The sequence below is a fragment of the Letharia columbiana genome (genome assembly GCF_014066305.1).
Source record: "Letharia columbiana isolate WasteWater2 chromosome Unknown Sc0000000_s0, whole genome shotgun sequence".
NCBI classification, from domain to species: Eukaryota; Fungi; Ascomycota; class Lecanoromycetes; order Lecanorales; family Parmeliaceae; genus Letharia; species Letharia columbiana.
In genome coordinates this window covers 1,092,837-1,591,443 of record NW_023501036.1, presented here as the reverse complement: position 1 = coordinate 1,591,443, position 498,607 = coordinate 1,092,837, and the positions used below count along the sequence as shown (strand labels likewise).

The 498,607-nt window shown below is 37.6% G+C and overlaps 137 protein-coding genes across 137 annotated transcripts; 69 read left to right on the top strand and 68 right to left on the bottom strand.

Annotated features, from left to right (window-relative positions):
- Positions 1-19,784: 19,784 nt before the first annotated feature.
- HO173_000427 (uncharacterized protein) lies at positions 19,785-20,549 on the top strand (the record flags this gene model as incomplete). Its single annotated transcript, XM_037302377.1, has 1 exon — positions 19,785-20,549. The coding sequence occupies one exon, from the start codon at positions 19,785-19,787 to the stop codon at positions 20,547-20,549; it is 765 nt and encodes a 254-aa protein (XP_037170956.1).
- A 238-nt stretch (positions 20,550-20,787) lies between these two features.
- HO173_000426 (uncharacterized protein) lies at positions 20,788-21,051 on the bottom strand (the record flags this gene model as incomplete). Its single annotated transcript, XM_037302376.1, has 1 exon — positions 20,788-21,051. One exon carries the CDS (start codon positions 21,049-21,051, stop codon positions 20,788-20,790), a length of 264 nt encoding a protein of 87 aa, XP_037170955.1.
- A 1,181-nt stretch (positions 21,052-22,232) lies between these two features.
- HO173_000425 (uncharacterized protein) lies at positions 22,233-22,867 on the bottom strand (the record flags this gene model as incomplete). The annotated part of the gene is made up of 2 exons (XM_037302375.1): positions 22,233-22,558; positions 22,621-22,867. 2 exons carry the CDS (start codon positions 22,865-22,867, stop codon positions 22,233-22,235), a joined length of 573 nt encoding a protein of 190 aa, XP_037170954.1.
- Positions 22,868-23,303: 436 nt separating this feature from the next.
- Positions 23,304-23,729, top strand: HO173_000424 (uncharacterized protein; the record flags this gene model as incomplete). The annotated part of the gene is made up of 1 exon (XM_037302374.1): positions 23,304-23,729. The coding sequence occupies one exon, from the start codon at positions 23,304-23,306 to the stop codon at positions 23,727-23,729; it is 426 nt and encodes a 141-aa protein (XP_037170953.1).
- Positions 23,730-24,105: 376 nt separating this feature from the next.
- HO173_000423 (uncharacterized protein) lies at positions 24,106-27,271 on the top strand (the record flags this gene model as incomplete). Its single annotated transcript, XM_037302373.1, has 2 exons — positions 24,106-26,078; positions 27,157-27,271. The coding sequence occupies 2 exons, from the start codon at positions 24,106-24,108 to the stop codon at positions 27,269-27,271; spliced, it is 2,088 nt and encodes a 695-aa protein (XP_037170952.1).
- A 362-nt stretch (positions 27,272-27,633) lies between these two features.
- On the top strand, positions 27,634-29,186 carry HO173_000422 (uncharacterized protein; the record flags this gene model as incomplete). The annotated part of the gene is made up of 4 exons (XM_037302372.1): positions 27,634-27,759; positions 27,816-28,061; positions 28,117-28,329; positions 28,383-29,186. 4 exons carry the CDS (start codon positions 27,634-27,636, stop codon positions 29,184-29,186), a joined length of 1,389 nt encoding a protein of 462 aa, XP_037170951.1.
- Positions 29,187-29,561: 375 nt separating this feature from the next.
- Positions 29,562-30,168, top strand: HO173_000421 (uncharacterized protein; the record flags this gene model as incomplete). Its single annotated transcript, XM_037302371.1, has 3 exons — positions 29,562-29,737; positions 29,892-29,981; positions 30,069-30,168. The coding sequence occupies 3 exons, from the start codon at positions 29,562-29,564 to the stop codon at positions 30,166-30,168; spliced, it is 366 nt and encodes a 121-aa protein (XP_037170950.1).
- A 371-nt stretch (positions 30,169-30,539) lies between these two features.
- Positions 30,540-32,568, bottom strand: HO173_000420 (uncharacterized protein; the record flags this gene model as incomplete). Its single annotated transcript, XM_037302370.1, has 11 exons — positions 30,540-30,576; positions 30,626-30,792; positions 30,849-31,101; positions 31,240-31,377; positions 31,792-31,829; positions 31,881-31,903; positions 31,981-32,122; positions 32,176-32,198; positions 32,258-32,343; positions 32,414-32,451; positions 32,515-32,568. 11 exons carry the CDS (start codon positions 32,566-32,568, stop codon positions 30,540-30,542), a joined length of 999 nt encoding a protein of 332 aa, XP_037170949.1.
- Positions 32,569-34,006: 1,438 nt separating this feature from the next.
- HO173_000419 (uncharacterized protein) lies at positions 34,007-39,204 on the top strand (the record flags this gene model as incomplete). Its single annotated transcript, XM_037302369.1, has 2 exons — positions 34,007-34,071; positions 34,125-39,204. 2 exons carry the CDS (start codon positions 34,007-34,009, stop codon positions 39,202-39,204), a joined length of 5,145 nt encoding a protein of 1,714 aa, XP_037170948.1.
- Positions 39,205-40,405: 1,201 nt separating this feature from the next.
- Positions 40,406-41,675, top strand: HO173_000418 (uncharacterized protein; the record flags this gene model as incomplete). The annotated part of the gene is made up of 4 exons (XM_037302368.1): positions 40,406-40,544; positions 40,620-41,056; positions 41,113-41,416; positions 41,485-41,675. 4 exons carry the CDS (start codon positions 40,406-40,408, stop codon positions 41,673-41,675), a joined length of 1,071 nt encoding a protein of 356 aa, XP_037170947.1.
- A 778-nt stretch (positions 41,676-42,453) lies between these two features.
- HO173_000417 (uncharacterized protein) lies at positions 42,454-45,219 on the top strand (the record flags this gene model as incomplete). The annotated part of the gene is made up of 1 exon (XM_037302367.1): positions 42,454-45,219. One exon carries the CDS (start codon positions 42,454-42,456, stop codon positions 45,217-45,219), a length of 2,766 nt encoding a protein of 921 aa, XP_037170946.1.
- A 790-nt stretch (positions 45,220-46,009) lies between these two features.
- Positions 46,010-47,629, bottom strand: HO173_000416 (uncharacterized protein; the record flags this gene model as incomplete). Its single annotated transcript, XM_037302366.1, has 1 exon — positions 46,010-47,629. The coding sequence occupies one exon, from the start codon at positions 47,627-47,629 to the stop codon at positions 46,010-46,012; it is 1,620 nt and encodes a 539-aa protein (XP_037170945.1).
- Positions 47,630-48,708: 1,079 nt separating this feature from the next.
- On the bottom strand, positions 48,709-50,773 carry HO173_000415 (uncharacterized protein; the record flags this gene model as incomplete). Its single annotated transcript, XM_037302365.1, has 7 exons — positions 48,709-48,804; positions 48,859-49,048; positions 49,195-49,277; positions 49,442-49,493; positions 49,578-49,605; positions 49,752-49,931; positions 50,692-50,773. The coding sequence occupies 7 exons, from the start codon at positions 50,771-50,773 to the stop codon at positions 48,709-48,711; spliced, it is 711 nt and encodes a 236-aa protein (XP_037170944.1).
- A 335-nt stretch (positions 50,774-51,108) lies between these two features.
- Positions 51,109-51,563, top strand: HO173_000414 (uncharacterized protein; the record flags this gene model as incomplete). The annotated part of the gene is made up of 2 exons (XM_037302364.1): positions 51,109-51,268; positions 51,331-51,563. 2 exons carry the CDS (start codon positions 51,109-51,111, stop codon positions 51,561-51,563), a joined length of 393 nt encoding a protein of 130 aa, XP_037170943.1.
- Positions 51,564-52,070: 507 nt separating this feature from the next.
- HO173_000413 (uncharacterized protein) lies at positions 52,071-54,470 on the bottom strand (the record flags this gene model as incomplete). The annotated part of the gene is made up of 3 exons (XM_037302363.1): positions 52,071-53,317; positions 53,591-54,319; positions 54,377-54,470. The coding sequence occupies 3 exons, from the start codon at positions 54,468-54,470 to the stop codon at positions 52,071-52,073; spliced, it is 2,070 nt and encodes a 689-aa protein (XP_037170942.1).
- Positions 54,471-56,494: 2,024 nt separating this feature from the next.
- HO173_000412 (uncharacterized protein) lies at positions 56,495-59,077 on the top strand (the record flags this gene model as incomplete). Its single annotated transcript, XM_037302362.1, has 5 exons — positions 56,495-56,606; positions 56,665-56,681; positions 56,730-56,784; positions 56,837-57,887; positions 57,958-59,077. The coding sequence occupies 5 exons, from the start codon at positions 56,495-56,497 to the stop codon at positions 59,075-59,077; spliced, it is 2,355 nt and encodes a 784-aa protein (XP_037170941.1).
- Positions 59,078-59,189: 112 nt separating this feature from the next.
- Positions 59,190-60,419, top strand: HO173_000411 (uncharacterized protein; the record flags this gene model as incomplete). Its single annotated transcript, XM_037302361.1, has 1 exon — positions 59,190-60,419. The coding sequence occupies one exon, from the start codon at positions 59,190-59,192 to the stop codon at positions 60,417-60,419; it is 1,230 nt and encodes a 409-aa protein (XP_037170940.1).
- A 329-nt stretch (positions 60,420-60,748) lies between these two features.
- On the bottom strand, positions 60,749-62,050 carry HO173_000410 (uncharacterized protein; the record flags this gene model as incomplete). Its single annotated transcript, XM_037302360.1, has 3 exons — positions 60,749-61,363; positions 61,426-61,837; positions 62,001-62,050. 3 exons carry the CDS (start codon positions 62,048-62,050, stop codon positions 60,749-60,751), a joined length of 1,077 nt encoding a protein of 358 aa, XP_037170939.1.
- Positions 62,051-63,005: 955 nt separating this feature from the next.
- Positions 63,006-63,278, bottom strand: HO173_000409 (uncharacterized protein; the record flags this gene model as incomplete). Its single annotated transcript, XM_037302359.1, has 1 exon — positions 63,006-63,278. The coding sequence occupies one exon, from the start codon at positions 63,276-63,278 to the stop codon at positions 63,006-63,008; it is 273 nt and encodes a 90-aa protein (XP_037170938.1).
- A 15-nt stretch (positions 63,279-63,293) lies between these two features.
- HO173_000408 (uncharacterized protein) lies at positions 63,294-64,016 on the bottom strand (the record flags this gene model as incomplete). The annotated part of the gene is made up of 1 exon (XM_037302358.1): positions 63,294-64,016. One exon carries the CDS (start codon positions 64,014-64,016, stop codon positions 63,294-63,296), a length of 723 nt encoding a protein of 240 aa, XP_037170937.1.
- A 249-nt stretch (positions 64,017-64,265) lies between these two features.
- Positions 64,266-64,589, bottom strand: HO173_000407 (uncharacterized protein; the record flags this gene model as incomplete). The annotated part of the gene is made up of 1 exon (XM_037302357.1): positions 64,266-64,589. The coding sequence occupies one exon, from the start codon at positions 64,587-64,589 to the stop codon at positions 64,266-64,268; it is 324 nt and encodes a 107-aa protein (XP_037170936.1).
- Positions 64,590-64,851: 262 nt separating this feature from the next.
- HO173_000406 (uncharacterized protein) lies at positions 64,852-65,385 on the bottom strand (the record flags this gene model as incomplete). Its single annotated transcript, XM_037302356.1, has 1 exon — positions 64,852-65,385. One exon carries the CDS (start codon positions 65,383-65,385, stop codon positions 64,852-64,854), a length of 534 nt encoding a protein of 177 aa, XP_037170935.1.
- Positions 65,386-67,479: 2,094 nt separating this feature from the next.
- On the top strand, positions 67,480-69,027 carry HO173_000405 (uncharacterized protein; the record flags this gene model as incomplete). The annotated part of the gene is made up of 1 exon (XM_037302355.1): positions 67,480-69,027. The coding sequence occupies one exon, from the start codon at positions 67,480-67,482 to the stop codon at positions 69,025-69,027; it is 1,548 nt and encodes a 515-aa protein (XP_037170934.1).
- A 238-nt stretch (positions 69,028-69,265) lies between these two features.
- Positions 69,266-71,216, bottom strand: HO173_000404 (uncharacterized protein; the record flags this gene model as incomplete). Its single annotated transcript, XM_037302354.1, has 6 exons — positions 69,266-70,010; positions 70,066-70,560; positions 70,616-70,661; positions 70,720-70,944; positions 70,998-71,059; positions 71,113-71,216. The coding sequence occupies 6 exons, from the start codon at positions 71,214-71,216 to the stop codon at positions 69,266-69,268; spliced, it is 1,677 nt and encodes a 558-aa protein (XP_037170933.1).
- Positions 71,217-71,893: 677 nt separating this feature from the next.
- HO173_000403 (uncharacterized protein) lies at positions 71,894-72,929 on the bottom strand (the record flags this gene model as incomplete). The annotated part of the gene is made up of 3 exons (XM_037302353.1): positions 71,894-72,428; positions 72,485-72,861; positions 72,915-72,929. The coding sequence occupies 3 exons, from the start codon at positions 72,927-72,929 to the stop codon at positions 71,894-71,896; spliced, it is 927 nt and encodes a 308-aa protein (XP_037170932.1).
- A 1,612-nt stretch (positions 72,930-74,541) lies between these two features.
- On the top strand, positions 74,542-77,901 carry HO173_000402 (uncharacterized protein; the record flags this gene model as incomplete). The annotated part of the gene is made up of 8 exons (XM_037302352.1): positions 74,542-74,607; positions 74,665-74,852; positions 74,900-75,241; positions 75,299-75,422; positions 75,470-77,195; positions 77,253-77,431; positions 77,482-77,762; positions 77,817-77,901. The coding sequence occupies 8 exons, from the start codon at positions 74,542-74,544 to the stop codon at positions 77,899-77,901; spliced, it is 2,991 nt and encodes a 996-aa protein (XP_037170931.1).
- A 237-nt stretch (positions 77,902-78,138) lies between these two features.
- HO173_000401 (uncharacterized protein) lies at positions 78,139-78,588 on the top strand (the record flags this gene model as incomplete). Its single annotated transcript, XM_037302351.1, has 1 exon — positions 78,139-78,588. One exon carries the CDS (start codon positions 78,139-78,141, stop codon positions 78,586-78,588), a length of 450 nt encoding a protein of 149 aa, XP_037170930.1.
- Positions 78,589-79,315: 727 nt separating this feature from the next.
- On the top strand, positions 79,316-80,326 carry HO173_000400 (uncharacterized protein; the record flags this gene model as incomplete). The annotated part of the gene is made up of 1 exon (XM_037302350.1): positions 79,316-80,326. The coding sequence occupies one exon, from the start codon at positions 79,316-79,318 to the stop codon at positions 80,324-80,326; it is 1,011 nt and encodes a 336-aa protein (XP_037170929.1).
- Positions 80,327-80,863: 537 nt separating this feature from the next.
- Positions 80,864-84,662, bottom strand: HO173_000399 (uncharacterized protein; the record flags this gene model as incomplete). Its single annotated transcript, XM_037302349.1, has 9 exons — positions 80,864-81,679; positions 81,751-81,858; positions 81,906-82,054; positions 82,102-82,237; positions 82,287-82,736; positions 82,784-82,900; positions 82,953-83,947; positions 84,002-84,175; positions 84,317-84,662. The coding sequence occupies 9 exons, from the start codon at positions 84,660-84,662 to the stop codon at positions 80,864-80,866; spliced, it is 3,291 nt and encodes a 1,096-aa protein (XP_037170928.1).
- Positions 84,663-85,270: 608 nt separating this feature from the next.
- On the top strand, positions 85,271-86,799 carry HO173_000398 (uncharacterized protein; the record flags this gene model as incomplete). Its single annotated transcript, XM_037302348.1, has 3 exons — positions 85,271-85,292; positions 85,364-86,713; positions 86,771-86,799. 3 exons carry the CDS (start codon positions 85,271-85,273, stop codon positions 86,797-86,799), a joined length of 1,401 nt encoding a protein of 466 aa, XP_037170927.1.
- A 565-nt stretch (positions 86,800-87,364) lies between these two features.
- Positions 87,365-89,887, bottom strand: HO173_000397 (uncharacterized protein; the record flags this gene model as incomplete). Its single annotated transcript, XM_037302347.1, has 13 exons — positions 87,365-87,440; positions 87,505-87,660; positions 87,718-87,839; positions 87,987-88,031; positions 88,177-88,217; positions 88,300-88,430; positions 88,505-88,529; positions 88,750-89,048; positions 89,100-89,354; positions 89,415-89,551; positions 89,602-89,646; positions 89,702-89,790; positions 89,878-89,887. 13 exons carry the CDS (start codon positions 89,885-89,887, stop codon positions 87,365-87,367), a joined length of 1,431 nt encoding a protein of 476 aa, XP_037170926.1.
- A 768-nt stretch (positions 89,888-90,655) lies between these two features.
- HO173_000396 (uncharacterized protein) lies at positions 90,656-91,616 on the bottom strand (the record flags this gene model as incomplete). Its single annotated transcript, XM_037302346.1, has 2 exons — positions 90,656-90,990; positions 91,040-91,616. The coding sequence occupies 2 exons, from the start codon at positions 91,614-91,616 to the stop codon at positions 90,656-90,658; spliced, it is 912 nt and encodes a 303-aa protein (XP_037170925.1).
- A 1,256-nt stretch (positions 91,617-92,872) lies between these two features.
- Positions 92,873-93,426, bottom strand: HO173_000395 (uncharacterized protein; the record flags this gene model as incomplete). The annotated part of the gene is made up of 2 exons (XM_037302345.1): positions 92,873-93,102; positions 93,225-93,426. The coding sequence occupies 2 exons, from the start codon at positions 93,424-93,426 to the stop codon at positions 92,873-92,875; spliced, it is 432 nt and encodes a 143-aa protein (XP_037170924.1).
- Positions 93,427-93,464: 38 nt separating this feature from the next.
- HO173_000394 (uncharacterized protein) lies at positions 93,465-94,171 on the bottom strand (the record flags this gene model as incomplete). Its single annotated transcript, XM_037302344.1, has 2 exons — positions 93,465-93,889; positions 94,075-94,171. 2 exons carry the CDS (start codon positions 94,169-94,171, stop codon positions 93,465-93,467), a joined length of 522 nt encoding a protein of 173 aa, XP_037170923.1.
- Positions 94,172-95,828: 1,657 nt separating this feature from the next.
- On the top strand, positions 95,829-98,089 carry HO173_000393 (uncharacterized protein; the record flags this gene model as incomplete). The annotated part of the gene is made up of 8 exons (XM_037302343.1): positions 95,829-96,085; positions 96,142-96,244; positions 96,392-96,511; positions 96,666-96,745; positions 96,864-97,010; positions 97,091-97,761; positions 97,820-97,863; positions 98,024-98,089. The coding sequence occupies 8 exons, from the start codon at positions 95,829-95,831 to the stop codon at positions 98,087-98,089; spliced, it is 1,488 nt and encodes a 495-aa protein (XP_037170922.1).
- Positions 98,090-98,582: 493 nt separating this feature from the next.
- HO173_000392 (uncharacterized protein) lies at positions 98,583-99,964 on the top strand (the record flags this gene model as incomplete). Its single annotated transcript, XM_037302342.1, has 2 exons — positions 98,583-99,841; positions 99,892-99,964. 2 exons carry the CDS (start codon positions 98,583-98,585, stop codon positions 99,962-99,964), a joined length of 1,332 nt encoding a protein of 443 aa, XP_037170921.1.
- Positions 99,965-100,497: 533 nt separating this feature from the next.
- HO173_000391 (uncharacterized protein) lies at positions 100,498-101,530 on the top strand (the record flags this gene model as incomplete). Its single annotated transcript, XM_037302341.1, has 2 exons — positions 100,498-100,633; positions 100,701-101,530. 2 exons carry the CDS (start codon positions 100,498-100,500, stop codon positions 101,528-101,530), a joined length of 966 nt encoding a protein of 321 aa, XP_037170920.1.
- A 334-nt stretch (positions 101,531-101,864) lies between these two features.
- HO173_000390 (uncharacterized protein) lies at positions 101,865-102,836 on the top strand (the record flags this gene model as incomplete). Its single annotated transcript, XM_037302340.1, has 2 exons — positions 101,865-101,938; positions 101,996-102,836. 2 exons carry the CDS (start codon positions 101,865-101,867, stop codon positions 102,834-102,836), a joined length of 915 nt encoding a protein of 304 aa, XP_037170919.1.
- Positions 102,837-103,985: 1,149 nt separating this feature from the next.
- Positions 103,986-108,499, bottom strand: HO173_000389 (uncharacterized protein; the record flags this gene model as incomplete). The annotated part of the gene is made up of 5 exons (XM_037302339.1): positions 103,986-105,292; positions 105,348-106,838; positions 106,888-107,842; positions 107,902-108,081; positions 108,155-108,499. The coding sequence occupies 5 exons, from the start codon at positions 108,497-108,499 to the stop codon at positions 103,986-103,988; spliced, it is 4,278 nt and encodes a 1,425-aa protein (XP_037170918.1).
- Positions 108,500-111,029: 2,530 nt separating this feature from the next.
- Positions 111,030-113,450, bottom strand: HO173_000388 (uncharacterized protein; the record flags this gene model as incomplete). Its single annotated transcript, XM_037302338.1, has 5 exons — positions 111,030-112,063; positions 112,114-112,317; positions 112,369-113,010; positions 113,078-113,252; positions 113,307-113,450. 5 exons carry the CDS (start codon positions 113,448-113,450, stop codon positions 111,030-111,032), a joined length of 2,199 nt encoding a protein of 732 aa, XP_037170917.1.
- Positions 113,451-115,105: 1,655 nt separating this feature from the next.
- HO173_000387 (uncharacterized protein) lies at positions 115,106-116,753 on the bottom strand (the record flags this gene model as incomplete). Its single annotated transcript, XM_037302337.1, has 4 exons — positions 115,106-115,365; positions 115,418-115,492; positions 115,562-115,630; positions 115,688-116,753. 4 exons carry the CDS (start codon positions 116,751-116,753, stop codon positions 115,106-115,108), a joined length of 1,470 nt encoding a protein of 489 aa, XP_037170916.1.
- Positions 116,754-117,093: 340 nt separating this feature from the next.
- HO173_000386 (uncharacterized protein) lies at positions 117,094-119,940 on the bottom strand (the record flags this gene model as incomplete). The annotated part of the gene is made up of 1 exon (XM_037302336.1): positions 117,094-119,940. One exon carries the CDS (start codon positions 119,938-119,940, stop codon positions 117,094-117,096), a length of 2,847 nt encoding a protein of 948 aa, XP_037170915.1.
- Positions 119,941-120,438: 498 nt separating this feature from the next.
- On the bottom strand, positions 120,439-123,382 carry HO173_000385 (uncharacterized protein; the record flags this gene model as incomplete). The annotated part of the gene is made up of 8 exons (XM_037302335.1): positions 120,439-120,957; positions 121,007-121,126; positions 121,237-121,496; positions 121,547-122,794; positions 122,853-122,954; positions 123,043-123,118; positions 123,170-123,238; positions 123,290-123,382. The coding sequence occupies 8 exons, from the start codon at positions 123,380-123,382 to the stop codon at positions 120,439-120,441; spliced, it is 2,487 nt and encodes an 828-aa protein (XP_037170914.1).
- A 1,496-nt stretch (positions 123,383-124,878) lies between these two features.
- Positions 124,879-125,535, top strand: HO173_000384 (uncharacterized protein; the record flags this gene model as incomplete). Its single annotated transcript, XM_037302334.1, has 1 exon — positions 124,879-125,535. The coding sequence occupies one exon, from the start codon at positions 124,879-124,881 to the stop codon at positions 125,533-125,535; it is 657 nt and encodes a 218-aa protein (XP_037170913.1).
- Positions 125,536-126,106: 571 nt separating this feature from the next.
- Positions 126,107-127,480, bottom strand: HO173_000383 (uncharacterized protein; the record flags this gene model as incomplete). The annotated part of the gene is made up of 1 exon (XM_037302333.1): positions 126,107-127,480. The coding sequence occupies one exon, from the start codon at positions 127,478-127,480 to the stop codon at positions 126,107-126,109; it is 1,374 nt and encodes a 457-aa protein (XP_037170912.1).
- Positions 127,481-128,356: 876 nt separating this feature from the next.
- HO173_000382 (uncharacterized protein) lies at positions 128,357-129,955 on the bottom strand (the record flags this gene model as incomplete). The annotated part of the gene is made up of 4 exons (XM_037302332.1): positions 128,357-128,392; positions 128,448-129,614; positions 129,667-129,747; positions 129,809-129,955. The coding sequence occupies 4 exons, from the start codon at positions 129,953-129,955 to the stop codon at positions 128,357-128,359; spliced, it is 1,431 nt and encodes a 476-aa protein (XP_037170911.1).
- Positions 129,956-130,224: 269 nt separating this feature from the next.
- On the top strand, positions 130,225-130,874 carry HO173_000381 (uncharacterized protein; the record flags this gene model as incomplete). The annotated part of the gene is made up of 4 exons (XM_037302331.1): positions 130,225-130,305; positions 130,404-130,601; positions 130,731-130,783; positions 130,838-130,874. The coding sequence occupies 4 exons, from the start codon at positions 130,225-130,227 to the stop codon at positions 130,872-130,874; spliced, it is 369 nt and encodes a 122-aa protein (XP_037170910.1).
- Positions 130,875-131,699: 825 nt separating this feature from the next.
- HO173_000380 (uncharacterized protein) lies at positions 131,700-132,806 on the bottom strand (the record flags this gene model as incomplete). The annotated part of the gene is made up of 3 exons (XM_037302330.1): positions 131,700-132,499; positions 132,555-132,669; positions 132,768-132,806. The coding sequence occupies 3 exons, from the start codon at positions 132,804-132,806 to the stop codon at positions 131,700-131,702; spliced, it is 954 nt and encodes a 317-aa protein (XP_037170909.1).
- A 1,818-nt stretch (positions 132,807-134,624) lies between these two features.
- Positions 134,625-136,626, top strand: HO173_000379 (uncharacterized protein; the record flags this gene model as incomplete). The annotated part of the gene is made up of 2 exons (XM_037302329.1): positions 134,625-135,090; positions 135,152-136,626. 2 exons carry the CDS (start codon positions 134,625-134,627, stop codon positions 136,624-136,626), a joined length of 1,941 nt encoding a protein of 646 aa, XP_037170908.1.
- Positions 136,627-136,862: 236 nt separating this feature from the next.
- HO173_000378 (uncharacterized protein) lies at positions 136,863-137,810 on the top strand (the record flags this gene model as incomplete). Its single annotated transcript, XM_037302328.1, has 2 exons — positions 136,863-136,961; positions 137,019-137,810. The coding sequence occupies 2 exons, from the start codon at positions 136,863-136,865 to the stop codon at positions 137,808-137,810; spliced, it is 891 nt and encodes a 296-aa protein (XP_037170907.1).
- Positions 137,811-138,611: 801 nt separating this feature from the next.
- On the top strand, positions 138,612-140,120 carry HO173_000377 (uncharacterized protein; the record flags this gene model as incomplete). The annotated part of the gene is made up of 2 exons (XM_037302327.1): positions 138,612-140,001; positions 140,077-140,120. The coding sequence occupies 2 exons, from the start codon at positions 138,612-138,614 to the stop codon at positions 140,118-140,120; spliced, it is 1,434 nt and encodes a 477-aa protein (XP_037170906.1).
- A 657-nt stretch (positions 140,121-140,777) lies between these two features.
- On the bottom strand, positions 140,778-141,492 carry HO173_000376 (uncharacterized protein; the record flags this gene model as incomplete). Its single annotated transcript, XM_037302326.1, has 3 exons — positions 140,778-141,199; positions 141,276-141,337; positions 141,389-141,492. 3 exons carry the CDS (start codon positions 141,490-141,492, stop codon positions 140,778-140,780), a joined length of 588 nt encoding a protein of 195 aa, XP_037170905.1.
- Positions 141,493-141,524: 32 nt separating this feature from the next.
- Positions 141,525-142,155, bottom strand: HO173_000375 (uncharacterized protein; the record flags this gene model as incomplete). The annotated part of the gene is made up of 2 exons (XM_037302325.1): positions 141,525-141,932; positions 141,991-142,155. 2 exons carry the CDS (start codon positions 142,153-142,155, stop codon positions 141,525-141,527), a joined length of 573 nt encoding a protein of 190 aa, XP_037170904.1.
- Positions 142,156-143,019: 864 nt separating this feature from the next.
- HO173_000374 (uncharacterized protein) lies at positions 143,020-144,940 on the bottom strand (the record flags this gene model as incomplete). Its single annotated transcript, XM_037302324.1, has 2 exons — positions 143,020-143,741; positions 143,797-144,940. 2 exons carry the CDS (start codon positions 144,938-144,940, stop codon positions 143,020-143,022), a joined length of 1,866 nt encoding a protein of 621 aa, XP_037170903.1.
- A 429-nt stretch (positions 144,941-145,369) lies between these two features.
- On the top strand, positions 145,370-145,996 carry HO173_000373 (uncharacterized protein; the record flags this gene model as incomplete). The annotated part of the gene is made up of 1 exon (XM_037302323.1): positions 145,370-145,996. The coding sequence occupies one exon, from the start codon at positions 145,370-145,372 to the stop codon at positions 145,994-145,996; it is 627 nt and encodes a 208-aa protein (XP_037170902.1).
- A 141-nt stretch (positions 145,997-146,137) lies between these two features.
- Positions 146,138-146,637, top strand: HO173_000372 (uncharacterized protein; the record flags this gene model as incomplete). Its single annotated transcript, XM_037302322.1, has 2 exons — positions 146,138-146,145; positions 146,205-146,637. 2 exons carry the CDS (start codon positions 146,138-146,140, stop codon positions 146,635-146,637), a joined length of 441 nt encoding a protein of 146 aa, XP_037170901.1.
- A 218-nt stretch (positions 146,638-146,855) lies between these two features.
- Positions 146,856-148,071, top strand: HO173_000371 (uncharacterized protein; the record flags this gene model as incomplete). The annotated part of the gene is made up of 2 exons (XM_037302321.1): positions 146,856-146,931; positions 146,981-148,071. The coding sequence occupies 2 exons, from the start codon at positions 146,856-146,858 to the stop codon at positions 148,069-148,071; spliced, it is 1,167 nt and encodes a 388-aa protein (XP_037170900.1).
- Positions 148,072-148,209: 138 nt separating this feature from the next.
- Positions 148,210-149,844, bottom strand: HO173_000370 (uncharacterized protein; the record flags this gene model as incomplete). Its single annotated transcript, XM_037302320.1, has 4 exons — positions 148,210-148,463; positions 148,611-148,923; positions 149,071-149,562; positions 149,617-149,844. The coding sequence occupies 4 exons, from the start codon at positions 149,842-149,844 to the stop codon at positions 148,210-148,212; spliced, it is 1,287 nt and encodes a 428-aa protein (XP_037170899.1).
- A 1,166-nt stretch (positions 149,845-151,010) lies between these two features.
- Positions 151,011-151,778, top strand: HO173_000369 (uncharacterized protein; the record flags this gene model as incomplete). Its single annotated transcript, XM_037302319.1, has 2 exons — positions 151,011-151,079; positions 151,137-151,778. 2 exons carry the CDS (start codon positions 151,011-151,013, stop codon positions 151,776-151,778), a joined length of 711 nt encoding a protein of 236 aa, XP_037170898.1.
- Positions 151,779-152,309: 531 nt separating this feature from the next.
- On the bottom strand, positions 152,310-154,529 carry HO173_000368 (uncharacterized protein; the record flags this gene model as incomplete). Its single annotated transcript, XM_037302318.1, has 3 exons — positions 152,310-153,663; positions 153,711-153,939; positions 154,115-154,529. The coding sequence occupies 3 exons, from the start codon at positions 154,527-154,529 to the stop codon at positions 152,310-152,312; spliced, it is 1,998 nt and encodes a 665-aa protein (XP_037170897.1).
- A 978-nt stretch (positions 154,530-155,507) lies between these two features.
- On the top strand, positions 155,508-159,653 carry HO173_000367 (uncharacterized protein; the record flags this gene model as incomplete). The annotated part of the gene is made up of 3 exons (XM_037302317.1): positions 155,508-155,915; positions 155,971-159,239; positions 159,296-159,653. 3 exons carry the CDS (start codon positions 155,508-155,510, stop codon positions 159,651-159,653), a joined length of 4,035 nt encoding a protein of 1,344 aa, XP_037170896.1.
- A 338-nt stretch (positions 159,654-159,991) lies between these two features.
- HO173_000366 (uncharacterized protein) lies at positions 159,992-160,671 on the bottom strand (the record flags this gene model as incomplete). Its single annotated transcript, XM_037302316.1, has 3 exons — positions 159,992-160,154; positions 160,413-160,498; positions 160,567-160,671. The coding sequence occupies 3 exons, from the start codon at positions 160,669-160,671 to the stop codon at positions 159,992-159,994; spliced, it is 354 nt and encodes a 117-aa protein (XP_037170895.1).
- A 637-nt stretch (positions 160,672-161,308) lies between these two features.
- On the top strand, positions 161,309-162,932 carry HO173_000365 (uncharacterized protein; the record flags this gene model as incomplete). The annotated part of the gene is made up of 4 exons (XM_037302315.1): positions 161,309-161,467; positions 161,520-161,597; positions 161,659-162,504; positions 162,576-162,932. The coding sequence occupies 4 exons, from the start codon at positions 161,309-161,311 to the stop codon at positions 162,930-162,932; spliced, it is 1,440 nt and encodes a 479-aa protein (XP_037170894.1).
- A 415-nt stretch (positions 162,933-163,347) lies between these two features.
- On the bottom strand, positions 163,348-164,565 carry HO173_000364 (uncharacterized protein; the record flags this gene model as incomplete). The annotated part of the gene is made up of 2 exons (XM_037302314.1): positions 163,348-164,246; positions 164,478-164,565. The coding sequence occupies 2 exons, from the start codon at positions 164,563-164,565 to the stop codon at positions 163,348-163,350; spliced, it is 987 nt and encodes a 328-aa protein (XP_037170893.1).
- Positions 164,566-165,995: 1,430 nt separating this feature from the next.
- HO173_000363 (uncharacterized protein) lies at positions 165,996-167,318 on the top strand (the record flags this gene model as incomplete). The annotated part of the gene is made up of 4 exons (XM_037302313.1): positions 165,996-166,072; positions 166,175-166,274; positions 166,331-166,464; positions 166,643-167,318. 4 exons carry the CDS (start codon positions 165,996-165,998, stop codon positions 167,316-167,318), a joined length of 987 nt encoding a protein of 328 aa, XP_037170892.1.
- Positions 167,319-167,714: 396 nt separating this feature from the next.
- On the top strand, positions 167,715-169,035 carry HO173_000362 (uncharacterized protein; the record flags this gene model as incomplete). Its single annotated transcript, XM_037302312.1, has 5 exons — positions 167,715-167,749; positions 167,831-168,012; positions 168,063-168,160; positions 168,534-168,576; positions 168,623-169,035. 5 exons carry the CDS (start codon positions 167,715-167,717, stop codon positions 169,033-169,035), a joined length of 771 nt encoding a protein of 256 aa, XP_037170891.1.
- Positions 169,036-169,168: 133 nt separating this feature from the next.
- HO173_000361 (uncharacterized protein) lies at positions 169,169-170,608 on the top strand (the record flags this gene model as incomplete). The annotated part of the gene is made up of 2 exons (XM_037302311.1): positions 169,169-169,523; positions 170,148-170,608. 2 exons carry the CDS (start codon positions 169,169-169,171, stop codon positions 170,606-170,608), a joined length of 816 nt encoding a protein of 271 aa, XP_037170890.1.
- Positions 170,609-171,439: 831 nt separating this feature from the next.
- On the top strand, positions 171,440-172,808 carry HO173_000360 (uncharacterized protein; the record flags this gene model as incomplete). The annotated part of the gene is made up of 4 exons (XM_037302310.1): positions 171,440-171,493; positions 171,547-172,083; positions 172,145-172,330; positions 172,380-172,808. 4 exons carry the CDS (start codon positions 171,440-171,442, stop codon positions 172,806-172,808), a joined length of 1,206 nt encoding a protein of 401 aa, XP_037170889.1.
- A 121-nt stretch (positions 172,809-172,929) lies between these two features.
- Positions 172,930-173,825, bottom strand: HO173_000359 (uncharacterized protein; the record flags this gene model as incomplete). Its single annotated transcript, XM_037302309.1, has 2 exons — positions 172,930-173,267; positions 173,336-173,825. The coding sequence occupies 2 exons, from the start codon at positions 173,823-173,825 to the stop codon at positions 172,930-172,932; spliced, it is 828 nt and encodes a 275-aa protein (XP_037170888.1).
- Positions 173,826-173,961: 136 nt separating this feature from the next.
- On the top strand, positions 173,962-174,864 carry HO173_000358 (uncharacterized protein; the record flags this gene model as incomplete). The annotated part of the gene is made up of 1 exon (XM_037302308.1): positions 173,962-174,864. One exon carries the CDS (start codon positions 173,962-173,964, stop codon positions 174,862-174,864), a length of 903 nt encoding a protein of 300 aa, XP_037170887.1.
- Positions 174,865-175,081: 217 nt separating this feature from the next.
- HO173_000357 (uncharacterized protein) lies at positions 175,082-176,319 on the bottom strand (the record flags this gene model as incomplete). The annotated part of the gene is made up of 3 exons (XM_037302307.1): positions 175,082-175,417; positions 175,469-176,183; positions 176,240-176,319. 3 exons carry the CDS (start codon positions 176,317-176,319, stop codon positions 175,082-175,084), a joined length of 1,131 nt encoding a protein of 376 aa, XP_037170886.1.
- Positions 176,320-177,036: 717 nt separating this feature from the next.
- HO173_000356 (uncharacterized protein) lies at positions 177,037-177,540 on the bottom strand (the record flags this gene model as incomplete). Its single annotated transcript, XM_037302306.1, has 3 exons — positions 177,037-177,244; positions 177,295-177,459; positions 177,512-177,540. The coding sequence occupies 3 exons, from the start codon at positions 177,538-177,540 to the stop codon at positions 177,037-177,039; spliced, it is 402 nt and encodes a 133-aa protein (XP_037170885.1).
- Positions 177,541-177,687: 147 nt separating this feature from the next.
- On the bottom strand, positions 177,688-178,766 carry HO173_000355 (uncharacterized protein; the record flags this gene model as incomplete). The annotated part of the gene is made up of 8 exons (XM_037302305.1): positions 177,688-177,737; positions 177,785-177,930; positions 177,983-178,092; positions 178,141-178,462; positions 178,518-178,542; positions 178,592-178,606; positions 178,659-178,687; positions 178,738-178,766. 8 exons carry the CDS (start codon positions 178,764-178,766, stop codon positions 177,688-177,690), a joined length of 726 nt encoding a protein of 241 aa, XP_037170884.1.
- A 394-nt stretch (positions 178,767-179,160) lies between these two features.
- Positions 179,161-180,927, top strand: HO173_000354 (uncharacterized protein; the record flags this gene model as incomplete). Its single annotated transcript, XM_037302304.1, has 1 exon — positions 179,161-180,927. The coding sequence occupies one exon, from the start codon at positions 179,161-179,163 to the stop codon at positions 180,925-180,927; it is 1,767 nt and encodes a 588-aa protein (XP_037170883.1).
- Positions 180,928-180,962: 35 nt separating this feature from the next.
- HO173_000353 (uncharacterized protein) lies at positions 180,963-181,460 on the top strand (the record flags this gene model as incomplete). Its single annotated transcript, XM_037302303.1, has 1 exon — positions 180,963-181,460. One exon carries the CDS (start codon positions 180,963-180,965, stop codon positions 181,458-181,460), a length of 498 nt encoding a protein of 165 aa, XP_037170882.1.
- A 639-nt stretch (positions 181,461-182,099) lies between these two features.
- Positions 182,100-185,111, top strand: HO173_000352 (uncharacterized protein; the record flags this gene model as incomplete). The annotated part of the gene is made up of 4 exons (XM_037302302.1): positions 182,100-182,148; positions 182,186-182,373; positions 182,849-184,772; positions 184,822-185,111. 4 exons carry the CDS (start codon positions 182,100-182,102, stop codon positions 185,109-185,111), a joined length of 2,451 nt encoding a protein of 816 aa, XP_037170881.1.
- A 603-nt stretch (positions 185,112-185,714) lies between these two features.
- Positions 185,715-186,810, bottom strand: HO173_000351 (uncharacterized protein; the record flags this gene model as incomplete). Its single annotated transcript, XM_037302301.1, has 2 exons — positions 185,715-186,190; positions 186,258-186,810. The coding sequence occupies 2 exons, from the start codon at positions 186,808-186,810 to the stop codon at positions 185,715-185,717; spliced, it is 1,029 nt and encodes a 342-aa protein (XP_037170880.1).
- Positions 186,811-186,995: 185 nt separating this feature from the next.
- Positions 186,996-187,273, top strand: HO173_000350 (uncharacterized protein; the record flags this gene model as incomplete). The annotated part of the gene is made up of 2 exons (XM_037302300.1): positions 186,996-187,001; positions 187,064-187,273. 2 exons carry the CDS (start codon positions 186,996-186,998, stop codon positions 187,271-187,273), a joined length of 216 nt encoding a protein of 71 aa, XP_037170879.1.
- Positions 187,274-188,061: 788 nt separating this feature from the next.
- HO173_000349 (uncharacterized protein) lies at positions 188,062-188,802 on the bottom strand (the record flags this gene model as incomplete). Its single annotated transcript, XM_037302299.1, has 5 exons — positions 188,062-188,068; positions 188,122-188,291; positions 188,349-188,519; positions 188,574-188,665; positions 188,745-188,802. 5 exons carry the CDS (start codon positions 188,800-188,802, stop codon positions 188,062-188,064), a joined length of 498 nt encoding a protein of 165 aa, XP_037170878.1.
- Positions 188,803-190,186: 1,384 nt separating this feature from the next.
- HO173_000348 (uncharacterized protein) lies at positions 190,187-192,423 on the bottom strand (the record flags this gene model as incomplete). Its single annotated transcript, XM_037302298.1, has 4 exons — positions 190,187-191,002; positions 191,053-191,190; positions 191,241-192,285; positions 192,365-192,423. The coding sequence occupies 4 exons, from the start codon at positions 192,421-192,423 to the stop codon at positions 190,187-190,189; spliced, it is 2,058 nt and encodes a 685-aa protein (XP_037170877.1).
- Positions 192,424-192,831: 408 nt separating this feature from the next.
- On the top strand, positions 192,832-193,568 carry HO173_000347 (uncharacterized protein; the record flags this gene model as incomplete). Its single annotated transcript, XM_037302297.1, has 5 exons — positions 192,832-192,868; positions 192,936-193,125; positions 193,187-193,332; positions 193,401-193,489; positions 193,548-193,568. 5 exons carry the CDS (start codon positions 192,832-192,834, stop codon positions 193,566-193,568), a joined length of 483 nt encoding a protein of 160 aa, XP_037170876.1.
- A 140-nt stretch (positions 193,569-193,708) lies between these two features.
- Positions 193,709-194,619, bottom strand: HO173_000346 (uncharacterized protein; the record flags this gene model as incomplete). The annotated part of the gene is made up of 4 exons (XM_037302296.1): positions 193,709-194,255; positions 194,323-194,409; positions 194,460-194,531; positions 194,585-194,619. 4 exons carry the CDS (start codon positions 194,617-194,619, stop codon positions 193,709-193,711), a joined length of 741 nt encoding a protein of 246 aa, XP_037170875.1.
- A 625-nt stretch (positions 194,620-195,244) lies between these two features.
- Positions 195,245-196,140, bottom strand: HO173_000345 (uncharacterized protein; the record flags this gene model as incomplete). Its single annotated transcript, XM_037302295.1, has 2 exons — positions 195,245-195,706; positions 195,763-196,140. 2 exons carry the CDS (start codon positions 196,138-196,140, stop codon positions 195,245-195,247), a joined length of 840 nt encoding a protein of 279 aa, XP_037170874.1.
- A 648-nt stretch (positions 196,141-196,788) lies between these two features.
- On the bottom strand, positions 196,789-198,276 carry HO173_000344 (uncharacterized protein; the record flags this gene model as incomplete). The annotated part of the gene is made up of 1 exon (XM_037302294.1): positions 196,789-198,276. The coding sequence occupies one exon, from the start codon at positions 198,274-198,276 to the stop codon at positions 196,789-196,791; it is 1,488 nt and encodes a 495-aa protein (XP_037170873.1).
- Positions 198,277-199,815: 1,539 nt separating this feature from the next.
- HO173_000343 (uncharacterized protein) lies at positions 199,816-201,462 on the top strand (the record flags this gene model as incomplete). The annotated part of the gene is made up of 7 exons (XM_037302293.1): positions 199,816-199,833; positions 199,903-199,950; positions 200,036-200,108; positions 200,193-200,272; positions 200,327-200,659; positions 200,715-201,278; positions 201,337-201,462. 7 exons carry the CDS (start codon positions 199,816-199,818, stop codon positions 201,460-201,462), a joined length of 1,242 nt encoding a protein of 413 aa, XP_037170872.1.
- A 303-nt stretch (positions 201,463-201,765) lies between these two features.
- HO173_000342 (uncharacterized protein) lies at positions 201,766-203,711 on the bottom strand (the record flags this gene model as incomplete). The annotated part of the gene is made up of 4 exons (XM_037302292.1): positions 201,766-202,726; positions 202,777-202,904; positions 202,954-203,336; positions 203,603-203,711. The coding sequence occupies 4 exons, from the start codon at positions 203,709-203,711 to the stop codon at positions 201,766-201,768; spliced, it is 1,581 nt and encodes a 526-aa protein (XP_037170871.1).
- Positions 203,712-206,522: 2,811 nt separating this feature from the next.
- Positions 206,523-208,142, top strand: HO173_000341 (uncharacterized protein; the record flags this gene model as incomplete). Its single annotated transcript, XM_037302291.1, has 2 exons — positions 206,523-207,950; positions 208,005-208,142. 2 exons carry the CDS (start codon positions 206,523-206,525, stop codon positions 208,140-208,142), a joined length of 1,566 nt encoding a protein of 521 aa, XP_037170870.1.
- A 656-nt stretch (positions 208,143-208,798) lies between these two features.
- HO173_000340 (uncharacterized protein) lies at positions 208,799-209,975 on the top strand (the record flags this gene model as incomplete). The annotated part of the gene is made up of 7 exons (XM_037302290.1): positions 208,799-208,811; positions 208,872-208,922; positions 208,985-209,030; positions 209,116-209,189; positions 209,251-209,398; positions 209,460-209,518; positions 209,581-209,975. The coding sequence occupies 7 exons, from the start codon at positions 208,799-208,801 to the stop codon at positions 209,973-209,975; spliced, it is 786 nt and encodes a 261-aa protein (XP_037170869.1).
- A 991-nt stretch (positions 209,976-210,966) lies between these two features.
- Positions 210,967-213,347, bottom strand: HO173_000339 (uncharacterized protein; the record flags this gene model as incomplete). Its single annotated transcript, XM_037302289.1, has 4 exons — positions 210,967-211,140; positions 211,200-212,882; positions 212,944-213,087; positions 213,213-213,347. The coding sequence occupies 4 exons, from the start codon at positions 213,345-213,347 to the stop codon at positions 210,967-210,969; spliced, it is 2,136 nt and encodes a 711-aa protein (XP_037170868.1).
- A 384-nt stretch (positions 213,348-213,731) lies between these two features.
- On the top strand, positions 213,732-215,860 carry HO173_000338 (uncharacterized protein; the record flags this gene model as incomplete). The annotated part of the gene is made up of 2 exons (XM_037302288.1): positions 213,732-213,759; positions 213,810-215,860. The coding sequence occupies 2 exons, from the start codon at positions 213,732-213,734 to the stop codon at positions 215,858-215,860; spliced, it is 2,079 nt and encodes a 692-aa protein (XP_037170867.1).
- Positions 215,861-216,067: 207 nt separating this feature from the next.
- HO173_000337 (uncharacterized protein) lies at positions 216,068-217,045 on the bottom strand (the record flags this gene model as incomplete). Its single annotated transcript, XM_037302287.1, has 1 exon — positions 216,068-217,045. The coding sequence occupies one exon, from the start codon at positions 217,043-217,045 to the stop codon at positions 216,068-216,070; it is 978 nt and encodes a 325-aa protein (XP_037170866.1).
- Positions 217,046-217,656: 611 nt separating this feature from the next.
- On the top strand, positions 217,657-219,428 carry HO173_000336 (uncharacterized protein; the record flags this gene model as incomplete). Its single annotated transcript, XM_037302286.1, has 5 exons — positions 217,657-217,806; positions 217,872-218,011; positions 218,076-218,139; positions 218,201-218,591; positions 218,638-219,428. The coding sequence occupies 5 exons, from the start codon at positions 217,657-217,659 to the stop codon at positions 219,426-219,428; spliced, it is 1,536 nt and encodes a 511-aa protein (XP_037170865.1).
- An 861-nt stretch (positions 219,429-220,289) lies between these two features.
- HO173_000335 (uncharacterized protein) lies at positions 220,290-222,141 on the bottom strand (the record flags this gene model as incomplete). The annotated part of the gene is made up of 4 exons (XM_037302285.1): positions 220,290-221,079; positions 221,132-221,528; positions 221,581-221,933; positions 221,984-222,141. 4 exons carry the CDS (start codon positions 222,139-222,141, stop codon positions 220,290-220,292), a joined length of 1,698 nt encoding a protein of 565 aa, XP_037170864.1.
- A 257-nt stretch (positions 222,142-222,398) lies between these two features.
- Positions 222,399-223,343, top strand: HO173_000334 (uncharacterized protein; the record flags this gene model as incomplete). Its single annotated transcript, XM_037302284.1, has 3 exons — positions 222,399-222,432; positions 222,762-223,091; positions 223,156-223,343. The coding sequence occupies 3 exons, from the start codon at positions 222,399-222,401 to the stop codon at positions 223,341-223,343; spliced, it is 552 nt and encodes a 183-aa protein (XP_037170863.1).
- A 425-nt stretch (positions 223,344-223,768) lies between these two features.
- Positions 223,769-224,615, bottom strand: HO173_000333 (uncharacterized protein; the record flags this gene model as incomplete). The annotated part of the gene is made up of 6 exons (XM_037302283.1): positions 223,769-223,895; positions 223,954-224,011; positions 224,067-224,130; positions 224,194-224,202; positions 224,262-224,468; positions 224,565-224,615. The coding sequence occupies 6 exons, from the start codon at positions 224,613-224,615 to the stop codon at positions 223,769-223,771; spliced, it is 516 nt and encodes a 171-aa protein (XP_037170862.1).
- Positions 224,616-225,272: 657 nt separating this feature from the next.
- Positions 225,273-225,824, top strand: HO173_000332 (uncharacterized protein; the record flags this gene model as incomplete). Its single annotated transcript, XM_037302282.1, has 1 exon — positions 225,273-225,824. One exon carries the CDS (start codon positions 225,273-225,275, stop codon positions 225,822-225,824), a length of 552 nt encoding a protein of 183 aa, XP_037170861.1.
- A 71-nt stretch (positions 225,825-225,895) lies between these two features.
- Positions 225,896-228,004, top strand: HO173_000331 (uncharacterized protein; the record flags this gene model as incomplete). Its single annotated transcript, XM_037302281.1, has 3 exons — positions 225,896-225,903; positions 225,959-226,255; positions 226,357-228,004. 3 exons carry the CDS (start codon positions 225,896-225,898, stop codon positions 228,002-228,004), a joined length of 1,953 nt encoding a protein of 650 aa, XP_037170860.1.
- A 591-nt stretch (positions 228,005-228,595) lies between these two features.
- Positions 228,596-230,607, bottom strand: HO173_000330 (uncharacterized protein; the record flags this gene model as incomplete). Its single annotated transcript, XM_037302280.1, has 5 exons — positions 228,596-228,719; positions 228,811-228,840; positions 229,004-229,672; positions 229,724-230,526; positions 230,605-230,607. The coding sequence occupies 5 exons, from the start codon at positions 230,605-230,607 to the stop codon at positions 228,596-228,598; spliced, it is 1,629 nt and encodes a 542-aa protein (XP_037170859.1).
- A 719-nt stretch (positions 230,608-231,326) lies between these two features.
- HO173_000329 (uncharacterized protein) lies at positions 231,327-232,755 on the top strand (the record flags this gene model as incomplete). The annotated part of the gene is made up of 4 exons (XM_037302279.1): positions 231,327-231,489; positions 231,554-231,611; positions 231,663-231,834; positions 231,892-232,755. The coding sequence occupies 4 exons, from the start codon at positions 231,327-231,329 to the stop codon at positions 232,753-232,755; spliced, it is 1,257 nt and encodes a 418-aa protein (XP_037170858.1).
- A 638-nt stretch (positions 232,756-233,393) lies between these two features.
- On the bottom strand, positions 233,394-234,966 carry HO173_000328 (uncharacterized protein; the record flags this gene model as incomplete). Its single annotated transcript, XM_037302278.1, has 4 exons — positions 233,394-233,680; positions 233,753-234,502; positions 234,682-234,874; positions 234,937-234,966. The coding sequence occupies 4 exons, from the start codon at positions 234,964-234,966 to the stop codon at positions 233,394-233,396; spliced, it is 1,260 nt and encodes a 419-aa protein (XP_037170857.1).
- A 197-nt stretch (positions 234,967-235,163) lies between these two features.
- Positions 235,164-236,138, top strand: HO173_000327 (uncharacterized protein; the record flags this gene model as incomplete). The annotated part of the gene is made up of 2 exons (XM_037302277.1): positions 235,164-235,992; positions 236,047-236,138. The coding sequence occupies 2 exons, from the start codon at positions 235,164-235,166 to the stop codon at positions 236,136-236,138; spliced, it is 921 nt and encodes a 306-aa protein (XP_037170856.1).
- Positions 236,139-241,488: 5,350 nt separating this feature from the next.
- HO173_000326 (uncharacterized protein) lies at positions 241,489-243,124 on the top strand (the record flags this gene model as incomplete). Its single annotated transcript, XM_037302276.1, has 4 exons — positions 241,489-241,534; positions 241,683-242,633; positions 242,681-242,950; positions 243,018-243,124. The coding sequence occupies 4 exons, from the start codon at positions 241,489-241,491 to the stop codon at positions 243,122-243,124; spliced, it is 1,374 nt and encodes a 457-aa protein (XP_037170855.1).
- Positions 243,125-244,660: 1,536 nt separating this feature from the next.
- On the bottom strand, positions 244,661-245,635 carry HO173_000325 (uncharacterized protein; the record flags this gene model as incomplete). The annotated part of the gene is made up of 6 exons (XM_037302275.1): positions 244,661-244,671; positions 244,772-244,883; positions 245,001-245,223; positions 245,299-245,372; positions 245,430-245,482; positions 245,542-245,635. 6 exons carry the CDS (start codon positions 245,633-245,635, stop codon positions 244,661-244,663), a joined length of 567 nt encoding a protein of 188 aa, XP_037170854.1.
- Positions 245,636-246,276: 641 nt separating this feature from the next.
- On the top strand, positions 246,277-248,136 carry HO173_000324 (uncharacterized protein; the record flags this gene model as incomplete). Its single annotated transcript, XM_037302274.1, has 4 exons — positions 246,277-246,441; positions 246,491-246,985; positions 247,039-247,344; positions 247,399-248,136. The coding sequence occupies 4 exons, from the start codon at positions 246,277-246,279 to the stop codon at positions 248,134-248,136; spliced, it is 1,704 nt and encodes a 567-aa protein (XP_037170853.1).
- Positions 248,137-248,194: 58 nt separating this feature from the next.
- HO173_000323 (uncharacterized protein) lies at positions 248,195-250,332 on the bottom strand (the record flags this gene model as incomplete). The annotated part of the gene is made up of 6 exons (XM_037302273.1): positions 248,195-248,357; positions 248,521-248,948; positions 249,001-249,123; positions 249,271-249,381; positions 249,429-249,445; positions 249,561-250,332. The coding sequence occupies 6 exons, from the start codon at positions 250,330-250,332 to the stop codon at positions 248,195-248,197; spliced, it is 1,614 nt and encodes a 537-aa protein (XP_037170852.1).
- Positions 250,333-250,637: 305 nt separating this feature from the next.
- Positions 250,638-251,744, top strand: HO173_000322 (uncharacterized protein; the record flags this gene model as incomplete). The annotated part of the gene is made up of 2 exons (XM_037302272.1): positions 250,638-250,989; positions 251,044-251,744. The coding sequence occupies 2 exons, from the start codon at positions 250,638-250,640 to the stop codon at positions 251,742-251,744; spliced, it is 1,053 nt and encodes a 350-aa protein (XP_037170851.1).
- Positions 251,745-252,034: 290 nt separating this feature from the next.
- On the bottom strand, positions 252,035-253,635 carry HO173_000321 (uncharacterized protein; the record flags this gene model as incomplete). The annotated part of the gene is made up of 3 exons (XM_037302271.1): positions 252,035-252,073; positions 252,130-252,727; positions 252,929-253,635. The coding sequence occupies 3 exons, from the start codon at positions 253,633-253,635 to the stop codon at positions 252,035-252,037; spliced, it is 1,344 nt and encodes a 447-aa protein (XP_037170850.1).
- A 285-nt stretch (positions 253,636-253,920) lies between these two features.
- Positions 253,921-254,501, top strand: HO173_000320 (uncharacterized protein; the record flags this gene model as incomplete). The annotated part of the gene is made up of 2 exons (XM_037302270.1): positions 253,921-254,094; positions 254,160-254,501. 2 exons carry the CDS (start codon positions 253,921-253,923, stop codon positions 254,499-254,501), a joined length of 516 nt encoding a protein of 171 aa, XP_037170849.1.
- Positions 254,502-254,684: 183 nt separating this feature from the next.
- HO173_000319 (uncharacterized protein) lies at positions 254,685-255,241 on the bottom strand (the record flags this gene model as incomplete). Its single annotated transcript, XM_037302269.1, has 3 exons — positions 254,685-254,828; positions 254,884-255,014; positions 255,070-255,241. 3 exons carry the CDS (start codon positions 255,239-255,241, stop codon positions 254,685-254,687), a joined length of 447 nt encoding a protein of 148 aa, XP_037170848.1.
- Positions 255,242-255,487: 246 nt separating this feature from the next.
- On the top strand, positions 255,488-256,162 carry HO173_000318 (uncharacterized protein; the record flags this gene model as incomplete). Its single annotated transcript, XM_037302268.1, has 5 exons — positions 255,488-255,530; positions 255,591-255,652; positions 255,715-255,861; positions 255,987-256,094; positions 256,151-256,162. The coding sequence occupies 5 exons, from the start codon at positions 255,488-255,490 to the stop codon at positions 256,160-256,162; spliced, it is 372 nt and encodes a 123-aa protein (XP_037170847.1).
- Positions 256,163-256,583: 421 nt separating this feature from the next.
- Positions 256,584-256,857, bottom strand: HO173_000317 (uncharacterized protein; the record flags this gene model as incomplete). The annotated part of the gene is made up of 2 exons (XM_037302267.1): positions 256,584-256,679; positions 256,735-256,857. 2 exons carry the CDS (start codon positions 256,855-256,857, stop codon positions 256,584-256,586), a joined length of 219 nt encoding a protein of 72 aa, XP_037170846.1.
- Positions 256,858-258,643: 1,786 nt separating this feature from the next.
- On the top strand, positions 258,644-260,105 carry HO173_000316 (uncharacterized protein; the record flags this gene model as incomplete). The annotated part of the gene is made up of 2 exons (XM_037302266.1): positions 258,644-258,876; positions 258,962-260,105. The coding sequence occupies 2 exons, from the start codon at positions 258,644-258,646 to the stop codon at positions 260,103-260,105; spliced, it is 1,377 nt and encodes a 458-aa protein (XP_037170845.1).
- A 753-nt stretch (positions 260,106-260,858) lies between these two features.
- Positions 260,859-261,856, bottom strand: HO173_000315 (uncharacterized protein; the record flags this gene model as incomplete). The annotated part of the gene is made up of 2 exons (XM_037302265.1): positions 260,859-261,605; positions 261,671-261,856. 2 exons carry the CDS (start codon positions 261,854-261,856, stop codon positions 260,859-260,861), a joined length of 933 nt encoding a protein of 310 aa, XP_037170844.1.
- A 563-nt stretch (positions 261,857-262,419) lies between these two features.
- On the top strand, positions 262,420-263,931 carry HO173_000314 (uncharacterized protein; the record flags this gene model as incomplete). The annotated part of the gene is made up of 2 exons (XM_037302264.1): positions 262,420-262,970; positions 263,025-263,931. The coding sequence occupies 2 exons, from the start codon at positions 262,420-262,422 to the stop codon at positions 263,929-263,931; spliced, it is 1,458 nt and encodes a 485-aa protein (XP_037170843.1).
- Positions 263,932-264,623: 692 nt separating this feature from the next.
- Positions 264,624-268,156, bottom strand: HO173_000313 (uncharacterized protein; the record flags this gene model as incomplete). The annotated part of the gene is made up of 2 exons (XM_037302263.1): positions 264,624-266,665; positions 267,811-268,156. The coding sequence occupies 2 exons, from the start codon at positions 268,154-268,156 to the stop codon at positions 264,624-264,626; spliced, it is 2,388 nt and encodes a 795-aa protein (XP_037170842.1).
- A 77-nt stretch (positions 268,157-268,233) lies between these two features.
- HO173_000312 (uncharacterized protein) lies at positions 268,234-269,724 on the bottom strand (the record flags this gene model as incomplete). Its single annotated transcript, XM_037302262.1, has 1 exon — positions 268,234-269,724. One exon carries the CDS (start codon positions 269,722-269,724, stop codon positions 268,234-268,236), a length of 1,491 nt encoding a protein of 496 aa, XP_037170841.1.
- Positions 269,725-270,354: 630 nt separating this feature from the next.
- HO173_000311 (uncharacterized protein) lies at positions 270,355-270,660 on the top strand (the record flags this gene model as incomplete). The annotated part of the gene is made up of 3 exons (XM_037302261.1): positions 270,355-270,405; positions 270,487-270,543; positions 270,595-270,660. The coding sequence occupies 3 exons, from the start codon at positions 270,355-270,357 to the stop codon at positions 270,658-270,660; spliced, it is 174 nt and encodes a 57-aa protein (XP_037170840.1).
- Positions 270,661-270,971: 311 nt separating this feature from the next.
- On the bottom strand, positions 270,972-272,154 carry HO173_000310 (uncharacterized protein; the record flags this gene model as incomplete). Its single annotated transcript, XM_037302260.1, has 3 exons — positions 270,972-271,160; positions 271,217-271,676; positions 271,730-272,154. The coding sequence occupies 3 exons, from the start codon at positions 272,152-272,154 to the stop codon at positions 270,972-270,974; spliced, it is 1,074 nt and encodes a 357-aa protein (XP_037170839.1).
- Positions 272,155-272,416: 262 nt separating this feature from the next.
- On the bottom strand, positions 272,417-277,275 carry HO173_000309 (uncharacterized protein; the record flags this gene model as incomplete). Its single annotated transcript, XM_037302259.1, has 20 exons — positions 272,417-272,703; positions 272,758-272,906; positions 272,959-273,109; positions 273,164-273,209; positions 273,262-273,385; positions 273,443-273,675; positions 273,732-273,866; positions 273,911-273,993; positions 274,044-274,376; positions 274,434-274,590; positions 274,644-274,962; positions 275,013-275,123; positions 275,176-275,321; positions 275,371-275,720; positions 275,776-275,907; positions 275,955-276,021; positions 276,066-276,200; positions 276,248-276,601; positions 276,656-277,204; positions 277,261-277,275. 20 exons carry the CDS (start codon positions 277,273-277,275, stop codon positions 272,417-272,419), a joined length of 3,876 nt encoding a protein of 1,291 aa, XP_037170838.1.
- A 718-nt stretch (positions 277,276-277,993) lies between these two features.
- On the top strand, positions 277,994-279,440 carry HO173_000308 (uncharacterized protein; the record flags this gene model as incomplete). Its single annotated transcript, XM_037302258.1, has 5 exons — positions 277,994-278,040; positions 278,094-278,173; positions 278,249-278,965; positions 279,021-279,340; positions 279,390-279,440. The coding sequence occupies 5 exons, from the start codon at positions 277,994-277,996 to the stop codon at positions 279,438-279,440; spliced, it is 1,215 nt and encodes a 404-aa protein (XP_037170837.1).
- A 508-nt stretch (positions 279,441-279,948) lies between these two features.
- Positions 279,949-281,644, top strand: HO173_000307 (uncharacterized protein; the record flags this gene model as incomplete). Its single annotated transcript, XM_037302257.1, has 5 exons — positions 279,949-280,271; positions 280,327-280,634; positions 280,685-281,427; positions 281,477-281,558; positions 281,616-281,644. The coding sequence occupies 5 exons, from the start codon at positions 279,949-279,951 to the stop codon at positions 281,642-281,644; spliced, it is 1,485 nt and encodes a 494-aa protein (XP_037170836.1).
- A 722-nt stretch (positions 281,645-282,366) lies between these two features.
- HO173_000306 (uncharacterized protein) lies at positions 282,367-282,603 on the top strand (the record flags this gene model as incomplete). Its single annotated transcript, XM_037302256.1, has 1 exon — positions 282,367-282,603. One exon carries the CDS (start codon positions 282,367-282,369, stop codon positions 282,601-282,603), a length of 237 nt encoding a protein of 78 aa, XP_037170835.1.
- A 104-nt stretch (positions 282,604-282,707) lies between these two features.
- On the top strand, positions 282,708-287,427 carry HO173_000305 (uncharacterized protein; the record flags this gene model as incomplete). The annotated part of the gene is made up of 4 exons (XM_037302255.1): positions 282,708-282,937; positions 282,987-286,836; positions 286,885-286,958; positions 287,013-287,427. The coding sequence occupies 4 exons, from the start codon at positions 282,708-282,710 to the stop codon at positions 287,425-287,427; spliced, it is 4,569 nt and encodes a 1,522-aa protein (XP_037170834.1).
- Positions 287,428-342,587: 55,160 nt separating this feature from the next.
- On the top strand, positions 342,588-344,108 carry HO173_000304 (uncharacterized protein; the record flags this gene model as incomplete). Its single annotated transcript, XM_037302254.1, has 1 exon — positions 342,588-344,108. One exon carries the CDS (start codon positions 342,588-342,590, stop codon positions 344,106-344,108), a length of 1,521 nt encoding a protein of 506 aa, XP_037170833.1.
- A 745-nt stretch (positions 344,109-344,853) lies between these two features.
- Positions 344,854-345,646, top strand: HO173_000303 (uncharacterized protein; the record flags this gene model as incomplete). Its single annotated transcript, XM_037302253.1, has 5 exons — positions 344,854-345,024; positions 345,098-345,171; positions 345,234-345,378; positions 345,428-345,464; positions 345,522-345,646. The coding sequence occupies 5 exons, from the start codon at positions 344,854-344,856 to the stop codon at positions 345,644-345,646; spliced, it is 552 nt and encodes a 183-aa protein (XP_037170832.1).
- Positions 345,647-345,692: 46 nt separating this feature from the next.
- Positions 345,693-346,275, bottom strand: HO173_000302 (uncharacterized protein; the record flags this gene model as incomplete). The annotated part of the gene is made up of 2 exons (XM_037302252.1): positions 345,693-346,040; positions 346,090-346,275. 2 exons carry the CDS (start codon positions 346,273-346,275, stop codon positions 345,693-345,695), a joined length of 534 nt encoding a protein of 177 aa, XP_037170831.1.
- A 385-nt stretch (positions 346,276-346,660) lies between these two features.
- HO173_000301 (uncharacterized protein) lies at positions 346,661-348,795 on the top strand (the record flags this gene model as incomplete). Its single annotated transcript, XM_037302251.1, has 5 exons — positions 346,661-346,911; positions 346,963-347,691; positions 347,850-347,903; positions 347,957-347,985; positions 348,125-348,795. 5 exons carry the CDS (start codon positions 346,661-346,663, stop codon positions 348,793-348,795), a joined length of 1,734 nt encoding a protein of 577 aa, XP_037170830.1.
- A 313-nt stretch (positions 348,796-349,108) lies between these two features.
- Positions 349,109-350,858, bottom strand: HO173_000300 (uncharacterized protein; the record flags this gene model as incomplete). The annotated part of the gene is made up of 6 exons (XM_037302250.1): positions 349,109-349,154; positions 349,204-349,408; positions 349,469-349,626; positions 349,682-349,713; positions 349,761-350,228; positions 350,283-350,858. 6 exons carry the CDS (start codon positions 350,856-350,858, stop codon positions 349,109-349,111), a joined length of 1,485 nt encoding a protein of 494 aa, XP_037170829.1.
- A 900-nt stretch (positions 350,859-351,758) lies between these two features.
- HO173_000299 (uncharacterized protein) lies at positions 351,759-352,541 on the bottom strand (the record flags this gene model as incomplete). The annotated part of the gene is made up of 4 exons (XM_037302249.1): positions 351,759-351,998; positions 352,058-352,186; positions 352,288-352,427; positions 352,487-352,541. The coding sequence occupies 4 exons, from the start codon at positions 352,539-352,541 to the stop codon at positions 351,759-351,761; spliced, it is 564 nt and encodes a 187-aa protein (XP_037170828.1).
- Positions 352,542-353,168: 627 nt separating this feature from the next.
- HO173_000298 (uncharacterized protein) lies at positions 353,169-356,202 on the bottom strand (the record flags this gene model as incomplete). The annotated part of the gene is made up of 2 exons (XM_037302248.1): positions 353,169-353,462; positions 353,512-356,202. 2 exons carry the CDS (start codon positions 356,200-356,202, stop codon positions 353,169-353,171), a joined length of 2,985 nt encoding a protein of 994 aa, XP_037170827.1.
- A 12,651-nt stretch (positions 356,203-368,853) lies between these two features.
- On the top strand, positions 368,854-369,756 carry HO173_000297 (uncharacterized protein; the record flags this gene model as incomplete). The annotated part of the gene is made up of 4 exons (XM_037302247.1): positions 368,854-369,008; positions 369,072-369,430; positions 369,481-369,652; positions 369,705-369,756. 4 exons carry the CDS (start codon positions 368,854-368,856, stop codon positions 369,754-369,756), a joined length of 738 nt encoding a protein of 245 aa, XP_037170826.1.
- Positions 369,757-370,146: 390 nt separating this feature from the next.
- On the bottom strand, positions 370,147-370,754 carry HO173_000296 (uncharacterized protein; the record flags this gene model as incomplete). Its single annotated transcript, XM_037302246.1, has 4 exons — positions 370,147-370,367; positions 370,444-370,582; positions 370,649-370,693; positions 370,752-370,754. 4 exons carry the CDS (start codon positions 370,752-370,754, stop codon positions 370,147-370,149), a joined length of 408 nt encoding a protein of 135 aa, XP_037170825.1.
- A 299-nt stretch (positions 370,755-371,053) lies between these two features.
- HO173_000295 (uncharacterized protein) lies at positions 371,054-373,413 on the top strand (the record flags this gene model as incomplete). Its single annotated transcript, XM_037302245.1, has 10 exons — positions 371,054-371,555; positions 371,610-372,011; positions 372,095-372,317; positions 372,472-372,605; positions 372,674-372,691; positions 372,747-372,793; positions 372,844-372,873; positions 372,927-372,979; positions 373,061-373,240; positions 373,395-373,413. The coding sequence occupies 10 exons, from the start codon at positions 371,054-371,056 to the stop codon at positions 373,411-373,413; spliced, it is 1,608 nt and encodes a 535-aa protein (XP_037170824.1).
- A 2,847-nt stretch (positions 373,414-376,260) lies between these two features.
- HO173_000294 (uncharacterized protein) lies at positions 376,261-377,254 on the top strand (the record flags this gene model as incomplete). Its single annotated transcript, XM_037302244.1, has 5 exons — positions 376,261-376,274; positions 376,345-376,429; positions 376,477-376,502; positions 376,552-377,053; positions 377,111-377,254. The coding sequence occupies 5 exons, from the start codon at positions 376,261-376,263 to the stop codon at positions 377,252-377,254; spliced, it is 771 nt and encodes a 256-aa protein (XP_037170823.1).
- A 538-nt stretch (positions 377,255-377,792) lies between these two features.
- On the bottom strand, positions 377,793-378,922 carry HO173_000293 (uncharacterized protein; the record flags this gene model as incomplete). Its single annotated transcript, XM_037302243.1, has 6 exons — positions 377,793-377,827; positions 377,874-378,177; positions 378,234-378,429; positions 378,482-378,606; positions 378,660-378,699; positions 378,750-378,922. 6 exons carry the CDS (start codon positions 378,920-378,922, stop codon positions 377,793-377,795), a joined length of 873 nt encoding a protein of 290 aa, XP_037170822.1.
- A 78,540-nt stretch (positions 378,923-457,462) lies between these two features.
- Positions 457,463-458,878, bottom strand: HO173_000292 (uncharacterized protein; the record flags this gene model as incomplete). The annotated part of the gene is made up of 5 exons (XM_037302242.1): positions 457,463-457,950; positions 458,007-458,125; positions 458,173-458,291; positions 458,355-458,435; positions 458,495-458,878. The coding sequence occupies 5 exons, from the start codon at positions 458,876-458,878 to the stop codon at positions 457,463-457,465; spliced, it is 1,191 nt and encodes a 396-aa protein (XP_037170821.1).
- A 435-nt stretch (positions 458,879-459,313) lies between these two features.
- HO173_000291 (uncharacterized protein) lies at positions 459,314-461,110 on the bottom strand (the record flags this gene model as incomplete). The annotated part of the gene is made up of 4 exons (XM_037302241.1): positions 459,314-459,483; positions 460,330-460,832; positions 460,881-460,928; positions 460,986-461,110. 4 exons carry the CDS (start codon positions 461,108-461,110, stop codon positions 459,314-459,316), a joined length of 846 nt encoding a protein of 281 aa, XP_037170820.1.
- Between the last annotated feature and the right edge of the window lie 37,497 nt (positions 461,111-498,607).

Sequence of the window (498,607 nt, the reverse complement as noted above, 5' to 3'; positions counted from 1 at the left end):
TTTTAAAATACTCTAAATACTATTTTATATATATATGGCATTAATATATATTATCAATAATATACGTATTATTGTGCGCTATATCAAAGCATTATCTACGCGACTAATTTTATTAAATCATCTAATTTCGTAGTCAAATTTGAGTTAACGTTGATACTCGTTATCGTAGAACCTTACCGTCGCAACGTCGATTATTAGAACTTTTCTTTTTTTATATATATTACTACTAAACTAGTAGAACTAGCGGAAAAGATTAGAATAGTTACTGAATTGGCGAAATTTAGACGAATTCTAATTAGATTTACTAAACCGACGAATAGCGTATGAAAAGCAGACTATAGTTGCTGATTAGGCGGAATTTGGGCGAATTTAAATCAGATTTACTAATCTAGCGGATTTTGTAATTTCCGCGATAAACGCGCGATCAGCAATTTCAAATTTTGTAGAAACTTTTCAGATTTGCAGATGTAAGATTTATAATTCATACTTCGCCTTAATATACTTATCTACGCTTACTCTTATTCTTTTTTCATTTATCTATCTTAATAAGATTATTATTAATAGTTTTAAATAAGATATTAGTAGCGAGAGCTAAGCTAATTACTTTATTAAGCTTTTCTAATATTATAGAATTATAATTTTTAGTCTTTATTTATTAAAGTAACTAGTTAATTTACTTTATATTTATTAATATATAGAGTATAAAAACTAAGTTATTATTAAATATAATATCTATAAATATATTTAACGATAAACTTAACGATAATTCTAGTACTTTAAATTTAAATCTATTAAGAATAAGTTAAGATTAAATTAAAAATAGATTACTCTTTTATTATATATATTTAATATTCTATATTATTAATTCGTTATAGCGTTCTTTCTTATTATTTAAATTATTTAAATAAAGTTCGCTTTATTTATTAAATAGTTATCTTTATACTTTATATTTTTCTCTAGATATTTATAATATATAGTCGCTAAAGATAAGAAAAATTCGATATTAAGTAATTAAAGTATATATATAATATAAGTAGATAGATATAAGAGAATAATATCGTTACTAGTATAAAACTCTATAACTTTAATACTAATATATAATATATATTCGTCGTATATGAGAAGGCGATATTATTCTTTAATTATCTATCGAGTTTATAATTTAAAGCTTCTATAAAAAGTAAGTTAAACGCTTTCTTAAAAAGTACTTTTCTTATTAAATTTATATAAAAAAATAGCTTACTTAATAAATTAATTTAAATCTAATATATTATTTATCTAATTAATTTTACTTATTTTAATTTATATAGTTATATTCTCTATAATATTATATTAAGTCTTTATATAACGCTTATCTTTAAAGATAATAATCGATATAAGAAGTCTTTAACTCTTTTATTAGCGGATATATATTCGATAAGAGTTATTTATTCTCTACTCTTATTCTAAGTTTTATATATCTATATATTATACTTAAAGATAATAACTTTTATTCTATTAATAGAATTAAGAGTAATTTCCTTCTCATTTATATTATATATATCTTTCTTCTAAATATTATACTTCTAGATTATTAACTTTATAAGTCGAAATTATCGTAATAGTTTTATTAAATAATAAAGTATTAGAATTAGTATAGATGCGATACTAGTATAGATAAGATAGAATTAGAATAATAAGACTATCGAACTATATAGATAAGAAGAAGATATAATATAATAGAGAATATCTTCGTTAAGGCTCGCTAGTTATAGGACTAAGTAATATATTAAGAATACGCTTATAATACTATCTCTCTCTCTTAAATAGCTATAATCTCTATAACTAATAGATCGAAGATATAGATTTATTACTTATCTTATATCTTTAAATATTTATAATCGATATAGATCTTAACTAGAGATAATTAAGATCTCGAAGATATAATTATATCTTATCTGCGTATCGATAAGATTCTTTAAGTTCTTCTCCCGTCCAATTTATCTATCGTAGACCTTCGAAAGAAGTAAATAATTTTATCGCATATATATATTTTATACTCGCTGAAAATCTATAAAAATAAAGAACTTTTAATATTAATATGCTAGATTAAATTAGTATCTTTCTTCGACGACGACGACGATAATAATATCGCATCTCGAAGATTCCGCTAGCGCGTCGTTTTACACTTTATTATAGCATTAAGAAACTTTTAATTTAACGAGAATTTATAAAGAATTAAATAAATAATAATTAAAAAATAATTTACTATACGATAACTATCTAATTTCATATTTATAATAGAGAAGAAATCGATAAAATAAAATAATTTAATTAATTAAGATCTTCTAAATCGAATTAAGCTATAAGCGTTAAAACTCTAATTTAATATTAAGTAAATTTCTTTATAGAATATTATATAATCGATATTGATAAAGACTATCGACGACGATAGTAAGATTTATAGATAACGTATAATAACTTTAAAAGATCTTTACGTATATAATAATAAGAGAAGCTCGCTTAGTAAATTTAATATAAGATAGTTATTAAGTAATATAGATCTAAGAAATCGATTTTACGAATATAAAAAAATTAGATTATTTTAATATCGAATAATTTTAATTCATTTAAAAATATAATATTTAAAGTATTATCGAGCCGTATACTAGTCTTAACTATATTCGTCTACTATATTCTTATAATTATATTATTCATAGATCTAATACGTCTATAGGCCTTCTTATCTATATATCTATAAGACTCTTTCTCTAGTATTCTTATTATCTATTCTCGATTATAGATAGCTTTAGTAACTAAGCTTATATACTTTATCGAAATTTATAAATTCGAAGTATTTACTATACTTTTATATATAAGTCTAATTCTTATCTATAAGATTCTCTATCTTAATAAGACTTAAACTCTCTATATTAAAAGTAAGACGAGTTATAATTAAGTATTTATTCTTCTTTACGTTAGCCTCGACCTTTACTTTTATATATTACTTCGCGAATCTTTTAGCCTTCTTTTCGACGAATTCCTTAATAGATTATTAATATTAAAGCTATATTTTTATAATACGTTTCTTTAATTAAGACGTAGTTTAATCTCTTACTATTAGATAAATTAAGTTATAAAAACGAAGTTTCGATTTCTTTCATATATTATTTATTAGACTCTTATTTCTAAGATCGTTAAGACTATTATTTCTAAAATTATATTTAATATACTTAATAAGATTATCGTAGAATTTAAGAAATAATTAATTTTCTTAGCTTATTTTATTATAAGTATATTAATAGATTATTCTAAGAATAAATAAGAGTATCTTATAAATTATACTTAAATAATTTAAAAGATTATCGACTATAGAGTATAAGCGATATCGTCGTCTAATAGATATATGCTAATTAACTTTCTCTTTAAGTCTCGCTATAACGTAAGTAATTTTAAAAGTATCGATAGAGAAATAATTACTATTATAGATAAGCTTATCTTAAATTCTTATTTTCTTATTTTTCAGTTATCGAATAGTATTAAATTAATATCTATAAAGATTAATAGATCTAATAGTCTTAGACTAAATAGTTATCTAACTTACTATAGCGATATTAGTCGATATCGATTTACTTTAAATATCTCGAAATCTCGTAATATAGATAATAGTAGGGACGGCGATGAGAGGATAGAGATTGTTAGGAACAGTCCCCACTGGGGGCCACTGCGGGCAGATATTTAGGTCCAAATAGGGGTGTTTGACTGTCAAGCGCAGACACCCCCGGAACCAAGCTTTTTTAGCTGAGTTGCTAACAATAGTGTCTGCGCTTTATTTCCGGGTCGGTAGCCTAAAGAATCTGGCTAGCCACCCCGGAGCGACACTAGCCATAGCCGAGGGTGACACGCTTAGTCATTGAAAACTGAGGGTCGGGGGTTCGAGGACGCTTGGATCCCCCATCAAAAATCAAAAACATGATTTTTTCAGAGGGTCGCTCGGGTAATAGTCACGCCGAAGGCGGGCCCCGAAGCCGAATATTTTCGGGCAGGACGCCCTATTCCAATGAGGACATTATTTTCGGGCAGAACAGCCCTATTCCATTGAGGACATTTCGGGCAGAACGCCCCAGGGCAAAAAGCCCAGAAGCAGACGCCCGGGAAAGAAACCCCGAGGCTGGCCAAAACAGGCCTGAATTTGATTTGTGTGCGCTAAGGCGGGGTCACAGGCCCGGAATACAGCCCCATTCCCACATTGTACCGGTGCGAAGGCGGGCCAAAGGCCTTTCATTTAGTAGCCCCGTGGGTAAAAACCCCAGTGGCAATTTCAAGTCCCGCAATGGCGGGCATTTAGAAGTCTTCGGGGGAGTAAACCCCGGAGCACAGGGCATGTTGTCCTTAAAAATCGTGGATCTTTCGGGGAAGAGTCCTCGGAACGTCGCGATTTTTGCACTGTCTTCGGAGCTCGAGGACGAGCCCCCTAGAGGGGGAGGCATTGTTAGGAACAGTCCCCACGGGGGCCCTACGGGGCCTCTGCGGGCAGATATTTAGGTCCAAATAGGGGTGTCTGACTGTCAAGCGCAGACACCCCCGGAACCAGCTTTTTTAGCTGAGTTGCTAACAGAGATATCCGCCGAGTTTTGGCCTTATATCTTCGATACTCCGTGATATCGCTGATATAGGTTCTTAGTAGTTAGAGATCGCTATACACGTAACATATAAAGTCGTAGCGAATTTAAAGGCGAATATCTCGTATATAGATCTTTATAAGTAAGATAAGACTAATTATAATATATAGAAGATCGTAATCTAGAGAGAGTATTCTTATATCGATAGTCGCGAGATATTTTAATTCTCTAATAGATATAGTAATTCTAAATATAGATAGCTATTATCGTTCTTATTTCTCGCTAATAATATTTTCTTTTAAGTAGTTTATAGATATATACTATCTCGAAATAGTTATAGAATAATTAATTATATATCTCTCGAATAATATTAATATATATATTATCGAATATTTATAAACTATTCTTATAATAAAGTATCTCGTTTTATATAAAGTACTTATTAAGAGTAATTTCTCGAAACTTATTCTTATCTTCGGCGATAGCGTTATAGATTTTCGTATAATATTCGTCTTTTTTATTAGTCTCTACTACTTTATAATAGATAGAATCGTTATATATAAGATAGAGCTAATCGCGATATATAGATAATCGACGATATAAAGAAAGATATCTTAGTATTAATATAAGTGAAATTAAGTAAGAATTTAAGAAACTTATAATATATTAAATATAGATAAGAATAAAGCGAAGAAGATAGACGTAAAAATAGCGATTTTAGCTAGATATAAGGGCGTAGTTTACTAGCGATTAGCTAGCGAATATAGACTATAAAAGACGTAGTATCGTTATGAGATTTAATAGTATATTTAATAATAGAACTAATCTCTAAGAAATATTAAAACTTCGAAGTATACGAAGTAAACCTATATTCGCTAAGCCTCTAAATATATAAGATATATTATTAAAATTAAATTCTAAAAGGAACTCTAACGTAGTATATATAATATCGACGTTTTAATATAAGTAGCGTTAAGGTCTATAACGTATTAGATCTAATAATTATCTTCTCTTCTAAATTCTAGTTCTTAGACGTCTAAGTAAAAATAGAATATTTATTAAAAAATCTTTAAACTCTAATAGGAAAATAAGAGAAAAGAATCGATTTATTAAGATTATAATATCGTTTTAATAACGTTATAAAATTAACTCTTACGCGCCGTAAACGCGTTATTAATATATTATATAATAATATTAATACTATCTTCGAGAATAATATTACTTTTATAATACTAATTAATAATAATCTATAGTAAGTCGAAGCGCTTAGTATTAATATTCTTATAGCGCTACTTAATAGCTTCTATAGTAAATAATATTAGATTTAAGAATTTATAATAAACTCTTAAAAACCCTAATAAATAAAAAGAAGGGAGAAGAGTTTTTCTATAAATAACGTTATTTCTATAATATATTATATTTATAGCGAAGTAACGTAGTAATAATCTTTATTATAGAAATTTAAAGAGAGTAATTAATAGAGCGACGCGTTCGCGATAACGTTCTCGATTATTAATTAATAATAGTAGAAATAATAATAATAGCTAGGCGACGCGGTCTCGTAGATAGTAGTAAAATATTATCGCGTTATTATTATCTACGTTATTAAGTACTATCTATTAATAGTAACGCTATAATAAAGAATATAAAAATCTCTTTTAAATTATTTATTTTTATTCTTTATAACTTCTAACGTCTTTCTTATAAGTGCTTACTCTAGCGCTATAACGTTAATATTAATATTAATATAAGTATAATATATCTTATTATATTAGTAGTCTACTTCTCTTTATTATAAGTATCTTATTATTATTAATTACGTTAATACGTAAACTAATAATTTTATAATATTCTTTTTTAATAATAATAATAACTTTAATAGTAAGTATATAGTTATCTTATAGACGCGACTATTAATCCTTAACTATTTCTATTATTATCGCTTTATATATATATCTACTAATAAATTCTAATATCTAATTTATTATATAAGACTTACTTTTATTAAGATAATAATTTATATATTCGAGATAAGTCTCTTCTCTATAATAATTATAAGATCGAAAGACGCGATATTAGTCGCTATATTAAAATCCCTCTATATCTTTAGATATAAATAAGAAAATTAATATAGCGCTATCGCCGCGCTAAATAATCTTAAAAGCTATCTTATTAACGAGTTAAGCTTAATAAGAAGATTACTTAATAGTATAAGTTATAGAAATATATAATAATAATAACTTTAATTATTCTCTATTATAATTATAGATCTCTTAAGACTAGCTTATAGCGATATATAAGCGTATAGAGAAATTAAAGAAAATAAACGAGTTACTAAAGAAGAAGCTTAAGAGCCTTTATTAATATATAATAAACGTCGATAGATATTAATATAAAGACTATACTTTAACTATCTTCTTGTTAAAGAACTAAATTAATAAATTTAACTTAAGATTTAATATTAAGATAGCGGAGAATATTTAAGTAATAATCTTTTTTTAGTAATAGCGCTAGCGTAAGATCTCTAGATAGTTCTTTAATAGCTATCTTTAGATAAAAATATATCTATATTAATAGTATATACTTTAATATAATAAATTCTCTTTATAGTAGAGTTTAGTAGATAGCTAAATAATATAATTATTTTATTAATTTATATCTTAATAGTAGTAAGTATAAAGAAGTACGCGCGTAGTATAAGTATTATCTAAAAATATATCTAATCTAATTAATAATTATATCTTATTTTATTATCGTTACTTACTCGTTATTAATCTATATAATTAATTAAGCTCTTTAATAATAAGAGACTTATTATTTATTACTTAATACTTTTATTTATTATTTATCTACTTATAGACTTAAATTAGCTTATTAATATTAATAAGTTTATTATCTAATAGCTATTAATTATACTCTTTACTCTAATTAATTTATTTAACTTTATATTAAATATCTTTCTTATATTTAATCTTATTAATAATTTCTTTAATCTTTTAAAGCTTATTATTATTAATAAGATCGAAGAATCTATATAAAGACTTTCGCTATATTATTATAATCGCGAAGATAATAAGACTTAAATAACGATATATAAAAGATATTATAGATTTTATATATCGAGAATAGAAAGTAGATAATATATCTACGTCTCTATCTTATCTATAATCTAAAATAATCTTATAAATTTATAAAATAACTTCTTACTTAGATATTTCTACTTTAAATTCTTAATTACTAATATTATTAAATTATCTATCTTATAGCTTTAAGATTAATATATTTTATTATAATACTTAAACTAAGTCGTAATCGCGCTATAAAAACGCTTTATTATCTTATTTCTTAATACTTATAACTTCTTTATTCTATTATTTATAGCGAATATCTCTCTTCTTAATAAAGTCGTTCTTAATCTCTCTAACGAATTTTAGAATAATATTTATATATTAGAAAGAATAATATTATTTTGATAAAGAAATATTAACTATTTATATAAGCGAACTCTATTATTAATAGTTATTTTATCTAAACGTTTTACTTATTATTAGCGAATATATATAAAAAGTATTTTAATATCTAATTTTATTACTTAGTCTACTCGTCGATTTATAAATAAAAGACGATACTTAGATATCACTTAATTTTAAAATAAAAGTAAATAGCGAATTAGAAGCTATTAATAAATATAGAGTCTCTATTATTAATAATATCGTTTAATATACTATAGTAATATACTATTTTAAAATAAAATATTTTTATTAGCTAAGCGATATCGATTATAATAGATATAGAAATATATCTTATTATTTTTATAAAGTTGATTTATCATCTGCTAAAATCTATAAAAGTTTCTTTTTATACGATTTCCAGATATATTACGTCTTTAATCAATAAGTAAGATTTAGTACGATTTCGAGATCTCTTATTAAAAAAATAGACTTTATCTATATTTAATTCTTATTTTTATCCCAGTTCTACTAGTTTAGCAACTTTAAAAAATTTTTTAGCATAACTTTAAAAATTTTGATTATTTAAATTTTTAATACTACTCTAAGTAAGTACTATTCTATATACGAAGTATATATGATATCAATATATATCATTATCAACATGCGCTATTAAATTTTAGCGCTCGAATAATTAAAAGTTAAGATTTATCGCGGTTTCTAATTATTATTAAAAATCGTTCGTAATTTCGTAGCCAAATTTGAGTTGACGTTAATTAACTTACGAGATTCGGCGTAGAATAGAAAACCTTAAAATATCGAAACTAACGTAAATCATTAGAACTTTTCTTTTTTTATGCGTATTGCTGCTAAACTGGTAGAACTAACGAAAAAGATTAAGATATATATTAATTAACCGGCGAATTTTAGCTGATTTTTGAGATAGTTGCTGAACCGGCGGAATTCTTAATTATCAGCCCTAATTCGCAAATAGATCAGCAATTTGATTTAAGATTTAGATAGAAATTTTTCTAGATTTTTTTATAAATCGACTTACTATAATTAGAATAGTATTATAAATAATATTCTTATACTTACTCGCTAATAAGTCGATAATAAAGTTTATAGAAATTTTCTTTTATAGCTTAATAACGATAGAAAGCGAGCTTAATTCGCTATATAGGCGATATCGCGAAGCTTTAATTTGCTAATAAATATTATATATCTTAATATAATTAATAATTTATTTTAGATTTTTTATTTTAATAGTATTTATAAATAAGTAGCTTATATATCTTTATAGCGCTAAAGTATTTTAATAATAAATTATTATAGTATTTACTAATAAGCTTTTTTTTAAGATCTTATCTTTAGAAATATAAAGGCGACTATTATATCTTAATAGTTTTTTAAAGTCTAAGATCTATATTTAACTATATACGCGACGCTTAATCGCTAGCTTATTAATATTAATTTAAAAAGAGCTTATTTAATTATTATAGACTTATAAATCTTAAATTAATATTTTTATTAATCTTTAAAATACGTTATAAGTAATCTCTTATATAATCTTAGATTCTCTTCTAGAAATAATTATCTAAACGCTAATAATATAAAATATAAACGCTATCGTCGCTATAATCTTCTTATCTCTTTATAACTACTTATCGCTACTAATTTAAAATATAAGTTTATTCTATAGTATCGATAGTAATTTAATATTTAATAGCGAAGTTCTTTTATAATTAGAGCGTCGCGATAGCGAGTTAATAGAATTTAATTTATCTATTTAATAAAAAATCTTAAAGTTATAAATAGCTAACTTTAGCGCTTAATAAGTTTATCTAAAGTTTAATTTCTTCTACTTTATAAAGTCTTTAAAATTATTATAATTCGTTAGAATCTTAATATAAAACGTATTATCTTCTAGATAGTAATATTATTACTTTATAGACACTATAATAGCGAGTAACTCTTAATTATAGATCTTATAATTTTACTTTATAAAAATTATTTTTCTAAATTAAAATATTACTAATTATTAATAATTATTCTTATTTAATTATAAAAGTATAACTTTTATATCAAAGTTAAAAGCGTTAATTTTAAGATATAGCTTTAAATTTAGATTATAGTAACGTAGAAATAGCGCGATTATAAAAGTACTTTGAAGCTATTAAAACGTTAGTTTAACGCTATCTATTTACTCTAGTAATCTAGATTTCTTATTATTCTTACTTTCTTTAAGTAAATTAATAAATAATATTATTATATTAAAATAGCTATAGATAAATTATTAATAAAAATTAATAAAATCTAAAAAGACTTATATATCTTAATAATTTTTTAATTTTAGCTACTTCTTTAATAATAATAATATATTCTCTAATTTATTATAATATCTTCGATAAATATAATAAACTTTAGAAACTTAACTCGTTTAATATAGAATTAATACTTCTTTAAATTAGCGTATAGTTAAAACTAGCGTAGACGTTTAAGTACTTACTTAATATATCGTTAATACTTCGCTAAATTAATATTATAAATTAAAATATTATTTAAATATACTATATATATTATATCTATTAGACTTATAAGAGCTCTATTAATATATACTTAAAAAGTTATTAATATATTAGCGAGTTTAAAAGATATAATCAAATATTCGAAGTAGTCGTAGCGACTACGAAACGCTATTTTCTACTTATCGCCTTCTTTAATCTAGATTTAATAATAGATATTCTTAAAATCTAGCTTTATAAAGACTTTAGTTTTATATAAGCGATTTAGAGTCTTAATAATTAGAGATAATAAGTATCGATTTTTAATAGTTATCGCGTTTAGATCTCGATAATCAACGTAAAGATAAAGTCTCTTATTCTTTTTAGAAATAAAAAGAATTAATATTTTAGTTAAGAAAGTCGAGTAACGAATTTAATTTTTCTAAAGAGAGTTCTTTAGATAGCGCTATAGCTTTATTAACTTTATTTAAAATAGATTATATAAGAAGCTATATAGCGGCTTTTTATCGCTCTTAATTTTAATAATATAGTCTCTCTACTTAAGCGTAGATAAGATCTCTATTTTTTTATTAGAAAAAATGTTATTAAACTTTAATAACTTCTAAGAAAGCTTTAAACTACGTCTATTTTTTAATTCGCTTCGTACTACTATAATATATATAATCGCGAATATATTTAGCTTCTCTTCGATAGTTTAAGTAAATTTAGCTAATTTTTTAATTTATAATTTATAAGCGTTAACTTTAAATCGCTATTACTTCGTCGCTAGATTTAATAATACTTATAATTAACTTAGCTCGAATATATCTAATACGATATTAAGGCCTTTTTAGTTAATAATATAAAAGAGTATATTATATTTTCTATCTTAACTCTAGCTATCTACTAATTAATAATTTAGCTAATATATATTATAGTAATATATACTTTAGTCACTTAGCGCTTTTAATTACGATAAAATAATATCGTAAAATTTTAAATCTTATTAAATTATAAACTTTTATGAAATTAAATTAATATACGCTTTAGTATCGAGTAGAGTAATAAGTTATCTCTATTTACTCTAAAGCTTTATTTATCCCTTTATAAAAATAGAAGAAATTATCTCTATTAATTATCGTTCTTATCTCGCTTCTAAGACAGATTATAAGACTAAATCTTTTTTTATTAATACTACTATTAATATAAGCTATAAACGATTTATCGAGATCTAAATACTTAGATATCTAATAATTCTATTTATTATAATAAAAATAACTATCCTTCTTATAATCAAGGTTAAAAAATTCGACTTTATACTTTATATTATTATCTTAAGTATATATTATATAAACGCCGCCGTTTAAAATTAATTTAAGCTTTAAAATTTAATTCTTTAAAGATTTATTCTTAGTAAACCCCCTCGAAGACTTCGAATAAAAATCGCCGCCGAAGCGTATGCGTTTTAAAATCTTTTTCTATATAATAGTCTAGATAAGATTTTTTTTTTTATTATTTCGATATATTACTAATACTTAGAATCTTATTCTTAAGCTTTAATCTAAGCTTAGTTAAGAAGAAATTAGCTCGATATTTCTTAGAAAATAGAATTATATAAACCTCTAGCTTCTTTAAATAGATTTTAAAAATAGATATCTTCTAATTAAAGCGTTATTTAATCTTCTCTTACTTTTCGTAGACGAGGAGATAACGATTTATTAAATCCGCTATTAAATTAAGTAGAAACTACTTAAAAAATTCGAAAGTTATATCTTCTAAATTATAGATTTAATAATATTTATATTATTAAATATTAAGATCGTCTTTTAAGAATTATATATAATAGATAATCTTTAATTAATTAATAATAAAATACTTAGAACTTATAAGAAACTTAATTTCGACTTCGCGAAACTAGCGTAGATACTCTCTCTCACTAATATCCTTATAAGAATATATTCTTTTAGAGCGAAGTGTTTTCGTCTTAATTAGTATATTCGCTAGAGACGCGATAATAATCGATATAGATAAGTCCTCGCTGGTCGTAAACGATAAGCTAACGTTATAAAGCTCGCGATTATAAGCCTCTAACGCAGTTAATTCTTATTCTTATTTCAGATAACGATTTTCGACTCTAGCGATTATAAGACGTTCTTTCACAGTAAAATCTTTCATTAATAAGAAATTCTCGAACTTATTATCGACGCTATAGCGACTTTCGATATTATCTTCGTTTTCTATTACGTAATCTAGAGATAAATTTAATATCGTAATAATAATAGATCTTTTTCTTTAAAAGATAGAGAGATTAGAATTATAAGGGCGTAATTTACTAATAATTAACTAGCGGATATAGACTATAAAAGATATAGTGTTATTATAAGATTTAATAGTATATTTAATAATAGAACTAATCTCTAAGAAATATTAAAACTTCGAGGTATATAAAGTAGATCTATATTCGCTAAGTCTCTAGATATATAAGATACGTTATTAAAACTAAACTCTAAAAGAGACTCTAACGTAGTATATACGATGTCGACGTCTTAGCGTAAGTAGCGTTAAGGCCCATAACGCATTAGATCTAACACTAGACTTCTTCGTAAAGATTTATTATAATATTAAATAATATCTTTATCGAGTGAAATAAAGAGATCTCTAAAACTTCGATACTATAAAGATATACGCGAGTTAAGAAAGATAATAGATCTCTATATTAAGTATTAAAATTTTATTTCTTCGCGAAATTTTATAATACTCGTTTCTTAATTAATTAAATTGTTATAAAGACTATAAGTACTCTAAATAGTATTCTTTTAAATAGTAGAAAGTCCGCCGATAGTTTACTATTCGTTATGGATTTTTTGCGAGGAACGAAGCGGAGATAAATTTCTTAAATTCGATATAGAGAACTCGTTTTTTAATAAATTAGACTATCGTTAATAATATAGATTATCTAATATAGATTCTTTTAAATAATATAGATAATTTATAATTTATATATATAATAGAACTTCTATATAATAGAAATACCTAGCGTTTTCTTTATTAAGCTCGGTCGCTTACTTTAAGTAAAAAGTAAAAACTCGTTAATTCTCTTCGTCGAGAGGTATATAAAGAAGTCTTATTATAATATTAGAACTAGTATAAGTACGATACTAGTATAAGTAAGATAGAACTAGAATAATAAGGCTATCGAACTATATAGATGGAAAGAAGATATAATATAATAGAGAATATCTTCGTTAAGGCTCGCTAGCTATAGAGCTAAGTAATATATTAAGAGTACGCTCGTAATAATAAGTTATAGATTATTCTTTATTTAATAATTAACTATATTAACTTCGTAGCTCTAAATAACGTTTTAGAAAGCTAATTATTTAATTTATATCTAGCTCTTTATAGTTTTTCTTTACTATTAATATTTCTCTAGCTATATATCGAATAGAAATAACTCTTAAAGATTAATCTTACTCTACTACTTACAAAATCTATAAACTTAAAGCTTACTTCTCTATAGAACTTAATCGCTATTTATTCTTATATACTTCTTAATAAGAATAAATCTTTTTATTAATATATTAGTTAAGAGTGAAATTAATAAGATTATAATATAATATAATTAATAAGATAATAAACTTCTTTTTACGAGGTTTTTCGCTAAGCTTATAGACTATAAGAGCTTAATTATACTCGTTAATTACGAAATTTAGATATATCTCTTTAAATAATTTCTTTAAAGTCTTTAAAGAAGTTATAATAAGGAGAAATACGATTTACTCGCTACGTAAGACTATAAATTAATAAGTTCTTTTCTTAATCTTCTAAATTATTAAGGAAATAAATAACTAAGTTATAAATTTATATATAATATAAAAGATATTTATTATTCTATATGTCTATAGAATAAATATATACGATATTAAGTTACGCTAGACTTAATTAAATAATAACTTTAAAGAAGATCTTAACGTATTATAATAATATATCTATAAAGAAAGAAAAAAAGATACGTTCTCGTAGTCTATATTATTAACTAATTAGAATATATCGTAGCTACTAGCTATAATACTTTTAATTCGTCTTCTTATCGTAGTAATTTAACTATAATCGTCGTAATAGATTCTTCTCTTATTTACTTATTATAGTAATATATTATACTAATATAATATTACCTAGATATATAAAGATAGTAGACTAAATTATAGTATCGTTCTTCGCTTACTAAGTAGCGATCTAATATGAGATCGTGAAGAGTATATAACGTGGGATCTTGGAGAGCTGAGCTGTGTTCTTGATGATGATAGCCTTGTTATCGCTTAATTTCTCCGTAGTATTCTCCGCTTTTACCTGCTGTAGTGACTTCTCTTACACTAGCTGAGTAAATTGATATGAGATTGTAGAGAGCTGAGCCGTGTTCTTAATAATGGTGGTCTTATTATCACTTAATTTCTCCGTAGTATTCTCCGCTTTTGTCTGCTGTAGATCGAAGTATCCTATCTCTTCTACTCGTAAGTAGTCTAAATTTGCATGATAAGACGAGTCGTTCGTGTAAAAGAGTTTCTGCTGTGGTATTTCAATGCTAATAAGCGGAGTCGCATTGAGAGACGGAGTAGAATTGGGAGATGGAGTAGGATTTTGATATAGTGCGAGGTTTAAAAACTATTCGATTCTCTCTAATCTCTGCTTAAATCTCTGCTTAAATCTCTATATTTCTTAATATATTATATTATTAAATGTAGTTATTAGATTATTAATCGTAGCTTATAAGAGATCGAAGACTATTTAGCTATTAAAAGATATAATATAATATTAAATAGTCTATTAAAAGGATTAACTTAATTAACTAGTTTTTATATAGATTAAATCTAGTTACGTAGCGAAAGCGCGAGAGCTAACTATTAATATATCGTAACTACGAGTTAAGTAACGATATAGACGACTTAAAAGAGAATCTAAGTTAGATATAACTATTAATTATTATAAAAATAAATAATTAAATTATGAATTCATATATAATATAAAAGATATTTATTATTCTATATATCTATAGAATAGATATATACGATATTAAAAAAATTTTTTTAAAAAAATTTTTTTTTTTTTTTTTTTTTAATTAAAATATTAAATTAATATAAAGCATATTAATATAAATGAGATAGATTAAGAATAATAAGACTATCGAATTATATATATAGAAAGAAGATATAATATAATAGAAGATATCTTCGTTAAGATTTACTAGCTATAGGGCTAAGAGCTAAGTAATATATTAAGAATACGCTTATAATATTATTCTCTCTCTCTTAATAGCTATAGCCTCTATAGCTAATAGATCGAAGATATACGTCTACTATTTATCTTATATTTTTAAATATTTATAATTCTTATAGATCTTAATTAAAGAAGATTTATCGAGATATAGTAATATTATTAAGTCGTATACTAGTCTTAACTATACTTATATATACTATATTATTCTATAGAGATTTAAAAGATATAGTTTATATCTTATCTACGTATTAGTAAGATTCTTCGAAGTTCTTCTTCTTATCTAGTCTTCTTATTATAATTCTTTAATAGAATTAAAGAAAATTTAACGTATATATTTATCTTTAATATCTTTTAATAGTCTAACCTAGAAGCTTTACTATAGATTTACTCTATATCTTTTATACTCTTATTATTAAAAATTTATTCTTTATTTTATTCTTTATCTTAACTTAGTCTTATCGATTCGTAGATTTAATAGAAAGATAGAGAAAGAATTAAATATATTAAATGTTATTTAATAGTAGACTTATTATATATATTATCGATATACTTAATAAAGAGATTAAATCGTAATCGTTTTATGAGCTATTTTCGTCGCTATTATAGTAGACTTATTATAAGTATATTATCGATATACTTAATAAAGAGATTATATGTTTACTATTATTATAGTAGACTTACTATAAGTATAAGAGTATTTATTTATTATATAGATTATTATATATAAGATAGAGCTAGTCGCGATATATAGATAATCGACGATATAAAGAGAGATATCTTAATGTTAATATAGGTGAATTTAAAGAATTTATAATATTTTAAATATAGATAAGAACGAAGCGAAGAGATCGATATTCGATGCGAAGCGGAGAAGAATTTCTTATATTCGATATAGGGGACTCGTTTTTTAATAAATTAAACTATCGTTAATAATAAAGGTTATTTAATATAGATTCTTTCGAATAATATAGATAATTTAATAATTTAAATATATAATAGAGATTTCTATATAGTAGAAATACTTAGCGTTTTCTTTATTAGGCTCGGTCGCTTACTTTAAATAGAAAGTAAAATATTTAATAGCTATTTAGTTACTCTACTATCCTCGAGTATATAATTAAAATTAGTATAATGTTAAGTTTCTCTTCGTCGAGAGATATACGAAGAAGTCTTATTATAATATTAGAACTAGTATAAATACGATACTAGTATAAATAAGATAGATTATAAAATAATAAGACTATCGAATTATATATATAAAAAGAATATAATATAATAGAAAAAAATAAAAAAGATATCTTCGTTAAGACTCGCTAGCTATAGAGTTACTTAAGTAATATATTAAGAATACGCTCGTAATAAAGAAGACTTATAGAAAGACTTATAGAAAGGCTTATAGAAAGGCTTATAGAAAGACTTATAGAAAGATTTATAGAAAGACTTATAGAAAGACTTATAGAAAGACTTATAGAAGGCTTATATATATCTATTTTAAATAATAGAAGATATTTAACTTATAATGTTAATAGGCTATTAATAGCTCGAATATCGTATTTTTAAACGATTTAAATTTATTCGAAGTCTTTAAAAAGTCTCTTAAAGTCTTATTTTTCTATATTTAGAAATCGATTACTTAGACTCTTATTATTTAATAATTACTTCATATAAGACTTATCGAGTATACTATTCTTATTATTCTATTTATAAAGAACTTTTAAAGTTATATCGCGTTATTATTCGATCTTACTATTATTATCTAATACTCTATAACGATTTCATAAATATAATATCTTAAGAAGAAATTTATTTGATATTAATTTAAGAATTAAAGACTACGACTCGATTCGACTTAAGAGTATCTAAACTAATTAGAGCGTATTATTCTACGATTTCTTCTCCGCTTAAAGATATAATATTAAATAGTTATTCTATAGCAAAATACGTTTATAATTATTATTTCTTTATTTCTTTATTAAATCTCTTTAAAGTTAAAGCTCTACGATATTATAATATTAAATAATAGAATTATTACGTAAGATATATCGTAATCTCTATTCTATATAACGTTTTAAAGTATTAAAAAAGAAGTTTAAAAGTCTAATTAAGAGTAAGTTAATAGAGATCTAATAAATTTCAAATATATATAAATAGATTTTAGCTATAAATTAGAATAAACTATATATTTATAATATAAACTCTCTTATAGTTACGAGAAATTAAATATCAAGTTATTATTTTTCATTATTTTCGAAATTATTAAAGTATTTAATAGATTTAAACTTATAGTTATACGTCGAGAGACTAATTACTAATTAGATAATTTATAATATTTTTAATAGATATTCTACTATATTATATAGTTTAAATAAAATATCGTATACTATTTAAATATATATATCGCTAAAATAAAAATAGATTATATCTAAGTTTAGAGTAGAAATATCTACTATATTAGATTTATAGACGACGACTATAATATTATAGTATTAATTATTATAATAGACTATAGTAGTAGATTATTTAAATAAGTAATAGTAATAATTATAATAGTAATAGTTATCTAAGTCAAATTTATCGAATTTAAAAATTTCGTATTTTCTAGTATTTCGCGTTTTCTTATAAAATTAAGTAGATAGTAGATATTTAAGTATAATAAGCGTATTTTTAATAATAAGTAGAGAGAATAGCTAGTTAATTAGCTATCGCTATAGAAATTATTTAAAAATCTTATTAATCGACGAATTGAAATCGTTCGATGTTATAAATCTATAAGAAGAGATATAGAGAGACTTACTCTACTATTACTAAGCATCTTTATAAGAAGCTCGAAGAGACTAGATACGAATTCTTTATTATTTTCGATTAGTATTCGTTAGTCTATACGAGTTCTTTATTATTTTCGATTAATATTCGTTAGCTTCCGCGCGGCTACTAACTTAATTTAGAGAGCTATATATTTAATAGATAGAGGCTATACGTTTATTAAGGTTTTTTTTTTTTTTTTTATAAAAAATTTTTTGGTTTTTTTTTTTTTTTTTTTTTTTTAAAATATATCTTATTTCTTTATTTTCAATCTAAACGCGACTCTATATATCCATAAGAGAAAGCTCGAAAAGAACTTTAAAATCTTCAAATCTATCTTTTTTGATTTCTTTTCTTTTATTAAAGAAATAATAATAAAGTAAGTTTGTAGAATTATAGAGTTAATTATGCGCTTTCAAATAATATAGCGTATATAAAATTTGTTAAAGTATTCGTAAAGATATAGTTACTAAAGACTAAGATTTATGTGAATTGTCGAGCTTGTGAGAAGAGCCCCCGAGGGAGGGGGTTTAGGGGGTCTCCCCTAAGAATACTGCTACGTATTTCAAATCATTCTAATCTTAATGACACTTCGAGCTTGCTTCGGCAGCCCGTTCGACAGTAGTTCTCGGAGAGCTCTCAGAGAGTCCCCGAATAATTAGAATGATTTACCCGTAGTGATGAATCATATGTAAGGCAGTGTTGAGTGGTCTTCCCACGGTGCCACGGTATCGACAAGCTTTCCACTACTGGGTAGCCCCGCGCCCCAGCACATATTTGGGACTAGTGTGGCAGGAGGTGAAAACTCTGGCTCGCAGGCAGTTTAACAGGCGTGGCTTCCTTGCAGGCATTTGCAGCTAGTCCATATGTAGTATAGCTTGGCCTGGTGGGATAAATATCCTGCTGCCGTAGGCTTCCATCCATAGATTCTACATCCTTCTTCTACCCACACGATCCTTCATACCTTGTTCTTTAGTGTGGCCAGGAGGTGAAAACTCTGGCTCGCAGGCCTCACTGTTAGATAACTAATCAACTATACATTGGTTCCACCACACTAGTCGGCCATCCCTTTCAATAGCAACCCTCAAATTAATTAAGAGGCATTGACTGATTCTCACAGCGAACGAAGCATCAACAGCCTCACGAACATCGACATGTCATGCAACTTCTTCAGCCTCTCCCGCGAACTTCGCGATCAGATCTATGAGCTGGTCTTATTGCACCAAGAACTAATCGATCCCTGGGTTGATTACTATTTACGACGGAAGCTGACCCCTGAGCTCCTCCACGTGAACAAGACTATCCACCGCGAAGCCAGCTCGGTATTCTACGCCCAGAATCGCTTCGATTTTACCACGCGCACCCCTGAGGACGTAGCCTCGTTCCTCGGGCAAATCGGCCGAAACAACGCAGACTATATCCGACATATCTGTGTCGACTTTCCGAAATTCCTCTATCTAGACCCCGGTGATGTCACCCTCGAGGACGATAGCGTTGTCACCCTCGAGGACGATAGCGTTAGCATCCTCGCGAACATACAGAGCCGCTGCGCCAATTTGAGCACGCTCACGACGTCCCTATATAGCACAAATGCCATGGAGCTTAGGCTCGACGCACTAGACAACCCCAAGGTCGTTATTGAGGCTTTAAAGCTGGTCAATACTCACTTCAGAGCCATTTCGTCCCTACAAGAGGTCATCGTTGAGGTGTATGAAGACGGCCCGAGTGATCATATACGAAGGAAAATGGAGAGTCACGGATGGACAATCAGTATTGCAGAATATGTGGAAGAGGACTCCGACAGGAATTTCAGTGACTTTGGAAATGATGATTATGGCTATCATAGGAGTCGTGATGATGATGACGATAATTATGATTTTGACAATGATAGTGACTTTTGGAGAAGAGCGGCTGACTGAATTCATCTACATTCACCAAAACAAGCGACAATTGTGAAAGCAATCTTTGCCTGTGGCTGCTCAAACATGGAGAGGAAGACACGTGTCCACTATTAGGAGGTCATTGTAATTCCTCTTCCATTGCGCCAAAGGTGCGACCCAAAGGCCCACTCTCTACTGTACAGCAACAGGTCGCGGCCTGCGCGAGCCTGCCTCAAAAGGATCCAGGCTGAAGAACAGAGCAAAGATTCTCCATCCCTTATGCGGCAATCCAATCTTCCACGACCATCCGCGCCACCGGGGCCCTCCATGGCTCTGGCACTTCGCTCATCCGCGCCACTTTGGTCTTTGGCTCTGGTGCAGGACTCTTGCGCTTACGACCGCGTTTTCCCTTGCCCTCGCTAGCTTTATCTTTCGCAGCACGCTTCACTCGTGCCTCGCTGAGGTCCTCATAGCTCATCACCTTCGCCTTCCCTAGGACCACTGACTTGGTCGATCGGCGAACTTGGGCTTCGTTGTTCATTCTGGACAAGAATCGATTTTATCCTGAAGGAGGGCCCGTCCGGCAAATGATATTTGGGTCGAGGGTGGCACTTGCTAGCTTCTGTACGTGCCTCTGTGGGCGCTGTTTGCTCGTTTCATCAAGTGTATAAGCGTCCCGTTTGTGTCACCATCAGACAAAAGAGAATCGGCAGGATACGGCGATCACACTTTCTCAACGATCGTTATCAATGACAGCGATAGCGAGCATCACCCCTCTCACAGTCGTCGAATATCTTGCTACCCTCGTCGATCGGTAACCCATGTGTAGATACGAACTACTCGACCTTCGGTCGAAGTCGTGCGTATGAAACTCTCTGCAGAAGGTGGACCAGACAAGAAAGCTATCCAATGTGCTAAAACTTAAAGTGCCCTGCGCCTAGCACTGGGAGCTGCTGGAGCAGACCCAACTTTATCGCGACGCATCCCGAAGACATACCCTCTATGGGTAAAGCCATAGGCATGCACATAACCCCAAGGCGCTAAGCATGCACCCCGCAATCATTTTTCGCCCTGAATCTAATGCGCGTAATACGCAGTCGCTGGTGTTGATCCTGTAGAGGGTTCCCTGGAGGCTAGAGTTTAAATAGTCGATAAGCCTTATCATTTGGATTCGGCAATCCTCACTGCTCTCTCTCTTACGTTAGGTATACAATGAGGATCTAGACGTCAGTGTGTATGTAGTGGATTATTCAGACTAGGATTCGGTTAGACGGAAGCTCGAGGGTGAAGAGATGTGGACTGCAGAGTGTACTGGTATCTGGTTGCAGTTGGGGCCCCAAACATTTGCACTATGGCTAGAGGGGCGGCTATACAAACACACACACACACAACCACGCATACCTGGTACACGCAATTGAATGATCTACTAAGTACCCAAACGAATGTGGCAGGAGGGCTGAATGGGGGAACTCAGGTAGAATGACGGGATTAAAACGCTCAGGCTCCTCGCAAACATCCACTCTGGACGGGCAGAGCATTGAAGGTTTTCAGGCAAACGCTCGGAGTCTGCTTTAAAGCTACCGAGAGGCTATTCAGAGCGGCCAGAAATGTGGTAGCGCGCTCTTGCACACGACTCAGCAACGAAGTAGGAGTCATAACTTTGTACCAATCCACCCGCGACTTCAAAGTTCTCTGCCTCCAGCGATTCAGCCGTCTCTTCGCCTACAGTGGCACAACCCTGATCCTGACGCTGTTTCTAGCAGATCTTGGGCTTTCAGACACAAAGATCGGGCTGTTCATGACCCTGACGCTGCTCGGTGATATCCTTTTCAGTGTCCTTCTTACCTTCACGGCCAATCGATTGGGAAGGCGCAATGTGCTATGTCTAGGTGCTCTCGCAATTACGATGAGTGGCGTTGTTTTTGGACTGAGCAATAACTTCTGGGTGCTGCTCGCCGCGGCGACTGTTGGGGTCATAAGTCCCAGGTATGGTTTCACCAAACGTACATCGGAGATGATCAGGTCTGGGACAGCTATCAATGGTTCATCTTGGTGCGAGTGAGATTGGGCCCTTTCGTGCCATTGAGGTATCCGCACTCGCTCAGCTTACCCCAGTGTCGGCGCGTAGCGAGGCTTTTTCCCGGTATAGTCTTATTGGCATGATTGGACAGGCCCTTGGTACCATTGTGTCTGGCTCGGTGATCGAGGCCCTCGAATCGAGAGACGGCTGGACGACGGCCCGCGCGTATCGTATCATCTTCTTTGGTTACGGGGTTCTCGGAAGAGTCAAAATTGTACTGTGTTTGATGCTCAGTCAGGCTTGCGAGATTGATATCAAGTCGGTCAATCTTGCGCATCGGGGAAAGTGCTTCAGTGCCACCATCTGAAAATTCACGCTTATTGCCGGATGACGGCAAGAAAGACAAAGGAAGAAGGGGCTGGCAGGTTGCATCTTCAACAAGCAAGGAGTCTTTGGCAGCACTTGGAAAGATAACTTTCCTCCTGGCACTAGAAGCCGTTGGTTCGGGGCTGCTTGTTACGTGAGATCTTTTAGACTTTTGGAGAGTGTGAATGCTCTGAAGCTGATCACAGGAGCAGGTCTTGGCTTACATGTTTCTTCAATCAGAAGTTTGCCATGCGAGAGAAAACCATCTACACCCTTCTCTTCATCGTATATATACCCCAAGCATTGTCCAATCACGGAGCATCGACAATATCTAAGCGCTCAGGCATTAAAGGTGACCCTCGTATTCCAGCAGGCAATATGCCGTGCTGACATTTTCTCTCCAGGCAATGACAATTGCGAGCCTCCTGCGCGGAGTGACAAGTGCTTTGATACCAATCTCACCATCCGCCACCCTAGCCATAGTTTTTCTAATCCTGCAGTCATGTACCCGCGTCATTGGACTACGCACTGCCTTTGTGGCGTCTATGTTCCCCCCAGCAGAACGTACCGCTTTCATGGGAATTACTAATGTTGCGAGGACGTATAGCCAGAGCATTGGAACTATTGTTACTGGAGCATTAGGTGAATCGCGCATGTTTTGGGTGACATTTGTGCTTTCGGGGTCGATGTACGCGGCTTATGGTGTTGGGACACTAGTCCTGTTCACGGGTCGTAAGCCGGGAGAAGGGAGACAGGACGAACATGATGAGGAGGGTCGTGGAGAAGAGGACAGTGAAGCGGGAAGGCAACGTCAAGATAGATCTTCTGCCTGAGTGCTTCGGCTCTGTACCGATTACATTCGCTAGATACATTACATAACTATAGGCTACAAAGATGGTTCTAGAATTTTAAGTCTTGCCAAGACCAGCTCGTTTACCTCCAAACCTTACCAATTCACTTTACGAGTATGTGGCCTGGGTACCTTATTGTCTTCTATACGGAGAGGTCCATTCACACTGGCGGGCGACCTGGAACCTGGGGGTAGAAAGGCTGGTGGCGTACCTTAGACCTTAGAGTACCCGAGGCCGGGGCGGCTTATGTAATATCTTGGCGCTCCGAGCTGTCTTGCCCGCCTTTTCTTGACTGCTTTATTTACGCAGTACCACCCACACACTCGCCCGACAATCATATACTGTTACCGCAGCAAGAATGGTGCTCGCCAAATCCAAGAATGCAGTGGGGCTGGGGAACAGCCTCATGAATGACCGTTTCGGCAGAGGCAAAGGCAACGACCGCAAGAAGGTCTCGGCAGGAATACACAGAACAGATCAAGAGGGACAGACCTATGTCACAAATGCCCCCAAAGAAGCATCATGGGTAAAAATGCGAAGTGTAACAGAGCAAGGTGCTCTTGATGAGTTTCTCAGCACTGCAGAGCTTGCTGGGACAGACTTTACCGCGGAGAAAATGAACAATGTGAAGATCATACATACCGATCAACGCAATCCATACCTCTTGTCAGCAGCCGAGGAAAGATCAGCTATCAGAAAGCAAAACGCGAACAAGAATCGTTTGACTGTACCAAGGCGGCCACCTTGGGACGAGACCACTACACCGCAAGCGTTGGATCAGAAAGAGAGAGCGAGTCTGCTCGATTGGAGAAGAGGCTTAGCTGAGTTACAAGAAAATAATGACCTCTTGATGACGCCCTTCGAGAGGAATTTGGAAGTATGGAGGCAGTTGTGGAGGGTCATCGAGAGGTCAGATCTTGTGGTGCAGATTGTGGATGCCAGAAACCCATTGCTCTTCCGGTCAGAAGATCTTGAAAAGTATGTGAAGGAGGTCGATCCCAAGAAGAATAATCTACTATTGGTCAACAAGGCGGACATGATGACTTTGCCGCAAAGAGAAGCTTGGGCAAACTATTTCCAAAGAGTAGGGATCAACTACAAGTTCTTCTCGGCTTCGCTGGCGAAGGAGATGAATGAGGCAATGGACATAGATGCAGAGCCGACCGAGAATGCTTCGGCGGTGCCAGACAAAGCTGTCGAGGAAGTAGTAGATGGTGCGGGTGACAAGCTCGCTAATGAGGCCGAGAAGTTGGATGTACAAGATGCAGAGGAGGACGAAGAGCAGTGGGCAAGTGAGGAGGATCTTGATGAAGAAGTGGATCAGCGAACGAGGATCTTGACTGTAGATGAACTTGAGGCTTTATTCCTAGAGAATGCTCCAGACGTCGAGAACACAGACCCGGAACATCCACGGAAGACGACAATTGGTCTCGTGGGCTACCCCAATGTTGGTAAATCCTCTACCATTAACGCACTTATCGGAGCGAAGAAGGTCTCTGTCTCATCAACGCCGGGCAAGACGAAGCATTTCCAAACCATACATCTCAGCTCGGAAGTCATACTTTGCGATTGCCCTGGACTTGTCTTCCCCAATTTTGCCACTACGAAAGCAGAGCTTGTCTGCAATGGAATCTTACCAATTGACCAGCTCCGAGAGTTTACGGGACCCGCAGGGCTCGTTGCCCAGCGCATCCCCCAATCATTCTATGAGGCTCTTTACGGCGTCAAAGTGCAGATTCGACCCCTGGAAGAAGGCGGCACCGGAACACCAACGGCCGAGGAGATCTTGATCGCTTACGCTGTTGCTCGAGGATTCGCAAAGACAGGACAAGGACAACCGGATGAATCGAGAGCTGCGCGTTACGTGCTCAAGGACTACGTGAGTGGCAAACTATTGTTCTGTCACCCACCTCCCAGTGATCCTCCGGTTGATCCACGAGAGTTCAATCGAGATCTTTACGATGTCGAGCATCTTCCGCAGAAGCGGCGGGCCATGTTAGCAGCACAGGTAGAAGCTTCGATATCCGGCTCGGAGAATCCTTCATTGATGGATGATGCGGAGTCGCTTCCTGCAGTGCCTCTACAAGGAGAGAAGTCAAACGGGCTTGATAAGAGGTTCTTCGGACCTGGGCAAGGCAGTGCCGGACATTTGACTATGCCTTTTAATCACCAGTACAGTGAGCAGGGGAAAAGGCAGCTGACGGGTAGGAAGCTGCAGACAATGACGGCATTGGAAAAAAACATTGATCCTGCAGAATTGAAGCTGCTGAATTCCAAGAAGCATGGCAACGGAGGGAAGAGGAAGCACAAGGCGTCGCGAGCTGAAAAGGCGTGAGTTACACTGTCTATCTTGGCTGCATAGCATCGGCTGGCGTTCAAGATTTTCATAGACGTTTGTTCTCCAGATACCCTCAGATAGACAAGGAACGTTCCGAAGCCTTTAAACGCCCGAAGTGTCCTAGTTTCGAACCGTTGTAATTCCGACCTCCTAAGGCCAAGTCTTGGCACGGAAAGAAGACCCAATTCTGCGCCCACCAGTTAGCTGCTCTCCAGGGCTGCCGCTTTCACGCTGGGTAAGCAAGGGTGATACAGCACACCCCACCAGGATGATCAGCAGTCCAGTTGAGCATCTTCGGCATACCACCCCCCCATTCCCCGCTTATTCCCCGCTTCATGTTTTTCTGCCCAGCTCCGTCGAATAGGCTCGGAGATGGCTGCCATGATAGGATAAGAAAAAGACAAAAACAAAAACAAAATCAAAATGTCCAAAATCTGAGCCACACCTGATTTGAACAGATAACCTTTCGATCTGGAGTCGAACGCGCTACCTAAACCAGGGTTAGGAGAAGGTCAAACATACTGAGGTCGGGAGAACAAACCGTTGCGCCAGCGGCCCATTAACAAGACATTTAGATTTCCACAAATATCATATATATTTACAAAACAGTTTCCTAGAAGATCCAATTCATTGCCGCATAAATACCTCTGTATAACAACCTTACCACTGAGCTATATGTGAATATATCAAAAGTGGGAAACGCGTTTGTGATTATTCTGCCCAGTGCGCTTAATTGTCCTTGCCCTACCCTTGATTGCTTGCGACCCAATCCATGATCAATGACTTTGACTCATCTGGGCATGACCTTATTGAGATTTGGCCGTTGTTTATCAAGTGAACTTGAGCTCGTCATCGCATAATGGCTAACGCTACGAAACGAGAAAGGAAAAACGACTGTGGTGTTACTACATAACTTTGGGGCTTTGAGCTGGATACGCTATCAAGAAGAGACTTGCGTGGTCCGGAGATGATTTCAGTGGCTCAATATCTCTTCCGTGTTGTCTTCAGTACCTCGAGATGCAGAATCTTTTTCTCAGTCACATAGTCGAGATTGAGAACTGTGCCTGATAGTCTGGATCCTAATGTCCTGGACGTACCAAAACGGTGGTTGATCCATTTCGACATCCAGACAAACCTAGTCCTGGCGTCAGCTACTCGTTTACGAGTACAGGTACTTTTGACCTAAAGATTCGTACATCTCGATGGCATCTTTTACGCTCGAAGCCAAGTTCAAAGGTTCCTTTGCCCGTTCATCCGATAATCTATCTGCCAGGCTGGACGAGACAACCTTCAGGAAACACTTCGTCAATATCTTAATGAATTTTGACAAGATTTCTGAGGGTGAGGTTGGGGTGGATTTCCGTATTGGCGGAGTCAGCAGTGCCCAGTGCCGAGGCAAGTGAGTGTACGGTTTGTGGGGTAGACCGTAGAGCTGTAGTTCCGGCCGCAGCATGGCAAGGGTATTTCGTACTGGAACGCAGGCTGTTTCTTTCATGCACGATGCTCCTCATGTTCATCTGTCAACTACACTCATTCTTGTAAGCAATTATGTCCAAGAGTGACTTCAGCCAGAATCTGCTCGCCAGCAGCCGCAAGCCTCAGACGGCTGCCGAGAAGATCCCCATCATTGCTCGGGGTGCTGTCAGTGATCGAGCAAAGGAGACTCTGAACTTGGTACTTCCCGACAATCTCAATTGCATTGCAGTCAATTACTAATTGTCGCAACACAGGTAGAAAAGTTCGTTGAGGAAGAATGCGTTCCCGCAGACGTACTCTTCCACGCACAGGTGGGGGAGGGCGAGAAAAGATGGAGCACATACCCACCCGTAATCGATGAATTGAAAGCCAGGGCTAAAAAGCTGGGACTTTGGAATATGTTTCTACCCAAGAATCACTTCAAGGAGGGGGCAGGCTTCTCGAATTTGGAGTATGGGTTGATGGCAGAGTATATGGGGAAATGCAGGACAGCTTCTGAGGTACGAGACCGCTTTCAAAAGGTTACAGACCCTTTGATATTGAAGAATAATATAGGCCACCAACTGTGCAGCACCAGATACTGGTAACATGGAGGTTTTGGCGAAATACGGCAACGAGGCTCAAAAGAAGCAATGGCTCACTCCGCTTTTGAACGGCGACATCAGATCCGCTTTCCTCATGACCGAACCAGATGTTGCGTCTAGCGATGCTACGAACATCACATTATCTATGACAAAACAAGGCAATGACTACATATTGAATGGCTCGGTACGGTGTTCGCTTTCCCAGAAGCTGCTGGCCTTTACTTACCGACGTCACAGAAATGGTGGAGCAGTGGCGCCGGCGACCCACGATGCAAGATCTACATAGTCATGGGCAAAAGCGATCCCAACAACTCAAATGTATACAAGCAACAATCCGTGATCCTTGTCCCAGCAGGCACCAAAGGTGTAACCGTCAAGCGAGTCCTATCCGTCTACGGCTACGACGACGCTCCTCACGGCCACGCCCACATCACCTTCGAGAACGTCCGCGTACCTGCCTCAAATATGGTCCTCGGCGAAGGCCGCGGCTTCGAAATCATCCAAGGCCGTCTTGGCCCCGGACGCATTCACCACGCCATGCGCTCTATCGGCGCCGCAGAAAAAGCCTTGGATTGGATGATTGCCCGCGTGAACGACCCTACCAAGAAGCCGTTTGGCAAATTGCTCGCTGAGCACGGCGTCATACTCGAATGGATTGCCAAGTCCCGCCTTGAAATCGACGCCGCCCGCCTGATTGTGCTCAACGCCGCTATGAAGATTGATGAAAAAGACGCGAAGAGTGCTCTCAAAGAGATCGCGGAGGCGAAGGTCATGGTGCCCCAAATGGCATTGACGGTCATCGATCGGGCTGTCCAGAGTTATGGAGGGGCGGGTGTGTGTCAGGATACGCCGCTAGCAAATATGTGGGCGCAGATCAGGACATTAAGGATTGCGGATGGCCCTGATGAGGTGCATCTACAGCAGATGGGGAAGAATGAGAATAAGAGGGGCGCGGAGGTTAGGGAGAAGTTGGATAGGCAGAAGCAAATGGGGGAGAGGTTGTTGAGGGAGAGTGGGGTGCAGCAGAAGTCGAAGTTGTAGATGTGGATTTGGGTCCGGGAAAAGGCGCCATGATATTATGATGTATAGCATGTAGAGCAAGCATCGATTCATCTTTTCCACTGACCTTAGTACTACTATTTTGCAGCATTCAAGCTACCAGCGAGCCAGCGGAGCCTTTTACGATTGCCTTCGCAATGGTTGCCCCTCACAACAGCCCTACGTAAATAGTCAAAACCAGCAGCCCTTGTCCACCAACTCAACCCCAAATCCCACACACTCCACACTCCCCCACAAGCCTTCACAGAACCTGCCCCATACCCACAAACACCCTCCCCTTCCACCAAACCCACCCTCTCCCCCAAAAATCCCCCTTCATCCACCAGCGAACCACCACCAGACCTCACACACACAAAAATGTCCTCCTCTCCCACCAAACCCCTCGCCTCCCGCGACATCAACACCTCGGGCCCCTCGCCCACGAAGCCCAAGGCCGACCAGGTGTCCAACACGGTGGGGAAAGAGAGCGCCAACAAGCCGCAGAGCATGGAGTATCACCGGCAGGTACTGCAGAGTCGGTTGGAGGAGGACAAGTAAGTCGGGCCAGCTTCCCGTATCGTTGTCAGAACATATTGTGGGGGGAGGGGGGGCGAGGCTTGTGGTGAGGGATGGGGATGGGGATGGGGATGGGTTGGGTTTGAATTAAAGAGGGAGGGACGACGGCTAACGAGCGTTTTTGGACTACAGGGCGAAGCAAGTCTACGTCTCACCCTCGGACACGATCATGAGCCCATGCACGGCCAAGCTGTCGGCGTACAAGAGCAAGCAGTTTGGGAAGTGAGTGTTTCCTCTTTCCCTCAACCCCGACCCAACCCGATCAGGCAAGCGTCAAAGATCGATGGTCTGATTGTGGTGCCGATGCAGAGCGAAGCCGCAATCCCTCTTCGCGAAGATGGAAGCGTCCAAGAAATCCGAGGCGGCCAAGTCGAGCGAGGGCAAGGAGGGTCATGACGGTGGTCCTTAGATGTCGCAGCTGATGGAATGGAAGGCTAGAAGTGGTTGCATTCACGCGTAAGCATGCATAGCGAAGCATTTTGCTTGACGGTATGCCTTGGACATACGAACGGCTGCAAGGGATGGACAGACAGATGCTGGAGGCGTGACGAACTGCAGGTGCTTTCATAGGAGTTGAAGGATTGCATGGTATAGGCGTTGAAGTAATATTGCCCAAACCATGATTGCATGCTAGACTGTCTCCCGTGGAAATGCTCTTGTGAATGCTACAGAGAGTCGCTAAGGAAAAGCTGGGAAAGGATACCATCCGCCGTGATGCTGCCCTCGCCAATTGAACCCGGCTGCCGTGACGGACTGTGTGCTGGCTTGTACCCGTCTCCTTTACTTGTCCTCGGGCTTCTTGCCATAGGCGACGTGTCTATGAAGGGAGTCAAACCTCATTCATGAGTAGGGACGAGTAGCCTTACAGATAGAAGTATGCGTGCATCTTAGGATTTTTCATTTCTTTCCTGATCTTCGCACATACAACATCGACCTCTTGCTGCGAGTAGCCCAGAACACGCGTGAAAAGAGCGTAAGTGAAAGCTTCGAGACCTTCCATGATCTGGAGGTAGTTCCAGGCGCCAACTTCTTTCTGCAATATTGGATCAGTAGTGCATAGATATCGAGACGTTTAGGTATTGTTGGTACCAGATATCTGTCAGCAGGCCAGGTTCCCACAGGCCAAACATGCCTCTCAGCCGCAACATCCTTGAAACCAGCGTCTCTCAACCAGCCTTCGAGAAGAGGTCCAGGGCAAGGCTCCATGCCGCCTTCTCGTGAAGCCGCAAGGAAGGTGGTATTGAAGTGTTTAGAAGCGAGGTCGGGGGTGAGAGAACCGTCTGGAGAGTTCCATTCCAGGTCGAGATCGATGCATTCGACCCAGCCGCCTGGTTTGGTATGCCTATTTGAATGTTAATGAATGGATTTTCATTTTGTTTGTGTTCCCGCCTTGGAACGGACACCCCGAGAAACTTCATTGCTTTAGTTGCCCTTGATGTTCTGAGAAATTCCTTAGGAAGTGGGCGATAGAGTGACCTACTCAAAGCATTGACGGACCAACCGAGGCCAGTTGCGAATAGCATTGCCCATGAAGCGGCAGTGGATGTAGTCGAATGTCTGATGATATGTCCAATTTGCCTCCACGTCATCGATCTCAAAGCGTACATTGGGCGGTACCCTATGAGTTTCGGTGGCATTAGTTGAAAAAGACGAAGCCGGGAAGATCAATATTGGCACCATATACAAGGAGAATGCAAAAGGTAGCAACAGCAGCAAGGCAAAAGGAGAGGACTTCATAGTTAAAGCCTCTAGCTAGGGTGGCCTGGCTAAAGAGCGCCGTAAGGTTCATGATATCTGATGGGGTTGAAGCGATTGCAGCCAGTCGTTTGTGGATATTGGTAGTTTAGTGGAAAGGAATACAAAGATGCAGTGAAAATTTGAGGATGGTGTATCTTGCTTGTAGTGGATAATCGCCCCTGACGAATAGTACAGGATTCTGTAAACAGACAATGTTTGTAAAACGTAGCACTTGTGCACATAACTTGACAGTTATAGAGAGTCACCGTGCACGAATATAGCACTTAGAACTTACCATCGCGGTTGAATTGCACTTAGGTCATTGCCCAATATCTGTGTGTTCAGCCATAAGCCAATGTCTCTTTACGTGATGAATCTCTATACCTCAGCATTCGGGTATTTGTCTCCTGTCAACACGATGTCAGTGATCAATTGACCCGTACATGCAGTCCGTGTTTTCAGATGCAGTATTGGAAATCCTCACCCATCTCCATTGCCCATATTCCCGTCCCCGTGCCAATGTCGAGTATACGCTGAAGGTTGGAGGGCACAGGAGCCAGGTTTAGCTTTCCTCCCAGGCTGACCTCTGTCAACTTGTGCATGATGTCTAAGCGGTCACTCTCTTTCTATTGTCGAGCTTAGTGCTACTATTTGAACTTCACTACTGGCGCACGTGTACCTCATCGTTGGGGTAAAGGTAGCCTTTTTTGTGTTAGAAGGGTGGTGGGGGTGGTCTCAACAGCTAGGGAGACACGACGTACTGCCTTCTTTGTAGGCATGGTATCTCCGATTGTTTTCGATTTTGTAGTCTGTGATGTTGGACGCCAGTGATGTTGTGTAACTTCCTCTATGATCCAGTTTACTTCGTCAACGTTGTTTTCCCCGGGAAGAGTTTGGACCTGCTCAGTTGAACATACACTTCGTCACCGTAGGCGGAATCAGGGTCATCGCCGTACTGGGAGGCGTCCATCAGCAAACTTTTCAATCCGAAATGTCTCTGTTGAGCGAGAATACAAACATTGGACGCCTGCAGATAGGGTTCCACGGCGATTGATTCTGTCGTTGTTGCCATTCTCGGAAGATGCCTGCAAGCAGAGAATACAAAGGCAAGAGCGACGAAAATGCTGTCTCAATTGCAATCCCGACCTTCGACGGTCGACTATATATGCAAGCTTTTCAATCAGGCGGGCTTTTGATTCTCGTTCGGTCGGACCAAGTCTCGCGCGCTTCGATCCTTCCTACTGCACCTGGACGCCATTGCTGAACCAATCCGAGACCCTTTTCTCCACGGGCGTCGGGCGATTAGGTTTGATGCACCTATAATTCTGGTGCCGCTGCCTAGTCGTCGACTTGCATTTCGGCCGTTGTTTGAGCAGTGTATGATTGCTCAGAAGCCTTCACTAAACGCACGGAGGAATGCTTATAACAGCGTTGCAATAGCAAACGAGAGGTGTCGAGGGGTGCCTTAAAGCTTTGTAAGAAAGGTGGGGGTTGGGGGGGGTTCTCTCTCTCTCTCTCTCTTTGCCCTTCGGGTTGGTTGCGAGGCTGCTGGGCCCTCCGAACCCCCTACCCAAACACCTCGCCGCTCGCTTGGCGCCCCACGACAGCGCTTTTAAGCATAAAAAACAAGTTGAGGACCCTTCCCTTCCATGCTCCGATCCTTAACCCGCATCAGGATCGTAGCTTGAAGACTTCCAACATCAAGCTGGGGGTGCATACAAGTACTACAGCTTATTATATCACCTTGTTATTGCAGGAATGCATCTGTCTTCCGAGGAAGCCAAGAAGTATGCAACTACGCATAGCCCAAGGACTGACTAGTCTACCTCCTCGTTTTACATGAATCAAAGCGTGCTGTACATGGCAATGTGACAGGAAAGTCGCACAATGGAAGGCTTTCCAGCAGACTGTGCCCCCTTCGTGCTGCTCAGTCGAGAGGTTGGCTGTCTGAAATCTGAACATTGAGCATAGAACGCTTCCCCTCAAATGGGACAAAATAGCATCAGTTGTAGTATCTTATACAAGTAGACCGTCATACCGCTACAGGCGTGGACAAAGAAGATTGGCAGCCGAAGCGGGATCAACACTCCAGCCATCAGGACCAGCAAGAAGGCTTTTGGCGCCAACATTCCCTGTTTGAACATCCTTTCTACAGCACATCTACTCATCAACACTGATGTAGATGTATCCCGGTTATAATTACCCATAGATTAAGCTATCACGGCTATGTGTGGTTTTCGGGGGCACAAAGGGAAACTTTAGCCCACTCGGTAAGACGGGACCGCGGTTGCATGAGTGACTATCACCTTAATGCCGGTTGAGCGGTGAACTTGTGAAGTAAGGTATGTCGCAGATAAGGACTAAAGACTAAAGACTAAAGACCATACCTGCATCGCAAACATTAGACTGCTTACTTCCTAATATATAAACTTGCTACTCTTCCTCTCGTGCTTGTGATGGATTACCTCAATTCCCTAGGTATTTGACAAGTCAACTTCTTGGGATCGACCATGTTCGGGGAATGTGGCGAGCCAGTATGGAGTGGGGACGACTTCTCAGTCTGCTTCCAAAGAGAGTTTGTGGTACAATGATTTGGATAGCATGTGTCTTACCGCTAACCTCGAGTAGCTACCTTCAAGTCCTTCTTCCTCTCATATTCTCCGGCATATCCTTATTCTGCCTCCTAATACAGTCCATACAGAGAACCGCAAAATTAAAACAGAAGAACGGCTACGCACCATTGAAGCCATCATATAATTCGGTCGAAAGTCATGGTCGCTATAGGGATGATCCAGACCGCCCAGAAGAAGTGCAGGACATCGATGATGACAGTGATGATAGTGATCGGTTGGCGCTACACCTAGCGAAAGTCCAGACAAAGGAATCCCTGGTTGAAGTCAATAAACCTCGTGGCCATGTCTGGGTGGTCGTGATCGAGATTTTGGCTGTTGCGGTAGAGTTGGGTATCAATCTGGCCGCCCTATTGACACAGGCTTGGGGCCACAAAGGCACGGTTGCTGCCATTGGAGAGGTCACCACATGGGCGTACATCTTCGTCCTGGTGTTCATAAGGCTACTGACTACAGCAAGAAAACCTTCTTGGATTCCCAACCTTTGGTACCATACGGCTCTTCTCTATCTTATGCAATGGATTTTAGTCGCCCTCCTCTTTCGCTCCGAGGTTCTCCATCCTCGGTCACACAGGGCCCAGGGTCTGAGGATAGCCGACTTTGTTACGGCCACTCTACTTGCGATTATCGCTGTCACCTCTCGAAAAGGGAACAAGGTTGTGGTGCTAGATTACGAAGATGACCTCGAACCGTCTCACGAGCCTCTAGCCAATCTTTTCTCGATTGCGACTTTCGGCTGGGTAGATGCTATTGTCTGGCAGGGTTACAGGAAGACGTTCGAGCTCTCCGATGTATGGAACCTTGCAGCCAAAGACAAAGCAGCTGCGGTGACCGCAGACTTTAGACAATTCAAGAAGACGACAAAACTGGCATGGCATTTGCTGAAATACTTCAAGCGCGATCTCTTAATCCAGGCAGCATGGGCAATGGTCTCGGGTCTTTTCACTTTCGCTCCGACCCTTCTCCTAAAAGCATTTCTCGAGTATGTCGAGGACCCTGCAGGCACGCCTGTGAACGCTGCGTGGTTTTACATGATTTTATTGGCCATGTCCTCATGCATAAAAGCCATTACTGATGGCCAAGCGCTGTGGCTGGGAAGGAGAATATGTATCCGACTGCGTGCTGTGATAGTTGGAGAAATCTACGCAAAGGCACTAAGACGAAAGGCAGCTGCCGGAACAGACACCGTCTTGGGAGAAGAGAAGAAGAAGTCCGAAAAGGAGAAAGACCCCAACGAGCAGAACTTAAAAGGCAATTCATTCCAATTCCCGCATGCAGGAGGCAAGAAGAAGGGGGGCTCCAAGAAGAAAAAGCAAGCGGACATCAACCCTTCCCCAGACTCTACCGACTCGCAAGTTAACGTCGGGACAATCATCAATCTCATGGCTGTCGACTCTTTTAAAGTAAGCGAGATCAGTGCGTATCTGCACTTTCTATGGGGCAGCACTCCTGTGCAGTTGGTCATATGTATTGTGCTTCTTTATCGCATCTTGGGACGGAGTGCTCTGGCGAGTGTTGTCATGATGGTTCTTGTCATGCCGCTCAACCTCTTCATTGCCAAGCAATTTACCAAAGTACAAAAGAAGGTCATGGCTGCAACCGATGTGCGTATTCATACAACAAACGAAATCCTTCAGAACATCCGAATTATCAAATACTTTGCTTGGGAACGACGCTTCGGTCAAACTGTCAGCGAGAAGCGAGCGGTAGAGTTACGGGCTCTTCGGAACAAGTACATCCTTTATACGTTTGCTGCCACTGTGTGGTTTGGGGTGCCGTTACTCATCACGTTCTTCTCCTTCCTGCTGTATACAGTGGTTGAAAAGAGGCCTCTGATACCATCGGTGGCCTTCACTGCGCTTTCGCTTTTCGGGATTCTTCGCTATCCACTGGATCAATTGGCAGATATGATTGCTCACGTGCAGGAGTCCAAAGTATCCGTGGATCGGGTAGAAGAATTCTTGAACGAGGATGAAACCGAGAAATATGAGCAGCTTTCTCAAGGACGCAAAGACGAAAATGGGGATCCAATCATTGGCTTCAACAAGGCAACATTGACCTGGGGAGGTAAAGACGCTCAAAAAGCAGATGGGCAAACGGCTTTTCGTATGATCGATATGGACATTCGCTTCTTGATAGGATGCCTTAACATCATCGTTGGACCTACTGGGTCTGGCAAGACGTCTCTTCTCATGGCGTTGCTTGGGGAGATGACGCTCATCGAAGGTTTCGTATTTCTTCCAGGCGGACAGAGCCGGGAGACACTTAGAGAGGACCCAGAAACCCATCTTACCGAGAGCATAGCATACTGCGCTCAGCAAGCATGGCTTGCTAACGATACCATCAAACAAAACATCCTATTCGCTGCACCGCTCGATGAACTGCGCTACACATCCGTTATTGCAGCCTGTGCGTTGGAAAGAGACCTCGAGATCCTTGACAATGGCGACTCCACCCTAGTCGGAGAGAAAGGCATAACTCTGTCAGGAGGGCAGAAACAACGAATCTCGCTAGCAAGGGCACTCTATTGCAATTCAAGACATGTACTCTTGGATGACTGCCTAAGTGCTGTTGACTCTCACACTGCTAAGCACATATTCGAGCACTGCATCATGGGTCCCTTGATGCTCGGCAGGACTTGCATACTCGTCACTCACAATATCGCGCTTTGTGTTCCGCGTTCCCATTATGTCGTGGCCTTGCTGAATGGCAAAATTTCGGCTCAAGGTTCTCCTGACGAGGTGCTGGCTTCGGGGGCTCTTGGAGATGAACTTCTCATACCCAGACCGGGTTCTAGGGGTGGCTCGCAGATACATTCAAGAAACTTGTCGGCGCTGAACCTAGATGGTGAAACTAAAAAAGATACCGATGGACACATTCCGGAAGCGAACGGTCATGCAAATACAGCACCAAAGGAACCGAACTCCAAATCGAAGACTAAGGATGAGAATGCCAACATTAGGACCGAAGCCAAAGCCACGGGCAGTGTCAATACCAAAGTCATCAAGATGTATCTTGTCTCCATGGGTCCATGGCATTACTGGCTGCTTGCTTTTGTCGCTTTCGGACTGCAACAAGTAGGTTCCGTGGCCTGCAACGTCTGGATTCGAACATGGGCCAATCGGTACACAAGAAGTATCCAGAGTGTGGATTTGATGGCAACTGGAACGGACCTACATACCACCAGCCATCTCCATGGTGCGGCTTTCTCCTCGAAATCTTTCTCCACCGGCTCATCTTTCTGGAGTCTACCTCTCTCCTCCAAATCACCATCGTCCATCAATACTATGGCATCGTCGGATGACAAGATAGATGCGTGGTATTATTTGATCATATACGCATTGCTTTCGCTCTTCTACATCTTCGTATCTCTGATACGGGAAGGCTACATCTTCTGGGGTTCTTTGAGAGCATCCAGGACACTTCATAGGCGCCTACTTGAATCGGTGGCAAGAGCTAAGCTACAGTTCTTTGACACTACTCCTCTAGGTCAGCTTATGAACAGATTCTCGAAAGACATAGAGGCCATCGATCAGGATGTCGCTCCCGTTGCTGTCGGTGTGCTTGGCTGCTTGTTTTCACTGATAAGTATCGTCATTTTGATCTCCGTTATTACACCAGGATTCCTCATCGCAGGCTTCTTCATTACTATCATCTACTTTGCAATTGGGCAGTTCTATTTGAGATCTTCCCGAGACCTGAAACGTTTGGAGTCAGTCCAGCGAAGTCCTCTCTACCAGCAATTTGGAGAGACACTGAGCGGCATCGTCACGATTCGAGCTTACGGAGAGGAGAGGCGCTTTATCCGAGACAACCAAACTCGTGTCGACACTCACAACAGGCCATTCATCTACCTCTGGGCTGCCAACCGCTGGCTTGCCTTACGAGTGGATTTCACTGGTGCTCTCGTAGCATTCTTCGCTGGCGTCTTTGTCATATTGAGCATAGGAACTATTGATGCTGGCTCCGCAGGTCTCTCTTTGACTTACGCCGTCATGTTCACTGAGAATGTCCTCTGGCTAGTCCGTTTGTACTCCATGAACGAGCAAAACATGAACTCTGTGGAGCGTGTGAAGGAATACATCGAAGTAGAGCAGGAAGCCAAGGCAATAATTGATGAGGCTCGCCCGGCAGGGAATTGGCCTAGTCAAGGGGCAATTCAATTTATGAATTACACAACGCGATACCGGCCTGATCTGGAGCCTGTACTCACAAATCTAACTTTCAACGTTCAGCCTGGAGAAAGGGTAGGTATCGTGGGAAGAACAGGGGCTGGGAAGAGCTCTCTGGCTCTCGCACTGTTCCGTGGCTTGGAGGCAGTAGAGGGAAAGATTGTTATTGACGACGTTGATATTGGTCTAATCGGCCTTCAAGACTTACGAGAAGCAATAACCATTGTTCCGCAAGACCCAACGTTGTTTACCGGCACAGTCAGGAGCAACCTCGACCCTTTCAGTCTCTTCACAGATGAGGAAATCTTTGCTACTCTACGCCGAGTACAGCTAATAGGGATTCCAACTTCCGATGCTGGATCGTCCTCGGCAACCTCCATTGTGCCTGACCTTCCTACTCCACCGGATTCTCCTCCATCTTCGAACAACGATTCCGATGATAACAATGATAACGACCTTGCGAAGAAGATGACAAATACCCTGGAAAATGCCAATGTCTTTACCAATTTATCCTCACCCATTGCCGAGTCTGGATCCAATTTGTCACAAGGTCAACGTCAACTTCTCTGTCTGGCACGTGCTCTCCTTAAAGCTCCACGTGTCCTGCTCATGGACGAGGCTACCGCTTCGATTGACTACGCCACCGACAGCAAGATTCAAGACACGCTACGAGACGTCAAGGAAAGCACTATCCTTACGATTGCGCATCGTCTGCAAACGATCATTGATTATGACAAAGTACTTGTCCTGGAGAAGGGCGAGGTCATTGAGTACGACGCCCCTTGGGAGCTCATTTCGAGGGAAGGGGGTATCTTCCGAGGCATGTGCGAAATGAGTGGTGATTTGGAGGCCTTGACTGAAGGAGCTAACAAGGCGGCCCAAAAGAAGAAGCTGATTGATGTTTGAGACCTTATACTCCTTTCTCTGTATATATGCCCTGGTACCTCCCTACCTGCTTCGTTGTGCATAGCGGGCGGCGTTCTACAGCGGATTGCTCTCGGTAATGCATAGATAGAGGTTGCTTCAATACATCGCTAGGTGTATGTTGCAACCAAGTAATCACAGGACCGTATTTGGCGAGTTGCCAACTTTGATCAAAGCGCGAACATTGGGAAACATCCTGGCAAATTGTCAGCAAGAATGATTCTATCGTAAGATACACACGTCCTCTCTGCTTCATGCACTTCTCAAGGCCTCAAACCGAAAAATGTGCTACCTTCTGTCTGATCTACGAGCCTGCCAAAACAACCATCTCGCGATCTGCTCTTCGCTGCCTGCTGCTGTATCCCACAGCTTTCAGGGGGGGTTCGGACCGCGGCGACTGCCCCTCCTTCCTGACAGCTTACCTCAAAGTTTGGCGAGAAGGCAAGAAGACAGGTGTAACGGTCTATCGCTGTGACAGTTGGCCTCCATCCCGATCATCTTCGGCAAAATGATCCACGGAAGAGTGTCATCTGCCGTCCATCTCGGGGCATGTGACCTTTTCGACGCGTACGGTCAAGCGTTCCTATTATCACAAACGACAAGTTCGAAAGCCCCTTGAACATTTTCGATAATTGGGGGAGGCGGAATCCCCATCATCGGCATCCAGCACATGAACAACCGCGTTGCCCAGGAATCGTTGCACCCAAGGTTTTTTAATCGGCCGAAGTCGAATCCCCGGGTTCTGAGCCATGACGACCGCAGGATATAACGACGGACGGCCTACGGACGCCGGAAACGAAAGTCCGTCGCGAGCTCCTGATCGAGCGGATATCCAGGACCGCTGCGTTTGATGAAGAGCCAGCCTGCAAGACTTGGTTGGACGAAGTCGCTGACTCTGTCCGATCTACGAGCGATCGCATCGCCGTTTATGGGATGTTTCGAGCCCGGGAAGCAGAGTTCTTGAGGTAGTCTGGCGGGAAAGAAGTACGAAGATACTGTATGCGACTGCGCGGAGGGAAAGCATTTGTGGTTGTCCAGTCTTGGGGGGATCACGTGACCTTGTGCATTGCTTTGAAATCAAATTGATATCTGGGATCCTTCTGTAAAAGGTCTTGTTTTACAATACTTCCAACACGATACACCTAAGCAAACCCAACACGCCTCGTTCAAATAGATCTGCACAATGCCTCAACAGTGGCAAGTTCACCAAAGAATCACAAATGCATCACGGCAATCTCCCGAAGCCCTTGTCAACCTTGAACTCCGAGACGTTCCCAAGCCTGTTCCTGGACCGAAAGAAACCTTAGTTCGTATCCACGCAGGTCTGTGGGAGGGTTGAATTGTACCTTAACGGCGGTACTACTCTACTTACCGTTAGCTAACCTCCTTTCGCATAGTCGCCCTCAACGCCCGGGACCTCCTCGTTTTGACCTCCTCACCCCTTTATCCCGTGCCAACTTCTGCGGGTCTAGTACCCTGCAGTGATGCCGCAGGCATCGTAGAAGAACTCGGCACAGATTCCGTTTGGAAAGCAGGTGATAGGGTGATCTTGCATCCCAACACCTGGCTCAATGGACGAGACGAGAGAGGCTTTGACATTACGAAAGCCTTTGGTGCGGGCACGGTGGCGGGGACTTTGACAGAGTATATGGTCGTTGGTGATGAGAGACTGATCAAAGTTCCTGAGCATCTGAGCTTGGAGGAAGCGAGCGTGTTGCCTACTGCTGGGAGCACGGCTTGCCATTCGCTTTTCTTTGTGCCAGAGCAGCCAGTTGGGGATGGTACATGGGTTCTGGTTCAGGGAACTGGTGGTGTTAGTACCATCGCTATCCAGGTGCGTGATCGAATGATAATGTTGTGGACACGAGTTGACGAACTCTTCCTGGCCAGCTTGCAGCGGCAGCCGGTGCGACTGTTATTGCTACCTCTAGTTCCGACGAGAAGCTTGCGCTTTCGAAGCAGTTAGGCGCCCACCATACAATCAACTACCGACACACTCCAAACTGGGAGGAAGAGGTGACGAAGATGACCGATGGCAAAGGCGTGGATTTTGTACTCGACGTTGGTGGAGCAGGGACCATTGAGCATTCGTTGGGTAGTCTCCGGCAGGGCGGGATCGTGTCCATTGTAGGTATTTTGACGCCAGCGAAGGAGATTGATATCGTTCCGGCGATCCTCTATGGTGCAAAGACAGGTGAGTCCGGCGTGGATATGCGATGACAAGTCCGGACCTTTTCTCCACTGACTTCGCGTGTCTCGTAGTGCGAGGACAACTGGGTTCGAGCAAGACGATGAGCGAGGAATTAGTCCGGAGAGTAGACGCTGACAAGATCCGCCCTGTTATTGCAAAGACTTTCGAATGGAGAGAAGCGAAAGATGCTTTTGAGTTGTTGATGAATCAGTCTGAAGTGGGAAAGATAGTTGTCAAGGGAGTCACTGCTGGGTCTGCGTGATATTTAGAAACAGTCACGCCCAAATAATGGGACCTCCTTGAGGCGCGAGAATCAAAGGCAAAGCAAGCAGCTTTACTATGATGCAATTGGTGGATTAGCCTGAGGATTGCGCATAAGAGACTTGGACTTGGTGCAGCTGTCTAATGAGTATATTTTTTCCATGGGGCTGATACTCGTATGGAGCTTGATCGTTGTCCGTGTGAGAGTAGATCTTGGGCTGCCTATATGTAGTAAGCAAAAGCTGTGGAGATGCTCATCCGCGGCTTATTTTATGATCCAAGCATTCCATCTATGGTCTGGGATATGGACCATGGACCATGGTCGACAGATTACCTCAGGGTGCTTGGTTAACCCATGGGACGAGCTGCTACACAAGACTCTAGGTTGGGGATAGAGCTGATCTTGAATATCTACGGTGCTGACCTCAAAGTAACTTATCCTCTGGTGACTCTAGGACTAGAGTCTAGAGTACGGAGGCTGGCACCAAAAGTCCTGCACCGCCTCGTCGCTGGCAGAACAAAGTTGTGGCGTTCGGCAAGTCCCGGCGCCTAATCTGACAGATAGACTTTAATCTTACATAGAAGCGTGAACTTGAGGCGCCCGGTTTGCGTCTGCTGGGCTTGCAGTCTTGCCAGATGTTCGATCGTTCGAGGGTCGCAACATTTCCGTTATCTATCTATTTACAACATTCATCATCCCAGAAAGTACCTAGATCGGAGAAGCTCCTGCTCTCTGAACTTCAGCTCCAGTATATGTATGCAGTAAACATGAATGAGGAATGGCCAGGTCACGCGGCCATGCTTTCGCAGCAGCGGCACTGCTGCTGCTTGCCATCACCGCTTCGGGCTCACAGGTCGACACAGGGACCTCCATACCCTCTGTAACTGGCCCATCGACATGTCCATCTCGAAGCATCAACTACATCACGCAGACTCTGCCACAGCAATGCCTTACAACAAGCTGGGCGAGCAAGCCGAAACTACAAGAGGTATCCCCGACGGAGACTCCCTCCACGTCGCACCGATCCGTGGATGCGCCTTCAAACACACAAGATGCAACAATACCAGTTCCTGAACTGCAACGTGACACCCAGCCGGCGGCCTCTGACTCGTCCACATCATCCGGAAGCGCGACTGCTGCTACGAGCCATCAGCAAGGTCCCGCTTCAGCACCTTTTGCTTCCGAAATTACACAGCAAGCTAAGACAACGATCGAAGTCGAGCAGGAGACCGAGTCTGACTCGCCCCTGGACAATGCCAACTTTCTTTCGTTTGAAGAATGGAAGAGCCGGAATCTGGCCAAAGCCGGGCAATCTGCAGAAAATTTGGGTGCAAGGGCTGGAGGTGGCGCAGAGCAAAGACGGAGGCCCGGAGGTATCAATAACGCGTTGGACTCGTTGGGCGAGGACACGGAGATTGAGATAGATTTTGGCGGATTCGTCGACCCGGGCAACCCACCACCTACCCAATCTCCGCCACACCACGGCACTGCTCAAGTTTCGAAGGGTGAGCGCAGTGAAGATAAGTCAGCGGACGAGCCATCAGGCCCCCGTAAGAGGGGAAAGGATGCTGGGAAGACTTGCAAGGAAAGGTCCAACTACGCATCCTTTGACTGTGCCTCCACCGTCCTGAAAACAAACCCAGAGTGCAAAGGGTCTACTAGTGTCCTAGTGGAGAACAAAGATAGCTACATGCTCAACATCTGTTCTGCGAAGAACAAATTCTTCATCGTCGAACTCTGCGATGATATCCTGATCGATACCGTGGTACTAGCAAACTTCGAGTTCTTCAGCTCAATGTTCCGGACATTTCGCGTCAGTGTCTCGGATCGATATCCTGTGAAGCTCGACAAGTGGAGGGAGCTTGGAACCTTTGAGGCAAGGAACAGTCGAGATGTGCAAGCTTTCCTGGTTGATAACCCTTTGATCTGGGCAAGATATCTGCGAGTTGAGTTCTTGGCGCACTTTGGGAACGAGTACTACTGCCCCGTCAGTCTTTTGAGAGTCCATGGCACTACGATGATGGAGGAGTTCAATCACGACGTGAAGGGGTCAAGGAACGATGATGACTCGGATAGTGAAGCTGGCGATGTCGAAGAAGGAGGTTTAGTAGATTCGGTACTAGCAGACCTTGTCAGTGCCGATGCATTGAAAGAGAAAGTCCAGGAGACCTTGGAAGAAGCTGATGCAACACCGACTGGACCTTCAAGTGCCACAACAGCGAGCTCGGTTAACCTACCGTCGAGCACCCCTTCAAGAATGTCAGATGCCACCGTGTCTTCGAGTCCCGACCCCTTGTCGTCGCCAGGCTTCACGTCCTATAACTTCTCTGTGGCTATGCAAATGGTACTTTCGCCTGCTTCATCTGCTCACAACAAGTCTGTCTGCAACCCTGAGGACCGGCCGAATGATGCTGTACCTCCGCCACCAGCCTCGGTACCTATTGGTCAGACTGAAAGGATCCCTGGGGCGTCATCGGTTGTTATAGCCATTCAGACGCCCTCTCACGGGACCTTTTCCACCAACGAAACCACCACCAGACTCTCAGAGTCTTCAAAGACTGTACTCCCAGTCGTCTCGGACAAGGGTGCAATTCAGAACAAGTCGGAACCAACAAGATCATCGAATCAGACGTCGGCGTCCATCGTGAGAGGTCATTCATCCTCCACGCAACCTGCCAACCCTAGTCCTACCACACAAGAATCATTCTTCAAATCTGTCCACAAACGCCTGCAGCTCCTCGAATCGAATTCTACACTTTCACTTCAATATATTGAAGAACAATCTCGCATTCTGCGCGATGCTTTCTCAAAAGTCGAAAAGCGACAGTTGGGAAAAACCACTGCTTTTCTGGAAATTCTGAATACGACTGTCTTGACTGAGCTCCGTGATTTCCGCCACCAGTACGATCAGATCTGGCAATCCACTGTACTCGAGCTCTCATCTCAACGTGAACAATCTCAGCATGAGGTCCTCGCCCTCAGCGCCCGCCTCAGCCTTTTAGCAGACGAGATTGTCTTCCAAAAACGGATGGCAATCGTTCAATTCGGTCTCATCCTACTGTGTTTGGGCCTCATAATCTTCTCCCGTCACAGCTCACAAGCTACCTACCTCGAGCTCCCACCAGTGGTGCAGCATGCTGTCAACAAGTCTTCTGCTAACTTGTCGCGCTACGCTCCTTCTATCGAGAGTTCGCCCAATAGTCCATCATCCACAAGACCTTCGTCACGACATGGTCTGTTTCGCGACTTGACACACCGCAGTAGTCCGTCAGAAGAGTCACAGCTCGATGATGGAAGGAAGAACCCCAACATCACCATCGAATATGCGCCTCCAACGCCGACGTCTCTGCCTTCGTCTGGAGAGCACCAAAACGAGCCTGCCAGTGATGGCGATGATCACTCGAGGGATTGTTCACCGGAGCCGGAAGAGGGAGCAGTATGGCAGACGAGGAGCAGCCCTTCTACGCCGAGTGGACAGCGGGATGAGCAGCGGGAGCTTGGAAAAAGGACATTGTTGCCACCAGAGGCCGTCGGGGTGACTTAGCTAGGCCATAGCGATGTCGATACGGGATGCGACTGGCTCTGCGGATCAAGCGGAGGCGTTGGGGTTATTTTGGCCTTTGGTATAGAAAGTATAGCATTGCATAGCGCAGGTGTTCGGTGGTTTCTGCTAGCGTTTGGATGCTGCAGAGCTTTGTTTGGAATGAGTATCAATGCGAAGGCTAGAATTCGACGCAATCAAGGAATTGTGCTTTCACCGTGTGTAAAAGGTGCATAAGTATTTATCCAGACCATCACCAGGGAGCAAAAGTTTTGCACACCCATCAAGCAAGGAGTGAATGAGACGGAAAGAGACGGCAATGATGTCTACATGAGATAGCAACGTTCCTATCGCCCTGGGGAAACGCCTACCCCAACGACTGTGGTATGGAATCCCTTCAATGCTGTCTTCGTAGGACGTGAGTGGCACAAAGGGAACTGTAGCAACGTCTGAGTTTTATGCATTTGAGAGCTTTCTCCTTTTGTGTCCTGCTTCTTGTTCCCCCTGCTGTTTTCTCTGCTTCTCCGTCGTCCCCGATCTTCCGCTCAATCAGCTCGGGAATTGACCATCAGAGGTAGACAAAGGGTGAACGTCAGTACCGTTCTTCTGATTGGACCTTTTCCATAAGTTGACGAACCATTTGACGATCAGAAGAGGGCTCGGTGCTGTGTATTTCTGTAGTAATAGGAGCATACGGGACGCAGGGTAACACCGCGGTCTCGATAGATCTTGATACCTGCATACCCAATTCCATCACAGCGTCCCTTTTTGCACCATCGTCCCCTTCACACGCTCAAAGCGCACCTCCCAATACTTTCACCAACCACATCGCCACTCGGACCTTCCACCCCGCTTTCCTCTCCTTCGTCTCGAGATCTTCCTCCTTCACAAGGTTCGTGTGGCTCATCAACAGCTCTCCTTCTCTCTTCAATTTCCGCATCAGTCCTTCATCTTTTGTCACCACTATAGCGCCAACTTCCAGGTCCAGCCCGTAGCTACGTGTAGTGTAATTAGAAGATCCGATAAGAGTAACGCTCGGACCTGCTGGGGTGCTCGGGTCCTTGCTCTCAAAATCGGTACTAAGCTCTGATGAAGTCTTATTGGAAGTGCTCGATGACGTCCCCTGTTGTAGATCCGCCTGCAGAGTCACCCATAACCCCTTCGCGTGATACGTCCATCCATTCTGTTGCCCCACAATTCCACGCTGCCATTCCCGCAGCTGAATATTCTTGCCGCGTGCAGCCTGCAAAAACCTGAGGGAGAGATGCGTATATGCTGCGGGCAGAAGCCCTGAAATGCCTTTGGAGCCAAAGAATCCATTGGCGTATGGCGAAGCTGTCAAGATGGAGCCTGGCGCCGAGATTGGGAGAGAAGAGGCAGCCAAAAGCGAGGACGTAATTACTGGGTGGGGATTGAAGTAGCCGGCTGTGAAAGTGTAAGACACAATATGTCGAGCGAGAAGGGCCGTGAATGCAGGGAGCTCAGTGTTGATTGTTGGTGGATGACATATAACAGGGTAGACGGATGTAGATGTTGTAGGAGGCGACTGGGAGGAGGCCGGTTTCACGAAGGGGAGGAGTAGGGAGGTCGCCGCTTCTATATAGCCTTTCGGAGCCTCAAGGGGGTTTGGAGCTGGACTGGACGTCGGCCATTCCAAAGTGAACTTTGAGGGGGTAGCCCTTGGCCGTAGCAGAAAGCTGATGCTGCAGACAGCATCGTGGATGCGTGCGAAGTAGTCAGCGACTCGCTTCGAACTGAAGACATGGTAGCGATCTTGACGGTTTGTAAAGTAGTCATTCGAAAGATTTGCCCCAGAAAGGATCACTTCGTCGTCAATTCCATACAGCTTAATATGCTGCAATCCCCAACCCTCATTGATGCGTTTCGGTATCAATGCTTTGCGCAGCCCCGTCAAGTTGGGCGTATGGTACATGCGGACCTCGACTCGGTCTGGAAACTCCTCGACCAAGGAGGCCAACAATGAAGCACACGAGGGATTTGGGGCCTCTCGAGTTCCCCGTAGCGCATCTGTGAGGATGGAGACCTTGAGCTCGGAACCCTGTTGGAGTAAAGCATCCCGTATAGTTGAAATGAGCTCATTCTCTGTTTTGCCAATGTAGAGAGTCGAGAGATATATCCTCCTCCTCGCCCTTCTTATTTTGCTTCTTAGACTTTCGTAAAATTCCGTTGGTCCATCGAGTATCTCAATCTGATCAGCGTTGATATCGATCCGGGGGGCAAGACGGTCCAGGTCTGATGTGAGCGCTGCCAGAGGTGATGCATGCGTAGACGTCTGAGGGAAGTCTAGCGGGGATGTAGTAGAGTGCGCTCTCAGGCGGAGCTGCCATGGCAGTCGTCTTGTTGAAGATGGAAGCCATGGACGTGGGTTTGCTCGAATCCGGCGGACGAGCATCTATTCGATGCCTATATTCAGGTTGCCAGACTGTTCATGTTTTCAATACTTCAACACTTCTCTGACTGCCGTCGGCCATGTGAAGTCTGTTGGTACCTGTTGTGCAATGAGGAAAGAGGTTCAATGTAGTGCTTAAGGACGGTGTAGTTCGGGCTACAAGATTCGAAATTCCGTCCTGTCTAGAGTACTTTATATTCTGTATCTACATTGCCCCTATTGCTCAAATCCATCTCTTATAAATTGGCGAACACCTCGCCATGGCTCTCATCACGCTCACATTTGCGGTTTTTGTACATGAAAGTCCTTCGAATCTTGCCGATATTCGTATCTAAAAAGCAAGCGGCTCTGAACCTTGTAAGGGAATCCGATTTTCTTTGAGGTGTCATTCTAAAGTGACTCCGCTCAACGCTAAGTCTTATGGACTGGTACTCGGGAAGAAGACCTAGGCTCCCAGGTAAGCCTGTTAAGAGGATGTCTCTATTCTAGGAGCCTTTCTACCGAGCTGCCCTCGTTCGTTCCGCTCTCATCCATTTTCACCCACGTCCACTTGATCCTCGTCCACTTGACCCTCGTCCATTTCGCTCTTAGCCAATGCCAATTCCTTCATGGCCATCCGGACACATTTCTCTTTGGACCGCAAGCAGAAGATACAGTCTGTATCTCCGGGGTAGCGAGGGTGCAACAGGAAGTCTCGATTGGCGGGTGTAACCCTTGTGGAGTGTTGAATCAACGTTGCCTGCACAAGAAACGAGGACAAGTGTTGCCAGTACTCGTAGTTAACGGCACATCCTGTGGACTGGTGACCATTGAAGGCAACAAACGAACAAAGCTCGAAGCCGTTTGTCTTTGAGAAGCGGTTCGAGCGCTTTCCCTAGAAGCGCCTGATCCAGCATTTTCAATAACCGAATCATGCCAACCGCTTCGAACACTTGCGCCATTGCCCCACCGCATCCAGCTCAGCCTGTGCGATTAGTTTTAAGGCCAAGTTTTGACCATTGACAAAAGAACGTGACGTCAAGTCAAATTTGTCAGGTAGGCAAGTGAAGCGGACAACGCAGATTTGAATATGACTGGGTAAACTAGAATGAAGAGATTGTTCTTTTTAAATTGTCGTCTTCGAAGCGCTGGCGTCTAATTTCCTCCTGGAAGGCATTATTGCTCCCTCCTTGGTAGGGCTAGAATTCGTGTCAGCATCTGTCATCTCATGTTTTTGGACTGTGGGAGCTAACTTCATCCGAGAAGGCGTCCTGGCCACTGCGGTCGTACTCGTCAAGTTGGATGGCACCATCCTTTTCTAGTCTCCCTCTCCTACGAGCTCTTCTCGCCATGTAGTCTCTCGAGTGGCCCCTGACGTCGCTCCACGCATGCTTCCTCATTCCACACCAAATACCGAGAATGATGAGGATCACAGCAACGATTCTGATGGCGCTCCGGTCAGCAATCACTCGTTTCGGGGAAGCATTGGATTTCATATAACAAGTGTCTCGAGTACAAAAGTCCCGAAACATGTCTCGGGGCTCCGAAAGACGTCCAAATGAGGAAGATTGGGGATAGGGAAGTCCTACGCGATTGGCAATCCTATTTCCAGACCATATATAGAGTCTATCTTTGGAATCAATACTCGCGGGAGAGTTTTGGGATCAACAGTCTATCAGTCATCTCGGAGTCAGCATTTCTCCATCAGGGTTCTAAGTGAACTAAAAGAAAGGGTTTGGAGTGTTGAAGGCGAGACAGGGGTAGCCTGCCAGAAAATGTCTTGCGACTCAAGAAGGATTGAATACTAGGGCAATGTAAAAGAGAAATAAGCTATACCAAGCTGATCATAGGACCCAATTTTGAGATGTTTTGACCTCCAGCAGGTGTACTAGACAGATATTCCTCAGTCAGCATTACCTATTCAGGAAGGCTTTCCAGTCTCAGAACATGTCTCAGGAGCAAACAAACGTACGAGATCAAAGAAAAGGTGAGGTTCTGGCCTATTTCAGAGTCAGCGTTCCATCTCAAAGGCAAAGGGAAGAGCGATAATAGCCAGGAAATATCAAGAGCCCTTTGGTCCCAGACCATTTCTTTTGACCCAGGAAATGGATAAGATAGGAATCATTTGCTCCATATATGTACATACCTAATGAGGTGTCATTGCCAGAAGCCCCTAGTAGCCAATCTTTGTCCATATACACGTTGACATAGCCTCGTACATTCGCCACGTCGGGGGAATACCATGCGACCTGTTGATCGGCTGTAATATAGGTCAACTCGACTGTCGTCGTGGCATTGTCTGGGAAAAGTGTTGGGTTCCATGTAACTAGAAACCATAAGCTTCTGCAATGTTGACGAGTATTTCCCACCTGCCTCCGTATGTGTACCCGGTGAACAGGTTTTGACCGTGAATGGGAGAGCAAAATGGTCCATTATCAGGCTCAGTACCATTGATTCTGCAAGCTGTCAAGTCGTTTTGCGGAATTCCGGGAGCAGTAGCATTGGCCGTGGCAAGGTCTTTAAGTTTGGCGTCAGTATATCCACTTCAAAACAGAGTAACGGGAAAATTTCAGGGAATTGGGGGGAAAGGATGATCCGAGGACAGCTTTTGCAAGCCGGATTTTGGTCAATCAGGAAGGAGTTAGGGAAAGCTAGACTCACAGGCAGAAGCAGTGAAAGTAGAAGTTTGCGTCTCGCTATGCGAAACTGTGATATGTGTAGCGTTCACACCTGGAGAGTGGGGATGAGCAAGCTTGCATTTCTGCACTTCTTGAGAGAGACCAAATACCATGGGCTGTGTATGCTGTTGATTCGGTCTTGGTGAAGGCTGGAATGTTGCGAAATTCCGTTACCGTAACAGGTCCACCAGTGGCCGAAGGTGCGGCCGCAACCGTATCTGAAGAACTAGAAGAGAGTGTAGAGGAGGCAGAGGGATGCTGCTGCTGCTGCGGTTGAAGCAGGCGAAGTGGAGGAAGAAGATATGGAAGATGCCGCTGTGAATCAGAAAGATGACTGATTAGCCAGTTATCAAGAAGCTTACGGGGCTCCCAGCGTTGAGACAAAAAAGCTCAATGGGATCAACTCACTGTTACTTCTGTCTTGTCGCCGTTCCAGAGGTCCCGCAATTGCTTCTTTCGCGAACCCCAGAGCTCTATTGTAGAACTGCATATCTTCTCCCCCAATGGACGGTTGATGGAGATCAGCGATCGATTGAAAGGAAACAGCCTAGATTGTCATATAGAAGTAAAATTGCTCGAGATACTAGAGTCTTTTGTGTGTTGTAGATACCATATAAAATTTCTGAGAGGGTCGCGTTTTTGACAGGAAACGTCTCACCAAAGGATTAATCACTCATTATCGCCGCTCCCCGGCTATATCCGTGCGTGCGCCTAATCCGGCCAAACGCTAAGGGCATCGGCTTCCTTCCATTCATTCGTTCGCTCTCACCTCAACCCATTATTCTGCTCAAGCTCCATGGGCCTTACCCATTCTCACAACTCACAATGTCGACAATCATGCGCACCCTGCGGAATCTCCGCAAAGTCGGCATAAAAGAATACGCCCATCAAATGCAATACATTGGCGATACCAAAGCTGGCACCTACATCGCAACGGACAAATACGGCAACAAATACTACGAGAACCAAGAACAAGAGCTACCTCGTCAGTCTCTCCCTCGACTCACCACAGCACCCGATTGCACCCTCGCTGACTGTAGCAACCAGTACGAACAAGATGGGTAGATTACAAACAAAAAGAATACGACCCCGCACAAATTGAGCCAGGATGGCACGCGTGGATGTCGTATTTGGTCGACAAGCCACCGACTGAGGATGCCGTGCTGAAGACAGGGCAGAGGAGTTGGGAGATTCCGGAGCATAGGCCAAATCTGACGGCCAGCAGGGCGGCGTATAAGACTTATTCAACGTTAGTCTTCTTTATTCATGAAGGGTTGTGAGGAGTGTGGAGAGGGTAACGGCGATTGGAGAGGAGGATCGAGATATCGATTGGGCTGTGACAGCGCATCCAGCTTAGAAGATGTCAAGGCTGGCAGCTACACATGATGAATTCGAGTGCTGACTTTTTGTGTGCGTAGGGTGAAGCCAAAAACACACGCTTGGCAGCCCGTGGCGAAGCCGAGGTAGCATTGCCAACCGATTGGAATCTGAAGGCAGAAGGCAGGAAGAGATGTAGATAAAGAACACGTGGAGCAGGGCGTTTGGGCGCATATGAAGCATCGTCGACAGAAGTTGACCATTCCCCAGTTGCTATTAATTGAGCAATACTTGATTTTTCAGTTCAAGTCTCGATACTAAGAATGTACAGAGCTGTAGATATCTGCCTATGAACGAGAAGAATAAGTACATTGTTAGAAGATTAAATGTGTATATTCGAGGCCGGCTCACGCCACACCAAATCACCGTTGCCAAACGGCTCCGCCTTTTGTACTGCAAAAAGGCCCCGTTCACTTCTTCCAAGGCGAGATAGCAGCTGCTCCAAACGTCTTCATGGTATTCGTCGGTGCCTCGCTATTCCCATCCAGTGTATGACAGAGTGTGCCACGTCCGCCTTCCCAATCAGAATAACAGTACCATGGCTCATACCACAACATTCCCATAAAAGCGGAGAAAGGCTTCACTGTCTTCCACATCAACTCCGTAAGAGACTGCTCCTGGGGAATCTGTTGATACGTAAAGCTAGTAGCATATTCAACGCCCAGACCTTGTAATTTGTACTGGCCCGCCCATGGACCGTCAGTGTATGTGCCGTAGGCTTCAGCGTAACCCTGCAACTGAGTGAGAGTTTTGGTCAGTCGGGTCAAGGTATCGGCCATGCTGGGTTCGGAGTCGATGTCGGATGGTGTCATTGGGTCTGGATATGAAGAGAAACCCATGATGGTAAGCATCTCCGAGGCATTTGGAGAGAGAATGCTTCGAGGAATGACAGAATTGCTGCAGGCCGCACCCGAGGAGTCTTTCAGCTCAGTCTGGCTTAATGGATTCGGACCATGTACACAAGCTTCCTTCCACTGGACATATTGGACATGAGAGTGAAGACCATAACGGGTTGTGGCCGTGGAAAAGCCTGACGCCGTGATGGCCTCGTTGCAGGCTATGACTTCGGCCTTGAGGTAGCCCGCGTATTGCGGGTAGGAAGCCATGTTGCCGGTAGGAATCTTGCCGCACATCTCAAGGTCTACTTTGGCCGCGCTGGCTTTGCCGTCATTAGTACCGCGAACATGGCCGGTAGACTCCTCAGTAAAGAGGAAGCCATCAGAACCTTCATTCTCGAAGAGGATGATATCAGGTACAATTTTGGCATCAAGAAAGGGCTGGAGTTGGCGTATTGCCTCTTCTTGAACAGCGCCAACCATACCGTCATAGTCAAGAGACTCGAGGTCTTTAGGTATTGTGAACCCCTGATTGATGGTGAGCTGAATTCTCATGCCCAGAGCTGCAGCCCGTTGCGCAGTCTTGACCGCAATATCGATACCTCCAAAATCAAGCTGGAAAAGCAACTCTTCACCACGAGTTGATGCATTATTTGTGAATACGGTAGGCCCTAGACTCATGTCACGAGAGGTCTCGACCCGGATAGCATTGAAACCTGAGTCTGCAAGAGTTTTGATGGGGTCCTTGACGGTGACGCCATCATAATCGTAGAAGACACGGCCTGGGATAGCTTCCATTCGCATCAGAGTACCTATAGTACCTACGCAGGATCTGGAGTCAGCATTGCTTCTTCAATCCAAGAACATTAATTGCTAAACAGATCTCAAGGGTAAAAAAGAACTTTTGCTCCCAAAACATGTCTTGTAACTCAGGCCTCGGTTATTGCGAAAAAAAAATCAAAAATCAAAAACAATCGCAGAAATGTACGAACCTCCCGCCCAGAACTCGCCCTGAAGATTGGCATCTGTGGTGTCGTTCGTCTCTACTATAGTATTGGATCTAGGCAGGGACACAGTAGGGTTGCTGCTCGTACCTGAGCCCAAAGGTGAAGAAGCGTTCGCAGCAGTGGGGTACTTTGAACCTTGAAGCGTGCCATTGCCGCAGAGACCTCCCAAAACGGCAGATGCACTTGCAACGGGCGTACCAGAGGCATTTGCTTTGCTGCACTTCGTACGTTTAGGACCAGTTGAGCCGCTTGCAGAGACGCCATTTTCCAATGGGTTAGCAGAGCCATTCGAGCCGTTGCCTGACCCGTTCTGTGCCAGGCAGCCGGGACCTGTTGAGCCATTGACAGTCGACCCCTTTTGCAACAGGCCTGCTGGACCAGCTGTCGTAGCTACTGCCGCAGCTTGTGTCACAGTGACAGTATACTGAGTGGTGATTGTCACTGTTGACTGCAATGGGCAGATCCCTGGCGAGCCCCCAGCGTTACCGCTTCCGGCTACAGGTGAGCCAGAACTGCCGTTTTCGAGACCACCAGGAGCGCCATTCCCAGTTGATGGGGATCCAGAAGTTGGTCCTTGGCCCGCGGGTTGCTGCGAGGGTATATTTGGGTTTCCTTGACTGGGTAGGGTGCTTGCAGTTCGGGAATAGGGAAGCTGGTAAGCTAAAGTAGAGGCGTTGTTTCCAGGATAGCCATACACGGATCCGGTGGCTGAGGCAAGGTCACAAATACGAGAATGAGAGCACTTCCTCCTGCGTTTTGCAGCTAAGGCTTGGGCAGGAGCCCCGTCATCAAGACGAGGTTGCAGACGAGCAGCGGCTTCAATGTGTCAGTAAATGCTATGCTCTAAAGCTCAGATCTGGACGGCATACCTACCATTCGAATCAATCGACGCAACGAAAGGGAGCTGGAAAGTAATGAGCGACAATGCGAGAAAGGCAAATGAGTGTGTGAATGAGGGAACTTTCATGTTGAATGCTTCTTTCCCAAACATTATATAATGAAGCAAAACAAGGAAGGCAGATTAATATCACCCGGTAGAGGACCAATGTCGCCTTTATCATACAAATGCATGATTTCATTTTCAGGAGAAAAGGTCATATCGTGTTGACCCGATATTATTCCGAACTTATTCTACTGCGACGGGATATTTGTACAAGCCGCGGCTGTTGAGGATTGAGACGGTCAGTGGAGCGGCTCAGAGTATCAAGATGAGACTTGGATTTCAATCTGCTGTCTTGGCTGTTCCGGTGTTTCACACGCCTGTGGTGGAGATTTTGTGCCACAGGAAATCGACAAAGGAAGTACTTGTAAGCATACTTAGCAGCATTCAACGAGTTTGATTCTACGCATCGAGATCATGAGATGGAAAACACAAATGTGTACTTGACCACAGGCGTCGTTGACAGCGGCGTTGGCTCGGGCAAGGTGTGCGCCTTTGCAGGCCCGCCCGTAAGGGAGCTCTAAGTCGGGTAAAGCGTTATCAGTACGAGTACTACTATTTGCCAAATACAGTACTAGTACATGTAGTAAGGTAAAATATTTGGCAGTTGCCTCACCGGCTCCACATTGTTCCGCTGCCGAGACCTGTCCTTGTTAAGTAAGATTACCTTACGGTACAGGAGAATTAGCGGGCCGCTTTTCCGCTTTGCCATAAAGTCCACAGCTACGGAGACTGACTCTCGATATTTTCTTTCCATATTAATTTCCCTGATCGCAATTGCTATCCCTAGAATGACAGTCATGTGTGGCCAAATAACCGCACTAATAAATTTCTACCACTATTATTGCTATATTTTGATTGGTCAGGCAAACATCGGACGGTTTCAATTCGTTGAAATAGCCAAAGTATCGTCCGGGGATCCTCCACCCAAATTCGGCCCTCATTTGGTGTGCAATCCCCACTTCTCCTTCTTCTATTGATCGATGAACTGTGTGAAAGCACTATGGATGAGTGTGTCTAATAGAGGTATCATGCGCCTAGCTATGCTTGATATCAGGTCTCTATTAACTGTGTGGTGATAGAGAATAAGAGTGGTAAATGAATATCGAGTGCTTTGTGGGGGAAATGTGAGGGTATTCGGCGTTCGGCTAAACCTCGCGCCGATCAAGATCTAACCTAATCAGGCTAGCGTCTGATATGTCATGTCAAAGGGAATGTCAGCCTATGACCGTCAGCTGACTGTCATAGTGGTCAAATGTCATTCATTAGGCATCCCTAATCACTTCTGTATTTTAGGATTGCTTACTTGCAATTTCGGTGTTGGCGATCTGACATCGGGGGAGGCGCAGGTCTGAGATGAAGGGTTCCTCGTCCATTCACGTGTCAGAAAAAGGGATCGGAAATGGCTCTGAGCGGGTTTCAGGCGGAGGCTGAGGTGGCTCCTTCTTCATAGGGCCCCCACCCCCCTCCAACGATTAGACGAGAATATCGTGATGTGATATTACGATCCCTATTCTCTGATATAGATTGGATGCCAATAACATGGATTCCTGGTTTCCTAATCTCTCACTCCGAAGGGATTGCCAACAAAATGAGCCTCGGCGAGTCGTCGATGCTTCTACTGTGGCCCAATGGCATGACACTGCCAATGGCATGACACTGCCAATGGCATGACACTGCCAATGGCCCTCGTCCGAATCACACCGCACAGTCACACGTCTAATATCGAGGCCCCTGCTCGCTTCGGACGTGGCGGCACCTACTTTCACGTCTCTGGTCCACCATGTGGCTCATTTCGGTGACACAGATTCAGAATCAATGCTGTGCCATGTTTCACAACATTCGGAGAGCTTTACCACTGAACGGGTACTGCGTGTCCACTGTTGGTCTGACATTCAGTGCATTTTGAATCTTCATTCATCATGCCAATCTTATTTTTCTTGTAGCGGATTTTTTCGCCGCAGTGGTTCTTTCACTTTGTATAAATGCAGTATCTACTGCATCGAATCTGGTCATATTTCAATCCGTTATTCCCCCAATTGGTCTTCAGCATGCAGCATTTGACTTTAGTCTCTTCGGTGCTGTTGAGCACCATTTCCTACGTCTACGGCCAAGTCCCGAGTGCAGGCGCTTGCGGGCCCACCAGCGTTGCCAATGTTCCTGGTAAGACTCTCTTGCCTACTTAAGCCAAAGGAGAGCAATGCTGAACAATGTAAACCAGGGTGCTGGGGTCTTCCGGTATTGACGCCGATATTGAAGGTGAGAGATTATTGTTGACGGTAATAGGGCTGTGCGTATGTCATTGCAGGACCAGGTGCGGCATGCAGCTATGATTATTGCAGTATGTCGCCCCCTTTGATCTCTTTCACGCATGTTTTAAATTTTCGGGGTAGACTGTGGAGGGACCAACGTGCCTCTTCTCCCTCAGACTTTGTCCAACACACCGACAATTGGATGTAATTCGTATACTACCCAGCCGTCTGCAAACAACTGTCCCACTGCGGCCATCGTAGCTCCAGGTCCAGGTGCTCCTAGTTCCGGTCCTTCTTCCGCGGTTCCTTCGACGACCGCTCCTTCAAACCCTCCCTCATCTCTACCAATTGGGGCGACTGTGGTCACTAGCACCATAAGTGGGCAGACGGTAATCGAGACCTTTGCGCCAACCACCTACACCCAGTTTGCTACAGTCACAACCACCATAACAACCACGATCCTTGGCGCATCAAGCAGTCCTATCACGATTACAGTTGGTCCATCTGGGGTGGCTTGGACACCCTTCAACCAAAGCCCAGGAGTCCCTAATGTGGCGCCTCCATCACTCTTGCCCGGAGCTCCTCCGCCGTCCAGCGTGCCATTGCCACCAGGAGGAACGGTAGTGACCGCCACAATTGGCTCGACGGTCCTTACCGAAACATTTGTGCCGACTACTCTCTCAGGCTACGCATCCCTGGCGTCAACGATAACTACTACAACTTTGGATGCTCAAAGCAGCCCTGTTACAATACTGATTGGTCCGGGCGGCATCAGATGGATTCCCGTCAGTCTACCTTCCGGAGTTCCCGAAGTCCCTCCGCCCACAGTGCTGCCCTTCAACCCAAATGCCCCTTCAATAAGGCCGCCCGGCAGCACACTATCTAGCAGTGCGCCGAGCTCAACTGCCTCAAGCCCTAATCCATCAACCACCACCCCCGCAAGTGCCTCCCCAAGTGGCACAGCTGATGCAGGTCAGGCTTCAATAACAGACGCCTTCGGTAATACAGCCCTATCTGAGACTACCATTATCGCTGGAGGCGTAACAGAGTATTGGTCAAAGGCCACCTTTGCAGATCTAAGCACTGTAACAGCACCGACGACAGTAACAACACCGATTGCGCAAACCAATCAAGACGGTAGCCAATTTACAATCTCTGCAGCAATCATAATTGTTGGGCCAGGTGGTGTCTGGTAAGCAACACTCTCCAGGAAAACCCTCTTGCGAGACATTTATGAGACCGAGACTGATCATGCTGAACAGGTGGAATGGAGGCACCGGTGGTTGGGGATTGCACGGCCCCTCTTGTATCTGGCCTTTCTGCCCGCCAGGACCACCTGGCGGAGGAGATGTCGGTGGTGCTGGCTCTGCTACTAACCCCAATGACCCCAATAGCCCTAACAGCCCCGAGAAACCCAGCGATCCCGATGATGATGACGACAACAAATCCCAGTCCCAAAAGAGTTCGGACCCCTCAAGTACAATCACCTCGCAATTCTCAAGCTCCTCAGCATCCTTTTCATCCTGCAGTGCAAGCACTATCGCTTCAGATTGCTCGGTCATCTGTTCAATGCCAACCAGCGCCTCATCCCAATCTTGCTCTACTACATGCTACTCTACTGTCACCGGGTGCGGTGCTACAGGCACAACCGAATATTCGACCGCTACCGGAGCCTCCTGCACAAAACCGACAGGCTGGGGCAACGTGGTTGACGGAGATGACTCTCCCGATTACGAGCCCCTTGGCACAGCGGGTATAGCTGCCCCTGGCGGTGTCATTGGTGGTGCGTTGGGCTCTTCATCAGCCACCGGCAGCTCTGGAACCTCCCGTGGATCTACAGCTACCAGTGCTAGCTCTTCAAGCCCTTCGAGTGCACCACTCACGTCGATTGTGCCCAACCCTACTTGCATGGCAGATGGGGCTCCGTGGTACAGCCCGACAAGTTGGTGCGACTGTGGACCGAGTTCAACCTACCCAACGCTGTCGGCTACGTCTGGCGCTACTACAGCAAATTGTGCATATGCTTCGCTGCCAGCGTCGACCATCCAGCCAGTCAGTACCAGCGCTGCGCCAACGAATATACCTGGCCAAGGTGGTATCCCTGGCTGTGCAGCGGTTGTCTCAACTAGTGGTACGTCAGCCTACTGCAACTGCGGTGGCACACCAGCTCCCACCCTCAGTCCTATATCCTCGGGACTCTTGAACTGTGACTACACCATCCAGCCAACAAGCTCCTACAACCCAGCAATACCGCCGCCGCCGTCATCAGCTGCTCCACTGTCACCATCATCGTCGGCAGCTGCCCCAGCACCCCCCGTACGCGACCGGAAAGTGCAATGTCCACATCTGGCAAGGTCTCGGACAGGAGCTAGGCGATCCTGAGGTAGTCATTGACGTCAACATCAGCGATGCCAAGGGCAGCGTCATTGGCTATGCCGCCAGCAAGTTAAACTGGGCTCAGGGATTTGGAGTAGACAGCAAGCTCCCATACGTAATGGAAGTAACTCCGCAGACAGGCCTCTCCAACAGCAGACGCTTCACCAGGGCATCTCTTGGAAAGAGACTGGCCCCTGGTCTACAGCCTCGGCCATTGTTCGAGAAAGGTCCAGTCGATTTCGCTATTGGTTCGCAATCGTGGGATTCTACCTCCTCCCAATGCTCTGTTGGAGCCTGGGATAACGGCGATGCGAACGACTTCTTTGGAGCCCTAATTTTCGGTGACGACCCGCTTCCCAACCGCCAAATGGACTGTAAATTCGACTGTCCCAGTCCCAGCAGTAAGAAACGGGCCGTTGCCGAACGACTCGAGCCTTTTCTTGAGCGGGACGACGAATCGAAGCGGGATCTGAAAAACCACGTCGCCAGATATCCTTCGCCGACAACCGACAACGATCCATCACCCGTAGACGAGCAACTGTTCGATGTGCGAGCACTGAATCCTCGCGCACCCCACGGCGCTGCATGGGTCAAGTACGCGCCGAGCGGAGCTCGATACTATCAAGCCTGGCAAGACAAGACGGGCGATGATGCAGTCTACCAATGTAACTTTGACGACGACTTCGACGTTACCCTGCCCGTCAAATTTGCGCTCCCCGCAAGGGGTATCCAGCCCGTCCTACAGGCCCAGGGCTACGGCATCGGACGGGAATACTACGCTATCACTGCAACGGGCCCTAAGAACGCGGCCGACGGGCCCTTCGCCGACTTCTCAAACACCATCAGCGCCACCCAGGGGGTATTCCTGGCCAACGCCAATAGCCGCGGCGCGCTGCCCTCGGACCCGAACGATCCTATGTACAACCCGGCCTTCCCCAACGGCCGCCAGCCCGTGCCCTGGCAGTTCTCCTCGGTCGCCTGGTGGATGTGGACCAAGACCGTGCTGACGCAGAACCCAGCCTGGGCGGAGAACCCGTCGCAAGCAGACTACTCCGGCATCAAGTCCTTCTGGCGTCGCGAGATCGACAACGCGGATACCAAATCTATCCTCGACGACGCCTTCGCCGGCAAAGATATCAGTTCCACTCAGACGTGGACGCCCGAGGATACGGACCAGGACACCAACCCTTTCTGGGCGCTGGTGGGGAGCCCGAATGGCAACGGGATCCAGTATTTCTTGACGGACAATAAGGTCGCGCTCAAGGGCAAGGGGATCATCAGTCTAAGTGCGACGACGGTGCAGAGTAGTGATGCGAGATTCTATTCGATGTGGGCTACGTTTGGGTAAATTATATCCTAACGTTAATCGTGATATTGAGAAGCCGTGAATGTAAAATGCGGAGTTCGGTCACACACTGTAACACCAATAAGATTCTAAAGATGGAATATTTGAGATTAGATGACACGGTAGATCGCTTATTTTCGCTGACGCTGATAACGGACTGCGACTCCCTAAAGGCGTTGATGTACCTACTTATTTTGAGGAACCCGCCGAGATTGCATTGGGCGTAGGAGGGTGCGGAGGAGAGCGTCTTTCATTTGTGTCGGAATCGCTGTGCGCGGTGTTTTGAGATGGTTGAAACCCACTAGCGGATATACTTGCACGCCTCTTCTACATTATTCTCGTATCGAATAGTGAATTTCGCTGTATTCGCAAAGGATGTAGAGGCTCAGCGCGGAGGAGTTGGGATCGGGGTCTAAACGCGACCTCGATAGAAGCTCAGCCGACGGATTAAATCTAGAATTGAAGACTGCTCGGAGAGAAGTAGCAGCCTCGGTTGAAAGGCTACTCCTGGTCGTCGTCGTCGTCGCGCCATCGTCTTCACCAAGTGTCTCCTCCAACATCTCGTTGTATTCTGCCCGTCGCTTAGCCCTCTCCGGGTCCGTCGAGACGATAAGTTGCATCGCGCGCTTGAGTGGGCACCGGAACACACACGTTTGGCCCAAGTCACCGCCATCGCTGCCATCGTATCCAGTTATTTCTCCACCTTCCTCGCAACTGTATCTCGACGCAAGATCCTCGCTCCTCCAGGCAAGCAGAACACCGCGCTCCTGCCACCCAGTATCCAGCACGATGAAGGCCATCGAAAACGTCTCCCTCAGCTTATACTCCGCCACTGACCGAGCCTGGCCAGGCCGGACTTCACACGGATCGACCGGTTTCGTGTCCGGTATCTCCTTCTCCAGCTCGCACAACTTCTCACACAGCGCCGCGTGGAAGCGCACGATCTCCTGCAATGTCCCCACCGGGGGGTGAAGCGCATGAATTTCCCAAAGAAACTGCCCTCACTCACATCCTTGTCCTGCGCCCGGTGCGGGAACCACTCCCGGTAAACGTCATCCAGCAGTGCGACATGGTCCTTTCCCGTCAGCCCGCCGTTGCCGTAGATAGCGCAGTCCTTCCAGCAGAAAGCGCGGCCGTCGTCCGGGCTCAGCTGATCGAGTCGCCGAGCCACGTTTCTGTTGAAGTGGTCGCGGAAGTCGAGGCGGCGGGCGGCGTCGGTGGGGGAAGCGGGGTGGATGTAGAGGGGGATGTGGAAGGCGTTGCGTTGGGGCTCGTAGTGGGCTTCTTCGGCGCAGGCCCGGAGGTAGGAGGGGTTGTTCCACTGGGGGTCATCTTTGAGGCGCGGGTCCGTTTGCTTCCAGACCGTTCTGGGCATACTACTTGTTGATGGGAGACGAGCGTCTGAGACGCAAGCCGTGGCTCTATCAGGTTTTGTCGTTCGAGGGTCAGTGGAGCGGGGAGAGTGTTAAGAAATGTCTTGGTCTCGTGATGGGATGCTGAATAGCCCTAGAGCGGTGAAGCTATTGAGTTGAGCCCGAAAAGGCCTAGCCGTGGGGCAATACTCTGGGTAAGCAGGTAAGGTACTTTAGGTAGTGATGCTGTACCAGGCACCACCCGAGCCACCACACCTCCATTTGGTTCGAAGATTGTTTGCAATCCTCTATTCTCCACCATCTCCGAAAGGTGTGTAAGACCGCTGTGGTCGATTCGGTTCTAGCGTCTCTTCCACGTTTCCTATACGAGATCTTGGCTCTGGCAGATCTATGTGAATTACCGAACTCACCGAGGCGGCTGCGCTAAGATTAACGCTTAAATAGGTAAGAGTAGGGCGCGTCACTTGACGAAATAGTCAAAAAATTCAGTTTTAAACCCCTGGACATCAGGACTATCAAAACATCAAGGTATTTAATCAGTACTTGATCAACTAAATACAAGGAATATACGAAAGCCTGGTGAGTGGCTAGGTTCAAGATGCCTACTCTATCTACCGATTGCATGTTTTGTGAGAGAAGTCAGCATCTATTGCGTTCCTGCACAAGCTGAAATGCCCGGGCTGATGTTTTGCCAGCTCATCCATCACGTCGCATGTTGTTAAAAGCGCACACGATCCCGCTCGCCGAAGCTTCTTCTCTCATCCGCAATGCCTCACGAGAGTGTTCAGTTCCGGTTTTCATGAATCCCTGAACCTTTGCATAGAAAGAAATCGATCTCTGAACATCTTCGTCTAGTCTCGCAGCCCTAAAGATAAAAGTACGCAAGTCAGGTCGCGAGGCAACTCGATACCAGGAGGTCGGGTGAGCCTCTCCAGGTTTCAAAAATTGTATCCAAACACGGTGGACTTGGCCAAGTTCGATCCCGCGCTGGGCATGAGCGGCGCCGAAGTTCCACACCACTTTTTGGCCTAGAAGATTGAGACTTTCTGTCTGCAAGACGCGTCCACTCCGTATCATTTCAGAGACCCTGCCCTCACCTTTGAGGTTCCATTTACTACCTGTGACGCCCGATGTTGTTCCCGAATTCATTGGCACGGCGCACTTGGTTAGCAGAGAAGTCAGGGAATTGGGAGCAGATCGTCTCGAAAGCCTGGCCTTAGGCTTTCAAATGAGCGACAGCATCAAGGTTTTGATGCAATCTGTCCGGTCGCTTGGCTTTGAGCGCCTTAACTTGCCTCCGTAAGAGCTGATCTTGCACAAGGGTCCCGACCTGAGCGAGCCGAGTCTCTATTGCTGGGAAAGTTATTTCGCTGGAACGTGCAATCCGAGCGTTCTGAGACTTGGCCAGGTACATAGCCATCTCTGTATCAGAAGAAAGATCCCCCATCTCCTTTTCGTTATTTTCCTTAGTGACTGTACGCAGCGCCATATCGTCCAAAATCTCTTATGTTGGCTTTGCTCCGACTAGAGCCGGCGTAAAAGTACGACGACGTTGTATCTGAATACGCAGTTTCTCCTGCTCTTGTCCTATCTTTCGATACCAAAGATTCGCAATAGCCACTTGCATGCGCTTTGAAAAAAGTGGACCATCTCCGAACGTAATATTGGGCCGTTTCCAAGTAGCAAGAGGTTGATTTTGAGGAATTCTTGAGCAAACGAATCTTAGTACGCAGTAAAGAGTGTGCAGTGGTTGGCCTAGAGTTCCGCCGCCGATTGTTACAAGGTCATTAATGTCCTCGGTGGTTTTGAAACCCCTGCGGCCTAGCCAGTCTCTAGCAGCCTCGCTCAGTGAGTCCAACGAAAAAAATTCGCCTTTCCTTGCCTTCATGATCGCTTCAAAGACTCCATCTTTGGCTTTGGCAATTCCATAGAACCTGTGAATGAAACTCATGGAGCCTAAGAAGAGAGAAGCGAGCTTAAGAGCACCACTCATGCTTTTCCTTTGGACCCACCCATATCCCTGTACCACAGTCTCTAATTCTAGAGCGTTCATGTATATCCTTCGCATGATGCCATTGAGCTCCTCAGTGCGAAAAGTAATCTCTTGACTTTGGAGCTGCATCTGCTGGGGCTGTGAGAGATTTAGGCTTTCAGCGTAGTCGGAAATAAATCGCTGGGCGTGCTTGCCACTGACTATGACAACCTTCGCGGAACTAGCATTTAGCATGTCCACTGGAAAGAGTATCAAGATTATCGCATATCGAGCTTGATTATCCCAATCTGCTTGAATCAATGTTCTTCAGTGTTCCAAATTCTAGCGGCCAGACAAGCGAGTTTTCTGCTGTCAACCCGACTTTTTCCAGGTCGAATGGGAACTGCTTTGTGCATTGACGTGGCTGTCCGTTATCGTAAGCGTAGTTGCGCGAAATACCATATATGACTGCAAGCGATCCTTGGAGACTCCCGTTGGGTTGGTCTAGTGTGACATCCAGGTCGCATTTTCACCAATCGCTTTGCAGGACCTCTTGAGTGCTGCAGCCATATTGAATGTTTTAGCTTGGATTTGCGTGATCTTTGATGCAGAATCCTGGATTGATGTGGGCGAGATTTTGGGAAATGCTTTGTGTATAACGCTAGAAACCTTTTCCCTAAGCTCCTCGAAGGTGGGAGATCCTTTCTTGGTCTTAGGCTGTCTGCTCAAAATATCTTGACGGAATCTGGGCCAAGTCCGAATTTCGGGGTCCGACGAAAACTCCAATTGGTCCACGGGCCTGTCTTCTTGCGTGCTGAGATTGCTCATGCCCTTGCTCGAGGGGGCTAAGAAAATTTAATTGCATATGATTTCGTTCAGGTGGCATGGGAATTTTCGAGAATTGATTGTAAATATTGTTCGGTAGAGATCGGAACGCCAGACCCATAGCCAACTCAATGAATAGGAGGGCGCGATTTTCCCTTGTGAGGTGTAAATCAAGGGTCTCTAAAAAAAAAAAATGAAGATAGGTCACTTCTCCTCTGATGAGGTTTAAACTGTGTTGACGAACATATTCCGCTACGTCGACGGATTAACCAACGTAGAACTTAAGATAGTCATAGTCACGAGCATCGGTAAGGATATCCAGGTAGCCTCCTGCACCATTGAACATACACTTTCGCAAGCTTTGCCGACATTTGACTTCTTGCATTGCTTCAACGGTCAAAGACTTGCCCTGCAAATTTTGGATCACGACGTCAATACATTCCGACAGGATTTCAGGAAGCTCATGCTTGACAAACTTTTGATCGATAAAACTGCCATAGCCTTGTAGCAGTCTGTCATCCGAAGAACACAGTACATCGATCACTCGCTTGCAGAGGTCGTTTAGGTCTGGAAACACATCTGAAAAGCTTTCAGTGGTTGTGAACTTTGAAGATGTCGCCATGATAAGATCGGTACTACTTTCGAGTCTCGTGCGCTTGGGAGATCGATCGCCTTGTCCGCATTCCTGATTGTAACGCGCATGCTTTTCGCTTTTTACAAGCGGCGATTCTCCGGCTAGCACGCCTGTAGCCTTGTACGTTCTTGACTGGTTCTTTCTCTTGACTTTCGGGCATTCCATGTAAGAGTGTTCATCAGACTTGCAGTAAGTGCATCGACATTGAGTGCAAGTTCGACGATTTACCCCAATTGTCCCGCACCCGCGACAGCAATTGTTTGGTTTGTCTTCAGGATGAAAAAACATTTTTAACGGACTTATGCACTTGACTAGGCATCCTGTTTTTGAAAGGAATGATTGCTTGAAGTCTGACGTAAGCTTTGTCCTCAGCAGAACGCACTTTCCCGCAAAGTTTCAGATCCTGTAGGAGGCTAATGATGTAAGAGCTCCGAGTGAGAAAGATTGCTCGCAGCGAGAGAGGGAAGACAGCATCCTTTTAAGTACCTCCCAGTGCGCTAGAAGCGTTCGGCGCGCCAATCACTTTACCCCTTTATCACCTAACTTCCGATGCCAAGCCTAAAGTACGTACTTGTAAGTGGTGCGATGATGCCAGCCTTCGCGCGATGCGACAGTAACAATAGAATAATGAGCCGACAGTAACGGCTTCTCTCAACAGTACATCTGTAAAGGATTGTCGATTCCTGCTTCACCAAATTTCTTTTGAGTAATAAGCCCAGGCCTTGATTAAGCAGCGAGCTACCTCTTTAGTCGCGACGTGCCAAGATCACAGTGCGTCGCAAACCAGTCAAAGGCCAAAAAAGGTTGACTTTTTGGGGAAAAGAAAGAGAAAGACAAAAAAAAAAAGAAAAAAATAATTCAACGGTTCTAGTTAGGATTGAACTAACAACTAGAATCGTATGTTAGGATAGTGCAATTATTCCATTCAGAAACGTTGTACTCACCCTCCTGATTTATTGTAGTAACAGTCACTGTCTCGATGATCAGATTCGAACAATGAACTCAGGATAATTCTACTCACGACGCGCTAACCACTAGAATTTTAATTAGCGTGCTGTCGAAAGAGGAAATGTTACCAACTTACATTGCGCCATAGAACCCAGATCTTAGCCGAAAATTATTATTATGTTGTATATAGATTACCAAGCGAGCCCGTAACAAGATTAGCTTGTTAAGCCTACAATTATCGAAATTCAAAGTCTTCAAGCCTCGAAGCGCATTTTGATTAGACTGTGATCTGTACGTTAAGGAGCTTTTATAGAGCGACAACACTCCTAGAAGAATTTTCCGGCCAATTACTTTGTACCCTCTAAAGGGTATGGTTCCGGCGTCCTCGTGGTACATTTCTCCGTCCTTAATCCAGTCCCTTGCGGGAATTGTTCCCCCAGTGCAGCTTTCTCCTCAAGAAATACGTCGATCGATAGCTGCCCGGCTGATCCCCTACGGTCACTGTACCCCCCAGACAAGGTGCATCCTCGTACTACGATATTTCTCGAGGTGACTGCTTTTTTTTTTTTTTTTTTCTCTTTATTCAAAAACATTCTAGTCCTTCGGGTCATTCGTTACTGTTGCGCATTACTCATGGGTAGCCCGCACCAATGAATACAACAGCCATCTATGGGCAACACAGACACTCATGATACTGTTGAATTCATCTCATGGACAATATTATTATCAATAACCACCTCCGGGGGCGGAGGAAAAACAGAAAATGAAATGTTGTCGGCCGAAAGATGAGAAGCGTTGTCACTCCTCAAGACATTTAAGACGTGCTGTTTATCTTCTTGTTCATGATGATTAAGAGCGATCTCTCATATCTTGCCGGACAGGCCCCAGCTTCGCCTAGACCTTATTATGGCTATGCCAACATGTATAATAGCTTAAGGGATAGAAATGAAATAGTATGATAGCCCAGGAATGTTAGGAGCAGCGAGAAAATTTGGTGAATTGGAGGTCGAAATTGTCGAGGATGCGTAAAGCGGCTGTGGCCGATCCGATTCTAGCGTCCTCTTCCACGTTTCCTGTAAGGCTGTACCTGTTCTTGGCGCAGGGGTCTTGGCATGCGCCGGCAGGCTTGGCGTCGGGCCTCGAGACATGTGACTGGGCGAGGGGCGCGAATGCTTTTTTGTTGCTACTGTCAGTCTTCTGTGCACTTTGTGACGACACAGCCTGTCCACCATTACAGAAGCTTGCGGAATTCTGGCAACTATCGACTGATTCCAGGATCGGGGACTTTGGCGGCATGGATGAGATCTAGCAATGGCAGGGAAGAGAAAGAGGCATGGTGGTGAGGACGCTGTGGACCAGGGAGAAGTCTTCTCAACACGGAAGAGGACGTGTCACGCCGTGCTTGCGAACCCACATCACAGCGGAGATGACGCTCTATCGGATATAGCTTCGCCGGAGGGAACACCTACCAAGGCTCGACGCGGAAGACCTCCTGGAAGCGCCCAGAAAGCGAAAGCTCTTCCCAATGGTGTAGGATCCAGATCTCAACAGGGCACTCCTTTAAAGTCAAAGGGCAACGATCTCGTTTCGACTCCCGTCAAGGCTGCTTCAGGTGCCAATGGACACGGTGCAGTTGCAGCAGTCGGAAATGCAGATCGATCCGCTCGCAGGAAAAGTGCGAGAAGCGTTGTCGAACGGACAGCGACTGATGGATTCAGTGATGAGGAGGACGTTGAAGAGGAGGACATTCTGGCTAGGAAAATATGGGATGCGGATGAGGCAGAAAGCGAGGACCAGCAGGAAGAAGCAGATGGTGAGCTAAGAGCAGATGATGCTGTCCCCACGACCCCTTCGAAGCGTAAAAGTGGTCGACGGAAAAAGTCTCCGACACCTCCTCAAAACCTCCCACCTCACGAGCAATACTTCTGGCAACATCGGCCAGGAAAGATCAAGACCTCGAATAACACATTGTCCTCACTCTCCCTACTCACCCACGAAGAGTATCACAACCAAATCAACGCCTACGAAGATCCGCACGCCTCCTCCTATGCCTTTTTGCATTCTTTGCATTCTCGCTCGTTTCCCCAATGGCGCTTCGAGCTCTCTCAATCCTTCAACATCTGCCTCTACGGCTACGGCTCAAAACGCAGGCTCGTTACGGCCTTCGCCAAATACCTCCACACCACATCTCGCTCGGACCCGCCAAGAATCCTCATGGTAAATGGCTACACGCCCACACTTACCCTAAGGCAAGTCCTTAGCACCCTTGCCCCTCTCGTCTTCGACTGCACACCCAGTACTATACCTTCAAAGCTCGGCACGCAGCCCCGCGAAATTCTCACCACGCTTCTGAGCCAGCTCAATACTTCTCCTCCGCCCTCTCCATACTTTGTATTCATCAATTCGCTCGACGCGCCGCCTCTCCGACGTTCTCCAACCCCATCTCTCCTAGCACAACTGGCTGCAAGTCCACACATCCACCTTCTAGCAACCTGCGATACGCCCAACTTCCCTTTGCTGTGGGACACCAACCTGCGCGACCAATACAACTTCCTTTTCCACGATACCACAACCTTTGAATCTTACTCCCCGGTCGAAATCGGTTCCGTCATCGACGACGTGAATGAACTCCTCGGCCGCAGTGGGCGCAGCGTCAAAGGCAAAGAAGGTGTGGGATTTGTGCTCCGCTCGTTACCAGAGAACGCGAGGAGTCTCTATCGTGTGCTCATTGCGGAGCTTTTGGCTGCGATGGACGAGGAAGGTGGAGGAGAAGGAGGAGAATGGAGTATAAAGTGCTGTATCAGAAAGTGGTGGAGGAGTTTATATGCAGCAATGAGATGGGGTTTCGCCAGTTGCTGAAGGAATTTTACGATCATCAAATGGTTGTCAGTAGAAGAGATGGGTCAGGGGCGGAGTTACTGGGAGTGCCGTGGCGGAGGGAGGAGATGGAGGCTATTTTGGAGGATCTCGTGGTTTGAACCCATCTCGAGGGAGGAGGACCGAGAAGAGCGTTATGATACCCCCCTGTATAACATTTCAAACGTATCTAGAATCCGACATGTCTGGTCAATGAGCAAAGGGCTACTCAGAACTCCTACTAGAGCGCAGCAGTCTCCCTCTCCAGCCACTTCATCGTCCTCTCATCCCCCTCGAAAAACCCCTTCGTCTTCCCCATAACCTCTTTGTGATAGTCGTCAATCCACTCCCTCTCCTTCCCACTCAGCAACTCCACATCGATCAACCTCCGACACATCGGCACCATGGTCACATGCTCGAATCCCAGATACGGCTTGTCTCCGAAATGATGCTTCGTCTCCACTTCCTTCGCCATGATGATGTTTTCGATCCGGATGCCAAAGTTGCCGTCCTCGTAGTAGCCCGGCTCATCGGACAGCACGTTGCCGGCCGAGAGGGGCACTTCGCTGTATTGGATGCGAGTGCCGACTCCGATGGGACCTTCGTGGACATTGAGGTAAGATCCAACGCCGTGACCGGTGCCGTGTCGGTAGTCGAGGCCCTCCCCCCAGAGGAACTGGCGAGCGAGGGTGTCTAGCGCGAAGCCGGATGTACCTTTGGGGAACACGGCGGTGTCGAGAGCTATGACGCCTTTCAGGACCAAGGTGTATGACTTCCGTTCCATGTCCGTTGGGGTGCCGAAATGCAAGGTACGCGTTGTGTCGGTCGTGCCGTCAAGGTACTGAGCGCCAGAATCGCAGAGGTAGACGGCCTTGGGGTCGATGACGGAGCAGTTGCCCGGTTCGGGTTTGTAGTGGATGACGGCTGCGTTGGCGCCTGTGGAGGAGATGGTGTCGAAGGAGAGGCCGGCGAAGTTGCGCTTGGTCCTGATGCATTTCTTATTAGACAGCATCCTTTTCGATTGAACAATTCACGACTTACGCCCGTATTGATTCAAGCTTGTCGGCTGCCTGGACCTCATCTAGTTCTGTCCCCTTTCCTACCAGTTCTTCTTCTAGCCATGCAAAGTACTCGCTCAACGCTGCTCCGTCTCGAACATGACAAGCTCGCATCCCTTCTAGCTCAGTCTTGTTCTTGACCGCCTTGGCATCACCTACTAGACTTCGCAGTTCTTCCACCTCGTTTTCTCCGCCTAGCTCTAGACTCAGAGCCCATGATGCTTTGGTTGAGATCATGAACTTCCGTTTTGGCTCCTTAGACTGCTTCTCCGCAATGTTCGTCTCCATACTTTGTTCTATCTCTGGCTTTAGACTCAGCGTCTTGGTGTCTTCCAAGATCGCATTGTAGGGTCTGACTTGGACTTTGTCTCCAAGATGAGATTCTACATCGGGGCTGAATTTTTCGGAATCGACGTAGAGAGTAGCAGTCGCAGGTGTGATGATAGCGTATGAGAAAAATACCGGATTATAAGGAATGCTGTAGTTCAATCAGCATCCTCGCTTCAAGTGGCCTCTTGGATCAATTGGCATACTCATTTCCTCGAAGATTATAGAGCCATGCAACTTCATCCAACATAGCTGAAATCATTATTAGTACCATCTCGCCAACGACATCGATCTGACCGCGAGCACATACAAACAATGAGACCAGCGCTCTTCTTCTTTTCGAGCTCTTTTCTGAGGTCTTCAATCTTTTCCTCAAAATTCTTGCCTGTAAATTCCAATGGCAGTGTCCTGACCTTCTCCTTCGGTCGCGGAGGGCGGCTGTCGCCCCATACATGGTCGACTAGATTCGTCTTGACTCCACAAAGACCAGCACCGCCTTTCTTCTCGATCTTCTCTGCCAGCTTTCGGGCATCAGCTGCATGGTGTTAGGTTGCCCGTCTGCATCATCACGTTCGGGAGTTTCCATACGAGCTGTGATTACCGTTGGGTCTACGCCTACGGTCTTGTTGCCGTCAGATTGGTCGGCTGTCCTGTAGCAGGTCAAAATTCCGAAGGGTCAAGAAGATTGTCCCGGCAATCTGACCACTCTTGCCACGTTGGAACCTCCTCTAGACCTTGTTTCAACAACTCCCAATTGGAGTCAAGCTGTTTCGAAGCTTGGTTGAAGTATCGTCCATCAGTGGCCATGGCGGCTTTGTCATGGGTAATCACAGCTGTCCCCGCAGAACCAGAGAAGCCGCATATGTATGCTATCAAGATAAGCTAGACATTCAAACACGGTGTATCATCATTCTGACCTCGACGGGCATCACAAGGTGCAATGTATTCAGACTGATGGCTATCTTCGGAGGGCACAACTTGAAAAAGATGAGATTCAAGTTCTTCCAAGAAAAAAATACTCTTCAGATCATACTATATACATCGATCTTATTCTCGGACATAAGATGTCGAAGGCTTTTCAGGCGCTCCGTTGTGTTTACAGTCTCCATGTCCAAGGTGTCGATGGCAAGAACCCTTGTACTAAAAAACGATCTCCAAAGGCGGAGCTTAGGCGGGCAAGTCAATGAAGAGCTAGATAGGAGTCGACGAGGTAGAAGTCGAGACAAGAGCATTACCGGTGTAGGATAAGAATTGTTTGATGGAAACAGGTGTGAGGAAATCAGCATCAGGCTAGCCTGATTAGGCCAACGTGAACCGCGCGTCTCAATAATCTTAGGCTTTGCTAAAGTGATGGCGAATCAATTAGTTTGACATTGCTCAAGATACTAATCTGTATATGCGAAATTTTGCCTAACCGGTTCAACAAGCAAGTATTCACGCAAAAGCTAAGCTCCAAAACAAGTACCCATACAATTCGCACAACCTCAACGGTCAAGCGTGCAGTTTCTCGGATACTGCACCCACCCCGTAAGACGATTCGCAATGTCCGAAGCATAACAATGCGTCGCTATCCCTTTCCCCAGATCCCCTGAGTCATCGATAGACCCAGAATTATATTTCCTCGCCGCCCTGTAAAACGCAGAAACATCCGACGTGCCAGCTTGATTCAGACACTGCGCCAGTCCATCACCCCACGTAGTTCCGCCCGTCCCCTCTTGAACCATTTGCGTAATCGTCTCCCCCGGGCAGGGTTTCTGCGTCTTCCCGTTGTTACAAGAGGCCGTGCCGTTATGGTCTTGCATGATGCCCGGATTCGGGACTCCGTAATTGGATGTAGGGGCGCGGACACAGCCGCCAGATTCTTGCATTATTACCGCAAGGATGAAGCGGTGGTCGACAAATGTGGCAGCGGCGACGAACTGGATGGCTTCGTACATGTCTATGATTTCCTGGTGGGTGTTGAGGTCGACGTTAAATTGGTGGCACGACCTTTCCATGTGCCATCTGCTGTTGTTGAACCTGGACGTTTTTCAATAAAACGTCAACTAGTGATGGAACGGTTTCATGGAACGCACATATCCATGAACGATATCCATTTGTCCTTTGCAGGCCAGCCATGATCCGTTGAGCCATTGCCGTTGTATTGTGTGTAGTAATCTATGAGTATGCCGTCCAGGTTGTTGACAGACGGTACGCCAATGCCGCTATTCGTTACTTTTCCTCCACCTGGGTCCGTGGTTTGCGTTGTATTGTGATAGCGATAAGCCTCGATACGTGAAAGGCTGCTGTGGCGCTGAGCTTGATTATGCATAGGAAGCCCGTCTTGGTCATTAACGGAAGTCACGGCAACGACACCATCGTCCACCTTGGCCATGAGTAGAGACTGCAAGTTCGAAGGGGCAGGGGCAGGGCCAGAAAGAGTGGGAGCCAGGAGGGAAGAACCGACGAGTAGCTAGACACGGTGAGCATCGTCTTATGTTGGCTGGATGCATGTTGACTCCTTGCCTTCCTTAGAAGCATCTTGAACTAGATTAAAATATGTGCTTTGATCAAAGTCTGTATCACTGGGGGTTTTGATTGCTATTCCGAAGACACCACTTGTATATGATGAAGGATATCCCCATCTTTCACTGACGAGGTTGGGTCATGAGGCAGGTGCTGCTGTGTCACGTTGTGTAAAAATCATGTAGCCTCAAGGGGGCTTCTGCAAATACGATACGACAACCTTGCGTCTGCACTTGACCGTTAGCAATCAAAGGTGTATACGTCGCTCTGGATATCAATGCTTGATCATACCGGGTAAATCGATGTAAGGCAGTGCAACGCCGTCGGCGATGTTCCCGCATCCTGCCCGCAAGGGCTACGCTTTGTTTTACAATCTTCTGCCAGTCATAAATCCACCTCTAGTATGCCGTTGATTGTTTTGGTTACGCGTTCGCGTTGTGGTGGCAATCTGTCAGCCAACGAACTTCATTGGCTTAGCGTGCGCACGTTTGAGGTGCAAACGGTCCAGACTTCGAATCGCCAGAGCTGACACGGCGTACTGCTTTCGTTCTTCTGTACAGAAATAGGCGTGCTGGCTGTGCACATCTCCACTCCGTAATTAAGAGGCGTGAAGGCAGCCAACTGTAAATGAGCTCATTCTTCAAAGCCAGTCGTATGGCTGCACCGAAACTTTGGCGGCGCCCGAACACCCCATTGAATCCGTAACACACATTTCAAGACTGTGCACAATCCAGGCCTCTAAGTAGTTATGAGCTCAGCCATACATGATTGTACTGCGAAGCCTCCAACAGCCACTCATACAACATAGTAAAGAACATACAACGGAGACGTAGCTACGTCTTGAATGACGTTGAGGTGCATAGTGTCCAATCAACAGCACGTAGAAGGCCAAAGCTGCTGTGTGAAAGAAGCAACACAGATTTCCAATGACATAGAAGGCCTCATCGGGCAGCTGAAAAGAGCAGACCGGAGATCCTGATAGATGGTGGGGCTCTCTCAAGAATGCACAATTCGAACTAAGGATATAAAGTATTAATCCTTGAACATACAGATGTCTCTTTCATGCTGTAAAGACTAAAGGCGGTCGTTGCCGACGTTGCTGCAACAACATAGCGAGCGTGTTTTGTTCTTCCTGATACATTTGAAGCAAGGCCACTATTTTTGAGGAACGTTTGAGAGAGGAGATACTGCTTCATTGAGTCGAATTGGAGTACCTGGATGTTGTCTTCGGTTCGGGGCCTTGAGGTAATAGTAGGTGGGCGAAGGTGAAGGAAGGCATGCGAAAAATATTGGAAGAGGAGACTAATCTTAAGTTGGTTAGCGTGCATCCTTCCAAATTAGGTCTAGTTTATATCAACATCTTTACTGCCATTCACTTCATTACACTGGCAAAGACCTACAAATGTTTAACAGAATATGCTGGATTTCGAATGCCTCCTCGTCGGTATACTAACGCTCGAAGTTTCTACATCTCCTTTGTCAATCAAGTGTTTCCCAAGCAGCCTTTTCCTACTCCAAGAGGTTGCGGTCTTGGCTCCTTCGTGCAACAGGATCTGCGTATGCGCGGTCTTTTTCAAATGATAAGAAACTATTCGTCCATATCATCTCTTCTGCTTTCTCTGTTGCCATGACTCTGAACGGAGAGAGGGGGGCTCAATCGATCGAGCCCCATACATTTGCAGACGCAGAGAAGGTGTGCTGATCCTGTCATTTAGATCTTACGAAAGCTAATAGCTTTCTCATATACCAGCTTGTTCAGAAGTTATACCAACCAGGTTCGCCGCAGGAAATTTCGAGGATACAAAATGCTCTGCAAAAGCTACAAAGATCGCAACAAGGCTGGCAATTCGCCGATGCGCTTCTTCAAAGCCAAGATGAGAAAGTTCGCTTCTTTGGCGCCCTGACATTTACTATTAAGATCAACCAGGACTGGCAAGGGTTTTCTACGTTTTAGATGGCCAGGACGAAGGCTTATCCGCTACCAGGAACTCCTTAAGTGACGCCGATGCAACGTTACTCTTGGACAGACTCATAGAATGGCTCATTCGACTCGTCAACGCCGGAGAATCCCAGCTGGTTATCAGAAAGCTGTGCTCCTCACTGATAGCCTACTATCTACGGCCTGCGGGTAGATGGAAGCAATGTATTAGACACCTCGTTCTAAGCTTCAATGAAGGACATGTCATTCCCAGCGATACGCTTAGTCAAGGGCCTGAGACAGGCCCAGTAGCCGCTAAGCTCAGCCTACCTTGTCTAATGGCCACACTGTGGTTTGCTGGGGGTCTTGTAGAAGAAGTTGGCAAAACGAATGCCACCAGCATCCAGACGTACTACTACGTACTTTCCATCGTGACCCATCGTTGATGCTGACCGAAACCTCGTAGGCACAAATACCATGAGAGGGTTTCTTCGAATATTGGAGATGCAGTGGCTATACTAAACTGTTCAATGACCATCACACCAGGCCAAGACGTGAAAATCACCGAAGAGAGTGTGAAATGCTTTCAAGTTTGTATCATCTTTCCCTCTATGCATGCCTTGCTGACTCTTCCTAGTCATGGGTCATGTATGCACACCGAGCATGGATCGACAAAGCTTTGGAATTAGCACCACTCAGATCACTTACGCCCTTGGCAATACAGGCCTTACATCATGAAAATTCATATGATGTGACCGTCGAACTCTTCACCGATGTTCTGACTAACTTTTCAGCCTTTCTTACTGCTGGTGATCTCGAGTCCCTGTCGACGTTACTTGCGTCTACTCGGGCCCGACAGATTGTCTCGGGGCTCAAAGGAGGCGATTACGACCCCGAAGCATTATCTTTTGCCAGGTTTTTGCTAGCGTACGGAGATGCAACTGTTCAAGATTTGGCGAAGAAGTCAGAGGACCCTTTGCTAAGCCAAATCGTGCATCAGCTTCTAGAGTTGTTGAGGTGTGAGGGATATGCGGGGGCTGAAGACGAGATATGCGCTCAAGCTCTTGAATTCTGGATGACCTATACAGAATTCCTCATTGACTCGCTTTTTGCCGCTGGAGAAGAGAAGCCAGCCTGGATGGACAGTGCCCGGCAGCGCGTTGTAGAAGTCATTGAAGCCTCTTGGGTAAAGATCCGGATACCTCCCCACGAAGTGGCAGCCTCTTGGGATTCCGACGCTCGCGCCGGCTTCAAGGCCTTTCGAGCGGACGTTCAAGATCTACTCCAGTCCTCCTATACCCTCTTGGGTGTAGATGTCTTCGAGAATCTTGCACGGCTTGCTCTGCAATCACTCGAGGACCGTGCTTGGCTCCATCTGGAAGCTACGCTGTTCTGCCTCAATGCACTTTCAGGCTCGACCTCGGACGAAGACTCGGTCGATACTATGCTATCCAGACTTTTCGGCTCCTCACTTTTCGCTGATATGAGCAGTACGGTCGAGCCTATTCCGGCCAAGACAAGGCAAACGGCTGTGAACATGATCACCAAGTACACGGCCTTCTTTGAACGTCATTTCGAATACCTACCCGCTATGTTGAACTTCCTCTTCGAGTCCTTGAAAGCCCCTGCATTGGCGAGCGTTGCAGCAAACGCTATCCTGTCGAGTTGTTCGTCATGTCGCCAGGTCTTGATACCAGAGCTTGGTGCCTTCCTGCACCAATACGAGGTTCTCCTGACATGGGCTACTGCCGAGGTCTACACGAAAGAAAAAGTTATTGGTGGAATCGCAGCAATCGTTCAAGCGATTCCAAGGGACGAGGATAAATACGGGTCACTGTCAACGCTGGTTGAATTCGTCGAAAGGGACGTGAACGACTGCATCAAATTCATGGAGGCTTCTCAAGCTGAAGAATTCCAAGCTAGCGGGGTTTGTGCCTTGAAGTGCTTGGCGAGCATGGGGAAAGCCCTAAGAGCACCAGATAATGCCGTTATCGATCTTGACGGAGATGCCCCTCAGTCGGTCTACTGGGCGAAAGGTCCAGGTGCTTCGTTGCAAGCGAAAGTGGTCCAAATAATGGAGACAGTAACAGGCCTGATGAGATGGAACAGTGATGTCGTGGAAGCAAGTTGTCAGATACTCAGGTCTGGCTACAAAGAGAGTGCCCCTGGGTTATTCGTATTTCCACCCAAAGTGACTGTGGACTTGGTGCTCGCCAGCAAACTGGATACCGCACGATTAGACTATGTCCTGGACACGGCTTGTGCGATGCTCAGCAGGCAAGTCCACGAGCCAGAAAGCACAGTCAAGAGTGCTGCTTCTGCATTCCTGGAATACCTACTCGGTGTAATCCATCTGATGGGTGGTAAGCATACGAATGAACGTGTCATTCACGGCGCTCATCGCTGATGTGAAATTCCAGGTGAACCTTCGTCGGATCCAGAGGTCGCTTCGAGTGGGATCGACCTAGCGGACAAGATGGTCCCGCACTATCTTGATTGCATGATGAATACGCAGAATATCCAGGGGCTCTTTGATTTCACCCTCAAGGCCCTTACAGCGGCAGAGATCATGCCCAAGCGGGCTGCGGCTCACTTCTGGGTGAGCATTCACTCCTGTCTCCAAGTCATTTAGTTTGACGATGGATGTAGGCCACCTTCGTCCAAAATTTCGAAGTGTCAGGAGAGGTCGCCATGTTCGCTGCAGCTGTCACGCAACAGTACGGACCGCAGCTGTGCCACCTTTTAGTCCGAAACATTGGCGGAGAAGCAGCACGCAGCGAGTTAGACGTTCTGGCCGAACCACTGAAAAAGCTGATCTTTGCACAACCCCAGGCAAAGATGTGGCTTTCGAATGCGCTGAGCAGCGAGGATTTCCCAAGCCAAAAAGTGGGATCGACGGAAAAGCGAATCTGGCTACAGAAGATCATCAAGTAAGCATTCCCACGTCTGGTTCGCCTAGATGTACGCTGAAGAAAACCATTTAGCCTGAGAGGAGCTAGAGCAACCAATTCCGCGGTCAAAGACTTCTGGATAGCGTGTCGGGGAGCGGAGTTTGCATACGCATCGTGATATCTATTCCAACTGTGCAGAAGCTTTGCTGCAAGAGGGTTAAAGGCATAGCGATGGCGCTTTCGCAAGATACCAAAGTTCATTCAATGCTTGTGCCCACTATATCTTACATATCAAAATGACGCCAGCGATGCCAACGCAAAGGTCAACCCAAAGCTGAGCTTGAATGCCACATTATCTTCTACTGCTGATCTCAGATCTATTCCCTTCACATACCGTTGTAGCTTCGTTGTCGGTATGATGTTATATCCTTGCGACGCCATATACTGTGCAAATATCAGCCTTCCGTGTCTCTTTTCCTTGCGCGCGCAGCGACATACCTGCACACCAAACACCAGCAACCCGAACAGCATCGCCAACGTCTTCGAAAACGTACTCACAGCCACGCCCCCCAGCAAACCTATCATCACCAGCGCATTAGCCATACCCCCACCCAAAGTTTCCTCTGACCCGACGACGTCTCCTGCTCGATCCCAACGACTACTCCCCCCCCCCCACATCCGAAACACAAGCTCTCACATACCAACAATACTCCCCGCACTAATCTGCCTGTACGCCCGTGGGTTCGGCCTCCCATCCTTGAAGACGGGCACCTTCGCATCGCGGGAATACGCCTTGAAGCTCTCCGAGACCGTCGTCAACGGTGTCGCGCCCGGGCCTTCGCACAGGCGCGGGGTTTGCCGGTAGAGGGCCTGCGATGCGTAGAGGGAGGAGAGGCCGAGGCCAAGGGTGAGGGAGAAGAGGGGACGGGATCGGGGGGGGGAGGAATGATGCCATTGAGTTGGTCGATTTGGTTTGGTTCGGTTTGGTGGGGGGGTTGGAGAGGCGGTGAAGAGGGAGCTCGAGGGAGGATGGTTGGTGAGAATGGGGTCCGGAGGTCAATCGGTGCCGCTGTTTGGGGTAACTGGTGCTGGGATAAGGTAGGTAGGCAGTGAGGGAGCTTCAGCTCGACGCGGTGATGACATTGACTAGCGCGCTCGGGAGTCGGGGATGATGGGATTGGCGCTAAGATAATGCAAGATTATCGCTGGGCCGAGGCTAGCCGCATTCCGAGGAAAACATTTTCTCCGATTTTCGGGGGCTTTGGTTTTGATTGAGAGGGTCATCGACTCTGTGCTTCCTCTCCTCTGACACATAGATCTGGTAGAATATCTTCTTTATATCTGTTTACTGCATTCAATTTGGAGGCAAGCTTTTCAACCATTCTTTTGCATTGAACTGCTAAGATACCGGCATTTCATCAGCGTCTTTCACAGTCTACCCTCTTCCATCCGTGTGGCGAAAATTCCCCAAGTCACACAAAGACTTTTTCATCAAGACATCTCCATTTCAGCGCTCATCACTCTGAACAAGAATTCAAGCATTCATTCTTCAACCAAACCCATTTTCCTACAGCTCATCCACCTCACACAACATGGCCATCAATGACTCCCCCTCCACTCTCGTCGCTCCCTCTACCTCCACCCCAACCCAAGACAACGCCCCCACACCCGCCTCAACCTCAAATCGAGACGATGCTCCCTCGCCCCACACCAGCACCCAAGACACCTCCCCAAACTTCACCGTCAAAGACGGCTTGGCAAAGATGTTCAAAGGGGGCGTCATCATGGACGTCGTCAACGCCGACCAAGCCCGCATCGCCGAAGAAGCCGGCGCCTGCGCCGTCATGGCCCTCGAGCGCGTCCCCGCCGACATCCGCGCCCAGGGCGGCGTCGCCCGCATGTCCGACCCGCAGCTCGTCACCGAGATCATGGACGCCGTCACCATCCCCGTCATGGCCAAGGCCCGCATCGGCCACTTCGTCGAGTGCCAGATCCTGCAGGAGCTGGGGGTCGACTACATCGACGAAAGCGAGGTGCTGACGCCGGCGGACAATGCCTTCCACGTGGAGAAGCACGCGTTCAGGACGCCGTTTGTGTGCGGGTGTCGGGGTCTGGGGGAGGCGCTGAGGAGGATCGACGAGGGGGCGGCGATGATCAGGACGAAGGGCGAAGCGGGGACGGGGGACGTGGTGGAGGCCGTGAGGCACATGCGGACCGTGACGACGGAGATCAACAAGGCGAGGGGGATGAGCGACATGGAGCTCAGGGGTTATGCAAAGGAGTTGAATGCGCCTTTTCGGCTTCTGAAGGAGACGGCGCAGCTGGGACGCTTGCCGGTGGTCAATTTCGCGGCTGGCGGTGTGGCGACGCCGGCGGATGCGGCGTTGATGATGCAGCTCGGGTGCGATGGTGTCTTTGTAGGCAGCGGGATCTTCAAGAGTGGGAATGCGGCCAAGAGGGCGAACGCTATCGTGCAGGCGGTGACCCACTTCAAGGACCCGGCCGTGTTGGCTGAGGTTAGTGGAGGGCTGGGAGAGGCGATGGTGGGCCTGAATGTCGGGAGAATGGCAGAGGGCGAAAAGATGGCGGGGAGAGGGTGGTAGCGGGGAGAAAATGGATAGATAGGTAGGTCCAGCTGTTTGTATTGGGGTAGAAATCTTAGTAGACACTCTGTATTTCGCTCATGAAACACACCCGAGTAGGACATGCCCATGAATACGCAAGTAGAAGATCTAGAAGTTGGCCAACGGAAAGTGCAGGGACGATCGAACTCCAACCCATGAGAAAACACCCTTGCACATGTGACAGGAACAACCGTTTCCGATTCCGCGGCAAGACATCCCGGACTGCGGCTTCGGGCCCCCATTTCGAACCTGCTTGATAGGAGTAGTAGTCTGGAGGCCTGCTGCCGGCTTGATGGAGATCGCTTTGGCGATGGATTGGCGCGACAAGCACATTTGGTACCGACGCGGTGGGATCTGGCTTGGTGAGCGCCGGGTTGATGGTGATGCGGTTCGTTCGTACAATAATCAAGTGGTTAGTGCATTGGTACGGCAGCGGAAAAGTTGGCGAAAGCGTCGGCCGAAAAACGCGTTGCGCTGTGAGAATACGTGCATTCCTTGAATCCTTCTTTCGACCGATTACCTATTCCATAAACATTCACTGAGCACCAACAGCTTGTCACCCAACTCCCTCCTACTCTTGATTTGCACCTCTCGTGCTCCACTCTCAATGCCATCTCTGTACCACAGCTCCACCAGCGCTTTCAATTCTTCAAGGTCAAATCCTTCCAATCCCTCTCCGCCACGGTCCTTTGCTCGCTCCACGATGCTGTCTGCACCCTCCAGGAAAAGATCATAGAAACGCGCACTGCGGTCAAGCTCATTACGATGGTCATCGCTGCTCGTCTCAATCGATTTTAGGTTTTGTGAAAGGACCAAGATATTGAGATGCATCCTGCCGCATCCGTGATCATTCATGCCTGCTGTGATCTGGAAAGCGTTGGAGACAAGTAAGGTATCGATGAGCAGAGCAAGACCATTGGTGATGAATTGTTGGGCTGGAGTGTCGAGATGTGTGGTCAGATTGTCGGCGAACGAGAGGAGGTCAGCGTTGAGGGAGAGAATCGAAGGATCCGGATCCTGAGCTCGCTGGGCGAGTAGGTAAGGCGCATGAAGTGTCCGAGTGAGCATGTGGATTACGCCTAGGCGTATGTCGATGTGGAGGGTCAAGAGGGCTGTACTAGCAAGCGTACGCATGGAGGCCAAGATGCTGTCGAAAGCTTCGACGGTTTCCTGGGTCATGGGGAGATATATAGGGGTATTTGGGTCGACGCGCTGGGGTGAACTGAGAAGGGATAATTGTCGTGTGTGCTGAGGCTTCGTTGAGTCGCGGTGTGATCGCGAAGACTCCGGGATAATGCGTCGAAGCTGCTGGAACTGGATTACAAGCCATTGCTGCAACAACTCAGTCAGTAGTGTGCTTCTGAAGCCACGCTTGTTTGTAAAAAAAAAAGAAAGACGCTTACCATGCTAGAGTACATTAAGCAGAGAGCTGTGACCGATCGTCGATCGGAGATAATATCGAATGGATCTAGCGGCTCCTCATTGGTCCTGGCGATGAGCAATTTGGCCTCCTAAGGACCGTCAGCGGAATGGATTGTCAAAGATGATCTGTCTATACCTTCTGGAAAAGATCGTGTTCTTCCTCTTCGACAACGCCTTTCAACAATTTCTCGGCAACTTCCCGAAAGTCTCCTGAGTCTGCCAATGCGGCTGCGGTCTTCAATCGCACCTCATCCTGTGCATGTAGCTGTGGCCTTCTGACCAGAGCTAGAGCTTTTTAGCTATACATCCGCAAGACCTGGGGGTTTGCATACCTCTGTAGCATTCACAGCATTTATCGTAATAAGCAACCATTTGTGTAATTATTAATTGCGTAGAAGCGAAATCAGGGGGTATAGTATCGAGCAATTTGCAGAAAGACTTAATTAACGTGGAGAAATGAAACGTGCCCTGAAGAAGTTAGCAAAGTCATCGAAGAAGAAGGCTATCGGCGACATGCTCTGAATATTGGCCGCACAACAGCGTGCTGGGACCATTGGGAATCTTTTTGAAACGCATCAAGCTCAGCGAACGACTGAGTACACGACTCCGTGACAGTCTCCTCGAGCTGAGGTTGGAACACATTAACGAGAAACTCATCAAGGAACGAGGTCAGTGTGCTCATCGCGATACCCGAGTCATGAGGGACGATATCTCTTAGTCGCTGGAGGAAGGACAACGATGGTGGGAGAAGAGAGCTAATGTTGAAGACATTGGGATCCACAAGCAGCTTGTGACTCGCAACCGGACCATCAGTGGTGACGTTGGTGTTATTATGCAAAACCCCAGACCGCCTCTGTGATTTAGAGACTAGCCCGGGTACAGAAGCCTGGAGTATTTGGTCAAGATCTCGTTGATCCGCGGCCAAATCGGCAGACTTCTGATCTATCTCGGACAATTTGAAGACACGCTTTAGTTGGTCAGCACTACCCTTGGATTCCGATGAACGATGAGTACCTTGTTTCTCTCTCGGTGATTCTTGTGGAACATGTTTGCTTCTGCGGCAGGCTGGCGACCAAGCCTATACGATGGATTTTCGTCCGTTGCCAAATAATCATGGAGCAAAGATCGCATCTAGATGTATCAGCGGAGATACAGGCTTTCTCTTCTGGGATACAAGTCCTACCTCACTTTGGTACAGTTTCCACATCTCTTTGAATCCCCTTGTCAGACTTTCGGGATGCCCTAGTCTTTCCCGCTTCACAATGCCTGCAACAACGTCATGAAATGCCCGATGTCCTTCAGCAATTGCTTCAAATTTGGAGAACAGTGTCCACAAAAGGTCATTGAGTATAACGCTCCCACCAGTCGTATCATTCCATGTGGATCCAAGAAGTTTTTTCTCGGGGTTAAGCGGCGCACGCTTATGCGCTGGGTGGCGCAGATCGACCTCTTGGTTGGTTCTATCGACAATGGCAAACAGCTCGACGGGAAGTCGCTGCTCCATGCGGTCAACCGCCACATCTAAATGGCCCAGCTTATTCAACGACTCGATGACCATGTGGATGTAGTGAAAGCTGTCGGTCTCCGGGTTTTGAGATGCATCGTCTTCCAGTGGCGAAGTCGTATCGAGATTGTCCAAGAATCGATACAAAGGCCTGCCCCAGGTGTTGGGTAACGACACCTTGCCTGTTTCGGATGCGCTAATGTTCGCCGAATCTCCAGTATATGGGTTCCAACGGTCTTGGCAATAAGGGGACTTCAAATAAAGATGATCATGGAGCTCCTCGATAAGTATGTCAGTCAACGAGGTCTCTTGGTTACTGAAATAAATCTGAAGATCTGTCAAGGCACCAATGTTTTCCATGTCGGATCTTCGTATGATCCTCAAGGCATCTTGTAGAAGATCAACAGCGGGTAGGAAATGCTTGTCTGATATCCGAGCGTCCAGCTTTTCAGGGACCAACTGTAGCTTCTCAATCTGTCCCAAGATCTGCAGCATATCGTCATATTTCTGCGAAGACGAGCCCAATCCTTTCAGCTCGGGTTTCGTGACCATTAGACTGGATTTTGCGCCTTGGACTGAGTCCCTCAATGACCGGACACGGCCTTGCGATGCTTGGATGCTGGCCTGTATCTTGTGAAAAGTTCCAATGGAGCTGTTGAAACCTTGATGGTGTTCTGAAAGTCTTCAGCCAATGCATAACGTATTCTAACCCAAGAGAAGAGTCTGACCGTTCACAATTGCCTTGAGCGCTTTCTGCAGGTGTCTATTTGTCCGTTGGAAGTCTTGGTAATCATTGCCGCGCCCAAGAGAGCTGTAGTCCATCAACTGCAGTGCGATATGGACAGGCACACAGTCATCCTTGGTTATGATATCCCAGTTTTCATGTATGTGGTCGAGAACTCCTGATTGTAGAAAAGCATCAGTCGTATGTGTAAATCATGGATCGGTATGCTTGTCAAAAGCAAGGTAGGGTCCAATTAGATGGCAAAAATGCGCCGAGTGTTTTCTGTTGCTCTTTTGTTTGGCGTCTAACAGTGACTAACCTTCAATCTGTCTGCCTCCTGGTCCACTGCCATGCTGCCTTGCACCGTTCTGACCACGCGCTCCTCTGTCACGACTCCTACTTGTATCATAACCGTCGATATCCCTTGTTCTCGATACCGATAGCCCCGTTCCTCCAGTTGAGTGATCGGTGCCTTGCCGTCGAAAGGAGGGTGGAGGTGGCTGAGCCTGGGGTTCTGCTGAGACCGAGGGAGCGCCGTCATAGAATCCTCCATAACCTCCAGCACGGCGTTGCCGGCTGCCTCCCAATGAATCGCTATCCTCTTGTAAATCTTCATAGCGATTGGTCCTGTAGCTGCCATTGGTGTAGCCGTTGCTATATGACATGGTAGGATATACGATCAAGGTTTAGTCGATGCCTGAGCATTGTCGAAACCTGTTTTCCCGAGGTGAATTCTTTTTAATTATGGGATTGCGGCCGACCTGACCTGCTCGCACACGAACAATTACTGGCACAAGTTTGAAACAGAATGCAACGACTGCTGGATGTTTCTAAGCTTGGCTGAGATCGACTAAGCCATAAGTATGGTAGCGCAATGCGCGTAGGTGGGTACTAGTAGGGGACGGCCCGTGGCCGTTCTCTTGGTGGTTCCTTAGTCGGAACTTGTGGGGATGAGAGTCAATTCGCTTAGGCACGAAGGGGAAAAAAAAAGAAACCCATGTTGTCGGTCTAACACCTAGGGATTGATCATCTTCATACAACAACCATCAATTTACTCCGAGTCCATATTGGACAAACCATACTTGAGATGGTATCTCTCACAAACGTTTATTTGGCTATCACCCTGCATCTTGGCTTGTAGTACCCCAACTTTGTTGTTAACATTGCCTAGGCACGACTCACCGAAACACCATATAACCTTGCTTTACTCCCCTTTCTCTTTCACAAATGTCATGTTGAGTGTCTTCACTTGGTCTGTTTCTACGCATCCATTATGACAGCTTTCCGAAAAACATGTCAGACCCCCTCTTTTCTCTATCTCTTTAATCTATTAATGTCATTGATTTCTGGCGTTAACAATGAGCAGTCTCCAGCGGTGGTCATGCTTCTCGATCAGCGTGTAGACAAACGAGGCAATACTCCGCCCCCGTGGACGGGTCCATTCCCGTGGCGAAACAGAAATATGTCCCTACAACAGGCACCTACCCCAAAGGATTCCTCGTTTCTGGCACCCATGTGGGTGTAAAAGCGTCCAACACACGCTTTCCAGACCTCGCACTCTTGACATCCGAAAGGCCGGCATCCGCTGCTGCAGTATTCACGCAGAACATTTTTCAAGCCGCCCCTGTCACAATTAGCCGAAACATCCTCCAGAAACGTTCCGGCGAGGGTATCAGATCCGTAATAATCAATTCCGGCTGCGCAAATGCCGTCACAGGGAAAGGCGGGCTCGAGGATGCTACTAGCATGGCGGCATCCCTTGATGGGCTACTACCCGACTCTTCGTCCCCGGACCGTACTCTCGTCATGTCCACTGGAGTAATTGGCCAACGCCTTCCCATCAAGAAGATTCTCCAGGCCGTGCCCAAAGCGGTGTCCAATCTCGAAAACACGCACGACTCATGGCTTACGACCGCCCGATCGATATGTACTACCGACACCTTCCCTAAACTCCTCTCCATGACATTCACCCTCCCCTCTTCTCCAACTATCACCTACTCAATAGCAGGAATGACCAAAGGTGCCGGCATGATCCATCCAAACATGGCCACGCTCCTCGGCATCCTTTGCACCGACGCTCCCATCCCAGCCTCAACCCTCCAACCTCTTCTCACCCACGCCGTCGAGCGCTCCTTCAACGCCATAAGCATAGACGGCAGCACAAGCACCAATGATACCCTCGCCGTCCTCGCTAATGGCGCCGCTGGCGGCCAGCCCGTCACTTCGCCTGCTTCAGAGGATGGAAGAGCAATGCAAAGGTTGCTCACAGACTTCACGCAGCAGCTCTCCCAACTAGTTGTGCGAGACGGCGAGGGAGCTACCAAATTCGTGCGAGTCAAGGTCATCAACTCACCCTCTTTCGCGGATACCAAACTCATAGCTTCATCTATCGCCCGTGATCCCTTGGTGAAAACAGCCCTCTACGGGAAAGACGCAAACTGGGGCCGAATTCTGTGCGCAATCGGCTACACACAAGGCCTTTCATCGTCAAAAACAGTCATTCCAGCCCGAACATCCGTAAGTTTTGTACCAACCGACGGGTCCGAGCCCCTCAAACTCGTCGTAAACGGGGAGCCCGAGGCCGTGGATGAGATGCGTGCGGCCCAGATCCTCGCCGAAGAGGACCTCGAAATACTCGTAGACCTGGGAGGCGGAGGGGACGGAACCGGTAAGGAAGAGGCGAGTTATTGGTTTTGCGATTTCAGCCACGAATACGGTGTGTTACGCCCCGTTTGGATCGCACCGTCTGGGGCCAGGGACTGACCGTGAACAGTGACAATAAATGGAGATTATCGGACTTGAGGTTGGAGGAGGGGGCCAGGTGGAACGGTCCTACCCGTGGTTTATTTTAGATCTCTGCTTGGATGCTGACGCTGATGCTGTAAATATGCACCGTGGGCGATGGACCGCGCACCAGGATATCGGGGTACGGACGGGATGTAGGTCTCTCGAATGAGACAGAAAGAGGGACATTGCCCATGAAACAACGATCCTCGCCAGAACATGCAACAGTAAATCCTGATATGATTGGACTACCGGCTTCGATCTCTTTGCAATTGGTCTAATATACCGTCGAGATCCCACTTGCAACAAGACACGGCGATTCTTCCTCAGCGATGACCGGATTCTCTAGATGTTTGCCCGCACACATATAAAGGTGAGAGCAGTGTCTGGGAATTTAGAACTATAATTCAGGCATCGATCCAGTCGTACATGTATATATACAGATGTATACCTCATCATATGCAAGCTTTTACCAGACCTTGGCCTCCATCTTCAACCACCTCCATAGTCTCTTCCCCACATACTCTTTTCCTCCATACGTCGGATGATCTGTAAACATGGGGAATCCAAAGACTTCATCTTTTCACCCCATCACCATCCCCTTCAGCCCTGCCATATCACCTTCCTTCGCGGCAATTTCGAAATACCCGTAGATAATGCTGCCATCCAGTCAGTTCAAATCATCAAACATTTGCAACATAGCAAGATTGGGACAGTACGCACGTCACGGCTAGTAGTATACCCGTCCCTGAGCCTAGAGCACCCATAAGATCACTGGCGACGGACAGAGCACCGATACACGCTCCGCCGAATGCTGCCGCAGTAGGGATGATCCTCTTGAGCTCTCTGTACATGCTCTGTTCCCTGTGACCCGCCATGCTAATAGCGCGTTTGTCAGCTTGCCGCCATCCACGGGCATCTACCGGCGGTACTCACACTAGCCCTTGTTCCTTGAGCTGCTTTGCTACATCTCGGGGTGCAGAGCCGCTGACTTCGATCCAGGTCTTCGAAAAGATAGCGCAGGCGGTCAACATAAATACGATATAGATTGCAGTCTTCTGCAATGGGGCAGCATCTCCAGTCAGTAACTTCCTTGAGACTGTGTCGTGGAACAGTTTCGGGAGTTTTTTCCAAACTCCCCAACTGTGTTTCATGACTCAAAACATGACATGTTTTAGGGATTTGGAGTTGGAGAAGTTGCTTACAACGGGATCAAGGATTGCTTCCGTAAAGTTGAGTGGTGGGGACATCTGCAGATTTTCCAAGTCAGCACTCCATTCTAGACTGAGATTAGGACGTGAGAATTATCAGAGGAGTAAGAATACACTCAAAACATGCATTAGAACTCAAAATGCTGTAGGTTTGAGGGGGGAACACTCCGAAGAGTAGACTTACATAATAGGCAATCCCAGAGCTAGCATAGAGCTGAGCGCTGCCTGATCTCTGGTCAGTCAAGTGCGAACCCAGCCGATTACAAGGTATGAATGTGTCAATGTGGAAAGAGCTATATGTACATACCTTCTCTTGGTTCCCAGACTCCAAGCAACTTGACAAGGAGGTTTTCACTGAATCTAGAGTACAACATCTGCGACATGAGGAAAATGTTGGAGCTGAGCGCCGACTGTAACATGATGGGCATGTTAGAGGTGCTATCCAAGAAATTTAGTTAGCGTGCTTTCCAAGATTGTCTTTTGAGGCATAAAGAAGTGAGGGAAATTCGTACTAGAACAATCGGATTGGATAGGAACCTACGCAGATTTCGGAGTCAGCATGGTTCTTTTTAGGTGATGAACTGAGAAAGAGACACGTTTGAGGAGTAGAAGAAAAAAAATTCGCTGCCGAAATATGTCGTTTCTTTCACCCAAGAAGATAATTCTGGAAAATGATGTAGCTTTCTGCTCTCGAAATATAAAGTTTGACGCCCAATTTAATATCGAATAGAAAGGATGTACTTTGAAAGGTACGTACCACGCATTCCGCGCTGTCGTGAGCTCTTGACTGGTATTTCTACGCGGAACCCCTGGAGGTAGATCACCGCGGCAAAGACCACCAAGGTTGCAAGTAGGTTCATGATATTGGGAAGATTCTGGCGATAAAACGCCTCTTGCAACGCTCGCTGCTTGTCTGGCCATGTGAGGAGGAGGTGGAAGAGTGCAATGACAGCGCCTTCAAACTCAGGACCACGGCCTGTGTTGATGGTCGTGGGAGAAAAAGCTTTCCAAACTATGGATTCACAAATATTCGTAGCGATGAACAGAGAAATGCCGCTACAGATTCATTAGCAATTAGACCATAGTATTCCAAGGAGCACCGTTTACCTTCCTAATCCGTAGCCCTTCTGCAACAGCTCGTCTAGAAGAATAACGATGAGACCACTAAGGCACAACTGGACTATAAGTAAAACGCAGACGCCCGCGCCCAAATCGGCCGGTTGGCCGTAGAGACCCGTCAGCACGAACACCATGGCCTGACCAAAGGATAGGATGAGCGCGAATAGCTTTTGGGCAGTCTGGTAGAGTTCTCGGTCCGTCTTCAGATCCAAGTTCACATCAATGAGGTGGGTGCCTGCAAGACTGTCCGTTGATTTTAGCAGTTGTTCAGGCGCAGATCAAGACCTTCGCGCAAAATCTTACAGCTGAAAAACCATGCCCGAAGAAATTATCGGCGTTGTACCAAGTTCCATAAGAGTTCCACGGTTGCTGGCCAGCATCATGCGAAGCCAGTAGAGAGGATCCGAAGTATCAGAGGATACTATACCGTAAAGAGGCATCTAGCCAGATGTTAGATCTACCACCTCAGCGGCCTCCGTGATCAACGTACCTGACTCATCACGAGAAATATTAAGAGGGTCAGGCCCGTCCACATCTATCCATTTTTAGCTTCCATATCCTCCTACGCTGAGCTCAGGGCATTGTCTCACGAGCTTCTGGTTGAAAGGGGTTTTGGTTTCTGGAGCCGACACTTCGGGAAGCAAAGGAGTGAAAGGCTTGATCAGGTCGAGGAACCGTACTGTAGCAGAAGACGTCAGCAATTGCTGGTGATTGACAACAGATGTACAGAGCGAGTTGGATGCTAAGGGCAGGGAAGAGGACTGACGGCCGCTCATCTTTGCAAGGTCGCCGCAGAGCGGACTTCAGCTATTGAAGTATTCCGATGGGTGGCCGATAGTTCCAGCTTCGCGTCACTTCTAGCGATGTGCTGTCCGAATGGTTGTGGCAGGGTGGTAAAAGAATGTCTGTATACAAAACCGTGGTGGTCGTGGGATTTTAGAGAGGACACATTTCGGATCGCGCTAATCCTTAGAAGGCATCTAGAGCTGCCAAGCCCAGAATACGGCAGTCTTAATATCACATCATGCACGTTTTATGGCGCAAGACTTCTTCCACTTGTGAAGTCAGGCAAACCAGTGTATAGATGTTTTCTACTGTAAGACATGAGCTGTGTACGCCCCTGGAAAGGGCGTTCTCATCAGCTTTAGACGCCGTAGTATTCCCAACTGCAGTTCGAACCATCATCATTCGAAATGTGAGAAAAGAAAGACCTACCACCCAGGGCCGCCGACGCCTAGTTAAATAAAACTACTAATGCCGTAGGAAGCATGTGAATGTGTTTCGTGAAACGAGCAAGCCAGAATCGAAGTAGTAGAGGAGCAAATCGGTTATCTCGTAGCAGCGTAGGTGAAGCATATACACGCGAGGATCGGATTCAAAGCTGAGGACACCGGCCAAAGGCATACCACAAGCGTCGGACTATCAATTAATGACCAATGCTTGGGTAATTACGGCGAGTGTTGGTGTCGTGGTAGGCTTCGTTAGTAGTAGTATGCGATGAATCATATCAATACTACCGCACTGACTGTGCCTTAACGAGTAGTTCAGGTTTCGCCGTCGTCAGTGCCACCACCGTCCTCATCTTTCGGCTCCAAGCCAGCGTTCTGACAGGCCGTCCTCCAACGCGCAACTTCTCCATGCGTGCGTTGTAGCTCGTCTTTCAATCTGTCGACACTGGAGCTCAGTTCCGAAATGGCCTGATCTGTCAACAGCTTCTCGAGTGTCCATTTCTCAATGTTTCGTGTCTCATTGTCCTTCAGCTGTGTAATGTACTCGACGCCGCGTTGTAATATCGAGCCCTTGTTTTTCTCGCAGCCCGGGACTATCTTTGCGAGCTCGTTGATGCCTTCATTGATGGTTTCTCGACGTCTTCGTTCCACTATTGATTTGGTAAGTCCAGATCTTGATTGAGCTACTCGACTACTCACCTTCCTTGTGGTTGTCTCTTCGGACTTTGTGCCACTCCTCTGATCCTACAGGGGGCTTCCCGCCATTATCCGCATCCTGTCCGTGTGCGGCAGCCCCACCTTGATAGGCGTCAAGGTTGTATGGAGTCCCTTGGGTGTGATGGGCTTGACCCTCATCTGACCCTCCGCCCATATCAAACGAAGAATCCAATTGCCGGTCCGGATCGGTGCCAGAGCCTGAGTTAGAGAATGAAAAGTCCGTGGGCTGCGGTACCGTTAATTGAGGCATACTCGCAGCAAGTGCTGCAGCTGCTGTAGTGGGAGCCGCATTGGCATTGACATTGGCAATGTGTCGAGAGAGCTGCTCAGACATGCTGGCAAAGTCGTGGTTATTCGAGTCGTTGGAGTATGGATCGTGCGAGGAACTCGAGGTATCTTGTCCGTTCCCATGAACGTTGTTTGAAGCAGGTGCATGTCGTGAGCCAGGCTGCCTCACGCTACCAGTGTGGTCCGAAGATTCGCGTTTCCTCTTATTGGATGACTTGTGGTGGTGGACGTGCTGCATACCCTCGTGGTCAGGATAGCCGCGTGTAGACATTTAGGCAATCAGAGTGAAAGGCGGCCGGTGGATTTGGGAGCGGAGAAGGAGTCTAATTGAGAGAATCAGTATCGCTAGGCTCGGTAGCGCTACCACGACTATGGTTACCGGTTGATGCTCTTAACACCAGAATCTGCCGGCTTGCTAAGTACCAGGACCGACAGGCCAAGACAAACAAACACCTGCTTTGCACAGCGTTCCTCTTACACTGGAGCCTCTTACGACTGTCGACCGTGGAATGAAGTGATTGTTGGATCCGTGATCTCGAGGCTGATGAGCGATTCTCGTCTCGTTCATGTAAGACTCAAGGTGCTCGTGGTGGAGCGCGATTGAGGAGCAGTGAAGTAGGTCCCGATGGAACTGTTGACAGCCATGGTCAGCGGGTCTCAACACGCGGTCATGTGCAAAGAAAGCATCACGAGGCAAGTGAGCGCGATACCGAAATCAAAATGCTCTAAACAATCCATGTCTTATCTCACAACTCTCGAGCATCATGGCGTCATTATAGCACCGGTCTACCCTTGGCAAATATGTACAGGAAGCCTTTGTCATGGATGGATAGGTCACAGAATGTTGCACTTGTAGTATGGCAGCACAGCATCCAGCGAGACTTCTTGGTCCAGAACCTTGGAGGATGCCAGCGAAGGATACACAACGAATTCGTCGGTGAGTACATCATGCAACAGACAATGGGGTAGTGCTGGATCGACAGAGTGGGGGGTTACTCACTTGGTGGATCACGCGCTTGGTGGTCGAGTCCTGAGATCAAAGTCACGGGATTCAAGGTGGGGTGCAAAACCCTGGGGCATGTCTCGGCACGGAATTTGGAGGAGCGAAATTGGCGTGTGATCACTTCTGAAAGATGTTTGCTTTTTCAACACTCCTTTTCCCCTACGATATGGACCGTATGTACGAAGTGATTTTCAACGAATCGAACAAGGTCACATGTTGCCTTTCTCGACGGTCTCTTGGGGTTCTGTGATTGGCTCGAACGTTCGACAAATTGACTAAGAATTTGACTACAGTGCGGGGCCTTGAGAGTGGTGTGCACGAACTCCTACCTTACTAGAGGAAGATAGACACCAAGCGTGAGCTCCGAAACATCAAAGTGGTGTAAATACAGGTCTAGATTTTCCGGCTTAATGCTTATGCGAGTCATCTCAAGACGCGGGCCGTTTGCTTCGCACTAGGCGCCGGTCACCGTCTCATTAAAGCGTGGTGTAGTTGCACCTCAATGAGCACAAATATGCATACGGTTAAAGGAGAAATTGATCCAGATATGCCTCTAACCAGTTGTTGAACTCCGAGGGACTTTCCAAGTTGATCATGTGCGCGATGTCGAACTCTTTCAGCTTCGCGCCAGGTATTCGTTGAGCAGCGTATTTCATTGCTTCATTCGTGCTGGTCTCATCGTACCTTCCATATGCCACCATGCTTGGGACGCTGATGTCGGACAGTCTTCCTGCTGCGGCTGGCTTGAGGTCCTCTACGTGAATATTGGGGTTAGCAAGACAAGTCCCACAAGTAGAAAGGTCCTCTTGCTCCCAAAACATGTCTTGGGACTCAATTTCAATCAAACGAAGAGGATCAGCTCCGAAATGTACGTACCAGCAGGAATTGCGGAGCCTTCGTTCCCTGCGATCTCTCGTTGAGCTATCATTCTATACCAGTCAAAGAGTTTGTCTGCTACCACTCTCGAAAGCCGACCGTCGTTATGACTTTGAGTACCTCGACCCCAAATCATCACATTCATCATCGCAGCGCTGTGAGCGTCTCCTTTACCTATAAAATCGTCATAGCGTTCAAACATTGAAATTTCCTGCGTGGTATCGGCGAAGTCAAAGCCCCCTAGTCCACCCGCGCATAAAACAAGCCCGGCAATGAGATGCGGAGGTTGCAAAGCGAAGTCGACAGCGTGATCTGTCTCATGTCAGGCGAATCCAATATAGTCTTGTTGAGATCCGTACTCGCGCCTCGACTCAGTCCGATCACTACGAATTTATCATCAATAGCTGCACGGCCTCTGCAAAGACTATACTCTTTTATAACCGCCAGTGCATGATCATGATGCTTCACAGCAGGAGTGCAGCCTCTCTGGACATAGCTCTCACTGGGTAGCGGCTGGCCATATCCGAGCAGGTCGAATCTTAGCAAATACCAACCTCTAGCTGTGTAGTATATTACTTGCTCATCCCATCTGCAGAAGATGAGTTTGGACGGATTCTCGGTCTGGGAATCGGGTTTGCTGACACTGTATGGTCTGAGACACCCGACTACAGCAATTCAGAATCAGCATTCCCTTTTGCAGACGCGTTCTTGAGTTTGAAGGACTTTCCGAGGAGTAGACCATGTGTACATACTCCTCAAACTTGTCTTTGGACTCGAAAAGGAATAAAAAGTGGAAGACATGAACCAGAAAGGGTGGTTACATGAATCAATAGCAATACTGGGCGTGGACGAGGGCCGCTGTCGGCGCTGTCCTCGTGGTCCACTGGGGGATCGTATTTCCAGAAGAGCCGGCCTTCATCGACTTCAATAAAGCCTGTTTTGGCCATTGCGAGAGTCGTGGGTAGTAAGATAATGGGTTAAAAGTGAGAAGTCGTGAATAGAGGGAACCTCGAATATTCAAGTCCCACTGCGGCTAGTTTGCCAGTTCAGACCGACGAGAATTTGTTTTCCCCCCGGTTTAACGCTCAAAATGTAGTGATCCTCATGCAACGATCTGTGGGACTTGCGACGGTTCAACTCCTTGCCTTCCAAGGTTTCCCTCCACCACCTCTATTCATGCGTCATGATCTAAAGGATTAATGTCAAGGCTCCGTTCTGGGGCAAATTACAAAATCATACCCCAAACTGTGGGATTCTTACAAATTCATACCCCATCTTACACTCTCATACCCCAATGGGGTATGAATTTGTAAGATACCATTAATAGGGGTATGATTTTGTAAGTTACCATAGTAACCTGGAATTATTATCTTTTTCTCGCGGGTAGCGTTAGCATCAAATAGGGACGGAGTTTTGGGGTAAGATTTCGGGGCGTAATGGGGTAGGTAGGTAGCATAATACCCGCCTTGAGCCGGTAACCCGATAGCCTATTAGCAGCCCGAGTTACCGCTAGACTAAAAAGCTATACCCGGGGGTATCTTATCTATAGCGTGAAGTGTAGACACCCCCAGGTATAGCTTTTTAGCCTCTCAGCCGGTGTAAGGATAACTAAATCTACAAGTTGATGGTATCTTATATTTTCATACTCCAAGAAATGGTAACTTACAAATTCATACCCCAAGGACTGGCAACTTACAGATTCATACCCCATTTTTTTGGTGAGGGGTATGAAAATGTAAGATGGGGTATGAATTTGTAAGAATCCCATAGCCGTTCTGGCATGCACAAGCATCAAGGCGGGCAGCTGCAAAGAGTCGTCCCAAGACGGATGATATGTGTGAGGGTTACTCGTAGTAATTGGTACTGAATGCCACACTTGGCTCAGAATTTCGACAGCTGGAGCAGAAAAAGAAGAAAATTAATTGACTGGGGGACGAAACGACGCCGAAGTTTCTTTTTTCAGGGGCAGAGGCCGCTCTCAGCGCCTCGTCGGAGATGACTTTCACTTTCCCGCCCTTCTCTCTCTCTCCCTCCAACACGCCTGATTTGCTTGACAAATTTATCTAAGGTAAACAAGGTATCTATTCCATGAGATTAAGGGACAGCAAGGCTTGTGGAAGGAGCCAGCATGCTGATAATAATTGAGGGGTCATCGTCTCAGGTCAACCAGAATCGCTGACCGTGCGGCGATGCTGCATGCACTGGTATCAGATACCATGGCCGCTCACTCCGTCTCCTTTTCTACTTCCTCCCTCTTTCAATCCTTTCGCGAATCCTCTTTCTTTGCCTCTTGAGCTTCCCACTGTCCTTTGTGATTGGTCTATTTGCTTTTGGTCACTTTTTCGCTGTTCGAATACCACGGTCATTACCTTGTCATCAAGCCTTCAATTCTTCTCCTTCATTTACAATCAGGCAGTGCCTGTAAATATATCATTTGTCCCTCAAGGCAAATTTCGTTTCACCGTTCTAAATCAACATGGTCAGTCCTGTTGTTCTCACTCTTTGTTTAGCTCTTCAAGCGCTGGCCCGTCCGCAAGGCCCTTGGCAAGGTCCCCCACAGGTCCGCCCTCAAGGTCCATGGAGTCAGTACAACCAACATGGACAATGGAACCATCATTACGTCCCAAAAACGTCCTCGACATCGGCATACACTCAAATCTCATCCTCTTCGAAGGCGCAAGCCCAGAAGAGCGAAAGCACTACGAGCTACCGCACTGGCTCTTTCACAACTTCTGGTTCCGCATATCCTTCCGGGACTGGAATCTCCTTTGGGACAAGGACAGCCGTGGGAACGGGCTATATTCCTGGGACAAGCCTAGCCTCGGTCCAATCATCGCCTACTGCGGTGGTCACCTTCTCCAGTGAGACATCTACAGCATCCACTATCAGTACTTTTGGCTACACTGCGGCATCCAAGCAGATCTCGACGCCAGTCGGAGCATCCCGTCGCTACAGCTGCGGCCTCGTCGAACAGCCCAACAAGTACCGGATTCGTGAGAGGTGTCAACATTGGAGGCTGGGTACGTATATTCGGAGTCCACATCTCCTCTTCTATACTGAGCATTGAGTCTTGAGGCATGTCCTGGGGGTGTTCCGTCTCTAGGCATGCTCTGAGGCTCGATATATACTCTTCGACAAGCAATACTGACTCTGGTTATTCAAATCAGTTACTTGTTGAAAAGTTCATGAATGGTGATGACCTATTTACCGGCATCGGAGAAGACGCGGTCGATCAGTGGACGTTAGATCAAACCAGTGGAGCCGCCGCTGCTCTGCAGAAACACTGGGTGTGTACACCTGTCGTAGCAGATCCTTCCTAATATGGACCACTTTACGGGTTGCCAAACACAACCCGCGTGAAAAGGCTCCTAATAGCCGTTCCAGCTGTCTTAGTCCTCGAATTTTTGCCTCTAAGAAGTACTGACTGTGAAACTTCTGCAGGACACTTATTTCACCGAGGCAGACGTTCAAACTCTTAAGGGTTACGGCATCAACGCCCTCAGAATCCCTATTGGCTTTTGGTACGTACATTTCTTATTCGCCTTCCCTAGAAGCGAATGTCTCTTCCCAGCCCCAGATAAGTCTCATGGCTTATGCTTTAACCTTACAGAGAGAACGCTGACCCCGGATTGTGCGTAGGGCTTATGACAATACTGGCACACCATATGTTTCTTACGGGATTGGACAGGGGGCAGATTCTTACCTCGAAAAGGCGATAGGATGGGCTCAAACTGCAGGCCTTAGGGTCTGGGTCGATTGCCATGGTAGCCCGGGCAGTCAGAACGGGTGGGTATCATTCCCCTCTTCTTTCCAAGACTAGCTGCAATTCGATCCTTGACGCACAAATTCGCTAACGTCAAACCTAGCTACGATAATTCTGGTCACAAAGGAGACGTCGAGTGGCAACAAGGCGACAACCTCGCCAAATCGATTGCGGTCTTAACTACCATGGCCCTAAAATATGGCTCCAAAGAGTACAGCGACACTGTCATGGGTATAGAGCTTGTCAACGAACCAATATCGTGGGGTAATAACACCCTCAGTACCACCCAAACATGGGCCCAAGAGGCGTACCATGCTGTCAAAGGCAATTCTACCAATGAGAATTTGATGGTAGTCATGCATGACGCGTTTGCCCCTAACGGTCCAAGCGATTGGACCACCATTGCCAAGTCTCTAGGCCCAAGAGGAGTCTTTGGAATCGACACACATATGTATCAAACTCTTGTTGCTGCAGACATCGCTCTTACACAAGCTGAGCACATCACTACAGCGTGTCAACGAGGCATGGCACTCAAGAGCGCAAATGTATTGGCTCCGGTCTACGTGGGCGAATGGTCTTCAACGACGAATGCCTGTATCAACCCCGACGGAACCAGTACAGCTGGCACTTGCAGTACTGAAGGATGTGTATGTGTGACTGACCCAATGGATACGTGGACGGATGTAGTGGTGGAGGAAGTCAGGAAATTCGTGGAAGCACAACTTGAAAGCTTCGAGGCTAGCACGAGTGGTTATATGCTCTGGAGCTGGGCGGGTAGGGTTGCCCTCATGGATTTGGGTAGGAAATATCATAAAGCTGACCGCTTCGATAGATGATGATATGGGGACGTGGTCCATCAAAGACGGGATCAACAAGGTACGTACATTTCGGAGCGGTTTCTTCTTCATCGGTAGTAAGATGGAGTCACGAGACATGTCTCGGGGGCAAAAGGACTTTTCCACTCCCATGACCTGTCTTGCAAGTCCAATCTCTGCCTCGAATAAGCTTCGCTGACTCCGAAATCTGCTCTGCGTAGGGAATTATTCCAAACCCATTAGATGACCCAAGTCAACGCAAATATCCAGGACAATGCAGCTCTTGACTCTCTTGTGAAAACACAAGGTGGGTGTTGAGATGTGGCTGATCAGCGGATCTGAGATCTCACTATATTCATTGTGTAAATATGTTGCCAAAATAGCCGCCAATATTTAGTAAAAACATGGGCTACCTTCGTGAACTGTAACTGGCGCCTTAGCAACGATCGAAGTACTTGCCGCCAACCGGTTTGGGCAATCTGGACAGTGCTGGGTGCTGAGCCTTTATGCTGCTCTTAATTTGGTATTCTAGCCTGCTGTGTTGGTGCCCTCGACACTCTTGTGAATCAAGTCCATACCATTTGATCCAGGTCCAGATTCAGCAGACGACCGCGAAAATCTTCTTCCTTACGCAGGCTTGGTCACATCAACAGACCGACTCTTTGGAACGCGTCTATGTTTGATTCTGGCGCTTCCAACTATTGTCCTCCTCAACACTGCCTCAGTTGACCTACGTCTTCGCATCTCTTCCTTTCCCATTCCACTCTTCTCACCAGCAACATGGAACGCAACCATTTTGATAGGCTTTCCGCCGAGCTTATCACGCCAATACTGCTTGAGCTTCCCACCACTCAAACTCTCTACTCGCTGATACGAGCCTCGCCCAAAGCTTATCAAGTCTTTTTGGCGTCAAAAGAAACAATCCTCATCTCACTTATGCGCCGAAGGATCAGACCTGCAGCATTCATCGATGCTTTGGCGGCTGTGCAAGCCTCGCAACTCAAAGACGTAGGCCCGGACCGAAAGGCTGTCCTGGCTTTTCTGCGAACTTATGAGAACAAGAGACACAAAACTGTTGAACAAAAAGGGCAGCACTATTCACTACCTATAGCGGTGCCCTTGTGCCAGCTGTACCAATCCACGCAGTACTTCATCGAGGATCTGACTAGTCGGTCGAATTACTACCTTCGTCGATGCAGAGACACCGCATTTGTTCAGAACCACACCTCGCCACAAGATGGTTGCATTGTCCTACCGAAATCCAACGGCCTCTGGAGAAGCCATCCTATAGACCGAGACCACTGCTATGCCCCTCTTTCCGATGTGGAGGAGGGCCGCCTTCAGCGAGCGTTCTTTCGGTACGAATTATACACAAATATCTTTAGTTCGGACATGGAGTACAGCGGAGAAAAATTGTGGGAACTTCCGTCAGATTCTCACTTCTTCTTGGAAAATTATCAGCAGTGGGAGATCGAGGAGCTAGCTTGCGTCGAAGATTACCGCTGCTCCCTGCTCTCCAACTCTTTCGATCGGATCGAGTCCAGTTTCGTAGGCATCCAGTTGCCTGAGCCGCCATTGGAACCTGCGGCAATCACCAGTTTTCGATCCTACGAGCGGTCAGCAGCGTTACGTGAAGCCAAATTCCAGATCCATAGCCTATACACGGATTACCTATCGAATTTGAGCTTACCGTTCTTACACCATGCTCTCCGACTCGACCGTTTGAATATGCAGCGGGAGATGTCTTCTCATATCTATTACGACGGGCAGAAGCGTTCTCTATCAACTGCATTGGAAGGATTTTGGAAAGAGATGTCCCGCAAAGATAGCAATCTGATTCACAATTACATTCACGCAGTTGCCCGCAATAACCTTTTCCCATTTAAAGACACCATTGATGGATCAAACGAAGGTTGGCTTTGCGTGTATGGTAATACTCATTTCGTTTCTCCGCACGGAATTCGACACACTACACGAAGCCTTGGTTACGCTTTTTGGGATAGTAAGCGCTTGAGAAATTCTGGTTTCGTGGGTCCAGGGTATGTTTAGGGAGTCTGCACCGTGTTTCAAAGCTAAATTTCTATTGCAGACTGGTCGGAATTGAGGCACGATGCCAAATAAAGAAGAACGTATGGCCGTCAACTACTGCACCATTAGTCTGACCTTCCGTGGAGGTAGAAGGTACTCCACGATATGTTATACCTTCAAGGGAGCAGCTTCGTGAACCGGATGTAGAAGATGCTTTGAGGAGCGTGCAAGAGCAAGCCTATACGGGGAATGGAGCCGCACGGGGGAAGACGTTTAGTTGGGGTCAAAGCATGCCTATATCGGCTTTGAAGGCGTAGCTTATGGTCTACATTGTACAATATTCCGAGGGTGCCTATCAGACAAATAGACCGGAGAGTAGTGGTAGAATTGCAAAGTAAAGTCTCCATTGGTGTGACCAGACCTATGGTCGTCCGTTCCTAGTGCTTTTCCTTCCCAACTATACTGAACGCACCAAAAGATGTTCCAAAGAAATCTGGTAAGCTCGTTTTGGGCTATGATAGCATACATATTAGAGCTTCATTATAGACATCTATCATGGTGATGGTGAGAGTAGATAGGTAGCTACAACTTGGGCTGCAGCAGATCCTTTGATCTTCATCTTCAACTCCAAAGCTTCATCCTCTCTTCTTCCAGGGTTTCGCGCAACATGCGCATAGCCTGCCTACAATTCAACCCTGAGCTAGGCAGGCTTCCTGAGAACATCGCCCGCGTTAACGCCCTACTGGAGGCAGCATCTCCGCAAAACATTGACCTACTAGTTCTTCCCGAGCTCGCTTTCACAGGTACTACCTCTTCACCTCGTCCTGTTCTATTCCGAGCCCAATGTTCATCTCATTGATTACTAGACAGGGTACAATTACCCTTCCTTCTCGTCCATATTGCCCCACCTCGAACCCACCGCCTCTGGTCCCTCCACAAATTGGGCCAGGGCGACCGCCAGCCGTCTCAATTGCATTGTCACAGTCGGCTACCCCGAGCTCTGCACCCCACCCCCTGCTTCCAGCACAAAGACTCAAGACCTCTCGCCTGCCGGGGAAGCCATAGCCTATAATTCCACAGTCACTGTCTCCCCCACCAGCCAAATTTTGGCCCATTACCGCAAGACGCATCTTTACTACACGGATGAAACATGGGCTCAAGAATCACCGTCAGGATGGCTCTCAACCTCTTTGACATTCGCTCCTAAGACTTGCCCAGAGCGGGGTGTACGGGCGAATTTTGGCATATGCATGGACCTGAACCCACACAAATTCGAGGCTCCGTGGGAAGCGTATGAGTTTGCATCTCACGCTCTGGCTTCTGGGTCGGAGTTGCTTGTACTCTCAATGGCCTGGCTGACAGGGTTGGATGCCTTAGAGTTGGCTGCTCATGCAGAGGAACCGGATTTATCTACATTGAGCTATTGGGTGGGAAGGCTGAAACCGCTTGTGGAAGCGGAGAAGGAAGTGATTGCAGTATTTGGGAACAGATGCGGGCAAGAAGCGGGCAAGAACCCACTAGGCATTGAGGAGGGCGTGAGGTATGCTGGAAGTTCCTGGATTGGGAAAGTAGGAAACGGGGTTGTCAAGATCTGGGACATTATGGGAAGAGCGGAAGAGGGTGTCGTTGTTGCAGATACGGAGAAGGAGCCGAAGTGGGCTCTACGGTTGCAATCCCGTGATAAAGAGCTCGCAGAATGAGACCGAGGTCATCCATTTGCTCCTTTACGGGTTCCATTAGACTTCCAGAAGGGGCGTGACCGAGGATATTACACACCTTGAGCAATTACAACGGCCTTCCGCAGCAGGTTCCTCAGAAACACTGTTCGCGAAATTAGCAAACTAGGGACTTCGTGAAGCCAGACTGAGTGTCATAAAGGCGTAGGGTCGTTGGCGTCGCCATGAACAAATATTGATAACGGCCGTTTCAGGCCTCGGATACCAGCATACAAGTTCACAATCCTACATGATCCTGATTCCGACCTAGCAACTAGATTGCCTTCCAATACGAAGCAATCTTCAGCGACAACACAACATGACCGGAACGCAATCAGCAGCAGCGACCGACGAAGGGTCTCCAAAGCAGGAGAGCGCCGATGAGCAAACCCCGTAAGTTATCTGGATTCTGGCCAAGGCCATCTTCGAACAACGCTAATCGATACCAAGGTTCCTTTATGACACCATGGTGGTCGTGCTCGTCGGTCCTGTAAAGCAACGCTTTGAAATACACAAGCGCCTCATCTGCAGTCGATCCGACTTCTTTAAGGCAGCATTCACCGGTAACTTCAAGGAGGCCGACGATGGAACACTCACGCTTCCTGAGGAGGATCCTGCGACCTTCAAGTACTTCGTCTATTGGCTGTACACCGGCAGTCTCAGAGGTTTTCATTACTCAAAGTCGCTCAATCCATCTCTGAAGGAGTTGACAAATAAAGTGCGCTCAGAAGTGATATCTCGAAAGTTGCTACATGCAGAATGGCTCCCACTCACTAATCCACACCGAAAGTTGTGGGAGCATGCTAACTATCGCGACCTTCCATTCGCTTCTCTCATCGCTCTGTACATTCTGGCCGACGCACTTCAGGTTCCACGCTTGAAAGATGCTGGCATTACGGCATTGGTTGAGGTTTACGGTTTCAGCTCTACTGATAAAGGCCATTGCAAGATGTACTGGGCAGCGGATGGGCCGGATGATGTGGGAGGACCTATGGAAGGCATAAACATGGCCTGGGAGACCTTGCCGAAAGAGTCCAACTTCTGTCAACTACTTCTGCAACTTTTCTGCGACAACACCGACGGCATCTACGACGCTGGAGATGGTATAAGCTACCATGCAGGTTTTGTGCTGTCTATGGCCAATTTGTTTGCCTACCGGTGGGTGAATGATCTCCCCCCAACCGACTGGACCAAAACAGGAGCTATCTGCTCTTTTCACGAGCACGAGGGAGCTAGCTGCGATCTGACTGAAGATTACTTGGAGGATAGAAAAGCGATGGCACGGGAATGACTAGGACTCGGCTAGCTGGCGTTTCCCTGCGGTCTCGGTTTCCATTACGGTGAACAGGGCGTTGTGAACGGGGTACGTTTAGAGCATCGAGAACGAATGACTTGCGCCAGGCGAGATGCCAGAGAACAATGGCAGCAGTGCGATACAGATCCTCAAGACATAGACAATAGCAGCTCTTCAATGAAACACCAATCGCTTTCCGTCCATCCATGACACATCCAGACGGTTCCATACCCAAAAACGAACCATTAAAACGACAGAGACCAGCACCCAATCCTTCTCCCCTTTCCAACAGCTCCCTCTTATCCCTAGCGAACGAACCTCCCAAAAGCGAAGACACGCCAGCTTCACGGACCCTCGTCAACACCACCAGCGCCACGTTCCTGCACCCTTCTTTCCCGTTATCGCACGAACCCGAGTTCCGGGATCATAACCATGTACCATGTAGCCAAAACCACCGATCCTTCTTTTTCATCCGCAGCTACCAGGTCCACCCAGCCCTTTGCTAGCAACCCCCACGCCACGGTCAATGGACCACGTCGTCCCACCGCGCAAAGACCTCGTTCAGCAACAACGGATGGCCAAAACGGGCACCGAAATCAATCGACTCTTGCGCATGGGAAGGAAACACCAACTTCAGCCCCGGATGCGGATCATCGTTCCGCCAATCCGGGCACGGCGTCGCACGTTCAGTGGGACAAGACTCGGGGCACCGTGGCCTCCAAGAACGCGGGCGGGAATTCTTGGCCGTGCGGACTACAAGTAGCTCTCTATACCGGCCGGTTCTACAACTTGTCAACACCTGCTGCGTAGCTCGAACTTTACGGCCGCTTATCCAACGGGATCATGGACGGAGAGGGACGGAGAGGTGGCTGAGATCGGGTAGGTTTCCATCGGGGGGGTAGAAGCGGAGGCGGTGGTAGGTCACGGTTCGGATGGATGGACGGATTCGAGCTTCAACAGTGTCTGGTGCAGCTCAAGCGAGCTGCTCGGGCCTTCGTTTCTCGATCCGGAGTCTCGCATTGACACCCAAGAAGATCTAACGGTACTGTACATAAAAGCGCGGCTCTTGGCATATCACACTCTTTGCGCCATCGCTATGCAAAATTCCATGTGCACCTTCCAAAGCGTGCACAATTTTTTCCTCCTTCAAAGCTCAATCGCATCCTCCGCACTCGAGCCCGCCTGCTTCTGCGCCTCTGCCGCTTGCTGTTTCAGATGATGTGCAGGTCGAGATGGACCACTCATGAACCCATTCATCTGCGTTTGCCTCTCCAAGGCTGCGAATCCCCTTGGCGCCGTTCCGACCTGCTCTCGCTGTTGACTTGATGGAAGAGGCGTAGCCACTTCCTTCTGCTTCCCCTTCCCTACCAAACTCATCCCCATCCCTTCGCCATCCCAAAAGCCCTTCGGCAGAAGGGCTTTGTCGCCCATAGCTCTCAACCTAAGCTCCGTTCTCGAAGGTGTCGTCCCTCGTTCCCTAATTTCCCTGAGTTTACGCTGTGCCGTTGTCTCGTTGTTAGGCGGGAAATTTTCGGGTTGAGGTGTCATACTCTTCTCGATACTTTGTCGTTCGGATCTACACCATTGCTCTGACTCTGCCAATGCTTCGCGGACAGAACGTATCTGCGCAAAGAGCTCTTCGTCGTCATCATCCACTGATCTTGAAACTCTACTTGAACTGGGCTGATTCTGTGTATCTGGTTGAGAGACGGATAGTCGCGTGCCATAGCTGGGAGGAGGGCTTAATAAAGTTGTCTCCATCGAGCGATCGACTTCATCAATTTCCATCTTACCCCTCGTTCGCTTCTTCGTTGACGGTATAACGGGAGTGTCTGGATCGATGCCAAGAGCCTTGAGCTGGAAATAGTCTGTACGTGTTGTGTCTGATCTAGCCTTGGGAGCTAGGCGACGGGCTTGCTTCATGAGTATGTCGCTGAGAAGCGACCTATCCTTTATCTTCGAGACATCCATTCGGGACTTGTAAGGCGGACGTGTCATAGGATGTGGAGGAGCAGACATGGTCGGGTCCCCAATAGTGCGGGATCTCTTGTGATGAATTTTCGTACGCCTTGGAGTGCCTTGATCAACGCTTCTAGTGGGGTCTTCTCGTTTGCGTTTTGTCCCTGTGGAGTTCTCTAGTTGGCTTTGCTCATTGTCGAAATCTGCAGGTAAGCTCTGTCGCTTCTGCAGCGGAGTCAGGGGCGGTGGCATCATGTTTCCAGGGTGACTTTGGTGCCCAATTGGGCTTTTTGAGCCTCCCATACTCGATGCGAGCGAGGAGAGTGAAGAATTACGATCATTGTGCTTTTGGCGCTCGGCCTTGACGGAATTCTGGATCGACTTCGCAAAATCCCTTCTTCGTTGTTTGGCTTTGCGCATGAGACTCATATTCCAGGCATTGGCTTTCCACCTCTTAAAAAACTTCTTGGCCAACAAGATAGCACGACATTCCCCTACTCCCAATCAGCATTCGCTCACCACACCGAGACCCAGATGGCGAAGACTGACTTGATTCCTTCCAAGACGATTCGTCGTCGAATTGAGTAATCGAGGCCTTGATGATAGGTCCGACAGTGAATTCAATGAAATGCTGTATGATTCCATTATCTTCAAGCAGCATATTTCTGGAGAGCTTGTTTAAAGCTACAGATCTTGGATCTAGTCGCGAAGGGGCGGAAGTTGATTTTTTCTGGCTAGGTTGAGATCCTGAAGACTTAATCAATGTCGAGCCGGGGAAAGCTCGTGAACTCGAAGTGGTAGGCTCTGATACTGAGGTCGGCCTTTGGATTTCTGCGAAAGGTCTGGTGGAGGACGAAGAAAGAGGCGACTGAAAGGTAGGAGCGGTATATGAAGGAAAGATTGAGGAGGGTTGCGAAGACCTCAAATTGGATTGAGATTCTGGCGTTAGCAGCAGAGTATCGTTGGATGGAGGAAATTTGAGAGGTGCTGCTGGAGGGAGATTTGTCTCTTTGGTGAGTAAATCTGACGGTGGGAATAGATCGAAAGGAGTTGATTTGGGGGCCAGTAGAGTCGTAGAAGTCGGAAGCTTGATTGCCGCATCTTTCTGCTGTGGAGCCGAAATGTTGGGAGTCTTTTCTTCCAAGGTTGGAAACGGGTTGGCCTTGCTATCGTGGGCCTTTGGCTCTATTCCGGCTGATTCGAACAATGGAGAGGTTCCAAACGAAAAGACAGGGGAAGCTGACGAGGCTGCTGGTTGATCAAAAATACCATTTGGTTTCGGAGGTACAGCTGCTTCATTTGAGGTTGGTGCTTTTTCGGCGACGGCCTTCGTTGGTTCTGGGGTCGTCGTAGCAGGAAATTTGGCTGAGGGTTGACCAAAGGTGGTTTTCTTTTCCACGGGTGGAGCAAATGGTGAAAGCACAGAGCTGTTGCTGTTTCCTTCTGTCTTGGGAGCCGACTGTGAGGGAAAGAAATTGAATTTTGGGGTTTCTTTGCTGCCCAAAATACCAGGGGTGCCTTTGGACTCCCCGGCTTTGATCGTGTCTGCATTTGGGGGAAATTTGAATTTAGGGGGTTCTTTGCTCTCGAAAGGATTATGAGCTGCTTGATTAGTAGGGTTGGAGTTGAAATCGAAAACAGGTGTCGAGTTGGACTGGATCTGCGGCCTGCTAGGCTTGCCAAAAGTTGCCGCGGCTGAAAAGGGGTTCGACTGGGCAGGAGCTGCGGATCCGGTTGATTTCGGATCGAAAGGCGTTGCTGTAGCGTTGAGCTGAGGAGCCTTGCCATTGACATCTCGAATCTTCTGCGGACTTCCAGATCTCGACTGGGATGATGTGCTTTCATCATCGGACTCGCCAACGAAAAGAGATTCGCTATTCGCCATAGAAGCAGTATCGGCATCTGAGGCTACTTCAATGAATCCTTGCGATTGTGCTTGAGCAGCACTTAATCCGTTGATCACGGCTGGTAAGTTTCGACCGAGCCGTTTTGATTCCACCAATCTTATGGAGAATTTGTGACTCTCCCAAGCATCGTCACCTAGAAGAGGTTTGCAAATGATCGAGGTATGTAAAGTGCGAGGACTAACCTATATCGTCCATCACTGATCCAACATCTATGAACTCAGTACCATCCTCTTTCTTGTGTATAACAACGTTGTTGAACCTGAAGTACTTGTGCGTCTCACTCTCATCATCAAAACCGAGAGCTTCCGCCAGATCTTCTAGTGTCCAGTCATCCATTCTCGTTTGACCAAGTCGTTTTGCCCTGTACGCCTTCGAGATAGCTTGCAGTGCTGTTCTTCGCACAAGCCCAAAGTATATCTCTGCAACGCATGCCATCATGTAGGAAACCGCGTTCGACTGCACCAACTTCCAGAAGCCTCCGGTATTTGCTTGCGCGGTTAGGAATAGAGTACGCGGCCGTAAGGGTCCTTGTTCGTCTGACGTATTCCCAGCCGCAGCATACAGCTTGAGCGCGATCTGAACCCGTGGATCCTTAAGTATAGGTCTTGGCAAATTCTGTGCGCGGTCCTCCAAGTCTGGTCGTTGGTCTTGGATCTCAAAGATGATGCAGTAGGCCCGGAATTCGGCTTCATTGAGCGAGGTTAACTTGTGCCGACTGTCATCGTAGTAATACATTAGAGAGAGCAGGGTGTTGTTCAGCTGCTCGCGTTCTTGGTGATGGTCGAAGCCAGTGCCCGAAGATTTTGACAGCTGGTGTAAGGACAGAATGTGGAAGCGTGCGATGCGCTCAAAGCAATCAATAGCAATTCGTAAGTCGTCTACCTTTGTGACTTGTTGGATGGAGAAGTCGTTCCGGATGCCTCGCGTACGGTCCCATACGAATTTGTGCACTTTGTGAAGAGACTCTGGTCCACCAATGACATCGTTGATGAGATAATCTAAAGTCTTTTGGAGAACAGCTGGGGGTCTAATATCAGATGGAAGTTGCTCGTCGTAGCCAGCTGCAGATCGTCGAAACCTCTTGACCATAATCTCTTCGGAGGGCACCATGGTGTCCGAATCCGACGACGGTGATATCTATGCCAAAAATCAGCACCATTATCCCCGTGTGACCTGTTGCCTATCTTTGCCCATACCTTCTCGCTTCCATCGACCATGAGTTGTACAATCCTCTCGACACGCTCATATTCAGGGCACATATCTTGGCAAGTCCCTACTGGTGTGATGGCATGGGCCAGCGAAGTTGGCTTGTCCGGGTCCGCGAGAAAGCCATCTTTGATTGCATCTTTCCGTTCTTGTTCTCGATTTTGTTTGAGCTGTGGGCACGACGGAAGGCCAAATGTCACTATGTATGTCTTCGTGTTAGTAGTTGTAGGAGGGAATACGTACCGTCTGATAGAGATCGCTCATGCGCTGCTTGTAGGTCCGGCTATCTTCCACGGCTGGGTTGCGCCAAGTCTGGCTCGACGGGTTCGACATTCTGCCTGCGTGACTCTGGAACGCCGTGGAGAGGGAAGACGAGTTCGTCCATGAGTTGTTGTGGTGGAGATCCTGATTGGGAGGTGGTTTGAGATGATGGGAGGATTGGCGGTCTGTTGTCGCATTGGTAGGCGCCCCCTTAAGAGGCTGCCTTTCTCTTCCCCCATGAGCAGCTGCTCTTGATCTAACGCCTGGCCGTGCATTTCCACGTCCTCTACTACCACTCCTGGAACGTGGCCCTTGAGGCGCTGACATTGCGCCAGTCGTCCAGCAGGTGACCACGCGGCAGAGTACATCAAGGTGCAATTCTCGACGAGTGTTGATGAATGCGATGTTGATTCGCGTTACGGAGAGACGAACGCTTTGATGCCGCCAAATGCGGAACGCTTGGTATGTCTTGGCAAGGCTGAACCTACGGAGCTTAAACGGCCCGAAGGCCTGATGAATCCTGTTCAAACAGTCTAACCATACGCATTATTTGCTGGTTCAATTGACGATGGTTGCTTGTGGATGGAGAGGCGATTATCATTGTACCGAAGTACATATTTACTCGTCGCTAGCTCAGGCGACGAAGAGGTGAAAAGCCATCACAAATAGATCAGCAGCTCCTAAAAGGCTTTACCTTCATTTCCATTCACCAACCTCACCAACTCATGATAGAAACCTTGCCCCTTCTTGCACAATCGTACGAGAGAGTCTACTGACAACATGTGCCATCACCCACTCTACTAGTTGATGACTCGTTCGAAGTGAACAATTATCTGCGACAGGCTCTCCAAATGCCCACAGCTTTACAGCTTCCCCTAACATCCGTCTCAACTCTTCACAATTGACAAAGAGCAGAAGCACAAAATGACGTACAACCTCTTCCCCTAGGTACCAAAATGCCGTCAATAACATTGCTCCCAAAGACACTGATGTCTATGCAAAGTGCAGTTCGAACGCGTCTATATCTTGGGTGAGCAGTGCTGTGATTCGTTCTTGTTGACCTTTCGTGCTGCTTGTTGGAGCCAAACCCACTGTCACCACCACCACCTGGTATTCAACCTCTCCAGTGATTGGAAATCGTGTGGAGCCGTTTCAAGCCTGTTGCATCTCTCGGCGTGTTATTCCACCTTGTACCTCTCTCTTTGGATTTTTCATTTAGCGCAAGTCAAAAGCTTCTCATGGGATCAATGATACATGTGAAGGCGACTAAGTTAATTCTCGGCAGACTCGGGCCTTTGTAGAAGGAGAAAGCTTTAGAATTTCGGCATGGGAATACCATATACTATTCGTGATTGGACAAGTCGGGAGGAGAGCTGGAAACACTGTCACGGAGATGGGCCACAAGTTTCCGTGCTCGACCGTTGAGACGTACAGAAATGTGTTCCACGGCATCAGATGCTGGGAGGTACGAATAATCGACGGTGGTATCTCCGAGCCTCAAAAGCAGACGGATGCAGAATAGGTAATGGAAGAAGTCTGTGCAGGACTCGACCCCCACTGACCGCCAATGCCATGGTAGCAGCAGGACGCGGTGAGACACATAGGAAGATCGAAAAGTCAATCGAGTGGAGTAAGGTGTCCCAGGTTGTTAGGGAGTAGACGCAGGATCGAATTCTACATACTCGGTCGAGCATGGTGGCGCAAAGCCCCTTGCACAAGTTGACATGGAAGGAAGACGAGCATGCACACTACTCAACAATCAAATCAATTACCTGCATCTGTCGGCGTGCATTTCCGCTCTGTTTTCCGGTTTCAGTGTGATCATTACTGGGTTTGGTATGGCATCAATCAGTGCCATTGATCACTGATACACATGCACCTCTCCTTCCTTGATAAGGTGATGGCCTAGCCCTGCAAGGTCTGTTGCCCTGCAGACTGAATGTGAGGTTATACCTAGCAAAGGCACCCAAATCACCTGCATCGTGCATGTGCACTAATCAGTGGTAGGGCATGATGCGAGGCACCTAGTCTATCGATTTCGCGGAAATCGAAAGAGTGGGTGTGGAGAGAGAAGGAAGGAGTAAGTGAAAGTGGGTCTTGCCGAGCCGAGAGCCGACCCAATATAAATAGTACCCTGCATGGGAATCTGCACGCCTTACTTTACGGAGTTCCGCATACCGATTGTAGAACCGGCTAACGTCCCTTTTCATACCTTATCCAGCGTCACTTGTGCGTGCATGTGCTGTTAAAAAGAAGCAGGAGCAGGACTGTGAAAGACAGGTAGCAGAGCATTCCCACTCGTTTACGCCGTCTAGCGACAGAGAGAGGGGAGAAAGAGGAAAAGAGAAAAGGGGCGAATGCCTAAGGAGAGACGTGTTTTCATTTATCGTGACTTTAAGCTACCCAATACTTTTCACGCACTACCTATTCCAATGAAAGACAAGATGAAGCAAGGTACTCGTAAAAATAGGAAGAAGAAAAGGAAAAAAGGAAAAACCAGTCAACAGCCAACTGTCCCAACTACCCTCTGTGATCTTCAAAGTACCGTGATTCCAAAAAAATTGTCATCCGTAGATACTCGCTTTGTGAACCAGCGTCACGTATTAACAGTAGGGCGTGGCGTTTGGCGTATGGAGGCGCTGGGGTACCTAATCGAAATTCCAAATAAATATCCTCGAGGGTGAACAGAAGCGAAGCAATAAATATGAAATCGTAATTAGAATCCATCTTTGGTGGAACAATAAGCGACGCGAATCATATAGTCGTAAAAGTCCGGTCCGAAAACTCTCAGCGAGCCAGCCGGGTCAAAAGAGCGTGGGTTAAATCGACCGTGAGAGGGAAAGATCACATGACAAAATCAGAGCTGTTGTTGATCCTGGAAGACCGGCTCAAACTTGTGCTCGGCGTCCAACGAGGTATGGGGGCGGAAGCCAGTGGGCAAGACTTGGTTTGCCAGAGCTGGATTACCACTGGATGGTGTGTTCAAGCTCAAGGGCTCGTACCATGGCATACCGACTGCCTGTAGGTTGAGGCAGTGTTGTACGTCCTCGTCAACGCCTTGATGGTACGGTGGCATTCCAGTCTGGTTCCCATCATTCCAGATGTCCAACGGCAGGCCGCTGGAGAAATTTGCGCCGCTATAGCCATTGCTAAAGGAGCCATTCGTACATGGCAGAAGAGAGGTGCTGGGACCAGGGACGGCCGAATACATTGAGGGTTCCGCTTGAGGGTTCCAGGGGTCGTCAGTCTGCCAGCTCGAGTACTCCGTACCTGTGGAGAAAGCTCCAACCAGGCCTGATGAAGACGCGACAAACGTTGGGGGACGGGCGTGTTCCACCCTTGTTGCGACGGGCCCGGCTGGAGGGCTGCGGGTAAATGCTCCGTTCGGACGCATTGGATTTGCGACTACCTGAGAGGCAGTCGACTCATGATCGTACTGGCGGCGTACGAATTCTTGGCTGGGGAAGCTCTGCATCCAGGAGCCAAAAAAGTTTGGGTGCGTAAAGACGGTAGGGTCTTGCGTTAGGTCTGCTGGTTGCGTACTCCAGTTTTCCTGGGCCGAGTTGTGGCGTTTTTGTTTTGGCGATGGCGAATCATAGAAAGGCAACCCATGCTGAATTGTGCGAGCTTTGCACAACCTAGGTTTAGGGGAACTCGCCTGTGGAGCAACCCTTTCAGACGACGAAGATGCCAGGTCTTCATCCCCGATTTGCACATTGATGCCCATTTTTGCAACAGGCGCATGACATGCTGTAGAGCTCATCACCTCTGGCTGAGGCTCTTTTTTGATCTGCTCGCGGGGTAGTCCTGAGGCCTTGACGGCTGACTTTGGTACCTTGCGAATTTTACGTCGGGTTCTGAGCATCCGGACAGATACCAGAGTACTTCCATCTGACGCAGTATTAGCACACCACGAGTGCCACCAGGTTAGTGAAACTTACCAATTTCACCCGCCTCATATTTCATCTCCATAGCCCTCACCCGATATATTTCCTTAAGGCGTTCGACACATTGCGTGGTCCAGCGCCCTGGATACTCCAGATGAATACCCTTGGTGCTTTTCGCCATCTTGTCAAGAGTGAAAACGCCATCCTTGAAACCTCTATTTTGACTTCGGAGAAGGTGGACAAGAAGTAAAAGTCTTTCTGGATGGGAAATTAGCTCCAACATCGGGGCAAGCTCATAAGTAGACTGACCAGGTTTCTTCTCGTGATCTGGCTCTATGTGCCGACACGCTGGCTCTGTTTGCCGACGCGGTGACGCTGTAAACGCTTTCCAACCTGCATCGGATGGCCAGTAATCTGGTTTGGTGAAGTGCCCTAAGTATCCATGCTCTGCCTGTGACTTCTTACTGGTAGACTTCTCACTGGTAGACTTCCCACCATTATAAGGGTGGGTAGTCTGCTTTCCTGGATGACAAAAGCGGATCCACAACTTCGAAATGTCCTTGCAGACAAGCTGGTTGATCGACCGGAAGGCAGGTTCGTAATAGCGAAGGAATACCTCGTCTATCCTGAACTGTTCCATTTCCGTTTCGGCACCTTCCAACTCATCGATTTCGTCCTCAAAGTCGGAGTCGGAGTCGGAGTCGTCCTCGGCGTTGTCCGCGTCCTCGTCCGCGTCCTCGTCATCGTTCTCGTTCTCGTCCACGGATTCGGAGTTGCAACCTGATTTAATTGCGGCTCGGCGGTTTTCAGCAGGTCTCCGCTTTATGCGTGAAGCAGGAGTATGGGAGCTGGAGCCTTTCCTCTTCCTCTTCGTGGTCTGACTACGACGATCTGCAATTGGCAGGCTGCGAGCCTTTCCGCTTCCGGAAGCAGTTTCTTCCTGATCAAAATCTACGAGCGTGTCAGTGAGATTGCTCACCGTTCACCACAGACCGTGTGAGGATACGGAAATGCTGACCTTCAACTGTATACACGGATGAGCGAGAAACTTGGCGTGTCAGGAGCTCCTCATCGTGAACTTCTTGGGGTTCCGGGCGCGTTGTGGTGGCCTGAAACACCTTGCCGGAGTCGAGACGGAACGTTATCTCACAGGCGTGGATGTTGCAGTGATCTATTAGAGCCTGTAGGGGAAGCTGGAGACTGTCACATCAGCATTGATCAATCAATGAGCAGTATCGGTTACAGACCGTTGACAACGCATTCGAAGAACCTTCTGTGACTGGGAGGCGTGAAGTCCGATTTGCATCATCATTGAATGAGTCGATGGTCGTCTTCGAAAGTGCCACAACTGGTCTGCAGGGACCCCTGTCCCCAAGTACTCGCTGGACCATGATGTCGAGTGCAATGGTCAGGCGACGTTCAGTGAAGTCCCTTGGGCAAAGGAATCGAAGCAAAGGTTGTAACGATTTTATGTTCGACGGTTTCTCTGGCGAGCTAAAGGCTCGAAAGAGTTTGTTGGACTTGTTCGGTACTGGATATGCTCGGGTTTTGTTGGTGCACCTAAAGCATACTGTATCTGTTAGTTGGAACATCGAGCAACAAGTGCAGTCCAATGATGATTTTCGGGCGAAGACCGAGATATGGAGCGAGCGTCTCGCCGACGCGATACCATCCCAAGGCCCAGCCAGGAGAGACAGAGAGCATCGTTTGTGTTGGGAATAACAAGTAGCGAAGCAGCAGAGTTCCACATCAAGACCTAGTCTGTTGTTTTGCTGGCAGAGAAGTTCAAGAGCTCAAGATAGGAAGTAAATCGGAAAAGTAGAGGTAGAGCGGGACTAACCAAAACAGAGAGTCCACAAAAGATTTGTATAGTAATGTTTTGCGGGACGCCGGTTATTCCCAGCAAACGAATTACCATTGGCGTTTTAACAACCCCAACATCTGACGGTCGAAAGACATATTTGTGTGCAAAATGCAATCATGGAATTACCAGAGTTTGTCCAATAGTAGGAATAAGGGGAGAGAGCAGAGCTTGGATAAAGAGGAAGCAAATTGGGCGAGGAAAGGACTTGATATGCAAGCAAGATGAGCTGAGATTGCATCTCGATCAATTCGCAGCGATCTCAGATCCTTGAAACAACATCTGACTGAGGGCGCACTAGGGGAAGACGGCTTGCATCCGTCAACGTCAAACACTGCAATTTTGAGCTCCCGCGGCCGTCATGTAGGAACAGGAGATGCTATCAAGCAACAAACTCATTTTACATGGTCATGGTTGTTAGTTGTGGACAAGGATTTCAAAATAAGACCAGTGAATATGTGCATCATGGCATGCAAGCCCTTTTTGGCGGCCTTTGCCGTATGCGGGGTCGGGTAATACCCCAGTCTTCCATGCGAGCATATCCGCGGAAAGTCATTAGCCAATGACGAAGTGAGACTGAGAGATGGTCATGGTTTTAGAAGCAAGCAGCTTTTCCGTGCACCAACCTGAGCTTACCTGTATCGCAATGCAAGTCATAACTTCGAAGCTCAGCAGCAAGACCCACGGCTGAAGGAGAACAACGAGGCGTTTTCTGTGAGGGACCAAATCTGAGAGTGCGTAAATATGCATTCTGTCCAATCGGCCGAGCAGCAGGATGAATATCCCCAAAGGAGCCCAAAGGGGACTTTTGCATGAGACATGGTCACATGAGGCAAAAGACGTACTAGTAAGCGAGTGCGAGCGCTTAGCGCTTGGGGACCATCGGAACCCTGCTTCCGATCCATCTTTCTACCAATTTAAAAGAAGGCAATTTTAGAACGGGAACAACGGTCAACGGGTACGCGGCTCGGCGACGGGCGACGGAATCCGTAGAACCTCGAGGCGTACTACTGCTAGTACCTCAAACCCGGATTTGAACGAGATCTCATTCATTGGAGACATGCACACACATTGTAGCCCCTATCTTCCTTGCAAATGTGGAGAGAAAACCCCGCCTGGTGCCGCCAATATGAAGTCCCAGAAAACTTCGCTACTGATGCATGTGATTTATTGCCGAAGCATTCCTTATGCTTCAACACTGTCGAGCAAGCCAGCTTCTTTGACTAATTCATAAAATAGTCCCCTATGACGGACTAAAGCCGAGGGAGTATCGAATTCTGCAACAGTCCCGTGGTTCAAAACGACGATCCGATCCGAGTCAATGATGGTGTTGATCCGATGCGCAATGGTTATAATAGTGCGGTCCTTGAACATATTGCTTCTCAGGGTAGTCTGCAGCATAGCATCTGTCTCCACGTCTACCGCTGCGGTCGCCTCGTCAAGCACTGCCAAGGATTGTCAGTAGACGTAACATGATTGACACATCATCAAACTTACCTAGAATGCTCGTAGGTGTTAGCAGTGCTCTGGCTAGGGAGACCAGTTGCCGCTGTCCTGCTGACAGGTTCGAGCCTGCTCCGATACGTCAGAAAATACTCCTGGAGACTCTACTTTATCGGATAACGTTAGTTGCAGACTCACCTCCTTCATTCACACCGGCTTCGAGCCTACCCTGCATGCTTGAGACGTGCTCTTTGAGCCGTGCGTGATCTTGCACGTATTAGTGCGCGAGCAGGAACAAGTCATCGGACAAGGCAGCAGACTCACCTAGCACGCTCCAAAGTTCCGTATCATCGTGAATGTGACCTGGGTCCAAGTTGTCTCGGATAGTACCTTCGAAGAGAGCTGCATCCTGAGGAATGATAGCCAGCCTGCCTCGGAGATCGAGAAGGCCAATGGTCGATGTGTTCAGGTCATCGATCGAGATGTTTCCAGCGTCAGGCTCAATGATCCTGAACAAAGCCAAGGTAAGGGAGGATTTTCCCGCTCCAGTACGGCCGACGACGCCGATCTTCTCGTGGGATTTAATATGGATGTTGATGTTTTTGAGGATCAGGTCTAATCCTGGTCGATATCTTGCCGAATAGTTGTTGAACTTGACAGCCCCTTGCCCAGGCCAGCTGATCTTGGGTCTGTGCTTTGAGATAACATCAGGCGCCTCGCTCGGTAGCCTAGCATACTCCAAGACACGTTCGACCGAGACTATGTTCGTCTCTACCTCCACAGTCTGCCTCACAATCCAATTCAGACTAGTGGTAATCTGCAAGGCATATGACATTGCTAGACCCACTAAGCCTGCTGACAAGCCACTGCCTGTAGAAACAGATATGATAGCAAAAGAAGCTGCCGCCAGGATGATAAAGGAACCGATGAACTCGAGTCGAACTGCAAGCCACCGGTTTGCATTGATGGACGGAAAGTACGCCCGAAGATTTGCATCCACCCGCCATTCGTTCTCTAAAGCAAACCTGCTCTGCTGGCGATAAGCACGGATCGTTGTGATGCCGCCCAAAGACTCTTGAAAATGTGCATAAATCGGACTTCTGCTAATGCTATCGAGGCGTTTCAGCTCCCTTGATGTACGTAAGTAGTAACGCTGAATGTAGAGGTAGACGGCTCCGAGAGGAATGATCAACGCTACGAAGACTGGGGTGGAGACAGCAATCAGGATGAGTGTGTAAAAGGCCCGAGCACTGTTGACAAACAACATGTTGAAGGTTCTCGCCAGCACCTCATCGACTCGGTAAATGTCACTGGAGAAACGATTCAGGATCCGTCCGGAAGGGGTGGTCTCGAAGAAACTCATTGGGGATCTGAATATCGCGTAGGCCATCCTTTCGTGGAGTTTACGCGAAGCCTCTATCGAGCAAAATATCCACAGTATGAGCGTCTGTATCACGACAAGACCAGCGCCACCAATTCCAAAGGCAAAATAGATTCCGATGTATTTGCCGACCTGGGGATTGCCACCGTATTCCTGATTGACCTCGGACCACTGCTTCAACCATAAGCTACCCCCAATTTGAGCCGTTTGTGCGCCAATGAGTGTGATCAGGTAGATGCACACAGCAATCAGATTGCTGGTCTTTGCATACTCCAAATATACGTTCCACTTCACTTTGCCTTGTTCAGAAAACTCTTTGCTCTGCTTTGATTTGACGGCTTCTCCTTCCTCATCGGTCACCTTGCCACGGGGGCCCTTGAATGATGCTGTGCTTGCGCGTCTTAACGTATTGCTGCTCGCTCTTCGCCCAGTGCCTGCGTTGGCTCGTATGGGGGGCCAGTTGAGTGATGCCTTCTTGAGCTTCGTCCTTCTCTTCCGTCAATGAGTCGCCGGTGCCTGTACCAAAGACAGTGTTGGATTCCTCACTCTCTGAGCTTGTGGAATCTCTGCTGTCTTCCACGCTAGGAGATGGAGTCTCTTGGTCTTCTTCATTATTGGCGGTCCTGATCAAATTTGCAACCTCTCCCTTCATTGCGATGAGCTGTTCATACGTCCCTTTTTCTAAGATTCTGCCATCACGAATTAGGGTAACGAAGTCCGCCTCAAAAAGTACTGGAATTGAGTTGGTCGCTAGTATTCTAGTTTTCCCCGCCAACAAACCTTTCGATCCGAGTACGTTCTCGATCAAGTGTCTTCCCACATGCTGATCTACAGCGGAAAGACAATCGTCAAAAAGGTAGACATCAGCCCGGGCGTACACAGCTCTTGCCAGAGTCAGACGAGCTTTCTGTCCCCCAGATAAAGATATTCCTCGTTCTCCCACCTCGGTCTGGTCTCCATCCGGCAGTGTCTTTAGGTCTTCAGTCAAAGCGCAGGCATTGATTGTTCGCTCGTAGAAGTGTGGATCCCAGCGATGGCCGAATACAATATTCTCCTTGAAGCTTGCATTCATGACCCATGCTTGCTGCGCCACGTATGCAGTACGACCATGTACAACGACCTCGCCATGAATTTTCCAGATGTCTCCGAGAATGGCTTCTAGGAAAGACGACTTTCCTGCTCCAACTCGACCTACAATACAGCTGAGTTCCGCTTTGCGCGCGACAAAATTGATGTTCTCTAAACAGTGGCGACCTTCATTACGATCCCATGTGAAAGTAGCATCCCGGACACGGACTGATTCATCCCCGTTATTTGCAGCCGCATCCTTCGTCTGCACGGCATTGGCTTGCAATTCCTCTGCCGTGAAGAAGCTAGTAAGGCGCCCTACTGCTACCGTGGCCTCGATGATGGACGTAATCACCATGGGAAGGATGGCCAAAGGGAAGCCGAGCATATTGAAAAGCGTTAGAGCCGGAAAGACAAGTTCCGTTGTCAAAGGTTCGTCTCTCGTGAGAACGAAGACGGTGAAAGTAGAGCACGATACCAGGAAAGGAGTCGTCGACCAAGTGAAGTTCGCAAAAGCTTGGGAAGCGCCAATCTTGCGGAGAGTCTTCAATTCCTGCTCGTTGCGGACGAAGTTGAGCTTGTTCATGAATGCTTGAGACCAGGCGAACAATTTAATGCTTTTCATGTTGTTTAGTATCTCCGTCACAAGCCGTGTCCTCGCATCCTTATTTTTCATCTGTTTCTTTTGAAGATTTTTCATGATCCTGGCAATCAACCCGTTGATAGGTACCATGAGTAACATAGCAGCGACACCTGCTAGCATGCTAATACCAACCAATTGATATAATGACAGCATACACAAAACAATCTGAAATGGTGCGGACCATAGCATCTGTCCATACTGCGTAAGGTCCTGTAGTCGTTGCGTGTCAACAGCCATGTAGTTAACAATGTCTCCTGTAGACTTTGAGGCCCGGCCTTCGTTCGATAATCGCATTGACTTGGCGTATATCATGGAAGTCAATGACGACTTAACCCTCATGCCTGTTTCAAAAGCACGCTGGAAATACTGGTGGAGCAAAGCTGTTTGTGCTACTGACACGGCAAACATAGCAAGCGAGATCGCCGCTCCTCTGATCGCAGGCTGAGGATGAGGATTGCCACCCCGATAGGAGTCAACGAAAGAAATCAAGAGCCTCAGCAATTGTGGCTGTACGAATGATAAAGTATCACTAAAAGTTTTGATGACGGAGCCCCAGAAGTAGGGCCCACCAAAACCCCGGAATAGAGCTATCCACAAAGACGGGCGTTTCTTTTCAAGCTCATCAGCCCATGTCTGCTCCAATATATCCCCAGTCACTTTTGTAGTATCCCTCCTTCTAAGATTCCATAGGTCATCCTGCGTGAGGTACTCCTTATACCCATATTTCATCATTGGGGTCATCCAGCTGAATGTAAGGATACTGAAAATATCTGCATATTCAATTGGACATTCGTCTTCGTCACCCAGCGCATCGTATGCGGACTGTTTCTTCGGAACCAGGTACTCCAGAGCGAATTCCAACACAGCAAGCCCAAAGCTGACACAGAATGTGACAAAGTATGGTAGCCGGGTTCGGAACGCTTGCTGTGAGATGAGCGACCGAAGCTTCACACCGAAAGCTATCAGCAGGAACAGCCAGTAGAATAGCACTATGCCATTTGGCTGCCGACTCCGCCAGTGCTCAATGTATTGAATGCCGCCAATGATTGCCAGCGAGACCAACGTGATGATTGAGGTCCAGAAGCGAAAGTCGCCGATCCATACCCCAGGAAGCGCATTGATCTGTAGGCACGCTTGAAGTGCGGTGGTGACGAGCAAAGCAGCGAGGACTGCGAGTTTGGTGTAGAAATGCCAGTTTCGAGTGACGGGTGACGGACTTCTTTTCTTCAGGAGCCACCAGATGGCAATTGCGCCAAATATGATGCCAAATGCCGCCACAACACTGATCCACACGTCGAGGAAGCAGGGTGTAAAGTCGTACCGGAAGGGGCTAATTGGGCCCCATCCTTCTTTATTACCGCAAAAAGGCTGTGTTTTCTCGTCTCTGGCTGCCGCACCGAGGTAATCTGGCCGAAACGGCTCCTGAATAACACTTGTAGAGAGGACCGTCTGCGGCACTGCTGCTGACCGCATGCTCATGCTCATGTGCAGTCAGTCGTTGTACCTGTACTTGGCTGTCTCGTCCCAGCTCCCAAGGCCTCCCGTCTCTTCTTCGAATTGCCTCACCAGCCTTCCACTAGCGGATGCACCTTATCAACGTGGTTAGGAGATATCCTGCAGCGGTCGTGTGTATGATAATTGCGACTCTATGGTGGTAGAGTAAATAAGTTTAAAGTGACGCAAAACCCACAGCTTATTCCATACATTAGTGTAAGGCTGACCAATTGCCGGCAGCAGTCGGCTTTCCTGGATACCTTGCCGTACAGTACAGTATACTATAAATACACACTACTCGGGATTCGGGATGCATGTCTTTCAGCTTCTTGGAGCCAACATCAGTCAAGTACTCAAAGCCAGGTTTTCAGATAGTGTACACTAGTGATAAAGATGCTCCAAAGATGCTCCAAAGGAATGCAATTCCTCCACGCTTACAGTCCGCTTATGGACGGGGTATCTCAGCAACAAAATCAAATGCTCGCGCGCTTATCTGTCCCTACTGCCTCTCTGATCTTCATCTTCTTCGTCGTCCTCCATAGTAATCTCGGGTATATAGCTCCCAAGCGAGTATTCTTGCTTTTCTTGGACCTTCTTTTGCCGGTGTAGTAGGCCGTTCTGGCCTCCGCGTTCTTTCATCTCTTGGCCGTAGTCATTTGTCCCATCCGGGTCAAGCGCCATAGAGGTAGGGTCGATCGTTGGTCCAGTGGCTCTGAGACTTGTTGGAATCACATCATCATAACTTCCAGTCACGCCAGATTTGCGAGGACTGATGCGTGGGTAGATAGGCATATGTGGAGGGGACGGACTACTATCATAGCCAGGTGGATTGGGATCAGGGTTGTCATTCGAGATCGCATCGTAGGTCCTATCATACGGAGGAGATCGATGATTGTTCATGTCAAGTTCACCATCGTCGGCCTTTCTTTTTGTTGGCGTGGCAGGCGCCGGTGGATCCAACCCATCCAGCTCTGCGCTGAAGCTGAGATTGTCTGCCCGGACGAAGTTCTGGCACAGTCAGTTTGTGAAGAGACGGTTGGAATTAGCATAGACATACATAGAGCGGGGACGGCAGATCCCCAGAATCATAAGAGATTGCCTTGTCATTGGCGTACACTAAGAGAGCACTCTGGGAGTCGGTACTCGCAGCCTTAAGAACATTGGCTTCGGTCACCTTCTGCAGACCATCAAGTCAGCATTTGGTCGGTGGAGTAGCAGCTAAGCTCACGAGTCTATTGTCTTCCGGCGTGGACATCGGGACCTTGACCATGATGGAAGGTAACTTGCCTTGGGTACCACTGGCTTCGTCTCCGTGCTCAAATACTGAATCTTCCACCACTGCCAGTCTTTGGCTTCTGTGCTGAGCATATCATCTTCTTCATCTGGTCTCGTCCTTTCGAGAACGTAAACTATGTTTGCACCTGTCGAGACTCCTCGAAGTGTGTACTTCTCATGAGGAGGCTGCTTTGGATCATTGGAGGCCATCGTGTACAGTTGCGAAATCTCTTTCAGCTTTTCTTGAGCACGATCTCGGCCTTCTTCGTAAGCTAATCAACATTAGTCAGCAGACAAGTCGTGATCACCGAGCTTTACATACTCTTCAACCTGTCCGATATACGAGCCGTCAACGCTCTGAGCTCTTTGGATACTGGGTCAGTATGAGCCTGGCTCTGCTCAAGACCTTCTTGAGAACGCTGCTGTGTCAACGATGGTTCCTTGGCGGCATCTTGGTACGCCTTCTTCCGCTCGAAATATGCAGCTGCTTTTGCAAGTAGTTTGGCAACGTCCATTTGTGCGCCACTCCCGGGCTTTTGGAATCTTGAGATTCCCGTTTGGAGCTTCTCCTCGTTCTGGAGTTGGGTCGTCACGGCAGCCTTACGAGCCAGCATATCTTTCGCTTGTTGTGTGTGTAACGGCAGGTACCGATCAGCATACCAGATGGGTGGGATCTCAATGCCGAGTCCAGAAACATTCTCGACCTGATTGTTAATCTCCAGTATAAAAACTTCTCCAACTTTCTCAAGATAGACCTCGTGGTCTTCTCTAGCGTCTACCCACAATATGTGGTCCAAAGCCTCATACAGCGTCAGCCCCTTGCCTGAGGTCTCATTATCGACGCTGACAGTAAGATAAGGGACATGCTCTGAGCGCGCGTCTTCTGGATTGTTGGGATCCAGCTTGGTCCCAACAGACTCAAAAATATTGGCCAACGGTGATCCAGAGCGAGCTGTGGCCGCTTGCCATATGCTCATAAAATTCGAGGCCTTCCCATCGTCTTGCAGCCCGACACTTTCCAACCCTGCCAAGGCGTTGGTGCTGCCATAAGCTCTATCGGTTTTGTCAAGGAAAGCCATGAGGCGTTGGGCTTCATGGATAACCTCATCCTCGTTGGTATTTCGCCCATCACCATCCATATTGACGATCCTCAGCACTTTCACCGGAGTCCCATCCCACCAGTCTTTCTCGTGACCGTAGTCCTGCAGCGTCCGAGTTCTGTTGAGCAGAGCCTCTCTTGCAATTGGTATTGTGTGAAGTATCTTGATGAGAGCTGATAGACGGTGACCCGTCGAAGGTGTCTTGAAGAAGGCTGGGGTGTTTGGCTGCCGCTTACGGTCATGAGGCTCGGGATTGAGCAGTATCTCTTGAGTTTGAGCTGCAGGGTAGGTCATCGCCCACTTATCAGCCTCGTAGTGTTCTCGATTTGCAGGACCAAACGTCTGCTTGCCATAATCAATCGTCCCTGTCTCTTGGCCAGGAAGAGTTTGACTCTCGCTCATCGATATCGCCATTGCCCGGTTCAACTCCTCATCTTCCGGCTCGTCAAAATTCATATTCTGAGACGCCCCTGGGTCGAACTGGTCAGCCAGCCTTCTCGCGAAACAATTTGAAACAAATGTTCTAACCAATGTCATTACCCCGTGTGCTTACTCTCGAAGGCGGTCTTGAGGGTGCGGTATCACTGAAGACATTGGGCTTGAGCGTATCGGGAGGATGGACTGTAAGAGCTTTCGGGCACAAGTCAGCTTGGTTGTTACACATCTGAAATAGATGCCCAATGATTTGCATGCATTATGTGTGACTAAGGAGGCTTACAAGGTTGGCCCTGGTTTTGGGGGCCCTCCGCCTTATCTGTATGAAATTGACTTTCATCATAGAAGACCTGGCTCTGCTGATTTTTGGTAAGCCACCAGACTTGGCGCATGCAAGGAGGAGAGCTTACCTGATCAAAAACAGCACTAGGGTCGTCAAAGTAGGCATTGATGGCCCTTGCGAGATCTTTGTTGTGAGCCTATGGCCGCATCAGCTTGACAATGGCTCGAAAAGTTTCCTGAAGTCGAACCTTTAGATATTGTATGGCTCTGCTGGGGTGAGCACTAGTGACAGCGACGAAGCCTTGGATATCTTCGTCGCTGGGCTCGTAACTGGACGCCATCGCAGTAGCACTGCCATTCAGGTAGGACCACACAGAACGATCATTACACACTGCAAGACAAGAGCAGAAAGCAAAAAGAGAAGGTCATACGGGCAAACAAAGGACAGAGTGTTGGCTCCGCAGAAAATGAGAAAGGTAAGGTAGCCAAGGTAAGTAGGTTGTGGAATATTCCGAATGTCAGACGGCGCGGGCCGCATTTACAAGTATCCGTAAATGTTGTGTTCCGCGCCATGCATATGGAGGCTGTTTGTATGTAGTACCAGCTTTACCGAATTAATTGACTTATAATGTAGTATTGCATATAAAGTATGGTTCCAAATGACTATTTTGAAACCACTGGGGTTTTTGGTCATATAAGGTACCTTACCCGTAGGTATTTCTGAGACGGTATATATATTACTTAGTCATCTATATAGCCAATCAAGTACCCCCTCCAGTTGCCATGCTTCTACCACCACTATTTATTATCCTCGCTCTCTACATCTGACTCAGGATTAAGTAGAGCCTCTTCGATATAGTCCATACAGTAGATAGACTCGATATCTATAGGAATAGACTTATTGAATGAAGGGTGATGCGATTGAGATAGTGAAAGTAGTGGAAGTAGCTGAATAGATAGAAGTTGAGGTGTTGATGGAGAAGATACCTGAGAATTACGTCTCTACGCGGATCAATTTGGTAGGCAGCACGCTATTTATCTCTGTTTCCCAGCTTATTAACTAGCGGCGACAGGTATAAAGTCCTACTGGAGTAGTCTTGAACAGATTTGCCCCTGCGAATCACACCGGCGAACCGTGAGAGCTTATACGAAGGCTGGGGCCACTCATGAGGCGTAAGTAGGCAACAGTCTGCGATACAAGGATACGAGCATCGAAGGTTGAGAAATCACCCCACTGACATGCTTTCAGATCGCCGCGATGGTGGTTCGTAATTTGTAGTCCTCAACATTACTTTCTGTCTTCGAGCGGAGTGCCCGAGCCGAAGCCCCAATTCCGTGTACACTGCAACAAGGTCCCGGCCGATTCCGCAGATTATGTTCCCCTTGGCCTTAGGAAGCTCCATCAAGCTTCAAAGAGAGGTTTGACGGCTCGAAGGATCGAGATAGAGACTGCCTACAGGCTGGGAGGGTCTTGAGGTTGGCGAGGAAGTATTTCTCATCATAGTTTGATTAAAACACATCAGGTCTGGTCCATGGCCTTTGGAGCCACGAGCGACAGATCAAAGCTAAGGGACGAGAACGCTTTGTGACGGCTTGCTTTTTGAAGATAAGGGATGGATGTAGAAGCTGGCCGCAGAGTAGACAAAGGGACTCTGAGCAAGTCCACCTTTGTTCCGAAAGCACTTCGCAAACATAAGAAGGAGACACTGCTTCATTGCTGGTTTGTAGTACAAATACAATTCTGTCAATTGATTTGGCATTATTGCTTGCTCCTGAATTACCCAGGGCGCCTATCGCGCTTAAAAAAGTCGCCGAGACTGAATATTGAGCCGAGAGGATGACAAAGTCCAACAAGTGGACAAAAGCATCCTCGCCTCCCTCAACGCCCTCACCTATTCCAAAGCCTCCAAGTGTAGCTGACCCACAACGCATGCTCCGTCGGCCCCTCTTGGTCGCCTCGCTCGGCAATCCACCCCCACTATACAAAAATACCCTTCACTCCGCCGGCCACACACTACTATCCTCCCTCCAGCAGTATCTCTCCTACCCGCCCTTCGCCAAAAGCCGCCCTCACGGCAACGGTCTTTTCTCTAGTGGCAATGATATCACCCTCTGGCAATCACCCACTCTGATGAACGTCAGCGGCCCAGCCGTTGCTACTGCCTGGAAGACCTTCCTACGAGACCTGCCAAACGAAGATCGCACAAGGGCGAAGTTGGTCGTTGTACACGATGAACTAGAGAGTCCGCTGGGGAAAATAAAGCTCAAGGTTGGTGGGAGCGCGAGGGGGCATAACGGGCTCAAGAGTTGTGTAAGCAGCCTGGGAGGCATGGCATTTTCGCGGATTGGAGTTGGGATTGGTAGACCAGAGAGTAGGGAGAGCAGGGATGTTGCGAACTATGTTCTGAAGAAGATGAGTGTGGTGGAAGTGCAGAAGGTCATCAAAGGGGTGGAGGAGGTAGTAGAGATTCTCATGAAAATGCAGGAAGAATGATTCTCTGGTATTAAATGGACAATCAAAAGTTCAATTCATATCAAGATTGAGACTTACTGCCTTGTCATCGAGAGCAGAGTATTAGTGGGACAGGTGTGTGGTTTATATCCACCCAGTCAAGACGGCTGAACTTATCGTCGAACTGATGTTGCTCTTCACAGCACCAGATATCGAGGCACAGGACAAGCATCTCCAAGCGGCCACTGCGTCCTAAGATTGATGCAGGATTGCGAGACCGACCCTTTGGAGGATTCGGCGATTCACAAAGCTTTGGGGTTTTCAACTGACCTTTTCCTGCCATGTGTGCTGGGAATATTGCTGGGAATATTTGGCATGGATCCTGCCCTTGGGGTTCGGAATCAGATAGACTTAAGCTTACGACGGAGAACAAATCATGTATATGGTAAAGACGAGCTCCCCTAGTACAGTCAGACGTATCTTGGATCCGGGTATTGACTAGGCCCGATGACAAGGCGGATCGGAGATTTGGCCGAGACAGGTATTGAAAAATGGTTAAAATCGGATTTAGATGAAATGGGGTATCATGCTTTCAAAATATCTGCGATCTCGGTTACTCTCCCTTCCCTGCAGTCTTCGGCGTCCACCCTTCCCTCAACCCACTCATCCGTGGTGTCTTCCCCTCCCGCGGCGTTGCGCCTATGCCTCCAATCTTAGTGATCAACCTTTGCGCCGCAGGAGTCATCCCACTTTTTTTAATCCGCGGACTGCTTGTAAACCGTGGTACTGGCGTCTTCAACTCTACTTCTCTTTTCCCAATTGCAGCTCGCTTTCCTTTTGCCACTTTGTCTACCATGCGATGATGCAGTGCTTCTCGCTTGCTGTTTTCGTGGAGCTTAAACGGGTTGGGGTTGCTATCTCCACTGCCAAGGAGGAGGGGAGAGGGGCTGTCGAATGATGGGGGCGGCTCTGGCTCGGAGTCGACAAATGCGTAGCCGTTAACGCGAGGCGTAGACGCGCCGTTAAATGATGCCTCAGAGGCGGTGGGGCGAGGGCGACCTGCTATGGCGTCCTGGACTGCGGAGAGGGACGGTGATGGAGGGATATCATGTGAGGATTCTGTGGTAATTGGAGGGGGAATACGGGTATTGTCGTAGACTACCGTTCTTGGGGGAGCCCTCGAGGTTTCTTCGTTCTTCTGGGTGACTGTCTGGGTTGTGTCTTCAATAGATCCAGGAGCGAACATGAACGGGTTGTCGGGACGAGATGGCCAGGAGTCAGGCATGGCTTTCCGTGTGTCTCGGGGTTCGATAGTAGCAAGCTCCTTCCCGTCCTCAGATTCTTCTGAAGCTTTGTTGGCAGCAAGGAGCCGCTCTCGTTTCCGGTGGGCGATCTGGCGGGCAGCAGGGATTTTGTTGCCAGCCCACATCCAGGCATACTTTTCTGCTCTCTTGAGATTCTGTTTGTCCAGGAGTTTGTAAAAACTTTCATTGTCTTCACTTGTATACCTCTGCTGAAATGCGCTGAGACTCATGTTCGTGTCGACCTCTGGTCCGTTGGATTGAGTGCTGGCGGTGCTTTCGGCCGTGGACACTATTGACATAGGTGTCTCACCTTGCCATGCTTTCGGCGTCTCACCACCCCTCCCGTAAAGTCCAGACGCCGGTGTCATGCTCGTGCCTCTTCTTCCCCGCAGTCTTCTCCCATCTGGTCCAGGTGTCATAACCTCAGTGAGCTTCCGCCCCGCAGCCGCAATCCATTCGTGATCTTGCGAGTCCAGCGCATTGAGATAGTCTTGCTTCGACTCTGTCTCCAACAATCCAGGAAAGAAATCTCGAGCTATGATGTGTGATAGAGCCTCCGTGTAATCGTCCTCGTCAAGAACCTTTGCGGGGCGTTTTATTCGCTTTGGAGGTGGCGGTGGGGGCATGAGCGAGGTGTCGAAGGAACGCTTGGCGAGCGCCTTTGAATGGGAAGTCAATGCCATGATATTGCCGCATTTCTCTGTTCTCCTACTGAGCAGTTCAAGGGGTGGAGAGCCAGTCCCAGAAGTTGAGTCGGTTTGGTTGGTGAAAACTAATCAACTCAACGTGAGGATAGAAAGGGCAGCCGCTGCCGAGCACGCTAGGCATCCGGCGCTAATGCATCTCGTCGATCTCCCTCACCAAACTCAATGCCATCCTCACCATTTGTACTCAGCAATGGCATCTGTCTTAGAGGCCGAACCACTACCGCCAAAAGGAAGGATTACCATCCGCAATCCACCATTCACATACCTCCACCTCGTCCTCCTGTCCTCCAGCAACCCGCTTCCAATTTCCAACTCGCCCCCTATAGACATTCTCACAGCTCGAGCGCACCTCACCTCTGCTCTCAGTCAGTTTCTCGGAATCACGGGGACAGCTATCCCGATTGACTTTCTCAAACATGAGGGCAGAGACGTGTGGATAAGGGTTCCAAGGGAAGATGCAGCTGCTGTTGTGGGTGCACTGAGCCAGTGGGTTGGGAAGGACGGTGGAGTTAGTTGGAGGGTGAAGGGGAAAGGGCAATGGCTGGGTTTAGTTGCCGCAGAGGACGGGCATGAACTCTTCCAACCTTGAAGATGCCGAGTATTCGAGACATTGGTTCTGGGCAATGTGGGCTTAAGGAGCTTTTGGCACTGAAATCATAGCTGAGAGTGGAATCCTATGATTGATAATTCTATTGGTATCCGTGATGTCGTGTAAGTTTTACATCTCGAATGCATGATCCACTCATATCTACTCCAACCACCAGTTATGCAAGATGGAACGCCAAATTTTGATGCAGATTCGCTAACGATGATGATACCAACCAGTGCTCCATATGTTGTAGGATATACCATCTACATCATGGACATAAGTGAGCTTTGGGCATATGCCTGTTGGGGCACTGTCAGTTTTACTCGGAAGGCAGCAATCGACAGAATGACATACCATGGGCTTTATATCAGGATGCGGAACGGCATCAAATTTGTGGAATTCGAGCTTGTGCTCCGGCCCAATGTTGATATATGCTCCTTTGTTCTCGGTACTATCGCAGTACTTGGGTGCTGAAAAGACTGTAATGCAGTGTCCATCATGCTCCACCTCATACCCTTCCATTCGGACCTCGTGGCTTCGGATGACAGCTTCTAGACCGTTCGCCTCGCAAAACCTCTTGGTGACATCCGGACCAAATTGCAAGCCCACGCCTCTCTTGCTAGGGCCCCGACCAGGCATGGGCTGTGGATCTGTCCAAAGCATCTCCATCATTAGGCCTTGTTGTCCAGGTTGCCGTTGCTGATGTCTATTGAGTTTCCGAACGTCGTCAAGTGAGATCTTGTCATCAGAGAACAGACCACCGTGTAGTGTGAAGAACTTTTTGCCGATCAGAGTCGCAAGAGGTAAAGCAGAAAATGACTCTGAGAATAATTTGAACACTCGTTCTGAGTACTTGGCTTTGCATTCGCCTTCGAATCCATATACCCTGTTCATGTCGTCCGTCTCGTGGTTGCCACGATTTAGGAAGAAAGCCTTGGGATGTAACCATTTGTACGCGTAGAGAAGGAGAGCGATTTCCGTGGACCAAGAGCCTCGATCGACAAAGTCGCCGTTGAAGAGGTAGTAGTGGGATTCGGTAGGAAAGCCGTTGAGCCTGAATAGCTCCATCAAGTCGAAGAATTGACCATGGGTATCTCCGCAGACGGTTAATTGATGTCCTTTGTGCACCTCCATCTCCACCATTGTCGGTTCATCATAGACGATCTTCCTCACCGCTGCTATTATTTGGTAGACGTACTTCCGGTGCAACTTCTTGCCATTCTTGAATCTCGAGATCGTGTCATCGATGAATTCTTGCGTCATTTCCTTCCCCAGCTTAGCTCCATCGTAACTCGGATCTACGACCATAGAATCTATGTCCAGTCCCTCGAATGCAGATGGTGGGTCCCCAACTTCGATCGCCCTCAAGAATTCCACCCTCTTGACCATTTTTTCGCATTCTGCAAGCTTGAGCTTCGCATCTTTATTGCTCGGCTCTAATCTCACGACGGCTTTGAAATCTTTGACGGCGGCACGGGAGTTGAGGATGGCGGTGTTGGCGACTGCTCTCCGATAATATGCCTGTAATGATCAGTAACTGTCACTTTCTTTCTCGATGAGAAACATCACATACTTTGGCGTAGCCTGAATCAAGCTCGATGGCTTTGGTTGCGTCAGTGATGGCATAGCCATACTGCTCGAGTTTGATATTGGCCTGAGAATCATTCACGTGAGCGAAGAAAGTCCAACAAGTCTGCGATTCTGGGCGAAATAACCTGCGCTCTATTGCAGTAATAGGATGGATCTTGGTCGTACATCTCTATAGCTTTTGTGTAGGAATCTATAGCATTCAGCCATTCATGGCTCGCAAAGTATTTGTTGCCCTTTGCTTTCAGCTCGGCGGACTCGTCTTTCGGAGCCATTTTGTGAGGTTGTGATACTCGTAAGAATGGATGGTCTGAAGTAAGCCAATTTTATAGATTAAGAAGTGGATAAGTTTTACAATAACGAGCAACTCCGAGACCCAGTCTTCCACCATTCTTGTACTCTAGATCGGATATTCTTCGGTTAAATGCCGCTAACCCTTTGCAGGCGTGCTCTCCTTCTCCTTTCAGCCTCTTACTCCCTACGGTGAGCGACACCTTAATTCTTGATGAACCACGTTTTGCGTGGGAGAATTTAAACCTTCATAATGTCATCCGCCTTCGTTCCAGGGTCGCAACAACGCTACCTTCGTGCTTGTATGGTCTGTTCTATCGTTCAAACCCATGCTGTGAGTTCACTACGCTCGGCTAGGTCCCTTGTCCGTCTGGAACGAGGCACTACTTCTACCCTCAGTGAGAAACTATACTGAAGACCGCGTGTTTCTAGCGCTTCCTACGTGACGGCTGCCCGAACTGCGAGTCTTTCCTAGGTCTCGCCAACTCCTCCGACGCCGTTCAAGAATGCACATCGCAAGTCTTTGAGGGACTAATTACGCTCGCGGATCCCACAACTAGCTGGGTGGCTAGATGGCAGAGGTTGGAGGGCTGTGTAAGTGGGGTCTATGCTGTCAAGGTCGTTGGAACGGTGAGTGGGAGCATAAAAAAGCGTCGGAGCCCCTGGTCTTGTGGGGCAGGCTAGAGGCAAAGGCAGGAAATCTATAGCTCAACAGTAAGAGAGGATTACGAGCAATGCTGACATTTCTCCTTGCTACAGTTACCAGATGACGTCAAGCAAAACATTGAGGATGCGGGAGCGAGATATATTCCGTATGTAACGAGACTCTCTGAACCTACTGGGCGAGCATGCTGATCCAGATGTAGGAGAGATGGTACTGCCGATGATGATGACACAGGATGATCAGGTCCAGGATCAAGAGACTGATGGGTTTGGACCACTATGCAAGGCGCTTTGGCATGGATACATTGATTGCGTGGTTCATAGCGTATACCCGGAATAGATCCTTTAAAAGCTGCTAACGAAGAAGGGTCCTGATTGGCTTGGATTTTTGCGTTCGCGAAGGCAAGCATTGACAGGACTTTTTCAGAGAACCATCTTTCTCGCTTGAGCACTGGGATTTCATACCCGCGATGTTTTCTACGGGCCACCTCTCCGTAGCTTCTCATCAGGCTGTTGATCCAGTAGGCAGATTAAGAGCTTTTCGTCAAATCGACACCTATTCATGTTGAACCGTTAGGCCTTGTTTTGCGGACAAATATCTTCCTTCCGATGGACACACTTTCTGCTGTTCTGTGACAATCAGGCCCAAGCTCTCGTGAGATTCGATTATTTCTAATTATACAGTGCAGGTCAAAAAGGTGTCTAATCTATGTAAAAGCTGCGAAAGAAACCCTTTTAATGGCTGCAGAATTTGGGGTTTCATGCATCGAGAGAAAAGAAAGAAATGGTCTGTCGAGGCTTGATAGCCGTGAGCGTCGTAAGGCCATACATAAGCGTATTCCAAGACGTTAAAGTAAATTGGCCGTGTGAAGGGTCGAGGCAGAAAACCGAACGAAATGCTAGATGGATAGCCGCCAACGCTGATATTTATGAGTGTGTTGTCTTACGCTCAAAGTTGCAGGACAATAGCCGCTATCTTATTTCGGTCCGCATAAAATGCATAGTGTCGTGGAAAGTCGTTGACCCCGAATAGTCGCTCCCGCCTCTTTCTCATAGAACTTGCTGTTATCCTGTTGTTGCTGGGTCTCTTATTGGCCCCTGGTATGATATGAAGTCGTTCTGTGGTGTGAAGTCGTGCTGGAGTGTCATAGTGCTCTGAACAGTATCTGGCGCAGTAGGCTCTGCATGCTCTCGCATATCAGCGGAAAGTCTCTCCCGGGCCTCGACCTCCGAAACCTGGGTCTCGGGAATAGTGCTTTTGACGGGTTTGCCCTCGTCGATTCGCATCTGATCCGCAGCACGCGCTGTTGCCTCAAGAGCAAGACTCCTAGCAGAAGGCTCAGAAGCTAGACTGCTTGCCTCTTCAGGTGCTACTCCCGGCTTTTGAGCTTTCTCCTTGCCAGTAGAACCTTCGCCTGCAGCGCCAACCTCGGTCATGCTAGGGGAGGCCATGCCCTGGTTTGGCGCACCCTGTAGTGATGGTCGCGGGGTCTTCTTCCTCTTTGGAAGGGGTTGATATTCTTCTCCGCGCGCTGCAGCTTCTGCAACCTTGGCTTCGTATTCTGCCTTACTTGGACGTCCTCGCTTCTTCTTCGGTGGTCCCCCAGAAATCGAAGCTGTAGCGCCTTGACCAGTGGCAGGATCGCTCGAAGTGTTTACTGGAGGAAAGTTGAATGGCTGTATCACTCGGTCCGCTACTGAGGGAACGTTTTCGCCGGGAGCTGGACGCTTTGTCTTTGGCTTCGAAGCACTCTGCGGGGACGGTTGTTCGAAAGCGACCATAGGTTGGACAGGGACCGTGAATCGAACGCGGGCGTTTGCTAGGAGGTGTTGCCAGACTACTATGCATGAGGAGACGGAGCGACCTGTAAGCAAGATATTCAGCCCCTGCCAACTCTTCACGGTCCATTCCCTGCGCACCATTTGGCAATGCTATCTCGTACCAGCTAGGCTGAATACCTCTTTCTTGAATGAGGTTCATTAGGTCAAGAGGATTTATCGAAGAGCTCTTGAGGATCTCAGCGAGAAAGTAACGCTGTCCCACATTAGTCTCAGAACATACCACAGCAGGTCAGCGTATGAGGACATGATGGAACAGCAACAGGAATCTGAGGGGCTTGTAGGGTCACTTACTACTTCGTTATCGCCAAAAGGCTGCTCCATAGCAGCCATTGCGAATAATGATTGTGGTTTGATTGTGGTTTGATAGGGCCTGAGCCGTGTGTAGAAAGCGCAGGAGGGTGCAAAACTGAGGAAATAGAAATGAAGATTCAAAGAGTATTACGGATAGTACGGTTGGAAGGAAAGTGATTGAGGGTTTGATTTGTCCTCAAAGGTCATGGAAGTAAAGTGCATTAAAGATTGGGAGTAACGACTGTTGTTGTGACAAGGCACGGCGAAGTTCAATAGACTCCAAAAGAAGGAAAGCTGAGACGTGGCCAAAGAGACAAGAAGGAGAGAAGAATTAAAGAGAAAATGGGTCACGCGGATTATAGGATGTTGCAAGTTAAAAAGTGCTCTTTGGCCATGAGAGCTCCCTTTACCTCGTAAGTAGCTTTCTGTCGCTGCACGACCAAGTACCAACGGGATTTTTTAGATTTTTAGCCGCTATTCTCTGCCTAAGAAACGTGGCCGATGCAAGCTTCCCTTTCTTGAAGCTTCGTTTGCTTCGTTGCTTTTTCTCAGCAACACACATGGAACATTTCAATGTGTCGCGGACAAACTCGGCCTCGAGAAGCGTGTCGGATTTTGAGGGTATCCGGAAGAAGTATCCCAATGCCTTGGTAGGATTGGTCAACCCATCTGCCGAATCGGAGAAGAGAGTCCTCTGCAAGCCCCCCTGACTAGCTTTGAACGATCAGACCCTCGAGCCCTCGACCTCGTTCTGAATGAAAGTACATGGCTTCCATATGTACGTGCTGGAAGATGCAAAGGATGGAGGATGGCATGGTTGGAATCGTCAAAGTGTTTACAAGTTGAAGAATTTCTGCTTCCCTCGGTCATATTATTATATACTACTGGTTCCCCACGGGAGAATGCGCGAAAATGGTCGCGACCAACAGTATCGAGACACATCATCATCATGCAACGTGGTTTCCTTTAAGTCTTAGTCCATGTACCTCCCTCATCCTCATCCGTCAAGTGTTTGGCCAGGCGGTGCGATTGAGACGAGCGATTGTTGCCTGTGCTATGAGTACTATCAGGTATCGTTCTGAAGCCATTGCACTTGCTCTATTCTTCTTCTGAAATCCATGTTGCTTAGTTGAAGCGCAGCGCTGGCTATGTGTGTGGTGCTTTGCCTTGCATCTACCATTATGCGCTTCTTGAAATGCCATGAACACGGCTCGTTCCTGTATTTAGATTTCGAAAATAAATCAATTTCTATAAATTTCAATATTCTGGAACTGCTAGGCCGTACTTGCCGAGGAGGTGTGAATCTCAAAAAAGCCGAAGCGTTTCCCAATTCACCTTCATCACGAACTCACCCGTGAACTGAACTGACCACCAGAGATCGAAAAGTTGTGGGACTGTGAACAGTGAATGCGATAGAAAGTTTGCCTTTGCTGTGTGCTCCAGTGGGATTTGGGTGAGATCTACCTACATTTAATGGGGCTAGAGACCTGGTGAGACGGCCCTGGGAAGCAATACTGGTTCTTTCAAAGCTACCTACTGCATTCACTCTTTTCGACACGTGAATGTATCAGAGTTGGCTGTAGTTATTTGCTTGGCAACATTGCCCGTCCTTCATTCGTATCATCACGGTCTCTCCCTCCAGTGGCATGTGAGCAAGGAAAGAAAAGAAGCTTGCAGAAGATCGTATGCCCTCACAAACGCGGTTACCTGTCAGTAGAGTCTGGATCACTATCCTGTGTTTGCCATGTGCGGGGATCATCCTCAGCGACCCTTCAATCGCCATTCATCATTCACCGTATTGCAACCTCACCCTCAACACTCCTTTCATCGTACCGCCTTATGCCGAGGCCCACCACCATGACGGAACCCAAACGATCAAGAAGACATAAGATCTTGGAGAATAGGGTTGAAGAGCTACATTTGGAGAATGGAGATGCCCCGGGCAGGTTGGGGAAAGAGATCAAGGAGGAGGCTACAAATAGCGACGGGTCCTCACCTAAGGATACTTCCATGAAATCCTTTTCACAATCGCCCATAAAGACAGAAATACCTACGCAGTCACCTTCTACGTCAAGCGAGAAGCATGAGGAGGTCGTGGGTGGCGAAGTGACTGTGAAGCTGGAGCCAGGTCATCCCCCCAAGCTCGCTCGCAGCACCTCCCACAAGATTATATCTAAGCCAGCTCCTTTATTTCACGATCACCCGAGTAAGACCGAAGAGTCCAGACATACCTTCCAGGTGCTAGAACAATGTTCCTACACCTCGAAGTACATTGGGTCTACGGAGCATGGCTCTATGGATTGCGACTGCGCAGAGGAGTGGGGTAAGCCAACTCCACATGCTTGTAACCCTGTTTGTGCAGGCATACTGAATATTCGGTATAGATAGCTTCACGAAGACCAACTCAGCATGTGGGAACGACTCAGACTGCATCAATCGTGCGACGAAGATGGAATGTGTCAGCGATTGTGGATGTGGAGCTGAGTGCCAAAACCAAAGATTCCAACGACGACAATTCGCAGACGTGACGGTCTTCAAAACAGAGAAGAAAGGTTATGGTCTACGAGCTGATACAGATCTTAATCCTGATGATTTCATTTACGAGTATATTGGAGAGGTCATCGACGAAGCCCGCTTCCGCCGCCGCATGGTCCAATACGACGAAGAAGGCATAAAGCATTTCTACTTCATGTCCCTCACGAAAGGTGAATTCGTCGATGCCACTAAGAAAGGCAACTTGGGGAGATTCTGCAACCATTCCTGTAATCCAAATTGTTACGTGGACAAGTGGGTGGTGGGTGAAAAACTTCGAATGGGTATCTTTGCTGAGCGGAAAATCAAAGCCGGTGAAGAACTTGTATTCAATTACAACGTTGATAGGTATGGTACTGATCCACAGCCTTGCTATTGTGGTGAGCCCAATTGCACTGGCTTCATCGGTGGTAAGACTCAAACCGAGCGTGCAACTAAATTGTCAAATACAACAATCGAGGCCCTCGGTATCGAAGATGGCGATGGTTGGGATACCGCCGTCGCGAAGAAGTCCCGCAAGAAGAAGGTTGGGGAAGAGGATGAAGAGTACGTCAACAATGTCCAACCCAAATCCCTGGATGAGGATGGCGTCACCAAGGTCATGGCCACCTTAATGCAATGCAGGGAGAAATGGATCGCCGTCAAGCTGCTAGGTCGAATCCAGCGCTGCGATGACGAACGAGTGCGTAATCGGGTCGTCAAGATGCATGGGTATCAAATCCTCAATTCGACCCTAATTCTATGGAAAGAGGACTTCAACGTCGTTCTACAAGTCTTCGATATCCTCGGCAAATTCCCTCTTCTAACACGAAACAAGATCAACGACTCCAAGATAGAAGCAACTGTCGAGAGTTTGAAAGATTGTGGCGATGACATGGTGAATTCACAAGCTCAGGGGCTCTTGGATGCATGGAGTAAACTCGAAGTCGCTTACCGCATACCTCGTAAGAAGCGCGATGTACTAAACAACACGACTACCACCACCCCGGAATTTACGAATCGCTCGGGACGGCGGGATTCAAGTCGCGAAGAACGAAAGGCGCGCTCCAGGTCCCGTTCACGATCGAAGTCCAGGTCACGCTCACGATCAATCGACGCTCCAAAAGGACCAGCAGCACCCAATGGCCCACGGTCAAACTTCCCTCAGCGAGGTCCTGGTTTCTATAATGGGCCCAGAGGTTCCTATCGGTCGCGACCTTTCGGTGCGTTGCCTGAAGGCTGGTTTGCGGCGCAGGATGACGACGGCAGGACGTATTACTACGATCTGAGTGGCAAAACGACGTGGCAGAGACCCACGATGGTAGCGCGGCCACCACCCCCCTCCTAAACCTACTTCTACAAACAAAGCGCTTGAAGACATAATCAACCAGATCACGAGTGCGAAAGCCAATACTCCGAAAGAGAAACCAGCACCCTCGGCGACCCCGCAGGCCGTCAATGGCAACGCAAAAAAGGATACCAAAGGTGGCCCAGAAAAGTGGCGTACTTACGGGGAAGAGAAGCAGAAGAAATTATATGAGAACACGGTAAGCCAAGAATGACTAGGCGTGAAATGTTACGCAGATGCTAATAGAGACAAAGCTGTTTCCACATATCAAGTATGTAATGGACAAATTCAAGGGCAAGCTACCGAAGGACGATCTGAAGCGTTTCGCGAAAGAGGTGAGACCGTACTGATGGATGCACCGTAGATGGTTCGCTAACAGACGGCGTGCGAAGATTTCGAAGAAGCTTGTGAGCTCGGATTTTAAGAACCATAGGGTAGAAGATCCCACCAAGATTTCGTCTCGACAAGAAAAGCACGTGAAGAAGTATGTCAAAGACTACTTTGACAAAGCGGTTGCCAAGAAACGAGAGCATGAAAAGAACAAAGCCGAGCGAAGGAGCAAGGAAGGAGAGTCGGCAGCATCACCTACTTCGGCAACGGTTGCTGAGGTGAAGAAGGAGGAAGAGGAAAGCGATGGGGATCAGGATATGGCAATGTCGGATGACGAGGAATATGAGAAGCCGAAGCTGGAGTCAGCAACACCTGTGACACCATCAGACCAACTGTTGCAAGCCGAGGGACTCAAGCGTAAGAGAGTCAACGATGAGGATCCTGCTAGCATGAAGCTCGAGTACAATGAAGCGACGCCAAGCAAGCGGCTCAAATCCGAGAGTCCGCCGCCGCCGCCGCCGCCGCCACCGCCCCCAGCCGATGGCACACCTCCGGATCCAATGTCTTTCTCCAACGGAGAAATGGATGATGTTAATCAACATAACTATGAGGCCAATAGATCGCTAAGCTACATAGAGTCAATGGGAGTGTCGCCAGAAAACAATCGTGACGTTTTCCCACACCGATCCACTTCAAACGATACCACAAGAGCGGTCGAAGATGATGTTGATATCTCAGGCAATGCCCACACTCCAGATACACCGAGCGACCCGGAGTATGATGAGCATGAACGACTTTTTGGTGGCCATGGGCAGAGGCATCTTTCTGATATCGAGGTACATGGGGCCGCGTAAGAATCTATCAACGTACCTCAAAAGGACGTTGACTTGGGCCATGGTGGGAGCAGCTTCCAGGGTATCTCGAAGGTACCTTGTAAAATAGGCCGAATGACAATAGACCAGGCGGGCAGGAGGGGCATTTCTCGCAGCCAGCCTCGGTTACGTTTGCAAATATCAATTTTTCTTGCTGCTGAGTCTGTATCTACTCATACGTTCCGTTTGAAAGTCTCGACAAAAGGAAGTAGAAGCGAACAAGGTAGCTGAAGGGTTAAGTAACAAAAAAGACGACGGATAAGGTAGAGTAACCCTGCAACGTTAATACTTTAGGTACTACAGTAGTACTCGTGCAACATGAGGAAGCTTCAGAGCGGTCACCACCGTTGCTAAGCGCCAACTTCCAACCACCAAAACTTTGCCCCTCGAGCTCCTTCACTTCCCGCCCCCACCCTCCCAAGTCGTCCCACAAATGTCAATATTGAATGGATTGGACCTAGGTAACCCGTATTCTTGTCCATCCGACTGCAATCCAATTGCCATCCAATTGCCATCCAATTGCCATCAGGAGGTAATCATCTTGGAAAATTCCGCAAGACAGGACATAAACCAAAACCCCTCTACCTGAACCCTCTGCAACCGACCCCGCATTTGGTCAAACAGAGCAGGCCATAGTGTATCACAACACCACCTCTCTGCCTCCTTAACCCCAGGATAACCTCAGCCATGTCTTCCATCCTTCGGGCATCGTCTCGCCTCCGGCCTCTCACTTGTCTCTCTATCATAAGGCCCATCACAACAACGACGAAACCCGCGGCCAGTATGGCGACTGCACAGGTAGCTGAGCAGACGGGCTCTGAGAGACCTTTCTTTCCTGACGAACCTTTCAAACCACACATGCGTACTGCAATTCCCGGTCCGGAGAGTAAGAAGGCCATCGAGGATTTAGACAAGGTCTTTGATACGAGAAGTCTGAACATGATGGTCAATTACCAGAACAGCTTTGGAAATTACATTGCCGATCTGGATGGGAACGTCTTGCTTGACGTATATGCACAAATCGCTTCAATACCAGTAGGCTACAGTAACCCGACACTGCTTGCAACCGCAACTTCGCCAGAGATGGCCAGCGCAATCATCAACCGCCCAGCCCTAGGCAATTTCCCCCAGCACGACTGGGCAGAAATCCTCCGGACTGGCGTCCTTAAAGTTGCACCAAAAGGTCTTGACCAGGTCTTCACAGCAATGGCAGGTTCCGACGCCAACGAGGTGGCATACAAGGCCGCTTTCATGTGGAAACGCCGCCAAGAACGTGGTGGCGCCGATGTTGAATTCTCTGCCGAAGAGATATCCTCGGCCATGAATAATAAGTCTCCCGGCTCTCCTCACATGTCAATCCTTTCCTTCAAATCCGCCTTCCATGGTCGCCTATTCGGAAGTCTTTCTACTACTCGCAGCAAACCAGTTCACAAGCTCGACATCCCAGCCTTCGACTGGCCTCAAGCGTCATTTCCTCTCCTCAAGTACCCTCTTGCGGAGAATGCAAGTGAGAACGCGGCCGAAGAGGCACGCTGCCTTGCCGAGACCGAAGACCTGATCAAGACCTTCCACAATCCTGTTGCAGCTGTAGTAGTCGAGCCTGTCCAGTCCGAAGGCGGAGACAATCACGCCTCTCCAACATTCTTCAGGGGCCTTCGCGAAATCACAAGACGACACGACGTTATGTTCATCGTTGACGAGGTACAGACTGGTGTTGGTGCGACGGGGAAGTTCTGGGCGCACGACCATTGGAACATGGCCGACCCACCGGATATGGTCACGTTTTCGAAGAAAGCTCAAACGGCCGGCTACTACTTCGCAAACCCCGATCTCCGACCTAATAAACCATACCGTCAATTCAATACCTGGATGGGAGATCCAGCCCGAGCCATCCTCTTCAGAGCCATCATTCAGGAAATCGAGAGACTCAACCTGGTGGAATCCACTGCCCAAGTTGGCGAGTACCTCTACTCGGGACTTGAGAGACTGGCGGAGCGCTATCCCAACGAGATTCAGAATCTGCGTGGGAAGGGCCAGGGCACATTCCTTGCATGGGACAGCCCTAGGAGGGATAACACTTTGAAGAGGGCGAAGGGGTTGGGAATTAACATTGGAGGCAGCGGAGAGAGGGCCGTCAGGTTGAGGCCAATGTTGGTTTTCCAAAAGCATCATGGTGAGTTTGTTTTCTGTCGTCCTGAACCGGGCGACTTGGGAAAGGCACGAAGCTGACATTCGAATTCTTCATTAGCGGACATCCTCCTTGAGGCGACTGAAAAGCTGGTTTCGACATGATGGATGCTACTCTGACATGGGCATGATTCTCTGAGCAAGCGAGCAACCATGTCTATCTTCAATTGAAGGAAAAATACCCACGCATAAGAACATACGGTATACGGCTCCTGACGTGATGCTATATGCCCTTGTTGTCCGAGAGTTCGAAGAATCTCCGAACGATACCGGCTCCAACTTCGCTTTCCTGCAACCAATTTTATCTGATCTCTGAGCCGTAACAGTCAAGAACGTCGTCATCTGCGAGGCTCCTCTCTTGAGTATCTCTAGTCTCTGAGACTCTCTAACCTCTCAGTCATGTCTGCGACGGCACTTCCATCACTACGCCGTCATTGATTACACTGATGCAATTTTGCATTGAGGTTGTGGACGGCTTGTAGCGCTTGAGAGACTCAACAATCGACTCTTTGGGAGAGGTTTCCGTTGAGGGCTGCAGGAGTTAAAGGGCAAGAGCAACGAAGAAGAGGCATCAATGAGGTGCTTTCGCACGAGGTGGGTCAGAGTGTGGGAACACGGTACCGAGGAGCAGCGAATGCTGGTACAAGGACGTTTAACCATGAGTCAATTTAACATTTGATGCTTCAAGCTTCAAGCTTCAACCATTGGCGCCTCCCCCTCCACGCCTCCTTCCAATTTATCTATGTACCTCCTGCGCCGAACTCAGCATAAACCTAGATAGGAAGACTCCTCATCCTGCTTCGCAGCTTGCCCTAACTTGGGACTGGTATCCAACAAAGCTTTATCATAATCCGTCCTAGGTTCCTTCTTTGTCGGGCTTGGCGGCCCTGGTAAGATCGTTCCACCACAACCACCACCACTCCCCGCATTCGACATCATCCCCATACTCTGGCTACCTCGGCTACCGAGCCGTATCTTATAATGGTGCGATCCATCGCTCGTGTTTGCGTAACCGGACGAGGTACGAAGTCCCAGGGAGCGGAGGTAGGGCTGGTTGTTGACGCAGTGGGGGAAGTATTTTTGAAGGATGAGGGTATACAGCTGATGGGCGGCGGGGGTAGAGGCGACGATGATGCCGATATTCTGTTCGAGGCAAGACCAGAACACCACGGGCACGGTGTGCCCTGAGAGACGACGTGTCAACATCGAGACAGGATTTTGATGCTTTTGGTTTAGGTCTGGACGAGACGCAATGCTTACAGGTAAAGTCCTTGTCTGCGAAGTCGACGGACGTGGCTCTGAGAATCGCGCATGCGGCAGTGCTTCTAGGATGTCAGTCTCGCAGCTTTGACCGGTGTCTCGTGGCATCTCACAAGAGGCCAAGTCCGAGGAGGACGAAAAGACTGATCTTCCGGCCGAGTTTCGCCTGTAGATTCCGGAGGAAGAATATGGGCAGGCCGACGCACAGGAAGTCCATCAAGGCCGCGGCACCTGAGTCCGCATCAGTGTTTATTCAGATTCCAAGATGTGGAGCCACATGCCACACTGGGTCTTGGCGATGATGGTCAAATCTAAGGGTGGGATGCAACGCGCCTTGATTTCCCTGTCCCACGTACCCTGAATCGGGATACATGCGAGGAGGATGGACAGCAAAGTAGCAGTGCTCATGACGGCGAAGAATGCGAGGAAGATGTATGTGTACTTGAAGAATTCCCGGTGTGTGGGAGGTACCATACGTAGAACCAAGAGACACACAGAGACTCTGACGAGAAAGGTCCCAATAGTATAGAGAACCTCAAGGATTTGAGTCATGAGAAGGACATTCCTGATCTGGTCAGGCTGTAAGTACTCGATATGTCGTCCAAACCCGTTGTCCACCCCAAAGGTTGTGACGATGCCCTGGGCAACAGCAAAGCCCTGAAGGATGCCGTTAGCGGGCAACTGTCTCGGAGGGACTTCCTGTGGATCAGCTTACCATAGCAATCACGATCGTCCAGTCATCGGCGCCTGCTGCTTTACGGAGAAATGCTCGAGTATACACACGCAACAAAACGAGCAATGATGCAATGGACACGGTGATCCATTGATTAGCGATTAGGCTGGGTCCACGACTTTCGTTTGGGGGCAATGGGACAGACATTGTTCAAGTGGATAGCAAGATGGAGGAAGAGGGAGGGAGAAGAAAGAAGACGATGTTGAATGAGAGAAGTTGGACGGTATGGGTTTCGGAAGTACAAGGCACGATGCCTATACAAGAGTAGGGAGGAGTCAAATTATTAAAATGCTCTAGCAGCCAGCCAATCCGGCAGTGACGGAAGTCTCGTGTCCAGGAAAGAGTCTGTCAGAGGCACTATAGGCCGGAATGGTAGCCCATGACCGTCCTGCTTGCCTTTGCCTTTCCACATATCCTGCCACAAGTCTCGGAACTTGATTTCACGTCTAGGATTAAAGGATTGGCTGGACGGGATGAGTCTTGATTTCAAATCCATCAATTGCCAACGTCTTAGGTGACAGGATCTCTCATGATTGTAAACGCAAAGATCGTACTTCATCATGTATATTGCGAATCATGACCAGTTGAGCGAAGAGGTAACGTTAAGGTCGTGAGCAACCTGGAGGAGAAAGGTCCCGGACCACGGGCGGCAATCGGGGTGGCTGGAACCCTAAGAGCGTCCCTAAATCGAAGCTCTCTAGGTGCGGAAATGCCCCAAACGCAGGCTTTGGATCAAAGTAGAGTTCCCGAGTACTTTCAAGCCGGACACAACTAAGGGTGGCAGGCAACCTTCAGCATTGTAGTCCCACAAATAGTAGCTCAAGCTAGAACTCGAGCACACTTCGACCATTCGCGAGGTATCTGTCGACAACAGGGACCAACCTGGAGCAAAGAGCAAAGCCTTGCTGATGATGGTGATGACCATCCTAGTGTTTGCACCATATCCTCCCGATCCGAAAGTCGAAGCGCCGCCAAAACTCAGAGTCTCGGTCGAAAGTTGATGTTTGCGGGCTAGATCCTACACCCATTTGATAACGTCGTGGCCAAGAACGCCGCAGCCAAAGCTGCACAGAACGTCACGACTTTCGTCACCCTCAGGCCAGCAGCTCCACTTATGCCCGTCCATGGGCTGTTGCACCACCTAACCTCACCCCCGGGATGAGGACTTCCGTAACTGTAATTCAAGCCATGCCCTTCTAAGGGACATGCGAATTGCAAAGCAGCGGGACAACTCCGGATGAGGTTATAACATATGTCTTTGCATGGTAGCAGCTCCTTATACGGACCAGGTCGGATTACAGCATCAATCATGGGGTTACGACTGCTGTTGAAGGAGATCCTACTGCGGTTATGCGGGCTGAATGCCAAGTCCCCATTAATCCCAGCAATTGCGTAGGATGAGTTGATGAATGAATGATTCACCGCCCTGGGCTGCATGTACGGAGCCGGATTCGAGATATCCTCGCATCTGGGTATAGTGACCGCGCAAAGCCACTGTCTGTAAGCGGCGTCGCAATCGCTACAGTTTCTGGCAAGCGAATACTGAGCGGAGGATGTAGTGTTGCACGGAATTTGTTGGAGTGAGTTCGTAAAGTTTTGATAGATACCAAGAGCGTATTGATCGTAGTGGTGAGCGAGAAGTTCTGTTGAGTTGAAAGTATTAGGATTAGCCGGAGCAGCGTATGCAACGGAAGTGCAAAAGGGCAGGTTGAAGAGAAGGGCGCAATTGTCGTCTGGAATAACGCTGTTAGATTCAGCAATAGGGCAGGTGAATGTCGAAGGACTAACAAGACTTGGTCGTGATATTTGATGGCTTCCACACTGTGCCTCCACCACCCACGACGCCGGACCCTTGGTCTGTGGAGTTGCCAATCATAGCTGCTACGGCGTAATATGTCGAGCTCCAGTTAAGATTCTTTACATAGAATTGTTGTTTTGGTAGGCTATCACCAGCTGCTGTCATAACAGTTTCGACATCTGGGAGACCTTGGATCTGTGCCAGATTTTGCAATCCGCATACTGAGTTCTGCACGCCGAGTATGGAAGGATTGTCCTGATTCTGCACGAACAAGCTAAACACTGGTGGTCTGTTCATCCATTGCTGAAACGTAGAATTTGAGGAATTCGTGGTACTGGTTGTATTGTTCGTGTAGAGGAGCGCGGAATTTGTGTCGCTATCAACAAGTTTAACATTGGGGTCGCTGTATGAAGAGGCATAAAAGCCATCAATAGATGCCGTGAGCTGATAGTTATAGACCCCATCATAGCCCTCATTTGCAGGAGCATAGACCCCAAAATATACATCATTCTTGACGGATATGTTCAACCAGCCAAAGCCCCCAACAATTAGCACGACATGATCACAATTTTTCTGATCAGGCTGTTGATTGTTGGAAGATGTTGAAACGTAGAGCATCAACTGATCTGGGGCAGCAGTTTGATTAGGGTCTGTCGCAAGCGGCTGCTCGCAAGTCGTAAGACTTATGTAGAGTTCGATTTCGCCTGGGGCATCTGGAGTGACAGAGACGTTTTGCCCCTCGAAGTATGATGGAAGGCCAGGTGTCTGAGGCGAGTTGGGTCCAAATAACGTTGTACTGGGAAAAGTCCAGTATTGGCTAGCGCTTTGACCAATATTCAGGATGCCTGGGGCATTGTTCCCCAATGCTGGAATGACTTCTCCAGCTCTGCCGATGATGCTTCGATCAGCGCCAGCGAACTCTGGCTCATATCTTTCTAGATTATGTCCTACATCAACCTCAAAAGCACTATGTGATCGTGGGTGGTTGTCATCCTTATGGGTTATCGAGTCCTCGTGTGCTGCAAAGGCATGTTGAGTGAACAGAGCGGCTGTAGAGGCGAGAAGAAGGGGAAAAGAGGCAAGGGGCGAGGGCACTGTTCGTTGCGGAAGATACGCGCTCCTAGGTAGTCGCATGGGTGAAGGGAGTAGGCCAGCTCGCTCTCCCAGCAGTGGAACCTCGAGCGTCGGTTCAAAGGCACTGGCAATGGCGAGTGCGCAAGGAAGCTGACGGTTTAGACGGCAACATCGAGATGAGAGTGCCCACAGTCCAAGCTGCTATCAGAAACGGCGTAGGGAGAGATGCTCAAAGGAACATTTGTTGTTGGAATTCTAGTGCTGACAGACAGACGTTGATACTTTTATACTTGTTGGAACCTGAGATGATCTACGCCGGCTCCGCTTGCTGTTTCAAGTTCTGTCTGCTGTCGGCAAAGCTGCACTATTGACCGTCACTAATTAGTAGAGACCATGGTCGAACAGCTTGCATGAACTGCATATTTTCATGATTGCAGAGATTTCCATGGAGACGCTATACAGGCCGTATTACGTTGGAAGCGCTCTGCGATGACCGGAAGACGCCTCCTTGATATAGCAGCCATATTCAAGGCTTCCCAAGGCGTTGCTGCAAAGCATGTCGCCCTCCGCCAACACCAGTTGGACGTTTACAGCAAGACATCCTCTCTTGCTAAAGCTGTTAAGTCACAGACTGACCGAGTCACCCTCACGGTGAAAGCTGCCTCGGTTTTGGCAGAACGTTTCAATGGACCCGAACCCGATTATTCTACGCAGGCTTCGCAACCAAGAAAGTCTACCCAGGGTGCGCCCATACCCAGTCAAGATGGGGCTTCTGGGACAACCGAGGGATCGGTGAAGAAGGATGGTCTTTCCCAGGATCATTTCTACGAAAGACCAGACCAGAATGCTGCTGCGGATCCTCCACCAGATGCTAATCTAGGTGTGAGGCAAGAAAAGGCGAAAAGATACCCGCTACCCGATGGATCAATGCTTCCAGCAGATACTGCTGAAGTGCCAGAGCGAGATAAAGACTCATACAACGAGTTGCCGCAAACAGAACCCGCGAAAGCCCCGTTAGCTGATGGAAGAGAGGAGACAGACGAGGGCCTACAGCCCACTCTATCAGGCAGAACGAGTATTCCAAATCCAAAAGGGAACAGATCCTGTGATCGCTGAGAAATCTAAAACCCTACAACGGCAGGCAGAAAAGCGGACCCTATTTCAGGCTGTTGAGCTTTCACCTTCCCGCCCATTCTGAGGAGCTAGATTTGAAAGCAGATCAAGATTGGGATGTCTTCTACACGCCTTTGTCATCAGATGGACAGGTACATTCAGCTCTGCCGCGTGTCACAGTGCCAAAGGATACGGAAGACGCCCAAGAAAGTGATAAGCATGTCTCTGATGCTCAAATCAATCAAGATGTCTTCTCCTCTGCATCTTCTAAAAATGAAGAACGGCCCGTTCCGCAAGCACAAGCTGTTCCAGAGCAAGAGCGACTTTCCGACGAAGCGTACACCGAGTTGTTTCACAGTCCAAGGGTAGCTAGGATGTTGGGTGGTCACCCCAAGCCGAGCAAGCCTCTACATGAGAAGGACCAGGTCTCATCCAGTGTTCGGACATCAGGACAAGAGAGTCAAGACGGAGCTCAAAATCCGCCAGCCGGGATCGTAGATTCAACGCCTTCTCAAGCCAAGAGCAGCGAGGATATGCACGACCTAATCACAGACATGGCCGAAGACGCGGAAGCCAGGTCCGCGGATCCGTCTCAGGCAAGTTTCGTACGAGACATATTCATAATTTGGATACTGATTGACTGACAGCGTTTTCCTAGCTACCAACAGACCTTGAACCAGGTCCAACAAAACCTCCATACAGGATGCAAGAATCTCGGGTGCCGTCTTCTCGGTTTGGCAGATTTTGGCAATACGGAGGTCTAGCCACGTCCATGGCTTTTGGGGCAGTTGGCGAAAGCCTCCGTCGCGCTACAGGAGGCAGTGGTGATGCTGTTGGGTCTTTGATGCTCAGCGCTGGCAATATGGAAAGACTCGTGGCCAAGCTATCCAGGATGCGAGGTGCGGCCCTGAAATTGGGGCAGATGATGAGCTTTCAAGGTCGGTCACCACCTACTACTCCCTGCACAATCGCTCATGCTCGCCAAAGATTCGAGAATGCTGCCAGGACCGATCAACGAAGTTTTGCAACGAGTCCAAGACAGCGCCGACTACATGCCCGCTTCTCAACGTAACAAAGTTCTTGCAAGTAACCTCGGCGCAGATTGGCGCGATCTCTTCTCCTCTTTCGACGAAAAGCCTCTAGCAGCCGCATCCATTGGCCAAGTCCACAGCGCTATTCTGAAATCCTCAGGCCAGCGTGTCGCAGTGAAGGTCCAATACCCAGGCGTCGCCGACTCCATCGATAGCGACCTCTCGAACCTCTCCATACTTCTCACCGCGTCCCGCCTTCTCCCCAAAGGCCTCTTCCTAGACAAGACGATTGCGAACGCCCGAACCGAACTAGCCTGGGAATGCGATTACGTCCGCGAAGCCGAGATGGGCGAACGCTTTCGTGGTCTTCTCGCTGATGAAGAAGATGTCTTCCACGTACCAACTATCATATCCGAAGCCTCTGGCCCACAAGTCCTAACCGCAGAATTCCTCCACGGCACCGGTGTAACCAAAGTCCAAAACTTCACTCAAGAGCAACGAGACTGGATCGGCACCCAGATACTACGTCTCTGCCTGCGCGAGATCACAGAGTTCAAGTTCATGCAGACCGATCCCAATTGGACAAATTTCCTCTACAACGCCTCAACTCACAAACTCGAGCTCCTTGATTTCGGAGCCAGCCGAGAATTTCCGGACCATTTCATAGAGCCCTACATCCGCACCCTGCTCGCTGCTTCTCGCTGCGACCGCGCTGCCGTCCGCGACTTGAGCATTCAATTGGGGTATTTGACGGGGCATGAAAGTCAGGCTATGCTCAACGCGCATGTCGGTTCCGTATTGACGCTTGCGGAACCGTTCGCCGAGAATGCAGCAGAGGTCTACGATTTTCGGGATCAGACGATTACGGATAGGGTGAGGGGGTTCATACCCGTGATGGTAAGGGAAAGGCTGGCGCCACCACCGGAGGAGACGTATAGTTTGCATCGGAAACTGAGTGGGGCTTTTTTGCTGTGTGCAAAATTGGGGGCTAGAGTTCGATGTCGAGAGATGTTTGCAAACGCCATGAGCTCTGCTCATATCGAATAAAAGCCGTGGTGTTTCGCTACAAGATTGGTTGGAGCCATTTCAGGTTTGACAATCAATGCACATGTAGAAGTACAGCATTAGCTTCTTTCTGATTGGATTTATGTACAATATTCATGCTGCTGTTCCATGAGCACACTTCTAAGCTGCTAGCACAGTACTTTTGGTTCCATTGTTTGGCAATTTGGATCTTAGTATTAGTCCCGGGTACTGCCTCAAATCAGTGCCGTTGTTCCAATCAGGCTGGTAAGGCAACTGATTGATGTTGAAGTAGATGTAGCCATCGAATCCAACGTTCGATGAATCGGGCCAAATGATTCGTGGATCCCGAACATACGGCTCCGCCTGCAACGTCGTGGAGTTGTAAATGTAAATGGCGTTCTGCTCCGGCATGACTTGATGATTTTGGAGTCAGCATTAGTCCTTAGGAAGGAATTCTGAGTCGCGAGACATGTCTTAGGAGCAGAGAACTCTTTAGGCACGTCTGACGACTCATAAGACAGCATGGATGGGGAAGAAATGCCTCGGAAAGTATAACTTACGCATGTACACAGCTCCGTTACTGTCGGCGCTGAAACCATTGGCGTTCCCGCCTCGCTGGCCAAGGCTTTTGACATTATTCGATGCTCGTTGCGAGCTTAGGACGTCATCCATGGGATTCGAACGGAGATACTGCGTTTCAATGCTGTAGAGATAGTCGCTTGTCAGAGGTGAATAGTACATCACGTCGCCGTACAAGGAGAGCTCGATGCCATCGAGCCCTTCCTGGATATTGGTCAGAGCCAAGCCGGGACTGCGTTGATAGAAGGGCATTCCTTGATATGAAGGCACATCCTCGAAAGTTCGGAGTGTAGACTAGGACATGGTTTCAGAGTCAGCGTCGCCTATCCGAGAGGGTGTGTTGAGCCTTGGAACATGTCTACAGAGTATACACTCTCAAGATATGTCTAAAGGCTCAAGATCTGGTCCAAAAGAGGATATATAAACTCGAAATACACGTACTGGATGCTGGGTTAGCTGGCGCCATGACTGTCCGGTACCAAGATCGAGCATGATAAAGCCCGTACGGCCCTCGTTGCTGCTGTCATTGATGTACGCTATGCCCTTGCCTGATGCCGTGGCGTTCGCACGCATATCAAATCGGAGGTCGTTCATGTAGGAATCTGGAAAGTGAACGCTTGACGGGAAATTGTAGGTTCGAATGATTGAATTACTCGTCAGATTGAGAGCTACCAGCTTTGGCCCGCCAGGAGACGCGTATGGCATGGTAAGCATTTCTGTCTCGTTCGTGCTGGGTCTTCCAGTATCGAGAACCCAGAGCGTATCATCGGGAGTAATGAACAGGGCTTGAACGCTAATGAAGCTGTCCGTAGAGTTGCTACCGAAAGGGATACCGTTAAGTGAAGTAGACAGGCCTCCGGGAGGAGTATTTAATTCTAGGTTTGGATAGGGGACTTCGGCTGTAGTATTGAAGACCTCGCCCAAGGTGTATGCCTAGAAGGTACTCAGTCATCTGAAGCATATGGTAAGGCGATAAGGTTCACTAACGTATGTTCCCCTTGTATAACAGACGAAAATGCGACCTTGCTTTGAAACCGCCAGTCCGATTGGCCATTGATCATAGTAATAATGGACTTCTTCAACTGGTGGACCGGTTAAGCCAGAATCGCGGCGAACATTTGCATATGTCAGATTCTGATATGTAATGGACTGAGTTGACTGAGCAGCTGCAAAGCATGACAGACCGCCGACGGCCAAGAGGATATTGAGCTTCATACTGCCGAATTGATGCAGTATTGAGGTGTTGAGTATGGAGAGTATGCTGATGAAAGCGTTGCTTGCTAGAAGAGAAGCTATCAAGCGAAGAGTCTGAAGCAATGTAGAAGCAAAAAGCGAGAGGAGATGGCAGACAGCATTGCCATTAGCAAGTATGGAATTATTTAAGAGCCGTACGTTCCTTCCCTTGCATCATCATTGCGTCGTCGGAAGGGTTTGGGTCTAGACTCTCTCTCGAGAGAGAGAGAGAGAGATGGAAAGCACTCGAGGCAGTCTCTTTGGAAGCAGGTGGCCTTGCTCTGTATGTGTATCCGTGACTGAGCATAGCATTGCCGATTGTTTGACGCTACCAAAGAAGTTGGTAGAGCAAGCTGATAGAGTAAGTTGATGAGAATCGTTAACAGTCACAAGTCACGGCAGTCAATAATTCGAGCGACGAGGGAGGAAGGGCATAAGCCATAAGGATAAAGTAGACATACACTAGACAGAATCCGTCATTCGGTCATTCTTTTCACCATTGCCGGATGCCGGATGCCGGATGCCAGATACCCGATGCAAGGCATCTCTCCCGACAATTCATTAAAGACTTTATTTTCAAAAACACTTAATCACTGCTTTCAAAACATGGTCAGCAATGATATGAAATGCACTAGGAATATAAATTACATGTAAAGCAATGTACATATGTACGTACCTGTATTCCGGCAGCTTGATAACATGCCAAAGCTGCTTTAAAGAACAAATACCTCTCCGTACTTTAGAGTATAACAAATTCAAAACCCTGTTCCGGGGATTAGCATACCTTAGCCTACCTTTAGCGTGTCTTCCATAAATCCAGCGGCGAAAGCTCTGGTGTGACTTTCGTCATCCGACTGAAACGGGTGCCCTCTTGAACGTACTTATCCTCACTGGTCTAGGCTGACCGTGTCAAAGATTACTCCGACTTCACACAAACAACACCATGAATATGTATGAATCGATAACACACACCCTCATTCCAAGTACTTAAACCAGCAGACCATCTTCCTCCTTTCCTTCATCCCTCTTCTTCCTCTTCAGCATCACCGCAACCGATACACCAAAGACACTCATCCTTTAGCAACTGAGCTCCCACCTGCACTCTACCCTTCTTGACCAGTCAGCTTCACGCCATCCGTTGAGTCAAGATGGCAGCAAGCAAGATCCTTCAAAACGAGTACAAGGCTCTATCCCAAGAGAAATGGGTCAACGTTGAGGTCAGCCTTCGGCCAATCACATCAACCCACAATGAACCCTCACTAACCTCTCTGCAGCTCAACAACGATGACATTTTCAACTGGAACGTTGCTCTTATTGTTATCAACCCTGGTTCCCTCTATTACGGTGGCTACTTCAAAGCCAAGATGAACTTTCCCCACAACTACCCCTACACCCCTCCTTCTTTCCAGTTCAACCGTGCCCTCTTCCACCCAAATATCTACGCGGATGGGAAACTCTGCATCTCCATCCTACATGCCCCAGGCGACGATGAGATGTCCGGCGAGAGTGCTGGGGAACGCTGGTCACCAGCACAACGGGTGGAATCCATCCTCCTTTCCATCATCTCGCTCCTCGATGACGCCGAGTGCTCCTCTCCAGCCAATGTCGATGCTGGTGTGATGCTGCGGAAGAACACAGAAGGTTTCAAGAAAAAGGCCAAGGCAGATGTGGAGAAGAGTAAAGAGGATATCCCAGCAGGCTTCGTCATGCCGACACACGAATCTACGGCGAGGATACCGGAAAAACCTGTCGATGATCGAGAGTTCTGGGTCGATAGCGATGAGGAGGATGATTTTGGGGGAAGTGACACCGATGCCGAGATGACGGAGGATGGGAATGATGGTCTTCCGGACGACGATGATCAAGAAGAGGGTGATGACGAAGATCCAGAGAACGAGGATGATGAAACCCTTTAGGGAGCGGGCAGCACAAACTCAGCTACAGATCGCCAACCTGCAAACTTCGCCCCTCCTTACTCGCCTTTGTTAGACATTTGCTTTGATCGCGGCATAGCGAACGGTGTTCACAAGGCGTTGGTGGTCCTTGTCCCTGCATATCATTGGTGGGTCATTATCACGGACGGAGTCCACATACATGGCGCTGAAGGTCGTGCCAAATTGGAGTCACAGCAGGAGGCTGGTGGAATGCTCGACTTACCTGGGCCTTACCCTGAACGATCAAATCTAATAGCATAGAATTAACACAATCAGACACCCCAACAGTGCAGTCATTCATTCAATGTCGTTGATGCTCACGAATATCTTCTCTCCTGGATGTCAGCGACTGAAACTAGGTCTCTTCACAACGAATAGAATACTTTTCAATCGCTACTACTGATAAAGAGTGCTACTCAAAATATCCCAATTCTAACCACCCAGCTGACCTTGCTCGTCGTTTTGGATAGCCGATGTTTGCACCCACTGTGCACAAAGTCCAAGCGAGGCAACCTACCCTTCCCTTTCCCGCCCCTTCCGTTTCTCGGCACTCCTCGCCGCCAACCTCGCCTTTGCAGCCGCTGCCCTCTCAGCCGACAACGCCGAACCTCTGGCCGAGGTCATGGTGCTGGTCCGACTGCCTACCCTTGACGTGAAGCTCGACGATCGACCCAGGGTCGCCGTCGAGGGTTTGACACTGGGCCTAAGGATCGCCTTTGACGGCTCGAGTTCAGCAGGACTTGAGGTGAGATCAAGCGTGGCCGGTCGTGGCGAGCTGATGGTGGGTCTCCGATTATGCGTGCGGTGGATTGGTGATGACACGCCTGATTGAGGCTGAGGCGTGGTTTGTGTAGGTGGTTTGTGGGCATCATTTGCCTGCGAGAGATGGATCTTAGGAAACGACTTGGTCCCCGGATGCTGTTCAGGGATAAGGTTCTGATCAATCTCCTTTAGCGTCCGTTGTATGTCGTGTCTGACACTGGAAGGAGGAAGCTCCGGGGGTAATTTCGAGAGTGATCCACCGTCAACGGCATCTCTGGGACTGCTCAATGTCCATATATCGACCACAGACTTTTGCAATCTGCTCTTGCGAGGCGAAAGGTATACCTTGGAGACGCGATTCTGCTCAACAGGCCCATGATCCATTTCATCGCCAGTTGCGAGCGCCCCTTCTGATGATTTTGGGTTCCCATCAAGTCCTCTTAGATCGTCCGAGCACGCCGATGGTTGTGGTTGAGCTAGACCTTCGGCTTTTGATGGCTGACCAGAGGCAAGCAGGAGATTTTGATGCTCGACGGTAAGCTTCGCAAGTTGAGCTTCGCATACCTTCTGATCGGCCTTGCACTTTGCTTCCCTTCTCTTGAGCCTCTCTTCTCTTGCTTGCCGCCGTGATTCATAGCTCATCATCTCCCCTTTGACTCTCGCTAGGCTTCGCTTGAGTGCACCGTTCTCAGCTTCGAGCTTTGCGGCTTGATCTTCTGCTTTTTTCGCACTCATACGCAAGCTCTCCAGTTGGGCGTGTAACATATCTTTTTCTGCGGACCGAGCAACAATTTCTGGAGAATTTGCCTCCTTGGTTGACCATTCATCAGTCTCTTCCATTGCCTGGATATCATGTCGTTCGCCAACTGAGCCATCAGCACGATTCTCCTTCTGCATCGCTCTTCTGTACTGGTCGGCTTTTTGCTTGTATCGTATGGCCAAGGCTGTCTGTTGTGCCAGCTCACTGACAAGCCTAGTCTGCTCGCTCTCCCCTTCTGGACCTTGCGCGTGAAAGTTGTTTAGCTGCGCGGCTAGCTTCGATACTTTTTTTCCATTGCAGCAACCTTGGCCAGCTCCTTCTTCAGCTTCTCGCCAAGGCCAGTAGCTTCAGAGTCCTTTTTAACGGCATACGACTTCACATTCTGGCCATACATGATGATCTTCTTCATTTCGCGATTCGACCTCTTGTGGTATTGCTCATACTCAGTCTTCCAATGCTGCCCCGATCTTGAGCATGGTTGACTCAGATCCACAGTCTGATCAGCGACTTGATCCCTATTCCCCGCATGGGCGCCAATACTTGCCGCGGATTCTCTAGTAGGTCCTTCCTGGGTGGACGTAACTGAAACAGCCTGGTTGTTCGGTTTCTGCTTGGATAATTCTATGAGAGTTTTGGTAAGACTTGAATGGCAAGGTTGGATCCTAGAGTTTTTTTCCTGGCATTTCTGGTTTATTGCTCTTTCTTAGGGCGGGATCGCGATTGGCCTCCGTTGATGGCGATTGCTCCTCTATTTTCTGGGCGTTGGATATCAGGGTCCCGAATGACACTGTCTTACGACGAGTGGCGCCGGTACCGGGAGTTAGGAGGATGCCTTTGGTTGGAGACGCTAGTGGATCAACTTTGAGGAGCGCAACGGGCTCATCGAAATAGCCATTTACCGCATCATGAGCTTGGTTGTCTTCCACCTTTTCTGCGGGCTGGGTCTTTGCAACATCCCTTTTTGGCTCCACTAGCAGCATATGGTGTCTGACATCGTTTTGATCTGGGTGAGGCGTCCCAAAGATGGCGGTCTTAAAGGCACGGACCGCGAACAATGGCGCCGGGGTTTCAGGCGGTTCTTCAATGTACGATAGTCCATCATCTTGACTTCTCGTAAGCTCAATCCCAATCCCTACGAATTCGGATTGTATACCTGCTCGAGGGTATCGCGCGTCTGCTGGCCGCGTGGAACCCGTCAGCCATTCTAACATCCTGCCGACGTTCTTTCTCAGCTTCTTGAATGATTTGGTCTCATAGTAGGAGTATGCGGGCGGAATGCGGAAGTGTGGAATGGTGCACGAAAGTCATAGGTATCACATTGTCTTTGATTGTTTACACACGTGACACGGGTAATCGGCGTCAAGGATTTTTAGCGCGCGTGATCTTTAGCGGCCCCTCGGCCTGTCACAGAGCTCGGAGTCCGAGAGTTCCAGGGACTATTAAGTTATTGAACGAAGAATACTCCGTAAAATACATGTAATCAGGGTCCAAGTCACGTCTCAGATGTCGCATTGTTGCTTCGAGCCACGAACAAAACCCTGATAAATACTCCCGACAACTCTCCATATCCGAGCCCTGATACTTGTGTACGAGTACGAGTCAGACTATGAGAGTAGAAACTACCTAGGTACTACACTTACCTACTTTAGGTACCTTAGTAAACGGCGTGCGAACCATGTGCTGGATGTGGAGAGCGAAATGCGCTGACAGTCTCTCACTAGCACCAATGCGCATAAGTTGCCGGGGTTGACCGACGGGATCGTGCTCTTCCGAGAATTGAGAATTATCATCCCTGACATTAGTGCACTACCGTAGGGTAATACGTATCCGTGGAATTGTTCGCTCTAGATCCTCATCACTCATCACCGCCATCTTCCTTCTTTTCCTTCTTCTAATTCTTCTTCCTCTTCTTCTTCTCCGTCTCTTGTCTCATTTCTACCCTTTTCGTTCCTGGCCACATTTTGGAAGGTGCTACTTGAGAGTCCCACCTGCGCATCCTCCCTCTCGTGTTTACCACTGTAAATACTGCTAGGCGATCCCTCACAATTGGCTATTGAATGGTTGCCTAGCCCGATTTATCTCGCTGCTATAATATCTTTCCAGTCCCAACCTTGAATCCGTATCGCTTTCGTTTTCAGGCCTAACAAAAGCATTGACTGTGAGGGAGCTCCTCCAGGCAACCGTCCGTGATGGACAGCACCGCCGGGGATCTCAACCATGCCGTCAGAGAAGTCGACGCAGGCATCGAGAAACAGCTGAGCCGAGATTCGTGTGATGACTCTTCGTCAGGAAGAGACCTTGTGGGGGAGAAGCACGAGCAGGGTCCGCACTCTTCGGGCTCATCTTCAGACCAGATAGAGCAACTGAAAGAAGTTGATTCCCATATTGTCAAGGTATCTGAGGTCAAGGAGGGCGAAGAGGCTTACGCGCATCTACCTCCGCACGAGAAGGAGATTGTCAAGAGGCAGTTGGACATACCAGAGGTGACGGTCACTTTCAAAACGCTGTACCGATATGCAACAAGAAATGATCTTATCATCATTGCTGTTAGTTCTATTTGTGCTATTGCAGGAGGGGCCGTCTTGCCGTTGATGACCGTTAGTAACGTGTCCTCGAGTTTGTCAGATATATAGCCTGCTCACGGCATTCCAGGTTATTTTTGGTCAGCTAACAGGCATCTTCCAAGGCTACTTTCAACAAACAATATCGCATTCACACTTCAATGCTGAGCTTTCACACTTCACGCTCTATTTCATTTACCTTGCAATTGCAGAGTTTATTACCATCTACACCTGTACTGTTGGATTCATTTACACAGGAGAGCATATCGCAGGGAAGATCCGTGAGCAGTATTTGGCAGCCATCCTGCGTCAAAACATTGCATTCTTCGACAAGCTTGGAGCTGGAGAGATCACTACACGTATCACGGCCGATACCAACCTCGTACAGGATGGAATATCTGAGAAGATAGCCCTTACGTTGACCGCATTCGCTACCTTCGCGACCGCTTTCGTGATTGCATTCATCAAATACTGGAAGCTCACCCTGATTCTCTCATCTACAGTCTTTGCCATAGCGTTCTTGATGGGGGCTGGGTCGACATTCATCATCAAATATAACAAGCAATCGCTAGAGTCGTATGCCTTAGGCGGTACTGTTGCCGAAGAAGTCATAAGCTCCATCAGAAATGCCACAGCTTTCAGTACTCAGGACAAGCTTGCCCGGCAATATGATACACACTTGGTAGAAGCTGAAAAGTGGGGCCTCAAGCTCAAGGTCGCCCTAGCAGTCATGATTAGCGGTATGATGGGTATCATCTACTTCAACTATGGCCTCTCGTTTTGGATGGGATCACGATTCATTGTCGATGGCCAGATGACGCTTAGCGAGGTCCTCACAATTATGCTTGCTATTATGATAGGAGCTTTCTCTCTTGGAAATGTGGCTCCAAACGCCCAGGCTTTCACCACCAGTATCGCTGCTGCCGGCAAGATTTTCAACACTATCGATCGAGCCTCTCCTTTGAACCCTATGAATGACGAGGGTGAGAAACTTGAGCATGTGGAAGGCACAGTGGAGTTGAAGAATATCAAGATGATATACCCGTCAAGGGCCGAGGTGGTGGTAATGCAGGACGTAAACCTCAAGGTACCGGCTGGGAAAACAACAGCCCTTGTTGGCGCATCGGGGTCCGGAAAGTCCACGATCGTCGGCCTTGTAGAGCGCTTTTACGATCCTGTGGGTGGCGAGGTTTGCCTCGATGGCCATGAGGTCAGCAAATTGAACTTGAGATGGTTGCGCCAACAAATTTCCCTCGTCAGTCAAGAGCCAACATTGTTTGGCACGACTATATTCGGTAACATCAAGCACGGGCTCATTGGCACGAAACATGAGAACGCCGACATCGAACAGCAAAAAGAACTCATTTTGGCTGCAGCTAAAATGGCTAATGCGCATGACTTTGTTATGGGTCTTCCCGAGGGGTACGACACAAATGTGGGAGAGCGCGGCTTCCTTCTCTCGGGTGGGCAAAAGCAGCGAATAGCGATTGCTCGGGCCATGGTCAGCGATCCCAAGATATTGCTGCTGGATGAGGCTACATCGGCTCTAGATACCAAATCAGAAGGGGTTGTTCAGGCTGCCCTCGATGTTGCTGCACAAGGACGGACAACAATCGTAATCGCACATCGCCTATCTACTATCAAGACAGCCGACAACATAGTAGTGATGTCTCAAGGGCGGATCGTTGAGCAAGGCTCTCATGATGAGCTGCTCGAGAAGAAATCAGCGTACTACAACCTCGTCGAAGCACAACGAATATCCGCAGAGAATGAAGAAAAGAATGCAGAGGAGAATGTAGAAATGGACGAGTCCGAGGAAGAGCTCGTAACGTCCCTCACTCCCGAAAAGGAGGTCAGCCGGGAGAAGCTTGAGCGGTCGACCACTGGCAAGTCTGTGTCAAGTGCAATACTGGAAAGCAGAAATGCAAGCTCTGGACGTCAATATTCTCTATGGACCTTAATCAAAGTTGTTGGCAGCTTCAATAAGAAGGAAGTTCATTTCATGCTCGTTGGACTTGTCTTCTCCATCATTGCTGGAGCAGGCAATCCCACTCAGTCGGTCTTCTTCGCCGAAGAGATTGTTGCTCTGTCCCTGCCTCCTTCGATGTACTCTAAACTCAGGCACGACGCTGATTTCTGGGCTTTGATGTATCTCATGCTGGCCTTGGTGCAAATTTTGTCATTCAGTGCTCAGGGCATAGCTTTTGCATTCTGTTCCGAGCGCCTAGTACATCGAGCCCGAGACAAGGCATTTCGGACTATGCTTCGACAGGACATTGCTTTTTTCGACAAGGAGGAAAATTCGGCTGGTGCCCTGACATCCTTCCTATCAACCGAGACGACCCATCTGGCAGGCATGAGTGGTGTGACTTTGGGCACCATACTTGTCGTCTGTACGACACTCATTGCGGCCATCTCGCTATCTTGCGCCATGAACTATAAGCTCGCTCTTGTTTGCACTGCCACAATACCAGTCCTGCTTGCTTGTGGCTTCCTTCGCTTTTGGATGTTAGCTAGGTTCCAAGACCGAGCCAAGAAGGCTTATGAATCGTCTGCTAGCTTCGCATGCGAGGCTACTGCTGCTATACGCACCGTCGCATCTCTAACTCGAGAAGAGGACGTTTGGGAACATTATCACCAAAACCTTGTCGCTCAGGGGAGGGCAAGCTTACATTCTATCCTTCGATCTTCGATACTTTACGCTTCATCTCAATCTTTCATGTTCTTATGCACAGCCCTAGGCTTCTGGTATGGAGGCACACTCCTCGGCAATAAGGAAATAACCGAGCTTCACTTCTTCATCTGCTTTTCTGCCATCATCTTTGGTGCGCAATCTGCTGGAACAATCTTCTCATTCGCCCCAGACATGGGCAAAGCGAAGCAAGCTGCCAAAGAGCTCAAGACGTTATTTGATCGAGTACCGGCAATTGATTCATGGTCGCAAGACGGTGAGCGATTCAGCGACATGGAAGGCACCATTGAATTCCGAGATGTGCACTTCAGATACCCAACCAGGCCGGAGCAACCCGTGCTGAGAGGTCTCAGTCTTACGGTCAAGCCGGGCCAGTACGTCGCGCTTGTTGGGGCCAGTGGGTGTGGGAAGAGCACGACCATTGCCCTGATGGAGCGTTTCTACGACCCACTTTCTGGAGGTGTCTTTGTCGATGGCAAGGAAATCTCCAGCCTCAACATTAATGACTACCGAGGCTTTTTGGCATTGGTCAGCCAAGAGCCAACGCTGTATCAAGGCTCCGTTCGGGAGAATGTGCTGCTCGGTGCTGATAGAGAAGATGTGCCCGAAGAGGCTATTATTCAGGCTTGCAAAGATGCCAACATTTACGACTTCATAATTTCTTTGCCGTGAGTTTCGTGTCCTGTTACAGCGTAATTCGCAATATGGCTGACCTTGATTGCAGTGATGGCTTCTCCACCGTTGTCGGTTCCAAGGGCAGTATGCTTTCCGGCGGCCAAAAGCAACGCATCGCCATTGCCCGGGCTCTTCTGCGTGATCCCAAGATCCTTCTACTCGACGAGGCCACGTCGGCTCTTGACTCTGAATCAGAGAAAGTGGTGCAAGCAGCTCTTGATGCTGCGGCACGGGGTAGGACAACGATTGCAGTGGCACATCGCTTAAGCACTATTCAGCGGGCGGATATGATCTACGTATTTGATCAAGGCAGGATCGTGGAGCACGGAACGCATAACGAGCTTTTGAGGATGGGAGGGAAGTATTTCGAGTTGGTGAACATGCAGAGTTTGGAGAAGATGCACTAATGAGGTTCATGGTTCATGCTCATACTGTCCTGTACCTGTAGAAGTTTTGGGTGTGATTTGAGGGTGTGCTTTGAGCGAGTTAGCATGGCGATGGCGGTATTAGCTAGCGAAATAGATGCCTCCACTCGTTCGGCTGGGCAAATAGATTAGCCACGATGTATGGATTTCTACTCGCTTCGGACATACCTGAAGGTATAAAAGCTTTGATCCTACAGTTCTTTCAATCGTACCATGCCTTCCAATATCTTCCGTTGGTTCCAAGCGATCATTGCTACTCACTCTGTCCCCAATCTACGAAGCATTCTGTAATATCCCTCACCATGGTGCATCCCTCTTCCTCAATCTCCCTCGCCGACATCAAAATCTTGATAAACCTCTCTCACGGGTACGCCCCTGTTGTCGGCTATGATGCCCATCAGACCTTGGCCAATGTCGCGGATCTCGTTGTAGTCGTGCAAGAGCTTGATGTGGGCTTTCACTGTTGCTTGGGGATCTTTGGTTCTGGAGCAATCATAGGTTAGGAGACCGCAAAAGAGAAGAGAAAGGCGGCAGAAGTGGGTGCGACGGAGGCGAGCGGTGAGGCAGAAAGACAGGCAAGTGTCGATGGACCGATTGCCGGGAGAAAAAAAGGGGGGTGGAAGCATGCTTGGAAATTGCACGATTTAGACAGAAATGATGGCAACGTCTGAAGCGTTTCTGGATTTTCTGGCAGGTAGAGCGCACGGCTTTCAAAAGGGAGACGACTGTCATGAAACTCACTTTAGCTGCCCATCCACCTCTCTCCGCTTGTCTTCGGTCTCTCGGATCTGGGACTCTAGAGCTGCGATCTTGGCTTCTAGAGCTGCCTAATCCTCGTTGTCAGTCTTGGCCTGGTCATTGTGGCCGGGGTTTTGAGAGTCAGAAGAGAACAGACAATCTTCTTGGCCTCGAGCGGATCGGCCTGTGCCGGTGATGAAGGAGACGCGGTAAGAGGGCCGGGCTTAGGGACTTCTTGGGTTGATGTTGGAGATGAAGACATGAGAGGAAAAAGGGGAGCTTTTTGAAGTGGAGATGCTTGAATGCCTTGAGACGGCCAATTGTACAGCGGATTAAGGATGTGGTCTGAATCAGAAGAAAGAAGTATTTTGTAGGAGAGTGTCGAGAGCGTCTAGATAGAGGCAATCATAAAGCGATTATTAGTGCTTGGATTTGACTGGTGGTCTAAAGAGCAATCAATGGAAATGATGAGATGGAGTGAATATTAATGTCCGGCAATCGTTGTTTTTGTTATCAGCCTTGACTGAATGGCTCTTTTCCCTTTCTTTACCAGGATCCTCTACTCGTAGAATCGCGACTTGCTCGAAGGCTCGGAGGGTTCTCAATCTTCCTCGGTCATTCTGACTCTATCGAGAGCGAGACTGTGTGTGTCCGCTGGGAGCCTCGGAGCGTAAGCATTTGCGGGCGGGAATGGCGGCATGTCCGCCCGACCACCACCAAATTTGCCCCCCTTCTATATACATGTATTGTCTGGAAGAAAAGAAGCTCCAGTAAAGATACCAAAGACACCATTCCAACAAAAATAATCATCACCACCACCTCAGGCAGCTTTAAGTCTCTGCCAACTCTTTTCTGGGGACAATGCAGGCACATATACCCCACGGCAAACCACTTGCATGATGTTCTCCAACGCCCTTTCCACGTCAGCAGCACGGATACCGACTATGTCTCGCCCTCTCCGTCACCTTGCTCTGCTGTGGCTAGCAGGACAAGCGTTCGCTCATGAGCACCATACCGATGAGATACCAGAAGGCGAGGCGATTTCTGCACAGCCTATTGTACCTTCCCCCAGCATTGAGCGCCCTAGCCATTCTGACATTGGAATATCAGGATACTACGTTATGGATCCATATAGCCATTCAAATAGCCTCCTTTGGCATCATCTTCCCCACTGGAATGGTCCTAGGGGTAACGTCTACTCCTACTCACGCCAAAGTCAAATCCCTGCAAGTCTGACCGCTTCTTTTAGATCATTCGCTCACGTTGGCACGTACCTCTCCAAGTCCTCGGTGTCATTCTCTCAATAGTCGGCTACTTCCTTGGCCATGCCCACGGTGGTCGCCAATTCGCCCATAACGTCCACGCTTCTTTCGCACCATTCCTGATGCTCATGCTCATTGTCCAAGTCGTACTCGGCGTCTACCTGAAGCTGCATCTGGAGAAAGGGATACATGCTAGGATACGTCGCTACATGGTCATAGGGCATGGAGTAGTAGGGAAAGCATTGCCGGTAGTCAGCTGGGTGCAGATGCTGTTCGGGGGCATTACGGCCTTGGGATTCTGTCAAGGGGACCACCTAGGTCAATGCCTGGCCCACTTCATTATGGGCAGCGCCTTCATCGGCTACGGCATTGTTCTCACAATCCTGCTGCTGGTTGGTCAGATGTGGCTCAGGAGGACCGGCCGAAGCCAAGAATTCTTTGACAGTCTGATAATAGCAGCATGGGGCTGCGTCAATACATTTACGGAGCACAGGTGGGGAGGCCCATGGGTGGCTAATGACCTGCAGCATACAAGTATGGGTATCGTATGGTGGTGTGCGGGCCTGCTTGGAATGTGGCTGTCAAGGAAAAGAGATGGGAGGCCGAAGAGGAATCTTTTCCCAGCATTGGTTATAATGCTTACAGGATGGGGCATGAGCGCTCATCCTCAACATCTGGAGCTGAGCACGCATGTCCACACGGTCTTTGGGTACACGCTCATGGCTGCTGGAATGGCCAGGATAGTAGAGATTTCGTTCGTTCTTCGGGACCAAAATACAATATCTGATACGGAGGTGGAGGACACTAATAGCTTTCAATACATTACGCCTTTTGTAAGTAGCCCTGCAAATACCTCTCTCCTTATAAAGATTTGTCTGTGTTCAATTGCTGACTTCTACACAAGCTACTCTACACCTCCGGCTTCCTCTTCATGGGCGCCACAGAGGAACAAATGAACCTCCTCACCACCGCCGGCGTCTCCCACGTCTCTTACATCCTTCTCCTTTTTAGCATTTCTTTCTTGCTCTTCCTATTCGTCTGTATGCTGCTGCACCTCTACGCTTCATACGCCTGGCCTCTCGACCGTATCCAGCCCAAAGCTATGGCCAAGGGAGGGTTAAACGGCCATGTTGGGCACGTGAATAGGAGGGTGAGGGATTCCGAGGAGTTCGAACTGGAAGGCCTCATGAGTGATGATGAAGTGGCAGAGGATGGAGTCGGAACCCCTGCTAGTAAGAAGGCGAATGGGACGCTGACTTAGATAAATGGGCTTTCTAGGAGTTGCATATTACATATCTAGGGCGTTGAATGGGTCCCTGTTCTTTATTTTGGCCTGCTTATAGGCACATAGCCATCATACATGTATTGCCTAGAGCCATATGGAGGGAGAACAAACCTTCAACCTATGCCTTTGGTTGGCAGCTGTCCTATGAGTTGATTCTATGCACAATTGAAATCAATTTACTGGAGAATAATTGTAAAACAAAGCGTTTTTGTTGGTCGCTATCCTATCATATCTGCCCTAACAATGGGCACACATGCATGATACTATTAAAAGGAAAAGATTCCATTACTGATCACATGAAAGGGCTTGCTACCCATTTCATCAACACAACAAAGACTTTTCCACCTGATCATAATTCATCCTCACATAATGTTGTTGATTCCATCCCTGCTCAGCGCATCTCATGGTACTCCCCCTCACCCTGGCCAACAGCGGCAGGAGCGCGTGTGGGACCGGCGCCCAGGTCGTCTTTTGTGGATGTCAGCCAGTGGATGATGGACGCACTCCATGTGACTGTAGATCCATTAGTACTGTCATACGGGGAGCAAGCCCGTAGAACGGGGCAAGCGACGAGGAACATACTGTCAATGGTGCATATGGTGAAGCAGAGCCAACCGTTTTCGTGTCCGTTCAAAGCGAAAAGGATGACAAGGTTTGCGATGGTCGGCAAGATGATGGCTGAGGCGCCCAGTCCGGATCTGCCCATGAAGAACTCGCACGCGATGACGGGGTCGCGCAGACCGGGCACTTTGCGGAAGGGCAGAGCCATGGCGATGCAATGCAGAGCGTGTTGGAAGTTTCGGATCTTGACCAGACGCGCACCTCGCATCACGAAGACGAAGGTGAGGGCGAAGTTGATGATGATGTCGTAAGATAGGAGTGGGATGGTGATGACGAGAGGAAGGCCGATGCGGCATTTGCCGTCGATATGGGAGAGGGAGGTGACCGGATGGATGAAGGCAAAGACAGCTAGCACACCGAAGCCGAAGACTACGATGGCGATTCCCAGAAGGTAGATGGCGTCGCGGAGTCTTGGAAGCTTTGTCGCCACAAGCTGGTGCGCTCGCTCCACCAGGAAGAGGTATAGGCAGACCTTGCTACCAACGTAGAAAACGAGGCAGAGATCAATGGCAGCGCGGCAACGGCCTTCGGTGGTGAAGTCCCACGCGTTGATGAGGAGACCGGCCGAGAAGATAAAGGCAAGAGTGCAGGAGTAGATAGCCAGTACGAGGACGCGGATGGAGTTCAGCTGCTTGAAGTTACCGATCTCAAGTGTTTTAACGCGAGTGGCTAGGAAGAGGTTAATTATTTATATAGAAAGCAGCAATGGTGATCGGCTGTTAGAGAGGGGCTTGCAAACATACTAAGCATTCCGGAAACCATACAAAGGCCGATTAGTGATATCATCGAGTAGATAACATGTCCTTGAACCGGCGTGCGGTGAGAGTAGTCATAACCATCACGAGTTCCTTGCAGAATTAATTTCATATTTCGCTTGCTTCATATTAAAGGGGTTCATACCAAGAGGCGACGGCAAAGCATTTGCTAATTGCCCAAGGTATACCGCAGTCGATACTAGGAGGATGGCAAGATTCACGCGGGTAGACATATTGACTGGGTCTGCAACCTCATTAGTAGCCGATCAACCTCATAGCCAATTTCAACATCGGCGAATGCTGATAAACTTACGACGACGCGATAAATGATTGAACGGTTAATAGACTTAATTGTTTACCGTGTAAGAAGGCGATGTATTGGTGGAACGAGATGACGGTGTACGTAGACTGTAGAGTTGGTTAAGGAAAGTGAGGTGTCGACCGGAGGAAAGTGATAGATGTGAGGCAATTATTTTAGCGTGTTTATGGGACGATCATAGTAATACAGAACAGGATCACTTAAAGCACAGCACATATCACGGCACTTTACCTTTTATTATTCAACACTATTTTATCTAGTATCATTTACGCAGAAACCGGTATGCGTAAAGAGAAACTGAATGCAAGGTGGTCCAATTGTGTGACATCTTCAAAGGGAGAGACCAGCTTCGATTTTTCTCTTTAATTGGGCATGCTGCCACCGAACGGCTACTCCCAGCCACGCGGTCAACCCTATCAAAGATGTGAAGCAAAAACAATAATGTCCGTTCATGCATGCAAATTCAGAATATTAGGGGTCGCTACTGCAATAACATGTTATCTGCAAAGGGCGAGACCATTATGTGGTATATCCTGTAATTGAATATGCTACCATGCCAGTGCTACTTACAGGAGAGGTATTCCGGAGAGGGTAAAGCAATGGAGATGATGGCCCCAGAATGTAACAAGATGACTGTATTGGGCATAGAACGATACTCGCAGTCTTCCCTGTGATCAGGTGTCATCCTTGACTACTCACAGATGAATATTTAGTCTGTAGAGATTGTACAGCAATGGGAATGATAGCCAAGAAGGCAGGCAGAATGGTGGCAAAGACAAAGAACCACATATTCATAAAGATGGTTTCTACAAGGTGCCACCTTCAAATAGCGACCTACAGAGAGATAGTCGCCGCTGCAGAGATTGTAGAGCAATGAGAATGAAGGGATGCTCGCAGAATGGTGGCAGAGGTGATTGGGCAAATCCACAAAGAATTGCTGATTTGTCAACTTGGCGGTACTCAATTTTGGATCTTACCCATGTAAATACATTTGAGAAGCCCTTGGACTCTCCGGACTGTCAATCTGAACTGACGGTGGTGAGAGTGGCCCAAGCCGTTCAACGGAGAAAGAAGTGAAGTCGAGATTTGCCTCGGTCCCTCAGAGCGTGCTAAGCCCCTTCGGATTAGCCCCTTCTACTTACTACGAAGTCAGCAGGCTAAGCCGAAAGAGCTTAGTGACAGGCTAGGCTGGTCTGAGGAACAGAGGCAAGTCGATCCTCAGAACTAGGCCCTATCAAAGTTGACCAGTGTGCAGCAGCTTCTTCCTCTACATATCTTACATCTTTCTGTCCCGCGAAAAGACAACATTTCTCGCCTCTTATATTCTGACCGCTGATTGTCGACATGCCTAAAGCTGAAGTAGGCAGTACGAAATACCTGAATAATAAACTCAAATCCAAGGGTCTGCAGCGCCTGAGATGGTAAGCTTCCGGCACCTTGCTCTACTGTTTGTGATTGCTAACCCTTGTCCAGGTACTGTCAGGTAGACTCCTTGTTTCTGAAAGTCAGAGCCTAGTACTAAGGGGTGTACAGATTTGTGAAAAGCAATGCAGAGACGAGAACGGATTCAAGTGCCATACGCAAGCAGAGTCCCACGTGAGAAATGCTCTGTTGGTTGGCGAGGCAAGTTTTCTTCGCCCGAACAGAAAGCTCTTGCACTTGCTAACATAACGTTCCAGGACCCTCGAAAACACATTTCAGACTTCTCGAATCAATTCCAAAGAGACTTTTTGCAACTCCTTCGTACGAGCCATGTGGAGAAAGCGGTGCAGATGAACCATTTTTACCAGAATTATATCGCAAATAAAGAACAGTAAGCCGGCTTTGCGTCCTCCATCCCTTCGACTGTCGCTTTGACAGCCACCAGAAAGGTCCCTCCCAGGAAGTTGTTAATCCTAGTGCTGTCGACCAAACAGCGGAAGGAGTTCAACTGCTTTTATGGCTCTACTTTGGCTTTTTAGGACCAACACTGATTTCTATCTGTTATCTAGTATCCACATGAATGCAACAAGATGGCCATCATTAACAGAATTTGCAAAACACTTAGGTCGTGAGGGGCTCTGCAGGGTCGAGGACACCGACAAAGGCCTTCAGATCGCTTGGATTGATAATAGCCCTGAGGCCTTGAGAAGACAAGACGCTATAAGGAAAAAGGAAAGGCAGGACAAGGGCGACGAGGAGAGGGAGCAGAAGATGATCAGGGAGCAGATTGCAAGGGCGGAGATGGATGCTGAGATGAAGGCTCAGCAGGACCACGATGATGAGGCGCGGGACTTTAAGCCCAACGAGGGAGAGAAGATCAAGCTCAGCTTTGGGACCAAGGCGAAGGAAAGCAAGGACCCCTCGCCGTCTGCAGTCGCTAAGCTTGAGAGCGATGACGGGACAGAACCCGGAAAGGAGATAACGAAGTCGATATCACCGCCAACCGGAGTACCAACACCTCCACCTGAAAAGGTTTCGATAAAGATGGGCATGAAAAGCAAGCCAAAGAACATTTTCGCCGGGGTCTTAAAGAGGAGCGCTCTTGGAGCAAAAGTGCCCCCCAAAGAGTTGCCAAGGAAGCCCATAAGTGAAGCGGAGCGGATCATGAAGGAAGAAATCGAACGGAAACGAATGAGAGATGCTAGTGGTCCGGGCCTCAACTCGAAACGACCACGACTTGCATAGGAGCTGCATGTTTTTGATGGATCATGATGGAATATTCAAAGCGCGGAGTCCAGGGGAACGGAGCACAAATCATATCTGGGAATAGCATTGCATATGAAGGTCTTTTTACATCTGGATACCTGTTTTGGTAGTTTACTAGAGCTCTTGCAAAGTCTTGAACTTCGAGACAGGAAGGATATCAATTCTTGAATTCAAAACTAGACATAGTTCTCATTGTGTTAGTAATCTTCTTCTATGTAAGCAGGGAGTAGACCATGCTACTCGTGCTGCTGATTTCCTTTGGCGAGTTTTCTTCAGCCCTACGGCAAAAAGCCACGACTTCAAAATCCAATCCCATTCCTTTCTTTGCATCAAACACATCCATAAGTGATCCAAAGTTCACCGCGCAACGATTACATGGAAGCATATCGTGCAGCCCCTCCAGTGTCGAGGTACGTCATTAATTCTCTCACATGCTCCAACCATTCATGCCTTTTCTAGCAAGGGCAGCCGTTCTGATGCTGATGGGACAGGACCTTGACAGCACTGACGCTTGGTACGTCGCTGCTTGTATACGGCAACATCATTAGTGGAAGTCGAGTCGTCTTCTACCTGCCATGGATATTCAAGTTCCCATTGCCAGAAGTATGGCGGTTTGTCACATCGTTTTGGGTGACTGGTGGAGGTCTAAGCATACTTTTTGATACTTACTTCTGTGAGCCTCATCGACATCCTTACAAATTTCCGTGTTCATGAGTTATCAAGTATGGACATACTCGAGCGGCCTCGAGAAGGAGTCTGGCCGTTTCTCTCAACCGGGAGATTTCTTCACCTACATCATCTTCCTCGGCCTTGTGATCCTAGTAAGTTCAAATACCCTCCTTCTTTCAGCTTGTCTACGCTTTTCGTGTTCACTACCTCCCTGGTTTATCCTTTCCTTGGCGTATATACAAGCATACCTCACATATCTGCCCGCCCAGCCATCATCTAGCTGAAGCGGTTCCTGGAGATGAGGAAGATTACCCTTGCATCTCGCGCAGGCCCGTCATTCGCAATCAATCCTTAAGGGCTTGCGTGCGGTGTAGGCATGGTGGAAGCGAAATTTGAGATAGCCTACGTGATCTTTGAAATTCGCGTTCGGTGGTTTTTGCTTCCTACATATTTAACTTTTTGGGTATCTCATGGCGGTTCTGTTGATCTTCGGATTTTTTTATAAAATTTACTGACTTACAAAAGGCTACAGCTGGTTTTATCCTAGGCGGTGCGGTCTTCACTCAGGGTATGGTCTATTTTGATAGTCTCTGACTATAGGCTAACGCCGGCAGCTCTCATTCTTGGCATTGCATACACATACTCGCAAGACAACAGAGGCAAGAAGGTCTCGTTCTTTATTATCACTTTCAACGTGATTTGGTTGCCGTGGGCAATGCTCCTGATGACATTCATCATGGCTGGACCTGACGCAGCCTTGAAGCAAGGCGCAGGTCTTCTGGCTGCTCATCTCTACGACTTTCTAACCCGCCTCTACCCAACGTTTGGCGGTGGGAAGAACTTCATCCGCACACCTGCGATCGTCAAGCGCTGGTTTGGGGCAGATAAGTCCAGCTTCCAAGCAAGAGGTTACGGGACTGCATTCAGACCTGCAACTCAAGCACCCGGTCGTGGCACGTCAAGCGGCTTTGGATTTTCAAGTGCATGGGGTACTCGAGGGCAGGGTCAGCGACTTGGGGGAGATTGAGCTGCTAGGAGAAGCAGGATAGCGTCGGTTCTTTTGATGTATGAGTAGTAGAATGCAAAAGAGGTTCACCATAGCATTGAGACCCCTGAATATTTGGAGAGTCTCGAGAGTCGGAACTCGGAAAGACGATGCCATGCCAAGAAATGCGCGTTCGGCTAGAGCTCCCCCACATGTCCGCAAGAAACTGCAACTAACAGCTACAGACAATTCTAACTTCTACGAACCCCAAAAGGATGAAAGAGCGACCGCAATAGTATCCATCACGTGTCAGCGTCAGTCGAGTCGAAAGATGGCAGACGTTCCTGCCAAAGGCCAAGAGGTGGACTATACCATTAAGCCAGAAGCTACAACGCCAGCAGTCGATACCAGCAACAGACCATTGCTCCTCAAAAATGACGACAGACTACTCGTCCGAACCGGCCATTTCACGCCAATCCCTGTGGGATGTACTCCTCTCAAGCGTGACCTCAAATCTTTCATTAGCTCCGGTGTGATCAACCTCGCCAAACCTAGCAATCCTTCCAGTCATGAGGTGGTCGCGTGAGTCAAGCGCATGCTCAAATACATTGAATGGTGCTCTTCAAAGTACCGGACAAACAACGTTATTTCGTTTGTTTGCAGCATGAATAACAAACGCAAAACAGGTTTAGTCATGTTCCGAAGCTTTATTGAAAGGCTGGATAGCCCACACAAAACTGGTCAGATTGTTGTTAACGCTGTATTGACTGACGATAAAAGGACCGTAGATACGTCTACAAAGCTCGCGTCGCATAAATTGAACCAGAAATCTTCGACATCTAAGCATATTCAACAAATCCGCACTGCTGTTGAGATAATAAAATAACTCGAAATTTACCGATTTGAAGTAAATCATAAAATCGTCGAGGGAGCCTCCAGCGCTCCCTCTCTTGATCTAAAAAATACATATCTGGTTCTCAAACAGAATGGCTATGACAGCCGACGGCTTCTCCCAAATTCAAGTCATACTCTAATTCAACCTATTCAAAGGTTCCTTGGACAAGTACTGAGACTCGAAAGATCGAGTCTACCTTTTACCTTCAGAATCCTATTTCCATAAGATCCTTTAATTAATTAAAATCACACCGCCGCAGTCGATGCAATACAGATAGCGCAGATCCTACGGCTGCTAGCCGAGTTAACGAAGTCTCCTAAAGAGCGCAATGTACTCGAAGGCTTGCTTCAAGGCTTCGAAAAACTGGCGTGGCTAGAGGACAATGACACCCAGAGTACTACCTTAGATCGTTACTTTGAATCTGTTAGACCCGAAGCTAGCGATACTGCTTTCAACGTTGATAGTGGAGGATCAAATCGCATGGAGGTTGATGATCGGGAGGTCGAGGACAAAGTACTCCGTGGTGAAAAGGTAGCCAACGAAGATGACGATAAGAAAACCAATGACAAACGATTGAGCGACGAGAACGCTGATGAGGAGGCCTTCCATGTTGAGGAGGACTCCGGTGTTGTGGAGGAGGACTTTGATGTTGAGGAGGACTCCGATGCTGAGGAGGACGTACTTCCCGACGCTCTTGATGCAGGTGAAGATATCGAGTAAAGGGTCTTCCGAGAAGCTTTCTATTCTGAGTTTCTTCCAACAGACGATCAAAGTAACGACGGAGAAAAGACAGAGTGACGCCTTCAGAACACCGAATGAGACCCAGGGCAAGGCGCACGTGATAGAGCCCCGGTCTCTCTCAAGACTTCGGAGAAGACGCCGCGCTGTACAGCCTCTAAGGCCACCTTTGGGACCCGTCGACCAGTTGTTTCACACGCGTTATCAGGGGCCGTTTGGGAGCGCTGACGTACGTAGTATTATTGCATGACAAGGACAGGTTCGACTCGTGCACGGAATCATTGCCAACGTAGGGGCCAACCCATCTATCTCACGCAAGATAGCATGGATAGACAGCCACAAGCTCTAGCAATGCGGCGCTGAGTTATATGATTAATTATTTTTCCAAGATCTTCATTATGTTATTGTGAAATAATAGTGATTTCGATTTTAGACGATTGCATGTCCCCAGGCACCCAGGGAATCCGGGATCTTGGCACAGAAGTCTTGGCGTCCAGGACTCTTGGCGCCAACCTCCCTCCGTAATCGCTCCGTAAGGAGCGAATAGTCGGATAGATTACTCACCTAGGTCACCTAGCCGTGCTAGCTCACCCAAAGTATAGCGGCCACCCCCATGCGACCTTCGTAAGTGGGGTGTACATTTCTGTTGTCTTCTAGGTGCCAAGCCCCATGACCAGGTTCTCTCCATCCTTCCTCAACTATATATCCATTGGACAAACAGCAAGACCATTTTGGAGGCAAAACAACAGTATGACCTGATAAATCGACAAGCTCGCATCCAGTGCCTTTCAAACCCCCGCAGAGTCTCTCGCAATGGCCGCCGAACTCACAACCACAAAACTCAATGCGGAAAGCCACCTGCTCTTGGTATATACCCAATGCTCTCAACATCCTGAAAGCTAACGAGATACCATGAACAGGATCAACCCCTCCTCCGCCTCCCACATGAATTTGCCCGAAAAAACTTCAAGATTGTCCAGAAGCACGTCGAGAGGGAGAACAAGGACGTCCTCTCGGCTCTCAAATCCACAGCCAACGCCTCCCTGGCCGGCCAAGATGCATCCAAAACAGTCGCTTCCCTAGACAACATGATAAATCGAATGCGAGGTTTGAAGCGGAAGATGGAAACTCTACACAGCGAAGAGAAGGCTCTGCATCAGGCGTCTAGGAAGCGCATACAGCATCTACAAAATCTATACGAGATACCCAGTTTGGCAGACGTGAAATACGATGAGTGGTCGAGGGTGAGGTTAAACAGGTTACTGGTGGATTATCTACTCAGGTGTGGATATGTCGAAAGTGCCAGGGCGCTGGCGAGGGAGAAGGGCATTGAGGAGTTGGTGGATCTGGAGGTCTTTGTGCAGTGCCACAGGATCGAGGAGAGCTTGAGAAGGAAGAGTACGCAGGAGTGCTTGGCCTGGTGTGCGGAGCATCGGCCGATGATGAAGAAGCTTGATGTGAGAGCTGTCCTCAAGGAGCTCATGAAAGCACGAGATGCTGATAGTAGGAATTCTGCAGAATCGCCTCGAGTTTGAGCTTCGGTTGCAACAGTACATTGAACTTCGCCGGAATGGGCAGCTTGTGGAAGCCCGGCAACATGCGCAGAAATACCTGACCCAACATGCTGGTACATATCTTGAAGAGGTGAACAGAGCTGCGGGGCTCCTTGCCTATCGACCAGACACCCAAGTGCAAGAATATAAGGTCAGGAGCCATACAGAGACGTTCATTGCCTGTATGCTGACAGGGACAGAAATTATATTCCGAATCTCGATGGGACGACCTAGCCAAACTCTTCGTCAATACCCACCACGAGCTCTTCTCACTCCCTGCACGTCCACTCCTCCACATAGCGCTTTCCGCAGGACTTTCGGCTCTCAAGACACCTTCTTGCCATTCGAAGCATGCGAGCAGCACAGCAAATGCAAGTTCGACGACGACATCGGTTTGTCCGATTTGCTCAACGGAGCTGAATGATCTTGCTCGCAACCTGCCCTACGCACACCATACAAAGAGTTATGTTGAGAATGACCCCGTCGTCCTGCCGAACGGCAGGGTGTACGGGAGAGATCGACTGCTTGAGATGAGTGCGAAGGTGGGTCTGGACGCGAGCCAGGTAAAAGATCCGACGACTTCTGTCATATATCCAGCCTCAGAGATTCGGAAAGTGTACATATCCTAATGCCCAGACCTTTTCCCAAACCCACAAGTTGTCTAGTTGTCAGCATAGCCAGTGGAGATTGATAGCGAAGGCGTTATCTTTGGGGAGCACTAAGATATTCCGATAAGGACTGGTCTGTTGATCAGTCATCTTCCGAGTCACTGTCTTCGCTTTTCTTTTTGCTCCTTAGTGCTTCCCGTGTTCCTCCATCGTTGACCTCGAAGACATACGTCCTGGCTGGCCGATCAACACCCTTCCAGCCTCCTCCGCCTTCAATGTTCCCGAGAGTCCTGGCGTGTTGGTATCCTGGATAGGCACAGGCCTGGAATTTGAAGCTCCGCTCAACCTTCAAGCCCACATGTCGCGCGAGATCTCTGACGTTCCAAAGTTCGTACGGCTCGCCGTCGAAGATAGTAACAATGATCGATCCTGAAGGAGCCAGCAACGGTAGCGCAGCTTTGAAAAAACCGACGAGGAGTTCTTCGCGAATCGGTCAGCCGGATTGACAGCCCCCAGCCTGTACTAAAGAAATGTATGGTGTTTCTGACCTTGGTTGTGCCTGACCTGTCGATTCACATCCTTTGTCAAGCCGCCCACGTGCGGGAAATTGAATACTACTTTGTCAAAGCCGCCCTTCTTGACCTCTTTTCCTCCTCCACCGCCTTCTGCTACTCCTGGTTTCCCAAGCTTGGTTGCGTCAACCCCATACCGAACTATGCAATTCTCCTCTGTTTCGAGGGCGGCGATGTTGGAGGCTGCTTGTGGATATTTGCTTCGGAGCGCGGAGACTTTGTCGTAGCTAGTCGCAATCAAATGAGTGCAACGATGGGCGCTGAGAAGGGAGCTGGAGAACGAAAAGTCGCCTTCCCCAACCAGAAGGATGCGGTCGCTAGACAGAAAGGGAACTGGTGGGGATGGAGATTTCGCGTCATTTGTGAGCTTGCGCAAGGAAGATCGAGATTTCGTGTTTGCAGCTGCAGCTTTCGAGTATGGCTTAGAACTGGAAGCCTTCACCTTTGGCCTCTTCGTCTTGCCCATTGGAGAGGAGAGGGTGGTTAGAGATTTAAGGAGAGGTCCGAGAGGTCAAGCTTGGACTCCGCTGCCAAGCCGCCAAGCCTTGCGGAGAAAAAGACAGTCGAGACAGTCAACCTCGTTGCCGAGGCTGGCCTTGTTCATGAGCACACCTAGCTATGTTTCCTCGATGAGCAGCATTACAGACGAGAAAACCGTCACAGAAGAAATCGCTCGTCTAGAGATCCAACTCACCGCTGCCCGTGCCCAATTGAACCATTCTCCTTCATCTCCGCCCGCCTCGGACAGTCACCCCGCTTTTCCTCCCAATGGTCTACCGTCCCACGCTCTTCTTCTTCTCTCCGACTCCGCCCTCCCTTTAGGCTCTTTTGCATTCTCCAATGGCTTGGAGTCCTACCTCGCACATCACCCTTTTCCTGCCAATCCGAAAGCTGCATCAGAAGCTTTCCCCCATTTCCTCACGCTAGCACTTACAACTCTTGCTACAACCACGCTTCCCTATCTTTTGGCTGCCCATAGATCTCCCAAGCGGCTCCCAGAGTTGGACGCTACCCTCGATGCATGCACTTTATGCCCTGTGGCCAGGAGAGCAAGTGTGGCGCAAGGGAAGGCGTTGCTCACGCTCTGGGAAAGGGCATTGAGGACAGGAGCGGGAGACTCGCCCGCTGCATTGGCCCTGGCGCAGTTCTCGCTGGAAATGAGAAAGACGCCGTTACACTGCGACAATGACGATGAGCTCAGCGGACACTTCGCTCCGATCTGGGCGGCGGTGACTTGTGCAATGGGCATCACGCTGCATGAATCTACATATACTTTCCTGTTCAACCACGCGAAGGCAGTGGTGAGTGCGGCAGTCAGGGCGAGTGTCATGGGGCCGTATGCCGCGCAGGGGGTGCTGGCCAGTGGATGGTTAAGGGGGCAGATTGAAGATCTGATGGCCAAGAATTGGGACGTGGGTATTGACGATGCAGCGCAAGGGGTGCCGATGTGTGATTTGTGGCTTGGCAGGCATGAGCTGCTGTATTCGAGGATATTCAATTCATGAGGCTTTCTGGCGACGGAAAGTGACAACACGAAAAATGGGCTTCTGTAGGGAATCGATGGATGTTGTCAAGGTCTCCATTCCGTCTAGGTATGCTCTCCTACCGAGAGAGCATGTATTGGCTACTACCAAAAGCTTGAACGCCCGCAAACTTCGCTTTCAAAACCACCGCCTCTATAGGGGCTCCTCTAAACGCCCGAGTCAGATGCAGTTTCGTCAATCATAAAATCTCCTTCAACTGGCTCTTCTGAGCCAATGTCAAACTCGTTGGAAACTTGACCTTCACCTCCACGATCATGTCTCCACGTTCGTCTTTACGTTCGTCTTTACGTTCGTCTTTACGTTCGTCTTTGTTCTTACCCTTACTCTTCGGCATGCCAAGATGCGGGAAGGTTTCTCTGTAGCCTGGTGGTGTGGGTCCGCCGCCGCGCACTGGGACTTGCTTGCCGTCAATGGTAGATATCGTTCGTTGCCAGCCCGTGAGGGCTTCTTTTAGTCCTAGCTCGATGACGGCTATGAGGTTGTCGTCTTGGCGCTTGAAAAGTGGGTGTTCTTTCTGCAACATTGTCAGCATTTCGAAAGAAGTGTTGGGCAAAGAACATCTTACCTCAGTGATAATGAAATGCAGATCCTGTGTCCCCCCTTCCTCCTGATCTCCCACCCCTTTAAACTTCATCTTCGTCCCAGCCTTGTAGCCAGGCTTGATCTCCATTTCCAGAATTTTGTCCTCAACATTCCGCTTCTGCGTTCGTGGATCGAACGTCTTCCGCTTGATCTTCATCTTCTTATGGGTTCCTTTGTATAGTTCCTCCAGCGTCACGAGCAACGGCCTCTCCACAGTGGTAATTTCCGGCGACCGATCCCTCCTCCTCATTGAGTTCCCAGCATATGAGTCTTTTCTCGACCCCCGTGAACTTCTACCGCCACCGGTGAATTGGGAAAAGATGTCATCATCGTCTCCTATGCCCGCACCGCCCCCCCTCATGAATTCCGCAAATACTTTGAACGGGTCGCCGCCACTGAAGCCCCCGCCCCCTCCGCCCATTGAGTAATGGAACGATCGTCCTCCACCTGGCATTCCCCCACCCATTCCGCCAAAGTTCGTTCCTTCGAAAGGCATCCCTCCTGGTCCGCCAGCGCCGCCAGCCTGCGGAGGAGCTTCAGCACCGCCGCGGAGGAGGAACTCGAGGCCATATTGGTCGTATACTTTGCGCTTTTCCGGGTCGGAGAGGATTTCGTAGGCTTGGGAGACTTCTTTGAACATCTCGGAGGCCTTGGGGTTGTCTGGGTTCTTGTCAGGGTGGTGTTTCAGGGCTGCTTTTCTGCCAAAAAGAATGTCAGTATGGAATGGTTGCAATGGAATAGGAGGAGAGCTTACCGGTAGGCTTTCTTGATTTCGTCTTGGGTGGATTCGGGTTTTATGCTGAGAGCATCGTAGAGCTTTGTTTCTGCTACCATGTTCGGCGAGGGCGTTCCAAAGTCTTGGTATGTCGAGTCGTAGTAGAAGTGGAAGCAAAGTCAATTGACACAGGGTATGGAAGACTACTGGCGCAAAGCTCGACGATCGTATCAAAATGTAGAACAAATTGATGGAACGGAAGGTGGTCAATGGCAGTTTGATTTGTTCAATTGGCGAACCAAGGGCAAGATGGGCAAGATGTTGAGTAGCAAGGTGAAGACAGAATCATTGCTTTTTCGCATATACTGAACAACGCTCAAGTCCTCTTCACGAGGCTTCTGCGGTGACCTTTGTTTGAGGGGCAGGCATGTGACCTTTTCGTCCGGAGCAAAAACAGGCTGTGATTGGTAGAACCTTCGAGAAGCTTCTATGTTGTACTGTAATGTACAAGTGTATTGATTACATGTATTGATAAGATAAGTGTTCGCGCTTAGATTAGGGCTCTAGATTGGGGTTCCCAAATTCCCGTGGCAAAGCAAAATTCCTCGAAAATCTTGTACAAATCATCCACTTGAAGGTATTCCAACTACGTCGGCTCCTTTAGAGTCCAACATCTATACTCATCATCGTTTGCTCATCCGAGGCGATCCAATATACCTCTAACATTTAGTACGAGCGTGATGGCATCACCATCCATTTGCCTTTCATGATCGTATCATTATCAGCCCCGTGGTGTTGACTCGGAAGCCGTGAGTAGAACAAAGCTGCCATTCAACCTATTTGGCGACAATCGAAACAACATCCTCGTCCGCCACAATATGACTTAACCCGACCCTCTGGGGTACATGTCGAGCGCTAGCTCCCCACACCATAGCATACTTGAATGTCTCCTTAAGCGTTCGGTGAACCTGATCGCAGACTTCTTCTATTGAAGATTTGTTTCTGACAATCAGTGCTTCGCTAAAGTCTGGTTCTTCCCCTTTCCTGCAGCTTCATTAGCTGGATGAAGTTCTCGGGCATCTAATACTCCGCACCGCTTCGTATAGATCCGCATTAGCTGCAATTCTTGCCAGCATCTCTCCACCACGTCTTGGATGCCCAGATCAAGCTCACAGCTCATGACCACAGTGTGTGGCTCTCTGGCGAGTTTGTCGAGGAAATCGAGAGAGACGGAGTCAATCTTGTTGTAAACGTACAGGCTTAGTTCAAAAGCTTAGCGGTACTCGTAAGGGTCTCGGAGATCGAGCATACCATTTGATATACTTCCTATGATCCTTCATTATGACGTCGATAAAGTCATCCTAGCACATTTCCGCGTCAGCATTCGAATTCGTTGATAAAGATTTGAGTATCAGGGCATGTATGGGGAGCAGAAAGGGTGCTAGATTGGGTGACTTGTTCCCCCAACATGTCCCGCGACTCTAAAATCAGTCTCGAACAGGATGAGATAAGTACGAGAAAAGCCTCACAACGGTCGCTGCCTATGATTAGCCTCTCCAAGAGGATTCGGGTTGTAACGCTTACCGTTCTCGTCTCGAACAAGCACTTCACAGTTCAGCATCTTGTAGTCTCGTAGTATATTGTACAGCATCTTCTCGTCAAGGTTTTTAGGAGGATTTTGAAATGTGATTTTCATGCCTCCGGCTTTTTTCGGTTTCAGGTAGATATTACTGGAGACTGATTAGGGCACTGGTTTGATTCTTCACTAACAGCATCGCCTACGGTGGCTCTCGATTCAATCGAATGCCAACAGCTTCAAGCTCGCCCTCAAGCAGCGCCCTCTGCTCTGCCTTCTTGGTGGCATCAAGGATCATCAAAACCAGGTCGCTTGTCTCGATGTATGTGAGTAATCAAAGCTGTCGCGAGCCAGATTTTCTTACCTTCGCAGCACTGATGACCTGCCTCCCTCGTCCCTTACCCTCGGAAGCTCCCTCAATAATTCCGGGCAGATCGAGAACTTGGATTTCTGCGCCTCCGTATTCAAGTACACCGGGGATGGCCGTCAGAGTAGTAAAAGAATATGCCGCAACTTCGCTCTTCGTTTTCGTAATTTTGGAGAGGAAAGTGGATTTGCCAACAGAAGGAAAGCCCACAAGCGCAATCCGTGCGTCACCGCTTTTGCTAACATCAAACCCGGTCCCACCGCCGGACCCTGCACCAGGAGCTGGTTCAAGCAGCTGAGCACGAAGGCGGGCGAGCTTCCTAACAATGCACAAGTTCTTAAATTTTTCCATAATGAGAATCAGAGAAGGAGTACCCTTTCAGTAGACCAAGATGGTACTCTTCAGACCGTCAATCTTGGATATCCACGTTTCGGCCGAACGACCATACCTGTCGCCTTATTTTCTGTTATTAAGTCAGTCAACAACTGGTATCGATGTTGCGAATGTCGAATTACTTTGCGTCCTTCGCATTTCATCCTCGATCCTTTGAAGAAGCTTAGCATGGTCTGGTGTAAGGCTTGAGACGCTACTTACTCTTTGATCTTCTCGGTGATGTTGACCATGTCGGCGACAAGTTAGTAACTCCGAGATAGGAGGAGATTTTGGAAGTAAGTTGCCAAAATTTGAAATCGACTTTGGACAATCTACTAGATACTTTGATGTAGAGTAGGTCTCGGCAATACCTACCTACTTTACTTATCAAAAGGAATCGCCACGCGGGAATACTTGCGGCAAACGCGCTTGTTAATGCAGAGATTGCATAAAACATTAAATAAAAGTAACCTTCGAAGAACAGGAGATAGGCAAAAATTTGTACCACCTCCACCGCCTGATGGGGAAAAAAAGAGTGATTATGACCATGGGGGGCGACAACTAGGCTGCAGGCTTGCTCGGGCGTCTTTCTAATTTCATAAGTGGTGTTGTGCGCATTGCTGCAGCCGACCGTGACTTGTGACGATGGCTCCGATTACAACTAATTATTCCGAGATTCAGCATGATGAGATCGAGGCTTTGCGCTCTATCTATATGGACGATTTCCTGGAGGAAGAAGCAAAGACTGGGGCATGGAAGAAAGCTGCTGATCGGGCCTTCCAAATCAATCTCCGTAATCAAACAAGCGAGGAACAGAACATCGCTCTTACTCTTGCTGTCTCTTTGCCGCCTACTTATCCCAAATCTCTTCCGCGTTTGAATCTGCGTTTTGGACACTCGATTCGTCAAAAAGTACAAAAGCAAGCTCAAGATATTATCAGCAGCAAGCCAAAATCTCTACTTGGCTCTGAAATGATCTTCGAAATTGCTACTTCATTGCAAGACCTTCTTGATGATAATGCTACCTCATTAAACATCGTCCCTACCTTAGACGAGGAAAGAGCCGCAAGAGAGGTTGCCGCGAGACTTAAAGCCGAACAAGATGAAGAAGAAAGGCGGCAACAGGCCATTAAGGCTGACGAAGAAGAGGAACAAATGCTTCTAGAAATGGTCAAGCACCGAAAATCACGATCCAACAGGCGCAACAGCAAGTCAATAAATCAATTGGATGAACCGGTTAGTGGGGAGGATATCCTTGGAGGTGTCACCTTTGAACGCCCCGCACGAACGAGAAACAGAAATGACAGTGGGACAATGACCATACACACCGTACATCAAAGGGTTCAATACCGTCAAGGTCCAGTATCTAACGTGGTTACAGTCCAGCCATGGAACGTGGATCAAGCGGTATCCACCCACGAGAATCCGCCTTATTTAGTTCTCAAAGAATGTAAGATTTCATCGACGAAACGAGCTGTCCAGAACTTAGAGTCAAGACTCGAGTTTCATACCCAACTCAAATCCCATCAGAGCATCTCTCAGCCCCTTACTTTTCGAATTCAGCGGGATACTGCCACCGAACCTTCGTCTTCTAGTGATGATGCCAATTGGACCATCATTATACTAATGGAACTTGCTGAGAGACGGTCATTACGGGAAACCCTGGAAGTTGTCGACAAATTGGACGCAAAGCTGGTGCGTGCATGGTCTATACGGCTCATCGAAGGTCTCCAACATTACCATCGACATGGATCTGCACACGCAAGCCTCCACTTGGGTAACGTACTCCTAGAAACAGGCGAAGCAGAGAGGGGTGATAGGAAAGTCACCGTCCCCAAGCTGTCAGATGGAGGGTACCAACGCGACTTGCACTTGCTGAAAAAGGGTAATACCTCAAGGTACTCCTCGATTGCCTGGACCGCGCCCGAAGTAGTCAACAACAACAGCCAAGCGGAGGCCATGCCAGCGACAGATATATGGGACTTCGGCCGTTGTTTCTTGCAGATGGCCTTCGGATTGAGCATTTTGGAACATCCATCCCCAAAGTCTCTGATGGAGGAGCTCAAAATGAGCAAGAGTTTAATGGCATTGCTAAGCCAGATTTTCCAGAACGACCCCAAGAAGCGCCCCTCTGCTTGGGATTTGTTACATTTTGAGTTCTTCCGCAATGATGATCATTTGCTCGATGAGGATCCCACCTTCTCTTCGATTTCTGGAGAGGCCGCACCCTCTGATGGTAAAGGCTTGCAGCGGCACCATTTTCGACGGGAATCGACTGCGGCTCCGCAATCACGCTATGCAAAGGAGTTTGTGGAAGACGGTCGCCTCGGTCGTGGTGGCTTCGGAGAGGTCTTTAAAGCGAGAAACAAAGTCGGTGCGTCGATTTTGGAGCTGATTCTTCCTAACCGGTAGTAAGATCGAGTCACAAGACATATCTTGGGGGCAAAATGACCTTTCTACTCCCGAGACCTGTCTTGCAGATCCAACTTCTGTCTCAAATAGGCTTTGCTAACTCCGAATTCTGCGTAGACGGACAGCCATATGCAGTCAAGAAAATCAAAGCTCGGTCAAAATCCGCTTTAGACCCTGTGCTCAGCGAAGTGACAGTCCTGTCCCGCCTCAACCATCCGAACGTGGTCAGGTACTTTGCGGCATGGATAGATGATGGTATTGCGGTGGACGATCATATTAGTTCAGAATCGTCAGGGAATGAGACCCTGTCTTCGCTCACTAATGGGGGAAATAGACCCGTCTTACCGTCAAGTTCGAGGGGTCTCGACTTCATAAGCTCGAGCAACGCGCACGTTGTCTTCGGCAATGAAATTGACGCAGATACAATCGCGGAGGAATCCAGCCAAGATGAAGGCAGTGATGACGAGGACGCAGACCAGAGCTCTGGCAGTAGCCCCGGACCAATTGAGCCCGATAGTGACGGGAGTCGGTAAGAATATCCCCGTTATCGAAGCAGGATCCTGGTTAGGTTCTCAGGGACAGGCGATGTGGACAGTACTTTACATCCAGATGGAATACTGCAAACCAGAGGTAGGCTCCCTTTCGTTAACCATGTTCGAGGCACGCAGAATGGGACAAAAGCACCAATGATATCACGTCATCGCTGGCAGCGTATGAATGCTGATGATTATGGCGGGCCTCTTATCCTAAAATATGTCGCGCTATAAGATTCAATACATCCCAAGCTGCATTTACTGACAGGCCACTCTAGACTCTACGCGACCTTATCAACTCCGGTCTACATGCAAATGCTGCTGAAAGCTGGAGACTATTTCGGCAAATCGTTCAAGGATTAGTGCACATACACGCTGCTTCGATCGTCCACCGTGATCTTAAACCCGAAAACATATTCATTGATAGTACGTCACTCTGGCTTTCAGTTCTCCTCTCAATTTTGTCTACTCGGTATTTCTCACACTCCATGGCCGCTTGCCAAACCCTTTGTTGTCCTTTCGGGAAATACATGAAAAACGCATGTTATTCTTGGGACTAGTCTTCCTGATCTATGCACGCGTCGTTGCAATCGGCGTTTCAAGTCTCTCCGGATTCAAGGTTGTCGATTTTGGCCGGACATGCTAAGCTATTTCGCTGTTTTCTCAGAGGTTTCTCTTATTCTGCCTTGTAAAATTGCTTTAGTAACTCATTGTTGATTATGCAGGTGACGGCGACGTACGCATCGGCGACTTCGGTTTGGCAAGACCTGGCGACTACCGGACCTCTGTCAACAACCCTCGTACAGCAACAAGGGAAGTTTTTGGTAGCTTTACCAAGGACGTAGGCACTGCCTCCTATGTTGCGCCAGAAGTCCGATCGGCAGGGAATGGAAAGTACAATGAAAAGGCAGATGTAAGTGTCTTTCTTGGCTTTCTGCTTGGACAAAACCCGCTCGCCTGTCAAGATGCACCGCGATTCCTACCTCAATTTTGGGTGACGGCCCTCTATTTATGCTGTCACAAGGATTCCCGGAGCCTTTGCTGAAACCCATGAATTGAGGCCTAAATCCTACAGAGCGGTCGTCAAATCACAAAGAGTTCTGTGCGTCGATCCATTTTGAGGGTAAAAACCCTATGAAGAATGCTTTTTTAAGGCTCAAGCAAGCAAGAATGGCAGTTTAGAACTCAAGACTGTTCAGCAGGCTTCTAGGAATGCTGGCTCAACTGCCATACTACCCTATTCCACCGTGAACGGTAGCCAATGTCTGGATTTTGGAGATTTTTTGTTGTCCGAGCCTTATTGTTCCTCGAAACATCTGCGGCATCTACAACGTCGAGTCTTTCACACATAGCCCTTTTCGTAGTTTATGCTAACGTCTTGACATCAGATGTACTCCTTAGGCGTGATACTTCTCGAGATGAATGTTCCTTTCTTCACGGGTATGGAGCGGGCCGAGACGCTGGAATTGTTGCAGAAAGAGGACCATGCGCTTCCCTCGGCCCTAGACAATACAGAAAAAGCAACTCAAGCAGTGATTTTTATGTCGTTGATCCAGCACAAGTCAACCCACAGACCCAGCAGTTCGGAACTTCTTCAAAGCGGTCAGATTCCAGTCCAAGATGAAGATGAATCCTTTCGCATGGCACGCCGGCTTCTAGCCGATCGAACTTCACACTTTCGGTCACAATTCATCAACAGTCTGTTCAACGAGAGGCATGCGATAGACAATTCGTCAAGTACAATGAGCATCGCACCTACGGATCCGATGCGGGCAGTCACGTTGCTCGAGGATGTAAGGGCTATGTCACGGTCTTTACCCGACGACTTGGATCTTCAGGCCATGGTTAGAGAAAGACTGACAGCAATTTTTCATCGCCATGGCGCCGTTGAAAGAACGGACAGCCCGGCTCTGTTCCCATATCACTCTTGCTATCCGTCAGCAGATGTCGTTCAGTTCCTTTCTCCCACGGGTAAAGTCATGCAGTTACCGTATGACCTAATACTACCGAATGCCATGTTGTTGGCTCGACACTCTAGACCAGAACCGAAAACTTTCGTCTTTGACAACGTGTATCGGGTCGATCATTTACGGGATCAGCCCAAGATATTTGGGGAAGCTAACTTCGATATTGTGTCAGAAAATAGCCTCAACCTTGCGCTTCGTGAGGCTGAAGTACTCAAAGTCATTGATGAGATCCTTGACACATTCCCGAGCTTGGCATCGGTGCAGATGTGCTACCATATTAATCATGCGCAATTACTAGATGCCATCCTGCGTTTCTGCGATGTCGAGGTTTCGAAATGGCCTGCCGTCAAAGAAACGGTCAGCAAGCTTCATACAGGGGAGTGGACCTTTGCAAAAGTAAGGCACGAATTACGTGGACCTTCCATTGCTGTTGCTGCGACTTCACTGGATGAGCTTGAACGCTTTGATTTCCGAGATACACTGGAAAAGGCTATTGCGAGGATTCGGTCAATCATCAAAGACACTGCTGATCTTGAGTCGGCATTTGCTCACATGCAGGCCGTCATCACTTACCTGGTCCGCTTCAATGTCAAGCGAAAGGTGTACCTCAATCCGTTAAGCAGCTACAATGAGAATTTCTACCGTGGAAATCTGTTATTCCAATGTCTCTACGACCAGAAGAAGAGATCGGTCCTTGCCGCTGGAGGCCGCTATGATCATCTTATCCACGATCACCAGCTTATCACGTCAAGGAAGAACCACGTCTATGCTGTAGGGTTTCAGCTTGCTTGGACAGGGCTTTGCGCGGATATGGTGAGTTACCTCAAGAGGGGAACGAAATCAAAGGCCAAGAGGAAGTCTCAATCTCTAATCGGTCTGGCGTGGAGCAAGAGACGATGCGATGTTCTTATCGATAGTTTCGACCAAGCTCACCTCGACTCGGTCGGTGTCGATATACTGCACGAGCTTTGGTCAAATGGTATCAGCGCAGAGCTTGCAGAGGAAGACCACGGTACCAAAGCCGAGAACATATTTGCGAAAAGCAAAGAAAGCCGTCAAGACCATAGCTGGGTTGTGTTGATCAAGTCGGAGGATTCAATGAAAGTCAAATCAATCAGCAGAAAGGATGAGATCGAGATCCGACTATCAGATCTCACTGGACATCTTCGTGGCGAAATTCGTGAGCGAGACAGACTAGAAGGCCGGACACCAAGAGTATCAATACAACATCAAAGCAGCCAACAGGACGTGAACGGAACTGAGACCGATCGTGAAGTAGATATAAAAGTTCTGATGTCACAGAATAAGGGCAAGAAGGTTAATCGAAAGACTATCGTGGAAGAGGGTGAGTTTTCCGCAACCTTTTCCGACTCTACATGTGCTAACCGTGTTAGCCCAACAACATAGGGCGGAATATCTCCAGAATTGTGCAGATGGCCCTATCGTAGCCATTGAAACCAAGGACGACATCTTCGAGGGGATAATCGACACACGCCTCTCAGATCCTGAATCATGGAAGAAGTTCATTCAAAGCGCTGCTCCAGGCGAGCGCCAGTACCTCGGACAGCTGCACAATCTACTCAAAACCATGGCAAAAGAGGCCGTACCTGGGAACTCAACCGCGGTTGTCTACAATTTCCGTACAAAGGCGTGCATCTCGTATAACCTGGGGAAGGCATCCTAATGATAGTATGGACAGGTTTGCTTGCTATTGACCCCCAAAATGACGTTGGAACTAGGTCTATTGCCAGCATAATTTCCTTTTCCGTGCTTGAATCAGAGGTACAGGTATTATGTCCTGAGACCCGCCACCGGTGTTTTTGTGGCGTGATATTTCAATCATGCAAGCATAGCGGTGCTTATACCCAGGGTATCCATCTGACGTTGTTTCATCAGAGTAGTTGTTGACTCAAGGTCATTGTCCCTCCTACCTTAATCCATATGTAGACAAAAGCGCCAGCATAGCGATACGTAGACCAAATGTCTACGTCTTATTCTCTATATCTCTACGCTAGTCAATTTCAACGGGGCATAGGCGTCGATGACTGTGTCAACGTCAAGCTCTTGACCACTGCAATTGCACTCTCCTTGGGTATCACTGTAAAAGTCTCAATCGCTATCATCAGCGCTGTCATAGCCCACCAAAGGACCTGCTGGTGCTGCAGCCGGCGCAACTGTCCGGGTTGCCCCTGCGTTGCTCGAAGTATGCTTCTGTAGGGCCGTCAAAGTTGAATTTGAGAGGATACCCTTCTCTCCTTCAGCCGCTGCTTCACCGTCCTGACCATTCTCAATAAGGTATCTCTCCTCCCCCTTCGAGCGTAGTCTGTCCTCCACCACCTTCCAGCTCCCTACTCCGAGCATACCACACCTGATCGGGCGCCTCGTAACCCTCAAGCCCGAAGCCGGCTTCAATCCTCTTGCGCCGCTTGGCATCGGGATCCCTACCCTCAATCTCCCTGACAAATTCTTCTGGCAAAGCCCTCCTGACCGCCTCGGCAGCTTGCTCTTCGATCTTTCTCGCTTCCCTCTTTTGCGCCATGGGATTCGGATCCACAGTCGCCCATCGTACATTCAGAATCTCGCTGTGATCTAGGCTTTGATGCGCCATAGCTTCCTTTGCGAATTGGCTGTTTGCTTCATTGGTGTAAGTGACGAAGGCAACGCCTCGGGCGGTAAGACAACGTATGCGGTCAACTTGGCCCCACTCCGCGAAGTGACGAGCTACCACTTCTTCGATGTCGTCTGTGACGTGTATCCTGCCAACTGTAAAGATGTTTTAGTTTCGTACGGGCAACTATACGCACATACAAAAAGGATAGAAGACACACACCGTAGAGCGTCCTGTTCTGCCGCATGAAGCTACCGACGCCGCCCATGTCGTCCCGGTAATCGCTATGCTTGTCTCTCCCGAAGCAGTCGACATTTGGGTTGAAGGTATCGAACAGGCCGGGTAAGCGGTGTAAGTACTCGCACTCTTGTCCTCGGGGACATAGTCCCTTTGCGAAGAACAGACAGAAATAGCTCCCGGCTACCTTGTCCGCTCTTGTGTAACCGGAGTCTTTAGCTATGTTGCAGCGACCAGGAGCTGCGGTCTTGGAGAGATATTTGTCTTCGCGGTCGCCGCCTGACCACTTGTTGAACCAGATGTTGAAGATGGTCCCTGTTTGAGGCGGCGGTTCATGTTTGAGGGATGAAGGATCAACTTGAGGTCGAGCTGGCCGCCTTTTCTTTCGTATTATCCTCTTGGTCTTTTTCTGTTCCGGGTCTGGGGTTTCGGAGGCTGGTGCTAGGTCTGTGGTGTTGTTCGCAGTGGTGAGGTCGGTTGATGTGAGGGCGGATGAAGGTACTAGACCGCTATCTGGGGACTGAGAGGGTGAGTCCATGGTGAGCGATCCTGATGGCGGGCTTTGGTTTACAGTCATCAGTTCGAGTGTCGAAACTCTGGACAAACCGGTCTTGGCAGTCGCGCCACTTCTTAGTCTAAGCGAGCTAGGACTTCCCACACAAATCTCGCCAACATCACAACGATCCTCCACAGCGACGAGAAGCATCTTCGCAAAATTTCACAATGCCTGTAAGCGACAATTTAATTATGATCTCATGATTCAAAACTCTCTGCTGATTGAATCAATGCAGTCTCACAAGTCCTTCCGCACGAAGCAAAAGCTCGCCAAAGCGCAGAAGCAGAATCGCCCAATCCCACAATGGATCCGTCTACGCACTGGCAATACCATCCGGTTCGTGCTTGCTCATGCTACACTCCCTGAACGCTTGTGTAAAGGGCCAGCATCCAGTGCGACGCGGCCGCGGCCCATGTGCAGGGATGTTGGTGAGGACGAAGGCTGACTCTGGGTGGTCTACAGGTACAACGCAAAGCGAAGACATTGGCGCAAGACGAGGATCGGTATCTAGATCAAAAGGTGGAGGAGCAGGGACTGTTGCGGAGGACAAGTAGGTTTTGATGGCTTGATGGATGGAGGCTGTGGATCGCTCTGGGCTTCTGCTGGAAGAACCCTGTCGGACAGTCATGTAATCCGAACATTACGGGTAGCAAGTCAAAAAAGACTTGCAGCAGGCACATGATGAAATAACAAGCTTTGCTATCAAACCGTGGCCATTGTGATGCATGAAGTAAGCTATGTGAGACGAATTGCTACGGACTTCGAAGCCCAGGGACTCCAAGTGGATCGGCGACGAGACCGACAAGCACCACCCAATGTTTCGTATTCTTTGCCAGTAAATGCTCTGGAGACAAGTCCAAATGCTGGCTCTACACACAACAGCTTCACAAGCCGATGACTTCTCATACCATAGTGAGGGCTCCAATCGAGGGTGCAAAAGATTTCTACTTGATGGGTATCTATCTTGCACGAGCACTCTTTTGAATTGTTCACGGGGCCACCATTTAGACGTGACTTTGACTAACACCGAAATCAGAACCTTTGTCGGCAAGGCCACCCCATTTCTCGTAAAGCATGCATGCAATTGAGCCACAAACAACCGACCACTGTCAACGCCTTGCATCAATGAATCGTAAGCGGCCATGCCGAGCCATGCCGCCTCCAGCAAATTAACGTGCGAATGATGCAAGGCACATTAATCGATGTCGATCTGAAGGCCGAAGGGCACAGCACTCAGCGACTATGATTGGAGTCAGTAGGTTGATTCAGCAGGAGATCATGTTGTGAACTTACTCCTCGGCCCACTCGTTCTCACGACGAATCTGATCTTCCTCCTCGGGCGTGAAGTCGTTCTGGATATTGAAGGTTTTGCGGATCTCTTCGGGGGACTTGCCCTTAATCATGTTAGCGACGGTCTTGCAGCCGACGTCGAGGAGAGCTTTGATGTCGAGGTAGTTGGCAGCCTAGGTAGAGCAATGTATTAGACTAGAAATTCAGGTAACACAGGGCAGTTAACCTACCAAGATGATCTCGAACAGCATCTCCTGGTCCACCTGCATGAATTTTTGGTCCCACTCTTCGATGTCGGTGGTCTTCTTGCGCGAATCGGCATCATCATCATTCGTCGCAGGAGGGTCACCCTTGTGGTGGACACACCACTCGATCACTTTGTTGAGGACGGCCTCGTTGACCTACGGTGGTCATTTAGTCTCCTGTAGCGGCTTGACAAGTTGTTGGGAGCTTACGTTGGGAATAGGAATGGCCTCGGTCATAGCCTGTTCGCCTATGTCCTCCATCATGTTCTTAATAAGCACCGAACGCTCAGCGACATCACGATCTATGCGCGGTGTTAACAAAGCCCGTGGTATAATCCTTGAGGGAGACGGTATGACAGGTAGGGAAGGGTTGAAACATACCGACAGTGATCTCAGCGCTGTCGGAGCTCATGAGCTTGATCTTCTGCATCTCAGCCATAGTGATGGTAGTGAATGAGAGTGAATAGTAGTAAACTGATGAGTTTGGTGACACCAGTGGTATGTGAGACTTGACTCAATGTGATGTAAGTCAAGAGGCCGAAGATGTTTGTGAGATACGTGGGAGATCTGTGTGGAAGGAGAAGAAAGAAGAAGTAAGAAGTAAGAAGTTGAAAGAGGGAAGGAGGGGGTGGGGGGGGGGGAATTGTTTTAAGTAGTGGCAGTAGCAGTGGCAGTGGCAGTGGCAGTGGCAGTGGCAGATGAATGATGAGCTTGTGTTAAAGTAGTGCAAGTAACGTGTTAAAGAATAAAGAATAAAAAAAGAGGATTTTGGAAAGTCGGAGGACAAGCAGAGCATAAAGTCGCTTCTGCCGCCTAGCCCGCCCGCCGCACGCGGTTACAGACATTGTGACAACTTGCTCAACTGAATTGTGTCAACTTGATATAAATATAGGTCAATGTGTTATTGTTTATTATTCCCTGAAGCTTTCCTTTCTTCCATCACCAAAAAAACCTGGTGATACACAGCGATCCTGTTATATAACTGTAATGGTGTGCTACAATGTCATAGTCTTCTTTACTGACTGTTCCCAATAAGTCAAGACGGGTCGGGTCCCAGGTAACCCCAATCTCACTCTATCCTCCAATGTTATCATGCTACTCTACAGCTATCTGGCAATAAGAAACGTGCAGTCTTAGACGCTACCCAAGACTGTGTACTCATAGCACATTCCACAAACATCCCGCGAATTCTTCTATGTACGAAATGCGAATACATATTCAGCAAACACGGTTCATGTTTGCTGCCACGTCTTCAAGTCTCTGCATTATGTTTGACTTTGCGAACAGTATGAACTGTTACAAGAGCATCTTGAAATACACAGGACACGGAAATCTGCCTGTAGATGGTGATGATCGTGTGGGCAGTCACGCTGAACAGAGATTGCGACTTCCGTCCCCGCTGCTGCGTATCAGCCCGATTACCTGTCAAGTGGCGCCACCAGGGCCGAGAGAATCGCTGTCTTGGGTACAAGCTGTGACGGCGAAAAGAGTGGACGTTGACCTGTATTCCGAGCCTGCTGTTGCAGGGAGCAAGACAGGGGAGCAATGGGCACAGCGAAGGACAAGATGTAAACATCAAGGAAATAACTCTTCCGGCACGCAATGATGGGTGCCACTTCGAGCTATGAGCTACTTCCAGGCATGATTGAAATAATGACTATGAAACGCTCGACCGCTTCTATGCACCTTTTTCCCTTGTCATCATGAACAGCATTGCTCGGTCTCTGTAACGCCTCGCTTCGTAATCCCTAGGTAATCAATCCATGCATGTATTGCCTCTGTACCTTGCCTTATCACACTGCCAGCCTAAACCGCGGGATACTTCATGTTGCATCATTCATCTTGACGTCACCATCAGCTTGGTCGTCAAGCGGTGTTTCGCCTTTCGCAGCTTTCATTCTTGCCTCTTCCAGAACCCGCGCGAAGCCACTCTTTGCTTTGGGTGCGTCTCCTGAAGTCCCTCTCATGAAAAGCTCATCATTCTGATACTGCTCCTTTCTTTCCACCCGTCTAGTCAGAAACAGCGTGGCAGCCCTACCATTTGCGGCCCGTAATCGTTGAATTTCCATATCGTATGCCGTTTCGTAGATATTGGTCTCTGCTGCTGGCGGCGACTCGCTCACGCAGGGTGGTGAGGGGGTCCGGGAGCTGCCGCCAGGCCCGAGTCCAAGGTAGAGATGGTCGGAAAGAGGATCATGTGCTTGACCTCTGCCACCGTGAGGACCGGGCATGGGTGCAGTGGATGCATGCACTGGTGGTCGGTGGGCTTGCGGGTGGGCATTGTTTGTCCTTTTGTTGTTCGTAGCACTTGATGGGGACTGCTCAGGATCGTGTTCAGAGAAGCGTTTTGTTGGACTTGTTGGAGAGTATGCGATGGCGGTATCTTCTCGGTCTGCCAGTGACTTTTCAAACCCATCCAAATCAACATCTCTGTGAACACCTTCTGCCACCAGTGCTTGTTCGATAGGCCTTCGGTCATGGGTATCAACGCTTCGGGTCTTGTGAAATAATGGTCGCTTCTCAGGCCTGGACATGGACAACGGCGGTTGTACCATTCGTGTGTCTTTGCCTAGGATTCCTTGCAGACCTGAAGGTCTCTTATGAGCTATAATGTTTTTGAATCGCTTTACTGCTTTCATCTATCACGGGGTCAGCGTTACCGCACCCTGACTTCGAGAGAAGCACATACGAGGACGAGTATGTTGCTGAGATTGCCTGTAATAGCCTGGTTTTTTTCCTCTTCTGTCGGAGGCTCGACAAGATTCGCGGTGTTCTCCTCTGCCGATAGGAGAGGGTCTTTACCATCCCTCGTTACCCATGGATGCTCCTGACCTCTATCAGCAATGTCTTCTACGCTTGCTTCCCTTATTTACCTACCCGCAGCGCGTCCATTTTGATCCTCGTGACCGGATTCTTATCGAGTATCCTCTCCATCAGATCCTTGAAATTGTCGTCAATAGTCGGGCCACGGGTTAAATCAACGTCGTCATTTTTGATCGATTCGTACAGCTGCAGAACCCCTGGTTGCTCGAAAGGTATCCGCCCAAAGCGTAAGCAATATAGAGTCACACCCATGGACCAAATATCTGCGGCCTTGCCAGAGATGCCTCCGTGTTTGGCGACGCACAATTCTGGTGGTAAGAAGGCCGGTGACCCAGCTGACTTCGCGGTCGTCATATCTGAATGTTTCTCGAATATTTCGGAGACGCCAAAGTCTACAATCTTGAGTACATCATCTTCCGTCAATAGCAAATTGTCAGGCTTGATATCACGATGAACGACTCCTTGGGCATGCAGATACTCGATTCCAAGTATGAGGTCCCGAAACCAGCATCTGCAGCTCTCGTCATCATATGGGTCCGCCTGCTCCTCCATTCCGACTTTCATGATCACCCCCTTCTTGCACATTTCAAGAACCATATACAGCGAGTCCTCATTCGGGTCATCCAGAACTTCTATCAAAGATACTAAGTTATCGTGATTGAGTTTCTTCATGACCGCAATCTCTTCCTTGATAAGGAACAGAGGATTTCCGTCTCCTTCCTGATCAGTGATATTTGAAGACGAGTTTCGGTGCATTGGAGAATTGAAGCCTACACCCGCAGCCAGATGGCCAGTTCTGCGCGGTCCTCCATGAGGTCGACGCAGGATGTTGGACTGTGCGCGTTTCCGTAGTCGAGATTTTGAGAACTCTTTCACGGCATATTCAATGCCATGCTGGTCAACAGCAAGGTGGACTGCGCCAAAGGAGCCCCTTCCTATCTCTTGCTTTATTATGTACTGGTTGATCCGATGTATTGCACCGCCCTCATCCTGGCTGTTGGTGTACTCTGAGCGTGCATGTAATGTTTCCTTGACCTCTTTAGCACTTGATTGTTTGCGCTGGTGGTGTCTGATTGGGCTTTCGTAGGCTGGGGTGGACCTGCATGGGGGAGGGACGTATTAGCTACGCGAGTCATTGGGAAGCATACAATAGAACATAGAACATACATGTGCCTTACAGTTGCAGGTCGGGTGCCATCGCCCTCACCGGTGCTTGGAACGTCAATTGCAATGCCATGGGAGGGCACAATCCCCGCTTTATCTTCTACCGAAATTTCTTTTTAGGGGTGGGAGGCATTGGGTAATAGTGTGCAGGAGATGAGGTTCAAAGAAGAGGACAAGTAATGCATAGTCAGCGTCAAAAGCTCAAGTATGTACAGAGGGATGAAGTATATACACAGCTCATCGAAAGCCTTGCTGAACCTCAACCAGTGGGGAAAGATCGAACGTTGCCAAGACAAATCTCGGCCGGAACTCGGGAAGAGAGCCGGAGGTGCGAGGTGCCTGGTGCTTTTCTCTGGTAGTGCGTCGGCCCGTTGAAAGACCGATGCCAGTGGTGCCAGTGCTAAATGCTAGTACTTCAAAGTGTCTCGAGTGTGACGCTTTGTATGAAAACAATTGTTGACTATTGCTCAAGGTCGCCAGTATGGTGGTCTATTCCTTCTATGTGTTTGATCGCCATGGTACGTTGATCGTTATGGATCACTTGGGCTCAATATCCGACTATTCAGCAGCTAATATGCCCCATAGCCGAATGCATATACAAAAAACGATGGGCACCTCGACCAGGGTCTTCCTCAAAAGCACCTCAGGCGAACGGTGTTCTGGACGTTCAATCACCATTCAAGGGTCTCAGCGTTGAGGATGATGCCAAATTGGTGTTCGGCACAATATTCTCTTTGAGAAACATGGTCAGGAAGCTAGGCGGCCCAGATGACAAGTACGCAGCTTTCGAGGGAAGGAGAGTTGAAAAGCCAGGATACTGATGGTTGGAAGTAAAGCTTCATCTCCTATCGGACGGGTCACTACAAGCTGCACTACTACGAAACTCCAACTTCTTTGAAATTCGTCATGGTCACGGATACGAAGACGAACAATTTGAGGATTGTCTTGCATCAGATATATGTTAGTCTCTATGTGGAGTACGGTACGTCATAAGCAAGCACGGCGAAGAAGTTCGAGTGGATGGAATAGGCCAGTCTGACTTTGATCCAGTGATCAAGAATCCGCTTTCGCCTGTCGAGCACCCAGGAGGCATTGGTGTGAATTGCGAGCTTTTCGAGCTCGGTGTCGAACAGTTCGTGGTGAGTAATACTGAATGAGTTCTTGTCTTGCTCCGGCGCTGATAAAGGCCCCGTGTAGACTGCATCACTTCAGAATTGAGTGCATGCAATTAGGCCAGGTTCACAACTTTAGGCCAGCAGCAAGGCCATTATGCGGACTTTCTGCTTCCTCCTAGGATCGCCCCAGCCTCTCATTTTGCTAAAGCAGCGCTCGAACTTCCTCTGCGTTAAACGAGGGACTCAATAGAACGATTCCACCATGGTATCCTTATTGGTCGTATTGATCGAGCTGGGACCCATTCCCTCACCCAAGCGGAACACGCTCTCCACGACACTGAGCTCGGTAGCAGTCGTATCCAACCCTGTCACCGCCATCCAGTCATTCACCACCATTCCTGCACCTACGACGGATGATCCTCGATTCACACTACCTGCCACCAAAGGTACCTGGAGCAAGCTGGACAGCTCATCTTGATCTTGTATCGAGGTTTTGGGATGTACTATCCCGCCTTGGTTCGAGAGGGCCATGTACGACCCAACAAGAACATTGTCCGCGATCGTTTGGCGAAAAACTTCGACACCCAGAACATCTGCAATGATCTCCTCGGTTTCCCGCTCAATATCAGGATGCACCAAAGCCACGTGATCATTCGCGCATATCACGTTGCCTAATGCAGACAGTCTCTCTTCGATCCGCTGTATCTTGACCTCGTCCGGTATTGAATTTCGAAGATGTTGCAGCTCTTGGTCTGTGGTAGATGTCGGTACTAGGAGACCCTTTCGATTGCTTGACAACAAAAGCAGGCTCCGTTAATATTGGACATAAATGGACTCCAAATATCAGATTCACGCACCCTGCGGTCAATCTCCCAATTATCCTTGTGCCTGCAATCGTAGTACGACATATTGGTACGACATCTTGCAACTCTGCTTCGAAAACACTAGCTCGCAATGTCAGCCATGCATTTTCTTGGTTAGGAAGCCAGCGCACCTGTAGAAGTTCTCGCTGGCTCCGATGGCAACAAGGGCGTAAGCGTTCGTGAGAGTTGAAAAGACACCGACTCTAAGACCTTGGATTAGCAGGAACTCAGTACGGACTTGAGCAATAGCACTCACTCATTCGAGTTCTCGAATTGAGCACGCACAGCCATGGTGGGGTGTAAATTGGGCTAAAAGTTGGTCTCGGAATTCTGACAGTGGAGGCAGAGACGAAGTTGCCTTTACCGAATGAAGAGAAAGGAAGTGACGATTGTCCAACGTATAAGTTGAAAGGTATGAAGAATACAGTAGAGCTGTTTTTCAGAGAGTAGATGTCTGGAGCTTCAAATGTTAGTGTTGCTTGGTGGGGGGCAAAGACCCTAGGTACTTTAGCTTTGCTGATGCCAAGACAAGTCGGAGTCACAGTCTCACGGAGGCCGACCTTCCCATTTTCCGTTTGGAGAATAATGAGTCAAATTTAGCGGCGAGGAGAGGAGTCATTATTTTCCCGCTTCTGTAGAATGATGCAAACCCTCCATTGTAGATGTGTAACAAATTGCTATAGGACGCTCGATGCTCGGATTCCGTCTCCCGTTCTTGAGGAAGTAGAGTAGCTACTTCTTTTTTTCCTCGGGTACCCAATAAAGGTAATCGATGACCTCCTAAATGACCATGAAATGCTGAAAATGACTGTAGGTGCTGTAGAGTAGATCCACGTCCTCCCCCTCGATCTGATAAGTTCCAATGCTTCTCCTCTCTGACCCATCTGCCCGCAACGACTCCCCCAGTATCCTTCCCTCAAGCCATCCCCACGTTACCCTCCCCTGCCTCGAAATACGCTAGCTTCCCCATCCCTCCAATCCAGGTGCTGTCCGGTCTCTTGTCCTCTCTTTCACTGTGCAATTCCATCCGATGGCCCCTCGCGCCTGACTCAATCATCTCAGCTTGGATATAATTGTATGGACGGGGAAGGATGCGGCCCTGGCTCGCCATCTCAGAATCCGCATGCTTCCGATTCGTCCAATCGTCCCACATGACCTTGGTGCTCCAATAGAAATGCTGTTTCGCGCTCGCTTGTGTGTCTTTGTACCTCGCGATATTGTTCCCGTTGGGATCGGGGCTTCTGTGTGTGCGTTTGTTGGAGCCTTGTCCAAGGTTCTCGAGGTCGGCGCCCAGTCCATTCGCTATCTGGACTACCCGTGTCATATAAGAGAGTCTGAGGTGGGTGAGACTGCTTTCACGGATCTCATCAACCTTTTTCTGTTGGGGACGATCAGTCGAATGTCTGCTGTCATGATTCAAGAGAGATCAACTACCCTGTATTGGTTCTCGATCGTGGTCATTTCCTGAAGTGTCTCATGCTGGACCGATACCGCCTTCAACTCTCGATGGGTCTCATGATAGGCAACGCGGCGTGCAATATCCGAACCTCGGACCTTCTCGAGCTCTACAACCAGAGCGTCGTATTGTGCTTTGCGGCGTCCGTCTTTGTCATACGTAGCGTGGCCCATTTGCTGCGAAGTCCGCCCCGCCATTTCGGCCAATGCTGGTCTTAGAGCCTTAGCAACACCCGCGAATTTCACCTTCAGCTCCCCGATCTGCTGGACTTTGGCCTCCATTTCGGCGCATTTTGTGATAATGCGTGGGTTCTTAGCCGGTCCAGCGGCCTTCTTCTTGCCTTTCTTGGAATCCATTTCTGTATCTGGATGGTCAGCAAATGGACCTAACTCGTGGAAAATGATGTTCCTGAGCAAAGTTACTAAGGTATAGGGGCCCTCGCAATGACGCCGCAAGCATGCCCGAGATACAGCAGATGCAGCAAGCATACTAGGGAACGAGCCGATGCAATGGTGTGGAGAGTGAGGCTTAGTGCAAGCCAATAGCCTGCCGCAAAAGGCAAAAACCCATTAAAAATACATACCAGGATGGATGTGCGTGTTGGAGAAACTTCGAGACTAGTTGTACACCCTCTGCAGTATTGGGAACAAAGCTGCTAAGGATTTTGTGTTGATGTATGAGGTGAGGATTTGCAGTAGAGACAAGTTGTAAAATCGAGAAACAGTACGGACAAGAAAATTTCCAACTAGCAGGATTATTCGGGAACATTCCGATTGTTGTGTGTGTTGAGCGAAGGTGGCTGGTCAACAATAGGATGTTTGTTATTGTCATTAGGAGGTCAATGTCAAAGACTGCTATCCATGTGACTTCACTTCTACCACAGTACTAGTGTTTCCGATCCCCTTCCATCGCTTTTAGTCCCAATGCTCTCAATCGCTGAACCCTGTCCATCTACCAATGCGCATTATGCATATGTACTTGCTCACAACTCGTGAAAGAATGTACTAAATCAACCCATCAATATCTGACTGATACGACACAGATCGTTTCATTCTATGCTGGCTCGGACTGGGCTCAAAGCCAGAAGGCACCGGAGGCGCATCCTGGCTTGTTGAGCGTGGGTCCCTCACAGTTGGGATATCTGGAGAGCTCTCCGAGCGAACTAATGCGCTCGGACTCGAAGGAAGGCTGCCAGACCTGGATCTCATGCGTTTCAGCATACGTTCATCAATTAATTGGCCTGCTTCTGGCGCAGCAGTAACAATCGTTCCTGGTGATGCACCCGGAGAAGGAACGGGACTGCAGGTCCTGAATAGAGGATGAATGTGGTCTTCGCTCGGCCCTCTTGAGCGAGAGCCTGGCCGCGAGTGTGAGATGGTTCCCGAGCGGGATATGGGTCCTGAACGGGAGCCTGGTCGAGAGAAATTACGCTTTAGCGGACTAGTGGGTGGCGGATTGGATGACGGAGGGAACATAGTAGTAAAGTTGGGCTGCTCTGAAGGGCTCGGAGGAGAACCTGGCCTTGAGACATTTGGTTGGGGCAGTGGGCTTGCAGGTGGGCTCAATGATGGGCTCGACTGGAAAAACGGTCCTTCCAGCGCTTTTGCTGGTGATGGCGATCGACTGCCCGGTATGGGTGGTAAACCTGAGCCCTTTATCATAGGTTTAGACTGGAGCACCGTTTCCCGAATGTGCGAAGATACTCCAGAGGTATCCCAAGAGTCAAAGCCTTCATCCTTGGAGGGCCCTCCCAATGCGCCGTCCAAAGAAGATCGTTGCGATTGACGTGTATGCGAGTGCTGACGGATGAGTAAACCTCGCCTTGAAGACGATGGGCGCTGTATGGTCGAGAAAGAAGAGCGAAGCGAGCTCGTGCCGTCAGAAGCTATCAAAGATGGCAGCGACGAAGATAACTGCTCGTGGAAGGGATTTGGTTGAAGAGTAATGGCAGTCGCTGACCGGCTAGTCTCGCTCATCTCCTGCGGTGCTTCGTCGAGCGGTTCCTCGATATCAAATCTTTGGAGCGATTTTTTCTGCGTGGACCTTGCGAACCAAGCAAAGTGTGAGAAACAGAGAACGTGAGCTCCGACAGATAATCCCCAGACGACAAAAAGTATTGTCAAAAAGACCGATACAGAAAGCCCTGAGATAAATATAGCTTTCCCCACAGTCCTAGCCTCAGCCCATCCCAGTGCAGCCCCAACAACCACAATAGCTACCAAACTCGGCAACACTCCGAGTAGAAGAGTGGGCACGAATGTTTGCCGGATTTGCAGCCCAAGAATCTGATCATAGCGAAGTTTGTGGTAGATGAGCAGCGCCAGGCTCCCGCATGAAAGAAATTGTATTACAGCTGCAGCCAAAGGAAAAGCATAGGGCTCTCCATGATCTGAAATCAAAGACCCAGCTAGAATAACCATCAGAATGGCAGTGACGAGGCCTAGTAAAAGCGCGACAGCGCCGACGACTGTGGATGCAGCTTGCCGAGCCATTGTGTCTTTGGCGCCCTCTCAAAGTCTTCTCTGAGACACTTCTTCAAGGGTTGGAGGGAGTTTGAGAGTGTTCAATGGCTCAACGGAGCGTCAGCTGGATTGGCTATAACCCAAAGAGGGATGGTCGAAGCAGCTGGCTCTGGCAGATGAAGGTTATTCAAGTACCGTGTGTTGGTGGATGAGGATAGAAGATAACGGAGTGAATCGATAGTCAACTGGAATTGCAGTGCATTCTTTGAGTTGTCAAAGAAGAGTAGAGGAGTCAATGGAGGGAAGTGAAATAGTCGTATTGGCGGAGATGTTAGGGTCCACGTTTCAGATGGTCAACAAAAGACATTGGACGTTTCATAGAGGATGAAGACGTGGTAGAAGTAATTGCAGATAGTCTGGAAGGCCGATTAAACGATCAGATCCATTTTCTCCACACTGAATGACGAGGTGGAAAGAGAAGAGATGGAGAAGGAAAACACCTCAAGGCGCGCGAATCTGACAATTGTGGAGGTTGCAAAACGCGACGCAGGGATCTGCTGCCTTAGGCTCAAGGCTGAACAACGCGGTCGCGACATGGCTGCTTTCACCCGTATGGTCCGCAGAATACAATCCCTGCTAGCTTATCATCGAGACGCTCGATGACCGCATTGATCCAATAATATCAAGCCCGAAATAGGACATCGTGATGGATTTGGTCTTGAAATGAGTTTGCTGAGCGTTGCTTTTCTCCATGGGTCGAAGCAGCAGAGGAGAACAATAGCAATCTTCTAGGCCGCCAAATTCAAGTACGTCGGGATCGTGATGCTTCCCCAGTCTGTTGCCTGCAGACTGATAGCTGCATCGAAGAATCTATAGGTGCGGCATCTGGCGGTTTGTGATGCCCCATATTCCAAAGTTGAATGGTCTGACCTCACAGCTCCATCCACTTCGCAATCCTGTGGAGACCCATTTCTGACCTCAACTTCGTGTGTAGCATACTCTAGTTTCTCTGCCTCTTGGGCAATCTGTATTATCATCATTGACTGGTGAGCGGGTGCCTCCTGCTCTGGGAAGGAGTACTCTTGACCAGCTGGCAAAGAATCTCTCGGGTGATCCTTAAGCCTATATCGGCAGACACGGCCGTACTGGCATACTGATCCCATGAGTTTTGGGTGGGTAGTTGTTCGACTCAGTGCCCCTCGATGCGGCGATGGCAAAGGAAAGCGGAGTCCACGACGGCAGCTTCCTCAGATGATGAGGATTGAGTGGCCATGAAAAAATGGCATCTATTCAATGATGTTAATGATCTACTCAATTACTGTAAGCTGTAAAGACAGAAGAGCCGCGCCGTGGGCTGCCAAGGCGCTACGTAAGCGCGCCAAGTCTTGCGCAGGCTACCACTACCAAGGTGAAGGACCGAGGGGACACAGAGCTTGCTTAACTCTTTGTTTGTCAACCGTCAATATCGCTGAATAACACGACTCACCAACGTACCTGTGTGCTGTGAGCCGTTTCTGTTTAATCTGGACGTTGCAGGAGAATTTGGAAGATACCACGCGGTGGGGCAAGATGAAGCTCACTTTCAAGGTATCTTGCCTCTGAATCATCGAGGATATCATTTGCTATCCAGGCGTCGAGGTCTGACTTGTGAGATAGGACCTGAAGCAGCAGAAATTTGTTGTCGAGGCCGAGCCTTTAGAAACGGTATGATCGAAGCCGAGCAGTGGCTCTCCGACAAACGTCGTGTAATGGTCAAGGAATGCAAGCTAATCACGAAAGATGGACACAGATCGGGCAGGTCAAAGAGAAGATCTCGAGCGAGAAAGGATGGGAGGCTAGCCAGCAAAAGCTTATCTATTCGGGTACGCATGGAAAGTGGAAGGCATTATTTGGTTGTTTTGTCACTGTCCACGTATGGTCGTGCTAATCATGTGCCGCATGAATAGGCAAGATCTTGCAAGACGCAAACACCGTCGAATCTTACAACATCGAAGAAAAAGGTTTCATTGTCTGCATGATATCAAAGGTGGGAGATGCAACATCGTCTGAGCATTAGAACAAAAGCCTGACACTGATCTAGCCCAAAGCAACGCCTGCGGCCTCTTCGTCCACTCTGAAAGCTCCCTCAACACCTGCACCTGCGACAGCACAGACTCCAGCTGCCCCGGCTGCTCCAGCTCCCGCAACATCGAATTCGACATCAAATGCTCCGTCTACACCATCACCAGCCCCAGCCGCTGCTGCGTCGGTAGAAGGCGCAAGCTTTAACGATCCGTCAGCTCTCACGCTTGGTGCACAACGTGATGAAGCTATTGCGAATATGGAGAGCATGGGCTTTCCAAGAGCTGAGATCGATCGTGCAATGAGAGCGGCTTTTTTCAATCCAGACCGTGCAGTTGAATATCTCCTGAATGCAAGTAGTTGGATTGCCAACAAGCGAACATCGAACAACCACTAATTATCTCAAGGGCATCCCCGAAAATGTTCAACGAGAGCAAGCACAAGCAGGTGGTGGTGCTGCGGGAGGAGCACGTGCAGCTGGCACACCCACCCCGGCTTCTCCACCCGTGGCCACTGGCAATACGCCAACTGCCGCCACCAGCGATGAAGGCGACCAACCGATCAATTTGTTTGAAGCAGCCGCGCAGGCCGGCCGAACTGGCGGAGGAGCTGGAGGCGCCCGTGGAGGACGTACTGGAGGAGCAGGTGGTGCTAATCTTGCAGGCCTAGGTGCTGGTATTGGTGCAGCAGCTGGAGCAGAAGGTGGCGCTGGCGGTCTCGGCAATCTCGATTTCCTACGCAATAACCCCCAATTCCAGCAGCTCCGTCAGATTGTGCAGAGCCAGCCACGTATGCTGGAGCCCATCTTACAACAGGTCGGTGCCGGAAATCCTCAGCTTGCGCAGCTCATTGGCGAGAACCCAGATCAGTTTCTGCAGCTGTTGAGCGAGGACACTGGGGACGATACGCCGCTGCCACCTGGAGCTCAGGAGATCAGTGTCACGGAAGAGGAGAGGGATGCGATTGAGAGGGTGAACTTGCCATGCTTTTTTTTCTTTATGTGTGACAAGTTTTTGCTGACTTGCTTAGTTATGTCGCCTGGGCTTCGAGCGCGATCAGGTCATTCAGGCTTACTTCGCATGTGACAAGAATGAGGAAATGGCGGCGAACTTCCTGTTTGATCAGCCGCCGGATGACGCCGAAGGGGGTGCTTGATAAACCTCGCTTTCATGACCAAGAGAACTTCTAGCATGCATTGAGTGCGGAGTCCTCCAAATCTGATGGTGATGATGGATGGCCGACTTCAAAAGCCGTTCGATTTCAGCAATGGCATATATCCATAATCAAATCGGCCTCATGGCTTCGTGCCGGTACAGCTCGGATGCAGCTAAGTAGAAAATGATTTTACGATGTTTTACGATGTAGATCTCAACATGTTAGTATAGCGATTAGAGTCCCGGTCGTCCTTGACTGTGAATAGCTGGGGTATCATTTTTTAGCCTCAGTCAGTCCTGATATCTACCAGTTTTCACGCATAATTCCCCTTACCTCCTCCCCCATGCGGACTCCACACACCCTCCTAACCTTCCAAACGACCAACCCTCTTCTCCCTACCACCCTTCCTAGCGTCCTCCAAATTCCCTCCTCCCCAATATCCAAGTCATCCAGATTCAGATGTTGACCATACCTCCAAATCTCCTCAAACGCGAACGCCTGATTCTCAGCGCTTGTTGCAATCCAGTGATCGATTTCCATGCTAGAGTACGGCGCAACGAGTCCAACGCTTTCGTTCGGGTTGCATTCTGACCCGAGAGCTGTCTCGACCTGCGTTTGTAGTGTTGCGAAAGGTATGCCCATCAAATCGGTGGTCCGTATAGGGTTGTGGTCCAGGAGCCAAATGGGTGGACTGTAGGTACGCCACCAAAAAACCTCTCCCATGCTTACCCCAAGTTTGGTCTGCTGCCCTAGCCATGTTTGTGCGGGGACCACACCGCCTTGGTGGTATACTCCCATGAGGACGCCAAACAAAATATTGAACCCTATCCAGGCTGCCAGCCAGTATTTCGTCAACGATTTAGATCTTGGTAGGTGTATTGATGAAAGTAGAAGCGGTATGGCAGGTAGTAGAAAGCGTGGTTCTTGGTGAGGTATGCAGCTGAGGAGGAGTATTCCGGACATCGCCGACAGCACAGGCAAGCGCGGAACATTTCTGATAGGAGCGGTAATGAATAGGTAGAGGGCTGGACCCAGGAGGAGGGGTAGAGAAGCGACGAGGTGGTGGTAGTGTGGATGTAGACCATGCGTGGCAAGGTTGGAGGTCTGGGTATTGTAGAGGAGAGAGTTTAGGGGTGTGAAAGTGGGATTGGTGAGAAGAGTATTGAGTAGTGGGCTATCTGTTTGGTAGAAGCTTGTGTCTACGACGATGGCGAGACTGATCGTGAGAAGGGTAGCGATGGAGAGGACAAGAAGAGAAAAGGGTCTGTACTGGTAAGTATGATTTCGAGTTCCTGGGGGAACGAGTGATTGTACCTGCGGAAGAAATGTGGCAATAGATAAAGGCTAGGAACGAGGAGGTAGGCAGGAAATGTGACACGATTAAAGATGCCAAAGGTGATTAGGCAGCCCAGGATGGCCGAGGAAAGGAGCGAGGATCGTTGCTATTCACTTTCAACTCTTGCTTGTCTATGTCGTAGGCGTTGCACATACTTTATTGTCGAGAATCCGCTGGACCATGACCAGACTCCATGCCACAACCAGGGTCTCGACGGAATTGGAGAAGGTGTGTGTTTGGTACGTCCAGGTCACGTATGAGGACGCGACCAATGTAACGGCCAGCCTTCGATGTCCGGGAGATTGAACGAGTTCATGTACTGCCCAATCTTCCAGTACGAAGCTCAAGATGAACATCAGGATTCGTAGCGTATAGTAGACAACCTGTGGAGGGACCTCGTTTGTACCTAGTTCTGACCAGATCCAATGGAGCACCACCATCGGAAGGCCGTATACCGGCCATAGTGGAAAGACACTTCGGACGGGATTCTCGGTTGTGAACTCCCAGGTCAGATGGTGAGGAAAAGCGAACGTCTTGCCTGAAATTGATCAAGTGATCAAGTTAGTGATGTGGTTTATTCCGACGGAGAAGGCAACGCGGAGAAATCAGTTCAATTCAATTGACAAAGAGGGGACACGGTTCCAGGCCAAGATGCGAGGATGCTAGTCTAGAGTTTGGTATAAAGTAATGCACGACATTTTGGCGTTGGAAACTCACCGCTGGTCGCGGCAGACGTCGAGGATTGTCTTTAAATAGGAGGAGGAAGAGGAAAAAGATGTTTAGACGACCGCGTTGGAGACATACCTGCGATGACCTCTGGGCCTTGAAAGTTTTCATCCGGATGGATATAGCTCGGCTGGAGAGCCAGATACAAGCGAACCACCAGCAATACCAGGTAGGTACGCGTCCACATTGTTGTTGTCCGTGGGCAATCTCACTCAAACGCATGGTCGAGATATGAGGAATATTGGGATATAATCCCCCCATATTTGTCAAATTTCAAGATACCTAGGGTACGCTCAGAGCTCCAAGGTTAAAGTCGAAAAGAATACTACTACTACTTGCTTGCTTGCCGCGTCAAGCGTACTCTATACACTTAGAGGGAAACAAATGATGACGCTTCAGGTCCGACAGGTTGGTCCATTGCCCTTTGGCTCTGCCATGCAGTCAATGCAGTCAATGCAGTGTGGTGATGATGCCACCTGGTTCGAATCTCTCTCTATTATTACTGACTATGCATGTCGTTACGAATCTACTTGACAAGACACCTTCTCCACTGTTTTCTAGTGTGCCATATGGGGTTAGGCTCTGTGCTTTACCTACCTCACGAGCAGTCTTTCAACTACTACCGCTCCTCTAAAGTACTCTTACTATGCCAAAGGTCGAGGAATGGCACTTGGTGGGAGAAGCCAAGTATACGAGGTTGGAGATCTTTTCTTGAAAAGGGAGGCAAAGACAGAGGCAAAGAAAGCGTTACAGTTGTACGCAGCATCGGCAATGATCGACCATTCTCTTTCCCACGGGTTTCTTATCAAGGAATAAAACACCTGCCGTCTCTGTGTATAGATCTAAAACAGTCCGCTGCGCTCAAAGATCGCCATGCTACATCCTCACCTTTCCCTTGCTCAACGCCGACATGTTGGAACGATGTTTCATTCCGTCCAGAATACCTATTGTTTTTCAAAGAGAGCCTGTAGCGTTAAGACCCTCGAGTTTGACGGGTAAGACCCGGCAATCTTTGCTAGGCTGTGGCGGGAAAACCAAGTATTCGTCAAAGGAGAAGGTTATCCGCTCAAAGGCTCATGGGCTATGCTTTCTTCGGTATCCTCAATCTTGTCCTCGAACGTAGCCAGCCAAGTGAGGTATCCAGAAATAGAGAAGGGGCCTTTCGGAGACTGACACTGTAATCCTGTCTTTGATCGTGATTGAAACTAGCTTTCCTTGGCTATGATGCTGTTGATCGTTCTCGTGGCAACAAAAGGCATGCAGAGCAGTATGGGACGTGAGATGGGCCTTGGTCGTCCTATCGAGCCATTTCATGCCGTCATCCTGTTCGTACACTACTAATCACTGCAACTCCGACGCATGGTTGGAGTGCGATGATGGCGCTGAGTGTCATGGTCATCTCCGATCCCAGACGAGACTTCAACCGGGAGCTGAGCAATAGCATAGCAAAGATAAGAAAGGAGGAAAACGGCATGAGCAAGGTACAAGACGAACGGACGATTAGCACTTCTTGATTGCCTGATAGCATCACATCCCTGATGTTTTGCTTCGCTGGCAAAGTCTACCAACAGTGAGAAAAGGGAGAGATGCGCGGAGGGTGAGTGTAGTTGCATATGCGTGTGACGATTTTCAGGATCTCCCGAGGGGAGTTCAGCATGCTGAGCAGAGGCTTGAGGGACCCCGGATTGCGACGTTGGAAAGCAGGTATATTCACTCTCCACTCTCTCCACTCTACATCCACTCAAATAGTATATGATGGCACGTGTGTATGAAGACAAGGAGCCTTGATTTGCCAGCAGCTTGTCGTTTCTTCGGACGCACCAAAACGGATAAGATGGCGACAAAGGCCGCGGAGCCTACACAGGGAGGGGAAGGGAAGGCGAGCAGAGCTGCATGCGCGATTTAATATTGAAGAAAGCACCTATGGGGGATACAGTAGTAGTGGGGAAATCTTGATGATCTGGCAGGTCAAGGAGTTGATGCAACCTTCTGATGCCGGTGCAGATGTACGGTCAACTTCCCCCGACCGACAGGAATGATTGGCAGTGCCGCAGTAATCGGCGGTGATGAGCAGGCCCAGGAGTGGCTATCTCATTTTTTTTCTTCTTTTTTTTTTTTTTTTCTGGTGGTTGAAAGAAGACAAGATGCTTACAAAGGAGAATTTTGTTATTATTATTATTGCGCAAGATGACGAAATGATTGAGATGCATAGTACATAATACATAATACATAACTAATGATAAGAATAAAAAAATTACATGTATTTGAGGCCAGACTAAGACGCCAAGCTTTCTCTCAGCTTCTGACACAATGCAATATTTGCCTCCGTCCTCGGTCCTACACCAGTATCTCGTCTGCCAGGTTCAAGTTCTTCGCTGTGATTACAGAGCAGATATCAATTATTGATTATTATTATTATTATTATTATAACCATGTCTTCCCCTCGGACAAGAATAAAATATTCCATTTTTGCCCCGCCTACAATTGACTAACATCTAATTTCTGGGGGTGTGTGGTTAGAACAAAACATTAAAATTCCACACCAAATTCCCCACCTATTCTATCCAAAAACCACTTCCACACCGACCCAGAACACATTCATCCATCCTCATCCTCATCCTCTTTCCACTTGCTGAAGAGGAGGTGTCTCTTGCTTCCCACCCCTTCGATAACTTTGCACGCACCTTCGACAATCCAAAGGCATCCTCGTCAAATCTCTGCTTCGCTCGAGACGCTGCTCTTACTTAGTCCACCGGTTTTGGTCCTCCACTTCTAAGCATCGCTGCTCCTCCACCCAGCAGGACTCTTGGAGTTGAAAAAGAGAGAAAAGCTTCTCCCAGTCTCTCTGTCTGAAATTTTCTTTACCAAATACACCCAATTAACAATTCACCTTCAATTTTGAGCCTCTCACGCGTAGCAGGCAGGGCACTTGCCCGCCTGGACGAAGGTCCACCGACTTTAATCCCTCTCTACTAAACCTAATAATTCCAGTACAAGAATGAACAGCCAGACAAGCACACTGACTCATCGTCCACCACCAACGCCGTCCCCGTCCGACTCTACGTCTACTCTACACTCGCAAGATGGGAAGCCTGGTTTTCCGCAACCTTCCATACCCGAAGAGCCAGTGGTGCTGCCCAATGCCTCCCAAGTCCCAGGGCCTACACACAACGCGCCTGTGGCTGCCAAGAAGCCGACAATAACAAACCGCCTGACTCGCATGTTCTCGCAGGCAAAGGTACCTAGTCAGTCCGAAGCGAGCAATGGTCGCGAAAGCGGGGCATCCGATACCGACAGCAATAAGGGGAGCTCATGGACGCCTAATCCGCCCTCAAGGCAGCAGTCATACACAGACAAACAGCCACAGTCTGCCGCAGAATCTGAACGAAGACTCAGCACGACGAACGTTAAAAAGGAGACTAAGGACACCGATCACGCCCAGGCACACAAGAGGTTCGAGATCTCTCCAGACGGCACTCACCAGCATACGCTCAAGAGCGCCAAAAGACAAGAGAAGTTATCGGACATGCTCCGCGACATGCTGGGAGGGAAAAAGCGAGACGATCATAGTCAAGACGAGCATCAACAATTGTCGCTGATGTCGACATGGGTAGATCAGCTGCGGAATGAACGCGAGAAACTCGCTTCTGACAAGAAGGGAGGGCCAAATGCAACTGCGACACTCGTGCAAAAGTATGGCAAATGCCAAGAGATCGTCGGTCGTGGAGCTTTCGGTATTGTTAGAATTTCGCACAAGACAGATCCCAAGGACTCCAAGGCCGAGCAATTATACGCTGTCAAAGAATTCCGCCGCAGGCCTCAAGAGTCGCCAAAAAAGTACCAAAAGCGCCTTACGTCTGAATTCTGCATCTCGTCTTCGCTTCGCCATCCAAATGTCATACACACGCTCGATCTCCTACAGGACGCCAAGGGAGATTACTGTGAGGTCATGGAGTTCTGCGCGGGAGGAGATCTCTACACTCTTGTGCTAGCCGCAGGAAAACTCGAAGTCCAAGAAGCAGACTGCTACTTCAAGCAGCTCATGTGCGGCGTGGAATACTTGCACGAAATGGGCGTCGCCCATCGAGACTTGAAGCCAGAGAACCTGCTCCTGACCACTCATGGCTCTCTCAAGATCACCGACTTTGGCAATGGCGAGTGTTTCCGGATGGCTTGGGAAAAGGAAGCTCATATGACTGCTGGACTTTGTGGCTCGGCTCCTTACATTGCTCCTGAGGAATACACAGACAAGGAGTTTGACCCTAGAGCCGTTGATGTTTGGGCTACAGGCGTCATCTACATGGCCATGAGGACTGGGAGGCACCTTTGGAGGGTTGCGAAGAGGGACGAGGATGAATTCTTTGACCGTTACGTGGAGGGGAGGAGAGGGGACGATGGGTACGGGCCCATCGAGACATTGCATAGGGTAAGTCACTTAAACTTATATGGGTTCCGAACTTGATAATAATAACATGTTAAGCGTCGTTGTCGGAATGTCATCTACTCGATCCTCGACCCTGACCCCGGCCCGACACGTCGCCTCACGGCCTCGAAAGTGCTCAAATCGGAGTGGCTCCGCGAGATCCAGCTCTGCAAGGCTGCTTTAGAAGGGTTTTGATCGTGGCCGAATTGGAGCAGACGACTCCCAATACTCTAGCTTGAACAATGAACGATGGATATGTCCCTGTGCCTTGACTGCAGGAGTGCGTCAAGCGTTGCATTCTTTGAATTCATTACGATTGACTACTGCATGTCGTCTTGACTGCTTCTTTGCGCTGCATACCCACCAGTCGCTTCGACGTACTCGAAACATGGAGTTATGATTGAATGATGGGGCATAGGAGGGTATTTGAAAGAGGTCGGCGTACTACGATCATTTACGTATAAATCGTCTCATAGCTTGCACCGTGATACTTTTTTTGCAGATTTAATTTACAGCAGCCAATGAGAACCCCACCACATCATCATCTTCAAACCTTGCACTGGGCGGTAAAGGAGTGAGGTAGGGGCACGTTCTTGGGGGTCTCAATAAAAATACTGGGAAATAGAAGTAGTAGTAAGGTAGTCTCAAACTATTTACCCGAGTGAATGTCGAGCTCCAATATGGCGCCAAGACAAATAACGAGGCAGTACGTAAATCACTGCATCCGTACTTCAAACATTCTCCCAACAGCTACACCACTTACACTTGCCGCGTTTTCCTTATGTGCCTGATGTGTTGTTTTCATAACTTGAGACAACCTACCATCATTTCACAGGCTACAGCCAGCTAAAATGTCATGGGCGGGTATGGTCTCTCTCAAAGCATTGCTTTGGCTGACATGCGAATGGCTGACTCTATTCCTAGGGTTCAAGAAGGTTGCCAACCGGGCAACCACCCAGGTGATGATGAAGACGGGTAAGCCATACATTAGAGCAGAGGTGCCCTGTGGGCGCCACGAGGCTCATGGACAAACACAGGGCATGTTGAAAAGACCAATGATCGGGACTATGAGGTGGAAGAGAGGTACGTGTCCCGCTACGGGCGAATAGAGCAGGAGTTTTACAAGCTTGGAAGGAAATTGTTTCTAAAAACCGTCATCTTGCAACAGGCGGTACCGCACCATGGAGTCCGCAGCGAATAGACTACAAAAGGAAGCGAAGGGATACTTGGATTCGTTACGAGGTGGGAGAGCCTCTTGAACTACCAGACTATGGTAAACAGACTTGCTGACTTCAAAATCCAGCCATGACAGCGTCCCAAATGCGAATCGCTGAGACGATAGATGCTTTCTACGGAGACGCTGGTGCCAATGATGGGGTCAGCAGGAGCTACAAGCAAGCAGTGGAGGATTTAGATGCGGAGACAATAAAGGCACTCGACGGGCCGTTCAGGTAGCGATCCCACGGTCATAGCATGCTGCTGGCAAGACATGCTTACAGGACTGTTGAATAGACAAACGGTCCTAGAACCTATCACACGATTCTGCGCCTACTTTCCCGACATTAACGAATGTACGACTCCTCCTATCAACATCGGAGGCACAAGAGCCCTAACTAATATGCTCGCCTCCTAGGCATCAAGAAACGCAATCACAAACTCCTCGATTACGACGCCACGCGTGCCAAGGTGAAGAAGCTCGTCGAAAAGCCCGACAAAGACCCCACGAAGTTGCCACGTGCAGAGAGGGAATCTGACCTTGCCAAAACAGCTTACGAAGCCTTGAACGAGCAACTCTTCTCTGAATTGCCGCAGCTCATAGACCTGCGTGTACCTTACTTGGATCCTTCATTCGAGGCGTTGGTCAAGATTCAACTCAGGTTTTGCGCCGAAGCGTACTCGAGAATGGCGCAAGTGCAGCAGTTTTTGGACGCGGACACGAGAGAGCAATATGCACAGGGGCACTTGGACAGTCGGGTTGAGCAGGTATTGGGGGAGATCCGAGAGCTGAGTATTGCAGGCACTGTTTGAAATCAGCGGAGGTGTCTGGTCGTCTGGTGTGATGTAGCGTCGATGGTGGGCGTATTGCAGCATTGCCTGCGCTGCTTCTGTACCCTTAGGCTTATCCCCAGAAAGTACCGAGAATAGCTTTGTTTAGCTCCATGCTACAGGACTAGGCAGTTTGGATTCTCTTCAGACATGTTGAGTAATTGTATTTGACAACTCCTTTACACTGATCTCGGCAGCCAATTAGGTCGCGCTCGTCCTCTGTACTCCGGAGCAGCTTGGGAGTCTTCCCCATTATAAGCGATCCAAGGGCAATACTGGAAAGGCGCATGCTGGCATGCCAAATGGGTGAAACGGAGGATTTGTGCAGGCTCTAGCAGGAGAGCAGCCGCAAAAGAATAGTGGCATTGTCTCTCAGCTCGTTAAGCTCTGTTAGACGGTTGTCAAACAAACAAAGTACAGCGAAGTATTGGGGTCGACTTGGATGACTGCCACCTCTGATGATGGTCATATTCACCTTAACGCTCAAGGTAAGTCATGACCTTAAGTACTTTACCAATTACATTAGGTACTTTACCAGTTACCTTATCTCCGCGCGGTACTTGGGATCGCCGAGGTACCTTGCGTCATGTTGAAACCATCAAGCGGTCGTCGGTCACTGATTACTACTTTAGTATAGTAAAGTACCTGGATTAGTAAGGTAAAGTAAGGTAGTACAGCATAGCCGCTATCTAGCGTCATGCCGAATCTCGTATTTCGATCAGCAATATTAGAGTAAAAGTATTTTAAAGTAGCCACAGGCCAAAATTGGCTCCACTGAAGTTCAGTATAAAATATGTACAGTAATCATTTCAAAGCCGCATGCCACCGGCCTGCTCAAAAGCTCCGAGAGACAAGCCTCATATCCTGGTAGCCACAGCCCTAGCCATGAGGAAGAGAAAAGGAAGATACAAGTACAATAGTACAAGCTCCTCAAACTCGCAGAGAGGTAATCTCCACCTTGACCCAAGGCCGATCACAGCGTAATATGCAAGTGATCGTTCAGCCCGAATGCCCGGTTGCAATTTGGGCATTTCCTCGATCGAGACAAAGTCCGTTCCTCGACACATTCATTGCAGAAGACGTGCCCGCAGGTCTTGATAACCGTGTTTTTGAAGTTCTTCTGGCAGACGGTACAAATTGCCATAATCTGGCCAAGGTCAGCGGTGTGGAAAGGCAAGGAACCTGAAACACAGCTCATCCACTCACCCGAAGCATCTCATACTCGCTACTTTGATTGCCTAAGCCCTTATTCTTCCACGATTCCAGGCTTTTCTTCGTCTCCTCAAAGCGCACTTTGAGCGTTGCGATCTCGACTTCTGCTTTCCGATATGCCGCTGACGTGGCACTGGTAGCAGCGTCCTTGGCCTCAAGGCTCTTCTTGAGCTCTTCAACTTGCGCCTTTAACCCTTCGAGTGAGATATTGCGCTCAGACGTCTGCTGTTGCGAGGCGCGATACTTGCTTTCGACTGTGGCGAGCGACTCTTTGACTTCCGCGATCTGCTTCTCGAGATTGACCTGTAAAGCGCGGTTTGCCGCCTCCGAATCTTTGAGTGATGACACCATCTCAGAACTCTTGGAGTTTTGCGCTCGCAATGTCCTGACCTCCTGTTCTCGAGCTTCCTTGGCTTTCATTGCTGCGAAGTATTTCTGGTCTGCCTTTGACTTCTCTGCGCTAAGCCTCTGAACTTTTTCCTCCAAGGCGGCTGCGTTGGTAACTTTCTGCGATGCAAGTGTCGAAGCCTTTTTGAAAGCTGTTCCCATAGACTGGAGTTCATTGTTCAGTAATGAATATTGCTTCTCCAGACTCGAATATCGGCTTTGCAATTCCTCCGATGAAAGATCGTCAATCGTTGGGGACTGACGAGCAGGGTCTGCAGGCTGTCTAGTTTGCACTTTCAGTCTTGCAACTTCGGACTCCAATGCCTTGATCCGCTCTTCCTTCGCACTTGCTAGCTCCTTGACTTGATCAACTGAAGTCCGTTCTTGCGATTGTGCAGTCTTTCGCAATGTGACCTCCGCAATAAGTTCGTCCCGGCCAGTCCTCACCCTCGCCAAATCGTTTTCAGCTTGAACTAGTTGGGCTTCCAGTTCCGACAATGCCATTCCTGATTCTTTCTCGATTTGAACGCGATATGCGGTTCGCTCTGCTTGAAGCTTCTCCGCTTCTTCCCGTAGCTGGACATTGGTAGCTTCTAAATTGTTGATCCTCTTGATCACGTCCTCGTGTTGGGATTTCAAAAGTTTAAAGAGGTCAGTTCTACTATAATCGTCGTCTGATAGATGAGTCAATCGATTGCTGAGTGTCGTCACTTGAGCAGTGAGTCTCTCATTCTCGGCTTCCAGACTTTCCAGCTGTTCTTTCCGCTTTGCAGACGCAGCAACAGCTTCTCTCCGAGCTTCTTCAGCCTCAACCAGTTCTTCCACGTTATCCGGCTTCGAATCTACCTGCCCATTGGCTGGGTCCTGTGCGCCTCCCAGCCCACTACCTGTGTCGCTACGGCCCCCAGAGATGGCTTGTCTCTCAAGTTTGGCAACAGTCGCACTTTTCGATCGGTCAAGCTTTTTCTCTGCCAGCATGTAACGTAAAGATGCATCTTCCAGCCGTCCTACCAATTTCTCTTTTTCCAAACGGCTTTTTTCAAGTTCGACGATATGACCCTTTTCAGCCGTAAGGAGTTGAGCGATCCGACCTTGAAGTTGAGAAACCTCTGGCGCCGATGCTGGCGCTCGAGTAAAGAGTCGTGAGATTGCAGAGGATATTTCTGCAGATCGGAACTTCAGGTGCGTGTTGAAGGCAGCGGAATCTGCGGCCAAAAGCGCAGAGGGGAACGTTGAGAATGTCTTGTGGCTCTCAAAATCCCCTACTAAAAGCCTTATTTCATCGAGCAACTGCGATGCGTATGAGTACACGGACGCGAGACGATAGATACGTCGGCTAGGGTCTGCTCACCTCGCTGAACCAAGCATCAATGACCATCAGGTGCTCATCGTGATAAGTTGCGTTCTTTGTCATTTCATTCAACCGAAATTCCAGGTTACTGCGCTCCCGTTTGTATTCCTGCATCTGTCGCCATATGGCCTCTTTCTGAAATCGCTATCACACCAGCAGCATATCAGCATGGTTCAATGACATACAGGGTGTTGATGAGCAAAGAAATGGTAAGGGTACAGCTTCGCAAATAAGAGAGACGAATATTGAGAATGGCAAGGCCGGCTTACCTCGAGATCATCCTTCCAGGGCATGTCAGCGTCAACATGGCCTTTGGAGGTCCCGTTGACAGAGGTGGCTTGCCGCTTGAGAGGTGGTTCGGAAGGGTCATGGTCATGGGAGGCCGGCCTCTTCCTCTCATCCATCTTAACAAGATCGGATGATGAAAGGGAGACGGCTTGGCTTTGAACGAGGGTCATCAGGGCCACAGACCTCTAGGTCGACAGCAATCACCTTAGAATAAAGGTAGCTACATGGATAAAGAGTACCTGCGGCCGTGGTTATAACGTCAGGCGCAAGAGGTGTTTGTGCAATTCAAATGCTGTGTCAAAGGAGAGCTGTTCAATTTTCACTTCTTTGATTTTAGAGTTGACGCTATCCAAGAAAGGCTAGCACTCCCGTCCCCTCTCCACTGCCTCGAATGCGCAGATCCATCAATACTCACCTCGTCAGTACCTGCGCAAGATCCAACATATCCTGCTTGATGCCATCAGTCCTTGAGTCGACATTTGGTGCCGGTCGCGCTCATAATGTCGGCGCTGGGAAGCGCAGTCATTAGTGCGTTATCAAACCAAAGTGGAGTCGAAGTCCTGCTGATGCCCCTACAGACAAGTCGGGAAAGAAGTTCGCTCCCAAAGCACCTGCTCGACGGGCACCCGCCCCGGTCTCTACGCAGACCTCTGCCAGACCAAGTGTTGCCAGACGATTGCATTCCCAGACTCCTCAGCCTCAATCACTACAGCAACATGTCGAATCCTCGCCTACGCCTTCTACATCGCTACCTAAAGCCGCATCGACCCAACAGCTTGCTACAGCTGCACTCGCAAACAATGCCCGGCGAGATGAGGCTACCCCCATATCAATTCCTTCACGAAGTACGCCGGCGCTGAAGTATGCTTCTCCTGCGTCTATAGTGCCTCAGAAACGACCCTCTTCGCCCCTACAATCGCCCCGCCAGCTTACACCAGTCAGCCAGCCTGTAATAGCTGCCAGTCGTGCTCCAGAGCCCTCAGGTCCAGTACCAACGCCGAATGAAGCTAGTCTCAAGCATACAGGATCCCACGACGCACCGGTCCCTTCTTCAACAAGATCGCCTAGTGGAAGCGTTGCAGAAAGCACCAGCACGGATGTTCCTACGCCCGCTCTTAAACGTCGGAAAATTGAGGTATCTCCGGAACAGAATCGAACAGGACAGTCACGTGCTACAACTGCTGATGCAAATGTACCAATACCAAGCACAGAAGTGAATGAAATTGCCGCAAAGTCATCAAATAACGCCCTAGCCCTAGCTGTCACAAAATCTTCTGGAAAAGCCAAGAAGCCTAAGCTTTCTGTGCAGGAAAAGCGTAAACAACAAATCGCGGATGCTGCAGCTGAAGTCGTCGCCGACGCAACCAGAAATACGTCGGCAAGCGCAAAGAAACCAAGGAAAAACGCGAAAGGGAAGGGCGTTCAAAGAGACAAAAGTGTAGCGGCCAGGACATCCAGGGGAGCTACTCAGGAGCAGCCTAGCCAAGTCGAAGAGGATGCCGACCCTGCAAAATTGAGGAGAAAATACCAAAAAAAGAAGACCCGGCAAAGCATTGAAGATGCTGCAGCTGAAGTTGTTGAAGACGCTGTCCAAGGCTCATCTAAAGATCCAAAGAAGCGTGGCCGAAGAAGAAAACGCGCACCAACGCCTGAAGGTGCAGAGATAGTACAGATAATGCCATCTGAGGTCAGAATGATGGACCTGTGCAGGGATGGTGGAACGGGTAGGAAATCAGAAAGGGAAAAGGAATTGGAGGAATTGGAACGGGCAGATTTCATCCGAAAGAAGCAAAGGCAGCTGAAAGAAGTCATGGATGGAGCTGAGCCTGAAAGCCAGGCTACGCCTGTCGAATATACCGAAGCGCGAGAGGAGCGGCCGGCCCGCCAGAGGGAGCAAGAAGAGAACGTAGCTCACAACGTGCCCAACACCATCATCGTAAATGGCCAGATTCAGATAGATGAGACTTCTCTGGAGATCGATCGTCACGCAGCAGCAGCCCTCGAGCGCAATGTAGAGCAGTTGGATGCCGTTGACGAGACCGATATGACTCGAAAGATCAACTCTGCCACCTGGCTCAAGCGAGACCAAAGTGGTGGGTGGAATGAGATGCTAACAGAGAGGTTTTATGATGGACTGCGCATGTTCGGCACTGACTTTGAAATGCTCAGCAAGATGTTTCCCGGCAGAACAAGGCACAAGATCAAGCTCAAGTTCTGTAAAGAAGAGAAAATCAACGGCGACAGGATTAAGGCGACATTACTGGGCGAAAAGTTGGCCGTGGATTTGCCGGAACTTGAGAAGATGGCTGGTACTGAGTTTGATGATCCGGAGGAATTGGAGAAAGATTTGGAAGAGGATCGCATTAGGCTGCAAGAGGAGACCGCGGCTGAGAAGCAAGCAATGGATGAGGCAAAGAGGGAAAGACAAGAGCAAATTGCTGCGGAGCAGGCAGCAGCCGAAAATGATTCTTCCGCGAAGGAGAACCGGCGTGGGAAGGGAAAGAAGAAGGGGCCGAAGCGCAAGACAAAAAGTACTTCCAGAAAGAAGGATGAGCAGGCTCAGATGGCCGCTAGTGGCAGTGGAGGAGATGTGCTTGGAGAGCTCGCTGAAGCGTTCGGAGTGAAGTAGTTTTGGAGGCCTCCTAAATGCTCGCTTCCATCATGGACAGACATGTATTGGGAAGCAGTAGTGGAGGTCGAAAACATGTTTGCACCAATCTGGGTATTCTTGAAGCTTGACAACACTATGTAGCTAAATCCAGAAGCAGCCTCAGGCCCCTCGACTTTTCCGGAACCAATACTTTTACCAACGAGTCGAGAGTCATCTGATACCTGATCATCTCCTGCTCGTTCCTCCAAAGCCAGAACTTTCGTGTCTGCTGGACCCATAGCCAGAATTCGAGCTTGAACTTTCACTCGATCTCGTTCTTCCACCCCCCACTCCAGCGAGATTGGAACTCCCTTCCCCATTACCACGACCGTTTACCCCACTAAAATTCCGTGTTGACTGATTTCTCGGCTGCTGACTTTGCCCTCTGTTGCCCGCCATATACCCAGCAGCAGCACCTCCCAGCGCTCCTGACCAAAAGCCCGGTCTCCAACCTCCTTGCGTCTGCGCAGGAGCTGCCCTGGGAGCTCTCGAGGAAGTTGCCTTGGCCTTAGGCGACGGACGATATTCGTAGGGTGGCGGTGGGTCGTCATTGTTGCCGCCTCCGCCTCCACCAAACCAGGGGTTGGGAGCTGCTCCTGGTGGCCTCCTTCCCAGGCTATCCCTGATCAATGCGGCATATACCATCCAACCGACGACGGCAATAAAGATGAACCAGAAGATGACAGCAGCCCAGTCACCTCCTTTCGATCTGCCATCATATGCACCCCACATGTCCTTGCCTTTCCCTCCATACTTCTCCTCTCCCAGCTTTGTGAGCATTAATCGATACTCCACTCCACAACTCCCTTTCAGCACATATGGATCCTCAGACGAGGAGAAACCCTCGCATATGACGTCCGTGCTACCAAGTTTGAATTCCGAAGGAAGTGAAGCAGTACATGTCCATTGCACGTCTTCATCTCCATAAGAGGATCCGGCATTTTTGCAGCGGAGGACATCGATATCATAAAATCCTTTCGCTGTTCCACCTATACAATTCAGCTGGGGAACGGCTGAAACGCGATTGTGGGAGGTCTTGAGATCCTTTCGAAGTGTGAGGGATTTCACGTGGGAGAGGAGGACGCTTTCTGAGGATTTGCGGGCTGCGGTACTGGTGGTGGTGAAAGCGAGGATGAGAAGATAGATGTATTTGAAGAAATGCATGGTTCAAGTGACCATAAATCTCTAGTAGGTCTAAGAAAGGGAAGAGACCCGCATTGTTAATGCAAGGGAGGGGATTTTTATTTATTTCTTCTTTCTTTCTTCCTTTCTTTCTTTCTTCTTTCGTTCTTCCCTTTTTATTTGTTGTTTCCTTGGCTAACAATCTGAACAAGTGGTCTTTCCAATTTGTGATGATCGAGTGATTATTGGAATTTGGCAGCTTCTCTGCCGCCTGCAAGGTAGCGTCATCTTTACAGCTCACGCGGGTTCCAGAATTCGTCGTACACCCTAGTCCAAATTAGGCGCTAGGGTGTACGACGAATTCTGGAACCCGCGTGCAGCTCAAAGCCTTTAACCCTAACCCTAAGTAAGTCACCGATTAGTAAGCGGTAAGTCCGTTAAAAAATTAGACCGTCGGGGTTAACCCTTTCTGCTTACTACGGAACTAGCACCGAAGGCTGCGAAGCCAACGAGCTAACCCAAAGGGGCTTAGCGATATTGGCACGCCTGAGGGACTGAGGCAATTTTAGAAGAATAAACTCGAGGCCTCTCCGTTCGTCAACAGTCCAACACGCAACAGCCAGGCTCACTGAGTGACAACAGACACTCATGCGATGAGAGAGCGTATCACCTTCCTTCACCGTCCAGACGATGCATTGGACCCGAAGCAGCTTCAGCTCCAGAATGATACCCTACATGTCACATTCTTGAAGGCTGCTCGAGAAGACAAATTAACTGTCGGCTTGTATGAGCTTCCCCAAGAGGTATCTAACTCCAAAGCTCAAAGGGCTACACCATCGAGACCATCGTTCATTGTTGATTCCTGTAGCTATGGCGAGCTCTGAAGCAATGTTATGAATTACACATACGATGGATCTCACCCAATCCCTACCTCTCCGTAGCGCCCTTCGTCTCCACAGCCTCTCCCGGACTCCATGTCTTCTTCACTCCACAGAGAGATAAATCTGCGTATGTTATAGCAATGCCTTTTCCCTCACAAATCTCCTCAGCCAGCGTACTGAACGCCTAAAAGTGACCTACTTTGTCCACTGCTCTCCAAGACATTTGGAGCACGTGTAGATTGCAGAACGCCTGAGGTATTTCTCTACCGTCCATACCAAGAAAGATTCGAACGAAAAATAAAAAAAAGACATTCAGGACACTTTCATCCACCTTCCCGTCGCATCTAAAAGATTCGCTTCCTCTGCCGCATTTCAACACTACCAACCCCTCCCCTCTTTGACCGACCTGGCCACTTACCTACACCAAAGAATATGTCCCGAAGAAGACGAATCCTGTAGACGTCGAGCAGCTTCTTTGAAGTCTGCAGACTACCTAGATATCGACTATGATACTCTCTCACAATCCCTCGTCCTCAGTGCCTTCTGGCATTCCCCTCCGCTAACAGAAGCCTGGAATGAGCGGATCGACAAAAGCAAAGCTTCTGACAAGGTTGAGATTGGGGTGCTGGCAAGTGAGAAGCCTGCTCAGCCAGAAGAGCTTTCATTAGCCGGCTTTCTAGCAGTGGTTGGAGAAGATAGCAAACCCAGTATGTAATTGACATCAATTTTGCCAGCCTCTGCTGACTTTTGCAGACCCAACCCTCTTCTCATTCCCTTCCCGCCACCATGTTGCCGCTTCAACGTCCGGTACAGAATATTCCACGGCTTTCCTGGAGCCGATTGGTCTCCATCCCACCCTTCGCTTGACATTGTCTTCCTCCACAGACCCTCCTACAGACGGCTGCGCTCTTCATACCTACCTCACTTTGCCGTCTTCTCTGTTCTTAGACAAGTATCAGCTATCTTCTTCAAATTTTCTGGCTTCCAAGAATCTCCACTCTATCCGCTCTCTGGCCGGAGAGACCGACCTTGAGGCTCCAATCTGGACGGTCTCCAAATGGGGCTCCACTCTTCTGCTTGAACTTGCGCCTCCGCCTTCCACTTCCGGTCTTCGTTCTGCTGGGACAGTCAAGGAGCCAGGAGGTTCGTGGCATGCAGACGTCCCACTCCATCTTCGCTATCTTCCACCCAATCGAGAGGGACACGCTTTTGTATCAGTAGCCTGGCCTATCGTCTTCTGGGCGTGCCCCTCAGATGAAGGCACGAAAATGAGTACTAATCCCTTCGATCGTGTGAATCTCGGCTATGATGGATTATTCGGACCAAGGACAATGTTTTATCATTTGCAGCCTGCGAGCGGCGGCGAGTCTTTGTTGGAAGAAATCTTAGTGCCTGTGCTAGATATGGAAGGCTCGAAGATGAAGTGGGTACAATCTGGGACTGTGACGACGGTGGTTCTTGGATTTCTGTGGGTGTGTCTTAAATTGCTTGCAGTGAATCGGGGAAGTTTAGGGAGGAAAGGAGGTAGGTGGAAGGGAGACTGAGAATTCTGAGGCTGCTGTGAAAGCTGATGTAGCTGAAGATTATGAGGATAAAGGTTTCCATGACAGCCATTTTTCCTCCCCACGAATTGCTCTTTGAGCTGGTTCCTATCATAGGTAAACGGCGACTTCCTTTCGAATTCAAATCCACCCATCTGTAAATTCATTTCTGTTAGCAGTGCCAATACTTCAACTGGAGTCCTTCAAAGTATATATGATCCTATTGTAGGACTCTCTTGCGTTTTTACGTTGTCACAACATTTCTACTAATTTCCTTGCTACTTCTCCGACATCCACCATCCAGTCTCCGTACCCATTGAATCGTGATATCTAGAACCATGGCACCTTTTGGTGACATACTGTTGGAGTAGACTTGGAACCAACAAAACCAGCGATCAAGAAGATGTTGAACTTAACATTAATTGTCGTCAACTTATACAGAAACAGATAAGGATCCTTCTCGTGGCCCGCTGGCAATCTTACTGGCATGACATGCTGGCCTAGTCGTTACATGCGTGGTCGGTGTAGCCTAAAGAAGACTTCGCTGACAGAGTCTGATATGTCTCTTTGAGGAGAATTGGCGAGATGAGCAATGGTGCAAGAGTACCGGATATCGCGAAAGGACTTGGGCCTGGAGCCGTTATAAAAATCAATCGAGAACGAGTCACGTCCGATAGAGAAAGCTTGTTTCTTCGCTGAGGTTGTTGCCTAGGATAGCCTCGTCAAACCGAAGCGCAGGGGAATGTTCTAACCCAAACATTCACTCACAATTGAGGCCCCAAGATGCTTCTTTCTCTTCGGTAGACTGGCCGGGGATGAGAGCCAAGTCGGGGCGCCGTTGAGCGATCTTCTAGGGTACCGCCTTCACCCCTTCATTGCGGACTCACCGCTCCCTATTACCTTACTCCAAACGTTCTCGAATCCTCCCCATGCAGCATCGATTACTCCAGTAGCCCTGTCCATGGTGCCTCCTCCTTTTCCAACCCTTACAACCTCTTCCACTTCGGCAGCAGACATACTTCCCGAGCCGTTTTCGTCCTCTCCGCCCTTTCCACCTCCTGCTTTCTCATCTCTGCCTCCAGAAGCCGTAGCATCGGGCGTACTATTGGTCTCAACCCCGGCCTCAGTTTCAAAATTACTACTGTAGACTACCGCTGCAAACGCTTCAAGCTCGCTCACAGCCTCGATCGCCTGCACATATTCATTCGGCACCCCATTGCCGATCTTGTGCGCTTCCCTCGTTATGACGGCTAATATTGTAGCAAGTTTCGCCGAGGCAGTCAATGGGTCAGGATCCCTGACCTCGGTTATCCTGGGTTCTGGAATAGGCGTGGGAGTCAGAGGTGCGAGTTTGTAAGCCTCAGAGCGAAGCTTCCTATCTACGAGGTAGGAAAAAGTGGCGTCAAGGAGAAGCGTGAGAACGTGGCTGAACATCGGAGAGTCGATAAGATCAGATGTCTCGTCAAGCAGGCGGCGGAGAGGAGGAGACGTTGTTGAGACAGAGGGGGGAGAGGCCAGGGGAGAAGGCATAGATGCGGGGTTTTGAACCCTTGGAGATTGTGGCGGCTTTGGAGGGGTGGACATGCCGGACTCTTGGAGGATAGATTCCTCTTGATTAGAGGGCGGGAGAAGAAACGAGAGCCACTTGCGCGTCCTATACCACGTTAGCACGACAAGGGTAGGATGGACGTGGGAAGTCGGCTTACTTCCGCTCTTCAGGAGATGCTCCTTCTACTGCCTTTCTCACATCCAGTATCAGCCTTGATATTCTCTCGAGGGGAATGTCTTCCCTCGGATTTACAGAGCCAAAGACTTCTTTGACCGCATCCTCGACATTCACCATAATTTCTCTCCATCCTCGATGCAGCAACCACCAACTGAATGTGAGGTATTTGCGATTTGTCTCAAAATCGTTGCCATATGCTCGTTCAACAATATCGTTGTCGTGATTCTCTAGGCTGATTGTAGGATCGTGCCGCGGGTGTGAAGCAAGAGATACAACGCTCGAGAGGTAGTTCCTTCGACCCAGGAGGTTCAGTTGAATGCGAGTCAATAAACTCAGCAAAGTGACTGTGTATAGTAAAGTGAATGATCTCGTGATTGCTACAGTTGATCAGTATAAGTGAGATGGGAAAAGCAGACGCAGAGCACTGACAACTGATCTTGAGATCATTCCACAGCTGTGCTTTGCTCGAAGGGGGTCTTGATTCACCGTTGCCAGAGCTGGAAGCTCGCAACTGACTAGCATGGACATAGCCTTCGCTTTGGAAGCTCGATAAGCTTCTTCCATCTTCATCTGCTGCAATTGGGGTCCCTGACGAGAGTTCTGATGGCGCTGCGTCGGACGTGCCGGCGCTCTTACCCAACCTCTCTGCCTTTTTCTGCTGCAACTGTTGTGTAATCTTCTCTGATGGCAAAGCTTCGATGATATTCTCTGCCACAGTAGGTAACAACTCGAGGACAGTTATAGTACAGTCTTCCTGATTATGTTGGAATCGTCGGCGCAAGCTATTTATTCAGTCAGCGCCGGGTTTGGAGAGAGTGCAAAGGATTTGTACTTTTCTTTAGCTATGCGGTTACCAGCCATACGCTCTCTCGCCTCGGTAATCTTCGATAGCACATATTGGCCTGCAACGTAGCCGACCCCAATAACCCCAACTCCAATAGCAACACCCGTGCGGTTTCGCTGCAGCCATCTCCTTGTAGCGGATATCATCCTCTATGCAAGCTCGCGCACTGGCACCAACGCAGACCTCGAACAACGCAAGAAATGAGAGTCGGCGACGGCATTCAATTGCCAATTACTGTCGTTGTATGGTAACGCCGTAAAGAAGTTTTTTTCTCTGAAATGTCCGGAATAATTGCTTTGCTAGTACAGTATACTTGTTATTAGGGTCATTATGCGCGTTGGACCCAGCCCTAGACGTTTAAAGTGGCGTGGTGGGAAAAGCCAAGCCAAGCTTACCTACACTTATGTCGAGAGAGTGGGGGGCGAAAGGTGGGGGTGGTCAACCTAACGTATATCAAATCACAAGCACGAGTGTGAAAACAGTGAAGCACTCGCACAATTTGCCGTCTAAGTTAGTTAATTTATCCTATTCAATCCTTCGCTCGATACGAGGCCAGCGCGTTATACCCTTGGGACTCTTTAGACTCTCTTGCCAACCATGCTGGGAGTGGCCAGCCTTTAGGGTTGCTCTGAATCACAGTATGGAGCAGCGAAAACCCCCCCCAATACATACTCGAAGTCTTTGCGGACCCCACCTGTGTCAAAGATATCGTTCGAGGTATGTTCATCCCGATATTTCGAATACCGAGATCCCTAATCCCAGCTAGGAATACTGCATACCATCTTCTTTCACCGATACTTTCCTTCCATAAGGCCATCCAGCATCGAAGTCCTTGATCTCACCCTCCCTCTCGTTGCCGACCCTGAGCTCGAAACCTTGATAGATACACGCGTTGGACAACTCATACGCCAATTGTCCTCTACTTCCTCCCCGAAGAGCAGCGTGCGGGGCTCTCTAGTTGTACAATTCTTTGAGAAGAAGAGGAGGAAAGGCGGGGGCCTGGGTTGGTTCACGGGTGGAGCCAAGGGTGATGAAGAGGTTTGCTGGGAGTCTTGGTGCTTGGAGGTGACTCTGGCTACGCCAAAGACAGAGATGGGTAGGCCCGCTATGCCAAAACCTCAAACTCAAGGAGACATCCAGCATCGCTTACAATTCAATAGAACGGACCAAGGTGATGAAGGCCATCGGATCAACGTTGCAGAAAACAGCCATGAAGATTATCACGCTTGTCAATCGAGATAAGGATCACATACCACCAATAACCACTAGCGAGACGAATCCGTTTCCCTTCCACATAGAGTTGAATCCACGTGTAGAGGGTTGGGGAAAAGGCATTGGAATGTTTTGAAGGCGCTGGATGGTTATGGCGGTGTGAGCCTGTAACAAGGATGGGCTATGGATTCACCGATCAACTTGCTGATTGTTGTACGATAATGAGCCATTTCTTGAGCATTGACTTGTGGTCGGAAATCATGAAACCTCATAGATTGATGGTGCTCACACGAGACGTGCAGAATGGGAAATTTTTGTGCACAGAGGACACAGAGACTTCATTATCAGCTAGGCTGTATCGTACAAGAGAAAATCAAATCGTACGCTTGATGATCGACTGTAAGACTCGCTGACTCCTACCGTTCGACCTCCTCTGAACACAACCGACCCATTGCTGCTGCCATCCCCAAATATCGACTGAAACATCCTGCTCAGGAAAAGCAGCATAGTCCCGCTTTTGGCATATCCCAGAGGTGACTGTCGAAGGCCAATTTGGGTGCTTTACATGGCGTGAGGCTTGGTCGCCTGGTCAGCCTGAGAGCGAAGGTTGGCAGCAGTAGAGCCGCTCTGCGAGAAGAAACGGGAGAAGACCGGCTGGATGAAGGAACGGAAGACGATCTGGGCACCACTATTGTTTTATTATGAATCATGTGCTACATGGGTGAGACTGTTGCGGCCAAACTTACCCGGTTTGCGGAAGAGCCATCCACAAGACGAGGACGAACTTGAAGGTGTAGTAGAAGGCTATTGCTTGTTAGCAATAAGGAAAGCACATTCTTACATGAGGCCCTGGACTCACGGAACCAATAGACAGCGTTGACAACACTCTCGAACACGGAGAAGAATGCGTAGACGACCCAATACTGCAATTATCATCAAAGCAGTCCTATAGATGCAGGACATCACTCAAAGCGAGCTTGACTTACTGTTAACCACTAAGGAAGCTATCAGCATAGGATTCAGATCAAAGCAGTGTATGGATGGAGATGCTTACCTGGGTGTCATCAACCTTGCTCGCACTGAACAGAGCTTCCAGGGAATAGTATCCTGGGACGAGGAACCCGGCAAAGTTCACAAGAAACTCGCCCGCAATATTGAAGAAGATAAGAAAAAAGTAGATGCCGACGAGGCCGAGGAAGGCGTAGACCTTAGGCACCGAAGTCTGCTTCTCGAGGTTGTTGAGCATGGGATATTTGGACAGCTATATCATCTTTCCGTAAGCCCAATCCTTTAACGAGATGATATAGGGTAGCTGTAGGCATATGGAGATTTATCGCGAGCGGTGGGAAGAACGTACCTCCTTATCAATCTGGCCGATCTGGTGCTGTGTTCGGTCTTGGAAAGACATGTTTAAGGATTGCGGATGGGAAGAGAAGAATTGTGCGGTAGTGAGAGGATCGAAGGTTGTAAATGAGAGATAGTCTTGGACTCGGTTGAATTGGCTTGAATGTTTTGTAGAGCACTCGTAGCTGGAGACGTGTTGGTTTTTCTGGCACATGAGGGATCGACGTAAAATTAAAAATACAAAGCTAAGCTTACCCTAGTGCTAGCCTAACGTCTTGCACTCATCGCCCATCGCAACCAGTTTTGTAAACAACGATCCAACGTCAACTGAAATCCAAGGGCACCAAGGCTCAACGTTCCTAGGGCTTCCTGGCTCAGTTGGAGCCATACATGGTCTAGGGCCAAGGCAGTCTGTTCCAAGTGCCATCTGTGCCAGCGTCGGCACGGTTATCGCAGCGGCGACAGTGCCATCGACTCCAAATCCAGCCACTTCTTCCCCACAAACAAACCTATTTTCTTAACCTTGTGCTGCACAACAGCTCGGGATAGTTACTGAACCCTTTGGAAACCAAACTCACTGACGTCCGACTTCTGAAAACCCATCAGCGCCGTCAAATACCGACCGGTGCACTCTTTCTGTATTTGTTGATCCAATGTATCCCCAACTTGCGGTGCTGACTTTCATGTGACAGTGTCGCAACTTCACACACAGACCACGAATATGGCTTCTGGCCTTGCACGACCACGATCTAGCACATCTGGCTCAACTGCGAGCAGCCGTCCCCAATCAATCTGTCCACGACCGCTCTCCCGCGCTTCAACGACAAGCATTCCTAAAACCTGCGCACAACCTGCGCAGCAACATCAGCATCTGCCTGAATCTTCTCAAGCACCTCAAGCTCATTCAGCCCATAGTATACTGTTACAAGATTCTGCTGAAGACGCGGTCACACGTTCTGAGCAGCAATTGACCAACCCAGACCTAAACCAGCAATATGCGATCGATCCGTCGCTGCAAGACCCTGCTGCTCGACCGCAGGCAATGGGTGTAGAAGATTCGTATAATGGAAACAGTGATGCAATGAGACAATTGATGAACCACAATCGTTCGTTGGATAGTCATGGGCAACAATTTGTCATGACATTCACCAATGAGCAAACCCAAAATGATGCAGGAGCTGGAGAAACGAGGAAAAGAAAGGCTCGGCCTCGAGCATTTCTAATGACAACGAGCTCCGAAAGCTTTTCGCCGCAAACAAAGATCGTGATTTGAACGACGTTGCTGCTTCAGTACTTGCAAATGAGAGAGGACCAAGATCAGAGAAAACCAAACAGATATTTGCAATGAATTGGTGAGACAGCACGTCAGACTGATGCAGGCATATACCAACTAATCTTGCATCGTAGGCTAAATTCTATATGTAGAAGAGGCAACAGCTCAGTTACCCGTAATCGAGTTTACTCTCATTACGCAACGAGGTGCGGCAATGAGAGAGTATCTCCCCTAAACCCGGCCAGCTTTGGCAAGCTCGTCAATTTCATTTTCCCCGGCATTCAAACTCGGCGACTCGGAATACGTGGAAAATCGAAGTACCATTACGTTGATCTCACCTTGATAGATGACCCCCCTGAAGGTCCCGGTGGTGAGCACTTCCAAAATGAAGGAGATATTGTTGGAGCAACAGATGGCTCGGTTACAAGAAGGTAAGCTACTCCATGTCGCGACGCTTTCGTCACGTTGCTACGTTGACTTAGAAATTGCTGTTTATCTTTCTTTCAAGTCCTGACTCTAGTCTGCACAACAGCTTCAGATCCCAATGCGGAGCTGACACTGCTATCTTTCCTTCCCCTAACACCCATTTCATACCGGATCCTTCACATAACAGCATGCGTAACCAAAAGGCCCCGGGCTGCCTGTATCTCAATCCTGCTTCGCCCAAAATCTACCATGGTCCCTCTGGTCGCAATATGGTCAGTCGAGAGCTCAAATTCCCGACTCAACAAGAGCCTCCCTACGCACATAACGAACCTATTGAGCTGCCCAGTCTGCAACGCTACCTACCCACCGGAACTGACCCCGATGCTGCAAACGCATTAGTAGCTCTATACCGCACTCACTGCATATCCGTCATAGACACCTTTCGGTTTTGCAAGGAGAAAATGTTCTGGCACCATTTTTCTTCATTTCATGGGACGTTGACAGTCCCGGTCCAAAAGTTGCTCGCTCACCTAAACATTGCTAGCTGGATCAAAGAATGCGACTGGCTTATGTATCAAAAAATGATACGGTTTGTATCTCCTCTCGCTCTCCAAGTCATGCCACCGAAAGTCACGGAAACCTTCCGAAACATATCCAGCAAACTGAGCACCCACATCTCAACAACTTTCCAAAACCACCCGCAGCACGTCCGCGATGCAAAACTTGGTCCTGCAACGATTTTCGCCGGCCTGATTGATCGCCTTCTTCGTGTCAACGCTACAGCTCACGCAGCTGCAAACATGCTTACAAATGATGCCAATCGGGATCAAATGTGGCACGACTGGGTCTACTATGTCAAGCCCGTAAGTGTTGTTGAGAGCAGCCTTCCGGGTCGGGGATACACACGCACTCTACAGATCTTGACGAATGAGGTCCGCGAGCTACTCGGACCTCTCAGGGACGCCTCTTATCCGGGCATGCAATCAATCTACGCCAACGCTGCGTCTAGCGCGGGCCTGAAATATTCGCAGCAATCACACCATGAGATGGATGACAGTTCGACATCGGGTGTCCTAGACCGGTGGACCACATTTCTGTACGACCTGTCGTCTCGCTTTCCTGGTATCGATGCTCGCCTCCTTCTTCATTGTGTTGGCGAGGTTGGCTCGGCTGCATTACGCGATATCACAATGGCGCAGGCATTGAGCTTCGGTTCGTGGTGGGTTACTAAAGTTTGGGTTGACGAGATGCTCCAATGGATGGCCGAGAAAGGAGGCTTCTTGGAGCATTCGCCAAGTAGCATGGAGATGAGACCGCAAAAGAGGTCTGCGTACGAGGCAGGCTTCGGCGTGGATGATAATGAGACTGAAACTCGCGGAGGCTCGAGACCAAGGACTGGAGTCAGCGACAGCGTTGATGTGCCTAGTCGCTATGGAAGTGTTGACACGAGGAACAACTTTCCCCGTGAACATGGTCAGCTCGATCCACATCTGCAGCATTTCAGATATAATCATCCCGCTTCCCCTGCCACAATGGACGGATCTGCGCAAGAACACTTCGACGAACCATTACCCCAGCATATCACCAAAGAAACAGATTTCGAGCTCGTGCAGAGTCACGATGACAGTGGCATCGGTATGGACGTGGTGGAGCTCCCACAGCACAATAATTCTAGAGGTATGCCAGATTATGGAGGTTTCATAGCCTCTGGGGTGAATGGAGCGTCTGATCCTGCGGATGTGGTTGTCTGCTGAGACTGTGTGGGTTGCCATTGATCGAACCGTAGCCATCAGTGCACGAACGACAGCATTGCCATTTCAATCATGGGTTGGACCGATCGTCCTTTTGGACACATATGAGAAACGGCAATGTTCATGAATGGGATGATGATCCAGTGGAAAGGAGAAAGAAGTGGGAGGGTTGGAAACGCTCAGCGTGGGAGGACCTTAGTTTTTTAGTGTTCAAGAGCTAGGCGTCCGATGTTATGGATAACAGTGGGTGCACTCCTCGCCATTTCCATCGAGCGGTCGTTTGCCCCAAGATACTCCTTTTTGCACAGCATACTTCCGATTCTAGGCTTTTCTAGTCGACTGATTGGCGAACATTTCTCTTCATAGCCTAAGATACCATAGCGAGACTGAACTATTTTTCATTCCACGAACTTCACTGGGCTCAATCATTCAAAATCCTGAGGCCTATCATCAAAGGCACCTGTAAAGATCAAATACCCTCCGCAAACAGTTCAAAGCATTCCTCACGATCTATCGTTTATGCCTAAGAGAAGGCAGGATCTCAACCAATCAAATGCTTAAAACAACGAACTCCTCAATGGCTAGCAGGGGCCTTCACGTCATCTGTGCAGCAGGAAAGAACCTCGGTCCCGCAAAACCATACGCCACGATGCTTTGAATATCGATGTTCTGTTCCTTGGATGGACTCCACAGCTTCAGGAGGATGAATTTGCCGGACCTGAGTGATTACCATCAGCCAAAGGGCCTCCGCACTACGTTCGGTGCTAGACGGGAGTCAAGAAGGAGTGTATAGACAGGTATGTACTCACACAGGTGGGTCAAATTTGACACTAACCACACTGTTAAATATTCCGGAGTCAGTACAATCCTTTTGAGACAAAAACACTTCCAAGACACTTCCAAGACACTTCTGAAACATGAGAACATTCCCTGGCTTGCAAACCTTGTCTTATGTTCGAAATTGGGTACAGAGTAGGGTTAAATCATTCCAAAACAACGTACCTGCGAGTTCTCTCGATGAAGAACCTGGCATGCGGAGCCAAAACTTTTTCGTTCTCCGTCCCATCTCCACTAACGTCTGCAGCACCGACAATTTCAATCTTGCTCGGTTCCGCCCTGCGACTGTTTCTGCGATAGTAGGTATGACTCGAAGAAACCCCCAAGACCCTTGCACGTCGCATACCGCGCTCTAAGCCGTCTTCTGTATCTTCTTCAGAGGAGAGCTCAAAAGGTGACGGAAGGTGGTCGCGGCGGAGGCGATCGGCCAGCGTAGCGGCGCTTGACGGTTCTTCTTCATCAGAAGATGGGTCGTTACATGAGGTTGTTACTGCGAAGTCAGCAGGCTCTGGAGGAAGGAAAGTTTGGGAAGGCGGAGTAGAATCATGGCGGAGGTCGATTGCTGGAAAGGGTTGGCCGCTGGTCCTGAAACCTCTGGTATGGTAATATCGATTGCTACGAGCAGCTAGATTCGAGATTGGAGGAGGAACTGTGCGTTGGGCACTCGAGTCTCGTCTGCGAGAGGGGGGTCGACTTTCATTTGCGTCGTCTGAGAATAGAGGCTCCAGGTCCTCGCTTTCCTGGAGCGGAGAAGGATCCCGCATCTGATACTGAGCAGTACGAGTAAGGAGATCAGAAGCTAACATAGAAACGAAGACCATGCCTTCTTGTATGCTAGCACAGCAGATTAGCTCAACAACCATTTAGACACCCGTGAAGGCTCACGGTGCTGTAAATCCTCTTTCGGGGGCTTTGATCACAAGCTTCTTTAAACAAAATGTAGTCTCCCCCATATGACGTAAAATCAGATTGCATTTGTTGTTATCGGTGCAATAGACGCTCTTGTCGTTACGGAGCACGTTCTCAGGCCAATACTCTCTGCCATGTCTGGCTGCTTCCGTGTGTAAGCCACCATCGCAGCTGACGATTTCCATCTTCAGAGGTCCGGGTACTACTTGTCCACGGTACCCATAGCTAAAACCTCTCAGGTGGCCAGCAGATGAAGGATCAGCATCCAATTTTCGGCGCTTGGCCCGTCTTCTGTTCACTTCTGCCTCGCCTGAGTATTCTCGAGCACTCATATCTGGAGATTCAATCCTCGGAATTGGTTGGTCGAGTAATGAGCTAAGATTAGAGCTGGCTTCGTTGAGTCGCTCCACCGCTTGTTGTACGGTTCCCCCACTTCCCGACGGAGTCGTTCGGTCTTGTACACGTTGACGAGCTCGGTAACGAACATTTTCGAGTCGGGATCTCATAGCAGAAGTTGGAGCTTGGGCATCAGACGCTGTATTCCCATTTGCAGGCCTCGGCTCAGCAGTGGTTCTACGCCTCAACTCTTCTCGCACCACTCGCAGTCTTTGACGCTCGTCCGAGTTATTCATATGGTCTCTCAATCGCCGTACTTCTTCGATCCTATGTCGTAGAGCGTTGCGATGCGATGCAGTTTCTCGAACAATGTTGGAGGCATCGTGGAAGGAAGGAGCCTGGCCTTGCCTCGTAGTTGCAGGTGGGAAGTCGAAGTTGCCAGACTTGCTTGGCCGTCAGTGTCAAGACTGGCTAAGAATGGGTTTCAAGCGGGTATAGGTCGTGGTCCAAGGTAGACTCACCATGGTGGACGAAGCAAATGGACGTGTCATTGGACGGCAGGCATGAGTATTGTAAAGTAGCTAGTTGATTGCATGGAGCTGGTTCGAAAACGACTTTGATCAAACAACGTTGACCAGAGAGATGGGAGACAGTGGATAGTCAGGCTCCAGAGCAGTATGAATAACTCATCACTATTCAGTTGAAGTGTCCAGTTGGAGTGTGGATGTAGTCGATTAGTCGAGGACTCGAGCGTATGGCTGATCTGATGAAATGATGGCGAGTGAGCCAGGCGGACACGGCGAGCACCCTACTTACACTAGCAGTCTAGCAACACCAGCACCATGGCGAAGGTAAAATAAACTTGTAAAGTACTTTACTTAATGGTGGTGGTGGTGGTATAGACTATAGTGGTAAAGTACTTAACAAGTTCACGTCAGTAAGGTAAGGTTTTCTTTATTCTCCGCGACTAACGAAATTCATGCAGCGCGCGTTTGCTAATAAGGTAAGGTAAGCTTAACAAGTCAAAGTACTTTACTCTGTAAGTACTGTATTCACCCCATTAATAGCATACAGTACCTGTTATTCAGAGGCTCAGAGTCAGAGCACATCAGCATATTTTGCCTTGACACTTGATTGCTACTTCCTCTGCCCCATCCATCCATCATTCCGCTCCTCCCATTTCCCTCCCTTCTACTTCATCAAGTGCCACATATCTCCTTCCTTTGCTACATATCACAAAATCATGAATCCCGGGCATCAGCCAATGACGGAGCCTTCGGCAACCAATGGAGTCTCATCAACCACCAATGGAGACGCCTCAGCTCATGCCACAAATCAGATTCACTTCCAAGATCATCCTCAACTACAATCCGACATTTCAGATAAGCCTCAGTCAATCAGCGCAGGTGTGTGTCAACGCACACGCTTCCTGTTTCTTGATTCAAATTCACTAATATTTCGGAACTTTAGATGAGATTGCACTGTATGACCGACAGATACGCTTGTGGGGCGTCAAAGCTCAGGAAAGGTGGCAAGCTTGCTTGTTAAGTTGCTGATCCATGGACTTACGATTCGTCAGGCTACGAACTGCAAATGTTCTCCTTATCACCATGAGAGCTCTTGCGAACGAAATTGCCAAGAACCTTGTGCTTGCTGGTATAGGCTCTCTGACTGTGCAAGACAGCCAAGTTGTTGTAGACGATGATCTTGGAGCGCAGTTCTTCATCTCTGACCAAGACATCGGCATGAATGTATGACATTCAACATTGCATGCAACAGAATCTACCTCAAGGCTAATCATTTGACAGCGTGCCGAGTCAGCAGCGCCTCAGATACGGCGGCTGAATCCCAGAGTATCTCTTCGCGTTGATACCGAGGACATTACTCTGAAGCAGCCTGAGTACTTTGCTCCCTTCGACATGATCATTGCAACCGATTTGGATCTTGCAACTCTTTCAACCATCAACGCTTCGTGCCGCCTATGCAACAGACCGTTCTACGCTTCAGGAACCCATGGATTTTACGGCTACATATTTGCAGACCTAATCTCGCATGACTATGTAGTTGAACGCGAAAAGTCAAATCGTCCAACAGCTCTGACAGCAGAAACCCTCACCAGATCAATTGTGGCTACTAGCACCAAGAAAGAAAATGGGAAAGTGATTGAAATGGTCACCAAGCGAGAAATCTATTCGCCAATGGTGCTCGCAAACACCTCCCCACTACCTACCGACCAGGTTAATTCTCGAAGACGCAAGCTTCAGGTCTCTCCTCTTCTGACTTGTATGAGAGCATTGTGGGAATTCCACAGTATCTCTGGCGCAATACCAACACACAGGCACGCTGATCTTGAGCTCTTCACCACGCTGGCAACGGAGAAGCACAAGGAGTTGCAGCTCCCGTCCGAAACTTTACGTAGTGACTTCCTCCGAAGCTTCCTGCAAAACATTGGAAGCGAGCTCGCGCCAGTAACGGCCTTCTTGGGCGGCCAGCTTGCTCAGGATGTCATCAATGTCTTGGGCCAGAGAGAACAGCCAATTCAGAACTTCCTGTTATTTGATGGCGAAGAATCCAAAGGGCCGGTGTATGCTTTGCATCCCGTCTTTCCGCCACTTGATTCCACGTTTGATCCTCCGATTGCCGCCCCATTAGCTGGAACACTAATTGCGTAGCGATGCTTCAACGAGGGTCATTCCGAGGTCCATCAAGCTCCGCCATCATCACTGCCTTGCCATAGCATCTCGAGAAACGAGTAGTGCGTCAAGAATTTTGACGAAGCCGATCAGGCCAGTGGATTCTTTCTCATCGACACCCATATACCTTGCTGCAAAGCGGAGATGTGGAAATGAAGTCTGAAGGCGAGAGGCCTCGTCGCTTTTTCAAAAGCTCACCAATCCGTTCATGGACCTTGACCGAGCAGCAAGCTTTCGACCTCAAGAATTTTGAAAAAACGACTTGGCAGTCACTACTCATCTACTAGCTGGCTAGCTAGAGAATTGGAGATTTATTGGCTATTTCGGTCGAGATTAATCCCAGGTACTAAGAAAGCATTGAAGACATCATCACATGGGTCAATCAATCGGAATTTCTGAGACAGTTTTGCGAGATTCTTTGTGAATGCTATGCTTTTTTGTGACCAGATCTATGATAGCGGGGGTCTAGTGAACAAGCTTCTGTGCTGTCGCAAGAGGGAGTGACCATCAATTCGTCAATCGCTTAACAAGACGCGCTCAGCTCTGTATCACGTATAGCAGCTTTCCATGTTCGGAGTCATCGTTTCTCTGACAGCTATTGATTTTGTAAACAGGGTTTACTTGAATACTTTCCCGTCCGCCCACTCATATGTCTTCCCTTGAACCTCGACCGGCTTATCCCAACTCCACTGGTCATTGACGAATTCCTTGTCTTCGGCTTTGCTGGGATCAAGCTTGATGAATTCGTAGCTCTCGTAGTCGGGTGCGACGTCAAAGGCAGGTAGAGCTTCCTGGCCACGGATGACGAAGGCACCTTGGACAATGGAGTCGTTCTTCATGCCGTAGACAGAGGCGCAGCCAAAGATGTACTTCCGGGAACCTTCGAGGCGGGTGAAAAATCCGCCTACAAAAAAATTGAAGCATTAGCCACCAATGTCAGAAAAAAGAGGAGCAGCGTAGAGAGGCAGAAGCGTACCAATGAGATTGGCAGTCATGAAGGTCTGCGTAAGCTCGTCGTTGTACTTGTAATCGCATTTCCACAACGAATAATCTTCCGCGTTGAAATTCTCCCAAAACCAGGGCAGTGCGACTGCCCGTGTCTCTTCATTGGAGTACTTGCGCTTCCAGTCGTCGAGAGCTAGTGTCGGCTTTGGTAAAGCTTCTAGAGGGTGCTTTGGCTTGGGCGCTGGTTTGTCCTCCTCTTCCTCTTCCTCTTCAATTTCTTTAGCCTTTGGCTTAGGTTGTGCCTTTGGGGCTTGCTCCTTCTTAGGCTTCTCCTGCTTTTCTGTCTTGGGAGGCTGGTTCTTGATGGCCTCATCAATGAAATCAAGTTTGCCAGCAATATCCGAGTAGATCGGCTGGTTGCACACAGTCTCGTACCATCGAGTGACATTAGGGTTCTCCTCACGCCAGTGCTTGTCGAAGAAGAATTCAAAGCCGCGGGAGATGATGCCGGCTGTGAACAGATCGGCTAAAGTGATACGCTCCCCAACGAGATAGGTATGTACGAGGAGGTGTTCATTGAGTACAGAAACCGCTTTAAGCGCATTTTTGCTGGCTTCGTCAACGTTCTTTTTGTTGTAAGGATCGCGGCCAATGAGTGGGCGGAACCATCCCCCAAGGGCTGGGAGGACCTCGGCGTTGGCGAAAGACATCCAGCGGACGATGGAGGCATAATCTTGCTTGGTCTTGCCGAGAAGGCTGGTTTTCTCATTCTGAGACGTGACTGCTGCGCATTAGCTCATGTCCTGAGTCTTGTTTCAAGTTCAGTTTTGGCAAAGGTAAGATATAGTCAGAGTGTGAATATTTCTCAACAGTAGTCTTCAGACAGGGATAACTGTATTTGATAATATTTTTCATCATGTATGGGAGGGTACTGTTGGGGCCAAGAAGGAGGAAACGTACCGTATATGGCGATGGCAATGCACTCGGTCAACTCGTATCCATCTGCTCCCACAAAAGACGGTATTCTTCCAAGCTTGTTAAGCTTCAAATACTCGGTACTGAGAGGCCCTTTGGAAACGTCCGTGTCAACGATCTCAAGGTCAAGCTTATTTGCCTTGGCGACGGCTCGAATGGCTGTGGAACGTGCGTTCCCCTGCAGAAGTTATGATCAGGAGGTATGCTCCAGCGCGAGTACTACAGCATCAGGAGGCTTACCTCGCGTGTGTATAACTTTCCGAAAGACATATCTGCGGTTGTGAGCTGTAGAAGAGGGATGTGACTGGGATATGAAACCCGTGTCAAGTGTGGGATGCGAAGCAGATTTTTGTTCTTCGCAAAATTTCGGCGCGCTTATTTCTTTTTTAGCGCCGCCTCTTTTCCTTCGAGGCTTCAATTATTCAAAGCCTTGAGCTCATCTCCTTCAAGATTATCATCCTTGGTTTATGATTGCATTTCAATGGTTTGAGCCATGGCTTCCAAGCTATCCTGGCCTCTATCATCACGGTGGACTATCCAATGCCCGAAATGTCACGGTGAAATCCTGCGGAAACGAACATTCACCTCTACCGGCTCTTCTCGAGCCATTGCTGCACCCCCCAGTAAACCTCACACAAAACTCCCCATCCAATCCTCAAAACGCCCGCGTCGTCCCCGCATCGCCGTCCTACTTCACGGGCAGACCTGACTCCACGGACAACTACCTCAATCTCCTAGCCCTCTTGCGCCGTTACCAAACCCTTCCAACCGTTGCCCCAGCACAGGCTCCAAGGGTAGCATGGCGGACTGTCACACAATACCGCCTCCTGGTCGGCGAACCTATACGAGCATCCAAGTATCATAAGGTTGTTGAGGTTCTGCAGCGGCTGAACAGGATACACCCCGCTGTCATGCCCGCACCTTTGAAAGAAGCCATGGAAATTTACAAACGTGACATCGATCCATACGCTGTCACCAAGAGGCCCAACATTATCGATGCTGACGGACGTGCCTACGGAGTCGGACGACGAAAATCAAGCTCCGCGAAAGTGTATCTCGTACAGGGGGAAGGGGAGGTGCTGGTGAATGGCAAAAGCATTAATAGCGCATTCGGGAGGATACACGACAGGGAGAGCGCATTGTGGGCGCTAAAAGCTACTGGTAGAATGGACAAGTACAACGTCTGGGCGCTAGTCAGTGGAGGGGGGAGTACAGGGCAGGCCGAGGCAATTACCTTGGGGGCAGCGAAGGCGCTGATGGTTTTCGAGCCCGCCTTGAAGCCGGCGCTGAGAAGGGGTTAGTCTTCAACCGATCTCTGAATTTGAAGAAGCTAATGGATTGCGCCTCTAGCTGGCTGCGTCACTCGAGATCCCCGGCGTGTTGAAAGGAAGAAACCTGGTCACGTGAAAGCAAGAAAAATGCCGGCTTGGGTGAAGAGATAGATGGATACTGCCATCTTGACAGGCTTGGTTTCTATGTACATAGAGCGTTACATCCCCAACAAAGAAACCCCCCGGTACTAGCAGTTCTGTTTGCGTTGCACTGCACGAAAGTATCTTAAGTGTCGAGAAAGAGTCTTGAACCGCATACAAGAGAAAGAGGAAGTTCTTGTAAAGAACGAATCAGCCCGGTTTATTTCTTCCGTTGTCCCCTCCATGGACTCGTCTCGAGCTAACAAAGACTCCGAGCGCTCCAAATCGCTCCAGAGGTTCAGAGCGAGCGGTGGGGTCGATAGGGAATATAAGCATCCTGATACAAAGATTCTGGGATTGCAGGATTGGCTCATTTGCATCATAATGAGTTGGCTAGTATAATACCTGAGCCGGGCAAAATGTTTGGCGAAAAGGCCGGTGAAGCACCAGCTACACAAAAGCAAAGGTACTTCTCGAAGGCTCGGCACAAGGTCTCGGAGATGACAGTCACTGTTGCAGATAGGAATTTGTCCTTCCGATCGTCTCCCCACTGAGCAATGCCATGGTGATGTGATAGTACTATAGCTAGCGTCATGACCTCTTTATTATGAGCAGATGTCGTCGCATATACATCCAGCTCTCCTGAGTAGCCAGAAATCCCGACTGCTATGCCTTGTTGAATTACCAGCAGATATGTAACCGACCCCACACTGGGCACGAGCACAGCAACAAACGCGCCAAAGTAAAGTGACTGTGGCTAGGGTTCGGTCAGAACATGCGGGCCAATATTTGTTCAACTTGTAAACACGGTTGAGCCTGGTTAGTAGTGATACGGTTAACTAGAAGGCATTTCCACGAGATTTCGCAATTTTACGCAGAACCCTTTCAAGCCTGGTTGTTCGATCGAACGACCGCTACTAGTCCTCAGGTTGTCGTGACAGCTTGAATACCTGTTGGTAAAGCCGCCCAAGACAGACTACCATGCATGCCATGGTCCACATGTTCCGATTGAGAAATCCACCGTAGGGAAGCAGACCACAGCAACATCGTCCATCTCTTCATGCAAATAATTCAAAAGGCAGACGACACGACAAAAGGAGGTGGATCTGCAGCCTTGCGAAACAGGACGCCAAGGCGCGGGAAAACAGCAGCAAAGCCGGCGCACTCGACGACTGCTTATGACTCTGCTACACACTGATTGTGCCCCTACACACTCCACCTGCGCACAATCTAAAGACAGACAGACAACTGTCACACTTAACGAGACACGGATTGGAAGATGTTGGACAATGACATGGCTGCGGTGCTCGCTCTGCCTCTCTCCCCACCCAGAGCCTTTGCTCACTTGTCACCATACTGCTGTGAGACTTTTGCATTCAGGATTCGATCAGAAATGAGAGGACCACTCTCCCTGGGCGGTTTTCCATGAGGTGGTTTGGATGGATTCTTGACACCTGCGGAGAGCCGCTGGCGGCTTCAGCGAATATGATCTAATACTGCGGGCGCATTGAATACTGAAGGAGCATATGCTTATTCAGAATGATTTTATTAGACTGTTCCAGGAGCTCGTTCCCCCATCACGAACTGTGAGTGGCCTGGGTATGTTCGGAATCGCAAGACGGAGCCTCCCATCACAGGTCTATCCGTTGTCGGAAACCTCGTCTGCCCCTATGGACCATAAAAGAGAACCTTGTTTTACCTGGAAGAGAAGTCGAGGTATGAATAGACGGCCAGACGTCAGTACCCTGCAGAGCCATGCGCAACCAGCGTTTCTCAATTCTGGAGACGATCTTTTGCTGCCGCCAGCCACCGAATACTCTCAACACTGACTTGATGACTCCTCAGTGCTCTATGCCAGCACAATCCGGGAGGTTTGGAAGATCACAAGACGCTTGTCGAAATATAGAACCGGTACGTCACCAAACGTTGGCTAGGTTTAGCCTCCTCAGCCTTTTACCCACTGACTCCGAACAGACCTTGGTGTAATAGAGTTGTTTTCCTGGTCGGTATCACATGCTCGTGAAGAAAGAAACTTGGAACGCTGCGGCGACTGGCGAACATGTGACAAAGGGGCAATGCAGGATGTCGCGGTTAGCTCTTTGCATCAGTGACAACCTCTTTAGCTCCATACAGAGTCATGAGAGCCTATATTAGATCTTTTTGGTAAAGGTCTTCAGGGATACTTGGAATGCTTGTTACGACACACTCTGAGCTCCTGCGGATCACATGAAGCTGGTGGCTCCGCGCGAATTACCATGTTGCGCACGGTTGGCAAGGGAAGTCTGGCTTCAAGACCTTGTTCTCAAGAAACCCTAATGCGCAGAGAGAAGAATTGCGAGGCAAAACGGCTCACTGCTACAGTGCAGGCGTCGAACGATCGGCTTACGATATCGCCTTGCATTCAAGGAGGGTTGAAGCGTAATCATCAAGATTACGGAGGGCGGTCATTCCGGCGGACGATTGTCTCAGTTTTGTAACGAGACCAACACGCGAGGAGCCTACGAAACATTTGACGTGTTGGAAGATCCTCCAATCTTGATTACACAATGGATGAATTGTGTTGCAGTCTGACGAAGCTCAAGTTGTCAATAATTAATAATAAGCAGTTGGAAGTTGGAAGTTGCAAGTTGGAAGTTGGAAAAAAAGGAGGGGAAGAGAAAGAAAACAATGAAATGAATGATTTGTTAGGCTGTCAGATATTACAATAATGCTGGGGGACTTTCCAATACCTAAGCGAATACCTATATCAAGGTCAGCATTGACTTTGGGGGGAGTGGCGCTAAGAAGTTTGGGTACCTGCAGTAGATCCCATGTGGAGGGAGTCTAAGGAAAAATGAGTCGATGAGTCTAGGAGAGTTGCAGCAGTGCAGGTGACCAATCACATCAAATCCTTGACCAATGGCACTTTCTTTTCTTCTCTCGGGGCCGGAAAAACAAGGGCAAAAAAGGGCTTTCCTTCGGGCAAAGAGATTGAGGCGCTTGAAGCTTGAGGCTTTGAGGCTGAAGGCTGAAGGCTGAAGGCTGAAGGCTGAAGGCTCGACTCACTAAACCTGACTTGGGTGTGTGGAGGCGAAAAGATCGACGATGTAAGTCAGTGTCGGTATCCAATCAAAAGCCTCGTCTGACCATGCGAGAGTTATCCCAGATTCCCAAGCGCACAAAAATAAATCAGACGTTGATCTCTTGCCCTGATTTTCCGGAACATTTGCATCTCTCTTTTCCTGCGTTTGTCAACAAACCGGCAAGAAACCAAGTCGGGTGGGAAAATCTCCGGCATACCCTACCAAAACTGCTGCCCAACGTCGCATCTGATCCTCCCCCTGGCCCTCCCTTTGCCCCGTATTCTCGCCGTCTCAGCGTGGCAATGAGACGAGTCGCAATTGATTGCCTTGGCAGTAGCTGAACAGGCGAATGCGAGAAAGTGGCAAAATCCTGCATCTTGACCCATGAGAGAGAGACCTTGGCCGCAAACGCCTTTCTCCCACACATGGGGACGACTACCGTCAGCCTCGGCTGCCAATAGACGCATTTCCTGGTTCAGAAAACCGATGTGGCGCCGCGGTGGCCTGTCGATTGATCATCAGGATTGTTAGTGACCAACGGACAAACCCTTTTCATCTCCCGCATTGCGGGTTCCATGGTAAAACACGATTGTAAGAGATTCAGTACTTCGTTTCGTCGGGCATAGCCGTCCGCAGAGAAGCACTCAGGAGGCAGGAAATCAGGTGGTGAAACAAGGTAGGCCCGTCCTGCTCAGCCATCATTTTGGACATAGGCACCAATCACGATGAATCTAGGACGAATTGCCTTTCCTCTTGGACCGCATTTGGATCAAGAAGCCGGTGTTGGATGGACAGACAATTCTCTTCTTCTCTCTTCTTCTTCTTCTTCTTCGTTGTCTGATCCCTCTCACCTCCGGGATCTGGACTCTGTGATAAGTTTGGTTCACCAGTGAAAGGTCAAAGGTAGAAGTTGGTCAAGAATTTGTGAGAGGCGCTAAAAGATCATGCTTTAGCCCCCGCCAAAACTCGAGTGTTCAGACTCTAATACTTTGGTGCTTCTACTAATAATCTGCTACGGACTAAGGTACTTCAGGCTACAGACTACTTTACGGACTACTGACTACCGACTACCGACTACCGCCTATTGACTATTGACTATTGACTATTGACTATTATTGTCTATAGACTATCGACTATCGACTATCGACTATTGACTATTGACTACTGGCTATTGGCTGTTGGCTGTTGTTGACGGCGGTCCTTTCGAATCATGTCATGGCGTGGGCATATGCACGACATCTTTCCCTTTCTCCCAATCCTCCTTTTGGAGCACTTCGTTTCCTCATCTTGCTTTCGCATCGTTGCTTGTTGAGGGACTGTCCGGACTGTCCGGACTGTCCGCAACACCAAAAGACGTCCTTCCTAATCTCCCAACTTCCTAACCCTTCATGATTTAACCTTGAAGGCGTTCAGAATACTCAAACAACTCAAAATTACTCATTCCAGATCCATCGCGCTTATTGCCTCATTTCAGTGGAAAGCGCTTCGTCTCATCCGCGCCTCCGTATGGTATGATACGTAACATAAACACGCGCGATTCAAGACGGACGCAACTTGCTTTCCTGCCTACAGTAGCTCCTCTCTAGCTGTTTCCACACGCCTTTTCCAGGCCTCTCACAGGTCACCCTGCACTCATAGGCCAAAGGTTACAAGTCATATCAAACTAGGATGTGCGGATGGTCAGTTTGCGCATGCTTACTTACCTGATACATCCATGCCAGCCAATTGGATGCCTCAGTAATAGCGTCCTGTTCTTTCTATCATCAAGCTCCCTGCATCTCTCGCCAAGTCGCCCGCAGTTCCAGTCACTGTATCGCCTTCTCTGGTGGAGTCGGTAAGGAAAAGGTATGATAGGGTTATTACACAAGCTCGGGGTCGACAGTGCAGTCAGTGCTTTCGGGTGTAACGTCTCACCTCAGTACTTTATCGGTGTTGGTACCTTACGTACGACGATCCTTCGCTCGCGAGCCTGCAAGCATTAAGCAAAATCCGCCCATTGCAGTTCTATTCACGCCTAAGGCCGCCTCCCCATGATCATCCCAGTTGCACATCACATTACTTGCGTATTCAAGGGTCCCAACTTACCGACTTTCACCACAATCCTACCTTTCAAACATAACAACACATTCATTCTTTTTTTGGCTTGCCACAGCGACGTCCTCCCCATGCTTCCTTCCTAATCTATTCAATTGACATTCTAAGAATAATTCGCCCATTCATTTCTTCCTCTTTCCTTAAGCCACCATCCTTGTGTTAAGCCGATTCACTTGCCTCACTCATTCCTTTTTGGCAGAGATTCATCCACCTCCAATTAGCCTATGAATCTATCCGCGATTCACACTGGGTCCCCGGGCCACGTTATCCGTGAGATCCTACCCAGCCATATATGACTTCCCTCCAACCCATTCCTAACCATCCAGCTAGTCTTCGACTCTCTCCTTCAACAACAGCTCAATCTGAAGCCGTCTTCCTACAAATCTACATCGGAGGGGATACCCCCTTTGCCTTTCAGCCTCCACGGAGCGCTTCGGTGCTGTCGACAACCTGGCCCTCTACGCGACGCCTCCTGCTTCGCCAGGGACTTTTCCCATTTCGGCATTCGACCCGGCGGTGAAGCAGTCCAAGAGAAGCTGGATTGGTGGCATGGAAGGTGACGAACAGCGAAGAAGGCAATATGAGCAGCAAAACTATCCCCGCGGATATGTCCCGGAATATGGAGGGCATGGAGTCAATGTGCCAAATGTCCAGAATCTAAGAGGCGCGCCAGGTGGAGATGGCTCTGATCGTTCCAGACAAGCGCAACCCTTAACGACTCGGCCTTCCACATCTGCCCCTTTGTCTGCAGGTGCAGGGAGCTCACACGAGCTGGGAAGCTACGACTATCCGCCAGGCCAGCAGTACTCAACGCCGCAAATGCACGGTCCGCAATTCCAGTACCAACTCGAGTACTTGCAAGACCCCCAGAGGCAACGACAGTTCCCCCAATACACGTCGCAGATGATGTACCACGTACCGCAACAAGCTCAACCGCAATCTCCGTATGACACTGTGAGCCAGTACCAATCCCGGCAGTCAGCAGCGCAAGTCTTGGGCAGCCAGTTTGGGGCTCCCCAATACTACAGTCCAGGCCACGGTACCAACGTGACGGGACCCGCTGCAATGCCTCAACAGTACCCCACAGCAGCATATCCCCCATCCATGCAGTATACCTCCGCAGCTCCTCTCGGGCGTTCGACCCTTGCCTCGTCCTATCCTACTGTGGGACCCGACGTGAATCCTAACGTTGAAACGGCAGCTTCCGAGCAGCCTGAAGAAGAGTTAGATACTTTTGCTGCTGCCTACGATCGGTATCAGAGAAATATCGGGGTAATAAACGACCAAACCTCGAAAGGACATCTCATCAAAGCTGGGGAGTCACTACTGGAGATTTCTCATTGGTTGTCAGAGAACGTGGATGCTCTCAGTGAGGTGACTCTAGAGCTACGGTAGATTCAAGGCTAACATTGCCAGAACTTACACAAGATGATCAGAAAAAGCACGCAGAGCGCATTGAATTCTGGGACAGCTTCAACGTATGCTGGCTTGCAATGCTACAACGTCAGAAAGACGATACACAACAAATGTTAGACACAGGGCGACCTCCAGCGCAGCCTCAAAGCTTGCTGCCGAAGGAATTTCTTGAAGAGATGGGAAACGAGGTCGTTTCACTTTGCGATGGCCTAGAAAAGCATGGGCTCGTTGATTATCAGATGGGAGTCGCCGAGCAAGAGATTATCGAAAGTAAGCCAAGGAACAGTCCAATTTATCGTGACAGACATGAAAACTATACCGTCTAACAGCTAGGCAGTTCTAACCCAATGCATTGATCTTATTAGCAGTGACGACGAGAACGACGAAGAAGCGGAAATAGACCCAATGCTCGGCCAATCTGGGCCCGGTGCTGGCAAACAATAAGCAGTTGCTCGACCATGACCGCTAGCTAATGATTTCTTAAGAGTCCACTCTGTTTGCCGTCCAAACCCTTTTCACGACCTCACCCTTTCAGTATCACAATTCAATGTCGCCCACCTCAAACAATTACCTGCATGAGAGCTTCTTAGTCCGCAAACGGGTGTATGTCTACGCAGTCCATGGCCGCATCCTGCGCAGATTCTGTGTACACCAAGAGAACAACAATCAAGACTACACACACACGCAACCACCACTTGCAACCCACGACCCTTGCGGAGAATACGCGCACACGGAATCGCTCTCTTTTCTTAACAACATCGACGACCATACCATACATCCACCACGGCATAGAATTAACGGGCAACCGGACATTAGGTGTTAGGTTATATTGCTTTATTTAGAACGGTTTGACAAAATACCCTGGGAGGCAACTCGTTATGTATACTGCGCTGCTAGCACACACTTTGTACTCTACTAGACCACCGATTACATAGGCGTCTCCTTTCATTGGAACTTATGCGAACTGAAGGGCAAAGGGGGAGCTCTCGGTCATAGAAGACTGCGAGCTGGCTCAAAGGATCGAGAGTCGGCCAAGCAAAGCGCGATTTGATTTGGTTTTTTTGGAGGGGGGGGGTGTTTGAAAAAAAGGGGGTTAAGGCCCAGGTTGTTGGGAAGCATATCACGCCTGGATAGATAGATTGGCTTGGTAGCATTTTCAGGACATAATCGCCTGGCGTAATTTTACCTCAAATCAGACATGAAGCATTCTACCATTCAATCATCATGTAAATCTATAACCTAGGCTTCCTTAGTCATGCATTGACATCCGAGTGACAAAGTCGTCCCTAAAACCGTGCCTAACCTGATGGAAGAATCAAGGAGGTCCTCGGACTTGACCTGATGGACGGTGCAAGTTTGGGAACCATGTACTCTCTCTCAGTGCGGACTGCGGAGTAACTTCAGAATGATCGACACTGCAGAGGGGAAATTGAGGTACATGCGAGTAGTGAGCCATGTCTTGACTGTCCGACAAGTATTTGAAACAGCAGCAGACAAGTAATCTATCAGACTGAGTCTGTTCTGCAATGCGATGCGATGCGATGCGATGCGATGCAATGCGATGCGATGCAACGCGATGCAACGACGCCACGCAATGCACCGAGGCAAATCGCCGGTCGAGGCTTACCATGTCGCTCTGCGACAAAGAGAACGGAGCAAGTCTCTGTTCTGTCATGGCAAACACAAAACAGTGGTCAAGAAGCGATCTTTGTTCTCGAGGCTACTTCATAATGGGTGCTAAGGCGTACGCCAAAGCTATTGTAGACTCCGTTTGCTGTAGCGTCGCCCTGCCCGCTCCTTTGGAACAGCTTCACAATCAGAATGCCGCAGCGTGAAGAGAATGCAGAGAATGTTACCGCATTATCTACGAGTCTCCATTCCTTCATCTTGAACGGCTCAGCTGGTTTGGTTCGCAAGTTTTGCACATTATACGAGGCCGTAAAAATTCATTCGTTTCAGCTATCGCTAGCAGGGTATCGACTAGAATTGATCTGCGGCAACGTCAACACTTGAACTTGGCGCTCTAGGAGATTGCGATTAAGAGGCAGCAAAGAAGGACCAATGGAGGCACTGCAAAGCTGAGAGGCATACCTAATGTCATGCTCATTGAAACGTCCGTGTTCTCAACCATCTTTGTGAACTCCTCGAAGCTGATCTTCCCATCCCGATCCGTGTCTGCCTCCATGATTGTCTTATCCACGATCTGTCATAGTGCACCAGTTGTCAGCCGTCCATCGAATGCATAGATAACCCTCTACTACCACTCCGCCCCTAATGGGAAACACCTTCTCCATTCTTGACAAATGGCTGGGGTATATACTTGTTGCAATTGCATGTCCTTCAAATTGCTTCCCACCATCATTTTCAGTACAATGAACAGCTCCCCATTGCTAATGTATCCGTCGCGATCGATATCGTAGACCTTGAAGGCGAATCTTAATTTCTCTTCCTTGTTGCCCTTGGAGCTGAAGGCGCTGAGACCGGAGACGAATTCTTGGAAGTCGACATCGCCGCCTCCGTCTTCATCGAAGATGGCGATCATGCTGCAATAGAAATGGGAATTGGTTAGCCGCGAGTACTTCTGGGCTGTCAGGGTCATCGGGGTGGGGGGCAAGTACCGGGTCGCTAGAGGATTTGATGAGACTTGAGGAAGCGAGAGGAATTCGTCGCGTTCTATTGTTCCCGAATTGTCCTGCATGTATAATGAATATGGCGAGCAGAGCATTGATCAGGATGGAGATGCACACACTCTATCCAGCTTCATGAACCTCTTTCGCAGTCTGTCAACTTCATCTCGATCGACTATTGCGACGCAATCAGCGTCCTTGATTCCAAGTCAGGCCGTCTTCTCCAAGCCTCACAATTTGAACCTTGTATGATGCTATCGAGCATTTGGCTGCTTGATCCAGCTCTCCGCCGGGCGTCAAACAAGGCTGCCTGATTGGCGTCGGCCATATCTGTGTAATTGTTTTTCCAAGTGTGGTTCTTTTGTTCTTTCTCTCCTTCTCTCTTTGTTTGAATCTCCTGTGTTGTAGTCGCTGTAATGTTTGCTGTAGAGAATCCAGGCTCTAATATGATTGTAGATGAAAGAGGCGTGAGTGGGATGATAGATTACCTTACTCTAGATGCAGCGTAATGATTTGACGTGGGGCTGACAAAAGACGAGGCTAAGGTGCAGCCCACTACTCTGTACTCTGTAAGCTTTAACTCGTAAGAGGGATGCCAAGGAGATGATGCCAAGGAATGCCAAAGAGGAGGCATAACACCTTCACACTAGGTCCAAAGACAGTTAGTGGTAAATACATAACGCGCTAAGAATTCAAAACAAAAAAAAAGGAAAAAAAGAGGGCGAGCTGCCGTCCTGCCCGTCACGCCGAGCCTTTCTTTCAGTGGGCACAACCACCCTGACCCTCGGACCTAGAAAATCGATCAAGTTGTCGTCTTCATCCAAATCAAAAAAAAAAAGTCCCATCCACCAACCCCCCTTCATCATCTATTTTTACGGTCGGACTTTGTCTCATACTTTGGAACATGCCTCATATTTTAATTTAATGAATGATTTGGAATTATCAAATCGCTCCTGAGAGAGCAAAACCATGACTCGTGCCGGCGCACTCAGTCAAAGTCGTATGAGGCAACGGAAGCTGAATACTAGAGCTGCGCTTCAAATCATTCGTGAAGACGATTTGCACGAGGCCGATGATGATTTGCCCAGAGTGCTGTCGGGTCTTGACAGTGGCGTCGAAAAGGCGGAACAGAATGTATGTTCTCCCCAAGCACAAAGGATCAACACGTGACCAACGCAACAAGGAACACCATTTGCAAGCTGCACTTTCGGCTTCACAAGCAGCCGTCATCGGTGGTAAGGTCGCTCAGATATACATTCCCACTCCAGATGCTGTGCAGAGCTCTCTGCAATATGACAAGCTTTACCCCCTCACGTACGCGCAGCCGGCGACGTATGTTCGCTTTTCTTCCACCGTAGAAGACTGCGCAGGCTGTCCGTATGATATGGACGAAGAGGATCAGACTTTCTTCAAGTTCATGAACAAGAAAAAGAATGCCTCCACGCAATGCTCTGAAGATCAATTCGAAGAAATCGTGAACTGCTTCGAGGAGACGGCTCAAGTGAAGCAACCATTTGCTGCCGTAGACAGCCCTCCTGTTCTTTCTTATGATGAAATCGAAAGCTCTATGGACGATTACCTTGATCATCATGCGCGGCCCTTCGCTAGAGAAGTTTACGAGCACTGGAAGGCCCGAAGATTAGAAGCTGGCAATAAACCCCTAATAACCGGGCTCAAGGTAAGTCGCCTGCCCGTCCATACTGGGTGCAATCTTCAGCTAACAAAGTCAAGTTCGAGACAGGCGCGGATACCGATGATGCCGACCCCTATGTCTGCTTCCGAAGACGAGAAGTCAGACAGATTCGGAAGACTCGTGGCAGAGATGCCCATAGCGCCGAGAAGCTTAAGAAGCTCCGAAAAGAGCTCGAAGGGTCTCGGGAAATCATGGCTATGATCAGGCAGAGAGAGATCACCAAGAGAGAGCAACTTGCCGTAGAAAGACAACTTTTCGAGCAACGGGCCAATCTGAGGCAAGTCAAGCTGAACCTTCCCGATCAATACAAGGAAGGCGACGAAGACATCCTCGTCAATCAAAAGGTAAAAGCATTTCCCGAAAACTTTCACAAGCAACAATACTGATAAGCTAAACAGCCGAAGAAAAAGCCCTTGGAGATTACGCAACGTGCACCAGGGAACCAGTATCGCTTACCGCAAAGATCAGACGGTCGACCTGCTGATACTGATCTAGTCCTTCTCTCAGATCTTCTGGCGGAACAGGAGAAACTGCTGACACAAGACATCGACACAAAGATTGCTCAACATCAGCAATGGAACGTTGGTTACAGGGACATGACCAAAGCCCCGCTGACTCCGCCGTTGGAGTCAGATGCTGGATCGACTTTTCGTACCGCAACAACCGAGTATTTGCCTACACCTCCTGCATCAATATCTTCAGAGCTTTCTGGTGATGTTGCGCTTGATTTCAGTGCCGTGAACATGCGCAAGGCGGATTCGGTAGCAGTACGCTATGCTTCTCCATCCTATGATGGACCTTGTCACAGTCAGCCCTCCTTCAGGCGTAGGTATGGTAGAGGAGGCCGGCTGTGGATCGATCGTAGGGGCATGCGCTTGCCACCCAAGGCAGGTTTTGACTGTCCTGGCGCAGATCGATTCAAGTACGATGACGACGACGACGAAGACGAGGTGTCAGTGTACTTTGTCGATCCATTCGACACAGAAAGCATGCAGTTCCGGGCAAAACTCTTCTCCGCACAGTCGAGTCAAGCTCAAATGCAAGCTAGGCGGGCCGCCCAGATGGAGGCACCTTCGCACGGGACAAGCCATGCTTCCACCTCAGCACGTGCTTCTCGTCAGGCCGGGCCGGGCTGATTATAGGCCGAGCACAGGGTCTACAATCTGCTTCCAAATATTCGAGGGTGGATGTAATTTATTGACCACAAGCAAGCCATCTGAAACGAGTATTGACCGGCTTCCTCGAGCGCCACCCAAAGCCGCTGTTGTTGAGATAGACACAAGCCGTCGAGCTAGGTTGTATGTGGATTTCGAAGTAGGCTTCGGAAAGGCCCGACAAAGATGTGTTGTGAGGTGAGCTGTAGGACGGATCAACGCAGTATCCATACTGCTTGTGTGTACGTTAGAGCTGCTGAATGGCTGGGGATCTGAGTCACCAGGAGACGCAGCTCAATCGATGCTTTCGGAGAAAACCAGAATTAGGAGATACCCGAGTTGATAAGCATTCAAGCCACATCTCACATCTTTCTCCTCTTGACGTGACTCGTACTCTCGTCCTCTCTAATGTCGGCAATTGTATCGTCGACCCGGAGAGCTGCCATGGAGAGAACTTCCTTCTCTCCTAGACGAACTTCGATAGCCATTCTCCGCCGTCCTTGCACAGTCAGGTCGTGTAACAGAGCGATATCTTCAGCCAGTGTCGTTTTGTAGGCTTTCTGTCTGTCAGATATGATTTCTTTGAGAACCAAACGCAACGTCTTCAGCAGGTGTAGTGGTGGCTGCTTTGGCGTCCGTGTCCTAGCAATTGCTTGCTTAGCAGCATCCGTATCAAGCAACAACGCGGTGATAGTAAGTATGAGCGATTGATCAAATTCAAGCGATCCCTTCTCTGGTGGACGACTAAGGTCATAGCCGTCTTGCAATACTTGCCACGTTGCTGCAAGCTCGAGCTACTTCGCATTAGTGGAAATTGACTACTTCCACAATCCCAAAGAGGATTACCCTGGCATCTCGCTCTCTGTTATCAAGTTGATTATATTTGCTAGCAGCGAACACAAGCGTCTCAACATCCACTTCAACGACATCCCATTTCTTGTAATTGTCAGTAACGTAGCCGTAGCGCCGCTTCATGTTCTCGGAGTCAGCATGCCGTTATGAAAATGGACTCGGAGGTAGAAGACGAGCTCTTTGGGTAAAACATTCTCGAGATATGCTTCACAATTCAGGATCGGGTACTATATAGAGAGTAATTGGCCCGAACCGTCGACTTACAAGTAAATCTGACCTAGGCAATTGGCCAAAATCATTGAAGATCTGTTGGTCTTTGAGAATGGGTTTAATCGCGACCATTGTCATGCCATCTCCTTGTTGGATCAAGTGAGCCTGATTCTGTCAGACCTGCCGTAATACTTCATGACATAGAGACACACATTGTTCATGTCACCCTCTTCATGTTTTCGGAGTCAGTGCTGCTTCTTTGTTGGGAATCATACACAAAAAAAGGTCAATGAGTACGATGCTGGTACAGATCAGGGAGAAGTCGCTCCGAACGATAGACGTACCGGCGTTGAACAGGTCGGCCAAGGGGACCAGTCCCTTGTTCATCTCGTAGGCTGATTGAGAGAAGCCATCATCTTCTTCTTCCTCGTCTTCTTCTTCAGAAGTAGATGTCTCTTTTTCTACATCGAAAGCATAAGCCATAATCAAGGTGGCCATTCTGTGAGCAAGGTTGAGTAGAACGGTGGATGCGTTGGAACCAACAAAGTCATGGGCATGCCGACCAAAAACCTCAGGCTGCTGTTGCACGACTGGCAATAGAAACTTTTGGAAAGACTCGTCAGCGTCATCTTTTTTTATCTTATTCAGCACAGCACTGCCCTCCAGCTCCGCTAACTCGGATAAAGACCAGTATATCAAGGTGTCGAAATTTGTGGGCAACAATTGAAGGTAGTTCCACCACTTTGATTCTTTACCCAAGCCATCTTCATATATCATAACGAGGACTAGTGAATTCCATGGATCGAGACGCTCGAGTAGGTGTGGCTTGACTTTCTGAAGGCTCGAGTTTTGGACGGTAAGAACATCAGACTGGGCGATTCTGAAGAGCTCCTCATCTTCTTCTATGTCTTCCACAGCAACTACTGGACTTTCAGCAAGTATGGAGACCAAAGATTCTGGGCTGAGTCTATTACCTATTCCTCTGCCAGCATTGTGGTCCCTCAGATCGATTATCTCCAGCTTGCGGCTAATTGTCGTGCCTGGGCGCTCTCGCAGCCATTTGAGAAAGTCAGCGGTTTTTGGGTGGAAAGTGTCATCGCTCGCATAGGTAGCCATGCTGCCATCTCACAAGAAGGACATATGGTGCGTCGTGGGAAGTAGGAGAAGCGTGTGAATGGGTTTGGACAGAGGGTGGACGTTTTATTACGGAGAAGTGTGGGAATTGTATCGGGCATGCACTTTTCTAGACGCGGATCGACCCCGCCCTAAGGGCGCCAAGGAGAGAACCGAGGAGCCTAAGGTATGCCAAGCAACCTAGCACCTCTGCCTGGCTCGATTTACTTGTAAAATACCTGCGCCAAGTCCAACCACTTGGGGCTCGAAGGCTGCCTCTTTCTTACCTCAACTACTCACCTTCCATTATGATAGCCCTAGGTCTTGAAGGCTCTGCTAACAAACTTGGTGTTGGTCTCATCTCCCATCCTGCCAAAGGTGGTGCTGCGCACATACTCTCCAATATCCGCCACACTTTCATCTCCCCACCCGGCGAAGGCTTTCTTCCAAAGGATACCGCAAAACACCATCGGTCATGGATAATTAGACTTGTAAAACAGGCCATGAAAGAGGCTGGACTTCGAGTGGAGGATATCGACTGTATATGTTACACCAAGGGGCCAGGCATGGGAGCCCCGCTGCAGAGCGTCGCTGTCGCCGCGAGAATGTTGGGTCTGCTATGGGCAAAGAAACTGGTGGGCGTCAATCACTGTGTTGGGCGTACGTCGGTTTCCAGCTATCGGTCATGAGGCAGCGCTAAGGGGTTTTATCAAGATATTGAAATGGGTCGCGAAATCACGGGGGCCCAAAACCCGGTCGTTCTATACGTTTCAGGAGGAAACACGCAAGTCATAGCTTATGCTTCGCAAAGATATCGCATTTTTGGAGAGGCACTCGACATCGCCGTAGGTAATTGCCTTGATCGGTTTGCGCGGACGTTGCGTATATCGAATGATCCAGCACCGGGCTATAACATCGAGCAGATGGCGAAGCATGGGAGGCATCTGGTGGACTTGCCGTATGCGGTCAAAGGAATGGACTGCAGCTTCTCGGGAATTTTAGCAAGCATTGACATTCTGGCAGAGAAATTGGAGGCACATCGTGGGGAATGGAAGGATGAGTTAACAAACGAAGTGATCACGAGAGAAGATCTATGTTTTAGCCTGCAAGAAACGGTCTACGCTATGCTGGTGGAGATTACCGAGAGGGCTATGGCGCATGTGGGCTCAAGCCAGGTGTTGGTTGTGGGCGGAGTGGGCAGTAACGAGCGGCTGCAGGAGATGATGGGAATGATGGCTAGGGATAGACGAGGAACTGTCTTCGCGACCGACGAGAGGTTTTGTATCGACAACGGGATCATGATTGCTCACGCGGGATTACTTGCATATGAGAAGGGGTCGATCACGGCTTTAGAGGACAGTACGTGTACACAAAGATTTAGGACAGACGAGGTATTCGTCAAATGGAGAGAATGACTAAATAGGAAGCTGCATCCGGTGGTTATGAGACCCAAAGGCCATCCTCGACATAAGCCATGGTATCAATTTCATGTTTCCATATCTTGCCGCACGACGAATGTAAGACTTTGTTTTCCAAGCCTTTGAGGGACTATCCGACGCTGGAAGTGTGACGACTCCTTTTGCAATCTGGGAGGACCGGACAGGCATAATTGTACCTCGTTCTTACAGGAATCCTGTGTCGCTAAGGATGCCGGGCAAGCCCCGTGAATTATATCGGTCGGATTATCATCAGAGTATGGTGAAGCCTACTCTTCAGTGGGCTTGTATACGATCGTTGTCACATACTATTCAGACGTGAGCTAGTCCTTCCAATTTTACATTGCATTGCAACATGTCTTACCTTCCGCTTATAGCGAGTAGTAATGCTTGTAGCAAGTACGTCGTGCTTGATACTGCTCGTAGCTAGATGATTCAAGACGGTGTGATTTGGCATATTCAAGACGCTACTGTCATCCTTCATGGGAGTTGTGCCATTGAGGATTGATTTACCGAGAAACAGTGGTAACCCTGGAGGCGCAGAGAAATCGGAGACACCTCGTGCAGCTCGCTGATAGCGTCTGGATTGCTCCGATAGGTCGATATCATGAAGGTACTTGGGTACAACCTTCCCCCAGAAGACTGGCTCCACCTTTTGCTCCTCCTCGACAAGCTGAGTCTTACCAACAGAATCCGGTGCATGGTCTTTTGCTTCTGTGCCTTCATGGAGCACTTGAGGAAGCACTTGAGGCGGATGAAACCCTTGTGGGACCCTTCCCTCGTCCGGAGATCCCTTGGGTATGTCATCGGCACTCACCTCCAGATAATTGACAAGGATATTGGTGTAATCCACAGCTGTAGGCAGTTCATTGGAAAGCTGCATCTCCCCGTCGACGATGAATTTAACATGATGGGTTCCTGGTGGGAGTTGGAGAACTGTCGCGTGGTGTCCCGTTGTAGAACTATTGAGGAGCATGAGGTCAGCATGCCTCTTGATTATTCGAAGTCGCATAAGAGAACCAGCTAATCCTCGCAGGCTTCGCAGGAGCCACAAAGCTGTGGAAATCTGGTACGGACGGTGGAGCATACTGTATAGAGAGATACATGAAGCCACATCATCCGCAACATCGATGTGCAGACACACAAAGGAAGGGGCTGCTCACTCCCTGCTCATGCGAAACTTTCTATTCCAACCGGCAAACGTTCCGGTGACATAGATCCTATCACCACCTTGCGTCCATTGCAGCCGAGTTGGTACAAGCCCCTGAGGCGGCGCTTCATACGGATATGGCTGAAGCTCATTGCCTAATTCTTCTTCTTCGAGTGTTGTGCTGCTTATGACAGAGGATTGACGGGGTATAGCGCCGTCGAAGTCTTCCTCGTGTAAAGAAGAAGAAAATTCCTGAGGTGCGATCGTTGGAGAATATGGAGCGTGGAACTCTTCCTCGATGGGAAGGGGCATCCGAGGGGGGAAATTGAGGTTTGAGTGAGGTACGAAATTGGGATCTCTGGGAGGGCCAGAGGATTCGAACTGTGAGTCTGGTCCTCTTTGTCGTCTTGGATCAGAGCCGCGAGGGACCTTGACGGGCGTTGATTTCCCCGTTGTCCTGGACTTTTCCTTCTTATTTTCATCCTGAGGTGCTTGCTTCGATTGATCGTTGCCCATTGAGTCTTGATATTGGGGTCGTTGCGATGGAGAGGGGCTGGCAGAGTGTTTTTCGAGGTGTGGTGGTCTTGTTGCATTGTTGTGTAACGTCGGAGCCCTATGCTCCTTCTCCTTCCGTGTATTTACGGTGGAGGAATTTGAGCTCGACGAATGATTTGCTACGGGTGAGGTAGGACTTTTTTCTTTGGAGCTCTGATTGCCCATTTTGTGATGTGTTGACGGAATCTAGTCGAGCAGTAAACATTGTTTGTCTTGCATTATAGTACGAAGAAAGCATATAGTATTAAGATGGATTGGTCAAAAAGTGTTGAGAATTGCCTTAGGTACGAGTACAGCTTCAAATGCTCTGAATGGTTTAGTCAGATCACTAGTCGCTGCGGGTGGCATCTCCGCACTCCTCCACCTCCAAAGTTGTCCAAAGCATGGCACCTCCCAACCAGTGATTCATTATGATCCTTCGGAAGCGACCATGAAAACTTCAACCTCGCAATGGACTACCTGTTCGCTGCTTGGACTGTCATCTACTTCATTGCATACCCGATCTTTTACATCCTCAAGTTTATCCTCTTCCTCTCGGCCATAATCACCGCGCCCCTGCTCCACCTTGGCCATTACTGTCTCTACGCCTGTTGGTACGTGTTACGCGGTCTTGGTAAATTCGAGGCAAGTCAAGTGAAGCGTGATATGGTTGACACTTGTCTCATGGGTCACTAACGGCATCACTGCAGACTCTCTACATCTTCTTCGGAATCGCAATGCTTGTCGGTCTTGTCACGGGCACGAGCCTTCACTATGTCTCGGGCTTCATCACATCCATACTGGACCTCGATTCCTTGCCTGAAGAGCAAAGAGGGCGGACCTTGGCTTCTTATCGCGCAGAGAAGCAAGAGAGACGTGATGCGAAGGATCCAATTATGGAGCTTAGGCAAAAGGATGAAAGTCTTCAAGGGAATGACCTGAGGTTGAGGGAGGACTATATGAACTGGAGTTTATCAAAACAGGGCCGCGGACGGGGCGGGCCTAGGTTTAATACCATTCTTGAAGAGGAGGATACCTCAGATGGCTTCTGATTCCGAAGCGTCAATTCTTAGCTTCTCGAAGCTCCGTACTCCAAAGACCCGTAGCCAAGCCATATCCAACGCAAAGTCTTCTCGCCATTTGAACTCTTCAGTTTTCATTTTTCACAACGCCGTGTTGTGCAGACTCAAGAAAACTCCGCCTTCATGGTATCATAGGTAACGCCAGTCAATCAATCAGTCAGCAGAAGAACAACCACGACATCCACAGCTCACACATTCGATGGTTTGGTCCTCTTTTAGCTGTGCCTGTGGTACTCGACAGATGCAGGTTGCGTTGAAGTTCGTCTCTTTTGTCTGTATGCATCGTAGGCAGCATAACTGTAATTCTTTCCCCGTCAGTGTTGTACCAAGAAGCCACCCTGAAAATACGTACCTTTTCATATCCTTGCTTCTTCCATTTGGCAATTAGAATCCCGTCTGCATAACCATTCTTGATTAGCCACTCGTAGAGCAGCTTGGATATAGCTTCTTTGTCATAGTATAGATCGTAGATATATCTCGAGCCTGTACTCAGAGAGTCGGTAAGTCACAATATCACCTACCGATGCAGATGACATACGCTGATGACTGATCTGAAATATAGGCCATAAGACCTCGTGTCGCTTCTTGCCCTCATGTGAAGCATTTTCGGCGTCTTTCATCTTATTGGCAAATTCAAGCAGGGTATCTTCGATGTCGTCGAAGCCATCTGGTGGTGGCTTGCGGTTTCGCGCTGAGCGGACGGGAGGCATCTTTGATGTCTCGTGTCCGGATGAAGGAAGCTGCGACAGCTGCTAGAAAGTTTCGACTTTTGCAATCGGGTTGAGAGTGACTTTGGTAGCTGCAATTCTCGGTGTTATTTTAACGTATCTAGAATTAACGAGGTACGGTAAGGTACTCGTAGCCCCCGCAGCTACGAGGCTTAGCTCCCGGCCCCCACTCATGGGAGGCAGCAGGTCGGCCTCACTTTTGCTGCTACCCTCCAACACAACGACACAATGGTGATCAATCCCACCTACCTTGCCCAGAAAACGTGCTCGTGTATGATATTAATTTGTCCCGGCGCAAGCAGGGAAAAGAATTGAAGCTAACCATACACAGCGACGAGTTGGAAAGATGCGCAGCGGAGGGTAATCCATGCCTACCGGCAATGGCTGAGATCAGTCAGTCACGATAGATACCCGCCACTTGACTCTCCAAAGGCTGACCTTGGGCTGCGCATCAGGCTCCTGAAATCCAGCAAATGTACTCACTCAATCTGCCCGTGTCCCAGCTACGAACGAAAATACGGCAAGAGTTTGAAAGACACCGATACGTCAACAAGCTGCCGGTGGTAGACATGCTACTGTTTCAAAGCCACTCGGAATTTCAGGTATGCCGCACTGCGGATAGACAAAAAGAGAGCTCATGCTGGGAGGCTGGAGAATGGGGCGAAATCGACGAGGCCCTCGAACAAGAGCATATCCACTGGGCGGATGCTAACGCAGAACACGGCAGGAAACATTGAACTACTGGAAGCAAATACCACACGTCATGAAGTATTTTCGGGAAACAGAAAATCCGACAGCAAGATTACCTGCAGGTTTTATGCAAGGCTTTCTGGAGGTAGGCACTGCGGTTCCAACAGTGAAGTTCAAGATGGCTAATCGCCATCTCTACAGGGTCGCAACTGAGATATCTGCTATCGAAATGCATCCTGCTTTGTGTAGTACATAATGCGGTCTAAGTCTTCGGGAACCCATACGGCTCAGGACGCCTGATGTCCACAGCTTCGCCTATCTAGATTCTTCAAGATTTCTCTGTAGTATTGAACTCGTCTCTAGCAACCGTGAACTTGTCAATTACGACATCGCACAAACCCATAAGATCATCGAACCCTTTCTCCAATGCATCGTAGACGGTCGTGCCATCTGGAAGAAGACGTTAGGGAGGATTTGATGTCTACCTGGTTTGCTATGTACCTACCATACGTCTGTATCCTCAGATTCATTTTAGCCTCGGATGGATGCGGTATCGAGTAACCACACAGCTCAACTTCAGGACTACCATTCAATTCTAGTGCCAAGACTAAAAAATGTGGGACTGGAAGGAACCCTACTTCTTCATAATTATGTACCTCAAAGCATTCCCTAGAGTATGGTCCTCTGCCTCCAATTCAAAGGACGCCGCTGTGTCACTTGCACCAGGGAGCTGCGTGGAAAGATTAGGCGATTGCTTTGGGTAATTGGTTCAGCTCGTTTGTTACCACTCTTATCCGCTGATCGATGAGGCTTATGAATGTTTCGTCAGGGTTTGTCGCGGCGTTTTCTCCGCTTTCTGCAGCAGCGTTGTGCATAGATTGATCTTCGGAAGCGAGAACTGAAGGCATTTTGTGGATGTGTCTCACAGTCAGCGTGTTTGTAAATACTATTGTGATTGTTGTTCTTGTTTTGTGTTAAGGGGGAAAGGTTTCAAGATCGTACTGCAGGATTATTTTTTCTCCGCCAAGCGGGAGGCCAAGAGAGAACACCGCCTCGGAAGTTTGATACTATTTTTTTAAAATTGTCGATTTGTTTTGCCATCTACCGTACATGCATTGCGGGTTCGCCAGGTTGGAAAACATCCTGTTCATAATTTCATAGCAGTGGCTCGATGGACTTCTCCCCAGAGGCCGACGGTTTTTTATACGGTCGCGCACCAAAATCACAGCAAGCGCGCGCGGCAACAGCCAGCACCTTTAAAGTATTTTACTGAGGCTGAGCCTCTGAGGTCATTGTGCAGTGAAAGCACCGAGTCGGCGAACCATAGGAGTAGCGCGCGATTTCGGGACGGGAGATCCTTCTATTGAGATTTGAGAAGCGGCATTATGGCTCAGAGTCACGGACATGGAAATGGGAGTGATGCGAGATACCTTGCCTTGTTTGACATTCGACAGTATGAGTAGTAGCAGTCTGTGACACATCCTTTGCTCTGTGATTGGATATTGACACATGCTTTACTCTCTACAGAATAAGTGTTTGGTGTATGTGACGGAGGTCCAAGGGGCTAGGGGCAAGGGTCTGTTAGACTCATTCAGGGGTGGGCAGGCCGTTTCATTAACAGATGGAGGTTTGAGGTTTCGCGGCGAGATACAGTAGCAGGCTAGCAGCTGCATATCGCATGATTTGATTGGACATATGCCATCCAGCAGGAAGAACGTTGTCGTCTTAACGTAACATTGATTCCCTCATGATAATAAGGTTGGCTGTTCGCTTCGGCGGAGTGAGCGACCGCCTGTCAATATTTATGGCACAAAGCTAGGCACGTCATTATTATTACTCTTTAGATCGCCTCTTATATCTCATGTTGAAAGAATGGCAAAGAGGCCAAGGACAATTTACCATGTGAAAGGATAGGTAAGGCAATATTAATGGAGACTTGGTGCTGTCAACTGTAATTGCCAAGAAGCAGGATGATAGGCAGCCAGCCCCACAGTCTACAAGTAAAGCGATTCTTGCTCGATTGATGCCTCTCTCCCTCAGCCGTCTCGGCGCTCAAGAAGGATGTTTGTCCCCATGAGGCGCACACTCATCCTTTTGGTCTCAGCTCATGGCGTACCTCAAAACCTTTGTAGGCAGCCAAAGTAATGTTTGAGAGAGGTCGCCACACCTCAGTCATCCTCCCTTAAAGATGTTAGTGCGAAACGTTCTATCCGTACCCGCCCCAGAATCCCAGATAATAAAGTAATAATTCCTACTCTGTACACCCCCTCCTTTTAAAACCAACACGACTGGACAACATCGATCCTTGACTGCAACCGAAACCCCTCGTACTCGTTGAATTCCCCCGTTTCAACATACGTTACGCACCACAAGGCCTGCAAACAAGACCTCACTCAACCTGTCGACCTTATTCCCTTTTCCACTCTGTACACTGAAGCACCTTGACGCTTTGCTCATCGTGCAAGCTACCCCTCCCGACCGAAAGCATCGCCTGCTGCTCTTGCCATCCTGCCGGCAGCTTCAGGCCAGCCAGGCATATCCTTCTCTGTGCATTCGCTTCCCATTTCCACAAGGGTTGCCCTGTTAAGCGATCTTTGAAGCGCGAGTCTCGTCTCTTGCGCTTCTTGCTCGTGTCTGAAATATCCTCGTAGCCATCTGCTGTCGCTGCGATATCATTCTCCTACAACCTTCGCCATGTCTACAGCTGTCGCATCTGTCGCAGCGCCGCTCGCTCCGCCTCCATCCGAACTGGGCTCGAGTCCTCAGTCAAGCTTCCCAACCCTCGCTCCCACACACACACCTGCTTCAGCCGAGCAAAGGTCTGCGTCAGCCACCTCCCGAACCACATCGCCCAACGCTCCTGTCGTGCTTAGTGAAGCTGCGGCAAAGCAGAAATATACCCCGGAAGGGAAACGTTCACCAAATTCGTAAGTTGTCTTTCTCGTCTTCTCTACAACTCTGCACCATGCTGCTGCTACCAACGTACCATCGTCCTTCTCACACCATGTACAGCGCAAGGCATGGGCCGCCCAAGATTATTGTGAAGAAGGAACCGCCTTCATCACCAGAGGTGCCTGCTACCTCCAGGCACAGGCCAAGGAAATTGGACTTGTCTTCAAGTACATCCCAAAGCCAGGCTGCCATGTCATCGAGGCCATCGGCGCCATTGACAGCGAGAGAGAGTGGAGGCCTGGCCATGGTTGATGTTGGACTAGCATGTCTGTCACCTGGCTTCCAGACCCAGGATCCTACTATGCAGCAACAATTGCAGAGAAGCATATCCGTTCGAGATCAACAAAGGCACATCATCGAATCACGATTACAGAAAACCGCGAAGCCTACTGATCCGGATGGGAGGAGCACTTCGGATAATCCGTTCGGTGGGGGCTTGAAGACACCCTCGACGTCAAAGAAGAGGCCACCCAATGGCTTGTCCATAGTCCCGCCATCCCATGAACAATTCGCCAATGAAAGAGTCATCCAATCGGCACCTCTCCATCAAAGCTTTACCGGCAGGCATCAGCATCCTATGACTCGACATATCGCGAACCAACCCTCCAATCTCTCCAACACTTCTCATATTCACCACGTACCCGCAACTCAAACGAACAATAGGCTACCGCCAATTTCGGATGTCTTCGCTGGCGATGGTCTTGGTATGCACAGGAGAGAAGGCCATTACCAATCCAACTCCAATTCCAATTCTTCTCATTCCAACCACCGCCCTGCCTTCCCCTCTCCTGGTCTCCCACCACCATCATCACACCCTCCTCCGTCTAGTCGAGCTCGAGATTACCGGTCAGCAGAAGAGGCAGTAGCCGAGATGGCTGGTGGCAGAGAAGATTTGCTTCCAAAGATAGTCCACTACAGTGGCCACCAGCCGCCCACGCCCCCTTCTCCTCCATCGAATCATGGTGCGACACCCGGCAAGCCTCCGATCAATCTTGTCAACGGCGAGTCCAGCCGGAGCGGCCATGGCCGGAGACGCGGCCGAGCAGAATACGAACGGGACATGGGCACACCTCCTCTCGGCAGTGGACCCGAGCCCCGGCGCGGGCCATTTGGACTCGGCATAGACAGTCCAGAAACGCAACGAAAGAAGAAGGATGAATTTTTGGGTTTGTGTGCCAGGGCCTGGGATTTGTTCCATTCTTGATCGCATTTTTCCACATCTGACATATATACTCGGCGTACAACGTGTGCGTTCCAGCTTATAGATTGAGGCTCTCCGAAGATGAGGGCGTGTCTCCTTCGTTTTCAGCAGTCGGAGTTCCGGCTGCCTTGGTCTTGGAGGTGCTGGGCGTTTGTAGCATCCTGGGGTTTGCTATTCTATTACGGAAAGGGAGAATGAACGACGGCTTCTTTGGAAGCCACAAAGCATGGATCACGAGAATTCGAACGAGACGCGCAATAGTGGTTAATGTCTAGGCAGCTATGTATGAAGGAAAGCGAAGGAACCTATCGAATTCTTACTTATGTGGAGATGGATCATTTCTATCTATCTGATAAGCTTTTTTAGAACTAGTGCTACTCTTTTATGAGTCTCGAGAGTACCTCTCCTTGATTGATTTCCATTTCGAGCTTCTTGAGTCTGCCGTTGACCTGTCTTCTCACTTAATGTTCCAGCTTAGTATTTCATAGCACCTTGGCATGTCATGGAGCCTACAGACCTAAGGAGTACGAACATCGACATCGGTTGAATAGGGGCTGGGTATGATGACGTAATGGTTCACCTTATTGGCATCACTATCGCGGTCTCTTGATCACACGCGTCCCGGCGCCCTCTCTCTTCTCATTTCCTCCTCTCCCGAGACTCTTTCTGAGCACGCACGATCCCAAAGTTTGTGAGTCGACTTTAACATTGACGAGAACCACTTGAACAAAGCGCTAGAATCACCTTGATTCACAATCAACCCCTTCTCGCATCTGGCATTCCCTTCCTCTCCTTAGCAGCCTTTTTCTTCCGCCTTCTCTCAATAGTCTTGTCAACTTGCTTGTCCTTCATGCCCTCGAATCTCTCAACCAGTGCCATCTTTTTCTGGTCGGCCTTCTTCAAGTAGAACGGTCTCTTCCCTTGCTCAATCTTCTCCTTCTCCTCCCTTCTATGCTTTCTCAACACCCCCTGTTGCTGCTCTTTCATCCCCTGGGCCTTCTTGCGAGACTCCATGCTAAGAAGGGCGCGCTTGAGTTTCTCCTTGGCCTCACTGTCTTTGACTTTGCGAATGGCTGATCTGAGCTCTGACATTTCGGAGTCGCGGTATGTATCCAAGAAGGAGTAATTTCTCTGGGTTTTTTGTTCGTCGACAGCCCCACTGAGGGGCTCGAAGCGCGGGTCACGATGATTTATTTTTTGCGTTGGCACGACTTCTCGTCTGCGAGAGACGGCCTTTTTGGAGGAGAGCTCTGCAGGGGCGTGCTTGGAAGTGCGTGAGAAGTCGCGGGTATCTTTTTTCCCGGCTTTGCGCTCCAGTGCTTCATCATTAACGAATTCGCGAGGTACTTGAGTCTTTCCAGCGGATTCTTGGGCGTCTCCATAGCCATCGTCATCATTGCCTCGCTTTCGCTTGCCGAATGAAGCGTGTGCTTTCGCTAAGGCGCCGAAAGATATGGAAGCAGCTTCGTTCCCCGGAGCTTGACTCGAATTCTCTGACTCGGACTTTGATTTCCCGCCAGCCATTAGCTCCTTGGTCGCCGGCCCGTCCTCCTCAGTGGGTCACTTACCTCTTCCTCTTGGTGGTCCTCATCGTCACTGTCGTGGTGGGAGCTTTCTTCGCTTTGGCCAAGTAGAGAAGAGTGTCTAGCATCACCGGGAGCACCCATATCAGAACCCGAGTCAGTGTGGGAGCCACTATCGCTAGCATCTTTTACTGCTCTGATCCGACCATGTAGTGAATGCGCGAACACCATCGTCGGTTCTGGACGTCGAGGAAAAGAGGGTTTCATGTCACGGACGACGTCGCCTGGAAGCACAGTAGTCAAGACTGACAAGTAGATCTCTTAATCTGGAGACACGAACAGCGCAGAATCATTGAGATGGCTGTTTTGATGGTTCACAACTGAAACTTTTTTTCTTTCTCTTTCTTTGGGGTGCTCCCTTTGGTGGAGACAGGAAACATTTACTTCATAAGAGTAGGGAGGGGCTCGTTTGAAGATTGGGATGACGCGCGGCGGAACTTTCCGCCGCTAAAGAAAGATAAGCTGATAAGGTACATTGAGTTATAAATTTATAGTACATGTATACTTCCAAGACTCATCTTCATCACATCTTCATCACATTTACCTTACGTTAACAAGTATATGTCAACCGCTCTCAATAATCCAGCTTCACACCAATACATCCTAGCATATTTGGTCCAACTATTGCCCTTCCATTCATCTACCTGTGTATCCCATCATGCCCATCAATCTCATTATGTCATTCAGGTACGAGTAAACGCAAACTTCATCTGACAGGTAACATCTGCTGAATTATGGGGACTATCCAAAAGACCAGCTTCACCCGCCATGTTCGCGTCAAATCCTTGAAGCACAGCATGGAGAAACAGGAAACCCTTGGCTTGGAGAATTTGGGCCTCGAGAAGTCAGCGGCACCTCGAAATGCCAGTCGCGCGAACAAAGGAAAAGGTAGACGCGCAGAAGACGATGCTTCTATGCAGTCAAAACTTCAACAAGCCTCTGGACAGCATACTTCAAGCATCAGCTCCTGGGATCCGTCCGCGCCTCCATCGTATCACCCATTACCTATCGCCCCACTCGGCAGCTCTGCAGATACCCGGAATTGTTGGTCTTCGCAAATCTATCATCATGGTTTGGCACAAAATTATCCAGCTGTTCCCACATGTCATCCTGCGCAAACCTCCGTCTCTCCGCCGGGCCCGCCAAGTGTGTCCAGGTACCAGTCCGGGCAAGGTTTTAAACCCGTCAGTAGACCATCGATCGCTCCTAGAGTGACTGCAGTTCCTTTTAAGCAGCCCAGATTCCTTTCTAGAGGCTCGGAACCTACCGTGCAGAAGTCTACCATGTCAGTCCTGACGTATCGTGGTCTCCCATCCTCCCGTGTTGACAAGCAATACAGGTACTCAAAAGCCAACCCGCCGCTGCTCACTGCGGCTACTCTCGTCCAGCATGGAAGATGGACAGACTCACCACCAGCCAACCTCCGACAAGCTGTATATCAACCGAGTAGATCTTCGCAATCCACAAAAACTAGAGATCTCGAAGCTAGCCCGCCCGCTCCTCGCAAATCCTCGCCTTCCATTGTTAATAGCAAGGATGACCTCATTCACCTACCGGCTCCGGCCCCCACGTCGGCCTACATCAATGATGCTCATGTCATACCCAACCTTCTCTCCTCACCACAACGCCTCCTTCTTGTATTGGATTTGAACGGAACTTTGCTCTACCGTTTTCGAGCATCCCAGAATTACACCCCTCGTCCCTGCCTTCCTGAGTTCCTCGAATACGCTTTCGCAAATCATAGCCTTCTCGTATGGTCTTCTGCGCAACCATACAACGTTAAAAGTGTATGCGCACGAATTTTCTCTCGAAGCCAGCGTGCAATACTTTTGGGCGAGTGGGGAAGAGACACGCTTGGGCTGACATCCGCACAATACAAAGAGCGCGTCCAGGTCTACAAGCGCCTTGACCGTATCTGGGGTAGTGAAAATCTTCAACATTCTCACCCTGACTTTGAACGTGGTGAGAGATGGGGCCAACACAATACCGTGCTGATCGACGACAGTGCCCTAAAGGCGAGCGCACAGCCTTTCAACCATGTTGAAGTTCCGGAGTTTGTGCGGGGCGCCAGTGAAAAGGATGGAGATGGCCGAGATGTGCTTGGACAAGTCGTGGGGTATCTCGAGGAAGCGAGGAAGTGGAGTGATGTTAGCGGGTTCGTGAGGCACGGGCCCTTCGAACTCGATCGATGGCGCTGGGAGTGGCAGAAGAATAAAGCACAGGAGCGTGATCAGTGCGGAAGATGACGAAGACGGTAGACTGGGGCTGTGAGTACAAGACGCCGTGTTGTGGTTGTTGCTCCGAGGTGACAATTGGGGTCCTCGGGGTCCTCCCACTTGCCCAAGCTTTACTACATACTGGGGACCAGGGCTGCTGGGGATTGCTGAGATTGCGAAGATACCCTGTATAGCGTGAAGAGCAGACTTCATTGTTTACAGACACATTTCATACGAACTTGCAAGAAGCACAATATCCAAAGACTTTCGCTATGTTGGAATTGCTCTTCCATTGCATGAATCTGAATATCAAGAGACTAGGCGCCACGTTGAGCGCATAAGATATACATGAAGAGTGTCTCGCAGGAACCGTCATAAAGCTGAACAAAACCATGTCGCTGATCGTCGTTGTCTTGGCTATCGTAAACTCGTGCATCCCTCACAACTCCCAGATTTTCCGAACGACCCCTGACCCCTGTAATCTCCTCCTCCGTGCCGAGTAAGAATAGAACAAAAGTGAAGATTCAAGTCTGGCGAATTATATAGGCGACTTGCAGATCTAGCCTAGCGCCAATGTGAAAGAAATTGAAATGCTTCTCAATCCGACGCACTCTGAAGGAGGTGAACATCACTCGACACTAGTCTCCCCCAGTTGGCCTACAATACGCACGACCGCGGAGACGGTCAAAGACCCTCAACTTCTAATGCTGAAATCGAGATCCCTAGAAGCGCGAGGGGCCGGTGTGAATTCGAGCCCCCAAATTTGGCCTGGACACTCTCTGAGCAGTGGAACCGGTATGCTGATTCCCTCCGATCTTCTCAAATCCTTGCAAGATGTCCACGCCACCGAAATCGTCGGGCTCCTCATCGTCGTACTCGAGACCAAACAACTCCTCTTTTGAGACATCATCGAGTTTGCTTTCCCAAACAAGCGGGTTTTGGCTGGACTTCTGCGCCAGGGGCGACTCCAAAGCATGGGCCTTCGCATTCGATAACAGTCCTTTGCTGTTCAGAGTCGTCCCAGTAACGTCGGCAAGAACGGTAGCCGTCCTGCTTGCACGCTCAGTGCGCGGGCGCCGTACTGATCGTCTCGCAGGAGACGAGGAAGAGCGCCGACGGTAATCATGTTCATCGTCTCTAAAAATGTTGAAGCTTGTGTCGAAGTCGTCGTTGAACAAGTAGTGTTCCTCATCAACGATGTTGAAGGCTGGACTGAAAGACACCCCCTCGTTGAAAAGACTCGTGTTCTTCACAGGGGAGCCGACCAGTTCCCTTATCTTGTTGCGATGATTCCTGAGGTTTGTGTTGGGCGAAATGGAAGCTGGTGGCTTTGCCGGAAGTTTGAATCTCACTGCTGGTGTCAGGGGTGGAAGCATCAACGAGCTATCAAAATGGCGCAGCGGAGAGGACGAGACCGGTGGCCGCGACTGCTTCACCGCCGCGCGGCCCTTACTTGGACTAACGTCATGTGATGAAGAGCGGATTCGCGCGATCTCTTCTTCGGCTCGCCCCCGCTTGATTCTCGGTCTATCAGCGGTAAGGCTGGGGAGCATAGGGTTTGCAAAGGGCCGCGTTGCCGAAGAGTCCAAGGAAGAAAAATAACCGCTATCGTCCATCGCAGCCAATTTGCCCCTTCGTGATCTAGAATTGCTCGAGGGCAGAGGAAAACCAGCTACGGGAGACGGCGTGTCTTCACGCGGCAATAACGGACGGGGGAGCGGCGGCGATGAGTGAATAGGCTGGAGTGGAGGTGATAGCGGGAGACGTGAGGCAGGAGGTGGCATGTTCAGGATCTCTTCGATTTCGTCTTCTTGAGATGGCGCATCTGACGCGGGTATCGTGGCATCGGACGACGGTTCAGTGGCTTCAGTCACACGTCCGACTTCCCTCGAAGGAGGCTGAGGTTGACTAGACCAGATACTTGCTTCGCTTGATAGTAGTGACGAGCTCTTCAATATCGTTCCGGAGGAAGACGTTGGGCGACGAGAGGCTTTGTCTTTGATAAATTGAGTCTCCATTCCCGGTTCTATCGCCCAGTAATTCCCCTTTCCCGGGTCATCTTTAGGTCTCTCTTGCTTGATGAAGGCCTTGTTGAGACTCAGATTGTGGCGGATGCTATTCTGCCAGCCTGTTTGCGACGCACGGTAGTAGGCGAAAGAGTCGGAAATCCACTTGTATATCTGAGCTAGGGTTAATCGACGTCCTGGAGCGCGAAGTATCGACATTCCTATAAGTGCTGCGTAACTGTACTGTGGCTTTCTTCCGTCATCCTCGATCAACGGCATGTTTTGAGGTTCGGGGATCTCGGGCGCCGACAATTCATCAGAACGGTTTTTCTTCGCCTGTCTATCATGCAGTGGAGCGGCATTGCTCAATATTCTCTTCAAAGGAGCTTTGTAACCATAGGAAGGATCCGGAAACTCTGCAACATTGTCGCTGTGATATGTAGGGGTGAAATTTTCTTTGTCCGCAGATGCGTTGCTTTGAAATGTGGTAAATATAGGCTTCAAGGGCTTAAGGTGCACGATCGGGTGGAAGGCCGAAGAGGTTGGCCTCTTTAGCGGAGAGTCTGTGGTGAAGACAGGGGCTTGTGGAGGCGGTAGGGAGATGTTCGCCTGGTTGTCGTACAAGGCTTTTGGTGGAGAGGAGCTCGGCTGCCGGACCGGTTTGAGTGGGGAGCGTCCACTTGCCCTTGATATGGGAGGATTGAAGACAATATTTCGGCTAAAGGGAAGGCCGATGTGCAATTTTTCATCAGAGAACACTGAGCTCATCAGATCATAAGAGGGTTGTGATGCCGAGACTACATTGTCGGAAGCGGAGCTGGGATCCTGGTAAATCTCAGGGCGGCGCGTCGACGCCATCGACAACGAAAATGAACCGTATCTTCAATACCAGGACCTGATATTAGATGTTGTAAGACGCGTGAATATCGATCGTCAAAGCTCTCGAATAAACGTTGTGGTTGTGAGCGACTATGCAGGATGTAGATGCGGTGCAATCTCTGGGCCGCTAAAGCTGCACTTGGGCTGCGGGCTCGAATGGAGGCAAAAGCACCGAGCGAAACCGAACGGTCTGCTTGAATCAGAAGGGCAGACAGCAGTTGTTCTTCCGAAGTTTCGAGACAAAGAAGGGCAGAGAGTATTTTGTGAGACGTCGGCGCAAGTTGATCCGCGAATTCTGTGTTAAGCTTGGGACTAACTCCCTGCAAGCGCTGAAGGGCAAGGTAAAGTGGCAATGGAAACAGTGAGTCTCTATGCAATGTAGCGGTATGATGTTGTGAGCAATTGTGACCCGAGAGGGTAGGGTAGAAAGTAGAGCTGAGAAATGGGAAGTGGATGGAGATATCAGGTACTACAAGTGCTCAGGAATTAGGGAGTGGCCCGAAGCATTCCCCACTTCGCCTCAATCTCATTCGCTAAAGCGAGAATCCAGCTTCATCAAGAAGAAATGCAATAATGTCATTCATAACCTCTAAATTCATGAATGATGAGACATGGACTGACTTTAAGGACTTTTGCCTCCTGGCGGTTGCAGTCCAGATAGAGAAAGGCTGCGACCACTATCGGGTCAAAACCATTGGCTACCAAGTCTAGCAGCCAGCGCTTCTACAAGTAAGCTGCAAGGTGTGGGGGTACAGTGAACGCGTCGTCCACGCGCAGCTGTCATTGTGCAAACTGGCACCACCGCAGTGAAGGCCAATGGACACCCCCAAAAAACTCGCACTCCACACACGTTAACCAGACTGTAAGAGGGCCAATTCATCGACAAAGGACTTCGTTATCCCGAACGACGGAAGAAGTCAACATTAAGATGGCAGGGTCTACAGAGCATGCGTAAATCTTCATCCATCCGAAGCTATGAATCTTTGGAAGACGCGTAGCTAGATAGCGGGCGTCTAAGCAACACCCGGAAGTTTGGCCTCTGTAAAACTCTCCGCATAGTCAAAATCCGTTGAATCATGTGCTGTGACGGAGACCTTTGTCCACCCAACTCCGGATAACTCTGATCCAGCCTTCAAAGCAGCCATGCCATTAGATTTCATAAAACGTTCAGGACTGGGCTCACCGCCGATAAAGCTCCCTGTTACGATCTCGTTCAGGACTTCGACTCCTCCTTCGTCCAGGATCTCGATGTTCTTGCTCCCTTCTCTCCCCTTGCCGCCCTCTATCACCCCTATCATCTCGCCGCTGACCGTCATCTCGACCTCGACGTCCATCATCACGGTCACGATGTCCTTCATCCCTATTAGCATAGCTCGGAATGTAGGTATCCACCCGAGACCCTCCGACCACACCTCCTTCACGCGGCGGAGGCCTTCCTCTTGTCTCATCACGCGGAACACTTCCTCGGTGAACCTGGCCTCCCCATACGGGATTTATTGGAGGTGGGGGGTCTTGGCGGTAACCCATTCGCTTCTGGAGGCCAAGCCGGACGTCGACTTTGCGGTGGCGGAGGTCCCGGAGGTGGAGGTGGCCCTCTGAATTCTCGCTGCAGACCATGCTGTCGATTGTCGTAGCCAGTATGCCTAGGTGGATATGCTTGCTGCTCGTTCGAGTATGCTCCGAGGCCTCCGCGAGATCGGTACTGACCATTATGATTCAAATGACCAGCAGCGTTGACAAAGTCCCCATCCGGACCCATCCCGACAGTACCACCAGCTGGTGCTGGAGGGAGATTGGCTTTCTGCTCGCGAAACTTTTTTCGGTCTAATTCGTGTGATTCTTGGAATTGAGGAATCTCGCCAGGCTTGGCTGGAAGCGGAGGGTTTTTAAAATACGGATGTTCAAGAGCGTCGATGGCGTTGACGCGCTTGCGCCAGTCAAGCTTCAGCAGCTCCCCTAACAGAGAGATGAACGAAGGTCCCTGCTCTCGAAAGGTTTGCGAGAGGGTGCTCTTTCGTTGTGGAAAGGATTTGACTCCCTCACAGCCGAGTAAAGTACTCCATCCAGGCATGTTTTCTTCGTTCGGTGATCCCATTAGATCGAAGATTAAATGTATCTGGTTGAGGTCGGTATTTCCTTGGAGGATGGGTCTCCCTTTGAACATCTCTCCAAAGACGCAACCCACACCCCACATGTCTATAGCTGAAGTATATTTGCGCAATGTAAGAAGTAGTTCGGGAGGTCTGTACCAGCGAGTGACCACAAGCGTAGTATAGTCTCTCGTAGCTTCGCCACCGCCCTTTCCTCTTTGCGGCGGAGGATCGTCGTAAGGTCTAGCCAGACCGAAATCGGCAATCTGAAGTACGCCGTGATTGTTGATGAGGAGATTAGCAGCCTTCATATCGCGATGCAGTATTTTGCTCGTGTGCAAGTAAGCGACTCCCTCGAGCAACTGTATCATGTAGCATTTGATCTGAGGCTCGGTGAACTGTACTGAAGGGTTTTCGAGGAGGCCGGACAAGTCATGATCCATATACGGGGTGACCATGTACATTATCGCTTTTTTCCGCCCTTCTCCTTTTATTCGCTCAATAGCCATCTCTTCCAGCTTCAAGATATTGGGATGAGACAGCATCTTCAGTAGCTTTATCTCTCGGATCGCAGTGATTGGAAAACCATCCTTCTCGTTGTGCATCAGAATCTTTTTCATTGCCACAATCTGTCCGGTGACGCGCGATTCGGCTTTGTGTACTTCTCCGAAGGTTCCCTCTCCAAGCTTGGACATCATGATATAATTCGAGATTTTGGAGCAGCCATGGAACTTGGGCTTTTTCCCGTCTGGTCCTACTTCCAACGATGCTTGAACAGCGGTCCTTTTACTGGCTGTGGGATTTCCGTTTGGAGTCTGCCCACCAAAGTGGCTTGGTGTGGAGGCCATGAATGTTGTAGAGGCTCGGTGACGGATTGGTAAGTGGGGATTATGTACGGTAGAGGACCGAGTCGACCAGTATTTTGCATCTGATACTCCCAGGTGGCAGCTGGCTTTCAGTGTTGCAACGATGCTGGGTGTGACATTGACCCAGACTGGCACGTAGTATTACGTGTCAACCTCCTGGATGCTTGCGAGGCTAGAAGCAGATCACCCAACAGCTCAAATGGGATCTTCCTTGCAGGGTACTCAACAATAGCCGTAGGTTGCCTGCATTACGCAGAGTTTGTTCGAAGCTTGCGTTTGTGGGAGACAGGGGCAACGTCCATGTCAGAACGATGCAGCGCTGACGTTTAGTAAGGCAAGAAGATATCAGTCTTTGAGTTGTACTTGTGAATTAAACGGTAGTTTTCAAGAACTAATAGGACACCCTGACAAGTAAATGTCTGGACGTGAATGACTGTCAAGCAGTATAGACAATCTGATCTTTCTTCGGAGCTGTTCGAGCTAGCGCGGCAAAGGATAATCACCTTTAAGCGCGTTGGCGCGCTAAGCAACTGAATTGAAAAAGCAAATCAGTGCGTTCATCATTTCGTGGTCAAGGGTTGTTATTGACTCTTAATTTTGTTATAGCAGACAATGGCTGGCAATTCGGGAGGTCATGGCAATCATCCAATCCACATGCATCCAGTGCGTCACCTCACCTTCGAGAGCGTGCTTCTCGAATACTAGTGAACTTGTATGCCTAGCTGACAAAATTTGCGTCACCAGGTCCGGCCTTTATACCGATATTCTGCAACCTTGTTAGGCGCCTCGATGTGGTTCTTCGTAGGCTCTACACGCTTCCGGAGAAATTGAGGTCTGCTGACTTTCGTGTAGCTTATGTACCGTGCAAAGAAAGATGGGCCAGTACTGTTAGGATGGAGGCACCCGTGGGATCATTGAAGTGTTGGCTTGTAGTTTTGAGATTTGCGAGTCGTGCACTAGGTGGCGGCCTGGCTGCAAGTCGATGGAAGGCTTGCCAACAGCTCTTCACCATCAGTTTTGTGTGGGTAGGCTATCGGGGTAGGCCACTCGGCAGCCCGATCTTTCAGAGCAGCTGTAAGCGTGGAGAACTCTATATAAGAAAGTTCCCCACTGTTACATTCTCGAGCGATCTCACAGTGGCCCTATATACATTTCGTGTTTTGTAGGGGTGATTAATGAGCACAGTCATATGAAACATAAACCGCCCATTGCATATATTTTGCATGGTGCTATGGCTTTTCAAACAGATAATGTGATACCCCCCAAGTATCCCCACCCTCATACGCAAAGAGCTCAGCGCAGGCCATATAAAAGATCTGCCATCTGTAAAACCACATAGCAGCACTGTTCTTCCCATATGTATCTTCCAGGTGAGGCCAGATCTCTTGCTTGCTGTCGTTCATTTTTGACAGCCAATCCTAGACACAGCATGAGCTAGACGTTGAGTATGGAAGGCCGCTCGACAATGGCTCACCTCGCAGGTCCTAGCATAATGCTTCCCGCTCACCCACCATTGCTCCTGCAATTTAAGGTCCCCTTGAAAGTAGTGTAGCAGGTCCGCACTGGGCATTGTGCCCCCAGTAAAAAAGTGCGTGCTCATCCACCCTTCTTCGAAATCGTAGGGTGTTGTTTTATGAGCGAATATGTGAATGAAAAGCTTCCCACCTGGCCTCAAGGCGCGCGATACCTTCGCCATTAGAAGCTGATAATTCTTCATATGTTCGAACAGCTCAATGGATATCACACGGTCAAAAGCATCTTCATCGAATTCGTAATCCACGACATCTCCAGTGAGTACCTTGATGTTTGAAAGTCCTTTTGACTCGGCCTGATCGTCAATGTATGCTTTCTGGGTCCTTGAATTGGAAAATGCTGTGATCCTGGCGTTTGGGAATATCTCGGCGAAGAAGAGTGCTCCAGATCCCCAACCACAACTTTGTTGGCCCTGTCAGCGATTGCTGCATGATCACGGGCAGAGTTTCCGCACCCCAAATCTAAGACTTTCATCCCATCGGCTAGTTCCGCTTTTTCTATATACGTCTCCAGCATCTCCACCTCGGCGTGTCCTAGTGTCTCTTTCCCAGTGGGATAGAGACAGCAGCTATACTTCATTCGCGGCCCCAGGCAGGCCCTCAAAACCCCTGTACCGACCTCGTAATGCTGAGAATTAGCGGTGGCAGTTTCAATTGCCATTGGTCGTGTTCGTAGCGCCTTCACGTATTTCATCTTCGCCTGATATGCTTCGTCGAGCGATGTTGTCTGGATAGCATGAATGCGGTCTCGTAGCTGTCGTCGAATTCCATATCGAATGACTGCTTGGGGCAGCCAGCCTCCGTCTAGAACCCAGTCTGTTTCCTTCTCAGCCGCCTTCGCATGGGGACCGCTGCTCTCCACAAACATACCGTGATTCATATTGCTCGAATCGTTATTTTTGAGCTCACAATTACTTTGATGTATATTGCAGAGAAGAACAGTTTGCATGAGCTAATTTGAAATTGGAGGGAATAGAGAATTTCTATAAGTAGAACAGTTCCGAGTAAGACTTGTTGATCTAAATCTGGTGCTTCGTCTACAATCTACAAGCTCGTACCCGTACTCGTACCCGTATTAGTGTCCTATCTTACATGTCATGAACGCCTTGGTTTAGAATAAAGCATGGGTATTGTTTATTTATCTACATCCGCATCTCTTGCAAAAGACGTTTGTATTCCTTTTGCTTCTTGCGGCGATGAGGCCATAGCGTATCATGCAGCTCCCCAAGGAGCCGTGCCAACCATAGGAACACTCGCCTCTCAGCTATCCATGCGCATGCCAGACCGCCTAGTGCTAAGACGAGCACGAAGACCTTGAAATCAACAGACATGTCTGTCAATTGCATAAGGTTGGCAAGCCAGGCTCCGGGGTCGAACAGCATGTAGGCAGAAAACAGGGAAGTCGCGACAATGGTCACCACGAAGGGCACTGGGCAACCTTATCAGTGTGTCTCTCTCTGCAAATGACCGCGAACGAGCTTACGATTGTTTCGCATTGATTGCCTGAACGGCGGGCCAACACTGAGCACAATCCCAGAGAATATGTACTGGAAACAGGATATCAAGAAGAGAGTCGTGTTTTCCGAATTCTTTATATTGGACTTTTGGGTGTCCAGCTGTGGAGGAATGAACCTTTGTAATGGTTAGCCAAAGCTATTTGCCTTCAGGACTCCTGATTACCAACCATGTCTGCCGTTGTACGAATTCGAAGCCAACCAACTGGATAATTATGCACAGCAGGACTTGACCCAACAACGGGGTGAGGACTTTTCGAGACACAAGGCTCGCAGTTGGTCGCTTGCTACACAGCGTTGGATAGGCACCAGTCCATCCCACTGTAGAATCATTAGCTAGCTGATTGGATTGTCCTCCGTAGGTACTAGACTTACTAAAGATTGCGACTGGCAGCACCAAGAGAATATCTATGAACAAGAACTAGTCTCCCATTATTCTATGATATTCAGCTCTGTAGCAAAGACAGTCATACCTGGAAATCCCCTAAGTTTGAGGCAGAGGCATAGAGGAAGCTGACCGATGTGAACTGGATCGCGGAGTAGAGGCTCATATACTTGAAACAGCAAAAGCTCGTCACAAGAGCTGCACGTCCTTCACTATTCCGTGGATTAGCATAGTCGAAGTGGCTCGCAGCTAATGGAATTGTCGGTTACCGGATGACCTCAGGGACGCAAGATATATCGAAGACCCGGCTTGTGAATGGCGCTGCTACAGAGGCTTCCGCCTCAGAGAGAGATATGCCGACATCCGCGGCCTTTAGAGCTCCGCAGTCGTTCGCCCCATCACCGCAGAAACCGCAACAATAGTCTAAACTCTGCAGCTTCTCCACCAATTCGTGCTTTTCATCTGGCGACATTCGTGCGAAGACTTGACCACGGGCAAGCATCTGTTCCCTTTAGTACTCTGCTCAGACATGTGATCAGAGATAGAGAAAGAGATTACCCTCTTCAGTACGTCTTCGCTACCAAACTCAATAATCCATCTAAAGACATCTCCACTCACAGCGAGTGAGTAGTTTCGAAGGTTGGAAATGTCATATGGTAATGAGGCGTCGGCTTCTGCGGGTGGTGGCAAAGGCTGCATCAATCAGCAGAGCTCGTCAATCTCCAATACATTGCTACCATGAGTGTATTATCGTCCAATTCAAAGAGCGAGTTGTCAATGCTCTGCCATTTCAAAAGAGCTTTAGGGTCTCGGTAGTCGCCTTACTTCGGTTAGTGGTGTCATCATCCTTAAGCGGTTGGATAGCCAAACCATCCACGAAATGTGGAATGAAGCAATGAGCTGTACGATCAACCAAATTACACTCTCTGGCCACACTAATCGCTGTGAGTATGTTGTCTCCTGTACACATGACTTTTCGAATGTCGGCATCATTGAGTTCATCGATTACTCCTGTAGTGGAAGGTTTCAACTTGTTTTCAAAAATAATGAAGCCAAGGAAATCGAGGTCAGACTCAGCATCCTGGCGCCTCATCGTCTCCACCTTTGTCCAATTCAGCGCTTCGATATGCTTGGTTGCGCAGGCGATGACCCGAAAGCCCCTATGAGTGTAAAAGCTAAGCAGGTCGTCGTAATCAACAGGAACTACAGAGAGACTATTAGCACTCGTGACAGCATTTTGCATGCTCCAAAGAAACTCACAGCTATCCTGTCGACAGATGTCTGTCATGCACTCGGGTGCTCCTTTTACGTAGATGTCACCACCTGGAAAGCCAGATTGACCAACGACAACACTAGCTCGACGCAACTGTGACACAAATTCGAAGGACTTCAGAATCCCTAGCTCGATCTGTGCATTCTGCCCAAGCGGTGAGTCAGAACTTCGCAAGATCATGTTGTCAGAAGACTCACAGTCGCTGATTGCGGCATTTCATCAATGCCGTACTCCAGACCAGGGGGTGGTCTAGCTATCGATGAAGGGCTGTTTTGGCCATCTTCTTGGTCAATGACATTTGCCTTCTGTGCGAATTCTTCGAAAGACCAGCCAGTGAACTCGAACATCTTGACATCGAGAGGATCTCCTAGTAGCTCATCGTCCACAACACGCAAGGAGTGGCAAGTAGCCATTGTATACAGAGCGGCTTTATGGATCTGATAATTAACCGTGGGATCTCGTTGATAAGCAGCACCAGGCAGGAGGGTTGAGGAATCACCAAGTACGCCACTGAATCTGATGGTAGTTAGTAAAGAAACACATAGCATTACAAGATTATGCACTACCTCATCGCTGGCCGATGGACAACTCTTACCCCTAAGACATCAAGGCCGTCTTCGGTCAGGGTTCCAGTCTTGTCAAAACAGATGACGTCGAGCTTTCCGCCTACGTTGACCCTGTTGAGGTCAGTGCATTGCCTTTGAGCTATCGGCGGGCCAAGTGGCTTGCCTTTGGGGACTTATGCAAAAGATTTGCTTCTTTTTCAATCGGGACAGAGCGAAATTGGTTCCGATGGATAAGGTAGCGGGCAGGGCAGGAGGGACAACAATCGTGATCAAGTCTAGGGCGCGAACAATGATCAAACGCCATGCAAGCTGTTCGATGTTAGCGCAAGATGCGAGCAACGCTTTTCGAAACACTCACGTTGAGCCTAACGAAGTTTACAAAGGAGGCAATGAAGCCAATCGCAGCAACACCAGCCATGACGGATATATACCGGAAGGCATCCTTGTAGAATTTGAACCCTGATGGCTTGGGAAAGAGCATTGAACGGACGAGAGCGCCTTTGGTTGTATTGAAGCCGGTCCTGACAGCGATAGCTAATGCAACGGCCTCATCGTCCTGTCCTTCTTGAGGCCGCCTCGCTCTGATGATCTTCGTCCCGCTGAAAAGGAAATGCTTGGCGACTTCAGGATTCATTGTGCTTGAACTCATACTCAACAGTTGTAGGGATCCATCGGTTGCCGGGACTTTTGAGACCGGCACAGACTCGCCTAAGATGCTTGTCAATATAGTGGCTTCTAAAGTGTGAGGATAGCAGCTGAGTACCAGTAAGCATGCTCTCATTGACGATACAGTCTCCTGCGAGCAATAGGCTATCACATGGAAATTGGGTCAAAGATGGATCGGAAACTTCGTATACATCTCCTGGCACAAGCTCGCCATTTTCCACTTGTCGCCCTGAGGAGTATCAGACTGTGCATTTCACCTGGGCATGGAATACCCACAGAACCCGTTTCGCAAGACTCTAACCTCGCACTCGAAGCGCGATATTTCGCGCAGGCGTTTCATGGTCTATCCGTCAATATATCTCCAGGAACGTGTGTTGGTTGACTTACTGATCTGGTTTCAATCAAGGTTGTCGTGATGCTGACTACTGAAATGAAGAAGATGCACACTGCGTAGTAGTAATACTCGTCGAGGGACCAGAGAATCAGGCTCGCAACCTGGAAGATGTAGAAAGGGTGAAAGGCCTAAAGGATATTAGGAAGTTCCTAGGGTTTTTAGGATCATCACTCACCTCATCCACAAGTAGCTGGAGAATAGATTTCTGTTTGATGTCGATCTGGTTCTTGCCAAAAACCTGTTCCCTCCTATGGCGCTCATCACTGTCCAAGCCGGCCCTGATCAACTTTACGTCTGTCCAGTCAGGATCTTTCCAATCGCTACACAGCACAAAGTTGTCTTTCAACGGGTGAAAACAGAAGCTGATGTAACGATAGTCTAAAAACCGCAGATGTGTCATTATAGGGTCATCATCCTCATCGTAATCGAGAGGAAAGCTTTTCTTTTCCCTCAAGCCAAAGACAGTCGAAGTGACGTGCCCGTATTGGATTGTGACAATGTCTTGTACCATAAACTCGCCCCATTGGTTCTGGTCGATTTTAGCTGCTGTCTTTGATCGCCGATGCTGATATCGCTGTCTCACCTCAACGACAACCCAGTTGCACTCGCGTAACGGTTTTGGAGATCCTGTCAGACGGACTCGCCAACGAGGAAGCCAGCGAAGAATCAAGTATCCCAAGCCCAAAGAGAAAGCGCAAAAGGTCAGGTAAAGTATCAAGCCCAACGGCTTTGTGATAAACCCAGCGACAACGATGGTCAAATCCTCGGACACAACATAAATCTTCTGGCTTGACCTTGCTCCCCGTCCGAAGCCGCTCGCGTCAGTCTTGGTAGAGTCGTTACGGTGAAGAAGAGGCTCTTCGGCAGTACTTTTGGAGAAACCCGAAGATTTGCGTCTCTGGGACGATATGGTGCCTGACTCCAAATCGTACTCTACGTCTTCTCCAGGCTGCTTGCCAATGTCCGTGTCTTCGTCCTCCTCATCTATGACAGCCTGATCCACGGACCATTCAGGAGACTCATCATCCTCTTGGAAATATGTAAAACTTGCTACTGAATCTGCCCTCGATCGCCGGTGGGCAAACCCAGTCACACTCGATGGGACGCTCTCCGACATAGGTCCCGCAAACACCTGAACTCGTTAGCCTGGGTTGTCAATTGTTTTCAATGCAATGTTCGAATTCGAACCTCCTCGTGAGCCATTTCGACATCGGACACAAAGCTAGCACTGTGACTGTGTTAGACCGTGTTGGGTTTGGGTAGCCTAATGACAAGTGCCTCACTTGCTGATGTTAGAGTCTCGCCGAAACAAGGACCCATTGAGGTTTCCGTTGCTCGCTGCACTGTTTTCGCAATTGATGCTTGAGCTGCTCCTATGCGTAAACGCAATAGGCCGGGGGCCTGAATCCTCCATGGTGTGATCCTAATCCAGCCCTTCTTCTATCAAATCTCAAAGACTCGTTTCTATCTTACTGTTATGGCTACCTGCATCAATGGCTAGGTAGGTCGACAGCACTCCACCGGTCTGGACAAAGATATTTGCAAAGGGATGTCATGATTGCAGCTTGCCAAATTCCTCATCTGAGCGAAACGGGTATGACATTTTCCGTACGTACTCCGCATGCAGAATGTGGGAGAGACCAGGCCTATAGGAGGTGGGAAAGAGAGCAACCGTTGGAACTCTAGGCCAAGGTCATAAAGCATGGAACAGACAAGCAAGACCGGTAGATTTTGTAGTGAATACAGCCTGGGTAACTTTAAGCACGATTAAGCTTTTCTTATCTTAGCGTCGTGTATCCGCGCTTGAAGAACCCCCCCCCGGCCCAAAAGCACAAACCACGAGCATTAAAATTTCAGTACACACCCTCTCTCTGCCTCACCTCACATGGTCATACCTACAATCAGTCACAACAAGTCAAACATGTCAGAACCTATCCGCAACAAGAAGCTTGATCTTTCAACAGCACCGTAAGTCGAATCCGTCAAAATTCAGATGTACGCTTACCACTCCAACCATGTAGTACGCCTCAGAACACTCCTGCCAACAATGCACCCATCTCCTCTCACGCTCAGCAGCCAGGTGTGACTAGCATCAAAGAAGGTAGGCCTTACGAACCTAATCTCTCCCACATATTCCAATTCTCGGACCATTTGAATGCTGATTATTTCAACACAGAGGATCTCGACCGTGCTGCCGCCGCCTCAATCTTCGCTCAAAATCCTAAGCTTGTATCGATGATACAAGGGAAGCTTGGCACTCTGGTCGGCCGTTCTTCTGGATACGTCGAATCCCTCCCTGCTCCCGTGCGCCGCCGCGTCGCTGGTCTCAAGGGTGTACAGAAGGAGCATGCCAAGCTCGAAGGCGAATTTCAGGAAGAGGTGCTACAGCTTGAGAAAAAATACTTCGCAAAGTATACTCCACTTTATGAGAAGCGCGCTAAGATAGTCAACGGTGCTTCAGAGCCCAGCGAAAATGAAGTCAAGGCTGGTGAACAGGACGAGGAGGGAGAAGATGATGAATCGAGCAAAGAGGAGACGGTCGAAGGTCGCCAGGCCGCCGAGGACATGGCTGGCATACCCGAGTTCTGGCTGTCGGCTATGAAAAACCAAGTATCGTTAGCCGAGCTGATCACAGATCGGGATGAGGCGGTATTGAAGCTCCTAACGGACATTCGCATGGAATATCTTGAAAAGCCTGGGTTCCGTCTGAAATTTGAGTTTGCTGAAAATGATTTCTTTTCCAACAAAACCATCACCAAGACCTACTTCTACCAGGAAGAGAGTGGCTACGGGGGCGAGTTCATCTATGATCACGCTGAAGGAGATAAAATTGACTGGAAGGCTGGGAAAGACCTGACTGTGAGAGTCGAGAGCAAGAAGCAGCGGAACAAGAGTAAGTCCTCATAGGAAGTCGGTCACTGAAGGCGGCAACTCTAATCCGTCGTCAGACACCAAGCAGACTCGTATCGTGAAGAAGACCGTACCAACAGAATCTTTCTTCAATTTCTTCGATCCTCCAAAGGCTCCAGAAGCAGACGAAGATGACGCTGCTTCAGATGTTGAAGAGCGCTTGGAGCTTGACTATCAACTGGGTGAGGACATCAAGGAAAAGCTCATTCCTCGCGCGATCGACTGGTTCACTGGAGAGGCATTACAATTCGAGGAAGTTGATGAAGACCTTGAAGAAGGCGATTTCGAGGATGAAGACGATGAGGAAGACGACGATGCTAGTGAGGACCGCGATGACGAGGAAGAGTCAGACGAGGAGGTACGTAGATGTTTCATCTTTGTACTACACATGCTGACCTTGACATCAGGACGACAACTCAAAACCCAAGCAGGAGGCCGCTGAGTGCAAGCAAAGCTAGATCCTGCCCCCTTTCGTTTGGCGTCAAAGGATGGCAGGATGATGTGATGATTCTAATAAGTTCTACTTTATCGAGCAACCATGCTCCCCAGTTGTTCTCGAAGATCTCTGCCGCATTTTCACGCTGCTGTCATCTTGTGCTCTTACCATCTGATATAGTGCACAGCTTTATGTGATCAATATTAGTTGGTACACTCCATGGTTCTTTTTAAGATTCTATCTCTGGCTTGAAGCACCAATACAAGCAACGTCCTGTGAGTAGACAGCTGAGTAGCACGCCAAACTAAAGTAGATCTTGATACAGGACTATAAGTTCGTGACGAGGCACAAGTCCGCCTCAACAAATTCAAGGAAATCCAGCTTTGTTCGCTCCACTTTCAGGAGCATATTTGGTGAGTCATGAGGATCATACAAATGCCGGAGTTTAGCCAGATAAAGTCATCGACATTTCAATCAGTAATGTAGCAGTAAGCGGATTTGCAACTGCGAGTAGCAAACGAAGCCCCAATATGAATTCGGCTTTAGATGCGACCGAGGGTATAGATATAGAGCCGCCGTCGACAGACCTCGCCAGGCGCGTATCCTCCAGTCTTGGTGTTTCAACGTCTCCAACAGGTTTCCATACCCCATCATGGACCAAGTCTGGGTCACCTTTACGCGCAGCCACTGGAGGTTTAGCCAAGCATCTGAAACCTTTTGCTACGGAGGACATAAAGATTCTTCTGCTCGAGAATGTCAATGTGACGGGTCAAGGCTTGCTCGAAGCTCAGGGTTACCAAGTCACCCATCTGAAGTCCGCGTTGCCCGAGGATGAGTTGATAGGGAAAATACGGTGGGGTAACGCATGAGTCTCTTTGGATGCGCAAGTTTCAAACTGATCATTGCAGAGATGTTCATGTCATTGGCATACGCTCGAAGACCAAGCTTACCGCCAGAGTTCTTCGAGAGGCCAAGAATCTGATCGTCGTTGGATGCTTCTGCATAGGCACAAATCAGGTCGACACGCAATATGCTGCCGAACATGGCATTGCAGTGTTCAATTCTCCCTTCAGCAACTCTCGTAGTGTTGCTGAGCTGGTCATTGCGGAAATCATCTCCCTGGCCAGGCAGCTTGGTGATCGCTCGAATGAGCTACACAAAGGAACTTGGAACAAGGTTAGCAACGGTTGCTGGGAGATACGTGGAAAGACGTTGGGTAACGTACCAGGGCACCGCTGGATTCCTCCTATCTGACATCCGTCCTAGGCATCATAGGCTATGGACATATTGGATCCCAGCTTTCCGTGCTTGCTGAAGCGTTCGGTATGACGGTGATATATTACGATGCCGTCAATCTAATGGCCTTGGGAACTGCGAAGCAAGTACCAACTCTGGAAGCCTTGCTGCGGGCTGCTGATTTTGTGACATGCCACGTACCGGAGTTGCCAGAAACCAATAACCTCATTAGCCGCAAAGAAATGGGTGATATGAAAGATGGCAGCTATCTTATTAATGCCAGTCGTGGCAGTGTCATTGATATCCCGGCTTTGATCGATGCCATGCGCTCTGGCAAGTTAGCTGGGGCCGCCCTGGATGTTTATCCAGCGGAACCAGGAGGCAATGGCGACTATTTTACGAATGAGCTCAATTCCTGGGCTCAAGATCTTCGAAGCCTCAAGAACATAATCCTCACACCACATATAGGAGGGAGCACTGAAGAAGCCCAAAGCGCAATTGGAATTGAAGTGAGCACCGCTTTAATACGCTATGTAAATGAGGGTACTACTTTGGGTGCGGTCAATATGCCCGAAGTCTCTCTGCGGTCTTTGACTATGGATGAACCAAACCACGTGCGGGTAATATACATTCACCGTAACATACCAGGTGTTCTGCGGGGAGGTGAGATCGAGCAAAGTCGTTATTCGCTTGACATAACGCTTATGCCTTTAGTCAATGCAATTCTGGGCAATCATAACGTCGATAAACAGATGACGGACAGCAGAGGCGAGGTAGGCACAGACCGTCTTGAAACAGAGTGCATGGCTAATGGTTTCTTAGGTGGCATACTTGATGGCTGATATTAGCGGTGTCAATGTTGCGGTCATCAAAGATCTTTATCAAAGACTAGAGGGGTTGAGCTGTACGAGGCTTCGGCTATTGCTATCGCTATCAATTCCACTCTGCTGACGACATCTAGCTCGAATAATGACGCGGGTATTGTACTGAACCTGAGGTCTCCCTCTGCACTCGAATTCAGTCTTTCGTAATGCGGACGATCATACAACTGGTGCAACCATCGGAGCTTCGTCACACTTTCTTGGCCGCATAATCGAAGAGGTGATTTAGGGGGTCCTAATGGCCGCCGGAACTGTACCAAGCACATGAACAGCAGAATGAACCTCGTTGTTTGCTCCAGCAGTATGCTTGCAAATGAGATGGAGAACGCTTTGGCGCTCCGGCTTTGAACATTGAGTTAATTGTTGGCAATAACGTAGATCATAGACAAATTCATAGACGCATAAAAGAGTGAATAAACGGTGCGTTATTGAGACAAACTGATAAGACTCATCACATGGCGCTGTAAGATGTTTTCGAGCAGACAACAATCTGATTATCACAAGTCGTTGGTGTTTTCAATCTCATGTGTGTAATAGGGGCTGAACCCCTGCATTACTGTGAAGTACGAGTGGCGGTTTGAGCCAGCCGCTTAGTGGAAAGCAACCAACCCAAATGCGGGCTTTTCTCTCACTTTTTCTATCAACCATTAGACCTCTATCAGACACCTGAGAGCCTCCGTTGCTGCTGTTGCTAGAGCCCCCGGCCATTCATAGCCTGTCAGCCACGCGGCCTCTTTCTCCACTCACCCTAATAATTACATCAATTTGGGAACGGGCGAGCGTTTCTTTTCCACACTGGCGGCCTTCAGGAGCCCCTCTCCTTGAGGTGCTATGGCACACAACTATGATGTCGGGACACGGGCATGGCAGCCCGATACTACAGAAGGATGGGTTGCCTCGGAGGTGGAGTCGAAAAACATAGAGGGCGACAAGGTCAAGCTAGTTTTTCAACTGGCTAACGGGGAGGTAAGCTTCGCGCCCATTCACGAATGGCCCATCTGGATATGGCTCACGCAGACGGAAACAGTCAAAAACAATCCAAACCACCTTGGCCGCGCTCCAAGATGATAACAATGCCTCTCTTCCTCCCCTCATGAACCCTGCCATACTCGAAGCCAGCGATGATCTTACGAACTTGTCACATCTTAACGAGCCAGCCGGCATGTCCAGACATGGTCATTCCTCAACAATGCCCAGCTAACACATTGACAGTCCTTCAAGCCATCAGACTACGGTATTCGCAAAAGGAGATATACACATATAGCGGTATTGTTCTCATCGCCACCAATCCGTTTGCTCGGGTAGATTCCCTCTATGTGCCTGGCATGGTGCAAGTTTATGCGGGCAAGCAAAGGTCTTCTCAAGCGCCTCACCTGTTCGCTATCGCCGAGGAAGCTTTTGCGTAAGATGTTCTGGTTCCAGTCGTCCAGTCTACGTACTAAACGGTTTAGGGACATGTTACGGGATAACAAGAATCAGACCATCGTTGTCTCCGGAGAATCAGGAGCAGGCAAGACCGTCAGTGCCAAGTACATAATGAGGTATTTTGCAACTCGAGAATCGCCCGACCAACCAGGGAAACGAGCCAAGGGCATTGCGGATGCAATGAGCGAAACGGAGGAACAGATTCTTGCCACTAATCCTGTCATGGAGGCCTTCGGTAATGCCAAGACCACCAGGAATGACAACTCGTCTCGGTTTGGAAAATATATCGAAATTATGTTCGACACTAAGGCAGAGATCATTGGTGCAAAAATAAGGACCTACCTACTCGAACGCTCAAGATTGGTTTTTCAGCCATTGAAGGAAAGGAACTACCATATTTTCTACCAGCTGGTGGCTGGCGCTACAGAACCGGAGCGGCAGGAGTGGGGTTTGCTTCCAGTCGAACACTTTGACTACCTCAACCAGGGCGGCGCCCCAGTCATAGAAGGCGTTGACGACAAGGCAGACTTCGATGCGACCAGGCAATCATTGACAACGATAGGGGTCAGTCAAGATAAGCAGGCTCAGATATTTGGCCTACTCAGTGCCCTGCTTCATCTTGGGAATGTCAAGATTGCAGCCACAAGGACGGACTCGGTCCTCCCTTCCACTGAGACATCGCTCCTCCTGGCTTGCCAAATCCTTGGTGTCAATGCTGGTGAATTTGCAAAATGGACTGTCAAGAAACAGCTAATTACGAGAGGGGAAAGAATCATGTCAAATCTTACCCAGCAGCAAGCACTCGTCGTCCGGGATTCTGTTGCCAAGTTCATCTATTCCAGTCTATTTGATTGGTTAGTCGAAACCATCAACAATGGTCTCGCCACCGAGGAAGTTAGCAGAAGGGTCGCAACGTTCATCGGAGTCCTGGACATCTACGGATTTGAACATTTTGCTAAAAATTCTTTTGAACAATTCTGTATCAACTACGCCAACGAGAAATTACAGCAAGAGTTTAATCAGCATGTGTTCAAGCTGGAGCAAGAAGAGTATCTACGTGAGAAGATTGATTGGACTTTCATCGACTTTTCGGACAATCAGCCCTGCATTGATCTTATTGAGACCAAACTCGGAGTCCTTGCCTTGCTGGATGAAGAGTCAAGGCTACCGATGGGATCTGACGAGCAATTCGTAACGAAACTACACCACAACTTTGCGAACGAAAAATCGAAATACTATAAAAAGCCACGATTCGGCAAATCTGCCTTCACCGTATGCCATTACGCCGTTGACGTGACCTACGAATCGGATGGCTTTATTGAGAAGAACAGGGACACGGTACCAGATGAACACATGGAGGTCCTTCGCCTTTCCTCCAACGCATTCCTCGGCGAAGTCTTAGAGGCTGCTTCCATAGTCCGAGAGAAGGAATCTGCGACGGCGTCAAATGCAAAAGCCGTGTCAACTCCCAATCGAAGGGTGGGCGTCGCGGCCAATAGAAAGCCCACACTTGGAGGAATCTTCAAATCATCTCTCATTGAATTGATGCACACAATTAACTCAACGGAGGTGCACTATATTCGTTGCATCAAACCGAATGAGGGTAAAGAACCATGGAAATTCGAAGGCCCAATGGTCTTGAGCCAACTGCGAGCTTGCGGTGTGCTAGAAACTGTGAGGATCAGTTGCGCGGGGTATCCTACTCGATGGACGTACGAGGAGTTCGCAATGCGCTACTACATGCTGGTTCCCTCTCAGTCGTGGACTTCGGCTATCCGAGAGATGGCAAATGCCATTCTGAAGAAGGCACTCGGACAAGGCAGTAACAGAGGTCTTGACAAATACCAATTGGGACTTACCAAGATTTTTTTTCGTGCCGGCATGCTTGCCTTCCTCGAGAATCTACGGACAACAAAGCTCAACGAATGTGCCGTTATGATACAAAAGAATTTGCGCTGCAAATACTACAGAAGGAAGTACCTCGAGGCTCGAAAGTCTATTCTCCTTCTTCAGGCATGGACCCGAGGGTACCAAGCTCGTCAACGTGCGGAAGAAGTGCGCCAAATCAGAGCTGCGACAAGTATACAGAAAGTGTGGCGTGGCCACAAGGACAAAAAGCGGTTCAATGAAATACGTGGTAATATCATCATGCTCCAAGGAATGACCAAGGGATATCTTTGCAGGAGATATATCATGGAGACAAGAGTTGGCAATGCGGCTGTCACAATACAACGTGCATGGCGGACACGGCGACAATTGCGCTCGTGGAGGCAATATCGCAAGAAGGTTGTCATCATCCAAAGTCTATGGCGCGGCAAGCAGGCACGAGGGGGCTATAAAAAACTACGAGAGGAAGCTAGAGATCTCAAGCAGATATCGTACAAGCTGGAGAACAAGGTTGTCGAATTGACTCAGTCTTTGGGTGCTATGAAGCGCGAGAACAAGGCTTTGATAGCTCAAGTGGAAGGCTACGAGAATCAACTAAAGTCATGGAAGACACGACACAACACTCTCGAAAGCCGCTCGAAGGAGCTCCAAGTCGAGGCCAACCAAGCCGGCATCACGGCCGCTCGCCTGAATGCAATGGAAGAAGAGATGAAGAGATTGCAGCAAACATATGACGATTCAGCTGCGAATACAAAACGTTTGCAAGAAGAGGGGAGGAAGCTTCGAGAGTCGCTCCGGACCACCAACATGGAATTAGGAAATGCGAAGAAAGCTGGGAGTGACCACGAAAATGAAAAGATGTCGTTACGTCAACAGCTGGCCGACCTCCAAGACCAATTGGATCTTGCTAAGCGCGCCATCCCTATAAATGGCGAATTGACCAACGGACATGCCCCACAGCCTCAAATCAATGGCCTCATCAACCTCGTGTCTTCGAAGAAACCGAAGCGCAGGAGCGCTGGTGCGGAAAGGGCGGAGCCAGACCGTTTCAGCTCCGCTTATCATCCGCGTCCAAGCTCTATGGCCATCATGGGCACCAATGCCCACCGTGAGAACCTTTCCGGATCGAACTTCAGTCCTGTCCTAGACAACGTCGAATTTGAATTGGAGAATCTACTTTCAGATGAAGACGGGTTGAACGAGGAAGTCACCATGGGCCTGATCAAGAACTTGAAAATTCCGGCACCAAGCACAACACCTTCACCCACTGATAAAGAGGTCTTGTTCCCCGCCTACTTGATCAACCTAGTTACCTCTGAGATGTGGAATAACGGATTTGTCAAAGAGTCAGAACGATTCCTTGCTAACGTGATGCAATCTGTGCAGCAAGAGGTCATGCAACATGAAGGTGACGATGCTATCAACCCTGGCGCTTTCTGGCTCTCCAACGTTCACGAGATGCTCTCTTTTGTGTTTCTTGCAGAGGATTGGTACGAAGCGCAGAAGACCGACAACTACGAGTACGATCGGCTCCTAGAAATTGTGAAGCACGACTTGGAAAGTCTAGAATTCAACATCTATCATACCTGGATGAAAGTGCTCAAGAAAAAGCTGCAAAAGATGATAGTACCAGCAATCATCGAGTCGCAGTCTCTCCCGGGATTTGTCACGAGTGAGAGTAATAGATTTCTCGGCAAGCTCCTGCAATCCAACAATACGCCAGCATACAGTATGGACAACCTCTTGAGTCTACTGAACAACGCTTTCAAGGCTATGAAGGCCTACTACTTGGAGGATTCAATCATCACTCAGACGTTGACCGAGCTCTTGAGACTCGTCGGTGTAACAGCATTCAACGACCTGCTTATGCGCCGTAACTTCCTATCCTGGAAACGTGGCTTACAAATCAATTACAACATAACCCGTATCGAAGAATGGTGTAAAAGCCACGATATGCCCGAGGGCACCCTGCAACTCGAGCATCTCATGGTATGCGTGCCTGCTCCCACCTGAAGTATACTGCTAACCTTGTTTTAGCAAGCAACAAAATTATTGCAGCTCAAGAAGGCTACCTTGAATGACATCGAAATTATCCAAGACATATGTTGGATGTGAGTATTTTAGTCGCCGCTTGGCTGAATTTGTCGCTGACAGTGTTCACTCAGGCTGTCGCCGAATCAAATACAGAAGCTGCTCAATCAATACCTGGTAGCAGATTATGAACAACCGATCAACGGCGACATCATGAAAGCGGTGGCGTCGAGGGTAACCGAGAAAGGCGATGTGCTACTCCTGACGGCCGTGGACATGGAGGACAGCGGACCCTACGAGATCGCCGAGCCCCGGGTAATTACCGCTTTGGAGACTTACACGCCGTCTTGGCTGCAAACACCCCGCCTCAAGCGTTTGGCAGAGATCGTGTCAGCACAGGCGGTAGCTCAACAAGAGAGGCTAGAATTCGAAGTACCTGAGCCGCAAGACATTGGGGAAGAAAATGGCCTTGCGGAAGTCAGCGACGTGGAGCTGGAGGCAGGACCGGCGGCAGCAGAGGAGGAGGAGCGAGGCGGTCGAGGGATGTAGCGGAGACGCCTATGACGATACCCTTTCATCGATCTTCGTGTACCATATTTGGAGCATAGTGGTGCGATTGCCTGGCTTCGCGCGTTGGATTTAAGCGGGTGCTTGATGATGTTTGCATTTACGATGTTCTGTCAGATGCCGCGGCATTTTTGGCAGGCTGCACACTGCTAAGTACTATAAAGCGATGGCGATGGCGCAAGTGAAGATGGGTTTCAATGGGCGATAATTGGCATCGGGCCAGCATGATGGAGAGGATTGCCCGCTGGGATTGCTAGCGGCGCAGCTAGCGGCCCCGTTCCTCATGAGCGATGTATCTTACAAAATATATTATTGTACTACTATATTCATAGATGAATTGAATGTTGGTACAATCTGTAGAGAGGATTAGGAATGCGGATTAGTCTGAGTATTCAGACTCGCATTAGTGGGGTATCCTATGGCCAGCCCTACACTCGTTCCTCGCTTCGGGGGCCAATCATATCGCAAGCTCATTACGACATACCCCTCCTATAGAGTCTAAGTAGAAAACTATAAAATCGCTATATTAATCGTTATTAGTATATATAAAAGAATAAGATAGAGCTAAGTTAGAAAATCTTAAATTTATATATATAGTTAATTATAAATTCGTTAGATCTACGCTTTTTAATTAAATATCGCGAGTAGATAAATTAGCGTTCGTAATTATTAAAAATCTCTTTCTCTACTTTTAACCCTTTAATAACTTATACTATTTTCTATTAAAATTTCGAATTTTTTTTTTAAATTATAGTCTAAATCTTACGCTTTTTAATAATAATTTTTTTTTTAAAATATAATCTTATAATTATTAAAGCGTAAGAAATTTAAATATTACTTATTAAAGTTCGCTCGATAGCTTTAATTAAAAAATAGATATATATAATTTAATTTTAAAATAACTTTTTTATTTCTATTAAGATTTTAAGATTTTTTATTTAAATTATAGAATATAATATAAGCTTTTAGATAAAAAAAGAATTATTAAACTTAGTCTTATAGATATTTAAAGATAAAAAAATTAAATATCGCTTATTAAAGATTACTTATCAAAATTTACTCGATAGTCTCGATTTAAAAAAAAAATTATAAATTTAATTTATAGATCTTTACTCGTAATATATATCTTATTAGAATTATTCGACTATCGAGCGAACTTTAATAAATCTAAAAAGTTCCTTGATTTCCGCGGGTCCGTACCATAAGCACGATTTAGCACGATTTAGCCTATTTAGCAGACTTTGCCTATATTCAACCCTTTCCGCCGGTTCAAAACTATCCCAACCCTTTCCGCCAGTTCTATCAGTTTAGCAACTTCAAAAATTTTCAGCAACTTTAAAAATTTTGCACTCTAATATACTCTAAGTACTATTCTATATACATATAGCATAATATATATTATCAACAATATACGTATCATTATACGCCATATTAGAGCATCACCCACGCGACTAATTTCATTAAATCGTTTAATTCCGTAGCCAAATTTGAGTTGACGTTAATACTCGTTGTTATAGAACCTTACCGTCGTAACGTCGATTATTAGAACTTTTCTTTTTCATATATATTACTACTAAACTGATAGAACTAGCGGAAAAGATTAAAACAGTTGCTGAACCGGCGGAATTTAGACGGATTCTAATTAGATTTGCTAAACCGGCGGATAGCGTGTGAAAAGCAGACCATAGTTGCTGATTGGGCGGAATTTGGGCGGATTTAAATCAGATTTGCTGATCCGGCGGATTTTGTAATTTCCGCGACAAACGCGCGATCAGCAATTTCAAATTTTGCAGGAACTTTCAGATTTGCAGATGAAACTATTATAAATATAATAGAGCAGAAACGAAGAGGTAGGAGATGGCGCTATAATAGCGCCTTGACAGATACTACTTTCTAGTAGATTTCTCTATAAAATCTCAATTATCTTATATTTAACTTATAAATCCACTATAGTAATAGTAATTAATTTTCTACTACTATAATAATAATAGCAATACTAGATTACTATATAGTAAGCATTATATAATCACTTACTACGTACCACACTTCTAGTATATTAATAGTTCTTACTATATTAAAGATTTAGTTAGATTCTTAAATCCTTACCGCTTCCGCTATATTTCTTTCTATATTACGAGAATCTTAATTCTTTAATACGAGAATCTCGCTCCTTTCGAATTATTCTTTCTACGTTATAAAAATTCTAATTCTTTAATATAAGAATCTCGCTCCTTTCGCTATTATTCTTACTATATTATAAGAATCTCGAGAATCCTAATTCTTTAATACGAGAATCTTAAAAATTTTAATTCTTTAATTTGAGAATCTTAATTCTTTAAAATAAGAAAGCTATCGTTAAGCTAACTTTATTATTAATAAGAGATCTTATTAGTATTAATTATTAGATTTATAAATTTCTTATAGCGATAGATTAAGCCTATTATTACGAGATTTCCGAGTTTATTAAATACTCTATCGACTATATCGTTTAGAATTATAATTATTAACTAAAATAAATACTAGAATTATTAAAATACTTAAGAACGTTATTAATTAAATTCTCTACTTTTCTATATAGCTAATTTATAGATTAATCTACTTTTCGAAAAGTAGTTAAAACCTTTAATAATCGAATATATAACTTTTAAAGTAAGTCTAAGCTTATTTAATACTTTAGAAATTATAATTTATCTTTTATAGAGTTTATATCTTATATCTTATTAATAAATACTTCCTTTAAATTTATCTAATATTATTTTAAATTCTATTAAAAATATTAATTAAATTATTAGAATAATCTTAATAGAGAAGATAATCTATAAAAATTTAATTAGTTTAGCTATAATAGAAGACTAATTATAATAGAATATTAGTTTCTCATAATTATAATAAATAGCGTTATAAGAATTACTACGTAGTATTTCTAGTTAATTAAGCTTATAAAAATCGTCTAATAAGCTAAAATCTTTCGAAGCTATTATAGCAGAGAACGTTTCTAATTATATATATTAAAATCTTAATAATCTTAATTTCTTCGATTCTAGCTACGATAATAAATCTATTAATATTAAATTATTAATTAAGCATATCGATAAAGAAATATACTTTCGAGATATATATCTATTCGTAGAACGAGCTAAGGATCTTATTATTATTAAGAGTATTAATCTAATTCGAGAAAACTTATAGATAAACTTATATAAAACGATATTAAAATAATAAATGATAGAAATTTCTACTATCGAGAAACGTATTATTAAGTTTAATAATAGCGTTAAGAAATAAACTATCTTATTAACTACTAGATTTAAAAAATCTACTATAATAATAATTAATATTATACTTCGCGAGCGTTATATTATATATAACGTAATTTCTTATTATAAGTTATATAAGTATATTTAGAAGATTTTAAGATTAGCTAAGAACGTAGATATAACACTTATTAAGAATTAACTTAATATTATCTATAATAATATTAATCTCGAACTTTAATATAATATTAAGAAATCTAAGAATACTATAACTATAAATTTATTTCTTATAATTTTTAATAATTATAAATATAAATAATAGACTTATATTAATAGATATAAAAGAAATCTAAGTTTAGAAAGTATAGCTTCTAGATCTTTCTTCTAGATAAATTAATAATCTTATTTTTACGAAAGTAGACTTATAGAGTAATATAATTAATATAATAATTCATTTAATTATAAAGATTAATCGAGCTTTATTTAATTAAGTCTTCGATCTAATTATTAAATAGAGTATTAATTTCTATATCGATCTAAACTATAACCTTAATATTCTTCTTATTAAAACTCTTAAGCTTATTAGCTATAGTAGTCTTATTACTTAAGTTATCTAAATAGACTAATATAATTAAATTAACGCTTAAATAAAAATTAGCTAAGAGTTTTCCTATAATACCTTTAAATTACCGAGTTTATAAATAGATTAGATTTTTAACCTTAAGAATAGTAGTAGCCTCGTTCTTTTTAGCCCGCTTTTAATAATATAAATAAATTATTTTATTCTATTAGATTTTAATATAATTTAGAAAATCGCTTTTAATCTTAGTAATAGAGAGCTTATTAAGTATTCGAAGATATTATAAATAAAAACTTTAATAATAAGTATAAGAAATCTATGAGATTCTATTAGTATTATACTATAAAAGAATAATATCTAAATAAAACTTTCTAAAAAGCTTTATTCTCTAAGTATAAATCTTATAATAGTAATAATTATAATAATATATAGAATATATACTTTATAAATAAGAAAGTTAATTATATATATAATAAATATAAAGTATATTTTTTTTTAAGAAATAAATTTTTTAAGTATCTACGATTAAACTATTAGAAGATTATAAAAGTAAAATCTTCTAATACTACTATCGAAAAGATTTTTAAATCTAAAGAATTTAAAGTAAATTTTAATAAGTTTAAAGTACTTATAGTTAATAATATCTATATAAAAATAATTATTAAATTTATCGCTAAACTAAGTTATAATATTAAGTTTAAATATAATTTTAGAAATTAAAAGTATACTATTATAAAGATTAAATATACTCTAGATTCTAGAGTTAAGAAAAGCGAAGTTTTATCTAATTTCGACTATAGAGTAATATTAGAAGATTATACTTACTTATAAAAGTATATTTTTAATCTTAAGATTAAAAAAATAGCGTTCTCTTTATTAATTTAAGAAGTAGATAATAAGATTATTAGTATAGCTAAGTATACTAGCGTTACGATCTATATTAATAATATTATTAATAAATTCTAAAAAATAAAAATAGCTTATTTTATAATAAAGATATATATTATAAATAATTTTAAAGCTAATATTCTTATTAATATAGATATTATAACGCTATAAAAAATAATTATAAATCTAAACGCTTAGAGCGTTAGACTAGAAAAATATTAGAAATTAAAGATATTAATCGATATAATAATAAGAATTTAGTTTTATTTTAAGTATATTATTTATATTATAATTATAATTATTATAATATTAAATATAATCTTAAAAATATCTATCGCGTATAACGATACTATTTTTAAAGATAGAGATTTCTTATTTAAGCTAGATTATACTTAAGACTTTAAATCTATAAATAAGATTTTTACTTATATTATTAATTATATAATCTTACTAGCCGAAAAGATATAGTATAATATAAAATATTAATCTATTATATTATACTCTAATATAATATAGATTATTAAGATTTATATAATTTCATATCTAATATAATATGAAATCTTAGCGAGATATTTTACGATATGATATATCTGTGATATTATACCATGAAATAATATATATATAGAATATTTCGATTAGAATTTCTATATTTAGAAGTAGATATTCTAATTATTATTCTAATTAACAACTACGCTAAATTAATAAGATATAAAATTAAATATAATTATATTTTATTACTTTATATATATAAAAGAAAGCGAGCTATATCTACTAATAATAAGAAAAGCTTATCTTCCTCTAATGTCAGCCGCGCGAAATCTACTAGCACTTTATAATTAAAGCCGTTAACAATAATTTTATACGCCTATTACGTATTTTCGATATCGCTATCTAATATAAAATTATATATATTATAGTTATAGCCTTTCTACTAAATCGCCAATCTAGGAAAATTAATATATCTTTTAATATTCTCTCGAAAGTATCACAGCTTAATATAATAAGTTATATTCCTTTAAGCTATCTTCTCGCGATATATAAAAAAAAGATTAGATATAGAAAGTATATAAAAGTATATTTAATGATTCTAGAACGAATTAATAATACTTATAATAATAATTAGAATTAAGAATTAGATATACTCGAATAAGAGATAGCTTTACGCTATTTATATAATAGCGATAATAATAACTAAGATTAAAATATTAATTTAGATAGCGCAACTTTTATAGTAAACTTTTTATTACTATACGCTAGATTAATTATATATAAATAAAGATTTATAATTTTATCTTCTAGGCGTAATTACGCTTTAATATTTTAAGATTTCTATAATAATTCGATATTTATTAGCTAGCGCGTTAATATTATTATATCTAAACTACGATAACGCTTATCGTTAAATTCTATATCACGCTCTTAAGTAGTTTAAAAGATAAGATCTATTTAATTATTAGCGCGTATAATAGAATTATTCTTAACACTTATATCTTATTCAACTTCGATATTATTTATTTCCTCTTAATTCGAGCTTTTATCTTTATCTACGTATACGATAATTCGCATAATAAGCGAAACTTTAGACTTCTTCGCAATTACGCTCGCGTACTTTCTTTATATAATATTATTAAAATATAAATCTATTAAAACGATAATTAAAACTAGAAGCTATTTATCGCTTATCTATTATATCTTATCTAATTTATTTAAAAACTTACTTCTATTATAATAACGATATATTAATATACTTAATTTTATACTTTTTAATAATTATAGTATAGTTAATAGCTAAAATATTAATTTTCTTTACTTTCTTAATTAATTTCTTCTTAAATATAAATATATTTATTCGCTATCGCGATCTCTTAATATTTTTATTTTAATTAAACTTATTCTTTATTTTTCGTTTTAATTAAAAATCTAATCGCTATCTAATTAATCTATATTAAGACTCTTTAATATCGCTATTATTATTAGTATTTAATATTTATTATAGTAAATTATTAGACTTAATCTCTTTTACTTTAATTACTATAAAAAGATAAATTAGTAAATATATATAAAAGAATTAAAGGGCTTATATAAATATCTACGAATACTAAGCTATTCTTAATTTTAATTAAAGCTTATTTTATTAAAAAGTATATTAATTCTAGTAAGTATCGATATTAGAAATAAAGAGAATATATATCACGCGCTATTATAAGTATATTATTATAGAGTTCGACTTAAAGAATAATTATTTCTATAAAAATAGTAAGACTTAAAAATAAGAAAGTAAGAATAAAATATACGAAAATTTTAATAAGTTATAGTAGTTTAGCGCTAGCTAAATTAGATAAAAATAATTACTTACTAGCTCGCTCTCTTAAATCTTTTATCTTTTAATCTATATAAATTATAATAATAATTATAATTATTATAGAAATAGCTAAGATTATATTAGATAATAGCGCTTAATAAACGTAATTCGCTTAAGCTTAAATCTTTAAAATTAAAGAGAAAGTATTTTATTAATATCTAATTTAAGCTAGATAATATAAAGTAATCTAAAAATTTAGTATACGCGATAGATATCTAAGCTTTCCTTTCACTCTTCTTTCTCTCTAAAATTTTCTTTTTTACATTAACCCTTCTTATTATTAGACTATCTTCTTTATATATTAAACTTCTATTTAAATAATTTAATATTATTATAATAATATTAAAAGTATAATATAGCTATTAAGTCGTATATTTATTCTTTATTTTTTAATAATTTTAAGCTAATATATAGATAGACTACGCGAAGAGCTTAACTTATATATACTTAATCTATTATTAATAACTCTTTAAAAAAGCTAATACTATTCTAGAGTGCTAAACGTAGTATTAAAATAAAGTCTTTATTAGATATTATTATCGCTTTAATCGCTATTATCGCCGCTTTAATAGATATCGCCTCTACTTTAATAGATATCGCCTTTACTTTAAAAGTATTAAAGCGTTAATAGAAATTAGATAATATATTCTTTTAGTTATTATTATATTTATTATATATAACTAACGCGAGCTATAACTTAAGCTTTACGCGAGATTCATCGCTATTAAAAGTTAATTAATCTTATAATCTTAAAGCTCTCCTTTTAACGCCTAGTTCGTTAGATTATATTTAATTAAAATCTATTAAAGCGCTATTATATTTAAAGATTCGCTTTTAAAGTATTATATAAGATAATAGAAGTTTTTCTAATTTATTAGTTTAAGAGTAAGTCTTTTATTATTACGCTTTATAATTAGCTCTAATAATCTCTATTTAAATAGATATTTACCTTTATATAATATATAAAAAGCGAGTTATATTATAGAAAAAGAATTTAAATCTCGCGATTATCTTAGCTAAGTCGTTTAAAGTAAAGAGAAGAGTATATTTATCTTTAATTATTAAATTAATTAATTATTATATACATCTGCAAATCTGAAAAGTTTCTACAAAATTTGAAATTGCTAATCGCGCGTTTATCGCGGAAATTATAAAATCCGTCGAATTAGTAAATCTGATTAGAATTCGCTTAAATTCCGCCGGTTCAGTAATTATCTTAATCTTTTCTATTAGTTCTATTAGTTTAATAGTAATATATATAAAAAAGAAAAGTTCTAATAATCGACGTTGCGATGATAAGATTCTACGATAATAAGTATTAACGTTAATTTAAATTTGACTATAGAATTAAATAATTTAATAAAATTAATCGCGTAGATAATACTTTGATATGGCGTATAATAATACGTATATTAAATGATAATATATATTAATATCATATATATATAGAATAGTACTTACTTAGAGTATATTAGAGTGCATTACGCAAAATTTTTAAAGTTGCTAAAAAATTTTTAAAGTTGCTAAACTAATAGAACTGGCGAAAAGAGTTAAATATAGATAAAGTCTACTTAATAGACTAAATCGTACTAAATCGTACTTATGGTGCGGACTCGGCGGAAATCGTACGAAAAGAAACTTTTTAGATTTGTAGATATATATAATTATAAGATATAATTATATATTATTAATTACTCTAATAATTATAAGAAGTATAAGAGAAATAAAATTATATAATTAAGTATTTATAAACTTTTCTCTTCTAAGTATTTATTTTAATTTAGAGTTTAATCGCTATCTAATTAAAAAAAGAGTAAGATATAAGAAGTATATAAAAGTATATTTAATAATTCTAGAATAAATTAATAATATCTATAATAATAATTAGAATTAAGAATTAGATATACTCGAATAAGAGATAGCTTTATATTATTTATATAATAGTAAGAGTAGTAATTAAAGTTAAAATATTAATCTAGATAGCGTAGTTTTCGTAGTAGATTTTTTATTATTATATATTAAATTAATTATATATTAATAAAGATTTATAATTTTATCTTCTAGATGTAATTGTATTTAATATTTTAAAATTTCTATAATAGCTCGATACTAATTAATTAGTATGTTAATATTATTATATCTAAACTATAATAAAGCTTATTATTAAATTTTATATCACGCTTTTAAGTAGCTTAAAAGATAAAATCTATTTAATTATTAACGCGTATAATAGAATTATTTTTAATACTTATATCTTATTTAACTTCGATATTATTTATACTCTTATAATCTAAGCTCTTATCTTTATCTATATATATAATAATTTATATAAAGAATAAAACTCTAGACTTTCTCTAAATTACGCTTATATACTTTTTTTATATAATACTATTAAAATATAAATCTATTTATTAGAATAATAACTAGACTTAGAAACTACTTATCGCTTATCTATTATATTTTATCTAATCTATTTAAAAGCTTACTTCTATTTTTCTATTAAGTCTATTAATTAGATTAAAGTTTATATTTTATTTTTATATAAATATCTAATCGCGTATTAAATAATATCTTATTATTTAAGACTTTTAAATATAATCTAACTAAGAAAAGAATCTATTATATAAAGAATTATAAATCGTAATATATATTTTTATAGCGATAGAGAATTCTAATTATCTTTCTAATTATTATTATTTAAAGATAATTATAATAGTAAAAAATACTCGTATTCTTATTTCTAGTCTAGAATTAGAATTATATAATTAACTTATTAAAGTTTTAGACTTAGATAATCTATACTTTTATAGAAATACTTAGATCGCTTAAGTATATTAGCGATATTTTTATATATTAATTTAATACTAATAAGCTTAAAAGCCTCTTATATCTCTTCGCTCGTCTTATTAAATATAAATTTATATCTTATTATATTATAATTCTTAGATTACTATCTAGTCGATTTTAATAGTAATATCTATTCTTTTTTATTCTTAAGCGCCTATATTATATAATTTCTAAAAACTATATATTTTATTTTAATAAAAAATATATATAAAGAAAAAAGATAATAAACTTTTTTAGACTTTATAATCGAAGATAATTAATAAGTAAATTTAATATAAATAAGATTAGTATATAAATAACGAGTCTATTTAAATATAGATTAGAATATTAAAATTAAAATTAATATAGAAAAAAACTTACATTAATAAATATTATTTTAGCGATTCTTTTTTAAGAAAATTTTTATAAATTATATAAGACTTTTACGTAATAAGAATAAATATTCTTTTAAAAGTTTATTATATCTTCGAAAATTCCTAGATATTTAATCTTCTTTCTAATAGATTTAATTATAATTTATTATATTTATTATTATAGTAAGAAGATATCGATAAATACTTCGATTTTTTATACTTATATCTTTTCTACTAACATTATTAAAAAATTTATATCCTCTAAAAGAAGTTAAGAATTTTTAAATCGCTTAATCTTTTAATTAATAATATTTAATTATATATTAATAATTATATCTTTATCTTCTTTCTTTATATTAAGTTACTTATCGCGCTCTATATTAATATTCTTAGTAAAATCTAAAATCGAAATTATATCTAGCGAATCTAATCGTTTATAGAGTTTATTATCTTCGATATAATATATAAAATATTATATATAAATACTAGTTATAATATTAGAAAGATATTAGAATAATTATAATAATAATTAGAATTTATAATAAGTATATTAATTATATATAATATATTCGATAATTCTCTCTTCTATTTTCTTCTTTTTCTTAGAAATAGCTATTTAATATTTAAAGAAAATTAGAAGTTTTTTTTTAGCTATAGATTTCGCTATCGTATTTATATTATTCTATTTTCTTAAGATTACTCTTAATAATTCGTATATATTTAGACTTATTAAATATTAGCGCGATTTTACTATATTCTTATTTTTAAAATATTTATCTACTATTTTTCGCACCTTACTATTATTTAAGTTTTTAGAATATTCTTATTTCTTTAGAGGTAATATAATAGAGCGAATTAAAGTTATTATCTTTATTAATAATATTAGCTTTTATAATATTAAGAAATAATAAAAAATATATAAATTTATTTATTTAATTAAACTCTTATTTAAGATAGTTATAACGATAATTTTTATATAAAAAGCTTATTATAAGATATTAAAGAATATATTATAAAGAGTATATTAATATTATAATAGAAATAATAAGAAAATTTAAGTAGAATTATATTATTATAAAAGGTAATATAATTAGAAAAAGTATTAGAAAAGACTAAAATATAAGAAAATTTAAGAATACGCTATTAAAAAAACAGGCTAGTTTACTAGCGCGTTTTCGTATTTTTTTAAAATCTTATTTATAAAAATATTCGATACTAATTTTTAATATTATAAAGCTAGATTTTAATCGAATTTTTTTAAATTTGATAATCTAACTAGAATAGTTAAGGATTATTATCGATAATAAATTTTTCTTAGCTTTTATATAATAATAGATATCTATTTTAAGCTTCTAAAAATTTAGATTTAAGAATCTTATAAGATAAATTTATCTTTTTTAAGATTTTATTTTATACTTTTAATTTATTATATATATTTTCTTTTTCAAAGAATTATTAGAAAGATAATTAGAATATTAGTTAGATCGCTTACTTTTAGAATATTACTTATTTTATATTTATATTTAAAAAGATATAATAATAAATATAGATATTTTTAATTAAGAATTTTTATTAATAAACTCTTAACTAGCTATCTAATTTCTTAATTCTAAAAAAATATTAAGTTAATTAAAAGATTCTAAAAGTAATAAATTAGAAAGTTCTTAAAGTAATTAATTAGAAAGTTCTAGAGATATTTAATTAGAAAGTTCTAGAAGTAATTAGCTAGAAAGTTCTAGAGATAATTAATTAGAAAGTTTTAGAAGTAATAAATTATAAAGTTTTAGAAGTAGTTAATTAATAGATTTAGATAATAGTTTATTAATAAATTTAATTATATTAGAAGAAGAAGAAGTAGACTTTACTACGAAAAAAGCTTAAGATTAAAAACTTCTAATATATAATAAGAATAATAATATTATAACTTAGCGATAAGTTTTATAACGAATCTATATAAGTCTATTAATTTTAATATATAAATAATTAATATAATTAGAAGAAGAAGAAATAATTCTTATAATTCTAATTATTATAATAAAAAAGAGTTTAGATATAATCTTCTCTTTTCTAATTATTATTTTAATTATCTAACTTTCTAAATTAGATAGATTTAGAAATATATTAAAAAGAATAAAGAGTTAATATATATATTCGATAACGATATATCTAGCGATAATAATAATACTCTATTTTAAGATTAAGCTATCTTTTAATCTCGAGATATTATTTATAAAGATAGAAATTTTAGTAATATATATAGTAAAAATATTAAAATTATAATAGTTAAAAGACGTCTATCTACGCGTAAGTTATTAAAAAAGAATAAATATAATAAGAAACTTAGAAAGAGAAGATTTAATATATTTTTTACGGCGGTTATAATAGATAAAATAGTATTTTAAGTATTATTAATAGTAAAAGTAGCTAGAAAGTTAAGTAATAAGACTTTTAGAAAATCTATTATAAGTGAAAAGAGTATAGATAAAGAAAAAAGCGTCGCTAGTTATATATTTAAAGTAAGGAAATTATATAGATTCTATCTAGATAGTAAGTTTAGCTTTATATATATTTCTAATTATCTTTCTAATTATAGCCTACTAGCTATTACTCTTCGCGAAATTAAATACTTTTAAAAATCGATTACGCTATTAATTTTAAAAGCTTTATTTTAAAGACTCGTTTAAGAAATTTTATTAAGTATAAGAAATAATATTAAGTATCGTTAATAAAGTTCTATTATTAAGGCGATATGAAAGACGATAGAATCTTTTCTATCTAATAATTTTTTAAATAAGACTTTTTATTATCTTTATATGAAATTCGTTAATAATAGAATATAAATACTTAATTATTAGTAATTTATAATAAACGCGTAATATTATAAATTAAGAATATACTACTTTTATATAAGCTTTTAAAATTATATAATATTAAGCTATATATAAGTATAAAGATAGATTAAAAGCTTATAATTTAATTTAGATAGACTATTAAACTATTATAAGTAATAAAATAAAAAACTTTATAATTAAATTATCGACTTTTTTTAATTTATAATATAACTCTTAATTATAATATTACTTATAAGATTATATTCTACTTCGAATTCTAGTTATCTTTAAAATTAATATTATATAATAATATATTTAATTTATAATTTAAAAGATTTATATTATACTAAAGAATTAATAATTTTTATTATTATAAAATTATTTATATTATAATTATAATTTTAATATAAATATATATTATATTTTCTTATCTAATTATTAATAATTATATATTTTTATAAATTCTTATTATTATCTTAAAAAATAAAAGATTTTATTAAAGTCTATATATATTTAATTATTATATTAATCCTCGACTTAGAATTCTAATTATCTTTATAATTAATATTATATAAAATCATTAATTTATAATTCTAAAAAATTATATTATATTAAAAAATTAAAATAAGTTATTATTATAAAATTATTTATATTATAATAATAGTTTTAATATAGAAGTATATTTATTATATTTACTTATTTAATTAATAAATACTATATTTATATAATAGATTCTTATTATTATCTTAGAAAATAAAAGATTTTAATTAAAATCTATTAGATATTTATTTATTATATTAATTTTAGATTTATATTCGACTTAGAATTCTAATTATCTTTATAATTAATACTATATAAAGTATTTAATTTATACTTTTAGAAAATTATATTATATTAAAAATTATATTCTATTAAATTATAAAAAGAATCTATTATTATAAAATTATAAGTATTATAAGTATAGTTTAAATATCTTATTTTCTTATTTAATTAATAAGTATTATATTTAATAATAGATTTCTATTATTATCTTAAAAAATAAAAGATTCTATTAAAATTTATAAGATATTATATTTTTTATAAGTAAAGACTTATAAATTAAATTTATAATTATTTTTTTAATTAAGGCTATCGAGTAAATAGGTAAATAATCTTTAATAAGCGAACTTTAATAAGCGAGTTATTCGGCTATCGAGCGAACTTTAATAAGTAATATTTAAATTCCTTACGCTTTAATAATTATTAGATTAAATTTAGAAATTCTTTTTTTATCTAAAAGTTCTTATTTCGTTCTATAATTTTAGAAAGAAATTTTAAAATTTTAATAGAAAATAAAAAAGTTATTTTAAAATTAAATAATATATATTTATTTTTTAATTAGGGCTATCTAACTACATTTTTTTTATAATTATAAATACTAATTTATTTACTCGCGATAATTTAATTAATCTAATTAAAAAGCGTAGTAATTCTAAATTTATAATTAATTATATATATAAATTTAAGATTTTTAAGCTTAGCTCTATCTTATTCTATTATATATACTAATAAAATTAATTACTAATTGCTAATTAACTTATTAATATATAATTAAACTTATAAACTTTTCTTTAGATTTAAACTTAAATTCTTCTTTAAATTTTTTATTATATCTATTTTATTCTTCTTTATCTAAAAACCTTACAATTTTATAATATTAATTATTATCTTAAGTTTTACGCGAGCACTACGAATTAAGATAAAAATAATAAACTTTTTATATACTACTTCTTTCTTTTTTTTTTTTTTTTTTATTTATTATAATATTATAATAATTAGAAAAATAATTAGAAAGATACTTAGAAGTTATATCCTATTTTCTTCTTATAGAGTATCTTTTAAATACTATCATTTATAAGTCTAGTAGATATATATATTATAAAACTAACGTAATAGTAATTTTATATAGCGAGAAGATAAATAATAATAGAATTATAAATAATCTATTATTAAAAGTAAAAGATAAAATTCTCTATTATTATAAAGTGAAATTAAATTTATAATTTTAATTATATATATAGAAGTAGATGATATAAATAATCTTTAGCGAATACTTCGCGATAATAGTCTTTTAGCTAAATTCTTCTTATTTTTATCGCTATTAAAATCTCGTAGTTATTTAATTAATATTAAAAATCGTAAGCGTAAAGCGATAAAAGAGCTCTCTTAGAATTCTTATATTATTAAATTCTATTAATATATAATAACTCTCGAAGTATATAATCTACTTAGAGCTCGATTATAAAAAGTATATAATATTAATCTTAATGCGATATTAATTATAAGAGATAAAGTTAAAAATATAGATAGATTTAAAAATATAAGTTTAAAGAAGTAGAAAAAGATATTATAAGAGATTAAAGATATATACTTCTATAAATAATAAGATCGACTATATTATAGTATTATTAGATATTAATATATATAATTTTTTTATTTAATATTCTAAAGGGAAAGTATATATCTATATTAGCTATATAATTAAGTCTAGATAATTAAAAATAGAAAAGTATTATTAATAATAATAAGAGTATAACCTTATAATAAAAAGATTTAATAGAGAAGAAAATATTAAATAATTCTATCTATCTTATAATTTTAAGATAAATAAAAAAAGAGAAAGAATAAGAGATAAGTATATTATTAGGAAATAACTTAAAGTTATTAATTAGATTATTTAATATAATCGAATAATCTTATAAATAGAGATTATTTCTTATCTTTATAATAATTTAAAAGTTTTAATAGAGAGCTTATTAATCTCTACGAGTGAAAATAACGTATATCGACTCTTATAACTACGAATCTTATTATATAATTAAGATATATAAGTATAGAGGTTTTACGATATAAGACTATTCTTCTAAGATTAATTATAAAATACGCTATTATTATTTCTCGCGTATATAAAATTATTAACTTATAATTTTTAGATTAGAAAAATATATAGTTATATATAAACGGATTCTATAGTAAATACTCTTTTTATTTATTACTCTCTTTTTAATAAAAGTATATTAAAAATTATCTAGACTAATTAATTAAAATTTAATTTATTATCTTTATATATTTATTTTAATAAGATCGAGTATATAGTATAAAGGAATTTGATAATATAGTAATTTAATATAAATAATAATAATTTTCTAGATTTACTAGGCTCGACTAAATAATAGTTAAAGAATTATAACTATACGCTAAATAAATAAAAGTTAAATAAAGATAATAATAAGATAAAAGAGATTTTTCGAATAATAGTTAATAACTATAATAGCAAGATTTCAAATCGTTTTTTATTCTTATTATTAAGATATAAATACTTAGATATAAGAGCTTAAAAGAAGAGATTATAATAGATTTCGCTATCTATTAATTAGAAAAATACTTAGAATTTTATAATATAAATTTTTTTCTCTTATATCGAACGCTAATTCTTAGAGTCTATAAATCTTTTTTAAGATAATTAAGAGATAGTAGACTTATTAATATATTATTTAATAGCTCTTTATCGTTAATCTCTCGATTCTTTATAAAAGCTATTTCTTATACTTAATAATAGCGAAGCGATAACTTTATACTATTAAGTTTTCAGCCGTTTATATTATCTATCTTATAAGCCTCTTTAATATTTCTATTAAGAGTTATAGTTAATTTTAAAATATAATTCTTTTTAATTATAATATCTTTTTTATATGGCGAGTACTTTCTATTTATAAGTATATCTAAAAATAAATAGTACTTCTTAATTAAGGTTTATATCTTAAATATTTATATTCGTTAAATATACGTTTTTCTTCGAACCTTTCTTCTTATTAGCTTTAATATTTTTATTAAATTTACTCTTATCTTTCTTTCTTAACTTTTTAACTTTTTCTTCTTTAATCTTATAAATAATATCTTAAATTCCCGCTATTATATTAAATTCTTACTTCTAATTTAATTTATATTAAATTTATTTACGACTATTATTTAGCTTACGATACTATAAGATCTAAGAATCTAAGATCTTATTTTATACTTTCGATATATATATATAATTAATATTATCGCTTAAGATTCTTTATTAAAATAATTATCGTTATATCTTAAGCGTTTCTTTACTCGCTTATATTTAATACTTCTTTCTCCTCTTATACGCGTAATAGATATAATTAATTCTACAATTTAGATCTCGAATCTTAAACTTCGTATAGAGCTAAAATAATACTTTATAGTAATTAAGTATAAATTTCTAATTTTCGATATTTAATTAGATTTTAAGTATACTTTTATTAATTAGAAAGAAATATTTATTAATTAATCTTTACTCTCGATATTTTTATCTTATTAAATATCTTTATAGATAAAGCTATCGACGATATAAGAATATAGAGATAATAGAAATTTTATACTCTTATAGATTATCTTAATAAGCTTTTATAAAAAAAATCTATATTTATAAATTATTTGAATTTTTATTTGATTTATAAGCGCATTTTATAGTTTAACTATATTTTATTTATATAGATTAATATTAAGTATTATCTCTTTCTTAGTAATCTTCTTATTAATAATATAAATTATATTTAGATTCTTACTTTTAATCTAGTTTATATTAAGATTATTTATAATTATTATTTAACTTATAATACTTTAAAGTTTGAGAATTCGAGATTTTATATTTCGTATTAGAATTATTAGCTATATATCTATTTAAATAAAAAGTTCTCGCTAATAAAGAGGATATAAAAAGATTATTATTAGAAGAATAAATTTATATATTTTTCGGTAATTAGAAAGATAATTAGAATTCTATTCTATATTAAGTATCTTAACCCTCTTCTATCTAAATAAAGTACTTTTAATTATCTTATTCTTATTATTTATATACATCTACAAATCTAAAAAGTTCCTTTCCGCACGATTTCCGCCGGGTCCGCACCATAAGCACGATTTAGCACGATTTAGCCTATTAAGCAGACTTTGCCTATGTTTAACCCTTTCCGCCAATTCTACCAGTTTAGCAACTTCAAAAAATTTTCAGCAACTTTAAAAATTTTGCGTAATGCACTCTAATACACTCTAAGTACTATTCTACATACATATGATATTAATATATATCATCATCAACATGCGTATCATTATATATGCGTATCATTATACGCTATACCAGAGCATCACCCACGCGACTAATTTTATTAAATCATTCAATTCCGTAGCCAAATTTGAGTTAACGTTAATACTCGTCGCCGTAGAACCTTGCCATCGCAACGTCGATCATTAGAACTTTTCTTTTTTTATGCGTATTGCTACTAAACTGATAGAACTAGCGGAAAAGATTAGAACAGTTACTGAACCGGCGGAATTTGGGTAGATTCTAATCAGATTTGCTAATCCGGCGGATTTTGTGATTTCCGCGATAAACGCGCGATCAGCAATTTCAAATTTTGCAGGAACTTTTCAGATTTGCAGATGTACTTTCTTTTATTATATATTAACGTATTATTTATATAAGCTCTATATTCTTAATTATTAATATAACTCTTTTATTATAAATAGCGTAGAGATTATTAATTATATAATTTATTAATAGAATAACGACTTAATAGAAAGCTAATATATGATAAAATTTCGATATTAAAGTCGCTTTAATAGCTTTTTATAACGTATTTAATATAGAAGTCTAAATTTATATAATACGATAAGATAATAATATTATATTAATAATCTCTTATATTATATAGGCGAAAGATCTTTTTAAAAGAAATAAATTAGTTAATTTCTAATATCTTTTAATCTCTCGTAAAGTAATAGCTAAAATATTATTAATTATATATATATATTACTTATTAATATATTATATTATTATACTTACTTTCTTACTTTTAATATTAATTTTTAGTCTTTATAAGTAAAGACCTTAATATACTCTTTTTTGTGATTTTTATATCGAGAGCGCGAATAACTAGAGACTTACTCTATTCGATTTTTTTCGTAATTATCTTTTTATAACTAAAAGACTTTAAGATTTTCTTTTAACTTAAAGTCTTAATATAAAGATTAAATAAACGATTATCTAACTAATTATTTATATTATTAAAAAGATTATTAAGATTTATATTATTTTTTAAATAGATTAATTTAGTATATAGATTAACGTTATTATCTCTATATAATAATAATATAATAAAATCGCTATTAGAATTAATAATTATTAATAATATATTATTATTAAATTAAATTAAGGCGAATAAGATAAAATAGTTATAATATAAAATATTAATAAGAAAAAATATTTAAGATACTAAAAAAGAAAGAAAGAGAGAATTTCTATTTATAGCTTTAATATTTTAAAATCTATCTAGCGTTATACTAGCGAAGCCTATTAAATTTAATTTATTAAATTACGCTATATAATATAATATTTATACTTTTAATTATTATTATAATTATACTAATTAATTTTAAAGAAACTAATTTTTTAATTAGAAGATTTATATCTAGATATTTAATAACTATATATTAAAATATACTTATTTTAAATTCTAAATATAAATATCTTTACTTTTAGATGAGATAAAAAAACTATAGATTTAGAACTAGATATTGCTAAGGGTTATCTACTATTTTCTATTATATTTTAACTATTTACGATTATTAATATACTCGTTAATAAGAAAGACGTACTATTATTATATAAATTTGGTCGCGATATTAATAGTAATTATAGAAATTAAAGTTATTAGATATAGAGATACCCGCTAATAAGAAAGGCGTATTATTATTATATAAATTTAATCGCGATATTAATAGTAACTATAAGAACTAAAGTTATCGAATATAAGAATACTCGCTAATAAGAAAGATATACTATTACTATATAAATTTAATCGCGATATTAATAGTAATTATAAAAATTAAAGCTATCGAATATAAAAATACTCGCTAATAAGAAAGATATATTATTATTATATAAATTTAATCGCGATATTAGTAATAATTATAGAAACTAAAGCTATTAGATATAGAAATATAATCTTTAATTTAGTATAGATTTTAGAATAAAAAGCCTCTTTTATTAAAGTAGTAATATTTTTATAAATATATATCTATATTTAAATCGATTTAAGAAGTTTTATTCTATAAATATAAAATATATAAAGTTATTAGATTAAGTATAATAGCTAAATATTATTAATTAAGTATAATAAGTAGAATAATAATTAGAATATCTTATTTTTAATTTAGAATAGTTTTCCTTTTATTTATTATATATTTTCTTTTTATAAAAACTATATCTAGACTTTAATAATATTATATTATTATTTATAAGCTTATATCTTATTATAATTATCTAAGAAGTTATATATCTTTTAATTATAAAGTAATTCTTTTTATATAAAATATATATAATTAAGCCACTAGATATTAGTTAGTAATTTTCTTTATTTATAATTATTAAAGAGTAAGTTATATTATTAAAATTACTCGCTAATTTTATCTTTATAACTTCTTAAAGTATTTATAATATAGAGATTTAAATTCGAAGCGAATTAATCGATTTTAAAGCTATATAAATTAAGATCTTCTTTATTACTTAAGTAAATACGATTTAAAAAATAATTAAATTTATTAATCTCTACTATTCGTGGATTTTCTTTAATATATAAGCTTTTAAATCTAATTAATAATAATATAATTAACGCGTATAATTAATTTATTATCTAGTTTAGATATATATAATCGATATAATTACGCACTTTTCTTATTTATAGCTATACTTTTTAAACTTCGCGTATAATCTTCTAATCTTCGCCTTCGCGAAGTCTTATTTTTACTTCACTTTAATAATTTAGACGAGTCTAAATTAGTAATTAATAAATTATTAATAATTTTTTAAGCTTTCGCGATTATCGAGTTAATAGCTTTAATAGATAATAATACTATATATTAATAAACTATAATTAATATTATAATTAATTATCGTATTAAGAGATATAGCGCTATTAGATATATACTTACTTTATAAAAATAATATTATTAATCTAATTTAACTATAAGATATAAAGAAAATAATTTTATTTTTTTTAAATATAGATAGTATTATAATAAACGAGTATATTATAATATAAATACTATAATAATAAAAAGTATTTTTAAAAAAGAAGAGAGTAGATTAGAAAAGAATAATACTAAGTATTTATTATTAAGCTAACTAATATTATATAATTAAAATCTTATTAGAATAAAATATTATTTAAAGATAGATTAAATCTAAATATTAATTAGAAAGCTAACTAGAAAAAGAGGTTAATTTCTTTTTTATTAATATATATCGTAGAGCTATATATAAGCGCTTTTTTCTATATTTTAAATATACTTTAGATATTTATAGCTGTATATATACGCCCCCTCTTATATTTTATATATTTCGATATCCTTTATATACGCGATATACTTATTAAAGATAATCTTATTAATTTAATTAATTTCTATTTAATTTCACGTTTATTAATTATAAGAAGAGCTCTTTATTTCAATATTATAACTTTATTAATTCGTTATTTTTAGATATTAAATCGCGTATAGCTTATAATTAATCTACTTATTCTCTTCTCTTCTTCTATTATAAAGATAGAAGGAGATATTATTTCTTTTTCGCCTTCGTCTATAATAAATTAATTATTATTTTTATAAAATTAAAGATATTAGTTTAAAGATAATATCGCTTAATTAAAAGCGAAGAATATAATATTTTAATATTTTAACGCTTAAGTAAAAGATATTATAATATTACTTAAATAGAAGAGAGTTATATTAATAAGAAAGATATTAATATTTAAAAATAGTCTTAACGCGATAAAAGGTTTAATCTTTATATATAGAAGATTTAGATAATAATTAATTTAGTTAATTAAATTATTAAAGCGTCTAAATTAAATTTTAATTCTATATTAATATCTAATAAAATAGATTTAATAATTCTAAGATATTAATATACGCCTTTATTAATATAGCTAATAATTAGAATATTAATTAAATAAATATAATTTCTAATTCTAATAGTTAAAATAATATAATAATAAATAAATATTAGTATTAAAGTAAATAGAATATATATTATATTAAGTAGAGAAGCGTTAATAGCTAAGCTAATTAGAGTTTTAAATTAATAAAATTAAATATTAATTCTATATTAGCGTTATTATATATTCTTAAATATATAATTATTAATTATAACGCTAATTAGAAAGAATTAATCTTTAATTTAAAATATCGAAAATAATATAGCGATATATTATTAAAGCGATATAAGTTATTAAAGCGATATAAGTTTCTATTATAGCGAGAAAATAGAATTTATATATTAAATATTAATTCTATTTTATTTCTAATATTTTATTTATTTATATATCTTTTTTAGTTTCTCTTTAAATATCTTAATTTTAAGATATTAATTAAACCTTTATTTAATATAGATCTAATTTTCTTAATCGACGATACTTAATATAAAATATTAATAAATATATTTCGATATAAAGGTAGTAATAAACCTTGCTTTCTTTTTAATATTAATAATAAAAAATAATAAATATAGTAATAAATAAAGATAGTATAAGTTATATAGAATTAGTTTAAATCTAATAGCGATTATTAATCTATTTATTAAGACTTAAAAATTAGAAAATCTTAGAAATAAATATAATTTAACGAATATACGCTTGTCGATTTTAGAGAGCTATATATTATTTATTATTACTACGATAAGATTCTAATTTACTTATTTATAGATTACGAAATAAGTGATATAATAGTATATATTAAGTCTAAGAGATATATTAAGAAATCTAATTTAAGTAGTTTATAATAAACGAATTTAATTAATAATTATAAAAATTAGATATATTTCTAAATTAGACGATATAAATTATTAATAAATAAAATAATAAATAAAATATCTAACTTACTATTTACTCTAGAAAAGATAATATTAAAATTCTCTTATAATATTAAAAGGCCGAAAGCTTATACGCGAAGACTTCTCGAAATAATTTTATCGCTAAATTATAAATATTAATATTTTATTTATAATCGCTAATAATTCTAAAATATTATAACTTTTACGTTATCTTAACTCTAATATATAATTAGAATTAATATTTATTATAAAGAATTAATTAATAAAGAAAGCTATAGAGCTAGAGATAGAATTATTAAAGAATTTATTAATCGATAATATTAAAATCTCTCTAATTTTAAATTATTAGTTATTTTATAATCGCCAATTATTTATAATAATTCTAATCTTTTTTATTAATATTAATTAATAATAATATAAGATTCTTATAGACTTCGAGTATATCGAAGATAAATATACTAATTAGAAACTTATAAGTATTATTAATTTAATTCTTATAAAATATAAGATTTAATCTTATATATTTAAACTTATAATTAATAATACTAGTAATAATAGTATACTCTTCGATAATTTAATTACTTATCTTTCTATTTTTATAATAAATAACTCGCTTAATATTAAAGAATTTAAGTTCTTAAATTATTTATAATATATTCTTTATATAATATATATTATTTAATTAATCTTAAAAGAACTCCTAGATAATATTAAAGTTATTTTAATAAATAAGAAATTTTAGAGAAGCTAAGATAATAAAGAAGATAAGAATTAAGTTCGAATAAGTATAGTTAATCTATCGATAACCCTAGTAAAAATATAATATTTCTTATTATTATTCTAATTATTATATTATTAATTATATTAAGATTTAAAAAATTACTATATATATTAATATTAGCGATTAACGTAAAGAGATCTTTTTTATACTATAAGTTAAATAGCTTTAAGATAAAAACGTTTTAATATTAAATGAATATTAATTTTCTAAAGAGAAGTAATATTATTAGAGACGCTCTCTTAAGCTTTTTTAGAATATTAAGACTCGCTAAGATTTAATTTATCAGATATTAATTCGCGCTTTACTTCTTTATATTAATATTATATACTTTTTAGAGAATAAATTAACTATCTACTTAAGATTAAGTAATAAAAAATAATTATAAATAAAAACTATAGTCTAGGCGTCTAAATAATTTTCGATTAATTTCTAATAAATTTAATATTTAATTTAACTTATTAGATCTTTTTATAAATTTATAAAGTTAATAAATAAAGAAAAGAAGGCTATAATTTACTACGTCTTTAATATTTATAATTATCTATTTAATTATATAAATAAAAAGCTCGAAAAATTAAGAAGAAAGGGAGTTTTTTAAAAAAAGAACTTTTTAAAGCTTTTAAGACAGCTCGCGAGAAATTAGCTATCTACTATAGTCGAATTTAATTAAATTTAAACTATCTATATAAATAAATTACGCTTTTATATTTAAATTATAATAATATAAAGTTAAAGAGATTAAATTAAAAAATTAATATTAAGAAGAAGCTATAGGCGGAGGTTTATTAGAAAGCACTTAGAAAGATATTTTAAAATTATTTAAATATTAATATAAGTAGTTAATTGTAAAGAGCTAAGCGAATAAATTAATTAAATAAAAATATGCTTAATTAAGCGATAAAATTTAAAATTAAGAATTTAGATAATAAGGATAGATATAATTAGCTTTAGTAATATAGAAGAAATAATAAGTTTTCTAATTATTATTCTAATTATAATCTTACTTCTAATCTTTATAAAGCTTCTTTTAATAATCTAATAAATCTCTCGATTCTAGAGTAATAGAAGAAATTAAAATTTAAATATATTGTAATTACTTAAATAGCTTATAATATTCTTTATTCTCTCGTAAGAACTATTATATATAAGCGATATTTCTTAATAATTAAAAGATATTATAATACTTAGAAATATTATTTATTAGCGATATTTCGTATTTTAATAATAATTCTTTATATAAAATATTAAGAAAACGAGCTTAAATAGACTAAATTTAATCTTAAAGAAGATCTTAATATATCGAATTAAATTAAAAGAGTTAATAGTACTTTGCGTAAAAACTTAGTTAATATTTATAATAATTATATTAATAAAAATAACGAGCTTATAAAAAGTATTTCGATAAATTTAATATTTATAAATTTATTAAGATATATTATTAATACTCTATAATATATAAAAAGATAATTAATAGATTTATAATTAGAGAGGGTTAATAATAATAAATCTAATCTCGAAAAAGAGATCTAAGATAATTTGAGAAGCGAATTTATCTATAAATAGTTAATAAGTTTAATTAAATAGAGGTAGACTTAAGGTATTTAAAAGAATTAAGATAAAGTAGAATAGAAAAGTAGATTAAGATTTAAGAGAAGAATAAATATAAAATTTATTAAGCTTATCTAACGCGTTAAGGCGAATATATAAATAGAGATAATTATAGAATTTTATTCTTATAATATTTAAAGATTTAAAATTTAGAATATTCTTTTATATTATAATTTTAAGAAGAAGAATAAAGATACTTATAATTCTAATTATTAATCTAATTATTAATATTAATAAAAAGATAAATAGCTATATTAAATTACTCTTTATATTCCCTCTCTCTTAATAAAGAAGAATAAATATATTCTATATATCTTAGTCGGATTATTCTATAAATATAGAAATCTCAGTAGAGATATCTTATATATATATTATTTCATGGTATAATCTTATAGATATATTATACCGTAGAATATCCCGCCAAGATCCCGAACCCATATCAGAAAAATGGTATGATATCCGACCCTACTCATATCATACCCGGGTACGATATGGTATCACTTGATATGGAATATTCCATGGGATATATCATATCTTTTCGGCTAGTATATATAATCTTAATAATATAGATATATAATATTATAATAATATCTATCTATCTACTATAGAAAGTAAAATTAAAAATACTCTATAAGTATAAGTAAGATAATATCTTTCTAATAATACCTACTAATATATACCTCGCTATCGAAAATATAAAATTATAAAAGAGAAATCTTGCTAAAGAAATTATACTAGTTATCGCTACGTTTACTAGATTAATCTAGAAATCTATACTTTTCTCTACTTTAATATCTATAGATTCTACTATTATAGTAAAATCTACTTATACTTAAATCGATTTAAATCTCGAGTATATAAGATCTAATAATATTACCGTCTATAGTACTCTAGAAGTTACTTTATAAATTACTTTTATAATAAAGAAATTTCTAAAGATCTAATAAAATTAAGATATTATCGTAAATATTTTAAAAAAAGAATAAATATCTATTTCTCTAAAGTCGAATATTATAATTAAGTCTTCGCGAGTATATTCTATTAATTAAAAAGATAAGAATATTATTAATAAAACTTTTAATAAGATATATAATTAAAATAAGATAAAGTAGTTTAATTAGTCTATATTTTATAGCTACTCTATCTTTATAATATAAAAATAGATATCTAATAATAGTAGAAAGAGTTATATTATTATCGATATTAGAGATCTTAATAAAATTATAAAATCTAATTCTTATCCGTTATTCTTATAATTAGATATTACTTTCGCTATAATAGAATTTCTATATATTTCTATAATAAATAATAATAGTTATTTTTATTAATTTCTTATATACTATAAGAATAGATATAAACTTATAATAATATCTTATCGAGGATAAAAATAGTATAATATTACTCTTATAAGATATAAAGAATTACTTCTATATATATAATAATAAACGAATAAAATTCTTCGTCTACTTCGAGACTTTATTAGAGTATATATAAATAATATTATTATATTCTCGAAAATATTATTATAATATTTTAAGTATTTATAATAAATATTTATTCTTTTTTAATAGCGTTATATTAGTCTTAATTCTAAGAAATTATTTCTAGATTATCTCTTAATAACTCTACTAGAATAGCGAGTTAATTTCTTAAAACTTTTTATTTCTAAGAAAAAGCTAATAGCTATTACCTCGCTATACTTTCTAAAATTATTATAAAAATTAGAAATATTTCTTAAATTTATAGAATAGCTATAATTATTTATATTACGCTATATTTAGTATACTAATTTATTATAATAATATAAGATAAAGCTTATAAAAGTTATTTCTAAGAAAATTAAAGATTATATTCGAAAATAGTATTCTAATTCTTTCTACTATAAACCTATAGAAGTAGAAATTAAAACTTTTTAAAATCTTTAAAAAGTCTTTTCTAATCCGACTTTTCTAATTTACTTCGATTTTAATTATCGACTTTATATCGATCTAAATATTTTTAAGAAATAAGATTTCGCTATTATAATTTATTACGTAATTAAAAATCTAAAAGATTAAGAATTTTTTCTATAAACGAATATATAGCTAATTATATTTTTTAATAAAATACTAAATTAGACTAAGTAGAATTATTAGTTTATAGAATTAAAAATTATTAATATAGTATAAATAATTAAAAAAGTATACTATATAATTAAATTTATTAGAAAGATATTAATAATTATTTTCACGAATTACTTAGCTATAATACTAATTTTATATTAGATTAATCTTATTACTTTAAGTATTAATAAACTTAATTTACGCCTAATATAAATATCTTAATATCTTTTAATATTTAATCTTTTTATTCGCTATAAGATTAATAAGGCGAATATTATATCTAATACTCTTTCGCGTCTATAAGAGTTTATTTTAATAATTAAAAATAGCCTCGAAGTATTAGAAGCCTTATACGAATAAGTATTAAAAGTTAAGATCGCTATATCTTTCTTATATTTAATTCTTTAAGAAATATTAGTTAACTACTATATTATCTTAATAAAAATATCTATTAACTTTAAGATATAGCTTTTTAAAGAATATTTTAAAAATAAGTAGTAAAATAAGATTTTTAAGATAGTTTATAAAGTAGTTAAGAAAGCTATTACTACTACGTTAGATTAATCTAAAGAAATCTTATTATCGATATAAGATCCCACTATAGAATTAAATGAGATTCTATAATAAACTTAAGAATCTTCTATTATATTAAAGTCTAAATTTAATAATCTAAGTAATAGTTAATTTAATTTTCGCTTTAAGCTATAAGATAGGCTAATATATTATATAAACTTTAATAATAAATATAAAAGACTATATATATTAAATATATTAAAAAAAAGATTTTCGAGTTAATATACGATCGCTAGCACTATAATAAAATTTTATAAAATTTATAATTAGATCGTTAATTTTATCTATATAAGATATCTAGTAAAGTATCTACGAACTTATATAGATTACTATTTAAAATGCGAGCTTAATTAGACTAAATATTATAAATCTTATAAAAGTATAATTTCTATCGATAGACCGGGAATTCTATTTTATACTATTACTATGAATTTCGTAATTACACTTTTAATAACCGCTAATAAATACGATTCTCTACTTACTATAATAAATAAGTTTTCTAAATATACTTTAATTATATTAGAAAAGATAATCTATATTATTATTAAGTAAGTTAATTTTCTACTTACTACTTTAATTTAGTATAAATAAAATATTTTATTAACTACGATTAGTAATAGAGATTTTAAATTTATATCGAAGTTCTAGTAGATTATCTTTAAGAAACTTAAAATAGAGATTCTTATTTTTATAGTTTATTACTCTTAGACTAATAAGTAATTTAAGTGTATAAATTAAATTATAGAGATCGCGCTTCGCTACTTTATTATAATTAATTCTAAAATTAACTAAACGCTTATACTTTTATATCTTATAGATAATTTAAATAATTTTAAGAATTAGTCTATAGATATATTATCGAATAAGATTCTTTATAAATTTAATATTTATAATACTTTTAGAATATTAGCTAAATTATTATAGAAAGATTTTAGTTATTTATAATAGATAAAACGAGAGTAAATAGAGAATTCTATAGTCTTTATTAATATTATAACTAAAGTATACTATAATAATATATATAAATCTCTTAATATATTTAAAGATAGTATAGTCTTTCTACACTTATACTATAAATATAAGATTTTTAATTTAAATAATTATAAACTTTATAACTAGCGAATTAATCTCTTTAAGATTCTTAATAAAGTTAAAAAGCTTACTTATCGCCTTAAGCTTCCTCTATTAATAAGAATTTATTTAATTATTTTAATAGCATAACTGAAACCTACTATAAACGAGGATTCTTATATATATATTTATATTACTATTACTTCTAAAGTCGAGAAAAACGATATTATTACGAATATCTACGAGATCGAGATCTTACTAGAAAAGCAGAAATCTAGAGATAAGATTCAGTATTTGATAAAGTGGAAGAACTATAAAAACGAATACAATATATAATACAATATCGATGATCTTAAGAATACTATGGAACTGGTCGAAGAATATAAGATAAGGATTTAGGCTAGGCCACGAAGATTAAACTAATAATATACGATACTTGAAAAATAAGCGTTCTTGACTTTCTTTTCGATTAAAAGAAAGCTCTAACTAAAAGAAATGTCTTTCTTTACTTGAACTTCTCTGCTTAAAAAATAACTTATCTAAAGAATAAGCTTTCTTAACGTTCTTTTCGAAGAAAGAGCTTTCTTAACTTTCTTTTCGAAGAAAGCTTAAAGAGTCTGGCTAAAAGATATTACCTCTGCTTAATAATAACTTATCTAAGCACCGAGGGCGTTACTTTCTTTCTGTTTATTGGCATCTGTTATAGATATAATAGAGTAGGAAACGAAGAGGTAGAAGATGGCGCTATAATAGCGCCTTGGCAGATACTACTTTCTAGTAGATTTCTTTATAGAATCTCAATTATCTTATACTTAACTTATAAATTTACTATAGTAATAGTAATTAATTTCCTACTATTATAATATAAACGATATTTAAATTTCTTATACTTTAATAATTATAAGATTAAATTTAGAAATTCTTTTTTATCTAAAATTATATATTATATTCTATAATTTAAAAAAAAATCTTAAAATTTTAATAGAAAATAAAAAGGTTATTCTATATATTAATAACGTATATTTATTTATTTAATAAGAAAGCTTAAGAGAGCTATTAAACTAATTTAATCGATTTAATTAAAGAGCGTAATAAACTTAAATTTATAATTAGCTATATATATAAATTTAAGATTTTATAACTTAGCTCTATTTTATTTTATTATATATTAATATATATATAAGTATAAGATAGAGTTAAGCTTAAAAATCTTAAATTTATATATATAGCTAATTATAAATTCGAGGTTATTACGTCTTTTAGCTAGATCGACTAAGTTATCGCGAGTAAATAAATTAGCGTTCGCAATTATTAAAATCTTTTACTCTACTTTTAACCCTCTAATAACTTTACTATTTTCTATTAAAATTTTAAGATTTATTTTTTTAAATTATAGAACGAAATATAGGCTTTTAGATAAAAAAAGAACTTTTAAATTTAGTCTTATAATTATTAAAGCATAAGATATTCAAATATCGCTTACTAAAGTTCGCTTACTAAAGATCGCTTATCTATTTACTCGATAGTTCTAATTAAAAAAAATATATAAATTTAATTTATAAGTCTTTACTCGTATTAATAATAAAAATTTAGAATATAGCTTATTAAATTTACTCGATAGCTATTAAGAGATAATTCTAAGTAAAATTAATATATATAAAAGAATAAGATAGAGCTAATTTAAAAAATCTTAAATTTATATATATAGTTAATTATAAATTTAAGTTTATTATACTCTTTAATTAAATTAACTAAATTAGCTCGCTAGCTCTTCTACGCCTTCTTATTAAAAAAATAAATATATATTATTTATATATAAAATAACTTTTTTATTTTCTATTAAAATTTTAAGATTTTTTTTTAAATTATAATTTAGAACTTGCGCTTTTAGATAAAAAAATAATTCTTTAATTTAGTCTTATAATTAATATATACTAGAGCGCGAACTACTTAGTAGTAAAAAGCTAGTTAAATATTATAAAAATACTAAGAATATCGCTATAATTAAATATATTTATAATACTATATTTAATTAATTCTTCGAATTCTTTTTATAGCGATATCTAAGAAATAGATTATATTATCGATTAATTTTAGAATATATAAGATTCTCTATAGTCTTATAATTATTATATTAAAATATAGTAGATATCGTCGAGTAGATATATATATTACGATTAAATGCTAATCGTTCTAAGAAGACTAGACGAGACTCGCTCTATATCTAATAGTATATATTCTTAAGAGCGTTAAATAACTACTACTCGTTATATATCTCATTATTATTCTCGTTATCGTCGTTCTTATCGTTCTTATCTTTACTCGTAGTAACGATATCGATAATATCGTTATATAGCTTCAGAATAGTGTTATATTTATAGAGAATTCGAGTATCTTCTAGCTAATCTATCGTATCTTAAAGCTCTTTATCTCGCTATTTTTATTAAATACGAATAGAATTCTTATAGTCTTTTTAAGTAAGAAGATTATAATCTCGATATAAATCTTATATTCTTATATATTAAAGGTTAGACGTTGTGTAGAATATTAATAGCAAAATTTAAGATTATCGTTTTAAAGAGAAAGATTAAAAAGAAGTATAGTAGACGATTTATTAAAGCCTTTAGATATATTTAAAAGATCTATAAGACTCTATAGACTAAGATTAATAGCGTATTATAATATTATAGAGTTCGAGATTACGACGTTACTATAGATTTTATTAATTTCTCTAAAATTATAGCTAATTTTAAGAGCGTAATTGAGAGAGAGTATACTCGTTTTTCTATTATTAACGCTTTTTTTAATAATAATTCGTAGTACGTATAATAGTAGAAGAAGAGATACTATAATCGAAAAGAGTTAATTGAGATATAATTTGTAGAGATAGAGTCGTAGAATTCTTTTAGAGAAGAAATAAAGAGAGACGAAGATAAGATTAATATTACTAATAAAAATAAGAAATTTAATTACTTTTCAAATAGATAAGACTTTCTCAATTTAGATCTTAATAATACTTTTTAAAATTATTAATAGAAAGAAAGCTAGCTTTTTAATTAAAGCGTAAGAAATTTAAATATCGCTTATTAAAGTTCGCTTATCAAATTTGCCGATAGCTCTAATAAAAAAATAGATATATATTTGATTTAATTTTAGAATAACTTTTTTATTTTCTATTAAAATTTTAAGATTTTTTTTTAGATTATAGTCTACGACTTTCGCTTTTTAAAAATAAAAAAAATTTGAAATTTAATCTTATAATTCTTTAAAAATATAGAATTCAAATATCGCTTATTAAAAATCGCTTACTAAAGATCGCTTATTAAATTTACTCGATAGCTCTAAATAAATAAAATAATTATAAATTTAATTTATAAACCTTTACTCGTTATATATATAAAGAAAAAAATAATATTATTATTATTATTATTATATAGATTTACGAGTAAAGACCTATAAATTAAATTCATAATCATTTTTTTTAATTAGGGCTGTCGAGTAAATTTGATAAGCGGTCTTTGATAAGCGATCTTTGATAAGCGTGTTAGGACTAGCATAGATGCGATATTAGTATAGAGTGAGGTAGAACGAGAATAATAAGGCTATCGAACTATATATATGGAAAGAAGATATAATATAGTAGGAGATATCTCCGCTAAGGCCCGCTAGCTATAGGGCTAAGTAATATATTAAGAATACGCTCGTAACAGAGCGGTCTTTGATCTTTGATGAGCGATATTTGAATTCCTTATCTTTAAATATCTATAAGACTAAATTTAGTAATTCTTTTTTTATCTGAAAGCCCACATTCCGTTCTATAATTTAAAAAAATCTCAAAATTTTAATAGAAAACAAAAAAGTTATTTTATATGTTAATAACGTATACCTAATTTTTAATAAGAAGGCGCGAAAGAAGAAGATTTTGATAGTTGCGGACGCTAATTTATTTACCCGCGATAACTTAGCCGATCTAGTTAAAAAGCGTAGAGAACTCGAATTTATAATTAACTGCACATATAAATTTAAGATTTTCAAGTTTAACTCTATCTTATTCTTTTATATATACTAATATTTAAGATTTTCTAATGTAATTCTATCTTATTCTTTTATATATATTAATTATTATATAACTTTATATATTTAAATTTAATTATAAGAACTCTTAAAATTCTATTAATTCTATTTTATATTTTATATTATAATCTTTCTAGCTCTTAATAATATTATTATAAATTTATAAATTATAAGAATTAAAGTTTAAAGATTATAAATTCTAGTAGATACGAGTATATACTAAGATAGTTCGTAAGTTTCTTAGCGAAGGGCTATAAGTTACGATAATCGTATCTATATTAAATTAGTAAAATTATCGTCTTTTAGCGATTACTTAATAATGTAATCGTAATACTAATTTTTTTTAAATACGTTATATATCTTTAATAATACTTTTCATAGAACGATAGTAGATTAGTTTTTTTAAAAAGGCGTATTAATTTTTAATATAATAAATTAAGAAATCTTATATATTATAATAACAATTATAAATTAATAGAATAACGATATTTATATAAATATTTTAGTAATAATAAATTTACGTAAATTACTTTCTATAGTTAAATAGACTATTCTCTAACTTAAGTTTTATTTTTTTTTTTTTTTTTTTTTTTTAAAATTTTAATTATAAAAATTAAAAATTAATAATTAATTATTTTTTATTTTTTTATATATTTATTTTATAAAAAAAATTTTTTTTTTTTATATTTAAAAAAAATTTTTTTTTTTTTTTTTTTTTTTTTTTTTTTTTTTTTTTTATTTTTTTTTTTTTTTTTTTTTTTTTTAATTTTATTTTTTTTATATAAAAAAATATATAATTTTTTATTAATAAAAAATAAAAAATTTTTTTATTAATATTATTTTATTTTTATTGTTTCTTTTTTTTTTTAAAAAAAAAAATTTTTTATATTTTTTTAAATATAAAAACGAAGAATCTTCGTATTTCTTTATCTTTCGCTACTTCTACGTATTCGTTAAGCTAGCTTTCTATAATATAATTATTTAAACCTAATAACTACGAGATTTCATTACCTTCAATTACTAAGTAAGCTCCCTCATTAATAAAACTACTCGAAAGATTATCTAATACCTTACTAAGGATACCTTTAGACTCGCTAAATTAATATTATTATTATCGAGAAACTAATGAGCACGATCTTATTCTTTATTACTCGATCCGCTTTCCTAGTAGACTTAATTAGAAAATTAGATAATCGACTATGCTACCCTAAGAACAGCACTTTATTTCTTTTAAGAATCTACAACTTAAAAATATCGTCTCTTTAATCCTCTATCTATTGGTAATACTCTAGAAGCAGAAAGGTATACCCCTCCAAAGTAAACTATAAATATCTCACTTACTAGATCTCTAAGCAGTAATCCTTAACTTACTACTGAGTCCGGCGATTCATAACGTCGTTTATTAAAAATCTTAAATATCTCTACTAATGAGACTATTCGCCGCTGTAGCAATAGTAGAATAGCAGACGAAGAATCCGAAGCAGACTCTTAAGCTATTGATATAGAAGCAATTATTATTAATATTATTAATCGCTACATAAGAAATTATTTAAATTTAAAATCTTTTAGCTCGCTAGGTTTATTAGGAAATCTAGGGTAAAATACTACTAACGAAAGTAACGAAAGTAACGAACCCCGCTTTCTTAATAGCGATATCGAATTCTTTAATTCTTTCTATAATAATAAATCTTCTAATATAATAATAGGTATAGAATATATCGAAAAGAAACCTATTTTCGAGATATTATTATCTTTATTAATAGAATTAAAAATATTATAAGAGTTAAGAATATAGAGCTACTACGAAATAATCTATAAATCTATCTTCGAGACAAAGTACTCGAGTGATATACGTGTTAGCTTATTAATAATAAGAAGCGTTTACTAACTTATAATAACAACGTTAAGAAATAAAGTGCTACTTTACTTAAGAGATTCGGGTTTACTAAAATATCGAAAATAACTACTATTATTAAAAAATAATATATATTTAATAATATTATAAGATATTATAAGTTATATAAATATACTATAATTATTATTAGAGTTACTAAAATAGTAAAACTCGATAACGAGTATAATTAGCTTAATATTATTTAGAATAATCTTAATATCGAGTTTTAGTCTAATATAAATTTACTTACTATTTAAATTATATTAAATTAATTTCTTATAACTATAAATATAAGAAAGAATTAATAATAAATAAAGACTTCGAGAATAACGAAGCTTAGTTTAAGTAATACTTCTTATATATTAAATCTATCTTATAGAAATAATCTTAATTAATATAATTAAGTAAGAGGTATATCTAACTAATCTACGAACTCTAATTTTTAGAATTTTAATCGATTATAATAGTAATCTTTAGCTTTCTCTAATTAATAGAATTATTAAGTTTATAATTAATCTTAAAATCGTTAACTAGCTTATTAAAGTAACGATTCTACTTATTAAAGCTATTTTTAAAAAGATATATAATAAGTACTATTAGCTCTATTAGCTTTATTAATATAGCGTTAAATTATTACTAGTCTAAGTTAATATTAATAGTAAAACGCGTATGATTCTCATCAGTCTTTCTAGCTTAATCGTATTTTATATCGATCTAAAGAAGTCTATTAGAATACTACTAGTCGAGCTTTTTAATTACAAGAGTAATAAACTTATTAAATCTTAATTAATAAAGTAAAGAAATTTAAGAATTCTTAATAGAATCTAAATTATTCGAAGAATTCTAGTAGCTTCCACAACGACTATAGTAGAGAGGATATCGAGAAATAAAAAAACGATTACTTTAGCTTCCACGAATCTTATAAAAGCATGAAACCGAAAGTTAACTTTATCGACTCGCCGCTACTAGAACACTCTTATCAGCGATATTATAAGAAATTTAAATCTAAAAATAAGCTATTTCATTACCTCAAGTAGTAATACTAGAATTATAAACTCGAGAATAAGATTTTTAAAAAATTTATAGATTCCGAGAATAAGAATTCTAAGTATATTATTAAAGTAGATATTTATACTATAAAAGTAGTTTCTACTCTTAAAATTATTAAGTCTACTATCTTAATATCGTCTAAATATAAATAAGAAATTACTTTTTATAGTTTTTAGTATATTAAGATAAATGCTCGCCTAAATTCGAATTCTTTCGATATAAAAAGTTTATCTAGATTCTAGATATCTAATTACTCTCGAAGATTATACTTTACTAGCTTTCTTATCTAATTTCGAAAAATAAATTTAGAAGTAAATATCTCTTATATCGATCTGAGACTATAATAATAAAATTATTAATACTATAAAGTATATTCTTATAAATCTATACTTTTAGAAAATCTAGAAGATATAGAAGAAGCTACTCTTACTAAGATATAAATAGAGATTTACTTAACGAATAATCTTAAAACTAATATATTAATTAAAACGAACGTTCTTATATTATATAAGTTTCTACTAAATTATAAGTTATAGTCTATTATTATAAATAATTACTAGAATATTAAGATTTCTACTTATTCTATAACGAAGCTTTACTCTTAAGTTAAGCGAGTTATAAAAGTAAAATCTATATTTATATTACTATTTAACTTTATAATAAATATTTTAATTAGCTATTATAGCACGCTCTTTAATAATTATAATTATCTATTCGAGCTCGAATTCTTAACTTTTCTTAGAAAAGAAGACGATATCTTTACTTACATTATAGATTCCGCTATAACTTTTATATAAATAAAAAATTCTATAAAAGTACTAGTCTTACTTTCTAGGAATACGAGGCTAGATACTATAATAGAGTATACTATAAATAAATACTATTAAGTTTTTTATAAATTAGTAAACTTAGTAGCTTATAAATAGCGTACTTTAGATTAATTAAAGATAGCTATTATTATTATAACTACAAATAATTCTATTAATATAAATTATATTACTATAATAGATTCTAATTTTAAGTATATACTTTTAAATAATATAATCGTCTATAGTAAGAATAAGGCTTACTATACTTTCAGCTCTATTATAATAAAATTTAAAGATATCTTTATAGATTTAGAAAGTATTATAAATATTTCTAAAGAATAATAAATATTAATTCTATTAAAGTTAGACGCCAAAGTAAAATTATTAAAGATTTATTCTCTCGATTATAAAGATCGAGAAGTAATTAATATTACTTTCGATAAGCTATAGTAATAAGAAAAGCTTCGCTTTTTTATATAGTTAACTTCTTATAACTAGCCTTACTTTATAATTTAACGAGATATACTATAAGATTATAAAGAAAGAGTTATTATTAATATTTAAGAACTTAACGTTATAATAGAGAATAACGATTATTTATTACTCTTATAATTAGATATTATTACTTTAATAGCAGAATATATCTATATCTCTATTATAAACGAAATCGTATAATTTCATTAATTTAATATAAAAGCTTTCTAATAGATATAAACTTACTATTATTAGCTATCGTAATTAGAAAGAATTTAGTATAGCACTTATAAGATATAAAGGATCTTCGCTATATATATAACGTTAGACGAATACCATACTACGTCCACTTTATACTTTCATTTATACTTTTATAAACGATATTATTATCTTTAATAAAACCCTTTAGAAGTATAAATCTCACCTTCGATAGCTATTTCAACTATTACGAGAGAAATATACTTCTCTAATATCGATAAAATTCTTTCTAGAATTCTTATTTATAATACTATTAGAATAACGAGTTAACTTTCTTAATATATCTATATTAGAAGAGAAGATTAAAGTAATTATTATACTTTAATTTTCATTAAATCTTTATAACTTAAAAATCTTTCTCGACTTAACGAAATAACTAAGAAACTCGATTTCTCGCTATATATAACGTACTTAGTTATTATAAGAATATAAAACTTCTCTTACTTAAGTAATAGTAGCTAAGTTAACTACTTTCTTAAATTAATTCGAAATAGTTACTATATTCACTACTTCTAAAAAATAACTAATTAGACTCGCGCGTAAGCGAACTTTTATAAAGCTATATTACGAATCGACTTAAGAAGAAATCTCTATCTTTTAGAATTTATAGAATATCTTTCGCTTACTCTTCTTTCTAATATACTTTAATCGAAAACGAAAGTTATATATAAATATTAATACTTTTAAAGTATAAGATTTCGCTATTATAATTTATTATATACGAGAAAAAAGAAAGTCTTTATTTTCGCTAGAGGAGATATATAGGCTATAATATTCCTTAATAAATTAATTAATACTACGAAATATAACTACTAGTCTATAGAACTTAAAATTACTACTATAATTTAAATAATCCGAAAAATTAAATATCTAATTGAAATATTAGAAGTACTATCGATAGTAATTTATATTAATTACTCTACTATAATTTAGATCGCTTAATAAACTACGCTTTCTACTTCTTTTACTAATAAACTAAATCTTTAATTAATTTATACTTCTTAATACTTATCGAGATTTAACCTTACTATATATTATAAGACTAATAAGATAAATATTATTTCTAATATATTATCTAGGCTTTAAATAGATATAGATTCTAAAGAAAAGTAAGTAATACTAGAAAGCCTATATAGTAATATTATAGAAGTTAAGTATAAGTAGATAGTATCGCTTAAAGAAATTCCCATCTATTATATAACTCTAGTAGAAATAAGCGATAACTTTAAGAAACGCCTTATCGAGGTATATAGTAAGGATTCTTAATAGATTAAGATACTTAACTTACTTAAGTAGCCCGAGACTAATCTTTCAAAAGAGCTTCGCTTTCAAAAATATAATAATCTTATTTATAATACCACACTTAATTACGTCGATAAATAACGACTCTATATTTCTAAGTCTATATAGCAAAAAGTTTTTTAATTAGTATACAATTAGAATTTCTATATCGATTTTTATACTACTTATACTAGAATCTCGTTATTAATCTATATTAAGGGCTTATCGAAGTATCTTTAAACTTATCTAAAGTATTATTCTAAGTATTAACTTAATTAAACTAAACGATATTCTACTTATAGCGAGCTTAATTCAATTTCTATATCGTTAATTCTATTTTTATATTATAGTAATAGATTTTATTATTACGCTTTCTTTCTAAGAAGATAAGAATATACTTCTTATTATAACTTATAAGTTTTTAAAGAGAAAATTTCTTATATTAGGATTTAATAAATAGACTATAATCGATTAGGCGAATACTTTACTCGTTACTCTAATATCTTATAATTAAAATATTTTTATTATCATAATTAGCGACCGTAATACTAAGTTTATAAGTATTTTCTAAAAAACTATTTTTAAAAAGCTCGGAATTACTATGGTAACTTCGACTGCTTATCACCCTTAGATAAATAAATAATCGAAAAGAACGAATTAGACTATCGAGATTGCTCTACGATTTCATCTTACTACTAACACGAATAACTAATTAAACATGCTTTTATTTCTTTAAGCATATCTTAATAACTTAGTTATATCAACGAGATTCATATTAAATAAAATCGCCTATGGATTCTGGATAAGAGATATACTAAGGCTGCTTATAGACTTGCCGCTAGAGGATCTTAATCGACTACGTTTTATTAAATAAGAAGAGGTTAATAATACTATTACTTTCGCTAACGCTATAACGAAAACTCGTTATAATAATAATTATAAAGCTATTAATCTTCGCGAGGGATTATTAATCCATTTAAGGCTATATTATAACTACTTTATTTTCGACGTTAATTCTAAGCTTTTCAATTAGAGAGTTAAACTATTTAAGATATTAAAGAAAGTAGAAAATCTTATCTACTAACTAAATCTCCCAGATATTATATATATTCATCCGGTGATATCTATAGCATAACTAAAACCGATATCAAATTAAGCTGAAGATTCTTATCACAGAAAATTACATCCGCTATAGCCAATAAAAGAAGAAGAAAAAACCACATAGATCTAGACCTTACTGCCAGATTCCCACTATTTAAAATCGAGAAATTAAGTGATAGATGGGAAACGAATAGGAATATTAAGTACTTAATATATTGGAAGAATAGTGGTAAAAAGCATAATACTTGATACTTACTATATGCTCTCTCAGAAGTGAAGGATCTCATAGTAGAATATAATATACGCATTTCTGCTAACTCTATAAGAAATTGAGAAAAGAAGTAGCTTACTATGAAAGTATCGGCTAAGAAAGTACTTACTCTGCTATCTTCTAGAAAGTAAGCTACTGCTAGAAAGCTAGGCCGTTCGCGAAAGGAAAAGCTTATCTCTTAAGGGAAGTCTCCGCTACCAGCGAGGAATCCGCCTTTACTTTTATCACCGCCGGCCTTACTATTAAATCCTTCTACTACCCGTTATAGCATACGACTTCTTACTTAGTAATAAGAAAGATTATTCTTATAAGATAAGGTCGTTGCTTGAAGAAAGGACTTTCTTTATTATAACTTTCTTTACCTTATTATAAAAAGAAAGAAGATTTATTCTTACTTAAAGAAAAGAGTTTCTTACTTTTAAAACTTTCTTCCTATAAAAAAAAGCCGTTCTTTATTTAAAGAGTTTCTTTACTTACAGCGAGGACGCTACCTTTCTTTCTTTCTTATAGATATATATTATAGATTATACTTAGATAGAAGCTATAGATAGAAGCTAGTAGCTAATAACTTAATATATCAGATATATTTAGACAACCAGATCCTATAGAGAAGAATCATCTTTTTGACCACTCAAGAAACGTCTTTCTCAGGAAACGTCTTCCTTAGGAATGAGATTTCTAAGGATCTTACGTTACCTTAATAATTAAGTAATAAAGATTTATAGAGTAAGATAAATCCGTAGTTCGAATTAGCGAATATATCTATTATTTGAAATTAATTAATTTTATAAATATTCTTAATATATTATAACTATTATTATAGAATTCTTTATTTTTTTTATTTTTTTCGAAATAGTTTTTAATTTTATAATAGTTTCTCGATTTTAAAACGATATCGTAACGATTTTAATATATAAAAAGTATTAAAAATATTATAGTTATTTTAACTCGATACGATTTTTTATTAATACGTATTAAGATATATAATTATTAATTATTTAATTCGTTTTTTATTCTTTATCGTTTAAAGGCGAAGTATTAGATCTAATACTATTATAAGCCTTAACGCTACTTACGCTAAGACTTCGATATCGCATATATTACGTTAGAGTTTCTTTTAGAATTTAATTTTAATAATATATTCTATATATCTAGAGGCTTAACGGATATAGATCTACTTTATATATTTCGAAGTTTTAATATTCTTTAGAGATTAGTTCTACTATTAAATATACTATTAAACTTTATAACGACTTTATATCTTTTATAGTCTATATTTACTAATTAATCGCTAATAAACTACGCCCTTATAGTTTTAATCTCTCTATCTTTTAAAAAAAAAGGCTTATTATTATTATAATATCGAGTTTATCTCTAGATTATATAGTAAATAATAAAGATAATATTAAGAGCTACTATAGCGCCGATAACGAGTTTAAAAGTTTTTTATTAATAAAAAATCTTATTATAGAATAACATCTTATAGTTATTAGAGTCGAAAATCGTTATTTAAAAAAAGAATAAAAGTTAATTACGTTAAAGGCTCGCAATTATAAGCTTTTTAACGCTAGATTATTAATATTAGAACTAGTATAGATGCGATACTAGTATAAGTAAGATAGAACTAGAATAATAAGGCTATCGAACTATATATGTGGAAAGAAGATATAATATAATAGGGGATATCTCCGCTAAGGCTCGCTAGTCATAGGGCTAAGGGCTAAGTAGTATATTAAGAATACGCTCGTAACAATTATTTATAATTAGCGAAGACCTATCTATATTAATTACTATCGCGCTTTTAACGAATATATTAATTAAGATAAAAATACTTCGCTTTAAAAGAATATATTCTTATAAGAGTATTAATAAGAAAGAGTATCTACGCTAGTTTCGCGAAGTCGAAATTACGTTTCTTATAAGTTCTAAATATTTTATTATAGATTAAATTAGAATTATTTATTATATATAATTTTTAGAAGATAATCTTAATACTTAATAATATAAGTATTATTAAACTTATAGCTTAGAGAGTATAACCTTCGAATTCTTTAAGTAGTTTCTATTTAATTTAGTTACGAATTTAATAAATCGTTATCTTCTTATCTATGAAAAATAGAAGAAAGTTAAATATCGCTTCGATTAGAAGATATCTATTTTTAAGATCTATCTAAAGAAGCTAGAGATCTATTTACCTCTATTTTCTAAAGAGTATTAAATTAATTTCTTCTTAACTAAGCTTAGATTAGAGCTTAAGAATAAGACTTTAAATACTAATAATATATCGAGATAATAAGAAGAAATTCTTATCTAGATTATTATATAGAAAAAGATTTTAAAATATATTCGCTTTAGTAATAATTCTTATTCGAAGTCTTTAAGAGGGTTTACTAAGAATAAGCTCTTAAAAAAGCGAATTTCAAAGTCTAAATCGGCTTCGAACGATAACGTTAAAACGATACGTATTTAGAAGAATAATATAAAATATAAAGTCGAGTTCTTTAATTCTAATTATAAAAAGAATAATTATTTTTATTATAATAAGTAGAGTTATTAGATATTTAAATATTTAAATTTTAATAAATTATTTATCGCTAATATCGATATAGTATTAATAAAAAAAGATTAGATCTTATAATTATCTTAAAAGTAAGATAAGAATAACGATTAATAAAGATAATCTCTTTTATTCTTATAAAGGGGTAAATAAAGCTTTAAAACGAATAAAGATAACTCGTTACTCTACTCGATACTAAAGCGTATATTAATTTAATTTTATAAAAGTTTATAGTTTAATAGAATTTAAAATCTTATAACGCTATCTTATCGTAATTGAAAGCGCTAAGCGATTAAAGTATATATTACTATAGCGCGTATTAGCTAAACTACTAGTTAATAAATAATTAAAATTAAAGTAAAAAGTATAATATACTCTTCTATACTATTAATTAAAAAGATTTTAATATTATATTAAATATATCTAGACTAAATTAATTATAAATATTACTAAATTTAATAGTAGAGTAATAACGATTTAAAGTTAACGCTAATAAATTATAAATTATAAATTAAAAAATTAATTAAATTTACTTAAATTATTAAATAGAAGTTAAATATATTTATAATTATATATATTATAATAATATAAAGCGAATCGAAAAATAAATATAGTCTAAAGCTTTTTTAGAAGTTATTAAAGTTTAATAATATTTTTTTAATAAAAAAGTAGAGATCTTATCTACGCTTAAGTAAGAGAATTATATTATTAAAATTAAGAGCGATAAAAAGTTATTATATAGTCTCTTATATAATCTATTTTAAATAAAGTTAATAAAACTATAACGCTATCTAAAGAACTTTCTTTAGAAAAATTAAATCTATTACTCGACTTTCTTAATTAAAATATTAATTCTTTTTATTTCTAAAAAGAATAGAGGGCTTTATCTTTATATTAATTATTAAGACTTAAATATAATAATTATTAAAAATTAATACTCGCTATTTCTAATTATTAGAACTCTAAATCGCTTATATAAATTTAAAATCTTTATAAAGCTAGATCTTAAAAATATTTATTATTAAATTCGAATTAAAAAAAGTAATAAGTGAAAAATAGCGTTTTATAGTTATTATAATTACTTCGAATATCTAATTATATCTTTTAAACTCGTTAATATATTAATAACTTTTTAAATATATATTAATAAAGTTTTTATAAGTCTAATAAATATAATATATTTAATATATTTAAATAATATTTTAATTTATAATACTAATTTAGCGAAGTATTAATAAAACGTTAAATAAGTATTTAAGCGTTTATACTAATTTTAACTATACGCTAGCCTTAAGAAATATTAATTCTATATTAAACGAATTAAGTTTCTAGAGTTTATTATATTAATTAAAGATATCGTAATAAATTAAAAATATATCGCTATTATTAAAGAGTGGCTAAAATTAAAAAATTATTAAGATATATAAGTCTTTTTAGACTTTATTAATTTTTATTAATAATTTATCTATAGCTATTTTAATATAATAGCGTTACTTACTAACTTACTTAAAAAGAGTAAAAATAATAAAAAATCTAAATTGCTAAAGTGAATAGATAGCGCTAAGCTAGCGTTTTATAAACTTCGAAGTACTTTTATAACTACGCTATTTCTATATTAATATAATCTAAATTTAAAATTATATCTTAAAATTAACGCTTTTAACTTCGATATAAAGATTATTAGTATATATAATAGAATAAGGTAGAGCTAAACTAGAAAACCTTGAATTTATATATGCAGTTAATCATTAATTCGTTAGGTCTACGCTTTTTGATTAGACACCGCGGGTAAACAAATTAGCGTTCGCAACCATTAAAAAAATAGGTGTACATTATTAACATATAGAAAAACGTTTTTGTTTTCTATTAACTTAATAAGATTTTAAATTTTGGATTTTGGAGCGCAGTCTGCGCTTTCCGAATTTTTAAGAATTTTGAAATTTGGTCTTATAATTATTAAAGCGCAAGGAATTCAAATATCGCTCACCAGAGTTCGCTCGACAGCCGGACAGCCCTGATAAAAAAAAAACGGGTACACATTATTTGATTTTAGAATAACTTTTTTGTTTTCTATTAAAAAATTAAATTTTTTTGTTTAAACTATAGAGTATAATGTGGGCTTTTGAATAAAAAAAGAATTACTAAATTTAGTCTTATAGATATTTAAAGGTAAGGAATTCAGATATCGCTCATCAAAGATCGCTCACCAAAATTTACTCGACAGCCCCGATTAAAAAAAAAATGATTATGAATTTAATTCATAGGCCTTTACTCGTACTTTTATAATTAAATAAAAATAACTATTAATAATTAATAATATTCTAATTTAGAAAAATAATTTTTATAAAGTAAAATTATAAGATTTATAATTAAGAGTTACTCGTTATTATAGTATCTATAAAATAATAATATTATTATCTAGAAGATAATACGTTTTATATTAAAATTCTAATAAATTATAATAACTTTAAAGACTTTATAAAGTAGAAGAAATTAAACTTTAAATAAACTTATTAGACGCTAAAGTTAGCTACTTATAACTTTAAGATTTTTTATTAAATAAATAAATTAAACTCTATTAACCCGCTATCGCGATATCTTATTTATAAAAAAACTTCGCTATTAAATATTAAACTACTATTAATATTATAAAATAAATTTATACTTTAAACTAGCGACGAATAATTATAAAGAGATAAGGAGATTATAGCGGCGATAGCGTTTATATTTTATATTATCGATATCTAAATAGTTATTTCTAAAAGAAAATCTAAGATTATATAAAAGATTACTTATAATATATCTTAAAAATTAATAAAAATATTAATTTAAGACTTATAAGCTTATAATAATTAAATAAATTCTTTTTAAATTAATATTAATAAGTTAGTAATTAAGTATTACATATATAATTAAATATAAATCTTAGATTTTAAGAGATTATTAAGATATAATAATTATCTTTATATCTCTAAAAATAAAGTCTTAAAAGAAGAGCTTATTAGCAAATATTATAATAATTTATTATTCGAATATTTTAGCGTTATAAAGATATATAAATTACTTATCTATAAATATTATTAAAATAAAAGCTTAAAGTAAGTTATTAACTATATTAAGATATATAATATTTATTAGCAAATTAAGACTTCGCGATATTATCTTTATAGCGAATTAAGTTCGCTTTCTATCGTTATTAAGCTATAAAAGAAAATTTCTATAGATTTTATTATTAGCTTATTAGCGAGTAAGTATAAGAATATTATTAGTATATATAAAAGAATAAGATAGAGCTGAGCTTGAAAACCTTGAACTTGTATGTGCAGCCAATCATCAATTCGACAGGTCTACGCTTTTTGGTTAGACACCGCGGGTAAATAAATTAGCGTCCGCAATCATCACCTTCTCACGCCTCCTCACCAAAAATTAGGTGTACGTTATTGACACATAAAATAACTTTTTTGTTTTCTATTAAAATTTTGAGATTTTTTTTTTAAAATATAGAACGAAATGTGGGCTTTTAGATAAAAAAAGAATTTCTAAATTTGGTCTTATAATTATCAAAGCGCAAGGAATTCAGATATTGCTCACCAAAGATCGCTTACCAAAATTTACTCGACAGCCCTTATCAAAAAAAATGGTTATGAATTTAATTTATAGGCCTTTACTCGTTTATAATACTATTCTAATTATTATAAATTAATTTATAAAAATAGTAAAATATATTTTTATATCTACTACGATCGATATCGCTTAATTAATAAAAGTATTTTATTCTAAAATAATATATCTCTATAATATATTAAATAATATTATTAATAATAGAGATTCTATATTTACTAATAACTTCTAATTCGCTATTTACTTTTATTTTAAAATTAAGCGATATCTAAATATCGTCTTTTATATATATATCGATAAATAAACTAAGCGTTAAAATTAGATATTAGAATATTTTTTATACGTATTTACTAATAATAAATAAAATATTTAAATAAAATAACTATTAATAATAGAGTTCGCTTATATAAATAATTAATATTTCTTTATTAAAACGATATCGTTCTTTCTAATATATAAATATTATTCTAAAATTTATTAAAAGATTAAGAACGACTTTATTAAGAGAAAGATATCCGCTATAAATAATAGAGTAAAGAAGTTATAAATATTAAGAAATAAGATAATAAAGTATCTTTATAGCGTTATTATAATTTAATTAAAGTACTATAATAAAACGTATTAATCTTAAAACTATAAAATAGATAATTTAGTAATATTAGCGATTAAGAATCTAAAGTAAAAACGTTTAAGTAAGAAGTTATCTTATAAATTTATAAGATTATTTTAAATTATAAATAAGATAAGAGTGTAGATATATCGTTTACTTTTACTCTCGATATATAAAATCTATAATATCTTTTATATATCGTTATTTAAGTTTTATTATAATCGCGATTACGATAATATAGCGAATATCTTTATATAGACTCTTAAGCTTATTAATAATAATAAACTTTAGAAAATTAAAGAAATCGTTAATAAGATTAAATATAAGAAAGATATTTACTATAAAGTTAAATAGACTAATTAGAATAAAAAGTATAATTAATAACTATTAGATAATAAATCTATTAATATTAATAAGCTAATTTAAGTCTATAAATAGATGAATAATAATTATTAATATTTAGTAATAGATAATAATAAATCTCTTATTATTAAAAAGTTTATTTAATTATATAAGTTAATAGCGAGTAAATAAACGCGATAAAATAAAATATAAATATCGATTAGATTAAATATATTTTTAGATAATATTTATACTACGCGCGTAATTCTCTATACTTATTATTATTAAAATATAAATTAATAAAATAATTATATTATTTAGCTATTTATTAAACTCTACTATAAAAAGAGTATATTATATTAAAGTATATACTATTAATATAGACGTATTTTTACTTAGAGTAATTATTAAAAAACTATCTAAGAGTCTTACGCTAGCGCTATTATTAAAAAAAGATTATTATTTAATATTCTTTATTATCTTATTATTAGATTCTAAGTCGAGTTTATTAATTTATTACTTTAATAAGAAGATAATTAAAATATAATCGCCGAGTTAATATCTTATAAATTTTCGCTATATATTAATAAAGGCTCTTAAGCTTCTTCTTTAATAACTTATTTATTTCCTTTAACTTCGCTACGCGCTTATTTATTACTATAAATTAATCTTAAAAATCTATAATTATAATAAAGACGGCCGAAGCTATTATTATTATATATTTCTATAACTTATATTATTAGATAATCTTCTTATTAAGCTTAGCCCGTTAATAAAATATTTACTAAAATTATTTAACGCGACGATAGCGCTATATCGATTTCCTTATCTACGCTTAAAGATATAGAGAGATTTTAATATAGCGATTAATATCGCGCTTTCTAATTTTATAATTATCGTAAAAGAGAGACTTATCTTAAATATATAAATCGTTATCTCGATAAAAGTAAGTTCTATATAGTAAATTAGATATTAGAACTTATTAGTAATTACGTATATAAAGCGATAATAATAAAAATAGTTAAGAGTTATTAATCGCGTCTATAAGACGACTATATATTTACTATTAAAGTTATTATTATTATTAAAAAAGAGTATTATAAAATTATTAGTTTATATATAAATATAATTAATAATAATAAGATATTTATAGTAAAGAGAGATAGACTATTAATATAATAAGATATACTATATTTATATTTATATTAATATTAATATTATAGCGCTAGAATAAGTACTTATAAAAGAGATATTAAAAGTTATAAAGAATAAAAATAAATAATTTAAAGAAAATTTTTATATTCTTTATTATAGCGCTAATATTAGCGGATAGTATTTAATAATATAGATATTAGCAATATAATAATATTTCGCTACTATCTATAGAGTCGCGTTATCTAACTATTATTATTATTTTACTATTATTATTAATTAATAATTAAGAGCGTTATCGCGAATACGTCGCTCTATTAATTACTCCCTTCGAATTTCTATAATAAAAGTTATTACTATATTACTTCGCTATTAGCGTATTACGCTATAGAAATAATATCGTCTATAGAGAAACTCTTCTATCTCCTTTTATCTATTAAAGTTTCAAGATTCTATTATAAATTTTTAAATTAAATATCTATTCGCTATAGAGATTATTAATTAGCGCTATAAGAATATTAATATTAAGCGCGTTAACTTACTATAAGTTATTATCGATTAATACTCTAAAAGCGATATTATTCTCGAGAGTAGTATTAATATTATTATATAATATATTAGTAGCGCGTCTACGACGTATAATAATTAATTCTATCGTATTATTAAAACGATATTATAATAGATTAACTCTTTTCTCTTATTTTTCTATTAAGATTTAAAGATTTTTTAATAAGTATTTTATTTATTTAGACGTTTAGAAATTAACATCTAGAAGAGATAATAATTATTAAACTTAATACTATTATAGACCTTAGCGCTACTTACGCTAAGACTTTAATATTATATATATTATATTAGAGTTTCTTTTAGAGTTTAATTTTAATAATATATCTTATATATCTAGAAACTTAACGAATATAGATCTACTTCGTATATCTCGAAGTTTTAATATTTCTTAGAGATTAGTTCTACTATTAAATATACTATTAAATTCTATAACGACTCTATATCTTTTATAGTCTATATTCGCTAGTTAATCGTTAGTAAACTACGCTCTTATACGAAGATAATCTATTAATATATCTTAATAAAAAAAGCGTATATTTATCGTATATATAGTAAAAGAAGATCGCTATTACTCGTATTTACTAGAATTTATAATCTATTAAAATTTATAAGTAAAGGCCTATGAATTAAATTTATGAAGTTGGATTTTTCTAAGTTAAATCGAATTTTAGCTCTAGTTCTAAGTTAAATCGAACTCTAATCGCTTACTATACGTTTTTAACCTATATATAGATAAATATATACGAAGAGAGACGCGCTAAGATCTAATTAGAAAGGTATATTAGTATATATAAAAGAATAAGATAGGGCTAAGCTTAAAAATCTTAAATTTATATATATAGCTAATTATAAATTTAGAGTTACTACGCTCTTTAGTTAGATCGACTAAGTTAGCTCGCTAGCCCTTTTAAGCTCTCTTATTAAAAATTTATATATAGAAGTTTTATACTCTAAAATAACTAGCTTTCTACGAATATTATTTCTTTATAATTTCGTAAATTATAGAGTTTAGTTTACGCTTTCTAACGCTATAAAAATAATAAAGTTTAATCTACTATTAATAAATAAAATAAATATTTAAATATAATAGTTATAGTAGCTATATTAGACGTATTTAAAATCGAATAATAATTCTTTTATCTATTTATTTATTTATATAATTATTATTCTTTTACTACTTTATTAATTCTATTAATTCTATTAATATAAATATAATCGTTCTCGATATCCCTCGCGAAAATATTACTAAACGCTTTAGATATATATATCTCTTTTATCCGCCTCTTAGAGTCTCTATTAACGCGAATTTATTATTATTAATAATTGAGGCCGTAAGCGAGCTTAATAGCTATTTATTACTACTTATAAACGCGTTAGAAAGCTCTTAAAAAGAGCTTAAATAGATTTATAGTTATTATTCTCTTCTATATACTACTTAACTAGTCGTTTAATTAATATTATCTACTCTATTAGCTTAATAATCTACTTAATTAATTACTTAGCTAATTACTTAATTTAATACTCTATAAAAGAAGAAATAAAAGAAGAAATTATAATAGATAAATGCGAAGAATACTACGGAGAATACTATGGAGAATATTATAAAGAAATTAAGCGGTAATAAGATTATTATTATTAAGAATACGACTTAGCTCTTCGAGATCCCACGTTATATACTCTTTACGATTTTATATTAAATTATTATTTAATAAGCGAAGAATATTACTATAACTTAATCTATTATTTCTACTATATTAAGAAGTAAGAGAAGAAACTATAATAGATAAATATAAAGAATACTACGGAGAAACTAAGTGGTAATAAAATTATTATTATTAAAAATACGCCTTAGCTCTTTAAGATCTTACATTATATACTCTCTATAATTTTATATTAAATTATTACTTAATAAGCGAAGAATATTACTATAATTTAATCTATTATCTCTACTATATTAAGAAGTAAAAGAAGAAACTATAATAGATAAATACGAAGAATATTATAAAGAATATTATAAAGAATATTATAAAGAAATTAAGCGATAATAAGATTATTATTATTAAGAATATAGCTTAATTCTTTAAGATTCTATATTATATTAGTTATTTACTTAGTTAGTTACTTAGCTAATTACTTAATTTAATACTTTATAAAAAAAGAAGTAAGAGAAGAATTTATAATAGACGAATATAGAGAATATTACGAAGAAATTAAATAATAATAAGATTTTTAATATTAAGAATACGACTTAACTCTTTAAGATTCCACGTTATATACTCTCTACGATTTTATATTAAATTATTATTTAATAAGCGAAGAATATTACTATAACTTAGTCTATTATTCTTACTATATTAAGAAGTAAAAGAAGAAATTATAATAGATAAATATAAAGAATACTACGAAGAATACTATAAAGAATATTACGAAGAAATTAAGCGGTAATAAAACTATTATTATTAAGAATACGACTTAGCTCTTTAAGATCTCACGTTATATACTCTTTATAATTTTATATTAAATTATTATTTAATAAGCGAAGAATATTACTATAATTTAATTTATTATTCTTATTATATTAATATAATATATTACTATAATAACGTTATAAGAGAAGAATCTACTATAATAATTATAGTTAATTAGATCTTTATAGAAGAAAAATTATAAAAGAAAGAACTATAATAAATAAATACGAAGAATACTACGGAGAATATTACGGAGAATACTACGAAGAAATTAAGCGGTAATAAAGTTATTATTATTAAGAATACGACTTAGCTCTCTAAGATCTCACGTTATATACTCTTTATAATTTTATATTAAATTATTACTTAGTAAGTAAAGAATATTATTATAACTTAATTATTTTATATTAAATTATTATTTAGTAAGTAAAGAATACTACTATAACTTAATCTATTATTCTTACTATATTAAGAAGTAAAAAAAGAAATTATAATAGATAAATATAAAGAATATTACGAAGAAACTAAGTGGTAATAAAATTACTATTATTAAGAATACGACTTAGCTCTTTAAGATTTTACGTTATATACTCTCTATGAATTCTATATTAAATTATTATTTAGTAAGTAAAGAATACTATTATAACTTAATTTATTATTCTTATTATATTAATATAGTATATTACTATAATAACGTTATAAGAGAAGAATCTACTATTATAATTAATTAAGTCTCTATAAAAGAAATATCGAATAATATATATTTAAACGAATTAAAACCGTTCGATGTTTATAGCTATTTTATTATTCGAAAGATTTTACTATAGTAAGAGATATTATAAAATTCACACCACTAATTAGCATATTATCTTTATTTCTTTTCGATATTTCGATACTTCTTATTATAAGAACGTGGTCTTTCTCTATTATTTATAGGTAATTATTACGAATTAATTCTTTATACTTAATATACCTTTCTAATTAGACCTTAACGCGCCTCTCTTTATATATATATATTTATATATAGATTAAAAACGTATAGTAAGCGATTAGAGTTCGATTTAACTTAGAGCTAAGACTAAAATTCGATTTAACTTAGAAAAATTCAACTTTATAAATTTAATTTATAGGTCTTTACTTGTTAAATATAAAGAATTAATTCGTAATAATTATCTATAAAAAATAGAGAAAGACCACGTTCTTATAATAAGAAGTATCGAAATATTAAAAAGAAATAAAGATAACGTGTTAATTAGTAATATAAATCTCATAATATCTTCTATCGTAGTAAAATCTTTCGAATAATAAAATAACTATAGATATCGAACGATTTTAATTCGTTTAAATATATATTATTTAATATTTCTTCTATAGAGATCTAATTAACTATAATAATAGATTCTTCTCTTATAATATTATTATAGTAATATATTATATTAATATAATAGAGATAATAAACTAAGTTATAATAATATTCTTCGCTTACTAAGTAATAATTTAATATAAAATCGTAGAGAGTATATAACGTGGGATCTTAAAGAGCTAAGTCGTATTCTTAACGATAGTAATCTTATTATTACTTAATTTCTTCGTAGTATTCTTCGTATTTACTTATTATAATTTCTTCTCTTTTTTCTTAATATAGTAAAAATAATAGATTAAGTTATAGTAATATTCTTCGCTTACTAAGTAATAATTTAATATAGAATAACTAAGTTATAGTAGTATTCTTCGCTTACTAAATAATAATTTAATATAAAATTATAGAGAGTATATAACGTGGGATCTTAGAGAGCTAAGTCGTATTCTTAACGATAATAGTCTTATTATCGCTTAATTTCTCCATAGTATTCTTCGTATTTATCTATTATAGTTTCTTCTCTTACTTTTTAATATAGTAAGAATAATAGATTAAGTTATAATAATATTCTTCGCTTACTAAGTAATAATTTAATATAGAATTATAAAGAGTATATAACGTTCGAACGCGTTTAATATAACTTATAATATTTAAATATTAATTTAACTTATCTATCGCTAACTTAAAAGAAGTATATAAAGAAAGATATATTCGTTTAGACTCTTTTTAAGAGTTTTTTAACGCGTTTATAAGTAGTAATAGATAGCTATTAGACTTATTTACGACCTCGATTATTAGTAGTAATAGATTCGTTAAGAGATAATCTAAGAGCGTTAATAAGAAGCTCTAATTAGACGAGAAGTATCGAAGATAGTTATATTTATATTAGTAAAATTAATAGAATTAATAGAATTAATAGAATAATAAAAGAATAATAAATAGATAGAAGAATTATTATTTAATCTCGAACGCGTCTAGTATAACTATTATAATTACTATATTTAAATATTTATTTAATTTATTAATAGTAGATTAAACTTTATAATTTTTATAGCGTTAGAAAGCGTAAAGCGAGCTTTATAATTTGAGGAATTATGAAGTAACTATATATATCGCAAGCTGAGTACTTTAAAGTGTAAAATTTTTATATATAAATTTTTAATAAGGAAAGCGCGAGAGGGCTATTAAACTAATTTAGTCGATTTAATTAAAAAGCGTATAGAATCTAGATTAATAATTGGCTGCATATATAAATTTAAGATTTTCAAGTTTAGTTCTATCTTATTCTATTATATATACTAATAATCTCTAAAACTTAATTTTTATAATTTATTATTTCATAACATTATAATAAAAAAATCGAAAAAAAATTCTAAAAGAATATAAAATGCGATTTTAATATTTTTAAGAATTTTTAAAATCGAGGTAATAATAATTACGTTAAAAAATAGCGTAATAAACTTCGATAACTATATCTTAATATACTACTATAGAACTTTATTAATCTAAACTTAATTATATAAAAAATTAAAATTATAATAATTATATTTTATATTCTTTTAACTTTTTTTTCTAGTTTTAAATTATATTGTTGTGAAATAATAAATTATAAGAATTAGATTTTAAAGATTGCAAATCCTAGTAGATTGCAAATCCTAGTGAATACGAGTACTCGCTAAGGTTATTTTCAAAACATGTGGTTTTGCCGCCCTCCCACCTCCCCAGACAGTCAGACAGAGATAATCCTCCTCCGCAGTTCCGCACCTCCTCCCATTTCACCAGCTCTAAAGTACAGTACTATTTTAATCGTCCAGGACTCTTTCCAGCCGCCTCTTATTGACTTCTTTTCTTTCTTTCTTTCTTTCATTCTTTCTTTCTTTCTTACCTTCGTTCTTCTATCTTTCTCTTCTTGTTCCTCTTCTTCCGTATTTGGTGGAGATTGATCGCTAAACGACTTCGATGATACCTGCCAAGGTCATGGACATATGTTACCTATCCATCGATGCCAGGTATCCCTTCCACACTGCCACTCTCGCCTTATAAGGCTGTCTGTACACGTATACACAATGCCTTCGCGCAACAAAGGTGTTACTCTGGTCCTCTGTCTCATCTCCCTCGCATCGGTCACCTTCATCGCTCGACTTTCCTCTCGAAGAGGCTCGTCCGCCCCCGATTGGCTGCCCGCTCCCCATGTTCGCCCAATTGATGCATGCCCGGACAAGCTCGATTGGCTGGCCGATCTAAACCTCACCTATCCCATACGATATGCCCACCGTGACATCGTCGTCAATCCCACCCCGGGCCTCGAGCGCGCTTCAATCACCAAGCTCGATGCGTCCTTATTCCCTAAGTTTCAGACCATCGACCTCTCCGGAGACGTCCAGGTATCATTGCAGCATTGCGAGAAGCCTTACCTTCTGCATGTGCCAGCCTTGGTCAAAGATTCTGGCGATGCCTCTCATATCATCTTCGGCATCTCCACCACCCTCAAGCGCCTAGATGCTTCCGTCACGTCCCTTCTGCGTTGGCTCCCCCACACCAATGCGAAGCTGTTCGTCATAGTCATTGAGTCAGAACAGATCGTAGAGTCGGAGGGTGTGGAGAGGGTCGACGCTGTGGCCGCCGATCCCCAGCAAAAGGCCGAACTACAGGCACGGATGCGCAGTCTTGGCATGGATGTCACCCTCGTCGAACCTCTTGAGCTCCAGGACTCCTTCTCTATAAAGTACTTCTCAGTCATCGAAGTTATGTACAACAATCGCAACAACAAAACGAAATGGATTAGTCTTCTGGACGACGACACCTTCTTTCCTTCCATACCTGCACTTGTGACCATGCTCGCTAAGTATGACCCTACGCAGGAGTATTATATCGGTGCGTTATCCGAGATTTGGTGGGCTGTAGCACATTACGGTATGATGGGATTTGGTGGGGCTGGTATATTCCTTTCGGTCCCGCTAGCCGAGATCATGAACAATAATTACCGGAACTGTATAGAGGCTTCACAAACGACTGCCGGAGACGTTCGTATCATGGAATGTATATACCTTCTGACGGAGACGAAATTAACATATGAACGAGGTTTGCACCAGGTTGACGTTCACGCGGACCTATCAGGGGTCTTGGAAAGTGGTCATATGCCTTTATCTCTTCATCATTGGAAAGCAGGGGGCGCAAGTTTGAACGGGTACAACCTGCCAATGATGCATCTTGTAGCTGACGTCTGCGGGGACTGTTTCCTCCAGCGATGGCAATTTGGTTCGGAAATGGTCCTCACCAACGGCTACTCGCTCGCGCTCTATCCTAAAGGTGAATTGAAGGGGATGGATATGGAGAGAATGGAGGAAACATGGGACGAAGTTCCGCCCGTCGAAAATTCTTTCAATCGTGGTACCGATCATTCACTTGGGCCCACAAGACGAAAGATGATACTAGAGGATGAAAAGATCCAGTATGTACTGATCGACTCTGCGGTCACCAAAGGGGGTGTGAGGCAGTCATACCTTCATCCAGGCATGGACGGAGATATTGACAGCCTGTTGGAGTTGTTCTGGATGGAGGGTAAAATGACCGATGATGAGGGCTAGCACATATCTGAATCATCATTGGGTTATGTATCCCGTGCGCATCAAGGCGACTGACCGAGCATCTTCTCGCTCAGGGGTAGTCAAGAGATAGCCGCATGTATAGATGAAGGCGAAATATACAAGATAAGGTTTCAGGTCAAAGACATATCTAGCACGTTGGCTGGGGCTCTCGATTGACGAGGGAGTATATAGGGGTGCTGATGAAGAAGGCTTCCGGGGCCATCTGAGGCAACATCCCAGTCTATTATATCACGACTCAATGCCGAGAACTTTATCTGATGTTCACAAGGTTGTTAGAAGTTGATGCCGCCATGGTTCGACCAGGAAAGGAGGAAAGGGAGCTTGGGATCTTTGGCACGAGTCCGAATTCGTGCCAAACCTAACCTCTGTATATACTTAATTGTCCAGTTCGATAGCGAGGTTTTTAAGACATAGCAAGACGTATGGAAAAGGACATAAGAAAGTTGGAGCTTGACGTGTCCAGACCTCTCAAATCGATCCAAGGAAAAACCCCTAGTAAATCTTTTAGATTATGCCTGACGTTATAAAGTACTATACCTGACTCTGTAAAATCGGACCAAGATGTGGGCCAGTCCCGAGCACCAATATAGTGCGTGAGTGCCAATTACTCGTAGAGAGCGACGCAGTAGTGCACAGATCCTTAATGTGGAATTGGCCAGCTCGCCACAGCGCACCATATCAACTCTTCTATTTGACTGCGCTTTGAGCTCTGCCTTAGGCAACAATGCCACTTGGACATCTCAATTTCATTACCGGCAACACAAATAAGCTTGTTGAGGTCAAAGCTATCCTGGGTGACATTGTGCCTCTACAGAGCCAGTCTCTAGACTTGACCGAAATCCAAGGCACTATCCAAGACATATCAAAGGACAAATGCCAGAGGGCTGCTGCAATTGTAGGCTTTTCGATACTATCCACGGCTACGTTTCAACGACGTTTCAACGTTTCATTGTGCTAAAGATTGGAAGATAGGAGGACCGGTTTTGACAGAGGATACATGTCTCTGCTTTAATGCATTGAAAGAGCTGCCGGGTCCCTACATGTACGTATTTTACATCACTTGCAACATAAACCAGGGACGTTAAGTGAGGCCTTCTCTCATAGCAAATGGTTCCTTCAAGCGCTTGGCCATGAAGGCTTAAACAATCTCCTCATGGCATACAAAGACAAGAGCGCCCAAGCCGTCTGCACCTTTGCCTACTGCTCGGGACCTGGCCATGAGCCCATCATTTTCGAGGGACGAGTCACTGTGAGCTGCAAATTGTCTCTAGCTCGAATCACCACTAAACCGTGCAAAGGGAACGATAGTAGCCGCTCGGGGTCCGACTAATTTTGGTACTTTAGCCTTGGGGGGCGTGTCCGTTTCTGAGTGGCTTAGACTGACTGGTGCAGGCTGGGACCCGATCTTCGAGTACGATGGCGAGACTTATGCCGAGATGGACAAAGCGAAGAAGAACATGGTGTCTCATCGAGCCATCGCCTTGTCAAAGCTCAAGCGATGGCTGCAGGCTCAGTAGTAACGTCCGTATAGATCCGTTACGCCTCTATCGTGCAGCATCGAGCTCAAGCTGCATCCTCAACTTGATCTTGCCTCCAATTCTTGATCCAAGTCTTAATCCTTCCCACATTGACCTCAATATCGTCAGCCTCATCACTCCGAAGCTCTACCACGATTTCCTCATCGTATGATTCTCGAGCTTCATCCAACAGCACCTCCATAATCTCCGAGTCCAGATTGTCTTGCAGCTTCTGCTCCAGGTAGTTTCTTGCTTTCAGCCTATCGTACAGCTTCGTAGAGTCCGTCCGTAGCACCACAACGAGGTCAATCCAACGTTTGGGAAAAAGGTCGCAGGCATGCCAGTCGATTATGTGGCCTCCCTGGGCAAGTTCATCTTCTAAGGAGTCGAGCAGCTGGCATGCTCGTCAGCTGCGGCATCTCTGGAGTCGATATTAGGCGAACCTTGTCCTCGTCGACGATCCAGCTTCTGTATTCTTCATCCCAGCCATCATGGCAGCCACGGTCTCTGACAACTTGGTTAATAGATAGGTGCTTCAGTCCAGTGTTGGCAGCCAGGACTTCACAGTGGCTTGTCTTGCCCACTCCGGGCGTACCCGTAATTATGATGTTGGGTTGTGTACTGGGCATATCTGTGGTGTGCACAGAAAAGATACCTTACAAGTAAGGCTTGCCGAAGCTGATATCGCCAAGCAAACAACGTTGCCGCCTCGCCTTGATATTCTTCAACTAGTCGTGGCCGCATTGCTTTGTCTATTCGTACTAGATTTACTTGATCTAATTGATTTCACATGTGACCTGGCCTGATCTAAGTCCTTGAAAAAGGGAGAAGCTATGCCATTGCTATGCATCTAATCTGCTGAATACATTACCTGAATCACTCCGAGCTTCAGTCGAAAAGTATTTGGTAAAACGTGAAATCCCATCCTGAGGCTCTTCATGCTCCAGAGAGTCCATTTAATTTGGCCCGTTTCTTCCCAGGCTTAGGCGCCCAGGATATTTTACCTTCATCGCCATGTTTGCCAAGTTGGTGTCTACTATAGAAAGCATCTCGCCTACTACAATTACTCTCCAAGTTTTCCTTCTACTTGCAGCCATTGCCTGCTCTACTCGATTCATCAGCGGTAGGAACTACAAGTCGGACTTGTCTCCTAATGGCACCAGTTGGGACGGGCGCAAAGTTGCCACGCTTCCATACTGGTTCCCCTATTTCGGTCACTTGCTGCCTTTGACCATCAATCTCGACCGTTTTCTACAAAAATGTTGGTGCGTTTGAGGACACCTTTTCCTATCAAATGACTGTTAATCCAGCTGCAGCCAACGATCACCTCCCGGAATCTTCTCACTAAAAATCTTCGGCTCCAAGTATCACATGATCTTCACCCCATCACTAACCCGATCTCTCTTTGAGGGTCATAGTACCGCTATCAGCTCTGACTCTGTGCGCTGGTTCTTGCTCGTCAACGTCTTTGGTGCAAACAAAAGGCATAAACAAGAGCACTTAAGAGCCCACGGCGATGCCCACGCTTGCTTGCTGGACCAACTGTTGTCTAATCCCTCGGAAATGTTGCGCGCCACAGTTCACGGGATACGGGAACATGGGCCCAACCTGGTCTCGTTCAGCGACAGCATCGTGGACCAAAATCCATGGGAGCGGGCTGCCGCTCCCATCATTCACACTGACATTATTACCGGAGATGCTTCAAGCGTCGAGATCAGTCTCTTTGCCTTGATCAGGACTTTCGTAGCAAATGTCGCACTACCATCGCTTGTTGGGAGAGAATTTCTGGAAAATTATCCAGAGATCTTGGAGGACATTCAAGACCTTGGAGATGGTTTCAAATACTTTGTCCTAGGCTTGCCACGCTGGCTTCCGATTCCATCCTTGACTAAGGCGCACATCGCTCGCAGAAAATTGCTTGGCGCGATAAGTTCATTGCACGGGGCGCTGGACCAGCTTGCAGCAGGTAATGAAGCCAATCAGCCGTGGAGAGATCTGGACGATGTGAGCGCGATGTTGAAAGGAAGACACGCGATATGGAATGCGTAAGCACCCTTTCGGAGCGATTTTTTCCCTTACTTCTGAGTGTCAAAACAACTTGCGTGAGCAAAAGGTCAATTACTCTGTTTTAAAGCTCCTCCGACATGCCTTCGTAACTCAAAACTAGTCTTGAAATGGCTACACTGACTCCGAAATGGTGAAGATATGGTACACCTCGAGACGTTAGAGATCCTTCCGATCTGAGTCTTCTCTGGGCGTGGGTAAAGTCATTGCTAGGGACTGCACCATTCGCAGCTAATTTGGATGTAGGATGGGCACCAAGACAACCAATCTGATCTGTAAGTTATAATTTCCAGGCAATTCTCCCCCGATCATGCTGTCTTATGAGTCGTCAGACATGTCTCAAAAATCTCTGCTCCTAAGACATGTCTCGCGATTCAGAATTTCTCCCGTAATGCTGACTTCGGAATCATCAAGTCTGGATTTTAGTCCAAGTGTATTCAAACCCGGAATTGATTCAAAAACTGCGTGATGAGGTTCATCCTTTCGCAAAAGCCTCGCAGCCTTCCCAAGTCTTCGGACTTCCTGAACCCGCCCGTCTCGAGATCAACGATGCCGGCTTGGTGCAGTCGTGCCCTCTGCTTAAAGCATGTCTCTATGAATGCTTACGCCTCCACTCCAAGCCGGTATCGATGGGAACCGTGCAGAAAGACCTTTCGATTCTCGAGTCACCTGAAGATAGTCGATCAGTTAATGGTGAACGACCGCAATCATTTGTATTGGAAGCCGGAGACTCTGCGGCAAGCCTGTCAGACGCGCACCAGCATGATCCCCATTACTATGAGTCTCCAAATTCTTTCCAGCCCGGTAGATTCCTTAGCTCGAGCGAAAGCGTGCAAGGGCAACGTACTCTTGTTCGAGGGACCCTTCAACCTTGGGGTTCAGGCGAATTTGCCTGCCCTGGGCGCGTTTTCGCTGAACAACAAGTGATGGCTTTTGTGGCGGCCATCTTGGTACTCTGGGACATGGAGCCGGTGGACTCCAGAGGATGGATCGTGCCAACGCAAAGGACTTCTGCCATAGTCTCTCTACCTTCAGCAGACATCAGGGCCAGACTTCGGCCAAGGGATCTTTCTAAAACGAAATAGGTAACCTTCGTCGGATTATCATCTCACATGGTCATTTGCCCAAACATGTTTCAAAGGAGGCCGACCTGTAAGCGCTGATTTGGTGGTATAATGATGTAAAGACCCTAGCAGTACAGTATGTCTGCCGAGTGGAATATATGTGCACACCCAGTGTGGTGTCATCTACTCCTCAACGCCGTGATGACAGCTTGCCTCGCTATGCTTTGCCAATCAATGCGTGTAGCGTTATTCGTTTGAAAAAACCACAAATGTAAAAGAAAGAACCTGCAGCGATTCGAAATAAAGAACTTCGTGCGAAGCATTCGTTGTCAACTCATAAGCCGCGCCATCCTGCTCTTTCCGGTGCACGTGATGCTAGCCTGTCCTCACGATCAATATTGTGCTCGTACCAATGACCTTGTGACCTACTTCAAGATCTCAAATGTTGAGTACTTGCGGAGATAGGATGAGCCTCTGCGATAGGCCTTAAGTAGTTTTTCAGGTGCTGCCGTGCGAAATTGGACTCCGATGAAACGGCTGACGCCTGGAGACGGCTTGAACATTGGGTCAAGGACTAGCAAATTGCAAGATCCGTTATTCCGCCTCTCGAAGCCCACGATTGTCATTGAATGGCCTAGGCACAGTGAATCAGCAGCTAACATGTAGATCGACATTTGTTTCATTTGGAAAATACCTGGGTGTTGAAAATATATAGGAGGCAGTGACGTTCGGAAAACTTTATGGGACGAAGTTGGTGATGGACAAGATGCAAGAAAGTACCGCTCAACGGCTTCTAGCAGACGCTCATGAGTTGGTAGCTCTTGGCCCTCATTAAAGGCATCCGCCGAGCATCTACACGGCCAATCAGCGAGATCGAAAGCAGATAGGACGTAGTGAAGCCGCCTACCCAATGCCTAAATTCTGTAGTAGCGCTTGAGCCTGGTAGAACTTAGTAAAGCGTCGTAACAGCATCTGTGGGAGCTCACCTCCGGTGTGCCGATATATTTCCTCGTTCCTCGAATACCGCCCGTCTCGATTCTACCGAGTGAATTGAAACCTCGATCCCATGCACTTTCAATCATGTCTTGAATTTGAATGATGGAGGGAAGTCTCCCTTGAAAATGTCGATGACCCTCTGATCGCGCGTCCTGGATGTAAGATATCATCATCTGTATATTTCGATAGCCACAGAATCCACCTTCTTTGGCCAACTTGACGACATGCATGACGTCAGAATGGCAAAGATAGGCCCTGGAGACGGCAGGATCCTGCTCACAGAGTTGCGCGATGACTGAGATGACGCCTCGAACTTCGTTGGCAACATTCTCTATTCGCAACAGTCGGCCATCCGGAGTAATCTGATTGGTAACCTTAACTTTTGCGCCAATCTCAAGCTCCTTGCGTAGCCAATCTGGCATTTGTTCTTCGTGAGCATGAGGGCCCAACTCAGCTCTCTGTTTGAATCGTTAGCAAAAATGTTTACACAAACGGTTACTGCTGCCACGTACACCTAGTCTTCGAGGGAATCTATTGCAAGTTGCTTGAGAAGACTTCCTGGATGGCGGCGATGTTGAATGGCATAAGGCATCAATGAAATCTCGAACAGCGTTACCACTCTTCCGGCCTGTGCTACAGTGAGAACGGTCTACCACGGATCTGGTTGGAATGGGTCGACTCGGGCCAGATGGTACAATATGGAGAGAAGTAGGTGAAGGAAAGTCCATTTGAGGGGACGGGGCTTTGCCGGGATCAAGAGTGGATCCTGGCGCGGCTACATTAGCTTGGGTCTTTGAGGTCTCGTCGACGCCCATGCCTTCGGCATAGTGCATATCCAAGTGGCTTTCGAATTCCGTGAAAAGACAGAATTCGCCACACTGGCATTCGATGTACTCAGAGGAAATGTCGCTCGCGCCTTCCGTTTCTTCGGCGGGAGGCTCAACTCGGTGTGCGAGATCCTCTCTGGCAGCGAAAGGAGAAGGGCGGCCGCCTTCAGGATGTACGGTCTCAACGTGCTGTAGAAGGAAGTAGTGATCATGATCAGTGAAACCACAAAACGGGCAGTCTACAAGCTCTCCTGTATTCATGTTGGCAAATAAAGAAAGAACAGCATAGAACGAGAATAATTGTGTAGGATGTCAGACAGTTAGAAAACCAGCTCTCTTGTTTTCTATGATTTTGAAACGATGACACGAGTGTTAACTTATTGGCAAACATGCCTACTGACTGCGAAATTCCAAAAGGCGAACTGAAGTATCGTGATCATGATAATATCAGTAATGATAAGGAGTAATTCGTCAGGTTCAACAAGGGTAAAGTAGGTAAAGTAGGTAGTGAGATGTGGCCGAGGCAAGCACGATGGATCATATCGTCATCGTAGTCATCAAAGAAAAAGGTCAGGCGGACAGGGTGGAAGGAGTGGGTGCTACTTAAGTAAGTAAGCTTTCCAGCGATTCTTAAAGTAATGCCACCAATGCTGCCGGCTGCGCGTGGCAGGCAGCCTTGCAGTCTTGCCGCCGCCACCACCACCACCGTACGGTCCGGGCTTTTTATTGGCTTATTTGCCGCGAAAAACATTTGCCTGAACCCTGAAGCCAGAGTCACGCTAATCTAGCTTAACGGTGGTGACGGCTCGTTCCATATCATCCCTGCCACATAAAGGCCAATTGTTTTTGCGGGGAAAGGTCAGAATGTGCACAACGAGATCGCGAGCGACTTGTAATCTTGGTCGTGAAAATTGCTTCTTGCAAAGGACTTGGGAGGCAAGAAATAGCTAGTCGTTGCGCCCGGCCAGTCTTCGCACTAGATAGCTAACGCTTCTCTAATCAATGTTTCTATGTAAGATTATCCTATATCGTACACCTCACGAACGTTATCCAATGGAATCCCTCTTAGCTCGCATTCCGATACACTCGTCGTGCCAGATCTATGCCATCAACGCCTCATTTTCGACAACCTTACTCCGTCCATCACAACGCTGACCCCGTCTACATAACGCTGCACTTGCTTCCCCCGGTTGGCTCGCCCGGATTCTGTGACTTCTCCATCTCGGCAACCATTTGCTCGAATGCTTTCCCCACGTTGGTGTTTAACCGTGCGCTAGCTTCCGTGAAGCTGCAGCTGAACTCTTCTGCTAATTTTTTGCCTTCCTCCGCTTGGACATGGCGTTGGTCGGCTTTCAGGTCGCTCTTGTTTCCTACGATGACCAATGGAACCCAATCTGCACCCTATGAACAAGTCAGACAGATATGTGAGAGTGGTGGAGGCTTCGGGCTAGAATGCTTGCCAGGTGATTGAGTATTTTGTCCCTTAGTATTCGGATCATCTCAAATGATTGCCTTGAAGCGACAGAGTAGACCAGCATGTAGCCATGAATGCCTATGAAGTGTTTCGAATTGAGTATGCTGTACTCATCCTAGAAGTATCACGTGAGAAGTTAGAATAGTCGATCGCTGCAGCTGGCCATTTTGGGAATCTGGAGATTTGGAATCCTGGCATGACAAGATGAGCGCTTACTTGACCAGCGGTGTCGACGATCTCCGTCGCAAAGTCTTGACTGCGGTACTTGATGACCTTGCTGAATGTGTTTTCGATAGTGGGATAGTAGCTATCCACGAAGTGTCCATCAACGAACTGCACCGTGAGCGAGGATTTGCCTAGCACCATGAATGTCTGAGCACGCTGGTGACGCCGACGTTCTGCAGGAATGACTTACCAACAGAGCGGCTGCCAACGACGGCCATCTTGCGCTGTTTTGGAGAGGTTGGCATTGTGGCAAGGACTGCTTCCTTTTCTTGGGAAGAGGGAAGAGACAACGTCCAGGACGGGAAGGGGTTGGGAGGCAAGGATATGCTTTCAAGGAGGGACAGTAATTACTACAACAATTACGTGGTAGTGCAACTTTGAAAAGAATGCAATCCAAACCTAATCGTAGACCTAACTTTGTTGCTGCTCCCAGACAGTCCAGGATATCATTCACAGCACTTTTCGTAGGCGAGGGGAAAAACGATGATTTACACAAGCTTCATCGCTGGCTCTCCGACTTGGGAGTGAAGGAATCGGATCACTGGAATCAAAGGCTAATCAAAGTAGGTTCCTAGACTGCGTGATTTAAATGCGCATGGCGTCTCTCATGTCGCGTGGTTGGGAAGGAGCACGGGCCCTGCTGGAGCTTCACCACACAAAGCAAGAACAACCTACAGAGTACACAGTCTATAATGTGGAGGTGCTTATAGCGCCAGTACTGTTTGGTCCGGACAGTGCTAAAATAAGCTCGCTGACTCGCCATATTGCTACTTTATCCATGAATCTGCACCTATATGTACAACCGTCATGTCCTCGTCCCTACACAACTGTACGTCATGCAATCCCTATGCAGTTCATTTGCCTGCAACCTCTTACAAAGTCCCAGAAATGCCTTCGATTTTTTTCAGGTCGTCCACATGGCTCTGCAAGCGGCCAACAAAGCTAGCCCTTGCGTCACCTTCACCATCAGCTCGAATTATTACTTGGTCAATTCTTCTGTGATACTGCAGAAATTCATCTATTGCGTCCAGCAGCTGCTTCAGGCTATTTCCCGGAAGGCGGCTGTCTATTCGCGCTTTGATTGCTGGGTCGAGGCACAGCCAGCCGAGTAGCACTGACACCCACCCGAAAGCAACATTGGAGCTAGTCTCTTCCAAAGAGGAAACCTATTCGAGTCAGGGCCACTAATTATGTTGTAGCGGAAGGGATTCTTACTTCGGCCGCGTTTTTGGACTTATTCATGAAGAGCTGTAATAGGATGTCCAAGTAGCTTTGGCTCCCATGGCGTAGATCCATCACCAACTGCCGTGCTATTTTAGATAAATCGGCGAGGTTGATCAAAGAGCCTAGAGAAAGTATCAAGTCGTCCAACAGAAGTGCTTTGTCGATTTCAAGCGTGCTGTCTGCCAGCTTTTCGAAGTGTGAAATTACAATTCCAAACATCACGCTAATCACCTCAGGGTTTGAGAAGTCCTCGCATAGACCAGGGCTATTGTTGGTGAGATTGAGGTATAGCCGAAGCGTCAGTGTTCGCGACGTTCCGCACTCTTCTCCTTTCCACAGAGCCAGTAGCGGTAGAAGACCGATAACGCGCTCGAGCGTTTCGCCTGCCCACAAGGACGCCTGACATTCAGCCGCGTTACTGATGGTGCATGATTCAAGTATGGAAACTGCAAGCTCGAGGCAGATGACTGAGATTTTACCTGGTTGTGGTGGCAGCGTCGAAAAAGGTGGCACCGATGTAGCGACTACGCGCCTGATCGCATGTGCTGAAAGTACCTCAGACAAAGATCCCGCTTCTCTTGTTTGACGCACAAGATATTCAAGACACTGGAGCGACAGCACGTGGCATGAGAGCACTGACGGTTTACCCGCCCTCCAGACTGTGGATTTCAGCAAGGCAGAGCAAAGGTTCTGTAGATCAGCCTGGACCACCTTGGACACGTTGTTTCCACGCAGTCCGGCATAGGAAAGAATATCCTGGTCAGATCCCAGGAGCTCAACAAAAAATCTCACTACCCGAACTTTACTGACCTGCGTTAACAATAAAGTCGATGACGAACAGGTCATGAGCTGGAGAAATGCTGCAACCAGGAGGCCGTTAGTTATCAAGTCATTGCTCAAGCCAACGTCAGCCATTAGGCGACTTTCCAATCCTTGATCAACGAACAGGCGGCAATTGGCAGGCTCTTCAAGCTTAGTGACCAAGTCAATCAATCTGCTACGCCTGACAGAGGTATAGCCAGGTTGGTGGTCGCCAATGTCATCCAAGATAGCTTCCAGCTCGCTGACCAGGCGAACGTTGCCACCAGCCTCACGTAGTTCATGGATACTCCTCATAGTCCCACCTTGCGAGTCTACAAGGTCCCCGAAATCCTCGTCAAGGCTTTGCATGGACTGCAATTTGGGAGCCCGGTCTCCGAGCCCTCTTCGTCCGTACCGTGTTCTGTCGTTAGGTTGCGGCGGAACTGGCAAGCCGATCATTGCAGCCTCTGCCAAGTCATTGTCTGTTAGATAAGACCTTTGGCGAGCATATGTAATCTTAAGGCCTCCTCCATAGAGTGAAGGTATGGCCTGAGGAGAATTGGAAGAACGATCTTGGAATTGGCTGACCAGGCCCCGGCCTTCTGCGCTTGGGGATGTTTGCACCGTGATGGCGCCATCTGCGGCGGACTCGGAATAATTGGACTCGGACTTATTGACACTGCTACTACTCCCACGCATCTCATCAAACTCGTTATAGAAGTTGTCCTGATCATGGTCTGATCGATGCAGAGTGTCGACGATCTTTCTAGGCCGAGCCTTGAGCGCAGACTGTTGACGGAGTCCCAAGGAAACTTTGCGTCCTTCTGCATGTCCACGCGAGCCTTCGGGATTTTTCTCTGTGAGTATGAGACTAGGGAGGTTGAGACTAGAGGGACTCCTAGTCTGTGCATCGTCTACGAGCAGTCTGTTCCACAGCTCTCGTTGACGCGGGGTAGTAGCCCCGTCTGCGGCACTGGTAGGCCTCGGAGGCGTCGTTGGTTGGCAGACAGATTTGCTCGAGGTATAAGGGCTTCTAGGAACGTTGGTTGCTTCTTGTAGACCGAATTTAGCCAACACCGTATCCGGTGTCGTTGGCCGCGCAGTAGTCTTAGTGGGGTCTGTATTGGTCTTCTGCACTCTGTGAGAGATGACATTGGCCCTGTCAAGTCCCTTGGACTGCTTTCGAGCAACTAAGCGGCCTTTGGTCCGGTCCACGGCTGTAGCATCAATTCCAATGCGCTCAGGGTCCAGTGTAGAGTTTTTGAAAGATCTCGAAGTCTCACTCGCGCCTTTGTTGGGACTACCTCGTGCTCCCGCTTGACTCTTCGCAGCGCCACGCCTAGACTTAGATTCTTGCACGGCCCAAGTGTTGCTGGGCGAAGGCAGAATCTGTCCTTCATCTCGCCGAGCCTCAGCAGCAATGTGTCTTTGGAGGCTGTCGTCGTCGTATACCACCGATTGTTTTTCTGCAACAACTCCGCTTGGCATGATTTTTCTCCTTTTACGCGCTATATTGACGCTGTGTTTGCGGCCGTCATCTGATACTGGTACGTCATACAAAGAAACGTCTTTAACAGGGTCGCTACGACCGGAGGAAGAGCGATGTTGATCTCTAGGCTTTGGTTTAGATGATAATGCTTGGCGAGACAAACTCTCAGATGGAATCTCGCTTCCGCTCCGGCGATGTAGCAAATCTGATGATGCGTTTCTGCCATCGCCCTGCCAATGCCGAATTGTGTCTGTGGGATCCAATGTGCTAGCACCAACGTTTTGAGCAAACTCAACCTCCGTAGCTGAGCTCAGATTCGAAATTGGCCTGCGCGAATGCTTGCCATACGTTGTAGCTTTGCGACGAGGAGCTATACTCCCAGCATGTGCCATTGCCTTAAGTTGTGACGAGAAAGCGATTTTATCTCATTGCGACATAGACAATTGCAGGAGGTGTAGAGGTGGCTGGCTGATAAGGTTCGTTGGTCCGATGGTGAAGAGGCGGTGAATGAAAGAAAAGAGTGTGTTTGTACTGTAATTGGTTGATTGCTCGTCGTCCCATAGTGAATGTGAAGCGAATTGAAGGGAAGGAGGAGTGGTCTAATAAGAGTAGCAAGCGGCTGCGACATCTCCTACCTCAATGCTGAGGTAGCCAGCCAGCCGAGGCCAGCCTCCCACAAAGTAAGAAATTGGCTAAGTTCGGACCGGACCGAAATACCTCATTACTTACTCAAGCCGGTTTTTAATATTGGACCACCTAACTTAATTGAGTAAAGTCGCCTATATTCTCTTTTAATTCAAATTATAAATACTAGCAAGTATATAAAAGAATATTACGATATTTAGCTAGGACTAGAATACGTAAAATAGTCTTCGAGACTATAAAAATAGTAATATTATAATTATTCGACTACTTAGACGCTAATTAAGCTAATAAGATATCTATAATATAATTAATAGCTGAAATAATTATAATATTAAACGATAAATTAATTAATTAAAGATCTATTAAGTAGAAGACTATAATATAATTTATATATAAAATCGAATATATAGCTACTTCTAATACTACTTAGAATATAATATAAATACGCTATATTCTATTAGAGCTTAAATAATAGCTAAATAAATCGTCTATAATATAATATAATAATAAGAGAGTTATAGATCTAATAAAGAACTTTATAAACTATAAGAGATTACGTTATATTAACGTTAGCTATTATTTTATACGCGAATTAATAGTTAATTAGACGCTAAGATACGAATATATATCTACGAAGAATATAAAGATTAACGATCTTACTAAAGTACTAACTATTATAAAATTTAATAACTTTATTAAGATAATAGAGTTAGTAGATAAAGATCTAGACTAATAAACTAGAATAATATATAATTTCGATCTTAAAATAGAGGTATTTAAATGTTACTAGATAGAGAGAGTATTAATATATCTAATTTCTTTATATTCTATATATATATCTCTTCTATATTCTTTTATATATATTTTATTATTATTTCTTTTATATAGCTAGTTATAGATAGTAGTACTTTATTCTCTATTAGCTATATAATAGCTAATAACTCTATTACTAAATCTATATACTTTCTATTATTACTACTATATTACGCTAAGAGAAAACGCGAAATATTAGAAAATACGAAATTTTTAAATTCGATAAATTCGACTTAGATAACTACTACTATTATAGCGTATATAACTATTATTATTACTTATATAAATACTCTATTATTTTAATCTACTATAATAATTAATACTACGATATTATAGTCGTCGTTTATAGATTTAATATAGTAGATATCTCTATCTTAAACTTAGATATAGTCTATTTTAATCTAGCGATATATATATCTAAGTAGTATTCGATATTTCGAAGACTTTATTATAGTAATAATAGTAAGATAAAAGAGATAGAAGAGATAAGATAGTAGAAGAAGAGATAATAGAGATACGATTTTCACGAAGTAATAGATCGATAAGATCTAAAAAATAATAAATTAAATTCTTCGATATAGAAGCCTTAATAGCAAGAAAGAATTAGATTTTTTTATTCTTATCGTATAGAATTATTATAGAATTTTAATAAGAAGTAAATATTTAAGTATTAGATCGAACTTATCGAATTTAAAAATTTCGTATTTTCTAGTATTTTATAAGAGCGTAGTTTACTAATAATTAGCTAGTAGATATAGACTATAAAAGATATAGTATCGTTATAGAGTTTAATAGTATATTTGATAGTAGAACTAATCTCTAAGAAATATTAAAACTTCGAGATATACGAAGTAGATCTATATCCGTTAAGCTTCTAAGTATATAGAATATATTATTAAAATTAAACTCTAAAAGGAATCTTAATATAGAATACGCGATATCGGCGCCTTAGCGTAAGTAGCGTTAAGGCCTATAACGTATTAGATCTAATAATTATCTTTTTTTCTAGACTCTAATTCTTAGACGCCTAAGTAAAAATAGAATATTTATTAAAAAAAAATTTAAACTCTAATAGAAAAATAAGGGAAAAGAGTTAATTTATTAAGATTATAATATTATTTTAATAACGCGATAGAACTAACTCTTACGCGTTATAGGCGCGTTACTAATATATTATATAATAATATTAATACTATCTTCGAGAATAATATCGCTTCTACGATATTAATTACTAATAATCTATAGTAAGTTAATATATTTAATATTAACGTTCTCGTAGCGCTAGTTAATAGCCTCTATAGCGAATAATATTAGATTTAGAAACTTATAATAAACTCTTAAAAATCTAATAAATAAAAGGAGAGAGAAGAGTTTCTTTATAGATAATATTATTTTTATAGCGTATTGCGTCTATAGCGAAGTAACGTAATAATAATCTTTATTATAGAGATTCGAAGGGAGTAATTAGTAAAGCGACGCGTCTACGATAATATTCTCGATTATTAATTAATAATAATAATAGAAATAATAATAATAGCTAGGCGACGCGGCCTTATAGATAATAGCGAAATATTATCGCGTCGCTATTATCTATATTATTAAGTACTATTCGCTAGTAATAGCGCTACGATAAAGAATATAAAAACTTCTTTTAAATTATTTATTTTTATTCTTTATAACTTCTAACGTCTTTCTTATAAATATTTACTTTAACGCTATAACGTTAATATTAATATTAATATAAATATAGTATATCTTATTATATTAGTAGTTTACTTCTCTTTATTATAAGTATCTTATTATTATCGATCGTATTAATACGTAGACTAATAATTTTATAGTATTCTTTTTTAATAATAATAATAACTTTAATAGTAAGTATATAGTCGCTTTATAGGCGCGATTACTAACCCTTAACTATTTCTATTATTATCGCTTTATATATATATCTATTAATAAATTCTAGTATCTAGTTTACTATATAGAACTTACTTTTATCGAGATAATAATTTATATATTTAAGATAAATCTCTTCTCTACGATAACTATAAGATCGAAAGACGCGATATTAATCGCTATATTAAAATTCCTTTATATTTTTAGATATAGATAAGGAAATTAATATAACGCTATCGCCGTATTAAATAATTTTAAAAACTATCTTATCGATAGACTAAGTTTAATAAAGAGATTACTTAGTAATATAAGTTATAGAAATATACGATAGCGATAATTTTAGTTATCTCTATTATAATTATAGATCTCTAAGATTAGCTTATAACGATATATAAGTATATAGAGAAATTAGAGGGAATAAATAAGTTATTAGAGAAGAAGCTCGAGAGTCTTTATCGATATATAGCGGACGTTAATAAATATTAATATAAAGATTATACTTTAATTATCTTCTCGTTAAAGAATTAAATTAATAAATTTAATTCGAGATCTAATATTAAGATAGCGGAGAATACTTAAATAGCGATCTTTTTTTAATAATAACGCTAATGTGAGATTCTTAGATAATTCTTTAATAACTACTCTAGATAAAAATATATTTATATTAATAATATATATTTTAATATAATAAACTCTTATTATAGTAGAGTTTAATAGATAGCTAAATAATATAATTATTTTATTAATCTATATTTTAATAGTAGTAAGTATAGAGAAGTATATATATAATATAAGTATTATCTAGAAATATATCTAATCTAGTCGATAATTATATCTTATTTTATCGTCTTCGCTTACTTATCGTTAATTTATATAATTAATTAAGCTCTTTAATAATAAGAGACTTATTATTTATTACTTAATACTTTCGCTTATTACTTATCTACTTATAGACTTAAATTAGCTTACTAATATTAATAAATTCGTTATCTAATAATTATTAATTATACTCTTCGCTCTAATTAGTCTATTTAACTTTATATTAAATATTTTTCTTATACTTAATCTTATTAATAATTTCTTCGATCTTCTAAAGCTTATTATTATTAATAAGATTAAGAGTTTATATAAAGGCTTTCGCTATATTATTATAATCGCGAAGATAATAAGACTTAAATAACGATATATAAAAGATATTATAAATTTTATATATCGAGAGTAGAAGTAGATAATATACTTACGTCTTTATCTTATCTATAATTTAAAATAGTTCTATAAATTTATAAAATAACTTCTTACTTAGATATTTCTACTTTAGATTCTTAGTTATTAATATTATTAAATTATTTATCTTATAGCTTTAAGACTAATATATTTTATTATAATATTTAAACTAAGCTATAATCGCGCTACGAAGACACTCTATTATCTTATTTCTTAATACTTATAACTTCTTTACTCTATTATTTATAGCGAGTATCTCCCCCTTAATAAAGTTATTCTCGATCTTCTAATAAATTTTAGAATAATATTTATATATTAGAAAGAACGATATCGTTTTAATAAAGAAATATTAATTATTTATATAAGCGAACTCTATTATTAGCAGTTATTTTATCTAAACGTTTTACTTATTATTAGCGAATATATATAAAAAGTATTCTAGTATCTAATTTTATTACTTAATTTACTCGTTAATTTATAAATAAAAGACGATATTTAGATATCGCTTAATTTTAAAATAAAAGTAAATAACGAATTAGAAGCTATTGATAAATATAGAGTCTCTATTATTAATAATATCGTTTAGTATACTATAGCGATATATTATTTTAAAATAAAATACTTTCGCTAGCTAAGTAATATCGATTATAATAGATATAGAAATATATTTTATTATTTTTATAAATCGATTTATTATAATTAAGATAGTATTATAGATAATACTCTTATACTTACTTACTAATAAGTCGATAATAAAGTTTATAGAAATTTTCTTTTATAACTTAGTAACGATAGGAAGCGAGCTTAATTCGCTATATAGGCGATATCGCGAAGCTTTAATTTATTAGTAAATATTATATATCTTAATATAGTTAATAATTTATTTTAGATTTTTGTTTTAATAGTATTTACGAGTAAGTAGCTTATATATCTTTATAGCGTTAAAGTATCTTAATAATAAATTATTATAATATTTGCTAATAAGCTCTTTTCTTAAGACTTTATTTCTAGAGATATAAAGGCGATTATTATATCTTAATAATCTCTCGAAATCTAAGATTTATATTTAATTATATACGCGACGCTTAATCGCGAGCTTATTAATATTAATTTAAAAAGAGTTTATCTAATTATTATAGGCTTATAGATCTTAAATTAATATTTTTATTAATCTTTAAAATACGTTATAAGTAATCTCTTATATAATCTTAGACTCTCTTCTAGAAATAATTATTTAAATATTAATAATACGAAATATAGTCGCTATCGTCGCTATAATCTTCTTATTTCTTTATAACTATTCGTCGTTAGTCTAAAATACGAGTTTATTTTATAATATTAATAGTAATTTAATATTTAATAGCGAAGTTTTTTTATAATTAGAGCGTCGCGATAGTAAGTTAATAGAGTTTAATTTATCTATTTAATAAAAAATCTTAAAGTTATAAATAGCTAACTTTAGCGTCTAACGAGCTTATCTAAAATTTAATTTCTTCTATTTTATAAAGTCTTTAAGATTATTATAATTTATTAGAATCTTAATATAAAATATATTATCTTTTAGATAGTAATATTATTATTTTATAGATGCTATAATAACGAGTAACTCTTAATTATAGATCTTATAATTTTACTTTATAGAAATTATTTTTCTAAATTAGAATATTATTAGTCGCTAGTAATTATTCTTATTCGATTATAAAAGTATAAGTAAAGGCCCATGAATTAAATTCATGGAGTTGGATTTTTCTAAGTCAAATCGAACTCTGATCGCTTGCTGTGCGTTTTGACCTACAATACAGGCATATATATACGAAGAGGCGCCTAAGGCCTAATTAGGAAGGTGTATCGAGTGTGGAGGATTGTCAGGACCGGTACAGATGCAATATCAATGTAGGTATGTTTAATAAGATAACTAAGGTATCGAACTATGTAGGTGGGAAGGAGGCATGATATGGTAGGGATGCTCCGCCAAGGCCACATAGGGCTGAGGGTGCAAGGTACGCTCGTAACAGATTGATCCGTAATAATTGCCCACAAAAAACAGAGAAAGGCCATGTCCTTATGGCAAGAAGTATCGAAATACCGGAAAGAAATGGAGACAACGTGCCAATTAGTGGTGTGAATCCCACATTATCTCCTGCCGCAGTGAAATCTTTCGAATAATGAAATAGCTGTAAGAGATATCGGACGGTTTCAATTCGTCCAAATATGCATCGTTCCGAGTGATGATTTGATGTGGAACCGTGGAGAGCATATGAGTGGGATCTTGGAGAGCTGAGCCGTGTTCTTGACGATGGTAGCCTTGTTGCCGCTTAGTTTCTCCGCAGTGTTCTCCGCATTTGCCTGTTGTAGTTCCTCCTCTTACTCCTCAATGCAGTGGGGATGATAGGCCAAGTTGCAGTGGTATTCTCCGCTTACTGAGTGATGATTTGATGTAGAACCGTGGAGAGCATATGATGTGGGATTTTGGAGAGCTGAGCCGTGTTCTTGGTGCTGGGGGCCTTGTTTCCGCTTGGTTTCTCCGCAGTGTTCTCCATAGTGTTCTCCGCAGTGTTCTCCGCATTTGCCTGTTGTAGTTCCTCCTCTTACTCCTCAATGCAGTGGGGATGATAGGCCAAGTTGCAGTGGTATTCTCCGCTTACTGAGTGATGATTTGATGTAGAACCGTGGAGAGCATATGATGTGGGATTTTGGAGAGCTGAGCCGTGTTCTTGGTGCTGGGGGCCTTGTTTCCGCTTGGTTTCTCCGCAGTGTTCTCCATAGTGTTCTCCGCAGTGTTCTCCGCATTTGCCTGTTGTAGTTCCTCCTCTTACTCCTCAATGCAGTGGGGATGATAGGCAAGTTGCAGTGGTATTCTCCGCTTACTGAGTGATGATTTGATGTGGAACCGTGGAGAGTACATGACGTGGGATCTTGGAGAGCTGAGCCGTGTTCTTGACGATGGTGGCCTTGTTGCCGCTTGGTTTCTCCGCAGTGTTCTCCGCATTTGCCTGTTGTAGTTCCTCCTCTTGCTTCTCAATGTAGTGGGGATAATAGGCCAAGTTGCAGTGGTGTTCTCCGCTTGCTGAGTGATGATTTGATGTGGAACGGCCAAGTTGCAGTGGTGTTCTCCGCTTGCTGAGTGATGATTTGATGTGGAACCGTGGAGAGCATATGACGTGGGATCTTGGAGAGCTGAGCCGTGTTCTTGACGATGGTGGCCTTGTTGCCGCTTGGTTTCTCCGCAGTGTTCTCCGCATTTGCCTGTTGTAGTTCCTCCTCTTACTCCTCAATGTAGTGGGGATGACAGGCCAAGTTACAGTGGTGTTCTCCGCTTGCTGAGTGATGATTTGATGTGGAATCGTGGAGAGCATATGACGTCCGGACGCGTTTGGTGTGACTACAATATTTGAATGTTAGTTTAACCCATCTACGCTGGCTTGGGAGGAGTATGTAGGGGAGGACGTATCCGTTCGGGCTCTTTTGAAGGGCCTTCTAACGCGTTTATGAGCAGTAGTAGGTAGCTGTTGGCTCGCTTGCGGCCTCGATTGCCAGCAGTAGCGGATTCGCCGAGGGGTGACCTGGGGGCGTCAGTAGGGGCTCTAAGAGGCGGGCAAAAGGGGTGTACGTGCCTGAGACGTTGAGAACCTTTGGGCGAGGGGTACCGAAGACGATTGTGTTCATATTGGTGGAATTGGTAGTGGTAGAATAGTGGAAGAAGAATGGTTAAAAACAGGTGGAAGGATTATTATCCGATCCCGGACGCGTCTGGTGTGACTACCATGACTACCATATTTGAATGTCCATTTAATCCACCAATAGTAGGCCAAACTTCATAATTTTTACAGCGTTAGAAAGCGCACATGAGCTCTATAATTTACGAAATTATGAAGAAATAGCATCCGTAGGGAGCTGGTTATTTCAGAGTGTAAAACTTCTACACATAAATTTTTGATGAGGGAGCTCGGGAGGGCTACCGGGCTGACTCAGCCGGTCTAACCAAAAAGCGTAAGGACCCGAATTTATGATTGGCTGCACATACAAATTCAAGGTTTCCAAGCTCAGCCCTACCTTATTCTTTTATATATACTGATAGTCTTTATATCGAAGTTAGAAGTATTAATCTTAAGATATAATTTTAAATTTAAATTATAGTAGTATAGAAATAACGCGATTATAAAAATACTTTAGAGCTATTAAAACGCTAGCTTAGCGTTATCTATTTACTCTAGCAATTTAGATTTTTTACTATTTTTATTTTCTTTAAGTAAATTAATAAGTAACGCTATTATACTAAAATAGTTATAGATAAATTATCGATAGAAATTAATAAAGTTTAAAAAGACTTATATATTTTAATAACTTTTTAATTTTAGCTACTTTTTAATAATAGCGATATATTTCTAGTTTATTACGATATCTTCGATAAATATAATAAACTCTAGAAACTTAATCTATTTAATATAGAATTAATACTTCTTTAGATTAGCGTATAGTTAAAACTAGCGTAAATACTTAAGCACTTACTTAATATAATATTAATACTTCGCTAAATTAATACTATAAATTAGAATATTATTTAAATATATTATATACGTTATATTTACTAGATTTATAAGAGCTCTATTAATATATACTTAAAAAGTTATTAATATATTAATAAGTTTAAAAGATATAATTAAATATTCGAAGTGGTCGTAGCAACTGCGAAACGCTATTTTCTACTTATTATCTTCTTTAATTTAGATTTAATAATAGATATTCTTAAGATCTAGCTTTATAAAGATTTTAGATCTATATAAGCGGTTTAGAGTCTCGATAATTAGAGATAATAAGTATCGATTTTTAATAGTTATCGCGTTTAGACTTCGATAATTAATATAAAGATAAAGTCTCTTATTTTTTTTAGAAATGAAAAGAATTAGTATTTCGACTAAGAAAGTTAAATAATAGATTTAATTTTTTTAAAGAGAGCTCTTTAGATAGCGTTGTAGCTTCGCTAACTTCGTTTAAGATAGATTATATAAGAAACTATATAGCGACTCTTTATCGCTCTCGATTTTAATAATATAATCTCTCTACTTAAGCGTAAATAAGATCTCTACTTTTTTATTAAAAAAAAGTTATTAAACTCTAATAACTTCTAAGAAAGTTTTAGATTATACTTATTTTCTAATTCGCTTCGCGTTATTATAATATATATAATTATAAATATATTTAGCTTCTCTTTAATAGTTCGAGTAAATTTAATTAATTCTTTAATTTATAGTTTACTAGCGTTAATTTTAAATTATTATTACTTTATCGCTAAGTTTAATAATACTTATAATTAACTTAGTCTAAATATATCTAATATAATATTAAAGTCTTTTTAGTTAATAATATAGAAGAATATATTATATTTTTTATTTTAATTTTAGCTATTTATTAACTAATAATTTAGCTAATACGCGCTATAGCAATATATACTTTAATTATTTAGCGCTTTTAATTATAATAAGATAACGTTATAAAATTTTAAATTTTATTAAATTACGAACTTTTATGAAATTAAATTAATATACGCCTTAGTGTCGAGTAGAGTAACGAGTTACCTCTATTTACTCTAAAGCTTTATTTACTTCTTTATAAGAATAGAAGAAATTATCTCTATTAATCGTCGTTTTTATCTCGCTTCTAAGGCGATTATAAGATTAAATCTTTTTTTATTAATATTATATCGATATAGATTATAGATAATTTATCGAGATCTAAATACTTAGATATCTAATAACTCTATTTATTATAATAAAAATAACTATTCTTCTTATAGTTAGAATTAAAGGATTTAACTTTATACTTTACGCTATCGTCTTAAATACGCGCTATATAAACGCCGTCATTTAAAATTAATTTAAACTTCGAAATTCGATCTTTTAGAGACTTATCCTTAGCGAATCCCCTCGAAGACTTTAAATAAAAATCGCCGCTAAAGCGTATACGTTTTAAAATCTTTTTCTATATAATAATCTAAGTAAGAATTTTTTTTCGTTATTTCGATATATTACTAGTACTTAGAATCTTATTCTTAAACTCTAATCTAAGCTTAGCTAAGAAAAAATTAATTTAATACTTCTTAGAAAATAGGATTATATAGGCCTCTAGCTTCTTTAAATAGATTTTAAAAATAGATATCTTCTAATCGAAGCGTTATTTAGTCTTCTTCTACTTTTTGTAGATGAGAAGATAGCGATTTATTAAATTCGCTACTAAATCAAGTAGAAACTACTTAAAAAATTCGAAAGTTATATTTTCTAGATTATAGATTTAATAGTATCTATACTATTAAGTATTAAGATTATCTTTTAAAAATTATATATAATAGATAATTCTTAATTAGTTAATAGTGAAATATTTAGAACTTATAAGAAACTTAATTTTAACTTCGCGAAATTAGCGTAGATACTCTCTCTTACTAATACTCTTATAAAGATATATTCTTTTAAAATAAAGTATTTTTATCTTAATTAATATATTCGCTAGAGAGGCGATAGTAATTAATATAAATAGATCTTCGCTAGTTATAAACGATAAGCTAGCGTTATAAAGCTCGCGATTATAAGCCTTTAACGTAGTTAATTCTTATTTTTATTTTAAGCGACGATTTTCGATCTTAGCGATTATAAGACGTTCTTCTATAGTAAGATCTTTTACTAATAAGAAATTCTTAAACTTATTATCGACGCTATAACGACTCTTAATATTATCTTTATTTTCTATTATATAATCTAGAGATAAACTTAATATCGTAATAATAATAGGCCTTTTTCTTTAAAAGATAGAGAGATTAAAATTATAAAGGCGTAGTCTACTAGTAATTAGCTAGTGAATATAGACTATAAAAAATATAATATCGTTATAAGATTTAATAGTATATTTAATAGTAGAACTAATCTCTAAGAAATATTAAAACTTCGAGGTATATAAAGTAGACCTATATTCGTTAAGCCCTTAAGTATATAGAATATATTATTAAAATTAGATTCTAAAAGAGACTCTAACGTAGAATACGCGATATCGACGTCTTAACGTAAGTAGCGCTAAGGCCTATAACGTATTAGATCTAATATATTTCGCGTTTTCTTATAAAATTAAGTATCGTTACTATCTTAGTTATAAGAATTAAGATCGTATAATAAGTATACTATTAAATTCGAAGATAAAAAAGTAGAGTTAAATTCTCGATAAAAGTTAATATAGACTATAATAGAGATATTTAAATATACGTATAGTTATAACGTAAATAAGATTAGTCTTTTAGCGTATAAATTTATTATAATATCGATAGACCTAGCGAAAGAATTAACTCGAATAAGATTTTATTAAAAGATACTCGATAATAGCGAGTATATATAAGAATCGGCTTAAAGCGTTCATCTGCAAATCTGAAAAGTGAATTTTCATACGATTTTCGCCGGGTTCGTACTATAAGTAACTAAAACGATTTAGTCTATTAAGTAGACTTTATTTATATTTAATTCTTTTCGCTAGTTCTATTAGTTTAGTAACTTTAAAAATTTTTAGTAACTTTAAAAATTTTACGTAATATACTCTAATATACTCTAAGTACTATTCTATATATATATGATATTAATATATATTATTATTAATATACGCATTATTATACGCTATATTAGAGTATTATCTACGCGATTAATTTTATTAAATTATTTAATTTCTATAGTTAAATTTAAGTTGGCGTTAATACTTGTTATCGTAGAATCTTATCGTCGCAACGTCGATTATTAGAACTTTTCTTTTTTTATATATATTGCTATTAAACTAATAGAACTAACGGAAAAGATTAAGATAGTTACTGAACCGGCGGAATTTAGGTAGATTCTAATTAGATTTACTAATTTGGCGGATTTTGTAATTTCCGCGATAAACGCGCGATCAGCAATTTCAAATTTTGCAGGAACTTTTCAGATTTGCAGATGTTATACTATTAAATATTAATATAGACTTTACGTAAACGTCTAGAAAAACGCCTAAATATTCTATAAAGTAGGGCTAGATGTTGCTATTAATTGTTAAGAAATCATTATAGTTTAATTTATATATGTGTGTGATGTAAAAGATATTGATTGATCTATGTGATCTACAGGTAGATATGTGCGGTGCCAAGCCTACGCTAGTGGCCCTATGAGTGTCCCTAAGGCATCTCATGACAGGGGCCCTTTGGATAAGAGCCTCGTACCTGCCTCTGGATCAGTCTTACGCAGTACGACCTCCAGGTACTTTCGCCAACTGTATATACGTATTTTACAACAAGTATCTGAATGAATTGATTTGTATAATGCTTGAAAAAGTCTTGAGAGATTCACGTGTGAGTAAATACATTACTCTACGATTGGGAGTCTGTCGACTGTTCTTCGTGTGGTCGATCAGCTTGCTGTGGTTTATTTATTGTTAATCTTCTCCACCATTACTTTCAGCCCAATATGTCCTCCACGACAGGGACCACAGCTCCAGCGCACCGCGTTGGTCCAGATTATCGTCCTGATGCACAGAAGCCTACGGCAACAGTATCGACCCAAATCTCGTATGACAATGTGCACATACTGCCACAGACATCCCAGCTTTTAGCACTTTTAACGTACGCGACTCCTTTCTTGTTGAAACCTCGTTTTATCCCAAATCTGAGTCGTCTGCTTTCCAGGATGATCCGGGACAAGAACACAGCAAGAGCTGATTTCATCTTCTATTCAAACCGTATCATCCGACTCCTTGTTGAGGAAGGTTTGAACCACCTTCCTGTCATTGGCCATACCATCACAACTCCTGTTGGCCAATCCTACGCCGGGGTAAAGTTTCAAGGAAAAATTTGCGGCGTTTCCATCATGAGGGCGGGTGAAGCAATGGAGCAAGGCCTCCGTGACTGCTGTCGTTCGGTCAGAATCGGCAAAATCTTGATTCAGCGCGATGAAGACACAAGCAAGCCCAAGCTGTTCTACGACAAACTGCCCGAAGACATTTCGGAGAGATGGGTGTTGCTCCTCGACCCAATGTTTGCGACAGGTGTGCAAGGTCTCCAATCGTGTCTGAAAGATTCTAAATTTCACGTGCAGGTGGATCTGCGACAATGGCTGTAGATGTCCTCAAGTCAAAAAGAGTGCCTGAGGACAGGATCCTTTTCTTGAATATCATTGCCAGCCCTGAAGGTGTCACTAGCTTTGCTAAGCGCTTCCCAAGACTACGTGTCGTTACAGCATTTGTCGATCAGGGTTTAGATGAAAAGAAGTGCGTCCCTTTAGTTTAATCTTGATTTTCGATCATTGACTGTTTGATTCAGTTATATTGTTCCTGGACTTGGAGACTTTGGAGACCGCTTCTATACTCTCTGACCCGGCTATTGTTTATTACAGGCAGGAAACGACAGCAGCTAAACGGTATGCCACTTCTGACATTCATTGGGCTTGCACTGAAGCAGAGCGTTGGAATGTCCGGGCAGAAATCTGGGTTCCTAGGCCTTGGGGACAATGCATCCACGATCTGAAATCACTGCTCCGTACCATTGCTCGTAGGAGTTCCTCAAAGCTCCATGAAGCAATATAGATTGCCAACTTTGAAGTCGATGCCTCGCTGGACAGCACAGCATCTGTCGTAGAATTTTCCATCATGTCAAGCTATCTCCTAAGTTCCTCCGAAGAGACAGCGTGCCTCGCGTTTCAACGGAACCTTACGCCCGTCGTCCATGGACCCGGCATACATATTGCTTGCAATGAACAGTACTCCTAGTCATCATCAATAAAATCTCCACCATATTCACTACCTCCAACTGCTGCGACCAAATGCCTGTCGACGTTCATTTCTGAATTTCTTCGCTCGTTGCCTGCTGCTAAGTCTTGATAGGAATTGAAACCGTCATCAACGGCTGGGGCATCGGCTGCTTCTTTGGCTACCGTATCGCAAGCATCTATCCAGTCAGAATACACGTCAACCCCCGCAGAGAGGTCTGTAGTACTCATAGTCAGCCGCCGTTTACTGGAGTGGAAGATTCAAGGCAATACTATGCTCAACCTAGAACTCACAATTTATTCCAGTTTGGAACTGCTGACCGCAGACTTTGCAAGAGAGTTCGCCGATGCCGGCTTTCTTCTCTAGCTTGACGGAGACAGATTTCTCGTGGTTGCAGAAAAGGCATGGGAAATTCGTCGGAAGAGGCTCTTTCTGCACCCAAAGTATGAGCCGGATTCACAAGACAACGCACAAGGGCGACAGGCTTGTAACACCCACCTTTTTCGGTCCTTGCGGCTTCCGAGAGGACTTCTTGCGTTTACCCTAAGATAGATCAGATTTGACGATACGGTATAGCACATTTCAGGAGCCGCAAGCCTACCATGGTGAATTCGGTGGAGATGATGTATTATGCGGACGCTTTCAAGGCACCTTTGTGTAAAGTACACTTGAAGGAGCCTCACCCTTGATATGCAGGCCTAAGATAGCGGCAAACCTAATATAAGCGCGGGGTTACCTGTGATTTGTATTTTGTCGTACCGGATGTTTTAGCGACAAAAACGTCCAGAATTTGGAGAAAGAAAGTGCTGACACACATCGTGACTCGTCTCAATTCTGAAATGCAGGGACTTTGATTGATAAAGAGGCTTGCCTATCGACTGATCACGCTGATCCGCCCCAGCTATGGCTCCCGGAGACGCCGCATCACCTTCAGATCAGCATGAATTGCTGAAGCAAATTCTTTCCACTGTTCAATCCATACAGCAAGACTGTCAACAACTTTCTGCTAGTGTAGAGACTATCCAAGCACAGGTCAACGTCCTTTCTGGAGCCAAGCAAGTGCACGACGTTGCAGGAAGAGCCCATCTATCACAAACCCGCATTGCACCTATTCAGCTTTCATCGACAGGAGATCAGCAGGTCGCTGGTGACACCGAATCTAGCCCAGATTTTCCAGCTTCTTCGCTGGAATTCAGCTCTGCAGGAATTAGCGAAGCTCGTAATGATGGAGAACCTCTCTATGGGCGGAAACATAGTTCTACTGCCACCTCAAGGATCATTCTAACAACTTATCCAGGACAGTCAGGCATAGACCCGCTAAATATGGAATGGGGACATGTTGACGCGCTGGAACGAGGTCCCGTCGTAGTGTCACGTAGTCAGAGTACTGTTAGGCGTCGAAATGGTAAGCGAGGCTAAAGCCTATCTCCCATGATATCTCTGACTTTTGCCTGAATAGCAATTGGTGCTCATGGCGGCTCATACTCCATCTATCATGCATTGGCCGTAGCAAGCAAACATCTCGATGTGGATCATAAGCCAGACTTCACCAACGCAGGCCCAGCTTTAAACATTGGCCCTTTTCCCCAATGGAAGAAGATTGTGTCCATGGACCCGTGGGGCCACTTGAGCCCTTGGCTGTTTTCCGAAATAATGCGCGATGAGAATATCCATATCAGACCAAGTATCGCTATTACCAAGGCACATATGAAAATCCCTGAAATCGAACAAAGTGTCCGTGATGGTCACCTTGTCCCGGATAAGAAGATATGTCTCAACGATTTCGGAGAATTAGCCGTGACAAAGTTCGCGGTTGAGCCGGTCTGGTTTCTCCCTGGTGTCGCCGAGCGTTTTGGAATAGGTATGACATCCATTCGAACAGCGAAGACTTGATTTCGATATCGGTTCTCTTCTAAAGCACTCGCCGAACTGACTCCACACCAGACGAAGGGGCTTTGCGTAGATCTTTATTCGAGAACACAGGGGGGTCCTTCCCAGAGCTAATAACACGTGGGGACATCAAGCTTTTTCTCCCTCCTATCGGAGGCCTAACGGTCTACTGCTTTGGTGATCCTGCAAAACTCTCAGATCCAAACGTCAGACTTGCTCTACGCGTCCATGACGAGTGTAACGGAAGTGATGTCTTCGGGTCTGATATTTGCACCTGGTATGTACATTTCGGAGCAAATTTTTCCAGCTTCATACCACAGTCCGAGTTGCAAGACCTGTCTCGGGAGTAGAAGGGCCCCTCTACTCCCTCCAAGCTGTCTCGCTACTCGAATATTTGTCCCGAAAAGATGCTGACTCCGACCTCTTCATAGCCGGCCTTATCTGATCTTTGGCGTCGAGGAAGCAGTCAAAGAAGCACAGAAAGGCGGTACTGGCTTGGTCATTTATTTTCGCAAAGAGGGAAGAGCACTAGGAGAAGTTACGAAATACCTCGTATACAATGCTCGTATGTCCCCTGAAGCTCAAAGATCTTGCGCGGTTCACGAGTCTGCTACTGACATCGCATGATTCAAGGCAAACGGGGAACAGATCGTGCATTCCACCTCTCTCTCCTTGTTGATCCTGTGGCAAGCTGACTGTTCTCAAGGTGCCAGTGAGTATTTCCAAAGAACGGAGAACATTGCTGGTGTCAAGGTTGGCAACTAATAAAAAAACCTTCTGTTCGACTCCACTGACTGGTGCAGGACATGCGATTTCAAACACTGATGCCCGATGTATGTCTGGAAAACTGTGTTTTCTGTGGCCTCCGTTGACAAGTGACCTACAGATACTGCACTGGCTCGGCATCACCAAGATTGATCGTATGCTAAGCATGTCAAAGTGGGTTCTCCTTCACAGGATGTTACCCGCCGCTCGAAGGTGGTCGAGCGCAAGAGCATGGCTAATTGCAGGCCCTTTCAGCATGAAATATGATGCTATTGTCGACCAGGGCATACCCATACATGAGCGTGTCCCCATTCCTGAAAGGCTTATTCCAGAAGACAGCAGAGTAGAAATCGATGCCAAGATTTATGCGGGCTATTTTACGAATGAAAAAGTTCCGAGCATGGAGGAGTTGAGTCAAGTGCACGGCAGGGCTTGGTACGCATCCTTCCAGTGGTTCTTTCGCTTGTGCCAAGATCTAAGGAATAGGACATGTTCCGTGCGGATACGGCTCTATCTGCTCACCAAAGTCTATCTCATAACGCACTCTCTTTATCTTGGAGAAGCAGTGCTGACTCCGGATTTCACGTAGGGAGGATGTTGACCATTGACTTTTAGGAATAAAGTATGACGTCTCAAAGCAGGAAAGACCCGTTCGACGTCTGCTACTAGAATCTGTCCCTAAGTGTTTTTCGGTTGACGATCGATTCATCCCCAAGAGTGGTCGCCAACTCGTAGCGTAGCCCCAAGCTTGACTCATATCTCGTTGAGTGGTACAAACGTTATGTATGCGTTTACAACGTAGCAATACAAAGTGATTTGCATGGTGTATTTGCTGGTGAACATCGAGCGTAGTGAGTAGGCCACATAGGTGACTTCACTTGTTGATGTCCAAGATACCTTTGAATAATTGGGGAAAATGGTAGGCTGAGAAAAGGAGTTGGGTAGAGTGCGACGGAAACAGAGGGAGATGCAAAGACATTATTGCGGTATTGAGAACCTCTGCATCGAGATCTCCTAGTGATTTCTTAATATAAAGTATCCAGTTGAATTACACGAAATGAATTACTAAAACTAAAAGAACGAAATACGTAATTTTTAAATCCGATAAATCCGACGTAATATTAAAATGCCTACTGTCCACAAAATTTATATAATAAATTTAAAAAAAAACTAGATTATTATTATTATTAAGACTTCTATTATAAATTAATTAATTTTTACTTTTAAATTCTATTAATTTTTTAATTTTAAAGTAAATCGTTATTATTACTTTTTCTATTACTTCTTTTTCTATTAAAATTTAAATCTTCTTTAATTTTCTCTTCTTTAACTTTTCTTTTTCTATTATCTTCTTTTTCTCTTTTTTCTCTTATATTTCTATTACTCTCTTTTATCTTCTTTTTAATTTTATTACTATAACTATAATAGAGTTTATAATAAAAATTTATAATAAGATCTTTAATAGAAATTATTATTATATTAAAATAGTTTTTTCTCTTATTATTACTCGCTTTATTATTATAATAAAGCGAGTAATATTCTCTTTATCTTTTTTTAATTTTATTACTATAAGTATAATAAAAATTATAATAAAGTATTTAATAGAATTTATTTATTAGAACTAGTATAGATATAATATTAATATAGATAAGATAGATTAAGAATAATAAGACTATCGAATTATATAAATGAAAAGAAGATATAATATAATAGAAGATATCTTCGCTAAGATATTAGATTATAGAACTAAGTAATATATTAAGAGTATACTCGTAATACTATTATTATATTAAAATAAATTTTTTTTCTTATTATTATTATTATAATAAAGCGAGTAATAATAAATATTAATAATTTAATATAAAAGATATAATTATAAAAGATATTAGATTTTTTTAATTTATCTCTCTTTATCTTTTCTAAAAAAACGAAGTTAATATAGTATAATCTTTAAAGTTTAAATTTAAATTATCTTATAGCGAAGTTATTCTTTTATTAATAAACGAGTAAAGGTTTATAAATTAAATTTAAATTTTTTTTATTAATTAGAGCTATCGAGTAAATAGATAAGCGTGTTAGAAAATAATGTGACTATGTTATAATTTGATGTGTGGTATGTCTGCAGGGTAGATATATATAGTGTCAAGCTCACGCTAGGTAGCCCTAGCCCTAAGCCGAGGTAAGGCCTTGGCGTACTATGACAGAGCGATCTTTGGTGAGCGAACTTTGGTGAGCGATATTTGAATCCCTTGCGCTTTAATAATTATAAGACTAAATTTAGAAATTCTTTTTTTATCTGAAAGCCCAGATTTCGTTCTACAATTTAAAAAAAAATCTCAAAAAGTTAATAGAAAACAAAAAAGTTATTCTATGTGTCAATAATGTACGGAGGGTGACACCAAAAGTCCTGCACATGCGCTAAATCTCTTGGCATGCTTGGCAAATTAACCCTCGTCTCAAGGGCGGTAACGAGTATAGGGAAGGCCGTGAGGGAGGTGATGTACGGCCCTATAACTCTACGGAGCGAGTAAATAAGTATATACGTAGCTATATAAAGCATCATCACTAGAAAAATGAAGCTATTCAAGAAAAAGGTTAGATTTATCAAAATGCCAAGCATGCCAAGAGATTTAGCGCATGTGTAGGACTTTTGATATCACCCTTTATACTTCGTATATCTATTTTTTTAATAATTGCGAACGCTAATTTATTTATTCGCGATATCTAATTAAAAAGCGTAGATCTAACGAATTTATAATTAGCTATATATATAAATTCAGAGTTTTCTAATTTAGCTCTATCTTATTCTTTTATATATATTAATAATTTAAGATTTTTAATTTATACTTCGTTTTAATATACTTATTTATATTTAAAATTATTCTTTTCTTAAATAGTTTCTTAATAAAATTATAATTAATAGCGAGAATAAATTATATACTTAATTAAGCTTTTTTAATAATATAATATATAGTTTTATATTATATAATTAATAATTAATTAAAAAGTAATTAACTTTTATAATAATTTACTATTATATTAAAGACTTTAACTAAAAGATTAATTATTAAATTATTTAAATAAATATATTATTAAAATAAATATAGATAATATTTAAATTTAAAGTAGAAAGTTCTATTATATTAAATTTAAAGATAGTAATTATATTATTATTATTATTATATTAATTAATTATAGTAAAGTATAATAGTAAGCTATTTAAATACGTAGTAGTAATAGCTATAATGATAATAGGTATATTGCGTCGAATTTATTGGATTTAAAATTTGCGTATTTCCTAGTATTCCGCGTTTCCTCGTGAAAATAAGTAAAGGCGACTTAGTGCGAGAAGCGCCAAGCATTTTGAGCTCCTCGCTAAAGAACTGCCCACAAAAGTCCACTCTCCACATCGATACACACCCATCCAGTCTCAAGGTCCGTTCCAAGCCGCAATCATGGCTGTCGGAAAGTGAGTGTTCTTCTCGCAATACAGAGGCACCAGTGCTCGATGGTTTTGTTCATGCTAACAGCCGTTGTAGAAACAAGCGTCTTTCAAAAGGCAAGAAAGGGCTCAAGAAGAGAACACAAGATCCCTTCACTCGCAAAGATTGGTATTCGGTGAAGGTACGAGGTGAATAGCTCAAGCCCGGCTTCTGTCTAACGTTCTCAAGGCACCATCGACCTTCCAAGTTCGCGAGTACGCACAATCCTCCCAGATCAACCAAACTGATAGCTAAGATCTGTAGTGTTGGGAAAACACTTGTCAACAGGACTACTGGTCTCAAGAATGCGAATGACGCTCTGAAGGGAAGAATATTTGAAGTCTCTCTGGCCGATCTGCAGAAAGACGAGGACCATGCGTTCCGAAAGGTCAAGCTCAGGGTCGACGAGGTGCAGGGCAAGAATTGCTTGACCAATTTTCATGGACTTGACTTCACATCTGACAAATTACGCTCACTGGTTCGCAAGTGGCAATCCCTCATCGAAGCCAATGTCGTTGTCAAGTCTACAGATGATTACCTTCTTCGCCTTTTTGCTATTGCATTTACCAAGAGACGACCCAACCAGATCAAGAAAACTACGTACGCTCGGTCATCTCAAATCCGTGCCATTCGCAAGAAGATGGTCGAGATCATCCAACGCGAAGCATCTAGCTGCACGCTTTCCCAGCTAACAACCAAGTTGATTCCTGAGGTGATTGGCCGTGAGATCGAAAAAGCCACGCAAGGCATCTATCCGTTACAAAATGTTCGTCATTTCGTGTGCAATTGGGTTCGATCTACTTGTCATGCTAACTGAGCATAGGTTCACATTCGAAAAGTCAAGTTGTTGAAGGCACCGAAGTTCGATCTAGGCGCTCTTCTCAATCTCCATGGTGAATCAACAACGGATGAGCAAGGGCAGAAGGTTGAGCGTGAATTCAAGGAGACGGTGCTGGATGAAGTTTGAGCGTTGGTTGGATGTTGTGAAGGGAGCTTCATGCAGCAAAGCCGGCCGCGCTCTTGCGCAATTCTGTGCAAGCATGTCATCACTATAGGCATAAAATCCACAAATCCTCAGATATCCTTGGACCAGTCTTTAATTTCTGTTCCAAAAGTCGATGTCGATCGCCTCGACCCACTAATCGTAATCGAACTCATGAGCCAGCCTCAGCGTAGCTCAGCACAATGTACGGAAGTACCTCATCCTGACTTGGTCGCCACGAAGACGGAGATTTGTTTGGCCATTTTGATGAGACATAATTGGCTGCGCGCTCGCTGGCCAATATCTGCAACCTTGATCTCGTCAAGGAGCCCCCAAAGGCCGACCTGTCATAGAGCATTCGCGGAGAATTCGGGCAAGTAGTGAGATTGGAGTATGAAGGCAGCGCGCAATTTTTCCAATCAACGATGTGGATATCGGCGAACCGCAGTTTCCGTCGTAGAGAAATCGCAATGGAGAGTAGGTGCAACAAATGTTCAAAGGTTTGATAGCCTCATCACATGTCTCATCCCTCTGCATCCTCTAAAAACTCCACCACAGCTAGCAGGTCAGCATTGTGGGCGGGTATGGAAACTTCATTAAGTACCTTTCCTGAATGCCTCTGGCTTCTCAGAAATAACCCAATGACCGCTGTCAATGTCAACCAACTTGAACATTGGAAAGAATCGTCCGATCAAAGGCAGCACATCATCTGCTACATAGTGACTTTTTGTACCGCGGACGATTAGTGTTGGGCCGTCATAGCGGACCTCATCAGGGTTATTGAAAGAAAAGTCACCCATCTTGTCGAGACTCGAAGCGAGGGTCTTGATAGGGATACGAAATCGTAAAAGTTCTCCGTCCGAAGACCTTACAAGATTGGTGAGGAGAAACTGCCGAATGGGCAAGGCCTGACGGAGTAAGACTTATGCAGGAAGCAGGCAGGAATCAGGATTTGCCAACCAACCTCCTCATACTTCTTGAGAATGTCATTTGCTTCGGCTTGTCTACTGACCTGGGCCTGTTCAATGTCCCGCATACCTTGAACGTACTTATGGAAGTCACTCTTCAGAATGGCATCGACGGGTGCGTTATCGACCGCTATCAAACCTCCCACAACCTGAGGAGATCGCAGTGCCACGGTCATTGCTACTTTTGCGCCCCTTCTATGCCTTCAGCGTTGTCCAAGACCTTATGCAAAGTATAGGAACAGACATTGAATGTCCTATCAATGTAGGTAACCGCAGATCATGCTGTTGGATGAATTCTTCCAGGTCGTCGGCCATCGCTGCATAGTCGTGTACAGCATCGTGGGGTGAGTCGCCATGGTTTCTCAAATCCTGGCAGCTAATCAGCGAAACGTATTTCCTTCGCCGCCATATCAAAGACTGACAAGGGCATACACTCGCGATTTAAGGTCTCGCGCAAGAGCCCTACTGCAGTTAGATGATGAACCTGAAGATCTGGGTGCGAGAAGCCATACTTACTGATGCTCCTGTTGTTTTGTTTGGAGCCGAAAAGCCCGTGCAAAACGATCAAAGGGGCATGATCCAATTGGGGTTTATGAGGCTCATGCAGTGTGTATGCCAAGCTCAGCCCGCGCTTGGAACACCTTGAAAGACATCGATGTCTCCAAGCTCCGCGGAGAGGCAGCATCTGTGTGACTAACGTCTTTATCAAGTGTTTACCGGGTATTCGAGCCGGGGAGTCGGAATGAACACCAGTTCTTGAGGAATTCTGCCGAGGCGAGATCTTAGCAGGTTTTTTTTTTTAGTTCTTCATTTCTGTATGCAGTCTAAAGCTATAACAACTACCTTAGCGAAGGGCTATGAGTTGCGGTAACCGTACCTATACTAAATTAGTGAAAATTATCGTCTTTTAACGGTTACTTAGTAATGTAACCGTGATACTAGAAATTTTTAAATACGTTATATATTCTTAGTAATGCTTTTCGTAAAATAATAGCAAATTATTTTCTCTAAAATAGCGTATTATTCTTTAATACGATATATCTAGAAATCTAAGATATTATAATAGTAATTATAAATTAATAGAATAACGATACTTATATAAATATCTAAGTAATAATAAATTTCTATAAATTAAATTATATAATTAGATAGATAAATTTTTAACTTAAGTAAATTTAATCGAATAATAAAAACTTATTAATATATATAAAAGAATAAGATAGAGTTATAGAAGATATTTATCTCTTAACTCGCTATTACTCTATATATTATAAATATAATATTCTCTATTCGCTAAAGATCTTTATTAGCGATTTTATATTAATTAAAAGAAGATATTAAAATAATAATAGAAGACGTAGAGTTAAAACTCGCCTAAGATCTCTATTTCACCCTCGTTCTTATTTTTATTTATTTTATAAGATTTCGAAGTACTTAAAGTAAGTCGATATCGATTAAATTCGTTATAGTTAGTTAGATAGTTAGTTAGATATCTTATAGACCTTAATAGTAGCGAGAATTTTAGATCTACTTTATATAGATTAGTTATTTTAACGAATAATATAAACTATATAATAAAGACTATATATCGAATTAGATAAAATAGTCTATTTTAAATAATTTATATTCTTTATAATATATTAATATAAAATATCTATCGTTCTTACTTATAATAAGTTTCGTAAAATCTATTATTTATTTAAACTTACGTATTAATATAAAGTTAATAAATAGTTAATAAATAGTTAATAAAGAGTTAATAGATAGTTAATGAAAAATCGATAATAGAATAATATAGTAGTAATTCTATATTAGTGGCTTATTATATCTTAGTATACTACTAGTAATTCTATATAAACTATATTTAATATCTTTAACTATACGTCTTACTAGTATATCTAGATAATAGATATCTACTTAGTTTACTTAATAGCTACTATATCTATTATCTAGATAGCTAAAATAAACGCTACGCTACGCTATTAATCTATAATAAGTAAAGGCCTATAAATTAAATTTATAAAGTTAGATTTTTCTAAGTTAAATCGAATTTTAGCTCTAGCTCTAAGTTAAATCGAACTCTAATCGCTTACTATACGTTTTTAATCTATATATAAATATATATATATAAAGAGAGGCGCGCTAAGGTCTAATTAGGAAGATATATTAAGTATAAAGAATTAATTCGTAATAATTACCTATAAATAATAGAGAAAGACTACGTTCTTATAATAAGAAGTATTAAAATATCGAAAAGAAATAAAGATAACGTGCTAATTAGTGATGTGAATTTCATAATATCTTCTATCGTAGTAAAATCTTTCGAATAATAAAATAGCTATAGACATCGGATGATTTTAATTCGTCTAAATATATATTATCTAATATTTCTTCTATAGAGATCTAATTAATTATAATAATAGATTCTTCTCTTATAATATTATTATAGTAATATATTATATTAATATAATAGAGATAATAGATTAAGTTATAATAGTATTCTTCGCTTATTAAGTAATAATTTAATATAAAATCATAGAGAGTATATAACGTAGAATCTTAAAGAGCTAAGTCGTATTCTTAATAATAATAATTTTATTACCGCTTAATTTCTCCGTAGTATTCTTCGTATTTATCTATTATAGTTTCTTCTCTTACTTCTTAATATAGTAGAGATAATAAATTAAGTTATAGTAGTATTCTTCGTTTACTAAGTAATAATTTAATATAGAATAACTAAATTATAGTAATATTCTTCGCTTATTAAATAATAATTTAATATAAAATCGTAGAGAGTATATAACGTGGGATCTTAGAGAGCTAAGCCGTATTCTTAATAATAATAACTTTATTACCGCTTAATTTCTCCGTAGTATTCTTCGTAGTATTCTCCGTAGTATTCTCCGCATTTATCTATTATAATTTCTTCTCTTATAATTTTTCTTCTATAGAGATCTAATTAACTATAATTATTATAGTAGATTCTTCTCTTATAATATTATTATAGTAATATATTATATTAATATAATAAGAATAATAAATTAAGTTATAATAATATTCTTCGTTTATTAAGTAATAATTTAATATAAAATCGTAGAGAGTATATAACGTGAGATCTTGAAGAGTTAAGTCGTATTCTTAACGATAATAATCTTATTACCGCTTAGTTTCTTTATAGTATTCTTTATAGTATTCTCTATAGTATTCTCCGTATTTATCTATTATAGTTTCTTCTCTTACTTCTTAATATAGTAAGAATAATAAATTAAATTATAGTAGTATTCTTCGCTTATTAAATAATAATTTAATATAAAATCGTAGAGAGTATATAATATAGAATCTTGAAGAGTTAAGTCGTATTCTTAATATTAAAAATCTTATTATCGCTTAGTTTCTCCGTAATATTCTTTATATTCGCTTATTATAGATTCTTCTTTTACTTCTTTTTTTATAAAGTATTAGATTAAGTAATTAGCTAAGTAATTAATTAAGTAAATAATTAATATAATATAAGATCTTAGAGAGCTAAGCTATATTCTTAATAATAATAACTTTATTACCGCTTAATTTCTTTATAATATTCTTTATAATATTCTTCGTAGTATTCTTCGTATTTATCTATTATAGTTTCTCCTCTTATTTCTTAATATAGTAAAGATAATAGACTAAATTATAATAGTATTCTTCGCTTATTAAGTAATAATTTAATATAAAATTATAGAGAGTATATAACGTGAGATCTTAGAGAGCTAAGGCGTATTTTTAATAATAATAGTTTTATTATCGCTTAATTTCTTCGTAGTATTCTTCGTATTTATCTATTATAGTTTCTTTTCTTACTTCTTAATATAGTAGAAATAATAAATTAAATTATAGTAGTATTCTTCGCTTATTAAGTAATAATTTAATATAAAACTATAAAGAGTATATAACGTGGGATCTCGAAGAGCTAAGTCGTATTCTTAACGATAGTAATCTTATTATCACTTAGTTTCTCCGTAGTATTCTTCCATAGTATTCTCCGTAGTATTCTTCGCATTTATCTATTATAGTTTCTTCTCTTATTTCTTCTCTTATAGAGTATTAGATTAAGTAATTAACTAAATAACTAATTAAATAAATTATTAAGCTAATAAAATAGATAATATTAATTAAATAATTAGTCGAGTAATATATAGAGGAGAATAATAGCTATAAATTCGTTTAAACTCTTTTTAAGAGCTTTTTAACGCGTTTATAAGTAGTAATAGATAGCTATTAAGCTCGCTTACGGCCTCGATTATTAATAGTAATAAATTCGCGTTAATAGAGACTTTAAGAGACGAGTAAAAGAGATATATATACCTAAAGCGTTTAGTAACGTTTTTATAAGAGGTATCGAGAACGATTATATTTATATTAATGAAATTAATAGAATTAATAGAGTAGTAAAAGAATAATAATTATATAAATAAATAAATAAATAAAAGAATTATTATTCGATCTCGAATACGTCTGATATGGCTACTATAACTATTATATTTAAATATTTATTTTATTTACTAATAGTAGATTAAACTTTATTATTTTTATAGCGTTAGAAAGCGTAAATTAAGCTCTATAATTTACGAAATTATAAAGAAATAGTATTCGTAGAGAGCTGGTTATTTTAGAGTGTAAAACTTCTATATATAAATTTTTAATAAGGGAACTCGAAAGGGCTAATAGGCTAATTTAGTCGGTCTAATTAAAGAGCGTAGTAATTCTAAATTTATAATTAGCTATATATATAAATTTAAGATTTTCAAGCTTAGCTCTATCTTATTCTTTTATATATACTAATATTATTACGTAACGCTATCTCTTCTTCGAGCTTTAACTATATATTAGTCTATATATTAAATAAGTACTATATAATATAAATAAATATAACTAATCTATCTAAAGAAAAAATAGTATTATATTTAATAGATATACGCTTAAGATAATCAATTTATAATATTAACTGTAGCGCTACTTTTTTTTTTTTAGATAAGTCTCTATTAAGATTAAAATAGCTTCTCGTAGTATTCGTATATTCGATAATACGTCGTATAGTAGTATAGTAGTATAATAGTATAACGAAATATCTTAATAGAATATAAAATCGTTAAGTAACTTATTATAATACTTTATTACTTAATATAATTATAATCTATTAAGTAAATTTCTTTATACGCTTTCGCTACTCGATTAAGCGAACTTAAAAATACTTTAATAGCTTATACGCTACTATTAATATACGTTAACTCCTTATTCTTACGCTTAATATAAAGATTTAGATTAGATAATAAAATATCATATAGCTTAATACTAGCGAAGGGGTAAAAATAGTATTAAAAATATATTTCTTAAAAGTTCCTCGATATAAATATATCGTTTAAAATTACTTTATCTAATCTAGAATAGCTATTAGAATTAATATATAATATATTAATAAAATATAATCGAAATAACATAGAATATAATATGATTATATATCTTAAAATAGAAAAAAATCTAATATCTTATAATTAATATCTGTAATATTTATATTAACTATATTATTCTACTTTCTTCTCTACTATTACTAATTTTATATTATTATCTTATTCTAATATTTCATTAAATATAAATCTCTTTTTTATCTTAAGTTATACCGCCTTTCCTCTATCTATACTACTATCGATATTATATTATAATATTTTCTTTAAATTAACGATAAAACGCGTAATAACAATTTATATATCTAGCTCGTTTATTCTATTTATCTACTCTAGCTAACTATAAGAAAATAAATATATATTCTATATCTTATCGCCGCTATTACTATATTAGCTTAAGAATCTAAATCTAAAATCCTAATTAATCTAAAATTAAAAATCAAGTTATTATTATTATAAATAAGATCTATAAAAATAAAATATAGATTAGCGAATATCTAATTAATAAGAAAGTCGAAGAAGTCTAAGAAAAGTAGAAAAAGTCGAAGATGCCTTCGAAGATAAATAAAGATATTTAATATATAGAAATATTACGTTAATATTAAAATCATTAGTAATTCTATTATAAGGCTTCTATATTATACTAATAAGAAAATACGCACTATCGCCTATTCTAGAATACTCGAAGATACTATTTATTTATATAATTTTCTTATTAAAAAAGTATTAATCTATTAATCGCTTTTTTTATATATCTCGCTATTATCTGCAAACTGAAAAGAAATCCGTACGATTTCCGCCGGGTCCGCACCATAAGCACGATTTAGTATAATTAGCCTATTAAGTAGACTTTATCTATATTTAACTCTTCGCCAGTTCTATTAGTTTAGTAACTTTAAAAATTTTTAGTAACTTTAAAAATTTTGCGTAATGACTAATATACCTAAGTACTATTCTATATATATATAATATCAATATATATTATTATTAATATGCGTATTATTAACGTTATACTAGAGTATTATCTACGCGATTAATTTTATTAAATTATCTAATTTTATAGCTAAATTTAAGTTAGCGTTAATACTTATCGCCGTAGAATCTTATCGTTATAACGTCGATTATTAGAACTTTTCTTTTTTATACGTATTATTATTAAATTAATAGAACTAATAAAAAGATTAAAATAGTTATTAAACCGACGGAATTTAGATAGATTCTAATCAGATTTACTAATTCGGCGGATTTTGTGATTTCGCGATAAACGCGCGATCAGCAATTTCAAATTTTGCAGAAACTTTCAGATTTGCAGATGATTAAAGAAGAGCTTTATAATTATATCTAATATCTTTTTATATATATAAACTACGCTCGCTAGACTTCTATCTTTTAAAGAGATTATAGTTTAAGTTATAGCATTTAAGAGATAAGTACTTATATTACTTTCTAACTTTTAATTAATTAAACCTAGCTATTTATAGATTTTACTCTTTAATATTTTTTAATAATATAAATACTTATATAGCTTTAAATTAAATATCTTAATTAAGAGGGAACTCTATTATTAGATACTTTAGAAAGACGCTTATCGCTTAGATATATTTACTAATACTATAGACTTCACGCTAGAATTAGCTTTCTATTTCTTAAATTATTTTATAGAATTATCTAGATTAAAATATAGACGTATAGATATATAATAGAGCTTAGGATAATATCGTTAGCGAACGAATTATATTTATCTTCTTAAAATTCTCCTAAATTAAATATTAAGTATTTCTCGAATTTCCGCTCATCTGTAAATCTGAAAAGTTTCTGCAAAATTTGAAATTGCTGATCGCGCGTTGGTTATAGAAATTATAAAATCCGCCGGATTAGTAAATCTAATTAAAATTCGTCTAAATTCCGCCTAATTAGTAATTATAATCTATTTTTTACACGCTATTCGCTAGTTTAGTAATTACTATTTATTATTAAAATACTATTTATTAATTTAATAATTACTATATACTATTTAAATAATATTTATCGATTTAATAATTACTATATATTATTTAAATAATATTTACTAGTTTAATAATTATTATATACTATTTAAATAATTTTTCTAGAAATAGTAATCGCTTTATACTAATATTTTATTATTTTTATAGTTCGCGATATTAACTTAACTCTATAAGTCGAGTTTAACTTAACTTAGTTATATTATAAGCTCGATTTAACTTAACTTAATAATACTATTATTAGATATTAAATTTATATATATAAATTTATATTATTATATTAAGTAATCTATCTTTTCTATTAAAGATAAAGATATTATTATTTATAATATATCTTATAAGCGTTAATTATTTAAAAAGAAAAATCGTTATTAGTATACTTCTCTATCGCTATAATCGCGTTAAAGTTAATATAATATATATAAAGACTAATAATATATATTTATATTTCTATTATTTAATTTTAACTTTATTAATCTCTTCTCTTAATATCTAAATCTCTTTAAAATTTATATATATTAGTACTCGTTAAAGTATTAGATATCTTTCTTATAAAATTAAAATCGATTTTTTTAAATTAGAAATTTCGACTTTTAGATAATTATATATATAAGAATATAGCGAGTAATAGTATATATAAATCTCTCTTTATAATATCTTACGTTAAGGCTTTTTTCTAATTTATTATATTTTTAAAATAATATATCTTAATTTTAATATTATTATATAGATTATTAATAACTTAAAAAAACTTTAGATAATAATTCTTATTATAGATAATAATATTCTTTAAATTATAAGAAATCGCGAATTAATTTAATAGTAGTCTTCGATATTAGAATACTTAGTTAGATACTTTTTAAAGTATATTAATATCTCTCTAATTAGAGAAGAGTTTATTCTCTCTTCTCTTTCTAATTATAATATTTATATATATATTCTATAATTATAAAATCTCTCTTTACTCGATAAACTCTAAAGATAATTTAAAAGTTATTTAAATTAAGAAGAGTATTTAAATTAAAAAGAGTATTCGAGTTAAAAAAGATATTTAAATCGAGAAGAATAATTAAAATCGATTTTGTCTATTATATATTTAGTTCTATTTCTAATATTCTAAGATTTAAATTTTTAATATCTCTATTATCTTATAATATAGCGTATATTAATCTTCTTTATTACTTTATAACTCTTATTTAGAAAGTTTAAATTATAAATATTATTATATTAATTAAAGTCGATAAAGCTATTAATATAATAAAATTCTTTTATCTTTTATTAACGCGAATATAATATATATATTTCTCTCGATACTTATAAAGCTATAGAATTATCGTTTTTTAAGAATTTTTAGATTTCGCATTATTAATAGCTGTACTCTTTCTACTTTCACTATATTATAATATTTCTAAATTTATTTATTATATTAATATTTAAATATCTCTATAAAAATACTTTATAAATAAATTAATCTTTATCTAAAATCTCTGCGGGCTAGATCTATTACTTTTATTACGACTAATACTTTCTCTATTAATTTTTCTAAAAAAATCTTATTAGTATTAAAGATCTATTAATTATATTTATAAATCTAAGCGTAGTCTTTATATTATCTTTTTTAAAAGAATTAATTAATAAGTTTATAGATAATAACGTCTTTAAATAGGCGAGCTATATTTAGAGAATCCTTCTTAAAAGTCTTTTAATATCGAATATTGAAATAGATATAAATCGAATATCGACGTATTTATTTATAGTTCGCCTTATATATATTAATATTATTATCTCTTTTAGATAGATAATATTTTTTTAATTTTATTTAATTTATTTAAATAAAGGTAGTTAGAGCTTCGAGAAAAATATCTAATTCTAATTATTTAATAACGATTTCTACTAATTACTAATAACGACTATTATAATAATTTATCTATTTTATAATATTACGCTTTTTATTATTTATTTATTAATCTTAGATATAAAGATCTAAAGAAATTCTCATCTTAATCTTTTTCTCTTTTTTTTATAATCTCTTAATTATAGATAGTAATACTTCTATATCTTAATACTTAATAAGATTATATATTATAATTATCTTCTAATATACGATATTATAACGTATAATCTATTTAATATAGTTATTATACTTATTTATTAGTTTATAATACTTTTTAAAGAATTTAATATACGCTTTTTCTCTTATTTAAATAGTTAATTTATCGAGTAAATTAAATAATTATATTATTTTAAATAAGTAATTAATATTATAAAACTTTAAGAAATTAAAATAATCTTTATTTATCGTTTTATCTAGAGATTTATATATTTAAAAAATCTCTTTTAATAGATTAATTTAGATTAAAGCCGCGAGTAGATATCGAATAATATTATTATTATAAGAATAATATTTTATTAATATAATAAGATTAAGAATAGCGTAATCTATATATAGCGTATTCGAATTTAATTTAATTAAAATTAGTATAAAGGTAGTTATTATTATTCTCTATAGAATTTAGTTATTCTCTTCTATTTACTATATCTTCTTATTTAGAGATTTAATATATTTTAGATTAATATAATTAAAAATTATTTAAAAGCGAGTATTAAGAAACTTATTTATTTTATTCTCTATCTTTATAATCTTAATATATTTAATTTACTATTTAAGTAGATAGTCTATAAATTCTTTAATTATTAAAAAATATAGAATATCGAAATATTATAATTAGTATATATCGATAGCGAAGTAATTATTAATAAAAGAATAGTAATTATAAAGTATTATATCTTATAAGTATTTTAATATCTTTTTAGTATATCTCTTTTATAGTTTTAGCTATTCGATTATATACTTAGATATTTATTTAGAATATAAAATTAAAAAGTATAATCGCTTTTTCTTTATAGATAAAATTATATATATAAAATAATATCTATTATTTAAGATTAAAGTAATTATTATTTATTTTTTATAATTTAATATTATAATAACTAATATTAAATAATATCTTCGAATTAAATTATTTATATATTATATATTAATATTATATTCGAAATATTTTTTAATTATTAAATATACTTTATTAGTAAATAATATATCGCGAGAGTATAAGAAGTTATTTTTAATTATTAAATTTAAGATATAGTAGTAGATCTAGATCTTAGCTTCTTTTTTTATAATAATTAATATTATTTCTAAAATCGCTATACTTAATCTATTATATATATATTATATATTTTATTAAAGATTTTTAATTATAATATAGATTAATTAAGTATATTAATTCTTATATATTTAAGAGAAATAAGTTTTATTTAATATTAAAATAATAGAAATAACGATAGAGTTATTAGATAGCTTATTTTACGTTTTCTATTATTAATTTATAATATATATTTCACTATAGACTCTCACTCTATTAGTATTTCTTTAATATATAAATTAATAATATAAATTTATACTAAAAGATTTATATACTAGAAACGCTTTAATAATATTTATAATATCGAAGTAAATAACATAGTATATCTTTAATTCTAATTTAAATTTAAAGTTATAAATTTTAAAAGATTAGTTAATTTAACCGCCGTCGATATTATCGTTATATATATTCTATATCTTATATTTTAATAATTTTATATTATTAAAGTTATAGCTATCTTAGAATCGCTATAAATAAATATTATAAAAGAACTTATTAATATTATCGTTAAAGAGTTTTAATTTAATAAATTATAGCGTTAGCGTATAATCTTTTTAGAATTTAAATAGATTTTAAAAATTATTTATATTAAATATTGATTCGATATCTAACTTAGTCTAGTAATTAAATATTAATTCTATTTAATTAAGAGACTTCGATTTAAATTATAATTTCACTAATCTCTTAACGCCTCGCTTTTTTAAATATAATTTTATAGAGTTAATTATTAAAGACGAAATTATAGTATTATAACTTAAGTCTATTATAGAGGTAAGAGATACTATTATCTTATTATTTAGATTTATTATTTATATCGCATTTATTCTCTCTTCTTCTATCTTCTATTTATTTAATTACTATTATAATATTAAATTCGCAATTATATTATCTTTAAATAAATATATATCTTTTTCTCTTATAGTAATTAGAGTTATTAGATTATTAATATTATTAATTATATCGCGATTTGTAATATTAAAAAACGCGTATAAAAGAATTAGTTTTCGCTTTTTATAACCTTATAGATATTTAGTAAATTTATTATTATTTTTATATTATTTTTTATAGAAGTAATATATTCGATATATATTCTCTTATCTATTATTAATTAATTATAAAATATATATTTTTTAATAATTGATAATATATTAACGTCTTAACGAATATATATTATTACTTTAACCTTACTTATCGCGAAGCTTAATTTTAATTTTATATTCTTTATAATTATATAAAAGATATTTATAAATTTATATATAAAAAATATTTTATATTAATAGATATTTATAAAAAGAAAGAGTCTATAATAAGCTATTTAGAAAAGAAATACTTTTATTACTTTTAAATATTTCTTTATATTTAATACGTATATAATTAAAGCGCTTTTATATATATAAAATTATATTTATATATTTATTTTAAAATAGTAAAGCCGTCTATAGAGTATATAATTTAGAGATATATATTTTATATAAAAGAAATTAATTTTATTTTAATTTAAATTATTTAATTTAGATAGTAATATCTCTAAAAATAATCTTAAATATTATAAAAGAAATATATTAAATCTATTTATCGTTATTTATAATATATAATTATTTTATTATATTTAACTAGCTAATATATCTTTATATTAAAATAAAAATTTTTTAGATATAAACGATCGAAGTTAAATAAATTATTAAAAGTTATATATATTCGAAGAGAAGATAATCTAATTAATCGATTTTTATAGATATAAAAAAGAAAGAAGATTAATATATTTATTAAAAAAGAAATTCGATTATCTATTAATTAGTTAAAGAGTAAATAAAAATTATATAAATATAGTATTTATTAATTATTATATTTTACTATTATCTCTTATATTAAAGAGTTAAAATAAGTATTAATTTTCGAAATATTAATTATCGAAGTAATTATTATTATTTAAATTTTATTAAAGATTATTAATTTTAAAATTACTAGTAGAGAATAGATTTTAGAAAATCTATATTATTATTAAATAAATTTATATTTCTAATAGATATAATAGCGAAATTCGTACTTTTATTATCGATATACGCGTTATTAATTTTAACGCTAACTAAAACTTTTATTAAAGTTTTTATTAATAATTAATTAAAGTTAGTTAAAGATATAGTATATTAATATTTAATTAAGATTATTAAAATAGCTATTAATAAAGTTAGTATTAGTCGAAGTTTATTTATAATTAATTAAAGTTAATTAAAAATATAATATATATTTTAAAAAATAATATTAAATATTTAATTTAAATTCTATAATCTTATTTAAATTTCTTTTATCTTATATCTTACTTAATCTAATACGCATTTTCTTACTATCGTATTATATATATTATTATATTAATATTTATATTTTTTTTAAACGATATATTTATAATAGTAGTATCTATTAAAATTAATTTTTATCTTAAAATCGATATCGCTAAATTAGACGTTATTATAAATCAAGATAATATTTATAAAGAATTTCGATTTTTAGAATCTATATTTAAAGTAGTAAAAGAGAAATTCTCGCGTTAATTAAGATATAAAGATCTTTAAAAAAAGTTTATAAGATCGTATAAGAGAAAAGTTAATATTATTATAAGTGAGATTATTTAATTACTACTTATTTCTAATTATATAATCGCGTAAGACCTTAACTTTTTTCTTAAATTCTTATATAAATTAATCTTATTAATTAATAAGGCGCTTACGAAGTAAGAGAAGTAATTACTTAAGAGGGAATCGATAAAAATATAGAAAAATAAATATATAAAGATCTAGAAGCTCTTAATAATTAAGAGATTAGTAAACTTCTATTAATTTAATAGATTATTAATTAAAAATTCCTCTAGTATTAACTTTTTTTAATTTATTATTATTAATAATCTAAATAAGTATAAGTTTATCTCTATTTAGAAGTTAATAGATAATTTAATAGTAATCTCTTAATTCTAGAAGTAACTTAGTCTTAAAACTTTTATTATCTATCTTCAATTAAAATAATTTTAAAGCGATATTAATAAAAATTCTATAGTATTATCTTATTTAATTTATAAAGTAAATAATATAAGCTTAATTATAAATAATAATAATAATTTATAAAAGATATATAAGTATTAAAAGCGAGTATATATATTTAAATAGCGAATATTCTTATAATACGTAATTAAAGATTTATTAATCTCGCTTTTCTATATTAATAATAAGTATTAATATTAATTCTAGCTTTAATCGAGACGTTAGATATCGAAGCTAATATCTTTAAAACTTCGTAAAATTTATTAATATATTTATATTTTTAATTTTAATAATTTTTTAGAATATTTAAATATTTAGTTTTTTCTTCTATTAAGTTAAAGTAAGTCTTAAAGTTTTTAATCTCTTTTAGTCTTTATAATACTCTATCTTAATCTAATCTTATCGAAATTTCGCTTTTTCTCTATTTTACTATTACTTAATCTTCGATCTTATTATTTAATTTACTTAATATTTATAAAGGAAATAAAATAGATTTTTAATTTATTAGTATTAGCTTAAATAAAAATAATTTTTAACTATAAATTTATCGTTATTTTTTATAAAAGAAGTTTATTAATAATCTAATAGATAACGTCGTTATATTTAAAACTTATAAGAATAATAATACGCTTTCGCTATAGAAGAGAAAGCGTTTAATAATAAAAGATATTATATTAATAAAGCTTTTAATTAAATAAAATTATATTTTTTAATTAGCTAACTCTTATAATATTAAAATTAATAAAATTATAAATTAAAGAAAGATATAGAATAATATAAAGGTCGGCGATAGAGATCTAATATTAGAGTATATATTCGAGTATTATTAATTATTTATTCTTTATATTAATTAATATAATAGAAAGATAAAGCTTAATAAGAAAGAGAGGTCTTAATAATTTAATATAATTTAGTAAATTATAAAGTAAGTCTTATAGCTTAATCGTAATAATATAAGTATTAATAATATCTAAATATTTAGAGATTTAGATTATATCTTAGATTCATGAGGGATATTAATCTCTATTATTTTAAAGGTTTATTAATTCTATAATTTAATATAATAATATCTTTAAATAGATATCTATAAAGAAGCTATTAATATAAATAAACTCGACTTTAATAAAATAAATATATTTAATTCTTTTATTTAACTCGTTAATATAAATATTTTTTTAAACTTTAATATTATTAATAAGTTAAATATTTAAGTAATAACTTACTTTATAATTTAATATTCTTAAAAAATATTAGAATATTATTATCGTCGAAGTTTTTAAAAAATCTCTCTTCGCGGGTAAATATATTATATTAAAATTTATTTAAAAAAATTAATAATCTTAATATTCTTTAATTAAGATATTTAATATTATTTATTTATATAAAAATAAAGCGAACTACGTAGTCTAAATAATATCTAAAATAAAATTCTTTTTATTATCGTTCTAATAAAGATTTTTATAAATTAATTTATAGAAATTATTAAGCTTATAGATTTCGATAATCGCGATATTATATAACTTCGCGTATTTTATATATATAAATTAATTTAATATTATAGAGTTAACGCTAAGCTCTTAACTTCTATAAATATTAAATTATTTAAATATATAATTAATAGTTAAGCTTAATCTAAATAAGAGAGATTCTTAATTTTAATAATTTTCGAGTTATATAAGAATTATATAAAAGTTATAATTAAAGATAAAGAAAAATTTAAATATAATTTCGCTATCGATTAGATTTATATTAATAAATTCTATAATATAAAATTAGATATTATTTTAATCTTTATATTAATTAATATTTATAAAATAGAGTAATTTAGAATTATAATTAATAATCTTATAAGTATATAAAAATTATATAAAAAGAGATAAGTATATTATAATAGACTAGCGAAGAAATATAAATATTATTTATTATTTATATATAAATACTTAGCTATATTATAGATTAAATTCTTTATAAATATAATAATAATAATTCTCTCGATAGAGTAATCGTAATAGAGAATAAATTTTATTATATTAATAATAATAGAGAAAGTATATTATAAGATTAAAAAGTGAATAGAGAATATAAAAGCTCGCTTATATAGCTTATCGAATAAGAAATTAAAAAGAAATATTAATAAAATATAAATAATTTTAAATAAGCTAATAATTAAATAAATAGCGAAAATAAGAATTATTAATAATAATATTTTATTTATTAAACTTCTACTATATAAGATAAGAAAGATTATCTATATATTAAGCGAGGATTAGAGAAAAATATTATAGAATATTAATTAAATTATTTAAAATTAAATTAAAATAAAGTATATTATATAATATAAGAAGATTATAATTTAAGATTATAATATTTCTAATTTTATCTATAGCTTATATTTTAATAAAGTTTATAAATTTTAAATAGTAATAGTAATTTTAAATATTCTTAATTTTTTTTAAATAATATTAATTAAAGCTAATTAATTCTAAGTATTAAAATAATAAAAACTATTATAAAATAAGATAATAATAATTAAACTTTATAAAGCTAGATAATAAGAAAGATAATTAGTTTTAATATCTAGAATATAGTATTTATAATTACTATTTAAACGAGCTAATATAAGATATCTCTAAGCTTATTATCTTAAAGTAACTAATTAATACTCTTAAAGAGAATATATATAAATATATTAAAAAATTAATTATTTTTATAAGTTTCTTTATCGTTAGTCTTATTATTAATCTAATATATATTTTTTTTATTTAATTAATATTAGATAATATTAATAAATTTATAATAGTTTAAATAAAAGTATTCGAATTATAGAACTCTCTAATACTTTTTAACGATTTTCTTTAAAAATTATAATAATATAATAATATAGTCTTTCGAGGATAATAACGAATCTCGCTTTTTAATCTTTATTAAATATCTTATAAATATAAATATAATCTTAATAAGATTTTTTTATTCTATAAATCTAGATATTAATTAAAAGAAATAATAAGATATTTAAGTAAATAATAAAGTAATATAGCTATTTTAGAAAAATAAAAAAGATTTATAATTACTATTTAATATTAAATAATCTAAATAGCTTAAATAATAAGATATTAAATTAAAATATATAAAGAGAGATAATTTAATTTTAGATATATAATAATATTAGAAATAAGAATAATAGTATTAAAAATATAAATAACGCGAATATATAGATAGCTTAAATATCGCTTATTTAATTTTAATATTACTACTATATTTAATATTCGAATTAAATAAATAATATATTTAAATTAATTAATAATAATAATAAACTTAATATTTAACTTTTATTAAATATTTATAATTCTTTTAATTATAATTTCTAATTATTAATATAATCTCTAATCTAGCTTTTAAATAATATAAATTATAATTAAATATTTAAGTTAAATAGACGATTTAAATAATTAATAAATTATTAAATCGAAGTTAAATAATTAATTATCGCGCTAGTTATTAGCGCTTATAATATTATATTCTATTATTTTCTCTTTATAATTTATTATTTAATATTTATTTTATAAATTTTATATTATAAATAATATTTAATAAAATCTCTATCGAAGTTACTCTTAATTTTAATATCGAGTTTTATTTAATATAAATCTTTTATCTCGATTTTTAAGACTAGCTTTCGATCTAAATAAATTATTAATAATATATTATATTCTTTTTTTAAACTCTATTTACTACTAAAGTAAATTATTAAATAGATTTTTATCTATAAAAAAGATTAAGTTATCTATTAAAGTATTTTAATTTTAACTCTAACTCTTAATATTCTTCTTTTTATATTTTTCTTTTACTATATTTCATATAAAACGATTTTTAAAAAATCTTAAAGTTCTTAATCTCTTTTAGATTTACTAATATCTCGCCTTAATTTAAATCTACTAAAACTTCGCTTTCTTTTTATTCTATTATCGCTTTATCTCTAATCTTATTATTTAATCTACTTAATATCTATAAAGAAAATAAAATAAATTTTCGATTTATTAATATTAGCTTAAATAAGAATAACTCTTAATTATAAATTTATCGCTATTTTTTATAAAAGAAGTTCGTTAATAATCTAATAGATAACGTTATTATATTTAAAACTTATAAAAATAATAATACGCTTTTATTATAAGAGAAAAGATATTTAATAATAAAAGATATTATATTAATAAAGCTTTTAATTAAATAAGATTACATCTTTCGATTAGCTAATTTTTACGATATTAAAATTAATAAGATTATAAGTTAAAGAAAAATATAAAATAATATAAAGATTAGCGATAAAGATCTAATATTAGAGTATATATTTAAATATTATTAATTATTTATTTTTTATATTAATTAATTTAATAGAAAGATTAAGTTTAATAAAAAAGAAAGATTATAATAATTAGATTAGATTTAAAAAATTATAAAATAAATTTTATAACTTAATTATAATAATAGAAGTATCGAAAATACTTATATCTTTAGAGATTTAGAGTATATTTTAAATTTATAAAAAATCTTAATATTTATTATTTTAAAAATCTATTAGCTATATAATTTAATATAAAGATATTTTTAGATAAATCTTTATAATAAAGTAATTAATATAGATAAGCTTAACTTCGATAAGATAAATATATCTAATTTTTTTATTTAATTTATTAATATAAATATTTTTTAAACTCTAATATTATTAATAAGTTCGATATTTAAGTAATAACTTACTTTATAATTTAATATTCTTAAAAAATATTAAGATATTACTATTATTAAAATCTTTAAAAAATCTCTCTTTACGAGTAAATATCTTATATTAAGATTTATTCGAAAGAATTAATAATCTTAATATTCTTTAATCGAGATATTTAATATTATATATTTATATAAAAATAAAATTAATTATATAATCTAAATAATATCTAAATTAAAATTCTTTTTAATAATTATTCTAGCTAAAATTTTTATAAATTAATTTATTAAAATTATTAAGCTAATAGATCTCGAAGATCGTAATATAATATAACTTCGCATTTTTTATATATATAAATTAATTTAATATTATAATATTAACTCGAAGCCTTTAATCTCTATAAATATTAAATTATTTAGATATATAGTTAATAATAAAGCTTAATCTAGATAAGAGAGATTCTTAATTTTAATAACACTTAAGTTTTATAAGAATTATATTTAAATTAAAATAAAGAGCTTATTTATATATAACTTCACTATTAAATAAATTTATATTAATAAATATTATAATATAAAATTAAATATTTTTTTAATATCTATATTAATTATCGTCTATAAGATAAAGTAATCTAGAATTATTATCGAAGATCTCGCTTATATATAAAATCTAAATAAGAAGAAGTAAGTATATTATAATAAAATAGCGAAGAAATTTAAGTATTATCTATTATTCGTTTATAAATATTTAGCTATATTATAAATTATATTCTTTATTAATATAATAATAATAGTTTTATTAATTAAATAATTATAGTAAGAGATAGATATCATTTTATCTAAGATAATAAAGAAGAAATATTATAATATTAAAAAGTATATAAAAAATATAAAATCTCGTCTATACGCTTTATCGAATAAGAAATTAAAGAGAAATATTAATAAAATATAGATAGTTTTAAATAAGCTAATAATTAAATAAATAATAAAATCGAGAATTATTAATAATAACGCTTTACTTATAAAGCTTTTATTTTATAAAATAAAAAAGATTATCTACTTATTAAATAATAATTAAAAAAAATTCTTTAAAATATTAATTAGATTATTTAAGATTAGATTAAAGTTAAATATTTTATATAATATAATAAAATCTAAAATTAAGAATATAATCTATTTAAATCTATATATAAATTATACTTTAATAAAATCTATAAATTATATACTATAACTATTATTTCTAATATTTTTAAATTCTTTAAAATATATTAATTAAAATTAATTAATATTAAATATTATAATAATAAGAATTATTATAAATTTAAATAATAATAATTAATCTTCTAAGTTAGATAATATAGAGAAGAAATAATTATAATATTTATAAGATAGTATATATAATTACTATCTATATAATTTAATAAAAAATATTTTTAAATTTATTATATTAAAATAGCTAATTAATATTTTTAATAAAGATATTTATAAATATTTTAAAAAGTTAATAATATTTATAAGTTTTTTTATAATTAATCTAATTATCGCTCTAATATAATCTTCTTCTCTATTTTATTAAATTTAAATAATATTAATAGACTTATAATAATTTAAGTAAAAGTATTTAAATAATAAAACTCTTTAATACTTTTTAGTTATTTAATTTAAGAATTATAATAATTTAATAATATAACCTTTTAAGAATAATAATAAATCCCGCTTTTTTATCTTAATTAAGCGTTTTATAGATATAAATATAACGCTAATAAGAGTTTTTCGCTTTATTAATCTAGATACTAATTAAGAGAAATAATAGAATATTTAAATAGATAAAAGAGTAATATAACTATTATAGAAAAATAAAAAGATATATAATTACTATTTAATATTAAATAATTTAAAAAGTCTTAATAATAAGATTTTAAATAGAAATATATAAAGAGAGATAATTCGTTTTTAGATATATAATAATACTATATTATCTTTTTAGATACGCTATTTATAAGTATACTTAATTATTCTAAAGCTTTTATACTATTTTAATATATAATTATAATTTAATATTAAATAACTTATAAAATCTAAATAAAAAGATTTTAAATAAAAAGATTAAATAAAAGATATTTAACTTGAAGGTTAATATTTATAATAAATATAAGAATAACGATATAAATAAAGAAGTAAAAAATAAGATAGTTTAGATATATAATAGATAGAGAAGTTAAGAGAGATATATATTATTCTTAAATAGATATTTTAAATATCTAAATAATATATAGTATAGTTTAACTTTATATTATATTATTCGACTTCAATTATTTAATTTAATTATTAATTAATTCTTTAAATAGATAGAATAAATAATATAGTAAGATTTATTAAATAAAGATTAATCTATAAAATCTATTTCTAAATTAAAATCTCTATTAATTCTATAATATTCTTTCTAATATATTCTCCTCTAGAATTATTCTATTTCTTTTAGAATTCTATAATTTAATTAATTTTAGATATAAAATATAGATCTTTATAAGTTAGCGTTATATTATCTTTATCTATTTTATCTAAATTATTTTATATTAATATTAATCTAAAAATTTAAATAATATTAATTATCTTATATAATTTAATAGTAGAAGAGTTTAATTATAAAAAGATTCGCTTTTTTTTAAAGTAAAAGATAGAAAAGAGATATTTAATTAAGAGCGCGTTTAATATTTCTTATAATTAAATAAAGCTTAATAAAACCTTTAAGTAATTAGAGAATATCTTTTTAAAAGTCTTTATATTTAATATTTTAAGAGAATAATTAAATAATTATAAATTAAATATAGCTATAAAAATTAATTATATATATATATAGACTTATAAATATAAACGACTAAATAAATAACTTATCTTTATTAATAATATCGATTTTATATTATAACTATATATCTTTAATTAAACTAGTTTTTATATATATTTAAAAAAAACTATAATTAATATACTAATATTATCTTTTAATATTATTAAGATTTAGATATTAATTTATATTACAATAAATAATATCGATTTTAATATATTTATAAATATATTAAAAGAAGATAAAGTATATAACGCTATAATAGATTAAATTATATATTATATTAATAATAAAAATATTAAGATTAATTATTTTTGAAAATTTAAGATAATTATATTATCGATATATAAGTAAGATTAGAATCTTATATTCTTTATAATTAAAGAATATTAAATAAATAAATATTTATTTTTTATATATATCTACTATTATTAATACGCGAAAAGATTATTTATTTTAAAAAAAGAAAAAAGATAATAAAGATATTAAGAGAAATATATAAAGCGATATAATAGTTTAAATTGATTATTCTTATTATTAATAAAAAGGATTTAGAGTTATAGTATATATATATATAAGAAATAATTAGATATTTATATTATAATTATTATATTTTTTAAAATTTAATTAATTTCGAGAAATTCTATAATATAAAGAATTTATCTTATTAAAATAATCTATAATCTCTACTTTCTTTAAATATCTTCTTATATTTTATATAATATAAAATCTTTATTTTTAATATAGCTAGCGTCTCGCGTTATTTAATAATATTAAATTTAAATAATTTCTAGAAAATTTATTAATATAAATTTTCTTTATAGACTATATTCTAGTAGACTTCGATTAAAAAAAATATATAATCTTTATTAAATAGAGAGAGGTAATATAAAAAGCGTTAAAGCTAATATTTAATCTTTATATTCTATTAATAGAGATTATAAAAAACGATATTAATTATAATAAAAATATATTATTATATATAAAATAGCTTTAAATCGTTAAAAAGAATTATATATTATTTTTAATAGTTATAAAGTTTATAATAGTATTATTATTAATAATTATATAAATTATAGCTTTATATATAGCGCTATTTAGAAAATAAAATATATTATTAATATATTAAAGTAATTATTATTAATAAGTATTTATATTAGAAAATCTATAATTATATATACTAAAATAGATATTATTTATAGAAAAATATTTAAGAATAAAGAAGTAAATAGAAAAGTGTAATTAGAGTAATAATATTTAATAATAAATAATAATTAACTTAACGTTAATTATTAATAGAAAATTTATCTAATTCGAATAGAGATTATTAGTAAAAATATTATTTAGTTTAAATAAAATATTTAAGTTAAATAGATAGTCGAATTTAAATAAAAATTTAACGCGCTTTAATTTAAATAAGTTAAAAACGCGCTAATTAATAATCTCTCTTTTTAAATTAATAACTTTTCTTTATTCTTTTATTTTTTTATCTATTTAAATATATTTACTTTTATATTTTATTTATTATTATTTTTAATATTTAATATTAATTTTATTCTAACTTTTAATAATAATAGAAGATTTATAATATTTTATATTTTATTAAATAAGTTTACTATATCTAGATTATAGAGATTATAAAAACTTTAGAGTAGAATATAAAAAAGAGAATAGCGATAAAGAGAGCTAAAAACGCTAGAAGAGAGAAGAAAATTAAGAAAATAAAAAATATAAATTATAATTTATTTATTCGCGAAGATATTATTAATTATATATTAATAAAAAGCGAGTAAAATAAAGAAAATTAATAAGAGAAAAAGATATATTAAAGAATATAAATAGATAGATTTTAGATTATCTAAATATTATAGAATATATAAATTTAAGAAAAGTATATATATAGTATCTAATTATAATAATAATAAATTTTTAAATAACTTTATTAATTTAGAGAAGATAAAGAAATTATTAATAATTATAATTATTATATATAACGAAGCTCTTTTTAATATTAATAGTATTCTCTTAGTTTTATATATTATTATAGATATTAGAAAAGATTCTTTTTTAAAATTAAAGATAAAGGCGAAGGTCGTAAATTCGATATATTCTTATTTAATCTATATCTTTTATTAAGTTAATATCTTAATAGAAAGCGATAGAAAGACTTTTATCTAAATCTCGATTAAGTATTAAAATTATTAAATCTAGAATAAAGAATAATAATATTAATTATTAATTAATTAATTTTAAAATTAAATAATATTAATATAAACTAGCTAATATAAATTATAGAATTTAAAATAACTCTTATTAGCGATAAAGAATTAGAATTAATAAAGTAAAATAAGAATATACTATATAATTAAATATCTAGATTAATAAATATATACTAAATTAAAATAGAAAATAACTTATTAAGAGAAGTTATCTTTATAATAATAAAGTTAAAATATTTTATATAAAACTTTAATATAAGAATAAGTATATATTTTAAATATAGTAGAATAATAACTAAATCGCTATAAATAATTTAATATTAAAAAATATTATATTAAATAGAGTTATTAAATACTATTATATTAAAATTATATTATTAATATATAGCTTATTTAAGCTCTTCGCCGATATATCTATTAAATAAAATAAAAAAATTTAAAGCTTCATTAGCGTTTTTAATAATATTAAATTATATATCGTCAATAAATTAGAATAAAGAAAGATATATAAATTATACTTTATAAGATAATTTAAATAAAAATAATTATTAGATTACGCTTTAGAATAATTTAATATAATAAAAAAAGCGCGATTATAATATTAAGAAAGAGTATCTTAATATATTCGAGATAATAAAAATTATTTTATTTATAATAATTATAATTAATAAAGATTTTAAATATTTAAATTTTTAAGAGCTAAGTTTCTAATTAAAATATTATATTAACGCGCTTAATTAAGTAATAATTAAAATATAAAAAAATTAGAGATAATAACTTTATAAGAGTACTCGATCTATATAAAGTATCGATAATTAATCTATATATTTCGAGGTAAAAAAGATATTAATACTCTTAATTAATTATTATTATTAATACTTTAAACTCTTTCTAATAAGAATATAGCTTTTTAATTATATAGACGATTTTCGTTTAACTTTAATAAAGAAAATTTAGAATATTATTTAATCTTATCTTAAGGCTTATATAATATTATTACTTAAAAATATAAAAATAATAATTAGCGATTTATTAGTCGATCTTTAATTTATACGCTAAGATCTATAAAATAAATAGAATATAATATATTTTATAAAATTTAAATCGATTAATTTTTTTAGCTAATAGTCTCTAAAATAAGAGATACTTTTTATCTTAATTAATAGTTATATTATTATATAAAATTTTCTTTTATAGTAAAAGAATATTTCTCGAATTTAGATAAAGAAGTAAGTATCTTTAATTATTTTTATTTAATAATATTATAATTTTTATAATAATCGCCCTTTATTATAATCTAAAGAATTATAATTTTAGATATTTTTATATTAAAAAATAGAATAATAAGAAAATCGAAGATAAGCTCTTTATTATTATTTCACTATTTATATAATTATAATACTTTTTAGAAATATATAAGTATATTAAGAAGTTCTAAAGAGATATAGAATAATAAAAAAAGCTTATTATATATTATATATTACGATAATATATTTTAGAGATATATTTTAAATTAATAAGAAAGATATAGAGATTTTCTAAATTAAATAACTTATATAAAAATTCGCTAAATAATATTATTAAGAAATCGGGCTTTATAAGTATTTTAAGAGAAGTTATATTAAGGTCTATTAATATTAAACTATTTAAGAGATTAGATTTAAGTCTAATTAAAGATAATAAAAAAATCTTATAAGCTATTAAGAAATAATCGATATATAAAATAATTAAATAAAAAAAAATCGATTTAATAAATAATAATTAAGATTTAAATCTCTCTAAACTTGAAGTATAAATATTTTATATCTTAATAAGTAGAGAGAATAGATAAAAAAGATTAAACTTTAATATATCGTTTATAACTTCACTATAGTAGATAAGAGAAAAAACAATTTATAAAAAAAATAAATATTTATAGATTAATAAAGTTATATTAAATAAAGAGAAAAAATATAAAGAATATATAGTGTAGTAAATAGAATAGAGAGGGTTAATCTCTTTATTTACTAGGCGAATTAAATAAGAATTAATAAAGAATTAAATATCGCTATAACGCTTAAAATTTTAATTATTTAAAAATCTATATTTTAGAGATTATAAATATTATTAATATTATAATAAAATATCGCGATAAATCTTAAATCGATAATTTTTACTAGATATTTAGAGATATTAAATTTAATTTAAATTAAATATTCTAAAAATATTATTATAATTAATAGTATTATTTAATTTAAATATATTATAAATATTAATATTACTAGCGAGATTAATTAATCTAAAATTTTTATAAATATTATTATAATTAATAATACTATTTAATTTAAATAATCTCGAAAATCTCTCTAATATATATTTAATTAGTTAGATTAAATTTTTAATAAATATTATTATTACTAATAATATTATTTATTTTAAATAATTTAAAAAACCTATCTTATATATAATCCCTCGAATTTTTAAATATATATTATTAAATTAAGAGTTTATAATTATTTTAAAATCTAGTTAACTTAAATAAATATTATCTTAATTTACTAAATACGAAGTTTATTATATTTAGTTATTAAATTAATAAAAAGAGTTAGATATAGGTAAAGTTTATTTAATAGATTAAATTATACTAAATTGTGCTTATAGTGTAGACTCGGCGGAAATCGTGCGGAAAGAAACTTTTTAGATTTGTAGATGCTAAGTTCGTAGTAGTTTTTAAGTTAGAGATTTAGTAACCTATACTTTAAGTCTTAATATCTATATTTAAATATTATATTTCGCATATTATATAATTTATATCTTATATTTAATAATCTAATATCGAGATAAATAATTTTAAAGTGCGGAAAATATAGCGGAATTTTCTATAGAGAGCGTTTATTTAGTAAGTATCTATAAGTTTCATTATTTTATAGCTTAAGTAAATATATTCTTTATTATCGAGATAAAAACCTTTAAAATAAATTATCTTTATTCTATATAAATTAAATATTATAATTCTAGCTTAAAAGTAAAATAATTCTTTCGCGGATTAATCGCCGGGTTTTATTAAGTTACTTTATACGTTTAATATATATAATATAATACTTTTTATTTTTAATATTAGAAAGTTTTATAATATTTATAATTATAGATAGTTTAAGATAGAAAACGCCTAGAATAGAATTAATCTAAGAGATATAAAAGTTCTTTATTATAGTAATACGCGTAAATATTCTAATTTATTTACATGAAAGCTAATATAAAAATACTTTATTTAAGCGAGTAAGCCTTTTCGCTCTAATAGTAATAGAATTATTAACTTTAAATATAATTTAATATTTAAATTTTCTATATCTTAGTAATTAATATTCTAATTTTATTCTAATCTTATCTTTAGCGTAGTTAATATCTTAATATAATAAATTTAAAAAGAAATAGAATATATCTATTTATAAAGCTTAACTTTTAATATTATTATAATTTAGTATTATAGAAAAAAATTATATTTAATTTATTATAGTTAATTTAATATATTTATTATAATATTAGAGTAAATAGATTATTATATTTAAGATCGATAGACTAGAGAGACTAATTTAATTCTCTAATAAATTTTTTATTAAAATAGTTTAAGATAGTAGACTTTTTATATAATTTATTCTCTAAAATAATTAGTTTTAACTCGCTTTCTATATTCTTCTACTCTCTTTTAGAGAATAATAGTAATCGTTTAAGTAGTATTAAATATTAAGTATAGATTCTCTATAGCTCTATTATTAATCTTAGTTTAAAATATTATATTAAGTTAATAAGTATAAAGCGAAGCGTTTAATAGATATTTTTTTAAATAATAATATCTTAATAATATCGCGATAGTTTATATATAGAATAGATATCTTAAAGTCTCTAGATATTTAAGTTAGCGGAGTATAATAATAATTATTAAAATAATCTCTTATCGATGTTTATCTTCTTTAGAGAAGATTACTAAATTATTCGAAGTTATATACTCTTATATTACTTTAATAAAATATAATTTAATATAAATATTTAATCTATCTATAAAAGTTTAAAACGCTATTATTTTCTTTAATAACGTTTTTTCTATAGTAAAAAACTCTATAAAGTCTTTATATTTCGAGCGCCTTATCTTCTATATCTTACGATTCTCGAATATATTAAAAATATCTAATTTATCGTTAAATTCTTATTAAGATTTTATTAACGTTATATTTTTAGATAAAATAGATCTCTTTTTATATTTAAACTTCGATAATATAGCGAGAGCGATATATTAAAATAGTTTTTAAAATAATTTTCTTAATTAATATAATAGGGTAGCTATATTATCTCTATCTTCGCTAATTATATTATAAATTAAAATAATAATATTACTCTTTATTATATAAGCGTAATATTATATAATAAAATTTATAGTATTATACTCTAAACTTAAAGAAATAATACTTTTTATAATCTTTAAAAAGAGCGATATTATCTATTTTAAATATAATTATATTTTTAAAAGCAGCGGTATAATAATAGAGACTCTTATATATTTCTATATTTAATAGCTTTATAGATAATAAGTAGAAGATTATAATCTATTTTAATCTAATAGAAAAAAAAAATAGCGAAGTTTAATTATATAAGCTTTAACGTTTTCTACTATAAAAATAATCTTAATTAAAACTTACTAAGCTTACTTTACTATATTAGTGAACTTCGAATATACTATATTAATTAAATTACTTTAAATAAAATCTAAAGAAAATAAGATTTTAATAAGAGAAATCTATTTTAAATTTATTTTTAATATTTTTAAGTAGTTAATAGAGTTAGATAACGATTTCGCTTTTAATCTCTTATATAAAATTCTTTAATAAAAGCGTTTATTAAGTCTAATATTAAATATTAAATCTAATTTATACTTTTTAGAGATTAAATATTTTATATAATCTCGATTTATTAGCGAAGAGCTAAATTCTATATTCTATATCTATTACTTTATATCTTTAATAAATACTATTATATAAATATATATTATATACTCTACTTCGTTAATCTTTATTAAGATCTCTTTATTTAGTTTTATTATTTTAAGCTTAATAACTTTAATAATATTTACGAACTCGCTTTTATAAGGTCTTAAAGTAAGCAATAAGATATTAACTCTCCTCTTTCTTTCGCGCTAATTTAATCTCGTAATAATAATATATATTTTAAGAATTAATTTATATATATTTCGATATAATTCGAATATATTTATAAAAGTAAGAAGAGATATATTAATATAAAAAGACTTAGAGAAGCTAAGGAGATAACGTCGACTGTAAATTAGAAGTTCTAACTTACTACGATAAGAAAGATAAAGTTATAAAGCGTTTATTAACTTAATCTAAATATTATAGATATTTTATATAATAAAGCGAGTTTTATAAATAGCTAACTTTCTATTTAATTTTATATTTAAACTCTTATAGCGATAATTATAATATATTTCTATTTTTAGAAAATCGATTTAATTTTAGATAATATAATAAAATTTATTCTTTAAGAGGAATAATTCTATAGTTATAAATTATAAAGAAATTAAATAATCTAATTAACTTAATTTAAAGCGAGATAAAAAATAAAGAGAATTAATAATAAGCTTTACTATTTCTAAAGAGATTACTACTTTAATAAAATCTTTTCTAATTTCGAGAACTCTATTAAGATAAAATTTAATATTTATTATAGCTAAATAATAGTAGTTAAGTTTTTTATAATAATAATAAATTAAGTTAGATAAGAGAATTATAAAAGAGTTATTATAATTTCTAGTATAATCTTTAGAATATACTTTTATTAATATCGCCTATATTATAAAATAATAAAGTTTTATTAATTTATTTATAAAATAAGCTATTTTAATATATATCTTTATATAAAAAGTAATAGATAATAAAACGATTTTAAAGAGATATAGAGAGTTAAAGAAATATATATCTTTTTAATTAGTATAAGAAATACTCTTAGAACTCTAAGTAGATAGTTTCTAAAGCGTTATAATTATCTCTTAATATCGTAATTTAATAAGTAATAATTACGCTTTAATATATTTCTTAATAATAAAAATAGACTTTAATAGATTTTTTAGAGTTTTTAAATTTTTTAATAGATTAAATATTTTTAATAAGCTCTAATAGCTTTATCTACTTAGTTTAATTACTTAATATTATAATTCGAAAATTATTATAAAGGTTTTTAACTTTATAAAGACTCTCTTATAGAGAATCTTCTTAGAAAGATTAATTATAAAAGAGCGTTTTAATAGCGATAGTATACTTATAATCTACTTACGCGAATTATCCTTAAATATTAACTTATTAAAATTATTCTTAAAGTCTTATATTAATACTTTTAGAGAAATAAGAGTTAAAGGCAGATTTAATAAAAGTAATAAAAAATCTTCTTTATTATTAAATTTATTTTTTTAATTTAATATAATATTTAAGTTATTATTTAATATAGTATTCTTAATAATTTAATAGAGATTATTTATTATAGTAATAATATTCTTTTAAAGTTAATAAACGTTTAAAGTTAATTAATAAAGTAAAATATAATTTCGTATATTTATATTTATTCCGCTATTTATAACACTTTTTAGCGCCTTAGAATATTTATTAATATTATTTTTCTTAAGATATTTTAAAGATATAATCTTATTTAAATCCTCCTACTCTATCTAAAACTCCCCTTCTATTACTATTTTCTATTATTTTCTAATATAATTATCTTGAAAGATAGTAGATCTAAAATTAAAACGTTAAAGATCTAATACTTATATATTATTATCTTACTATATATTTATTAATTATAAAAGATATATATTACGTAATATCGCGAGTTATATTAAGATACTTAAAGTAAATTAATTTAATAAATTAAGATTCTAATAGATTAAGGATTATAGAATAAATAAATATTAGAAATAAACGATAGCTATAGATTTAAAAAGACGATTAATAATACGCTATCTTTATAAGAAGACGAAGAAATAAGAAAGAGCTTTAAGGAAATAGGCGGGTATAAAAATATCTTAAAAATAATTAGTTATACTATAATAGATATCTAAATTTATTATTTAACTAAATAATAGCTTTTTTTTTTTAAATATTACTATCGCTTAATTAGTTAAATTCTCACTAATATTATTATTAAAAGAAATAAAGAGATTATCTATCTATTTAATATTAATTATTTCTTTTTATAAGACTTAATTCTATTATTTATAAAATAATATTATTATTATTAATACTCCGCTATATCGCATAAACGCATTTATTAACTCTCTAGATTACTATCTAGCTTTAGATATTCTAGCTTTAAATATTATATAACTAGATTTTCCAAATAGCTTAAATATTCTAATTAGCTCATTCTAGTATTTATTAATAAATCTTTTTAAACCTTCTTTAATTATATAAATACCTTATTATTATAGAAGTAATCAGCTCTAAGACTTAGAGATTAGATTTAGAATCTTACTCTCGCGCTATAGAAAGCTCTCTATAAAAAAAGTAGATACTTAAATCTAACTTTTAAAATATTAGATAATTCTATAAAATATTCTAGACTAAAATATAGCGATATTTAATCTATATAAAGTATAGGGTAATATCGTTAATAAAGAAAAGATAGCTAATTTTTTAATATTTTTAAAATACTTAAATCGCTAAGTTCGTTTCTTCGATAATTATTATTATAGAAAATCTATAGCCTAAGAATTAGTCTATTTATATTATTTATTATTCTTTATAATCTTCTACTTTTTTTATTCTTTTTATTTATTCTAATAATAATAATAGTTATTCTTTTATTTATTACGATATATAATAAGTTTTTTAAAATATTTAATTTAAAATAAATTAAGAGGATAAGTATATAATTTTAATCTATTTCTATAAGCTCTCCGCCTAAGTCTATATTAGAGAAGACTTCGAAAAAAAGGAAAGTAGCTTCTTAGCCCGCTAGTATAAAGAAGTTTAAAATATATAAACTCTTTAAGATAGAGTTAAATTATTAAGAAATTACTATATTAAGCGATATAGAAGAAAGTAAAAATAGGAATAAAAAATTCGATAAGTCGAAGTCTATAAAGAATAGGCGAGAAGTAAATTTTCTTTTTCTAAAATACTAATATTTTTAACGTATAATATTTAGAGTAATAATATTCTAGAAGAAAATAAAGTAGATAAAGAGCTTAATAATATTATATATTAAAAAGAAATCTTTAAAAAGAGTATTAAATAGATATTTAGAATATTTAAGTCGAAGTTTAAGTAAGATAATATATTATCTATATTTAAGATTAATAGCTTATTACGCTTTATTAATAATATTTAAATTAAGTTTAATAAGCTTTTATATAACTATCGAGTTATATATCTTATATATTTTAATTTAAATAAAATCGCGTATATTATTAAATTTATTTAGAAAGATAATATTAAGCGATATAACTAAAAATAAATTAAGAGTAAATATCGCTTAAGTTAAAATAATATAAATTAAAAAATTTAATTTATTTTAAATATAATTATAAGTATAGTTTATCTTAATATTATCTTTATAATTTATTTATTAATTAACTTTTATATATAGATTAAGATTATAAACTTTTTAAAGAAAGATATAATAGATATCTTAGTTATTATCGTAGAATCTAAGACTCTAATATATTAATTCGTAAATAAATACTCGCTTAATTCTTTCGCCTAGATTTTTAACTTTTTTAATAATACTATCGATATATTTAAGTTAGATAAAACGAATAAAGAGTAATATTTTTACTTTAAAAGTAAATTAAGTTTAAATACTCGTTTTTAATACTTTAATATTAATCTTTTTATAAGATATCTAATTAATCTTTAATATTAGAGTTAAGCTATATATAAATTAATTTTAAAATAAAGATAGATATATTAAATCTTCTTATTTTTATTATAATTTACTTCTTTAAATAAATAAGATAAACTCTTTATCGAAGTATAATAGTTATTAAGGCGAGAATTTTATTATAATAGAGAGTAAATAACGATATAATAATAAAGTAAAGAATAAATTAGATTTCCTAGATAACGACTTAGACTATTACTTTAAAGAGATATTATTATTATCTTTTTAACGTATTAAAAAGTCTAATAGTATCTTTATTAAAGAAAAGTAGGCTATACGCTAAGTGCCTATCGCTATCTAAGATCTATATTTTATTATCTCTATATATACTTATCTATCTAGACTTATAATTTACTATCTATCTCTATTTTATATATATTATATCTTTAGAGAAATATAATCTACTAAGTTATTTAAGAGTTTATAATAAATAGAGGGCTAGAATTAATATCTACTTTTACGATAATAATATCTTAAAATATAATAAATAGATTACGTTTTACGATTTAAGTAAAATATAATATTAAAATAGCTTTTATACTTTTAAGATATTTATTTAGTATATATATATTAAGTAATTTATAGTAGTAAGATAACGGAGAAAGAGTATTCTCTTAGGCTTTCTTAAAGAGCTATAGTATTTCTTATATATATAATTACTTTAATATTTTAGCTATATCTATAGAATAGATAAGATTAAGACTTATTATAGAATATTAATAAGATTAATCTTAAATTCTAGAGAATAATTATTAAATAATATTAAGTATAAATAGAAATATATAAATTTAATATAAGATAATAGCGATAAAATAAGTTATTTATTTACTTCGTTTTATTATATACTATTATAATTTTCTTTAAATTCTACTCTACTATAAAATTAATAAAATAAAATTTAAAATCTTATAACTTTTTAATTATTTTTAATATTAACTCTATACTATATAGGCTACTTAAACTCTATAAATTTTATAATATTTTTATATTAATTAAATAGTAAGTAATATAATATATTAAATATTATGTATATTAATTTAAAATAATATTTTTTATTTTAGATTTTAGCGCTAGTATTAATAAGCTTTATTACTTATCTAATAAACTAGCTAATTATACTATAAAGCGCTTTTTTAGAAATATAAATATTATAATAGTCGATATATTCACTAATAGCATATTTATCTATCTATCTATTATTTCTAATTCTTCGAAATTATAAGATTAAGTAACTAACTTATAATATAGTAATAATTTTAATTTCTTAAAGAATATTATCTCTTCACTTTACGCCTTAATCTCTATTTATAATAATATAGAATCTAATAATATTATTTAAAATAGAGTATATGAGATTAAGTCTATCTTATATAAAAAGAAGATATAAATATTAATACTAGAGAATAAGATTATAAAGTTAAAAAGAGAGAGAATAGAGTAATAGATTTTAGCGGAGAGTAAATATAATAATACTAAGATAAGTTATAAACTAATTAATATTAATATCTTAAATATATTAGAAATAAAGCTAATTATATCGTAGACGGGATTCTTAATTAAACTTTAAAAATATCTTTAAAACTAGATTATATCGTTTATATAACCTTTTTAAAATAAGATAATACTATTAGAATTACGAAATAGATGCTTTATACTAACTATAATAAGGGGTTAAATAATAATTATAATAGTTAATATAGCTATTCTATTCTCTAATATCTTTAAATATAGAGAAGAATTAAAGAAAACTTAATATATAGAGAATAATTAATATATCTTCATCGCTAAACTTAATAGATAAATATTCTATTAATATAATTCCATTTTTATATCTATAAGTCCTATATTATTAATATATTTATACTTTTTAATCTTATTTAAGGCCTAGAAAAATTATAATATCTTATTATTATCGTTTAAGCTACTTTTTAGCTTAAACGCTATTTATAATAGCGAATATCTAAGTTAACTATATTATATACGTATTATATAATATTAATTTACACTTTTCGCCGCCTATATCTATCGATATTATAATTATAAATACGCTGTTTTAATAAATATCATCTTTCTTCATTAACGATCCATTAATTTATAGTTTATAAAACGATTCTATAAGATACTTTAGATCTTTTATAGCTATCTATTCTAAAGATTAAATCATTAATAATACTCTAAGTCAGATATACCTTTAGCATAAACGTGACATATATGATATATTAATAGAAATCCGAAAAGTGGGTGTCAAGTCAATAAGACATGTTTTTCGACTGTGTGAGTGTGGAAGGTTAACCGAGAATTTCCAAAGTACGTATTTTCTCTAAGATAATTACTTAGTCTAAGACTATTAAATTTATCTATCTTTATAAATATAAATTTAATATTATTCGATAATTGAAAAATAAGAATTTAAGATAAGCTTACTTATAATAATTATTATTTCTTTATTAATTTTTTTAAAATTATTTATATTATAGTAAGACTTAAAGAAGAAACTAGTTAGTATATATTTATTAGATAATATTATAGCTTCTACTTTTTAGTTAATAATCTTCTTAATTATTTAAATAATATATATAAAATATCGTTATTTATTATTAACGATATATATCGTTACGTTTATTATATAATAAAGAGTTAATATAATTAACTATTTCTTAAATTCTATAGATAATTTCTAAAATATCCTAAATATAAGATTAGATTAGATATTAAATTTATAATAATTATATTAATTAATAAATTAGAGTTTTCTATAAAAGAAATAAATTTTATATACGAAGAAAGTTAAACTTAATTACGATTAAAGATATATTTTATATAATTAAATTTCTATAATTAAGAGAAAATCTAGAAACTTACTAATAAGAAGTTAAAGATATTTATTAAATAATATATTAAGATAAGACTTAAAGATATAATAAAATCTTATAATAAATATACTATTATTTCTCGCTTTAATTTAAAGAAATATAGATAATAAGAATATAGTAGAAAATATAATTAAGAATATAATAGTTTTATAAATATAATCGAAATTAGTATAAGTTTAATAATATCTCGAATATAGTATTTTTCGATAAATTAAAACTATTCGATATCTTCAGAAGACTTTCTTTTTTTATATTAGAAAATCGATTTTCTAGATCTATATTACTTATTAATAGTCTTATATTAAATCTATTAAGTAAACTTTCCTTATTATTATATATCTAAAGAACTTTCGAAGTTATAGTACGTTATCTATAAATCTTACTATCGTCGTTAATAGCCTCGATCGATATCGACTATATAATATTCTATAAAGAAACTTACATCGAAATTATCTAATATTAATTTAGAGTTTTAGCGCTTACGACTCGATTTAATTCGAGAGATATCGATTAATTAGATTAAATTATTTTATTAATTTCTTCTTTATTATATTAGATAGCTATTATATAATAAATTCTTTTTTAATTATTATCTATTTAATTCTTTTTAAATTCTTATTAAATTAAGAGTCCCTTAACGCTATAATAAAGTGCTATCGACGACGCGCTAGCGAAATTTTCGAGACGCGATATTACTATCGCTATTATCGTCGAAGAAAAATATCAATTTAATCTAATATATTAATATTAAAAGTTTTTTATTTTTATAAATTTTCAGCGAGTATAATATATATATATACGATAAAATTATTTAGTTCTTATAAAAACTATAGCGAGAAAGCTAGAGAAAGACTTAAAGACTCTTATTAATACGTAAATAAGATATAATCTATATCTTTAAAATCTCTAATAAATCTTCTTTAATTAAGATCTATAAAGACTATATATATTTAAAGATATAAGATAAATAATAGACTTATATCTTCGATCTATTAATTATAAAAACTATAGCTATTTAAGAGAGGGAGATAGTATTATAAGCGTATTCTTAATATATTACTTAGTTCTATAGATAGCCTAGCGAGCCTTAACGAAAATATCTTCTACTATATTATATCTTCTTTCTATCTATATAGTTCGATAGTCTTATTCTTCTTAATCTATCTTACTTATACTAATATCGCACCTATACTAATTCTAATACTTTCGAGATCTCTTATTAAAAAATAGATATACGTTATTCACAAATAGAATAACCTTTTTATCTTCTATTAGAATTTTAAGATATTTTCTTTAAATTATAGATTATACTTTACGCTTTTTAACGCTTTAAGAATTTCGAAATTTAATCTTATAATTATTAAAACGTAGGAAATTTAAATATTACTTATTAAAGTTTACTTAATAGCTTTAATTAAAAAATATATATATATTATTTAATTTTAGAATAACTTTTTTTTTTTCTATTAAAATTTTAGAGTTTTATTTTTAAGTTATAAAATGTAATTTATACTTCTTATTATCGAAAAAAAAATAGAATTTAATCTTATAAATATTTAAAGATAAGAAATGTAAATATTATCTATTAAAAGTTCGCTTATTAAATTTACTCGATAGTCGATAGCTTTAATTAAAAAATAGATATATATTATTTAATTTTAGAATAACTTCTTTATTTTCTATGAAAATTTTAGATTTTTTTCTAAATTATAGAACGTAATATAAGCTTTTAGATAAAAAAGAATTTTTAAATTTAGTCTTATAAATGTTTTAAGATAAAGAATTCAAATATCTCTTATTAAAAATTTATATACGCTATTAAGAATACCCTTTAATATAAGCTTAAATAGTCGAGTAATAATAATTTTAATTAAATTCGAAGCTATTTCGCTTCGTTCTCGATTCGAATATCGTAAAATCGTAAAATCGTAAAATCGTAAAAATCGTAAAAATCTAAAATTAATAAAATATGAAGATAAAAAATAAAAATAAAAATAAAAATAATTAAAATAAGAAAACTATAATATTTATTAAAATTAACTTTTTATTTATTAACTCTAAATTAATTTTAAGTTAATTAACTATTTAAAAACTTATTATTAATATAAATTCTCTTTTTTCTATTTGTTATTTTTTTAATTTTCTTTTTTAATTATAAAGCGTAGTTTAAGCTTTTAAATAAAAAAAGAGTTATTAAATTTAGTCTTATAAGTATTTAAAGATAAGAAATTTTAATATCGCTTATTAAAAACTTATTTACTCTATTTAGAATACTTTTTAATATAAGCTTAAATAGTCGAGTAGTAATAATTTTAATAAAATTTAAAACTATTCTATACTATTCTCGATCTAAATCTATTAATCTCCCTCGCTAAAAAATTATAAAATTCTAATAATTATAAAAAAAAAACTATAAAAATTATAAAATTCTATAAATTATAAAAATAAAAATAATTATTAGTATATATAAAAGAATAAGATAGAGCTAAATTAGAAATTCTTGAATTTATATATATAGTTAATTATAAATTCGTTAGATCTACGCTTTTTGATTAGATATCGCGGGTAAACAAATTAGCGTCCGTAATTATTAAAAAAATAGGTGTATATTATTAACATATAGAATAACTTTTTTATTTTCTATTAACTTTTTGAGATTTTTTTTTGAATTGTAGAACAAAGTCTGGGCTTTCAGATAAAAAAAGAATTTCTAAATTTAGTCTTATAATTATTAAAGCGCAAGGGATTCAAATATCGCTTACCAAAGTTCGCTCACTAAAGATCGCTCTGTCATAGTACGTTAAGGCCTTATCTCGGCTTAGGGCTAGGGCTACCTAGCGTAGACTTAATACTATATATATCTACTCTATAAATATATTATATATCAAATTATAATATAGTTATATTATTTTCTATTACGCTTATCTATTTACTCGATAGCCTTAATTAAAAAAAAAATTAAATTTAATTTATAGGCCTTTACTCGTTATTATTATAAAAAAAATACTATAAAAATACTATAATAGATATTAAAATTATCTTCTTATTAATTAAATCTATATTATAAATATAATAGTAACGAAGAGATAGAAGATAGCGCTATTATAGCGCCTTAATAGATAGTACTTTCTAGTAGATTTCTTTATAGAATCTTATTATCTTATATTTAACTTATAAATCTATAATAATAATAGTAATTAATTTCTTACTACTAGAATAATAATAGTAATATCGAATTACTATATAGTAAGTATTATATAATTACTTACTACGTATTATACGCTCGACGTATTAATAGTTCTTACTATATTAAAGATTTAGTTAGATTCTTAAAATCTTAATTCTTCCGCTATATTTCTTCTTATATCACGAGAATCTCGCTTTTTTCGACGTTATAAGAATCTTAAGAATCCTAATTCTTTAGAATCTCGCTTCTTTCGAATTACTCTCACTATATTATAAGAATCTTAAGAATTCTAATTCTTTAATACGAGAATCTCGATTCTTTAGAATAAGAAAGTATACTATTATTAAGCTAACTTCGTTATTAATAAGAGATCTTATTAATATTAATTATTAAATTTATAAATTTCTCGTAATAATAGATCGAGTTTATTATTATAAGATTTTCGAGTTTATCGAATACTCTATCGACTATATTATTTAGAATTATAATTATTAATTAAAATAGATATTAGAATTATCGAGGTATTTAAAAATATTATTAATTAAACTCTTTACTTTTCTATATAACTAATTTATAAATTAACTTATTTTTTAAATAGTAATTAAAGCTTTTAATAATTAAATATATAACTTTTAAAATAAATTTAAATTTATTTAATACTTTAAAAGTCGTAATTTATTCTTTATTAATTTTATATCTTATATTTTATTAATAGATATTTCTTTAGATCTATTTAGTATAATCTCGAATTTTATTAAAGATATTAATAAAATACATAAAAAATAAAGAACATAATTAGATGTATAAAAGGACACACACGGAACATAGATACGCATAAAGATGCGAAAGAGTATATAAAATCATTATAGAGATCAGTCAAATATATAATGGAAGTAATGGACAGTAATGGAAAAAAGAGATCGATATTATTATAATACACGCTATAAAGAATACATAAATATACAGAGAGAATAATGGCTAGCGGTAATAAAAGTTTTCGAAAATTTCAAGTCCCACAGCCCAAGGGCATATATCTACTAATATAAATTGAAAAAACAAAAATCAAAAAAAAAGGACGTATGAAACATATAAGCGAGCGAGAACGAACAGTTAAACCAATATATAATAAGGGAATACGAAATAATATCATTATTCGAATATCAAATAATTAATATTATCGAAATTCTAATATCAAGAAACGTTGATGAAAGTATAAAGTTATAACGAATATCGAGTGATAGTACAGTCACGGACAACCCAAATATCAGGTAAATTATATAGAGTAATTTTAATAAATAAAATAATTTATAAAGATTTAATTAATCTCGCTATAGTAGAAAACTAGTTATAATAGAATATTAATTTTTTATAATTATAATAAATAGCGTTATAAGAATTATTATATAATATTTCTAATTAATTAGATTTATAAGAATTCATCTATAATATCGAAAAGTAGTCTATTAAATTTAAGTTGCAGATTTCGCTTAAATAGCTATTAGCTAACCCTAAGCTCTTTAAGTAATTTTATATTTTTATATAAAATACTTTTATAGAATTTAGGCTATTTCTAGATAGATTTATTATAATTTAGTAATAATAACTAGATTTTAATAAGAGATAGCTAGATTTTAATCTAAGAGATAATTTATATAATAAGATTAAATTCTATTTTCTAGTCTAGTTTAGTAATAGTAGTAGTATTATAATATTAAATTAAATCTATATTATAGCTATTAATCTCTTTCTCTTTTTAATCTCTTATATTAAAGCTATAGATTTTCGATATAAAGTCTATAATTATCGTCTACTAATCTAATATTATCTTCTTCTAATATATATCTAGATATATTAATCTATAGATATAAACGTTATATTATTACCCTAATCGATACTTATATTTATACTTCTAAGCTTCTATCTATATCGAGTAATCTAGTTTTATAATTATTATTTTATTAGCGTATATTAAATTATATTTAAATCTAATAAATCTCGAGTTTACTATTATGATAGCATAAGATCCTTAGAAATCTTTCTAAGAAAGACGTTTCTTGAGTGATAAAAAAGATAATCCTTCTTCTATAGAATCTGGTTGTCTAAATATATCTTAATATCAAGCCATGCTAAGCTATTAGCCACTAGCTTCTATCGAGTATATTTATTAAATATAATTTATAATATATGTTAATAGAAAGAAAGAAAGGTAGCGCTCTCGCTGTAAGTGCTTTAAGTAAAGAACAGCCTTTCTTTTATTAAAGAAACTTATTTCTTTAAATAAGAATAAACTTCTTTTTCTTTTCGTAGTAAGGCAAAGAAAGTTAAAAGATCTTACTTTTATAGAGAAAAATCTAAAAAGATATTTTATTAAGTAAGAAGTTATATATTACGACGAGTAGTAGAAGTAGTAGAAGTTATAGAAAGATTCGATAATAAAGTAGATAATAATGTAAACGAAGATAAAGTCGTGTTTTTATATAGAAATCGATACTATAGTTTAAATTATAGAAGCGAGTCTTTCTTAAAAAGTATAATTCTTCTTATAAGAACGGCCTCGCTTTCTAATAGAAGTATAAGTAGAAATAAATACAATAGTAGCTTGCTTTTTGATAGCGTTAGCTTTAGAAACTAGTAGAGTAAGTACTTTTATAACTAATGCTTGCGTAGTAGATAGCCTCTTTCCTTAACGATTATTTATAGAATTAGCAGCGATACGTATATCGTATTCTATTATAACATTTTTTACTCTCGAGAGAATATATAATAAGTATTAAGTATTATACTTTTTATTACTATCCTTTTAATATATTAGATACTTAAGATTCTTTCTAATTTCTTATCTATTATTTAGTTTCTCGATTTTAAATAATAGAAATCTAATAGTAAGATTTAAATCTATCTATTCTCCTTCTTTCTCTATTAGCTATAGCGAATATAGTATTTTATAATAAGAATCTTTAGCTTGATCTAATATAGGCTCTAATTAAGCTATAGATATTATAGAATAAATATATATAATATTTAAAAGATCTAATCGATAGATAAGATTTTCGATCTTCTCTTATATTTTAAATAATTTAACTTTCTAATCAAAAAGTTTAAGATTAATATCGAAAATAAAGTAGCTATAATATAGCCTTAAATAGACTAATAATCTCTCGCGAAGATTAATAGCTTTATAATTATTATTATAATAAGTTTTTATTATAATATTAGCGAAAGTAATAATATTATTAATCTCTTTTTTATTTAATAAGATATAGTTAATTAAGATTCTTTAATAATAAGTCTATAAGTAGTCTTAATATATCTTATACTCGAAATTCGTAAGCGATTTTATTTAATATAAATTTCGTTAATATAATTAAGTTATTAAGATATATTTAAAGAAATAAAAGTATATTTAACTAGTTATTCGTATTAGTAGTAAGATAAAATCGTAGAGTAATCTCGATAGTCTAATTTATTCTTTTTAATTATTTATCTATCTAAGAATAATAAATAATTAAAATTACTATAATAATTTCGAGCTTCTCGAAAATAATTCTTTAGAAAATATTTATAAACTTAATATTATAATCGCTAATTACGATAATAAAAATATTTTAATTATAAGATATTAAAGTAATAAGTAAAGTATTTATCTTATTAAGTCGCTCTTTTCTTTTATAGAACTCTATAGTTAATATAACTAAGTATTTTATCTTTATATTTTAATAGATTATAAATTTAAATTATATTTAATAATTATTTTAATAATAATATAATCTATCACTATAGCTACGATTATTTTTAGATATTTATATTTATTATAATAAAGATAATTATAATTATAGAAGACTTTATTAATCTTCTTAATATAAGAAATTTTTATTTTAAAATAGTTATTCTAGATTTAAATAGCTATAATTTATTTATAATTTAAAGACTAAAGAATTATTACTTAGACGCTCTTATTTTTTAATTAAAATAATATAAAGCGAGTTAAGATATATTATATCTAGTTAAAATTATCGAAGTCGCTATATAATTAATTAAATTATATTATTATTAAGATCTTTAAAATATTATTAGCTTCTCTATATAAAATACGCTAAATAAAGAAATAATACGCCTTTATTTATATATTATAAATATTAAAAAATTAGATAATAAGTATTTAGACTTTATATTTATTTAATTATAAAATATTTATAATAAAGATTAAAAATTAGTTATTTTAGTTATCGCTAAGAGAAATATAATTTAAAAAAAAATAATTTTAGCTTCGGCTAATTATATAGTTTTTAATTATTATTAATAGAGATATATTAATTAAAAGAATAAAAACTCTAATCTTAAAAGTAAAAGGGGAAAAGAAATCTTTATTATTATAAAGAAGCCTTAATGTAAGTATTTGTTTTAGAGATAAAATATCTTGATAATAAATAAATAATCTTATGATTAAATCTCGATCTTAAATTTTAATTAAATTAATTTTAGAGAAGATAATTAAAGCTTTTAATTATTAAGATAATTAATATAATCTTAATAATATAATATTATATCTATATATAAGAGATAAATCTATATTATTATAATATTCTTAAATTATCTTAATATTTTTAAAATTTATTAATTACTTAACTTTTTAATAGAATATTATTCGCTATTTTAAGTATTAATAGATAATAAATCTTTATAAATAAAGATCTAAATTATATTAAGCTAATTTTAAAGCTTAATAAGATTTCTCTTATACGCTTAAATCTCTAATATATTATAAAAAATATTTTAATAGCGAGAGTAAGTATATATTAAGCTTTCTTATTAATTTTAATTTAATATTAGAGTAATTAATCTCTAAGTCTCTATTAGAATTAATCTTTAATAAAGATCTCTTTAATTTTTAAATGTATTTAATTTTATTAATATTATTTATTTTAATTATTTCTTTAAGCCTTATTAATATATAAGTTTTATTCTTAAATTTAAACTTTAATAAAGCGAGCTTATTTAATTTATTTAGTTTATTCTTTAATAAAAAGAGCTTATTAAGTCTCTAAATATTATATCTTTTAAAAAATTTAAAATTTTAATCTTTTTAAATTATTTTGATAATATTAATAAATTTAAAAATATTTTTAATTATTAAATTTAAAAATAATAATTTAAGAATAAATTAAAGCTATTTAGGCTATAGCGCTATATTAAAAAAATTATATAAAATTAATTATTAATATTATTATTATTAAAGTTTAGATTAATAGCTAATTATAGATATAAAATTAAATCTATATTATATTAAAATCGCGTTATAAAAAAAACTCTATATTTTAAAATTAAGAATAAAATTAATATTAAAAGAAGTTTAAAAGATTTTAAATAAGTTTAAATCTTAAAATTTAAATATTCTTAATTTTATATTTAGAAAGATAAATAATATTACTCTTATGAAGATATAATAATAATCTCTTAATTCTATATTAATAGATTTATAAAGATTTTAAATAAATTTAATAATTTATTTTTAAAGTTAAAGTTTAATAAAAATTAAAAAATTTATTACTTTTATTTAGACTTAAATTTTTTATATAATTTATATTATAAATAATATAATTAAAATTATAATATTTTTAAAAATAATAATATTATAAAATTTAATCTAAATTATATAATTACTCGATTTATTAATATTATAATTAATTTTATTAATTTAATTAATATTAAAATCTATATATTAATTACGTTAATTAATAAATTCTTTATATATAATTTATAAAGCGTTATTATATTAATTATTATTAATAAAATTATTAAATATAAAATTTAATAAAAGATCTATATTAATAATTTTTATATTTATATTTAAATTTATAAATATTATAATTATTATAAAAAGAATTAATATAATAATATCGAATATATTATTTTATATTTTAAATTTAAAAAATAAAATAATAATAATAATAGAGAAGATTATAATAATTATAAAGATTACAATAATTATAATAATAAAGATAATAATAAAAAAAATAATAATAATAATTTCTCTAACTCGAATAATAAAGATAAAGATAAAAATATTTAAATTAATAAGTTTATTATTAATCGTTAATCTAATAATATTAAGATTATTATAATATATATTTAGTTAGCGATAATATATAGTTTTATAATATATATTAACTCTAATTTAGAGAATATTATATATCTTATTGCTAATTCTTAATTTTTATAAAATTAAATTTATTATTTCTTTATTAAAAAGGGTTTAAAGATTATAAATTAAATTTCTTCGATATTTATAATTGTTATATTATTATATTTATAATTTATTAATAATATTTATATTTAATATATTACTTATAACTTCTTAATCTTTTAAATCTTTATTTTATTTAAATTATATTATTTAATTAATAAAGTTAATAATTTAACTATAGTTATTAGCTTTTAAACGTATTAAATTTAAATATAAAGATTTTAAAAATAAATAAATTTTATATATAAAAGATATCTAATATATTTCTAATAGTAATTTTAATCTAATTTCTTAAGAGTAATTTAAAGATTAAAATTATTCGCTTTAATTTATATTTAAAAATATTAAAATAAAAAAGTATAATATTATTTTTAGACGTTAGCGTAATTATCTTTATACGCTAAATATATAAATAAAGACTCTTATATATTTAATAGTTATTAATAAAGATATTTTTATTTATAATAAGTTTATTATATTTATATCTATATCTAAATCTAAATTCTTATTCTTATTTACTAATATTCTAGATTTTTAAATTAATAAAAAAATCTTATATATATAATACGCTTATTATAACTATTTAAAATTTTAGAATCTTAAAAAATTAGCTAAAATATATATCGAAATAAATTTATTTATTTTATTTTTTAGAGAATATATATAAATTATATAGTATTATTAATATAAAAATTAAATTATATAAGCGTTATATAATATTAAATTATTAAAAAAATAATTTAATTTATAATAATCTTTAAAAGTCTTTTTCTATTTTTTATAATAATTATAAATAAATAATAATCTTTCTAAATAATAAAACGCTTTATTTCGCTATATTCTTACTTTCTAATAAAAATAATCTTATAATTCTTATAGCGTTTAAGTCTTTTCTAAATTAAGTTAAATATAAAAATTATATTTATATTAGATTTTATAATAATTATAATTTCGAAGTATAATAATTATAATATATATATCTTTTAATTTATTAAAGAAATTATCTAAAAAAGATATTATATCTAATAATTTTTAAATAAATAATAAATTTAAATATTTTAATTAAATAATATAATAGTAAGATTAATACTATATTTAAAGAGAGTAAATTATTATAAAAGTATTAATTAAAATTTATATAAATTTCTAATTATCTATATAATCTATAATTAATATTAAAAAGAAATATTACCTCTTATAAGGCCTTTATAAATTATTTATCTAATATTTTATATCTTTAAATTATTAAATAAATTAATTTCTATTAAATATATCTATTAAATATTAATTAAATTAAATATAAAAATTATATTTATAAGAGAACGCTTAATTAATTATAAAGCTAATTAATTTTATTATATATTAATATTAAATAATAAAATTTAAATTTATTTAAATATAATTTAAATTAATAATATTTCTTTTAAATTTATTTTATTTAAGCTTAATCTCGCTAAAAAAAGAGAGATTAATAATTAAAATCTATTTAAGAATAGAAATAAGCGTTATATAAATACGCTAGAAAAGACTATATATAAACTATTAATTATCTTTTTAATATTAATTTTAAAAAGAGAGTCTTAAAAAGAATAAGATAAAAAATATTTATTAAAGTAATAATTATCTTAGCTAAAGTCGTTAAAAGAGAATTTATTATTATTATATAAATTTCTTATTAGAAAAATATCTTTATAAATATCTTCGTTATAGATATTATTATAGATATCTTTATTAAAGATATATTTAAAGAGAATAAAGTCGAAATTACTTAAAACTCTAAGCGAAAATATATTTATAAGATTTATTTTAATAGTATTAATATCTTTAATATAAGTCTTAATAAGATTTATAATTAGATTTATAATTAATTAATAATCTCTTTTAAAGTAATCTAAATAATATAAAGTTCTTAAAATTTATCGTAATCTTTTATTAAATTTACTTACTTTTTTAATTAAAATTAATACTTTTAAATTATTTAAATTTTAAATCTATTAAAAAATAATAATAAATAAATATTAAAAAATAAAATAAAAATTTATTATATAAAAAGAAGTTAACTTTCTTATAATTAATAATATTTAAATCTTAATAAATTTATTTTTAAATATATATATTTTAAATAATAAATAGATTTATAAATTTAAGTAAGACTTTATAAAGAAGATTATATAATATAAAGTTTAATAAATAATTTATAATTTTAAATAGCGCGAAAATATAGATTTTAATAAGACTTTTATTTTTATAATTAAGTTTATAAATTATAAAGCGATCTTTATTTTAATAATAACTCTTAATTAAAAATTAAAATAAATAAATATTAAAATCGCTTTTCTTTATAATAATATAAAGAAAATTATTTATATAATATAATTTATAAACTTTAAGATAAATAATAAATATAAGATATATAAATTAAAGAAGGCGCTATACGATTTAAAGTAATTTCTAAAAATCTAATATAATATTTTCTTTATATATTTAAAAGAATTAAACTTTAAATCTTATTATAATTAATTTCTTAATCTTTATTAATAATATTATAATTATTATAATTTATATAAATAATATTTTTTTAGCTAATTTTAATAAAATAGAAATTTAGAATATTAAAAATAAGCTTAATAATTATTTTAAAATAATTAATTTAAAATTATATATTTATTATCTAGATATAACTATTATTAAAAATTATATTAATTATATTATTTAACTTAATTAAATAAAATATATTAAAAAGTTTCTTACTAAATATAATATATAGAAATTTAAAAATATATCTATTTTTATAGATATCGAAAGATATTAGATATTCAAAGAGAACTTTTAAATCTTTAAAGTCTCTTATATTAAGTATTAATTAATAATAAAGTTATTAATATACTAATAATATTTAATATAAGATTAGATATTATATTTATAATTTTAATAATATCTTAGATATAGTTTAAACTCTAATAAAGTCTATTAAAAAGCGATTAAGCGAATCTTTCGCTATTTTAAATAAACTATTAACTATTAATTTATCTTTAGAGAAGATTTAAAATCTTTAAGTGATTATATTAATATCGATTAAGTTGATAATTAAGATATTTATTACTTTATATTTAAATATATATTTAATATTAATAGTGAAATTATTAATTAATTATCGAAGCGATAATCTATTATAATACTTTTAATTTATAAAATTAAATATATTAACTAAATATAAACTATTAAAAAAGAAATTTAATTACGCGATTTATTAAATTAACTTAATTTTAATAATAAATAAATATAAGCGATAATTATTTTTTATAATAATTAAGACACTATAATACTAGCTAAAAACTCTTAATTTTATATCTATTAAAATATTAATATTTAATATTATATATATAAAAATAAGTTATTATTAAAAATATCTTTAAATTATATCTTTATCGATTAATAGTTAATTAATAAATTCGAGGTTATTAAGATCCTCTATAAGAATAAATTGGCTAAGAGTTTTTACTAATTTATTAAATTAAAATAGCGTCTATAATTATAATCTAATAGTCTTAATATAAAAATCTACTTTACTACTTTATTAATCCTTTAATAAATAATCTTTTAACTATTTTCTATTAAAAATTTAAGATTATTTTTTTAAATTATAGAACGAAATGTGGGCTTTCAGATAAAAAAGAATTTTTTAAAAATTATAGTCTTATAATTAGTAAAGCGTAAGAGATTCAAATATCGCTTATTAAAGCTTCGCTAGAAAGCCGGACAGCCTTAATCAAAAACCAGATACACATTATTTGATTTTAGAATAACTTTTTTGTTTTCTATCAAAATTTTAAGATTATTTTTTTAAATTATAGAATAAAATGTGGGCTTTCAGATTAAAAAAGAATTTCTAAGTTGAGTCTTATAATTATTAAAGCGTAAGGAATTCAAATATCGCTTATTAAAGATCGCTCACCTATTTACTCGATAGCCCTAATCAAAAAAATATATGAATTTAATTTATAGGCCTATTACTCGTTAAATATATTAATATTTAATATTATTATATACGAGAATAAGTTATCGCTAAAAACGTTACTCTAGATTATATCTCTATCGATTAATAAATAATCGATAGATCTTATTAAGTACGAATCATCTTTAAAAATAAGTTTAAAGAGAGAGGTTTTATTAACTTATTAGCTTTAGAATATCGTCGTATAGATCTTATTATTTTGATAGCTTAAGTTAGTCCCGTTAATATAAAAGAAGTTATCTACTCTATAGATAAATCATTTTATTAATCTTGTATATTAGGAGTAATTAATTTAAATTACTTATCGAATCGCTATATTAAGCTTAATACTCTATCAAACTCGCTATTCTATATCGAAATAACTAATTCTTTAGCGCTATTATCCGCTATTATTATTAAAACTTCTAAAACTCTTTTAAGAAATTTATATCTATTTATTATTAATATCTCAAGTATTATATCTTTAAATTATCGCTATTACTACTACTATTATTAAAAACTAATTATCTAAAACAACTCTTATAGAGATCTTATAGTCGGCGATATATAGCTAGAAGAGATTTCTTTTAATTATTATATTTAGTTATTCTTATATATATTCTTTAATCTTAAATTAATCGATTTTTAATATATATTAGATAATCTAAAAATAAAATTTTCGAGAAATCGTTTTTTAATAAAAAGTGAGATTTAGGTTATATTTAAGTAAGGGCTATAGTTTAATATAGTCGTTTTTAGATTTCGACTTTTTACTTTATCTATTCTATTTTAAACGTCGTAAACTTTAAATCTCGTATTTTTTTTAATTTTGTTTATATAAGGGGGTAAAGATATAAAGAAATATATTTTTACGTTAACTATCTAGTACTAACTTAATTACTTAATACTAATTTACTCTTATTATTTAATACTAACTTAATATTAATTATTTAACTTAAATTTTACTTTAATTACTCGACGCTATTAAAAAAAATTAATAAGTTATCTTATCTTATCTATTCGATTTTAACATCGTTAATATTAAACTTCGTATTTACTAGGTTTCGCTTATAATAAGAATACGTATAAAGAAGAGTATTAAAATTCGAATTACGTAACTCTTAGCGTCTTAACAGTTTATGTAACTACAGTTATATAATACGCCTTAGCGCGCTCGTATTAAGTCGCTCTTTTCTTCTATAGAACTTTATAGTTAATATAACTAAGTATTCTATCTTTATATTTTAAAAAAAAGAAAAAAAAAAAAAAATTTATAAAAAATATTTTGAAAATTTCAATTAAATATTTAATTTTATAAACTATTTAAACTATAGTAATAATCTTAAATTTTATAAAATAGTAATTATATTTCGTAGTATTAATTAATTTACTTAGAAATATTATCGCTTATATATCTTCTCTAATAGAAATAGAGATTTTTTTTTTTTTTTATATAATAAATTATAATAGCGAATCTCTATACTTTAAAAGTATCGATATTAATATATAATTTTCGCTTTTAATCGAAGTATATTAGAAAGAAGAGCGAGTGAAAAGTATCTTATAAATTCTAGAAGGTAGAATTTTTTTCTCGAGTCGATTTATAGTATAGCTATATAGAAGTTCGCTTATATATAAGTTTAATAAGTTACTTTTTAGAAGTAATAGTTAATTTAAGTTAATTTAAGAAAGTAATAAATTTAGCTATTATTATTTAAGTAAGAGAAATCTTTTATTTCTATAATAGCTAAGCACGCTACACATAGCGAGAAATCGAGTTTTTTAGTTATTTTATTAAGTTAAGAAAGATCTTTAAATTATAAAAATTTAATAAAAATCGAAATATAGTAATTATCTTAATTTTTTCTTCTACTATAGATATATTAAGAGAGTTAATACGCTATTCTAATAATATTATAAATAGAAATTCTAGAAAGAATTTCGTTAATATTAAAGAAGTATTTTTCTCTTATAATAGCTAAAATAGCTATTAAAGATAAGATTTATATTTTTAAAAGATTCTATTAAAGATAATAATATTATTTATAAAAGTATATATAAAAGTATAAAGTAAACGTAGTAGGGTATTAGTCTAACGTTATATATATAATAAAAATCTCTTATATTTTATAAATACTATATTAAATTCTTTCTAATCCCGATAATTAATAATAGTAAGTTTATATTTATTAGAAAGCTTTATATTAAATTAGTGAAATTATATAACTTCATCTATAGTAGAAATATAGATATATTCTATTATTAATATAATAATATTTAATTATAAGAGTAATAAATAGCTATTATCTTTTATTATAATATTAAATTCTCGAATATTAATAATAATTCTTTCTTTACGATCTTATAATATATTTTATTAGATTACGAAGTAAGATTAATTATAAGAAATAGATTATATAAAGAAGCGAAGCTTTCTTTATTATTATAACTTATCGAAAATAGTATTAATTACTTCTCGATCTTTATAATTAAAAAGATAAATCTTCGATAGCTTTACTTTAACGTCTAGCTTTAATAAAATTAATATTTATTATTCTTTAGAAATATCTATAATACTTTCTAAATTTATAAAGATATTTTTAAACTCTATTATAATAGAGCTAAAAGTATAATAAGCCTTATTCTTATTATAGATAATTACGCTATTTAAAAATATATATTTAAGATTAAGATCTATTATAGTAATATAATTTATATTAATAAAATTATTTATAATTATAATAACGGCCGTTATCTCTAATTAATCTAAAGTATATTACTTATAAATTACTAAGTTTACTAATTTATAAGAAACTTAATAATATCTATTTATAGTATACTCTATTATAATATTTAATCTCGTATTTTTAGAAAGTATAACTAATACTTTTATAGAATTTCTTATTTATATAAAAGTTATAGCCGAATTTATAATATAAGTAAAGATATTATCTTCTCTTTTAAAGAAAGTTAAGAATTCGAATTTAAATAGATAATTATAATTATTAGAGAGCGTATTATAATAATTAATTAAAATATTTATTACGAAATTAGATAATAATATAAATATAGACTTTACCTTTATAACTCGCTTAATTTAAGAGTAAGATTTTATTATAGAATAAATAGAAATCTTAATATTCTAGTAATTATTTATAATAGTAGATTATAATTTATAATCTAATAGAAACTTATATAATATAAGAACGTTTATTTTAATTAATATATTAATCTTAAGATTATTTATTAAATAAATCTTTATCTATACTTTAATAAGAGTAGCTTTTTCTATACTTTTTAGATTTCTTAGAAAGTATAGATCTATAAAAATATACTTTATAATATTAGTAATTTTATTATTATAGTCTTAAATCGATATAGAAGATATTTATTTTTAAATTTATTTCTCGAAATTAGATAAGAAAGCTAGTAAAGTATAATTTTCGAGAGTAATCGAGTATTTAGAATTTAGATAAATTTTTATATTAGAAGAGTTTAAATTTAGGCGAGTATCTATCTTAGTATACTAAAAATTATAAAAAGTAATTTCTTATTTATATTTAGACGGTTCTACGATAGTAGATTTAATAATTTTAAGAGTAAAAATTATTTTTATAGTATAAAGTATAGAAACTACTTTCGTAGTATATTTGAGATTCTTAGAATTTTTATTCTTAATGTTATAATTTTAGTATTATTGCTTAAGATAATAGAATAACTTATTTCTAAATTTAAACTTCTTATAATATCGTTAATAAGAGTATTTTAATAGCGGCGAGTCGATAAAGTTAATCTTTAATTTTATACTTTTATAAATTTCGTGAAAACTAAAATAATTATTTTCTTACTTTTTAATATTCTCTTTATTATAGTTATTATAAAAGCTATTAAAATTCTTTAAATAACTTAAATCTTATTAAGGATTCTTAGATTTCTTTATTTTATTAATTAAGATTTAATAAGCTCGCTACTTTTATAATTAAAAAGATTAAGTAATATTTTAGTAAGCTTTTTTAGATTAATATAGAGTATAACTAGACTAGAAAGACTAAGGTAATAAGAATTATACGCGTTTTATTATTATTATTAATTTAGATTAATAGTAATCTAATGCTATATTAGTAAAGCTAATAATAGTTATTATATATCTCTTTAAGAATAGCTTTAATAAATAGAATTATTATTTTAATAAATTAATTTTTAAAATTAATTATAAGCTTAATAATTCTATTAATTAAAGAAAGTTAAAGATTACTATTATAGTCGATTAGAATTCTAGAAAGTAAAGTTCGTAGATCGATTAGATATATCTCTTACTTAATTATATTAATTAAGATTACTTCTATAAAATAGATTTAATATATAAAAAGTATTATTTAAATTAGACTTCGTTATTCTTAAAGTTTTTATTTATTATTAATTCTTTTCTTACGTCTATAGTTATAAGAAATTAATTTAATATAATTTAAATAATAGATAAATGTATATTAAACTAGAACTCGATATTAAAATCGTTTTAAATAATATTAAGCTAATTATATTTATTATTAAATTTTATTATTTTAATAGTTTTAATAATAGTTATAGTATATTTATATAGCTTATAATATCTTATAATATTATTAAATATATATCGTTTTTTAATAATAGTAGTTATTCTTAATATTTTAATAAGCCTAAATCTCTTAAATAAAGCGATACTCTATTTTTTAACGTTATTATTATAAATTAGTAAACGCTTCTTATTATTAATAAGCTAATATATATATTACTCGAGTACTTCGCCTTAAAAATAGATTTATAAATTATTTTATAGTAGCTTTATACTCTTAACTTTTATAATATTTTTAATTCTATCGATAAAGATAGTAATATTTTAAAAATAGATTTCTTTTCTAGTATACTTTATATCTATTATTATATTAAAAGATTTACTATTATAGAAAGAATCGAAAAATTCGATATCGCTATTAAGAAAGTAAGGTTTATTATTTTTATTAGTAATATTCTAATCTAGTATTTCTAGATTTTCTAGATTTTCTAGCGAATTTAATAAGTTAGAAGATTTTAGACTTAGATAATTTCTTATATAGCGATTAATAGTATTAATAATAATTACTTCTATATTAATAACTTAAGAGTTTACTTTAAATTCTTTATTTATTATTCTACTATTACTATAATAGCGAATAATCTTATTAATAGAGATATTTAAGATTTTTAGTAAATAATATTATAGATCGTCGAACTTAGTAATAAGTTAAGGATTATTATTTAGAGATCTAATAGGCGAGATATCTATAGCTTAATCTAAAGGGGTATATTTTTTACTTCTAGAGTATTACTAGTAAATAGAAAATCGAAGAGATAATATTTCTAAGTTATAGATTTTTAAAAGAAATAAAATATTATTCTTAGAGTAGTATAATCGATTACTTAATCTTCTAATTAAGTTTACTAAAAAAGCGAATTAAGTAATAAAGAATAAGATTATACTTATTAGTCTCTTAATAATAATAATATTAATCTAATAAATCTAAAGATATCTTTAATAAGATACTAGATAATTCTTTAAGTAGTTTTATTAATAAGAAAGCTTACTTAGTAATTAGAGATAATAAAATTTTATAGTTATTAGATCTAAATAACTATATTATAAGAAGCTAGCTTATCGAGTATATAGAAGTAGCGAAAGATAAAGAAGCGAAAGATAAAAAAGTATAAGAGTTCTTTACTTCTTCGGCGGAAGAAGTATAAGAATTACTTGCTTCTGATATTTAAAGAAATACGAGAATTCTTTACTTTAGATACGAAGAAGTATAAGAGTTCTCGACTTCGGATTAATCCAGTATTAGTGAAGGACTCTATTAGTTTCTAGTAGTAAGCTATTATATAATGGTTGCTACTATATAAATATTAATATCACTATTATAATAGCATAAGATTCTTAGAAATCTTTCTAAGAAAGATGTTTCTTAAGTGATAAAAAAGATAATTCTTCTTCTATAGAATCTAATTAACTAAATATATCTTAATATTAAGCCATACTAAGCTATTAGCCACTAGCTTCTATTAAGTATATCTATTAAGTATAATCTATAACATTTACTATTAAGATATCTAGGCGAAAATTTTATTTATAAAACTTATTCGATTTTATAATATCTAGATAATCTTAAAAATAATTAAGAAGAGCCTCGCTTTATATAAAACTTAAGTTAAAATAATATAACCCGAAGATAAGCTTTTACTCTTCCTTCTCAATCTTTTATATATTAATTTTATTAAATATTAGTTAGTAAAGCTTAATTCAGATATAAATATCTACTCTTTATCTATAAATAATTAATATTAATAATAATATAGAAAAGAATAAGATAAGTAATAAGATAATTAAATATATCTTACTAATAATATCTATTATAAGATAGAAGCTTATAATTATTATAAGCTTCTCGTTAGATTATAGTTTTAAAAAAACTCTATTATTTAACTTTAAAAGAACTCTATTCTTAATTATTTAAGTTTAAAAAAATTAGTAATAATACTTTTATAATTCTTTATTATTAGATTCCTCTAATTAATTTAATTATTCTTTTTAATTTATTTATAAATATAAATATTTCTAAGATTATTTACTTAATACTACGTTAACTATAATAGCATTATAATTATTTATAATTTTCTTAAATAATCTTTAAAGATTTTATCGATAAGCTTAATTAACTAAGATCTCGATATCTTCTTAGATTTTTCTTATTAAATCAAAATCGCTTTTTTTAATTAGATTTAGAATAGTCTTATAAAAGCTTATTATATTAATACGTAATATCGAATAATTTAATAATATAGATGAAATTAGAATTAGAAGTATATAAAATAGAGATAATAATCTTTTATAATATCGCTCGCGTAAAATTATAAAGAGCAAGTTAAGACGAGTTTAGTATCGATTATTATATTTATTAACGCGACGCTAATCTAATTAATTAATCTAATTATTCTCTTTAATTTACTTATAGATATAAGTATTTTTAGAATTATTTATCTAATACTACGCTAACTATAATAACGTTATAATTTTTTATAATTTTTTTAAATAATCTTTAAAGATTTTATCGATAAACTTGATTAGCTAAGCTTCTCGTATCTTCTTAAATTTTTCTCGCTAAACCAAAATCGCATTTTTTAACTTTCCTTATATTTACTTTACTTACATCGTATTTATATATTCTTTTATCTACTAATAATTACTAAAAAATCTAATATTATATATAATATATTTAAGCGCTAATAGAATCATTAATAAATAATTAAAGTATAAATTTTAAATCTTTTTAAAATAATATACGTTATATTAAATAAGTAATCTAGGTTTTTTAGCGCTTAAAGCGCTAATATAGCTAGATCTAGAGTTAATAAGAAATATAATAAGAAGTTACTCTAGTTTTAGCTTTAGTCTATATTTAATAACTCTTTTAAATTACTATAAATATACTAAAAAGCTTTATTCGCGTTTTTAAAAAGAATTTATTAAAAACTCTAAAGATTAATATAGCTAAAAGCTATTTTCGAAGTAATATTAATAATTTCTCTAAAATAATTTAAGACTTAATCTATTCTTAAAATTACGATTAATAATACTTTATAGCGAATTTATAGATAATTATTAGAGTTAAAAAATAAAAAATCTTTATCTTTATTTTATAGTTTAATATTTTTCTAATAATCTTATAAATAGTAAATATAAAAAGCTTTTAAAATTTTTAATTATTTTAATATCTTCGCGTAAGTTTTAATTTAGATTAATTAAAAAGTATTAAATAGAGAATAATTATTATAATCGAAAATATAAATAAATAAAGAGATAAAAGAATAGCGACTAACGTCTTTTTTTACTTAATAAAGATTGTTATTAAAATTTAAGAATTTAATAATATTATTAATAACTAATTAAAGAGCTTTATTTATAATATAATAAAGTACTTCTTAAATTAATAATTATAAAATATTTTAAATTAAGAAATAAAGATATTAATTATTTAGAATTATAAGAATTATATTATAAAGTTTAAAAAGATTTTTAAATTTAGATTTAGCGAGATAATAAAAAAGTATAGCGTTATTATATTATAAAATCGATATCGAATAATCTCTAAAATCGTCTATATAAGAAATATAAGTCGTAATATTTCTTTAGATCTTTAAGAGTATAGAAATATTAGAAAGATTTTTTTAGATTTTTTTCTAAGTAAGTCTTAGATAATAATAGCTTATATTTAGAAAACGCTAAATATAATTATTATTTATTTTAATTCGCGATTAATTAATTAGATAAGAATTAATCTCCTCTTTAGAGATATTCTTATATCTATATATAAGCTTTTAATAAATTATATTAATAAAAAAAAACGAAAGCGTTATTATTTTTATAGTAATATTTATATATATAGTATTTACATATATAATATTTATATATATAATATTTATAATAAAATTTATATATATAATATTTATATATTAATAAATATAAAATATAATTAGAGTAGAATATTACTAAATTAAAATAAGATATAAATATATTTATATAAATAAAGATAGAAGTATAATAATAAAAAGATTTAGATTTATTTTAATCTATTCTTATTTTATAAGGATAGAAAAGAAAGCGAGAATTTATAACCTTATTTTCATATTCTTAACTTCTCGAATTTCTCGACTATTTTTAATATATTCTTTCGAAATATACTAATAGATTTTTAAGTAATTTCGAAGTACTCTTTTTAGCGTATACGATATTTATTCTTCTTTCCTTATTTCTTTTAATATATAATCTTCTCTATTATATACTTCTCTTATTCTTTAATAATTATAGATATAAATAAAAATATCTCTCTATTAAAAGAGTTTAACTTAATCTACTTTAGATAAATAATTAAAATAATTAAATATGTTAAAAGTAGAATACTAGATATATTAGAAATTAAATAATTATGACTAAAAGACTAATTATTAATTTATAAAATATACGAATATTTATATATATAAAATAGATAACTAATAATAGCTAATAATTACTAGCTCTAGTAATACGCGATATATTATATAATAGTCGAAGAAATTAATATTATAATACTTCTCGATAACTCTAAAAGCTAAGATTTCTTAAATTCTAATATACTATATCTTATATATATTAATTTCTAAATCTACACTTTATATTCGAGATTAATTATTTACCCAACCTCGTTAAATCTATAAAAAACCCCGATAGAGAAAATAGAAAGAGTGCCGAGGCTTTTGAAATACCCATTTCGAGACCTCGAAATAATCTAAGGGTTTTAATAATTTGCCCGTATTGTTTCAGAGACCTCGAAATAATCTAAGGAGTTTTGATGGTTTGCCCGTATTGTTTCAGGACCTCGAAATAATCTAAGAGTTTTGATGGTTTACCCGTATTATTTTGAGACCTTAGATAAAATAAGAATTTTAATTCGATATTTTTTATATAGGGATTAAATAGCGATAGCCCTCTCGTCGATAGATATAAGCTAAAAAAATAAGCTGTCGCTATAAGATATATCTATTTATAAAAGATTATCGAAGACTTAGTTTAATATTTATATTAGAAAGTATAAGAATATTTAATACTATTCTACTCGCTTTCGAGCTTATAATCTATTAAAAGTAGAATATTAGATATATTAGAAATTAAATAATTATAACTAAAAGACTAATTATTAATTTATAAGATATACGAATATTTATATATATAAAATAGATAGCTAATAGTAGCTAGTAATTACTAGTTCTAGCAATACGCGATATATTATACGATAGTCGAAGGGGCTAATATTATAATAAAATAAACTCTAAATATATTAGATAGAAGTTTTAGCTTATAGATTAAAGTATTAATCTTTTTAAAAATTCTATATAAATCGACTTTTTTTAATAAATAATAAGAAATCTTTAAAAATATAATAATCTATATCTTTAGTTTTAGCTAATTTAAAATATATACTTCTAATTAAATTAGAGATTCTATATTTAATATTATATCTAATAATTTTCTTAATCTATATTAACTTAATTATATTAGAAATATTATTATAAATTATTTTTTAAATCTTAATAAAGTCTATAAATACTAAATTTTTATTTAAGATTATATTTATTAGAAAATCTCTAAATTTAACTTTATAAAGTACTTCGAAAGAAATAATAAAAGTTAAAGTATTTTTTATAATATTTAGAAAGTACTTAACTTTCGCTAATAAGATATCTTAATTTTTCTTATATTTATCGATAAGTAGATATTATAAAATTATCTTTACTATTTAATTTATATATTTTATCTACTTATTCGCTAAAGAATAATAAATTATTATTATTTCTATTATTATCTTATATTTTAAAAATAGCGTTTTTTAGAATATATTAATAAATTTAAAGTCTTAATTAAAGATTAATTTATAGAGAATTTCTTAAAATCTATAAATCTAATCGAAATATATTATTATCTAAATCTCTATTATATCTTTCTTATTTTTTAATATTAATTAAATAAATTTAGAGAATTTATCGATAATTATTAAGATATAGATATATCTATTAAGAGTTAAAGATAACATAATTATAAAGTTTATAAATAATTCTTTTAATAATTATTAAAAACTTCTTATTAATTAAAGCTATTTATATAATAATTATTAAAAAGATTTTAATAATTAATATATTAAATAACTATTAATATACTTCTAAATTATCTTTTATATCTTTAAAAAGTATATTAAGCTATAAAGTCGATTATATATTTAATATATATCTTTATAAGTATAATAATTATAATTATATTTTAAGACTCTTATAAATTAATTTTTCGAAGATATATAAGTAATTTAATTTTTTATTTAATATATAGAGTAATTCTAAATTAATATCGAGATAATAGAATTAATAGATAATTTGTAAGCTAAATTCTAAATCTTTAATATCCTTTATCTACTTTTAGATTTATTTATATATATATTAAGAATATTAGCTAAACGTTACAGCCCCTACTTACTAGACGTATAGCTCCTAATTTACTAGACGTAAAACCCCTATCTAATGGTATAGCCCCCTAAATCTTGATTAGCGGCTGCGGAAGCTAACGGAATCTAACAAAAAATGGTAAAAAACCCGTATCTAGTGTCTTATAAGATTCTTTAGCGCAGATACTTGATGGTAAATGGGAAAACGTTCCTAAATATCTCCCTGTAGATTTAAAAAACATCGGACGGTTATCAATCTCGTCGATTAGTGAGATCTTTGAGATAATTCCGCTATGACGATTAGCTGATTGTCTAGCTACCCTCTCTGCTTGCTACTAAAAATACGCCCAACAGTACTTAATTAAAGTTTAAATTAAGATAGCTAATTTTCCTATATCTTATAATTTAATATTAAATATAGCCTAGTTACCCTAAATGTAGGCCGATGTAACACCAACTCGCTTTAATTTTATTAGACCACCTAATTTCCTCGTATAGTACCACCTCGCTGTCCTCTTTTAGCCTTACCAGCCTGCCCACCTCGCCGCTCTCCTCGTGTAATGCCTAAGTCGTCAGGGTGGCTAATACAGGGTTATAAACCCCGTTTACTTTTAAAGTGTTTTAGGTAGGTTTAGAAGTAGTTGTAAAGGTAGGTTATAGATTTAATACTTTAATAATAGGCCTTTAATTCCAAAATTTAGCGTCTTCTCCATCCTAAATTAATATTAATGTCCACCTGACTCGCCGTGATTGCACTGTAGCATTAAATGAGGTGTCCCGTCGAGTCATCGGGAGGAGGAGCTAGGGCCATTGCTAATTGAGCGAAGGATGTGGGCGGGCGGTGGTAGGAGTTATTTTTAATACCAATTAAGGTATCCTTAATGTGAAGGCATTTGGCTCGAAGATCACGAAAGATACGGGTTCTTTACCATTTTCGGTTAGATTCCGTTAAGCTTAAGCTTAGAAATATAATAATTTAAAGGCTGATAATACGTAGATAGAGGCTAATAACGTTTAGTAAGTAGGGGCTATTCTACTCATTTATAGCCTACCTAATTAAAGTATAAATTATTAGATAAAGTTATAGAAATTTTATTAAGAAATTTTTTTTAGCTTATAATATTACTATAGAAAAAATATTAATTATATTTAAATTCTTTATTAATATTTCTTCTATAGCTAAATCTTTAATAAAAAATTAAAATAGTTTATTAATATTATCGTAAGTTTTTTTAGCTCTATATATGATTTTTATTCTAAATTAAAAAGTTAATAAGTATAAAGCCTATTTATTTAATCGAGTAGACCGACGATTATTAATCTTATTTTAAAAAATAGATTTTAAGACGATATAGTTAGTAATTATTATAAAATCTCTATTATTAAAAAATTAGAAAAGTTTAATTAAAGTTTAAATTAAGATATTAATTTTTAATTTTATAATTTAATATTAAATCTTAATATCGCTAAGATCGCGCGATAGAAATAAAATTAATTATTTAATTTTATTAATATTAATTTAATATAATACTACTCTATAATCTTTCTTTTTACTATTATTAATATATAATATAAATAATTAATTAAAATTTAAGAAAATAAGAGTTAATATATTATATAGTTTATTTTTTAAAATCTTTTAGATTTTATAATATTTTAAATCGACTTATAGACTTAATACTTTAATAATAAACTTATTTAATTTAAAAGTTTTAGCTATTTTTATAAAGCCTAAATTAATATTAATTAAAAGTTATTTCTTTTTTATATAATTTTATCGAGATCTACTCTTATTAAGACTTTTTTTAAAAATTTCTAATTTTAAATTTAATTAAAGACCTAGCGATAGTCGTATAATATTCTATAAATTTATAATAATAATCGAAGAAACTTAATTTAATTTTTAGTTATCTAAGATTTCTCGAAAAGATTATTTTTCGAATTACTTCGATTTTTTCTTCTATAATATTAAGATTAAGTTTAGAAATATAATATTTAAGCGCGATAATACGTAAATAAGTAAAATAATACTTAAAGAGTAAGAGAGTTATTTTATTTTTTTCTAGTAAATCTAATATCTAATCGAGATATTTAATATAATTATTAAGAAATATTAAAAAATATATAGACTAGTATAAATTACTAAAGATATAAAGCGAGAAGTTATTCTATTCGATATTAAAAAAAAATAAAAAATTTATAAGATCTATAATAGAGATTTTTAATTATTCTTATTTTCGATAAGAATTAATAAAAGTAATTTTCTATTAATTTAACGATTTAATAAGTTATTAAAAGAACTCTTTAATTATATTAACGAATAAGAAGATTATTAATTCGTCTAAAGCTCTTAATATAATATTCTACTTAAAAAGCGAATAGACGTTAAAATATAATTCAATATTTATCTTTTTTAAATTAACGATAACTCGAGATTTACTATTTTTTTATATTATAAAAACCGATAAAAAGGTAATTAAAGGAATTTCTAGAGGTATCTTCTCGACGTAATCTTATTTTATTAGTGGGTTTAAAATGAAATCTATAATTTAGCGATCTTACTAAGATAAATTATAAAGATTTTATTTAAATCTAATAAAATTAATTTTATTTTTAAAAGATATTAATATTTTAATTTTATTATTAAAACGTCTTAGACTAGACTAGACTAGTATTTAATATCTTTTAAATATCTTTTTAATTTATTTCTTATATTCTAATTCTTAATATTTAAAAATATTTATTTATAATATTATAACTTTTTTTAGAAAATCTATAATATATAATATATTCGATTTCTCTTTAAACTTTTTTATAAAGATATTAATAAAATAAAATTTTATTTTTATAGATTTAATTAAGTTTTAAAAAATATATAATCTTTCTAATAACTAATCTTTATAAATTTTAATAAATTATTTTTTAAAGTTAACTATAGAAATAGTTTAGAAATTATTATTAATTATAATTTAGATATCTAATATAAAAATTTTAAGCTAAAAATTAATAATAAAAATAAGTTTAAATAGATAAGAGTATTTTAATATTAGAAGTCGATATTTAATAGAAATATTTTAATTTATATCTAATTAAAAAATTATAGTTAATATTATATAGATATTAATCTTTTTATATTTTAATATTTATAAGATTTTTATTTTTATTAATAGTATAGATATAAATAATAACTCTAGAATCTTAATCTTAATTCTTAGAATTTTTCGAGTTATCTAAATAGAAATTTTATTTTTATCTTTAATAATAATAAAGTTAAGTTTTTTTTATTAAATATTTATTTTATTTTATTTTATTTTAAAATATTAATATAAAATTATATTATAAAATAAATTAAATATAATATAAAATTCTTTTAAGACTATTACTTTTTCTCTAATTACTATATATATATTAATAAAGAAATATATATAATCTCGTAATAGTAATATATTAGTTTCTACTCTTTTATAATAAAGTCTTCTCTTATTAGATATAAAATAGACTTTATTCTAATTAAAAAGTTTTAAACGATATTAATTAAATACTAAAAATACTCTAGAGCTAAAGTTTATATAAAAATTATAAATTTATTTATTTTTATTATAATAATTATTTATAATACTAAAAAACTTCTTAAATATTATATTATATTTCTTATTATTTTCTAATTCTATATTTATAATTAATATTAATATAAAATTTAAATTATTAATATTTTTAAAAGATATTTATAAATAATATCGAGGGTTTAATATAGTATTTAAAGATATTCTTATAGCTAATATAATAATAAAGTTTTTTTTAATCGAATTTTAATTATTAATTAGAAGCCCTAGAAGAATTCCCTCTAATTTTTCTTTTTTATTAAAGTTTTTAAAGCTATATAAATCTCGAGATTATATATATTAAGATCTTCCTCTTCTCTCTTATTATAGTTTCTCTTATTATTATTCTTTTTATTAATATTTATTTTTTTTAATCTAATCTTTATAATCTTTTAATTAATTTTTTAATAATTATTATCTTAATAATCTCCGTTATAATATCTATAAAAATAGAGAGATAATCTCTTAAATCGATATTTATTTATTTTAATTTTAGATATTTCTAATAATTGCTTAAATTTAATATCTAATTTAATTTTAAATTTAAACTTTATAATTTAAACTAATCTCTTTATTATTAGATTTTTAAAAAATTATTAAACTCTAATTAATATTAAAATTATTAATAAATTAAACTTTTAGCGAAGCTTATTTATCTTATAAACGCGCTTCGTCGCTATCTTATTATTATAAACTTATCTATTAAAATTCTTAATTATATCTCTCTTTTTATATATAAATATAATAAGAATTAAATTTATATCTAACTCTTATTAGAGATATCTAATAATTATATTTTTATTAATAATCTCGATATTATATAGATAATTAATTTTTCTTATTAAGTATTAATTTAATATAATAAAAAAATTATTAAATCGAAATTTTATCTTTTTCGTTTTTTTTAGAGATTTAAAATAATTTAATTAATATTTTTAAAAAAGTTTATCTTTCTATATTATTAGACTATAATTTATCTTCTAATAAACTTTTATAAAAAGATTATTATATTATTCTAAAATATCTTTTTTTAGATATATTAGAAATACTTAAAGAATAAAAGTATTATCTTTTAACTTCGCGATATATTAAAAATAACGAATAAAGAAAATCGCGAAGTATTTTTTAAGAATTAAATATTATAATATTTCTTAAGCGAAGCTTCGAAGTTTTTTATTAATTTAAAAATTTCTAATAGTTAGAACGCTTATATAATTAAAAATTATTTCGAAAAATTTTTATATTCTCGAGAGAGACGATTATTTTAGATATATAAATAATTATATTTCTAAGATAGATAATTATTTTAATTCTAATAGCGATTTAAAATTAATTTTAAATAATAATTTTCTTTAAAAATAGATTTAAATCTAAAATTAAGATTATAATTTTGATAAAGCTTTATATCTTATTAAATAACTCTTATTTATAAATAAACTAACTTATTCTTAATTATAAAATAATTAAACTTCTCTAATTATCGATAAAATTCTTAAATAAATCTTTAAGACTTCGAATTTTAACGAATTTTTAAAAGAAGATTTAAATAAATTTCTAGATTTTTTAATTTTATATTTTAGCGAGATAGAAAGATAATAATTTAAGAAGTTAATTAATATTAAGATAAAGAATTAATAGCTAGAGAATCTATCAAATTTATAAATCTTTTAAATATATATCTAGCTAAATTTTTTTAATTTTTTAATTATATAAATCTAAGCGCTTTATCTTTTAATCTTAACGATTTTTAATAGTTTTTATCTTTTAAACGCGAAGTATTAAAGTATATATTCTATCGAAGAGAATTAATACTTATAAAGATAATCTTAAATATCGCTATAAAAAGTTTTAGAGTTAAAAATAATTATTTAATATTAATAATAAATAATAATTAGTAAATTTATTTATAAGTTTAGAAAATAGATTAAGAGTATCTAATTCTTTTAATTCTTTTTTTATTATATTAAGCTAAATCTAAAAATCTTTTTAGTTATTTAATATATACTAAATTAATTCTTAATTTAAAAATTATTAATCGACTTTAAATTAATAAAACTTCTTTTTAATTTTTAATAGAAGTCGATAAATAATTTAGATAATATCTATATTAATATTAATTAAAGATTTATATAAAAAAAATAGCTTATAGCCTAGCTTCTTTTTAATTAATCTATTAATAATTATTAAAATAATTATATAATCTTATTAATAAGTATTTTTAAAAGTATTATAAGTTTTTTAAATTTTTTTAATTCTCGATTAACTCTTTAACTTAATTAATTATATATTTTATAATATCTAATTATATTATTAAACGTTTTTTTATAATTCTAGAAAATTCGATAAATATAAAATCGTTAGGATTTATATTAAGACGATTTTTAGAGTTAAGAAAATTATTTCTTCTAACTTCGATAGATTCTTCTATTTTTATTAGAAATAAGATTAATATCGATAAAATTTTTAGAATTACTCTCGTAAATAGAGATAATCTTAGAAAACTCTAGATTTAGTTAATATCTTACTCGAAGAAATATAAAACTAATCGAAAATCTTTTAAGTTTTCTATTTAGAATATAAATTAATTAAAATATCGATAATCTATATATAATTAAGCGAGTCTAAAATTATTTCTAATAAGATATCTAATAATATAAATATTAGCGAGATTAATAAGATTTAAATTCTTTTAAAATAATTTTATATTTAGAAATTTATATAGTTAAAATAATAATTCTAAAATTTTATTAATTATCTATATATTTAAAGCTAATTTAATTAGAGAGTTAATAAATTAATATATATCTTTTTAAGTTTTTCGATATAATATAATTATAATTAGAAATTAATAAAAAATAATTTTAAAAATAGTGAAGTTTAAAGTAATAGAATAAATATAAGCGAAAGCGATTAATATACTTTAAAATTCCTTAAAAAAATTTATCGATTAATTTACTATTAAAATAATCTCGATTTAAGATAATAATTAGATATATCGTCTTTAAATCGAATATTAATATTATTATTAGTTATTATATTATATTATAAATATAAATATAAGATTTTAATAATAAAAGTTATAATTATTCTTTTAAGGAAAGCTACTATTAAGATATCGAGTATTAAGCTATAACTAAGATATCGAGTATTAAGCTATAACTAAGATATTAAGTATTAAGCTATACTAAGCGCTAAGTTATATTAAGTCGTATTAAGCCGTAATATCGATAGATATAACTATGACTATAATACTTTAATTAATATAACTAAGTATTCTATCTTATATTTTAATAAGATCTTAATTTTTTTTATAAATATATATTATAAATATCGAATATAGAGCGTTTAATATCGAGATCTAGAGTATCGAATTTAAAGATATTTATTTATCTCTTAATAATATATATAAAATTAATATCTTTAAAAATAGTTTAAAGAAGATTTTAAGATATTATAATAGAATTTAGATGTATATAACTTAGTAACGATATTTCAATTATTACTATATAAGATAGACTAAATTCTATAGAATTTAGAGAAAATATCTCTTAGATAATATATTAGTAAGAGAGATTAAATCTCTATTATTAATATCTTTATTATACGTCTAGTACTATTATATAATTATATTAGAGAAATAATTCTCTTAAATCTAATATAGTCTTAAATTATATTCGATCTAGACTTTTTAAACTCTTACGATCTTTATAATTATCCTCTCTTTTTTTTAAATTAAGCTCTTATAAGATATTATATCTAAGAAAGAAGAATTATATAGAAATATTAAATAATAGCGATATTATTAATTAAACGCTTAAAGTTCTAATATTAAATTTCTATTCTCTTATTATATATAATATCTAAATAGTCTTATTAAAATTATAAAATCTTTACGTAGAATAAAAAATGAAATAAAAGAGTACTATTATTTATAGCACCGTGACGAAAATTAATACTTTTCTTTATTCTTATTCTTCAATATAGATTTCTTTAGAACGCGTTATTATAGTTTTCTTTCTATTACTATTAATTCTACTATAGACTTATTAGAATATTTCTAATAAAACTTACTTAATAGCTTTTATAAATAAGAGATCCCTTCGAAGAGTTCTTACGTATTCTTCGAGTTAAGATATTTTTTCTAGTAAACTTAATAATATAAATCTTCTATCTTATCGTTCTTACTCGATTTAAAAACTACGCTATTTATAATATTAGTAATAATATACTTAGATATATTATTTTCGTTAAATTTTATATCTTCGAATTATAAATTTATCTTTTCTTTTTTTAAGAAATTCTTTTTTAATAAAAATATATAAAAGACGTTATAAATACGTTAGCGTTTCGATAATTATAAGCGATATAATTATAAACTAATTATATTAATAATAAAAAAGAAATCGAAGTTTTTATACTTTAATTTATAATTACGTTTAATTTTAATATATTTAATATTTAATTATATCGAGTTATCGATCTTATAATTATAAGACTTTTAATACTTATTAGCGTATTTAACTTACGATTATTAGACTATTAAGATTATATTCTTATAGATATTTATTAAAGTAAAGAAATACTTAATATTCTTAATTATAGCTTTAAAATAAGATCTAAAATTAATCTCTTTATCTTATAATATTTTTAGATTATAATTAATATTAGTCTCGAAGAGCGATATATTAATAATAAAGTTCTTCGCGTTATTATATACGAATTTAATTATTAATAGCTATTAAAAGTAGAATATTAAATATATTAGAATAATTATAACTAAAAAGACTAATTATTAATTTATAAAATATACGAATATTTATATATATAAAATAGATGATTAATAGTAGCTAATAATTACTAGCCTTAATAATACGCGATATATTATACGATAGTCGAAGGGGTTAATATTATAATACTTCTCGATAACTTTAAAAGCTAGATTTTCTAAACCTTAGTATATCGTATTCTATATATATTAGTTTTCAAATTCACACTTTATATTTAAGATTAATTATTTACCCGACCTCTATAAAAAACCTCGATAAAGAAAATAGAAAGAGTGCCGAGGCTTTTGAATACCCGTTTCGAGACCTCGAAATAATATAAGGGTTTTTAATATTTTACCCGTATTATTTCGGAACCTCGAAATAATCTAAGGATTTTGATGGTTTGCCCGTATTGTTTTAGAACCTCGAAATGATCTGAGGGTTTTGATGGTTTACCCATATTATTTCGAAACCTCGAATGAAATAAGGATTTTTGATTCGATATTTTTTGTGTAGGGATTGAATGGCGACAGCCCTCTCGTCGGTGAGTACGAGCCAAAAAAATGGGCTGTCGCCATGAGGTGTATCTATTTATAAACGATCACCGAAGACTTAGTTTGATATCTCTTAGGAAGTGCAAGGATATTCGATACTGTCTTGCCCGCTTCCGAGCTCATAACCTGTTGAAAGTAGGATACCAGACATATTAGAATAATTGTGACTGAAAAGACTAATTGTTAATTTATAGAATATACGAATATTTATATATATAAAATAGATGGCTAATAATGGCTGATAATTACTAGCTCTAATAATACGCGATATATTATACGATAGTCGAAGGGGCTAATATTATAATAATAGCTACTATATCTAATTATCTTACTTCTAATAAATAAAGAGTTATAAATATTATTTTATCTTTTAATTTAATTATTAATTTAATCTAATTATCTTACTTCTAATAAATAAAGAGTTATAAATATTATTTTATCTTTTAATTTAATTATTAATTTAAGAGTAATATATAGTTAATAAACGCTATTTTATTTTTAGAAAATATATTATATTAGACTAGAATTAAGAGATAAATAACGAGTTATAATTCGTTACTATTAAGTTAAATAATTAGTATATTAATATATATAATAGAATAAGATAGAGCTGAACTAGAAAACCTTGAATTTATATATATAGCCAATTATTAATTTATTAGATCTACGCTTTTTAGTTAGATATCGCGGATAAATAAATTAGCGTTTATAACTATTAAAAAAATAAGTGTATATTATTAACAAATAGAAAAACTTTTTTATTTTCTATTAACTTTTTAAGATTTTTAATTTTTAATTTTAGAGCGCAGTCTGGGCTTTCCGAATTTTTAAGAATTTTGAAATTTAGTCTTATAATTATTAAAGCGTAAGGAATTTAAATATCGCTTATTAGAGTTCGCTTAACAGTCGAATAGCCCTAATTAAAAAAAAATAGATATATATTATTTAATTCTAGAATAACTTTTTTATTTTCTATTAAAACTTTAATTTTTTTTATTTAAACTATAGAGTATAATATGGGCTTTCAGATAAAAAAGAATTACTAAATTTAGTCCTATAGATATTTAAAGATAAGGAATTTAGATATCGCTTATCAAAGATCGCTTACCAAAATTTACTCGATAGCCCCGATCAAAAAAAATGATTATGAATTTAATTCATAGGCCTTTACTTATATAATAGAATAAGATAGAGCTAAGCTTGAAAATCTTAAATTTATATATATAGCCAATTATCAATTCGAATTCGCTACGCTCTTTGATTAGATCGGCTAAATCATCGCGGGTAAATAAATTAGCGTCCGCAACCATCAAAATCTCGCCCTCCCGCGTCTCCCTTATTAAAAAAATAGGTGTATATTATTAACATATAGAATTACTCTTTTGTTTTCTATTAAAAGTTTAAGATTTTTTTTAATTTTTAAAGCGCTATTTATACTTTCCGAATTTTTAAGAATTTTAAAATTTAGTCTTACAATTATTAAAGCGCAAGGAATTCAAATATCGCTCATTAAAGATCGCTCACCTATTTACTCGATAGCCCTGATTAAAAAAATAATTATGAATTTAATTTATAGGCCTTTACTCGTTTAATGATAATACTTTATATAATTGCGTATATACTTATTAGCTCGCTCGGCGGAGTCGTATAATCGTATATTACCTTCTCTACGATCTTTTCTATCATAGTAAGCTATCGTGACTGCATGGGTACATGGTTTTGCCTGCCTTCGTACCTGCTAAGGAGGTATCTTGGCAAGAACCTTAGCTTAGTATTATAAGTAGTTACTTCTCAGTAAAAGAAGAATCATCTTTACTATATATTACTTATTATACTTATATTTTTATATTACTCTTATAATATAATAGTAATATTATTATTCGATATTAATTAACTATCGAATAATCTAGAAGCTTCTCTATTATTATCTATTTATTTGATAATACTTTATTTACTTGATTCTTTATAGCTATTTCTACTATTTAAGCCTTTTACTAACGCTCTTTTATTTATTAATTAAAGCCTTTACTACCTTATTAATCTAATAAGCAATTTTAATCTAATAGAATATCTCCTTAACGTCGACGTTATTTATATTTATATTAATTAAAAAGTAATTATATTAATCTTTTAAATCGACGATTTTATTAAAATAGTATACTTATATCTTAACCTGCTAAAGTCTTTAATAGTATTTATAATTTAATATCTTATTACTTATACTCTTAAGCTCTTAGAGCTATTAAGATCTTTATCTACGTTATAAAATAATAAAATAAAAATTTAATTTAATTCTCTAGAATTTAAGTCGTTAATACTATAGTTATTAGATTAAATTATTAATAAATCTTTCTTTTATAAGATAATTAGAGAATTCGAAAATCTTACTATATAGCTAGTAAAGCTACTAAAATCTTCTTTAACTAATACTATTCTATTAAATTCGCCTTTATTAAGCTCTCTCTTACTCTTATAAAAATCTTTAAATCTTATTTAAATAAGAAGTTCTATATTAATAAACTTATCTAATAGATATTCTTCTTCTATATTCAAAATCTCTATAGAGATTATAATTTATAGTAATATTATAGCTTCTAATACTTCTCTCGATTATTAATAGCTTTAGTAAAATATTAATAATACTATTTAAAGAGTTATTATCTAAGTACTATAGAATCTATAAATACTATTTAGCTCTATAGATTTTATAGAATAATTAAGACTATAAGATCTATCTAAAAAGCTATCTATCTTATCGAATATCTTTAATTAATAAAATCTATCGAATCTTAGTTACTTCGATCTTTATCTTAATAAATTCTATAAAAAAGATAAGATCGTTATAATTAATAAAGATATCTACTTTTATAGCGTTATTCTTTTTATAAAATAATTATAAGATATAATTATTATAAAAGACTTTCTTATAATTAAAGTTAATTTTAATATAGTACTAAGAGATATAGCGTTATTATAATATATTATTAAGTTATTAGATTTTAAGAAGCTTAATCTATAGATAGATAACGATATTAAGAAATAATATAAGATATTATTAAGATAATTTAAGGAATTAACTAAAGTAATACTCGCTTATTTTACTATTAAGAAGTATATTCTAATAAATATATATAATAAAAGAGAGCCTTCGGGCTATATATAAGTAATTATTCGATATATTAAATCTATTAATATAGATAATATCGAAAATTAATTAATATTTATCTATTAAGATATTATAATAAACTTATATACTTTCATAAATTCATTATCTACTATAATATTAATTTCTTTATTTATTTAAGTATTTAAATTAAAGAAAGATATATAATTTAAGATATCTAGATTATTTTATTAAAGATTTTAATAAAGTTAATTACTATAGTAATAACGTAATAATTAAATCTTTTAATAAGATCTTTAATAAAATTAATTAAATATTAATCGTTAAGGTTAGTAGAACTATAAAAATTAATTATTTAACTTCTTTTAGTCTTAATTCTATTCGCGATAATCTTCTAACTACTAGAATAGATCTTATAATAGAGAATAATACGCTTATAATAATTAATAGTATAGTTATTAATTAAATTAGTAATACGCTCCTCTATAAGATAATCGTTCGCTAATTATATCGCTACGCCTTTAAATTATCGATCCTCTAAGTACGTTAGATTTAATATCCTCGAATTAATTTAAATAATTAAATTCTTCTTAAGATAAAAGATTTTTAAGATAAGATAATTATAATTATTAAAGTAATAGGGGTAAGTAGCTATAATAGCTATAAGGTATCTATTATAGCTAAATCGTTACTTATTAAGCTAATTATAATAATTAAATAATTTATAATTAAGTTAATTATATTAATAAGAATTAATTTAATATTTTTTAAAAATATAATAAAGTATAAGAAGTTTATTAAGGCGAATCGTCTAAGAAAAGCTTCGTTAACGATTATAAAGAATAGTTATATAAAGAGATTTATACTAACTTCGTCGATATTTATATAATCTATTAAAACTACGATATATTATTCGTATTAAAAATAAAACTTTATAAATACTTATAAAAGGGCTATTTATAAGAGTCTTTCATAGTTAAATAGAAGTCTTTCATTTATTAATTAGAAGTCTCCTATTATTAAGACTTCTATTCTATTAAAATTATTAACTCTAACTCTATTAAGAAATTCAATCTAGATATAAAACTTACTTTTCGAGAGTGAAATTATACTTATATCTTTATACGCCTATAATCTAATATAATCGATAAGAAGGTTTATATTAATATTGACTATAAAGTTACTTTAGCGAATAAACCGTAATTACTAGCATTACTACCTCTTATAAAGATTCGAAAAATAATTTTACTTCTTTATATTAAGGGCTTAGATTTAGTTATATATAATATTAATAAATATATTCTAATTTTAATATATATTCTTATTAATAAGATAGACGATAGTAAGATTCTCTATCGTATTTAAAGAAAGATTTATTTTATTAATAGTCTAAAAGCTTATATATTACTAAGAAATAATATTATAGATCTTAAGAAGATTATACTTAATATTATTTAAGTTAAAGTATATATTAATAATTATATTATTACTATTAATATTATTAATTAATAATATAATCTATATTAGAGATATATTATTTATATTATTTATATCTATAAGATCTTAATTATAATACTTTATATCGATATTATAGTATCTATTAACTCTCTTAAAAAACTATCTAAGAGAGATTATATTTTCGAGCTAATAGTATAACGAAACTTAACTCTATACGCTTATCTTATAAACTTATATATTATTAAAATTCTAATAAAAAACGAAATTAATTAAATTATCTAAATATCTAAGAAATTTTATCTAGATATATTATATAAAGTTAATTATAAAAATATCTTTTTTATAGAGTCTTCGCTAAAGTCTTTTATAGATAGATCTATTATAAGTAATTAAATTAAAAGAATAATTACTCTTACTATAATAGTATTAATAAATATAATTAATAATCTCTTATAGCTTATTTATAACGCTATTATATCTTAATTAAACCTTACTAAAGAGATTAAACTATTAAATAATATTATAATCTATAATAATAAGTATAATACTTAGATTCTAATAAATCTAGTTAATAAATTTTCTATCTTATAGAGAGATAAAGGCTTTACTAAAGTATCTAAATACGATTAGATAAAGATTACGCTACGCGATAATTAGTAAAATAAACTATTAAAGTTTAATCGTATAAAGATCTATTCTCTAGATATTAATAATAGAGAAGTAGTTAATAATACATTTAACGATTTATAATAATAAGATCTCGTATTCATAATTTGAAAAACGCTATTAAATGATAAATGGAAGAAAAGAGCTATAGTAAATATTAGAGGCCTTAATGACCTTATTATTCTAGATATATATCTTATATTATTATAATTAGATATTATAATAAGACTACTAGAATATACTTATTTATCTATACTCGATATAATGTCTTTTTTCTATTAATAGCTTATTTACTATAATAATCGCTATATACTTATTATAATTTCTTATTAAGACTAAAAGACTTTTAATATATTAATTATAAGATATATAAATTTCATAATTTATATATAGCGATAGATTAATAAAATTCTACGATCTATTAAAGATTTTATTTAAATATATATTAATAATATTATACTAAACTTTAAGATCTTAAAAAAGTATATTATATATTTATAAAAGTTATTTTAAATCTTAATTAAGTATAATATTATTATTACGCTTATAAAAATCTTTCTAAAATATCTTAATATTAATTTATTAAGTTATTAAATTAATTTCTTTAATATAATAATAGTTAAGAATAAATTAAAAGCTATTAGTAAGATTACTTATCTTAATATACTTAGCGATCTTAAATACTATCTCAAATTAATAAACTATTTAAGAAGTTTAATTTACTATTACGCGTAACTTATTAATCCTCTATAAATACTAAAGACTTATTTATTTAAAAAGATATTTATTAAAAATAATCTACGTTATATCTACTCCTCTAAATTCTATCTATTAAAAGCTTTCTTATAGAAGAAATAAAGCTTTAAAAGCTTATAGAAAGCTTTAAGTAAGCTCTTATTATTTATATACTTTAATTTAGATAAAGATCTATAAATAGATCTAGATATCTCTAAAGAATAGAGTTTTAATATATAGATATTCTATATTAAAAAGAAATATATTATTATAGCTAATATTAAGTAGTTATCTAGAATTATTATAAAATTAATTATATACTTATTAAGAATACTAACTTTCGTTAAAAGAAATTATTAATCTACGAAATTCGAGATAGTAGAATTTATATAAACTATTAAAAAGGTTTAATATCTTATAAAGTTATTTAAGCGACTTATTATTATTTAAACTAATTATTTAATTATTCTTAATATTATAAAGTAATCTTCTATTACTTCTATAATATCTATAATAAAATTAAATATATAACTAATATATATTTCTTAATTCTTTCGCTAATTTTATCTCGATATAAGATATAAGTTTAATAAGAAATATATTATACTAGACGTTTTTTTACGCCTTATTAATATCGATAAATTAACGCTATTTAAAGATTACTTAAAGCTTAATATCTTATATATCTATATTACGTAAATAATAAATTATAATAATATTTATAACTACTCTACTACTATAATAGAGATAAATAAAGTCTTTTATAATAGACTTCTTACTAGATATAATATAGATCTATATTAAATAAGAATTATTAGTATTATAAATACTAACGTAAAGCTAATAACTAAAGATAAGAGCGCTAAGCTTTCTTTTATTCGTAATATTATAAACCCTAGTTTTATTTTTTATAAAAATAAATTTATTAATCTTAAGTAATTATATATACTCTAATTACTAATTAAAGATATTCTCGAAATCGCCTATAATAATAATTATTTAGATTTTAAAAGATTTTTCGATATAATCTTTAAATTATAGTATATATAGAGATTATCTAAATATCTTTATAGCTATATTAAGTACTATTCTAAGTATCTAATATTATAAACTCGCCGCTATAAGTCTTATAATTATCTATAATTTATAGAGAGTTCTACTTTATCTTTCTATATCTTAATACTTAATTTTATTCTTATTATACTATTATTTAATAAAAAATTTAATTATATAATAATCGTTATAAATAAGTTTATAAAGCGAATTACTTATATCTTTAATAAATTTATTTAAAGTATTAAAGAGTAAGCTATTACTCTATTAAATCGCCTCGATATAGATAATTAGAGAATATTAAAGGTCTTACTATCTAATAGAGATTTCAAATTTCTATTAAAGCTATAAAAAATTATATTCGATAAATTAAGAGTTAAACTATTATATTCTATAACTTATTATTCTTAGATAAATAATAATAATAAACGCATTAATTAGACGACTAAAATTGCTTTATACTTTTACTTATATATTCTAGAGAAGCCTTTAATATAGTCTACTATTTTTTTATATATATAAGTACTATTTAATAATACGCAGTCGACTATTATAACTAAGTTATCGAATAAACTATTTTATAAATTTCCTCTAAATAAAACTCTTAATCTTATTATATTATTCGAATTATTATAGTAGATATACGTTATTATTAGAGTTAAAGCTATCGATATAATAAGCTTTATTTAAATATCTTAGAAATTTTACTATAATTATAAGTATTAGCCTATATACTTTAGAAAGAGAAATAAGATACTCTTATATCTATATAAAGACTACTCTATTTTATAATCTATTAATATTATTAAGATAGATAAAATTAACTAACGCTATATTAGTTTTTTTAAAATTATTATTAAAATAAATAAGTAAGCTTATTATCTCGATATATCTAATTATTAAAGAGTTTATCTTATATTCTCGATAGTATAGCTAGAACTATAGCCCGCTAATATCAATTTCTTTTATAAATTACTATCGAAGAAGCTTAATTCTATCTACGTGAAAGGCGATATTAATAATTATAAGTTATATAAGATATAGTTCTTATTTAATAAGCGTATTAGATATCGTAATAAGAGTTAGTTAATTAAATATCTAATACGATAAAAAGAATATAATCTTAAATACGATTAGTAATATAATATTAAGCACCTAGACGATGCTTCGAAATTGATAAGAGACTACGAGACCGCTATATCGAAAGACTACGAGATCGATATATCTCTATCTTCGCTATTAAAGCTACTACCTTCGCTATCATTATCATCTCCACTACTAACGACGTTATAGAAGCCTTTCGCTACTATACTATTACTATCTTTACTACTATTATAAAAGCCTTCTATAATCGAATCTTTAAAGCCTATTATAAAGTAAGCTATTGCGATTATAATATCGAGAAGAAAGAAATTAATTTTATAATTTTTTTATTTTTTTTTTTTTTTTTTTTTTTAATTTTTTTTTTTTTATTTTTTTTTTTTTTATTTATATATTTTTTTATTATTATTTTTTTTAATTTTATATTTTTTTAATAATTTTTTTTAATTAAATAATTATATAATTTTTTTTTTTTTTTTATTTATAAAAAAGATATTTTAGTAAAAATTTTAGCTTAGTATTATAAGTAGTTACTTCTTAAAAGAAGAAGAATTATCTTTACTATATATTACTTATTATACTTACATTTTCATATTACTCTTATATTTTCTATACTTAACTAAAACGTATTATCTTAATAATATATCTCGATATTTACTCTATTTACTTCTAAATCCTCTTTTAAATAAGCTTATAATTTTAATAATATAGTTATTATCTTTCGACTTTCTTATAAATTCTTAATATATCTTTTTAAGTAATATAATATTTTATTTATAATTAATAAAACTTAATAAGTATTTAAATTTAAGTCTTATTATTATAATTAATACTTTAAGTATTAAATATATTAATAAAAAATAATTAAGATAGAGAATAATAAGAAGATTTCTATTTATTATTCTATATAAATAAGACTTATATATTAAAAGTCTTTATACTCTTTCTCTATTTCTCTATACTATAATTAATACTTTAATATTATTTCTATTATATATTCTATTAATATCGCTATTATATATATACTATATAACTTCGTATATATATACTACGTCGCTATTATATAGAGTACTAGTACTTATTAAAATAAAGAATAATGATGCTATCCATGAAATTTGGAAGTATGCCAAGCACTCAGCCCTACCTGGACCCTTGTCTTGGCATGTCCAGGACTTTTGGTGCCGACCTCCGTAGACCACATAGATTACACCACACCAATATTATGATATTAAGAACTATTCCTTAACACGCCCAACGGATTTCGTCACTCCTTGCAACGATCTCCTTTCAGCCAGTAACATGGACAAGCACCGATACGCCAGCACGGACTAATCTTATCTACCCGGTATAGTCACCATTTGGGGTGTACATGAGGATGTGCCAAGTTCGATTCCTGCGCGATGTTCATCGCCCTTAGAACGTCCCTTCAACATTCCAACGGCTCTGTGGATTATCGTTCGGGAGCTTGAAATCATTTGCGATCAGGGTATCCAGTTTGCGGAGAATAGGAGATCAAGGGGATGAACAGGATGAGGATACATGGGGAGCCTTTTGCCAATCATACATCTGTCGGCGTGGGCAATATCCTGGCTTTGCGAGAGATGCAGAAAAATGGTCAGGCTGCAGGGAATTGGATCGGGAATTGCAGAAGCTAGGGACTGAATGACGCTGATTCTTATTGCCATCCGGGGGCTTTCTGAAAACTGCGCTCGTAACATCGAAGGACTCCTGCCAGATGAGTGCTTTGTATTATCATGGCGTTCTTGATCTTTAGACGTCGAGAGACTTGTAGTGCGTCCCGCACAGCTCTCAAATCAAAATGTTTGGGTCAGTGGGAACGGTGTTTATTATATTCAATCGAGCGCGCAATCATCGTCCGCATCGCGGAGTGACCCATGCATTGAGCTCGACAACAGGCAGCTTATATGTGACAGGATCTATGTCAAGAACAAATGAGATTCATCTGCTAACAAAGCGACTCTATCCCGACTTTTGCGCAGTGATTTGGAGTGCTGAACCAAAGAGCAACCAGTCTGATCTCAGGTCTTCAGGACAGCGGTTCGAGAACCATCAGTCCTCAGTCGATGAATGAACCCAATTGATTTGGTATCACCAGGTGCTAAGCTAGCAGCAGTCATCTTTTTAGGGCACCCGAGTCCTGGTTTTTGGCAGTGGCTGGAGGGACTATAAGGCGAGCTGCACAACATGTTCTTGGTGCATCGGTCAAACTGCCTTGTCAACTCTCACTGTCGTCCATACCTCTTACCAGATGAGAGTGCTTCTCCGACTTGAAAGCAGATTCTCAATTGGAAACCGGTGCTCTTAGCGAAGCACTGCGGTATCCTGATATTTGTAGATGACAATGGCTTGATAGCACGTTGTCAATTTGACTTGGACAGCTTTTCCCCTGCATAACGGTGACCTGTTGCCTTGCCCTTTCAAATGTCGTGCCTAAATTCTCTCTAATGCTCTTCCCATGTGTTCTAAGCCTACCACTTGCCGCACTGCGGCCATTGTCTTGCCCGCTTGCCGTCGCGCCTTGTTGGAGCCTTCGATTACAATATCATCCAGATAGTGAGTCTCATCTTTATTCATAAGTCGATTGTATTTGTCTCGAGTGCTGGCCAAACTCTCGGAAATAGCACTGGTCACCGTTTCTTTGAACTGTCGCATGTTCATAGAGTTGCAAGCCCGGGCAAGCTCCTCAGCTGTCCTCCCTCGTCCATCGAGGTATGACATTATGGCCAAAAGATTCGACACACCAGGCCGATGATCTGGTTCATACGACACTCCTGGCATTGAATCTGTCATCGCAAGCCTGATTTTGTCACCAATAAGTTTTGGGCCATCGTTTACTTGGATCCGTGAGCGAAAGTCCTGGTGGGATTTTGACATTTTGAGGTGTGGCTCCTTGAGCGACATGACACGCCTCGCAGATGCTAGCAAGTTTTAGAAGAAGAGGAACCGATACAGAGACGATCATGGGTTGACATACATAAGACGGTTTGTGGCTTCACAAGGATTTCCCCATGGACAGTATTGAACTGATCAGCGCATTGTCTTGCAAACTCCAAATGCTGTACTTGGTCCTCTCCTACCGGAACGTGAGTAGCACTGGAAAAATGAGCGAATAATAGTTTGATCAAGTATAGAAGCCATACCCGTAGAGCAGGATATCCGCGGCCTGCAGCACAGGATAGGAAAAGAGTCCGAGTTTGAGTCTTGCTTTTGCACTCGTAGAGTCCAAGGCCGACACTTCATCTGGTACGGTGAGCTTGCTCTGTAGATGATCAGCCAAGATGAACAGAAGACCTTTCTAGATCTCGCTCCCGTCATAACAAACCTTCCACTGTGTCATGCGAGAGAGGTATCCCACAGAGGCTGTACAGCTCAATATCCACATCAACTCTGTGTGCTCCGGAACCTACAAATCCTCAGCACGTATATGCTAACGGGCACCGCTGTCGTGGCAAGGGATCATACTGCAGATTGGTAGAAAATGGTAGATCGCTCGGGATCCAAGCCGACAGCCAAGAGGGTCGCCAACGTTTCTCGTTTCCACCTTCGTAGCTGATCTGCATCTTGGTTGGTAGTGATGGCGTGCAAGTCAACGATGGCATAGAGCAACTGAGTAGAGGGCAAAGCTTCATTTTGCAGTCGAGCCCATTGCTGCAAAGCACCTAGATAATTCCCCAGATGAGGGACACCCGTAGGCTGAATGCCGGAGAATATTACATGGGCTTTGGTTGCGCACAACCGCTTGCTGTGTCGATTGAACCCGCTTATGGCATGTGTCGAAGCCGATTTGCAAGACCAGCTAGGCTGACAACATCCAAGTCGAGAATGCCACCGAACACCAAATAGCATTGCTGATTCTCATATGAGTAGTACTACATGCATGATGCACGTCTCTGCGGTCAATATAGCTAGACGGGCCTAAATTCACCCCTAGAAGCTTAATTCCCCACCCCCCCCCCGGGCCAGAACTCTGCCCATGCTTGTACTCTACGTTGGGAAAGTCTCCTATGTGACCTAAATCTCGACTTTGGATCTGCCACTTCACGTTCTTCATAGACTACCAGAGGCAATACTAGACGAAGGCCCTTAATCAAGAGGAATCCTCTGTTGCTTGACTATCTATGTGGTACTTCGTACCAGTCAAGCACTCTTTCTGGCCGTATCTTGCCATGCTCCGGAAGAGCTTATGAAGGTCGATCGACGCCCAATAATGCTCTGGATAACACCTGCCCATGCACGCTTGAACGATTGCAACAACAAGAAGGATGTTCAAGACACCAACAGTCAAGCACTGCTCGGCAGCGGAATCCCTGTTCGCTGGAAGGCTTCGCTCTTCATCATCTCAAAAGCTCTCTCGGAAGTCTCAAGAGTTTTTCGCCTACCGAAGTGCGCCCATTTTGGCTCCATCGCCTGCTTCAAGTTCTCCAGACTAACATCCATGGTTTTCCCTACCCCTAGAATTGATTTCAGCATTGGGACCATTGGGGAGAGAGCACAACACCTACCGAGCTTTTCATGCTGCCAAACGTTGGCCTTCATACCAACACCGTAGTATGCATGTTTCCTCAAGAAAGCTAGCCAAATCTCCACGGTTTCTGAATGCCCATCTTGTATCTGGATCAGTCGCCGAAGGGTGATCCTTTCGAAATTCTCTTGGCTTTTCTTGAAGATGAAATTACTCCGAGGCACTGTCCACCGTTCCGTGATGCGCGGTAAAGGGATTGGCCCAGCAGCAGGTAGATGGAGATAATAGGCAGCCCGAAGGGCAAACTCTGCCCAGCTTGTACTCACGTTGGGAAAGTCTCCTATGGACCTAAATCTCGACTTTGGATCTGCCACTTCACGTTCTTCATAGACTACCAGAGGCAATACTAGACGAAGGCCCTTAATCAAGAGGAATCCTCTGTTGCTTGACTATCTATGTGGTACTTCGTACCAGTCAAGCACTCTTTCGGCCGTATCTTGCCATGCTCCGGAAGAGCTTATGAAGGTCGATCGACGCCCAATAATGCTCTGGATAACACCTGCCCATGCACGCTTGAACGATTGCAACAACAAGAAGGATGTTCAAGACACCGACAGTCAAGCACTGCTCGGCAGCGGAATCCCTGTTCGCTGGAAGGCTTCGCTCTTCATCATCTCAAAACTCTCTCGGAAGTCTCAAGAGTTTTCGCCTACCGAAGTGCGCCCATTTTGGCTCCATCGCCTGCTTCAAGTTCTCCAGACTAACATCCATGGTTTTCCCTACCCCTAGAATTGATTTCAGCATTGGGACCATTGGGAGAGAGCACAACACCTACCGAGCTTTTCATGCTGCCAAACGTTGGCCTTCATACCAACACCGTAGTATGCATGTTTCCTCAAGAAAGCTAGCCAAATCTCCACGGTTTCTGAATGCCCATCTTGTATCTGGATCAGTCGCCGAAGGGTGATCCTTTCGAAATTCTCTTGGCTTTTCTTGAAGATGAAATTACTCCGAGGCACTGTCCACCGTTCCGTGATGCGCGGTAAAGGGATTGGCCCAGCAGCAGGTAGATGGAGATAATAGGCAGCCCGAAGGGCAAAGTCAGCAAAGAATTCCACGTTTCGTACATTGTAAGACCGTAATTGCAGATCGCAGGTGGGCACGCCGTATTGTGCGCGCCGCTTCAGAGGTTTAAGGTAGATAGCCTGAACGCTTCGAGGTAGACGTGGGTCGTCACGCTGCTCTGGAGGTATATACTCCTGAGGCTGTCCTTCGGGAGTGGTCTGTGCCATTTGGGCATCTGTGTTGTAACCTTCACCGAGTAATCCTGTAGAAGCACTGGACTTGGGCTTAGTCGATGCATATCTTGCGTATAGATTTGCTTACTTTGCGGGTTTGCTTGGTGGTGTTTGAAACGGCGCAGGCATTTCCGGCCTGCGACACATATGACTGTGAGCATCGAGACAATGATAGAGTTCCTGGGTCACTGACAGGTTACGATTATGCAATTCCGCATCTTCTTGCGATCTGTACCTTGTTGCTGCCGAGAACCTGGCTCTTGTGGACGGCGTTCCCAGAGAGCTCCTGCATTGATCTCTTCTCCTCAGAATTGACATTGCTATGGTCCGTGCTTGAATATGGCCCAGGAAGTAACCCGCCTCACACAAAGGGATGCGTGTACACGCCCGTGAGGACGCCATGCTGCCTCAGACTCGTTCGATCCTCGATTGCGATCGAAGGCTTTCCCTTCGCAGCCCCTTCCCGCGCGTAGCGGCGTGGCAAGTGGAGAATTTTTTTGGCTCATATACTCGTATGTACCCGGTAATGCCCGCTACCTGGTACTCGTTTCCACCCCCATTTGCACGTTACCCCCATTTGCACGCTCTTAGACCCGATAAATCCGATATAGATAGCCACCACTACTACTTATTTACATAAACTACTATTATATTTTATTATAAAAGCTATTATAATATAATAATTACGAGTTTAAATCTATAAATTAAATTTATAATTTTTTTTTTTAATTAGAGCTATTAAGTAAATTTAATAAGCGATCTTTAATAAGCGAACTTTAATAAGCGATAATTGAATTCCTTACATTTAAATAATTATAAGATAAAATTCTAGAATTTTTTTAGCGTTGAAAAGCGTAAATTACGATTTATAATTTAAAAAAAAATTTAAAAGATTTTAATTAGTATATATAAAAGAATAAGATAAGATTAAGTTATAAAATTCTAAATTTATATATATAGCTAATTATAAATTTATTAGATCTATACTCTTTAATTAGATTAATTAAATTATCGCGAATAAATAAATTAATATTCGTAATTATTAAAAAATCTTTTATTCTACTTATAATCTCTTAATAACTTTACTATATATTATAAAAAAAAAAAAATAAATAATTATTATTTTTTTATTTTTTTAATTTTTTTTTTTTTTTAATTATTTTTTTTTTTTTTTTTTTTTTTTTTTTTTTTTTTTTTTTATTTAATTTTTTTTTTTTTTTTTTTTTTTTTTTTTTTTTTTTTTTTTTTAATTTTAATTTTTTTTTTTTTTTTTTTTTTTTTTTTTTTTTTTTTTTTTTTTTTTTTTTTTTTTTAAATTTTTTTTTTTTTTTTTTTATTTTTTTAAAAATTTTTTTTTTTTTTTATTTTTTTTTTTTTTTTTTTTTTTTTTTTTTTTTTTAAATTATTTTTTTTTTTTTTTTTTTTTTTTTTTTTTTTTTTTTTTTTTTTTTTTATTTTATAATTTATTTTTTTTTAAAAAAAAATTTTATTTTTTTTTTTTTATTTTTTTTTTTTTTTTTTTTTTTATTTTTTTTTTTTTTTTTTTTTTTTTAAAAAAAATTTTTTTTAAAAAATTTTTTTTTTTTTTTTTTTTTTTATTATTTTTTTTTTTTTTTTATTAATATTTTCGAAGCCTAGTTATTCTCGTTATTCGATTATAAACGTTATTAGATATCGATAGAAGTCTAAAACTCGAGATTTACTCGACTACTAAGAAAGCTAAGAATCTAATATATATATTCTATTATAATATTATCATAATGATAATTTAATTAAAAAGCTAGCTTTCTTTCTATCGATAATTTTAAAAAAGTACTATTAAGATCTAAATCGAGAAAGTCTTCTCTATTCGAAAAGTAACTAAATTTCTTAACTACGAATATTAAATTTTTATTAATAACGAGTAAAGACCTATAAATTAAATTTATAATTATTTTTTTAATTAGGACTATCGAGTAAATAGATAAGCGATCTTTAATAAGCGAACTTTAGTAAGCGAGATTTGAATTCCTTACGCTTTAATAATTATAAGACTAAATCTAAGAGTTTTTTCTTATCTAAAAGCCTATATTTTATTCTATAATTTAAAAAAAATATCTTAAAATTTTAATAGAAAACAAAAAAGATATTCTAAAATTAAATAATATATACCTATTTTTTAATTAGGGCTGTCCGGCTATCGAGCGAACTTTGATAAGCGATATTTAATAAGCGATATTTGAATTCCTTACGCTTTAATAATTATAAGACTAAATTTAAATTTTTTTTTCTAAAAGCCTATATTTCGTTCTATAATTTAAAGAAAAAATCTTAAAATTTTAATAGAAAATAAAAAAAGATACTCTAAAATTCTCTACGAATATAATATTATTCTAAAGCTACCTTAGGGGAAGCACGTACTTTAGAAATTTTCGACTAATTTTTCACACTTATATAGTTAATAAATATATCTTATTAATTTAACTTTCACATTTCGAATTTCTATTAATATATTATATATATCGTATTCTTTTTAAAAGTATATCTAGTTTATAATATTATTAATAGCTTAATTTTCAGAATAGATAGCTATAAGAAATTTAAAGTATCTTATAGAATTATTTTATTAACTATAAATTATTAAATTATTAATAGATTATTAATAGAGAAAAATAATATTTATTAAAATAGCGTATTTATAATTATAATATCGATAGATATAGGCGATAAAAAGTGTAAATTAATATTATATAATACGTACGAGTAAAGGCCTATGAATTAAATTCATAATCATTTTTTTTAATCGAGGCTGTCGAGTAAATTTTAGTAAGCGATCTTTGGTGAGCGATATTTGAATTCCTTATCTTTAAATATCTATAAGACTAAATTTAGTAATTCTTTCTATATTTGAAAGCCCATATTATACTCTATAGTTTAAATAAAAAAAATTAAAATTTTAATAGAAAATAAAAGAGTTATTCTAAAATTAAATAATATATACCTATTTTTTTTTAATTAGAGCTGTCCGACTATCGAGCGAACTCTAATAAGCGATATTTGAATTTCTTACGCTTTAATAATTATAAGATTAAATTTCAATATTCTTAAAAATTCGGAAAGCGGAGACTGCGCTCCAACATTTAAAATTTGAAATTTCAAAAAGTTAATAGAAAATAAAAAAGTTTTTCTATATGTTAATAATATATACCTATTTTTTTTAATAATTATAAACGCTAATTTATTTACCCGCGGTATCTAATTAAAAAGTGTAGATCTAACGAATTAATAATTGGCTATATATATAAATTCAAGGTTTTTAAGCTTAGCTCTATCTTATTCTTTTATATATACTAATATAATATAATTAACTTAGATATTCGCTATTATAAATAGCGTTTAAGCTAAAAAATAGCTTAAATAATAATAATAAGATATTATAATTTTTCTAGATTTTAAATAAGATTAAAAAGTATAAATATATTAATAATATAGAACTTATAGATATAAAAATAGAATTCTATTAATAGAATATTTATTCATTAAGTTTAGCGATAAAGATATATTAATTATTTTTTATATATTAAGTTTTTTTTAATTCTTCTCTATATCTAAAGATATTAGAGAATAGATTTATTTAATATATTTTTATAATATCTTCTTATTAGATAGCTATATTAGCTATTATAATTATTATTTAATCTCTTATTATAATTAATATAAAGTATCTATTTTATAATTCTAATAATATTATTTTATTTTAAAAAGACTATATAAATAATTTAATTTAATTTTAGAGATATTTTTAAATTTAATTAAGAATCTCGTTTATAATATAATTAATTTTATTTCTAATATACTTAAAATATTAGCGTTAATTAATTTATAACTTATTTAAATATTATTATACTTACTCTTTATTAAAATCTATTATTTTATTCTCTTTCTTTTTAACTTTATAATCTTATTTTCTAATATTAATATTTATATCTTCTTCTTATATAAATAAACTTAATCTTATATACTCTATTATAAATAAATCATGAATTAAATTTATGGAGTTGAATTTTTCTAAGTTAAAATTAAGATGGATTTTTCAAGTTAAATGATAATATTTTTTAAGAAATTAAAATTATTATTATATTATAAATTAGTTATTTAATCTTATAATTTCGAAAAATTAGAAATAATAAATAAATAAATAAATATACTATTAATAAATATATTAATTATTATAATATTTATATTTTTAAAAAAGTGTTTTATAATATAATTAGTTAATTTATTAAATAAATAATAAAGCTTATTAATATTAATACTAAAATTTAAAATAAAAAATATTATTTTAAATTAATATATATAATATTTAATATATTATATTACTTACTATTTATTTAATATAAAAATATTATAAAATTTATAGAATTTAAATAATTTATATAATATAGAGTTAAAATTAAAAATAATTAAAAATTATAATAATTTTAAATCTTATTTTATTAATATAGATTTTTATATAATAGAGTAGAATTTAAAAAAAAATTATAATAGTATATAATAAAATAAAATAAATAAATAATTTATCTTATTATTATTATTTTATATTAAATTTATATATTTCTATTTATACTTAATATTATTTAATAATTATTCTCTAAAATTTAAAAGTAATCTTATTAATATTTTATAATAAATCTTAATTTTATTTATTTTATAGCGAAGATATTATTATAATATTAGCCCCTTCGACTATCGTATAATATATCGCGTATTACTAGAGCTAGTAATTACTAGCTATTATTAGCCACCTATTTTATATATATAAATATTTATATATTTTATAAATTAATAATTAGTCTTTTAGTTATAATTATTCAATTTCTAATATATCTAATATTCTACTTTTAATAGATTATAAGCTCGAAAGCGAATAGAGTAATATTAAATATTCTTATACTTTCTAATATAGATATTAAACTAAGTCTTCGATAATTGTTTATAAATAAATACACCTTATAGCGACAGCCTATTTTTTTAACTTATATCCACCGACTAGAGGGCTATCGCTATTTCATTTCTATATAAAAAATATCGAATTAAAATCCTCATTTCATTCGAGGTCTCGAAATTAATACGGGTAAAAAACCCTTATATTATACGAGAACCCGAATCAATTAAAAACTCTTATATTATTTCGAGGTTTCGAAATAATATAGACAAACCAATAAAACTCTTAGATTATTTTGAGATCTCGAAACAATATAGGTAAACTAATAAAACCCTTAGATTATTTCGAGGTCTCGAAACAATACGGGCAAAACATCAAAAACCCTTAGATTATTTCGAGGTTCCGAAGCAATACGGGTAAACTATTAGTTTCGAAACAATACGGGCAAAATATTAAAAACCCCCATATTATTCCGAGGTCTCGAAATAGATATTTAAAAGCCTCGATACTCTTTCTATTTTCTTTATCGAGGTTTATTATAGATTTAACGAGGTCGAGTAAATAATCAATCTCGAATATAAAGCGTGAATTTAGAAACTAATATATATAAGATATAATATACTAAAATTTAGAAAATCTAGCTTCTAAAATTATCGAGAAGTATTATAATATTAGCCCCTTCGACTATTATATAATATATCGCGTATTATTAAGACTAGTAATTACTAGCTACTATTAGTTATCTATTTTATATATATAAATATTTATATATTTCATAAATTAATAATTAGTCTTTTAGTTATAATTATTTAATTTCTAATATATTTAATATTCTACTTTTAATAGATATAGCTAAAATATTAAAGTAATTATATAATATAAAAATATTATAATTCTTAAAAAAAGTCATAAAAGAATACTTTTTCTTTCGAGGGCGAATTTATTTATAATTAATAGATTTAATAGAATTATAAAAGAAATATAATTATATAAATAGGTGAAAGGATTATTATTCGATCTCGAACGCGTCTGATATAACTATTATAACTATTATATTTAAATATCTATTTAATCTATTAAAATAGTAGGTTAAACTTCATTATTTTTATTAGCGTTAGAAAGGCGCAAAATAAGCTCTATAATTTACGAAATTATAAAGAAATAGTATCTATAGAAAGCTGGTTATTTTAGAGTGTAAAACTTCTATATACAAATTTTTAATAAGGAGGGGAGAGGGCTAGCGGGCTAACTTAGTTAGTCTAGCCAAAAGGGGTAATAACCTCGAATTTATAATTAACTATATATATAAATTTAAGATTTTCAAGCTTAGCTCTATCTTATTCTTTTATATATACTAATTTTAAATAATATTATTAGACTTCGCGTTATTTTAAATAAAAATTAAGATATAAAGCGAAGAGATAATATTTTTTAAGAAATTAAAATTATTATTATATTATAAATTACTTATTTAATCTTATAATTTCGAATAATTAGAAATAATAAATAAATAAATAAATATACTATTAATAAATATATTAATTATTATAATATTTATATTTTTAAAAAAGTATTTTATAATATAGTTAGTTAATTTATTAAATAAATAATAAAGCTTATTAATATTAATATTAAAATTTAAAATAAAAAATATTATTTTAAATTAATATATATATTATTTAATATATTATATTACTTACTATTTAATTAATATAAAAATATTATAAGATTTATAAAATTTAAATAATTTATATAATATAGAGTTGAAATTAAAAATAATTAAAAAATTATAATATTTTAAATCTTATTTTATTAATATAGATTTTTATATAATAGAGTAGAATTTAAAAAAAATTATAATAGTATATAATAAAATAAAATAAATAAATAACTTATCTTATTATTATTATTTTATATTAAATTTATATATTTCTATTTATACTTAATATTATTTAATAATTATTCTCTAAAATTTAAAATTAATCTTATTAATATTTTATAATAAATATTAATTTTATTTATTTTATAGCGAAGATATTATTATAATATTAGCCCCTTCGACTATTATATAATATATCGCGTATTACTAGAGCTAGTAATTACTAGCTATTATTAGCCACCTATTTTATATATATAAATATTTATATATTTCATAAATTAATAATTAGTCTTTTAGTTATAATTATTTAATTTCTAATATATCTAATATTCTACTTTTAATAGATTATAAGCTCGAAAGCGAATAGAGTAATATTAAATATTCTTATACTTTCTAATATAGATATTAAACTAAGTCTTCGATAATTATTTATAAATAAATACACCTTATAGCGACGGCCTATTTTTTTAACTTATATTCATCGACGAGAGGGCTATCGCTATTTAATTCCTATATAAAAAATATCGAACTAAAATTCTTATTTCATTCGAGGTCCCGAAATTAATACGGGTAAAAAACCTTATATTATACGAGAACCCGAATCAATTAAAAACTCTTACATTATTTCGAGGTTTCGAAATAATATAGATAAACTAATAAAACTCTTAGATTATTTCGAGGTCTCGAAATAATATAGGCAAATTAATAAAACTCTTAGATTATTTTGAGGTCTCGAAATAATACGGGTAAAACATCAAAAACCCTTAGATTATTTCGAGGTCCCGAAGCAATACGGGCAAACTATTAGTTCCGAAACAATACGAGCAAAATATTAAAAACCCTCATATTATTCCGAGGTCTCGAAATAGATATTTAAAAGCCTCGGTACTCTTTCTATTTTCTTTATCGAGGTTTTTTATAGGTTTAACGAGATCGAGTAAATAATCAATCTCGAATATAAAGCGTAAACTTAGAAACTAATATATATAAGATATAATATACTAAAATTTAGAAAATCTAGCTTCTAAAATTATCGAGAAGTATTATAATATTAGCCCCTTCGACTATTATATAATATATCGCGTATTATTAAAACTAGTAATTACTAGCTACTATTAATTATCTATTTTATATATATAAATATTTTTTATTTCTTAAATTAATAATTAGTCTTTTAGTTATAATTATTTAATTTCTAATATATTTAATATTCTACTTTTAATAGATATAGCTAAAATATTAAAGTAATTATATATATAAAAAATATTATAATTCTTTAAAAAAGTCTAAAAGAATACTTTTTCTTTATTATCTTATTATTATAAATTATTTAATATATATATATTAAATAAATATTTTAAAAGTATAAAAGTTATTCTAATATTATATTCTATTTAAATTATAAAATATAATTTATTTATTATATTTTAAAATATTATTATTATAAAAATAAATATTAATTCTAATTTTTTATTTATTATAAACTTTTAAATAATTTAATAAATTATATTTTTTTAAAAATATAATATATATAAAGTAGAGATAGATAATAAATTATAAATCTAAATAAATATATATATATAAAGATAATAAAATATAAATCTTAAATAGCGATAAATATTTAGCGTATAATCTACTTTTCTTTAATAAAAATATTATTAAACTTTTTAATATATCGAAAAAATAATAATAGCGTTATCTTAAAATAATAGTCTAGATTATTATCTAGAAAGTTTAATCTATTTTTTATTTTACTATTATATTATTACTTACTTTTTAATATAATAAGATTCTTATCTTAATAGCTATTATACTTTAATAAAGAATTTATTTTATTTATTTAAAAAAGTAGATTATAATAAAATTAAAAAGATTTAATATATTTATTTTTATTTTAAAATTAATTTATATATAATTTAACTCTAATATCGAAGATTAATTAAATATTTTATAAAAAGATTAATATTAAAGTATTAAAAATAAATATTTAAATTTAATTTACTTTTAAAGTAGAAATATTACTTTTATTTATTTTATCTAATTTAAATATATTAATAATAATATTAGAGAAGTTAAAAACTTAGATAAAAGAATTAAGCGAGTATTTATTTATAAATTAATATATTAAAATCTTAGATTCTATAATAATAATTAAAATATCTATTATATTCTTTTTTAAAAAGTTTATAATCTTAATCTATATATGAAAATTAATTAATAAATAAATTATAGAAATAATATTAAAATAAATAATATTTATAATTATATTTAAAATAAAATAAATTTTTTAATTTATATCGTTTTGATTGGGATAATTTATCTACTCTTAATCTATTCTTAATTATATTACTTAATATTATCTTTTTAAATAAATCTAATAATATATATAATTTTATTTAAATTAAAATATATAAGATATATAATTTAATAGTTATATAAAAGTTTATTAAATTTAATTTAAATATTATTAATAAAGTATAATAAGTTATTAATCTTAAATATAGATAATATATTATCTTATTTAAAATAAACTCTTTAAGATAGAGTTAAATTATTAAGAAATTATTATATTAAATAATATAAAAAAAGTAAAAATAGAGATAAAAAATTTAATAAATCGAAGTTTATAAAGAATAGACGAAAAGTAAATTTTCTTTTTCTAAAATATTAATATTTTTAATATATAATATTTAGAGTAATAATACTCTAGAAGAGAAGAATAAAGTAAACGAAGAGTTTAATAATATTATATATTAAAAAGAAATTCTTAAAAAGAGTATTAAATAGATATTTAAAATATTTAAATCGAAGTCTAAATAAGATAATATACTATCTATATTTAAGATTAATAATTTATTATACTTTATTAATAATATTTAAATTAAATTTAATAAATTTTTATATAATTATTAAATTATATATTTTATATATTTTAATTTAAATAAAATTGTATATATTATTAAATCTATTTAGAGAGATAATATTAAATACTATAATTAGAAATAAATTAAAAATAGATATTATCTTAATTAAAATAATATAAACTAAAAAATTTATTTTATTTTAAATATAATTATAATTATAATTTATTTTAATATTATCTCTATAATTTATTTATTAATTAACTTTTATATATAAATTAAGATTATAAATTCTTTAAAAAAAAATATAATAAATATCTTAGCTATTATCGTAGAATCTAAGATTTTAATATATTAATTTATAAATAAATACTCGCTTAATTCTTTTATCTAGATTTTTAATTTTTTTAATAATATTATTAATATATCTAAATTAGATAAAATAAATAAAAAATAATATTTATATTTTAAAAATAAATTAAGTTTAAATATTTATTTTTAATATTTTAATATTAATCTTTTAATAAGATATCTAATTAATCTTTAATATTAGAGTTAAACTATATATAAATTAATCTTTAAAAAATAAAAATAAAAATATTAAATTTTCTTATTTTTATTATAATATACTTTTTAGCTAAAAAATAAGATAAACTCTTTATTAAAGTATAATAGCTATTAAAGCGAGAATCTTATTATATTAAAAAGTAAATAATAATATAATAATAGAGTAAAGAATAAATTAGACTTTTCGAATAACGATTTAAACTATTAATTTTAAAAGAATATTATTACTATCTCTTTAATATATTAAAAAGTTTAATAATATCTTTATTAAAGAAAAGTAGATTATAAGCTAAATACTTATTATTATTTAAAATTTATATTTTTTTATTATCCTATTAATATATTTAATTTATAATTTAAATTTATAATTATAAGAAGTAGAATTAAAGACTTTTCGGCTAACTTCCACTTTTCGAATTTCTATTAATATATTATATATACACGTTCTATATTAAAAGTATATCTAGTTTAGAATATTATTAATAATTTAATTTTTAGAATAGATAGCTATAAGGGACCTAAAGTATCTTATAGAATCGTTTTATTAACTGCAAATTAATAGATTATTAATAAATCATTAATAAAGAAGAATAATATTTATTAAAATAGCGTATTTATAATTATAATATCGATAGATATAGGCGATAGAAAGCGTAAATTAATATTATATAATACGTATATAATATAGTTAACTTAGATATTCGCTATTATAAATAGCGTTTAAGCTAAAAAATAGCTTAAACGATAATAATGAGATATTATAATTTTTCTAGGCCTTAAATAAGATTAAAAAATATAAATATATCAATAATATAGGACTTATAGATATAAGAATAAAATTCTATTAATAGAATATTTATCTATTAAGTTTAGCGATAAAGATATATTAATTATTCTCTGTATATTAGGTCTTCTTTAATTCTTCTTTATATCTAAAGATATTAGAGAATAGATTTATTAAAGACGTTCTTACGCTATCTTCTTATTAGATAGCTATATTAGCTATTATAATTATTATTTAACCTCTTATTATAGTTAATATAAAGTATCTATTTTATAATTCTAGTAGTATTATCTTATTTTAAAAAGGCTATATAAACGATGTAATCTAATTCTAAAGATATCTTTAAAATTTAATTAAGAATCCCGCCTATAATATAATTAGCTTTATCTCTAATATATTTAAAATATTAGTATTAATTAGTTTATAACTTATCTAAATATTATTATACTTACTCTTTATTAAAATTTATTACTTTATTCTCTCTCTTTTTAACTTTATAATCTTATTTCTTAATATTAATATCTATATCTTCTTCTTATATAAGATAAACTTAATCTTATATACTCTATTCTAAATAATATTATTAGAGCTTTATATTATTTTAAATAAAAATTAAGATATAAAGCGAAGAGATAATATTCTTTAAGAAATTAAAGTTATTATTATATTATAAATTAGTTATTTAATCTTATAATTTTAAAAAATTAGAAATAATAGATAGATAAATAAATATACTATTAATAAATATATTAATTATTATAATATTTATATTTTTAAAAAAGCGCTTTATAGTATAATTAGCTAGTTTATTAAATAAGTAATAAAGCTTATTAATATTAGCGCTAGAATCTAAAATAAAAAATATTATTTTAAATTAATATATATAATATCTAATATATTATATTACTTACTATTTAATTAATATAAAAATATTATAAAATTTATAAAGTTTAAATAGTCTATATAGTATAGAGTTAAAATTAAAAATAATTAAAAAGTTATAAGACTTTAAATCTTATTTTATTAATTTAGATTTTTATATAATAGAGTAGAATTTAAAGAAAATTATAATAGTATATAATAAAACGAAGTAAATAAATAACTTATTTTATCGCTATTATCTTATATTAAATTTATATATTTCTATTTATACTTAATATTATTTAATAATTATTCTTTAGAATTTAAAATTAATCTTATTAATATTTTATAATAAATCTTAATTTTATTTATTCTATAGTAAAGATATAGCTAAAATATTAAAGTAATTATATATATAAGAAATACTATAACTCTTCGAGAAAGTCTAAAAAAATACTCTTTCTTTATTATTTTACTATTATAAATTACTTAATATATATATATTAAATAAATATCTTAAAAGTATAAAAGCTATTTTAATATTATATTCTACTTAAATTATAAAATATAATTTATTTATTATATTTTAAGATATTATTATTATAAAAATAGATATTAATTTTAATTCTTTATTTATTATAAACTCTTAAATAATTTAATAAATTATATTTTTTTAAAGATATAATATATATAAAGTAGAGATAGATAGTAAATTATAAGTTTAGATAGATAAGTATATATAGAGATAATAAAATATAGATCTTAAATAGCGATAGATATTTAGCGTATAATCTACTTTTCTTTAATAAAGATATTATTAAAATTTTTAATATATCGAAGAGATAATAATAATATTCTTTTAAAGTAATAGTCTAGATCGTTATTTAAGAAGTCTAATTTATTCTTTACTTTATTATTATATTATTACTTACTCTTTATTATAATAAGATTCTTATCTTAATAGCTATTATACTTCGATAAAGAGTTTATTTTATTTATTTAAAGAAGTAGATTATAATAAGAATAAGAAGATTTAATATATTTATTTTTATTTTAAAATTAATTTATATATAGCTTAACTCTAATATTAAAGATTAATTAAATATTTTATTAAAAGATTAATATTAAAGTATTAAAAATAAGTATTTAGATTTAATCTACTTTTAAAGTAGAAGTATTATTCTTTATTTATTTTATCTAATTTAGATATATTAATAATATTATTAAAAAAGTTAAAAACCTAGATAAAAGAATTAGGCGAGTATTTATTTATAAATTAATATATTAAAGTTTTAGATTCTACGATAATAGCTAAGATATCTATTATATTCTTTTTTAAAAAGTCTATAATCTTAATCTATATATAAAAGTTAGTTAATAAATAAATTATAAAGATAATATTAAGATAAATTATATTTATAATTATATTTAAAATAAATTAAGTTTTTTAATTTATATTATTTTAATTAAGATAATATTTACTCTTAATTTATTTTTAATTATATTACTTAATATTATCTTTTTAAATAAATCTAATAATATATATAATTTTATTTAAATTAAAATATATAAGATATATAACTCGATAGTTATATAAAAGCTTATTAAATTTAATTTAAATATTATTAATAAAGTGTAATAAGCTATTAATCTTAAATATAGATAATATATTATCTTACTTAAACTTCGACTTAAATATTCTAAATATCTATTTAATACTCTTTTTAAGAATTTCTTTTAATATATATAATATTATTAAGCTCTTTATCTACTTTATTTCCTTCTAGAGTATTATTACTCTAAATATTATATATTAAAAATATTAATATTTTAGAAAAAGAAAATTTACTTTTTATTTATTCTTTATAGACTTTGACTTATTAAATCTTTTATTTCTATTCTTACTTTCTTCTATATTACTTAATATAATAATTTCTTAATAATTTAACTCTATCTTAAAGAGTTTATATATTTTAAACTTCTTTATATTAGCGGGCTAAGAGGATTACTTTTTTTTTTTAAAGTTTTCTCTAATATAAATTTAGGCGAAGAGGCTTATAGAAATAGATTAAAATTATATACTTATTCTCTTAATTTATTTTAAATTAGATATTTTAAAAAACTTATTATATATTATAATAAATAAAAGAATAACTATTATTATTATTAGAATAAATAAAAAGAATAAAAAAAGTAGAAGATTATAAAGAATAATAAATAATATAAATAAATTAATTTTCGAGCTATAGATTTTCTATAATAATAATTATTAAAGAAGCGAACTTAGCGATTTTAGTATCTCGAAAATATTAAAAAATTAGCTATCTTTTCTTCGTTAATAATATTATTCTATACTCTATATAAATTAAATATCGCTATATTTTAATTTAGAATATTTTATAGAATTATCTAATATTTTAAAAATTAGATTTAAATATTTATTCTTTTTATAAAGAGCTTTTTATAGCGCGAGAGCGAGATTCTAAATTTAATTTTTAAGTTTTAAAATTAATTATCTTTATAATAATAAGATATCTATATAATTAAAGAAGATTTAAAAAGATTTATTAATAAATATTAGAATAAGCTAATTAAAATATTTAAGTTATTTAGAAAATTTAATTATATAATATCTAAAGCTAGATAATAATTTAAAGAATTAATAAATATATTTATATAATATAGCGAAGTATTAATAATAATAGTATTATTTTATAAATAATAGAATTAAGTTTTATAAAAAGAAATAATTAATATTAAATAGATAGATAATCTCTTTATTTCTCTTAATAATAGTATTAATAAGAATTTAACTAATTAAGTAATAATAATATTCTAAAAAAAAAGCTATTATTTAATTAAGATAATAAGCTTAAATATCTATTATAGTATAATTAATTATCTTTAAAATATCTTCTATATCCGCCTATTTCCTTAAAACTTTTTTCTATTTCTTTGTTTTCTTATAAAGATAGCGTATTATTAATCGCTTTTTTAAATTTATAGCTATTATTTATTTCTAATATTTATTTATTCTATAATTCTTAATCTATTAGAATCTTAATTTATTAAATTAATTTACTTTAAATATCTTAATATAACTCGCGATATTATATAATATATATCTTTTATAATTAATAAATATATAGCGAGATAATAATATATAAGCGCTAGATCTTTAATATTTTAATTTTAGATCTATTATCTTTTAAGATAATTATATTAGAAAATAATAGAAAATAATAATAGAAGAGAAGATTTAGATAGAGTAAAAGAGTTTAAATAAAATTATATTTTTAAAATATCTTAAAAAAGATAATATTAATAAATATTTTAAGGCGCTAAAAAGTATTATAAATAGCGAAATAAATATAAATATATAAAATTATATTTTACTTTATTAATTAACTTTAAATATTTATTAATTTTAAAAGAATATTATTATTATAACGAATAATCTCTATTAAATTATTAAGAATACTATATTAAATAATAACTTAAATACTATATTAGATTAAGAAAATAAATCTAATAATAAAGAAGATTTTTTATTACTTTTATTAAATTCGTTTTTAATTTTTACTTCTTTAGAAATATTAATATAAGACTTTAAGAATAATTTTAAGAATAATTTTAACGAGTTAGTATTTAAGGGTAATTCGCGTAAATAGATTATAAGTATATTATCGCTATTAAAATACTCTTCTATAATTAATCTTTTTAAGAAGATTCTTTATAAGAGAGTTTTTATAAAGCTAAAAATCTTTATAATAATTTTTAAATTATAATATTAAGTAATTAAACTAAGTAGATAAAGCTATTAAAGCTTATTAAAGATATTTAATCTATTAAAAAACTTAAAGACTCTAAAAAATCTATTAAAGTCTATTTTTATTATTAAGAAATATATTAAAGCGTAATTATTATTTATTAAATTACAATATTAAGAGATAGTTATAATACTTTAAAAACTATCTACTTAGAGTTTTAAGAGTATTTCTTATATTAATTAAAAAGATATATATTTCTTTAATTCTCTATATCTCTTTAAGATTATTCTATTATCTATTAATTTTTATATAAAGATATATATTAAAATAACTTATTTTATAAATAAATTAATAGAACTTTATTATTCTATAATATAAATAATATTAATAAAAGTATATTTTAGAGATTATATTAAAAATTATAATAACTCTTTTATAATTCTCTTATCTAATTTAATTTATTATTATTATAAAAAATTAAATTACTATTATTTAGCTATAATAAATATTAAATTTTATCTTAATAGAGTTTTTAAAGTTAGAAAAGATTTTATTAAGATAATAATCTCTTTAGAAATAATAAAGCTTATTATTAATTCTCTTTACTTTTTATCTTATTTTAAATTAAATTAATTAGATTATTTAATTTCTTTATAATCTATAATTATAGAATTATTTCTCTTAAAAAATAAGTTTTATTATATTATCTAAAATTAAATCGATTTTTTTAAAAATAAGAATATATTATAATTATCGCTATAAGAGTTTAAATATAAAATTAAATAAAAAAGCTAGCTATCTATAAGACTCGCTTTATTATATAAAATATTTATAATATTTAGATTAAGTTAATAAACGCTTTATAACTTTACTCTTTTTATTACGATAAATTAAAACTTCTAATTTATAATTAATATTATCTTTTTAATTTCTTTAAGTCTTCTTATATTAATATATCTCTTCTTACTTTTATAAATATATTTAAATTATATTAAAATATATATAAATTAATTTTTAGAGTATATATTATTATTATAAAATTAAATTAGCGCAAAAAAAGAGGAGAGTTAATATCTTATCGCTTACTCTAAGATCTTATAAAAGCGAGTTTATAAATATTATTAAAGTTATTAAATCTAAAATAATAAAATTAAATAAAGAAATTTTAATAAAGATTAATAAAGTAAAGTATATAATATATATTTATATAATAGCGTTTATTAAGAGATATAAAGTAATAGATATAGAATATAGAATTTAGCTCTTCGCTAATAAATCGAGATTATATAAAATATCTAATTTCTAAAAAGTATAAATTAAATTTAATATTTAATATTAGACTTAATAAACGCTTTTATTAAAGAATTCTATATAAAAGATTAAAAGCGAAGTTATTATCTAATTCTACTAACTACTTAAAGATATTAAAAATAAATTTAAAATAGATTTCTCTTATTAAAATCTTATTTTTTCTAAATTTTATTTAAAATAATTTAATTAATATAGTATATTTAAAATTTGCTAATATAGTAAAGTAAGCTTAATAAGTTTTAATTAAGATTATTCTTATAATAAAAAACGCCAAAGTCTATATAATTAAACTTCGCTATTTTTTTTTTTATTAGATTAAAATAGATTATAATCTTCTATTTATTATCTATAAAGCTATTAAATATAGAAATATATAAGAGTCTCTATTATTATATTATTACTTCTAAGAATATAATTATATTTAAAATAAATAATATCGCTCTTCTTAAAGATTATAGAGAGTATTATTTCTTTAAATTTAGAATATAATATTATAGATTTTATTATATAATATTACGCTTATATAATAAAGAGTAATATTATTATTTTAATTTATAGTATAATTAGCGAAGATAGAGATAATATAACTACTCTATTATATTAATTAAGAAAATTATTTTAAAGATTATTTTAATATATTACTTTCGCTATATTATCGAAGTTTAAATATAAAAAGAGATTTATTTTATCTAGAGATATAATATTAATAGAATTTTAATAAGAATTTAACGACGAGTTAGATATTCTTAATATATTTAAAAATTATAAGATATAGAAGATAAAGCGCTCGAAGTATAAGAATCTTATAAAGTTTTTTATTATAAAAGAAATATTATTAAAAAAAATAATAGCGTTTTAAGCTTTTATAGATAAGCTAAATATTTATATTAAATTATATTTTATTAAAGTAATATAGAAGTACGTAACTTTGAATAATTTAATAATCTTCTCTAAAGAAGATAAGTATTAATAAGAGATTATTTTAATAACTACAATTATACTCCGCTAACTCGAATATCTAAAGACTTTAAGATATCTATTCTATATATAAACTACCGCGATATTATTAAGATATTATTATTTAAAGAAAGTATTTATTAGACGCTTCGCTTTATATTCACTAATTTAATATAATATTTTAAATTAAGATTAATAATAGAGCTATAGAGAATTTATATTTAATATCTAATATTACTTAAGTAATTACTACTATTCTCTAAAAGAAAGTAGAAGAATATAAAGAGTAAGTTAAAATTAATTATTTTAGAAGATAAATTATATAAGAAGTCTACTATCTTAAATTATTTTAATAAAAAATTTATTAAAGAGTTAAATTAATTACTCTAATTTATCGATCTTAAATATAATAATTTATTTACTCTAATACTATAATAAGTATATTAGATTAATTATAATAAGTTAAATATAATTTATTCTCGTAATACTAGATTATAATAATATTAAAAGTTAAGCTTTATAAATAGATATATCTTATTTTTTTTTAAATTTATTATATTAAGATATTAACTACGCTAAAGACGAGTTTAGAATAAAATTAGAATATTAATTATTAAGATATAGAAAATCTAAATATCGAATTATATTTAAAGTTAGTAACTTTATTACTATTAGAGTAAAAGAACTTACTCGCTTAAATAAAGTATTTTTATATTAGCTTTTATATAGATAAATTAGAATATTCGCGTATATTATTATAGTAAAGAACTTTTATACTTCTTAAATTAATTCTATTCTAAACGCTTTCTATTTTAAATTATCTATAATTATAGATATTATAGAACTTTCTAATATTAAAAGTAAGAAGTATTATATTATATATATTAAATATATAAAATAACTTAATAAAACTCGATAATTAATTCGCGAAGAAATTATTTTACTTTTTAAGTTGAGATTACGATATTTAATTTATATAGAATAAAGATAATTTATTATTTTAAAGGTTTTTATCTCGATAATAAAGAATATATTTATCTAAGTTATAAAATAATGAAACTTATAAATACTTACTAAGTAGACGCTCTCTATAAGAAATTCCGCTCCTTTTAGAGATGTCGCCGACGATGATAATATATTCTAAGAGCGCTAGCAGCGACGTCTCGCTGGTAATACTTAAGTTTATGTGTGATATCTTGACGTAATAACTCTAAGAGTTTAATATTTAAGGAATTTAGCTATAGGCTCTTAATTATTTTCTAATAAAGTACCTTTATACCTCTATTAAATACTTAAAAGAAATAAAATAACTATATAATAGATAAAGTCTTTTTATTATTCTAATAAACTGCTTTATTTAATACTTCGCTATTATTATATTATTCTCTAAGATATATATATATTATAATATAAAAAACTTTTCTATTAAGACGAAGTAGCTAAAAGAGATAATAATTAAAATCTAAAGACTAAAGGTTTCGTTAGAAGATATATTTTAAAAAATCTAAATTAAAATATAATATAGATAACTAATATATTATATTAATTATTAATATAACGCTATAATATTAATATTTAACTCTATTAAAATTATTATAAAAGAGTTTTCTCTAAGTCGATAACTTAAAATAATTAATAAATAATTTATTAATAATTAGCTAAATAACGAAGTAATATAAAAGAAAAGTATATTATTAAGGCGTAATTTATTTTTAAATAAATTATAATCTAATAGTAAAGTAAACTTAATATCTATTAAGTCTTATTAATCTTCTCTCTTTTATCGTAAAAAATATCTTAATCTAAACTCTCTAAAAAGATAGATTACTAATAAAAAAAATATTAATTAATATATATTAAAGGAGTAGAAGAGAAAGAAATAAAGAAGAGTTAAGAAAGATAGATAATATAAAAAGAGATAGAGAATAGTAGAGAAGTTAAGACTAAGGGGAGAAGATTTTTTTTAGCTCTATAAATTCTATAAATAGAACTATTAATTATAAGATTACGATAAATTAATAGAAAAAATAGTCTTTCTATCTTTATTATTTAAAATATTAATCTTTAAATAAGAGCGAGTTAATACTCTTAACTCTCTCTAATTATTAATAAAGAAAAAGATAAAGAAGGTTTAGCTATAGAAGATAAGCTTAATTTATACTTTATCTTCGATAGTAAAAAGCGAGATATCGAAAGAAGTAGCTCTATCGAGTTATATTAAATTAAAGTTTAAATCTAGATTATAATTTTTATATATATTAATATAAGAGAGTAAGATAATACTTATTTATTATAGTAAGAAAGAGAGAAATATTATCGCTTTAGTAATATCGGCCCTTAAAGATAGTAGATAGCTTTATCTAAAAATGTTATCTAAATTATAAAAAAAGTAGAATAAATTAATTCTAAAATAAATTATAAAGAAATTAAAGAAAATTATAGAGCTTAAAAATATAATATTTATAGAATTTTATAATATTAAAGATTAGATAATATATTATTACTCTTCTATTATCGTAGAAGAAGCTAAGAATCGAAACTTCTATATCGATTTAGCGATTATATATATTATTAGATATTATATAAAAGAGTCTTAAATATATATAATAAATAAGAGTTCGCTAGATATTATAGATTTTTATCTTCTAGCTATATAGATAGTAGAGATAAAGAACTTTAAAGATCTAAAATTCTAAATAGAATATTAGAAGTTTAGAGGCGTTATAAATAATAAGATTATAATTATTTTTAAGAAAAGCTTTAGAGTATATAGTTTCGAGTTTATAATTAAATAATTAAAGTTAAAATATAATAAAGCGTTTAGTATTAGATTTAAGCTAATAAATTTAATTAAGATATATAATATTTATAGAGAAGCGTATTTAATAATTAAGTATAAGGAATTATAAGTATTAAAATCTATAAATATTATAAAGTTCTTTTTTATAAAGAATAGATTTATTATATTACAAGTAAAGGCCCATGAATTAAATTCATGGAGTTGGATTTTTCTAAGTCAAATCGAATTTTAGCCCTAGCCCTAAGTCAAATCGAACTCTGATCGCTTGCTGTGCGTTTTTGACCTACATACAGATATATATGTACGGAGAGAGGCGCGCTAAGGCCTAATTAGGAAGGTGTATTAAGTGTAGAGGATTGATCCGTAATAATTGCCTATAAAAAACAGAGAAAGGCCACGTCCTCATGGCAAGAAGTATCGAAATACCGGAAAGAAATGGAGACAACGTGTTAATTAGTGGTGTGAATCCCACAATATCTCCTGCCGCAGTGAAATCTTTCGAATAATGAAATAGCTGTAGACATCGGACGGTTTCAATTCGTCCAAATATGTATCGTCCGATGTTCCTCCTGTAGAGGCCCAATTGACTGTGATAGTAGATCCTCCTCTTGTGACGTTATTGCAGTGATGTACCATATTAATGCAGTGGGGATGACAGGCCAAGTTGTAGTGGTGTTCTCCGCTTGCTGAGTGATGATTTGATGTGGAACGGCCAAGTTGCAGTGGTGTTCTCCGCTTGCTGAGTGATGATTTGATGTGGAACCGTGGAGAGCATATGACGTGGGATCTTGGAGAGCTGAGCCGTGTTCTTGACGATAGTGGCCTTGTTGCCACTTGGTTTCTCCGCAGTGTTCTCCGCATTTGCCTATTGTAGTTCCTCCTCTTACTCCTCCTCTTGTAGAGTATTAGACTGAGTAACTAGCTGAGTAGCTGACTGAGTGGATGACTGATATAACGTGGGATCTTGAAGAGCTGAGCCGTATTCTTGACGATGGTGGCCTTGTTGCCGCTTGATTTCTCCGTAGTATTCTCCGCATTTGCCTATTGTAGTCCCTCCTCTTACTTCTCAATGTAGTGGGGATGACAGGCCAAGTTGCAGTGGTGTTCTCCGCTTGCTGAGTGATGATTTGATGTGGAACCGTGGAGAGCATATGACGTGGGATCTTGAAGAGCTGAGCCGTGTTCTTGACGATGGTAGCCTTGTTACCGCTTAGTTTCTCCGCAGTATTCTCCGCATTTACCTATTATAGTTCCTCCTCTTACTCCTCCTCTTATAGAGTATTAGACTGAGTAGCTAGCTAAGTAGCTAACTAAGTAAATAACTAATATAACGTGGGATCTTGGAGAGCTGAGCCGTGTTCTTAACGATAATGGCCTTATTACCGCTTAGTTTCTCCGTAGTATTCTCCGCATTTACCTATTATAATCCCTTCTCTTACTTCTTAATATAGTGGGGATAACAGGCTAAGTTACAGTAGTATTCTCCGCTTACTAAGTAATGATTTAATATAAAACCGTGGAGAGTATATAATGTAGGATCTTAGAGAGCTAAGTCGTATTCTTAACGATAATAGCCTTATTGCCGCTTAGTTTCTCCGTAGTATTCTTCGCATTTATCTATTATAGTTTCTTCTCTTACTTCTTAATATAGTAGAGATAATAAATTAAATTATAGTAATATTCTTCGCTTACTAAGTAATAATTTAATATAAAATTATAGAGAGTATATAATATGAAATCTTAGAGAGCTAAGTCTATTCTTAATGCTAAAAGTCTTATTATCGCTTAATTTCTCTATAGTATTCTTTATATTCGCTTACTATAGTAACTTCTCTTATACTAACTAAGTGAATTAATATAAGATTATAGAGAGTAGATCTATTATATTACTGCTGCTAATAACTATCTTTATAATATTCTTCGTAGTATTCTCCGTATTCGTCTATTATAGATTCTTCTCTTATTTAATTAAGTACGAGAATATCGAGGATAAATATATTTATATTAATAAAATTAGTAGAATTAATAGAATTAATAGAATTAATAGAATAATAAAAGAAGAATAGTTATATAAATAGATGAAAGGATTATTATTTAATTCTAAACGCGTTTAATATAACTATAATATTTAAATATTAGTTTAATTTATCTATCGCTAATTTAAGAGAAGTATATAGAAGAGAATATATTCGTTTAAACTCTTTTTAAGAGTCTTTTAACGCGTTTATAAGTAGTAGTAGATAGCTATTAGACTCGCTTATGGCCTCGATTATTAGTAATAGCGAATTCGCTAAGAAGTAATCTGAGAATATTAGTAGAGCCTCTAAGAGGCGGGTAAAAGAAGTATATATACTTAAATCGAACTCTTTTTAAGGGTCTTTCAACGCGTTTATAAGCAGTAGTAGATAGCTATTAAGCTCGCTTACGATCTCGATTACTAGTAGTAGTAGATTTATCGAGAGGTAATCTAGGGGCGTTAGTAAGAGGCTCTAATTAGGCGAGGAATATCGAAGACGATTATATTTATATTAATGAAATTAATAGAATTAATAGAATTAATAGAATAAGTAGAATAATAAAAGAATGTGAAAGAATTATTATTCGATTCTAAACGCGTCTGGTATAACTACTATAACTATTATATTTGAATATCTATTTAATCTATTAATAGTAAACTAAACTTTATAATTTTTACAGCGTTAGAAAGCGTAAAGCGAGTTTTATAATTTAAGAAATTATAAAGTAACTATATATATTATAAGCTAAGTACTTTAAAGTGTAAAACTTTTATATATAAATTTTTAATAAGAAAAGTGTAAAAGAATTATCGAGCTAATTTAGCCGATCTAATTAAAGAGCGTAGCGAACTTAAATTAATAATTAGCTATATATATAAATTCAAGATTTTCAAGCTTAATTCTATCTTATTCTTTTATATATACTAATAATTATAGCTATATATAAGATATAAATAATTTTACTTAATATTTATTTAGTTTTAAATCTAGATTATTTTAGAAAAATATATAATATAATATAGAGTTATAGAGTTAATATTCTACTATTTTAAGAGATAAATCTATTTAATAAAATTATAAAATATTATAAAAGATTATTTTTATAAATAGCTATTATAATTTATTAAGTTAAAAAGAATAAAGTCGCTATTATTATAAATATTAAATCTATAAAGTAATAGAAAGATAGAGACTTAAATTATATTATTTATAAAGAGAGTAATAAAAGAATTCTAGCTTACGAAGTTAAATATAAAGAATATATATTTATAATAATATCGATATATATCTTAATTAAAGAAGATAAAAGATTATTATAATTAAAAGTAAATATAAAAGCGCTTAAATAAATATTACTACGAATACTCTATAATATAATAAAAGAAAATTAAAATCTTACGCTAGTCGTTATAAATAAAGTCTTTATAATCCTCTTATCTTTCTTATAACTATAAGCGTTATTTAAATTATTATTAAATCTTAATAAAAATAGCGTATATTATTTAATAAACGATTAAAGAATTTAGAACTTAAATTTTAAAGTTTTTATATATTTCTTAGAGGGTAAAATCTTAGTTTCTAGAATTAATTAAATTTATATCTAAAATAATTAATTAGAAAAATTAGAGGATTAAGAGATAGCGTCTAATAAATTATTAATTAATTAATAAGATTACGATAATTATAATAAAAATAATCTTTATAACTATTTAAAAACTCGAGTAATAAAAATTATTATTTTTACTTCTATAAAGAAACTAAGTATAAATTTTATATATAAAGATATTATAAGTACTTCTAGAGAAAAATCTAATAAAAAAGTAAATAATTTATAAGATATTAATAGCGTAATTTATAAAATAAATTATAAAGAATAATTATAGAGTAGATTAAAAACTTAAATATAACTTATAATATAATTGTCTATAATTATAAAAGAAAAGATATCTTAAATTACTAAATTTTAAGCTAGAGAAAAGAATAGTAATTATTAAAACGCGCGAGAAATAGCTCGCAGATATATATAATTAATTCTATTTTTATAATATTATAATTAAATATCTTATTCTTAATAAGAAGTTAATAAGATAATTTTTCGCGAGGGCTAAATATATAAATTATAGCTTTATTAAGGCCTTAGAAAATAATTAAAAAAGAGATATATATAAATTTAAAAAGTATTCTTAAAGTAATAATTAATTATTATTAAAATCTTTATAATATAAAATCTTTAAATAAGGGAGTTTAAAATAAAATTCTATAATATATAATAGATTAAATAAGCTCGATAGATATTATTAAAATAAAGAACTCTATTAAAGCTCAAGAGATATAAATCGCTATTTATTAAGCGTTCTTAAGAACCTCGCTAGATAAAGATAGCCTTTTAAATAAGTTTTATAAGACTATTATAGAATAAGAGAAGAAGAAAAAAGAGAAAATCTCAACTATTATCGCTTAATTAACTTTCTTTTATAACTAGATATAGCGAGAGTAGAAGCTTTTAAAATATTAAATAAATAGAATTCTAACTATTCTTTTTAAAAATAAAGAAAAATAAATTAATATTAAGAATTATTATTCTCTATTTATTATAAATATAGATTATAAAATCTTTATAAATATTCTAATATAATATCTAATAAAGGCTCTAGACGAGATAATTAACGAATAATAATTAATTTTTTTATTAAAGAGACTTATTAATAATAATATTAAAATAATTTAATTTCTAATAGCTAAGTATAAACTTATCGAAAAGTTATTATAAAAATAAGAGAAAATCGCTATTCTCTTTCTCGATTAGAAAAAAGTATATAATTAAGTTAATTATAAGTTTTTTCTAGCGATTCTAAAAGAATTAGATATATTTAATAAATTTATTATCTAGATATAGCTTATTTATAAAAAAGCTAAAATTAAGATTTATATTAATAATTATATTAAAAAAATAATTATAATATAAAGTAATATAAGATAGAAAAATTCTCTAAGCTATCCTCTATTTATAATTATAATTAAAGATTTTATTTAATATATTATCTATAATCTCTAAATTTCGAGAGTATAAATAAGAAATAGAATATTAAAGATAATAATATATATTAATAATATAATAATTATAATATAATTCTAAATAGAGATAGATATTATAATAATAATTTTAAAGGTCTATTACGTTATAATTAGCGCGAGAATTAATTAGAATAAATTATATATATTATATATAGAAAATATTATCTATATTTATATTATTAATATAAAAGAAATTTCTCTCGATAATCTCTATAAATATCTAGGAATATTAATTAAGATAGATATTAATCTTTAATTAAATAATTTTTAAACTAAAATTCTATAAAAGACTAAAAAATTAATATAAAACTAGTTATAATTTTATCTATTTCTTAAGAGTAGAATAATAATTAAAATTATCTTTATAATGTTTCTTTTTAGATTCGCTCTACGATTTCTATATATATTTTTAGCGATATACGATAAGTTAGAAAAAAAGTATTATAAGTTAATATAGAATAATAAGATTTAAGATACTATTTATAACTTTTACTTTTATTATTAAATAAAAGAGAGTAAAATTAAGATAATTAATTTATAAGTCGTTATTAATAAAAGTATTATAGCTATAATTAATAGAGTAATTAACTCTCTTAATATAATATAAATTATTCTAATTAAAGATATTTTAATATTATATATTTAAAGCTTCTTATATATTTTAGCGTTTATTAATTTTTAGATAACTTAATTCTTTAATTAGCTTAATTATATTTTAAAGTTAATACGAGCTATCTAATAGCGATAAAAAAAGATATCTATATAAATTCTCTAAGTTAAACTCTTTTAAATTATTATAGAATTATTAGCTACGCTAATATTCTATTATTCGTTATTAAGAAAAAATAAATAGAGAATATAAAAAGTTTAACTTCGAGATCTAGCGAGCTCTATAAGATAAGGATATTAGAGTTTTAAAAGATATATAAGATTTAATATACGCGATTTCTATAGTTTTAGCTAAAATAGTATATAATAAGTACTCTTTCTAGATCGGCTGTATTATTAATAAACTAATTCTTAACGCTATTTTATTAAACTAGCGCTTATTACTTTTAGCTCTATATATATAAAGACTAGATATACTTCGATAGAAATACTTTATAGAGATTAATAATTATCTTATCTTTCTATTAAAGATTAATTTTTAATAAATCTATTTTATAATCTTAGATAAGAGATTAAAAGCTATTAATTTTAGCGATAGAATTAAAGGCCTTATTCTCGTCTATTAGCGTCGTTATAAATTAAAAATCTTAATAAATAAAATATAGATTATAGCTTATAATAAGTTTAAAACGTTATATATAGAAGATCTTCTTTAATTTAAAAATAAATTCTTATAGATCGAGTTCTATATCTTTATAAGAGATATTAAACTAAGAAATATAATATATAGATATTTAAGAATCTTTAAAGAGAGTTTTTTAATCGAATAAAGATTTATAAAGACTCTATCTACTTAATATTTAACTCTTTTATAATAATAAATTAAGTTAAATATAGAGTAATAGAGATAATTAAAAAGTTAAATAATATTATAAAGAATAAGAATATAAATATTAGCGATATTAGCGATTAGAATAAGTTAATAAGCCTAAATCTATTATTTAAATAATTTTCTAATTTTTTATTTATACTCTTTTATCTCTGATTTTATTTAATTTAGCGTTAATTTAATAAAATTACTCGATATAATCTCTCTCTATAAAGACCTTTACGCGATACTCTATATATACTTAAACGCGAGTAATTTATGAATTTAAGTTTCTATAGATTTTTAAATAGAGTATCTTTATTAAGGCGGCTATCTCAGCTAAATAATCGAATAAAATAAATAACTTTCAAATCAATATAAGAAATTCCGCTATATTTTTCGCGCTCTAAAATTATTTATCTCGATATTAGATTATTAAATATAGGATATAAATTATATAATACGCGAAATATAATATTTAAATATAGATATTAAGGCTTAAAGTACGGGTCGCTAAACCTCTAATTTAAAAACTACTAGAAAATCTTTAAGATTTATACTTAGCGAAAATTCGAGAAATACTTAATATTTAACTTAGAAGAATTTCGAGAAAATAAATATAATTCGTTTATTAATAATATTATTCTAAGCTTTATTATATATCTATATATCTATATTCTAATCTAAATAATTCTATAAAATAATTTAAGAAGTAGAAAGTTAATTTTAGCGTAAAGTCTATAGTATTAATAAATATATCTAAGCGATAAGCGCTTTCCTAGAATATCTAATAGTAGAATTTTCTCTTAATCGAGATATTTAATCTAAAACCATATAAATATCTATACTATCGAAGAATATCGAAAAATAAAATCTATAAATAATTAGATTTAATTAATTAAAAGTTAGAAAGTAATATAAGTACTTATCTCTTAAATACTATAACTTAAATTATAATCTCTTTAAAAGATAGAAGTCTAGCGAGTATAATTTACGCATATAGAAAGATATTAAATACAATTATAGAGCTCTTCTTTAATAGCGAGATATATAAAAAAAGCGATTAATAGATTAATGCTTTTTTAATAGAAAAATTATATAAATAAATAGTATCTCTAGATATTCTAGAATAGATAATAGTATATATTTTCTTATTAGTATAATATAGAAGCCTCGTAATAGAATAACTAACGATTTTAATATTAGCGTAATATTTTTATATATTAAATATCTTTATTTATCTTCGAAGATATCTTCGGCTTTTTCTACTTTTCTTAGATTTCTTTAACTTTCTTATTAATTAGATATTTATTAATCTATATTTTATTCTTATAGATCTTATCTATAATAATAATAACTTAATCTTTAATTTTAGATTAGTTAGAATTTTAGATTTAAGTTCTTAAGTTAATATAACGATAGCGGCGACGAGATATAGAATATATATTTATCTTTTTATAATTAGTTAGAGTAAATAGATAGAGTAAGCGAGTTAGATATATAGATCGTTATTACGCGTTTTATTATCGACTTAAAAAAGATATTATAATATAATATTAATAGCGATATAGATAGAGAAAAGACGATATAACTTAAGATAAAAAAGAGATTTATATCTAATAAAATATTAGAATAAGATAATAATATAAAATTAGCGATAGTAGAGAAGAAAGTAGAATAACGTAGTTAATGTAAGTATTATAGATGTTAGTTATAGAATATTAGATTTTTTTCTATTTTAAAATATATAATCGCGTTATATTCTACGCTATTTCGATTATATTTTATTAATATATTATATATTAATTCTAGTAGCTATTCTAGATTAGATAAGATAATTTTAAACGATATATTTATATCGAGAGACTTTCGAGAAATATACTTTTAATATTATTTTTATCTCTTCGCTAGTATTAAGCTATATAATACTTTATTATCTAATCTAGACCTTTATATTAAGCGTAAGAATAAGAAGTTAATATATATTAATAGTAGCGTATAAGCTATTAGAGTACTCTTAAGTTCGCTTAATTAAATAGCGATAGTATATAAAGGAATTTATTTAATAGATTATAATTATATTAAGTAATAAAGTATTATAATAAGTTACTTAACGATTTTATATTCTATTTAGATATTCCGTTATACTATTATACTACTATATTACTATATAATATATTATTAAATATATAAATACTACGAGAAGCTATTTTAATCTTAGTAAGAGTTTATTTAAAAAAAAAGTAGCGCTATAGTTAATACTGTAAATTAATTATCTTAAGCGTATATCTATTAAATATAATACTATTTTTTCTTCAGATAGGTTAGTTATATTTATTTATATTATATAATACTTATTTAATATATAGACGAATATATAGTTAAAGCTCGAAGAAGAGATAGCGTTATATAATAATATTATAGATTAATAACGTAGCGTAGCGTTTATTTTAGCTATCTAGATGATAGATATAATAGCTATTAAGTAAACTAAGTAGATATCTATTATCTAGATATACTAGTAGAGCGTATAGTTAAAGGTATCAAATATAGTTTATATAGAACTACTTATAGTATACTAAGATATAATAATATACTAACATCAAATTGCTATCACATTACTCTGCAATTAATTCTCCATTAACTATTTATTAACTATTTATTAATTATTTATTAATTATTCATTAACTCTTTATTAATACGCAAGTTAAAATGAATAATAGATTTTACTAAACTTATTATAGATAAAAACGATAGATATATCGTGTTAACACATTATGAAAAACGTAAATTATTAAAAATAGGCCATTTTGTGAAATTCGGTGTATAGTCCTTATTATACAGTTCATACAATTCGTTAAAATAGTTAATCTACGTACGATAGACCTAAAATTCCTACTACTACTCGAACTTATAAGATATATCTTTAAAAAAATATAATCTATTAAATTATTTAAAGGTTTATAATAAATAAAAAATTAGAATTAATATTTATTTTTATAATAATAATATCTTAAAATATAATAAATAAATTATATTTTATAATTTAAATAAGATATAATATTAAAATAACTTTTATACTTTTAAGATATTTATTTAATATATATATATTAAATAATTTATAATAATAAAATAATAAAAAAAAGTATTCTTTTAAATTTTTTTAAAGAATTATAATATTTCTTATATATATAATTACTTTAATATTTTAATTATATTTTCGCTATAAAATAAATAAAAATTAAAATTATTATAAAATATTAATAAGATTAATCTTAAATTCTAAAGAATAATTATTAAATAATATTAAATATAAATAGAAATATATAAATTTAATATAAAATAATAGCGATAAGATAAATTATTTATTTATTTTATTTTATTATATACTATTATAATTTTCTTTAAATTCTACTTTATTATATAAAAATCTAAATTAATAAAATAAAATTTAAAATATTAAATTTTTTTAATTATTTTTATTTTTAATTTTATATTATATAGATTATTTAAACTCTATAAATCTTATAATATTTTTATATTAATTAAATAATAAATAATATAATATATTAGATATTATAAGTAAAGGTCTATGAATTAAATTTATAAAGTTGAATTCTTCTAAGTTAAATCGACTTTTAGCTCTAGCTCTAAGTTAAATCGAACTCTAATCGCTTACTATACGTTTTAATCTACTTTTACTATTATAAAATTAATTTAATCTATATAATATATAGATATATATATATAAAGAGAGGTGTATTAAGATTTAATTAGAAAGATATATTAAGTATAAAGATTTAATCCGATCTATAAAAAATAGAGAAAGATTATATTCTTATAGTAAGAAGTATTAAAATATCGAAAAGAAATAGAGATAACATGCTAATTAGTAATATGAATTTCATATTATCTTCTATCGTAGTAAAATCTTTCGAATAATAAAATAGCTATTAAAGTAAGATATCGAACGATTTTAATTCGTTTAAATATATATCGTTTAATATTTCTTCTATAGAGGTCTAATTAACTATAATTATCGTAGTAGATTCTTCTCTTATAACGTTATTATAGTAACAAGTAAAGGCCTATGAATTAAATTTATAGAGTTGAATTTTTCTAAGTTAAATCGAATTTTAGCCCTAGCCCTAAGTCAAATCGAACTCTAATCGCTTGCTATACGTTTTTGATCTATATATAGATATATATATACGAAGAGGCGCGCTAAGGCCTAATTAGGAAGGTATATCGAGTGTAGAGAATTGATCCGTAATAATTGCCTATAAAAAAATAGAGAAAGGCCATATATGTTCTTATGGCAAGAAGTATCGAAATATCGGAAAGAAATGGAGATAACATGCCAATTAGTGGTGTGAATCCCACATTATCTCCTGCCGCAGTGAAATCTTTCGAATAATGAAATAGCTGTTAGAGCAAGACATCGGACGGTTTCAATTCGTCCAAATATGCATCGTCCGATGTTCCTCCTGTAGAGGCCGCAGTGATGTACTATATCAATGCAGTGGGGATAACAGGCCAAGTTGCAGTGGTGTTCTCCGCTTGCTGAGTGATGATTTGATGTGGAACCGTGGAGAGCATATGACGTGGGATCTTGGAGAGCTGAGCCGTGTTCTTGACGATGGTGGCCTTATTGCCGCTTGGTTTCTCCGCAGTGTTCTCCGTAGTGTTCTCCGCATTTGCCTGTTGTAGTTCCTCCTCTTACTCCTTCTCTTATAGAGTATCAGACTGAGTAGCTAGCTGAGTGGCTGACTGAGTGGATAACTGATATAACGTGGGATCTTGGAGAGCTGAGCCGTGTTCTTGACGATGGTGGGCTTGTTGCCGCTTGATTTCTCCGCAGTGTTCTCCGCATTTGCCTGTTGTAGTTCCTCCTCTTACTCCTCCTCTTGTAGAGTATTAGACTGAGTGGCTAGCTGAGTGGCTGACTGAGTGGATGACTAATATGACGTAGGATCTTGGAGAGCTGAGCCGTGTTCTTGACGATGGTGGCCTTGTTGCCGCTTGGTTTCTCCGCAGTGTTCTCCGCATTTGTCTATTGTAGTTCCTCCTCTTACTCCTTCTCTTGTAGAGTATTAAACTGAGTGGCTAGCTGAGTGGCTGACTGAGTGGATAACTAATATAATATGGGATCTTGGAGAGCTGAGCCGTATTCTTGACGATGGTGGCCTTGTTGCCGCTTAGTTTCTCCGCAGTGTTCTCCGCATTTGCCTATTGTAGTTCCTCCTCTTACTCCTTAATATAGTGGGGATAATAGGCTAAGTTATAGTGGTGTTCTCCGCTTGCTAAGTAATGATTTAATGTGAAATCGTGAAGAGCATATAACGTGGGATCTTGGAGAGCTAAGCCTGTTCTTGGTGCTGGGGGCCTTGTTGTCGCTTGATTTCTCCGCAGTGTTCTCCGTATTCGCCTGCTGTAGTGACTTCTCTTGCACTGGCTGAGTGGATTGATGTGAGACCGTGGAGAGTAGGTCTGTTGTATCACTGCTGCTGATAACTGTCTCCGCAGTGTTCTCCGCATTCGCCTATTGTAGATCCTCCTCTTATTTAACTAAGTGCGAGGGTATCGAGAATAAATATATTCATATTGATAGAATAGTGGAAGAAGAATAATTACATAAATAGATAAAAGAATTATTATCCGATCCCGGACGCGTTTAATATGATTATAATATTTGAATATTAGTTTAACTTATCTATCGCTAACTTAAAAGAAGTATATAGAAGAGGATATATCCGTTTAAACTCTTTTTAAGAGTTTTTTAATATATTTATAAGTAGTAGTAGATAGCTATTAAGCTCGCTTATGGCCTCGATTACTAGCAATAATAAATTCGTCGAGAGATAGTCTAGAGGCGTTAATAAGGAGCTTTAATTAGGCGAGGAATATCGAAGACGATTATATTCATATTAATAAAATTAATAGAATTAATAGAATTAGTAAAATTAATAGAATAATAAAAGAATAATAAATAGATAAAAGAATTATTATTCGATCTTAAACGCGTCTAGTATAATTACTATAACTACTATATTTAAATATTTATTTAATTTATTAATAGTAGATTAAACTTTATAATTTTTATAGCGTTAGAAAGCGTAAAGCGAGTTTTATAATTTAAGAAATTATAAAGTAATTATATATATCGTAAGCTAAGTACTTTAAAGTATAAGATTTCTATATATAAATTTTTAATAAGAGAGACGTAAAAGAATTATCGAGCTAATTTAGTCGATCTAATTAAAGAGCGTAGCGAACTTAAATTAATAATTAACTATATATATAAATTTAAGATTTTCAAGCTTAGCTCTATCTTATTCTATTATATATATTAATAATAAGAATAATAGATTAAGTTATAGTAGTATTCTTCGCTTATTAAGTAATAACTTAATATAGAATTATAAAGAGTATATAACGTGGAATCTTAAAGAGCTAAGCCGTATTCTTAATAATAATAATCTTCTTACCGCTTAGTTTCTCCGTAGTATTCTTCGTATTTATCTATTATAGTTTCTTCTCTTACTTCTTAATATAGTAGAGATAATAGATTAAGTTATAGTAGTATTCTTCGCTTACTAAGTAATAATTTAATATAGAATTATAAAGAGTATATAATATGAAATCTTAAAGAGCTAAGTCGTATTCTTAACGATAATAATCTTATTATCGCTTAATTTCTTCGTAGTATTCTTTATAGTATTCTTCGTAGTATTTTCCATATTTATCTATTATAGTTTCTTCTCTTACGATATTTCTTTTATAGAGATTTAATTAACTATAATTATCGTAGTAGATTCTTCTCTTATAATATTATTATAGTAATTAATATATATAAAAGAATAAGATAAAGCTAAATTAGAAAATCTTAAATTTATATATATAGCTAATTATTAATTTAAATTCTATACGCTTTTTAATTAGATCGACTAAGTTAGCTCGATAGCTCTCCCGTATCTCTCTTATTAAAAATTTATATATAAAAGTTTTATACTTTAAAGTACTTAGCTTACGATATATATAGTTACTTTATAATTCGTTAAATTATAGAGCTCGCTTTACGCTTTCTAACGCTATAAAAATAATAAAGTTTAATCTACTATTAACGAATTAAATAAATATTTAAATATAATAGTTATAATAGTTATATTAGACGCGTTCGAAATCGAATAATAATAATCCTTCTATCTATTTATATAATGATTCTTCTTTTATTATTCTATTAATTCTATTAATTCTATTAATATAAATATAATTATTCTCGATATCCCTCGCGGAAAGATTACTTAACGTCTTAGGTATATATACTCCTTTTATTCATCTTTTAGAGCCCCTATTAACGCCTCTAGACTATCTCTTAACGAATTTATTACTACTGATAATCGAGTCCGTAAGCGAGCTTAATAGCTATCTATTACTGCTTATAAACGCGTTGAAAGACCCTTCAAAAGAGCCTGAACGGATATATCCTCCCTTATATACTCCTCCTAAGCCAGCGATAATGCCTTTCAACTTAGCGGTGCTACCTTTTAAGACGCGTCTACCTACTTATAAACGCGTTGAAAGGCCCTCAAAAAAGAGCCCGAACGGATACGTCCTCTCCTATATACTCCTTCTAAGCCAGCGATAATGCCTTTTAACCCAGCGATGCTATCTCTTAAGACGCGTCCACCTACTTATAAACGCGTTGGAAGGCCCTTAAAAAAGAGCCCGAACGGATTTATAGCCATCGTCTTCCCCTACATACTCCTCCCAAGCCAGCGATACTCGATCAGCCGCTTAGTCAACACTACCTACCCTATCAGCTCAGCAATCCACTTAGTCAGATCGTTAGCCAGTCACTCAGTCATTCACTCAGTCAGCTACTCAGCTAGCTACTCAGTCTAATACTCTATAAAAGAAGAAGCAAGAGGAGGAACTACAATAGGTAAATGCGGAGAACACTACGGAGAAACCAAGCGGCAACAAGGCCACCATCGTCAAGAACACGGCTCAGCTCTCCAAGATCCCACGTCATATCAGTCATCCACTCAGTCAGCCACTCAGTCTGATACTCTACAAGAGGAGGAGCAAGAGGAGGATCTACAACAGGCGAATGCGGAGAACACTGCGGAGAACATTGCGGAGACAGTCATCAGCAGCAGTGACACAACAGACCTACTCTCCACGATCTCACACCAATCCACTCAGCCAGTGCAAGAGAAGTCAATACAGCAGGCGAATGCGGAGAACACTGCGGAGAAACCAAGCGGCAACAAGGCCCCCAGCACCAAGAACACGGCTCAGCTCTCCAAGATCCCACGTTATATGCTCTCCACGGTTCCACATCAAATCATTACTCAGCAAGCGGAGAACACCACTGTAACTTGGCCTATCATCCCCACTGCATTGAGGAGTAAGAGGAGGAACTATAATAGGCAAATGCGGAGAACACTGCGGAGAAACTAAGCGGCAACAAGGCTACCATCGTCAAGAACACGGCTCAGCTCTCTAAGATCCCACCTTATATGCTCTCCACGGTTCCACATCAAATTATCACTCCGGAACGATGCATATTTGGACGAATTGAAACCGTCCGATGTCTTGCTCTGATAGCTATTTTATTATTCGAAAGATTTCACTGCGGCAGGAGATAATGTGGGATTCACACCACTAATTGGTATGTTGTCTCCATTTCTTTTCGATATTTCGATACTTCTTGCCATAAGAACATGGCCTTTCTCTGTTTTTTATAGGCAATTATTACGGATTAATCTTTTACACTCGATATACCTTTCTAATTAGACCTTAGCGCGCCTCTCTCTATATATATATGTCTATATGTAGGTTAAAAACGCATAGTAAGCGATTAGAGTTCGATTTAACTTAGAAAAATTCAACTCTATAAATTTAATTCATAGGTCTTTACTTATATATTATATTAATATAATAGAGATAATAAATTAAATTATAGTAATATTCTTCGCTTACTAAGTAATAATTTAATATAAAACTATAAAGAGTATATAACGTGAGATCTCGAAGAGCTAAGCCGTATTCTTAATAATAATAATCTTATTATCGCTTAGTTTCTCCGTAATATTCTTTATAGTATTCTCCGTAGTATTCTCCGCATTTATCTATTATATCTTAGTTTCTTCTCTTACTTCTTCTCTTATAGAGTATTAAACTAAGTAATTAATTAAGTAAATAATTAAGTAACTAACTAACGATTTAATTAAGTAAATTACTAAGTTAATAGAATAGATAGTATTAATTAAGCGGCTAATTAAGTAGTATATAGAGGAGAATAATAACTATAAATTCATTCGAGCTCTTTTTAAGGGCTTTCTAACGCGTTTATAAACAGTAATAGATAGCTATTAAGCTCATTTACAACCTCGATTACTAGTAATAGCAAATTCGCTAAGAGATAATCTAAGGGCGTTAATAGAGGCTCTAAGAGATAAATAAAAGAAGTATATATATCTAAAGCGTTTAGTAATATTTCCGCGAGGGGTATCGAGAACGATTATATTTATATTAATGAATTAATAGAATTATAGAAGAAATATAATTAAAATAGAGTAATAAAGAACGAATAGAAGAGAAAGACGCGTTTTAAAAGATAGTATCGCTAAGTTAAAAGGTATCACCGCTAACTTAAGAGAAATCTATTAAAATTCGAATTACGTAACTCTTAGCGTCTTAGCGATTATATAATTACGTTACGTAATACGTATACGTCTTAGCGCGTTTATATTAAGTCGCTTTTTTCTTCTATAGAACTCTATAATTAATATAAGTAAGTATTCTATCTTTATATTTTAATAGATTATAAATCTAAGCTATATTTAATAACTATTTTAATAATAATATAATTTATCGCTATAGCTATAGTTATCTTTAGATATTTATATTTATTATAATAAAAATAACTATAATTATAGAAGACTTTATTAATCTTTTTATTATAAGAAATTTCTATTTTAAACTAATTATTCTAAATTTAAATAGCTATAATTTATTTATAATTTAAGAATTAGAGATTATCGCTTAGACGCTCTCGCTTTTTAACTAAAATAATATAAAGCGAGTTAAAATATACTATATCTAATTAAGACTATCGAAGCTATTATATAATTAATTAAATTATATTATTATTAAGATCTCTAGAATATTACTAGCTTCTCTATATAAAATACGCTAAATAAAAAAATAATACGCTTTTATTTATATATTATAAATACTAAAAAATTAAATAGCGAGTATTTAGACTTCGTATTTATTTAATTATAAAATATTAGCTATAATAAAGATTAAAAACTAGCTATCTTAGCTATCGCTAAAAAAAAATATAATTTAAAAAAAATTCAATTAGCATTCAGACGTTAATTACGTAAGTTCTTAATATATCGCTAAATAAAGATATATTAATTAAAAAAGTAAAAATTTTAGTCTTAAAAGTGAAAGAGAAAAGAAACTTCTATCGTCGTAAAGAAGTCTCGATGCGAGTATTTATCTTTAGAGATAA